General features: G+C 39.8%; 9 protein-coding genes and 2 long non-coding RNA genes across 20 annotated transcripts; 2 read left to right on the top strand and 9 right to left on the bottom strand.

Moving 5' to 3' along the window:
- Positions 1 to 29,279: 29,279 nt before the first annotated feature.
- PPEF2 (protein phosphatase with EF-hand domain 2) lies at positions 29,280 to 66,193 on the bottom strand. Its single transcript, XM_025921692.2, is given in 18 exon segments — positions 29,280 to 30,432; positions 30,434 to 30,651; positions 33,568 to 33,655; positions 34,378 to 34,541; positions 35,900 to 36,006; positions 39,304 to 39,446; positions 40,551 to 40,736; positions 42,489 to 42,872; positions 46,705 to 46,854; positions 46,947 to 46,983; positions 47,464 to 47,630; positions 48,874 to 48,920; positions 51,433 to 51,547; positions 52,848 to 53,023; positions 54,221 to 54,278; positions 54,429 to 54,556; positions 59,462 to 59,578; positions 64,295 to 66,193. Coding segments are annotated over 17 exon segments (2,262 nt in total). The 5' UTR covers positions 59,517 to 59,578; positions 64,295 to 66,193; the 3' UTR covers positions 29,280 to 30,393.
- Positions 66,194 to 77,770: 11,577 nt separating this feature from the next.
- NAAA (N-acylethanolamine acid amidase) lies at positions 77,771 to 101,327 on the bottom strand. The gene is made up of 11 exons (XM_025921519.2): positions 101,043 to 101,327; positions 100,235 to 100,399; positions 97,927 to 98,053; positions 93,409 to 93,499; positions 89,828 to 89,904; positions 85,030 to 85,202; positions 84,825 to 84,887; positions 83,552 to 83,618; positions 82,850 to 82,878; positions 79,050 to 79,127; positions 77,771 to 78,449 (listed from the first exon to the last, which is right to left on the bottom strand). Exons 1-10 carry the CDS (start codon positions 101,243 to 101,245, stop codon positions 79,052 to 79,054), a joined length of 1,071 nt encoding a protein of 356 aa, XP_025777304.2. The 5' UTR covers positions 101,246 to 101,327; the 3' UTR covers positions 77,771 to 78,449; positions 79,050 to 79,051.
- Positions 101,328 to 107,583: 6,256 nt separating this feature from the next.
- On the bottom strand, positions 107,584 to 133,771 carry SDAD1 (SDA1 domain containing 1). The gene is made up of 22 exons (XM_086704822.1): positions 133,538 to 133,771; positions 131,758 to 131,862; positions 131,157 to 131,255; positions 128,392 to 128,502; positions 126,716 to 126,787; positions 126,536 to 126,636; positions 124,819 to 124,876; positions 124,144 to 124,218; positions 122,676 to 122,777; positions 122,049 to 122,118; positions 121,324 to 121,427; positions 119,275 to 119,332; positions 118,129 to 118,187; positions 117,460 to 117,536; positions 117,192 to 117,289; positions 116,805 to 116,881; positions 116,210 to 116,336; positions 114,841 to 114,935; positions 114,515 to 114,705; positions 114,321 to 114,405; positions 113,332 to 113,493; positions 107,584 to 109,247 (listed from the first exon to the last, which is right to left on the bottom strand). The coding sequence occupies exons 1-22, from the start codon at positions 133,625 to 133,627 to the stop codon at positions 109,200 to 109,202; spliced, it is 2,064 nt and encodes a 687-aa protein (XP_086560948.1). The 5' UTR covers positions 133,628 to 133,771; the 3' UTR covers positions 107,584 to 109,199.
- Positions 133,772 to 133,918: 147 nt separating this feature from the next.
- On the top strand, positions 133,919 to 142,022 carry LOC147581919 (uncharacterized). Its single transcript, XR_015249787.1, has 3 exons — positions 133,919 to 134,209; positions 140,501 to 140,598; positions 141,561 to 142,022. It is a non-coding gene; the product is annotated as an uncharacterized LOC147581919 (long non-coding RNA).
- Positions 142,023 to 148,359: 6,337 nt separating this feature from the next.
- On the bottom strand, positions 148,360 to 149,839 carry LOC147581918 (uncharacterized). Its single transcript, XR_015250400.1, has 2 exons — positions 149,123 to 149,839; positions 148,360 to 148,885 (listed from the first exon to the last, which is right to left on the bottom strand). It is a non-coding gene; the product is annotated as an uncharacterized LOC147581918 (long non-coding RNA).
- A 944-nt stretch (positions 149,840 to 150,783) lies between these two features.
- Positions 150,784 to 155,988, bottom strand: CXCL9 (C-X-C motif chemokine ligand 9). The gene is made up of 4 exons (XM_025922155.2): positions 155,834 to 155,988; positions 153,539 to 153,665; positions 152,121 to 152,205; positions 150,784 to 151,065 (listed from the first exon to the last, which is right to left on the bottom strand). The coding sequence occupies exons 1-4, from the start codon at positions 155,982 to 155,984 to the stop codon at positions 150,961 to 150,963; spliced, it is 468 nt and encodes a 155-aa protein (XP_025777940.2). The 5' UTR covers positions 155,985 to 155,988; the 3' UTR covers positions 150,784 to 150,960.
- A 3,995-nt stretch (positions 155,989 to 159,983) lies between these two features.
- Positions 159,984 to 311,151, top strand: ART3 (ADP-ribosyltransferase 3 (inactive)). Of its 9 annotated transcripts, none has more exons than XM_086704826.1 (12): positions 159,984 to 160,135; positions 274,180 to 274,257; positions 282,495 to 283,206; positions 301,133 to 301,165; positions 302,104 to 302,136; positions 303,109 to 303,138; positions 305,067 to 305,099; positions 306,169 to 306,201; positions 306,817 to 306,849; positions 307,742 to 307,774; positions 309,088 to 309,120; positions 310,746 to 311,151. In XM_086704826.1, exons 2-12 carry the CDS (start codon positions 274,189 to 274,191, stop codon positions 310,883 to 310,885), a joined length of 1,182 nt encoding a protein of 393 aa, XP_086560952.1. In that variant the 5' UTR covers positions 159,984 to 160,135; positions 274,180 to 274,188; the 3' UTR covers positions 310,886 to 311,151. The 9 variants fall into 9 exon arrangements, with proteins under 9 accessions (XP_086560952.1, XP_086560957.1, XP_086560955.1 ...); XM_086704823.1 differs by lacking the exon at positions 303,109 to 303,138 and adding an exon at positions 248,966 to 249,124 and having other exon boundaries at positions 160,000 to 160,135; XM_086704824.1 differs by lacking the exon at positions 306,817 to 306,849 and adding an exon at positions 248,966 to 249,124 and having other exon boundaries at positions 160,000 to 160,135.
- Positions 180,516 to 182,791, bottom strand: CXCL10 (C-X-C motif chemokine ligand 10). The gene is made up of 4 exons (XM_025921850.2): positions 182,649 to 182,791; positions 182,020 to 182,146; positions 181,712 to 181,801; positions 180,516 to 181,256 (listed from the first exon to the last, which is right to left on the bottom strand). The coding sequence occupies exons 1-4, from the start codon at positions 182,707 to 182,709 to the stop codon at positions 181,238 to 181,240; spliced, it is 297 nt and encodes a 98-aa protein (XP_025777635.1). The 5' UTR covers positions 182,710 to 182,791; the 3' UTR covers positions 180,516 to 181,237.
- Positions 213,105 to 215,089, bottom strand: CXCL11 (C-X-C motif chemokine ligand 11). Its single transcript, XM_025921976.2, has 4 exons — positions 214,957 to 215,089; positions 214,257 to 214,383; positions 214,069 to 214,141; positions 213,105 to 213,837 (listed from the first exon to the last, which is right to left on the bottom strand). The coding sequence occupies exons 1-4, from the start codon at positions 215,015 to 215,017 to the stop codon at positions 213,796 to 213,798; spliced, it is 303 nt and encodes a 100-aa protein (XP_025777761.1). The 5' UTR covers positions 215,018 to 215,089; the 3' UTR covers positions 213,105 to 213,795.
- An 18,332-nt stretch (positions 311,152 to 329,483) lies between the features above and the next one.
- On the bottom strand, positions 329,484 to 359,682 carry NUP54 (nucleoporin 54). Of its 2 annotated transcripts, XM_025921733.2 has the most exons (13): positions 359,508 to 359,682; positions 358,689 to 358,850; positions 355,806 to 355,889; positions 355,567 to 355,713; positions 346,866 to 347,092; positions 344,919 to 345,106; positions 343,984 to 344,180; positions 342,306 to 342,360; positions 341,771 to 341,864; positions 336,492 to 336,599; positions 332,428 to 332,547; positions 332,041 to 332,151; positions 329,484 to 330,013 (listed from the first exon to the last, which is right to left on the bottom strand). In XM_025921733.2, the coding sequence occupies exons 1-13, from the start codon at positions 359,572 to 359,574 to the stop codon at positions 329,885 to 329,887; spliced, it is 1,689 nt and encodes a 562-aa protein (XP_025777518.1). In that variant the 5' UTR covers positions 359,575 to 359,682; the 3' UTR covers positions 329,484 to 329,884. The 2 variants fall into 2 exon arrangements, with proteins under 2 accessions (XP_025777518.1, XP_025777519.1); XM_025921734.2 differs by lacking the exon at positions 358,689 to 358,850 and having other exon boundaries at positions 359,508 to 359,675.
- A 6,633-nt stretch (positions 359,683 to 366,315) lies between these two features.
- SCARB2 (scavenger receptor class B member 2) lies at positions 366,316 to 442,601 on the bottom strand. The gene is made up of 12 exons (XM_086704815.1): positions 442,037 to 442,601; positions 419,543 to 419,700; positions 404,585 to 404,732; positions 403,316 to 403,504; positions 394,580 to 394,671; positions 384,892 to 385,011; positions 382,043 to 382,212; positions 376,798 to 376,916; positions 375,446 to 375,519; positions 374,348 to 374,399; positions 370,555 to 370,713; positions 366,316 to 369,060 (listed from the first exon to the last, which is right to left on the bottom strand). Exons 1-12 carry the CDS (start codon positions 442,151 to 442,153, stop codon positions 369,022 to 369,024), a joined length of 1,437 nt encoding a protein of 478 aa, XP_086560941.1. The 5' UTR covers positions 442,154 to 442,601; the 3' UTR covers positions 366,316 to 369,021.
- Positions 442,602 to 456,610: the final 14,009 nt, after the last annotated feature.

Here is a 456,610-nt window from a genome sequence, read left to right as displayed (position 1 = left end):
CAACCAGAACCAATCCTGTAGACGAGACAACATTTGAAACGCTGTGTGTGTCGGCTTTAGTTTTTTCAGTCGACTGATTGAAAACTTGTGATTGTTGTCACAGAAAAATATAAGGCAGACGTCTAGTTCTAATTAAGAACCTAAGTGATGCCACATCTTCTGTGCTGGCCTTTGTCTCAGACACTATTTTGTTATTCCGAGGTTTAAAATCTGGATGGTGTTAATTGTAACAATTCTCCCATTTCAGGAAGTAAACAACACTTGCTCCTCACTTCCTATGTTGCTGCCAACAAATGCCAGAAAACACAAAATGTTATGCTTGGTGGGCACCCAGAAATGCACCAGAAAGTGTACACATATCCCTCCTGCAAAGGAAGCTCATACGCCAGAGGCCAGAGCTTTCTAGAGAGCAAATTTGGATCCTGCACGACTATGCAGAAGTACTCTGATTGCTAGCAGAGGAAGCTGGGGAAACTTCTAGCCAGTCTTGCTTTAGCAGATTTTCCAGCACACTCTCACACACCGTCAAGCCACAACAGACTGTGCCAGTCAGGGGGTCCTGCAGTCACTGTCCCCACCTCCCCCTCCCACAGCTGGAGACCCCCTCCACCCAGCGGGAGACCCCCTCCACCCAGCTGTGCTCTGCAGGGTCTGCCGGCTAAGCCAGCCTCTGCAGGAGCAGTGAGAAGAGGCACACAGCTATGCTCCTGAGAACCCACACAGAGCAGTGGTTCTCAAACCTTGCTGCACGTTAGAGCCATCCCAGGCATTTTTAAAATACTGATATCATGGTTCCTCCCACAACCAAAATGTCCAACTCAGTTGGTCTAGGACAAGATTTTCATATATGTTTCTAAAGGTCCCCCGATAGTTTCGTGTATTTTTTTTAAAGGTCCCCAGATAATTCTAAGGTGGAGGTGGGGCTGGAAAGTTCTGGGTAGACATTTCCCTCCAGGAACCAGCTGTCGAGATAAATGTAACTGCATCCTTTTTTTATTTTCTTATCAGAGCACTTTTTATTCCAGCATATACTATTACTTTGCCCTTCTATTTTTCTATACTTCACATGAGGAATATTTTCAATTCCTTTAATCCGTGTTGCTTCATTATAAGTCAGTATACGAGTCTAATAGTTTCTTTTTTTTTTTTAATTTAAATCCAAGTTAGTTAACATACAGTGTAATGATTTCAGGAATAGAATTTAGTGACTCATCCCCTACATATAACACCCAGTGCTCATCCCAACAAGTGTCCTCCTTAATGCCCCTTGTCCATTTAGCCCATCCCCCCACCCCAAACCCCTCCAGCATCCCTCAGTTTGTTCTCTATATTTAAGAGTCTCCTATGGTTTATCTTCCTCTCTGTTTTTATGTTGTTTTTGCTTCCCTTCCCCTATGTTAATCTCTTTTGTATCGTAAATTCCACATATGAGTGAAATCATATGATACTTGTCTTTCTCTGAATGACTTATCTCGCTTAGCATAATACACTCTAGCTCCATCCATGTCGTTGCATATGACAAGATTTCATTCTTTTTGATTGCTGAGTAATAGTCCATTGTATATATTTTTATATACCACATCATCTTTCTCCATTCATCAAATGTAACTGTATCTTTAATTAGCCATGTTTGTTTTATTAAGTACTTTATTTGTTCTCAGTACTTTGGTCATGAAACTGTAATTCATAGCCTTTAAGGTACCTGCTATACATCCAAATGTATTTTGTTGTTTCTAATAGCACCCTCCTAGGTATAGCAAATACCGCTTCGTCAAAGCAGTGAGATCCCATGAGGACAGAGGCCCAAGCTTCTTCTGTTTCCCCAGGGCCTAGAACCCCAGGAGAAACTCAAAAATTATTTGTTGGAGGGGTAGATGAATGAACAGACAAAGCTGAGACCATATATTGGACTACTAACGTCAAATATATTGAATGATAGAATCTGGTTGAAACCTATCTTTACGTATGAGATGAGATTCGATGTGAGTCTAATCAGATAAGTGATAACAAAGGTACATGTCAGGTCCCTTTCTTCAGCCCAAGGGCACAGGTATGGAAGACACCAAACATGTTTTCAGAAATGCATGAAAGAAACTTAGTGGTTACTCCAAAAGGTAGTTCCAGTCCCAGATCATATTAATAGATGCGGGGTCTAGAATGTTGGAGGCCATCATTCCATTTTTGTCATTTTCCAGATCACATCTGCGGTGTTATGTGCATTTCTGAAATCCAACATCGAGAGTGGGAACAATGTGAAAACTAGAGTATATTTGGAAAAGACTCCTGGGATATGGGGAGAAACTGAACCACGTCATAAGGAGAATGGTTGGAGAACTGGCGAATTTGTGCTTGGAGAAACTTGGGACTATGAGACTTACCTGTTTATTTTTTTTTTTTAATTTTTTTTTTCAACATTTATTTATTTTTGGGACAGAGAGAGACAGAGCATGAACGGGGGAGGGGCAGAGAGAGAGGGAGACACAGAATCGGAAACAGGCTCCAGGCTCCGAGCCATCAGCCCAGAGCCCGACGCGGGGCTCGAACTCACGGACCGCGAGATCGTGACCTGGCTGAAGTCGGACGCTCAACCGACTGAGCCACCCAGGCGCCCCGATAACTCTTCATTTAAACCGACTGCGCCACCCAGGCGCCCCGATAACTCTTCATTTAAACCGACTGCGCCACCCAGGCGCCCCGATAACTCTTCATTTAAACCGACTGCGCCACCCAGGCGCCCCGATAACTCTTCATTTAAACCGACTGCGCCACCCAGGCGCCCCGATAACTCTTCATTTAAACCGACTGCGCCACCCAGGCGCCCCGATAACTCTTCATTTAAACAGGTAAGTCTCGGGGCGCCTGGGTGGCGCAGTCGGTTGAGCGTCCGACTTCAGTCAGGTCACGATCTCGCGGTCCGTGAGTTCGAGCCCCGCGTCGGGCTCTGGGCTGATGGCTCGGAGCCTGGAGCCTGCTTCCGATTCTGTGTCTCCCTCTCTCTCTGCCCCTCCCCCGTTCATGCTCTGTCTCAAAAATAAATAAATGTTAAAAAAGAAAAATACGATTTAAATGAAGAGTTATCATTGGGAAGACAGGCTAGATTTATTGAATGTGACCCCCAAAGAATTGGGCTAGGACCAAATTTTAGCTCCAAAGAATAACTTTTCCCAGATCAAAGCTACCCCAAAAAGGATTATGGGGTGGGCTCTCTTTCTCTGTTGCTGGAAGTATTCTGGCACATGTCTCTATGTCAGTGGTGTTGTGGAGGGCTGCTGAGGGTCTTGTTTACATGTCGATACTGGTTCAGTTCACCTGGAGTGGAGACTGCTCTCTTCTGCATTTCTAGCAAGCTCCCAGGTAGTGTTGACTCAATGGCTTTCAAGGTCATTTCTAAGCCTGAGACTCTTGTTTTTGTAAAATAGATACATGTTCTCTCCTACACGAACTCCATTTCCTTTGACTTCTAGGTGTGGTCCTGTTGCAACCACTTGTGAAGAGAGACCTTTGGGAAACCTCCCTAATGAAGCCAAAGTCCCCTGGGAATGCCATATAATGATTTTTTTCCACATGGAGGAACAGAAGGGAATAAAAGTCATTGTTCTTAATTAAGAGCTACAAAGGTTACTGTTCTCTTTCCTGAAAAACGAACTACATGTTTGCACAGATGGAGAATATGAGTAACATCTGTAAAATCTTTCGTGTTCCTTTTTGCTCTGTATATCTTTATAGACAGATCAGGGAGAAACTTGTAACTTTGCCTCCCAAATAAGGCAAAAGGAAATTTTATTTTTTTAACATTTATTTATTTTTGAGACAGAGAGAGAGCATGAACAGGGGAGGGTCAGAGAAAGAGGGAGACACAGAATCCGAAACAGGCTCCAGGCTCTGAGCTGTCAGCACAGAGCCCGACGCAGGGCTCGAACCCATAGACTGTGAGATCATGACCTGAGCCGAAGTCGGACGCTTAACCGACTGAGCCACCCAGGCGCCCCAAGGCAAAAGGAAATTTTAAATGCATTTCGCCCTGGCTTCATCGATTTCTGTCCTAATTAAAAGGGTCAGAACACACTCTCTTTTTGCTGGAAACATACCAGTAGCCTCTTCAAGGGCTTGGGTAAAAGCTGAGGACAGAATCCTTCTGTCACCCACCACCTCCCCACGTCTGGCAGACACAGCAGCCGGCATGCCCCTCCCCAATATTGTTTTTCCTTTTCCCCCTTGTTATAGAGCCTCTGATTCTTAGGTAGGCACGTGACTTCCCAGAGGAAAAAAGATCCTAGTGCCTAAATTCCTTTACTTTTTTTCCTGACCCCTTTTTCAAATGCCAATAATGATAGAAGATAATGTTCCACTTGAGAACTACAGAGTGATATAAACATCTTTAATGAAGTATTGTCATTTTATCCAGGATATTAAAAAGAGTACACTGTGGTACAAGGAACAGCGAGATAGTGCTCTCTGCTCTTCAGCTGTGGTATCAAAGGACTGGGGGAAGAAGAAGCTGTGTTTGCCCCTGGAGTTCCTGCGGAAGTTCGTGATCATGAATCTCCCCGTCTATCAGGGGTATAAGGGTTGGGATTCAAAGGAGTGATTGGTGGAAACGGTATCATGGGGACTGGAGTAGTTTGTCTGCTCATTGGTGGCTTCCTCTGATAAAGCAAAAATCAAGACAAAAATGTATTTGTAAGAACTCAGTATATTAACATAACATAGCTATTACCTGTGTAACAAAAAATATCTTAAAATTTATATAGGTAAGGAGGGAAGAATTTTCAACCAACACCAACGGGTTTTTTCAGTTCCATTAACTTATTACCAACTTTCTTTACTTCTCCGTGTGTGCGGAATTTAAAATGTTTTTCAATCAGTGGAATTTAAAATGTTTTTATTTAACCTTTTTAAAAAAAATATTTATTTTTGAGAGAATGCAAGCAGGAAAGGGGCAGAGAGAGGGGACAGAGGATCCGCAGTGGGCTTTGCACTGACAGCAGAGAGCCTGATGCGGGGCTCGAACTCACAAACTGTGAGATCATGACCTGAGTTGAAGTTGGACGCTCAAATGACTGAGCCACCCAGGCGCCCCTTTATTTGATCTTTAAAAAGAAAATCAAGTATTCTCTTTCCAAGTGGGTTGTTCCAGCTAATCCCCCCAAGGAGAACAACTAGAAATTGTACTAAGCATTTCTGAAGCTTGCCGATTTCTAAGGAAGGGAGGTTTCATGGACTCAAGATTGGCAAGAATCTCAAGAAGGCATTTACTCTTCTCAAGGCAATCGACAATGCCAAAAGTAGTGATAAAAGGCTGAGAAGCTGAGAACTTTTGACAGGGATGGGTGATAAAGTTCAGGAGCTGCCAGAGAAAAGGCAACTTAGTAAGCAGCCAAGTTTGTGGTTGGAACCCCAGGGACCTCACCCTGGGGGTAAAAGTGAACCAGGGGGACTTGATCTAGTTATCTTAGTCTCCCATTGGAATGAGCTGGTCTGTGAGGGTCATGCCCATAGCTACATGCCCGAGAGAAACAAAAGTAAATCCTCTCTGGAGAAAGACAACTTCATCCAGAACCTCAAGTTGTCTCTACAACTTTTACAAACAATGTTTACTGCTGAATCAAAAATAACCAGGCTTAAAAAAAAAAAAAAAAAAAAAAAAAAAGGATCCAAAGTCAGTGTAGTGGGGGAACAAGACTCAACTGGCAAGGAAAACAAAAAAGTAGATAATAGAAACACCCCCTCAGGAGATCCAAAAAAAGTGAAGTTACTGGACACTGAGCCTGGGTGGCTCAGTGCATTAAGCATCCAACCCTTGATTTTGGCTCAGGTCATGATCTCATGGTTCATGGGTTTGAGTCCCAGGTCGGGCTCTGTGCTGGTAGCACAGAGCTTGCTTAGGATTCTCTCCCTCCCTCTGTCTCTGCCCCTCCCCCATTTGCAATCTCTTTCTGTCAAAATAAATAAATATTAAAAAAAATAACTATGACTAAAGTACTCAAGGAATTAAAAGTTAAGATGGTGACTTTAGCATCAAATGGATGCTATCAATCCATTTAGCATCAAATATTTTAGAACTGAAAACTATATAATAGCTGAAATTAAGAATTAAATTGAGGGGCTCCTGGATGGCTCGGTTGATTGAGCATTCCACTCTTGATTTCAGCTCAGGCCATGATGCCAGAGTTGTGGTGTCGAGCCCTGCATCGGGCTTCATGCTGAATATGGAGCCTGCTTAAGATTGTCTCTTTCTCTCCCTCTGCTCCTCTCCCTCACTTGCACTCTCTCTAAAAAATAATAATAAAGGGGCGCCTGGGTGGCGCAGTCGGTTAAGCGTCCGACTTCAGCCAGGTCACGATCTCGCGGTCCGTGAGTTCGAGCCCCGCGTCAGGCTCTGGGCTGATGGCTCGGAGCCTGGAGCCTGTTTCCGATTCTGTGTCTCCCTCTCTCTCTGCCCCTCCCCCGTTCATGCTCTGTCTCTCTCTGTCCCAAAAATAAATAAAAAATGTTGAAAAAAAAATTTTTTTTAATAAAAAAAAATAAAAAATAATAATAAAAATAAAAATAAAATTTTAAAAAAGAATTCAATTAACATTTTAATATCCAATTAAATACAATTGAAGAACAGAATTAGCGAACAGAAGATAGATTAGAAGAAAATATTCACACTGAGCAAAAGAAAGGGATGGAAAATATAGAAAATAGCATAAGAGACATATGAGAGCCAAGGAAGGGTTGGATGTGTATCTGGAGTTTGAGTACAAAGAGAATAGTACAGATGGAAACTTTGATCAGATAATGGCTAATAATTTTGAAAAAACGTTGAAAGATTCAATAAGCACCAAGGAAGATAAATACAACTACACATTACAGTAAGACTTCTGAAAACCAGAAATGAAAAACAGAGTTTTAGAGATATTTTAAAAATCAAAGCTATGTGGATTTTAAATGAATGTTTTCTTTCTTAAAACAATTTCTTTCTCAAATATTTTTAGGAGGAAACATGCAATGGCAGGTTGAGAGAACTGTTAGCTTATTATCTTCAACATTTTCGAGAAATTATAACACATTTCAAACAGATTCACAAGTTTTAGTTCTTTCATTAATTAGCAATTCTGTTAGTATTTCTGTAACATTCTTAGTTCCCAAATGATTTAAAGTTTTATTAAAAATAAGATATAAGTGGGAAGTTAGCCAGTAGTGTGATGACAAAACTCTCAAATACATTCACATTTCCTAGTTTTTCCCCTTATTTTCCTGAACCTTCACCTTCAGTCTCTTTTCAAGTCTCGATAATGACACAAAAGTCACGAATGAAAACTTACACAGATATTCAAGAGTTCGTATAAGCTCTGAAGGTACTGCAAGAGAAAACAAAGTTACATGGCATTTCACTGTTAGGCAATTTTGTTTTAGTTCAAGTATATTTTTGAAAGTTCTGGGAAAAAATGAGACACTTCTAAGAAGAAATCACAAAATTGCTTGATGGTCTGTGAATAATAAAGGTCTGTGAATAATAAAGAAGCTTGTTGTAATGTAAACTGGACAATCACACAGAAGAGAAGTCAATTAGGAGTTAGCTGAGATGAATAACGGTACAGAAATGTTCCAGATTTTAACTCTGCTGAAAATACGACCAGAGGCCCTAGAGACACCGTGATTTATCTCTGCCTTTCTAGTCAGACTACAAAGGAAAGGGAGGTTGAAAGCCAAAGTGGGGAGCAGAGAGCTGTGTGCTTTGGCAGTTCTCCCTGAGCAAACACCTGAGCTTTCAAAGATACTCCATGCATCTTTAGGAAGCAAGCAATATACCAAGAGGCCACAATCTATAGACCCAAACCTATGCTAACGACAATTACTGAAAATAAGTATAAATTTATCTCTGAACTTGCTTGGCCAAAGAAGTAGAAATTTGTCAGTTGAGATAAAGTCCTCTAAAGGGAATTAATACATGTAACTTTTTATGAGGAATTTTGAATATTATAATGATGTATGTAAATTAGTTGACAGAAGGAAGCAGTAATAGTCTATATAGGATAATTCTCGACGGATCCTCTGAGAAGTAAAGTCATGATGTTAAGTTGCAAAACAAGATATTCTGGCAATTTCTGGGTTCTAATTAATCCTATTTTAACCGGATTGTGCTAAACTTGAAAACGTTTATCGATTTATGTTATCCCCTAATTTGCAAAAGAATTTAAACAAGTCGTATATTGAGAAGGGTGTCGTTCACCTGGACAAGAGATGGCTCTTGGCTCATGCTGCTAACTTCCACAGACCTGGAGAAGGTCTATTTCTCCAGAGATGACTCTCCCAGCTGGTAGGGACTGCCTACAGACTGCCTACTCTCACCTATGACAGTCAGGCTCTTTCCTATGCTTTCCCTTAGGTTTTTAGTTTTTACCTTGGAGAAAAATCTTACAATCATACTTTAAGTTCCTGAAAACGTTACTTCTTGAAAATATCAAATATTTTCTCCCTATTCATATCTTTGTGGGGACATCAAACATTCCTAATTCATGTGGTTTTGTTTTGTTCTGTTTTGTTTTTTAAAGAGCAATTACCTTCCAGTTTAAGACATGATGATAGGGAATTCCAGAATGAAATTCTCGTACCTGTGAAAATGGAGAGGCAGAGTGTGGAGACTGAAGAAATAGTTACGAGAGCAACAGTAACAAATCAGGACGGTTAGACTCTGAGTTCCCTAAAGGCAGGGACTATGTTCTGTCATTTATGGCATAGTTGCCCTGTCTTGTGGATATGCAGGAAAATTTTGTTTATAGACTGAGTGAATGAATCTTGCATATGTTAACATCAGTCACTGATCCTTTTCAATACCCAGAATATTATCTTAGATCATCCTCTCAGCCGGTTGACGTCTTTGTTTACAATAACAGCATGAGCTGTAGTCTTCCTTAACTGATTAACTGGCTCCAGGTGGTCTTAGTTTATCAAGGGCTTCTCCAGAGCAACCACAGCTGGATACTGCCCCCAGTGCACTCCGTTGAACCTTGCTTCCCAAACTTGGCAGCCCCGTGAAATAATCACCTGGGGAGTTTATAATAATCCTGATACCTGGGTCATGCCCCAGGCCAATTAAGTCAGGTTTTGGGGGGTGGGACCCAGATATCAAGACTTTTTAAAGTTTCCCAAGCCATTCCAAAGTGCAGCCACCATTGAGAATGACTGCTCTCCTTTGGGGCCAGGAGAGCTTGCCCATTATGCTTGACTGAAGTCTCTTGCTTTTCTAACAGGGTCTCTTAATAGGTTGGGGGCGCCAGGGTGGCTCAGTCAGTTAAGCCTCCGACTTCGGCTCAGGTCATGATCTCAAGGTTCGTGAGTTTGAGTCCCATATCGGGCTCCGTGCTGACAGCTCAGAGCCTGCAGACTGGTTCGGATTCTGTGTCCCCCTCTCTCTGCTCCTCCCCTGTTTGCGCTCTCTCTCTCAAAAATAAATAAACATTGAAAAAAAATTTTTTTTAATAGGTTAAAAGACCTGCTTTCAGCCCGAAAAAAACTTGAAATGGTGATCGTAGCTTTGACTCCACTGATAGGTTTTTGTTTCGTTGTTTGTTTTTGTTTTAGGATTGAATATAACCAAAAGTTCAGGATGCCTAAACCAAGGCTGATTTGCAGAATAGACATTAAAAAGTTACTTACTGGTCTACAGTGAGCTGTGGCCAAAAAGAAAGCGATCAGAAACACCACCTTCATCTTTCAGTTCTATCTACAAGTAAAACAAGAGAATTATTTATTTTCTTTTTTTTAAAGTTTATTTATTTATATTGAGAGAGAACATGCACAGAAGTGCAGGGGAAGGGCAGAGAGAGAGAGAGAGAGAGAGAGAGGACAGAATCCCAAGCAGGCTCCACACTGTCAGCATGGAGCCCGATGTGGGGCTCGAACTCACAGACTGTGAAATTATGACCTGAGCCGAAGTTGGATGCTAAACCAACTGAGCTACCCAGTGCCCTGAGAATTATTTCTTACCTAGAAAATAGGAAGCCCTTTCCTGCTCAGCTAGCATGACACTGGGTCAGGAAAGGATACATAGATTAGAGACTCTGGAGAATATTAAACAATTGGAATACAGATTATGATTTAAGCATCTTAAGAATGGTGTGTGCCCCCATTCAGGATCTATATCAGACACAAACACATATCCACAGACACTCACGCATGCATGCAAGTACAGTATATAACATTTAATGCTTAGTAGGAATATTTTCCCATTAAGTTTAAAATAACATTGGTTTATTCTAATAACTGCTTATAAAAACAGGGTTTTTTTTTTAAATTTTAGTGGTTATTCTAGGTTTTTTTTTTAAGTTTATTTATTTATTTTGAGAGAGAGAGAGAGAGAGAGAGAGCACAGGGGAGGGGCAGAGAGAGAGGAAGAGAGAGATCCCAAGCAGGCTTCTCACTGTCAGCACAGAGCCCCATGGGGGCTTGAACTCTAACAGTGAGATCATGACCTGAGTGGATTGCGTAACCAATTCAGCCACGCAGGCTCATTCTTACAATGACATTTCCTTCTTACAATGACTTTGATAAGTAGATATCATTAGTGTGATACCCATTTTGAAGTGGGTATTTGTCCTGTTTACACCCATATATCACGATGTAGATTGTTCACTTGATACGTTAGTAAATTCCCATAGTAAGTTCTGTTTTCTCCTGTATCATGGCAACTTTTATTTCAATCATTTTCATTTTTTATGAAAACAAGAAAAATTCCAAAGTGTTAATAATACACCTTTTGGGGCACCTGGATGGCTCAGTCAGTGGAGCATCCAGCTCTTGATTTCGGCTCAGGTCATGATTCCAGGGTTGTGGGATCAAGCTTCGTGTCAGACTCTATGCTGAGCTTGGAGCCTGCTTAAGATTCTCTCCCTCTGCTCCTCTCCCTTCCCCTCCCCCCCGCCACTCATGCTCTCTCTCTCTCTCTCTAAAATGAAAAAAACAAAAAACAAAAAACCAATAATAGGACTTTCAAAAGCAATACAAAATACCTTCTTTTTATTGTTCTGAGGGAAGAGAAGAGAGATCAGGGATTCAGAAGAGAAATATAATCGCTATATCTCTCCATAAAGCAGAACACTATAATTTTCATCAAGAATATATTAAGCGACGGGGTGCCTGGGTGGCTCAGTCGGTTGAGCGTCCAACTTTGGCTCAGGTCATGATCTCACAGTTTATGAGTTCGAGCCCTGCGTTGGGCTCTGTGCTGACAGCTCAGAGCCTGGAGTCTGCTTCAGATTCTGTGTCTCCCTCTCTCTCTGCCCCTCCCCCGCTCATGCTCTGTCACTCTCTCTCAAAAATAAATAAACATTAAAAAAAGTTAAAAAAAAAAAGAAATGTCATTCTTGGTAAATGCTTATTATAAAAATTTTGTCATTTAAAATTCTTTTTACAAAGAAGGCTATAAATGTAATTTGAAAACAAATCAAGACAGAAAATAACCACACCTACCAATAATCTTAGATCAGCAAAATATCATAAGAGAATATACCTTGAACAAAACTGCCAACAGTTGACTAAAAATTCCATCTTCAAGCATTAAACAGTATTTGAAATGGGAACAGAGCCTTCAAGAGGATGATATGAGGACTAAGTTTATGTAAATATTACTGCCTACTAGGAAGACTTGCATCCTTCATGCTCCCCTCTTTTTTTTTTACTTTTTTTTTTAACGTTTATTTATTTTTGAGACAGAGAGAGACAGAGCATGAACGGGGGAGGGGCAGAGAGAGAGGGAGACACAGAATCGGAAACAGGCTCCAGGCTCTGAGCCATCAGCCCAACGCCAGATGCGGTGCTCCAACTCGCGGACCGCGAGATCGTGACCTGAGCTGAAGTCGGACGCTTAACCGACTGAGCCACCCAGGCGCCCCCATGCTCCCCTCTTAAAACTGTTCCCATTTTTCCTTATATACATTGCGAAAAATATTGCAAATGCACATTTGCAAAATGACTTTAAAAAGTTCACTTATGCAGAATTTGTGTCACTGTTCTTTTTCTGCAATGTGTTTTCAGTCACTATTTTAAAATCCTAATATAACCCAGAACAAACATCAGAGTAACATATTTCAAGTAAATATACCACGTGATTATATAAGACAATATTTACAGAATCAAATAAAAACATACACCATGACTATAAAAGGGAATTAAAATGTTACTGTCAATACATTAAACTGAATTATTAATTCTCAAATTTTCCAGTCATCCGTAGCTTTTAGAATATAATATAGTTTATAATTAAAAGGGTATTATAGTTTATAATTAAAAGGGTATTACCTTGTACACCGGAAAAAACTGAAATGTCCGATATCACTAAGATGACCTTGAAGCCTCGCTTTCACATGATCTGGGTGGGTAATCAGAAGATATTTATATATGTAGATATTAATGACGTGTAATTAATGACGTGAGCATATTAAGAAAGTGAGTTCTGATGATCCTCATTTACATAGGGATAGGACAGGTATTTCCCTTGGAAACCAATACCTCATTCTTTATGGGGCTAAGACCCTTGTTTCCAATCATAATATATCCTTGTGGTTATTCATGACACATGAAGAATTCTTTCAGGAGAATCTAGGGTTTTGTTAATGAGCAATGAGGATGAATAATCGCAACGACTAGTAAAGTACCATCATGTATTAGTAGTTTGGTTAGGAGATACACCTTGACGATACCTCCTTAAAAGATTTAAAATAAATCCACTGAAATCCGTATGCATCATGCGTTTGCAGAGGAAGTCTTGTTCCACCATCTCATTCACTGGGGAGACAGAGGCTTTTGACCTGGGTAACCCCTGGGTCGTTGATATGTTTTCTGTCTGTGTTTTCTGAGTGGATCTAGACCGGTATTATAAACCACTGGATGCTTACTGGCTAAGGCTGGCACACAGGTAAGTTTTCCTGAGCTTAGGAGACATGACTAAGTCAAGAAGCTGTTTTGTAAAAAATGTTATTAAAAAAAAAAAGAAGCTGTTCTGCATTGCTAATCTATGTTTCTTCAAAATAAAAAGATAAAGGTGTACTTAGTTTCTGAACAAAATTCATTTCATCTCATAAAACCAATGTAAGCCCCTCCGAAAATTTGGACTACATAGAAAAGAGCTCAAATTCAGCAATTTCACTCCTATGTATATTCAAGAGAATTAAAAATTACACATCTATATAAAAACTGGTAAGCAAAGGTTCACAGCAGCATTATTCATAATAACCAAAAAAGCGGAAACAACCCAAATGCCCATCAACTGATGAATAGGTAACAATTTGTGGTATAGCCCCAAAATGGAATATTATTTGGCAAGAAGAAGGAATGGCACAATATAGTCAAAAGGCTGAAAGAAAAACGCTTCCAACCAAGAATACTCTACCTGGCAAAGTGATTCAGAACTGAAGGAGAGATAAAGAGGTTTTCAGAGAAGCAAAAGCTAAAAGAGTTTATCACCACAAAATGAGCCTTATGAGAAATGTTTATCCCAAGGTGAAGAGAATTTGCTGAGTAATATTCAGGAGACCACTTTAGAGTAAAGATCATTCTGATGCTCATATTCCAAGGATGACTTTGGACCATGAAATATCCTCCTTCTCTCCACTTCCAAGGTGAATGACGCCAAATTACTACATTTTCTGCTCTTCAATTCCAGATCTCTCATTGCTTTATTATTTATTTATTATTATTATTTATATTATATTATCATTATTTTAATATAAATAATATATTAATATATAATGTAACATATAATATAACGTATAATATAGAAATATTATTACATTTATATTTATATTATATTATTATTATATATTATATATTTATTATTTATCTTTATAAGAAATCCCTACTCCCAACAGCTTACTTGAGTTAATGAGATAGTCCCTTTCAACCAAAAGACCCCAGGCAAAAAGGCTATTTTAAAAATTTGGTAATTCAATTTATTTAAGTTCTTTTTTAAAAAATGTTTATTTATTTGTTTATTTACTTATTTTGTTAGTTAGTTACAGGTTTAGAGCGTGAGCAGGGGAGGGGCAGAGAGAGAGAGGGAGAGAGAGAATCCCAAGCAGTTTCTGCACTGTCAGTGGCCCAACACAGGGCTCGAACCCACAAACCATGAGATCATGACCTGAGCCAAAATCAAGAGTTGGATGCTTCACCGAGTCACCCAGGCGCCCAGCTTATTTAAATTCTTAAACATCCAGACTACTGATATGTTTTCCAACAGAGACTATAGGGAATAAATATACTATTGTATTAACTAATCCCCAGATGGATTATATCTAAAGAGACATTTATTGATTAGGAAGGGCTCATAACTAAATTATTCTCCAGGTAAAATTGGGAAAGTGAAACAGAGAGACATGCACATTTCTGAGAGAATAAACTCAAATCACCTGGAGGTCTTGGTCTCCACTGAGGTGGAGAGTGGAGGTAGGGATGACAATGCACACAGGGGAAAACCATGAGGATTTCAGTAGGACATTGAGGCTGAGACCGAGATGTGGGATATGGAGAGAGTCTTTGACATCCAACAGTTGTTCCCAAGTGATAGTCCAAGGACAAGCTGCCTCAGATTTATCTGGGAAGCTTTCACTAGCTGTCGAGGGGGGCAGAATTATGGTTCTCCCCAAAGATCTCCAGACCCTAATCCTTTGAACATGGGAATATGTTTCCTTATGTGGCAAAAGGGAGTTTGCAGCTGTGATTTAGTTGAGGACTTGAGATGTTGAGGTTATCCTGCAGTATCCAGATGGGCTAAATGTCATCATAAAGTGGAGGAGGGAGGCAGAAGAGGAGGTCAGAGTGAAGTGGTGTCAGGAGGGCTCCTCCTGCCATTGCTGCCTCTGCAGCTGAGGAAGGGGCTGTGAGCCAAGGAATGTGAACAGCAAAAGGCATGGAAACCAATTCTCCCCTAGAGCCTCTAGAAAGGAAGGCAGCCCAGCGGAGACCTTGATTTTAGCCCCAGCGATACTTAGGTTGGATTTCTGACTTACAGAACGGGAAGGTAATAAATTCGTGTTGTGTTAAGCCACTACTGAGTGTGGTAGTTTGTTACGGCCGCAATAGGAAATGAACACACCATCTACATCCCATCCTCGGTGATTCTGATTCAGCATTTCTTACAAGACTGATACTTGTCCAGGTTTGGAGGATCTTGCCTCTAAGCTTTAAATATGTCTTTAAATCCACTTAGGAGAATGGATTTAGGGAATGCAACTGGTGTGCTTTGACCTCTTATCTTTTGAGATCTCATTTTTCTAAAGCATGTCCAAACAGTCTTCCTGATGGAGGAGAGTTTGAGTGTGGCAAAGGGACCCGGAAATCCAGAAATCAAGTTCTGTGTATTCTCATTTTAAGTGAATTTGGCAAATGCGTTATTGCTTCACGGAGTTCTGTCATGTTTGCTTTCTACTTCATGCTATGGTTAATTACAAACTTACCTCTCATCTAGGGTGAAGAGATTAAGTTTTGAAGTTGTCTTTTCTAGTTAAGACCCTTTTTATTTCACCAGTGTCTGGGTGGCCCAGTCGGTTAAGCGTCCAACTTCAGCTCAGGCCATGATCTCGTGGTTCATGGGTTCAAGTCCCGCATCGGGCTGTCTGCTGTCAGTGGAGAGCCCGCTTCCAAACTTCTCTCTCTCTGCTCTTCCCCTGTTCGTTCACATGTGTGCTCTCTCTCTCAAAAATAAAAATAAACATTAAAAGAACAAAAAACCCTTTTTATTTCAAAATTCGATGTGTGCTGCCAGTATTTGGTAAGCATTTCCTGTGAGCGAGGCCTACCAAACCCTCCTTCCCTCCAGGTCCTTCCCCTCAGGGACAGGTCAGCAATCCAGGGGTTCCCAAGGTGGCAGTTGGCCCTTGATTCTGTGCTCTTACCTCAGAGCAAATCATCCTCACTATGGGGGTAAACACACTTACAACGTAATTAGTGGTTAAACCTGCTGCTTAGCTCAGACACAAGTGCTCATGTTTTATCGTTACAAAATCTTGGAGTCTTATGTTTTGATGATTATAGTTCCAGCCTCTTTGTCTTCAACTACAATCTTTGCTCTGATTAAAGTAAAAATAAAACAGAAACCCTCTAAGGTAGAGGTTGTCAACGTGACCACACATTAGACTTACTTTCTTTTTTAATATTAAAAAAAATGTTTATTTATTTATGAGAGAGAAAGACAGAGTGCGAACAGAGGAGGTGCAGAGAGAGAGGGAGACTCAGAATCCAAAGAAGGCTCCAGGCTCTGAGCTGTCAGCACAAAGTCTGACATGGGGCTCGAACCAACGAACCGTGAGATCATGACCTGAGCCAAAGTCAGATGCTCAACCGACTGAGCCACCCAGGCACCCCTAGACTTACTTTTTAAAATAATTATTGATGCCCAGGTTCCACCCCCACACATTCTGATTCAGTTGATCTGGGATGGGGCCCAGGCATCAATATGTTGATTTTTCTTTTGCACTTTTCCCTTCACAGATGATTTTAATGTGGAGAACCTCTGTTTTCTAAGGGACTTGAACCCTGGGGTGCTTGTCCTGCCTCCTTTCTTTTGAGACTTGAACACCCCTGAGAATTCCTGCTGCTGGTGGTTGTAAAGGCATCTTATTATTGGAGGAGCCAGCAGCAGGCCCCTTGGGCTCAGCAACATGGTTCCTTCTAAGATTGAGAAAGCTGACGGGCAGCTTCCTCTTTTAAATGGAGTTGAGGATTGCTCAGTGATCATGTACTTGTTCCCAGCGGCTCAGGAAATGGTTACATTACTGCAGGTTCCTCCAAGGAAAGATGTACAATAATGGCAGCCCAAAGTTTCAATTTGCATGAACTTATGGCACAGGAAACAGCTGTTAGCTCATGCACTCATTAGGGCCGTATTTGTAGCTCTCCCGAGAAGAAGAATCTCCAGCTAGCTTACATCGGACACACTTGGAGACCTGATGTTTTGGGGGTGACACTGATGGTTCAGCTCGCACAGCGTAGCCGGGAGATCCCAGCTCTGGCTTCACTTGCAGATAGGCAGCAGCGACAACTAAACAGAGACAAGAATTCCAGCAAATGCTGTCATGTTCCACACCAACAGATACGACGAAGCTGTTTCCCATGTGTCCTATTGGTAAAATGGTAAATACAGAGAAAATGTTTGAAATGCTTCCCACCAGACTGGGAGAAAGGCACCCAGTGGGTGAAGCCGATGTTCCCTATTTGGGCTTCAGGGCCCATCGTTAGTCTGAAGCACAAACAGAAATGGGGAAGACAAGGCCTAAGTTGATGTGGGAAGCGTTTGCTTGGGAGACTTGGCCTAAAAAAGGCGGCAAAGCAGGAAAAAGTGAAGAGGCCCTCCAGTCAGATCCTATCTGCCTGTATAGAGAGAAGCCCTGATATGCTATAGAACTACTACCAAGATCAAGGTGCTGTCTGCAGATGAGGAAGAATTGCATTTGTTCTGCCTATGGTACCATGTGCTGTTACTGTGGGAATCACAGAGGCAAGTGATATAGAAATGCCTTATGTAAACTGTAAAGTGCAGTATGAATCTGATGGCAGTGGTTTATTACCTAGAGGATGTTTGCTACTCAAAGTGTGGACTTCAAACCAGATCAGCAGCCTAGGAGCTCTCTAGAAATGCCACTGATTGCGTGTGTGTGTGTGTGTGTGTGTGTGTGTTTCTTTTTTTAAGTTCTTAAATACTGTCAATGCCAGTAACAAAATTTGCCATGCTATCCCATGTTTAAACGCACAGTTCAGTGGCATTAGAGACATTCACATGGTTGTGCAACCTTACCACTCCATTCCAGAACTTTTCCAGCTTCCCAGACTGAAACTTTATACCCTGAATGTGCTTTTAAACAAGGTCTCCAGGCGATTCATATGCACATAGAAATATAAGAAGCAGTGGTCTAGGGGACTTCTGGCAGTAGATCCTGTGATAAGCTTAATTATAGTTTACTATTCAGTGGACACTATGCTAAGCCTCCTTTATCTCATTTACGTTGCATCTCTAATCTTCCAGCAACCTTATGAAGTAGGTAGTATCATAAACCCCACTTTACAGATAGGAAAACATTTAAGCATCTTACTCAAGTTTGTACAGCAGGTAAGGGTTGGAGTTGGGATATCACTTAGCATCTGTGATTCCAGAGTGTATATTTTTTTCCCTCTGGGCTTCCTCTGTGCACAGAAAGATCCCTTCTGGGTGCTTGCATTCGAGAATGTGTGTTGAGGAAGAAAGGTGCCTGGACAAGTAGAGAAAAGAAATAAAATAAGATGCCACGCAAGTAAATCTTTATTTCCACGGTTTCACACAATTCCTACATCTACTACAGAGATTTGGAGGATCTGGGACTCTGCTTTTGCAACATTATTTTATCTTGTCTCTCCAGAAAGTTTACTTTCTTAACCAAGATTTTCTTCCCTTTCTGAGGCATTTCAACTGATTCTGTTTGTCTCTTCTCAGAACCTTCTGGACGAAACAGGAAGTTGCTGCCGCGATATTCTGTACTGGGTAGAATGGCGTGGCCAGACTCACTGCTCTCCTACCTTAAGCCCCACAGTTTCAGGGCTCAGCATGACTCAGGGGCGTAAACTCTGGAAGGTCTGACCTGGCATGTGACTCAGGAATTCTGATCGGTCTCCCTTGCTCATATCTGAAACTGAGAAGCTTACAAAACCCAAAAGCTTTTATAATCAGAAAAGATAAATTCCCTATAAGGAAGAAAAAGACCATGGAAAATTCCACGGGAAATATCTGAAATTGTCTTACTCTTTGTCAGTAGTAAGGAGGTCAGATGTGGCCAGATAGACCCCATGGCTGTATAGCTGGACAAAGCCTGTCCCTCCAGGAAGTGAACACTCAGAGGATGCCTCTGGTCATTAAAAGTTGTTCGAGAACCACATAAACTAAGACCCAGCCTTCTTCTTCTTCTTTTTTTTTTTTTTTTTTTTTAGTGTTTATTTATTTCTGAGACAGAGAGAGACAGAGCATGAGTGGGGGAGGGGCAGAGAGAGAGGGAGACACAAAATCCGAAGCAGGCTCCAGGTTCTGAGCTGTCAGCACAGAGCCTGATGTGGGGCTTGAACTCACAACCGTGAGATCATGACCTGAGCCAAAGTTGGTCACTCAACTGACTGAGCCACCCAGGTGCCCCAAGACCCAGTCTTCTTAATGATTGTTCATCACTATTCTAATCACAGATCAATTAGACAAGTGGTTCTCAACCCTGGATGCACAGTAGAATCAATCACTTGTGAAGTTCAAAAAAATTAAAAATCCCTACACCAGGACCCACACCTAGAGATTCTGACTCAATTGGCCTGGGATAATGTGTATCTAGGCTTAAGAAACATTGAATTAGACAAAGCAGAGCTAATGTTCTATCATCTTTTTTTTAAGTTTGTTTATTTATTTTGAGAGAGAGTGAGTGGGGGAGAGGCAGAAAGAGAGAGAAGGAGAGAGAGAATCCCAAGAAGGCTTTGTGCTGTCAGTGCAGAGCCCAACTCTGGGCTCGATCCCACGACCCTGGGATCATGACCGAGCCAAAACCAAGAGTCAGATTCTTAACCAACTGAGGCACTCAGGTGTCCCTGTGCTACCATCTTTGTATCTGTAGTGCCTAACACAGCATCTGGTACCCCATAAATGTTTACAGAACATGTGCATGAATAAAGGAACTAGTGTTATCACATAAATGACTATTAGTACTTGGTTTAGTATTTTATGGGTTTTAAAACACTCTTTTATATGTGTCTCTTATTTAAGTCTCATGACTCCCTGGGAAATATTGTAGAATGCCCCTTTTACAGATGAGGAAAGTGAGGCTTAATGAGATGAGGTGACTCCCCCTCCCCCAATTCCACAAAACTAATAAATTATGTTTATTTAACTCTTGTCCACTCAGAAGTTTAATGACTATGATGGTTCTTCTCTAGCTCCAATTGTGCCCTAGAAATTCTGCCTGATTGTTTGCTTTGGCAAGTATGTAATCTGTTCCTTCTACCTTAACACTGATGTCTAATTTTAAACAATGCTTCTTAGAGAAAAATTCGAACAAAGTTAAGTAAAGAGAACAGTATAATTAACTCTCATGTAATCATCAACCAGCCTCAATAATGATCAACTCAGGACCGGTGTGATTTCATCCATACTCTCACCCACTGCTTCCTATTTTGAGACATATCCCCGTAAATATTTCAGAATGTTTCCCTAAGGATTTGAAAACAAAATAATCTCAAAATCATCATCAATCCTAAAAAATTAATAGTAATCCCTTAATATCATCACATATCTGGTCAGTATTCACACATCTCAGAGTGTCTCTTTTTATTTATTTTTTTTACAGTTTCTTTGATTAGAGATCCAAATAAATTCTATTCATTGCAATTGTTTGATATGGCTCTTAATCCTCTTTTAATCTGAGGGTTTCCCTTTCATCTCTTTTTGTTTTGTCTCCTTGTGATTTATTTGTTGAAGAAACCATGTCATTTGTCCTACAGGGTCCCCATCCTGGATTTTGCTTGAATACAAACTCCTGCTGTCATTTAACACATTCCTCTGGGCCATATAGTTCCTGTAATTAAAAAAAAAATTTTTAATGTTTATTTTTATTTTTGAGAGAGAGAGAGAGACAGACAGACAGACAGATTGTGAGTGGGGGAGGGGCAGAGTGAGAGGGAGACACAGAATCTGAAGCAGGTTCCAGACTCTGAGCTGTCAGCACAGAGCCCAATGTGGGGCTTCATCCTATGACCCATGGATCATAATCTGAGCTGAAATCAAGAGTCCAGGGCTCCACCAACTGAGCCACCCAAGTGCCCCTAGGGCTTGGAGCTCCTGTAATTTAGTAGGTACCAGAAGTTTGATCAAATTCAGGTTGGATTTTTTGTTTTCTCAAAACTCCTTTCTAGGTTCTGGGAGGGTTTTGCCTGAAAGTAAAACCAACTGTCAAGCCTGGGCAGCCAACACACATAAATTCATGGCTCCGAATTATCTGCAGGATGGCGGCCATGGTGGTGTGGGTCCAGGTTTAGCCCAGTCTCCCCCCACCCCATGTCCTGACTTCACCTATCTGCATTCCTGTCTTTCCCTTCCACTTGGCGCCAGGGGTTCTATGGGAGGCTTCCCTTCCTGGAAGTCAGCGTCTTCCTGAGACCAGATTACAGCGCTATTTCTAGCTGGTTGGTGATGAGGGATCAACATTTTCTAGCAGCGACTCAGAACACTTGCTCAGAGTGACATCTAGTGGCTTTAAAAGTATAATTTATTGAGGTGTAGAGGCTCTTTTTTGAAGGGACATTAAACTGTAGGTTAGTTTTTAAATACGTATTTTTATTGTAGTTTTTCCCGTTCCAAAAGTATCTTATGAGGATAAGAAAACCTCAAAGGATACTGTAATAATAGCCTTGGGATAAGATTTGTTTCCAAAATTTTACTCACAACTTTCCTGATGCACTATGTGAACAGAAAGTGAAAGTCCCACATGAACACACACCCCAGAAGTGCCACAGCTAATGGTAAATGGTATTCTCTTTAATGGTTGCATTGTATTTAGTAGAACTGGGTGAGGAGGTGCATAATTTATTTTTTTTTTTCAACGTTTATTTATTTTTGGGACAGAAAGAGACAGAGCATGAACGGGGGAGGGGCAGAGAGAGAGGGAGACACAGAATCGGAAACAGGCTCCAGGCTCGGAGCCATCAGCCCAGAGCCTGACGCGGGGCTCGAACTCACGGACCGCGAGATCGTGACCTGGCTGAAGTCGGACGCTTAACCGACTGCGCCACCCAGGCGCCCCGGTGCATAATTTATTTATCCCATCCGTCATTAATAGACTTTGGGGTAGATTTAAGGTTTGGGGTTTTTTTTTATTCTTTTTTTTTTTATGTTCATTTATTTATTTTTGAGAGAGAGAGTGTGAATGGTGAGAGAGGGCAGAGAGAGGGAGAGAATCCTAAGCAGGCTCCGCACTGTCAGTGCAGAGCCTGATGTGGGTTTGATCCCACATCTCATGAGATCGTGACCTAAGCCAAAATCAAGAGTCTGACGGAAGTGACTGAGCCACCCAGGCGCCCCTTTTTTTTCTATTATAAGCAATGTTGCCACCAACATTTCTTCTACTCTTAAGGGTGTTTCTGAAGATAGTCATCTAGAAGTGGAATTATTATGTCAAAGAGAATGAGCGTTTTTTCACCAACTTATACCTTTACCAACAGTGTCTGAAGGTGCCTGTTTTCCTACATGCTCACAACACCACCATGGTATCATTTAAGTAAAATTCTACGTGTAGCTTGTTTCTTAACTCTTTTCGCTTAAAAAAAAAAAAAAAAAGACTTTTTGTTGCCATGACTAGGTTGGGTTCAGTGTGACCCAGGTTTCTCTGATCTTCCTAGGGACATTTCATGCTGAATTTGTAACCTGATGTGGATTCCAACTTCAAAACAAGGATAGTTTTGGCCCTTATTAATATTCACTAACTCAAATGGTATTTATGGAGTGCCTAGTGTGTGCCTGGCTGTTTGGCAGAGACACAATGGGGACTAGGACATGAAATCTGTTTTGTATTATTGAGGAGCCAATGAAGGCTGGCATGTAAGCCAATCACTGCTGTGAGTGCGTGATTCAGACTCTTCTGTAAGGAACCCAGATTTGAGACTTCAGAGGTGGACACAGGCTGGATCATAAAGTTTGGACTGATGTTTCTCAAGGCTGATGTTTCTCAAACTCTGGACACTTTAATTTTTTTAAAAGAAATCATTATCAGGGCACCTGGGTGGCTCAGTCAGTTAAGCATCCGACTTCGACTCAGGTCGTGATCTCACGGTTTGTGAGTTTGAGCCCCACGTCGGGTTCTGTGCTGACAGCTCGGAGCCTGGAGCCTGCTTCAGACCCTGTGTCTCCCTCTCTCTCTGCCCCTCCCCTGCTCATGCTCTGTCTCTCTCTCAAAAGTAAGTAAACATTAAAAAATAAATAAATAAATAAATAAAATCATTACCTCAGTACTCTACTATAATTGAAAAAACAATATCATTTGCCATGAATATAAGATACCAGAGAAACAAATTTAGTAAAAAGGAAAAAAATCCAAATGAGTAAATTTGAACTGTTTAAATTTTTTTAAAAAAATAAAATACAATAATCTAATCTGTTTGCAAAAAAAAATGCATGCCTAAGATTATCTGCTTTGGGGAAAAAAATAAAATGGTTTATAATCAGTAGGTAATAAAAAGATTCAGCTCTGTATCCTTTATTTTAAGACTAAGATGATAGTTATGTGAAGATAATTCTGCTCCTGTTTTTGTGCTAATTCACCACCAAAATCTCAGCACACTCTGTAGGTATTTAGGGCTACTCCCTGTCTCCTAAAGAGCAGGATCATGAGGAGTTCAGATGACCTCCCAGGCCCACAGCCAAGAGCTGAAATCCAAATCTTCTTACTCCAGATTCTCAGACTAGGCTGATGTTTGACGCAAGGGAAAACTTCCTAGCACATACATCTCTCCAAAAACGGAAGCAGACAGCCTCTAGGAGTGAGGACTACCTCCCCGGAACATTCCAGCGGACACCGGCCATGAAGTGTTTTTGAGGTTGTACTCAGCATCTGAAGTCCCTTATAATTCACAAGAGTCTCTGAGTCTATAACTGGGAAACAGTTCAAAACAATAACCCAGAGATTGAGGACTTTAGCCTTTATTTTAATCATTAAAATACAGATAAAAGAAGGTTTTGAATCCTGTGGAAATAAACACTCAAATTTAAAGCAATGATTGTTAAAGATTTATGGAACGTTAGGGGCGCCTGGGTGGCGCAGTCGGTTAAGCGTCCGACTTCAGCCAGGTCGCGATCTCCCGATCTGAGTTCGAGCCCCGCGTCGGGCTCTGGGCTGATGGCTCAGAGCCTGGAGCCTGTTTCCGATTCTGTGTCTCCCTCTCTCTCTGCTCCTCCCCCGTTCATGCTCTGTCTCTCTCTGTCCCAAAAATAAATAAAACGTTGAAAAAAAAAATTAAAAAAAAAAAAGATTTATGGAACGTTAATTATACCTGCATGTGTGTTCTATGTCCAGCAGCAGTAGTATTTAAAAAACAACTTATTGTTTTTTAAACAAAAAGACTTAATTTTTGGTTTTTTAAACCAAAAGACTTATTTATGAACTGAAGACACATCGAAAATCTCAAAATAGAAAAAGACTTTCCTGACTATTAGTATATTCTTAGAAAACAATGTTTGAGGGAAGTGTGAGCATTTTCTAAACTTATCCTTCCATATTTTGATTAACATGATGAAATTTTAATTCTTTGGATAGTCAATGTGTTGGGTCATTTGTTGGGTTATTTATTGCAATTATCCCAAAAGTTAGTGGTTTTAAAATACAATAACTATTTATTGTATTTCACAATTCTGGGGATTAACAGTGCTCAGCAGGGTGATTCTTCTGCTCCATCTGTTATCAGCTGGGGCTGCCATTGGCTGGGCTGGAATATCCAGCAAACCTAACTTTGTTGAGTTATGGGTTTGTCCCTAGTGGTCTTTGGCTATGGTATTGACAGCACAAAACGTTTTTGGATTTGGGTTAAATTACTCATTTCTGCTAACGTTTAAGAACTACTATTTGTCAAGGTGTCTGAGTGGCTCAGTCAGTTAAGAGTCTGGCTTCAGTTCAGCTCGTGATCTCGCGGTTTGTGAGTTCAAGCCTCGTATTGGACTCTGTGCTGACAGCTCAGAGCCTGGAGCCTCTTTTGGATTCTGTGTCTCCCTCTCTTTCTGCTCCTCTCCTCCTCATGTTCTCACTCTCAAAAATAAATAAACATTAAAAAAAATTCTTTTTAAAGAACTATCATTTGTTGAATTTTGGTGCAGTATCAAAGAAGATTGTTTGATTACACACAATTATCTGAAAGGGCTATTAAAATACTCCATCCTTTTTCAGTTACATATCTATAGGAGGCTAGATTTTTCTTGTATACTTCAACCAACAAAACACATCATAGCAGATTGCAGAAGCAGGTATGATAATCCAACTGTCTTCTATTAAGCATACATTGAAAAGATTCTCAAATATGTAAAACAATGCCACTCTCCTCACTATTTTTTTGTTTTGTGATAGTTAATCTTCTTTAAAATGTTATTTCTGATCAATTTATTGGTTTTGATAATTCAGTATAGTTAAGTAAGATTAGAAAGCTGGATGATAGGAACATAGGATCTCTCTGCATTATTTAACTTCTTATAGTTTATAATTAGTTCAAAATAAAAAGTTTAAAAATATGTTACTTAACATTTAATAGATATATTGTTATTTTTAATAAGTATCTTATTTTTCAGTTTCAGTTTTTAATACAGTAAATGTCAACAGATATAACCCACATAAGGAAAATCTCTTTGGGATCTTCAATAATTTTTAACAGTGTAAAAGGACCCTGTGATCAAAAACTTTGATAATCACTGCAATATAGGTAACGGAGAAGGTGAGGAGACTGGCAAGAAATAATATCGCTTAGACTAGGGAGATAGCCATGGAGGAGTAATAGACGGTTCAATTCTGGATGTGTTTTGAAGGTGGAGTCAACAAGATTTGCTGATGGACTGGATGTGGGAAATAAGAAAAAGAAATCAAGTTTTTGTTTTTGTTGCTTTTTGCGTAAGGAAATTGGTAGGATGAAACTGACACGTAATCAGATCGCAAAGATCATATAAGAGGAACAGATTTTGGGGGTAATACAAAGAGCTTGTTTTGTAAATGTTAAGTGTTGAATGCCCATTAAGCCTCCAAGTGAATTATCTGTTTGGTCTGTCTCCATCTGTCTGTGAATACTACGTGGGGATATTTGCAATTTCCTCATCTTAGATCTAAATTGTTAGGTTTCTGAATTGGCCTCTCATACTTACAGTTAATGTAAAAAGCAGGTAAAGTCTTACCAAGTAATCACCCGTCACTATTGCAGGATAAACCAGTTAGTTCAGCAGGACTCAAGCCTGGCTGCAGGTAGAATCACCTGGGGGAACATTTATAACATACCCATAGCATGGCCTCTTAACCCAGAGATTTTGATTTAACCCATCTGGAGCAGGGCCACAGGAATCCTATGTTTTAAAAGCTCCCTAAATGATTTTAATTAGCAGTTAAGGCCACATCACTGGATAAGAGGCATGATTTTGCTATTTCTTCCTAGCACAATTTAAAAATTCCTTTTAAATTGAAACTCCCTTGAAACCAACTCCCTATCAATCCACTATGCTAATCAAGAAAGGAAATTTTTAGCAGCACTATCAACAATAGCCAAAGTATGGAAAGAGCCCAAATGTCCATTGATGGATGAATGGGTAAAGAAGATGTGGTATATATATATATATATATATATATATATATATATATACACAATGGAGTATTACTCAGCAATCAAAAAGAATGAAATCTTGCCATCTGCAACTAGGTGGATGGAACTGGAGGGTATTATGCTAAGTGAAATTAGAGAAAGACAAAAATCATATGACTTCACTCATATGAGGACTTTAAGAGACAAAACAGATGAACATAAGGGAAGGGAAACAAAAATAATATAAAAACAGGGAGGGGGACAAAACATAAGAGACTCTTAAATATGGAGAACAAACAGAGGGTTGCTGGAGGGGTTGGGGGAGGATGGGCTAAATGGGTAAGGGGCATTAAGGAATCTACTCCTAAGATCGTTGTTGCACTGTATGCTAACTTGGATGTAAATTTAAAAAAAAACAAAAAACAGTCGCATCTTAAACTCACCAAGTTGTGCACATTAAATATGTACAGCTTTTTGTATGTCAATCATTCGTCAATAAAGTGGTTTAAAAAAAAAAAGGAAATTTTTTTCTGAGCCTTGAGTGTGCGCATAAGACTTGCCCACTAAGCGCACCAGAAGGGTGTAAGGCAGCAAATAGTTAGCACCCCTGAAGAAGGAGCCAGGGCAACTGCTTCCCAGAAAACTGGTTAGAATGAGAATAGCCTGATAGGACTCTGTGACTGCTATCTATACTCAAGAAAGGACTTTCGGGTTTAGCAATCAACCCATTTTGGATCAACAAGCCAAGGACTTGTCTAAACTGACCCATCACTTGTGAAACTTTTTGGCTTTTGCCTTCATAAGCCCCTTTGTTTGGAGAGTGATCATCTCCACGGGCCATTCTCTGGCATATATCCCTATATATGAGCAAATCCCCAAAGCTCTATTTCGTTGTCGCTGAGTTAGTCTTTGCTTCTTTTCTGAGTTATTCTCTTGAAGCCTCAGAATATTTGAAGTGGGGGATGTCATGAAATGACACGAAGATAGCAAACCCTTGATTTGTTGATTCGAACTGTTTGCACAAACGTGTCAGACAGATATAAACATGAATTCACTAGTATGCTGGATCTCTTAGTTACTAATTCACACAAGATAAATGAATGGGTCATATGTATTCACTAAACTATGTTAACTTTTCTCTGGACTGGACTCACTAATGGAAATGCAGACTTTTCTAGAGTAGTGGAATAAGAAAATACAAAGTTTTCCAAGAAGCAAGTTATGTTAATTTTCTATGGTGTGCAGCAAATGACCATAAACTTCATGGCTTAAAACAACACACACGTATTATATAATGGTTTTCGTGGGCCAGGAGTCTGGGCGTGGCCTCACTGCATCCTTAGCTCAAGGTCTCACATGCGTGCCACCAAGGTGTTGGCCAGCTGCATTTCCATCTGGAGGGTCAATTACATTTGGAAGAATCTCCTCTCAAGCTAAAATTTGTTTCCTTAGAGCTCCGTGTTTGAATACCCTGGCTTTTTGTAGTCACTGGTTGGAAGCCACCTGTAGGTCCTATAAGCCACGCGTAGTTCCTCACCATGCGGGTTCCTTCAGTATAGCCAGTTACTTCATCAGGCCAGCAAGGAGAATCTTTTGTTCCAGTCTACTGACAAAAAATTTTATAGAATGTACTGTAATCACAGGATTAACTCTCATCATATTTGCCATATTCTCTTGGTTAGAAGCAAGTCACAGGTCCTGCCTGCATTCACTGGGAAGCATTACACAAAGGCATGAACACTAGGAGGCAGGAAATAATTGAGGGCATGGATCACTGTAGACAGTTTGCTACACACAAAAAAGGACAGGAGAACCAGGACTTGCTTACAGTCAAACCAAACAGACGATATGGTCCTGGGAAAACTGGAAAGAACGCTGGATGGAGCAGGGATCATGGGTTCTAGTCCTGGCTGTGTCATTAACTAGATCATTTATCCAGCTAATCTTTTGGACTCAGTTTCCTTACTTTAAAAATAAAATGAGGTGGGGGAGATACTATATAAGAAATGTAGATTAAAATAGCATTGAAATACCATCATTCGCCTTTAGCAAAAATTACAAATGATCACACTCAAAGCTCGTGAGTTTATGGGTATGCTCAGTCCTAAAAAGCAAGATGCCATTAAAATGTTCACATCTGGGGACACCTGGGTGGCTCAACCAGTTAAGCATCTGACTCTTGATTTTGGCTCAGGTCAAGGATCTCACAGTTCGTGATCCAAGCTGAGCCTGCTCAGGATTCTCGCTCTCCCTCTCTCTCTGCCCCTTCCCTGCTCTCACTTGCTCTCAAAATAAATAAATAAAACTTAAAAAAAAAATGTTCAAACCTGTGTCAGCATGGGGCAACCAGCTATTTGTTTAAACGTTATTTCTCAGTATACCTGATAAGGTTAACATCTGAATTGGTAGACTGAGTAAAGCAGATTGCCCCCCCTAATGTGGGTGGACCTCATCTTACTCATTGTAGGCCTGGATAGAATAAAAGGCTGAATAAAAGAGAATTCTCTCTCTCTGCTTGAATTTTTTTTAAGCTGAGACATCTTTCCTCTCCTGCCTTTGGATTCAGACTGAGACTGTTACTTAAATCATTGGCCCTCCTGGTACTGAGGCTGTTGGACTTGGGCTGGAACCACACCATCAGCTCTCCCGCATCTCCAGCTTGCCGACTGCAGGTCTTGGGATTTGTCAGCCTCCATAATCATGTGAGCCAACTCCTTAGGGTAAATCTAAGACTAATACAATGCCCTTTGACAAAGTAATCCATTCCTGGGATTTTATCTTAAGAAAATGTAGAATTCAAAAGACTTTTGTAAAACAAGCTATACGCGGAAAGTTATTAACCATGGTGTTATTTATAATAATGGAAAACTAAAAACAATGCACATGATTAACAATTGGAAAATGGCTATAGTTCACCCATCTGGAAGAAAATTATGCAGCCATTAAACTAATAATCATGAGTACTATGTAGCAACACAGGTAAGTATTTACAATTAGGTATGAATTTATTTTTTAAAAAAGCAAAACATTAAATTATATAAAAACTATAGTTACAACAAGAAAAAGTCATAATGAAAACAGTCCATATGTTTCAGTCATGGGATTGCATAAACAATTTTTCATAATTTTCCTTTATCAATGAGACATTTTTCGGTGGCCTGAGTGGCTCAATCAGTTAAGCGTCCAACTCTTGGCTCAGGTAGTGATCATGGTCCCCAGGTTCAGGCCCCACATAGGGTTTCGTGCTGACAGTGCAGAGCCTGCTTAGGATTCTCTCTCCCTTTCTCTCTGCCCCTCTCCCATTTATACTCACTCTCTTTCTCAAAATAAATAAATAAGCATTTAATTAAAAAAAATAAGGGGTACCTGGGTGGCTCAGTCAGTTAAGCATCTGACTTCAGCTCAGGTCATGATTTCCTGGTTCATGAGTTTAGCCCTGCATCAGGCTCTCTGCTGTCAGCATGGAGCCTGCTTGGGGTCCTCTGTCCCCATCACTCCCTGCCCCTCCCCCACTCTCCCTCTCTCAAAAATAAATAAACATTAAAAAAAAAAGACTTCTTCTTCTTCTTCTTCTTCTTCTTCTTCTTCTTCTTCTTCTCCTCCTCCTCCTCCTCCTCCTCCTCCTCCTCCTCCTCCTCCTCCTCCTCTTCCTCCTCCTTCTTCTTTAAAGTAGGCTTCATGCCCAGCGCATTGCCCAATATGGGACTTGAACTCATGACCCTGAGTTGCTTAACTAACTGAGCCACCTGGGTGTCCCTCAATACAACATTTTAAAAACAATAAGTTAAAGGTATAAAATGAAAACAATGAGGGAGTTGAATTATCGGTGGTTCTTAACTGGGGTAGACTTCAGAATTTAAAAATATTTATACATGGGTCTTACCTTGTGAAACTTCTGAGATGAGGATGGGTTACCTATATATTTAAACACACACACACACACACCCCACACACACCCAAATAGGTGACTCTGATGCACACTGGTAGGCAAATTCTCAGCATAAAATTCCACATATCTATGGAGAATAAAGGAGCTATTCCAGCGACAAGTGCAGTATTGGTTATGAGGCACCGTGGGCGATGAACACCAGGCTGCTCTTAGTGTGTGCCTGGTTTGCTGCAGCCATTGTCATTAATTAGTGTTTGTGGTTTGTGGGCAATCTGAGGCATTGCCTTCTGAGCAGGATTGCTCCACAAGGCGGAAGGCCTCCAGGAATTCATTGATGTCGATGTGGCCATCCTTGTTGAAGTCAATGCTCCGTGCAAGGTCACAGATGCAGTCATCTGTGATGCTGATGTTCATATGAGAGCTGAACAGCTTCCAAGTATGCCTGAATTCGTCCAGTGAGATGAACCCTTACCAAAGAGAAGAAGTCACTTCAGTGAGTCAGTCTAGTTTTCTTCTTTTTTGCCTATTTTTTTTAAAGTTTACTTATTTTGGGGAGACAGAGACAGAGCGTGGGTGGGGGAGTGGCAGAGAGAGAGGGAGACACAGAATCCAAAGCAGGCTCCAGGCTCTGAGCTGTTAGTGCAGAGCGCGATGCGGGGCTCGAACTCACAAATCATGAGATCATGACCTGAGCTGAAGTCAGAAGTTTAATTGACTGAGCCACTCAGGTGCCTTGCATGAGTCAATTTAGTTTTCAATGTTCATTGCCTCTGACATTCTTACAAGGAAACCTGCTCCTTACTGTTAAACAGGCAAAGATACCCAAGGCCTTGTATCTAGTTTAAATGCCCAAGGGAGTGGCATAAAATCAGTTGATCACCCCTGGGAGCAATTTTGTTTCCCTTCCTCTGGAAACATTTTTGATTGTCATGACTGGGGTGGGGGTGAGTGTTACTGGTATCTAGTAGGTAAATGCCAGGGATGCTGGTAAATATCCTACAGTAGTCAGGATGGACCCCAAAACAAAGAATTACTCAGGTTAACATGTCAGTAGTGCCATTGCTGAGAAACCATGCATTAAATCATCCCAAACATAATTTATTTTGTTTATAAAAAGCTTTTGGACCCATACACCTATGGTCAATTGACTTTTTTTTACAAGGGTTCCAAGATCATTCAGTGGAGAAAGAATTGTTTTTTCAATATCCTCATGTAAAGGAATGAAGCTAGACCCCCTATCTCGCACTACCAGCGAGAATTAACTCAAAAAAGGGGCGGCTGGGTGGCTCAGTTGGTTAAACGTCCTACTTTGGCTCAGGTCATGATCTCATGGTTCGTGAGTTCGAGCCCCATGTTGGGCTCTGGGCTGACAGCTCAGAGCCTGGAGCCTGCTTCGGATTCTGTGTCTCCCTCTCTCTGCCCCCGCCCCCCCACTCACACTCTGTCTCTCTCTTAAAAATAAATGAACAGGGGCGCCTGGGTGGCGCAGTCGGTTAAGCATCCGACTTCAGCCAGGTCACGATCTCGCGGTCCGGGAGTTCGAGCCCCGCGTCGGGCTCTGGGCTGATGGCTCAGAGCCTGGAGCCTGTTTCCGATTCTGTGTCTCCCTCTCTCTCTGCCCCTCGCCCGTTCATGCTCTGTCTCTCTCTGTCCCAAAAATAAATAAACGTTGAAAAAAAAAATTAAAAAAAAAAAAAAATAAATAAAAAATAAATGAACAATAAAAAAAATTTTCTTTAAATTAACTCAAAATGGACTTAACTGGAAGAGCTAAAACTTTAAAACTCTTAGAAAAAACCATAGGTGTAAATCTTTGTGACCTTGGATTACATAATGGTTTCTTAGATATGACACCGAAAGCACAAACAACAACAACAAATAAATTTGACTTTTTTTAAATTAAAAAAATTTTTGCATCAAAGGGAACTACCAAAAAAGTGAAAGGACAACCTATAAAGTTGGAGAAAATATTTGCAAACCATAGATCTGATAATGGTGTGTGTGTGTGTGTGTGTGTGTATATATATATATCAACAACAAAAAGATGAATAATTAAAAAAAAATAGGCAAAGGATTTGAGCAGACATTTCTCCAGAGAATATATACAATTTTCCAATAAGCACATGAAAAGATGCTCAATGTCATGGGTAATTGAGGAAATGCAGATCAAAACCATGAGATACTGCACACTCAGTAGTATGGCTATAAAAAAGGGTGGGAAGTAACAAGTCCTGGTGAGGATGTGGGGAAATTGGAACCCTCAAACATTAGCAGGAATGTAAAATGCTTTAGTCACTGTAGAAAACAGTTTGGCAGTTCCCCAAAAAGTAAAACATAGTTTTATGATATGATTCAGCAATTGTACTCTTAGGAACATATTCAAGGGAGTATAAAACCGTATGTTCACATAAAAACTTGTACATAAATGTTCACAGTACCATCATGCATAACAGCCCAAAAGTGGAAACAATCTAAATGTCTATCAACTGTTAAATGGATAAACAAAATGTGGCATATCCATACAATGGAATATGGTCCAGCTATAAAGAAGAACAAAGATCTTATATATGCTACAACATGGATGAACCTTGAAAACATTATGCAAAGTGAAAGAAGCCAGACACCAAAGGCCACATATACTGTGTCATTCCATTTATACAAAATGTCCAGACGAGGCAAATCCTTAGAGACAAAAAGTGGATTAATGGTTGCCAGGGGCTGGTGTAGAAGGGACAGGGATGGAGAGTGACTGCTAATGGGTATGGGTTTCTTTTTAGGGTGATGAAAGGCTTTATAGTTAGATAGTGATGATGGTTACACAACCTTATAAACATACCAAGAATCAGTGAACTGAATATTTTAAATGGGCACATTATATGGTTTGTGAATTACATCAAAAAACAGGTGGAGAAAGAGTAATGACAATGAAAAAAGCCTTTGGACCACTGGGGGGGAAAGGTGAGGGTATATAAGACCTTCCTATACATTTTTTCATAATTTCTTGTGAATCTGTAATTACCAAAATCAGAAATTTAAAAAGAATACGTTGGGAGTGAGATTGTAAAAAGCCTTTCTGCTCTAGACACTTTTCATTACTTCATGACTATCTTTGGTGTGACTATAGGGATATTACATCTTCTAACCACTCTTTTTCCTGAGAAGTTCTCAGTTTGTCTTCATTCTTTTCTGCCCTACCCCTCTTCTATATGGATTGCTCGTATTGTTCAAACACTTTACTAGTTTCTGCCATTTATAAGCATAATAATTATTTACTTTGTTCCCAAAGTGCTTGAGGAGAGAGGTAAATAGCCAGAAAGGAGACTGAGGCTGGGAGGTAAAGATTTGCTATGGGTCAGAAGTGATAGGATAATACATGCCTTTACCTGAATGATCACGGTCTATGATCCTAAAAATGGTCTCCAGGTTGGATCGGTTTCGATACAGTGTTTCCAGCAAACTTGACTGTATGTTCTACAAAAGAAAAGACATTTTTCTTTCTATATCTTATTTTAGGCTTGTCCTAATATATAAGGAACACAGAATCAACCCTGACAATAAGATATGGTTGAAAAAACTGAAGATATTTTATCCCCAACCCTTTCAGACTACCAAATAGCCCAAGGGTTTAAGAAGTACCTAGACCATGATGAAACTGTTCTAATATTGACCATGGGGATGGTTGCACATACCAGTGAATATACAAAAAACAAACAAACAATGAATTATATACTTTGAATGGATGAATTATATGGTATGTGACTTATACTGAAATAAAGCCATTTAAAAAAGTACTTAGCTCAAGGCCTCACGTACATTAAACATTCAATATGTATTTATTGAATAAATCCTTCTCTTTATTTTAGTGGGAGAAGCAGCATAATGCCAAGGAAGTCAGCAGACCTGGGTCTGAGTCCCAGTTCTACAATTTAGAAGCTTCGTGAGAGGTGTTCTCATAGGTATAATGGTACTGATAATACTAGCCTCACCGGGTAGGTATTTTGAGGATAAACTGAGGCAGCATATGTAAGTTGCTTAACACAAAACCTGACATATAGAAACCCAACAAATAGTTCCTTTTTCTCATCCATCTTCTTTTTTGGGCTCTCAATATTTGACTATTTCTGATTCAAAGCTCTCCATAAGGAGATTCATGGCCCGCAGTGTGCCTTCATCCACCATTTTCACACCATTACCTCACGGTTCAGTTGTTCTTTGGCCAAATCCTCCAGCCAGGACTTGTACTCCAATGTGTTATCCGTTGAGCTGTTCACCAGCTGTGGCCTCAGCATCCGCCATGGCAGTCCTAGATGCAACACAGACTCCACGGCTTCTGCCCAGTCACTAAGGGTGATTAAACCTACAGGAAAGAGCTAATTTGTTGACTTGTCACTTATAAGTCTAGTGTCCTGCCCAGAGTGCACGCCTTTCTATCCTGACATACTTCTTGCTGTCTGTAGGTAATAGATATAATGGGCACTCTCACTATTTTTGTTGGTCAAGGTCGAGTACACTGGAAACTAGGGTTGCAAGATAAAATACAGAATGCTCAATTAAATATGAATTTCAGACAGACCACAAAGTATACGGCCCAAATATTGCACGGGACATTATTAGACCTTAAAATTGTTTGTTGCCTATCTATAATTTAAATTTAATTAGTTACCCTGTTTTTATTTGCTAACCCTGGGAAAACAATTGAAAAGTCACACAACACTCCCATAAATAATATCCTAAACTTTACACACAGGCACACACAGCATTGGTTTTTGTTATGTATATGAATAGATATTATACATATATATGTATATATGTATATACACATACAGATATTATACATGATTATATATATGAACAGATATATACATTATATATACACATATATATGTGTGTGTGTGTGTGTGTGTATATATATATATATATATATATATATATATATATACACACAGCATTGGTTGTTGATATGTATATGAACACATATTGCTATGTATTTATGACTGTTACTAATTTTCTAATAAGGCTATGTGTGGTCAATGTATATTAGACATTCCATTAAGTTGAGCAAAGACAAAATTTCTAGCTTTAATAACAGAGCACAGAACAGATACGTACACACTAAATAACAAGAAGCCAAATCACTAACCTTTTGCAAATCTTGGATATGTTCTTCTAACCTTCCAAACCTGTTGCTTTTTGCTTAGTTCTGGCCTTGTCACCCTCCCCTTGACTCCATTTACTTTTACCATCTCCATCTATATTTAGCTACATTCACATTCTGTTAAAAGCTTGGAATTATAAAATTTAGAAAAGATAACTGGAACATTAAGTTGAATAAAATGAAGAAAGTAGTCAAAGAATGTCCTTTGGTTATCTTAGTTCATTATTATTTAATTTTTTTAATGTTTATTTGTTTCTTAGAGAGAGAAGGACAGAGTATGAGTGGAGGAAGGGCAGAGACAGAGAGGGAAACACAGAATCCAAAGCAGCCTCCGGCTGTGAGCTCTCAGCACAGAGCCTGATGAGGGGCTCGAACTCACAAATCAAGAGATCATGACCTAAGCCAAAATCAGGGCTTAACCAACTAAGCCACCCAGGTGCCCCAATTAGTTACCACTAATTCAACAAATATTGATTTGATAACTTCTGCAAGACAGATTTGTTGTTGTTGTTGTTGTTGAGCTTCCTTCTTCTATGAATATTTTATTTTCTGAGTCTTACCAGTTTTATCTGCATCATGCTTCTTAAATTCACCAAGAAGATCTGAGGAATGAGCAAATAACTTTTCCCGCAGAGCTCTCAGAGCTGACTCCTCTACTCTGCTAATCCTGGGACAGGAGAACAAAAGAAACATTTTAAAAAGTTAACATAGAGGAAATAGTGAGGGGTTTTGTTTTGTTTTTACCACATTCCTCCTCTCTCTTTCTTAATGTCTCAACCTCCCTAGAACTCAGTTTTGGGGAGAAGAGCTCAGTTTTTGAACAAAGAGTTTCATCTCTTATTTCTCCCCACTCCCCTCCCACTCCTCCCTGCCATGGACAAATAGGACCTACTGTGTCCTACCCAGTGCAGAAGAGTGGTTACAGCAAAAGTTCTGGAAAAAGACCACCTTTGTGGTAAAGTTAGCTACCTGCACTGCACCTCAGTTTCCTCAAGGGAAAAATAGGGATAAAAATGGTACCTACCTCGGGCCACCTGGGTGGCTCAGTTGGTTAAGCGTCCAACTCTTGATTTCTGCTCAGGTCGTGATCTCACTGTTTGTGAGTTTGAGCCCCGCATCAGGCTCTGTGCTGACAGCATGGAGCCTGCTTGGGATTCTCTCTCTCCTTCTCTCTCTGCCCCTCCCCTGCTCTCTCTTTCTCTCTCTCAAAATAAATAAATAAATAAACATTTCTTAAAAATGTACCTACCTCACAGGATTATTGTGAAGATTAAAAAAGTAAATTCATATAAAGCACTTAGAAGAAAGCCCAGCACATTGAAAGCACTCAGTAAATGGTATCTTCTAATATAATCATATGCTTTCCTTATAATTTATTATTATGTTAAATAGGCACAAGGCCAGGTTTTGAATAACAAAATAACATTAATTTAGTTTTCTCATTCTTATTGGATCAAAAGGGTAATTCTGGGCATAGCACTTTGCCCAAGTAAGTGTTCAATAAATATCTGTAGTTGAATCAATAAAAAGATACAAAGAGATAAAGGTAAATATATACTTTGTCATGCCTCATTTATAGCCATTCTATAAATTATGACCGGATATCCTGTCTTTTCAACGGCTAAAAGTTACACACACACACGTGAGCACATACACGTGCACACACACACAGAGTTTTAATCATGCTTGATGAAAATTTTCCTTGCAGTTTAAGGTGGTTAGTATAATAGACCTCAAGTGGACTCCACCAGACCCCTAGTAGAGCGTGAAGTGCCCAAAACTCATCCCAAATCGTATGGGTACGTGAATTTATTTGTTTTTTTCTGGAGGGAGTTCACTGTTTCATCAAAGGTTAAAAGAAGTATGGGACTCCCTTCTCTCCAAAAGTTAACAAACCACTGGTCTGGCAAAGCATTTGCACTATCTTCTACTAACTTGCAGTCATCAATCATTATCATGCAGGGATGTAGTATAGTGATGCTCTCAGGAGCTGTCTAGATGTATAAGGCTCTCGGTTTCTACATCAAGCCACAAACATTGAACACTAACTAAGTGCAGAGCTCTGCATGGTTATCTCAATCCTCCAACACCCACTGAGGTAGGTCTGATTATTATGCCCATTACAAAGTCAGTAATCCAAGGTCACATAGCTGATACAGGGTAGGACCAGGAATCAATCTTGACCTATTATTGTGAGACATGGGTGTAAACCCAAAGTAAATGGATTCTGAATGAGGGCTCTTCTAAGAAAAAGACATGATCTTGAGTTTATGGACATTGAGACATCAATCATAGATGGTCAGAGACATCTAACGTGTCCACTGCACTCCAGGGAGTTGAAGTTGTCGGACAAGTGACTTCTGGGTAAATTGGATGATGTTTACTTGCTTTAATATAATCAATGAATATTTATTTCAAAGAGCTCTTTTTTTTAATATTTTTAATTAAAATGTTTATTTTAAACATTTTAAAACATTTAAACATTTTAATGTTTAAACATTTTAAACATTTAAACATCTGTCTCTGAGAGAGACAGAGAGAGCACAAGCAGGTGAGAGGCAGAGAGACAGGGAGACACAGAATCCGAAGCAGGCTCCAGGCTCTGAGCTGTCAGCACAGAGCCCAACACGGCTTGAACCCACAACCATGAGATCATGACTTGAGTTGAAGCTGGATGCTTAAATGACAGACACTCAGGTGCCCCTCAAAGAGCTCTTTGATTATATTACTAAAACATACTCTCTATAGGATTCCCTACAGTGACTTCATTTGTAGTGATTCCATACGTACCTAAACCATATGGAATTGTGGTATTCCAGTTGCCTGGGGCCCACCCCTGGAGATTCCAATTTGGTGGGGCTGCGGAGGCTAGGGCGGCTGATTTTTTTGTAAAGCTCCACAGATGATTCTGCTGCACAGGGGGTTTGACTATCACTTAATGAGTTTAAATTTTCATATAAAACTTCTTGAGTGAGGCTGGCCTTGATTTTTTTTAATAACTTAAGTGTTTAATAACTCTTCATATTCAGTAACTCAAGAGTGATTTAAAATAATGCACTTTTATAGCACTCACACAAGGCAGATGGTAAATATTAGTATGTTCTCTTTCCAGGGTTTATGTCAAATTTGTTCTGATTTCGAATTAGTTCCTCTGATAATTACAGAAGCTTGCTCAGTAGCACTAAAACTGTATCTGTTGGCAGCTTATATACTCTGGGGCCATCTTCCTGGTAGGAGGCAATCCTGCGTGTCTGTTAAGTATGTGATTTCTGAAATAAGACTGCCTGTATCAAGGCTTGCCTTCACTGTGTTATTAGCTGTGTGACCATGGGCTAGCTGATTTCATCTGTGTTCTTTAACGATCTCTTCTATAAAACTGAAATTAGTATGAATTTCTTAAGTCCATTGTTAGATACTACATATAACTTCTTTATAATAGCACTTAGTGTGTGGTAAGCTCACAACTAAGGTTAGAATTCAGAAGCATCTCAACAGAAGCCATTTAAGTAATATTATATGCTTCCTTCCCAGGGAGAAAAGGGCATTGCTAACAAATGTGTGAACTGAAACCCATCTGTCAAACCCCTTGAAAGCAAAGAACCTTCGGCTCTGGCTTAGGGAGTAACACAAACACTTTAAAGATGAGAGAAAACAGAAGAGTGGCCCTAGAAAGACTTAGTGGCCTGGTACATGGACTTTACCCAAGATGTGCCCATTGAGAATAACTCCTGCAGGAAACAAATTTGTTACTCCCATTCATGACGGGTCGGTACAGATCTTCAAGTGTATGGAGGAGAAGGAAGAGGCCCCTGCTAGAATGTCTATTGTAGACCTTACTGCTAACAGGGCTACACTTTGAATTTTCACTTAGAATGTGGATATATGTAATGATGTTTGACATTTCAAAGGCTCCACAAACACCGTCATTCTGGTTTTCGGAAAATCATTCATTAAAAAGTCTTGCCTTTGCCTCATGGTCAGCATGTGGGTCACCTTGTTAGCTTGATACTGCACGATGTACGGGGTCAGGGCTGGCCCCAGTTTGACATAGGCCCCTCTGTTGCTGCCAACTTCATAGTAGTTGGAGGCAGAAAAGATTGTTAACACCTAAATCAAAACAGAGAGAGAAAGGCGTTCAGGTTCGCTGAAGAACTCTTGACTCTCAATCTGATAGGGCCCAACCCAATTTCAGGAGCTGCTCTTCTTTCTTGACCTCACCTACAGATCTTTTAAATTTTTTTTAAAGTCATCAATGCTGGTAGGGCAGGAGTGGTGGCTCCAGTAATAACAACTTGGATTCTGATAGGACATCCACAACATGTTTTCTTCACATTTTTATCCCAAGTACAATAGCAGGGGTAACAGAAAACACTTCATTTGGTTCAACTTAGAGGCAAGCTGGAACCGATAAATTAGGAAGGGTCGTTACAATTGGCAAGCCAGTTATCAAAGCTGGTGTGAGGCCTCAAAGTAGAGTTTCCTACAGAGTACTGTGCCTCCTGAGATGCTCTGTGGAAAAAGTTTCCATTGTCAATACATTGGGAAATAGTAGACAGTGTATCTCTTCTTGGAGATTTACAAAGAATATAGGAAACTAATGGTTCTCAGAAGTCCTACAGTAGAGAAACTTGTATAACTGTTTAACCAAACATTTCTCAGATTAGTTGATCTTTTATTTCCCCCACATGGAAACCTGTTATTCTCCTGGAGAGTTAGTTTTTGTGGGAATACTCTCATCCTAGTGGCATTGGGCTAGGCTAACATTGTAGGATTAAGATGTCCAAAGATCAGACAGGACATTAAGTACACTCCTGAGAAGACAAACAATCCTGAATCCCTGCCTGGGGCACAGTGCAGAAATCCTGTTACCCTGTACTGTTGTTTGAAATATGTGCCAGTGAGCAACGTGACTTACAGAATAGAGATGTGCCTGGGAAAGCACCAGGCCATATTTCTAGCCACTAGATGGGACAATACCTGCCCCTTTTTCTCCTCTCAGGGTATTGGTGAGTGGTGGTAGCAATCGAATTTTGAGGTTTAAAGAGGCGATGAGAGCCAAGGATAAATAACAGTAAAGGACCTAGTCGCTTTGAGCAAGTGGCTAACAAATACAAGACACAGTGGATTGTGGGAAAGCAGGAGCCTGAGCTCATCCAGGCCTGGGAGGAGCAATATGGACCACTCGTGGGCTTCTGCAGATGGCCCACCCACCTTGCGGCTGTGGCAGAACTCATAGCCTTCAGGTTTGCACTCGTGTGAGCGGATCAGGAATTGCAGGTTGTATTTCTGTAGCAACCGTTCTGTCACATTGGGTCCAAAATAACAGCCTCCTCCTCGAACAGTGTTGGCCTTACAGCCCTCCTGAGCCATGGGATCACTCCACAGTATATCTACCACCTGGAGAGACCAAGAGATGGTTTCTTTCCTAAAATCTAGACAGAGATTCAGAGTCATTCCTATGAGAAGAGGAGGAGGAAGAGGAAGAGAAGGAAAAGGAGTAACAGGAGGAGGAGGAAAGGAAGAGGATACAGATATTTGAATAAAAATAAGGGAATAATTTTTTGCATAATCAATGTTTGACATATGCTTATATTTTGAATCCCTGAGGTTTCAGAATCTTTTTATTATTCATGGAATGAGCGTGGGTATGTGCATATTGTTTGACAAGCTTGTACCCACTTTCTTGGAAGTAAGTCTCACATGAAAGCTCAACACGTAAAACAGATTAAAAGGGAACTGCTCTGGTAGATGCTTTGATCAGAGTCAGCTGTCTTCAGTGAGCCCCAGTGCTCCAGGCTCCTGGACATTTGCCCCAAAAAGAAGGCAGACATCTGGGCCTGGCAATACAATCTCTCCTCCAGCATCAGGTGTGGTCCTGAGAATGTGCAATCAAATGCTTCATTTCTTAAAGTAATGTCAGCATTAAAAAAAAATTTTGTTTGATGTTTATTTTTGAGAGAAAGAGAGCACAAGTGGGGGAGAGGCAGAGAGAGAGGGAGACACAGAATCCGAAGCAGGCTCCAGCCTCTGAGCTGTCAGCACAGGGCCCGACGCGGGGCTCGAACTCACGGACCAGGAGATCATGGCCTGAGCGGAATTCGCATGCTCAACCAACTGAACCACCCAGGCGCCCCTCAGCATTTGCAAATAAAAAATTTAAAAAAAAAAAAAAATATATATATATATATATATTTAAATTTCCATTCTAAGTTGATGTTGAAGCCCAGATCGATAGTGCAGGGAGAACGTAGCCTAAACTCACCATCTCTCTCTCTGAGGTTTCCAGCCTCAGAGTCAGCTGTGACTCCTCTTTCTCGCCACCCTCCATCTGGTCAATCAGCCCGTTCTGCTAATTTTAGCTCTAAAATAATTCTGAATTCCTTTTCTTTACTGGATGAACCATTAAAAAAAAAAAAAACTGCCATTTTTATAGGTCAAAAATGGTCGAACACCAGCAAGTTCACATCATTCTACTAACACTACTACACAAACTCACCACATGGATTACAAGCTTCCCTGCCACAGTCTTGCCCCAGTGAAATGTGCCCTGCATTTGGCTGCCAGAGTTATAGTTAGGAAAACACCATGAGTGCCTACTCTGTTTTCCTTCTTCTTCCTTGCTAACAGAACTCTGATGAGGTGTTTGAGGTGGCACTGTGCCTAGCAAAATATGTGCTTTCCCAGCGTCCCTTGCAGCGAGGGGTGGCCATAGGACACATCTCTGGAGATCTTGGAAAAGCCTTTATTTGCCTGATAACAGAGAAAGACAGAAGTTGCTGACCTAACCCTTTTGGCCTTGAGCTGCAATGGCCATCTTTCTGACACACGCAACACAAAACATCATATAATAGCACCCAGTAAATCATGGCTTACCTTCCTACCCCAACGATGCTAGGTCACTAAACCAAATTTGCTCAGGCAATAGAGCCCATCGGCCACATCACCCTGTGCTCTCTCAAACTCTAAAACATATGAGCCATTAAGCAAATACTAATGTTCTTCTGGGGGTGTTCTAACCCCAGGGGGAGAGTGAAGGGGATGGGAAAAAATACCCCGAATTTACATGGAGGGAAGAGGCTTGTTCTGTTTTTTAAAAGCCCCTCCGGAAGACGGCCACATTCCAGGGGGCAGCACCCGGTCACAACCCACCTGCCTCCACTCCTCCTGCGTGGGCTCCAGCGGCTCCTCTGCTCCTGAATCCGCTTCTGGCGTGCACAGCGAGGCCTCCTCCTTCCCCCGGCTCACCGGGAAGCCTGCTTGCTGCCGGCACCTGTCCAGCTCCAGGTCCACGGAGCGCCGCACCTGCCGGGCTAGCTCCTTCGCGTCCCGGGGGGCGCCGCAGGGAATGCTGGACGAGCGGCCGGCTCTGTGAGCCTGGAGGGAGCCCAGGCGAAGGGGCGAAGCGGGGAGAGAGCGGCTCTGGGGGAGAAACCACGGGGTGGGTCTCCCTGCGGAGCTCTTCTGGTTGGCTTCCTCCTTCTTCACCTGTTTCCCGTTCTCCTTTCTCGTTTTGTGCCTCATAGTGGAAACAATCTAAAAATGTCCAGAGAAGACAAAGATGTTGAGTTGTTCTTGGGGCAAGAACAGGGAAGGACACTCAGAGAGGGTCAGCAGGACCTGAATGATATTTCGAGAGGCATCCAGATTGAGTAGAACGGAACAGAGGTGTTCTCTAACTTTGGACAAGCACTGGATGACTTCCCAGGCAGCCCCAGCCCCTGGCCATAGAGAGTGAAAGGCCACCAAATGTAAACAGAGTCATAATCCCCTCTCCTTCTCATCGTGTTGCAACTCATAGTGAGGGCCAGACCGTCAGTCCCCTTTTGACCCCCAGATAACTTTATTTCAAGGAAGTTATTAATCTATCCCCCAGAGGCATCCCTAACTTTGATTATTAAGGAGAATAATCGTGTTACTATGTATCGGGCCCTTGGTAAATAGGTGCTATCCTGGGTACTTATCATGAATTCACTGATTAGCTCTCAGGTCGCCACCATGAGATTGCATCTTCATTTTTAGTTTTACGTGAATTAACCGATTAGCCCTCACACTCCTGTGAGATAGCATCCTCATTTATAGTACAGATAAGAAAACTGAGGTGCAGAGATACTAAAACATTACCAGGACTGAACCCAGAAATCTGACTCCAGAGCTCCTACTTTGTGTTTTCCTCCCAAGTGGTTCCCGGACTTGGTACAAATGGCTACGTCACCCCTCCCCAGAGCTTTGCAAACTACTGGGAAGTCAGCTTTTGGCTAAGCTCCAGAAGGCAAACTGTTCTTTAGCATTCTTTCCCCAAAGTTCCTACTTCTCCTGTTTACATCATTAAATGTGATTCTTCCCATGAGATCATCTGCTTTATTGTGACTTGCTGTCTCTACCTCCATACATAGACATAGATGCAGCAGAACAGAATATTTGTTTTTTGTTTTGTTTTGTTTTTTTTTTCTTCTATTTTTTTTTATTTATATATGAAATTTATTGTCAAATTGGTTTCCATACAACACCCAGTGCTCATCCCAAAAGGTGCCCTCCTCAATACCCATCACCCACCCTCTCCTCCCTCCCACCCCCCTCAACCCTCAGTTTGCTCTCAGTTCTCAACAGTCTCTTATGCTTTGGCTCTCTCCCACTCTAACCTCTTTTTTTTTCCTTCCCCTCCCCCATGGGTTCCTGTCAAGTTTCTCAGGATCCACATAAGAACAGAATATTTGAATTAAAAAAAAAAAAATAAGGTGCCAAACATCACGCAGACTAAGAGCTGGTTTTAGGTCCCTTGGGCACCTTCTCTTCCACAAAGAACACGAAAGGGTTGAGATTACGGAGAAGCAGAAAGGGGATTTATAATGAAGGTTTTGGAGGAAGCTGTTGAAAACGTTGCAGGCGTCCCCTCCCCCACCTCTTCCAAGGAGTTATCCTTTCCCCCTTCCAACACTGAGTTTTTGGGAGCAGGGACACAGAAATCATCTTTTAGTCACCAGACCCCAAAGGGCCATAGGCAGACCTTGACAAATAGGACTTGAATCCAGAAACCTTGGGCTTTGAACTGGATGCAATCATTGGATGAGACCTGAGTGTAGACTCCATTGGGGAGGGGATGAGCGGGGTGTGCATGAAAATGTGGGGAGCAACAGGGGCAGACTAAGGTAGAGTGTGGCTACCCTACCATCTGTCTACTCTTCTTCCTTAGCAATAGAAACCCAGATTCTTACAGATACCACCTAGAATGAGGACTACACTTGCCAACCTGCCTTTCACTAGATGTTAACATATGACAAAATTCTGAACAGAAATATGAACAAAAATTCTGTATACAACTGAATGTCCTTAGAGGGAAGAAACATGCCTTTCTTCTACTTTCTAAGTTATGCTGCTAGAATATGGTTGTGATGGCTGGAGCTCAAGTAGCCACGTTGGGCCATGATGTAGCATGGTAGAGCAACAAGAGAGCAGAACACTGGGCCTCTAGTGACTTTGTGGTATTACTACCAGCCCTGGACTGCTTGCTTCCAGTGTTTATTTACAGAAGGAAGAAATAATCACAAGGCATTGTTGTCTGAAGTTTTCTGTCACTTCAGCCAAATGTAGTTAATACTATTTCCACTTATTGAGTACAAATTTTGTAAGGCACATGCACATATATTTTCATTTAATCCTCACAACATCTATGATACAATCATTCACTCTCCTATTGTATAGATTCAGAAACTGAGGTTACAGTAAGTTAAATAACTTTTTCAAGGTATTATAACTATAAGTAGCAGGAAAAGAATTTTTATCCATTTCTAGCCTATCCAACCACTCACCATACCTACTCAAGGGAAAAAGAACACAGTTCCATACTTCAGTATCTGTGTGTCAGAGACTACCATTCTCCCCCATCTCTTTTCCCCTTCTTTGTCATAGGAATGGAAACCCTAACTTTTGTGCTGGGCATGTGGCCAGCCAGACAGAAGACTGCATTTCCAGCCTCCCTTCCAGCAAGGAGTAGTCAAGTAACTACTTTCTGAACAATGGGATGAGAGCAGAAGAGATGTATACAACTTCTTTCCTGTGTCTTTAAAGGGCAGGGATATTCTTCCCCTCTTCCTCCCCCTATCCTATTGCTTGGAATACAGATGTGGTGGCAGGCTATCCTGGCCTATAAGATGAGGGCTCAGGAAAGACACGCTAAGGACAGCAGAATAACAAGACATAAGAAGGCTTGGTTCTTGGATAACCTGGTAAAACACAGCTGCCATATCAGCCAAGTGCTGCATGTTCCCAGATTCAAATCCAGTCTGTCTGATTCCAAAGCCATGCTCTTTCATTTATGTTCTCATTTCACAAAGACTTGTATATTAATTAGAGTTGCCCAGAGCACACTAGCTTGTGTAGTAATTGCTTAGGCAAATGTTGTCAAAGATGTCGTAGTAGGGATTCCTGTGTTTTGGAAAGGGCAGCTGGGAGTTCAGAAGCCATAAGACACCATTCAAGTGTTAAAAGTCTATGATTAAAAGAAAATAGAATTCTTGTTTTCTAAATTTTTACTTCCAAAGTGAAACAGAAAATAGAGACGTATTAATATGGGAGTATAATGCATTCTGTCTCTCACTCCCTCCTCCTGCTGATTATTGTAAATTTCTTTAGGGCAGGCACCATCTCTGGTTATCTTTGTATCCCCCCCACCACTTCCTTTGCACATAGTAAGCACTTTAACCATAGTTGTTGAGTTTAATTCGAAATTGATCATCATTTTTCTGTCTGCCAATAGCATCCTCCCTGAATGAAGTACTCACTTAAAACATTTGTTGAGTTTAACTGAGTTATTTGAGAGGTAGAGGCTCTTCAGGTACATTGAATGGGGGTGTTTATTAGAATTGTCTAGGTCAGGGATAGCAAACAGATGGCTCTAGCTGCCACTCCCCACTATCATGTCCATAGAAACATCACTAATGGATCATAGCACACTTGCTCCTTGAGCCCAGATGTATATTCCTTGTTTGTTTGTTTAATCTTTTAATGTTTATTGATTTTTTAGAGAGAAAGAGAGAGAGACAGAGTGCAAGTGGGAGAGGGGCAGAGAGAGAGGGAGAACAGAATTTGAAGCTGGCTTCAGGCTCTGAGCTGTCAGCACAGAGCTCGAACCCAAGAACCTTGAGATCATGACCAGAGCTGAAGTCAGACACTTAACCAACTGAGCCACTGAGGCGCCCCTCATGGCTTCCTTAACAGCCCTTATTAAGTCACCTGGAGTCAGCATGCAAAATGACATTGACTTTATGTAGGCAGTGACTGGGTTAAATTATTATGAACTGGGTTGTTATTATTATGAACTGGGTTAAATTATGGTGAAATATGCACTATTTCATTACTTGGCCAATACCTTGTGCCTGTCTAGTTTAGCCAAGAGTTCCAGGTCGGTCATGTCTGACACTCCGCCATGAAGAATCAGGACCTTCTCATCAACCAGAGTGGCCAGAGGAAGCCAACAGAAAACATCTTTCAGTATTTTTAGTATTTTCTTGCCATGTGTCTGAAAAATGATATTAAGAAGATAATAATTTTCAAGTGATACACTTAACTTATCTGAACTAAGAAAAACTTTTGCTTTTAAAGGCAGCATACCTTATATTTATGCATCACTTCCTTGGTAAAGCCGTATCTAGATTTAGAAGCAAAACTAGATATTAAATTTAATGACAACACTTATGGTATAATTGAATTTTTATAAGAATTCATATACTATATACATATACTCAAATATATAGAAAAGAGACTCAAATATATAGAAAAGAGGAATAATTGCTAAATGTTTACAATTATAGCATTAACTCTGGGTCAAGAAATTAGGGGATATTTTAACGTTCTTCCTTCTGTTTATCTGTATTTCTTAGTTTTTCTACAGTGAGTTTTATCGTTCATATGATAAAGAGTATGGATATGTGGAAAAACGTTTAATGGTTTTATTAAAAGTAGGATAATATGTAGGTTTGTAAGAAATATTTTAATGTTACATATTGTGTATTCCTTTAAAAAATTGGAAAACTACTTGAAAAGGTATCTAACAAGTAAGAAGTTCTGACAAAGTAACTTTTCAATCACAAGTAAACATCAAATACCCAAGTGTGTTTGAGTTTGTTACCGTAAGTTCACCAAATGGTCCTCATGGTTTCCTCGATTAAGATGGAACTCTTTTGGGTAAACCAACATGAAGGCAAAAAGAACCATCAGGATCTCTACTGAATCCTTGCCTCGATCAACGAAGTCACCATTGAAGACGTAGGCCCTCTCTGGTGACGGGAGGCCATTCTTCCCAAAAAGAAGACAAGTCCAAGAAGTGGCAACAAAGGAAGGGAATAGGAAATCAGGTCAAGCCAATGGGCGTTTGACAGTTATGTCAGATCGAACACCAATTCTGTGCTTTCTGGCTCTTCTCCAAATGTGAATTGTCAATAAAAGATGGAAGTATTTTTTTATTGGTCTTATATTTTCTTTCTAGCGTGCTCATCAAAATAAGTGCTTTATACAAAGCCAGAGTGTTGCCATATGGTATTGTGCAAAGGACACCAAGCTTGTGATCCAAAAGCCAGTTTTAAATTCTGGCCACAATATCTTCAGTAATAATAACAATAGCTGTCAGTTTCCTCAGGATTAAAGGATACAATAAGTGGGAAAATGCTTTGGGAAGCACAGTATATATGTAAAGTAATATTACATTAATAGGACATTCATGTATGCTGTTACATGTTCTACATTTTATAACTAAAAATGGATAGGAAAATAGCTTTCAGTTGCTTTGATAATCAACAATTTTCTTTATTTGGAAAAAAAATCAATCACTAAGTAAGGATTCTTTCTCTTTGTTAACCTCAGACTTTTAAAACAGTTTACAGAAATATACTAAAATATAATATAGTACTGACTTTTATATTATATATTTGCTCCTATGTATTATTATTTTTTTTTTAATTTTTTTTTCAACGTTTATTTATTTTTTTTGGGACAGAGAGAGACAGAGCATGAACGGGGGAGGGGCAGAGAGAGAGGGAGACACAGAATTGGAAACAGGCTCCAGGCTCTGAGCCATCAGCCCAGAGCCTGACGCGGGGCTCGAACTCACGGACCGCGAGATCGTGACCTGGCTGAAGTCGGTCGCTTAACCGACTGCGCCACCCAGGCGCCCCCCTATGTATTATTTTTTAATGACTTAAAGTAATATTTTTGAGCGCCTGGGTGGCTCAGTCAGTTAAGCATCCGACTTCGGCTCAGGTCATGATCTCATGGTTCGTGGGTTTGAGCCCCACATCCGGCTCTGTGCTAACAGCTCAGAGCCTGGAGCCTACTTCAGATTCTGCATCTCCCTCTCTCTCTGCCTCTCCTCTACTCACACTCTGTCTCTCTCTCTCTCAAAAATAAATAAAAATAAAAGAAAATTTTTTAAAAATAAAAAGATAAAGTAATATTTAAAAAATCCAAGCAATACTTAAGCATTTTGTTAATAGATACTTCCAAAATAAGCCTCAGAGCAAGACAGGATCTTAAACATTCATACCTTATGAAATATAAATATTAAGTCATCCAACTGGCCATGTAAATCTCCTAACAAAGACAGAAAAAGAATATCAGTTTTTACTGGTCCTTACCACTGTGTCTCATTTTTACTATAAAAAGGAAAATACCCAGAAAAATCTGACAAAGTTATGGTTACTTTTTTCCATATGTAAGACAGGAATAAATATTAACTTCCCTTGTTGTAGGGATAGCTAATATTGAAAGAAGAAAACACAGTATATTTTCTCTACATGATTATCATAAATAAACAGTAAATGAAGCAAAAATAGGACAGAACAGTGCAGGGATGCAAACTCAAGTGAGAACTGAAGAGATTTTGTCCCATCTGAAGTAGGAAGCCGCTATTTATGGGCCAGTGTTAGGAGATTTTTCAAGAGGTGTTGGAAATCTCAATTTTAATATGAATTCTCCAATTTTCAAATGTTGGAAATTTATTAAAAAAATATTTTTCTGGGGCACCTGGGTGGCTCAGTCGTTTAAGCATCCAACTTCAGCTCAGGTCATGATCTCATGGTTCATGGGTTCGAGCCCCACATCAGGCTCTGTGCTAACAGCTCAGAGCCTAGAGCCTGCTTCAGATTCAGATTCAGATTCTCTGTCTCTATCCCTCCCCTGCTTGCGCACACATGTGCTCTCTCTCTCTCTCTCTCTCTCTCTCTCTCAAAAATAAAATAAAAACATTAAAAAATTTTTTTTTAATTTTTTTCTGTCAGAATGGCTAGAATTAACAACTCAAGAAAACAACAGATGTTGGTGAGGATGCGGAAAAAGAGGAACCCTCTTTGCACTGCTGGTGGGAATGCAAACTGGTGCAACCACTCTGGAAAACAGTATGTAAGTTCCTCAAAAAATTAAAAATAGAACTACCCTATGAGCCAGCAATTGCACTACTAGGCATCTATCCAAAGAATACAAAAATACTGTTTTGAAGGGGCACATGCACCCCAATGTTTATAGCAGCACTATCAACAATAGCCAAATTATGGAAAGAGCCCAAATGTCTACTGACTGATGAACGGATAAAGAAGAGGTGGTATACACACACACACACACACACACATGCACACACACGCATACAATGAAATACTACCTGGTGATGAAAAAGAATGAAATCTTGCCATTTGCAACAATGTGGATAGAACTAGAGTGTATAATGCTAAGCAAAATAAGTCAGTCAGAGTAAGACAGATAGCATATGATTTAAATCGTATGTGTAATTTGAGAAACACAACAGATGAACATAGGAGAACGGAAGCAAAAATAAGATAAAAACAGGGAGGGAGGCAAATCATAAGAGACTCTTAAATACAAAGAACAAACTGAGGGTTGCTGGAGGGGGGTGGGGCGATGGGCTGAATGGGTGATGGGCATTAAGGAGGGCACTTTTTGGGATGACCACTGGGTGTCATAGGTAAGAGATAAATCACTGGGTTCTACTCCTGAAGCCAAGACTACACTGTATGTTAACTGACTTGAATTTTTAAAAAAAGATTTTAATAAAAAAATAATAATAATTTAAAAAATTTAAGGGGCACCTTGGTGGCTCAGTTGGTTAAGCATCTGACTCTTAATTTTGGCTCAGGTCGTGATCTCATGGTTTGTGAGATTGAGCCCCATGTCGGGGTCTGTGCTGATGGCTTGGAGCCTGCTTGGAATTCTCTCTCTCTCTCTCTCTCTCTCTCTCTCTCTCAAAATAAGTAAATAAACTTTCAAAAATAATTAAAAAATAAAATAAATAAAAATTTAAGAATATTTCAGGGCAAACAAGACCTAGCTGCAGGTTGCACGTGGCCCTCGAGGTGCCAGTTTACAATCCCGGCTGTGCGACAGTCTGCACCCCCTAAGTGAAGATGTGGGACCTCAGTCTGTAACAGATGTCTATTTTTTTTTATTAAATTTAATTAATTTATTTTGAAAGAGAGAGAGCAGGGGAGGGGCAGAGAGAGAGAGAGAGAGACAGAGAGAGAAAGAGAGAGACAATCCCAAGCAGGCTCCACGCTGTCAGCACAGAGCCTGATGCAAGGCTCGAATTCACAAACCATGAGATCATGACGTGAGCTGAACTCAGGAGTCAGACGCTTAACTGACTGAGCCACCCAGGTACCCCTGTAACAGGTGTTTAAACTTTACCGAAAACATAAGGATATAGAAAGAATCATCATGGACAGTATTTCTCTCTGGAAGAAGAACACATGTGGATGGAAGGAATAATTTGCTAGGCATTAGGGCCTGCTGCTCAAGGCACAAGAAATAAACTGTCTTTTGACAAGGGAGGATCTGGCTATTTGCAGGGATTGTGTTCTGAGTGAAAGCAGGAGTTTGGAGTCAAATCTGAATTGTTTGGGGAAATAAAGCAGAGTCTGGGCCCTCTTGCCCCATAATCCTTCACTGCACTGCCTCTACTCCAGTAAGCATGGAGCGAATAAGCAAGCTCTCAGCGAGAATCACATCTCCCGCCAGCCCCGCCCTTCCTCTTCCCCATCACAAGCGTTTTCTTGTTTGTGTCTAGCGTGGGAAGCCATTTCTGACTGACTCTCACCGCACACTGTGATCTCCTCGCTGTAACAGGTGGAGACCCGGTTGATGTTTGGCAGTTGTATCAGGTGTTTCCTGGTTTCATGCAAAAGATTCAAGACATAGCGAGCATGGAGCTGCTACTAGGAGGAAGAGGGGAGAGGGAACAAAACAACACTGATATTCATGCAGCAAAATGGGCCTCACCTTTACTGCCTAATGATCCCAATCACCCAAGACCCCAAGACCCTGGTAAAGTGCCCCTGCGACCCTATGCATGGATCCTTTCTTTTTCACCCATCTTCTGCCCTTGTTTCTACTTTTCAACATCCCCCAATATTGAACTAATTTCCTCTTTCCTTCCTTGCCTTCCGCTTGGGAGAAATGCTTGCTTGTCTCAGAGAGGTGTGAAGAAGTGCACACATGTCAATGGTACTAAGTGATCCTGACATCCTGGGGGAAACCATCCCAACGCCTCCTGCGGTGAATTATCTTCTTATGAAAGAGACGAAGAGCTGGAGTCTGGCAGAGAACCAGAATGTGACCACTTCTTACCACCTCTGCCTCTACCACCAGGGTTTCGAGCCACTCTCATGTTTTGCCTGGACTGTTGCAGGACCTTAACTGATCATCCTGCTTCAGCTCTTGCTCCCTATGTTCCATTCAGAAAACGGAAGGATTATTTTAAAAAGCAAGCCTATGCCCAATGTCTCCCCATCTCTTTGAGAAGATTAAAAGTCCACCCACCCTCCCCTCTGCCTCCATCCCCTAACACTCTTCCCTGACCTCCTCCTCACCAGCCACAATGGCCTTCCTGAGGTCCCTGAGCCATCCAGGCAAGGTCCTGCCTCCTGGCCTTTCCATTTGTTCCCTCTGCCTGGAACATTTTTCTGGAGGCATCCACATGGTGCGTTTCTTCACCATCTTCAACCTTTGCTCAGAAATCACCTTACCCATTGTGCTTTCCAAGACTACTCCATAAATTGCCATCTCTCCTACCCAGAACTTAGTTTATTCTCTTACATAGCTCTTATCTCCTTCTAATATACTGCAGAATCTGCTTATTTGTTGTTATTTATTATCTACTGTCTGTCTCTCCTTTAGAATGTTAGCCCTGTGAGAGCAGGAATGGTGTCTGTCTTGCTCATTGCTATATCCCCAGTGCCCAGAACAGTGTCTGTACATAGCAGTGCTCAGTAATTGTCAGTGAGATGAATGAACAAAGAAATATTACATGATGAGGAGGAGAAGTTTTCAGTGCATAAAAACTGGCTTATTGACTACAAGGTCCTGGCTAAGCAAAGGGGGCATGGAATGTCTCTGGTGAATCCATGACACTAACACCCTAAATCCAGGGCTATTCCTTCTGTGTTGGGTCTGGTCTCCCTCTCCATATTCCACAAAGTTGGTCGTGACCCAGGTTTCCCAGGGTGAGCTTACCTGTTTCAGTCTGAAAGCTTCCACCAGGGCAGTTGCGTGGTCAGGAAGGAGTGGGAAGGAGAGGCGTGGTCCCGTGTAATTGTCAGGGACTTCTATAGATTCATAGTCACCGAATTTCTCCATCTCAGAGTCCTGGGGGAATCTGTCCTCGGTGAACATGCGGTCCAGGAAGTCCCCTGGTTAGGACAGAAAGGGTAGGACAGCTTATGTTCAGATGTGCAGTCCATGGGCAATACAAAACAGCCTTTCTCTGGACCATACTTTTTTGAGAGAGAGAGAGAGAGAGAGAGAAAGAGAGAATTCTAAGCAGGCTCCACCCTGTCAGCACAGAGCCTGATTCAGGGCTTGAACTCATGAATTGTGAGATCAAGACCTGAGCTGAGATCAAGAGTCAGATGCTTAACTGACTGAGCCACCCAGGTGCCCCAATTTTACTTTTATTTTAAAAGACCGAGATTTGGGGTGCCTGGGTGGCTCAGTCTGTTAAGCGACTGACTTCGGCTCAGGTCATGATCTCACAGTCCGTGAGTTCGAGCCCCGCGTCGGGCTCTGTGCTGACAGCTCAGAGCCTGGAGCCTGCTTCGGATTCTGCGTCTCCCTCTCTCTCTGCCCCTCCCCTGCTCGTGCTCTCTCCCTCTGTCTCTCAAAAAATAAATAAATGTTAAAAAAATTTTAAAAGGCTGAGATTTGTCAGACTTAGAACAGAAATTTAGCAGCTGAGGCTTGTAAGCAGAAGGAAAGGGGAAAACCTTGGTGAAACAAAAAAGCTCACAGGCATTTCTGGTGCTGTCAGTCAGTGTGCCAGAAGCCATCAGACCTTTCAAGGTCCTTCAGGCAAGGGCCAACCATCAGCCTCTGCATCTCTGGCCTGGGAGCTTTCTTCCTGGGTCCACAGAGGGCCCTGCTTGGCAGGCCAGAAATGCTGTGGAATTAACGACGCTTCCTATCATCCCTCCCAGCAGCCTTCAACTAATGAGTCTCAGGAGTTGACACAGGAAGACTCTAGTTCTCTCTGCCTTCAGGTGGGATCATTCCAAGGCAAGTGTTCTGCACTATTTCCCAGGCACCTTTTGTTGCTGGCTTAGTAGCCCCCACCCCTGCCTCTGCCTCTTTATAAGCTGCCTTCCCTTCCCTGAATTCCTTCCCCAGTCCCTCCCCACCGCCCGACTGTTTTCCCGTATTTAACAAACAAACTCCTTGCACTCAAATTCTTGTCTCCAGGTGTGATTCCGGGTGAACCCAGAAGCTGCCATTTATCTGTCAGCCTCCTCACTCATTCCCTGGCCATCACGGGATCTATGCCCCCTGTGTCTCCCCCGCTCAGTCTGATATCTACAACCCTGAGGCCCTCCTGTATGGCAGCTCATACTCACTCTCATGGTTGCTGCTGGGGGTGAAGTGATCCACAAGGTAGCTGAAGAAATCATGGAGCTGCAGAAGAGTCGAAGACTTGGCTTTAGAGATGGGCGCAAAGAGAACCAGGAGGGGTCCGGGTCAGCTGCACCCTCTGGGCACCTGGCCCTTGCTGCCCATGTGCTGGAAGGCAGAGCACGAGTGACTGGGGCCCACATCCCACCGCACCTTGACCTGATCTTGCTGTCCCGCGTACTCTATAGACTGGAAGATGCGCCAGGTGCAGTGCCGCCTCATCTCCAGGCGCGCCATGTAGCGTCGGTACCATCTCTGGATTAGGGCTGCCGCCTTGAAGGCTGTGACACAGATGGAGAAGACAGCCTGTGAGCTGGGACTCCCTGGGCCAGGGCGGAGGTGAAGGGCACCGCTCCTGTTGTAATCTGGGGACAGGATGGTGGGGAAAGCACTACCCATTGCCCCTGGGAGGAAGGATTTGCCTCACCGCTGGCTGGGGTGCTCTCTTCCCCACTCCCTCCCCCACCCCACCTTCATTCTCACCTAGTGGTTATACTAATATCACTGTAGGTTTACTGGAACTCCTACTGTCTGCTGAAAACTCTTATGTGTGAGAGGTGGAAAGGTTGGATTGCCAGGATCATCGAGAGATCTAAACTGGACAGGTTGCAAGCATGAGGCATACTTGAAGGCTGGGATAACACAGGGGTAGAGGGTGGGAGGACATTTTGACATTCTAACAACAGACTGGATATCAAAAGATGTGGGTTCTAGGCCTGGAAATGCCCTGACCAGCTATGTGGCCTCAGGAGAATTACCTTCCTGGGACTCAATGTCCTCATCTGAAAAGGGAATGGGCTCTCTATGACTGGGGAAAACAAACAGTGGGCAAACACACAAATTACTACATACAATGTCAAGTGGCAGTAAGTGCTTGCTGGGTTCTATGCTTGTGATCTCACCCCCCTCACCCACTCTCAAATCTGCAGGCCGCCTTTGGGCTTCTCTTTTTGCCAGGGCCCGTGCTAGGTGACCGTGTTCCACAGGGTGGCATGAGTAGGTTTACTTCCTCCTAAGAGCTTTAGGACCCACGGTCAAGTCCTACTGCCAGAGAACAGCTGTTCACATAAATAACTAGATTCTCCTTAAGCTCCTGGGCCTGAATGTGCCACTGGTGATGAATGGAGTATTCATGGATAAAGCAGGATTAAAAAGGAAACCCTGCAGGTTAATTCAGGTCAACCTCGTGAACAGTAGACAGGTTGATTTAATATATTTAGCTTGCATTAGAGAGCTAGTAGAATTCTGGCTGATTTCCTTACAAGGAAGGTTGATGGTAGAGTGAGAAAAGAGAACCAGGGGGAAACTTAAGCAAAGCTGAATTTGATTTCCTCTGATAAAAAATGTCAAACTGTAGCTACTTCTCAAAGGCCCTTACCAAATGCTAAGGCTGAAGCTCTACCTATTGAATTCTGTAAATCCATGCTCAGAACCGTGAATGAAATGTCTGGAGTAAGAGCTACAGACCCTCCAGGAACTAATGGGAAGCACAGACACATGGGCCTCGCTCACCCTAAACCTACAGCATTAGAATTTCTACAGGGATCTTCAGGTTTAACCAGCCCCACATGTGGTTCTTACATGCAGTGAAATGTAAGCAATACTGAGGGGTATCGTGGCCACCAAGGTTCTGTGAAAATGTTGTTTGCTAACACGTTGCTTCAACATTTAAAGGCAAAGGCTGCCAACTAGATTTTTCTCCCTCTCAGTCCTGGCAGGGATCTGGGTTAACTGAGATAGGGGCTGAGAGGTGCAGGATAGTCTAAGTCCCTCTGCCCTCTCCTTTCCAACAGCACAATACAACATGCTTGGGCTCCTCTTACTCCAGCTTTGTGTAGACTAGATCTGAGGGTACAAGACACCTACCTGTTAAAACCCCCTATTAACAACAAGGCAACTACATGAAGAGAGACAGAGGTCAAAGGTCACCAAGGCACCAGTGAGTGAATCAAAAGCTGACTTAGAAGTAGAACCTCCTTGGGGCACCTGGGTGGCTTAGTCAGTTAAGCATCTGGATCTTGATCTCAGCTCAGGTCACCATCTCGTGGTTTGTGAGCTAGAGCCCTGCATCAGTCCCTGTGCTGAACGTGTGGAGCCTGCTTGGGATCCTCTCTCTCCCTCTTTCTCTGCCCCTCCACTGCTCTCTCTCTCTCTCTCTCTTCCCAAATAAATACGTTGATGAAGGAAGAAAGAAAGAAAGAAAGAAAGAAAGAAAGAAAGAAAGAAAGAAAGAAAGAAAGGAAGGAAGGAAGGAAGGAAGGAAGGAAGGAAGGAAGGAAGGAAAGAAAGAAAGAAAGGAAAGGAAAGATAGAACCATCGGGTGTCTGGCTGGCTCAGTCAGTACAGCATGCACAGTACAGCATGCAACTTTTGATCTTGGGGTTGTGAGTTCAAGCCCTACATTGGGTGTAGTGACTACTTTAAAAATAAAATTTTGAAAAAAATTCAAAAAGAAGTAGAGCCTCCAGCTCCAGCTGCCCACAGAATCATGGGCAAACCACCCAACTGGGCCCTCTGCAAATTCCTGACCCACAAAATTATGAGCAGATAAAATGATTGTCTCCAGCCACCAAGTTCTCCGATAGTTTGTTATGCTGCAAGAGATAACTGGGACAGGAATTGTATAAATGCTTTACAAAGTTATAAAACAAATTTAAAACAAAATGAAAACAAAATGAAAAAAAATGAAAAAAAATGAAAAAAAAAGAAAAAAATGAAAAAAATAAATACATAAAATAAAACAAAATGAAAAACAAATCAATCTCCAAAGATTAAAAGCAAAAGTTAAACAAGTGAATCTAACCTTATATAAGTTAGAAACACAGAAAGGAGTTACTTCAAATGACTTAAGAATTCAGTAATTTGTATGTCCCTAGTGGATATATATCCAAAGGACAAAATGAACTACAAAGAAATCTTAAGAAATTTTCAGGGGCACCTGGGTGGAAGAGTCATTTGAGCATCTGACTTCGGCTCAGCTCATGACCTCACGGTTCACGAGTTCCAGCCCCACACTGGGCCTGCTGCTGTCAGCACAGAGTGAAAGATCCTCTGTCTCCCTCCTCTCTGACCCACCCCTGCTCACACTCTCTCTCAAAAATAGATAAATATTAGGGGCGCCTGGGTGGCGCAGTCGGTTAAGCGTCCGACTTCAGCCAGGTCACGATCTCGCGGTCCGTGGGTTCGAGCCCCGCGTCGGGCTCTGGGCTGATGGCTCAGAGCCTGGAGCCTGTTTCCGATTCTGTGTCTCCCTCTCTCTCTGCCCCTCCCCCGTTCATGCTCTGTCTCTCTCTGTCCCAAAAAAATAAATAAACGTTAAAAAAATTAAAAAAAAAAAAAAATAGATAAATATTAAAAAAAAGAATTTTTAGTAATCACGTTGTTTATACTAGTATTGTTATTATTCGGAAACTATTATTTATACATGGTAGGATAAAGTAAATAATACTATTTTAATGCTGTTAGGGAAAAAAGATTTAAAAAAAATTTTTTTAATGTTTATTTTGAGAGAGAGAGGCGGGGGGTGGGGTGAGGAGGGGCAGAGAAAGAGGGAGACACAGAACCTGAAGCAGGCTCCAGGCTCTGGACTCTCAGCACAGAGCCCAATGCAGGGATCAAACTCAGAAACCATGAGATCATGACCTGAGCCGAAGTTGGACTTAGTCAGTCTTAACTGACTGAGCTACCCGGACACCCCATGGACAAAAGATTTTTAATAAAGAGCTATATATAAATATAACATCAAGGTTGTTAAGTAAAAATACTGTGTTCCTAAATATAAATTAGTCATGCTGGGGTTTTTTCTAAATAATACATATTTCTGTATCTGTTCATTGAAAAATTATAGAAAGATATAGGCCAACTGGAAGCAAGGGGACACCCCACACCCTAAAGAAGAAGTTACTCCAGGGCCAAAAATGTGCAAGATGAGCCTGGGACATATTGCCAACCTAGAAAGTAAGGAAGCCACGAGCTTACAGACATGCGTCATCCCATATAAACAAAGTGTTGTCATGATTTCCTTTGCTTTCCTCCTACGTCTTTGGCTGCCTGTCTTCAGTCTCCTTTCTGACTTATCCTCTTCCACCTGGTGGTTAGGCCCTGGAGTCCTTCATGGCTCTGTCCTAGGCCCAGGTCTCTGATCCATCTTTACTCTCCCTCTAGGCTACTTCAGAGACCCCCACGGCCTCAACCACCATGTAACACTCTGAATGTTTTCCAACGTTTATCTCTCCAGCCCAACCTCACCTCCAAAATCCAGATGTGAATACGCAACTGCCTACTCAGTCCTTCCACCTGCATATCTCACGGCCACCTCAACCCCAGCATAAACTCACCATCTTCTCTCTAGTCAAAGTTGCTTCTCCTCCACTATCTTTATGCCAGTAATTGGCATTATTGACTGCCCGGTTTTGCTGGCCGGAAAACTGGAAGTCATTGTTGATCCACCCTTCTCCCTCACTCCATACATCTACTCAGTTGGGTCCTGTCAGTTCCACCTCCTAACTATTGTTAGAATTCACCTTCTCTCCATCTCTGCTGCCAATAACTCGGGACTAAGGCAGCAGCATCTCTTGCTTAGATGACTTTAGTAGCTTTCAGACTGTTCCTTCTTCTACTTTTACTCTCTCCCTTCTTTCTTCACAGAAGCCAGAGGTCTTTTGATACATAAATCTTAATATGAACTCCCTATTTTGAATTCATCAATGGTTCTTCATGCCCTTAAGATAAGATTTAAAATCCTATAGACCCTGGGTGATCTGGGCTTTGCCTACCTCGGCAGCCTCATGTTATGCTGTTCTCCATCTTGTTCACTTCAGACAATTCAGTTCCTCAAACATGCCTCACTTCTTTCTAGCTCATGATCTTTGTACATACTGAACCCTCTACCTGAAATGCTCTTTCATCTACTTTTTGCCCAACTTTATTTCAATCACTTGTACATGTATAATTTGGGATAAACCCTTGTGGACAACACTGATTCCTTCAGGTCAAATATAGTTCACCAACTCCTAAGATATTCAGCTGACATTCTGGTGATCTTGTCACAAGGAGGAGAAGCTGATTTTCAAGGGTTGCCTGAGGAGAAATAAAATGGTTTCCTTATTCTATTCTGAGAAACCCCTCCCCATGCAATGTAGATTTGGGGATACTCACAGCTAGTTTGGAAGATGGGAAACACATACCTTTCTCTGCATTCTGGAAAGCAAAATGATGTTGGGTTGAGGTACCACTTCCCATAGTGTATGTACAAGGTTTCTGCAGGACACAGACAGCAGGTCTGAGGGAGAGTCAATTGTTTGCTGACAAAAGGAAGAGGGAATCTGAAATAAGGAAATTCAGGCAGAGTATTAGTTCAGATAGACCAAGTCATCTATGGACCTCATCTCCCACATCATAAAAAATGTGGGACTATCATATGACAGCACCCTCCCCACCTCTGTGATGTCAGTGCATGAGACGTTCCCCCCTGCAAATTCCCTCCATGTGTCATCTCACGTCTGTCCCATGTTCCCAGGCTTTCTACTAGCTTTTTCCTTTTCAATTTAGAAGCGTACTGAAGTCTCTTTTCTTATAATCTCAAAGCACTTTACCACCACAACCACCACCACCGTCATTATCATCGTCATCATTATCCTTTGACTCCTATATCCTCTAGCTATAAGCCAGCCTCCCTTTTCTTCTCATTCAGATTTCTGTTAAGTAGACTACATATTTTCTGCCTAATCCCTCTTGAAACCACTTTTTACATCTTCTCTATTGATCAAAACCTTTCATGCTGGTGCCTCTAATTCCTTTGTCTTTTTAGTCCTTACCTTGCCCAAATAGCAAAGCCATGTGTCTCCACAAGTCCCACCTTGATCAAAATTCTACTCCTTGAGTTGCCACGATGCCAGATTCCCTCGAGTTTGCTCCTTCCTCTCTGACTACTCTTCCTCCTTCTTGAGCTGACTTTCCACTGTCAATCCTTTAAATGTCAATTTTTATTTGTATTCTAGTCTCAAACGTCAGGTCTCCTCACTTGGAACATACTTCCTGGATGATTGAATGAATATTCACACATTCAACTATTACTTCCTACTGCTCAAATCTATATCTCCATCATGGATCATCCATATACATCAGCCCCATATACTCAGCTTCCTGCTAACCTTTCACTGGGGTGCCTCAGACTCCATGTACCACAAACAGAACACATCTTCCCAAAAGCCTACTCCTCAAGCCTCATCTCTCTTCTCTACTTTCCTCAAACTGCTCTTTGACCACCATGACCTATGTGTTTTTGTTCTGACCTGGAATGTTCTTCCTCTCCCATCCCTCTTGGCTAACTTGGCTAACTTTACTCATTCCTTAAGGCTCACTTTGGGCATCACTTTAGGGAAGCCAGTTTGACAGGCCCCTCCTGTGAGTTCTTGAATAACCTATTCACATCTCCATTACTGTGGTTAAGATATTATACTTCCCTATTTTGTGTCTCTCTACCATTAAACTACCAGTTGCTTGAGAGCAAAGGCTGTGTGTGAGCAAATTCATCATTATATATCTACAAATTAGCATGGGCTTGGCATGTGGCAGAGATTCAATAAATATTAATTGAATAAATTTATTTATTTATTTTTACCATTTATTTATTTATTGACACATTCATTTTTACACAATAAAGATCAATCTTTTCCTAGCTCTTCTTCAGGAAACAATCTGAGATATTCTGACTTAATGTTGAGAATGGATTCCACTTTTTTTTTTTTACTGTTTATTTATTTTTGAGAGAGATAGAATGAGTGGGGGAGAGGCAGAGAGAGAGGGACATAGAGAATCCCACACAGGCTCTACACTACCAGCTCAGAGCCCGACACAGGGCTCAAACTCACAAACCATGAGATGATGACCTGAGCCAAAGTCAGACGCTTAACTGACTGAGCCACCCAGATGCCTATGGATTCCATTTCTATATTTTTCCCCCTAACCTCACATCTACCCTACTCTACTTCCTCTATTTTTAAAGGTTATTGTCTTGGGGATTGTCAAAAAGTTGTTATCTTTTCCCTTGCAAATCAAAGAAAAGTCTCACCTTGCTTGTGTTGGTTAGCTTACTTTGACTAAATGATCAAAGACAAAAAGCCTATGATCTCTTTTGTGTGTGTGTGTGCAAAATGATTCCCAGATGTAAAAGATACCATAAAACCAGAACCTGAGTATGGGTCAAAGCGAATAGCCATCATGACCAAATCAACCCAACTTTCTCCAGATAACTTGCACAGTTTTAGAGCTAAAAGGGGTATCAATAATGACTGAGTCCAACAGTGACTCACTTACAACTTGTTTTGATCATTGGTAACTTGCCTGTAGAGCCATGTTGTGTCCTAAAGTGTTTTGGTTTTGGAAGCATACAGGTGCAGGTGAGAATTTCAGATCAGCTTCTCACTAGACCTTGGTCACTTAACCTCTCATAGACTCAGTTTTCTCCTCTGTATATATGAGAGTAATAAATAATGTATTTAAAGTGTTCTCAGTATATGGTAGAATCTCAATACATGTTGATAGATTGGATCTGATATATTTATTTTACAATATCAATAACCAAAAACATGTCCCTGGCTCAGATTTAGGAAGCAGAAAAAGACATACTATCTCAATACAGCATTGTTATAAACTGTATGTGTCCCCCATAAATTCACAAATTGACTTTCTAACTCCCAGTGTGATGTTATTTGGAGGTGGAGCTTTGGGGAGGTTATTAGGTTTAGGTGAGGTCATGAGGGTGGTAACCACATGATGGGATTAGTGTCCTTATAAAAAAAAAAAGAGGAAGAAAGATTAGATTTCTCTCTCTCTCTCTTTCTCTGTGTGTGTGTGTGTGTGTGTGTGTGTGTGTGTGTGTGTGTGTGTATGTGTGTGTCATGTGAACAAGGTGGTGGCCATCTGCAAGCCAAGAAGAGAGCACACAACACAAATCAAATCTGCTGGCATCGTGATCCTGGACTACTCAGCCTCCAGAACTGTGACAAATAAATGTATGTTGTTTAAGCCACTCACCTGTGGTATTTTGTTCCAGCACCCCTAGCTGACCAAGACAAGCAGAAACCGATAGGATGGATACTGATTATTTCTAGGTCAAAGATGGTTATTATTAAATTATTCCTCTTTTGCCCTTCAGGCACCTTGTTTCTTATGAGTTTATAAATCCAAAAATGGTGGCAGAATGAGACAACTTTGTCTATCACCTACCCTATAAAAAAACGCCATTGAGATAGAAGTATGATGTTGCCATGGTGTGAGAGAGGAATAACTATCAGGGACCAATAAACTATTTGAAATAACCTGCAGGGGTGAAAGAAATGAAGGCTCTCCTCAGGCAGCACATCCAGTTATAATTAATTCTGGTCATCAAGGACAAAAAGGATGTGCCTTCATATATCGTGGAAAGGGACAGGGAGCACCCAGATATCAGGACGGGACTCCGTGATCTCATCTGTTTCTTGTCTGTGAATTGGTGGTAGTGACTCCATTACACGGTTATGACAAGGGGAAGATGAGGTTATATGTGAAGAGAACTTTGCAAATGTTTGTCATTGCCATTAAAAACCATAGATGAGGTTTTTAAAAATGACACTCTCAGAATCTCTTAAAATATCTCTCTCCCCAAAATAATAAGCACCTTAAATATTTTATCAGCACAGAATTAACAAAATACATCATGGGGCATTAAAAGGGGAATGGAATAGCATTCAGCCATGACAAAGAACACAGCAAATCAGTATGTAATGGCATGAAAACATCCCCAAGATACATCAATGCATGAAGAAAAGCAAATTGCAGAATAGTATACCTAATATGATCTCATCTATATAAAAAAAGTATCAGTAAGTATACAAATTGTTAATAGTGATTGCATACACCAAATTGCATACACCAATTGCATACACCAAATTGTTAATAGTGATTATCTCTGCAGAATGGGCTTGTGTGACAAACTTTCATTTTTAACTTACTCTATTATAACTTTGATAATTAAAAATCAAGAAATCATTTTTCAAAAAAATGTCCATATAAGAAAGAAATTAAAAAGTGGTTCTGACTAAATAGGTATTACCTATGGCTGTCTTAAGAGAAGAAACTGATATCATTTACAGACCTGTAAAGAGGATTCTAAAAGTGAGGAGTAGAAAGAAGAACTAAAATAATTCTCAAGGGAAAAAAGGAAAGTTTCGTAAAACCAAACATGAAAAATGAGCTTGATGTAGACTCAGACTGTTGAACTGACACCTTTTGGTAATGACTAATTACTTTTCCTGCTGGTGATCCCCCCCCCCTCCAGTGAGCCATTTTTTCAGGTAAATAGCACATGTACATCATATGGGTGAGACCCCTGTCCTTCTAGGATTTGCCTTAGTCCCATCCATATTTGACATTATCATTTAAAAAAAAATGTTGGTAATTGTTTATCTTCCCCCAAATGAACCTCAAAATACACGTAGCAAAGACACTCCCTGGGTGAGTTGATAATAGGGGCTTTCTCTTACCTCTATCCTCAAACCAAACCTGTATTATTTCCCGTGTAAAAACATACATTTGTTGCCCTCCTTTCTGTGCTTTAGGTGAGAAAGAAAGCTGTTACCTTCTTTGGTATTCTTTACTACAACACACAAGGAGGCAGAAACCTCTTTAACACACAGGTGTGTGGGGCGCCTGGGTGGCGCAGTCGGTTAAGCGTCCGACTTCAGCCAGGTCACGATCTCGCGGTCTGTGAGTTCGAGCCCCACGTCAGGCTCTGAGCCTGGAGCCTGTTTCCGATTCTGAGTCTCCCTCTCTCTCTGCCCCTCCCCCGTTCATGCTCTGTCTCTCTCTGTCCCAAAAATAAATAAATGTTGAAAAAAAAAAAAAAAACACACACAGGTGTGACCCCCCCCCCCCCCCGGCAAGCCTGTCTTCTGAGTTGGCTGAGGGATCCCTGGCTGATGTAGTTTCTTCCAGGCCTGTAAGTGTGATAAGTAAGGCCCACGCCCAGCCTGGCATACCTTCTCCCAGAAAGGCAGCGGTGACATGCACAGCCGTGTCCAAGCCTTCAGGGCTCCCCACCTCACAGCAGTTGGCACCTCTTGACCTCCATCAGATCAGGCCTGTGAGGAGGATGTGAAGGGAGAGATGGCATAGTCAGGGTGACTCCCTCACACGTAGGCCCCACTCCTGAAGACAGTCTCTCCTCTGCTCTCTCCCGCCCTGGCCCCACGTCTAAGCCTTCTTACTCCCCTGGATTAGGAGGCTGTGTTTCTCAAGCCGCATCTGCGTAGCCTGAGCTCCTTAACCCAGAAACAGAGGAGTTCTGACAGCACGGGGCCTGGGGCTCAGAGCAGGTCTGGCACACGGTGGGGGGGGGGGGGGGGTCTCTGCTGTCCCACGGGAGTCCCACAGGAGATGGCACTCTTTCTCATGGCTGGCTTTCCTCTGTTCACAAAACATGATGGAAACACTTTGCCTTTTCCTGTTTACTTCTCCTACTCTTGCTGACTTTCCTTAGGATATAACATAAACTATTAATATACTGAAATATTAATCACTATTCCCAGGCAACTTACGTTTTCAATTAATCTAAGATGCTTATGTGTATGCTGGTAGGTACTAACTATGCCATTGGAATCTGCAAAGAAATTTACATTTTGTTTATCTGCATCCATTTTGTAGGTCAAGCTTGTTGTTATGCTATTCAAATCCTCTTTATCCTTATGGATTCTTCCCGATCTGCTCATCTTTGAAAAAAATGTTTCGAAGATTTCTGTGATAAGTACAGAGTTAGCAATTTATCCTTGTATTTCTGAATCTTTGCATTATAGTTTTTGTAGCTCTGTAGTAAAATATATATTGAATCATATAAAATTGCCATTATATATTTATATAATTATAATACACGAAGGCGTATGGATGTTTTATTTTCTTGCTAGAGGGTGGTTTATCAAAATAAAACATCACTCTGCCAAAATCCATTTTGGCTTGAATTCTCTTTTGTCTGATACTGGTATTTTCACATTGACTCACTTTTGTTAGGGATTGACTGCTAACATTTTTTCCCCCAAATTCGCTAAAAGTCAAAAGACTGATAAAATCCTGGGGGTGCCTGAGTGGCTTATTCAGTTAAGTGTCTGTCTCTTGATTTTGGCTCCGATCACGATCCCACAGTTCATAGGATGGAGCCCTGCACTGGGCTCTGTGCTGACAGCACGGAGCCTGCTTGGGATTCTCTCTCTCCCTCTCTGCCCCTCCCCCACTATCTCTCTCTCTCTCAAAATAAATAATTTAAAAAATTAAAAAATAAAGGTAAAATTAAAAAAACTTAAAAAAAGATTGATAAAATCCTGTATTATTGACAGTATGAGAAAAGGAGCCTCTCCATAGACTACTGATGGGAATGTAAATTCACTTTGTTGTAGTTAAGCTAGATTAAATTTTGTGATTTATTAAAGTATGCATTTAAATAATTTATTTTTAGCTGAAAATAGTACATTCTTTTAAAAACATTTTTTATCTGAATACCGTTGACGAACAATGTTAAATTAGTTTTAGGTGTACAACATAGTGATTCAACTTCTCTATACATTATGTTGTGCTCACCACAAGTGCTGCTACCATCTGTCCCCATAGAACACTATTACAATACCATTGACTATATTCCCTATATTGTGCCTCCTCCTTTCATGACTCATTCATTCCATAACTAGAAACCTGCATCTCTTACTCCCTTTTACCCATTTTGCCCATCTTCCACACCTTTCCTCTCTGGCAACCATCAGTTTGTTCTTAATATTTATAGTCTGATTCTGCTTTTTGTTTATTTGTCTTGTTTTTTATATATGATGGAAATCATATGGTATTTGTCTTTCTCAATATGACTTATTCCACTTAGTCCAATACCTTTGGTTCATCTATGTTGTTTCAAATGGCACAATCTCATTCTTTTTTTATGGCTCTGTAATATTCTGTCATATATATATATATATGTATATATATACATATATATATATATATACACACACACACACTTATCTTCCTTGCCCATTCATCTATCCATAGACACTTAGGTTGCTCCCACATCTTGGTTATTGTCAATAATATTGCAATAAATACAGGGGTAAATATATCTTTACAAATTAGTGTTTTCATTTTCTTTTGAGTAAATAGCCAACAGTGGAATTATTGGATTATATGGTATTTCTATTTTTTATTTTTTTAGGGACCTCCACAATGTTTTCCACCATGGCTGTACCAATTTACATTCCCAACAACAGGGTGCAGGGGCTCCTTTTTCTCTACATTCTCACCAATGCTTGTTATTTCTTCTTTTTGATTTTAGACATTCTGATAGATGTGAGGTCGTATCTCATTATGGTTTTGATTTGCAGTTCTCTGATTTAGTGATGCTGAGCATCATTTCATGTGTCTGTTGCCCATCTGGATGTCCTTTTTGGAAAACTGTCTATTCAGGTCTTCTGCCCATTTTTTTTAATGGGGGGGTGGGGAGGAGAGTAAATGCAAGTGGGGGATGGGGCAGAGGTAGAGAGAGAATCTCAAGTAGGGTCCACACCCATCATGGAGCTGGCCACAGGGCTCAATCCCACAATGGTGAGATCATGACCTGAGCCGAAATCAAGAGTAAGACGCTTAACTGAGCTACCTAGGTCCCCCAGGTCTTCTGCCCATTTTTTAATTGGATTGTTTTTTTTGGTGTTGAGTTGTATAAGTTATTTTTATATTTTGGATGTTAACCCCTTATCAGATATATCATTTGAAAATATCTTCTCCTATTCAGTGAGTTGTTTTTTGTTTTGTTGATCGTTTCCTTTGCTGTGCAGATTTTTATTTTGATGTGGTCCCGATAATTTATTTTTGTTTTTGTTCCCTTGCTTTGAGAGATAGATCTAGAGAAAAAAAGTTGCTATGGCCAATGTCAAAGCAGTTACTGCCAACGTTGTCTTCCAGGATCTTTATAGTTTCAGGTCTCACATTAAGGTCTTTAAATCCATTTCGAATTTATTTTTGTGTATTTTTGTGTGTTAAAAAAAGTGGGCCAGTGTCATTCTTTTGCATGTAGCTGTCCAGTTTTCCCAGCACCATTTATGGAAGAGAATGCCTTTTCCCTGTAAGTATATTCTTTTTTTTTTTTTTTAAGTTTTACTTATTTATTTTGAGAGAGAAAGAGACAGTGCGAGCGAGGGAGGGGTAGAGAGAGAGGGAGAGAGAGAGAATTCCAAGCAGACTCTGCACTGTCAGCACAAAGCTTGACACGGGGCTTAAACCCGTGAAACCGTGAGATCATGACCTGAGCCGAAACTGAGTCGGACACTTCTGAGTCACCCAGGCGCCCCACCCGTTAGTATATTAGTATATTCTTACCTCCTTTGTCATAGATTAATTGACCAAATAAGTGTGTATTTATTTCTGGGCTCTCTATTCTGTGCCATTGATCTATGTGTCTATTTTTGTGCCAGCACCATACTGTTTTGTTAACTGCAGGTTTGTGGTACATCTTGAAATCTGCAATTGTGATACCTCCAGCTTTGTTCTTCTTTCTCAAGATCACTGTGGCTGTTTGGGGTCTTCTGTGATTCTATAAAAATTCTAGTATTATTTGTTCTAGTTCTGTGAAAGATGCTGTTTTCAATTCATTGACAAATGAATATGTAATGAAATGCTGTTTTCAACTCATTACAAATGTAATATGTAAACCCTTTGATCCAGAAATTCCACTTTTAAGCATTCTATAGAAATATACACCCACACACCTGTTGGGATGAGCACTGGGTGTTGTATGGAAACCAATTTGACAATAAATTTCATATTAAAACAAATACACCCACATAAAAAAGTATATAAGGACTTTCATTACCATATTGTTTATGATCATGAAAAACTGGAAACTTAAAAATCCATAAATTGAAGAATGGGTAAACAAGTTTTTGTATATTCTTACAGGGGAATCCTATGTAGTCATTTAAAAAAATATAGCTCAGTATCCTCTGTCATGAAAAGATGTTCATATGTTTTATTATGTGAACATGGCAAGTTGCTGAAATATATCATCTAACCTCATTTTGAAAAAAAAATTTGTTTTGTGAATCATGTTTTCTAGTTTCTGGATTGACTTTGACATCTTGGGACCTTGCTGTCCCAAGCAAGGCAATGCCCTTCCCAGGGTCAGCTGATTCCGGCTTATGGCAAAGGACTGTGAACTAGCTTTTCATATGCAGTCCACCCATAGCAGAGTCCACATCCCCCAACCATGGCCTTTAAGAGCTTTTACACCCAGGAACACTATTCCCCTGCTCTCAATACCCAGAGCCACTACCCAGACAACTTAGGGTAGTTCCTATACCCTAGAGCTGATGAAATTATTCAAAATGGCCAATCCTAGACCTGTCTAACCTGCTCACCCTGTGTCAACATGCATTCCTTCCCTCAAAACCCACAAAAAGGCTCAACAGTTTCTCCATTCTCTCTGCCTGTGACCAATCTTGGTATTCTTTCCTGTGGCCCTGTAGGCACCTGCTGTGTCCTCTTCTTCTTGGGAACTGTAAGTAACATACTATCTAGTAGCAAATCATCCCCTGATCTGTTAGCCTCAACAGACATGAATAAAATCTACATTTAAAAATATATATGCATTGGGGTGCCTGGGTGGCTCGATCAGTTAAGCGACCGAGTCTTGATTTCAGCCCAGGTCATGATCTCACAGTTCATGAGTTCGAGCCCTGCATCAGGCTCTGCACTCACAGTGCAGAGCCTGATTGGGGTTCTTTCTGTCCCTCTCTCTCTGCCTCTCCCCCGCTCATGCTCTCTCAAAAACAAATAAACATTAAAAAAATTAAAATTAAAACTATATATACATTGAGATTGCGATCAAGATGGCGGAGCAACATGGAAATCTTCAGCTTGTCTCGTCCCTAAAACGCAGCTAGATTAGCACCAAACCATTTTGCACACCTCAGAAATTGATCTGAGGATTAACACAGCAATCTGCATAACTTGAGCCACAGAACTCAGAAGGTACATGGTGTGGAGAGGTGGACAGGGAAAGAGAAAAACCGTGGAGGGTAGGGGGCTATTTCTGCAGAGAAAGGACAGAGAAAGGGGGAGAGTGCGCTCATCAAGAGAGTGCAGGGAAACACCCCCCCAAAAGTTGCTGGAGAGAAAGAGAGTGAAAACACTTTCAGGGAACTGAACAAGAAATCAGTTCCCCCAAAACATTGATGGGAAGAAAGGAGAGGGTTTCAATACCACCAGGATTCCATAAACAGTGGAGCACAGAGTCTGAAGTTCCAGAGCCCAGTGCCTGCCAGTGCTTTGATGAGAAAGGAGGGTGAATCCCCGGGAGCAGGCAGCAGGTTCTGATGGGTCCATGTGCCACACAGGGAGATACGGTTCCCCTGCTTGGAGTGCATTTGGTGCAGGTCATACAGCCTCCCCACGGGCAAAAGTCCAAGTGGACCCCAGAGCGCAGCCACATTTGCTGGTATTAGGACAAAGACACCAGAGGGTGGTGAAACTTAGTGCTGGCTGTGTGTTGTGATTTGCCATAATCTCTGAATCTCTGCTGCTGTGCTATCACACGAACATTTTCTGGGGCAAGCCAGCACCAGGCCATTGCTCAGTGAGATCCTCCCCCAGAGTTGGTGTGGGTCCAAGCCACATTGGTCTCTGAAGTATGGGGATTTGAAACACAACCCCATCTGAGATGCAACTCTGGAGGGAGGTGTTGCCTGGCAGATGACAGCTTGTACCTGGACAAGGCAGAGGCGGGGAGTGGACGGAGGCCTGAGACAAATGAGGAGTGCTTGACTGCAGGTTGGTGACAGCACAAAGTTCCTGTGCCAGAGACTAGGGAGCTGGGTGAGGCCATTTCCACCTCTCATGTTCATGTGCGCTACACTGATCCACCCCAGTAAGCTAAGCAGAGCCCCCTAGTGGAGAATGGAGCCATTACACCAAGCCCCGCCCAACTGCACCCTCCAAGCACATCCCCTATAAGACCAGCACAAGTCCCTCCACCTGCTTAGTGTACAGACTCTCGAGTGCTTCATAGTTTCAATTATGGGGGAAACTGGATATAACTTCATTTGGGTTTTATTGTTTGCTGGTTCATTTATTAGTTCATTTTTTTTTTGCTTCTCTTTTTGTTTCAATTGAAAAGATAAAGTTATTAATAGTAGAAAAAAATAAGGTCATATTTGTTCTATCTAAACTAACACTGAAATAATTCTGTTGCACTTTCACCATGTAACAGGATGCTAAATGAGATTTTCCCATCTCACTTTTGGCTAGGTTCCTTAGACAACAGGTACCAACTACTCCTAAGGTCCAAGGTGGTGGTATGGTGAAAATATACATATTTGATTTTGTCCCAGGTTCCTGACACAGAGCTTCAAAAACCCTTGGATTTCCTAAGTCTCTGTTTGTCATGCAAGTCCCTTTGGACCATAGCAGAGTTTATACTAGCAAATTTTCTCATGGGGGTGGGAGGGGGGCTGGGCAGTGCAGCTAGATAGCTTCACGACAGAAAGTCTGGCTGCCAGAGAAACCAACCCCATGACTGGAAGTTAGAATTTTCAGTCCCACTCTCCACAACCTGTAGGGAGGAGAAGGGGACTAGAGATTAAGTTCAATGATGTGGCCAATGAGCTACTCCAGCATGCCTATGGAAAAAAACAAAAAAAACAAAAACCTTAGATAATAATTCTCAACAGTGAGGCTTGGAGATCTTACCAGTTAATGAACATACTGATATGCTGGGTAAGTGGCATGCCTGGAGAGGGCATGGAAGCTCTGGGCTAAGTATCAGTCTATTTGACTAAGTATCAGTCTATTTGACTGTTCATTTGTATCCTAATAAAACTGTCACTGTAAATAAAATAAAATAAAGTAAAAAGTAAATTAAAATAAAAAAGTAATAAAAAATAAATTACAAAAATAAATAAAATAAATTTAAAAATTACACATATCTATGTATATATGTATACATATATATGTATGTAATTATACATCTATGTATAATTTTTAATTTATTTTATTTATATTTTATTATATTTTATTATATTTTATATAATATATTCATATATTAATGTTTATATTTATTATTTATAAATTTTATATTTATATATATGTATAAACAGTATAGATTTATATTTATATTATAATATTTATATATTATATATTTTATATATTATAGAGAGAGAGAGTGAGGGAGAGAGACAGAGAACAGAGAGGGAGATAGGGAGAGTTATCTCTAGGGAATGCTACTGAGAAGAGCGCAATCTATAACTGGGGAAGACAGGTACAGGATTATACTATGTACTGTTTGATTAATTTTTATAGGAGGTATATGTTACTCGTATACTTAAAATATTTTCAAAATCAACTCTCTCCACCTCCTATGCAACCACTGCAGGCCAAGCCATGTCAATTTTCTAAAAACACTTTTTATTAAAATGTTTTTCAGCATTTAAAAAAATTTATTGTGACAAGGACACTTAATATGAGCTCAACCCTCTTAACAAATTTTTAAGTGTAAAATACAGTATCATTAAGTTACCATAATATAGTATATAGGCACAATGGTGTACATTGGGTCTCTAGAACTTACTCAAATTGCAGAACTTCCCCCTAGCCTTGGCTTGAGTCTATTTTTTAAATCTATCTATCTATCTATCTATCTATCTATCTATCTATCTATCATCTAACATCTTTATTTTTTTAATTTAAATCTAAGCTAGTTAACATATAGTATAATAATGATTTCAGAAATAGAACTTAGTGATTTGTCACTTACACATAACACCAAGTGCTCATCCCAACAAGTGTCTTCCTTAATGCCCATCACCCATTTAGCACATCACCCATCCAACACCCTGCCAGCAACCCTGTTTGTTCTCTGTATTTAAGTGTCTCTTATGGTTTGTCTCTCTCTCTCTTTTTATATTATTTTTGCTTTCCTTCCCCTATGTTCATCTATTTTGTTTCTTAAATTCCACATGTGAGTGAAATCATGATATTTCTCTCTGAGTGACTTATTTAGCTTAGCATAATACTCTATTCCATCCATGTTGTTGCAAATGGCAAGATTTCATTCTTTTTGATTGCCAAGTAATATTCCATTGTATATATATATACCACATCTTCTTTATCCATTCGTCTGTCTATGGACATTTGGGCTCTTTCCATACCTTAGCTACTGTCAATAGTGCTGCTATAAACATTGGAGTTCATGTGCCCCTTTGAATCAGCATTTTTATATCCTTTGGATAAATACCCAGTAGTGCAATTGCTGGGTTATAGGGTAGTTCTATTTTTAATTGTTTGAGGAACCTCCATATTGTTTTCCAGATGGCTGCACCAGTTTGCATTCCCACCAGCAGTGCAAAAGTGTTCCTCTTTCTCTGCATCCACGCCAACATCTGTCATTGCCTGAGTTGTTAATGTTAGCCATTCTGATAGGTGTGAGGTGGTATCTCACTGTGGTTTTCATTTGTATTTCCCTGATGATGAGTGCTGTTGAGCATCTTTTTATGTGTCTGTTAGCCATCTGGATGTCTTCTTTGGAAAAGTGTCTATTCATGTCTTTTGCCCATTTCTTCACTGGATTATTTGGGGATTTTTGGTGTTGAGTTTGTTAAGTTCTTTATAGATTTTGGATACTATCCCTTTATCTGATATGTCATTTGTAAAATATCTTCTCCCATTCTGTCACTGCCTTTCAGTTTTGTTGTTTCCTTTGCGGTGCAGAAGCTTTTTATCTTGATGAGGTTCCAACAGTTCATCTTTGCTTTTGTTTCCCTTGCCTCTGGAGACATGTCAAGTAAGAAGTTGCTGTGACTGAGGTCAAAGAGGTTGTTGCCTGTTTTCTACTCTAGGAGATTGTTAATTCTTTCAAGGAACCAGCTCCTGGTTTCATTGATCTGTTCTGTTTTGTTTGTTTGTTGTTTTAAATATCATTGATTTCTGCTCTAATCTTTATTATTTCCCTTCTGCTGGTTTTGGGCTTTATTTGATGTTATTTTTCCAGCTCTTTTAGGTGTAAGGTTAGGTTGTGTATTTAAGGCCTCTCTTCCTTCTTTAGGAAAGCCTGGATTGCTATATACTTCCCTCTTATGACTGCCTTGCTGCATCCCAGAGGTTTTGGGATGTCGTGTTTTCATTTTCATTGCCTTCCATGTAGTTTTTAATTTCCTCATTAATTTCTTGGTTAACCCAATCATTCTTTAGTAAGGTGTTCTTATCTCCAAGTATTCATGGTCTTTCCAAACTTTTTCTTGTGGTTGATTTTGAGTTTCATAGCATTGTGGTCTGAAAATATGCAAGGTATGATCTCAATCTTTTTGCACTTGTTGAGGGCTGATTTGTGACCCAGTATGTGATCTATTCTGGAAAATGTTCCATGTGCACTCAAGAAGAATGTGTATTCTGCTGCTTTAGGATGAAATGTTCTGAATGTATCTGTTAAGTCCATCTGGTCCAGTGTGTCATTCAAAGCCACTGTTTCCTTGCTGATTTTATGCTTAGATATTCTGTCCATTGCTATTAGTGGGGTGTTGAAATCCCCCACTATTGTGGTATTATTATCAATGACTTTCTTTATGTTTGTGATTAGTTGATTTATATATTTGGGCATTTCCACGTTGGGGGCATAAATACTTACAATTGTTAGATCTTCTTGGAGGATAGAACCCCTTAATTATGATATAATGCCCTTCTTCATCATTTGTTACAGTCTTTATTTTAAAATCTAGTTTGTCTGATATAAATATGGCTGCTCCAGCTTTCTTTTGACAACCATTAACATGATAGATGGTTCTCTATTACCTTACTTTCAACCTGCAGGAGTGTTTAGGTCTAAAATGGGTCTCTTGTAAACAGTATATCCATTCTTATACACTATGTCTTTTGATTGGAGCATTTAGTCCATTGACATTTAGAGTGAGTAATGAAAGATATGAATTTATTGCCATTGTGTTGCCTATAGAGTTGGTGTTGTTCTCTGGCCCTTTCTAGTATTTGTTGCTTTTGGTCTTTTGTTTTGTTTCATTTTCTCTCCACTCAAAGAGTCCCCCTTAAAATTTATTGCAGGGCTGGTTTAATGGTCCCAAACTCCTTTAGTTTTTGTTTGTCTGGGAAACTCTTTATCTCTTCTTCTATTTTGCATGACAGCCTTGCCGGATAAAGAATTCTTGGCTGCATATTTTTCTCATTCAGCACATTGAATATATCCTGCCACTCCTTTCTGGCCTGCCAAGTTTCTGTGGATAGGCCTGCTGTGAACCTGATCTATCTTCCCTTACAGGTTAAGGACTTTTTTTTTTTCCCTTGATGCTTTCATAATTCTTACCTTGTCTGTGTATTTTGTGAATTTGACTATGATATGCCTTGTTGATGGTCGGTTTTTGTTGAATCTAATGGGAGTTCTCTGTGCTTCTTGGAGTTTGATGTCTGTGTCCTTTCCCAGATTAGGGAAGTTTTCTAGTATAATTTGCTCACATAAACCTTCTGCCTCTTTTTCTCTATAAGTATATTTTAGATCTCTTATAGAGGGGCGCATGGGTGGTTCAGTCAGTTGAGCATCCAACTCTTGGTTTTGGCTCAGGTCATGATCTCATGGTTCAAGAGTTCGAGCCCTGCATCGGGCTCTGTGCAGACAGTGTGGAGCCTGCTTGGGACTCTCTCTCTTTCCCTCTCTCTCTCAAAATAAATAAATAAACTTAAGAAAGAAGGGTACCTTTGGGCACCTGAGTGGCTCAGTTGGTTAAGTGTCCAACTCCTGATTTCAGCTCAGGTCATGATCTCCCAGTTCATGAGTTTGAGCCCTGCTCCAGGCTCTGCACTGACAGGGGAAAGCCTGCTTGGGATTCTCTGTCTCCCTCTCTCTGCCCCTCCCCTGCTTATGTTGTCTCCTTTTCTGAAAAATAAATAAACTTAAATATATATATATCTTATAGAGGAGGAAAAACGTTCTTTTCCTACCCTCTTAGGATCCCTGGGTCTGACAATTAAACTGAGAAAGACAAATTAACAGGAGATAACGATATAAATTTGTTCAATATAATTTCACATGACACGGGAGCTTTCATAAGGAAATGAAGACCCAAAGAGATGGATCTGTGCATTTTTATGGGAGGTTTGATGAAGAGTAGGCAGACGTGGAAGAATACGATAATTCCTTCAAATTAAAATATCCACTATGCCAACATGCCATATTTTGGGGTAGTGTGTCCTGAAACCGTTCGACCTCAGATAAGTGGGATATACAATATTTGTCCTTCTGTGACTAGCTTATTTCACTTAGTGTAATGTCCTTAAGGTTGATCCATCTGTCACAGACGTCAGGATTTCCCTCTTTTTTGAAGGCTGAATAATATTCCATTGTATGTACATATCACATTTTCTTTATCCATTCATCTGTCCATGAACATTAAGGTTGTTTCCACATCTTGCAATCCATCTTAATTTCTTAACTGTTCTAATAAAATGTCAAGCTGATTTTCACCTTTCCATTATCAGCCTCCATCAATGCACTTTCCATAACTACACAGAATGAACTTAAAAAAAAAACTGCTCATCAACTCTTTGATTTCTAGATTCTTTGGAGGGATAAATATCCTGAAAAAACATTCCCACTACAAAACTAAAAATGATAAACAAGCATCTTTCTTAAATGCTGAATACTTAGGTGAGCTAGCAAGTAAGGAGGTAAAATCAGAGGGGATAAAGGGCATATCTAGAGAATGGGAAACAATGAGGAAAATTGCAGGGGGAAAGCAGGCACATTAGTCATGGTGGCCCTAAGGACAGTTTCTGGTCCCAGGAACTTAGAACCTCAGGTTCTTTGACAATTGCCTTGGAAGGTGGGGGATAAAGAACACGGACTTGGATACACACAAGGTACAGTAGAGTATCAACCTGCACAGGGGCCAGGCTCTCCTGTGTGAATGTGTAACCACAGGTCTGTCTTCATACAATATAAATTGAGCCTTCAATTTATACTGAGTGTTCTAAGAAACCACATGTTGAGAAATTAGCACATCCTCTGTGGGTGGTGCACCGTCAACCCCGGCCTTCAGTATTTCCAGAGGAACACAATCCAAAACTAGAGAACACCACAGAAACTTCCATGAGAGAGAGTCAGTGAAAACAAACAGTGAAGCTGGACATCCGAGGACTTGATGATGGAATTGAGAAGCAGAATATAAAATAAGTATGGATTAAGAAGTTTAAAAAAAAAAAGACCAAAGCAAAGAGCAGATACTACTATCCAATAAAGATCCTAGCAGGTTTAAAAAAGTAGCAAATAGCCCATCCAAAATACAAGTATTATCCTTAAGGGGCACCTGGCTAGCTCAGTCAGTAAAGCATGAGACTCTTGATCTCGGGGTTGTGAGTTTGAGCCCCACTCTGGGCCTAGAGATTACTAAAAAATAAAATATTTTTAAAGTAAATATATTATCCTTGATATTAAAAGCAACAGATCCACTAAAAAATATTTCTGATTTTACAGAAAAAAATAAAGACATTACCTGGACTATGTCATCAAGAGAGAAATCTGCCACCTCACTCTTCTTCCTTCCCCCCCCCCCGCCCCACCCCAAATACCAGAGGGGTGAGACAGAGGGTAGAAGCCATGATAATACACACACTTGGGACTTAAGGAGAGGAGAGAAGATGCAAAACAATGTAGGAGAGCAACAGAGAGCTGGTAACTGAGCACTTTCCAAAACTGAATAAATTTGAAATTTGAAGAGCATAACAAATCCCAAGTAGGCAAAATAAGAAGAAATCTATATCTAGACACGTTGTAGTGAAACCACACAGCACAAGGAACACAGGTCTTAACACGAACCAGACATTTGGATTACTTAAAACACTTTCCTGCTGAAAAGTCCTCTCTGCCTCCATGTTGCCTGGTTAACATTAGGGTATTCGTCAAATTTCCATCCAAAGATCAGAGTCTACAGTTGAGAAAACAAGAACAGAAGTGACTGAGTAGAAACTTGCAGTCTCAATCACAACTTGACATGTCTGGCAAGAAAACTACCCTTGATGTTTGGTTTTAAAAAGGGCACTGGGTGATGGAAATTTAACAACGGTGATGCAACTCTGGCCAAGAAGATACATAAATATTGTGTGCTGCTAACGAGGTGGGCAGTATGGTGACGCAGCGGTGGCCCAAGCCTGGCTAACACTTCCCTGCAGCCATTCCATTTTCCTTCGTTCCTGCTGGAACACTAAACAGGAACATCCAATTGATTCATTGTTCATGCATTTTAACCTTTTCTGACTTCATCCTCAGAGAAGTTTCTTTCTTATACATATGAAAAAAAAAAAAAAAGTCAAATTCTACAATACAGCTACGCACCCCTCTCAGTCCTCGCGCTTAAATAACATCTCCCAGAGCTGCCTCCTCAGGACAGCTGTCCAGAACCACACAACGTCAGGGGTAAGAATGTAGAGAGAACACAATATTCAGTATCTTGGAAGACAATTTTATTCTTCTTGCTGACATCCCTTGCAACATTTTATTAACTAGTGAAAAGTGACAATCAGACATAATTTTGTTTTCAAACTGCTTTCAAAAAGCAGTAAGAAAGTAGCTATTTAGAAAAAGGAGGCCCATCAGTCTGCTTAAAGAAACATTAGACAAATTATGAAAAGTGAGAATCCCATCACATTGGAAATACATGATCAAAGCTCAGGCTAACGAACATTCAAACAGGCTCTCTTCAAACCACATTTCTCCATTTCTTTTCGAATAATCTTTTTTTCTCAGACTCTTCCAGAAGCACTTCATAATAAGCAAAGATGTCTTGCCAGCTCATTTCTTCATAAGCTGAGGTATGACAACATTGCCACATGTTGTGCTAAGAAGCTGGAACTAAAGCCCAAGGATAGGGCTTGACCTCTGAGACCAACTATCTTTGAGACAAAGCTTAGAGAGGGTCAAGGCAAATGATGAAGGGAAGTGAATGCAAGCCTATTACCCACTTTACCAAAACCAGCTCCAGAGGGGCCTTCCTGCCCCCCACTTCACAAGATTGAAAACTTTAATGAGGAAAGAACCTCTATTGTTCCTAAAATAATACAATCCTTTTACTTTGTTTTTTAACGTACAGCTCTTCGAGAGTTTCGTTTTTAAAAAATCATCTGTAAGGGAAGAAGAATACATGTACTTAATTCAAACACTGGTTTTTAACACCCCCATGATAAGCAAATGACTAAAACATCAGGCCAGGTTTACAAGCTCCAGACAACCCTTGCATTAGGGAAAACTGGGTTTGGTTTCAGGGACAGCAGAAAGGACTCCTGCTTTCTCATGTCCGTCCCCTCACCTATGGGCTCACCATTGCCTGAAATAAACTCTGCAGGTGTCCTTTGCCTTCATTATCTGTCTTCTCAGGTTGAAAATGCACTGGGCCTGCCTCACTATCACTCTTCCCAGATACTGTGTAAGTGAAGAGATAACACTTTGCCCTGAGAATAGGTTTTAATAAGGGACAAAGGACACCGGGCAAGAGTAGATTAGCTCTCATACAAACAATTCAAAATAAATACCTAAGAGTGACGCGAGTCTGACACAAATGACAATCATTTGCCGGATGTCTGTCAGAACATATTCCGTACGCACAAATGTTAAAGATGTCACCATGTTCTGTGAGAAATACCAGCACACACCCACAGACGTCGCCAACAATAAACTAGCAAAACTTTCACAGCATGGTGGAATCCACTCTTCTGCTTACTTACTTTTAACCCAGGTTTCTGATCCTCGTCGTGTACTTCTCTGGGTTAGCAGCACTCATTACTGTAGTATAAATTGTATAGCTGAAAATGATGAGAGGAATTTTTATATACATATCATTTCCTCTAATATTCCAAAGAGGAAAAAAAAACACCAAGCCCTTCCCTAATTGTCCCCATTGTCCTCAGGCCCCAAGACAATAATACAAATAGAAGCCCATATATGTCAGAATATTTAAAATTTATAACACAAGTGATCACACAGTGTCCTTCCTATTTTGACAATACTATGGAAGGCCAAGTTCAAATTTAAAATGCTCAGACTCCTCAGAGTTCCACACTGTGGCAGTGAGGGATGCCAGCTCTTGTGGCCCTCACCCCTTGCTCTGCCCGATCTCACAAGGCACGTATGTGGACACCTCAGCCTTTGCATTCAGGCTTCAAGCATGACCCCAGGGAAAAGCCATCCCTTGGCCACCCACCAAGCACAGATATCCACAGTGGCTGCACACTGCCATCAGGAGAATACCACCCAGGACAGTGGACCACACAGGCCTGGAGCTCTTTGGGCTGAGAATTCCAGGGTACTGGGTAGTTGGGCCAGACTAGCTGGGCAAATGCTCCTGGCCCAGTGGACTCCTTATATCAAGCGACAGTCAGAGGAAGGCCAGAGTGGAGCCTCTAAATCTCAGGGATCACATCTTACCCAGATCTAAGGATGCAAAGTGCAATGTCATTTACTCAACATACTGCACAGCAAGAGACCTGAACAACATGAGCACACACGCATGCATGCACACACACAATAGGACCACTTTCCCTGACTCCCTTCATCATCTACCTCTTGTCCCAATCACCAGCTGAGATGCATGCTCAAAGCATTTGGAGCTGGGTTGTTGCAGAACTAGTGGCCCTGGGGCCCACAGATAAATTGTACACCTGGCTGAAGACAGTACTATGAGTGCATGCAGAGCTAGTCCAAGGGAATTCAGCAGCTTATTTGCTTTGGCCATAATTCTATTCTCCATCGCTACTTTATTTATTTATTTATTTATTTATTTATTTATTTATTTATTTATTTATAAGTTTATTTATTTGTTTTGAGAGAGACAGAGACAACACAAGTGGGAGAGGGGCAGAGAGGGAGACAGAGAATCCCAAGCAGGCTCTGCACTGTCAGCACAGAGCCCGACGTGGGGCTCGAACTCATGGAACCGTGAGATCATGACAGGAGCTGAAACCAAGAGTCAGATGCTTAACCGGCTGAGCCACCCAGGAGCCCCTCCTTCACTACTTTAATATTTTCTCTGCTTACAGCCACCTCAGAGGATGGAGATCCATTGCAAGTGAGTGTGATTTTGTAGCACAGCACAAGGTGGCAGCATAGAGTTAACGGCTTCTGTTCAGACTTCTTTCTGTTAACTTTACACAGGGAAGAGCTTCCATTGCCAGGAATCATTCTAAGTAAAGGGCCTGAGAGTCAGTGATCTGTGTTAATTCTGGCTCAATGGTGGTTATTCTTTAAATGCAGGTCCTCTCAGGTTTTCAGTTATACAACAAAGAAAAATGTTCCTTGGTTAACTGTTTACAATTTCTAATTCTATTTCGACAAAATATTTCCTAAGCCATTTAAACATTGATAGCCTTTAACTCAGTAACTCTACTCTGAATTCTGGGAATTCAGCCAGGGAAAAGAACCCAAAGGTGGGGCGGTGGGGAAGGGGGATGTACAAATACATGTATTTCAGAATTTTAATAGGGGAAAAACTAACAACTAGAGAATGCTTAACTCAACTACACTATATTCAGTTGGCTATGGGGCACATGTTTAAAATGACCAGGGCTGTTCATGGCATGAGCAATGTTTTTTTAAAAATAAATATAATTTTATTTTTATTTTATTTTATTATAATAGTAATTTTTATTATATTTTATTATCATAATAGTATTTTATTATAATAGTAATTTTTTAAAGATATAGTTATCATTTATATAATTATTTTTAAAACCATAAGAACACCCAAAAAAGAATACCCTATTTTACAAACAAATATTAGAAGGGCAAAATTGTGCCCTACTGGAAGGGATACAGTCAGCTGTATGTTGGAGCTGGCTCCTACAGGCTGGTGAGAGCCAATTGTTAAACATGTAGGAAGTTCAGGAGCCCATCATAAGCTTGAAATACGCTATGTGGGAGTATTGACACCAGGAAGTCAATTAATGCTACAATTCATGGGGGTCTTTGGTTTGTTTTTTGGCCCCCCAAACCCGCTCCCACCCAAAAGCTAGTTTACTAGCATAACTCTGGGTATCACCTATTACCCAAATGGTTCATTTACTGGAGTGGTAAATTACTGGCTAATTTGTTTTTCTGTATTGGCTGTTAGAATATTGCTCACAGAATAAATTTTTTAGTGTTAATCTTTTTATCAGGCCCTACTTACAGAAAAAACTTCCAAGGGACAATTTGAAGATATATTCTTATTATGATACAAAATGAACCACCAGTTTTAAAAATATCATCACAGCTAAGGAATCTTAAAAGTACCTGTATACAAAAGTTATTCTAGAGGCCATCAGGAAAACTATTTTGTATTCGTGTAAAGGAGGATCATTTCAAAGAAAAAAAAAATCAATTGGGTATTTGAAACTAAAAATCACTTTATAGGTTTTGCCTGTATTAGGCTATTTCCTGAAGAGGACCATTTTGATATTCTTGCCTTGGAGAAAGCAAATAAAATAACGATGGGAGGGTAGGAAATGCTGGGTTTGGGAATTTATTGAAGTAAAAGGAGATAAAACTGTTTTGACTTGCAGATGCTTCCTCTTTCATTTCATTAAATTAAGCCCCACCTCACTAAGCAAAAAAAAAGTGTCTGCACCCCCATGAGCTAGTCCTGGGTGAGGGTAAGACAATAAAGCATCACCTTGAATGGTGATAAAAAGTAGGCTGTTGGTCTAGCCAGCTTTGCTATGATGGAGACAGTGGACCTTCAGAGTTTCCTGTATAAGCCTTGTGGCTGCCTCTTAGATTTAATGAAGAGCTTCCTGTGACAGTGGCAGCTACGGCCCAGGGTTTCACTTCAGAAGACTATGTGGGTAAAACATTGGGTTGTTAGACCCAAGAAGCCAGTGCTCACAGGATGCTACTATCAAGGGCACAGGCTAACAAAGGAACAGTAGCATAGATGCAGATTTATCTGTGGACTGAGCATGGTGGTAGCAGAAAGTTTTAGGAAGTTAAAGGGAGGCCAACAGCGTCTACAGTTTAGTTTAGTTTTTTTTTTTTTTAACTTTTAGTTTGTTTATTTTGAGAGAGAGAGAATCCCAAGCAAGCTCCGTGCTGTCAGCACAGAGCCCAAAGCAGGGTTCAATCCCATGAACCATGAGATCATGATCTGAGCAGAGATCAAGAGTCAGATGCTTAACTGACTGACACACCTGGGTGCCCCTAAAGTTTAGTTTTAACAGAGTGAAATTACGGCGCTCATAACCAGTGAAGGCAGTCCCAACTACCAGACTGACTTAGGATGAACACATCTCTGCCCTCTTCCTTCCGGATCCCTCTATCCTCTTTACCTTTGTTTTTCTTTATGGACTTCTCACCTGACTTACGATATATTTGTTTATCTTCCCCTCCCCACCTCCTCCCTACTTCCCCCCAGTAAAATGCTAGTTCCATGAGAGCAGACAACTTGTTTGATTCACTGCTGTGTCCACAGCACCTAGAAAGCCTGACTTGTAGAGGCCCCCAGAAACCCCATTCTGGGGTGACGTATGAACAGATGTGTTTAAGTGTCACTTACTTGTTACAAACCGGAAACACTGACAAAACCTGCATAGGAAACAATCATATTACAAAGACTATTAAAAAGGTAGAAGAAATACATGTAGAATATCCCTAGGAAGAATAAAAGCACTTAGCACTCTAGCATGTCTTGGGGTCTACAGAGTTAGACTTTTGAATCCTTTCTCCCTTTAAACAGTGAACATATATACAACTGTGTATTTTTTTAATTTTTATTATTATTTTTTATTAATTAAAAAAATTTTTTTTAACGTTTATTTATTATTGAGAGACAGAGAGAGACAGAGCGTGAGCAGGGGAAGGGCAGAGGGAGAGGGAGACACAGAATCTGAAGCAGGTTCCAGGCTCTGAGCTGTCAGCACAGAGCCCAGCGTGGGGCTTGAACTCACAAGCTGTGAGATCACGACCTGAGCTGAAGTCGGAGGCACCCCCAACTGTGTCTTTTTTTAAAACATGCAGAAACACTTGGGTGAAGATGAATACTTTTTAGTCTATACTGACGCAAGTTCACAAAATGTCATCTTTTTTTTTTTTTTTTAATTCATCTGGCTTTTAAAAAATGTTTTCAACCAGGTGAAACTGACTCCAACTGTCACTGAAAGTGACACTGAAAGAGTCACTGAAAGTGACTCCAATCACTATTAACAAAGACAACAAACATCCAGGGTAAAAGCTGGACATCATGCCCCATGGAAGTTACCTGGAAGAGCGTCTCCAGGCTGAGGTTTTCCTGGCCTGTGGCATTAAGTGCTTTCATGGCAGGCGTCCTGTAAGGAGAATGGTCAGAGGTTACTGGGCACCTCAGGTAACCCTGAATCCCATCAGCTCTCATACCAGGAGGCTCAAGATAAGGCCTGACTGCATGATCTCCTTTCACCAAAAAAAGGTTCCAGCCCTCAAACATGCTTCCTGCCTAATCTCAGACCACCATGGCAAAATTAATTCGACAGCCAGGCCTACTGGCACCATCTGCTCAAGGAAGCTGGGATGGTGGAAATGTGTTGCATAAATAGTTGTCCCAAACACGTGGGGCAGTAAAGCCAGGGGGAAATACATAACTACCTGCTCTTTGGGGATGCAATGACTTACAAAACTTTCGAAATGAGAAGGGCCAAAGAAAGCCCTTAACTGGTTTATTTATTTCATTAAGGGACATGTTTTCCTTCCAAAAAAAGGCTTACATAGAAAACCACAAACCTTGTTCTGTCCTTTCCTTTTACACATGAGTAGAGAGAGTCTCAAGAGGCAACCCAGTGAGTCATTAACAGAGCTGGTGATGGAACACAGGCCTCCTGACCCTGAGGCCAGAGCAAGTCTTACCCTCCAACACCCAACCAACCGCTAAGACCCTTCATGACACATTACACTCTCCCATCCTGGCCAAGACACTGGTGAGGGGGCCCAGGTACATGTTCTGGGAGGGGACAGCACCTGCAGTCCTCTCCAGTTCTTGTCATAAAAATGGCATATCTGGGGTGCATGGGTGGCTCAGTCGGTTAAACATCCCACTTCGGCTCAGGTCATGATCTCATGGTTCGTGAGTTCAAACCCCACATTGGGATCTCTGCTGTCAGCAGGGAGCCTGCTGTCCTCCCCACCCCCCACCTCTACCCCTTTCCTGCTCTCTCTCTCAAAAATAATAAACTTTTTTTTTTTAAAGGACACATTCCGTTAAAAAAAATTAAAAAAAAAAGAGGCGGGCGCCTGGGTGGCTCAGTCGGTTAAGTGTCCAACTTCCTCTCAGGTCATGATCACGCAGTCTGTGTGTTCGAGCCCCACGTCGGGCTCTGTGCTGACAGCTCAGAGCCTGGAGCCTGTTTCAGATTCTGTGTCTCCCTTTCTCTCTGACCCTCCCCTATTCACGCTCTGTCTCTCTCTGTCTCAAAAATAAATAAACGTTAAAAAAAAAAAAAAGGACACATTCTCCTGACCCCAAGAAAGCACTGTAAAGCAGAAAGTGTATAGATGCCTACCTTCGGTCATCTTTCTCAGGTGCTGGCTTCCAGTGGTCATAATTTGTCTCAACTCGGAACCACCTACAACAAAGCACATCATCTTGTCTTACCCAAGGTCATCTGGCACATAGCTGAAGAAGAAATATATGAAAACAAAAAGAATACCTCTAGTTTCATCAATTAAAAAAATTCTTGATACAAAATGAGTTCTCATTCTACTCACGCTCCATTTAAAAGATCTAGAGGCCAAATGTCTGCGGGGCCATTTCTGTTCCTCGTGATGACCACTCCTTCCCGAGGGGACACACCACCAACAATATAATAAACACCAGCAATCAGGGGTGTCTTGGCCAATTTATAAACAGCTGCGTCAAAGTTTTCCGACTCACTCAGGGTCTGAACAAAGAGACAAACCCACATTAGCATCACCACACACGGCAGTTATCTGCCACACCAACTGATGGACAAATGGGCCAAAGCACATTCTCCTGATATATTAAGCCATGGCTACCATCTTAACCCGCTCTGATCTCCTCCTCCTCCTGTCATCAGGGCTCCTGCGATGTCATCAGTGGGCAGCCAACAGCAGCAGGATTTTTTCTCACAACTGGAAAGACCTGCTGACAAGTTCTAGGCCTGGCTCACCAAACATGGGCTGTGTGCTTTCTAGGCAGGTCACCTTCACAAAGGACTCCCCATGTTTCCTCATCCACTTGTTCTTTCAACAGGTACTTCTGAATACCTACTATGTGCTAGGCACAGTGCTGGTGTGGGGAACAGAGCAGTGACTATGACTGACCAAACCTTGTTCACTCCAAACTTCCAAGGATGACAGGAGAGTCAATGGGCAGTGCTGACACAAGGTAAGGAGTGTCAACATAGGAGAAGGAGTTGCTACAAAAGCCATAGCAGGGGACCCAGCCTCACCCAGGGCATCAAGGAAGTATTCCAGGGAGGTATTGCACAATCTGAGGCCAAAGGGACAAATGGAAGTCAGGCTGGCGGAAAGTCATAGTTGTGGGGTTGGGCAGCTCTAGCTTGATGGAAGAGTTGGCAAAGTCTTGGAGATGAAAGACAGCATGCTGCATCAGAGCAGGGTGTGCTGATACTCCTACCCCCGGGGGTTCGTGAAGACTTCCAAAGGTCTGTGGCATGGACCATTAAGGGGATCACTTTCCATATCTTCAGCTTCCATAGGTGCTCCTTGCTTAAGCCGATCTGCTCAAGAACGGTCCTGTGGTATGGGGCCTGCCCTTCCCACCTGCATCTTCAAAATCACTCTGTACCATTTTTGGAAAGTACGTTTTCTGCTCACCCATCCCGAATATGGCCAAGGCACTGTGTCAGGGGTGGGGGTGGGGGTAAAGTCAAACAAAAGAACTATTCAAAATATTAGTGTCTGCAAAGGTGCCATCATTCAGCACCATAAACCATCAAGTCACGGCAGGGCTTTGTGGACTTTCCCCTGCCGTACACGCATTCCTGCTAGGGTGAGGTATTTAGGCTTGAACTGGTTTGTTCTGAACTCAGCAAAATTCTAGCGAGGCAGTGATGGAACATTGTTTTATGTTGCCTATACCATCCCACGATTACTATCAAGTTATTCGTTGCCTCTAACAGAGTCCTACGAGAAAAAAAGCAAAGAACGTCAGTAAGAAACGCCGGTGGCAGTGGTGACTTACTTCATTCAGGTGGCAAAAGTCAGGATGAAACATGTACCTCATCTGTTTGGTTCAGGAAATGAAGGAAATGGTCACTGACTGCTAAAGGGTAATGAAAATGTTCTAAAATTGATTGTAGAGATGGTTGCACAACTCTGAATGTACTAAAAACCAGGAAGTTGTATACTTTAAATACTTGAATCATACAGCAGGTGAATCGTATGGCATTGCACCTCAATTAAATACATCTACCTTACGACCCAGCAATTCTACTCTTAAGTACTTACTCAACTGAAACGGACATACGTGTTTACAAAAAGACTTGTACAAGATTTTCTACAGCAGGCTTACTCATAATAGCCCAATACTGGAAACAGCCCAATGCCCATCAACTGGAAAATGAATAAATTGTGTCATATTCACACAACTGAATAATCTTCAGCAATAGAAAGAAATGAGCTAGTGATACAAACAACATGGATGAATTTGAAAAACATTATGCTGAGTGTAAGAAAGAGTCCCTACTCCAGGATTTCATTTCTATGCGTTCTAGAACAGGCAAACTTGTCTGTGGTGATAGAGGTCAGTGTGGTGTCATTGAGGGAGGGTGTCAGCAGAGGTTAGGAATTGGCTAGAATGGAGCAGGAGGGAAGTTTCCAGGGACTGGGGGATGTTCTGTACCTTGTTTTGTTGGTACTTACATGGATGGATAAACGAGTATGTACAGCTGTCAAAACACATTGAACCAAACCCTTAAGATCTGTGCATTTCACTGTATGTAAATTACATCTAAAACATTTAAAAATAATTTTGGTGTTTGGATTTCACCAGGTGGATGTAAATTCCAGTTTTATTTTTAAATGCTGTTTTATTTATTTTTTTTTTCAACATTTATTTATTTTTGGGACAGAGAGAGACAGAGCATGAACGGGGGAGGGGCAGAGAGAGAGGGAGACACAGAATCGGAAACAGGCTCCAGGCTCTGAGCCATCAGCCCAGAGCCTGACGCGGGGCTCGAACTCCCGGACCGCGAGATCGTGACCTGGCTGAAGTCGGACGCTTAACCAACTGCGCCACCCAGGCGCCCCGCCAGTTTTATTTTTAAATGGCAACATTTACAATACACTGGATTTTTTGCAGCTTTTTAATCTTATGATGAAAAGTTTTAGAGGCCATCTTAAAAATGTGTGAAGGATGCATAGTTCGTCACCATTTTCAGGAAGTATCCAGGTAAGAAGTTGAGGAGCACTGCAAGTCCAGAGGGGCTAAGGTTATTTAAAGCAAGGGGAAGAAGGGCCAAAAAAGCTAAAGCTGGGCAGGACCAGATCTGTGCACCAGAGATGAGCTCCTGAAAATGTGTTTACTGTAGTGAAATCACAATTTATATGTGACCTGGAACTTTGGGGCTTAATAGGTCTTGTCAAGCAGACTTTCTTTCTGTTGTATGCAGAACTACTTTCTTAATGCCTTTCTTTGCTTTCCTAATTCTGATATTTGCCCTCTAAAAGGAGGGCACATTGTTATCAGCAGAAAAGCATAATGTCATCTTTTATCTCAATCAGCTATTTAGATAAAACTACAGGCTAAAACTGTGGCCTACAACAAAGATTCTCTCCTTGACCAAACTAGCTAGGATCCTCTGAGCCCCCTTCTTGATAAGGCCTTAACCTTGGCCTATAAGGACTGAACAAACACTAACATAGTTTCTTTTATTTTTTTTTCATGGTATTATTCTTGGCTTTATTTTATATTTTTATTATTATGTTTTAAAAATATAATTTATTCTCATATATATATATATAATTTATTGTCAAGTCAGCTAACATACAGTGTATACAGGGTGCTCTTGGTTTTGGGGGTAGATTCCTGTGATTCATCACTTACATACAACACCCAGTGCTCATCCCAACAAGTGCCCTCCTCAATGCCCATCACCCATTTTCCCCTCTCCCCTGCCCCCCCATCAACCCTCAGTTTGTTCTCTGTATTTAAGAGTCTCCTATAGCTTGCATCTCTGTGTGTTTATAACTGTTTTTTTCTTCCCCTTCCCTTCCCCCATAGTCTTCTGTTCAGTTTCTCAAATTCTACATATGAGTGAAGACATGTGATAACTGTCTTTCTCTGACTGACTTATTTCACTTAGCATAATACCCTCCAGTTCCATCCACATTGTTGCAAATGGCAAGATTTCATTACTTTTCATTGCTGAGTTGTATATATCCCGTTGTATATATACACTACATCTTATTTATCCACTCATCAGAAAATTAACATTTTCTACAGTTTTAACAGTTTTAACATTTTTAACAGTTTCTAACAGCTCAAGGCTACATCCCTAAGGTGACCCTAGCCCCTCCTATAGCGCTGCCTGAGAAAATAAGGCTGCCCAAAGAATTTACTATTTGTTCCAGACAACACTTAAAACTAGGGCCCCTGTTTTCCAGTCTCTGCAGGAGGGTAGGAAGCTAACTTTGAAAAGCACCAGTTAGGAATCTCAGACAGGCTTCTCATGGACAACCCCTCTCTTCCACTTTTTGTGTAAAGTTTCACTTCTCTGACTCTACTGAGCCCCTGTTGACACCCCTTTCAATTCCCTTATTTTCCCTTTAAAACACCCAGTCACCTCTGTATAAGTCAAAGTTGAGTTCAGTTCACATTGGACACTTTTCCCTACTGCAACGGTATAGTATACTACTGATTAAAATCTATCTTGATCACTTATTTATGTCTTTAACTGACATATAACATTAAATTTTTTTAATGTTTATTCATTTTTTGAGAGAGAGAGAGAGAGAGAGAGAGAGAGACAGAGCTCAAGTGGGAGATGTGCAGAGGGAGAGGGAGACACAGAACCCAAAGAAGGCTCCAGGCTCGGAGCTGTCAACACAGACATATAACATTGTATTTGGTTTCAGGCATACAATGTAATGATTCAATATTTGCATATATTGCAAAATGATCACCACAATAACTAATATCTGTCACTATACATAGTTACCAATTTTTTTTTCCCTTGTATGAGGACTTTTAAGATCTACCCTTAACAACTTTCAACTATTCAATACAGTATTATTAACTATAGTGGCCATGCTGCAGGTTGCATGCCCATGACTTATTTTATTATTGGAAATTTATAATTCATAACTACTCCTTTAATTAGTGTCCAGCCCTGTTTATCTTTGATACTTATTATCACAAAGTTTGATATGATTTTGTAATCCTATTTATTTGCAAACCTTGATTATTCTTTTTAGGAGCTTTCTACATGAAAAATAATATTGTGAAATGACACAGAGCATTACAACACGCACACAGAGGATGAAGTTAGGGTGTGGTGGGCTCAACAGGGGAAGTACTCACAGTGCGGATAAGCCAGCTGATCAGGGAGTGTCTCCGAAAAAGGGCAGCGATCACATTCTCCCACCACCAGCCTTCATCTGCCGAGTTGAAGAAGGAACAATAAGTATATATATGAATTGTTGCCCACGTGCCACATTTTAAAATTCCTTAAGTCTTATTTCTTCCCCATAGTACAAGCTGATGAGAGAGAAAAGTTAGTGGATGAGAGTAATTTTATTGGTATGCAGCTTTCAAAGATAAAGCCCAAATTTCATGACACACATAAAAATATGTAATATATATATTACATATTACACATATTACAAATTTCCAGGGATTTGGAAATGTTCTGTGTGTATGTACATGCATACATGAACATTCTGTATATATATATACTTTATATATATATATATAATCTTTCATGCCTAGAAACAATGATAATTGTGTTAAAGGAAATAATTCTACTAATTATCCCAAGCAAAACAGAATTACGTAGCTATCAAGAGAAGTGGCTCAATAAGGGATTAGAATATATATCTTTCAGGGGTGCCTGGGTGGCGCAGTCGGTTAAGCATCCGACTTCAGCCAGGTCACGATCTCGCGGTCCGTGAGTTCGAGCCCCGCATCAGGCTCTGGGCTGATGGTTCGGAGCCTGGAGCCTGTTTCCGATTCTGTGTCTCCCTCTCTCTCTGCCCCTCCCCCGTTCATGCTCTGTCTCTCTCTGTCCCAAAAATAAATAAAAACGTTGAAAAAAAAATTAAAAAAAAAAAAAAAGAATATATATCTTTCAGAACCTTAAGTTTGGTTTGGGCTCACATTTTAAAAAGTATACAAATTTACAATCATTCTCCAAAATTATTTTTTTAACATCTTAAAAAATCATTGAGGATTTATTTCCTAAGAGAGCTCTTCATTCAAGACATAAGCACTGATCATTTGCTATGTGCCATATTGTGATCTAGTCCAGACCCCTGGAATTTAACAGCGAAATTAGTGTGCTGTTAAGCAAACAAGATTTTGATAACTATTTTAAAAGAAATAAAACAGAATAATATAATCATGAGTGATGAGGGAGGATTCTTTGAGGAATGTTAAAGATAGCCTCTCTGTGTTGTCGACATTTGCTCCAAGATGGACAGAACATTCTAGATAGAAGGCTTGGTTGGCTGTCAGGGCCCTAAGGCGAGGACAAGCTTGGGAGATATCAGAAAAAGAAAACTGCTGGTGCCGTGAGGGAGAAGGAGACAGGCACAAAATAAGGTGTAGCAGGTGGCCACATAGAGTTTTGAGGGTAAGAGTCGGGACTCTGGATTTGTTATAAGTGAAATGGAAATTCATTACGGGTTTTGAACAGGGGAACAACCTGATCATGCCCTCTGTTGGGAAGAGAAAGAATTATAGGACAGTGAGAAGCAGTGAGACCACACGAACCTCGACTACAGCAGTTCAGGTGTGAACTCGAATGGCTAGCCGAGCAGTGGAGGTGGAGAAAATGGCCAGGGACAATCTAGTTTTGTTGGTAGAGCTGACAAGACCCAGAGAGTGAGGGATCAAAAAATCCTCCCGGTACAATCAGTGCAGTACAATTGCCATATCCTGAAGCATGGAAAACCAGGGGAGGAAAAGATTTGGGTGGAGCCAGAGTGAGAGCAAGAAAAGGGGAAAAGAAAAAACAAGAGATTGGCTTAGCAAGTCAAGTGTGAGACACCTCGCACCTCGCCGAGAAGGCATCTCCAGTCTGGGGCTCAGAGGTCAGACCCAGAGATGTGACAATGACAACAAATGCATCCATGGCCCTTACTTTGTGCCAAGCATCGCTCTGGGTGCTTCACGTACATGAATCATTTCATCCTCACAGCAGCCACCATCATCCCTGGCTTTCCAGGGGAGGAAACTAAAGCACAGACAGGTTAAGCACCTTGGTAGTGGTCACCAAGCTAGCAAGGGACCGCACCAAGACAAACTGGGCAGGCTGGCTCTGGAATCAGATCTTAACTGCCAGGTGGTTTGTTAAACCTCCCCAAACTCTATGCCATTTGTTAGCCCCCCTCCTATCCATACCTTTTCCCATTATGGCACTCTCCATAATGTCCAGAAACCTGAGTATCTCACTTCTATTAACCAAGAGATGTTATCTTATTGTTCAGGAATTTTAACTCAATCTTAGCAGATTAAAATATAACTACTTTTCATTAAAATGATAAAATAAGTTTTGAAAAAGCAGTTTGACAGTATTTAGTTAAACGTACATGTCACAAGAATAACTCAGTTATTTTTAAACTACTTGTACATTAGGTTCTACCAATCAGTTTGTTAAACAATTTGAGTCACAAGATGATGGAAACAAAGCCCAGCTTTTAAATAAATATACACTTGTTTACAGCCATTTTTACTAAGGTTTTTACTAAGGTAGAACCTTAGTAAGTGTCATGCTGTGGTTTGAGTACCACTGATTGAGAACCTGTCTCACTGATAAAAGACTTTTGGGAAAATGCTGAAGAAACCCATTAGGATAAAGAACTAACTACTGAGCATTGATAGACTCAACCAGCATCTTCCTGTTAGAGACTTATGTAAAAAGGTAAGAACAGACCTAACTAAAGGAAACAACAACGTGAAGTCAATCAGAGTTTCATCAGATGACCAACATTAACTTTCTTTCTTCTTAGCTCAGCTGCAAGTTCCTGAGGACGGAGACATGAGTTTGTTGAACTGTGGGTTTCCCAGAGAACTGAATGAGATCCCCCGAGCCTTGGGGAACAGCAGTACGGTCATATAACAAACAGCAACTGGGCAGGACCCAGGCGATCAGTTTGAGAAGCACCTCTCCTGCATACCAGCTGTCACTTCACGTCACAGCCTGTTTCTTCCTCCGCATAATGAATGGGGCTAATAATATCAGCCCTGCCTATCTAACAGGATGGTTGTGAGGTCTACTGAGAAAACGTACAAGAAAATGCACTGTGAACTACAGAGTGCTTTATAGATGTTGCCTGTACAACACCAACACATACCCTAACAGTATGCTTCCCAACAGTCTTCTGCTTCCACGTTAACCCAACACAATCCAGCTTCTAGATATCTAGCAGCCAAAGTGATAGTTAGAAATATAAATCAGATCTGTTCATGTCCTGGCCTAAAATTCTCCTCGGGCCTCCATTACACTTAAAATCCAAGCTCTTCGTCGTGACCCTCACCGCGGCCTCAGCCTTCATCTCCACCTCCAATGTCAGTCCGCCATGCTGTAACTACACTACCCTCTCTTGTTTCTAGAATCCGCCAGGGATGTTTTGTTTCTAGAATTTCCCCAGCTTCTGCAGACCTGGCTCCTGGATCCCATTACCCGTAATAACGGCCCAACCCCCTCCTTTGTTATCTATTACATCTTCTAGTTTTCCTTGCTTTGTAGCACTTAACACTACCTGAAATCATCTTCATTGCTTTTATGCACACTGTCTCTTTCCCCAACTAGAACGGAAGTACTGGTTAGGTAGTGTAGTAGGTGTTTGTCCATACTTTCAGGTGGGGGAGCAAATGAAGCATACTTGGATAGAATTGACCAGGACTATGGCTGAAAACGCTCAGGAATTTGTTTTGATTACCTCGTTCATTGCCAGAAATTGTAAACTTGTGTGGACTCTGACCGGTCCATAATCCTACATAGCCAATAAACGTGGTTCCCGTGAATGCAACCTGAAATCAAGAGGTAAGGTATCACTTTGCCAATCCAGCCAAATACACACTGAAATCATCTGTTTTGTCTCACGCATGGATTTTTTTTCTTATAAGTTCCAACATAATAAAATCTCTCAAAGAGCCTTTCGGAAGGTATAACCTTGGGATTCCATGAATACAAGTCAATGGATCTGTGATCTTGAATATGGGAAAAAAAGGTGCAGCTTTATTTTCACCCATTCCTGAGATTTCCCTCCCTCAGTAAGGGATGCATGCCAACAAATCATGAGGTCATAGCAGTGCCTAGGATTCTGCCACCTGTAGACACTGCAGATATTTTCACATATATGATGGTGTCATACCTATCTTGATATAATTACATATCCTGAAATACCACTCATACCTCTCACTACCCTGAAATTATGGTAGTTATTAGATACACTGCTAACATTTACTAATTAATGTGTTGAGAAAAATTTTTAAATGGCTTAAAAAATTTGTTTTAATGTTAAAATGGCTACATTTTAATGTAACTGGTTTTCTTTGTAATCCATGCATTTTATTTTATGTACTATAAGACATTCTGAGAAGGGATCACAGGCTTCACCAAAGGGGATCATACCCCAAAAAGAATGAGAAACTCCAACCCTGAAATGGCAAATGGGCTCTGATTAAAAACTTGTGTTGATTTGATTATAAGAGATAAATATCATGCATCTTGTAAGCTCTGTGAGGTAAGGGGAAGTGAAACTGTTTGTAATAATCATATTTACATTTTAAATATTAAAAAATTTATTTTATATGTATCTCTCATTTAATCCTCATGATTATCCCATGAATTACAGGGATCACTCCCACTTTAAATTTAGGTAATGAGTTCCAATGATTGCAAGATACCACTCTATTACTATAAGGAGAAAAATCAAACTCTAGCAGTTACTACACATACCAGATTTCATTTTTTTAAGTTTGTTTATTTATTTTCAGACAGAGAGAGAGAGAGAGACAGAAAGCATGCAGGAGAGTGGAGGAGGGGCAGAGAGAGAGGGAGAGAGAGAGAATCCCAAGCAGGCTCCATGTTGTCACCATGGAGCCTGATGTGGGGCTGGCCTCCATGAACTGTGAGATCATAAGCTAAGACAAAATCAAGAGTCAGACATCCAACCAACTGAGCCCCCCATCTGTCCTTAACTTCATTTTTAAAAGAGACAGAATAGTACCCGTTCAATAAAGGTTAACTAATATTTTTATATTTTGAGAAACAAACAGGCCTAGGTTAATATTTTTCCTTAGAAAGCTAAATCTTAAGGGGTGCCCAGTGGATCATTTGACTCTTGATCTCAGGATTGTGAGGTCAATCCCCACATTGGGCATGGAGCCTACTTAAAAAAAGAAAGAAAGAAAAGAAAGAAAGCTGAATCTTAAGTCTGTAATTTTTAAAATTTCTTATTTCTATCTCATCTGGTTGGGGTTTTTTGGTTTTGTTTTTATTTTTTAATTATTTTTTAATATTTTATTTTATTTTTGAAACAGAGAGAGACAGAGCATGAACGGGGGAGGGTCAGAGAGAGAGGGAGACACAGAATCTGAAGCAGGCTCCAGGTTTTGAGCTGTCAGCACAGAGCCCGAGGTGGGGCTCGAACTCAAGGACTGTGAGATCATGACCTGAGCCGAAGTAGGAAGTTCAACCGACTGAGTCACCCAGGCACCCCTATTTTTAAATTTTTTTTTAACATTTATTCATTTTTGAAAGACAGAGCGTGAGCGGGGGAGGGGCAGAGAGAGCAAGGGAGAGACAGAATCCAAGGCAGCTCTAGGCTCTGAGCTGTCAGCACGGGGCCCCGGGGGGAGGGGTTGGGGGGGAGGGGGCTCGAACTCACTGACTGACCTGACCTGAGCCGAAGTCTGACGGTTAACCAACTGAGCCATCCAGGTGCCCCATCTACCGTCATCTGGTTGTAAAATTAATTTATGATAGCTAAATTGCAAGGGAGAAATGCACTGGCCTTATAAATGACCTTTTCCAGACTCATTGAGGGTTTTCCATGAATTCTCCCCATTTCCATTCATGGCAGTAAAAGGGGAATAATCCTACCTCGCCACTAAAAGCCTTTACAAAACATAATTATATGAAGAAAAAAAGTAATTATATTGTCACTTCATTCACATGATACACTGACTCTCACATTAGTGTCATTCTTGAAGGGCTAAGCAAATTAAAGTTTGAAAATTAAAATCACATTGTAGTTTCCAAGGTATTTTATAATACATGATACACTCATGTAATTAAATGTATACATTTTCCACTCATCTGGAAAATGAGGATGAAAATGTTGACTGTGGCTGCTCACAGGGCTGTGGTGAGGATCTAATGAGAAACGGTATGTGAAAATGATTTAAAAATTATGGCTTGGTTGATTAAGTGTCCCATTTCCACTCAGGTCACGATCTCACAGTTCATGAGTTCGAGCCCTGTATCAGGCTCTCCACTCTCAGCACAGAGCCTGCTTCAGATCCTCTGTCCTCCCACCTCTCTCTCTGCCCTTCTCCCACTCTCTCTCTCTCAAAAATAAACATTTTTTTAAATTATGAACAGACAAGAATAAGAGATTAATTATTTTGTGGGTAACCTGTTCTTAATTTAGCAAAACAATTTCTTGGCCATGAGCCCCTAGCAGAAAGACAATGCTCAAGGGTAAACTGTTTGACTTGGTAATCACAACTTGAGCACTAAGAGTCGAGCCACGCCTGCAGGCTAGTTCTCATGGGAGCTCCAGGATACATAGGAACAAACAAAGCAGTAACAGGGTGAATTCTAGAGGGAACAGTTGGAATAATCTATTTTTGCTGCACTTATTCCTTTGTCTAACTAGAATTTTTGCTCACTGTAAATAATGGAGAGAAGCAGAAAGTAGTCAATGAAAAGAATTATGGTCCAATCATCCAGTAATAACTGCTAACATTTTAGGGGCACTTGTTGGATCAATCGGTTAAGCATCCAACTCTTGATTTTGGCTTAGGTCATGATCTCAAGGTTCATGAATTCAAGCCCCACATCAGGCTCTGCACTGACAGCGCTGAGCCTGCTTGGGATCCTCTCTCTCCCTCTCTCTCTCTGCCCCTCTCCTGCTCTCTCTCTCTCTCTCTCTCAAAATAAATAAATAAACCTTAGAAAACATCTTAGTAGATTTGGAATTCAGTATGCATGTATATTGTCATTGTTACAACTTAAAAACATTTTTGAAGTAATTCTTCAGCTATAAATCAAATTGTTAACAGTGGTGAAGGGATGAAATGAAAAAATGAGAAACTTTTGCTTGAAGTATTTCTGCATTTTTTTTTGCCTTTTTTTCAGTTTATTCATTTATTTTGAGAGAGAGCACGTGTGCGTGCGTGTGCATGCGTGTGCATGCAAGCAGGGAAGGGGCAGAGAGAGAGGGAGACACAGAATCCGAAGCAGGCTCCAGGCTCTGAGCTGTCAGCACAGAGCCTGATGTGGGGCTTGAACTCACAGACAGTGAGATCATGACCTGAGCCGAAGTCAGTCGGTTAACAGACTGAGTCACCCAGGCGCCCTGATCCAAGTATAACTTTTAAAGATCATACTTAACAGAGTGCTGTGGAAGTACTTGTAGAGTGAAGGGCCATTTATTATTTGGCCACTATTTATCAATCATTTTCACATGCTTTGCAGACATTACTTCATGTAACCTTTATAACTACCTCCACAAAGTAATCATTAACCTCTCTGAGCTGTGTCTGCAAAATGGGTCTAAATAATTTCCTATGTTCTCAAAGGAAGAAGCAGAATTCAAACCAGATTCAAATTCAGACTTCAAAGTTGGCTGTTTCTAGCCATTACATCACAGAGCCCCTCCCTATTCCAGAAGCAGTCTGAACAAAGAAAGAGCTGACTCAGCAGGGTAAGTGGACGAGGGATCATACCCCAAGAGAGATTTCCCTAAGGAAAACTGGTTGACCTCTTTAAGTAGATGCTCAATAATCATAAATGACCCTTCTTCCTAGGAGCATAATTGACACAAACCTCTTGCAGTTTTGTTTTTCCAGGAGTTTGATGTCTTTTGTATCTTTGTCTTTTCTTCTTCTTTTTTTTAACATTTATTCATGTTTTTGAGAGCGAGAGAGAGACAGGGTGCAAGTGGGGGGGTGCAGAGAGAGAGACACACAGAATCTGAAGCAGGCTCCAGGCTCTGAGCTGTCAGCACAGAGTCTGATGCGGAGGCTCTCATGAGGCTCTCATGAACTCATGAGCAGCGAGATCATGACCCAAGGTGAAGTCGGACAGTTAACAGCCAGCCACCCAGATGCCCCTGACGTCTTTTGTGTCTTACACGTTAACCAGCAGGCCATCCTAATGATTGCTGCCTTTGGTTAGCAAGTCTCTCTGACTTCTGAATCTGAATCTTATACTGTACGAACTATACCTGCCCATTCTTTAAGAACTGCACATCCACGGTCAACTTGCGTAAGAAATCTCCAAAAGGATAATCTAGATTCCGGCCATGGTAAATGTGGCCTTTGGAGTCTTGAGCCACAATACTGGTGCAGAATCTGAAAAAATAGAAAAGTACAGTATCAATGAATGAGAAAAATAAGACAAAGGAAAATGAATTTTTCATTAAAAAGATAGATCCTTAAAGTAAAACAACTTTTCTCCTTGTAATAGATACACATGATATATGATCCTTATATAAGAATATGGATCCAGAATTCAAGATGAAAAGCACAACTGGCACAATTCATCAGTGTTCATTTGGTGTTACTAGACCTTTGCCTTCAACACAAATGGCATTGAAAACATACTGAAGGAGAATTTCATCCTAAATCTAAATTTGAAACTGACCCATTCTGGGCTCAGCTGGACCCCTGAACTTCGCTTATTCCTCTGCTTGGCAGTGTGTGGTCTATTTAACATACCATTCAAAGCTAGTTCAAACTTACTTCTCTTCTATGAATTTCTCAGAGCAAGTACAATGGTCCTTAAACCATTCTGTGCTTGGTCTTTTTCCTGTCCCCTCGGGGCTCCCAGCACAGAGCTAATAAGAGAAAAGGATCCTTTAAGAACCCCCAGCCAGAGAGAAGTATTCTGAGGAAAAGAGGAAGAGCTTTGTTAAGATATCTAAATGTCCAATTCCTCTGACAATATGTAATGTACCTTAAATTACATACAGTGGAAAATACTTACACACAGCATGCCCAATTCTGGGAAAAGATACGTATATCCACACAAACAAAACTGAGAGGAAGTACTCTGAAGGGCTTTTGGTCATTTCTAAGTAACAGGATTGTAGTTAATTTTCTTTATACTTTTCTGTATGTACTAATTTTCTATATTGATTACATATTACTTTTATAATAGGAGAAAATAAATGTTACTTAATTTTTTTGTTTGTTTAAAAAAGGAAGTGTGGGGGGGCACCTAGATGGCTCAGTCAGTTAAGTGTCCAATTTTGGCTCAGGTCGTGATCCCGCGGTTCATGGGTTCAAGACCCATGTCCGGCTCTGTGCTGACAGCTCAGAGCCTGGAGCCTGCTTTGGATTCTGTGTCTCCCTCTCTCTGCTTCTCCCCGCTCAGCCTCCGTCTCTCTCTCTCTCTCTCAAAAATAAACATTAAAAAAAATTATGTGGTGCCTGAGGGCTCAGTTGGTTGAGCGTCAGACTCGGGTCCAGGTCAAGATCTTGTAGTTCACAAGTTCAAGCCCCAAATTGCACTCTGTACTGACGGTTCAGAGCCTGGAACCTGCTTCAGATTCTGTGTCTCCCTCTCTCTCTCTGTCCCTCCTCAGCTCACACTCTGTCTCTCACTCTCTCTCAAATATTAAAAAAAAAAAAAAAAAAGCAAAAAAGTGTGTGTCTCATCTGTGTGTTTCCTTAAAGAGGGAGGCACTCAGTGCTTCTTAACCTAACCTGCCTAGGTGTTCAGGGAAGATGCCAGAGGGCGGTAAAGCTTGGTTATCCCAAGAATACACTCCTCCCCACCCCCGCCCCATCATCTTTTGGCAGTCAGAAGCCATTAAGTATGTTGCTAGATACGGCTGGTCTGGTGGCAAAACAGTAAATCCTGAAGACAGAAACCAGGTCAATTCCAGGACCTCCTACTAATCCAGGAAAGACTTAAGACTCTCCCTGAACTTGGTCTGGGATCAACCACACACTCTTAAGTGCTTTCACTTCTGTGTGCCATTTTATCATGCCCACCCTGTGAACCAAATACTGGATCTCACTATTAGCCAGAACAGTGTTCCCTATGACCCTGACCCTGGAGGGTCCAGCCTCTGACAGAGGAGTCAGGATCTCTAACCATGACCAACACGGAGGGATAAATGCAGAGGGACAAATAAGGACTGGGATGACCCCCTGCATTATAAGGCTGCAGGGTCGCTTGGTTAGACAGTCTGGATGAGAGTGGGGTTAGTTTTAAAAACTTCCTGTTATAGTACCTGTTGAGCAGAGTTTGTAAAGTGGAATAATACCGGTTTGGTGGGGGTAGGAAACAGGGGCTTCAGTTCGAGGAAAAGTTCAATGCTGATTCAGAGAAGCGGCCTTCCTTCTCGAAGCCCATGATCTGCTGCTCAGATTTATCCAGAGAGGCAAAGAGGAAGCACTGGAGGTTTCAGGACAGCCCAGTCACCACCCTGTTTTTATCGCACTGGAAGTATGTCTCCTCCCACCCAGATGTGACAGGAGTCCCCGGTGAATCCCAGTTAACCCACGCTAGCGCGGGACACTCACGCGGTGGTCTCGTAAACCAGGTTGAGAAGCAGGCAGTCGGCCAGGTCGCAGTTCAGGACTTCGCACATGCCCCGGATCTCATCTGTGAAGGGCTGGGGCAGGAAGGCAGCCAGCTCCCCGACCACCTTTCCAATCAACGCGTGGACCCACTTGGGGACCCTATTCCTAAAAACGAAGAGCCGCGAGGGTGTTTGACCTGCTCAGAGGCCGAAGGGGTGTCAGTGTGTGTATATCGGTAGTGGGGTGCTTCCTAAAGCTCTTATCGTTAGGGGTGAATGCTAGGTTCCTCCCTTTCCCAGAGGGGCCGACGGCCCAGGGTGCACATCACCCAACCCGCAGCATCCCGGAGGGAAAAAGAAAACTCGGAAGGGGAGGTAGGGCGAGAGAGCGTGGTCCCCAAAGGGGCGGACTTGGGGGGCGAGCGAGGCTTGCAAGGAGGGTGTGGGCTGAGCTCTCTACTCTGAGTTGAGCAAACGGGTGACAACCTAGCACCACCCTGATCCAGAATGGCTGGAGGAAGGGCGTACCACTGGTGACACCAAACTTGAAAGTCAAACCAGCCGCCCCGATCGTCCTCAAGCCTCCTCAAGCCCGACGCCTCCCAGAACAGCAGCAAATGCCAGTTCTCGTCGCCGCTGCCCTTGCACCCTGCTGAGGCCAGTGAAGAGGTTGGGGTAGAGGGCAAGACCGTCACGGAGGGGAGGGGTAAAGCGGCTCGGTTTACAGCCTGGTGGGCAGAGCGCGTGTGGGCTTGCGCACGCGGACCGGTGTCCCGAGGGTCCCCCCGCGCCCGCGCGCCCGCGCTCACCCGAGAATGTGTGCTATCGCGGCGCGCACGAAGTCCAGGTCAAAGTGCCGCAGCACCGGCAGCCAGCGCAGCTCGGGCGCCGCGTCCAGGCTCACGTTGAAGAGCGGCGGGGCTGGGGGCGAAGTAGCCGTCAACACCCCGACCCCGGCCAAAAGTAGAGGCAGCGCCAGCCCCGGGAGCGCACCCAGGCCGGCGACTCGCATGGCTCAGGCTCCGGTGGCCGCCACTAGGACAGCTGCGGCCGGCGTGCCAGGCGCGCCCGGGGAAGAGCTGACGGAGGAGGGGCCGGGGCGGTGCCGAGAGCGCTGGAGGCGGAGTCCGCGCGCGGCCGGGCGGGCCCGGTCCCTCCCGACCGCGAACCGCAAAAGAGCTGTGGGCGCCCCCTAGCATCCGCGCTTCTGGCCCCCCATTCCTCCAGCCGCGGCCCCGAGTCCCGCCGGGCCGGGCGCCAAACGCTGCAGGCTGCCGGCTTCTCACCCCTCTCCCCGCCGCATCCCACCCACTTGGGCCCAGGGAGTGTAAACTCCGGCCTGGAGGGGCTGTAACATGATTTTCAGTAGTGAAGAAGTAGCGGGAAATCCTACGGTTGTAAAAAGGGATCTATCCCTCCCTCTCCGCCTTGCTTGCTTATATTTACATTCTTCAAAAGTTTATCTGGATTTCATAAGGGCTAGGAGAATTATTTTATGTTCAACACTCCCACGTCTTTTCAGTTAAAAAATTTTTTTAAAAAGCTTAAAGTCAGTTAACATTTATATGCCAAATGTTTTTGCTGACTCTGTCTGATTTAACCATAACAACAAGCCAGTGATAGGTTCTACTAACTCATCCCCATTTTCCTGATGAGGAATATGAGGCTTGGAGAGGTTAAGTAATTTTTCTGGATGTCACAGCATCCGTGGGCCTCCACTCCAAGCCAAGGTGTCAGAGTCCAAACTCCTTACCTTCATAATCATTAATCTCACCTCTCCATTCCCAATATCTGCGAGACAGAAACCTTGTCTTAGGAAAATCACCTGACTCAGCAAGGCTGGGACATCATTATTATTAAAATTTTTTTTATTTTAATGTTTTTATTTTTTTTTGAGGAGAGACAGAGTGCCAGCAGGGGAGGGGCAGAGAGAGAGGGAGACACAGAATCTGAAGCAGGCTCCAGGCTCTGAGCTGTCAGCACAGAGCCCCCGAGGGGCTCAAACTCATGAACCGTGAGATCGTGACCTGAGCTGAAGTCAGATGTTTAACCCACTGAGCCACCCAGGGACCCCTCAACTTCATGTCACTTTAAGGTTGATATTAAAAAGATAAAAATTAAAAAATACAAGACTTGTAGGTATGCCTGGGTGGCTCAGTCGGTTAAGCATGACTTGATTTCTGCCCAGGGTCATGGGATCCAGTCCCGAGTCTGGCCCTGCTCTGAGTGTGGGACCTGCTTGAGATTCTCTCCCTCTCTCTCTCTCTCTCTCTCTCTCCCCCCTCTCTCTACCTCTTTCTCTCTCAAAATAAGCATATTAACCCTCTTTCTGCTGCTTCTGTACTGTGCAGATTCCAGAGATGGTACACACTGATTTCATGGTTTATCTATGGATCAGAACCTACAGTTTAAAAAATACTTCTGTAGAGAATGGATGAAGGTAAATGATTATATCAGAAACATGAAGTATGATGTCTTTTATAGCTGGCATCTCGTTTTGTTCAGTTTAAAAGCAGTGTGGTAGTTTTCAAAAATAGCCACTTATTCTTCAGTACTCCTCCCTTCTAATGGTGAAGCCTGTTTTCCCTCCTGGACTATGGGCTATACTTAATGACCTGCTTCTAATGAATACGGTACAGCTTTAGTGATGGTGTCGGACTCCAAAACTAGATCACAAAACACACTGCTGCTCCTCCTTGCACTGTTAGATTGCTCATTTTGCAGGAAGCCAGCTATCACGCCCTGAGAACACTAAAGCAACTCTGTAAGAGGTTCCTATCTTGAGGAACTGAGACCTTTACCAAGAGCCAGAGAGGAACTGAGTCTTCTTACTAATAACTATGAAAGTGCTATCTTAGAAGTGGATCCTCTAGCCCCCAGCTAAGCCACCCCCACACTCCTAATCCACAGAAACTATGGAACAATGTGCCTTGCTTTAGCTATTAAGTTTTGTGACAACTCGTTATGCAGCAGTATAACTAATACAGAGTTGGGTAACACAAGCAGAATGCCACCACCCTAACAACACCTTAAGATGCAGGCATGGCTTTGGAAGTGAGCAGTAGGTGGAAGCTGGAAGGACTGTGAGCAGTGTTAGCGGAAGCCTAAAGTTCCTGCAGTAGGCTATTAGAAGTCTGCTGGCCTTGAAGGAGACTGCCAGTAGTAGCTTCAGGTCAAGTGAGGAACATGTTACTGGCAACTAGAGAAAAGTGTTTGTTATACAGTGGCAGAACATTTAACACTGTCACCTACAGTGATGTGCAAGGTAGAACATGTAACTAAAGAACTGAGTAACCTAGCTAGATTTCTGGTCGGAATGTTGAAGTTGCCACCTACCTTCTTCTTGCTGGTTATAGTAAAATGCGAGAGGAAAGATGCTAGAAGGACTGTTACAGAGGATCCGGCAAAATGGTGCAGCCACTTTGGCAGTTTCTTACAAAACTAAACATACTCCTACCATATGACCCAGCGATTGTTCTCCTTGGTATTTATCCAAAGGAACTGAAAACATATCCATACAAAAACATGCACATAGATGTTTATAGCAGATTTATAATTGCCTAAACCTAGAAACAATAAAGATGTCCTTCAGTAGGTAAATGGATAAACTGTGGTATACCCAGAAAATGGAATATTATTTAGCACTAAAAAGAAATGAACTATTGAAACCATGAAAAAACATGGAGGAAACATAAATACATATTACTAAATGAAAGAGGCCAATCTGAAAAATGTATATACTGTTATGACTCCAGCTCTGTGATGTTCTGGAAAAGGCAAACTCTAGTAAAAAAATCAGTGGTTGCCAGGGTTAGGAGGAAGAAAGGGATGAATAGGCAGAGATGATTTGGGAGGCAGTGAAACTACCCTCTATAGTACTGTAATGGTGGATAAATGTCATTATACATTTGTCCAAACCCACAGAATATATAAAACTAAGAGCAAATCCTAATGTAAGCTATGACTTGTGGGGATAATGATGCAGATTCATTAACTGTAACAAATGTATAACTCTGGTGTACTCAGTTTTGTTGTGAACCTAAAACTGCTCTTAAAAATAGCCTATTTTAAAAAAAGGATCCAGGGGGTACCTGGGTGGTTCAGTGAGTTAAGCATCGGAATTTAGCTCAGGTCATGATCTCACTGTTTGTGAGTTCAAGCCCCACATCAGGTGAGCTTAAGGACTCACCGCTTCTCTCCCTCTCTGCCCCCTCGCTCACTTGTGCCCTCTCTCAAAGAAAAAAAAAATGGTGCTGGAACAACTAGATAATCACATGCAAAAAGAAAAAAAAAGAAAAAAGAAAAGAGGATCCACGACTGGTTTTGAAAATTCCCAGACCCAAGGTATATATGGGAACTTAGTTTATCACAAAGATGGCACTGCCTATCTGTGGAGATATGTGTAGCATAAGTAACTGACAAAGAATTGATATCCAGAATATATAAAGATCTTCTGCAAATCAATAATAAAAAACCCAAAAAGTGGGACACCTGGGTGGCTCAGTTGGTTAAGTGTCTGACTTTGGTTCAGGTCATGATCTCATGGTTCATGGGTTCGAGCCCCGTGTAGGGCTCTATGCTGACAGCTCGGAGCCTGGAGCCTGGAGCCTGCTTCGGATTCTGTGTCTCCCTCTCTCTGCTCCTCCCCTGCTTGCTCTCTCTCTCTCCCTCAAAAACAAATAAACATTAATAATAATAATAATAATAACCAAAGCGCTATAAAAAGAAAGAGCCAAATAGCAAAAATCTACATGAAGCAATCTCAACCTGTCTGGTAATCACTGAAATCTAAATTAAAACAATACCGTTTTACAAACAAGAGTATTTCCTCTTGGGCTTTTATTATTAATTTTCTTACATGTGTAGTTTGATTATGCTATAAATACTTTTGTATTTTGTTCTTTGCATTTATAATAAGCATTTCCTATTATAAACATTTTTATAGCTTCAAAATATTTCATCATGTGGATAAATCAGTTTAACCATTTCCACACTGAGATGGGATAACAAAACAATGAAAGCCAAATTTGCAGGGTAAGATTACCATATAAGTAGTGCCTTATACAAATGTTTGGTATTTAAATAGTACAGAATTAGATGTGCCCTGTTCTTATCTACATTTTTTATTTTTAAACTTTATTTCTTTCGAGAGAGACAGAGCACAAGCAGGAGAGGGGCAGAGAGAGAGGAGACAGAGGATCCAAAGCAGGCTCTGTGCTGACAACAGAGAGACTGATGTGGGGCTTGAACTCATGAATGGTGAGATAATGACCTGAGCTGAAGTCTGACACTCAATTGACTGATCCCCCCAGGCACCCCATCTACATTTTTAAATAAGTACTGACCAAAGACTGTACTAGGAGAGAAAACTTTATTTCCTTATAAAAGAGAAAAGGCTCCATGTCAGTGCCTTACTTTTCTATTCATTTTCAAGATCTTTAAAAAAAATCTCATAAAATACATTCTAAAAAAAAAAAAAAAGAATTATTTTTGTTTTTATTTTTATACAATGAAAGAATTCACTTGGTAGAACTTTATTATCCTTGGCAACACAGTTTAAATATGCTTAGCTAAAATAGTTTGAAGAACAGAATATTCTAATTAAACATTCTGATTAATTCTGAGTCACCATGTGACAATTTAAGTAGATTATAAATTCTCAAAGAATTAGAAAATGAGGTAATGAAGACAAAGTTTATGTTAACTATAACCTTCAAGAAATTATATACCACTTTTTTTTAATCTTTATTTTTGAGAGAGAGAGAGATACAGAGTGCAAGTGGGGGAGGGGCAGAGAGAGAAGGAGACACAGAATTCAAAGCAAGCTCCAGGCTCTGAGCTGTCAGCACAGAGCCTGACACGGGGCTCAAACCCACGAATCACAAGATCATGACCTGAGCCGAAGTCGGACGCTTAACCAACTGAGCCCAGGCACCCCTATACCACCTTTTAAACTGTAACTTTTCCTTTATGATTCAGTAATTTATTTCCTACTGCTTTCCTGTGTTCATCATAAGCATCAGTTTGTTAGTAAATAGCCTTTCACCCTCCTGCCACCTGAACTTCCCCCTTTTTAGGATGCCCTCAAGCCCTATGCTGTGCCTTTTTTGATAGTTCCATAAGCAGCTTGCATTAGATAGTCATTTTGTAAGCCTATTTCCTTAATCGGATCAAAGGTTTCTATATGGCACAAACGTTGTGTTTGCCACCCATACCTCATGCATTTTACATTTTTTATATTTCAAACAAACTCTCCCCAAAATGGATGAATGGTAAAATAAATATTTATAGCAACTGTAATTGTTGTTTCAAGATTAAGCCAAAAATAAAAATAAAAACTTAATATCTATCTTTGATGAGAAATTTACCGAATGCTTATTTTGTGGCAAATATGCTAAGTGCTTGTAACATTCTCAAAATTGTCAAAACAATGAGGTGGGTGGTATTATACTTAGAGAAAATTGACAGGGAATAAATCACGTATTCAAATATTTGCTTGAGCACCTAACATACTGTGCACTGAACCAGCACTGGGATATGGCAGAGAACAGATTCTGCCTTTCGTGGAACTTGCTGAGATCACATGCAAAATACATCAGTATTCTAGATTTATACATCACTTTATATATATAGTATGAGCTTGGAAATGGGAGTTCATCCCCGAAATGGATCCATTCTTAGTACTGACAAAAAACTGACATTGAAAAGTTGAGGCTCAGACTCTGATGACCTCTTCAAGGTCAAAATGACTCTGGAAGGTCACTCTGCCTTCATGGACAGCATCGAACCTTGTAAGAATCTGATCTTCAGGTTCACAGAAAATATTCTCATTATAAAATAAAAGGAATCAGATAGAATTAAGATACTTTGGGATTAGAGAAATAAGACTTTCACCTTTTTTTTTTAATGTTTATTTATTTTTGAGAGACACAGAGCATCAGCGGGGGAGGGGCAGAGTGAGGGAGACACAGAATCCAAAGCAGGCTCCAGGCTCTGAGCTGTCAGCACAGAGCCCAACGCGGGGCTCAAACCCACAAACCATGAGATCATGACCTGAGCCGAAGTTGGACGCTTAACCGACTGAGCCACCCAGGCGCCCCAAGACTTGCACCTTTTTAAACCAGGTATTTTTGTGTCTTGCATATAAACCTCAGTTAAGAGCAGGGTGAAGACACAATAGATAAGAAGTCAGAGCACAGAATGGATGTTTTGGCCTCCCGGCCTCTACGTTGGGTAGGAAAATCCAGAAGGATGAAACTTCCAGGCACAATCACAAGTCATGCAGCAAAGCTGTGAACCCTGACTGCTATGACAGTTTGAATTTTTTTTTAAGTTTATTTATTTGAGAGAGACAGAGAGAAAGAGAGAATCTCTGCTGACAGCGCAGAGCCTGGGAGGGGCTCAAACTCACAAACCACGAGGCCACGACCTGAGCTGACATCTAGAGTCAGACACTTAACCGACTAAGCCACCCAGGTGACCCAGACATTTTGAATTTTATTTACCTCTCTCTGGAACTAGACACATGAGAAGACACCCAGTTCTAAAGTTCAAAGAAAAAGAAGGAAGGAAGGAAGGAAGGAAGGAAGGAAGGAAGGAAGGAAGGAAGGAAGGAAGGAAGGAAAGAAGGAAGGAAGAAGAGTTAGAAAAAAAGAGAAAGAAAAAGAAAGAGAAAAAGAAAGTGAGAGAGAGAGCAGTTTCAGGTCTGATATATTCAAATTTGACTGGACACTTCCTGTCAAACACTGAAGCTGCCAAAGTTGACTCCGAGAGCCCCTCTCACCAGGCCAGTACAATTTGATCATTAAACTTCAAGATTTTCACAACTATCTCCAGTTATCTGGGGCATCTTTGGGGAAGGTCAGGGAATCTCTTCCAAGAAACCAAAAGTGAACTCGGAAAGTGAACAAGAGAAGTGGTTTTAGAAGCTACTTTCTAATTCTGGGTGGGCAGAAAATTGTCTTTTATTCTAAAGTAACATGGAACAATTTTCTCATCTACCACATCTTCCTATCTAAGAAATCTGAGGCAAAGGCACCAAACTATTTCCAAATGCAACAACTTGCAGAGAGAGACTGACCAGGGCTCTGTGTCCCCTGAAATCTACTCAAACATGCCCAGGGAAGGGAGACCAACACAGCACTCAACACACACAACGGAACCTATCTGACATTAGGAACTTTTGTTGAGACAAAGCCCAGTAGGCTGAAAATATTACAGCATGATGGCAGGCTGAAGAAACCAATCCGATTTCTTTTTCCTCTGTGGCGGCTCAAATGACAAACTAAAAAAACACTCCAAGATTACTATTTAGACTTAAGGCAATTTAAAAAGCGAGGTCTTAACCAAAAAGCCTATACCTGGCATTCAAAAAAATACAGTTTTTTGGATGGACTAAAAGAGCTAAATTGTCTACATAAAATCTGTACAGCAAGGACCTGTTTTCAGCAGGTAAGCCTATATACAAGTAAGAATCTCTTACTCTTGTAACATTGTCCTGTTTTAAGAGAAAATGTAACTCCCATGCCCTGCAGAGTCCTCTATGACCCCAGAGAAGCAGGGACCTATCTCTACTAGAGAACTATTTACACTGTGCTATAAATACACATACAACACACATCGGCCCCCTCCTATGTCCCAAATAGGCTGTGAATGCCTTCTGTGAGGGGTTATGGCTCATTCATTTTTATATCTACAATGACAATTAGTAGGCACAAAACTTTTTTTTTTTTTGCATGAATGCCAAATGGAAATGAGTTTACAACACCACCACTACTGCTTACATTTCAAACATTCCCATCATTCCCTATCTCCAAAACAATAATGCCAAGTTGCTACCAAGTTTACTGTGTTTTTCACAATACAGTACTTTGGGACTTTTTAATGTAAACAATCATTCTTGATTAATCTTCAAAATAACGATACAAATGTAGCATTTTTCTTGGAATGGAAAACTTGCTTGGAGGTTACTTCATTCTTTTTCTCTTTTTCAAAAGTGCATCTCGTAGTGCCAGCTGGAACATAAGAAAAAATATCTAAACATGGGAACTCTTGGGTACCCCATTATACTAATTTGATTATATGGAGACGTACAACAATGGACTCCGGTCAACAAATCCTCCTGAGATGATTAAGTGTGTGTGTGTCTTGGGTGTGTGACAGATACTATTTCACGAACTCTCAAGCACTATTCTTTGGTTCCTAGAAATTTTTAAGATGTCTTTTGAATTTCAACAAGGTATGTGTTTTTGTTTGTTTGCTTTGTTAAAGCATGTTTGGGGCGTGGAAGTTACTCTACGTCTTAAATGTTCAAGCTTTTTGGATTTTATGATTTTAAGGTATTGACTCCTTGCCTTTATTTATATCTGGGTCTTGGAATGTCTTTGTAGATAGAAGAGATCGAGGATAGATACTGAAGGTAGAAAAATTAGCAAGCTCATTTTAGCCTAACTTTCATGGCTGAGGAGGTATTTCTCAGATTCATCTGTCTTACAGTCTCATCTGTAAAATATAAAATATAAGATCACAGTACCTGCTCATATTGTTGCACACTGACTAACAGAGTTAAAAAATGGAAAGCTCTCCAGTAAGAACTGTACATTAGTTAATGATGTTGTTGTAACCCAAGGTTACACGGACTTAATTCTGCTCATTAAACTTTGTAATAAAGCACAGGCTACTCGCTATTCTCACACGTATCTCAGTTTCCTTCTCCCTTCAAATGCCATCATTTGAAAAGTATATTCTCCCTCCTCTTCCTTTACCTTTCCTAAGGCTTCACTGGAAGATCCATCCTCCCCTCTTTCTCTGCCATGTGCTTCACCTGCCTTTTCTAGTCTCACCTCTTTTTTACATATTCTATGAGAATATTCTAAAAATTTACAGGAAGACCTCATGTACACTTTCAAGCCATGTAAGACCCTTTTATTTAGAATAAAATGTCACCAAGGGACAGAATGGGTATGAAATGTGATGCTCCGTTCCCAGAGGAAGCTTGGGTGTGTAAGACAATAGAATATACATATTGGTCTCTGCCCCTGGTTCCTGGCATAGAGCTCCTCAAACTTTGGTAATTTCCTAAGTGATAAGAGCATCTCGTTTTAATATTTGTTTTTGACCCTCTCCCTGACACACAGCTCCCCAAACCCCTGTAAATTCCTAAGTGATAAGAGCCCTAAGAGCATCTTTTGTTCTAATGAGGCAACTAGGTGGACTCCTGGATGGGGGCTGGTCCAAGAAAGACCAAGCCATGATTAGAAACTTGGAATTTTCAGGGCTCCTGGGTGGCTCAGTCAGGTAAGCAGCCAACTGCAGCCTGGGTCATGGTCTTGTAGTTTCGTGAGTTTGGGTCCCGCATCAGGCTCTGTGCTGACAGCTCAGAGCCTGGAGCCTGCTTGGATTCTGTGTCTCCCTGTCTCTCTGCCCCTTTCCCACTAATGCTCTGTCTTCTTTCAAAAATAAATAAACATTAAAAAAAAGATACCTTGGCATTTTCAGCAATCCCTGCCCCCCAACATACAAACTTCTCCAGAGAAGAGAAAGAGGCTAGGTACAGAATGAATAATCGATCATACCTATGTGGTGAAGTCTAAAAAAAAAAACCCTGTAGTGTGAGGTTCTGACAGCTTCCAGGCTGGCGAACACATTCACACCAGGAGGGAGATGTACCCCAACTCCACAGGGACAGAAACTTCTGCATTTGGGGCCCTCCCAGACCCTGCCCTATGTATCTCTTCATCTGGCTATTCATCTGTATCCTTTATCATATACTTTAATAAACTGGTAAACTTCAGTAATGGTTTTCCTGAGTCCTGAAAGCAGCTGTAGCAAATTAATCAAACCAAGGAGGAGGTGACTCGTCAGAAACACTGGGCTTGAGACTGGTTTCTGAAGTGTGTGCATGTATGTATGTATGCATGCACGAGGTGGGGGAGGAACACTTGGGGAGGTGGCAAGTATAGTCTCATGGGGCTGAGCCCTTAACCTGTGGGATCTGACACTATTTCTAGGAAAACAATGCCAGAATTGAGTTAAATTGTAGGACACTAGCCAGTACTGCAGAGAACTGCTTGTGTGGGGGAAAAAAATCACCACATATTTGGTGACCATAAATGTTAGAAGTGTTCTGTGTGAGTAGAAAAAAAACACACACAAAAGGTAAACTGAACTGAGCTTTTCTATTTTAGGGTCACAGGTCAGTTTTGGGGATGCTCTAAAGTTGCACTGCCCAATACAGTAACCCCTAACTGCATGTGGCTTTTGGACATTTGAAAAATAGCCAGTCCAAACTGAGATGTGCCACAAGTGTAAAACACACACTGGACATCAATTAGTTCAAAAACAAGAAGGTATAGTATCTCACTCATAATTTTCATATTGATTACATACTGAAATGATACTATTTCAGATATATTAGGTTAAATAAGATCTATTACGAAAATTAATTTCACCTTTTTCTTTTTACTTTTTTATTTTAAAATTATACATGTGGTCTGTATTGAATTTCTATTGGGCAGTGCTGGTCTAGAGTGAAGGAGAGAATAAGAAAATTAGGAACCTAGAGTTAAGTTTTGTAACAGAGATACCTTGAAGAAAATATAGAGCAAGGACACATAAACAGAAATTCAGATTAATTTTTGGTTCCAAATGGCAAGAAAACGGGAGAACAAGGAAAAAACATTCTTGAACCAACAAGTGCATATGTCCAATGAACTCTTAAATAAAAAATTCTTTAGTCTTTGAGAGAGGAGCTTCATGACTCAAGAGGTGCTGGCAAGGAACAAAACGAGGCTTCCAAATCATGCCAAAAAAGGCTCAGTAAAACAACAGAGGAAGTAAGAAGCAGGGGAACACTGTCACAAAATGTAGCAAGGTCACAAACACTGCATAATGAAAGAAGGAACAAACCATGGTGCAACTCAGTGATTCTATTTCCTCCACCCTCAAATCTTACAAAGGTCTGCTGAAGGATAAGCTAATGGACTGAATCAATTCAACCATGAATGTATTTATTTATTTATTTATTTATTTAAAAAAAATTTTTTTTTAACGTTTATTTATTTTTGAGACAGAGAGAGACAGAGCATGAACAGGGGAGGATCAGAGAGAGAGGGAGACACAGAATCTGAAACAGGCTCCAGGCTCTGAGCGGTCAGCACAGAGCCCAACGCGGGGCTCGAACTCACGGACCGTGAGATCATGACCTGAGCCGAAGTCGGACACTTAACCGACTGAGCCACCCAGGCGCCCCGGTTCAACCATGAATTTAAATTGAATTGGCAAAATTCAGGTATTTATAATCTGAAACTGCACCTTTCTTTTCACCTTGATTTCAACAACCTCTATTCAAAATGCTGGCACTTTGTTATTTACATGATGTTGTTGGACATAGTTTAGAACTAGAAAGATTAAATAAGCAGATAGGTAGATTTTAAATGGCACCTTAATTCAGTTACTACTGCCTGGGTGGCTGCACAAATGAAACACTGCCCTGGAAAGCTGGCCATTAACATGTCTGTCCGGCACACTCATCTTTGGCTAGCAACTTAGGAACACTTGTTTCATCCTAACTTGATTTCCTGGTGATCCTTCAGAATATATTTAAAATATACTCTGGTACACCCTCCGTAGAGAAAGTGACGAAAACATGAATTTGTTTTATTATAGCAAATAAAATAAGCAAGGCAACTGAGTCACACAGGACTACATATAAAAGACCACAAATGGATAAAATGAAATCCCCAAAACCTGTAAACATAAAAGTTTTGCAAAAGGGCACATTAGGAAGGATCTTGATATTATGTTTCACAGATGCAATGTCAAGAATTTTAGCATAGGGATGATCTTACAGGCCATCTAGCTTCCACTCCTGCAGTTATAGAGGAGGAAAATAGACTCTCCTTTGGTCACACAGCTGAATCTCAGCCAAGTCAGGTGTAGGATTTACATGCCCTGACCACTTGTCACCTCTCCACGTTCTCTAATAATGCTCCCCATTAATCCTAACACAAGGTCCTAAAAGGCACAGCTCTGTTTTGAGTAAAGAAGTGTTAAAATGACAACAGTATTCTAACCAATCAAGCTTCAAGTTGAACTCACCTGCTTTTCTCGGAAGGAACGCTTGTTCTTTGACCGGACATTATGGCTATACCGCATCATCATGAAGTTCTTCTGTTTTTTCTTCTCTTTATTTGTGGAACTAGAAAATGGGTTCATTTTGGTTTTCTTCCTCACAAATTCTTTTCGGTCTGTCTTCCCAGCCTATTAGCATACACAAAAAAACACTTCAAGAGTTATCTAATCCACATATGTGTCTCCTCCGTGCCAGGCACTCTCCTGGGTGCCAAGGACAAAAAAGATTGATGTAACTCAGTCCTTGCTCTCTGGTGACTCAGTCCAGGGGAGAAATGACCATTATATATTGTAATGGGGCAAGGGAAGCTCAGTAGAAGAAAAGGTCATAATTCAGCTGGTCAGGTCAGAGAAGCTTCCTAGAAAGGGAGACGGGTAAACTGTTTATTATAGGATCAAGGCATTCATGGTGGGAGAAAGGAGGGGAAGGGTAGAGCATTTCAGGAAGGAGGGATAGAATACGAAAAGGTGGGGAAGAAAGAACATGGATTTTTAAACTTATCTAATCAGGTTTCAGTACAAATGGGATGAATGCACAGGGTGACGTGGAACCAGTATGGGATGGTGCCTAAAACAAATGTATAGAAAAGAAAGCGGAAATAGTAGGCAGTAGGAAATGTTGGAAATGTGCAATCATAGCCACAGCACTTGCCGGAGGCTTTTCATTAGTGACTATTAAACATTCCCCTGCTTTCCTAATAGCTTGGATGCCTCCCAGATACCAGAACACGTACTATTGCCTGTGTTCTACATCTTGTTTTTGATGGTGGCTGCATGGTTATCTAGTTGTTAAAACTCATCTAACAGAACACCAAATATCTGTGCATTTTACTCTACGTTAATTATACCTTTATTTAAAACATCAAAATAAAATACTGCCATTCTGTGGCTATTCACTTTATTTTTCAGCTTATTTGCTTTTTGTTTGAAGGGAACGATATGTATGCCTCACTTACCATTGCCGTTGCTAGTCTTGTCTCCTTGTCAGACTTTGGTTTTTTATGAAGGCGTTCAATGTCCCGAAGAGAAAGTAACTCACCCCTGAGGTGAAGAACAAATACAGTATGAAACAAGGGTGGAACTCCTTTCCGTAACCCTTTCATCGTCACATGAGCTGACTGAAGAAGACTTGGTGTATGTGTCGTTTTACCTGGGCTCCTCATCACTATCTATTTCAATGTGTTTCCTCTTTTGGGCCTTCCCTGGTGCAGCGTCAAGTTCTTTCCTCATTTGGGCCATGCGGATTTTCTGGAAGTCTTCCTGAGTTAAAACTCGGCTAGTGCTAACGGCCGCAGCTTTGGCTCTCCGCTCATCCATGGGCATGCTGTTGAGCTTCTTGGACTTGAAAACACACAACAAAGGTTTAAAGAGCTACTAGCTCAAGCGAGAGCCTAGAACCCCAACAAGGCCCACCATGAATTAGGTGTTAATAAACATCCAAGTGACGTACTTGCACAAGGTAATTTTAGGACTTACGATTTCTTGCTGTTCTTCATCAGAAGAGTGGTGCACATCAACCCACTCACCATCGGCATCTGCCTCCTCACTGAGACTGGTGGTCTCCCACCCATCTGTGTGAGAAGCAGCACACTGTTAGTACTCAGGGGGAGTTGAAATAAATCAAGCAAAAGTAAGGTAATCAAAGTCAGTGGAGCTCTATTGACCAAGAATCAAGCAATATTTATTGTTAAATAAGCCACATCAATTTAATTACTTTATGGAATGCATAATAAACATTGACCATGATCTACCATGAGCTAAAATCTTATAATCATTTACCTCTCACAACTCAACAGAAGAGGAACAGACCATACAAGTTACCTGCCCCGAGCCACACTGCTAGAAAATGCAGTCTACGATGAAATGAAAATCATGTCTAAGTGTAGAGTCCATGATCTTTCCACCAAACCATGTCCATCAAAATTGCACCTGTACATTTATCTTGGCCACACAGCAAGTATCTGACAACTCATCTAAGCATATTTATACATGTTTTTAGAAACTAGTGAGCAACAATCATTCAGACAACTGAAGTCATAGATTCTGGATGTGAAGGAACCTGGTAGATACCTCAGTGAAGAGATATTAGTTCTTAATGGAGTCACAGTAAGCTTTCAAAATCACAGACACTTGCAATTTTTCAGTTGTTCCCCATTAGAGTGTCTCAGCTCTTTGGTATAGCATATATACAACCACACCCGATAAGACCCCAATTCTATGTCTAGTCTGGTATCTTGCTATATCCCACCCTGTATCCTACATTAATAATAGTTTCCTAAATACTTCAGGGCTTTGCTCATGCAGAGCTATTTATGAAAAGCCTTCAAGAGCAGGGACCATATCATTCTTCTTCATATTGACAGTGGCTAGCTCACAAGTAACGCTTTAAAAAGTTTTGTTAATATAACAAATGAACTAACAGGAAGAAGATAGGACTCTAGCAACCAAGGTAATAAACACTAACTCTGGAAATTAAGTATTCTTCAAAAAGTTCACCAAGTGTTCTCCTTCACCAAGGAGTCTTGGAGGACTGTTTATGACTAACCTTCATTATTTTTTTCTAGGCAAAAACCCGAAAGCCATTATCGTTCCCAAGTGCCCTGTATGATCTTGATAAGGAGCAGCTTCCCTGGAGGATATGAACAGACATCTACACTACAATGTAAGTTTCCTAAGTGTAGGAACGATGGATGCCCTTTGATCCCCAATGCTTGTAACAGTGCTTAGCACACAGTCCTTGCTCAATAAATATCTGCTGAATGAGTGTTCAATCAACATAAAGATTTCAAGGTCAATAAAGTACAGGAGTGATTTTATCCTGGAAAATGGTAAAATGAAAATGAACCTTCATCATTTTCAGCATTCTCTTCTTTTTCAACTTCTAGAACTTCTGCTCCTGGAATGTAATCTTTAGCATCTAATTCTCCATATTCTTGCACTCTTGCTTCTATGGAGGCCTCTGTAGGCTTACCCTAAAGGAAAGGAAATTGTTTTTAATAAGGTTCTTAGAAGGGCACTCAGGTGGCTTAATCATTTAAGTGTCTGACTCTTAATGTCCGCTCAGGTCATGATCTCACGGTTGTCAGATTGAGTTCCATGTTGGGTTCTGCACTGACTGCACAAGGCCTGCTTGGGCTTCTCTCTCTCTCTCTCTCTCTCTCTCTCTCTCTGCCCTTCTACGCATACATGCTCTCTCTCAAAATAAATAAATAAACTTAAAAATATATATATTTAAAAAAAGAGTCAGCATCAAAGAGCACATGCCAACTACAAAATATTTGAGACAATGGTATTCAATCAATTGTATTCTGAGCTTAAAGAATACAATTAACCAATACTCATAGCCGAAGCATCACAAACACTAAAACTCATCCTGTAGGAAATTATTCTCCCCTTCTAAGACCCTGACCGTTAGATCAACATATGCATATTTCACCTACCCGGAATTTCTTTTGCAACATCTGAGGATTCAGTGTTCGGAAGAGCTGAATCAAAGTTCTAGCAGACATCATCACATCTGTAAAATAACACCTTTAATTAGAAACTCCAGAGCGGGGTGGCTCAGTCGGTTAAGCATCCGACTCTTAATTTAGGCTTAGGTCACGATCTCATGACTCACAGATTGAGTCCTATGTCAGTGCAGAGCCTGCTTGAGATTCTCTCTCCCTCTCTCTCTGCCCTCCCCCACTCACGTGTGAGCGCATGTGCTCTCTCTCAAAAATAATCATTTTTTAAAAAAGAAAAGAAAAGAAACTCCAGAGCAAAGAGGCTACTGAGAAAAAAGAGTCACTCAATATTTGATCTACAGAGAATAACATGCAACTTACTCTTATCTTTGTGTGTTTTATACTGAGCCAGGTCTTGGAGAAGTTCTTCAGTCATGGCTAGAGGACATCGAGCTGTTATCTCTTTTATAGCATTGATTCTAGAAAAGGAAAATGAATTTAAAAAACCCAAACAGCAATCACAGATGGGTCAGTCTAAGGTTTCCTAAAAAAGACCAAATCAAAGGTACATAAGTTGGGTTTTATAGGGCTTCTAGGGCCAACCGTACATTGAAAACATACCCACTTCCTGCAGGCACGTTCTACATACCCTACTGTCATGACCTCTCCAGAGTTCTTGTCGGTGACAAAATTGTTGGCCACAGTCATGAGCAATGACTGAATGATCTGAATCGGGAAAGAAAGGAGAGAGCTGATAAAATGTCTCCACCAACTCAAACACTTGAGGATTAAGGGACAACAGATGATTCACAGTGAAAAACCAGCCTTCCATCTTCGTTTTGGGAGTAGGAAGGAATCAAGACTGAGGAAGACAGATAAAAGTACGTTGGGTTGCAGGCTTCTTGGTTATCCTCAGATTAAATTTTGCTCCCCTTCAATATTATTTTCCAATATGGATTTAAAAAATTGTTTTGACCCAGGACAATTCAATGCTATTTTAATCAAAGAAAGGAATGATCAGCTTTGAAAAATATTCACTATAAATTTACCGATAACTCTTGATCTCCCAAGCTTTGGCAATTAAAGTGAGAATTCTCAACAACTTCTCTAAAACAAACTTTGCTTTTCTATAGTAAAAATTTTTTTTCAGTTTCTATAACTAAACCTCTGTATCTATCTCCTTAAGAGTTAGTGTCTCTTCTTCTCACTTTGAAGAAAAGTGACACAGGGGAGCAGTAATCTCTGTGGGAATAGCCACCATGATATACTTAATAGTGGCACTGCTATGCAGACAGAAATAAGGTTTAAGAGTTCTCACCTCTGGGGGTACTAAGTGATGAGATGCTTGGGCAGCAAACAGAAGAATCTTTGTTACCTCTAAAAATGTAAGAGATCAGAAAGATCATAGTCAGTTTATTGCTCTGCCTCTCAGGACTAAGAGCAAACATGGGAAGCATATTCTGGCCCTTAATCCTATTGCTAAGTCTAGCTGGAATGCCCAACCCTCAGGTGTCTGCATGGCTCACTCTTTCACTTCCGTCAGGTCCCTGCTCAACTGCTGCCTTATCAAAATGTCTTTCCTGACATAATCTAACTAGAATCTACCCCAGTTCTCCCTATCATCTTAACTCTGCTTTCTTTTTACTCAAAAGACTTATCTTCACTTGGACACTGGACACATAGTACTCTCTGGATCTCCCTCTAGAATGCAAGCTCTACAAAGGTGCTCACTGTGCTCACTTTCATGCTCACTGTGAAATTCTGAGTGTCTAACTCAGTGCCCAGATTAGAAATCACTAAATGAATGAATGACTACAAACATAAATACATACACACACTCTCTTTGAAAGGGGCAGGCAGTATACATTAGGCAAAAGAAAGAAGTGAGGTGAATCCTAATTTGCCATTTATTTGCCTGGTCTTTTTTATTTCTATACCTTGCAGGACTGAAGTGAGGATCTGATGAGATGCTGTATGTAAAGCACTTTGCACAGTGCGTGACACGGCACTGAGCTTGGCTCAGGTTAGATGTTTAACAAATGCTGGCTTCCTTCTTATCTTGGTTTAAGTTTAAAGGCAAAACAACCATCTCTTCTTTCCTGCTCTTATGTTGTTTTTATGTGCAAATACACGAGGGCAATGATAACAATAAGATAAAATCCTGATATCTATTACAAAGTTACAGTAGAAGGTCAGATTTCTTTTTTCACAATTTTCTACCTGAGTATTCATGGTATTACAAAAAGACTTGCTTTAAGAATCCAGTTTTTTGTTTTCCAAAAATAACCTTGTTAACTTGATGAGAACAATTAACCCACAGCAGATTGTGGGAAAGAACACATAAGGGTTTCTCTCTCCTTCTCTGAAACACACTCCTAATTCTTTAATAATTACGGAACAAAAGACTGGGATGGCTACTCTAAACCCAAGGCCACCAAAGGAAAATGGCAAGTGGGAGGCTTACCTCTTTGGTGGGGCTGCAGAAATCTTTGCACAAAGGGATAGAAGTTGAAGAGAAAAAGCTGCAGAAAGAATGCACTGACTTTAATATTTACATAACTGCAGCTGTAGAGTTTCATTTCTCCCTAACACAATTTTATCATCACGTTCAACTAACTGGGGATCATTTTTTACTTTTGATTTTTCTCAACAAGCATTCATGCCCCAAGACGATTTGATGTGCTGTATTACCCAAGGAAAGGGAGCCTATGCTGCTATCCTCATTATATCAAGAAAGAAGAAAGTATATGCAGAATAAACCAGAGGAGGGGAAAAGTCAACCCAATGTAACATTCTTCTACTTTTAAAACTGGTGTGGCTGCAGAATGAATTTTTTTTAAGTCTTCAAAGATAAAAAGGATTACCAGAAGGAAAAGCAATGATATTAAGGCTTCAAAGTAAGGGATCAAAGAGTAATTCAAATCTGAATAGCGCCCCTGGTATAATTTCATCACCCAAACCCTACAGTTCTCATTTTATTACTGGACACCAGTCCAATCACACTGGAGGAATTACTCTGAGATCTATATTTTAGGGAGAAAGCACTAGCACTCTGGAGTCTACCTAAATAAAAGTGACAGGATCTAGTTATTAAAGCAACTGTATTCTTTTTTTAAAAACAGCAGTACAGCTCACGAGCAATATTATATTAGTTTCAGGTGTACAACATAGTGATTTGACATTTAAATATATGACAACATGTTCACCAAACCAGCTGTAATCTTGAACTTCAGGAAGAGAAACTATGGAGATGGACTGCTCTTTCTCAAAGTTCATCATATCAGAACAAATTAATTAATTTTTTCTATTTAGCCACAGAGCAAAACCAAGACCGGACAAGTAACAAGGAAGACTTACGTTCAATATAAAAATGGACGCTCAATTACAGTCAGTTGTGAAACTCTAGTTATCATTTCTAACAAACCATGCTTAAGTTACACATCACTTCTGCTTTCCGATCAAGCTCAAATTCAGGTCTGACAGGAAATTTCTGCACAAACATAACATAAATTGACCTGGTAATCCTGCTGTTGGACTACAGCTCATGGAAAAAAAGCATTCTATTCACTAAAATGTTAAGTCTTAGGAAAAGGGAACAAGTGCTTTCATTCATGGGTACTTTCATCTTTAACAATGTATGTCGACACTGTTAGATTTTCAGTAAACCTGTTTTACTTTTTTTTGCTTAAAAAAAAAAAAACTTTTTGAAGAAAGTAACACATCCCATGATGTAGAGAGCAGTACATCTCAAGAGCAAAATGATAGGCAACAACCTCAATGGCCATTTCTTCAGTGGTCTAACTTTTTGGAAACCTCTCCTTTTCTACAACAGCAGTCTATGAGTATGTGTGAAGTTTCCATGTGTATACCATATGTATGTATGTATGTGTGTGTGTATATATATATATAATGTGTGTGTACACATATATGTGTGCACATGTATATATGTGTGTATGTATGTGTGTGTGTATAGATCTACACACACAATATATGTGTGTGTGTGTGTGTGTGTGTGTGTGTGTGTGTATAGATACACACACACAATACCACCAAGGAGCTCCTGTAATTTAATTCAGTATGAAATAAATGACAAGAGAATTCAACTCTGCAAACATGACAACCTCCTTACCAGAGTGGTCTGAAAGTCAGGAAAGCTATAAAGAGGTAAACAAACTGCAAAATGTAGTAATAATCAATAAAAATATCCAGTTTACGTTGGCTCAGAAAAATGTATATGCAAAACAAATAAATAGTAGAAACACAGAACACAAAACAGTCTGTCCATAAACTGAATATATGTACAATTTAACATCCGTACTTACTGATAAGAAAACAAAATTATAAAAACAGCTATTTTCAGAGTGAAAGATTTTATTCTTCTGTAAAATATATGGGTTTAAGTGGTTTTAAGAGATAAAAGTAAGCCACAGTTCTACCTTAATGGCTTTCCTTTTACCATGAATGATTCTACTTCTAATATTCACCAAAATGAGAAACATAATGGAATGCAAACCTCATGAATTCCCACCAATCTGGAGATGAGGTTCATGAGCATCATTTTCACCTCAAACCTCTCCTTAGAGCTCTCTAGCTGCTTTAGTAGTTTTTCTGCAAAATCTGGAAAGGAGAGTATCAGAGAAGTCCACTGTAAGTCCACAGTCTATACAACATTGTCTAACAGGTGTAGAGAAAGGTAGCGGTTAGATCAGTGACTGGTACAGTTGAACCTGAGAACACTCTGCTAAACCAGGATGGTAAGAACAGCAGCATGACGGAAGGTGAAGAGATTCACACACAGGTGAATATACTGTCAATGGTGCTCAAAGTCAAGTCTTAAGTCCCCCAAATTTTAGCATCAACATCTTGAATGACTGTTTGGAGCTCCACTTAACAGTTCGCTAGAGTGTGCCTCCCAAAGCGTGGTCTGCAGACCAGCAGTAGTGGGTCCACCTGGTAGCTTGCTAGAAACACAGAATCTCAGGCCCCACCCTAGACCTACTAAATCAGAATCTGCACCAACAAAAGACTATCAATTTTTCATTTAGTCAAGTACAATGTCCTAGCGCTATGTTGTTGTTAAAGACATGAAGCAAAGAGCTATTCTTCCACATTGGTTATACCCAACCAGTAACAACTAAACAATTACTGATTGTCTAGTAAGTGCCAGAGATCTTATATTCCCTGGCAACAGGCAGAGATAAGGCCAAAAAGGAACTTGGGAAGTCATAATTATAATACCTTGGGGATCATGAATCAAATGAATAGCTGAAAAGTTAAACACCTCTGGTTTTTTCTTCTTTTTTTGTTTCTGCAATAAAGTGAGAGGAAAAACATTTACATTACATCAGACTATTGGGGGCGGGGAACCCACAACAAATCTGTTCCAAAAACCTTTCTTTCAACTAGAACAAAAGGTGGTTTTTATCTTTTAACATTAAATCTCAGGAATGTTCCAGCAAATAGCACCTGTTAAGACTTAAAGGAATTTAGAAATATAAACAAAAAAAACACAGAAGGGCCAAATTAATGAGTTTTCAGAATAACCAAATATAACAAAATTTAAAATGTATTTTATTTGTGTACTCTCCTGAGAAGGTAAGTTTAGCAAAAATACCCTAATATAGGTCATCTTGCTTAGGACAAGTGAAAAGTGAATTTAAGCAAATTAATTTATTCAAGGTATAGATTTTGCTAGAGTTGAAAACATTTAGTCACCTAAAAAACTAGTACTTAAAAATTCATCACACATTTCTAAGTCTTTCAGAAATGCTATTTCTTCATTTCAAATTCTTAACAGCTTCCACTAAAAACCCCATATTCTATAGTCTAATCACTCCTACCACATTTTCCAGGTATGAGTCTCACCTTGAGCACTTTCATAGCCTTTTCCAACCTTTTCTTGTTTTTGGAACTTTTTTTCCCTGTGGCATATTGCACTAGCAGGTCTCTTGCTGTTGGTCCTTCATCCTGAAGAAGAGACTACTTTGTAAACAAGGAAAATCTGCACAGAAGCAAATGGTAAACCTTTCAAAGACTTCTGTGTACTTATGCTCTGCAACCACTATAAAAAATGAGCATGACTTAAAATTCAATAAAAAGTATCTGCTCATGTGTACAAACAGGTACATACAAAGATTTTCACTGCAACACGTATTTTTGCTTTTATATTTTGCTTTCAATTTTATCAAAGTATAGAATACAACTTTGTTTTTAATTGAAAGAAATTGGAAATAATATCATGAGGAAAATGCTTAAGCTATAATACATTCATATTCTGAAATATGTGAAGGTTAAAACAATGAGGTAGATCTGTATGTACTTAGAAGATCTAAATGCATCAGTATATCTATATATATGACACAAAGAAAGCAGTTGCAGAGTAATATATATGTTATTTATGTATATTTCAAAGACCTAATATATACATAAGACAATACACACACATCCGTATATAAATACACACGAAACAGGATGGTTATCTGTGAAGATGGAACTAGGAAGTGGAAATAAGACAAGGTTAAGAAAACTTTTATTGTATCTAGAATATCTGAAATCTTTTACAATAAGAATATATTGTTCATACATTACTTAATAAAATAATAAAATGAATTAAAAGATCTTATTATAAATTCCAGTATTCTTATTACCAAAATGCTAAAATGGGAAAGGGTATTTTTTCTTAGAATTTTTCCATTTTGATTTTAATAAAAAAATATTAAGTTTATTTATTCATTTTGAGAGAGCGAGTGAGTGCGCAACCAAGTGAGGGAGGGACAGAGAGGGAGAGAGAGAATCTTAAGCAGCCTCCACTCTGTTAATGCAGAGCCCAGTGTGGGGCTGGAACTCACGAACCGTGAGATCATGATCTGAGCAAAAATCAAGAGTTGGACACTTAACCGACTGCACCACTCAGGCACCCCTTTTTAATAAAAAAATTTCATGACATCATAAATCTTGATTTTGCCTTTTAAAGATGCCATGATATTATTCCTCTCCTTCTCTGAATTCTCTATAATGTTGACATAATCTCAAAAAATATGCTGGCAGCAATTTCCATTCTAAGTTTATATAGTGAGATAAAGGTTAGCTTTGGAACTAAGAACAAGGCTGAATGAGTCTAACTTTTATTAGTTCTTTAGCCAATCTTAGTGAATGTAAGTGACAAATTCTAAACGATAAAATCTCAGCATGGCAGAACACAATAAAAGATAAAGGCGACATGTAAGTTTCTTTCTAACTTGAGCAGTCATGGATTTTACAATCTGTACTGAGAGCAAAAATGAAATCTGATAGACTGTAAACCTAAGAAAGCATCTACTGTTGAACGTATAACCTCAGACTCTGAGTCGCTGTCCTGTTTCTCCTCTTCATCTTTCCCAAGGAAAAATGTCAAAGCAGCAACTAATATCTAAAGACCAATCAGAACAAAAGTCAGTGACTCACCCCAGCTTACAACAAAGAATAAATACTTTTGTTTACACATTATTCATGCACAGAACTAGGATCTGAAGGAACAAAATCAGACTGGTGGGATATGGGCTCATTTTTCTCAATTAAAACAATGTTTTAATAATGCTATTTGTCCTAAAAATATAAATAATTTTAAAAAATCCAGGCTCTACATAGTTGTTATCTTTCAAGTAGATTGCCAAGAATTTATTTCTATATCCAGCCACCAACCCACCCCCCACCACCAAAAAAGTGACATTGTAGCCCTTCTAACAGAAAGTCTAACATATTCTTAAATTTCTTTCAGCTGTGCTTTCGCCCAACAAAAGAACAGTCAAGAATTATAGGATGAAACAAAATAAACACTAAGGCATCATTTAGTACAAAGCATTTAAAGAACTCCTAACTTTATTTGCCGCCTCTAAAGCATAGATGAACCAGGGAAGCAGCCCAAGCACAAAGAGAGCATTACTAAACACGAACTGCATGCCCTACGCTACCTCTTCCCCACACAGCCATCTCCTCTACTTTCCATCTGGAAATGACTACAGACACATACCTTAGTGACCTTAGAGAAACACGCGGTTGTTATCACATTGACAGTTTTGGCATCATTCCTGGGGTAAGACAAATGAAGGTTTTCAAAGTGAATTTTCATTCTACTGCATTTCATAGCATTGACAATGGCACAAAATAAACAATATGTATTTCTTTCTTTTGTTTTTGAGAGAGAGATAGATCATGTGTGCAAACGCACGTTAAGTGGGACGGGGACAGAGGGAAAGAGAGGGAGAATCTTAAGCCAGGGTCCACGCTCAACCCAGAGAATGATGGGTTCAATCCCGTGACCCTGGGATCATGACCTGAGACAAAATCAAGAGCTGGATGCATAACTGAGCCACTCAGGTGCCCCTAAACAATAAAATATATTTCTGACAGGTTAGAATACACAGTTTAAATAGTCATGGGTTACAAAGGAAGAAAAAAAAAGTCATAGATTGCTAAATGCTAAATAGTCAACCACAGGTGAACATTTAAACTTTAGCCCAGTCTTCTGTCAGAAAATTATGCAGCCATTTTTAAGATAGATTTTTTTTTGAAGAAGTTTTAATGACATAGGAAGCTATTTAAGATAAGTGAAATAAAAAAATGAATACAGGGGCGCTTTGGTGGCTCAGTTGGTTAAGTGTCCAACTTCGGCTCAGGTCATGATCTCATGGTTCATAAGTTCGAGCCCTGCGTCAGGCTCTGTGCTGACAGCTCAGAGCCTGGAGCCTGCTTCAGATTCTGTGTCTTTCCCGCTCTCTGCCTCTACCCTGCTTGCACTCTAAGAAATAAAATGAAAACATTTAAAAAAATAAAAAAAAAAAGAATAAAAACTTATTAGTGTGGCAAAATTCCAACCATATTTAAAAATTCACATTAAAGAAAAGACAGGAGACAGTATCATAAACTGTTAACAGTGATCATCTCTGGGTGGTGAAACTATCAAAAAATTTAAAAAAAAACCTTTCTAGCTTCTCCAATTTTTTTTGTTGCAATGAATATTACTTTTATAGTAAAATAAAAATTAGCAAATAAGAAAAGCAAAAAACATGAATCAGGAGCAATGTATCAATAAACCAAAGTTTACAGAACATGGTATTTCATACAGAGGATAAAGTGACTTAAAAATTTTCAGAGTGGCAGAGTAGAAATAGCACAGATTTGAGAGTCTGACATCCAAGGTTTTTTTTTTAATGTTTATTTATTTTGTGTGAGAGAGAGCAAGTGAGTGAGTATGGGGAAGGGGCAGAGAGAGGGAGAGCGAGAATCCCAAGCAGGCTCTGTGCTATCAGTGCAGGGCCCAACATGGGGTTTGATCTCACAAACCATGAGATCATGACCTGAGCAGAAATCAAAAGTCAGACACTTAACTGACTGAGCCACCCAGGCACCCCCGATATCCAGGTTTTAATTTCAGCTCTGTCCTTGGCTAGCTACTAAGCTTAAACTCTATGAACTTTAGTTTTGTTACCTATAAAATGGGGATAATTCCAGATAAGCTGAATTATGTTATTCTAAAGGTTGAACAAGGTAACATGAGATATAGGTGCTCAAGAAATGGCAGCCAATGTTCCTAGTTATTTGGATTGCTCTATATTTTTATTTCCAACTTAATTTATGACAGATATATTAAAGAGCTCAAGATCGAGAAAAATATTTGTGTATGTGCTCTGTAGTAATTCTAAATGAATATGAGTCTATTTCTCAAGAGACAATTACGTATATATTACCAGATGTTTCTTCTGTAGAGTTCAATCATCACATCCAAAGATATCTTGGCTGCAGTTGCATTGCTATCTCTTAACATGGTATACATGAAATTCTGCAACACCTAAAGAAAATGAGGAGAAGGAAGACTCAATACACTGCTGGTACAATGCTGCAAACATGGGAAACAAAAGGGTACTTACTATGTTCACTTTATTGTTCTTGTGTTTTGCATTTATATTCTTGATATCCGTGACAATATGTGTGTATAAAGTCTGAGGAAAACAAAAACACATACACGTTAACCAACGTTTCTAGTCTTGCTCATGAGTAATTTGGAAAAAAGTACAAATGTAGGGGAAAGTTTAATTTTATTCACTTTTCATTCTATAACAAGACACCATAAACAAAACAAAAAGCAACAGCTAAAATGTAAAAGAAAGTTGCCCTGAAAAGTAAACATGGAGTTACCATATAACCCAACAATTACACTCCTAGTTATATATCCAAGAAAAAATGAAAATATATTTCCACACCTATGTCCACACAAATATTCACAGCAGCAGCATCCACAATAACCAAAAAGTGGAAACAACCCAATAGTCCATTAACTGATGAATGGACAAACAGAATGTGGTATACTCACATAATGGAATAAATTTGGTAACAAAAAGGAATGAAGTACCGATAAATGCAACAGCATAGATGAACCTTGAAAGCATTATGCTGAGTGAAAGAAGCCATACACATATACTACATATTGTGTGATTCCATTCATATGAAATACCCGGAGTAGGTAAATCTGTAGAGACCGAAAGTAGACTGGTGGCTGCCTAGGCCTGACAGAGATGAGGAAATGGGAAGCTACTGCTAATGGGAGGAGTGTTTCTTTTTGAGGGGGGATAAAAATATTCTAAAATTGATTGTGTGATGGTTGCAAACTCTGCCAATATACTAAAAATCATTGAACTGTACACTTTCAATAGATGAATTGTACGTGAATTATATCACCATAAAATTGTTATTTAAAAAAAGGAAAGTTGCTCTACTTACTTAGCCCCTAATGCATGCAAGATGATACTGGCAATACAAATATCACCGACACTTGGAAAAACTTTATTTATTTGAGAGAGCAAACAGCACAACCAGGAGAGAGGGGCAGAGGTAGAGACAGAAGCTTAAGCAGGCTCCAAGCCCAGTGCAGAGTGCGCCACGGGGCTCAGGGTGCGCCTGGGACCGTGACCTGAGCCGAAATCAAGAGTCATTTGCTCGACCTACTGAGTCACCTAAGGGGCCCTCCAGTTAATAAAATGTAAACTTAAATTCTTCTTTCGTAAATTTCTTTCACAAACCTTCAGCTTCTAGGCTGGCTTATACAAGCAAATACTAGTCATAGGGAAATATTTATAACAAAAAAAAGTAGTGTTTTGGGAGATCCGTTGGGGGTTGTTACAGCTATGAGTGTCCAGTCCATGCTCTGATTTAGCTAGTCAGTATAGTACAGTGGGAAAAGGCTTGGGTTCTGGAGCCATATTGCCTGGGTTTATACTCCTGCTTCCCCACTAATATGTCCCATGATTCTAGGATATTACTCTCTCTTTGTGCGTTAGCCTTTCCATCTGTAAAATAACAGTAATAATGAACCTTCTCTCATTTTGTAAGTAAACAAGTATATAAGAAGCTCTGAATGGTAGCTGGCAAAAAGCAAGCACTCATTAAATGTTAGCTATTACCACCATATTGTATGCACACAAGCATCAATTTTTTTCCTATTAAAATTATTAACTATACCAAGAATTCACTCTACAAGTTTAATGTTACTGCAAGGAAAAATGTGGAGATATAAGGGGGGGGGGGGGGAAGCAATTTTGCCCTTTACCTTTCGCAGAAGCTTATCATGGCAACGCAGAAGTTCAAAGAAGAGTTCTAGCAAACTTGATGGATTGATGAGATTCTTGTTTCTCAGCAAGATCAAAGCTTTGCAAAATGTCTAAGGAAGGAAAAGAAAACATACCATAAAATAATGATGATGAAATTAAAATGAGAAAATGGAGTACATATATCCCAAGAAAGTGTGATATCTTCTAACTAGGCACCATTTTGGGCATCAGAATAGTACAGTCAATAGTACAGTCTTTGCCCTCGCGCACCTTACACTGGGAGTGGGACAGACAAGCAAGGAAGCACCTAAACAGTTGTATCTCAGATAATGATACGTGTCATAAAGTAAAACAGGGTAATATAACTGATACAGTGACTGACAGAGGGCTACTTAAGGAAGTGTCAAGATATGACAAACCCTTACGTGATCAATGAATGCACAGAAGTAAGAAAGGTGTGGTAACAAGAACAGAATAATCTGGAATCATCAACCTGATTTGTGACCTTACAAGGCATTCCTTGGAAGTATCATTAGTACCAAGAATTGCCCAACAGCACTTGCAGCACGGCTGCTTACCACCGACTTTCACGAGTACCCTTATCGCCCAAGGTTTGGTTTCTACCAACTGTTCTCCATTAATGGAACAAGTAATCCTTGGAGAATTATTGATTCCAAGTCTTGGGGCAGGAAAAGCAGTAAAAAGGGGTTTGGAACTATTTCTGCCAGAATGTAAGGATGCTTTCAAAAATATCAGGGGCTTTGGTAAAAGGACTGAGAAGCTCCCACTGGCCAGGTGATAACAATTTGGACTAAAAATAATTAAGGCTTAAAAAAAAGAAATGAACAAAAGGCATAAAAAGGTTACAGTGTCAAAGAAAGATAAAAAAAATCATTTTACTGATTTTATTAAGTGAAAGTTAATATACATAGATATTTTGTTTCTTCCATTAAGAAACACAGTCAGTTCTAGCTGTGTAAGCAGGAAAGAGTGAACACAAACTTGGGAATGACTCAAAAAGTCCTGGGGAAGAAACAAACACACTAGGTAGTAAGTCCAGTAATTGATAAGGACTGGTGGTTATCACCATCACCAATTAAAATGAGGATCCACCAGTTTGTTCCAAATGATTCTTTTAAAGAGGAATGCTAATTACACAGACTCAATCCTTTGTGTCCTAGCAAAGGAAATCTCTATTATTTTTTAAGCCTATTAATCATCATAAGAAATGACAAAGAAACATACACACATTACTTATTTAACAACGCCTGCAGACCAGTTTAGTTGGTACTGTTAGACACACAAAACTTAAAGAAAATCTAATTATAGTACTTGGAAAGACACTAGGTCTCTATACTCAAAATCTCAAATCTGTATCATCTATAAGGACTCGAAAAGTTTCATGACATAAGTAAAAGTCTTTTGACTAATAGTTTGAGTTTGAAGTCTCTTGGGCTGTGCTGCCAGGTCCCACATCCCAAGTGAGGGTCATTCAGTTGGCAACCCAGAGCCTGAAACCTTGGCTTGTCTGAATGGTATTCTTTTTCTGTTGGGCCTAATCAAATTAATAAAATCCTAAAGAATTATAAAAATGGTAGAATTAGAAAAATCCTGGGAAAATGTAAGAGTAAGAAACAAAGCTGAATCTCTAGACTTAGCATTGTACAAGTTTTGGCAAAGGATATCAATATGTTTTGTGATCATAATATTTGTGTTAAGTTCTACCTGCTGTAGAGGTATCTGAAAAGCAGATGTATGAAATCTGAAAATGTCTTAGGCTGAGTTCCCTAGCAGCAGAGCCAGATTCATTGCAGTGATTTGTCCAGGGTATGCTCTCTTCTAGAAGGGAAGTAAAGGAAGCAGGACAGAGCAGAGAAAAGAAAAGCTGAGGAAGGATATGTCCTTGGCTGGAGACCAGCTTTAGTCCAATCACAGAGAAGCCCTGGAGCACAAACTGCAACATGAAGTTGGACCCACGTTGAGGGAAGAGCCAGGCTTTTGTATCTCTGGGTTAGTCAGGTACAACCTGTAGGCTGGGAGGGCAACCTCCCAGGTGCTAGGGCTCTCATTTAGCTGAAGACAAGACACCAGAGAGAGGGCAGCTGGGGGCCATCGGCGGCCAACATTCACCACCAGGGACGGCAATGGGAGCACTAGGCTGGTAAGGGGGAATCTCAGCCAGGACCCAATAACAACCACTACAGTGACAATGGCTTGAATGCTCCAACTGGCCAGTTAATGAATAAATTTATTAAATTCAGCATTACGGGATTGCTCCTAATCAATTCCAGCTTGGCATTGCCCAGGTGGAACTGAATTTTACTCAAACTCTTCAAATTAAAAAATAAGTAAATCAATAAAGCATTGTAAAAACTGTAAGTTATAATTAGGGCTCTTAATGCATTTGAGATTTGAATGACTAGAAGGAATGAACCACGTATTCAGAAGAGGGAAAAGAGCTTCCTGGCAGGGTTAGCATGCTGGAAGAACAGAAAGATCACAGAGAGGAGAGCAGCATTCTGCTACAGGAGACGAGGTCAAAAACACTGGCAAGAAGCAGATCATGTAGGGACTTATAGGCCATGTTAATAAGTTTGAGTTTTACTCTAAGTATAAATGAGAAGCCACAGAAAGATTTTAAGGAATTCGTGACGCATTCTGATTTATGTTTTAAGATGTTTAGCTGAGGCTGTTCTCATTTAAACACATAATACATGCACATATAAACACAACACAATTTATCAAATCCAAATACTAGACCCACCATTCGAAGATCTGGATCCAAGACAGTGTGATTGTAGGAAAGAAGATCTTTCAGCTCTTGAGGAAAGTTACTTAAATGTTCTGGATAGCAGTGACCAATCTGTAACAAAGCAAAGGCTCTTCTGAAGTTTCTTTTTCTCTCCTACCATTCATATGCACATATTTATGATGTTCTGAAAAAGGAGAGTAAAAGGCTATGTTTCATAGAAGTAGCTAGTTCCAAATCATTTCTTTTTTATTCTACATGCTAATCTCTCTGACCTCTTTCATTGTTCTTGCAGTATTAGTAAAATATGTGTGATGTTGTTTAAAATCTGCTCTTATGATGAATTTGAAAAAAAAAAACAGTCTGAAAGTTTTGCTTTGGTTGGTTCTGCAAAAAGCTCTAGTGAAATCTTCTAATTCAACTCAGGAAGAAAATAACATTTGTAAGAAACGGAAACAAAAAAATATTTTTTTACATTAAGTTTCCATTCCTGAATGGAATAAGGTTGGGTACTACTGGAAAGATATTCTGCGAACTGTGAAACAACTGGTCTTTGTTTTAGAAATTGTTTGTTTTCAGAATTATTATTATTTGTTTTCAGAAATTATTATCTTACCTGTGCCATAAACATCACCAGCTCTGCCAGTTCTTTGCTGGGTTTATTTGGTTGTAATTTGAAAATCTCCACATTGGATTTGTAGTGATTATACTGCTGTAGAAACTGTAGGAAAATAAGATATGTTAGTCACCTCCTATTATATGACTTTTTCAGTAAAAAATGAGAAATTACTTAGTACTAAAACATCTCTGATAGTGGCACAGAGAAAAAGACATGGCAAAGGTGTCCAGAAACATCTTTTCCTTATCTGCATTCTTCAAAATAAGATTCCAAAAAAACTGATACATCAAATTTTTCTAAAGACCCTTTCCCTTATCATTAGAAATTTAGGTGGTATGGTGTAAAGAACATTAAAGCCAGAGTCAAAAACTCAGATTCTGGATCTATTCTGCCATTTATTATCCAAATGACCCTTACTACATTTTCTGTGTATATGAGCACTCGCAGCAGCAGAAAAATATTGGGTCAGAAAGTGTAAATTAGAGCACAACTATACAACTCTGCCGTCAAAATTACCATCTTCTTTTAAGGCACAAAAATAATGATAATAGCTTCCACTTACTCAGCAATTGCAATATGCCAAAGTCATTATGTGCATTTTCTCATTTAATTATGTTTAATTCTAACAACAACACAATCTAATGTTGGAACTTACCAGGCCTCAGTTCCATGCCCTACATCTACTCATCATTCCTAGACCATAGCTTTAAATTGTGAGTGTATGAGAGCGACACTATGAATATTTCTTTATATTAGCAGTCCTTACTGGTCCAGTGAACTCCAAATCCGTAACTCCAACTGCCTGACATCTGTTGTCTCGATCTCTAATAGACATCTTAAACCTAGCATGGTCAAAAAACATAACTTTTGATTTCCCCAAACAAAACTCTTAGGTCCCCAGCTTTCTCCAAGAGCAGGAATCAAGAAAAGGAACTACCGCCCCTCCATGCTTCAGACAAGACCCTACTCTCTTGACTCCATACCGCCGTTGTGACAGGAGTATGGAAAGAGCCCCAGAACTCGGTGTGCTGCTGCTAAGATCTTTATCTCACTTCTCCCCCCTTCCTACCCGTGGCTCAGCCACTAATATATGCCTTAAGATGATGAGAACTAATATCATTACACCCTTTATGTTCATCAGTCACCACAAATATACAAGGCTCCCAGGACATCCCTTATTCCCCTCTAGTCCCCAGACCAAGAACTCTTCGGTGGGGTTAGGGCATTATATTTTTTAAAGTAGCCCAGTCATTCTGATGCTCTATTGAAACCTGTTTCTCTCCTAACACACTGCTACCTCGTTTTCTTCCGCCCAGCATTGCTGAGCCAGTAGGTGTCCTCTCTGCTCCTCGGTGCTACTTCCAGAGCACTGGCATCCCTCCAGACCAGTACTCTTTTCTGCACTTAACTGTCCCCACTGCCAGCTTTGAATCCTATGTCTGGAGGTCCATTTCCGGCTCTCAGAAACAGATGTTCGACCCAAGGCGTTCTAACATACAATTCATCAAGTGTTACAGACTTCCTCAACTTAGGGGTTTCTGAAAGGAAAAGGCTGATAAATCTGCATGGAAGTTGGAGGTTGGGGGGCGGGGCTGTCTGTCTCTCCACCTCTGTGAGGTTGGGAGATAAACCCCTTTTCTTTCCTCCCGAGGGACTCCTGTACCTAGCAGGAGAACTTTGGGCGAACCAGGATCCCAGCTTCACTCCACTCCTTCCCCCTGCTACTGTCTAAACCAGTCACACCCCGGTCTGTAGCGGCGCCGCGTCGCACTCCCACCTCCTCGATGTAGGCCGGCGGATCCCTCTTGATCAGATTCTGTAACTGCGGCAAGTTGCTGGGCAGCTTGTTATTGTTTCTGTTAGACATGCTGGCTACTGACTGGATCCGCCAGGAGCAGTGTTAAGAAACCTCACACCGCCTGCCACCACCAACCGAATCAGCTACAGGTGGGAATCCTGCTTCCGAGTACGACCGGAAATAGCACATGGGACACTCGGTAGGCAACGCCATCTTGGTTCTTAAAAAAAAAAAAAAAAAAAGCCAGACTACGGGAGCCTCCGAGTGTCAAACGTACTCCCAGTCCCGAAATGCGCTGCAGTGGTTTACGCGAGGATTTTGGGGGGCGTGGAAGGGGCTGGGGGGGACGTTTTCCACCCTTGGCCAAACACTCCTACTTAACGTTTTGAAATATTATGAAATGCAAAGATTTTTTTTTTTTTACCACACATATTAGTTTATCTCGTCATTCTGACACTCCTATGAGACTGACACATGAGGATTAATCGTTTTTTAAATCCCACAGCCTAAAAAGCTTTTTCCTTTGGGAGTAGATAGCACTATCCTATTTTAGAGTTGCGGGGGTGGTGGGAAGGAGGGATGAGGAGAGACACCTGGGTGGCTCAGTCGGTTGAGCCTCAGACTTTGGCTCAAGTCAGGATCCAAAGGCCGGTGAGTTACAGCCCCGCGTGGGGCTTTGTGCTGACAGCTCAGAGCCTGAAGCCTGCTACGGATTTTGTCTCCCTCTCTTTGCCCCTCCCCTGCGCGCGCTCTCCCTCCCTCTCTCTCTCTCTCTCCAAATAAACATAAAAGAAAATTAAAAAAAAAAAAAGAGCAATGAGGAGCGTAAGTTATTTTTTTGGTATAACTTTAAATATTGTTTTTGTTTTGCTTTTGGTTGTTTCAACTCCCCCCTGACCTACACAAGGTAAAAGGGCAAGACCTGGATTAATTGTAACATGTTGATTGATTTTAAAATGCAAATTAATTTGTGAGGCGCCTGGGTGGCTCAGTCGGTTAAGCATCCGACTTCAACTCAGGTCACGATCTCGCGGTCCGTGAGTTCGAGCCCCGCGACGGGCTCTGGGCTGATGGCTCAGAGCCTGGAGCCTGCTTCCGATTCTGTGTCTCCCTCTCTCTCTGCCCCTCCCCCGTTCATGCTCTGTCTCTCTCTGTCTCAAAAATAAATAAACGTTAAAAAAAAATTTTTTTTAAAGCAAATTAATTTGTATTTAAAGGACCACCTTTATAATCTTTATAAGTACTCTTCAGTCAGAGTTTTAAATTCAAATGCTGGTAATTCGAAGAGAATACATTTCTACAATTTCACTGTGTGCAGAGACAAAAAATGTGGTGAATGAATGAACAAGCTAGGCTGTTAATACAAATATACATGTGATCACTCACTCTGTACCAGGCACTGTTCCAAGCACTTCACTTGCATTACTCATTTAATCCTCAGAAAATCCCTCTAAATTAGATAATATAATTATCTGCACTTTACAGAGGAGGCAATTGGCTCAGACAAATTGACTGCCCAAATACATAGCTGGTGTGGGAGCTGGGGATTTCAGTCCAGGCAGTTTTGACTGTAACTAGTTGAGAAAGGAAAAAGGAGTTTCACAGTTGTCACCTAGTAAATGGTATGGCATTAATTGAAGGGCAGCGGTATTCTGCTTAATATAAACAATTTCACAGAACATCAACTTTCAGTCCAAGTCATCACAGAACTCTGTGGAATGAGCCAAAAACCAGATAATTGTGTGATCACACCTGAGCACAAGCAAAATCAAGACTGCTGTGCAAATTACCATTAATTTTTCAGCTATGTTTGGAAAATGACTATTCTATTTATTAATCATTGTGTCGGGTACTTGTGAAGTTATTAAGAAGAAAATGTAAGCAATAAATATTTTTTAAAAATCCATTCATAGGGTCATCAGCTGGCTTAGCCCATGGAGCATGAGATTCTTGATCTCAGAGTTGTGAGTTTGAGCCCCATATTGGGTGTAGAGATTACTTAAATGCGTAAATAAACTTAAAAAATTCATAGATTTAAATTTTTAAAAAATCGGTTAGGTTGTATTAGGAAAAAAATATTCCCAAAATGAAATATATTGAATTTTTTGAAATTATTTAATATAATTCAAACTCATAAGCTTATATACTATGAATATTTATCTTTAAAAACAAAACAAGGGGCGCCTGGGTGGCGCAGTCGGTTAAGCGTCCGACTTCAGCCAGGTCACGATCTCACGGTCCGTGAGTTCGAGCCCCGCGTCGGGCTCTGGGCTGATGGCTCAGAGCCTGGAGCCTGTTTCCGATTCTGTGTCTCCCTCTCTCTCTGCCCCTCCCCCGTTCATGCCCTGTCTCTCTCTGTCCCAAAAATAAATAAACGTTGAAAAAAAAAAATTTAAAAAAAAAAAAAAAATAAAATAAAAAAAAAAAAATAAAAAAAAAAAAAAAAAAAAAAAAAAAAAAAAAAAAAAAAAAAAAAAAACAAAACAAAAAAAATATGACACAAATGAAACACTTAGGCCATGTCACAAACTTTTCTTTGCAATCTACATGTCAGGAACTAGGGTAGGTGCTAGGAATACAAAAATAAATGAGGCATAGACATTTGCCCTTAGGAATCTCATAGACTAAAAAGGGAGACAAAGAGACAAACACATTTAAAATGAATAAAAATGGGGGCAACTGGGTGGCTTAGTCAGTTAAGCATCCAACTTTGGCTCAGGTCATGATCTCACGGTTCATAGCTTCAAGGCCCGTGTCCGGCTCTGTGCTGACAGCTTAGAGCCTCGAGCCTACTTCAGATTCTGTGTCTCCCTCTCTCTCTGCCCTTCCCCACCCTCAAAAATAAACATTAAAAAATAATAAAATGAATAAAAATGTCCCTTTAGTAGAGCAGTGGAAGCAATGGGAAGGACAACCCAGCCTAGAGGAACCAGAATGTTTCGGTTATGGTACTACTTGATTGAAATCCTGAAAGATGAGTTTCAATGGAGGAGGGAAAGAAAGGCTTTCTATATAAAGAAAATAACCTGTATAAAGGAATAAAGGCTTGAAAGAGTCTGGTGGATTTAAGGATGGCCAGAATTTTGGTGTAACTCAATGTTGGGAGGGGAGTGTGCAGCAGGGAAGCAGCTGAGAAAAATGAGTTGGCTGAGATTATGCAGTCCTAATGATGCTAGACTTTCTGTGCTCTTCTAAGGAGGACATATAGCTTTGTTCATTTTACCCCCAAACATGCTAAAAGCAGGATTTTTTTTTTTATCCATGAGAAAACTAAGGCTGAGAGTGGCTGAGTATGTACTTTTAAATATATTAAACAATATATTATGTGTAACATAATCTACATATATTTAATGTATATTAGCCAGATCAATGACAAGAAAACTCCATATTCATTTCTATATTTAGTCTTGAATTGGCAAAAGAACTTTCCATCTTTTTCTGATCCCCAAATAATTTTTAACTGGAAGAGAATTATTCTAAAAATCTCCTTTATACCATTGCAAAAGAGATGCTATAATAATTATAAAATGGACCATATCATCTAGATTCAAATGGAGTAAAAATTTCTTTAAAAACATTTTTTTACATGCACCCCCATGTTTATAGCAGCACTATCAACAATAGTCAAAGTATGGAAAGAACCCAAATGTCCATCGATGAATGAATGGATAAAGAAAATGTGGTACACACACACACACACACACACACACACACACACACACACACACAATGGAGTATTACTCAGCAATCAAAAAGAATGAAATCTTGCCATTTGGATGGAACTGGAGGGTATTATGCTAAGTGAAATTAGTCAGAGAAAGACAAAAATCATATGGCTTCACTCATATGAGGACTTTAAGAGACAAAACAGATGAACATAAGGGAAGGGAAACAAAAATAATATAAAAACAGGGAGGGGGACAAAACGAAAGAGACTCATAAATATGGAGAACAAACTGAGGGTTGCTGGAGGGGTTGTGGGAGGGGGGATTGGCTAAATGGGTAAGGGGCATTAAGGAATCTACTCCTGAAATCATTGCTTCACTATATACTAATTTGGATGCAAATTTTAAAAAATAAAAAATAAAGTTAAATTACAAAAAAAACCCATATTTTTAAATGTTTATTTATTTTTGAGAGACAGAGAGACAAACAGACAGAGCACGAGTGGGGGAGGGGCAGAAAGAGGAGACAATTCAAAGCAGGCTCCAAGCTCTGAGCTGTCAGCACAGAGCCCAATGAGGGGCTTGAACACACAAACCATGAGATCATGACCTGAGCCAAAGTCAGACGTTTAACTGAATGAACCACCCAGGTGCCCCTAAAACTCTCTTTATTAAAGGGGCCTAGACTAGAGGCTATTTTAAATCTTGATTGCATAAGATGCACACTCTTATATCTTTATTTGGGGTGCCTTTTGTGTGGAGGAGGGTATGATAGTCCAGACAGCAGCTGAAGCACCAGTCTTGAGCTATTAAGTATTAGAAGCAGTAGGAAGAAGGGAAGTGAGGAAGGGCAAAGGGTGCACCTTCTGCCTGAATTAGCCTTACAAAAAAGTTCCAAACAGTGTAATACTAATGCATTTATCTCCTTGGTTAGAACTTGGTGAGATGGATAGTTTTGGCTGGGTACAATGAAGCTTTGGATAAAGGGAGGAGAAATTATGTTTGTTTTGAAGAATAAGGAAATGTTTCATGAAGATGGATGTACCTGAGAAAGGTCTTGAAAGCTGTGTAAAGTTTTGATATGCGGGTTGGGGGGGGATACATAGAGGACAAAGAAACAATAACTCCGTTGAGACAGGTAGTAACCTCCATGAGGGTTTATTAGTATCATTTATGTAACAGAACTTTGTGGCATTCCTTAGGGAATATTTCCTTCTTTGTAAAATGAGAGTGTTGAACAAAGCCAATTCTCATGCCAACCTCACGACTATTACACTGCCATATCGTATGATCCACATGATGATCAACTGAAATTTTCCGTTAAATTGATGCTAAATATAGCAATAATAGCTGGGAATGATGGGTTTGATGTGCTCATGATATTTTTTAAGCCTATCTAACGCCAACACCCCTGCTTCCACGTGAGATCCCATCCTTGATTTTCTAATAATCATGTATTTATTTTACAAATTTATTAAGATGTAATTAATGTACGAGAAATTGGCCATAAAGTGTACAATTTGATGAGTTTTGATATGTGCATGCACTCATGAAAGCATCATCACCATGAAGATAATGAATATATCCATTATTCCCAACTTCCCTTGTGCTCCACTGTCCCCAGACAAACGTACAGTTTCTTTCTGTCAACATAAGATTTCATTTGCAGAAATGTTATGTAAGAGGAATGGTACATTAGTCTTTTGTGTCAGACTTCTTTCATTTAGCATAATTTTGAGATGCATCCATGTTGTGTATATCAATAGTTTATTCCTTTTATTCTTGAGTAGTATTCCATTGTATGGATATAATGTATTTTGTTTATCCATTTACCTATTGTTAACTATTTGAATTGTTCCCATTTTTGACTATCGATATTTGTGTTCAAGTCTTTATGTAGACATATGTTTTCATTTCTCTTGGTGAATGCCTAGATCAAATGATAAGTTTTATTTACATTTTAAGAAACTTGCCAACCAGTCCTTTGCTTCCACCATTCCACTAAAACTGTTTTTATCAACGTCACCCACTGCTGTGATGTTGCTAAGTCCAATGTTCAGTTTTCATTCTTCATCTTATCTGCAGCATTGGATACAGTTGGTCTCTCCCTCCTTCTGGAAACATATTCAGTCACTGGCCTTTAACTGGTCTCTCTGCTTCTTCCCTTGCCATCCCTCCCCCCGCTTATGTTTGTTATTTTTTTTTTAAGTTTATTTATTTATTTTGAAGGGGGCGGAGGGGCAGGGAGAGAGAGAATGAGAATTCCAAGCAGGTTCTGCCCCGTCAGCGAGGAGCCCCATGTGGGGCTCAAACTCAGGAACCATGAGATCATGACCTGAGCTGAAATGAAGAGTCAGACGTTTAACCAACTGAACCACCCAGGTGCCCCATGTATGTTCTTACAGTGGTAATCAGAGGGACCCTTAAATGACTCAGGTTATTCCTCCAACCTCCCTTCTCACTCAGATTTAAAGCTAATATCCTTCAGTGGCATAGAAGGCCATACATAATAATCTGACGCCACACTACCTCTCTCCTCTCCCATCACATTCCCTTTCCCCACTCTGCCCCAGGCAAAATAGCCTTCAATGCATCAAGCCTCAGGGTCTTCATACTTGCTGTTTTCCTCTGATGCTCAAGTGACATCTTATTGGGGAGGCCTTCTGTGACTTCCTGCCTCTCCTCCACACTCCCTTCTGCTTTATTTTTCTCCACAGTTCTTATAAGCCTCTGGCCTACTATGTATATACTAGCTTAATTGTTTATTGTCTGTCTTTCTTCCAATAAAATATGAATTTCATGAGGACTTTGTTTTGTTCATTGCTCAAACCTCCACACATGGCACATACTAGGTAATCAGTTAGTATTTGTCGAATGAATAAACGCACAATCTCTAGTGTCTTCTGCTTCTTCAATTGTGTGATTTGATTTATTGAAGTAACAACTTAAAATATCTTAGACATCGACAGGCAAAATTTACCTCGAGATCAGTAAGTGACTAACATGTGAATTCTAGTTATTGTCTCTCTTGTTAGAAACCCAGTAATATTGACTATGTTCAGAAAAGCCAGGTATATTTTAGTCCTTTTCTAGTTAAAACAGCTTGTTTTTAAAAACTGTTAGATTAGCCACTGGAGGGAGCTCGTGCTTTTTTTTAAACAAGAAAATTCTATCATTTGACAAAATGACCACATACAAACTCAACAGCAAAGTTCTTTTTAAGGCTAATTTAATTTTTTGTTGTTCTTTATCCCCCTCCCTCCCCCCCCCACCCCAGCTTTATTGTTAGTTTTGCCCAGAATTCCATTCATCCTTTCCTCCTTGTGGACAATGAGAACTGTTGGGTCTGCCCTTGGACAAATCAGTCAAACCTAGGTTCAACAGGGACTATTTCCACCATCATTCTCTGCTATTTTTTTTTTTTTCTCTGAAACCACCACAGCCAAGTTCTTATGTCAAAATGTTTCTCAAGAACCATCTGATGGTTTTTACTTTTTATGTCTTTATACTTAACATTTCAAAGGGTTTGTACTTTTTATGTCTTTATACTTTAAACTTCAAAGGGTGATAACATTTTAGTTGGCTTTGAAAGATCTTCAGTGATTTTATGATAGTGGGAAAGTAGCTCCTTTGAAGATAGGCCACTGCACATTTTATCAATATTTAATCTCATAAGGGGTAAAGAAATAAAGGCTTGCTCTTATCCTTTTCCCAGATTTCTTGGGTATGCCAGATGAACCCAATGCAGTTCATTGCCTTATTCTGTAAGATCTGCTTTACTTGCTGGATTAATTTAGACAATGTAAAGACGATTAATGTGGTTTAGTTTGGGTATTCCTGATTTTCATTGTCATGGGAACCCATTAGGAAAATTTCCATTTGGGGGCCCAAGATGTTCTCATACCACTATATAATTTTTCCACCTCATGAGAAATATGATAAACTGGGGCTAGTTTTTTGTTTTTGTTTTGTTTTAGCAAGGCATATAGGGATTTTGGGGTCCCTTTTAAGAAGACAAGTTACAGGGCACCTGGGTGGCTCAGTCGGTTGAGCATTCGGATCTTGATTTTCAGCTCAGATCGTGATGTCGCGGTTTGTGAGTTTGAGTCCTGTATCGGGCTCTGTGCTGACAGCTCAGAGCCTGCTTGGGATTCTCTCTCCCTCTCTCTCTGTCCCTCTGCTCATGTGCGTGCTCTCTCAAAATAAATAAATAAACATAAGAAAAAAGAATACAAGTTACAATAGGGGGAGAGAACATGTAATGTGTATAAATTACCCATTTCTTTGCTGATAAATCATCCTTGTTTTTTTTTTTTCTTTCTATAAATATTAGGAAGAAACATGTTTCTCTGTGGCCCAAATGATATGAGGGTTATGGTGAGATATCCTCAAGCATCCACAACCTCAAGGATCTTATTTATTTCAGGAAATAAATAATATTGAGGAGAAGATTTTTCTCGTTTCCTATTGAGGAGGGTCATTGAAAGATGAAACTGCCAGTGGACCTGTGAGCTGGACCTGGGAGATGGGATGCTCCTCCCCCCTCCCCTGTTCTTGAAATATGGGTTCCACTTGCCTTTCTGGATCCCAGAGGCTGCTGCAAGGACATAGTCTTGAGATAATGATGTGATGTTGGGAACACCTGCACGGTGTATGTGACTGAACTCTGTTAATGCCTCTTGATAAACTTTTAGGATTTGGCAGGTGGGTGCGGGATCCATTCATTTTGTGCCACACAGCACAAGCCTGGGTGTAAGTTCCATTTGCTATTATTAAAACTACCACCTTACCAATCTGGAGTGGCCTGCCTCTTTCTTTGGTCTCTCCCTGACCTCTGCATGAAGTGGCCAGTTTCAGATTATACCAGGGATGCTCCAGGGAGAGTTGTGAACCAACACCTCCCCCAGAATGTTCTTCTCAGTTATGAAAGGAATAGCATCCCCTCTGTTGTCTACCCCCAAGTTGAGGGACCCACATAGGGTAATGGACAATTGGAGAATCTCATCTTCAGGCAGAGGAATGGAGCAATGGAGGAACTACCTGGATATTACTCGGCATTACATTCGATAGGAAATAAAGAAATAATGAAACTCTTTCAGAGTCTTCTAATTCCCATCTCATTGTTATCAGAATAACCTAAGACCAGAGAAGTTGTTTCCTCACATTTTGGCTGCCCTAGATTAGTTCCCTACAGTGCTTTATTTTCAAACATAAACATACTCAAAGGAGTACAGGGAGCGTCATTGTAACATGTGGCCAGGTTTAGTCATCAGGTCTCCATTACACAAAAACTGTGGTGTACTGGACAGAATACTGAACACTGAATGCTTTGCAAGAAACTTAGAGATCGTAGTCCCTTACGCTTCAGTTTACAGATGAGGAAACTGCTACTCAGAGAGGCCATAACACTTGTCAACACTACTCGGCCAATGTGTGACAGACCAGTAATGTCTTTATTTCCAGACTCTTGGATGTACTTCCATCTGTAAGTTTTCTCCCATTGGTAAAAGTCAGTATTTGGGGCTATGGGAGAGAATAATAAAGATAATAGCAGCTAACACTTAGTGATCAAAATAAAAAGTATAGGGGAGCCTGGGTGGCTTAGTCGGTTAAGTCTGACTCTTGACTTTGGCTCAGGTCACGATCTCATGGTTTGTGAGTCCAAGTCCCACATTGGGCTCTGCACTGACAGCACGAAGCCTGCTTGGGATTTTCTCTCTCCCTCTCTCTCTGCCTCTCCCTTGCTCATCCTCTTTCTCAAAAATAAATAATAAACATTAAAAAAATAAAAAGTATATGTAACCTGTGTCATTTGGGTTCTCTGGGAAGCAGGCACTGAGATAGAATCAGATGTGCAAGTTTATTGGAGTTAACCCTTCAAAAATAAAATAGGAAGGGAGCAGAATTGGGCAGAGACTGCCTCAGACTGTGATACAGACTGTGATACAGATTGATAAAGTCTTAGTCAATCCAGTGGGGAGCTCCCAATTAAAGACTGTCCGTAAGGGGAGTCCTGCACTTGGCAGACATGACCAGGTCCTAGTATTCTTTGGAAGCTGCCCAGTAAGACCATGGCCTGAAACCTGAGGGGAGCCAAGCTGCGCCAGCTAGAGGCGGTGGCCAACTGCCCTCTTTGTGGCTGACCAGCAAGATCTTTGTTGCAGGGTGATTCGAGCAGCACACCTCCATGGCTGCTACATAACCCAAGTGGCTCCAAAGTTCTCTAGCCTTCTGGAGTTACCTTCAATATCCAAGTAGAGTGACTTAAGCCCCTATTCCATCAATGAGAAATCCAAAACCTTTCCCAATATTTCCAGAGTCTCAAGAAGGCTCACAATTAAAACCAAATGTTACACAGCAATGTTTTAAAGCTGGTCTCCCCACCACAGGAAATTTCCCACTGGCCTTCTTTATCATTTTACTTTGGCATGCTGTCCCCCTTCCCATTTCCCTCTCTTGCCTCTCTTTTTTGCTGTTCCAGGATCCCCAATACTCTCCCTAGCTGCCAGAGATAATTCCTGTTTTCTCATTATTCAGAGAAATTTAGCTCCCTTTTGCCTTTTTTTAAAAAAAATATTTATTTGAGAGAGAGAGAGCAAGAGAGAGTGAGCACAAGCCTGGAAGGGGCAGAGAGAGAGAGAGGGAGACACAGAATCCAAAACAGGGTCCAGGCTCCAATTTGTCAGCACAGAGCTGGACATGGGGCTTGAACCTATGAATTGTGAGATCTTGACCGAGCTAAAGTGGGATGCTTAACCCACTGAGCCACCCAGGCACCCCTCACTTTTGCTTCAATTTCGATTCCATAAAAACTCCTATGTTAGTCTGGCCCTAATCAAAGGCTCCAAACAAGAGACATCTATCTTCCTTGATAGATGTTTATTTTATCAGATAGATGTAAATTCTGCTGTTTATAACATAAATAAAAATTTGTTGAAGTTAATATAAAAATTGATGACACACACGTAACAACACTGTTTTCCTATTATATAGTTTATTTTGACATTTCTCATCTCATACTTACAGGTTTTGATTTTCAGTTCCTCCTTGTGGAGGAAATGCAGGCTGTCTACTCTGATGCTTAAGAAAGGCTGATGATAGGTGGCTGGGCCTAATGGGGCCTATGCTCTACACAAGAGGCAGAGGCCAAGGCCCTGTTCCCTGGAAATGGAGGTACCAGCAACTCTTCCCTTTTTCTTTTTTTTTTAAAGTAAGACAAATTCTTTATGAAAACAGTCAACTTGAAACAGTATAATAAAATACTGTATTTAAAAGATGAAATTTCTTTATTCGTATAGCAAGCTTTTAAAGAAAGCAAATAGTTATGGATACTTTGCTACCTTTCCCTCTAATCTTTTATCAGTTTGGTCCAGTCCATAATGTTATTAACACACTTAGATTTGACAGCTCCTTTGTGATTTACTAACTTCCTTAAAATGTAGGGTCAAACACCCCCATCCCCTCGGAATTTTAAAATACTGTAATTTGGTATCAAAATGCCTCAACGGATGTCTCGGCCAGGTGGCTACCTAGGAGCTAGCTAACTCCTTATCAGCAAGGAAGGTTGCTTTTTTCTCCTATCACTTAATTTCATCTTCTCTCTACACAGGCCAAAAAAGAAAGTGATAGTATCCTAAAGCTTCTGTAATTGCAATCTCTCCCTGTATCTTCCTTTCTGTTAAGAAAGCAACTTTCTTTTTTCCCTGAAGGGATGAAGAACCCTCAAATAGTTTTCCCGATTAACTCACCTAGAAATCACTGGCATTTAAATTCAAAAGTACAGCTTACAGACTAAATATTTTACTGATCTCCTTAACAGTTGCTCTAATATAAAAAGCTTGTTCAGCTACAGACTGCTTTCTGGTATAGCAAAATAATTTAAATTTTAAATTAGAGAACAATTCTTATGGTTAAAGTTTCTGACAGAGTACTCACAGTGGGAGGATTTCAGTGTGCCCAGGAGCATTCTGGGATGGAGTACTGGGTGGGATGGAAAAGCAAGATTTGAATCATGAGTAGGTGGGATTCAGACGGGGTTGAAGAGGGTGGGTGAAGGGAGCAGATGAACAAAAGACCATCAGTGAAATTGAAGGCAGAAGTGAGCATGGTAAGTTTAAATGATTGTGGTAAGAGTGGTTGAGATTGATTTGGGAAAGGCCTGGAAGAAGATTTAGGGTGAAGCATATGTCATTTAACTAAAAAAAAAAAAAATACATATTAAGTGCTTCCAAAGTGACAGGCACTGCTCTAAGCACTATGGATGCCAAGGTGAAGAGTACTTTCTGCAGTCAAGAAGCTTAATGTTTGTGGTGGAGTGGGGGATAGGAAATAACTACATAAATATTTTCAAAAGACAATTTCAGATTGTGATGAAGTTTGATTGATTTATCAGATTGTGATAAAAGAGAAACAGACTATAGATTTTGTGAATTGTGGGCCTTTCTAGATAAAATTATAATGGGCATCCTCTGTATGTGTGTTTTATTTTGTTAGTTTATGTTTGCATTATTATTATCTTCCATATGAATTTTTTTTAATGTTTATTTATTTTTGAGAGAGCGAGCGAGCAGGGGAGGGGCAGAGAGAGAGGGAGACAGAGGGTCTGAAGCAGGCTCTGCAGAGCCCAATGTGGGGCTCAAACTTAAAACTGTGAGGTCATGATGCAAGCTGAAGTTGGATGCTTAACCAAGTCACCCAGGTACCCCTCCCCATATGAATTTCTTAATAGGAATCTTTTAAAGTCATTTGCCCATTTTGTGAAGGCTGGCTTGGTTAGCACTCTTTCTTACAATCTTCATAATTTTGGTTGTAGCTTAGAGTTAGCCAGAGAAGACTGTGCCCATATAAGGGGCAACCCATTGTTGCAATGCACTGAAAGCCACTGACTGAATGAGGACACGTGTCAATGCCTCCCAGTTGTGTATGTCTCACTTTTTCTGCAGGAAATCTCCATGTGACCCACGACCACCTGACAAATGCATTAAGTGAAGCTGTCAGTATCAACTACTAGGTTCAGATTTATAGTAAATCTTCAGCCCTTTCTTATTTTTTTAGACAAAAATATTCATGAATATTCTCATTTCATCCACTCCAGAGGGTGTACACAACTCGACTTTGGAAAGCACTATACTAGAGAGGGTCTGGGGGCAAGATGACAATTTCATTACGGAGTCTCTGTGAAGTGACATTTAAGCTGAAACTCAAATAATGAGGTAGGAACAGCCATGCGAAGAAGGTGGCACAGGTGTATCAGTTAGGAAAACAGAGGCTCTCTGAGTATTGTGGGAATAAAGAATTTACTATAGGAATAACATCTTATACAGATGAGGAAGGATCTTTGGAAGCAAAAGTCTGGCAGAATATTTAAGGGGTTGGAGAAATATTCACCAATCAATCCTTCAGAAGTACTTCCAAGTATCTGGTGGAGGGTTTGGGACCATTGTTAGTCACAAGGCCAGCAGTCATGAAGATGAGGTAAACATGGAGGACTGCAAGGGCAAGCTGGAATCCCCTGGATACCACTGTGTCTGTCATTATATCTATTCAAGAGTAATGGTCATTCCCTCACTTCTGCCTTCCAAATCTCACGCCTCTTTGGTAAACTCTAACCTAGAACTACACAGGGAAGAGGATTCTGGAAAACAGAGTTCCCAGATTAACCAAGTTGATATAGCACAGCCCAGCACAACAGAGAATAGCATACACAAAGGCCTGGAGAAGGAAATGAACTCAGTGTACTTGAGAGACAAAAAGGTGAGGCTGAAGCTAGTATTCGAAGGGGAAGGATGGAGGGAGCATGGTCAGAAAGGCACACGAAGCCTAAACTCATATGGGGTTTTGTAGGCCCTGGTATGTTTGACTTAATTCTAAATTACAGGATTTTGAGCAAAGTGGTGGTATTCTATGAGTTATGCTTTGCAAGGATCATTCTAGCTGTCAGAACGGTAAGGAAGCAAGAGAAAAGTTGACCAAGAGAGACAGGAGGTAAAATAGGGAGGCTATTGTCATCTAGGAAATGGACAATGATGGTCTGGAATATGAGTATAAAAAACGTAGATACACAAAACTTGTCAAATGAGCTTTTGGTCTCATTTTTCCAACACATTTTTTTAGTCCTGGGAACATCTTTCCATGTATGAGATGTGGAACCCTCTGTTGCAAGGAAAGTGCAGCAGAGCTAAGAGGTCAGGGAAGGCTGGGACTGACATTGAGTACTTTCTATGCATCAGGTATATGCTGGGCCAGTTCCTCACAACAATCCTGAATAAGGAAACTGGTGTATAGGGAGATTAAACAGTATATTTGAACTGAGGTCACATAGCTAATAAGTGGTAGGCTTCTGATCTTAACCAAGATATCTCAGAATCCAGAATCTTAGCTCTTTTCACAGCATCCTGTAGTTTCTTAGGTTAAGGCCCTTGTGAGTAGTCATGTCCACCATCAGCAGCTGCTACCTGCCCAAACATCATACCTTTCTGGCCTCTCAAGTGTACTTCAAATGTACAAGGCTGATATCCGTTGTCCATTCTCAACCTTCTTAGTCCACACTGCATAATACCTCCAGCCTAAGTTTCCTGGGCCCTTTAAAGAAGTTATGTTTAGAGCTCCATCATAACTACTTGAGGCTTTATAATATTTCAATATATATACTTTCAGGATATGAAAAAGGGTTAGGACAGTTTTGGTTTCCTGGTTTATATCTCATTAGAATAGCATTAACTTTCAGGACTAGGAAATAAATTGCATTCTACATAACTCTTCAAAGTCAATGTTGTTATAAGGCATTGTTGCCATATTTTCCATAGAAGTTTTTCTTCTGTCTCCAAAGAGCTCTATAAAGGGTTTCCATGTCTTTATCTCAACTATAGCCTGACATGGAAACAAATGAAAAAGGACATCTAATAATTACTGTTAAACATGCAATGATTGAGGTGCATGTCCAAGATATTAAAAAAATCAGTATTTTGAGAGAGAGCGAGCATGCGCAAAAGCAGGGGAGGGGCAGAGAGAGAGGAAGAGAGAGAATCTGAAGCAGGTTCTGTGCTGTCATGCTGTCCTATGAACTGTGAGATCATAACCTGAGCCAAAACCAAGAGTCAAACGCTTAACTGAGACACCCAGGTGCCCCAATCAGTATTTGTTTTCTGATCAATGGTCTATTTATTGATGCCCTTGCCTTTAAAGAAAGAAAATATTTCAAAGTACAAGGTATATATGCCAGAACTGCTTTGAACTTAATAATTATTTGCTTAGAGAGTATACATATATATATAAATGATGAATGCTTATCACGTACATATATGTCATAGGTACTTAGTCAAAACATGTTGTCTCTGGTTGTTACACACTGTCCACTTTACCTGTGGGAACTGGGTCACAGACTCTCAAACTATGAAATGTTTAGAGTTTTCAGGGGTTTCATGGAAGGAGCTAAAGAGTTTCACAATTAGATATGATGCTGTTTGGGTGGGATCATCGCTGGGCAACACTAAAAATCACCTGCAGTGTAAGAAGTGACAAAATCTGGCAAAGTAGGTGTAAGTTTAAATTCTGGCCAAAGATGTCCTTTCCTACATAATTCACTGAACCTCCTCTTCAAGAGGGTTTCCAAGCCCTTTTGAGGCTAACTGGGCACCAGCCATGCCACCACTAACAGGATTTGCTACTCTCTCCAGCTCTTGGTTTTTTTATAAATTTTTTTTCAACGTTTTTTATTTATTTGTGGGACAGAGAGAAACAGAGCATGAACGGGGGAGGGGCAGAGAGAGAGAGGGAGACACAGCATCGGAAACAGGCTCCAGGCTCCGAGCCATCAGCCCAGAGCCTGACGCGGGGCTTGAACTCACGGACCGCGAGATCGTGACCTGGCTGAAGTCGGAGGCTTAACCGACTGTGCCACCCAGGTGCCCCAACTCTTGGTTTTTTAATACCCTTCCCCCTTTTTCATGAGAGCTGGCATGGCAATTGATAATCACAATACTTTACAAACTCTGAAATAGGTTAAACTGAGAATCAAATTTATATTTATCTAAAATGAGTTTTCAAAAGGAACTTGGTGGTTTTCTTGTCAGACATAGAGAACTGAGGCTTGTCCCGGGAATAGTATTAAAGGAATTTTTGTATGAGGTGGGTAAAAGTTGGACAGGAAAGCTCCTTCCTATTGTAAGATTCTGTGATACTCAGCATCCTGTATTATTTTATGAAAATAGTTCAGAATATCCGGTGTTTTAAGCATTTTTGTTTGTTCGAGAGGTGAAGTTAACATCCTGTCATAAAACAAGAATGTTGCATCAGTTCCTATTCCTGCAGTGACAATGGCATAAAGATAATGAGTAGAAGAGGTTACCAGGGGTTAGACATTATGGAGTAGCCAATATAGCCAGATCCTGCCCTGAGGAGGCAGTCTGGTTGCCCTCCTACTTGTAAAATTTGTAATTAAAAAATTATTCAAAACCTAGTTCATAGTATACTAGGCATGGTGACAGAATCAAGGAAATGAACTGTGGTCCCTGCCCTCAAGGGACTGACAATCTGGTTTGAGAAATAAACATGCAAAAAATAATCAGAAAACAATTGAGTGTTCACCTATGTGGTATTGAACACAAGTGAACTTGGAGTTTTATTTTTTTTTTTTAATTTTTTTTTTTTCAACGTTTATTTATTTTGGGACAGAGAGAGACAGAGCATGAACGGGCGAGGGGCAGAGAGAGAGGGAGACACAGAATCGGAAACAGGCTCCAGGCTCTGAGCCATAAGCCCAGAGCCTGACGCGGGGCTCGAACTCACGGACCGCGAGATCGTGACCTGGCTGAAGTCGGACGCTTAACCGACTGCGCCACCCAGGCGCCCCAACAAGTGAACTTGGAGTTTTAAAATAATCCAAGTGTCCAGAAGATTTTAGTTAAGAGGCAGGATTAAACTGAACCAAAGACTGGGTCAAATGAAGATGAGTGGGGAGAAGAAGACATTCCTAAGGAGTGCTAGCATAAGAGTGAAAAGGAGTAGACCCAGGTGAATGAGAGCATGACGTTATAGCAGAGATAGGCACTAAATTGTGGTAGAATGGTGAGGACCAGGCTTGACTGAGCAAAGGTGAACAATAAGGTCAGCGTGGGCAGGCATGATGGAGACTAATGTCCTCAAAAGCTGGACAGAAGATTCTGAAAGCCAAGTGCTAGTGTTCTTCAGCAGTGGCCCCCAGAAACAACCAGCATGGGTCTGTCAGATACACTGTGAGGCCTGTGGGCAGATTCAAATACAGACGCAGATGGCCACGGCAGCTTGGTGAGGTCCGGCTCGATTCCAAACTGCTAGGCTTATTAGCATGCTGACGGGCTGGGGCTTGCCGACATGTGCCTCAGAATATTCTCTAGAGGCTGGAATTTGTGGCCTGGGAAGTGCAGGGCTGATCTTCTAAGCAGCTGTTGTGTGTGGGATGCGACTGTGTACAGGATGTGATTGTGTGCACATTTGTCCAGATGTGGGTGTTAAGACCGTGGTCTTAAGCATGACGAAATTCAGTTGGCTGGAGGTGGAAGAACAAAGTCAAACTATAGCCTGTAACAATTCTTAATGTTTAGATTTCAAAAGCAACTTTCTAGCTTTAATTACAATTTCATAATAATGCTTGAAAATTTCCAAATAAAAAGCTTATGGATTAAGATGTCATCTCCTTTTGGAATTATTTCATCATAATTAAGAAGAACCTTTTGGGTATAAGGTTGGTAAAGTGGTTGCTCATCTGGTCTTCTTTTGATGAGGATGCTGAGATTTTTTAACTTTAAAAATTTTCCTGCTTTTTTGATTTTTTTTCCCTTTTTTTTGCTTTTTCTTTTGGCTCACCTGTAAGGAGAAGGAAAACAAGGGTAATGTTTCTTTATCTTACCATTTTTCCTTCTTTATATTATGTTTGGACTTTCCAGACTGTAGTTTTGTTTTGTTTTTAAGTCTTCAAACCTGGTTTAAAGTTGCTTCACTCTCAGAGGGGCTCCTTTTGCTTCTCTTTACATCACTGACTTTGAGCAGGAGGCCACAGCCTTGTAACTGATCTTCTTTTGTCTATTCTCTTGGCCTATTACTGCCTTTACTCTAATTCTGCTTACAACCCACCTGTCCAAACTACAACCTTCCGAGGCTGGTACTATTATCATCCACTTTTTACAGAGGAGGAGAGGGAGGCCTGGAGAGGGTGGCTTGCCCAAAGTTGCATAGCTAGTATGTGGCAGAACCACCAGACTGTCAGACTCCTGAAGCCAAGTTCCCAGCTACATATTCTGTGGCCCTCTTCAAATTTAACTCCTGAGCACATTACACAGGATTCTTCCCACTTTGTCCTGGTCTACTTTTCTACTTTTCACTCCCTTCATACAACTCCAGCCACATTACTTGAGGCTCCCCGAATACAGCAAGCTCTCTCATGGTCTATGCTTCTTTTTCATGCTGTCCTTACTCTCTTGGTGAACTACTTATTCTTCAAGACCCCAGTCATATGAAAAGTCTTCCTTAACACTTTCTCCCTGCCCCTCCTTCTGGCAAAATTAATTACCCCTTCTATAATCTTCAAGACTCTTGTACATATCTTTATTTCATATTTCTCACATTGTGCTATAACTGTTAGTGCATTTGCTACATCAGGGAGGGCTTATACTTTATTACCTTTCCATCCTCAGTGTCTACCTTTCAATTCAATACACATGTACTTCTAGTGGAGGAGACAGACAAGTGATACTACATGCAAAAATACAATTATACCTCACAGTGATGACATTATTCTAGGAACAAGATAGAAGCGCAATAACATAAATGAAAAACATACCCTTAAAGGAACCACATAAATTCTTTGTCTTCAAAAGTTAATTTCTAAAAGAAAGAAAACTTTGTTCCTCCTAGTCACTAACCTGTTTCTCCCACTCTTTAATCAATTCTTTCACATCTGCTGAATCTGGGTTTAGACACGTTTGATCCCCATTCTTCATTGTCACACTGCCAAGGAAATAGCAACAAGATTTATTTTACCTTCAATAATTTAAATTCCTCATCTTACTCTCAGAATGAAGTCCCCCAATTAGAATGTATTTGTGTTATCACAATAAACATCTGAGACTTCCAGTCTTCCTTCCTGCCTTTTCGTTTTCTTAGTGAGTGAGGGGACTTGGGCAAATTTCTAGGATAGCACACAGCCCTAAATTAAAAAAATCCAACTGATATATGCAATAAGAGAAACTTAAACTTATATGCAATGACAATATTAGTGCTGCTCTGTTGGAAATAGTTATTTATGTTTAAGTGAAGAAGCAAAATAGAAAAGCTGTCAATATAGCTACTTTTTTTTTTTTGTAGAAACTGTGAAAATCAACATGAGTTATGCTAAATTTTCTAATGAAACTCCCTAAAACGTAAAATATTTTTCTGAAACACGATTAACAGACTGGTTGAATTTTTTAAATGACAGCAGACTCTCCAGGAACAATTAAAAATTTTTTTCTTTAATTTCTCTGTATAATCTGAGGGTACGAATACCTGTTCTATAGATCAGCCTTGATTTAGGTTTCAAAAGACTGAAACTAGTGATTCTAATCTATAGAAATGTTATTGAGTTTTTATTTAAATTCTAATTAACAGTGTACTATTAGTTTCAGGTGTGCAATATAGTGATTCAACACTTCCATATAACACCCCATGGAAAGTTATTATTAATAGGAAAGAACTAAAGACACAATACTGCCACAGTAACAGTTTGATTTCAATAGCAAAATATTGGAAATAATCTACATTTAAGCATTGCTCATATAAATTATGGTACATCCATAGGATGGAATATAATTTGGCCATTAACAATGACATTATCAGAAAAAATGGTATTATAGAAGATTTACCAACATGAGGAAATGTTCATGATATAGTGTTAATAAAAAGGCAGTCCATAAGAGTACGTACTGTATGATTTTATCTTTGTGTATGTATATGTATATATATGTGGCATCTATATATGCACACAAATGCAAAAAAGGGAAATTTGGAAGACAAGGGCAAGGAGTGACTAGCATTTATCACCGGTGGTAGAATTATAAATGATTTTTATTTTCTTCTTTTGGGTTATCTGCATTAAATATTTTCTACATGCTTGATAATATATTATCCTTGGTTCTAATCTCTACCAGAAGTTCCTTATTATTTAGAACTAAAAAAAGAAGTAGCTCAGATTTATGGAGGGGAAACCATCTGAATTTGAACAAGTGTTCTGAGGCTAATATTCACACTAAATTTAACGTTCCTGCCAATATGGTACATGTGTTTTGGATGAGTTGTTACTTACATGATTTCAGTTTTCTCACAAGAAGGGCTTGGGGCAAATTGTTTAAGGTCCTTTAAGGATTTTAGGTGGATTGTCCCTTGGCTGGTGTTGATGCAGAAACAGCGTCTATTCCTCATTATTAGGGTTCCTAAGGGAAAGAAGGTAGAGCACATTGATTTAAGGCAATGTCTCTATTTATTTATTTGTTTATTTAGAGCATGTGCTAGAGTGAGGGACAGAGGGAGAGAATCTTAAGCAGGTTGTACGCTCAAGTGGAGCCTGATGCAGGGCTCCATCCCATGACCTTAGGATCATGACCTGAGCTGAAACCAGGAGTCAGATGCTCAACAGACTGAGATACCCAGGCACCCCAAGGCAAAGTCTCAATTTAGGTGATCCATCAAAATGATACATTTGACTTAGTCATGATTATTACTGTCACATTAGTGTCTGTCTGTTGGGGAAAGTGATTAAAAAAAAAAAAAAGGTTACTGCTAATTGACCTATGAGCTGGACCTGGGCCCCAGGAGACTCCTCTTCCCCTCCCCTGTCCTTGGAATGTGGGTTCCTCTTGCTTTTCTGGCTCCCAGAGGCTTCTCCAAGCCAAGGACACAGCCTTGAGATAGTGATGTGATGTTGAAAATACCTGCATTGCATACATGACTAAGCCAAGTTAGGGCCTCTTTATAAGTTTTTAGGGGTTGGTGGGCACCCAAGACAAGCCTCCTATGTAAGTTCCCTTTGATATTATTACAACTGTAACCTACCAACTTGGAGTGGCCTGCCTCTTTTTTGATCTCTCCCTGCCCTCTGATTAAGGAGGCCCGTTTTAGATCACACCAGAAAGGCTCCCAAGCTGTGAACCCACACTGTTAATCATTTCCACAAACTCTGAAGGAGGTATTATCCTCATTTTATAGATAAAGAAGCTAAGGTTCAAAAAAGTTATGTAAAGAACACAGTAATTTAGCTTTTGGGGGCAGGAGCAGGAGCAGGATTTCAGTTTAGGTTTTTTTGAGTCCAAATGCATTGCTTTTAACTACCATATCTTACAACCTTAAGAAAGGAAATTAAAAAAATTTTTTTAATGTTTGTATTTGAGAGAGACAGAGAGACAGAACATAAGCGGGGCATGGGCAGAGAGAGAAAGGGAGACACAGAATCTGAAGCAGGCTCCAGGCTTTGAGCTATCAGTACAGAGCCTGATGTGGGGCTTGGACTCATGAACTGTGAGATCATGACCTGAACTGAAGTTGGACACTTAACCAACTGAGCCACCCAGGCGCCCCTGGAGATTTTTGCAATATTTAACAAATGCCTATCACAGGTCAGACACACACATGATTCATGTGTGCTATATGGACCACAATTTCTTAAGCAACTCCCAAAGCCATTTATTACTGACATTAGGGGAATGGAGCTGGTTTTAGACAGAAAGCTATACTTATAATAACCAATTACAACCATCATCCTCATCCTCCCCACTGCCTTGCTTTTGATAGTGCTTTAAACCTTTAAAAACCCTTTTATATACACTATCTTCATTCCTTAATTCTTTCATTCATTCAACATATATTTACTCAGTGCTTACTATATGCCACACATCGAGTGGTAAGTAGTAAAAGCATGACTATAAATCTCCATTTTACAACTGAGGAAATTCAAGCCTAGAAAAGTTCATTAATTTGCCCAATGGTAGTTAGTAAACAGATTAGAGACCTGATTCTTGGACCCTTAATTGCTTAACCACAGACATACTTATCAAGAAACAGTATCAAGGGCTATAAAAAATGATTTAGGGGACAAACCTTTTGACCTCATTATCACCCCGTTCAACAGGCATGTATTGAACAGTTACTACATGTCAGGAATTCACACATCCAGACTGAGAAGATCAATGTTTGACTTAGCAGGTCTTAGAAATCAACTTTGTAGGGATGCCTGGGTGGCTCAGTAGGTTAAGCATCTGTCTCTGACTCAGGTCATGATCTCACGGTTTATGAGTTCGAGCCCCGCTCTGGGTGAGCCCAACTTCGTGTGAGCCCTGCTTCTCTCCTTCTCCCTCTCTCTGCCCTTCATGGGATTCTTGCGCTCTCTCTCTGCCTCTTGCTCACCTGCACCCCCTCCTCTCTCCCTCTCTCTCTCAGGAAAAAAAAAATCAACTTTGGACAATCAACTACATCACTGAGAACCTTTCATGAATGACTTATATCACTATCTGATGCATGTAATCAACTTTATTGGGCAAATCAAGAGACTTCAATAGCAATTTATATCTCTAACTTTACTAACCTAATATAACTCAGAACCCCTTACCTTGACCGCCAAGCAGAGTCAGGAAGATGATACTCAACAAAAGAGGAATACCACTTTTCTTCATAGTGATAGAATGGAGTTCTATTGAATCACTTCTGTATTGGATTTCAAGCCTGAGAATTTCTATAGAGAACACGCTCCTGGGAATCATATTTATTTGGGAAATCCAATTCTCTCCTAAACTCTGATTGGCTGGTATTTTTAGCTGATGTAGCTAAACTGACCACAAACTTAATTGTGCTGGGGGAAACCCTACTCTCATATCCAAGGGAATTTCTGCATGTTTTACTTCCATTTCACATAAATGGGTAGTTTATTATAAAGATATGAAACCAGCATCACCAGCAGCCTTTAGCAAAATCACAGCTACTCACCTGGGTGAAGAATAGGTTACATAATGAATATTACACAACAAGGGTTGGAGATGTGCTTTCCAGACAGAAAATACTAAAGTCCAGATAAATAATACACTTTCCAAATTTTCTTACTATTTATAATATCCTTCTGTATGGCTACATTTATTTTTTCTGTATTGTCTACCCACAGTCAGCATCTTAATATCCTTAGGGACCAGGTCATTTTCTACTGTGGCAAACTCATTTTTTTTTTTTTTTGTATCACTCCTGCTACAGTTTATTATTTTTTAAAATGGTTAGACTAGTTAGTATAGGGACCAGTTGAAAAAAGATAAATGGGACTACATCAAACTTAGAAACTTTTACAATCAAAGGAAACAATAGAGTAAAAAAGGAACCAATGGAATGAATTCAAATCACATTATCTGATAAGGAGTTAAGATCCAAATATATAAGGAACTTCTGTAACACAACAACAACAACAAAACTCCAATAACTGGTTTAAAAAGTGGGCAAAGACTTGAATAGACATTGCTGTAAAGAAAATATACAAAAGGCCCAAGCACATAAAAAGATGCTCAACATCACTAATTGTTAGGGAAATGCAAATCAAAACCACAGTGAAATATCACCTCAAACTCATCAGGATGCCACTATCAAAAACCAGAAAATAACAAGTGTTGGAAAGGATGTAGAGAAGTTGGAACTCCTGTACACGGTTGGTAGGAATATAAAATGGTGTAGCCATTACGGAAAAAAATATGGAGGTTTCTTAAAAAATGGAAAATGGAATTACCATTTGATCCAGCAATCCCACTTCTGGGAATATGTCCAAAAGAATCCATAGCAGGCTCTCAAAGAGATATTTGCACACCCATGTTCATCTTAGCATTATTTACAATACCCAAGAGGCAAAGCAACCCAAATGTCCGTTTACAGTTGAATGGATCAAGAAAATGTAGTATATATACATAATTATGTTGTCTTAAAAAAGGAAATCTTGTCACATGCTACAACATGGATGATCCTTGATATTATGCTAAGTGAAATAAGCCAGTCACAAAAGGACAATATTCATATGAAATATCTAAAGTCAAATCTTAGAAACAGAGAGTGGGAAGGTGGCTGCAAAGGGCTGGGGGAAAGGGTGAGGTGAAATTAGTCTTTAGTGGGTGAAGAGTTTCGGGGTTATAAGATTAAAAACTTCTAGAGATCAGTTGTACAACAATGTGAATACAGCTAAAGACTACTGAACTGTACACTTAGAAATGATTAAAATGGTAGATTTGATGTTATGTTTTTTTAACCATAATACTAAATTAAAAAAGGAACAAGGGATTAATTGCATATAATGGAGACCCAAATTAATAGTGACTAATACAGAAGTGTATTTCTCCCTGACAGAGGCAGGTGGACTAGGGCTTGTATGGTGGTTCTGCTGCATTAAGTCTCTCTGAGAGAGACTTATTTCTGAGAGTGAGAGAGAGAGAGAGAGAGAGAGAGAGAGAGAGAATGAGTAAGCATGAGCAGGGGAGGAGCAGAGAGAGGGAGACACAGAATCCAAAGCAGGCTTCAGGTTCTGAGCTGTCAGCACAGAGCCCCATGCGGGGCTTGAACTCACAAACTGCGAGCTCATGACCTGAGCCAAAGTTGGACGCTTAACCGACTGAGCCACCCAGGTGCCCCAACTCAGGCTCCTTCTATCATTTGCTTTATTATCATCTCTAGGTTCATGTCCCCAGTATATGTCTAGGTATGTGTTCATGTCTAGGTATATGGCTCAAAGGGGCTTGCCATGATGTCTACTTTCCAGGGACAGGATGGTGGTATGGCAGAAAAAGGGCATGTTTCTCATTTTCAGACCTATCTGGAAGTTTTACTCATCACTTTCCACGGGCCAGAACTTATTCATGTGGTCACACCTAGCTGCACAGGAAGTTAGGAAATGTGATCTGTATTTTGGTTGATCCACTAAAATTTGGAGGTTCCATTACTGCAAAAAAAACAGTTCTTTTTTTTTTTTAAGTTTTATTTTTTTAATGTTTATTTATTTTTGAGAGAGAACACAAGCAGGAGAGGGGCAGAGAGAGAGCTAGACAGAGAAACCAAAGCAAGCTCCAGGCTCTGAGCTGTTTGCACAGAGCCCGATGTGGGGCTTGAACTCACCAACTGTGAAATAATGACCTGAGCTGAAGTCGGACACTTAACCGACTGAGCCACCCAGGTGCCCCTAAAGTTTTAATTTAAAGCCCAGTAACATATAGTGTAATATTAGTTTCAGGTGTACAACATAGTGTCAACAATTCCATACAACACCTGGTGCTCATCACAAGTGCACTCCTTAATCCCCATCACCTATTCAACCCATCCCTCACTCACCTTCCTTCTGGTAACCATCAGTTTGGTCTCCATAGTTAAGAGTCTATTTCTTGATTTGCCTCTCTGTTTTTTTCCCCTTTGCTCATTTGTTTTGTTGTTTAAATTCCACATGAGTGAAATCATATGGTATTTTCTCTGACTTATTTCACTTAGCATAATACTCTCTGGCTCCATCCGTGTTGTTGCAAATGGCAAGATTTCATTTTTTTTAATGGCCAAATAATATTGCGTTGTCTATCTATACCTCATTGTCTTCATCCATTCATCAATCGATGGATATTTGGGCTCACAACATTTAACTTTTTTTTTTGTTATTGCCTCACCTGAGATTAAATTAAAACGAACCCTTAAAAAATAAGATTTTGTTGGGTAGGATTAAACTTGGCTGGGCCACTAAATATGTGTAACATCTAAAATTTTTTCAGTTCCCCCAAGGACCAATTTTTGTTCCCTTGAGGGTAATCTCCTTCCCCATCCCATCCCCAATGCGAATGCATGCTGTAGAATAATGGGGAACATATATTAGGATTTTCTGTAACATGGTGTGCATTTTTTGACCGATTTTTTGATGACTTTTAATGCAGAACTCTTTTCAAAGAAAACTTGTGGTGACCTTTGATACAGCTTATTCACTCGGTAATGCTTAATTCTGGTAATGACTGACCGTGCATAACGTAGAGCTGGGTTTAAGTCCCAGCTTTGCTACTTAATGACTGCAAAATACTTAACTTCTGCAAGCCTCTGTTCCCTCTGCTGATAAAACTATTACTGACCTCACAGGTTGTTAAAGTTAATGGCAACAATTCATTGTTAACCGCAAAGTACCACAAAGCTATAGATCATTCTTTCTAGCAAAGAAAAAGGAGACAAAAATTTCTTAGGATAAACAATAAGATCCAGCATGGTCGGCCCTTGCCCACCTTTCCAGACTCTGCCTGCAGGACTCTGCTCCCACACCCTTTCTTCCCTCCGTTCTTCAAAGGGACCATGCCTCTTACCCATCGCGCTGTTTTTGCTCTTGGCCTCTCTGCCTGGAATGCTGCGCCTGCGCTGCCTCGCTAGCCTAGTAGTAGTAACCTTACTCACCTTGGATATCCAGGATGGCATGAACTCTGGGAAGATTTCACTGACCCCCAGATTTGCTCAGGGTTCTTACAGATAATCTCACACCACCGAGTGCTGACATCGAAGGCAATGTCACCTTCACCAGAAATCCTATAGTCCAATCTCCTTCCGCCACAGGAACGAGGAAGGCTTTCGAGCATTCCCGTCCCACCACCGTGCCTGGCGCGCAGGACCTAGGGAATACAAGAGTGAACGAAGGCTCCCGGCCTGTCTCGACGCTGCGCGTGCGTGCGTGCGTGCGTGGCACTGTCTTGTTTCGCGGGAGTTGAGAGGGGGGAGGCGGGAGGCCAGACCAGGTGACCTCCCTAGAGGCTGAGGTGCGAGCACTGCGCATGCCCAGCCAGCCCGCTTCCAGAACTTTCAGTGGAGAGGCTACAGGCGCAGCTCGCTCCCGCCTGTGGTGCCCGTGCTGAGGCGGCTGGAGGAACGCATCGAGAGAAAGGTAGTGGCTGAGCTCCTTGGGAGTTCTCCTCTCTGCCCCGTATCCGGCCCACAGCCCCCCGACCCCGGAGGCCACGTTTCCTTGGGGGACGCCAGGAGCGGGGCCTGTTTTGCAGTTTGCACACGAGGCTTGGATTGACGCTGGAGGGATCAATGGCCTCCAAAGGGCTTGGTTATCGGGGCTGAGGCGGCCAGGTGAGGCTTGGGAGGGTCCTCCGACCATGGTTTGTAGCGACAGGGACAAGGCGTTTTGGACAAGAGAAAGGAGGTCCTAGGGTCAGGAGCCGCGGAAGGCCAGCCTTGTTTATATTACACAGAAGGGGCTAATTTACGCCGCTAACAAGCCGGATGGGAGGGCTCGTGTGGAGGCCCCGCTGAGGGGTGGGACTGTACCCCACCAAGCACCTAGGGGTAGGGGTGGCACGTGGAAATGAAGGCTGACGCTGTCGCCCTCAGCCCAGGCCTGTGCTGTCGCCTTTCCGAAATTGCCTTGAAAGCTCTGAGAAAAAAAACCCCACTTTCCTGCCTGAGCAGAAGGACAGGGAAAATCCCAGCGAAGCGCTGTTTATGGCTAGAGAGGGCTTTTAGGAGAAACAGAAACTCAACAAGAGGATATTGCAGGCAGTTCTCACAGTCCTGGGAAAAGAGCCAAGGATTATCAGCGCAGTTGAAATCAACAGATAATTCCACTTTCCCTTTGGACGTGGTTTTAACCTGTTTTGCCCCCGAAAAATCCCCGACCCCCAAGGAACCAAATGCTCGGGTAACCTTCAAGAGCAGGATTGCAGGATTTTGTTTTCGTGTGTGTGTGTGGCAGGATTCTGCAGAGGCAGGGTTTTGTTTTCGTGTGTGTGTCCGGACTTCCGCCTTTCTCTTTTTGATTATGGAATCCGTGTGGTCTGTTTAATTATGGACATAGTTTTAGAGTCTGTCACAGTGACAATAAATCTTCCTTTTTGCTTGTGAAAGGGGAAGTTTCTTTTCATAATGAAATCCCCAGGCCTGTTTGAATTTTTGCAGGGTGGACTTCCCCTTCTCTCAGCAGGTATTGCTAGTTTTAAAGGACGCTGACTTGAAAAGGGTTTATTTCTTGAAAGTCTCAGAAGCCCCTACTTAGCATTCTGATTTTTTCGTTTTTCCTCTCCCCCCATGCAGGGAGTCATTTCTTCCTTCCACAATATTCTTGTATGGTAAGGTGACTGCAGGCAAATAATAGTTGTGGGGGGGTTTCAAGTCCTGTCCACTTCTCAGATAACAGAAGGGAACAAGTTTAACCTTTACTGATCTTGATACCTGGCCTCCTGGTTTATATTTTTTAGGTAAAGCTGGAGGATTGGATTAAATCTATTAACTATTCTGAGAGGGAATGTTAGGACATCATTTTAAAGGACAGCTGTGGCTAAATTCTGGCACTAATACATTTTTGCTCTGTGGTAGTCTGACGACCTGTTACCATAAGTATTAAGCTGCCGCCTGATTGAAGAAAAATTATCCTGAAGAGTGAGAAAATATTTTTGTTTAAAAATCAATATTTATTTAAAGTGATTTACATTCACATTGTTTCGGTAAAATTACAAGAAAAATTCGTATTCTTCATTTACTCTTTATCATTCATTAATTTCATTTATCAAGCTGTTATTCTGTACTTTTAGGACACAAATAGGAAAGAAAATCTGCCCTCAAAGAGCTCGCAGTTTTGTGGGGAGAAAGTGTAGCGAGTCCTGTAGAGCAAGTGGTATGTATGATAAAGGACTGTGCTCAATTATTGGAAGCACAGAGAAGGTCACACCTCTGGTTGAATTAGGTGTGGAAGGGAGAGTTGGTTGGAATTTGTTACTAGAAGATGAGTGGGGGAGGCATTTTGAGCAAGAGGCATGAGAAAAAGGATGTCAAAATTTGGAAACTGCAAGAACTTTGGTAGGATGAAGGGTACAGTGATAATAAAATTGGAGTGGTGAGAAAGGAGGCTAGAAATACAGTAGCCACCGGACGATGAAGGGCCTTGTACATCTCTATGTGCTGAGCAAACCTTGAAGAGTTTTAAACAAGGAGTGAGGTGAGGAGATTCACAAAGACCCCTGTTTACACTTATATCCACATCTGACCCTTGTCATTAAGCAGTATCTTTAAATAATCTTATTTTACATAAACATTTCCTTATATCTACGTAGTTTATATTTTAAAAATGTTTTTTCTATTTGTAGCCTGTTTATTCTGTCATCCCTGGAGTTGTTTCTATTTCAGAATTCAAAAAATACCTCTTAATAGTTTTTGAAAGATTTTACTTTCTTGGGATATTTTCCTTTTTGGGAAGTATAGAGACAAGGGTTAAAACACCTTTATATCTTCTATAACATTTTAACAGATTACATGCCAGAAAGGGTAGATTAATTTTGTAATGCCCCCATCGATATGTACATGTACCAGTTTCCCAATTCTTTTGTCATTTGTATTTATTTTGTTTATTTAATATGTGAGACTTGGCACCTGAGATCAGTGCTTATTTCAGTTTCTTGTTGACCTTTTAGTTTGTGTTGGCTTAATACCTGAATCTGCTACCTTTTCAAGATCCCTTGTCAAGTGGAGTCAGAATATTGACTTTCTAAATGTATGTCAATTCTTTGCATATTTTATAGGAAACTTTAATCCATTTTTAGTTAAAATATCTGCTTTTTTGTTGCCTTCATTTCTTGCATAATTTTTATTGAAGTGTATCACATGTTCTAAGCAATTCTCTGTCCAGTCAAAATATGATATGTTGAAGTTCTAACCACCAGTACTTCAGAATGTGACTGTGTTTGGGGACAGAGACTTTAAAGAGGTATGAGGTCATTAGGTGGGCCCTAATCCATTATGACTGATGTCCTTATGAGAACATAAGGATGTAGCGATGTACAGAGAAGACCATGTGAGGACACAGGGAAAGGAGGCCTGTCAACAAGCCAAGGAGAGAGGTCTCACAAAGAAACCAACTGAGTTCACTCCTTGATCTTGGAATTCTAGTCTCCAGAATTGTGAAAAAATAAATTTGTTGCTTAAGCCACTCAGTCTGTGGTATTTTGTGTGACAGCCTCAGCTAATTAATATAACCAATAGACAGGGGGAAATAGGTATATGTATAGAAAAGTGTATCAGCATTGTGGCTCAGTGGATTTTCACCAAATTTCAGTGGCGTGACAGTACTTTTCTTCTTCCCTAAAGCTATACCGTCAATGAATTTGCCTATTTTTGAACTATATAAATGGTACTGTGTATGTCCTATTTAGAGTCTCATCCCTATCACTAAACGTTTGTGAGATTCATCCGTGTCATGTATGGAAGAGTGTTCATTCACTTTAATTGCCCTGTTATATTCTATTGTATGACTTACCACAAGGTATATATTCAGTTAATGGACATTTTGATTTTTTCCCAATTTTGGGCTAAACTGAATGTTGCAGTTATGAATGTTCTTGTGCATATTTTTTGGCGCATATATATATGTGTTTGTTGAGTGTATTATTAGGAGTGGAATTGCTGGTTCTTAGAGTGTGTGTATATACAACTTAATTGGTACTGCTTATGCTTCCACCAGCAGTGAAAGAGGGTTTCATTGACCCTATATCCCCATCTATATTTTTTTTTTTTAATTTTTTTTTTTTCAACGTTTATTTATTTTTGGGACAGAGAGAGACAGAGCATGAACGGGGGAGGGGCAGAGAGAGAGGGAGACACAGAATCGGAAACAGGCTCCAGGCTCCGAGCCATCAGCCCAGAGCCCGACGCGGGGCTCGAACTCACGGACCGCGAGATCGTGACCTGGCTGAAGTCGGACACTTAACCGACTGCGCCACCCAGGCGCCCCTCCCCATCTATATTTAATATTATCAGGCTCATTGCCTTCTTTTTATCTTAAGTTTTTGCTATTAACTGTTGAGAAGTTTTTCATTTTTACATAATACTGACCTGTGTTCACTTCAGATATATTTTTTCCCCTTTCTTTTTTAAGTAGGCTTCACACCCAGCATGGAGCTTGAATTCACAACTCTGAGATCCAGAGTCACATGCTCTACTCACTGGGCTAGCCAGGTACCCCTGTAGTGTATAGATATTCAATAGTTGATGGTTTCAAGCTATAAATTATTGTCTGATGTTGTATAAAGAGTAGATGTAAGTTTCTTTTTTTTTTTAATGGTCACGTTTTTATTTAAATTCCAGTAAGTAGGGGTGCCTGGGTGTCTTGTTAAATGTCTGACTCTTGATTTCAGCTCAGGTCATGGTTTGTGGGATTGAGCTCCACATTGGGCTCTGCACTGACAGTGTGGAGCCTCCTTGAGATTCTCTCTCCCCCTCTCTCTCTGCCCCTCCCCCACTCATGCTTGTGTGTTCTCTCTCTCAAAATACATAAATACACTTAAAAAAAATTCCAGTTAGCAAATAGTATATTAGTTTCAGTAGTAGAACCCAGTGATTGATCATTTACATGTAATACCCAGTGCTCATTACAACCAGTGCCCTCCTTAATACCTATCATCCATTTAGCCCATCTCTCTGCCCACTTCCCCTCCAGCAACCCTCACTTCTCTATAGTTAAGAGTCTGTTTTATGGTTTGCCTCTCTTCCCCCTGCCACCATGTTTATCTGTTTTGTTTCTTAAATTCCACATATGAGTGAAATAATATGGTTTTTGTCTTTCTCTGACTAATTTCACTTAGCATAATACACTCAGGCTTCATCCATGTTGTTACAAATGGCAATATTTCATTCTTTTTTATTGTTGAATAATCTTTCATCACGTGTGTGTATGTGTGTATGCCACAAGTTCTTTGTCCATTCAGTAATTGATGGACATTTGGGCTGTTTCCATAATTTGGCTATTGTCAATAAAACTAAAAGGCAGCCTTTGGAATGGGAGAAGATATTTGTAAATAACGTATCTGATAAAGGATTAGTATCCAAAATCTATAAAGAACTTACCAAACTCAACACCCAAAAAACAAATAATCCAGTTAAGACATGGGAATAAGATATGAATAGACATTTTTGAAAAGGAGACATATAGGTGGCTAGCATAACATGAAAAGATACTCAACATCACTTATCAGGGAAATACAAACCAGAACTACAGTGAGATATCACCTCACACCTATCAGAATGGCTAAAATTAACAACACAGGAAACTGATGTTGGCAAGGATGTGGAGAAAGGAGAACCCTCTTACGTTGTTGGTGAAAATGTAAATTGCTGCAGCCACTGTGGAAAACAGTATGGAGGTTCCTCAAAAAGTTAAAAATAGAATTATCCCATAATCCAGCAATTGCACTACTAGATATTTACCCAAAGGATACAAAAATACTGATTAGAAGGGGTACATGCACCCCAATGTTTATAGCAGCATTATCAACAGTAGCCAAATTATGGATTTAAGTTTCTTGATCTCCAAAATAATACCTAATTTTCCCACCAAAGTTTGTTAAATAGTGATTTTTCTCCAGTTGCAATCAAGTAGTAGTGCCTGGGTCTGAAGACATCTGGAGGGTTGGCCAAAATAGCATCATGGACTGCCTCCATGTGGCCTCCTTCCCTAGCAGTATAGCCCAGGGGTTAAATGGCCCCTGAACACTTCACCTTGTGGGCTCTCTCTCCAGCAATATAGCCTAGGTAGCTGTAGTTCCTCCTATTCCTCCTCCTCCACTTTTTTCTGCCTTCATCCTTCCTTCTCCTTTTTCTCTTCCTCCTCCTTCACTACGTAGTTACCCACATTGGGCTCTGCGCTGACAGTGTGGAGCCTGCTTGAGATTCTCTCTCCCCCTCTCTGCCCCTCCCCCACTCATGCTTGCATGTTCTTTCTCTCACAATACATTTTTCTCTTCCTTCATACTGCTTCAGTTTACTGACTAGTGTTCTTTCATTTTAGCCTGAAGGACTCCTTTTAACATTTTTTTGTAGGGCAAGTCCAATGGTAATGAACTCTCTTAGCTTCTGTTTATCTTGAATTGTCTTCATTTCTCCTTCATTCTTAAAGGGTAGCTTTGCCAGATCTAGAATTCTTGGTTGACAGATTTTTTTCCAGCAACTTAAATATGTAATCCTATTCCTTCTGGTCTCTAACATTTGTGAGAAATTGGCTGTTAGTCTTATTGAGGATCCCTTGTATGTGAGGAGTCCCTTCTCTCTTGATGCTTTCAGGAGTCTCTGTGTTTTGACCATTTGACTACCATGTGGATCTCTTTGGGTTTATCCTTCTTGGAGTTCATTTAGATTCTTGGGTGTGTGGATTCATGTAGTCCATCAGATTTGGGAAGTTTTCTGTCATTTATGCATATATTCTCTCTGTTCCTTTTTATTCTCTTTCTGGGCCTTGCATTATGAGTATACTGGTTCATTTGATGCTATTCTAGATCCCTTAGGCTCCACTTTTTTTTTTCCTTTCTGCTTTTCAGACTCAGTATTTTTAGTTGTCCTGTTTTCAAATTGCTGATTCTTTCTTCAGCTGGCTTACAGCTGCTGGTGAATCCCTCTAGTGAATTTTTCATTTCAGTTTTTTACTTACCTGCTCCAGAATTTCTATTTGGTTCCTTTTTATAATTTGTGTCTCTTTATCGATATTCTCATTTTATTCACACATTTTCCCAGTTTCCTCTTATTCTTTGTACATGGGTTCCTTTAGCTCTTTGAGGATACTTAATGCAGTTGACTTAATATATTTATCTAGTAAGTCCACTGAATGTTTGGGCTTCCTCAGGAATGATTTTTTGTCAATTCTTTCTTTTGATTGGGCCATACTTTCTTGTTTACTGTATGCTTTGTGATTTTTTGTTAAAAACTAGACATTGAGTATTGTGCTAACTCTGGAAATCTGATCCTCTCACTCATCAGGGGTTGTTGATTTTGCTTGTTGACTGCTGGAACTATCCATTGGTAACTTTCCAAAATATTTGTGCAAAGTAGATATTTCTTGTGTGTGGTTACTGAAGTTTCCGTTTAATTGTGGTCAGCCAGTGACTTGACATACCTGTATAAATATAGGTCAAGAGAAGTAGAATGACACACAAAGCTTGCTCTTGTGTGATAGGATAAAACTTATTTGAAGTAAATTTCAGGAAGTTATCTGTGAAACCTGAATCAAAGTTGAATTCCGAAAATTACCTTTGTGTATCTTCTCTCAAACTGAGGAAATTACATCTGTCTTTGCAATATATACTTAATTCATACCTTAAGTAAAAATTTTTCCTTTATCTACACATGTATGTTCACAACCTAATAACCATCCCCTTCAAATCTTACCACTAACTGGTACTCAACTCAGAATTAAATGGTGTTGTTTTGAAAATGTGCTCATATTCTACCATTCAGAGGACCTGCAAGTCGTGAAATACAGGAAATAGCAACAAAAGCTAGCTTTTGGGAACTAAAAGCCCCTTTTGCATTGTACTCTGGTACCAGAAAAATCAAACTTGAATTTAAAATAAAACATATACTTCTTTTGAAACCAAAAGTGCCTATTAGTGTTTATAGCAAACAAATGTTAATATATCGCATTAACAACAAAGTTTATTCCAAATCTTTTTCTTTTTCTTTTCTTAGAATCTCTGTCAGCCATGAAGATTGTATACGCTTTTTTTAAATAATTTTTAATTACAAAAATAATAGTTGCTACTGTTTTTCAGATTATAGAATTGAATGTGTATTTTCAAACCAAACTTGCCACTTACTGCAAGATGCAATGTGCTTCTGGTAGGAATGGTGGTAGTGCTCCCAGCTGAAGTTGTGCTCTAACATTCTTAACTCATGTTATTATGTCCATCATTGTGTATATGTTCTATTTTACTTTTTTCTTTGGTTTTGTGGTATTTGTTACTAGGTTTTGTGGTTTCTTGTATGTCATTGTTGAAAATCCTTTGTTCTTAGTTTGATAGTAAGTTTTTTTTTTGAAGTTTATTTTGAAAGAGAGACAGAGCGCACACATGGACAGGTGAGGGAGGGGCAGAGAGAGAGAGGGAGAAAAAGAGAATCCCATGAAGGCTCCACACTGTCATTGCAGAGCCCGATGTGAGGCTTGAACTCATGAACCTTAAGATTAGGACCTGAGCTGAAGTCGGACACTTAACTGACTGAGCCACCCAGGTGCGCTGATTGTAAGTTTTTATTTTGAGTTATTTAGCCAGGTGTAGACATATTATTAGTTACATTTGTTCCCTAAAAATGTATAATTCCAATTTAGTTTTTGCTTATTCCAAAAAAATACAGAATATGCTTTTTAAAATATAGTCTCAAATCTGTGACTTGAGATTTTAATGTTTCTAGTATTTGTTTTTCCTCAATCCGGTCTTTCTCTAAATAGCTAAATAATACTATACAAACTAAATAATACGTTTGTGCCATAGGTATGTTTATTTATAGAAGTCTGTATGTGTACATAGACAGTGTATGTCTACAATGCTGATTCTATGATTCTTGCCCCCTGGCTAAGCTGAACTTCTCTGAATGCTCCTTAGTAAGTTTCACTTAGATTACTTTGAGCAGACAACTACAAATTCTGCTTACTTTGTCAAATCTTCCTTGACTATACCACGGCTGTAGGTCATCTATTCCTTTCCTGAATCCTTTACACTTATTTCCAGCATTTATAATGTTGAATCATTTGCCCTATTCCCATTAGCATTCCTTGTGAGTAATCATGGAGCAATGACAAGAATAGATGAGACAACATGTGTCCACACACATTTCATTTATTTGTATTGATAACCCATCATCAGGAGATACAACTGCTCTACAAGATCTAAATTCATGAGCAGTATGCTTAGTATAATTCTTTATAACTGTAATTGAAGATTTCTTTATGAACTGTTGAAATAAATAAGTAAGGAGGCTGTTAGATTGAGGTTGCTTGGAAGCCTACGCAAGCAAACCAAAATCTAAGCCATAGTCAATACACTTGAATCTGAGAAAATAAAACTTAGGAACAACCAATCACAGATAGACAAGTAGGCTTTCCCAAATAAGGCACCTATTAAAGTCATAGCCAATCGGATAATTTCCTTGATTCATTTCAATGTCTTTTCTATAAAAACCTCTCCCCTAGCTCCTGTCAGTGGAGTGTTCCTAACCACCTTTCGTTTGGTGCTGCCCATTTTGAATTGATGTATGCTCAAATAAAGTCTTGACAATTTCAGTGTGCCTCAACTCTTCCTTGCACAGAAGCTTTCCAAGCTCCTCCCTAGAACTGCTTTTAAGGTGGAGCTGGCTAGATCATATATTATTCTGTTCCTACTACGGTTGACTTTATTGCTCTGTGAAATTTTTTCTTTTCTTTTTTTTTAAATTTAATTAATTTAGAGAGAGTGCATGCATGCAGGGGAGGGGCAGAGGGAGAGAGAGAGTCCCAGGCAGGCTCTGTGCTATCAGTGCAGAGCCCATGTGGGGTTCAGTCTCACAAATTGTGAGATCATGATCTGAGCCAAGACCAAGAGTTGGAGGCTTAACTGACTGAGCCACCCACACACCCCTATGTGTATAATTTGTTTACTATCATTGACAAGATGAGAAGTTCTATTACCTACATGGTGAGTGGCACATTCATGGTTTAGTCCTGATTTTACTCTTTATTCATTCCATTTTGTCAAGTTATAACTTTGACCTTTGTTCATTTCATTCTCATGATTGCAAGAATATAAGCATTCTTTAATGTTATCTTTAAAACTTTACCTCGTTTTATATCCCTACAGAGCTTTCATTATATTTACATGTTTCTCTGATTTAACACCTATTTCTACTAACTGTATCCAACGCATTTGTCACTTCCAACATGCTAGATTTCTTTTTTGATCAGTTTTATTTACAAATACCACTTATCTGAGTACTGGTATGCTTATCTTTTGTTGTTGGCGACATTTGAATTACATATGTTTTTTGTTTCCTCAGCTAGATTATTATAATTTTATGGCCAGGCATCATGTGTTCATTGTCCTTGTTTGCGCCATTGGATCTTGAAGTTAGGAGGGGCATAGCAATTATTTATTAAGTTGAACTTGATTGCATTGAGAATATTCTAGGCTTAGTTCCCTTTCACCTCATATAATTAAAGGTCTCTAATTTCTAACAACAGAGCCAAGTTTGTGCCTTAGTGGTTCTAGAGGTAAAAAAAAAAAAAAAAAAAAAAAAAAAGTGTGTGTGTGTTATTACTATGATTAATGCAGTAGGTCAGATGGTCTTGCAAATTTTAGGAATACTTGGGAAATAACCATTAATGTCTCCTTTAGGACCCAGATCTCTGAGATGAGCTTAGGTTTGTTAAATCCCCACACTGGCCTAGTATTTCCAGTATTTGAATGTAAGATTACATAGATATGAAGTACATATATTAGTATCCATATGGTCTAAAGTGACTGCTCTACAAAGTGATGTGGTGTGTTGAAGGTCTGTGATGAATTAGGACAGACTTATGAATTTTAACCATTTGAAGGTTGTAGAACTGAGAGTCTGGCAAAAAACTATGGATACATGTATGTTTATATATTTTGCTTATAATTTTAGGGAAGTTGCTGAGCCCTAAAAATGACACATCCCAAGATCATCTGCTCTGGGAATAATAGCATTGCAGGTTCAGACTGATGTTGAACTTTTTTCAGCTGTCCTTTTTCTTTTCTCCCCGTTTCCCATTCTACAGTTAACTAAGGGGATTTCTTGGATCTGAGTCTAGAGAATGAGATAGCCATGCTATTCTGGCTTTAATTAGATTTGAGTGTCCTGGGAAAATGTTGCATAATATGTAAACAACATGCTCTTCTCTATCTCAAGTGAAAATAACACAAGTTATTTTTTATTTTGAAAGAATCATCTTTCAGGATGAAACTTGGGGTGGAGGGGACTTTCCCCTCCTCTGAACAGCTGTTGCTACTATTAAAACATTAAACTTAGTTTTGAAACATTTTTATTTTTGAAAGTCCTGTAAGCCCCTGCTTAAAACCTTAATTCTCTTCCCACGGGGCTCTCATAGTCTAGTAAACAGTTTGCCAGTGCACATGCTGGATATTGTAATGGGAGAAGGTCATAATTTCTTCTGTGGGTATATGGTGATTCAACAAAACTAGTAAGCTCTTTATTTCTAAGTTTACTTTCTTCTAAGGTTTAAGAACTATCTAATGTCTTTGGAAAGTGGTCCTGTCCTTGGAGTGAATACCAATTTCCAACGGATTCTAGCTATGGCAAATGTCAGTAACTTATTCATTCATTCAGTGAGTATTGAGCATTACTGTGTGTCAGGTACACCGGTAGATACCAATGACACAGTGGTAAATAAGACAGGTGTAGTTTCTGCTCTCGTAGACCTTTTTGGGGATATGGAATAAACATGAAAAAATATGTAATATATTTACAGATAGTGATAATGGCTATAAAAAGGAGGGTAAAGAGATTGAAAGTGATAGAAGTGATATTATTTTCAATAGATTGGTGAAGAAAGCCGCTTGTGAGAAGGTGATATTTGAGCAGGGACCTGAATAAAGTGAAGGAATAAACTATGGAAATGACGGGAATGTGTTTGTTGTGCTTGAGAAGCAATAAGAGGCTGTGTAGCTGGAATGGAAACATTGAGGGGAGAATGGTAGGAATGAGGTGGAAGAGTTATGTAGAGCTTTACAGACTATAAGGAAACATTTTGGGTATCATTTAAAGTGTGATGGGATGCTTTTGGAAAGATGAAACCAGGGGTATCGATAATCTCATTTATGTTTTAAAACTACATTGGCTGTTGTGTAGAGAGTAAATGGTAGCAGGCAAGAGGGTGAGCAGGGAAACTAATAATGACGTATTATTGTCTGGTGACCTGAAATATATATCTAGTAGTTGTTTAATGATTTTTTAATATAAGCAATTAAATTTTATTACAGCATTGGACAAAAAAGAAGTTCTGAGGTATATGTGTGTATGTATATGTACATATGCATGTGTGTATACATACATGCATACAGTGGCAAATTAGGTGTAGTTTCTGCTCTCATAGACCTCATTTTGGGAGACTGTTTTTATTTCAGATCTTTCCCAGAGATGCATCATTTCATGAAGGTCACTAAGAACGTAAATCCTAGTCCTTTAAGATAAGCATGCATATATATAGTGTCTTTGAAAATTGGTTTTCACTTAATTTTTTTTCTCTCTGATTAGAAATGATAGAAATATTCCTTGTAGAAAACTCGTGAAATAAAAGTAAAAAATAAAAATCATCTATAATTCTATCACCTGTAAATAGTATTTGAACTATTAATAATTTATTTTAGTGACATTTAGTAATATTTCTGGAGGATTCCTTTTTTTTTAATTTAAAAAAATTTTAATGTTTATTTTTCAACGTTTATTTATTTTTGGGACAGAGAGAGACAGAGCATGAACGGGCGAGGGGCAGAGAGAGAGGGAGACACAGAATCGGAAACAGGCTCCAGGCTCTGAGCCATCAGCCCAGAGCCCGACACGGGGCTCGAACTCACGGACCGTGAGATCGTGACCTGGTTGAAGTCGGACGCTTAACCGACTGCGCCACCAAGGCGCCCCTAATGTTTATTTTTGAGAGAGAGAGAGAGAAAAGGGGAGGGGCAGAGAGAGAGGGAGACACTGAATCTGAAGCAGGCTCCAGGCTCTGAGCTGTCAGCACAGAGCCTGCTGTGGGGGTCGAACTCACAAGCCATGAGATCATGACCTGAGCCAAAGCTGGATGCTTCACCAACTGAGTCACCCAGGTGCCCCTGGAGGATTTCTGTTTCTACTTATATAAATGAGAAAACAGGCGCAGGAAGGCTTTAATGACTTGTGCGAATCACCAGAGTAATCATTGTCATATTCTTACTGCTTTAGTGAGGTTCTTGACCTGCCCCTGAATGAAGCAAGAATGGTGTTATCAAATTCTAAATATGAACAGTGAATTAACTAAGTACACTATGACAAAGAAAATTAAGAGACACAATTACAATCACTTTCCCCTTTTCCTTAAGGCCAGTATTCTTAGATCATGTTGCAATATATAGATCATTGTGGGCCATGTATTTTCCTAGAAAAAGGAGATTTCTCTCCCTCGGATTTATAACATGACCATACTACAGTAGACGGGTTCATTTGTTCCCTGTGTATCTCAAATTTTATTTACTTCGGACATTGGTGAACTTTCTACCCAGAAAAGGAATTCTTCTTCACCTCTGATCTAATTTATTTAAGAAAATAGACTTAAAATCTGTTTAGACTTCTTTTTCTGAGCTGGATTTCTGCATGAGCCTTGGTTTTTGTCTTACAATTAAAAAAAAAAAACTTATTTAAGAAATTACCTACTTATGCAGAGACAAGTGCACTTCCCCTTCCAGTTGCTATCCCTCATTTAGATTAGGGAAGGCAAGGGGGCGCCTGGGTGGCGCAGTCGGTTAAGCGTCCGACTTCAGCCAGGTCACAATCTCGCGGTCCGTGAGTTCGAGCCCTGTGTCAGGCTCTGCGCTGATGGCTCAGAGCCTGGAGCCTGTTTCCGATTCTGTGTCTCCCTCTCTCTCTGCCCCTCCCCCATTCATGCTCTGTCTCTCTCTGTCCCCAAAATAAATAAACATTAAAAAAAAAATTTAAAAAAAGATTAGGGAAGGCAAGACCTTGTTCAGGACAAGGTAATGTGGGCTGTAGCATTTAAGAGCCAGTATGCCACTTCTGCCTTTGTCTTTTCTGTCATGACAATGTTCAGTTGAGACAGGGGGACTGTATTATTGAGTCAACATAGAGGCATTGCCAAGCTACATGGAACTTTGAGCAAAAAATAAACTTTCATTGTGTTAGATCTTTAGTATTTTGGGAGTTTGGTCTAACAATCTATGTTATTTTTTGTGTATATTTTATAACATGCATACAGCTTATAAATATACATTGATGGTGATGGCATACCTAGCAAAGAAAGGCTCTCATAATGTAATTCTTATCTGTCTCTCCATCATTTTCTACAATATTCATATCTCTAGTTTTATATTTACATTATTCCAGGTTGAAAACACTGTACTATCTCACCCCTATGTCTTTGATCACATTCTTTGCACTAGAATTCACTTTTTTCCTTTTACCTATTCTCTCTCTCTTTTTGGTATTACATTAGGTTTTTTTTCTAAGTTTCTCCCATTGACGTATAGTTGACAAATAACATTATGTTGGTTTCAAGTGTATAACATGATTTGATGTTTGTTATGTTGTGAAATGATTTCCCACAATAAGTCACTGTAGTAAGAATATTTTTCTTTTGATGAGAATTAATTTTTATTTGATTTGACTTTATTTTTTATTTTTTAAAATTTACATCCAAATTAGTATATAGTGAAGCAATGATTTCAGTAGATTACTTAATGCCCCTTACCCGTTTAGCCCACTCCCCCTTCCCACAACTCCTCCAGCAACCCTCAGTTTGTTCTCCATATTTATGAGTCTTTTTGTTTTGTCCTCCTCCCTGTTTTTATATTATTTTTGTTTCCCTTCCCTTATGTTCATCTGTTTTATCTCTTAAAGTCCTCATATGAGTGAAGTCCTATGATTTTTGTCTTTCTCTGACTAATTTCACTTAGCATAATACCCTCCAGTTCCATCCACCTAGTTGCAAATGGCAAGATTTCATTCTTTTTGATTGCTGAGTAATACTACATTGTGTGTGTGTGTGTGTGTGTGTGTGTGTGTATAAACCACATTTTCTTTATCCATTCATCCATCGATGGACATTTGGGTTCTTTCCATATTTTGGCTATTGTTGATAGTGCTGCTCTAAACACGGGGGTCTTGTGATGAGAAATTTTAAGATGTATTCTCTTAGTAGCTTTCGGATACTCAGTACAGTATTATAAACTGTAGTCACCATGCTATACTTTACATCCCCAGTGATAGCTCTCTTTATTCTTCTATTTTGCTGTGTAAAGTTGTTTGATACTCATGAAGATATCTCACAATTGGTTATATCCTGGAATTTTTCATTTCTTTGCTAGTTTGTTATGCTCTTTTAATGTAAAACATAGCATTTTTAAAAAGATATATTTATAAAGTTATTTTGAGAGAGAGCAAGCGTGCATGCAAGAGTGAGGGAGGGGCAGAGAGATAGTCCCAAGCAGGTTCCTTGCTGTCAGCACAGAGGCCTAAGTGGGCCTTGATCCCCTAAACGGAGCCCATATCAAGAGTCAGATGCTTAACTGACTGGGCAACTCAGGCACCCCTATATAAGTTTTTGTTTAAATTCCAGTTAGCTAACAGAGTGTAATATTAGTTTCAGGTGTACAGTATAGTAATTCAGCACTTCCATACAACGCCTGGTGCTCATCACAAGTGCACTCCTTACTCCCATCACCTATTTAACCCATCCCTCTACCCACCTCCCCTCTGGTAACCATCAGTTTGTTCTTTATAGTTAAGCGTCTGTTTCTTGGTTTGCCTTTTTCCCCGTGCTCCTTTGTTTCTTCAATTCCATATATGAGTGAAATCATGTGGTGTTTGTCTTTCTCTGACTTCACTTAGAATAATATTCTCTAGCTTCGTCCATGTCGTTGCAAATAGCTATATTTCAGTATTTTTTGTGGCTGAATAATAGTCATGTGTGTATATACTTACATCACATTTTCTTTATCCATTCATCTGTTATTGGATCCTTGGGCTTTCCATAATTTGGCTATTGTTGATAATGCAGTTATAAACGTCGGGGTGCATATATCCCTTTTAATTTTTTTGTATTCTTTGGGTAAATACCTAGTAGTGCAATTCCTGGATCCTAGGGTATCTGTTTTTAACTTTTTGAGGAATCTCCATACTGCTTTCCAGAGTGGATGCACCAGTTTGCATTCCCACCAGCCGTGCAAGAGGGTTCCCTTTTTCCACATCCTCACCGACATCCTGATTTGTATTTCCCTGATGATCAGTGATGTTGAGCATCTTTTCATGTCTGTTTGTCATCTGTATGTCTTATTTGGAAAAATGTCTATTCATGTCTTCTGCGTATTTTTCAATTGGATTGTTTGCTTTTTTGTGTATTAAGTTGCATAAGTTTTTTTTTTTTACATATTTTAGATGTTAATTAACCCTTTATCAGATATATCATTTGCAAATATCTTCTCCCATTCTGTAGGTTGCTTTTTAGTTTTGTTGATTGTTTTCTTTGCTGTGCAAAAGCTTTTTAGTTTCATGAGGTCCCAATAGTTTATTTTTGCTTTTGTTCCCCTTGCCTCAGGAGACATATCTAGAAAAAAGTTGCTTTGGCTGATGTCAAAGAGGTTACTGTCTGTGTTCTTCTTTAAGATTTTGATGGTTTCATGTCTTACATTTAGGTTTTTAATTAATTTTGAATTTATTTTTTGTGTGGTGTGAGGAAGTGGTTTCATTCTTTAGCTTGTTGCTATCCAGTTTTCCCAGCACCATTTGGTTGAAGACACTTTTTTCCATTCGATATTCTTTCTTGCTTTGTCAAAGATTAATTGACCATATAATTGTAGGTTCATTTCTGGGTTTTCCATTCTGTTGTATTGATTTATGTGTCTGTTTTTGTGCTAGTACTATACTGGTTTGATTACTACAGCTTTGTAATAGAACTTGGAAGTCTGGAATTGTGATGCCTCCAGTTTTGTTCTGCTTTTTCAAGACTGGTTTGGCTATTTGGGGTCTTTTGTGGTTTCATGTAAATTTTAGGATTGTTTGTTCTAACTCTGTGAAAAACGCTGGTGGTATATTGAAGGGGGATTGCATTAAATGTGTAGATTGCTTTGGGTAGTATAGACGTTTTAACAATATTTTTTCTTCCCATGCATGAGTATGGAATGTCTTTCCATTTCTTTGTATCATCTTGGATTTTTTTCATCAGTGTTTTATAGTTTTCAGAGTATAGGTCTTTCACCTCTTTGGTTTGGTTTGTTCCTAGGTATCTTATTGTTTTGGTATAGTTGTAAATGGGATGGATTCCTTCATTTCTCTTTCTGCTGCTTCATTATTGGCACACAGAAATGAAACCGATTTCTGTATGTTGATTGTTTTTCTGCGACTTTACTGAATTTGTGTATCAGTTTTAGCAGTTTTTTGGTAGTCTTTCTGGTTTTCTGTGTAGAGTATGATGTCATCTGCAAATAGTGGAAGTTTGACATCTTCCTTGCTAATTTGGATGCTTTTTGTTTCTTTTTGTTGTCTGATTGCTGTGGCTAAGACTTACATTACGATGTTGAATAAAAGTGGTGAGAGTGGACATCCCTGTCTTGTTCCTGATTGTAAGGAACCTACTGAAAAACTGAGACCTCTCGGTTTTTCCCCATTGAGGATGATATTAGCTGTGGGTTTTTCATATAAGGCCTTTATTATGTTGAGGTATGTTCCCTCTAACCCTACTTTGTTGGGAGTTTTTATCATGAATGGATGTTGTACTTTGTCAAATGCTTTTTCTGCATCGATCCAAATGATCATATAGTTTTTATCTGTTCTTAATGAGGTGTGTCATGTTGAGTGGTTGATTTGCAAATGTTCAACCATCTTTGCAACCCAGGAATAAATCCCACTTGATTGTGTTGAGTGATTTTTTTTTTTTTTTTTTTTTTTACTGTACTTGATTTGGTTTGTTAGTATTTTATTTAGAATTTTTGCATCTGTGTTCATCAGGCATATGGGTCTGTAGTTCTCTTTTTTGGTGAGGTCTTTATCTGGTTTTGGCATCAGGGCAATGCTGGCTTCATAGAATGAATTTGGAAGTTTTCCTTTTTTTCTCACTATTTTTTGGAATAGTTTGAGAAGAATAGGTATTAATTCATCTTGAAATGTTTGGTACAATTTGCTTGTGAAGCCATCTGGTCCTTTACTTTTGTTTGTTGGGAGTTTTAAAATTACTGATTTAATTTCTTTGTTGATAATTGGTATGTTCAAGTTTTCTATTTTTTTCTGTTTCAGTGTTGGTAGTTTATGTATTTTTAGGAATTATCCATTTCTTATAGGTTGTTCAGTATGTTGGCATACAGTTTTTCATAATCTCTTATCATTGTATTTCTATAGAGTTGGTCGTTATTTTTTCTGTCTCATTTGTGATGCATTTGGGTCCTTTCTCTTTTTTTTTTTAATTTTTTTTTCTTTTTTTCAACGTTTATTTATTTTTGGGACAGAGAGAGACAGAGCATGAACGGGGGAGGGGCAGAGAGAGAGGGAGACACAGAATCGGAAGCAGGCTCCAGGCTCTGAGCCATCAGCCCAGAGCCCGACGCGGGGCTCGAACTCACGGACCGCAAGATCGTGACCTGGCTGAAGTCGGACGCTTAACCGACTGCGCCACCCAGGCTCCCCGGGTCCTTTCTCTTTTTAATAAGTCTGGTTAGAGGTTAATTTTTTCAAAGAACCAGCTTCTGGTTTCATTGATCTGTTCTGTTTTTTAAGTTTCTATATCATTTATTTCTGCTCTAATCTTTTTTACTTTATTCCTTCTACTGGCTTTAGGCTTCACTTTTTAAAAAATTTATTTAAATTCAAGTTAGTTAACATATAGCAAGTATTGGTTTCAGGAGTAGAACCCAGTGATTCATCACTTACATATAATGTACAGTGCTCATCTCCCTTTCCTCCCCTCCAGCAACCCTCAGGTCTCTGTATTTTTTATTTTTTTCCCCTCGTTTCTTCAGGTGTAAGGTTAGGCTGTCGGATACTTTTCTTCTTGATGTAGTAGGTGTGTATTGCTATACACTTCCCTCTTTGGACCACTTTTGCTGCATCCCAAAGATTTTGTACGTTTGTATTTTCATTTGTTTTTGTGTATTTTTTTATTTCTTCTTTGATTTCTTGGTTGACTCATTCATTATTGAGTAGCATGTTGTTTAATCTCCATGTGTTTGTGGTCTTTATGAATTAAAAAAAAATGTGTAGGTACAGATTAAAGAACAAATTTTCACGTACTCACTACCTAGGTAAAAAATAGAACTTTACTGTAATTCAGAAGCCTCTTATGTGCCCCTCCCTGATTGCATTCTTTTCTCACTTTCTGAAGTAGTTACCATCCCGAATTTTATGGAAACCATTCCTTTTTTGTGTGTGTGTGTTCATCATATATGTCTTCATTCCTAAATCCAGTGTTAAGTTTGCCTGTTTTAGAATTTCATAGTAAATAGAACTATGCTGTATGTACTATTCTGTGACATGCTTCTTTTGTGCAAGACTGTTTTTGAGATCACCCATGTTGATGTATATAGTTCCATTTTGTGTATTTCTACTGTTGTGTAATACTTCATTGAATTAGTATACCCTTATTTACTTATCCATTCTATTTATGGACATTTGGATTGTGTCCAGAGTTTGCTATTATAAACAATGCTGCTGTAACATTCTTTAATATATGTAATATACAAGAATTTATCCATGGTGTATGCATAGTAGCAGAATTGCTAGGACATAGAGTGCACACATGTTAAATTTTACAAGATAATACCAACCTGGTTTTCAAACCAGTTACGGTAGCTCTTTCCTCTTTCACCAGCAGTAGAGGGGCATTCCTCATTGCTCTACTCTTCCTGTCTCTTGGTATTTATCCAACTTAAAGAATTTTGCCAGTCTTGTGGTGTCAAATGGTATCCCAAAATGATTTGAATGTAGATGTCCCTGATTACTAATGATGCAGAACAATTTTATATGTTGAGGACTTGTGCATTTTTTTCCTGTGACATTCCTATTCATTTCTATTTCCCATTTTTCGCTTAGTTATCTATCTTTTCCTATTTTTCTTTTTATATATTCTAGATACAATTAATTTGCTGACTAAATGCATTGTAAATACTTCCTTAGTGATTAATTGGATGTGGGAGGTGAGAGAGGAATGTAGAATTACTTCCAGGTTTCTGGTTCGGGGAACTGAGTGGATGATATTGCTGTTAAACTAGGACATTTAAAAGAGGCAGAGAACTAGATCTGGGGAAGAAGAAAATTTGAGATATTTTAGAGTTTGATATTTCTGTAGGATATTCAGGTGGAGATATCACATAGATCTCTCCCTATAAGGGTCTGAAGCTCAGGCAAAGTCTGTTATGCCACATCAGTCCTGAAGGAATCTTGTATGATGGGTCTTTCAGCAGACCGCAGTTGGAAGGAATATGGTAATTCTCAAAGTCATTTGTCTTCTACTGTGGGATTCTTTTATGAAATATATATTAGTTATTATTTTAATACCTTTTTGATTTGTTAACAATTGTATAATCTTTCTTAATGTTGCCGAGGGAGGGTGTCTGGGTGGCTCAGTCGTTAAGCATCTGACTTTGGTTCAGGTCATGATCTCATGGTTCATGAGCTTGTGCTCCTCTTCCTCACCTCCCTCCCTCCCCCGCACCCCCTCCCTCTGCCCCTCTTGGGATTCTCTCACTTTCTCTGCCCCTCACTCACTTGCACACATACTCTCTCAAAAAAATTACTGCTAAAGGAGTACAGCATTTTTATTTTGAAAAACATCCAGTGTATGCCTTACATAACATGCATAGTATATATCTAGACTTAAAAATTTTTATTCATTCATGTTTAGTACTTCATTACACAAGTTATTCCATACACACCGAAAACAATATAAGACATATGTACATCTGAGAACTCAACTTTGTGCAGTTTTCATTAAATAATAGTATTTTCACATACATTTTCAGACATTTTTAGGTTCTTTTATGTATTTGGAATTGTGTATATATAACCACTGGAAGAATATGGGCCCCTTGGGAGGATAGCAGTAGGATCCCATGGAGTAAAGATCTTTCTTAAAAAAGCAGATTGTATTATGGCTATTTGTTTTTTTTAAGTTCTGAGAACTTTGATAAACCCAGAGGTGGGAATATCTTTAATAACCTTTAGAAGATATGAAAGGTGAGGAAAGTGTTAGTAGCAGGGCTAGGACCTGGTACATTCACTAAAAATGTAGCACCTTTAGCTTACAGTGCCAGAGCAGAGTTCGTACTAAATAGCTCAGGGTAATGAACCATCCACCTCCCTCAAGGAGTAGTAGCAGCTTATTTGGTGACAGTGGTTGGTCACCTTTTAGGAGAACTGCAATCCAGGGACAATTAGGGCTTGACAAGTATGTAGGGAAATGATGGCAGAGGTAGTCTCTTTCTGGTCCATCTTTGTCAGTACAGTGATTATGCTTCTGTGTTCAAGGAGATCGTTTAGACCTGTAGGAAGAGAAAGGGGGTGTAAAAGTGTGATATGCTCAACTCTGGCTTCAGCCTGGGTTCTGCTTAGAACATTCTGAGTTCATAGGTAACTCGCAAGTCCCCAGGCAAAGTGTTTGGTGAGCTTTCCTGATGCTACATAGTCATTGTGGATTGCAAGAGCTGCTTTTTTAGGGACAGGAGAGGCTTGGGGAAAATTTGGTAGCTTTGCTTGGATAGTTCTAGCTCTGCCTCAAGGTTAAAATGACCTATTGACACTTCTAGGTAGGTAGCTAACTTTTGATACCACAGACGATGGCAATCTCAGTATAAAAATAAATACAGGTAGTGGCAGGCATGGTGGTAAACACACTTTTAAGCCAAGGGATCCCACAGGAAAGCTCACTGCAAATATTTCTGACTTCCCCAAATTGACATTTCTTAAAGAGAAATTCTGCAAATAACAGCAAACCTACCTTTCCTTGCTAATTGCTTTCACTAAATTCTTGATGGTCTTAGACTCTGGATTCAGGCATGTTTTCTCCCCATTCTTTTTCATTGTAGCACTGTAGAAGTAAGAGGGAAAATATTTAGAATGATGTTGGGCCAATAAAACAGGTGTAATATACAGTTTTTAAGCCAGATGTTTACATTTCACTGTAGATGTTTCCCTTTGCTATGTAGAAGTCTTAGAATCATACAAAGCATTTATTGATTTTGTGATCATACATATTTAATATATGATTACAACTAGAGAGGTGACTTTCAGAAGGCATTTACTCACATGATTTCAACACGTGGACAAAAGTGACTTGCAGGAATCACTTCAAGTTTTTCTAAGGACCTTAGATTTACAGATAGTTCACTAATCTTGATACAGGTACAGCGTGGTGTTCTAGAGAGAGGTATTCCTGTGGGGAAAAAAGACAAGTACAGTAGGGGAGGTTAGTGCAGTTTTCGTTTTAGTCGTTTAGTGTGGCTACTACTTAGCAGAACCTATATCCCCATGTTATTTGAGGTAATCTGAGAGGGAATGATTCCATTATAATATAGCTCTGAATGATTGATTAGTTGATTATCTGAAAGAATGGAATTGCAACTTGTGAATTGTAAACTTACCCCTGAGCCCAGTTCTTATGGTTAATTAAGTGAGTTACTTAAGAAGTATATGTCTCATCCTCTCTGTCCTCATTCCCTTACATTTTCTCTGTCTATCCTCTTACTCTTCTGTTCCCCCATCCTTTTATTCCATTTGCCTTTCTGACCTGTGACCAGAGAGAATCTCTGCTCATTTGGCCTTCATTTATAGGCAGGCTGTAAAACTTTTGCAAATATGCTATTCCTGTAATTATAGAACTTCTACGCAGTCCTATTTCTGACCTTAGAAATTAAATATCCTTTCATGTTCCTTACCTTGAGTTCCACTCAGAGTCAGAAAGATAAGACAGAAAATAAGAACAGCTCGTTGGTTCATGGTGCTGTGACTGGAGCTTCCTCTGTGGTAGGCTCAGAATGTCTAAGCAGTTGAGTGTCTCAGAAAACGTGGGGTTGGGATGCAGTATTTATTTGTAAAGGCACTTTCCCTCTCTAACTCTGATTGGATAACATTCTAGTTGACTAAGCAAAACCTGATGCCTGTTTCTTGGGGAAGTCCCATGTTGCAGAATCAAAGGTATTATTAGTATTTATTGTGGTTCAGAGTTATGGAATTTCCCTCCACCCCCATTTTTCACTAAGAGTGAGTTAGGTTTCACTTTCTAAAACATGAACTATTTCTTGAAAAACAGAACTTCATTGCATATGTGGTTATTTTTAATGAAAAAAAATTTAATGAAACTTTTTATTTTTTTTTATTTATTTTTTTTTAACGTTTATTTATTTTTGAGACAGAGAGAGACAGAGCATGAATGGGGGAGGGTCAGAGAGAGGGAGACACAGAATCGGAAACAGGCTCCAGGCTCTGAGCTGTCAGCACAGAGCCTGACGCGGGGCTCGAACTCACAGACCGCAAGATCATGACCTGAGCCGAAGTCGGCCGCTTAACCAACTGAGCCACCCAGGCGCCCCTAATGAAACTTTTTAAATGAAACTTTGATTCTCATGTTTTGCCTCCTGCAAAATAAAGATGTCAACTTAATCTTCAAGTCAGAATCCTGCCTACGGGTTTTTTTCAAGTTTTTATTTAAATTCCAGTTAACATACAGTGTAATATTAGTTTCAGATGTAGAATTTAGTGATTTATCACTTGCATATAATACCTGGTGCTCACCACGAGTGTCCTTTTTAATAACCATCACCTATTTTTCACCACCCCCCCCTTGCCCTCCAATAACCATCAGTTCTCTGTAGTTAAGAGTCTGTTTCTTGGTTTGCCTTTTTTCCCCCCTCCTGTGTTCATTTTTTTAAATGTTGGTTGTTTTCAGCGGGGGGTGGGTACAGAGGAGCTGAAGTGGGCTCTATGCTGACAGTAGACAGCCCTATGTGGGGCTCAAACTCAAGAACCACGAGATCGTGACCTGAGCCACCCAGGCACCCCTCATTTGTTTCTTAAATTCCACATGAGTGAAATCTTACTGTATTTGTCTTTTTTTATTTATTTTGTTTAGTATAATACTACCTTCCTCTATTCCACGCCATTGCAGATGGTAAGATTTTATTCTTTTCTATGGCTGAGGAATACAGTTTTAAAATGAGTATGTCTTAATACTGTGTTTTGAATCTATCTTAATTTGCAGCAGTAAGGCGTGAATCTGGATATATTCACTTCATGAGTTTCAGAGATGTCATTTTTTTTAATTTTTACAATAGCTTGTTTCTAAAAATTTTTTATGTTCATTTATCTTTGAGAGACAGAGAGACAGAGTGAGAGTGGGGGAGGAGCAGAGAGAGAGAGAGTGACACAGAATCTGAGGCAGGCTCCAGGCTCTGGGCAGTCAGCACATTGCCCAACATGGGGCTTGAACCCACAAACTGCGAGATCATGACCTGAGCCGAAGTCAGACACTTAACCGACTGAGCTACCCAGGCGCCCCTATTTTTACAATAACTTGTAAGAAAATAGGAAAGTTATTTTCATTTTGTATATGGAAAAAGAACCTTAGGGATGAGATAATTGTGTTAGGTCACACAAAGGTTGTCATCTATTTAGTATACCTATAATGCTTTTTCTCAGCATTTATCTTACATTTCTGTAATTACTTTCAGAGGGTAAGAAAAATTTTTTTTTTAATTTTTAAAACGTTTTAAATATTTTTTATTTTTTAAATTTTTTATTTCTTAAAATGTACATCCAAATTAGTTAGCATATAGTGCAATAATGATTTCAGGAGTAGATTCCTTAGTGCCTCTTACCCATTTAGCTCATCCCCCCTCCCACAACCCCTCCAGTAACCCTCAGTTTGTTCTCCATATTTATGAGTCTCTTCTGTTTTGTCTCCCTCCCTGTTTTTATATTATTTTTGTTTCCCTTCCCTTATGTTCATCTGTTTTGTCTCTTAAAGTCCTCATATGAGTGAAGTCATGTGATTTTTTCTTTCTCTGACTAATTTCACTTAGCATAATACCTTCCAGTTCCATCCACCTAGTTGCAAATGGCAAGATTTTATTCTTTTTTATTGCTGAGTAATACTCCATTGTATATATGTACCACATCTTTATCCATTCATCCATCGATGGACATTTGGGTTCTTTCCATACTTTGGCTATTGTTGATAGTGCTGCTATAAACATGGGGGTGCATGTGTCCCTTCAAACCAGCACACCTGTATCCCATTGATAAATGACTAGTAGTGCAATTGCTGAGTCATAGTGTAGTTCTATTTTTAGTTTTTTGAGGAACCTCCATACTGTTTTCTAGAGCGGCTGCACCAGCTTGCATTCCCACTAACAGTGCAAAAGAGATCATCTTTCTCCAAATCCTCGCCAACATCTGTTGTTGCCTGAGTTGTTAATGTTAGCCATTCTGACAGGTGTAAGGTGGTATCTCATTGTGGTTCTGATTTGTATTTCCCTGATGATGAGTGATTTGAGCATTTTTTCATGTGTCAGCTGGTCATCTGGATGTCTTCTTTGGAGAAGTGTCTATTCATGTCTTTTGTCCATTTCTTCACTGGATTGTTTGTTTTTTGGGTGTTGAGTTTGATAAGTTCTTTATAGATTTTGGATACTAACCCTTTATCTGATGTGTCGTTTGCAGCTATCTTCTCCCATTCTGTCGGTTACCTTTTAGTTTTGCTGATTGTTTCCTTCACTGTGCAGAAGCTTTTTATTTTGATGAGGTCCCAGTAGTTCATTTTTGCTTTTGTTTCCCTTGCCTCCGGAAACGTGTTGAGTAGGAAGTTGATGCAGCCAAGATCAAGGAGGTTTTTGTCTGCTTTCTCCTTGAGGATTTTGATGGCTTCCTGTCTTACATTTAGGACTTTCATCCATTTTGAGTTGGTGTAAGAAAGTGGTCCAGGTTCATTCTTCTGCATGTTGCTGTCCAGTTTTCCCAGCACACTTGCTGAAGAGACTGTCTTTATTCCATTGGATCTTCTTTCCTGCTTTGTCAAAGATTAGTTGGCCATAGGTTTGTGGGTCCATTTCTGGACTCACTATGCTGTTCCATTGATCTGAGTATCTGTTCTTGTGCCAGCACCATACTGTGTTGATGATTGCAGCATTGTAGTATAGCTTGAAGTCCAGGATTGTGATGCCTCCTGCTTTGGTTTTCTTTTTCAAGATTGCTTTGGCTAATCAGGGTCTTTTCTGGTTCCATACAAATTTTAGGATTGTTTGTTCTAGCTCTGTGAAGAATGCTGGTGTTATTTTGGTAGGAATTGCATTGAATATGTAGATCGCTTTGGGTAGTATTGACATTTTAACAATATTTGTTCTTCCTATCCAGGAGCATGGAATCTTTTTCCATTTTTTTGTGTCTTCTTCAGTTTCTTTCATGAGGTTTCTATAGTTTTCAGTGTATAGATTTTTCACCTCTTTGGTTAGATTTATTCCTAGGTATTTTATGGTTTTTTGTGCAACTGTAAATGGAATCGATTCCTTGATTTCCCTTTCTGTTGCTTCATTGTTGGTGTATAGGAATGCAACCAATTGCTGTGTGTTGATTTTATATCCTGAAACTTTGCTGAATTCATGAATCAATTCTAACAGTTTTTTGGTGGAATCTTTTGGGTTTTCCATATAGAGTATCATGTCATTTGCGAAGAGTGAAAGTTTGACCTCCTCCTGGCCAATTTGGATGCCTTTTATTTCTTTGTGTTGTCTGATTGCAGAGGCTAAGACTTCCAATACTATGTTGAATAACAGTGGTGAGAGTGGACATCCTGTCTTGTTCCTGACCTTAGGGGGAAAGCTCTCAGTTTTTCTCCATTGAGGCTGATATTAGCATTGGGTTGTTCATATATGGCTTTTATGATCTTGAGGTATGCTCCTTCTATCCCTGCTTTCTTGAGGGTTTTTATCAAGAAAGGATGCTGTATTTTGTCAAATGCTTTCTCTGCATCTATTGAGAGGATCATATGGTTCTTGTCCTTTCTTTCAGTGATGTGATGAATCACATTAATTGTTTTGTGGATATTGAACCAGCCCTGCATCCCAGGTATAAATCCCACTTGGTCGTGGTGAATAATTTTTTTAATGTATTGTTGGAGCTGGTTGGCTAATATCTTACTGAGGATTTTTACATCCATGTTAATCAGGGAAATTGGTCTGTAGTTCTCCTTTTTAGTGGGGTCTCTGGTTTTGGAATCAAGGTAATGCTGGCTTCATAGAAAGAGTTTGGAAGTTTTCCTTCCATTTCTATATTTTGGAACAGCTTCAAGAGAATAGGTGTTAACTCTTCCTTAAATGTTTGGTAGAATTCCCCGGAAAGCCATGTGTCCCTGGACTCTTGTTTTTTTGGCAGATTTTTGATTACTAATTCAATTTCCTTACTGGTTATGGGTGTGTTCAAATTTTCTGTTTCTTCCTGTTTCAGTTTTGGTAGTGTATATGTTTCTAGGAATTTGTCCATTTCTTGCAGATTGCCCATTTTATTGGCATATAATTGCTCATAATATTCTCTTATTGTTTTCATTTCTCCTGTGTTGCTTGTGCTCTTTCATTCATGATTTTATTTATTTGGGTCCTTTCCTTTTTATTTTTGATCAAACTGGCTAGCGGTTTATCAATTTTGTTAATTCTTTCAAAGAACCAGCTTCTGGTTTCATTGATCTGTTCTACTGTTTTTTGTTTTTTTTGTTTTTTTTTTTTTTGTTGTTGTTTCAATAGCATTAATTTCTGCACTAATTTTTATTATTTCCTGTCTTCTGCTGGTTTTGGGTTTTATTTGCTGGTCTTTTTCCAGCTCCATAAGGTGTAAGGTTAGGTTGTGTATCTGAGATCTTTCTTCCTTCTTTAGGAAGGCCTGGATTGCTGTATACTTTCCTCTTATGACCGCCTTTGCTGTGTCCCAGAGGTTTTGGGTTGTGGTGTTATCATTTTCTTTGACTTCCATATACTTTTTAATTTCCTCTTTAACTTCTTGGTTAGCCCATTCTTTCTTTAGTAAGATGTTCTTCAGTCTTCAAGTATTTGTTACCTTTCCAAATTTTTTCTTGTGGTTGATTTTGAGTTTCATAGCGTTGTGGTCTGAAAATATGCACAGTATGAGCTCGATCTTTTTGTATTTACTTAGGGCTGATTTGTGTCCCAGTATATGGTGTGTTCTGGAGAACGTTCCATGTTCACTGGAGAAGAATGTATATTCTGCTTTAGGATGAAATGTTGTGAATATATCTGTTAAGTCCATCTGGTCCAGTGTGTCATTCAAAGCCATTGTTTCCTTGTTGATTTTTTGATTAGATGATCTGTCCATTGCTGTGAGTGGGGTGTTGAAGTCTTCTACTATTAATGGTATTACTATCGATGAGTTTCTTTATGTTTGTGATTAATTGATTTATGTATTTGGGCGCTTTCACATTTGGCACATAAATATTTACAATTGTTAGGTCTTACTTGGTGGATAGACCCCTTGATTATGATATAATGCCCTTCTGCATCTCTTGATACAGTCTTTATTTTAAAGTCTAGATTGTCTGATATAAGTATGGCTACTCTGGTTTTCTTTTGTTGACCATTAGCATGATAGATGGTTGGTTCTCCTTTCCCTTAATTTCAATCTGAAGGTGTCTTTAGGTCTAAAGTGGGTCTCTTGTAAACAGCATATAGATGGATCTTGTTTTCTTACCCATTCTGTTACCTTATATCTTTTGATTGGAGCATTGAGCCCATTGACATTTAGAGTGAGTACTGAAAGATACGAATTTATTGCCATAATGATGCTTGTAAAGTTGGAGTTTCTGGCGGTGTTCTCTGGTCCTTTCTAATCTTTGTTGCTTTTGAGATATATATATATATTCCCCCCCCCCCCATATTTTCTCCTCTCAGTCCCCCTTAAAATTTATTGCAGGGCTGGTTTAGTGGTCACAAACTCCTTTAATTTTTGTCTGGGAAACTTTTTCTCTCTCCTTCTATTTTGAATGACAGCATTGCTGGATAAAGAATTCTTGGCTGCATATTTTTCTGATTCAGCACACTGAATATATTCTGCCACTCCTTTCTGGCCTGCCAAGTTTCTGTGGATAGGTCTGCTGCAAACCTGATCTGTCTTCCCTTTAGGTTAGGGACTTTTTGTCCCTTGCTGCTTTCATGATTCTCTCCTTGCCTGAGTATTTTGTGAATTTGACTATGATATGCCTTGCTGATGGTTGGTTTTGTTGAATCTCATGGGGGTCCTCTGTGCTTCCTGGATTTTGATGTCTGCGTCTTTCCCCAGGTTAGTAAAGTTTTCCTCTTCTGGGACCCCTATGATTCTGATGTTCCTTTTTAATGAGTCACTGATTTCTCTAATTCTTACATCGTGCTCTTTTGGCCTTAATCTCCCTCTTTTTTTCTGCTTCATTATTCTCTATAAGTTTGTCCTCTGTGTTGCTGATTCTCTGTTCTGCCTCATCCATCCTTGCCGCCGTGGCATCCATCCGTGATTGAAGCTCAGTTACAACATTTTTAATTTCGTTCTGGCCATTTTTTACTTCTTTTATCTCTGCAGAAAGGGATTCTAATCTATTTTTGACTCCAGCTGGTGTTCTTATTATCATGATTCTAAATTCTGGTTCAGACATCTTGTGTGTATCTGTGTTGGTTAAATCCCTGGCTGTTGTTTCTTTGTGCTCTTTCTTTTGGGGTGAATTCCTTTGTTTTGTCATTTTGAAGGGAGAAAAGGAATTAATGAGGTAGAAAAATAGAAATAAAAAAATTTAAAAAATTAAAAACACACAAATCGAATAAATGATGCTATATCTTAGGTGTGTTTTGGTCTGGGTGTTTGAAAGTGGTTTGACAGATTAGAGAAGAAAGGGGGGGCAATAAAAGAAAAAGGAAATCGTTTGAAAATTTGAAAAAGTGAATACACTGTAGTAGACTAAAATAAAATGATGGAAGTAAAATAGAATTTGAAAAAATTTACATAAAAGCAAAAAATATAGTGAAAAAATTAAAGAAAAATATTTTTAATAGAAATTGAAAGTAAAAATGAAGCTTTTCTCTTTCTGCATTCGAGAAAAAGAAAAGAAACGAAAAGCAGAAAAAGGAAATTGTTTGAAAATTTGAAAAGGTGAATACACTGAAGTAGACTAAAGTGAAATGATGGAAGTAAAATAGAATTTGAAAAAATTTACAGAAAAAAATATAGTGATAAAAAGAAAAATACTTTTAATAATAATTGAAAATAAAAATGAATTTTTTCTCTTTCTGTATTCAAGGAAAAGTGTAGAAGAGAAAAAAAAAGAAAAAATTGAATAGATAGACCTGCTAACAGATTGAAGTAGGACTGAAATTACTTCATTTTCCTCTAGAAGTCAGTCGATGTAGTGCTTCATAGTCCATAAACTAAGCCGGCGGTGAGACTTGTGTTCCTGAAGAGCCAAGTTGGCCCAGTTGGGCGGGGCTTGGTGTAATGGCTCTGCTTTCCACTAGATGGCGCTGCTAGCCTCCTGGGGTGGATTGTTGCTGCGCTTGTAGGTGCATATGCGCGGGAGTGGTGAAAATGGTGCCACCCAGCTACCCAGTCTGTTCTCCCAGATCAGCAATCGTGCACCCGTCTTCTGTCTTCAGCTTTCGTCCACTCCCCACGTTTTCACTCTCCGTGACCAGGCCCCAGGCAGTACCTCTCTCCTGAGTTTTGTCTCAAATGTGGCTGTTTTCCCTGGCCCCTTGTGAAGGACTGCAGCTTTGACCTGTTCCGCCCCTCTGCAGGAGGGTCTCATCAACCAATGGCCAAATGAGCAATGGCTGACTGTCAGCTGCTCCCAGGAACGCTTGCTGGACCCTGCTGCTGCTGGTGCCCCAGACTGCGGCCAGATGTCAGCCGCGCCAGAAAAAGTTCACGAGATAGTGAAGCAGCAGCATTTCAGGGATTATGGAAAATTACAACACACATCTGGCACCAGGCTTCACTCTTAACGACCTTGTTCCAGCACCAGTGAATGTGGCCGTTTTCTGGGGTCTGCTGGGACCAGGTGGCTTCAACAGTTTCCACCAAATGTCCTTCCAGCAGTGGAGCTGCTTTTCCCCGTGTGGCCGGAGAACCTCCTGGCCCGCACTCTGTTCCTGGGGATTCGCCCTTCCCACCAGAGCACCGCCAGGTATGGAGCTGCAGGGTTGCAGACTTTGCGCTCCCCTTGTTTACAGTCTTACTGGCATTTAGACCCTCTCCTTTCTCCCTTTTTAGTTTAGTCCCTGCAGCTGTTTCCAATTTTCCACTTTCTCTCCAGCTGCTTTTGGGGAGGGGTGCTTTTCCCGTATTCTCATCCCCTCCCCAGTCTCCATCCTCTCTCTGCCCACAAAAGCAGCTCCCTACCCTCTGCAGCTTTTCACTCCCCAAATTCACCTCTTTGTGCCGTGTACCTGCTGAATTCTGTGGTTCAGGTTGTGTTAATCCTCCAATCAGTTTTCTAGGTGTGTTGGTCCGGCTGTATATCATGGACGCAAGACACACAAAAAACTTCCATGCTGTTCCACTATCTTGCCTGCTCCCCTGAGAGTAAGGAAATTTTAAAAATTCTTCAGTAATAGCAATTTTTCATCCTTTGTAGGTAAATCCAATTTTTGGAAATAGTTCAGCCAAGCATTGTCTTTTTATCAAATACTGTAAGTAATAGGTTTTCTCTTCTTGGACAAGGTCAAAGTTATGGAACTGGCAAGTTTTAAAGAATTCCAGATACAGGGTAAGCATCTGACTTTGGCTCGGTTATGGTCTCGTGGTCGGTGGGTTTGAGCCCCGTCTCTGTGCTGAGAACTCAGAGCCGGGAGCCTGCTTCAGATTCTGTGTCTCCCTCTCTTTCTCTGCCCCTCCCCCACTTATGCTCTGTCTCTCTCTCTGTCTTCTCAAAAATAATGTTAAAAAAAAAAAATTAACTCCAGACATGTTTTGAACACTTGTAACATCATTAGAATAAGTGAATAGTCTCCAACATGTAACTATTTTGACAGAAAACATTACTCATTTGGATATCTGATTACTATTAGTAAACAGAGTCTGATTTTTGTTAGTGTTAGTAAACAGTTTTTGTGTATTACAGGAAAGTCCCTGAATGAAACATTATAAGACAACATCTAGACTGGCATAGGAAAATGATTAATAGCTGTAATAAGGTTATTGCAAAAAAACCAAAGGATTTCCTTTTTGAAGAAAACTTGTAAAAGGGTTCATGAATAGAGAGACCTTGGTGGGAGAACAGGATGGAAACAGGTTGACTTGACATTGATACAGCTCTAATACATTGTCAAATGCAAAGCAAAGGGGAAAAAAGGTATTCAATTAGTAGCAGTAATAACAACTTAGCATAATTTTAACTGGGCAAATAGGGGCAAAAACTGGTTTCTTAGTATTCGGTAGCACTTGGCAGATTATTCATAGCAGACAACATCAGTAGGAGGCAGATGATACCCATATAATGTAACATGTTGGGCCTAACAGTGGAAGTTCAGTACCCAACTGATAGAACAGTCTGATTAAGTTCTTTGCAAGTGATTGGCAACAGGGGATCCAAGATGAAATGCTGTTCAAAATACAGGCATTACACTGCAGTGGGAAATCTGTTTAGGTGAATACTTGGAATCTAGGGAAATATCTGGGGAGGTCTTTTCATAGTCAGCTAAGCTACAACAATCTTTAGATAAGCCAGGGAAAGGCAAAACTTCCATCCTAGGATTAAACTAGTTTAGCTGGTACATACAGGTTTAAAACTTGGCATAGACACCAAGATAAAGCCTATATCTACAAACTGGGCACACGTAAAACTTGGAACCTCAAATGTAGGAATTTCGTCATCAGAACTGTGTCTGAGTTGCTTGAGGCAGGCCAAGATTGCTGGAGTGCTGAATCCCAGGTCAGTCAGTCTGTTCCAGGGATAAGCTTTCCAGTCAGTAAGTCAGGGGATTTGTGGGAAACTGGAAAGACAAAAGGGAGAGAAATGAGGCAGGAACTGATAGAACCCAGAAGACTTTCACCCAGCAAAGAGACTTTCGTCTGATGAGGAGGGAGAGGCTTATGAGAGACAGGGACAGAAGGGGACCTCCCATAGCTGTTTGTGCAGAATTAAAAATTAGACTGTGAGTAAAAATGCCAAAATTTTCAGAGAAATGTCTGACATGAATGGAAGAGGCTTTGAACAGTTCCAACATCAAACAAACAAAAAAGTATGTGGTGATAATTTCACTTTTGTTAGGATCTAAGTTCTCAGATAAGATGCTCTCTGTTTAGCAAAAGTAAAGAGAGTTTGAGGCACATTACATATGAAGTGGACCAAGTATCTCTTATTAATGAGAAAATATTTTTTATTTAATATTTTTTATTTAGTTAAATAAACATTACATAGCAAAAACTGTGGGTCAGGCTATGTTTGAAGTGCTTTATGATTATTGACTCAGTTATTCTTTAAATAATGACTCATTTAACCCAGTAATTCTAACTCTAAAGTCCATGTTCTTAACAGCTCTGTTATGCTACCTCTTTACAGAGAGTATTGTTCTCGATTTTGATTTCTGATTTCCGTTTTCTCTAAATGGCTAAAGCCATCTTTGTAGTTACTTTGGGTGCCTCAGTAATTGAACACTCAGAGAAAAAGTTTAAGATGGATCTTAGACTGGATTTAATATTAAACTGAAAGATGGTATTGTACATATAGGTTATTCATGTAAACATACAGATACACATGAATGTTAGCTAGTAAACAATTAGATAGTGTGTATATACTTCAAAGTACTTTTATTCACTTAATTTTTTAAAGTTTTTAATTTTAATTCCTGTATAGTTAGCATAGTGTTATATTTCAGTACAATATGGTAATTCAACAGTTCTATATATTACTCAGTGCTCATCGTGATTAATATACTCTGTAATCCCTATCACCTATTTCACCCATCTCCCTACCCACCTCTCCTCTGGTAACCATGAGTTTGTTCTCTATAGCTGAGTCTGTTTCTTAATTTGTCTTTTTTCCTATGCTAGTTTGTTTTATTTCTTAAATTCCACATACAAGTGAAATTGTACACTATTTGTCTTTCTCTGACTTATTTTGCTTAGCATTATACTCTCTAGTTCCATCCATATTATTGGAAATAGTGGAAATGGGTGTACACACACACACACACACACACACACACACACACACACACATATGCACACACATACACACCCCCAACATTTTCTTTATCCATTCATTTATTGGTTGATACTTGGCCTGCTTTCATAATTTGACTATTGTAAATAATGCTGTGGTAAACACAGGAGTGCCATGTATCCCTTTGAATTAGTGTTTTTGTATTTTTTGGGTAAATACCCAGTAGCATGATCGCTGAATCCTAGGATAATTCTTTTTTTTTTTAATTCATTTTAATTTTTAAATTTTTTTTGAGAGAGAGCACACAGGCAGGGGAGAGGGGCAGAGGGAGAGAGAGAATCCCAAGCAGACTCCATGCTCAGCACCAAGCCCAATGTCGGGCCTGATGCCATGACCCAGGCGTAAGTCGGGAGTCAGACACTCAGCTGACTGAGCTACCCACGCACCCCCTAAATCTTAGGGGGCCTGAATCTTAGGGTAGTTCTCTTCTTAATTTCTTGAGGAATCTCCATATTGTTTTCCACAGTGGCTGTACCACTTTGCATTCCTACCAGTAGTGCATGAGGGTTCCTTTTTCTCCATATCCTCACCAACACTTGTGTTTTTGTTTTTAGCCATTCTGACAGTTATGAGGTGATATCTCATTGTAGTTTTTTTTTTTTTTTAAATTTTTTTTTCAATGTTTATTTATTTTTGGGACAGAAAGAGACAGAGCATGAACGGGGGAGGGGCAGAGAGAGAGGGAGACACAGAATCGGAAACAGGCTCCAGGCTCCGAGCCATCAGCCCAGAGCCTGACGCGGGGCTCGAACTCACGGACTGCGAGATCGTGACCTGGCTGAAGTCGGACGCTCAACCGACTGCGCCACCCAGGCGCCCCATCATTGTAGTTTTGATTCGCATTTCCCTGATGAATGATGTTGAGTGTCTTTTCATGTGTCTGTTGGCCATTTGTATGTCTTCTTTGGAGAAATGTCTATTCATGTCTTCTGCCCATTTTAATCAGAGTATTTGTGTTTTGTTTGTTGAGTTGTATCAGTTCATTAGGTGTTTTGGATATTAACCTTTATCACATGTGACGTTTTCAAATACATACTCTCATTTAGTAGGTTGTTTTTTAGCTTTGTTGATTATTTCCTTCATTATGCAGAAGCTTTTTATTTTGATGTCCCAATGGTTTATTTTTCTTTTATTTCCCTTGCCTCAGGAGATGCATCTAGAAAAATGCTGCTATAGCCAATGCCAGAAATTACTGCCTGTGTTCTCTTAAGGATTTTTATGGTTTTACATCTCATATTTAGGTCCTTAATCTGTTTTGAGGATTTTTTTAATGTGGTATAAGAAAGTGGTCTAGTTTCATTCTTTGCATTTGGCTGTCCGGTTTTCCCAGCACCATTTGTTGAAGAAACAGTCTTTTTTCCATTGCATAGTCTTTCCTCCTTTGTTGAAGATGAATTGACCATATATTTGTGTGTTTATTTTTTGGGTTTTCTATTCTGTTCTTTTGATCCATCCGTCTGTTTTTGTGCTAGTACTATACTGTTTTGATTACTGCAGCTTTGTAATACCACTTTGGAAATCTGGGATTGTGATGCCTCCTGTTTTGTTCTGCTTTTCCTTTTTAAAAAACTTTTTTAAATGTTAATTTATTTTTGAGGGTGGGGAGAGGGGGGAGGGACAGAGAGAAATGGAGACCCAGAATCCAAAGCAGACTCCAGGCTCTGAGCTGTCAGCACAGAGCCCAATGCAGAGCTTGGACCCATGAGCTGTGAGATCATGACCTGAGCCAAAGTCGGATGCTTAATAAACTGAGCCACCCAGGCACCCCTGATTGTTTTTGTTTTTGTTTTTTTTTTACCAGAAATCTAGATCCCTTACAAAAGTTCTTGATATTATTCTTAACCATTGCAGCTTGTTAAATCGTTACAAAATGTCATTCTTTATCTCTAACACTTTTTGTCTCGTCTATTAGTGTAGCTACTCAGCTCTCTTTTGGTTACTATTAGCATGATGTTTTTCTGTTCTTTAAACTATTTTGTCTTTGAATCTAAATTATGTCTTGTCTAAAAAGTGTACAGTTGGATCAGGTTTCTTTAAAAATCCATTCTGCCAATGTCTGACTTCTGATTGGAGTGTTTAGTCCATTTACATTTAATGTAATTAATAATAAGGTAGGCTTTACATCTGACATTTTGCTATTTTCTTCCTCTATGTCTTGTCTTTTTTACTTCTCTTTTCTCCTATTACTGCTACCTTTTGTGTTACACAGATATTTTTAGTTCATTATTTGATTTCAATAAAGAAAATGTGTGATTAACTCATTTAAAGTATATAGTTCAAAGGTTTTTAAGTATATTCACAGAGTTGTACAATAGTCATCTCTTTCATTTTGAAATATTGTTTTGCAGGATAATTCTTGGTGATAGTATTTTTCTTTCAATACTTTAAAAGCCAGAGGGCAGGAATGTGACATTTTCATAGTTTCTGATGAGACCTTAGTTATTAATCTTTTTTTAAAATTAATTAATTAATTTATTTTGAGAGAGAGTGTGTGTGCAAGCAGGGGACGGGCAGAGAGGGAGGGGGAGAGAGAGAATCCCAATTAGGCTCCACACTGTCAGTGCAGAGCCCAGTGTGGGCCTCAAAGTCACAAACTGTGAGATCATGACCTGAGCTGAAATCAAGAGTTGGACACTCAACCAGCTGAGCCACCCAGAAACCCCTATTTGTTAGTCTTACTGAGGCTCCCTTGTGCATGATAAAGCACTTTTCTCTTGCTGCTTTAAAGATTCAGTCTTTGAATTTTGACAGTTTGACTATAATATTTTAGTTGTAGATCTCTGGAGTTTGTTGAGTTTCTCAGATACTCAGGTTAATGTTTTCATCAAATTTTGGAATATCTTGGCTATTATTTCTTCAGATATTCCTTCTGCCCCTTCTTTCTCTTTCCTCCTATTATGTATATGGTGGTACGCTTTATGGTGTTATGTTCATTTCTGAGTCTCTGTCCATTTTTCTTTATTTTTTTTTTCTGAAAATTTCAGTTACCTTGTCTTCAGGTTTGCTAATTTTTTTCTTTTGCAAGTTTAAATTATCTGTTGCACCTTTCTAGTGAATTTCTTACATCGGTTATTATACTTTTTAAAGCTGGAGATTCTTTTTTATAATTTTTTACTGATACTCTTTATTCAGTAAGGTGGTGTTCTCATTCTTTCTTTTAATTCTTCAGACATGGGCTTCCTTTAGTTCTTTGAACATGTTTATAATAGCTGGCTTAAAGTCTTTGTCTAGTAGGTTCAGTGAAGAAGTCCCTGGGCTTTTTCTGGAATGGTTTCTATTGAATGCTCTCTAAGTGTGTATGAGTCATACTTTCCTCTTTCTTTGCATGTTTCTTTGTATTTGTTGTTGTTGTTGTTGTTAAAACTGGATATTTTAAATAATGTAGTAACTTGGGAAATCTGGTTTCTCCCCTCCTGGGGATTTGCTGTTGTTGTTGCTGTTTCTTTAGTGATTTTCCTGAACTAATTCTGTAATGTCTTTATCATTTATTGTGTATAGCCACTGACATCTTTGTTTAGTTAGCTTAGTTGTGAGCTAATGATTGGGCTAAGATTTCTTTTTTTTTTTTTTAATGTTTACTTATTTATTTTGAGAGAGAGAGAGCACATGCAAGTAGGTGAGGGGCAGAGAGCAGGGAGAGAAAATCCCAAGCAGGCTCAATGCTGTCAGTGTGGAGCCCATCGTGGGGCTCGATCCCACGAACTGTGAGATCATGACCTGAGCTGAAATCAAGTGTCGGACACTTAACGAACTGAACCAACCAGGCACTCTTGGACTAAGATTTCTTTAAATGCCTTGAACCAATAAATCTCCCAGCCTTTAACAAGGGCTCTGTGTATGTGTTGGGTTATGCCTTCAGGGCTCTGAGAGGCTGTCTACAGTTGCTTTAGCCTTCATTTCCAGTTTGTGCAGAGCCTCAGGGTCAGCTTGAGGTGAAAGATAGGGCCATTTCAGGTTTCTTCTGAGTGTGCACACAGCCCTGCACTAGTGTGTGAACTTCTAGATTCTTAGGACTATATTGGAGCTTTTCAAAGCCCTCCATAGACCTCTCATTCCCTAGTCTTTCCTTTAAAATAAGTTTCAGTCTTTTATTAGACCCACCTACTTCAGGCATTTAATAATTGTTAAACAATTACTTTTTCACAGTAAGTGAGTCCAGGGTCAAGTTAAATAAAGACAAGCCATGTGAGGTTTTAAGAAAGCTTTTAACCAAGTCACTAGTGATAATCATCTAGGATGGGCTTTTTGAGAGCTCCAAACTGATTCCCCCTCTCCATTGGCTTTGAGGCAGCTTTTCAGAGATACATAGTTGTGAGGCTGTTATTTTTCAAAGCTACTGGGAGAGGGGAATGAGAATAGGACAGTGAAAAGTGCCAGAAAATTTTCTGTTCTTACTGAGATCAAGCTGTTTCTTAGATATTTTCCCTACTGCTGCAGACTGTTGGTTAATTTCAAGAGTTTTGAAAAATAGGGTTTTGACAATTTTTTCCATTGCTGTTTTTGCTTTTACAGAGGTCATTACTTCATCCTCCCAGAAGTGCTTTCAATAGTTAGGTTTTATAGTTCTTTTTTTAAAATGTTTATTTTTTTTGAGAGAAAGAGAATACAAGCAGGGGAGGGGCAGAGAGAGAGACGGGGACACAGAATCCAAAGCAGGCTCCAGGCTCGGAGCTGTCAGCACAAAGCCTGATGTGGGGCTTGAACTCATGAACTGAGAGATCATGACCTGAGCTGAAGCCAGGCACATAAGTGACTGAGCCACCTAGGTGCCCCTTATGGTTCCTTTTTGAGGTAAAATTCATGTATGTTGAAAAGTTCTGATCTTAAGTGTACCATTAAATCAATCTTAGAATTACACACACTTGTATATCCACGTTATCCAAACCCCTATCAAGTTATAGAACATCACCACCACTCCAGAAAGTTCCTTCACACTACCTGCCAGTCAGTCCTCACCCCATCTCCTCTACTCTTGACACCACTACTCTTTTGAATTTTTTAATATATGTGCTGCCGAAGCGAGCACACTTTTGAATTTCTTAAATATAGATTTGTTTGTCTCTTCTAGAACTTCATATAAACAGAACAATTTTAGTATGTATTCTTTGGTTCAAGGCTTTTTCTCAGCATATTTTTAATATTTACTTATATGTTTATGTATTTTATTTTTTCACATTTTAACTGAATTCTAGTTTTAATTAAATTCTAATTTTAAATTCTAGTTAGTTACCCTCTAGTTAACATAGAGGGTACAATTGGTTCCATGGATAGAATTTAGTAATTCATCACTTACATATAAACTCAGCTCATTACAAGTGCCCACCTTAATACCCATCACCCATGTAGCCCATCGCCCACCCACATCCCTTCATCAGCCCTCAGTTCTCTATAGGTAAGAGTCTCTTACAGTTTGCTTTTCTTTCTCTCTCTTTTTTCCCTTACCCTGTGTTTATCTGTATTGTTTCTTAAATTACACATATGAGTGAAATTATGGTATTTGTTTTTCTCTGCCTGACTTATTTCACTCAGCATAATACACTCCAGCTCTGTGTTGTTGCAAAAAGCAAGATTTCTTTCTTTTTTTTTTTTTTAATTTTCGAGCGACAGAGAGCAGGCAGGGGAGAAGGGCAGAAGGAGAGAGGGAGAATCTTAAGCAGGCTCTGCATTCAGTGTAAAGCCTGACACAGGGCTCAGTCTCATAACTGTGGGACCATGAACTGAGCCAAAATCAAGAGTTGGTGGCTCAACTGACTGAGCCACCCAGGTGCCCCAAGATTTCATTTTTTTGATGGCTGAGTAATACTCCATTGTATATATATACTGCTTGTTCTTTATCCACTTAGCAGTTGGTGGACATTTGGCTCTTTCCATAATTCATCTATTGTTGATAATGCTGCTGTACACATCAGGGTGCATGTGCCCCTCAGAGTCAGTATTTTTGTATCCTTTGGGTAAATACCTAGTAGTGTAGTGCAATTGCTGGGTCATAGGGTAGTTGTATTTTTAATTTTTTTTTCTTTAGAGAGAGGATGTGAGCAAGGGAGAGGAGCAGGGGGGAGGGGGAGCCTCAAACAGGCTCCATGCTGAACATGGCATGATGCAAGGCTTGATCCCACAACCCTGGGATCATGACCTGAGCCAAAATCAAGAGTTGGATGCTCAACCAACTGAGTCATCGAGGCACCTCTATTTTTAACCTTTTGAGGAACCTCCATACTGTTTTCCAGAGTAGCTGCACCAGTTTGCATTTCCACAAACAGTGTTAAGAGTGTTCCCTTTCACCATGTCCTTTCCAAAACCTGTTGTTTTATTTGTTAATTTTAGCTATTCTGACAGGTGTGAGGTGGTATGTCATTGTGGTTTTGATGTGTATTTTCCTAATGATGAGTGATGTTGAGCATCTTTTCATGTGTCTGTTAGCCAGCTGGATGTCTTCTTTGGAAAAATGTTCCTGTATTATGCCCATTACTTAACCAGATTTTTTATTTTTGGGGTGTTGAGTTTGATAAGTTCTTCATTTAAGTATTCATAAGATACTTCATTAAGTAAGATACTTCATTAAGTATCCATTAATTTTGGATACTAACCTTTTATCTGATATGTCATTTGCAAATATCTTCTTCCATTTTGTAGATATTCTTTTAGTTTTTTTGATTGTTTCTTTCACTGTACAGAAGCCTTTTATCTTGATGAAATCACAATAGTTCATTTTTGCTTTTGTTTTCTGTGCCTCCAGAGACATGTCTAGTAAGGAGTTGCTGCAGCCGAGGTCATACGAGTTACTTCCTGTGTTATCTAAGATTTTGATGGTTTATTGGGTCACATTTAGGCCTTTCATGTAGTTTGAGTTTATTTTTGTGTACAGTGTAGGAAAAGTGTCCATCTTCATTCTGCATGTTCAGTTTTCCCAACACCGTTTGTTGAAGAGACATTTTTTTTTTCCCCATTGGGTATTCTTTCTTGGTTTGTCAAAGATTAGTTGGCCTATAGTTGTGGATCCATTTCTGGTTTTTTTATTCTCCTCCACTGATCCAGTTTCATTGGCAATACTATGGTATCTTAATGATCATAGCCTTTATAATCTAGCTTGAAGTCCAGAATTGTGATGCCTCCAGCTTTGCTTTGCTTTTTCAAGATTTCTTTGGCTATTTGGGATCTTCTGTGATTCTGAAGATCCCAAATTATAGAATTGTTCTAGCTCTGTGAAACATGATAGTGGTATTTTGGTAGGAATTACATTAAATACATAGTTTGCTTTGGGTATTATAGACATTTTAACAATATTTTTTCTTCCAGTTCATGAGCATGGAATGTTTTTCCATTTATTTGGGTCGTCTTCAGTTTCTTTCATAAGTGTTCTATAGTTTTCAGAATGCATATCTTTTGCCTCTTTTGTTAGGTTTATTCCTAGATACCTTATGGATTTTTGGGCACTTGATTTCTCTTCTTGCTGCTTTATTGTTGGTGTATAGAAATGTAACAGATTTCTGTATTTTCATTTTATATCATGAGACTTTGCTGAACTTGCATTGCATATCAGTTCTAGCAATTTTTTGGTGGAGTCTTTTGGATTTTCTATGTAGAGTTATCACATAGTCTGTGAATAGTGAAAGTTTGATTTCTTACTTGCCATTTTGGGTGTCTTTTATTTCTTTATGTTGTCTCATTGCTGAGGCTAGGACTCCCAGCCTAGCCCTCTCAGTGGATATTCCTGTCTTGTTTCTGACTAGAGGAAAAGCTCTCATTTTTTCCCCATTGAGGATATTATTTGTGGGTCTTTCCTATGTGGCTTTTATGATCTTGAGGTATGTTCCCTCTATTTCTATTTTGTTGAGGGCTTTTATCAAATGGATGCTGTCTTTTGTCAAATTCTTTTTTGCATCTAGTGAGAGGATCAAATAGTTCTTACTGTTTCTTTTATTAATGTGGTGTATCACGTTGATTGATTTGTAAATATTAGATCACCCTTGCAGCCCAGGAATAAATCTCACTTGATATTGGTGAATGATTCTTTTAATGTACTATTGGACTTGATTTGCTGATATCTTGCTGAGAATATTTGCATCCATGTTCATCAGGGATATTGGCCTGCAATTCTCCTTTTTAGTGGGGTCTTTGGTTTTGGAATCAAGGTAATGCTGGCCTTGTAGAATGAGTTTGGAAGTTTTCCTTCCATTTGCATTTTTTGGAACAGTTTGATAAGAATAGGTATTCACTCTTCTCTAAATGTCTGGTAGAATTCACCTGGGAAGCCATCTGGTCCTGGACTTTTGTTTGTTGGGAGATTTTTGATTACTGATTCAATTTCTTTGTTGGTAATGGGTCTGTTCAAATTGTCTATTCCTGTTTCAGTTTTGGTAGTTTGTATGTTCCTTAGAATTTATCCATTTCTTCCAGATTGCCCAATTTGTTAGCATATAGTTTTTCATAATGGTTTATATGATCTCACAATGGTTTGTGTTTCTCTGGTATTGGTTGTGATCTTTAGTCTTTCATTTGTACTTTTATTTGGGTCCTTTCTCTTTTCTTTTTGGTAAGTCTGGCTAAAGGTTTATTAATTTTACTTATTCTTTTAAAGAAGTAGCTCTTATTTTCGTTTAGCTGTTCTACTGGTTTTGTTTTTGTTTTGTTTCTGTATCATTTATTTTTTCTCTGATCTTTATTATTTCTCTTCTCTTGGGCTTAGGCTGTATTTTCTGTTCTTTTTTTAGGTCCTTTAGGTATAAGGTTAGATTGTATATTTGAGAGTTTTCTTCATTTTTGAGGTAGACCCATATTGCTATATACTTCCCTTTTAGTACCACCTTTGCTGTATCCCAAATGTTTTGGACTGTCCTGTTTTCATTTTCATTTGCTTCCATGTAAATTTTAATTTCTTTTTTAATTCCTTGGTTAACCCATTCATTCTTTAGTAGGATGTTCTTTAACCTCCATGTATTGGTGGCCTTTCCATATTTTTTCTTGTGCTTGACTTTAAGTTTCATAGCATTGTGGTCTGAAAGTATGCATGATATGATCTCAGTCTTTTTATACTTGTTGAGGGTTGATTTGTGTCCCAGTATGTGATCTATTCTGTTCCATGTGCACTTGAGAAGAATATGTATTCTGCTGCTTTAGGATGAAATATTCTGAATGTGTGTGTTAAGTCCATCTGGTCTGGTGTGTCACTCAAAGCCATTGTTTCTTTGTTGATTGTCTGCTTAGATTATTTGTCCATTTCTTAAGTGGGGTGTTAAAGCCCCCTATTATTATTATAATTATCAATGAGTTTTTTTATATTTGTTATTTATTGATTTATATATTTGGGTGTTTTCAAGTTGGGGGCATAAATGTTTACAATTGTTAGATCTTGTTGGATATACCCTTAATTATGATATATTACCCTTCATCTCTTGTTACAGTCTTTGGCTTAAAATCTAGTTTTTTTGATAGAAGTATGACTACTCCAGCTTTCCTTTGATGTCCATTGGCATGATAGATGATTCTCCATTCCCTCATTTTAGATCTGCAGGTTCTGTAGGGCTAAATTGAGGCTTCTGGGGAGCCTTGTGGCTCAGTCAATTAAGTGTCCAACTTTGGCTCAGGTCATGATATTGGGGTTCATGGGTTCAAGACCCGTGTTGGGCTTTGTGCTGACAGCTCAGAGCCTGGAGCCTGCTTTGGGTTCTGTGTCTTCCTCTCTCTCTCTGCCCCTCCCCTGCTTGCACTTGGTCTCTCTCTCAAAAATAAAAATTAAAAAAAAAATTTTAAATGAGTCTTCTGTAAGCAGCTTATAGTTAGGTCTTGTTTCCTTATCCATTCTGATACCCTTTTTCTTTGGTTTGGAGCAGTTAGTCCATTTACATTCAGAGTAATTATGGCTAGATAAGAATTTAGTGCCATTGTGTTATTTCTAAAGTTGCTGTTTCCAGAGATTTTTTTCTGTTTCCCCCCACCCCCTAGTCTTTGTTGCTTTTGGTCTTTCCCACTCAACATGTCCCCTTTAATATTTCTTGCAGGGCTGGGTTAGTGGTCTCCTTTTTGTTTGGCTGCCAGTGAAACTCTTTATCTCTCCTTTTATTCTGAATGACACCTTTGCTGGATAAAGCATTCATGGCTGCATATTTTTCCCCTTCAACAGGTTGAATATATCATACCACTCTGTTATGGCCTGCCAGGTTTCTGTGGAGAGAGATGCTGTGAACCTTATTTTTCTTCCCTTGTAGTTTAGGGATTTCTTTTCCCTTGTTGTTTAAGGATTCTTATCTCTATATTTAAAAATTTTTACTATGGTGTGTCTTGGCATTGGCTGGGTTTTGTTGAATTTAATGGGAGTTCTCTGTGCCTCCTGGAATTTGATATCTGTTTCCTTCTCCAGATAGGGAGTTTTTTAGCTAGTTTGCTCAAATAAACCTTCTGCTCTTCTTCTCCTCTTGCTCCTTTTAAGACTTTTATGATACAAATATTATTATACTTTATGGAGTCGCTGAGTTCCTTAAGTTTGCATTTGTGATCCAATAATTGCCCTTTCCTCTTCTTTTCAGGTTCATATTTTATATAATTTTATCTGTTCTGTTACTAATTTATTCTTCTACTTTCTCTATCTTCATTGTCATTATATCTAGTCATTTTTGCATCTTTGTTATAGCATTTTTTATTTGGCCTGACTAGTTTTTAGTTCTTTTATGTCTGAAGTAAGGGATTCTCTAGTGTCTTTTATGCCTTTCTCAAGTCTATCTAGTATCCTTGATTGTTGTTTTAAATTCTGGTTCAGGAATATTACTTACCTATTTTGGTTAGATCCCTGACTTAGAGCTCTTCCTCGTCTTTCTTTTGGGGTGAATTCATCCATTTTGGCATTTTGTCTGTATCACTGTTTTTTTGTGTATTAGGAAAGCCTAGTATATTTCATTCTCCTGAGAGTAACGGCCATATTAAGAAAAAGATCTATACTGTCTAGGGCCTTGTGTTTCGGAATTATTTCAAAGTGTGCACTCTTTTGTTGTGTTTTGGCTGTTCTTTCCCTCAGGTCAGTTCACTGCAGAGTTTCTCCTTGCCTGCACAGGGAGTGTTTGGACCTTGTCCACTGTGTGGCAAGTTTTAATTAGGTGTGTTTTGGTTTGCTTGTTAAAAGAGGCTAGATCCTATTTCCCCTAGAGCTGAAGCTTTGCGGCACTCTATGATCAGTAGCCTTTGTGTGTGCAAGGGGTTTATGCTGGTCTTCTGGTGGAGGGGTTTACTGAGCTGGTTCTCAGGCCAACTTGCCCTAATAAAGATGCATGCACAGGGTGCAGGGAGATGGGGCTTGGTGTAAGTGCCTCCAGCCTCCACTTGGGGATGCTGTGTTGCTCACTGAGGTATGTCAGTGCTAGTGGGTGGGAGTGGGGAGGGTGGGGAGTTGGGAAGGGAACGGCATTAGCCCACTCTCCTCCCCAGAGATGGGAGTTTGTACCCACCGCTGTTCAGGAAGCCCTTCATAGAAGAGTGAACAATTTCCCCTTTTGTGTCCCCAGCTTCCATCAGATCCCTGCCTTCACCCAGTGTCCAAGCTATCTGCATGTTAGGAGGCACACTAGTCCCATGTTTTTTTCTTAGGCATGCACCTGGGTTTCAGAACTCCAAATTTTGGGGACCTGGCCAGGTTGGAACAGGCACTGATCCTCGGGGGGGAGTGTCTTACCACTCTGCAGCTGGTGCTGGTTAGTCCAGAAAAGCTGTAGCAGCTTTTGCACAGGTGTTGGGGTTGATGGTAAAGCACAGCAAAGAGCTGGCACCAAGTTTTCAGCAGGTATCTCTGTTCCTATGCTAATTCGCACATTGGTGCCCATCAGCTCTTTTGTCTCCTGAAAGGCCATGCCACTTCTCCCAGGTGCACTCCAGGAAGAGAAACTGTCTCTCACAGTGTGACTTAGGGGATCCTCAGATCACGTTGTCTGCTCTGGGCCTTTGCCCTCCTTCCCCACAGGAGCACTGCTGTGCCTGCCAGGCTCTACCTAGTGGTGGTGCAGACTTTTAAAACTTCAGACTTTGAGCTTCACTGCTTGTTAAAACTTGGGATAATCAGGCTCTCTAGTTTTCCCAGTCAACAGTTTTTGGGAAATGTTTCTCTTATGCAATCCCTTGTGCTGCTTTCTGTTTCTCTTTCTCTCTCCTCTCTCAGAGAGATCAAGGTTCCTTCCCCTCCATGGTAGCTGCAATTCTTTTATCCCCAGAATCACATCTCCATACCTCCTACCTTCCACGATGTGACTTCTTTTCTCCCTCTAGTTCTTCAGTTTATTCTCACAACATTCTTATCAATTTCTTGGGTGTTGGGAATTATTGGATATTTATCTAGCTGTGTTCAAAAGTTGAGGCAAGCATAGGGTCCCCCTACTGCTCTGCCATCTTAACTCCTCCTCAAACCCTCTCAGCATATTTTTTAGATTCATCTACATAGTTGCATGAGTCAGTATTTTGTATGTCTTTACTGCGGCATAGTATTCCATTGAACAAATACACCAGTTGGTTTATCAATTCTCTTGTCAGTGGACACCTCATCTCTTTCCAGATTTTAGTTCTTATATATAAAGCTACCACAAACATTTTTGTAGAAATATTTTTCTAGATGTATGCTTTCATTCTTCTTCATTCCTGTAACAGAGCAGAGTGATTTTTTTTCTCATACCCTGAGATCAAGACCTGAGCTGAAATCAAGAGTCAGATGCCTAAGCCACCCAGGCACCCCAAGAGGGATATTTTTAAAACATAAGTCACATGGCACTCCTCTTCTTATGACCCTCCGGCAACTTCTAGTTATGTTTAGAATTAAACCGAATTTTGTAACTGACTTTTTTAACGGAGTTCTCTGTGATCTGTCCCTTACCTATTCATCCGTCTTCATCTCATATTGTTTTCTCTCAGCTGCTATACTCCAGTCACAGTGATTAGCTGTTTTCTTTATCTGGAATGCTTTTTCCTGTTTATGCATGGGTGATTTCCTTCTTGACATCTGGAGTTTAGTGCCTTTTCTTTTTTAAATTTTTAAAAAATATTTATTTATTTTTGAGAGGCAGACACGCAGAGCATGAACAGGGGAGGGGGCAGAGAGAGAGGGAGACACAGAATCCAAAGCAGGCTCCAGGCTCTGAGCCGTCAGTACAGAGCCTGATGGGGGCTTGAATCCACTAACCATGAGATCATGATCTGAGCTGAAGTTGGAAGCTTAACTGACTGAGCCACCCAGATACCCCTTTAGTGCCTTTTCTTAGTATACGATCTAAAGCAGCCATGATCTTACTTTAATTCTCTGCCTGGTATTTCTCTTTATCTGATATTTGGTTAGTTTGTTTTTTATTAGTTTAGTGTCTATTTCTCCACAATAAAATGTAAGGCCCAAAAGAGCAGGTACCTTATCAGTCTTATTCACAACTGCATCCCTAGCCATTTAGAATATCACCTGGCATATGGAAGGTATTCAGTAAACACTGGATAAGAAGATGGATAGATGGATGAATATATACAGACTTTAAGAAACAACATAAATAAGAATTGTATGTCTTGAAAAAGAATTTCCATTGACTCACATTTCTACATTAGGACATGGGTATTATTGATTTTTCTAGATTGAAGAACGAAGTTTAATTTAAGACTGTAATTTCCCCAGAAGTTAGTATGGATTCAAGTAGGTAGAATCAATACAAATATTCTCAGCTAGCTATAGTCCAGAGTCTTCATTCCAAGGACTATGGGGTAAATATACAAAGGGTGATACTCCTAAAAAGCTTCTTAAGTAAATGAAGGAATGCAAACTCTTCCGCGTACATTACATATACGGCCATGGATGGTGTTGGAGGAATAATGAGGAGAGTTGTGCTTGTTCTCATTGTTTGTGTACTTTATGTTAGTAATCAAGCTAATCCCAGGGGATATATCGATCCAGTGTCTATTGTTAATGGTTGAATTCTAATTGCAAAGAGCAAAAATTATGAAACAGTATCAATAAAAGAAACTATGATCAGTACCAATTGAGTGATTCAGACAATAAATAATATGGAGGTTCATTGAAGAATGTACTCCTTATGATCAGGAGTGTTCACATGAATATTATATTTATTTAGAAAGATGGCCAGGAAGGGAAAGCAGCATATGCAATTAGAGAAATGTCACAACAAATGGCAGGAAGCCAGCCAACCAGTCAGGCTGGTTGGTAGAATCTCATGGGACTGGTAACACCTTTTCAGGATTCTGTAGGACCTAGTTCTCAGTTTTACAGTCCAGAAACTCCCATTTTTTTTTCTAATCATCCAGAGTAAAGAATTAATTTTGTCAAATAATTAGTTCAGTTGACCAAATCTACAGGAGACTAAGACTGTTTGTTTGTTTGTTTGTTTGTTTGTTTATTTATTTATTTATTTATTTATTTATTTATTATTAGGATCTCCCAGTGACTGGGAATATTCAGTCTGGTATCCATGTCACTCTTTTCCAGTATCACGGTATCTAGAAAGTTGAATTAGCAATCAGAGTGTTGTCTGGTGAGCATAGAATCAAAACAAAGGATCCTTCTATTCTTGTTTTGAATGGGGATTTGCCTCAGGGGAGAGACACTTTGTGTTATCAATATGAAGAAAAATTAGGGGAAAAAAAAAATCAACCTTTTAGGGACAATAGCAAGCCAACTCTTCTTGTTACATCCACAGCCAAGACTACATGAATCATTTGAATAAAAATCTAAATTACAATTTTCCTTAAATTCATATTCCAGTTTTTTCAAAGCTTTGGATATGTTCTCTTTCTTTGTATTCATTGATCTGAGTCCGGTTTTTAAAGAAAACAAGAGTTAAGGAAATATTCTGTCTTTAGTTTCAGTTTCAGATGCTGCTGATTGATCTTTAATCCTCTAATTATGGCATCAGGCCAAAAGAAACAGAGCACTCTGACCTATTTGTTGTAGACCAAGAAAAAAATGCTTTCCGAGAAACCAGTGTGCTTAGAAGAAATTTCCTAAAAAGTGAGCAGGAGTTCAGTGATTTCTGTAGACTTGGGAATTCCCTCACTTGATGTATAATATTCCTTGGACAGTGTGGGAGAGGAGGGCATAGCTTTCCCTTTCATAGTTTTGATTGAACTCCCATAAGATTCTCTTAGCTGATGTATGGTAATACTGGTTACACACTTTTAAATTATTTATATGTTTCATCATTCATAGCCAGCATGAGCAAAGTGCAAAGTGGGTGGGTAGATCCTTAAAATCACCATGATTGGGAAGGCTGAGAATAACTTCTGTTTAGATGCATTTTAGACCATATGGTGTTTTGCTTTCTTCACACTTGATGGGATGATGAGATGGGCTAGACATTTAGATATATAATATATAAATCTGCCTCTCACTTGCTCTGTTATCTTAGACAAATGTTACATCTGTATGCATTACAATTTTCTTATTCTCAGGTACTCCTTGTAACACCTAACCCATCCACTTTTCAGGCTGTTCTAAAGATGACAGCAGATTAGAAGGGTATTTTAACAAATCTAAATGAGTTTTTCACCAGCCAGCGTTTCACAAATGTAGCCGCTCTCTGACCAGATTTCAGCTTTTCTCCCATGTGCAACAAATAGTATTTCCTTTCTGGATGATGAAGTTATTTATGTTGTCAGATGTTTCTGTTAGTCTGCAGCTAAAGGTGGGACTCTCCTGTTAGAACTGGGGGTTGGAATCATGCAGCAGATACACTTAGGAAAGGGCTTATTTAGCTAACTTGTCTTACTTATTATAAAGAACACTGGGAATTTACAAAACAAGACAGAGATGCCCATTTTTCACTTCTTTTTTATTGTGCTGTAGGTCCTAGCCTGAAAAATGAAACAAAAAAGAGGAATTCATAAGAATTGGGGGGGGGGGGAGGAAGAAATAAAATTTTGCAGAGAAGATTGTCTGCATAGAATACTCAAAAAAAAATTTATTAAGTGTTGGAAGTAATACCAAAGTGGATAGGTAGAAGGTCAATGCATTATGCTTCCTTTTTCTTTCTTTAAGTTTATTCGTTTTGAGAAAGAGAACCAGTTGGGAGGCGCAGAGATAGAGGGGGACAGAAGATCTAAAGTGGGCTCAGAACCCGATGTGGGGCTTGAACTCACAAACTGTGAGATCATGACCCGAGAGATCATGACCCGAGCTGAAGTTGGACACTTAACCGACTAAGCCACCCAGGCACCCCTAGATCCAAGTCTTAAAACTATCCAGGGAATTGATACAGAGGTCTCATTTCAGTATGGAAATTTATATAAGTTTATGATCTATGTTTAAATCTATATGCTGTATATCTATATTATACATTATGTCTTTATACTGTGTATATATTATATATAATAGTGTAAATATGTGATATAGATTATAGAGACTTATATACAAATATCTTGGATAACAGCTGACTTCTCATTATTGCTTGTGGGCACCAGTAAAAAAGCCAGTCATTTAGAGGGCTTGTTTGGTGTCAGGCACCCTGCTCTGCTATTTACTTTTCTGTCCATTCTCTGATCTTCTTTATGGTTGGCTCTTCGATATCAATGGGAAAGATACACAAATGATACATTAAAATCTTTGTTTTTAAATTAACAAATACCTGATTATGATAATTCTGTAACAAATATTTTCATTTTTCAAATGTATAGGTGTCTATATAAAGTGCTGTATCAGCTGAGATTTTTAGTTACATGCAGAGAAACCAACACTGTTTAGCTTCAGGAGAAAACAAATTTAATTGTTAGTTGAAGAATCTACAGAAAGACTGAAGAATCAGGCTTGGAAAATAGACAAAAATCTAAAGGGAACTAGGTTGCAGGAGGGACTATCCATAGTCATGCTACAGAAATATGTCTTAGGAAGCCATTATTCTGATTTACACTACTACTACTGTCACTTTAAATACTTTTCTATTGATAGTATCTTTGTGGTGGTAGCTGGAGTTCAGAGTCTGGGATCAGAGTGGTCTGGCTAAGACCTTGCTTTGGTTACTGGAAGGATCTTCGTTTGGTTTTCTCTTGGGCCTCCAACCCAGACCCCAGGGGTTTGAACCTAGGAAGACCCCTTTAAAAAAAGGAGACAGTTGTTTTTCACAACTACCCATTATAATATAGTTCTTAACAATTCTGTGTGATGCCAGGTGACTGTATATTTCTTGAAATACAAGTTAAAAATTTTAAAGGCATTTTAATTTTTGGAAAACATAATATTGTTTCTGTTTTAAGAAGGGTTGTGGGATTTTGGTAGAAAAAAACTGATTTGGATTCTTTTCAAAGTAAAACTGTGTAGGTATCCCAAAATTTTATGGTGTAAGCATGACTAAAAAAGTAGGTTAGGTGTTTTTCTAAGAAAAAGAATCCCAGATTACAGATCTTTTATCTCTTTTGTTAGGTTTATTCCTAGATATCTTATGTATTTTGGCACAATTGTAAATGGGATTGATTCCTTGTTTTCTTTTTCTGCTGCTTCATTATTGGTGTATAGAAATGCAACGACAGTATGGAGGTTCCTCAAAAAACTAAAAATAGAACTACCCTACAACCCAGCAATTGCACTACTAGGTATTTATCCAAGGGATACAGGTGTGCTGTTTCGAAGGGACACATGCACCCTCATGTTTATAGCAGCACTATCAACAATAGCCAAAGTATGGAAAGAGCCCAAATGTCCATCGATGGATGATGAATGGATAAAGAAGATGTGGTGTATATACATATATATACAATGGGAGTATTACTTGGCAGTCAAAAAGAATGAAATCTTGCCATTTGCAACTAGGTGGATGGAACTGGAGGGTATTATGCTAAGTGAAATTAGAGAAGGACAAAAATCATATGACTTCACTCATATGTGGACTTTAAAAGACAAAACAGATGAACATAAGAGAAGGGAAACAAAAATAATATAAAAACAGGGAGGGGGACAAAACATAAAAGACTCATAAATATGGAAAACAAACAGAGGGTTACTGGAGGGGTTGTGGGAGGGGGGGATGGGCTAAATGGGTAAGGGGCACTAAGGAATCTACTCCTGAAATCATTGTTGCACTATATGCTAACTAATTTGGATGTAAATTTTAAAAAATAAAAAATGGGGCGCCTGGGTGGCGCAGTCGGTTAAGCGTCCGACTTCAGCCAGGTCACGATCTCGCGGTCCGTGAGTTCGAGCCCCGCGTCAGGCTCTGGGCTGATGGCTCAGAGCCTGGAGCCTGTTTCCGATTCTGTGTCTCCCTCTCTCTCTGCCCCTCCCCCGTTCATGCTCTGTCTCTCTCTGTCCCAAAAATAAATAAACGTTGAAAAAAAAAATTTTTTTTAAAAAAATAAAAAGAATGCAACAGATTTCTGTACATTGATTTTGTATCCTGTGACTTTACTGAATTTGTGTATCAGTTCTAGCAGTTTTTTGGTAGAGTCTTTCATTTTCTATGTAGGGTATCGTGTCATCTGCAGATAGTGAAAGTTTGACTGCCCTCCTTGCTGATTTGGATGCCTTTTCTTGTTGTTGTCTGATTGCTGTGGCTAGAATTTCTAGTACTGTGTTAAATAACAGTGGTGAGAGAGGACATCCCTGCCTTGTTCCTGGCCATAGAGAAAAAGCTCTCATTCTTTCCCCATTGAGGATGATACTATCTGTGAGTCTTTTGTATATGGCCTTTAGTATGTTGAGTTATGTTCCCCCTAACCCTACTTTGTTGAGGATTTTTATCATGAATGAATATTGTACTTTGTGAAATGCCACATTATGGAAAGAGCCCAAATCCATCGACTGATGAATAAAGAAGAAATGGAATTATTTCTCCAGAGGAATGAAATCTTGCCATTTGCAATGGATGGAGCTAGAGAGTATTATGCTAAGCGACATAAGAGAAAGACCAATACCATATGATTTCACTCTTATGTGGAACTTAAGAAAACAAATGAACCTGGGAGGAAAAAAAAAGGCAAAATGAGAAACAGACTCTTAACTCTAGAAAACAAACTGATGGTTACCAGAGGGGAGGTGGTGGGGGGAGGCTAAATAGGTGATGGGGAGTAAGGAGGGCACTTGTGATGAGCACCGGGTGTTGTATGAATCACAGAATTCTACACCTGAAACTAATACTACACTGTATGTTAATTAATTGGAATTTAAATTAAAAAAGAAAAGAATCCCAAAAAGTAAAGGTGATTGCCAGACATTTGCATATATTTATTTTTCAACATTTTTTTGGTAGACAAAAGTGTTGTATATTTAAAATGTGTCCAAAATATTGCTACAGTTTACAAGAATAGATAAAATACACAATAGACACACACAGCTTTATTGCATTAAAACATCTCAATGAAAAGTTGCTGAAAAAAATCAAATTAAGACCAAAGCTACTAATTCAGTTATGAAATATTTGCACTCATACCAGTTTTCCTTAGCTTATGTTTTTCATAGTACATTTCATAAATTATAGCCTTTTATAAAATGGAAATATATATAAGAACTTTTTCCCTAGATATATATGTGCTGTATTATTTTAGGGTAAAAAATGGATTTGTATTAAAACTATTTGGGGAATGTTTATTACACACATGTATGCTTTTGACTTATAAGGTCTTCTTGAGTCCAGTAATGTTATGTCTCCATTGTAACTAAAGGTTGTAATATGGCAGATAGATCAAGTACAGAGACATAACTTCTAGAGACAGAAATGTTTTCATTGTCCCAGAATAATTATAACCATCAGAACTCTGAGGTTCATTGACACAGAAATGCATGAATGTACATTGCAACAGGCAGGAGAAAATCACTTTCCTCTTGTGGAATTCTTATCACTTCAGTTGTCACAGTTAAACTTGTTCTAGGTTTTCAAATTTTCTTTCCCAGGACTTCATACATCTTGATATTTTAAAAAATTCATTCTTTTAATTTTCTGAAATGAGAAAATGAGAGTTTTAAAAACATTGTGCTATTCTTGTTTCCAAGTGATTGAGGTGACATGTAAAATATATGGCAGGAGAGGAAAACTAGTTATAACCAAAGACCTCTTATCAAAATGCTTCACATAAAATCATAGCAGAATCCTATTTGCAGCTGTCTGTTTTTTCAAAAGATCTGTCGTGGATAAAACCAGTTATAAAATGGAAGTAATCTGGTACCCTACCTTGATTATAATGTTTGCTTGCTTCGATTTGGGATTTAGGCATCTTTGTCCTTTATGTGCTTTCAAGGTGATACTGTTAAGGAAGATCCAAAACAGTCTTAAATTTTGGATGGAAAAACATAAGTAAAACAAAAACACAAAACAAAAAAGCTTCTACCACTGTCATCTTTAGCGAGTTCATTACTTACATCACTTCTATTTTGTTACAGTTGTTACTTGGGTAAATTATGGTGGCTTTCTCAATATCTGCCACTTTCACTGCTTTTACTCCAGGGCCTATGCAAAGACAGCGCCCCCCTTTGAACATGGGGAAACCTAGAACAGATCATAGCATTGGTTACTAATACATCTGATTGCAGCAGATCGCTGTAGTTTATAATCCTGGTGAAAAACATAAGCAGGGTTTTCATTAAGGATAAAGATAGCAATTTGTCAAATAGCACTTGACACTCCTGTCACTGGGAAAGGAGCTAAAGTCAGGTGTTGATTTTTCTCTTTAAATTTGTGAACAAACCATTCAAGAATAAAGGGAAACATGAAGGTTTATTGCAGGTTAAGCTTATTTGCCTCTTGCTTTTAGGCTCAAGAATTTTTCCAGTAAGCTAATAACATTACCTCATATAAATCTTAACAGACATTTAAGATTATTGCTTAAGGCTCTTGGCAGATATTGTAGCCAAATCAAAAATTCCATGAAGTATATCATTTCTAGTTTCAATAATCATCTCTAGTGCCTTACATACTTCAAACATTTTCTGTCAAAGCAGTAGTAACTTCTAATGTATGAGGTTAAATAAAAATTGAATCTTTTAGGAAAAGATGGAAGAAAAGACATTTGAATAACTAGAAAAGAAATTTATAGGTTAAGAAATAAAAAGTACCATATACCTTGAACAATTGTAGCACAGAATATCACAGCCAAGACTATAACCATGCCCTTCACACTCATGTTTGTCTTTCACTGCTGTTGCTGCTGCTTCAGCATTAATACTCTTCTTGGAGGGAATAGAAATGCTGAACATGAAAGGCAGTTCTTTATCACCATATGTAGGGCATTTTTATACACGTGCATTCCTCTTAGGGCAACAGGAATTCCCCTCCTTGAGTCATGGTGCTTTTTCCTTCCATGAGTTTCTGTTTTGTTATTTTCTAAATATCACTGTCCTTTCCTATATGTTACAGTGCTGCAAGTAATAGGAATGTGAAAGCACTTTTTAAAGAGTAAAGAGCTATATAAATATAGAATAGGGGCACCCAGATGGGAACTAGCCTTCTCAAAGTAGCATTTCCTAGAAATGTATTTCATTATGGAACTAACAACGAACAATGAATTCTGATTGCCATTCAGGAAGATTGTCTTCCTATTTTCAGTCTATTCATCCTCCTTTCTTCACGTAACTGTATAAAAGAACATTTTTTTTTTATCACTTCACTTTTGCTTTTAGGTCCAGATTCTCACCTGTAAGGGGTACCTTATTTGACATCAAATGACATTTATTTAACCTTATTTATATTTATCCTGACTGTAATTGCACATTTAAACAAGTGTCCCTGTACTTCTGAATTTATATCCATTTCTTTTTGCACATTTAACAGTTTTTACTTTATATATATTTTAGCACTGTTATTTACTGTATAAAGTTGTGGGACTTGTGGATTAAAAAAAAAATGACCATCTTTTCCTATGTATCTTTACCTTTTCCACTTAAGCTTTCTAGAGCTTTTTGTTTTAAATGGGTCATATATGCTGGGGTGCCTGGGTGGCTCAGTCAGTTAAGCGTCCAGCTTTGGCTCAGGTCATGATCTCACGGCTTGTGAGTTCGAGCCCTGTGTTGCGCTCTGTGCTGACAGCTCAGAGCCTGGAGCCTGCTTCCTATTCTGTGTCTTCCCTCTCTACCCCTCCCCTGCTCACTCTGTGTGTCTCTCTCTATCTCTCAAAAATAAATACTAAAAAAAGAATAAATGGATCATATGCAGATACTTTAAAATGTCATACCTAAAGGACTTTTAATGGGTGAATTTAATTATTTAGTGGATAACTAGTTGTCTGTAAACTTTTAAAAATGCTTTCCTGCTATTTTTTGTTTTCCTTTTTCTAAATTACAGTAGTTAATAGTGTTCTATTAGTTTCTGGTGTACAATATAGTGATTAAAAAGTTACTTACTTTTACTCAGTGTTCCTCATGATAGATGAATTCTTAAGCTTCTTCTCCTGTTTCACTCATTCCCCCCACTCACCTCCTCTCTGGTAACTGTCAGCTTGTTCTCTATAGTTAAGGGTCGGTTTTTTGGTTTGTGTCTTTTTTTTCATTGTTTTTCATAAATTCCATATAAAAGTGAGATCATATGGTATTTGTCTTCTCTGAGTGACTTATTTCACTTAGTATTACACTTTTTAGATCTATCCATGTTGTTGCAAATGGCAAGATTAAGATTTCATTCTTTTTTATGGCTGAGTAATATTTCGTGTGTGTGTGTGTGTGTGTGTGTGTGTGTGTGTGTGTGTGTGTGTGTGTATCACCTTTCTCCATTCATCTCTGGATGGACACTAGGGCTGTTTCTGTGACTATTATAAATAAGGTTGCATATATCCTTTTGAATTAGTGTTTTTGTATTCTTCGGTTAAATACCCAGTAGTGTGATTATTGGATCGTATGGTAGTTCTATTTAAAAATTTTGAGGAATCTCTTATTTTTTCCATAGGCACGGCAGCGGTTTGCATTCACAGATTGCTTTCTCATTTAAATTTCTTTTCTTTAAAATTTTTCTTACGTGACTTGAAAAGAATACATTGTTTTACATTTTGCTAGTAATCTTTAAAATTTTTGTTACCTTTTATATTTACATCAACTGTAAATAGTAGCTTGTAGTTCCTCCTTTTGTAAGATGAGAATATAGCCTAATTTTGTTACATAATCTGGGATATGTAGATAGTTTAGTGTTTTCAGGTGATTATTTTTTATTATTGAGCTTCTTTTTGAGAATTATCATTTACATTTTATCCTGAAATCACATACTTATTTACATATATTCCACATACAAAATTCTTTTAAAAACGAAAAGTTTTTAAATTTAATCTTTATTATTTTCACAGTCTAATTTTTATTGAGGTATAATTTAGATCTCCCAAAATTTACGGTTTTTTTTTAATTTTTTATTTATTTTTTTTTATATATGAAATTTATTGTCAAATTGGTTTCCATACAACACCCAGTGCTCATCCCAAAAGGTGCCCTCCTCAATACCCATCACCCACCCTCTCCTCCCTCCCAGCCCCCATCAACCCTTAGTTTGTTCTCAATTCTCAACAGTCTCTTATGCTTTGGCTCTCTCCCACTCTAACCTCTTTTTTTTTTTGGGGGGTTCCTGTTAAGTTTCTCAGGATCCACATAAGAGTGAAACCATATGGTATCTGTCTTTCTCTGTATGGCTTATTTCACTTAGCATCACACTCTCCAGTTCCATCCACGTTGCTACAAAAGGCCATATTTCATTTTTTCTCATTGCCACGTAGTATTCCATAGTGTATATAAACCACAATTTCTTTATCCATTCATCAGTTGATGGACATTTAGGCTCTTTCCATAATTTGGCTATTGTTGAGAGTGCTGCTATGAACATTGGGGTACAAGTGCCCCTATGCATCAGTACTTCTGTGTCCCTTGGATAAATTCCTAGCAGTGCTATTGCTGGGTCATAGGGTAGGTCTATTTTTAATTTTCTGAGGAACCTCCACACTGCTTTCCAGAGCGGCTGTACCAATTTGCATTCCCACCAACAGTGCAAGAGGGTTCCCGTTTCTCCACATCCTCTCCAGCATCTATAGTCTCCTGATTTGTTCGTTTTGGCCAAACTGACTGGCGTGAGGTGATATCTGAGTGTGGTTTTGATTTGTATTTCCCTGATAAGGAGCGACGCTGAACATCTTTTCATGTGCCTGTTGGCCATCCGGATGTCTTCTTTAGAGAAGTGTCTATTCATGTTTTCTGCCCATTTCTTCACTGGGTTATTTGCTTTTCGGGTGTGGAGTTTGGTGAGCTCTTTATAGATTTTGGATACTAGCCCTTTGTCCGATATGTCATTTGCAAATATCTTTTCCCATTCCGTTGGTTGCCTTTTAGTTTTGTTGGTTGTTTCCTTTGCTGTGCAGAAGCTTTTTATCTTCATGAGGTCCCAGTAATTCACTTTTGCTTTTAATTCCCTTGCCTTTGGGGATGTGTCGAGTAAGAGATTGCTACGGCTGAGGTCAGAGAGGTCTTTTCCTGCTTTCTCCTCTAAGGTTTTGATGGTTTCCTGTCTCACATTCAGGTCCTTTATCCATTTGGAGTTTATTTTTGTGAATGGTGTGAGAAAGTGGTCTAGTTTCAACCTTCTGCATGTTGCTGTCCGGTTCTCCCAGCACCATTTGTTAAAGAGACTGTCTTTTTTCCATTGGATGTTCTTTCCTGCTTTGTCAAAGATGAGTTGGCCATACGTTTGTGGGTCTAGTTCTGGGGTTTCTATTCTATTCCATTGGTCTATGTGTCTGTTTTTCTGCCAATACCATGCTGTCTTGATGATGACAGCTTTGTAGTAGAGGCTAAAGTCTGGGATTGTGATGCCTCCTGCTTTGGTCTTCTTCTTCAAAATTACTTTGGCTATTCGGGGCCTTTTGTGGTTCCATACGAATTTTAGGATTGCTTGTTCTAGTTTCGAGAAGAATGCTGGTGCAATTTTGATTGGGATTGCATTGAATGTGTAGATAGCTTTGGGTAGTATTGACATTTTGACAATATTTATTCTTCCAATCCATGAGCAGGGAATGTCTTTCCATTTCTTTAAATCTTCTTCAATTACCTTCATAAGCTTTCTATAGTTTTCAGCATACAGATCCTTTACATCTTTGGTTAGATTGATTCCTAGGTATTTTATGCTTCTTGGTGCAATTGTGAATGGGATCAGTTTCTTTATTTGTCTTTCTGTTGCTTCATTGTTAGTGTATAAGAATGCAACTGATTTCTGTACATTGATTTTGTATCCTGCAACTTTGCTGAATTCATGTATCAGTTCCAGCAGACTTTTGGTGGAGTCTATCGGATTTTCCATGTATAATATCATGTCATCTGCAAAGAGCGAAAGCTTGACTTCATCTTTGCCAATTTTGACGCCTTTGGTTTCCTTTTGTTGTCTGATTGCTGATGCTAGAACTTCCAGCACTATGTTAAACAACAGCGGTGAGAGTGGGCATCCCTGTCGTGTTCCTGATCTCAGGGAAAAAGCTCTCAGTTTTTCCCCGTTGAGGATGATGTTAGCTGTGGGCTTTTCATAAATGGCTTTATGATGTTTAAGTATGTTCCTTCTATCCCGACTTTCTCAAGGGTTTTTATTAAGAAAGGGTGCTGGATTTTGTCAAAGGCCTTTTCTGCATCGATTGACAGGATCATATGGTTTTTCTCTTTTTTTTTGTTAATGTGATGTATCACGTTGATTGATTTGCGAATGTTGAACCAGCCCTGCATCCCAGGAATGAATCCCACTTGATCATGGTGAATAATTCTTTTTATATGCCGTTGAATTCGATTTGCTAGTATCTTATTGAGAATTTTTGCATCCATATTCATCAGGGATATTGGCCTGTAGTTCTCTTTTTTTACTGGGTCTCTGTCTGGTTTAGGGGTCAAAGTAATACTGGCTTCATAGAATGAGTCTGGAAGTTTTCCTTCCCTTTCTATTTCTTGGAATAGCTTGAGAAGGATAGGTATTATCTCTGCTTTAAACGTGTGGTAGAACTCCCCTGGGAAGCCATCTGGTCCTGGACTCTTATTTGTTGGGAGATTTTTGATAACCGATTCAATTTCTTCGCTGGTGATGGGTCTGTTCAAGCTTTCTATTTCCTCCTGATTGAGTTTTGGAAGAGTGTGGGTGTTCAGGAATTTGTCCATTTCTTCCAGGTTGTCCAATTTGTTGGCATATAATTTTTCATAGTATTCCCTGATAATTGTATCTCTGAGGGATTGGTTGTAATAATTCCATTTTCATTCATGATTTTATCTATTTGGGTCATCTCCCTTTTCTTTTTGAGAAGCCTGGCTAGAGGTTTGTCAATTTTGTTTATTTTTTCAAAAAACCAACTCTTGGTTTCGTTGATCTGCTCTACAGTTTTTTTAGATTCTATATTGTTTATTTCTGCTCTGATCTTTATTATTTCTCTTCTTCTGCTGGGTTTAGGCTGCCTTTGCTGTTCTGCTTCTATTTCCTTTAGGCGTGCTGTTAGATTTTGTATTTGGGATTTTTCTTGTTTCTTGAGATAGGCCTGGATTGCAATGTATTTTCCTCTCAGGACTGCCTTTGCTGCGTCCCAAAGCGTTTGGATTGTTGTATTTTCATTTTCGTTTGTTTCCATATATTTTTTAATTTCTTCTCTAATTGCCTGGTTGACCCACTCATTCGTTAGTAGGGTGTTCTTTAACCTCCATGCTTTTGGAGGTTTTCCAGACTTTTTTCTGTGGTTGATTTCAAGCTTCATAGCATTGTGGTCTGAAAGTATGCATGGTATGATTTCAATTCTTGTAAACTTATGAAGGGCTGTTTTGTGACCCAGTATATGATCTATCTTGGAGAATGTTCCATGTGCACTCGAGAAGAAAGTATATTCTGTTGCTTTGGGATGCAGTGTTCTAAATATATCTGTCAAGTCCATCTGATCCAATGTCTCATTCAGGGCCCTTGTTTCTTTATTGACTGTGTGTCTAGATGATCTATCCATTTCTGTAAGTGGGGTGTTAAAGTCCCCTGCAATTACCACATTCTTCTCAATAAGGTTGCTTATGTTTATGAGTAATTGTTTTATATATTTGGGCGCTCCGGTATTCGGCGCATAGACATTTATAATTGTTAGCTCTTCCTGATGGATAGACCCTGTCACTATTATATAATGTCCTTCTTCATCTCTTGTTACAGCCTTTAATTTAAAGTCTAGTTTGTCTGATATAAGTATGGCTACTCCAGCTTTCTTTTGGCTTCCAGTCGCATGATAAATAGTTCTCCATCCCCTCACTCTCAATCTAAAGGTGTCCTCAGGTCTAAAATGAGTCTCTTGTAGACAGCAAATAGATGGGTCTTGTTTTTTTTATCTATTCTGATACCCTATGTCTTTTGTTTGGCGCATTTAATCCATTTACATTCAGTGTTATTATAGAAAGATATGGGTTTAGAGTCATTGTGATGTCTGTATGTTTTATGCTTGTAGTGATGTCTCTGGTACTTTGTCTCACAGGGTCCCCCTTAGGATCTCTTGTAGGGCTGGTTTAGTGGTGACAAATTCCTTCAGTTTTTGTTTGTTTGAGAAGACCTTTATCTCTCCTTCGATTCTAAATGACAGACTTGCTGGATAAAGGATTCTCGGCTGCATATTTTTTCTGTCTAGCACACTGAAAATCTCGTGCCAATTCTTTCTGGCCTGCCAAGTTTCAAAAGAGAGATCAGTCACGAGTCTTATAGGTCTCCCTTTATATGTGAGGGCACGTTTACCCCTTGCTGCTTTCAGAATTTTCTCTTTATCCTTGTATTTTGCCAGTTTCACTATGATATGTCGTGCAGAAGATCGATTCAAGTTACGTCTGAAGGGAGTTCTCTGTGCCTCTTGGATTTCAATGCCTTTTTCCTTCCCCAGTTCAGGGAAGTTCTCAGCTATTATTTCTTCAAGTACCCCTTCAGCACCTTTCCCTCTCTCTTCCTCCTCTGGGATACCAATGATGCGTATATTATTTCTTTTTAGTGTATCACTTAGTTCTCTAATTTTCCCCTCATACTCCTGGATTTTTTTATCTCTCTTTTTCTCAGCTTCCTCTTTTTCCATAACTTTATCTTCTAGTTCACCTATTCTCTCCTCTGCCTCTTCAATCCGAGCCGTGGTGGTTTCCATTTTGTTATGCATTTCGTTTAAAGCGTTTTTCAGCTCCTCGTGACTGTTCCTTAGTCCCTTGATCTCTGTAGCAAGAGAGTCTCTGCTGTCAGCTATACTGTTTTCCAGCCCAGCGATTAATTTTATGACTATTATTCTAAATTCACTTTCTGTTGTATTATTTAAATCCTTTTTGATCAGCTCATTAGCTGTTGTTATTTCCTGGAGATTCTTCTGAGGGAAATTCTTCCGCTTGGTCATTTTGGATAGTTCCTGGCGTGGTGAGGACCTGCAGGGCACTTCCCCTGCGCTGTGGTGTATAACTGGAGTTGGTGGGCGGAGCTGCAGTCAGACCTGATGTCTGCCCCCAGCCCACCGCTGTGTCCACAGTCAGACTGGTGTGTGCCTTCTCTTCCCCTCTCCTAGGGGCGGGATTCACTGTGGGGTGGGGTGGCCTGTCTGGGCTACTTGCACACTGCCAGGCTTGTGATGCTGGGGATCTGGCGTCTTAGCTGGGGTGGGTAGGCAAGGTGCACAGGGGCAGGAGGGGCAGGCTTAGCTTGCTTCTCCTTAGGTGATCCACTTCAGGAGGGGCCCTGTGGCAGCAGGAGGGAGTCAGATCCGCTGCCGGAGGTTTGGCTCCGCAGAAGCACAGAGTTGGGTGTTTGCGCGGAGCGAGCAAGTTCCCTGGCAGGAACTGGTTCTCTTTGGGATTTTGGCTGGGGGATGGGCGGGGGAGATGGCGCTGGCTAGCGCCTTTGTTCCCCACCAAACTGAGCTCTGTAGTCAGGGGGCTCAGCAGCTCTCCTTCCCTTTGTCCTCCAGCCTTCCCGCTTTCTGAGCAGAGCTGTTAACTTATGACCTCCCAGATGCTAAGTCGCGCTTGCTGTCGGAACACAGTCCGTCAGGCCCCTCCGCTTTTTGCAAGCCAGACTCGGGGGCTGTGCTTGGCCGGCGAGCCACCCCTCCGCCCGGGCTCCCTCCCGCCAGTCCGTGGAGCGCGCACCGCCTCGCCGCCCTTCCTACCCTCTTTCGTGGGCCTCTCGCCTGCGCTTGGCTCCGGTGACTCCGTTCTGCTAATCCTCTGGCAGTTTTCTGGGTTATTTAGGCAGATGTAGGTGGAATCTAAGTGAACAGCAGGACGCGTGGTGAGCCCAGTGTCCTCCTACGCCGCCATCTTCTCCATAATCTCCAGTTTACGTTTTTAAAGTATACAGTTTAGTGGTTTTTAGTAAGGTGGTATATAATATCTGATAATAAAAACTATTTTGTTTTCATTCCATTAGTCTTGGCTTCAGGAGTAGATTTACTGGATTCATCACTTACATACAACACCCAGTGCTCATCCCAACAAGTGCCCTCCTCAATGCCCATCACCTATTTTCCCCACCCCAACCCTCCACCCTCATAAACCTTCAGTTCTCTGTATTTAAGAGTCTCTTATGGTTTTCCCTCCCTCTCTGTTTGTATCTTATTTTTCCTTCCCTTCCCCTATGGTTTTCTGTTAAGTTTCTCAAATACCACACATGAGTGAAATCATATGGTATCTTTTTCTGACTTATTTCACTTAGCATTTATACCCTCCATTTCCATCCACATTGTTGCAAATGGCAAGGTTGATACTATACGTGGAAAACCAGAAAGACTCCACCAAAAAACTGCTAGAACTGATACATGAATTTGGCAGAGTCGGAGGACATAAAATCAGTGTACAGAAATTGGTTGCATTTCTATACACCAATAATGAAGCAACAGAAAGATATCAAGGAATTGATTCCATTTACAATTGCACCAAGAACCATAATATACCTAGGAATAAACCTAACCAAAGAGGTAAAAGAAAACTGAACACTGGGGCGCCTGGGTGGCGCAGTCGGTTAAGCGTCCGACTTCAGCCAGGTCACGATCTCGCGGTCCGTGAGTTCGAGCCCCGCGTCAGGCTCTGGGCTGATGGCTCGGAGCCTGGAGCCTGTTTCCGATTCTGTGTCTCCCTCTCTCTCTGCCCCTCCCCCGTTCATGCTCTGTCTCTCTCTGTCCCAAAAATAAATAAAAACGTTGAAAAAAAAATTAAAAAAAAAAAAAAAAGAAAACTGAACACTGAAAACTATAGAAAGGTTATAAAAGAAATTGAAGAAGACACAAAGAAATGGAAAAGCATTCCTTGCTTATGGACTGGAAAAACAAATACTGTTAAAATGTCGATACTACCCAAAGCAATCTACACATTCAGTGCAATCCCAATCAAAATAGCACCAGTGTTCTTCTCAGAGTTAGAACAAAGAATCCTAAAATTTGTATGGAACCACAAAAGACCCCAAAAACCAAAGTAATGTTGAAAAAGACAGCCAATGCTAGAGGCATCACAATCCCAGAATTTAGCCTGTATTACAAATCTGTAATCATCAATACAGTATGGTATTGGCACAAAAACAGACACATAGACCAATGGAATAGAATAAGAGAACCCAGAAATTCCTTGAGGCTTCTAATGTGTCACCTGTTATTTACTGCCTTTGCTTCCAGCTCATGTCTAACTGACTGCCTACTCTGCCAGTCCTTTCTTCTCTTTCTGTCATGGTTTGCTGACTTTCTTCAGTGTTACATTTGCATTTCTTTTTATTTATTCTTTGCATGTCTATTACTGGATTTTGATTTATTGTTACCATTATGGTTGTATGTAATCTTTTGTGCATATAGCTATCTATATTATGTTGATGATCTTTTAAGTTTGAAACCAGTTTTTAGTCCCTTTATCCCCATGTTTTAGGTATATGGTGTCATATTTTACATCTTTTAATTTTGTGAGTTCCTTGACTGATTTTTTTAATAGAAAAACTCATTTTTGCTGCTTTTGTGTTTCTTATTTTCATACTGTCATTTTGGTCTTTCCACTCAGAGTCCTCTTTAATATTTCTTTCAGGTCTAGTTTAGTAGTCCATGAACTCCTTTCATTTTTGTTTTTCTGGAAAACTCTTTCTCTCTCCTTCTATTGTGAATGATAGCCTGGCTAGATAGTGTATTTTTGGCTGTAGATTTTTTCCCATTCAGCACTCCTGTTAGGCTTGCCAGCTTTATGCTGAAAAATCACTGATAGAGTTAGGAGATTTCCCTTGTATGTAATTGTTTTCTTTGGTCTTGATGCTTAATTTTTCAACATTCTGCCATTTTAATTACAATATGTCTTGGTATGGATCTGCTTTTGTTGATTTTGTTGTGGGTTCTTGGTGCCTCCTGGCTCTGGATATTAGTTTCCTTCTCCCAGATTAGTGAAGCTAATAATTTCTTAAAATAAATTTTTCTGCCCCTTTTACTCTTCTTTTGGAAGAATGTTATTTTATTTACATGTTATACATTTGATGGAATCACTGAGTTGCCTAAGTCTGTTCCACTTTGTAGATGTCTTTCTCCTCTTTTGTTCAGCTTGATTACTTTCCATTACTCTGTTTTCTAGGTCACTAATTCATTCCTGCGCTTCTTCAAGCCTGCTGTTCATTCCATCAAATGTGTTTCTCATTTCATTTAGTAAACCCTTTGTCTCTGTGTTATTCTCAGTAGCCATCATCACCATACTGACCTTCCCATGCTTGAGAGAGCCACTGCTAGCCATTTATCTTTCTTTTCCTTCTCAGAATGCCAGAAATAATGGAATCAGAATCTTGGCACACCTTGTATGAAAGATTACTGAACTCAACCAAAGTTCTGGTTTTAAAGGAAAGACATCTGAAAGATAAACACAAAGAGAAAAAATAAGCTTTAAGTTTCCAGTGATTGAAGATTTGAAAAATAGTTACAGTTCAGTTTACTTTGCTTCTTAACTATGCTTGTTCATCATCAGATACAGGCTATCTATTATATCTTGTTCTTGGAGTTGAATGGTGGTTTTCCATTGTCTTAATTAAATTTATTGCAAAGGAGAGGGTTTCCAGGAATAGCTAAGCTACAGGTGATTTATTGAACTACAGCTTTTTCATTTTCTTGGAAATTAGTCAATTAAGATTTTGATCTACCGTTCCTTGTCGGAAAGGAAGGCTAATGTTTACCTTCTTGGAATGAGAGTTATCAAATAACAATCATTATTTGCCTTTTAAAATCTGGCAAAGCATAGCATATAAATATTGTTTGTGTTTTTTAGGGCCAAATTTACTTGCCTTGGCATGTTACTTTTTGCCAGGTTTACTGCAAGTTATTTTAGTAGGTTATAATTAACAAGTGTCAAAGAAACTACTTGATTTGTTTTTTCAATAATTCAGAAGGAAAAAAAGAATAGGGGTTTACAATGAATTACTTCCCTTTAAAATTAAGGTAAAATTTAAAACCTCAAATGTTAAAATTTAGAACCCAGAAGAAGAGACAATCAAGTTCTATTATATCATTAAATAGATTAACCCTCTTTCCCATGTCTTCTATACTCCTCACAGAATGCTGCCAGTAGCATGTATTGGGCCAGGAGCAGTAGGTTGTACAGAGCAACTTCAATATCACCATAAACTTCAGAGAAATTATTTTTCTCACAACAAAGGCAGCTTTGTGCGTGGCCTTCAACTGGCCGCCTGGAAAATGACTGCAGTCTACAACTGCCAGGTCAATGTGGATGTTCATGTTAATTTTCCAAGTTGGGAAACAACATGCCCTATTGTTAAGGGATAGAAACATGTGAGAGATTAGCAATGAACAACTACAAACAACTAACTGAAAAGTTTCATTCAGTAAGGGAAAATTGTGCAGTAGCTTTACTTATCATTAGTTTATTTCCATTGCTCTTTAGAAAAGTTGGAAAAGAGAAGAAAATAGATCTGGCTGGTATTATTTCAGGGCTGGTTGGAAAAAGAGTATTGCGCAAAAGGATTGTTCCTGGAGAGATGAGTCCCGCATGTGCATGTTAGAGGAGCTATGTGTGTAAGGTATGAAGCTGCATTGGATTTATTTGTACTGCATATATTTTTTAGTAAGATAAGTAAAATAGCCATTTATAAGGAGCATTTTGGTACATGTGGCTTGCCAGTTGCAGCTAAAGGTTAGTCAGTGTAATGTTTTAAATAGATATAGACAAGACTATAAGAGCAGAAGGACTGGAAGGATATTTTTGTTACAAATATTTCTTAGATTATCTTGATACTTAGAATAAATGACTTTCTTTTGGAAAGGAAACAATTGTTTAAGAAAACAATTCTTAAATATTTAGATGGGCTGTGTATTATTTTTATTTTGTATATTATGCTGAATGCCATTTTCCTTTTTTATAAAAAGCCAACAAAACTTTATTCTCATTTCTAAGATTTTCCTAACTTCTTGAAAGGTTCCATCTTAGAAACATATCTATCCTACCTTACTTTCTATGTTTCCTAACTGCCCTATTCTTATTTTTAATGTGGGGGTAGGTGAGCACTCAGAGGTGTGGTTAGGGAAGCATGGCTCACTCATCAGCTCTAGTTCTGCCTTTCACCTTGCATCTGTAGCAGTTATGGGCTGAATAATGGTAACAGGATTGGCGATAGAGACCAAAACTGCCGTCATTTGTTGGATGCCTGCCATATGCTATGTATTGTACATAGTGTCTCACTAGTGCTCACAATAATCCTGCAGAAAGGGTACTACCACCTGCTTTTTAAAGAAGAAAATGAGGCTTCAAGAGATTATGTAACCCTCCTTCAAAAAATTTAACACATTTAGTAACACTTTAGTACTAAAGTTGCAGAGTTGAGACAACAGCAGTGATAAAGCACACTTGCCTTCCCTTCTTCTGTGATGGAAGAGGGGAGTGAAAGGCAGTCTCAAAGGTCTGACTTTGTAACTCCTAGATACAGGCCACCTTCGAAAATAGAAAACTCCAAAGAAGATTGAAGTAGAAAACTAAGTATGGAACAGTTTTGAATAAATGGAATCTGAGAGTCCTGGTGAGAAAGCAGCTAAGAAAGCTTGAGAATGTCTAGAGCTCCATTTAATTTACACTGTGAGACTTCTTAAAATTTCCCCTTTGTTAGTAATGTTTATCCTCTATTTCTCCATCATGGGTAGCAGTAGTGACCCTTAGAAAACTTCAGTACAACTGATACTCCAAGTATGGAGAAAAAGGAAAGAAGCCTATGTTCTTTTAACAATTAGCTGAGATGTACAGAAACTCTGGTCTTAGGTAGTAAGTAGCTAATGTCAGTGCAGTAGGCCATTCTTCGCCATTTGAACCCTATTTCCGAACCCTCAATTTTGGCAATATGATCAAGGCTCTGAACATATTGCCAAAATTGAGGGTTCGGAAATAGGGTTCAAATGGTGAGGAATCCAAGAGTTATGGAAAAGAGGCAGTTTTAGAGTAAGTGCAGAGCAGTCCTGGGAATTGCTAACAACAAGTATTATTACTTAATAGCAGCTGAATAATGAAATGTTGAATGTATTTAGATAGACCAGGAAAGAGACAGAGTTCCTGTTGCCCATCAGGTTGGGGACAGAGTGAATAAGAAAGAAATGTATTCCTGACATTTTAAGTTGAGACCTGTAGTATATTTCTCCCTAGAAAAATAATACATATTAGATTAGTTGGATTTCTAGGCTAGTCTGCTAAAGTAGAGTTACTTCATAAGCCTGCTAAAATAGAATTACCTCTTGACTTGAAATATAGACCCTGTTGTGGGGGAAAAAAAATCATCTCGATCGAAAATAATGAGTCTTCAGGGTGCTTGGATGGCTTAGTTGGTTGAGCACCTGACTCTTGATTTTAGTCAGGTCATGCTCTCATGGTCGTGGGATTGAGCTCCTCACCGGGCTCTGTGCTGACAGCCTGGAGCTTGCTTGCGATTCTCTCTTTCCCTGTCTCTGTCCCTCCCCTGCTCATGTGCACACGCTCTCTGAATAAACATAAAAAAGAATAATGGGTCTTCAAATGAATTTTTGAATTAAGTTCCACTGATAAGTGGAGAACTACTTGTAAATTAGAATTAAAGAAAATGTAGTCAAACTTTGGGAAGTTTTCATGGCTTACAGATATTCATTAACATGATAATTTACTCTTAATTTTTATCAAATCAAAAATAATAGTGACATTTTTGAGTAATACTGATCAGTTATTTTATAGAATGTTTCACAATTTTGGCTTATTTTTATGTCAATGAGGTTATGCATTTTTTTGGCAAGAAAACTGGAAAATGTGGTTATGTGTTTCTCAGTGTATCATATAAAGGAATTCATAATGTTAATATGTGTTATTACTATTAATACTCATTTTAATCATTTTGTTAAGTTTGTGTTTGCCAGGAAGAACTGCCACAGACTGGGGCAGATTAAGAAGAAATAATGAAATACTTGGATTTTGGGTCTTGGATAGGATCCTAGCAGAAAGGACATGGGTGGAAAAATCGGTGAAATTGTTTCTTCAGTAACGTGTGTAGTTTAGTCACCAATGTTCATTTTCTTTTCCTGATAATTGTACTGAGGTGACATAAGATGTTAACAGTGGGAGAAGAAGAGTGAGGGAGATAAGGATACACTGTACTATTTTTGCAACTTTGTAAAAGTCTAAAATTAACTCAGAAGTTAAAAATAGTACCTAATACTTACATAGTGCCTACTATGTGCCAGACTATGCATCTGTTTACTCTTTGATTCCTCTCAACAACCTTGGGAGGGGAACTATTATTATGCCCAGTTGGCAGATAAGCAAACTGGATACAGAGAGGGGCACCTGAGTGGCTCACTTAGCTGTCTGACTTCTGCTCAGGTCATGATTTCACAGTTTGTGGGAACAAGTCCTGCATCGGGCTCTGTGCTGACAGCTCAGAGCCTGGAACCTGCTTCAGTTTCTGTGTCTCTGTCTCTCTCTGCCCATCTCCTGCTCGCACTGTGTGTCTCTATCAAAAATAAACATAAAAAAAAAAAAAAAACAACTCGACACAGAGAAGTAAAAAACAAGCCCAGTGTTATGTGGTTATTAAGATGTCACATAGTGATTCAAGAGGAAGGGAAGATGGCAGCGTAGGAGGACGCTGGGCTCACCGCACATCCTGCTGATCACTTAGATTCCACCCACACCTGCCTAAATAACCCAGAAAACCGCCAGAAGACTAGCAGAATGGAGTCTCCGGAGCCAAGCGCAGACGAGAGGCCCACGGAAGAGGGTAGGAAGGGCGGAGAGGCGGTGCATGCTGCACGGACTGGCGGGAGGGAGCCGGGGTGGAGGGGCAGCCGGCCGGCAAAGCAGAGCCCCCGAGTCTGACTTGCAAAGGCAGAGGGGCTGGACAGAGTGTGTTCTGACAGCAAGTGGGACTTAACATCTGGAAGGTTATAAGTTAACAGTGCTGCTTGGAGAGTGGGAGGGCTGGAGGACAACGGGAGGGAGAGTTGTTGAGCCCCGGACGGATGACAGAACTCAGCTTGGTGGGGAACAAAGGCGCTTGCCAGCGCCATCTTCCTTGCCCATCCCTCAGCGAAAATCCCAAAGGGAACCAGTTCCTGCCAGGGAACTTGCTTGCACCGAGCAAACACCCAACGTTGTGCTCCTGCAGATCCATCCCTCCAGCGACAGGTCTGACTCCCTCCTGGTGCCACAGGGCCCCTCCCAAAGTAGATCTAAAAGGAAAAGCAAGCTGAGCCTGCCCCTCCCACCCCTGTGCACCTTGCCAATCCACCCCAGCTAAGACGCCAGATCCCCAGCACCACAAGCCTGGCAGTGTGCAAGTAGCCCAGATGGGCCATGCCACCCCACAGTGAATCCCACCCCTAGGAGAGGGGAAGAGAAGGTACACACCAGTCTGAGTGTGGTCCCAGCGGTGGGCTGGGGGCAGCCATCAGGTCTGACTGCGGCCCTGCCCACCAGCACAGGTTACTCCAGACAGCACAGAGGAAGAGCCCTGCAGTTCCGCACCCCTCCAGGGACTATCCAAAATGATGAAACAGAAGAATTCCCCTCAAAAGAATCTCCAGGAAATAGCGACAGCTAACAAACTGATCAAAAACGATTTAAACAATATAACAGAAAGTGAATTTAGGATAATAGTCATAAAATTAATCTCTGGGCTTGAAGACAGTATAAATGACAGCAGAGAATCTATTGCTACAGATATCGAGGGACTAAGCAACAGCCAGGAGGAGCTAAAAAATGCTATTAATGAGCTGCAAAATAAAATGGAGATGACCACAGCTTGGATTGAAGAGGCAGAGGAGAGAATAGGTGAACTAGAAGATAAAATTATGGAAAAAGAAGAAACTGAGAAAAAGATAAAAAAAATCCAGGAGTGTGAGGGGAAAATTAGAGAACTAAGTGATGCACTAAAGAGAAATAATCTATGCATAATTGGTATTCCAGAGGAGGAAGAGAGAGGGAAAGGTGCTGAAGGTGTACTTGAAGAAATAATAGCTGAGAACTTCCCTGATCTGGGGAAGGAAAAAGGCATTGAAATCCAAGAGGCACAGAGAATTCCCTTCAGACATAACTTGAATCGATCTTCTGCATGACATTTCATAGTGACACTGGCAAAATACAAGGATAAAGAGAAAATTCTGAAAGCAGCTAGGGATAAACGTGCTCTAACATATAAAGGGAGACCAATAAGACTCGTGACTGATCTCTCTACTGAAACTTGGCAGGCCAGAAAGGAATGGCAGAAAATCATCAATGTGATGAACAGAAAAAATATGCAGCCGAGAATCCTCTATCCAACAAATCTGTCATTTAGAATAGAAGGAGAGATAAAGGTCTTCCCAAACAAATAAAAACTGAAGGAATTCATCATCACTAAACCAGCCCTACAAGAGATCCTAAGGGGGGTCCTATGAGACAAAGTACCAGAGACATCACTACAAGCACGAAACCTACAGACATCACAATGACTCTAAACCCATATCTTTCTATAATAACACTGAACATAAATGGACTAAATGCGCCAACCAAAAGACATAGGGTATCAGAATGGATAAAAAAACAAGACCCATCTATTTGCTGTCTACAAGACACTCATTTTAGACCTGAGGACACCTTCAGATTGAAAGTTGAGGGGATGGAGAACTATTTGTCATGCTACTGGAAGTCAAAAGAAAGCTGGAGTAGCCATACTTACATCAGATAAACTAGACTTTAAATTGAAGGCTGTAACAAGAGATGAAGAAGGGTATTATATAATAATTACAGGGTTTATCCATCAGGAAGAGCTAACAATTATAAATGTTTATGCACCAAATATGGGAGCCCCCAAATATATAAAACAATTACAAACATAAGTAACCTTATGTTGAGATTGATAAGAATGTGGTATTGATAAGAATTGGTAATTGCAGGGGACTTTAATACTTCACTTACAACAATGGATAGATCATCTAGACACATGATCAATAAAGAAACAAGGGCCCTGAATGATACATTGGATCAGATAGACTTGACAGATATATTTAGAACTCTGCATCCCAAAGCAACAGAATATACTTTCTTCTCGAGTGCACATGGAACATTCTCCAAGATAGATCACATACTGGGTCATAAAACAGCCCTTCATAAGTATACAAGAATTGAGATCATACCATGCATACTTTCAGACCACAATGCTATGAAGCTTGAAATCAACCACAGGAAAAAGTCTGGAAAACCTCCAAAAGCATGGAGGTTAAAGAGCACCCTACTAAAGAATGAATGGGTCAACCAGGCAATTAGAGAAGAAATTAAAAAATATATGGAAACAAACGAAAATGAAAATACAACAATCCAAACGCTTTGGGACGCAGCGAAGGCAGTCCTGAGAGGAAAATACATTGCAATCCAGGCCTATCTCAAGAAACAAGAAAAATCCCAAACACAAAATCTAACAGCACGCCTAAAGGAAATAGAAGCAGAAGAGCAAAGACAGCCTAAACCCAGAGGAAGAAGAGAAATAATAAAGATCAGAGCAGAAATAAACAATATAGAATCTAAAAGAACTGTAGAGCAGATCAACGAAACCAACAGTTGGTTTCTTGAAAAAATAAATAAAATTGACAAACCTCTAGCCAGGCTTCTCAAAAAGAAAAGGGAGATGACCCAAATAGATAAAATCATGAATGAAAATGGAATTATTACAACCAATCCCTCAGAAATACAAGCAATTATCAGGGAATACTATGAAAAATTATATGCCAACAAACTGGAAAACCTGGAAGAAATGGGCAAATTCCGAAACACCCACACACTTCCAAAACTCAATCAGGTGGAAATAGAAAACTTGAACAGACCCATAACCAGTGAAGAAATTGAATCAGTTATCAAAAATCTCCCATCAGATAAGAGTCCAGGACCAGATGGCTTCCCAGGGGAGTTCTACCAGACGTTTAAAGCAGAGATAATACCTATCCTTCTCAAGCTATTCCAAAAAATAGAAAGGGAAGGAAAACTTTCAGACTCATTCTATGAAGCCAGTATTACTTTGACCCCTAAACCAGACAGAGACCCAGTAAAAAAAGAGAACTACAGGCCAATATCCCTGATGAATATAGATGCAAAAATTCTCAATAAGATACTAGCAAATCGAATTCAACAGCATACAAAAAGAATTATTCACCATGACCAAGTGGGATTCATTCCTGGGATGCAGGGCTGGTTCAACATTCGCAAATCAATCAACGTGATGACATCACATTAATAAAAGAAACAATAAGAACCATATGATCCTGTCAATCGATGCAGAAAAAGCATTTGACAAAATTCAGCATCCTTTCTTAATAAAAACTCTTGAGTAAGTCGGGATAGAAGGAACATACTTAAACATCATAAAGCCATTTATGAAAAGCCCACAGCTAACTTCATCCTCAATGGGGAAAAACTGAGAGCTTTTTCCCTGAGATCAGGAACACGATAGGGATGTCCACTCTCACCGCTGTTGTTTAACATAGTGTTGGAAGTTCTAGCATCAGCAATCAGACAACACAAGGAAATCAAAGGCATCAAAATTGGCAAAGATGAAGTAAAGATTTCACTTTTTGCAGATGACATGATATTATACATGGAAAATCCGATAGACTCCACCAAAAGTCTGCTGGAACTGATACATGAATTCAGCAAAGTTGCAGCATACAAAATCAATGTACAGAAATCAGTTGCATTATCATACACTAATAATGAAGCAACAGAAAGACAAAGAAACTGATCCCATTCACAATTGCACCAAAAGTCATAAAATACCTAGGAATAAATCTAACCAAAGATGTAAAAGATCTGTATGCTGAAAACTATAGAAAGCTTATGAAGGAAATTGAAGAAGATATAAAGAAATGGAAAAACATTCCGTGCTCATGGATTGGAAGAATAAATATTGTCAAAATGTCAATACTACCCAAAGCTATCTACACATTCAATGCAATCCCAATCAAAATTGCGCCAGCATTCTTCTCGAAGCTAGAACAAGCAATCCTAAAATTCATACGGAACCACAAAAGGCCCTGAATAACCAAAGTAATTTTGAAGAAGAAGACCAAAGCAGGAGGCATCACAATCCCAGACTTTAGCCTCTACTACAAAGCTGTAATCATCAAGACAGCATGGTATTGGCACAAAAACAGACACATAGACCAATGGAATAGAATAGAAACCCCAGAACTAGACCCACGAAAGTATGGCCAACTAATCTTAGACAAAGCAGGAAAGAATATCCAATGGAAAAAAGACAGTTTCTTTAACAAATGGTGCTGGATAGCAACATGCAGAAGGTTGAAACTAGACCACTTTCTCACACCATTCACAAAAATAAACTCAAAATGGATAAAGGACCTGAATGTGAGACAGGAAACCATCAAAACCCTAGAGGAGAAAGCAGGAAAAGACCTCTCTGACTTCAGCCGTAGCAATTTCTTACTTGACACATCCCCAAAGGCAAGGGAATTAAAAGCAAAAATGAACTATTGGGACCTCATGAAGATAAAAAGCTTCTGAACAGCAAAGGAAACAATCAACAAAACTAAAAGGCAACCAACGGAATGGGAAAAGATATTTGCAAATGACACATCGGACAAAGGGCTAGTATCCAAAATCCATAAAGAGCTCACCAAACTCCACACCTGAAAAACAATCCAGTGAAGAAATGGGCAGAAAACACGAATAGACACTTCTCTAAAGAAGACATCCGGATGGCCAACAGGCACATGAAAAGATGCTCAACGTCGCTCCTCATCAGGGAAATACAAATCAAAACCACACTCAGATATCACCTCACACCAGTCAGAGTGGCCAAAATGAACAAATCAGGAGACTAAAGATGCTGGAGAGGATGTGGATAAACGGGAACCCTCTTGTACTGTTGTTGGGAATGCAAACTGGTGCCGCCGCTCTGGAAAACTGTGTGGAGGTTCCTCAGAAAATTAAAAATAGACCTACCCTATGACCCGGCAGTAGCACTGCTAGGAATTTACCCAAGGGATACAGGAGTGCTGATGCATAGGGCACTTGTACCCCTATGTTTATAGCAGCACTCTCAACAATAGCCAAATTATGGAAAGAGCCTAAATGTCCATCAGCTGATGAATGGATAAATAAATTGTGGTTTATATGCACAATGGAGTACTACGTGGCAATGAGAAAGAATGAAATATGGCCCTGTGTAGCAATGTGGATGGAACTAGAGAGTGTGATGCTAAGTGAAATAAGCCATACAGAGAAAGACAGATACCATATGTTTTCACTCTTATGTGTGTGGATCCTGAGAAACTTAACAGAAACCCATGGGGGAGGGGAAGGGAAAAAAAAAGAGGTTAGAGTGGGAGACAGCCAAAGCATAAGAGAGTCTTAAAAACTGAGAATGAACTGAAGGTTCATGGGGGGTGGGAGGGGGGGAGGGTGGGTGATGGGTATTGAAGAGGGCATCTTTTGGGATTAGCACTGAGTGTTGTATGGAAACCAATTTGACAATAAATCTCATATATTAAAAAAGGTCACATAGCTATAAAATGTCTATGTTGGGGTTTAAACTGAGGTGTTTTGGATCTGGAAATTCATTGCATCATACTGGCTTTCACTGTGCGCCTATGCATGTGCACAGATTTCCCCCTACCCTGTTTCTCTTCCCACTCCCCGTATGTATGGTTTAAGACTAATTTATAAAGAGATGGGTTCAAGATGGCCATATAGGAGGATCCTGAACTCACTTCCTCTCATAGACACAACAGATTTACAACTACATATGGAATAATTTCCTCTAAAATAAGACCTAAAAACCAGAGGAACAGAATCTCTACAACAAAGGATAACAGGTCAGCATTGAAAACAGGTATGAGAGGCAGAGACACAACCTCTCAAAAAAAAAAAAAAAAAGAAAGAAAAGAAAAGAGAAAACAGACCACAGGCAATCCACAGCCAGGAAGGATCTGAAAAATATGGAACTTTTCCTTGAGAATCAAGGATCTGTGCTGCATATCAGGCACTGTAGCTTTCATAAGAGAGATGAACCCTCAATATGCCTGGCTTTGAAAATCAACACGGATTATGTTCAGGAAAACCACAGAACTTTAGAGAATAGAGAATTTACTCTTAAATAGCTTGTACATAGATTCACTCATCCTTTGACCCAGTGCTAAAACACCAGTTTGGAAAGCACCTAGATTATAGGTGAAGAACATCTACTTAATTAATCTTAAGGTGTCTGCCTGAGATGCAGGAACTTGTTGGGATTCTGCTCACATGGAGACACTTGTAGGTGCCATTTTTGCAATCTTATTCTAATATGCTGGTGCTAGCCCTAGTGGTTGCCATTTTTGAACTCTTTCTCTAGCCTGTGGGTCCAGGAGGGTACAACCTGCTGAGGGTACAACCCGCACTGCAGCCTTGCATCACAGCCAGGCCAGGAGAGCTCCAGCCACCTTCATGTTGTCGCCCCACCAAGGTAGGTGGGTGTGCACAGTTCCCACAGGGGGTGTCCCTACAGTGCTTGGCACAGGTGGCCAGAGGATATACCACTTCTGAGTTTCATGGGATATCTCCTACACAAAACTACTTCAGGGCTGGGAGAGTTAGCTGATTTGCCTAATACAAAACACAAAGACAGGCAAAATGAGGAAATGGAGGAATATCCAAATGTGAAAGAATGAGACAGAACTTCAGAAAAAGACCTTAATGAAACAGGTAATAAATCTGCCTAATAAACAGTTCAAAGTAACAGTCATTAATATACTCACTAAACTTGGATAAGAATGGGTGAACACAGTGAGAGCTTCAACAAAGAGAAAATATAAGAAATTAACAAACAGAACTTACAGGGCTGAAGAATACAATAACTGAAAAATTTACTAGAGGGGTTCAACAGCAGATTGTAGTGAAGCAGAACATATCAGTGAGCTAGAAGACAGAGCAGTGGCACTCATCCACACAGAGCAACAAAGAGAAAAAAAGAGTTTTAAAAATAGTGAAGATACCTTAGGGGCTTTTGGGACAATATCTGGAGGAATAACATTTACATTACAGGGATCCCAGAAGGAAAAGAGAGAGAGATAGTAGCCACAAAACTTACTTTAAGAAATAATGGCTGAAAACTTCTCTAATCTGGGGAAGGAGACAGACATTCAAGTTCTGGAAGCCCAGAAAGTTCCAAATAGGATGAATCCAAAAAGATCTACACCAAAATACATTAATAATAAGAATTGAAAAGTTAAATAGAGTCTTAAAAGCAGCAAGAGAGAAACAACTTGTTGTGTACAAGGGAAATTCCTTAAGGCTATCAGCAGATTTTTTTCAGCAGAAACTTTGCAGACCAGAAAGGAGTGGGATGACATATGAAAAGTGCTACAAGGAAAAAACTTCCAATCAAGAATTCTTTACCTGGCAAAGTTATCACTTAGAATTAAAGAGGACATCTGATGCGTTTTCCAGATAAGCAAAACTAAAGGTGTACATCACCGTTAACTGGACTTACAAGAAATGTTAGAGACTTCTTTAAACTGAAAAGAGATGACACTAATTAGTAACAAGAAAACATACAAAAGGGTTGGAATGGAAAAGGTAAATATATAGTGAAGATAGTGGAATAACTTATAAAGGAATTATGAAGGTTAAAAGACAATAGTAGTAAAAGTAAAACTGCAATAGTTAAGGGATACATAAAATAAAACGATGTAAAATGTGACATTAAGAATATAAAACGGGGGGGGGGTGAATAAAAATGTAAAATTCTGGAGCATGTTCAAATTTAAGCTCCTATGAAAACCAACTGTTATATACATAGTATGTTATACATGAACCTCATGGTAATCATAAGCAAAAACTTATTGTAAATACACTAAAGAAAATGAGAAAGAAATCTAAATATAACCCTGAAGAGTACCATCAAATCGCAGTGGAACAGGGGTGTCTGGGTGGCTTAGTTGGTTAAGCATTCGACTCTTGATTTTGGCTCAGGTCATGATCTCACAATTGGTGAGATCGAGCCCCATGCTGGGCTCTGCACTGACAGCATGATGCACATGTGTGCATGCTCTCTCTCTAAATAAATAAATATACTTAAAAAAAATCACAAAGTAAGAGAGAGAAGAAGGAAGGAACAGAGAGGAACTACAAAAACAACCAGAAAACAGTTAACAAAATGGCATAATTACATACCTCTCAATAGTTAAGTGTAAATTCTCTAATCAAAAGATAAATAGTGGATGAATGAATTAAAAAAAGAGACCCATTTGTATATGATGCCTATAAGAAACTCTCTTCTGAAGTAAAGACACACAGATTGAAGTGAAGGGATAGAGAAAGATGTTCTATGTAAATGGAAATTTAAAGAAATCTGGCATAGCTATACTTACATCAGACAAAATAGATTTTCTTTAAAAATTCATTTTAGATAAAATAGACTTGAAAACTGTAATAAAAGACAAGGGCATTACAAAACAATAAAGGGGTCAGTCCAGTAAGAAGAGATAATGTAAACATACATGCACCCAGCATAGAAGCACCAAAATATATAAAGCAAATATTTACAGACCTAAAGGGAGATATTGACAATATTGACAGCAATACAAGAATAGTAGGGGATTTTAACACTCCACTTATATCATTGGATAGATCAGCCAGACGGAAAATCAATAAGGAAACATCAGCCTTATGTGGCAAATTAGATCAGATGAGCTTACAAGATACATACAGAATACTACATCCAAAAGTAGCAGAATACACATTGTTCTCAAGTGCATATTCTTCAGGATAGATTGTATGTTAGGCCACAAAACAAGTCTTAATAAATTTAGAAGACTGAAATCATGTCAAGCATCTTTTCTCACCACAATGGTATGAAACTAGAAATTGATTAAAAGAAGAAAACTGGAAAAAAAAATCCCACAAAAATCTGTATTTTAAACAACATGCTATTCAACAACCAGTGGATCATGAAGAAGTCAAAGGAGAAATCAAAGAATACCCAGAGACAAATGAAAACAGAAATATGGTATACCAAAATCTGTTAGATGAAACAGAAGCATTTCAAAGGCGGTGGGGTGGGGGTAGGGGGGTGAAGTTCATAGTATTACAGGCCTTCCTCAAGAAACAAGAAAAATATCAAATAAATGGGGGCACCTGGGTGGCTCAGTCAGTTAAGCATCCGACTTTGGCTCAGGTCATGATCTCACGGCTCGTGAGTTCAAGCCCTGCGTTGTGCTCTGTGCTGACAGCTCAGAGCCTGGAGCCTGCTTTGGATTCTGTGTCTCCCGCTCTCTCTCTGCCCGTCCCCTGCTCACTCTCTGTCTCTCTCTCTCTCTCTCAAAAATAAATAAACATTTAAAAAATTAAAAAAAATCAAATAAAGATCACACTTTACACCTAAAGGAGCTAGAAAAGGAACAAATGAAGCCAAAGATTTAGTAGAAGGAAGTAAATAATAAAGAGCAGAGCAGAAATAAATAATATAGAGACGAAAAAGACAAGATTGAAAAATCAGTAAAATGAAGAGCTGGTTCTTTGCAAAGATTTAAAAAAAAAAAAAAAAAAGACATTCCTTTAGCTGGATGCACCAAGAGAGAAAGAGAAGGTTCAAATAAATAAAATCAGAGATGAAATTAATTAAACTAATGTAACTCTGTATTCTAACTATACTAGAATTAAAACTTTAAAAGTCAGAAAAAAAGGAGAAATTAACACAGAAATACACAAGATCATAACAAAGTACAGTAGACTCTTGAAGAACACCAGAGTTAGGGACACTGACCCCTTGCTTAGTCAGAAATCCACATACAACTTTTGACTCCCCCATCATTAACTACTAATAGCCTACTGTCAACTGGAAGCCTTATTGATAACATAAGCAGTCAATAAACATACTTCATATGTCGTATCTGTTATATACTGGATTCTTACAATAAAGTAACCTAGAGAAAATAAAACATTAGGAAAATTATAAGGAAGAGAAAGTACATTTATAGTACTGTATTTATTGAAAACAAAATTCATGTATAAGTGGACCTGCACAATTCAAACCCATTTTTGTTCAAGGATCAACTGTATTATGAATATTTATGTGCCAACAAATGGAATACCTTGAAGAAATGGATAAATTCCTAGAAACATAATCTTCCAAGACTGAATCATGGAAAAATAGAAAATCTGAATAGACAGAATTCTAGTAGAAGTTTGGGTCATAATAAAAAACCTCCCAGCAAAACCCCAGACTAGACAGTTTCACTGGTGAATTCTACTAAACTTTCAAAAAAGATTAATACCTATTCTCAAACACTTCCAAAATTTGAGGAGGGAATGCTTCTAAGGTCATTTTATGAGGCTGGCATTACCTGGACACCAAAACCAGACAAGGAAACCACAAAAAAAGAAAACAAAAGGCCAGTATCCTTAATGAACACAGATGCACAAATTCTCAATAAAATTGTAGCAAACTGAATTCAACAAGACATTAAAAGGATCATATGCCACAATGAAGTATTTATTCCAGGTATGTAATAATGGCTCAACATCCACAGATCAAACTGCAGTACACCACATTAGCTAACCAAATGAAGGATAAAAGTCATATAGGCATCTGAATAGATGTTTAAAAAAACAGTTAACAAAATTCAACATCCATTTATGATAAAAACTCTCAACAATGTGAGTATAGAGGGAACATACCTCAACATCATAAAGGCTATATATGACAACCCCATAGTTCATATCATGCTCAGTGATCAAAAGATGAAAGCTTTTCCTTTAATATCAGGAATAAGACAAGGATATATACTCTTACCACTTTTATTCAGCATAGTATTAGAAGTCCTGGTGACATCAGTACAGCAAGCAAAAAGAAAAAAGCATACAAAGTGGAAAGGAAGAAATAAAGCTGTCACTATTTGCAGATGACATAATACTATATACAGAAAACTTTAAGGTCTCCACTAAAAAACTATTAGAATAAACTAATTCACTAAAGTTGGAGGATACAAAATCAATATACAGAAATCAGTGGCATTTCTTTACACTAATAAACTATTAGGGAAATTAAGAAAGTCCTATTTACAATTGCGTCAAAAAGAGTGAAATACTTTGGACTGAATTTAACCAAGGAGGCAAAAGATCTATAGAGTGGAAGTGTAAGACATTGATGAAGAACACAAATAACTGGAAAGATACTCTGTGCTCATAGATTAGAATTGATGCTGTTAAAATGTCCATATTATCCAAAGCAATGTGCAGTTTCAGTGTAATCCCTATCAAAATTTCAGTGAATAGTATTTTTCATAGAACTAGAACAAGTAATTAAAATTTTATACAGAACCACATAAAATACCAAATAACTAAAACAATGTTGAGAAAGAACAAAGGTGGGAGTATCATGCTCTGTGGCCTCAAAATATACTATAAAGCTATATTAATCAGAACAGTATGGTGTTAGTATAAAAACAGACACAGAGATCAATGAAACAGAATTGAGAACCCAGAAATAAATCTGCATGTATATGGGTAATTAATTTATGACCAAGAAGCCAAGAACATACAACGGAGAAAGGATGTTTCTTCAATATGTGATGCTGGGGAAATTGGACAGCCACATGCAAAAGAATGAAAGTATAGTACTATCTTCATACACAAAAATTAAAATGGATTAAAGAAATGATTTGAAAATATAAAATTCCTAGAAGAAAGCATAGGTGGTAAGCTTTTTGACACTGATTTTAGGGATGTGTTTGTTGGGTCTGACTCCAAAGGCAAGAGAAACAAAAATAAACTAAAAACCTTCTGCACAATGAAGGAAACCATCATCAAAACAAAAAGGCAACCTACCAAATGGAAAAGTTCTTTGCAGATCATATATACAGTAAGGGGCTAATATCTGAAATCTATAAAGAACTCCTACAACTCAACAAAAAAATTAGCAGATAACAAAATTGACAGAAGATCTGAATAGATGTTGTTCCAAGGAAGATATACAGGTGGCCAACAGTCACATGAAAAGATGTTCAGCGTCACTAGTTATTAGGGAAATGAAAATCAAAACCACAATGAGATAGTACTTCCCACCTGTTAGAATGATGGTTATCAAAAAGATAAGAAATAACAAGTTTGGAAGGGATGTGGTGGGACTGTAAATTGGTACAGCTTCTACTTGGAAACAGGATGGAGATTCCTCAAAAAATTAAGAATAGATGTAACTAAATGATCCAGTTATTCCACTTTTTGGGTGTTTATCCAAAGAATGTGAAAAGACTAATTTAAAAGGATATATGTACCCCTGTTTTCATTGCAGCATTATTTCCAATAGCCAAGATATGGAAACAACCCAAATATCCATTGATAGATGAATGGATGAAGAAGCTGTGGTATATGTATAATGGAATATTACTGAGCCATAAATAAGAATGAAATCTTGTCATTTGCAGACATGAATGAACATTGAGGGTAGTATGCCAAGTGATAAGTCACATGCAGAAGGACAACAAATACCATATGATTTCATTTGTATAGAATGTAAAGAAAAAAAAAACTCCCAACAAAACAACAAACAGTACAAAAGCAAACTCATAGATACAGAGAACAGATTGTTGTTTATCAGAGGGGAAGGGGAGTGGAGAGTTGATGAAATGGGTGAAGGGGGTCGATTGTATGGTGATAGATGATAACTAGACTTTGTAGTGCATAAAGATATCGAATGTTGTACACCTGAAACTGAAAAATGTTATATATACCTATTTTATCTAATTAAAAAAATGAAGGGGCACCTGGGTTGCTCAGTCGGTTAAGGATCCGACTTCGGCTCAGGTCATGATCTCACGGTCCGTGAGTTCGAGCCCTGCGTCGGGCTCTGTGCTGACAGCTCAGAGCCTGGAGTCTGCTTCGGATTCTGTGTCTCCCTCTCTCTCTGCCCCTCCCCTGTTCATGCTCTGTCTCTAAAATAAATAAACGTTAAAAAAAATGAAAATAATTCATACTTAGTAAAACAGGTCTTTGCTCTCCTGAGGCAATCTCTGTTAACTAGGTTTTTTTAATCCTTCAGAGGATTGAACATTGATAACAACCCACTTTGGTTTTTGTCCATGATATTCAGAGCTATGCTTTGGCATGGTTTTGTTCTCTTTTCAGAAACTTCTTACAGCATGTTGACTAGTATAGATAGCAATTGTGTTGGAAACTAGGGAATCCCATCAGAGATGGTCCAACAAGAAGCCTATCTCAGTACAACTGACCCTTGAATAATAAGGGTTTGAACTGTATGGGTCCACTGATATGTGGATATGTTTTGATAAATATAGTACTGTAAATATATTTTCTCTTCCATATGATTTTCTTAACATTTTCTTTTCTCTAGCTTAAGAATACAATATATAATACATATAACATACAAAATCTGTTAATCAACTGTTTATGTTGCTAATAAGGCTTCTGGCCGATAGCAGGCTATTAACTTTTTGGGAATCAAAAGTTATACATGAATTTTCAACTATCTGGGGATTCAGTGCCCCTAATCCCTGCTTTGTTCAAGGGTCAGTTGTAAAGTGTTCATTGCTCACAAGCTATGGGTGCAGTCTGCACAATAAAATTAAGTAGGATCAAACTTTTTTTAGAATTTAGCCAAGAAGTTCTGGCTATTCTCATAAATGTTTCAGTTAATATGAATGCCCATTTCATCTTAATATTGAGGTTATCTATTTCTTTAAAAAACCCAACTTGGTAGCCATGTAACAATGGCTTTGTTTGTATTCTTTAAAATGAAGGGAGGTTATGATGCGTGGAGTACTGTAGATAGGAACTTTGGGAGTTTGAATGAATTACTTGAGTCTGGTTACCAGTTAATGTAGAGACTGAACCTGAGCTGCTTATAAATGCTAGAGCTAGATGTTTCTACAAGGTGTGTATTGCTCTGAAGAAAAGATTCTTCCAGTGAAAGTGAAAGTTGATAAAATGCATGTATTAACAGTTATCTGAGTCAGTAAGCTTTATAATTCGAGGAATTAATCACTACTGATGCATTTGTTTAGAGAAATTCATTTCTTTCTGTCATCTGGGACAAAAAAGAAAAAAGAAACTAGTTATTTAAAAGGTGAGAAAAAGAGCAGAAATTTCCTACTTATGTACATATAGACAAACGTAGCAACTATGTAGTCTTTGTTGCAGAAGCAACTTATATTTTTCCTTTCCATAGTTAGGGTATTTTTTCTTGAGTTTCGAATTAAAATTTGTAAACAGCAGCAATAGTGATCTCTCCTGACTTTGGATTCACGGTGCAGGGGAAAAAGCTAATTGCAGACATTTGCTTTAGAAAGTACAAAGGCCAGAGTTCTTTTAGCTTTCTGCTTCTTTCTCTTTTGCTCCTTTACAAATTTTTAGGGGTGCCTAGGTGGCTTAGTTGATTAAGCGTCTGACTTCAGCTCAGGTCATGATCTTGTGGTTTGTGAATTCAAGCCCCGTGTTGGGCTCTGTGCCTGCTCAGAGCCTGGAGCCTGCTTCAGATTCTGTGTCTCCCTCTCCCTCTCTGCTCCTCCCCCGCCCATGCTTCTGTTTACCCCTCTTTTTCTCTCTCTGTCTCAAAAGTAAATAAACATTAAAAAAAATTTCAAATTTTTATTCACATCCCCAATTTTTTTCTATTTCTTCATTCTTTCTTTTTAATTGATTATAATATGGAATTGGATTTTTAAAAAATGTCTATAAAATTTATTTTTAAAAGGTTATTTTGTGGTTTTAAGTTTAAAAGATTGTTAGTTGAACCTTTGAACTTTTGTTTCTCTAACTAAAAACTTGAATTAAGTGGCTTTTAGCTTACATTTTCAATTTTTCTCATTTGATGTTTCTCCTTGTAGGTACGTCAGAAGAAAATAAATGTTTTTTACTTGCCATTTACTCCCATTACACATTCAGACAGTCCCTAATTGTGTGGACAACCCAGTTAAACTACCAAATGACTTTGACATTAACAAAAAATGAATTAGTGAAATTCAGTAGCATTAAGGGTAGGAGAATTTACTTGAAGAAAACAAACAAGCAAGGGGTGCTTGGATGTCTCACTCAGTTAAGTATCTGACTCTTGAATTCGGCTCAGGTCATTATGTCGTAGTTCATGGGATTGAGCCCTGCATTGGGCTCTGTGCTGACAGTGTGGAGCCTGCTTGGGATTCTCTCTCTGTCCCCCCACATCTCTGATCATTCTTTCTCTCTTGATATCTAAATAAATAAACATTAAAAAAAAACAAGCAAACCACATAAATATGAATTGGAGAACTACCACATTTTTATACATGTCTGACAAAGAGAGTTGAGGGATACCGAATAAACCATTAGCTAAATATGAGTTGGATATGTAGCACTAACACTAATAAAATAAGCAGAAAGGTTGTTGATGGGGATATAGTCAAGAAATCTGTGAGTTATGGGTTATAGATGTTAAAATGATAGTGTAATTGTTAAACTTGAGAGGTCCCTCCAGGACAGGAACTTTGATTTATGTAATTCCTCCTAATTGTCTTATATAACATTTTTTTTTCTTTCCATATACACACAGATACATATACATATATATGTATCTGTGTGTATATATGTATTTATATATATGAATATTTCAGTTGAGGTATAATTAACATACAATATTAGTTTTAGGTATACAGCATGAGTTGGTATTTGTAAGTATTGCAAAGTGATCACCACAAGTCTAGTGAATGTCACAATACATATAGCATTTTTTTCTTGTGATAAGAGCTTTTAAGATCTACTCTCAGAAACTTTCATATATGCAATAGAGTATTAACTATAGTTGCCATGGTATGTTTTACATCCCATGACTCATTTTATACTGGAAGCTTGTACTTTTTGACTCCCTTCCTCCATTTCACCAACCTCCCAACCCTCCATCTCTGGCCATCTGATTTCTCTTTGAGCTTGGTTGTTTTTTTTTTTTTTTAGGATTCCACATGTAAGTGAGGTCAAGCGAAGTCATTTTTTTTTAAGTTTAGTTAATGAGGGAGAGAGAGCACGCAAGATAGGGAGGGGCAGAGAAAGAGGGAGAAGAAAGAGAATCCCAATTAAGCTCCAAGCTCAGTGCAGAGTCCGACTCAGAGCTCGATCTTACAGCTGTGAGATCATGACCTGAGCAAAATCAAGATTTGGATGCTTAACCGACTGAGCCACCCAGGTGCCACACAAGTAAAGTTTTAATAAATATATTACGTGATTCTTGGCTTACAAAATCTAGTTAATTTCTAAGGTACCTGAAATTCAAGCTCAAGAGTACTTTAGAACGTAGCCATTAAGTAATAACATCTTACAGAGTTGTTGTAAGGTGTTGCTGAAACTTCCTCTCTCCTTTCTTTCTCTTTCTGGCCACTAGCCACTGTAGACCTGTACCTGAATCTGTCCTAGGGCAAGGAAGAGTAGCTTGAGGATGGCTGTGATCTCAGGAAAACCTGGTATTTGCAATGGACAAATGGGGAGGCATGAAGGAACAGGAAACCTCAGAATCTCGTGCAGTGCTTCTGGATTGGGAAAGGGTGTCTTTCTGGTTAGTGAACCAGTCTGCTGATGCTGAGCTATAAAGGATATGTAATAATCAGTTATGCTAAATGGTACATTAGGTAAATCATTGGGGACCTGTGAGTTAGAGTCAAATATCTATGTCCAAATTTTATTAGTGTTGTCATATATTCTATTTAAGTCTTTGATACAGGTGTACTTCATTTTATTGAGTTTCACTGTATTGCACTTTGAAGATAATGTGTTGGGTGGTTTTTTTTGCAGATTGAAGATTTGTGGTAACCCTGTATTGAGCACAATTTTTTCCAACATTTGCTAATTTTGTGTTGTGTAACATTTTGGTAATTCTTGTAATATTTCAAACTTTTTTCATTATTATTTTTTTTTTAATTTTTTTTTTCAACGTTTATTTATTTTTGGGACAGAGAGAGACAGAGCATGAACAGGGGAGGGGCAGAGAGAGAGGGAGACACAGAATCGGAAACAGGCTCCAGGCTCTGAGCCATCAGCCCAGAGCCCAATGCGGGGCTCGAACTCACGGACCGCGAGATCATGACCTGGCTGAAGTCAGATGCTTAACCGACTGCGCCACCCAGGCGCCCCTTTTCATTATTATTATATTTGTTATTGTGATCTGTGATCAGTGATTGATGTTACTGTTGTAATTATTTAGGGGGGTCATGAGTTGTGCCTATATAAGATGGTGAACTTAATACATGTTGTATGTGTTCTGACTGCTCCACTGTTCTATTTTTCTCCCTCTCCCTCCCTATTCCCTGAGGAATATTGAAATCAGGCCAGTTGCTAATCCTACAATGGCCTCTAAGTGTTCAAGAGAAAAGAAGAGTCACACATCTCTCATTTTAAATCAAAAGCTAGAAATGATTAAGGTTAGTGAGGAAAACATGTTGAAAGCCAAGATACGCTACATCTATACCTCTTTCATCAAATAGTCAAGTTTTAAATGCAGAGAAGAAGTTCTTGAAGGAAATTAAATGTGTTACTATAGTGAACATATGAATGGTAAGAAAGTGAAATAGCCTTATTGCTGATATGGAGAAAATTTTAGTGGTCTGGATAGAAGATCAAACCAGCTACAACATTTTCTTAAGCCAAAGCTTAATTCAGAGCAAGGCTTTAATTCTCTTCAATTCTGTGAAGGTTGAAAGAGGTGAGGGAGTTGCAAGGACGTGTTTGAAGCTAGCATGTTGGTTTATGAGATTTAACCAGCAAGTGCTGATGTAGAAGCTGCGGCAAGTTTATTTGGAAGGTCTAGCTGTGACAATTAATGAAAATGGCTACACTAAACAGTTTCAGTATAGACAAAATAGCCTTCTATTGGAATAAGATGCCATCTGTGACTTTCATAGCTAGAGAGAAGTCAATACCTGGCTTCAAACTTCAGTGGACAGGCTGACTCTTGTTAGGGGCTGATGCAGTTGGTGATTTTAAGTTGAAGCCAGTGCTCATTTTTACCATTCCAAAAACCTAGGGCTTTTACGAACTATGCTAAATGTACTTAGTTTGTGCCCTGTACAATAAATAAAACAACAAAGCCTCGGTGACAGCACATCTGTTTACAAAATGGTTTACTGAAGGGGCGCCTGGGTGGCTCAGTCGGTTGAGTGTCTGACTCTTGATTCTGGCTCAGGTCATGATCCCAGGGTTGTGGGATTGAGTCCAACGTCAGGCTCTGCACTGAGCCTGGAACATGCATAAGATTCTCTCCGTCTTTCTCTCTCCCTCTCCCCCACTTGCATGCACTCTCTCTAAAATAAAAAATATTACAAATTAAAAAAAATTCAAAGTGGTTTACTGAATATTTTTTAAGTTTTTATTTAAATTCCAGTTAACATACAGTGTAATATTAGTTTCAAGTGTACCATGTAGTGATTCAGGACTTCCATAGAATATTAAAATATTAGAATATTACATAAACTGAGTTAATATAGCAGCCACAGGGTTTGATAGCATTGACCCCAATTTTGGAAGGCAGCTATGCTAACCACTATACCACCAATGCAGTTGACCCCAATTTTGAAAGAAGTTCTGCTGTGGGTAAAATGTTCTCAGACAACATCAGATGTTACAGAGAAATTGTTGATGAAAGGAAGAGTTGATTGATGCAGCAAACTTTATTGTTGTCTTATTTTAAGAAATTGCTACAGCTACCCCAACCTTCAGCAACTACCACCCTGATCAGCAGCCATCGACATAGAGGCAAGATCCTCTGCCAGCAAAAAGGTTATGACTTTCTTTTAAAAGCTCAGATGATACTTGGCATTCTTTTAGCCACAAAGTATCTTTTAATTAAGGTATGTACATTGAGTTTTAAGACATGATGCTATTTTACACTTAATAGACTACAGTGACTATAGTAGAGTGTAACCATATTTTTCATATGCACTGGGAAACTGAAAAATTTATTTGACTCACTTCTTTGCAACAATTTGTTTTATTGCGGTTGTCTGGAGCTGAACCTGTCATATCTCTGAGGTATGCCTGTACAAGAAGAGTCTTAATTCAAATCCTACAGAAATTAAGAAGGGAAGTGTCTTAAATAAAAAAATCTCAACTATCCACCCCAGAGTGGTGTAGACAGTGTGAAACAACAAGGATGTCTACAGGTATAAAACAAAAACAGAAAACCCAGCAACTGTGTTGAGACCGTGCATTAGTTTGAAATGTGATGGTATTCATACAGAGAATGGAGTTAGAAGCAGGATTTGGGACAGAGACTATGGAGATCTTGTCTTGACAGGATAGTTCCTTATTTTAAAGTATTATGGGTTCCTAGATTATTAAGTCATAAGCCAAACTCAGATGTAAAGATTATTTTCTAGATACCACTACTTCCCCCAGCTGAAATAATATTCCAAAAACAAATTAATTTTGAATTACCCACCATTGGATTGCTTATATATGGAATATGTTTACCTCTGTATAAAAGATAATTTAGAATTGACTATAGGGTGCTCATAATAATTACCTTAATTGCCTCTGCCATGTAAAATTACATAGGAAAAGGAAAGAGACTGTGCCCCATGTTCCTACCTTTCTACCACCTGTCCCTTCCTTCCCACTCACCCCCCTTTTTAAATTTTTTGTTTGTCATCTCTCTCTGGTGCCGAACTTTTAATACTACCCCAGCGAGAGAGGATAACTGAATATGCCAACTTGACAGTCAAAGAGTTATGTTCCATACCTCTCTTCCAGTTGTTTCTCAGTTAAATAGTCCTTTGAATGAATACAAAGAATGTAGGATGCTATTCTGAAACCGTGATGTGTAATAACTTTGGTTAGGGGTGGTGGGGATGGGTGGGGGTAGGGAGTGGGTGGCAACTTATTTTCTTGCTGCAGTTTAATTTAGAGTTGGTGAAGACTTCTCTAGAATGGATTATGATTTAGGACTTGGAGAAGCTTTAGAAATATGACTTTAAAACATTTTTTTTAATGTTTATTTTTGAGAGAGAGAGAGGAGACAGTGCAAGCTGGGGAGTGGCAGAGAGAGAGGGAGATACAGAATCTGAAGCAGGCTCCAGGCTCTGAGCTGTCAGCACAGAGCCTGATGCAGGGCTCAGACTCACAGGCCATAAGATTACTTAACCAACTGAACGACCTAGACACCCCAGCCTTTTGACAGTTTTATGCAAAAGCTAACAAAAGAGCATTTGTATTTGGTATTTGGGTTAGGAATAAATAGGAACTCACTTCTTTCAGAAGAGAAAGCAATTATGGATGAAGAGACACATGTAAGAAAGCTACCAGACTCATTTATGTAATCAACTCCTTTCATCTACAAAAGGAACTACCCCTTTTAGTTTTGCTTCCCCTTTTTTTTTTTAAAGGAAAGATTTCTTGTTCTAGAAAGGAGTAAGTTTAAATTAGCAAGCATTAAATATCTTCAGTTTTCTTTTGAGTTTGAATGGTGTTCTAACTAATTACTTCATGGGGGTTTCCAGCTTTGGGAAAAGAGTTAATAACTAAACTCTTGAATACAACATTAGCCAGGCCCAGGAACAGAATGTTGCTCTGTCCTTCATGTTATATAAAATGTTCACCTTTTTAATAGTGTTCTTTATGCATTTAAAAATGAAATGTACAGGGCAAAAATAAAAATTCTTTTTTTCCGCTCTCTTACTTAGAAGGCATAACATCCACAGGGCCTTTCTGGTTAGTAAATCAGATCCTGTTTACTCTTTGTATTCCTTTTTAAAAAAATGTTTACTTACTAATTTTGAGAGAGTTTGCATGCACAAGCATGTGCACGAGCAGGGTAGGGGCAGAGAGAGAGAGAGGGAGAGAGAGAATTCCAAGCAGGTTTCAAGCTGTCAGCCCTGTGCCTGACCAGTGCTTGATGTCACAAACCATGAGCTCATGATCTGAGCCAAAACCAAGGGTTGGGTTCTTAACTGACTGAGCCACCCAGGTGCCCCATCCTTGTTTTCTTAATCCACAAGGTCGCATGCAATTTTGGACATTTTACAGTTGATGAATGAATGAAAATAGCATATTTTTAATCCCACTTAGAAGCCTTTTTTTTCATCCCCACATCTATGTTAATTAATAAATTTTGTATCATATGGAGAAAAATGAACAAGAAAATATAGCTATTGTTTCCAACTGCTTTAGAAAAATAAAATATTAACAAAAATACATACAGCTATTGCATAGATGATGGTGATTAATACGGTATAAGAAAGGAAATACAAAGAGCTGTTTCCTAGTTGAGGAGAAGCAGCCTTGGATGAAAGGAGATAATGATGTGGAGAATGAAGGAACGGTGGACTAGGTCTGACCTGACACTACTAGAGTCTCTCTGTCTCTATGGGTCTGGGACCATGGGAACTGGGTTAACCTACTTGTTGAAAGCTGTCCAGTCCTGCTCACAGCCAAGATTTTAATAAGGCTTGACTGTTACCCCTTTCTTCTCACCATTGTCCTTTATGTCATGTTACAGTGCATCGGCATGATAGGGACACAAAATGGTTTTATAGAAATTTCTGACACCTGGTTTCAAGTGTCAACTCTGCCTCCAACCTTGCATTTTCAGTCATTGTCATTGTTATCAGAGAAAGGTTTGAAAAGTTTAAGAAGACCTGCACCTCTCTGACCTCATCTTATACTATATTATTCACTCACTCAGTTCAGCAACGTTTACTTTTGAGCTGTCTTGGTTTTCTTCACACCTAGCAGGAAGGCTTCTTGTTCTAGCTCAGTGTTGTTCAAAAGAAATGTGAAGCAATTCACATGTGTAATTTAAAATTTTCCAGTAGCAATACTAAAAAAGATAAAAATAAACAAATGAAATTAATTTTATTAGTATATCTTATTTAACCCAATATATCTAAATAAGGTGTTTTATATTTTTCTTACTATGTGTTTGAAATCTGAATATCTTACACTGTTCTAGCACATCTCATTTGGGTGCTGAATTTTTATCAGATATTTGATCTTTATTTAGATTTTATAAAATTTATAGTTGAAACAGACTCACATACTTGAGTTGTTGCACACATACTTAAGATTTTTTTGAATAAATCAAGTATCATTTAAAAAACTTAAATAAAATGAAATACAATAAAAATTTAGTTCCTTAGTCGCTAAGTCACATTTTAAATTCTCAGTAGCCATAGATGTTATTGGACAATGCAGTTCTAGCTATTTTCTCTGTAAAGATTGCTTTGGTACAGATAACCACTTGGCTGACTCCTTCATCTCCTTCAAGTATATGCTTATATCTTACCCTCTCTCAGTGAGGCCTTCCTTGGCCACTATTTAATACTACAACCTGCCCCTTCCCACATTTCACACTTCCAATCTGACTTACTCTGGTATGCTTCATCTCTCTTCACTATATAACGGCTAATTTATTTTCGTTTTCACTTGCCTCCCTCCCTTTCTTCCACTGCTTGCTAGACATAGGTTTCCTGAAGGCAGAGATCTTTGTTTTCTTCATTGATACACCCCAACACCTAGAATAGTATTTAACCTATAGCAGGTCCTCAGTAAACATTTAGGATAAATTGGTTAAATGAATGAATCATGATAAAAGCTTTCTGAAATCATTAATATATATTAGATTCTGGATATAATTCATACAGGATTAAAAGTATCATTTATTAAATCCTTCATAAATGTATCTCAAACTCATTCTGTGTACCTTATACTGTTTTAAACTGAGAGTAGTGGGGAGAGGAATGAGTACAAATGAAATATATAATCTAGTTAGGCAATATTCACAAAAAGAGAAGAGAAAATATGAAAAATGCTGCATTCTGTTGCAAACACTAGAGAAATGACTTAAAATACAGTGCCTTGGAATTGCTGCATGTATTCCTTAGAAAATTTCCCAGTAAATATCTAAGTAGTTACATGTTTATCATTAACTATTTGGAGACTTGGGGAACACAAAAAATAGGAAAACTAAGTGTATTATGAAACTACACTTGAAAACTAGTTTAAAACCATGCCAATGTTTATAGTGGTGTTATCAACAGTAGCCAAACTATGGAGAGAGCCCAAATGCTCCCCCACAAAGTAGAATATTACTTAGCCATCAAAAAGAATGAAATCTTGTAATTTGCAATAACATGGATGGAGCTAGTGTGTACTATACTAAGCAAAATAAGTCAGAGAAAGACAAATACCATGTGATTTCATTCATGTGGAATTTCAGAAACAAAAACAGATGAACACATGGGAAGGAGGGTCAAAGAAGAGAGGGAAACAAACCACAGGAGACTCTTTTTTTTTTTTTTTTTTTTAAATAATTGCCCCCTTTTTTTTTTTTTTCAACGTTTATTTATTTTTGGGACAGAGAGAAACAGATCATGAACGGGGGAGGGGCAGAGAGAGAGGGAGACACAGAATCGGAAACAGGCTCCGAGCCATCAGCCCAGAGCCTGACGCGGGGCTCGAACTCACGGACCGCGAGATCGTGACCTGGCTGAAGTCGGACGCTTAACCGACTGTGCCACCCAGGCGCCCCAGGAGACTCTTAACAATAGAGAACAGAAGGTTGATGGAGGTGGTTGGAAGATGAGTTATATGGGTGATGGTTATTAAAAAGGGCACTTGTTTTGATGAGCACTGGGTGTTGTATGTAAGTCATGAATTGCTGCATTCTATTCCTTAAATAGTGCATTGTATGTTAAGTAACTAAGTTTAAATTAAGAAAAATGACAATGAGAAGGAGAATAATTTCAGTTCTAATTGAATTTAGGTAAAATAATCTTTTTTTAAAATTTTTTTTTTAGCGTTTATTTATTTTTGAGACAGAGAAAGACAGAGCATGAACGGGGGAGGGTCAGAGAGAGGGAGACACAGAATCGGAAACAGGCTCCAGGCTCTGAGCTGTCAGCACAGAGCCCGACGTGGGGCTTGAACTCACGGACCACGAGATCATGACCTGAGCCGAAGTCGGCTGCTTAACCGACTGAGCCACCCAGGCACCCCTAAAATAATCTTTTTAAGATATGGTGCTGGAACAACTGGACATCCACATGCAAAAGAATGAATCTAGTCACAGACCTTACACCCTTCACAAAAATTAACTCGATGGATCATAAACCTAAATGTAAAATGCAAAATTCTAAAAGATAAGCCATGTAACTGTGTATAGTTTTAGTTATATAAATTAGATAACTATAAAAGACATTCTAGAAGATAACATATGAGAAAGTCCAGATGACTTTGAGTATGGTGATGACTTTTTAGATACAACACTGAAGTACAACCCTTGAAAGAAATAAGTAATAAGCTGGACTTCATTAAAATTAACAACAATTTCTCTGTGGGACACCTGGGTGGCTCAGTTGGCTGGGTGTCCAACTCTTGATTTTACCTCAGGTTACAATCTCATGGTTCATGAGATTGATCCCTGTGTTGGATTCCACACTGAACGTGGAGCCTGCTTGGGATTCATTCTCTTTCTCTCTCTCTCTCTCTCTCTCTCTCTCTCTCTCTCTCTCTCTCCCTCCCTCCCTCCCTCCCTCCCTCCCTCCCTCCCTCCCTCCCCCCACCCACCCCTTTCCGGCTTGCACATGCTTGCTTGCTCTCTCTCAAAATAAATAAATGTAAAAAAAAAAAAAACCCACATGGCAAACTAATCTTTGACAAAGCAGGAAAGAATATCCAGTGGAATAAAGACAGTTTCTTCAGCAAGTGGTGCTAAGAAAACTGGACAGCAACGTGCAGAATGAACCTGGACCACTTTCTTACACAATACACAAAAATAACTCAAAATGGATGAAAGACCTAAATGTAAGACAGGAAGCCATCAAAATCCTCAAGGAGAAAGCAGGCAAAAACCTCTCTGATCTTGGCTGCATCAGCTTCCTACTCAACACATTTCCGGAGGCAAGGGAAACAAAAGCAAAAATGAACTACTGGGACCTCATCAAAATAAAAAGCTTATGTACAGTGAAGGAAACAATCAGCAAAACTAAAAGGCAACCAACAGAATGGGAGAAGATACTTGCAAATGACACATCAGATAAAGGGTTAGTATCCAAAATCTATAAAGAACTTATCAACCTCAACACCCAAAAACCAAATAATCCAGTGAAGAAATGGACAAAAGACATGAATAGACACTTCTCCAAAGAAGACATCCAGATGGCCAACCGATGCATGATAAAATGCTCAACATCACCCATCTTCAGGGAAATACAAATCAAAACCACAAATGAGATACCACCTTACACCTGTCAGAATGGCTGACATTAACATCTCAGGCAACAACAGATGCTGGCGAGGATGCAGAGAAAGAAGATCTTTTTTGCATTGTTGGTGGGAATGCAAGCTGGTACAGCCACTCTGGAAAGGAGTATGGAGGTTCCTCAAAAAAACTAAAAATAGAACTAACCTACAACCCAGCAATTGCACTACTAGGCATTTATCCATGGGATACAAGTGTGCTGGTTTGAAGGGACACATGCACCCCCATGTTTATAGCAGCACTGTCAACAATAGCCAAAGTATGGAAAGAGCCCAAATGTCCATCAATGGATGAATGGATAAAGAAGATGTGGTATATATATACAATGGAGTATTACTCAGCAATCAAAAAGAATGAAATCTTGACATTTGCAACTAGGTGGATGGAACTGGAGGGTATTATGCTAAGTGAAATTAGAGAAAGACAAAAATCATATGATTTCACTCATATGAGGACTTTAAGAGACAAAACAGATGAACATAAGGGAAGGGAAACAAATAATATAAAAACAGGGAGGGGGACAAAACACAAGAGACTCATAAATAAGGAGAACAAACTGAGGGTTACTGGAGGGGTTTTTGGAGGGGGGATGGGCTAAATGGGTAAGGGGCACTAAGGAATCTACTCCTGAAATCATTGTTGCACTATATGCTAACTAATTTGGATGTAAATTTTAAAAAATTAAAAAATTTAAAACCCTACAACTTCTCTGTGAGATACAGTGTTAGAGAATGAGAAGACAAGCCATAGACTGAGAAAATATTTACAAAGACACATCTAATAAAGGATTGTTGTTCAAAATATATAAAGAACTCTTAGAAGTCAACAATAAGAAAACAAAAAACCTGATTAAAAAATGGGCCAAAGATCTTAAGATACTTCACCAAAGAAGATATATAGATGGCAAATAAGGTATATGAAGAGGTGCTCCACATCAGATGTCATCATGGAATGCCAATTAAAACAACAATGGGGATGCCTGGGTGGCTCGGTTAAGCTTCCGACTTCAGCTCAGGTCATGATCTCGCAGTTCATGGGTTCAAGCCTCACATTGGGCTCTGTGCTAACAGCACAGAGTCTGGAGTATAAGCCCTCTGAAATAATTAATGTTTAAGCTGTATGTATTACTTACATAAAAAATTTTAAGATAATACATACTTTTAAATAGATATATTTAGAAGAACGGTAATTATAAGCCAATATTCTTTAGAGGAAAACCAAATTATATATTTGTAAGAAAGAGACTATGCTTCTTATCAGGACTGTTCCTTTCTAGCAATATAATGATACCCAAACTTCCTCATGTTAAATCTATTACCATCACCAGACAACATCATGAGGCCAGAAATTCTGTCTTAAAAATGTTAAGATTCCTCACCCGACTTAACCATAGCTCTCAATAAATATTTGTGAATTGTTTGTGTAAACCTTCTGTGCACTTAAGTTTCAGGTCACCCTACTGAAGCAGAGTGAGATATAAAGGTGTCATATTCACATGGCATTAGTTTCCATCCAGCACCTAGGAAAATGCCAGATAACTCAGTGCTTCCTACTTGCAAGTATTCCTATCACAGTAGTGAAGAAAATAAAGTTAATTTACAAGTATTAGAACATTGACATTGAGCTCTGGTCTGGCCCATAGTAGACAACTCAAGATTTAGTGGTTTTTTTTTTTTTTTATAGTAAATGAATAAATGAATGAATGACTGCCTTTGCAGAATTATATGGACACAGACAATTCCACTAAAGTCTGTCTTTAGAGTTGCCCATATAACCAGTCAGTCACTTAAGATTGGGCTCTTGTCTAGAGAAGAATTCTGATGTTGTTGACTCCTATGTGCTGTGTATTTGCATCTCCTTTTTAAGTCTCTGTTCCTAGATTTTTTATACTTCTCTTTTTAAGTACTTTGTGAGTGCAAGGGATCCCCTAATTTTACTAATGTCTTATTTCAGTTTTTGGTTTTCTTTCTGACTTAGTGTTAACATTGTTCTCAGTAAGAAGTTTCAGTTACACTCCATTGTCCCAGAATTTGATTTGCAAGTTTGGAGTATTCTGTATATTTGTATATTTGTATATTTGTATATTCTGTATATTCTGTATATTTGCAAGTTCTGTATATTCTGTATATTTGTATATTTGTATATTTGTATATTCTGTATATTCTGTATATTTGCAAGTTTGGAGTATACTTGGAGTATTCTGCAAGTGAGAATGATCATATGCCCTATTTCTTTTCCTCAGAGGTGGTCTGTTATCCAAGTCACTGATGGGTGTATGAGAAACCAAATCCTCAACAATTACCATTGGTCATTCATATTTGTTGAGTGGTGTCTGCCTAGAACATTTGGGGGTTATTTAATAAAATGATTCTCTAGTTTGCTTTTAAAATTTTTGCCACATTAGACTTAGTTCTTCTGTTTCTGTGGTGAATATTTATAGATTGGACTCTGCAGCTTTACTCCACAGAAAAGAGAATTGCTGACTTCGTGGTTCTTGTCTAGATTGCTTGACAAACCAGCCAAATTACCCAATTTAAATAATAACATAATAGATGACTAGATTTCAGTGTAGTAAAAAATTTGTAGGGTGAAATACAGGGCTGAAAAAGAGATTTGTAAGACCATACAGGTTAGCTAAGAGCGGTCACAATTCACTAGGCTTTAGCCTCCATTCAGCATCAGCACATAGGAAAATACTCATGTGATGACTTAGCGCTTCCCACTTGCAAACACTTCTATTACAGTGGTGAAGAAAATAAAGTTAGTTTACAAATATTAGAGCACTGACGTTGAACTCCATGGTTTGGCATATAGTGTTGTTTATGAATTTGTGACTGAGTTTGTGTAACATGTTCCAATAGTACAAGATTGCTGAGTCATAGAGGGATATGGTTTCCAGTGGTAGTTCTAATTGTTCAGTGAAGCCAAGATTATAAATCCAGGTGAGCAGAAATAGGACACCTTACCACTTTCGCTGAAAGTTCTTACTAATTTCTTCCCAAGGTAGTAGACACATTAGATCTAGTTGGAAAGACTAAATTGTTGCCTCTGGTAACTGAGGATTCTGATACTGTTCTGCTAATGTTTGTCCTGGAAATTTAAGCCTAGTGAGGCTACTGTCCTTCTTTACTCCCTCTTTCCATCCTTCTCTTTGTTCATTTCATAAATATTTATGAAGTGCTCACAGTGTGAAAGACGTAAGTATTATAGGAGATGCAAAGATATGCTGATGACATATATAATGAGGGACATATGAGAAGTTTCTGAAGTTACACTTCTTGCACTCTTACTTACTTACTTGCACTCTTACTTACTTACTTACTTACTCCACACATATACATACACACTTTGAAATCATTGCCATAGAAACCCATTGTCCTTGATAAGAATGTGTTTCTCACTGTGGGAGAAAAAAAGTTGAGAATTAAAGCCTAGAGGCTTAAAATCTACCAAGAGAGTAGTGTCTCTAAATATTACACTGTAATCATTATATGTTGTATGTTATAGGGGTAATATTCTGAATTATTTTTAAAATACTAGTAGATTCTATAAAGTTTGTTATCTCTGTATTCTGCTCAACTCATCTTTAAGATTAAGTCATTAATAGTAGTCCAAGAGAAGGAGTAAGTAGATAATGCCAGAAAAAGAAGGTTCATAGGATAGAGGAGGAAATAGCCTATTAAGAAGTACCCCTAACTAATATTGGGATTAGAAGAGTTGGTTCCCAAACAAAAAGAAAAGGAGTCAAGATTAGACTCCTGTGTCTTGGCTTCTCTGGACTGAAACCCTGGAAAAGGTTGATGTAGTTTAAGAAATAACGTGATAAGTTTCAAGGAATGCTTGAACAGCAGGGATTGCCTCTCTTTGAACAAGAGGCAGATGGTCTCTTTGGACCATTTTCAAGGTCTCTTAGAAAAGCACCAAGTCTAACATGGAACCACCTAAGCAGTAATTTGGAAACACCAAAGTAGCAGAATATGTTGAGAACAAAGATTCCTCTCCAGTTTTCTACAAAATCAAGGTTATTGTGATGGAATTCCTAATTCCTAGGTTTGCCTTTGGGCCTAGTTAAGGTAACAGCAGAAACCAGTTATAATTTTCTGTAGAAAGATGCCCAACAAAGCCAAGGAAACTCATCTGTGGTAATAGATGAGTAATAATTTAAAGAATAATTTAAAGAAATAAATAATAATAAAAGAAATAATAATTTAAAGAAATTAAAGAAAATGTTCTTTAGAATACTCAATGACAACTGGGCCCCCAAAGCAATAGAAAATACTTAGTACTGAACCAGAAATTAAATGTCACCAGTGCTAGAGACCAGCCTAACCACTAGAGCTAGCAGAGAACAGACAACAGTTTCCCCTAACAGAAGAGTGCCAACAATGTAGAGGGGAAACCATATGCAACAAGGAAACCAAACCGTATTTCTCTGTATTGGAACTCAACTTAATTCACAAACCCTTGTGTCCACTAATGGTAGAAACGTTAATCTTACCAATTAAAATTTAGTCATTTATAAGTCGAAATAGTCTTCTTTGAGTAAATATTTAGTTCAATTTAGAATTTTTTCCTCCCCTTCTGTCCTTCCTAAGAGCAATTTAAAATCCTGCCATTGGAGGAAAGGTACTTGTTCTGGTGCTGACCTCTAGTGGTCACTGGCCTGCACTGAGGCATCTGATCCTGCTTGGTTTTCTTTGGATGATGGTAATTTGCTTTTACTGCTGTAATGCCCCAGCTTGGCCTCCACTCTCTAATACACATACATATACTTTGCATTATCTGATCACAACCCTGAGCTCCTTTCAGCCTCATCTATGGGCCATTACAATATTACAGATGCTTTCCAGTAGTAGTTTTCAAATTGAGATACAAATAACTCATGGGGTACCAAAGACATTCCAAGGAATATGAAAGAATTTATTTTTATTTTTAAAAAATGTTTATTAATTTTGAGAGAGAGAGAATCCCAAGCAGGCTCCATCCATGCTGTCAGTGCAGACCCAGTGCGGGGCTTGATCTTACGTATGGTCAGATCATAACCTGAGCTGAAATCAAGAGTCAGATGCTTAACCGACTGAGCCACCCAGGTGCCCCTATTGTTGTCTGTTTTTAAAAATCAGTTGCATTTAGGTATGATTTATACAAATTTATATATTGTAAGTGTACAACTCTCTGACTTTTGATAAATGTATATCATCAAGTAACCACTAAAACAATCATGATATAAAACATTTCTTTACCCCCCCCAAAAGTTCTCTCATGCCCCTTGTAGTCTTCTCCCTCCATCCAGGTCCCTGGCAATCACAGATCTTTTTTTTTTTAATACAACTTATTGTCAAATTGGCTAACATACAGTGTGTAAAGTGTGCTCTTGGCTTTTGTGGTAGATTCCCATGGTTCAGCGCTTACATACAACACCCAGTGCTCATCCCAACAAGTGCCCTCCTCAATGCCCATCACCGATTTTCCCCTCTCCCCAGCCCTCATCCATGCTCAGTTTATTCTCTGTATTTAAGAGTCTCTTAAGGTTTGCCTCCCTCCCTCTCTATTTGTAACGATTTTTTCCCTTCCCTTCCCCCATGATCTTCTGTTAAGTTTCTCAAGATCCACATGTGGGTGAAAACATATGATATCTGTCTTTTTCTGACTTATTTCGCTTAGCATAATACCTTCCAGTTCCATCCATGTTGCTGCAAGTGACATTATTTCATTCTTTCTCATTGCCAAGTAGTATTTCATTGTATATCTAAACCGTATTTTCTTTATCCGTTCATCAGTTGAAGGACATTTAGGCTCTTTTCATAATTTGGCTATTGTTGAAAGCACTGCTAGAAACATTGCGGTACATGTGCCCCTATGAATCAGCCCTTCTGTATCCTTTGGATAAATTCCTAGTAGTGCTATTGCTGGGTCATAGGGTAATTCTGTTTTTATTTTTTTGAGGAACCTCCACACTGTTTTCCAGAGTGGCTGCACCAGTTTGCATTCCCACTGACAGTGCAAGAGGATTCCCATTTCTCCACATCCTCATCAGCATCTGTTGTTTCTCGACTTAATTTTAGCCACTCTGACCAGTATGAGGTGGTATCTGAATGTGGTTTTGATTTGTGTTTCCCTGATGATGAGTGACATTGATCATCTTTTCATGTGTCTGTTGGCCATCTGGATGTCTTCTTTGGAGAAGTGTCTATTCATGTCTTTCCATTTCTTCACTGGATTATTTGTTTTTCAGGTGTTGAGTTTGGTGATTTCTTTATAGATTTTGGATACTAACTCTTTATCCTATATGTCATTTGCAAACATCTTTTCCCATTCCATCGGTTGCCTTTTAGTTTTGTTGATTGTTTCCTTTGCAGTGCAGAAGCTTTTTTTTTTTTTTTTTTTTTTTGATGAGATCCCAGTAGTTCATTTTTGCTTTTAATTCCCTTGTTTTGGAGATGTGTCAAGCAAGAAATTGCTGCAGCTGAGGTCAAGAGGTTGTTGCGTGTTTTCTTCTCTAGGGTTTTGATGGTTTCCTATCTCATATTAAGGTCTTTCATCCATTTTGAGTTTATTTTTGTATATGGTGTAAGAAAGTGGTACAGTTTCATTCTTCTGCTTGTTGCCGTCCAGTTCTTTCAGCACCATTTGCTAAGGAGACTTTTTTTCCATTGGATACTGTTTCCTGCTTTGTCAAAGATTAGTTGGCCATACATTTGTGGGTCCAATTCTTGGTTCTCTATTCTATCCCACTGGTCTATGTGTCTGTTTTTGTGCCAATACCATGCTGTCTTGATGATTACAGCTTTGTAGTAGAGGCTAAAGTCTGGGATTCTGATGCCTCCCTCATTGGTTTTCTTTTCTTTTTTTTTTTTAATGTTTATTCATATTAGAGACAGAGGGTGAGTGGGGGAGGGGCAGAGAGTGAAGGAGACACAGAATCTGAAGCAGGCTCCAGGTTCTGAGCTGTCAGCACAGAGCCTGATGCGGGGCTCAAACTCACAAACCATGAGATCATGACATGAGCTAAAGTCGGATGCTTAACCAGCTGAGCCACACAGGGGCCCCTGGTTTTCTTTTTCAATATTGCTTTGGCTATTTGGGGTCTTTTGTGGTTCCATACAAATTTTAGGATTGTTTGTTCTAGCTTTGAGAAGAATGCCAGTGCAATTTTGATTGGGATTGCATTAATGTGTAGATTGCTTTGGGTAGTATTGACATTTGAATATTTATTCTTCCAATCCATGAGCATGGAATGTTTTCCCATTTCTTTGTGTCTTCTTCAATTTCCTTCATAAGTTTTCTATAGTTTTCAGTATATGGATCTTTTACATCTTTGGTTAGGTTTATTCCTAGGTATTTTATGGTTCTTGATGCAGTTGTAAATGGGATCCATTTCTTGATTTGTCTTGCTTTTGCTTCATTATTGGTGTATAGAAATGTAACCAGTTTCTGTACATTGATTTTATACAACTTTGCTGTACAACTTTGCTGAATTAGTGTATCAGTTCTAGCAGCCTTTTGGTGGAGTCTTTCGGTTTTTTGATGTAGAATATCATGTCGTCCGCAAAAAGTGAAAGTTTGGTTTCTTTGCCAATTTTGATGCCTTTTATTTCATTTTGTTGTGTGATTGCTGATGCTAGGACTTCCAACACTATGTTAAACAATGGTGGTGAGAGTGGACATCCCTATCGTGTTCCTGGTCTCGGGCAGAAAGCTCTCAGTTTTTTCCTATTGAGGATATTAGCTGTGGCTCATTATATATAAATGGCTTTTGTGATGTTTAGGTATGTTTCTTCTATCCCGACTTTCTTGAGGGTTTTTGTTATTAAGAAAGGATGCTGTATTTTGTCAAATGCTTTTTCTGCATCTATTGATAGGATCGTATGGTTCCCATCCTTTCTTTTATTAATGTGATAGGTCACATAGATTTGTGAATATTGAACCAGCCCTACAGCCCAGGAATGAATCCCACTTGATCATGGTGAATAATACTTTTTATATGCTGTTGAATTCGATTTGCTAGTATCTTGTTGAGAATTTTTGCATCCATGTTCATCAGGAATATTGGCCTGTAATTCTCCTTTTTTGGTGGGGTCTCTGTCTGGTTTGGGAATCAAGGTAATGCTGGCTTCATAGAATGAGTCTGGGACTTTTCCTTCCATTTCTGTTTTTTTGGAACAGCTTGAGAAGGATAGGTATTAACTCTGCTTTAAATGTCTGGTAGAATTCCCCTGGGAAGCCATCTGGCCCAGGACTCTAATTTGTTGAGAGATTTTTGGTAACTAATTCAATTTCTTCACTAGTTATGAGTCTCTTCAAATTTTCTATTTCTTCCCATTTGAGTTTTGGTAGCATGTGGGTGTCTAGGAATTTGTCCATTTCTTCCAGGTTGTCCAGTTTGTTGGCATATAATTTTTCATAGTATTTGCTGGTAATTGCTTGCATTTCTGAGGGATTAGTTGTGATAAATCCATTTTCATTCGTGATTTTATCTATTTGGGTCCTCTCTCTTTTTGAGAAGTCTGGCTAGGGGTTTATCAGTTTTGTTTATTTTTTCAAAACACCAGCTCTTAGTTTCATTGATCTGTGTTTTTGGATTCTATATTGTTTATTTCTGCTCTGATCTTTATTTCTCTTCTTCTGCTGGCCTTGAGGTTTCTTTGTTGTTCTGCTTCTAGTTCCTTTAGGTGTGCTGTTAGATTTTATATTTGGGATTTTTCTTGTTTCTTGAGATAGGCCTGGATTGCAAGGTATTTTTGTCTTAGGACTGCCTTTGCTGCATCCCATTGGGTTTTGGGCTGTTGTGTTTTCATTTTAATTTGTTTCCTATATTCTTTAATTTCTTCTTTAATTGCCTGGTTGACCCATTCATTCTTTAGTAGGGTGTTCTTTCCAAACTTTTTCCTGTGGTTGATTTCAAGTTTCATAGCGTTGTGATCTGAAAATGTGCATGGTATGATCTCAGTTCTTTTATATTTATTGAGGGATGTTTTGTGACCTAGTATGTGATCTGTCTTGGAGAATGTTCCATGTGCACTTGAGAAGAATGTATATTCTGCTTTAGGATGAAAATATATCTGAATATATCTGTCAAGTCCATCTGGTCCAGTGTATCATTCAGGGCCATTGTTTCTTTATTTACTATATAGATGATCTGTTTATTGCTGTAAGTAGAGTATTAAAGTCCCCTGCAATTACCACATTTTTCCCAATAAGATTGCTTATGTTATTGTTTTATATATTTGGGTGCTCTTGAACTCGGTTCATAGACATTTATAATTGTTAGCTCTTCTTGATGGATAGATCCTGTAATTATGATATAATGCCCTTTTTCATCTCTTGTTACAGCCTTTAGTTTGTCTGATATAAGTATGGCTACTCTAGGTTACTTGTGACTTCCAGTAGCATCATAGATCTCCATCCCCTCACTTTGCAATCTGAAGGTGTCCTCAGGTCTAAAATGGGTCTTTTGTGGACAGCAAATAGATGGGTCTTGTTTTTTAATCCATTCTGATACCCTGTGTCTTTTGATTGGAGCATTTTGTCCATTTACATTCAGTGTTATTATTGAAAGATATGGATTTAGAGTCATTGTGTTATCTGTAGGTTTCATGCTTGCAGTGGTGTCTTTGGTCCTTTGTGGTCTTTGCAACATTACACTCACAGAGTCCCCCTTAGGATCTCTTGTAGGACTGGTTTAGTGGTGATGAACTCCTTCAGGTTTTTTGTTTGTTTGTTTGTTTGTTTGTTTGTTTGTTTGTTTGTTTTGTCTAGGAAAACCTTTATCTCTCCTCCTTTCTGAATGACAGGCTTGCTGGATAAAGGGTTCTTGGCTGCGTATTTTTCCTATTCAGCACATTGAAAATTTCTTGCCACTCCTTTCTGGCCTGCCAAGTTTCAGTAGATAGGTCTGCTACTACCCTTATGTGTCTACCCTTGTAGGTTAAGGCCCATTTGTCGCTAGCTGCTTTTAGAATTCTCTCTTTATCTTTGTATTTTGCCAGTTTCACTATGATATGTCATGTAGAAGGTCAATTCCTGTTACATCTGAAGGGAGTTTTCTGTGCCTCCTGGATTTCAATGTCTGTTTCCTTCCCCAGATTGGGGAAGTTCTCAGCTATGATTTGTTCAAGTACACCTTCCACCCCTTTCTTTCTCTCTTCTTCTTCTTACTGGAACTCCTATGATACAGATATTATTACATTTCATTGAATCACTTAGTTCTCTAATTATTCCCTTGTGGTCCAGAATTTTTTTTCTCTCTCTTTTTCTCAGCTTCATCTTTTTCCATAATTTTATCTTCTGTTTCACTTATTCTCCCTGCTTCCTCTTCAGTCCTCACTGTTACTGCCTCTAGTTTATTTTGCATCTCATTTACAACATTTTTTAATTTCATCATGACTATTTTTTTAGTTCCTTGATCTCTGAAGCAGTAGATTCTCTGCTGTCTTATATGCTTTTTTCCAAGCCCAATGATTAATCTTATGACTATTATTCTAAATTCTTGTTCAGTTATATTGTGTATATCTGTTTTGATCAATTTTTTAGCTGTCATTTCTTCCTGGAATTTCTTTTGAGGAGAATTCTTCTGTTTCATTGTTTGGGCTAGTTTTCTGTCCTTTATGTGATTTAAAAGCTTGTTATGTGTCCTGCACCTGCAAGCACTACTGTATTAAAGAGGGATTATACACTGTCCAGGGCCTGGCCCTTCAAGAGGTGTTTTTTGGCATGCGTTACTTGCTCTCTGTTGTTTTTTGGAGTTGTTACTTGCTCTCTGTTGGTTTATTTCCCTACTCCTAGTGATGTTTTGGACCCTCAACCAGGTGTGCTTTGATTTGTTCATAGAAGTAGCCCTGGAAAAGAAAACAAACACACAAACAAACAAAAACACCAGCTACAGCAAAACAATGGTGTAGGGGCGTGGTTGATGGAAGAGGCCATACAAAGAGAGAAATGACAGGGGTGGGGAAAAAGAAATGAAAATTCACCAGGCAGAGAAACCAAATGGCTTAATCCAGAGTGAGAGAGAGGAAAATAAAGAAGGAGATATAGAACAGGTGTAAATAAAGAGAATAGATTAAATATGTCTGCTTAAACAAACCAACAACCAGAATAACCAGAGTAGAGGAGGGAAGAAATAAGGAGAATAGGAAGAAGGGGTGGGGAACTAAATATATATAATGTATATATATAATATATATGTGTATATATAATATATATTATATATATATATATATATATATATATAGAACATGAATTGTCCAACACTTAAATCAGGAAATGGAAAACCTCTGGGTGCCTTGGAACTGGCGGCCACACTGGTCTGGAGGAGGGGCTGTCTGGTTCATCAGCATCAATCCCATTCCTGTAGATATGCAGGTACCAGGCACGGAGGGGTGTGGTTTGTTGTAGGTGGGTCCCACCTTCACTGTGGGCCCACCTTCTGTTCCCTGAAGCCCCGCCTTGTTGGTGAGGGGGAGAAAAATGGCCATACCCAGTCTCTCTTCTATGGACCAGGTGTCCCAAGCCACTGTGTTCAGGCCATCCTTGCAATGCTTCAGGCATGAACCAGGTGGTCTGTCCCGCTCTGACGACTTCCTTGCTTCCCTGGCACTCAGCTGGGATTTAAACCCTGATGTCTTACAGATTCCTGCTCCATGAGTCCTGGTTTTGGGGAAATGCACTCGGTGCCACTGATATATGGCCTCTGGCTGGTGGGAGCAGGCAGTGTTTGTCCTCCAAATGGTTGTATACCTTCTTCCCACAGCACTCCAGGTTGGGGATTGCTTTCTCCCACTATGGACTGCACCTCTGAACTAGTTAGTCCTGGGCTCCTCTCCTCCCCAGGTGCTTGAACAGGGCAGTTGGCCCCAGTCCAGAGAAAGCCCCACAGTTAGAGATTGATCTGTGGTCCTGGTCCATGGTTTTTCTCTCATCCAGATACAGTCCTGTGCTTCCCCAGCCTCTCTTTCTCTTCCTTTTGTCTCTCCCCAGAAGGGGTCCCTTCCATCTGTGCCTATCTGGCGTGTTTTATCTCTTCCATTCTGCAGTCACACAGCTATGGCCTGCCAAGTTGTCCCCATGGGCCCCTGGAGACATCTTTGTCAGTCTGCAGCCTGGACTCTTGGAATTCAAAGTCCTTTGGCCTCCATACTGCTGTGTTTGAGGGACAAGGGAACCTACTTCTCTGCCTTGTTGGATCTCCCCCACAGATCTGCTTTTTGTCACAACAGTTTTGCGTTTTCTAGAATGTCATTTAAATATTTTCATACCATATATAGTCTGGTCATACCATATAGTCATACCATATAGTCAGTTTGGTAACTGACTTCTTAGCATAATGCTTTTGAGATTCATCTTTGTTGTTGCATATATCAACAAGTCATGCCTTTTTAAAAAACAGCTTTATCGAGATGTAATTCAGATACCATACAACTCATCTGTTTAGAATATACAATTTAATGGTTTTGAGTATATTCACAGAATTGTGCAGCCATCACTGCAGTTTTAGAACTATAGATTAATGCAACAATGTGAATGGATTTCAAAGTATTGTGCTAATCCTTTGGACTCATGGAGCAGGAATCTTTAAGACATCAGGGTTTAAATCCCAGCTGAGTGCCAGGGAAGCGTGGGAGTGGTTGGAGTGGGACAGACCACCTGGTTCACGCCTGAAGCATTGCAAGAATGGCCTGAACACAGTGGCTTGGGACACATGGTCCATAGAAGAGAGACTGGGTATGGCCATTTTTCTCCCCCTCACCAACAAGGTGGGGCTTCAGGGAACAGTAGGCAGGCCCACAGTGGAGGTGGGACCCACCTACAACAAACCACGCCCCTCAGCACTTGGTACCTGCGTATCTACAGAAGCAGGATTGATGCTGATTGAACCAGACAGCCCCTCCTCCAGACCAGTGTGGCCACCAGTTCCAAGGCACCCAGTCAGTCACACCCTGACTACCATTACTGTCACTATCCTGGTTCAAACCATCGTAATCTCTGCTTTCATTATTATAATAACCTGCAAGCTGCTCTTCCTACTTCATCCCTACAGACTCTTCTCCCCATAACAGCCAGAGTGAGCCTCTTGAAAAATAAGTGAGATCATGTCGTACCTCTGCCCAAACTTTTTCTCCCTTCCATTTAGCATAAAAGCCAGCATTTTTACAATGGCCTGCAAAGGTTTATATGATCTTTCCACAACCACCCCCCCTTACCTCTGTGACCTTATTATCTCCTACCACTCTGTGGTTACCTATTCTGATGTTCCATATTGACCTTTTGTATTTCCTCTGCCTGACTGCTCTTCCACCATAGTCTTCGTAGCTGACTGCCATACCTTCTTCAAATCTTTGCCCACATATTACCTTTTCAGTGAGTCCTCCCTAATCATTGAATTTAAATTGTAAATTCTTCATGTACTCCCAGTGTCCCTTGTAATACTTTTAAAAAACAGTAGTACTTAATATATTCTAACATACTCATATAATTTGCTTGTTTTGTTATTTGACTCCCTTCTGCCACAAGAATATAAACTTGACAAGAGCAAGGTGTTTATTTATTTTGTTCATTGATCTACCCCCTGTATCTCAGTGCCTGGAACATTGTGAGGACTTCTGGGGAGGTGCAGAGATAGCAGACTGAAACACACACCTAGTGTTTCTGAGAAAGACCTGTTTGTCCAGGAGCTTTGGACTGAGGGGCAGGCTTTCGGTTTGGCACACATGGGCAGGGTGTGCTCCATAACCGCTCTTAGAGAACAGTGGCCAATAGATGCATTCTTTGTTCTCTCCCTTGTTCCAGCTTTCCAGTATCTTCTATAAAGGAGCTTACATTACTCTCTGGTGCCCTGATTTTTGCTACCAGGGGATGCCTCTACATCACCTAGGTTTGGTGGTGGCATTCCCTAGGTCCCATGAGACTATACCTTACAGAGATAGAGTTCTTTTTTTAAAAAAAATTTTTTTTTAACGTTTTTATTTATCTTTGAGACAGAGAGAGATAGAGCATGAACGGGGGAGGGGCAGAGAGAGAGGGAGACACAGAATAGGAAGCAGGCTCCAGGCTCTGAGCCATCAGCCCAGAGCCTGACGCGGGGCTTGAACTCACGGACCGTGAGATCGTGACCTGAGCTGAAGTCGGACGCTAAACCGACGGAGCCACCCAGGCGCCCCCAGAGATAGAGTTCTTAAATAGCTACTGCCCCACGGGCTACCACAGCAAGAGGCAAGTCTTTGTGTGAGAGAGGCTTATTAGCTTACATATATGGTAAATTAAATTATGATAAAGGCACCAAGAATATACAATGGGGAAAGGACAGTATCTTTAATAGATGGTGTTGGGAAAACTGGATAGCCACATGCAAAAGAATGAAACTGGACCACTTTCTTAGACCATACACAAAAATGCACTGAAAATGGTTTAAAGACTTAAATGTAAGAAAATAAACCATAAAAACTCTGGAAGAAAACCTAGGGAATAAGCTCCTTGATATCGATCTTGGCAGTAAATTTTGGATTTGAGACCAAAAGCAAAGGCAACGAAAGCAAAAGTCCACAATTGGGACTACCTCAAACTAAAAAGTTTCTGCACAGCAAAAGAAACTATTAACAAAAATGAAAAGGCAATGTACTAAGTGGGAGAGAATATTTGCAAATCATGTATGTGATAAGGGGTTAATATCCAAAATATATTTAAAAAACTCCTACAACTCAACAGTAAAAAATAAACAGTTTTAAAAATGAGCAGAGGTTCTGAACAGACATTTTTCCAAAGGAGACATACAGAAGGCCAACAGGTAAATGAAAAGACCATCAAAGTCACTAATCATCAGGGAAATTCAAGTAAAAACCACAGTGAGCTATTGCCTCACATTTGTTAGAATGGCTACAGTCAGAAGAAAGGGGTCAGGCTATAGGGGGAAAAAAAAGAAACATGAAATGTTGGAAAGGATGTGAAAAAAAGAGATCTCTGTGTACTGTTGGTGGTAAGTATATATTGGAGCAGCCACTACGAAAAACAATATGGAGTTCTTCAAAAAACTGAAAATAGAACTACCATATGATCTAGCAATTTCACTTCTGGATATTTATATGAAGAAAACAAAACACTAACTTGGAAAGATACATAGGCACCCCCATGTCATTATAGCATTATTTACAGTAGCCAGGATATGGAAACAAACTATGTGTCCAACAACAGATGAATGGATAGAGAAATTGTGTGTGTGTATACATACACATACATATATACACCTATGTAAATAAAATGGGATATCATCAACCATTGAAAAGAATGAAACCTGGCCATTTGTGAGAACATGGATAGACCTTGAGGACACTATGCTAGGTGAAATAAGTCAAAGACAAATATCTTATGATCTCACTTATATGTGGAATCTAAAAAAAACAAAAACAAAAAAAACCCACCACAAAACAAAACTAAAAAAACCAAGCTCCCTGATACAGAGAACAGATAGGTAGTTTCCAGAGTTGAGGATTGGGAGTGGTGGGCGAAATGGGTGAAGGGAGTCAAAGGTGCAAGTTTCCAGTTATAAAATAAATGTCCTAGGGATGTAATTTACAGCATGGTGATTGTAGGTAATACTGTATTGCATATTTGAAAGTTGTTGAGAGAGTAAGGCTTAAAAGTTACCACATACACAAAAATTTATAACTGTATGGTAACATATTAACTAGACTTATCATTTTGTAATATATACAAATATCAAAACATTATGTTGTTATACCTAAATCTAATATATCGTATGTTAATTATACCTTAATTTTAAAAAGGTAATAACTGGAATAAAACAGGAGTGGAGCAAAACCGTATTGGGCATAAACAAGGCCAGTCCTGCCTTGAACTTCCTGTGGTGTTTGTTATGTTCTTTTTGGTGAACTTTGTCTTTTGTGTGATATGTAGATGAATCTGGAAGGTTTCAGCTTCAAAGACAGGAAAACTCCACTACTGCATTTCCCATAGGCTCACATGCCTGAGACTTAAAACAGTGTCAGTGTGAACATAATGCTTGAAACGTGTACAAACCCTCTTTTTTCCTTTTGACCAAACTTTTTTCTTTAATGATGTTATTGCTGGGAGTCCATTCAGTGTATTAAATTGTATCTTAAATTGCTTAGCCAGTGGGGTGGGAAGAGGTTAGAGGTTTTGAAGGCTGAAGATTAGAAATGGGTTTTGTAAAAATGGGTACACTTTATTTAAAATGTTTACTTGAGTAATAATATATGTATACATGTATACGTACAGAGGAAAATACACATAAATGTATAGCTTAGTAATTTTCACAAACTGAATATATCAGCATAGTCAACACCCAGAACTAAAACCAGCATCCTAAATGCTCTCCTTGTTCTTCTTCAAGTTAATACCTCCTACTCAGAATAACCGAATTCTGACTCTAATGCTATAGATGTGTTTTGCTTGATTTTGTTACTCTGTATGAATTAAGTCATACAGTCACTTAAATGCATAAATGTTAAGATTTATCCACATTTCTTACATATGGTTAGAGTTTATTCATTTTCAGTGCTATACAAAATACCATTGTATGAAATATAACAATGTATCCATTCTACTGTTGTTAGCCATTTGGATGGTTTCCAGGTTGGGGCCATTATACATAGTGTACTATCCCAATACATTCTTTTAATGTATTTTGATTTATATATATATATATATATATAAATTTCCTAGGACATTTCACAGTTTTTTATCTATAGTCCATAAACTCTAAGTGTTCTTTGGCGTTACAGTCAATATATTTACTATGTGTACCATACTCAAATGAGAGCTACAGTTCCAAGTATTACCAAATCCTTCCCTTCTTGGTGTTCTCACTAGACTTTTTCTAAAATTCACTTAGGTTTTTAACATGTATTTTGGTTAAGTATGCATATTAATGTGTTTTATCGCATCGTGAGTACTTTTTAGTACTTTGTTTTACGTGCTTGTGTATCCCAGCAGCTGGCACAGTATCTGAAAAATAGTAAGCTGGGTGAGTGAATGGTGATAGTCATCATTATTGCCAGAGATTAACACAGCAAGTTCCCCTAGTTATGTGAACCATCTTGCTAGGGTAAAATCCTTGCTTTAGTTCGACATCTCAGAGTCAAAGGGTTAGGAATGGGAGGTGATCACACTCTCAGAAGCCTACAGTAGGGTTCAGAACTGAACATGGTGTGTGGTTAGAGGGAATTGCTGTGGCTTTACAAGCCTCTTGGAGATTTCATGTGTTAACAGCAGTGATTCCAAAGGATAGTGTGGGGGCCAGATATAAATAGCAGGACACAAATGGGGTAATGTGCCACTGCCAGGCTACTGCTGGGGGTGTTTATAAAAAGAAAAGTATTCCCTTCTCAGCTCTCACTGTCAACAACCTCCTATCCTGAAGACACGCTTACCACAACTGAAAGAGTGGGGAAACAGTTTGAGACCTAGCATCATTTAAACTTCCTCCACAGGCAGAAAAGCCAGGTAAACATTTTGACTTATTTACACTCAAACTACGGAAGTAAAGAATTTTCAAGAAAACCCTAATTCAGAGCTTGCTTGGCACGTACTGCCTCATGACAATTATCTATCAAGTATTATATTTTGAATCATTTTTAGAAAGTGAAGTTTAACACAAAAGTGACATTTTGGTAGTATATGTTAGGATCTCTAGTGAAAGAAGCTGCTCCTGAATAAAAATAGGAATGTGGGGCCAAGGGAAGACTTTCCTTTCCCCCGTGCTTTTCATTCCCATTTGCAGATGCCAGAATATGGTGAATGGTAGGATAAAATAGAGGTCTCGGTTCAGTTCCAGTAATGTCAACTTTGTTGTAGGTATGTGGAAGGAACTGTAGACCGACCTTTAATTGACTCATTTAATGGCTGTGAGAGAGCTTCAGCTCTTGAGGGCCTCTTACCGTCCTGTTTACCCCCTTTCAGTCTCATAAACATCGGGGACAAGGATTGGGCATATGGCCAATAGAGTTGTATAATCTTATTAGAATTGTTGCTTACCAAGTTTTTTCTTATTTTCATTCCCACCATCAGAAATGTATGCAAGACACTTGTTTTATCCTTGAGCTTCTTTTGAATGTAAATATTTGGGGGAAGGAGGACCCCTTGGTAACTCTCTGGTTTGTACCACTACTGGGCTCATCATTCCTTCCATCCTACCCAAATATGTGTGACTTGGCTTGCAAAGACGTTAAGAGAATGCATGATGTGCATGGACAGTAACTACTGGAGACCTTTTGGAAACTGGGAACTTGGAGATCACCAATCTAAAATGGTGATTTTTAGTTTATATTATTTCTTGTGTATGCTGAGGAGAAACTTAGAGACAGGAAGAAATTATGACTACCAGTGACTGACTATGGTAGAAGAGACAACATGACTGGAAATGGATAGATTTAATTTTGAGCAAATTGCTAAAGTTCTTGGAGCTTTTGCTTCCTCATCTGTAGAATGAGAGTGTTAGACCACCAGACAAATTATAATGGCCCTTACATCCATTGGAAACTTACTGATGATCACTTCCTGACCATCATGATACTCTCACCGCGAATGAAAATATATATAGTGTGTCATCCTGCTGTACATACCTAAACCTCTTTTTTAAGACAACTAAATTGGAATTTCTCCCTTTTAATTTAGAAGAGAAAAATGAAGACAGGACATTTTGATATGGTCACCATGCTGCTGGCAGCAGTGATTCTAATGGACATTTTCCAGGTAATGTTTGGAATGGGAAGTATGTGGTCATTGGAATGGGAACTCTTGATATAATGTTGCCTGAGGCATCCATGTGGGTTGATGATGGAAATGAGAGCGGATAGAATAGGTAAACTTGTTTTTTACAAGTAGCTTTTTTTTTTCATTTTACACTTTGATACAGGCTGACTGTAGGAAGTTGAAAAAATTAAAATTAAGCAAACAGAGGAAACTGAAAATCATCCACAGTCCCTCTACTCAGAGGGAAAGAGTCTTAATCTGTTGGTGTATAGTCTTCTTGGTTTTTTTCTGTGTGTGTGTGTGTGTGTGTGTGTGTGTGTGTGTGTAATTTAGAAAAATGGGTTCACAGTGTGCATACTGTTTTTTTGCTTTTTAAGTTACTACTGTGCTACAAATGTCTTTGTCATTAAATATTCTTAAAATATGTATTTGGTTCAAATAAGACGACAGTGCAGTGTTTGGTTATGTGTATTTTATTGAACTACGTAATGACCATTTTCTCACATCTAGTGTTCTTTTTTTCGGATAGTACTTTCATGATTTTATTTTTTGCAGTTGAATCTTCGAGCATTCTGTAACATATTTTTATGTATATATGAGACTGATATCTCATTTGATTTCTTTCCCCACCATGCTTGCTTCACATCGCTACTGAATACCTAATGATTTGAAGTCTCTTCTTTAAAATATGTTAAATTATTAAAATGTTATTTTTGAATTTAATATTCTGATCCCTTGTCTGTGGAATCATTGTATATTCTGTTGCCTGTGCTTCAGTATGATTTTTTAAATTGAGGAATAATTCACATGTCATTAAAAAAGCACACTTTTATTTTTTTTTATTTTTTTTTTTTTTATTTATTTATATATGAAATTTATTGTCAAATTGGTTTCCATACAACACCCAGTGCTCATCCCAAAAGGTGCCCTCTTCAGTACCCATCACCCACCCTCTCCTCCCTCCCACCCCCCATCAACCCTTAGTTTGTTCTCAGTTCTCAACAGTCTCTTATGCTTTGGCTCTCTCCCACTCTAACCTCTTTTTTTTTTTTTTTTTTTGTTCCCCTCCCCCATGGGTTTCTCTTAAGTTTCTCAGGATCCACATAAGAGTGAAACCATATGGTATCTGTCTTTCTCTGTATGGCTTATTTCACTTAGCATCACACTCTCCAGTTCCATCCACGTTGCTACAAAAGGCCATATTTCATTTTTTCTCATTGCCACGTAGTACTCCATTGTGTATATAAACCACAATTTCTTTATCCATTCATCAGTTGATGGACATTTAGGCTCTTTCCATAATTTGGCTATTGTTGAGAGTGCTGCTATGAACATTGGGGTACAAGTGCCCCTATGCATCAGTACTCCTGTGTCCCTTGGATAAATTCCTAGCAGTGCTATTGCTGGGTCATAGGGTAGGTCTATTTTTAATTTTCTGAGGAACCTCCACACTGCTTTCCAGAGCGGCTGCACCAATTTGCATTCCCACCAACAGTGCAAGAGGGTTCCCGTTTCTCCACATCCTCTCCAGCATCTATAGTCTCCTGATTTGTTCATTTTGGCCACTCTGACTGGCGTGAGGTGATATCTGAGTGTGGTTTTGATTTGTATTTCTCTGATAAGGAGCGACGTTGAACATCTTTTCATGTGCCTGTTGGCCATCCGGATGTCTTCTTTAGAGAAGTGTCTATTCATGTTTTCTGCCCATTTCTTCACTGGGTTATTTGCTTTTCGGGTGTGGAGTTTGGTGAGCTCTTTATAGATTTTGGATACTAGCCCTTTGTCCGATATGTCATTTGCAAATATCTTTTCCCATTCCGTTGGTTGCCTTTTAGTTTTGTTGGTTGTTTCCTTTGCTGTGCAGAAGCTTTTTATCTTCATAAGGTCCCAGTAATTCACTTTTGCTTTTAATTCCCTTGCCTTTGGGGATGTGTCGAGTAAGAGATTGCTACGGCTGAGGTCAGAGAGGTCTTTTCCTGCTTTCTCCTCTAAGGTTTTGATGGTTTCCTGTCTCACATTCAGGTCCTTTATCCATTTTGAGTTTATTTTTGTGAATGGTGTGAGAAAGTGGTCTAGTTTCAACCTTCTGCATGTTGCTGTCCAGTTCTCCCAGCACCATTTGTTGAAGAGACTGTCTTTTTTCCATTGGATGTTCTTTCCTGCTTTGTCAAAGATGAGTTGGCCGTACGTTTGTGGGTCTAGTTCCGGGGTTTCTATTCTATTCCATTGGTCTATGTGTCTGTTTTGGTGCCAATACCATGCTGTCTTGATGATGACAGCTTTGTAGTAGAGGCTAAAGTCTGGGATTGTGATGCCTCCTGCTTTGGTCTTCTTCTTCAAAATTACTTTGGCTATTCGGGGCCTTTTGTGGTTCCATATGAATTTTAGGATTGCTTGTTCTAGCTTCGAGAAGAATGCTGGTGCAATTTTGATTGGGATTGCATTGAATGTGTAGATAGCTTTGGGTAGTATTGACATTTTGACAATATTTATTCTTCCAATCCATGAGCAGGGAATGTCTTTCCATTTCTTTAAATCTTCTTCAATTACCTTCATAAGCTTTCTATAGTTTTCAGCATACAGATCCTTTACATCTTTGGTTAGATTGATTCCTAGGTATTTTATGCTTCTTGGTGCAATTGTGAATGGGATCAGTTTCTTTATTTGTCTTTCTGTTGCTTCATTGTTAGTGTATAAGAATGCAACTGATTTCTGTACATTGATTTTGTATCCTGCAACTTTGCTGAATTCATGTATCAGTTCTAGCAGACTTTTGGTGGAGTCTATCGGATTTTCCATGTATAATATCATGTCATCTGCAAAGAGCGAAAGCTTGACTTCATCTTTGCCAATTTTGACGCCTTTGATTTCCTTTTGTTGTCTGATTGCTGATGCTAGAACTTCCAGCACTATGTTAAACAACAGCGGTGAGAGTGGGCATCCCTGTCGTGTTCCTGATCTCAGGGAAAAAGCTCTCAGTTTTTCCCCGTTGAGGATGATGTTAGCTGTGGGCTTTTCATAAATGGCTTTTATGATCTTTAAGTATGTTCCTTCTATCCCGACTTTCTCAAGAGTTTTTATTAAGAAAGGGTGCTGGATTTTGTCAAAGGCCTTTTCTGCATCGATTGACAGGATCATATGGTTTTTCTCTTTTTTTTTGTTAATGTGATGTATCACGTTGATTGATTTGCGAATGTTGAACCAGCCCTGCATCCCAGGAATGAATCCCACTTGATCATGGTGAATAATTCTTTTTATATGCCGTTGAATTCGATTTGCTAGTATCTTATTGAGAATTTTTGCATCCATATTCATCAGGGATATTGGCCGGTAGTTCTCTTTTTTTACTGGGTCTCTGTCTGGTTTAGGAATCAAAGTAATACTGGCTTCATAGAATGAGTCTGGAAGTTTTCCTTCCCTTTCTATTTCTTGGAATAGCTTGAGAAGGATAGGTATTATCTCTGCTTTAAACGTGTGGTAGAACTCCCCTGGGAAGCCATCTGGTCCTGGACTCTTATTTGTTGGGAGATTTTTGATAACCGATTCAATTTCTTCGCTGGTGATGGGTCTGTTCAAGCTTTCTATTTCCTCCTGATTGAGTTTTGGAAGAGTGTGGGTGTTCAGGAATTTGTCCATTTCTTCTAGGTTGTCCAATTTGTTGGCATATAATTTTTCATAGTATTCCCTGATAATTGTTTGTATCTCTGAGGGATTGGTTGTAATAATTCCATTTTCATTCATGATTTTATCTATTTGGGTCATCTCCCTTTTCTTTTTGAAAAGCACACTTTTAAAGTGCATAATATATGGTGGTTTTCGTAAATTCACTATGTTGTACAATGATCACCATTATCTCATTACAGAACATTCCCATCACCCCAAAAAGAAGCCCTGTAGCTATTAGCAGTCAGTCCCAATTCCCTCTTCCCAGCATCCACTGGCAGCCATTAATCTACTTTCTGTTTCTTTGGATTTGCCTATTCTGAAAATTTAACCTGAATGGAATCATGCAGTATCTGGCCCTTTGTGGGGCTTCTTTCACCTAGTATATTGTTTTCAAGGTTCATTCATGTTGTAGCATATACTAGACTTCATTACTTTTTAGAGCTGAATAATTCCATTGTGTGATTATGCCACATTTTGTTTCTCCATTTATATATTGATGGACATTTGGGTTCTCACTTTTTGGCTTTTATGAATGAATAATTCTGCTCTGAATTTTCATGAACTTTCATGTGAACATGTTTTCAGTTCTCTTGGATATATACCTGTGAGTAAAATTTCTGGGTCATATGGTAACTTTATGGGGTTTTTTTTTTGTGTTTGTTTTAATTTTTTTTTAACGTTTATTTATTTTTGAGACAGAGAGCATGAATGGGGGAGGGTCAGAGAGAGGGAGACACAGAATCTGAAACAGGCTCCAGGCTCTGAGCTGTGAGCACAGAGCCCGACGCAGGGCTCAAACTCACGGACCGTGAGATTATGACCTGAGCCGAAGTCGGCCGCTTAACCGACTGAGCCACCCAGGTGCCCCGGTAACTTTATGTTTTAATATTTGAGAACTGCCAAACTGTTTTCCACTGTGGCTGCACTATTTTATATTCCTACCAGCAATGTATGAGGGTTCAGTTTCTCTACATCTTTGCCAACATTAATTTCCCTCCCCCCCCCCCATTATTATGGCCATTCTAATGGATGTGAAGTGGTATCTCCCTGGGGTTTTGCTATGCATTTTTAACATTGTTTTGTAACATAATTTTCATGTGTGTTCTGTGAATGTTCTGTAATTTGTTTAACCAATTTCTTTTTGTGAACATTCAGGTCATTTCCACATTTTTAATAATATTTTTGTAGGAAATTTGAGGTAATTAAATTTCCTTAGTTTGGGATTTTGTTTCAGTGGATGAATCAGAGGAAGAAAATATAATCAGTGTGTTCATGTAGCCTTTTGGACATGTCCCTTAATGTCCATTCAGTTGTCCCTGAATGGTGGTGGCACTTGTGAACTTTTTCACTGCTCAAGGCACTCACTGTACAGAACACACAATCAACTGTGGCCTTGGGCCAGAAAGACTGGATGTCTAAAATTAAACCTGTGGAGACTGGTTAGAGGCATGCAGAAAAGACTGGAACATACTGGATATGATATGATGTGCCTCTGATATGATGTGAGGAATGTGGGAAGTCATTTCATGGTGTGCTGTCTTATAATATGTTAAGTCTTGAAGATAAATCAGGCATCGGTGCCCAAGATACCTTGTGGTACGTTCTGTGCTGCAGAGAAAAGTACCTTTCTTGGGTAGGAGATGGCAGTGATTTGATCTCCTGTAGCTCAAATTCCCACATCAGGAAACTGACCTACAGACCCAGGAGTTCAGGGGTCTCAAGGACTTCCCCAGAAGAATATTTTGTAGCTGGTAATAAAGACAGTTTCTGATGCTAGCACAGTCTCTTCATTTGTAAAGTGGTGTTATGAATTGTCTGTCTATCCTTTCATAAGAGTTGTTACAAGGAGAAAATTAAAGTCTTCTGAAAGAGCTGCGTCAATGTCAGTGGTTTTTATCACTGGAAACAGGACATTTTGTTTAAAAAGACAGATTCTGGGGCCAGATTTCCTGGCTTCAAATCTCAATTTCAGACAGGTTAATCTGTCTTACTTTCCTCATCCTTAAGAAGGGACTATAACAGTACCTACCTCACAGGGTTGCCATGAAGATTAAATGAGTTCATTAATATACATGAACACTTCGTGATTGGCATACAGAAAACACTCTGGAGAAGTTTGTTAGGTCTTAGTGATGGAGTGATTCCAGAGGGTGACTGGGAGGAGGATACCTGGGAAAACTAAAAAATGAATAGATGGTTCTGTGTACGGACCAGGTTGTTGTTGGTGGTTGTAGTCAGTAAGATTATAAGTTTGGTCTTAGACTATTAACATTTGAAGGGTCTTTGAGCAATTCAAGTGGAATTACTAAGTAGGCAGTTGATAATACAGGTTTGGCATTTACAAGGACAGGTCAGAGGTATTTAGATGATAATTGAAACTATGGACATGTATACAATTGCCTAAGAGTAGAGTTGAGAGTTAAAAAATAAGTATCCCAGGAGCGCCTGGGTGGCTCAGTCGGTTAAGCATCCGACTTCGGCTTAGGTCATGATCTCACGGTTCATGAGTTCGAGCCCCACATCAGGCTCTGTGCTGACAGCTCGAAGCTTGGAGCCTGCTTCCGATTCTGTGTTTCCCTCTCTCTCTCTCTCTCTGTGCCCCTCCCCTGCTCATGCTCTCTCTCTCTCAAAAATAAATAAACATTAAAAAAAAAGTATCCCTAAGAAACTCCAGCATTTAATGGCTAGTAGGATATGTTGGGTCTTCAAAAGAATATAAGGGGTGTTCCTTTTTTTTTTCTTTTTTTAATATTTATTTATTTATTTATTTATTTATTTATTTATTTCCAATATATGAAATTTAATGAGAGCTGTTTGGGTGGAGGAATGGGAATGATAAGCCAGATTAGGAAGGATTGAGATATGAGTGGAAATGAAATGGAGATGACAAGGGTAGACATTTCTTTCAAGAAGTTTGTGAGGGAGAGAAGAGTGATGTTAGGAAGCAAATAGCCAACCTGGGTTATCTATTTTGCTTTCTTAAATCGATTATTTCTCTCTCTCTCTCTTCCCCCCCCCCTCCCTGCCCTTAACTCTTTCCCCTCACCCCACCACAAACTTTCATGCACACACACTACTCACACACTTTGTAAGACTCATTCACGTGGAGGATGCAGCTTTAACAGCCCCTGGCCTAAGGATCTTTTTAACGTTTCAACTGAGGTCTCCAGCTTAGGTTGCAGCTTATGTAGCCAATGTACTATTACAAGTATAGGATAGTGGAAAGAGAAAATGGTAAGGGCATTATCCTTTTGTTTGTAGATATCCTTAAATGGTGTCCGTGGGCATATTTGTTCATTCTGTGTTTTGATCTATAGGCCAGAGTACAGGGTTTTCATTTAGTTCACTTGAATATTTTGCTAGTTGCTATGCTAGAAGCTTGGAATTGAAAAGGTAAATGTGATACAAATCCTTGAGGAACATATAGTAGTTCATGTATTCCTATCATAAAATAATGAAGATAACCACAGTTTGTTGAAGGCTTAGTATGTGGTAGGCATTGTGGGTAGGGGCTTTGCATATATTCATTTTGTCATTAATTCTTTACACGACAGTCTTGCAGTTAAGATATTATTTCCTTTAGATGAAATAATTGAAGCTCAGAAATATCGAGTAACTTTCTCATATCCAACTAGACCTATTTATGGAATTTGAACTCAGATCTGTCTGGCTCTAGGCCAGTGCTAATTACATTTCACCACCCTGCTTATTATGTTATATGTATCATTTAAAGATATATTAGGCCCTTTTCAATTGTATATGACAGAAACACTATTCAAACTAGCTAAAGCAAATAGGGAATTTATTGATACTTATAACTGAGGTAGAATAAAGTCTTCAGGTACAGCTAGACCCAGGTCCTTAATTAATGTTATCAGGGCCTTGTCTCTCTACCTTTTAGCTCTGCAAACCTTCCTTTGTTGGCTTTATTTATAAACAGGATTCTCCATGGAACTAAAAGGATAACTATTGACTGCCCGAAGCCAATATTATCCTTAGAGCTTATGAATACAGAGGAAGAAAGCTTTTTTCCTCCCCGCTGCGAGTGCCCTGGTTTTTAAATCTGCATCATTGCTTATCATTGGAGCCAAAGGTGCAGAATCAGTCCTACTCAAACCACATAGACAAGGGAGAAGGAATATTTACAATTATGTGTTTATCATGTATAGTATTTCACACGTGATATTTGATTCATTTAGCAGTCTTAAGGGGTTGAGGCAATCTAGCTAAGAATATTGTTCAAAACCAGGACTGCCACTCACTTCTTCGCTTTCACACTCATTCTTTCCTCTGCATCATAAGGTTCAAATGAATGAGTTACAGGCATAATTGTTGCCATACTTCTCACTGCTCACATTTACTATTTAATACAAATAGGTCACAGCTGAGAAGAGTTATCAGTAGCAATGGAATATACTTCCTACATAAAAGTCATGTCCAAAGTTGTTTTCTAAGCAAGGGAGAAATTCTAGGCAGGGCATGAGAGGGTGGGGACAGTAAATGAGCGAAAATGATATGCAGCAAATATCTTCTTTCAAGGGTGTTAATTTCCTTTTCCTTTTCCTTTGAAGGTGAAGGCTGAAATGTTAGACATGGCAGAAAATGCATTTGATGATGAATACCTGAAATGCACTGACAGAATGGAAGTCAAATATGTTCCCCAGCTGCTCAAGGAGGAAAAAGCAAGCCATGCACTCTTGAAGGCTGTGTGGGAAAATGCAGAAGTGAAGTGGGAAGCCAGGAAGACGCAGATCTTTCTCCCTATGAGTTTTAAAGATAACCATGGAATAGCACTGATGGCATATGTTTCGGAAGCTCAAGAGCAGACTGCTTTTTACCGTATGTTCAATGAAGCTGTGAGGATGGCTGGTCTCTCTCGAAAAGAATATGTCTATGACTTCCAGTTCAAAGCTTTTCATTTTTACCTGACAAAAGCCCTGCAGTTGCTGAGAAGACCTTGTGAGGAAAGTTACAAAAATGTGGTGTATAGTGTAAGCCGGGACACCTCATTTAAATTTGGAGGGCTCAACCAAGCCAGATTGGGCCATTTCACTCTGGCATATTCAGCCAAGCCTCAAGCTCCTGATGACCAACACATTCTGTTAACCATCCACGCGTGCTTTGGAGTTGCCATTGAAAATTTTTTTGATAAAGAAAGTGAAAGAATTATTTTAATACCTCTGAATGAGATTTTTAACGTGTCACAGGATGGGACCAGCAATAACCTTATCCTTCAAAGCACAAACAAGACCTGCAGCCATTATGAGTGTGCATTTCTAGGTGGTAAGTATCTCTGTTCTCTCTGTGCTTGTCTGGAAGGGAAGGAGTGGGATTCTTAGCCCCAGGGAAAGGTCAGAAAAGAAACTTTAAGGTATTTTAAAAGAGAAATGATGCTGATGGTCTTCAGTCTACCTCCTTTCGTATAATTAGGTTTTTTTTTCCTGAAATGTAATTTTATCAAAAGAATACATTTCTAGCATTCTAGAAGGTTAAAGAAATAAAATACTGTTGGGCTCCGGTTCTTAACCAGGGGCAGTTTTGCCCTGCTGGGTCATTTGGCAATAACTAGAACTTTTGATTGTCACGGTTATCCCTAGTTGCTACCAGTAGTATCTGATGGGTAGATGCCAAGGACACTGCTAAACAAAATGCACAGAACAGTCCTGCTGACAAAGAAGTACCTGGTCCATACTCCTGCTTGTAAGGCTTACAATGAAAAATAGCAGCTCCCTGCCCCACCACTCCCTGTCCCCAATTTTCACTCCTCAGTGGTATCGATTTTTAATTTTTCCGCCAAAGTTTTTAATAACGGGCTTCAGAATGTTATCTCTTGATTGTTAGATTTTTTAGACCTCATCAGTTACATCATCAATAATTCAGACTCTATTCTGTTCCACCAATCTTAGCATGTTGGGTTTATGGATTCATATTTGCAGTATGACTGTTGCAGCTATAGGCCTCAATCCATGTTCAAGACAAAAAGAAAGGGAAGGGATCTGGATGGCAGCTAAATCTGCCTGTTTAATAAGGAAAGTAAAAGCTTTCCCAGAAACTGCTAGTAGATTTCTGATTCTGTATCATTAACCAGAATAGCTACTTGGTAATTTATAACTTGAAGAAAAATGTGGAAAGAAGGTAATTAGCTTTTCCTCTCAAGGGTAGGGAGGCAAGAGAGAAGGGAGTTTGAAATAGCTGTTATAGCAGTAAACCAAACATATGTGATAACCACCATCCTCCTCCTCAGTGTTTGTGTATGTCCCCTTTCCAGTCTTCCACTGTAGTAAAGACTGGTACCTTTTGAAATACCTCTTTTACCCAGAGTTATTAGTTTTTTTGTATCCTTAGTTTTTAATATCCCATCAATAATTCATCCCCAAATCCTTAGAAATATAAATCTCTTCTTTTTTTTGTTATAAAAATTTTTTTTTTAATGTTTATTTTTGAGAGAGAGAGAGCGAGAGAGTGCAAGCAGGGGAGGGGCAGAGAGAGGAAGATACAGAATCCAAAGCAGGCTCTAGGCTCCGAGCTGCCCCAGAGCCAGATGTGGGACTCAAATTCATGAACCATGAGATCATGACTTGAGCTGAAGTCAGACACTTAACTGACTGAGCCACCCAGGTGCCCTGAAATATAAATCTCTTCTTAATACATCAGACATATCAGACACTCTTATGGGTTTTTTTTTTTTTTTTTTGAATATACTCCTTCTGGATTCTCCCATCAAACTGCTCTGTGATATACTCTTTAGGCCTGCTATTGAATAGTCTAAAATCTCTCCTCACAATTATTGAGACTTTCTTTTGCTTCTTCCCTGTGAGGAATCCTCTATATCTTAGATTTTTCTCCTCTTTCTTGAATTACTCCTTTGTTTGGCAGGGGTATGGGTTCTCTAAAAGTTTTCTGAGAAAAGGGACATTGAGGGAAATTTTTAAGACTTTACATATTTGTAAAGTCTACTTATAGGCTTGAATAATAGTTTGTGTAGGTTTCTATTTCTGTTTGGGAAATATCTTCCTTGGAATTTTGGAGTCATTCTTCCATTGTCTTCTGGTTTCTGGTGCTGCTGTTAAAAAGTATGAAGCCATTCTACGGGGCGCCTGGGTGGCGCAGTCGGTTAAGCGTCCGACTTCAGCCAGGTCACGATCTCGCGGTCTGTGAGTTCGAGCCCCGCGTCGGGCTCTGGGCTGATGGCTCAGAGCCTGGAGCCTGTTTCCGATTCTGTGTCTCCCTCTCTCTCTGCCCCTCCCCCGTTCATGCTCTGTCTCTCTCTGTCCCAAAAATAAATAAACGTTGGAAAAAAAAAAAAAAAAAAAAAAACTTTAAAAAAAAAAAAAAAAAAAAAGTATGAAGCCATTCTAATTACTAAAGCTTTGAATGAGACCTTATTTCTTTTCTCTGGATGGTTTTACAATGTTTTCTTTATCCCCAGCATTCTGAAATTTAATGATGTTGTGGCTTGGTGTATGTGAGTGAAAGGTTAACAAAACCCTTTCTCCATTATCCTGTGGGAATGACCTCCTGTTGCTCTTCTCCTCACACTGTTTCTCTGTAATCTGTTGAAGGTCGAATGGCAGCTGTGTAAACATGGAACACTGCGTAAGGGTAAACATAGCCCTTGATTGGTAAAATGCATCTGAGCTGGGAGGGTTGTGAATAAACTATAAATACTTGGGGGAAGCCATAGTTTTGGGCATTCCTGAATGTGGTATGACATACCCAGGTGTTTTTCTTGCTGAGTCCTGAAACTGCACTCATGGACTGGTCTCAGAGATATCATCGTCTTTATGTGGCATGAGGCTACTAAACTAGAATGGTTCCTCTAACCACTTGTATAAATGTGTTTCCTTGTACCTGAGCTATAATTCTGGGATTAAAGAATAGCCTTGGGCAGCTGTGAGGACTTGCGCCAAAGGTATGTATCTGCTGCTGCCCTGCTGCTAAATAGTGTGCAGTGTTCCTTCCCTTCTATTCTTCTGCCAAACTAAGTAAACAGGTGGGAGGAGAGCCTTTTTGGGTCTTAGCAGTGTGACGGTCTAGCTGAACCCAAAACCAGAACCACTGATGAAGCAGAATGAGTATTACAGTAGGGCTTCAGAAGTGGGATAGACTTTTAGACTTTGATTCAGTATGTCCAAGGCACTATGAGATAAAAAAGAACAGGTAGGGAAGCGCTGATAAGACATCATGCCAGGGTGGGAGGCTGATCTGCTTTTGATTTAATGGCAGAAACTGTGTGGTCATTGAGGTGCCTGGGGCACAAAATTTAAGGAAGGTCCTTATTCTTAGGATCATACACTTGTGCCATCTGCAAACTTGCATGATCCTGAGTAAGTGCCTTTTAAATTTTGCACTCATAGGCACCTCATTTGCCTCACCCTAATCCTGGACCTGAGTTGCAAGTCAGTGAAACTAACTATTCACCTTAAGAGGACAGATGAAGACTAGAGCGAGTAAATTTGCATTGCGGGGAAAAGTACCCATTCCCCTCATCAACCATACAATGGACCTGTCCAAAAACCAAGCCAGTTAGAGCTGGTTCATACCAGCTCTTGGGAGCTGATTGTGGGCATACATCTCTTCCCAGTTCCTCATATATCACAGGAGTTTGAAGTTAACCATGGTTGAGAGTTTTACCATGGAAATCAGTGAATGCTACAAATTAGGACCCCACCACCCACCCCAAAACCTGTTCACCTAAACCACATTATAGCCAAGAAACCCATTTGAAGCTAGGCTGACAAAATGATACCACTTTTGGTGCTCCTGATGCATTCAGCCAAATGCCATTTGTGGAGGCATTGGTTACACAGAAGCCCTGGCTGCATTAGCTATATGCCAAATTAATCACTGATACCTGGTTGATAGACAAAAGATGGGCAGTGGAACCCACAGAGTTGGTTGTGAATTGGATTCTAAAGAACAAAATGGGTGGAGCCGTTGGGTTGACTAAGAATGAGCCAGGGCTCAGATCTGCATGTGGAAGTGCAATATGAGCTCCTGTGAGGAGGGAAGAGAGGAATATGCCTGCCACTGTGGGCATCCCCACAAGGTCAGGCAGAGGCTGCACAGCAAGTTAATGTTCAAACCAGCCACAAGGAGAGACATTTGTGGAGGCTCACAGGCACGATTTCTTTGGAGAGCTCTGACAAAGGCCACTGCAAATGATTGTATAGATTTAATGCTAAACTGGAATCTAACCAGCATCCCCTGCTGCTATCTAGAAACAGCTAATGGGATCTCAGGGACAAAACCTCTCAAAGTAATAATTACAGGTAGGCTGTTTTAGAAAAGGTGAAGGCAGGTATCTGATGGAAGCCTGAGACACCAGAAGGGAGATTGTTCGCTCTTCTGTGAGGGCTTCCTGAGCAGCAGCAGGTGCACACTCCCCTCTCTGGTCATGAGAATAGGCTGACACCATTTTTAACCCCTCCTGTCAGCACCAGTGGGCTTCAGAGAGAGGCACAGAAACTAGTGGAGGCTTGAGGTGCTTATACCAAGCCCTTGCCTCCCTGTACTCTGAATGTCTTTTTTTTTTTTTTTTAAACTGTGGACTTGAGAGCCAGAGCAGCAGTGGGCCCCTACCCCAGAAGACCAGCACGAGTACCAAGTCTGCTAACCATAGAATGCTGCAAAGCTTCAGCTCTAGGGGAAATAGGATCTAGCCTTTTTTTTTTCGAGTATTTTTTTTAATGTTTATTTACTTTCTGAGAGACAGAGTGTGAGCAGGGCAGGAGCAGAGAGAGAGGGGAACACAGAATCCGAAGCAGGCTCCAGGCTCTGAGCTGTCAGCACAGAGCCCCATGTGGGACTCGAGCTCACGAACCGTGAGATCATGACTTGAGCCAAAGTCAGACACTCAACCGACTGAGCCACCCAGGTGCCCAAGGATCTAGCCTTTTTAAACAAGCAGATCAAAACACACAGGGTTAAAATTTTCTACACACTAGACAAGGCCAAACACTCCCACTGTAGGCAAGGAGAAGCACTGCAGAGAACTGACCTAAGGAAAAGAACAGCCAAAACACAACAGTGCACACAACATATACCAAAAACACTTCCTGAGGTGTATCCTGAAGCCCTGAACAGCCTATGACTTCTTAATACAGCTATTGCTCTCAGGAGCAGGAAACATAACAGACTTTCCTAACACACAGAAGACTGAGATCTAAACAAAATGACAAGCTGCAGGAATTCTTCCCAATAGAAAGAACAAGAAGAGGTCATGAGCAGGGATCTAATCAAAATAAGTATAAGTAATATGCCTGAACCACAATTTAAAACAGCAGTCATAAGGGTACTACCTGGACTTGAGAAAAGTATAGAAGACACCAGGGAGTCCTTTATCATGGAGATCAAAAGACCTAAAAACTAGCCTAAATAAAAAATGCAGTAACCGAGATGCTAAACAGACTGTAATGACCAGGATGGAGAAGCAGAGGAATGAATAACTGATATAGAAGATAAAATAATTTGGGTGCCTGGGTGGGTCAGTCAGTTAAGTGTTGGACTTTGACTCAGGTCATGAACTCAAAGTTCGTGAGTTCAAGCCCTGCATTGGGCTGTCTGCTGTCAGCACAGAGCCCACTTGAGATCTTCTGTCTCTCTGTCTCTTTGCTCCTCCCCTACTCATTCCTTCTTTCTCTCTCTCTCTCTCTCTCTCTCTCTCACATATAAACATTTAAGAAAAGATAAAATTATGAAAAATGATGAAGCTGAAAAGAAAATGAAAAGAAAATTACTGGATCACGAATGTATACATATGGAACTCATTGTCTCCATAAAGCATTATAACGTTTGTATCATAGGAGTCCCAGAAGAAGAGAGGGGGAAAGGGGAAGAAGGTTTATTTGAGCATATTATAGTTGAAAACTTCCCACATCTGAGGAGGGAAACAGACATCAAATCCAGAAGGCACAGAGAACTCCCATCAAAATCAACAAAGGCAGGCCAACACCAGGACATATAGTAAAATTTGCAAAATACGGAGATGAGCAAAGAATCCTGAAAGCAGCAAAGGAAAAGAAATCCCTAACCTACAAGAGAAGACAAAAAAGGTTAGCAACAGATCTCGCCACAGAAACTTGGCAAGCCAGAAGGGAGTGGCATGATATATTCAGTATGCTGACTGGGAAAAATATGAAGCCAAGAATCCTTTATCCAGCAAGGCTGTCATTCAGAATAGAAGGAGAGATAAAGAGTTTCTCAGACAAACAAAAACTAAAGGAGTTCATGACCACTAAACCAGCCCTGCAATAAATAGTAAAGAGGACTCATTGAATAGGATAGAATGGCCAAAAGCAACAAAGACTAGAAAGGAACAGAGAAAATCTCCAGAAACCCTGATTTTAGAGGTAGTACAGTGGCACTAAATTCTTACCTAATAATCACTGAATGTAAATGCACTAAATGCTCCAATCAAAAGACATAGGGTATCAGATTGCATAAAAATATTAAGACCCTCAATATGCTGCCTATGAGAGACTCATTTTAGAACTAAAGACACAGCCAGATTAAAAGTGAGGAGATGAGAACCATTTCTAATGCTAATAGATGTCAAAAAGAGCCAGAGGAGCCATAGTTACATCAGACCAATTAGATTTTAAACCAAAGACTCTAAAAAGAGAAGAAAAAGGGCACCATATCATAATAAAGGGGTCTATCCAACAAAAAGAGCTAACAATTATAAATACATATGCCCCAAACTTTAAACACCCAAATATAGAAATCAAAACATAAACTCATTGCTAATAATACCATAATAGTAGGGGACTTCAACACCCAACTTACAGTAGTGGACAGATCATCTAAGCAGAAAATCAACAAGGAAACGATGGCTTTGACTGACACATTGGACCAGATGGACTTAATATATATTCAGAACATTTTATCCTAAAGCAGCAGGATACACATTCTTCTTGAGTGCACATGGAACATTCTCCAGAGTAGATCACATAGTGAGACACAAATCAACCCTCAACAAGTACAAAAAGATCAAGATCATGACATGCGTATGTTCACACCACAATGCTATGAAACTCAAAATCAACCACAAGAAAAAATTTGGAAGAACCACAAATAGCTTGGAGATTAAAGAACATTAAAGAATGTTAAAGAAACATTAAACAAACATTAAAGAAACATTAAAAGAAATATTAAAGAAACATTAAAGAATGAATGGGTTAACCAAGAAATTAAAGAAGAAATTAAAAAGTACATGGAAGCTAATGAAAATGATAACACAACAGCCCAAAACCTCTGGGATGCAGCAAAGGCAGTCATAAGAGGGAAGTATATAGCAATCCAGGCCTTCCTAAAGAAGAAAGAAAGGTCTCAGATACACAACCTAATCCTACAACTTAAAGAGCTGGAAAAAGAAAGCAGGTAAAACCCAAATCCAGAAGAAGATAGGAAATAATAAAGATTAGAGCAGAAATCAATGCTATCGAAATCAAAAGAACAGATCAATGAAACTGGGAGCTGGTTTAAGAATTAACAAAATTGATAAACCCTTAGCCAGTTTGATCAAAAAGAAAAAGGAAAGGACCCAGGGGGTGCCTGGGTGGCTCACTCAGTTAAGTGTCCAACTTCAGCTCAGGGCATGATCTCGCAGTTCTTGAGCTCAAGCCCCGCGTTGGGCTCTGTGCTGACAACTCAGAGCCTGGAGCCTGCTTCCAATTCTGTGTCTCCCTCCCTCTCTGCCCCTCCCCCCCTCAAATAAACATTAAAAAATATATATATTTTTCAAGAAAAAGGAAAGGACCCAAATAAATCAAGAATGAAAGAGGACAGATCACAACTAACACTGAAGAAATAAAAACATTAATAAGAGATTATTATGAGCAATTATATGTCAATAAATTGGGCAATCTGGAAGAAATGGACAAATTCCTAGAAACATATAAACTACCAAAACACTTGTTGAGATGAGCACAGAATGTTATATGTAGGGGATGAATCACTGGATTCTATTCCTGAAATCATTTTTGCACTATATACTAACTTGGATGTACATACATATATATATATATGTATGTGTATATGTATATATATGTGTGTATGTATGTGTATGTATATATGTGTGTGTGTATGTATATATGTATATATTTAAATCAGTAACAAATACAAAGAAACTCATTGACAATAATACAATAATAGTAAGGGACTTTAATACCCCCTACTATGGGTGTTATAGACAGATCATCTAAGCAGAAAATCAGCAAGGAAACAATGGCTTTGAATGACACAGTGGACCAGATGGGCTTAACAGAGATTCAGAACATTTCATTCTAAAGCAGCAGAATACACATTCTTTTTGAGTGTATATGGAACATTCTCCAGAGTAGATCACATCCTGGGTCACAAATCAGGCCTCAACTAGTACAAAAAGATTGAGATCATACCATACATATTTTCAGACCACAGTGCTATGAAACTTGAAGTCAACCACAAGGAAAAATTCTGGAAAGACCACAAATACATGGAGGTTAAAGAACATCTAACTGGAGAATGAATGGGTTAACCAGGAAATTAAATAAGGAATTTAAAAAGTACATGGAAGCAAATGAAAATGAAAACATGACAGTCCAAAACCTTTGGGATGCAACAAAGGTGATCCTAAGAGGGAAGTATATAGTAATACAGGCCTACATCAAGAAACAAGAAAAGTCCAAAAAAACAACCTAATCCTACACTTAAAGGAGATAGAAAAGGAACAGCAAATTAAAGCCTAGAAAAGCCATCAGATGGGAAATAATAAAGATAAAAAAATGATATAGAAAAAAATCCCAGTAGAACAGATGAATGAAACTAAGAGCTGGGTCTTTGAAAGAATTAATAAAATTGGTAAATTCCTAGCCAGACTTATCAAAAAGGAGACAGAAAGGACCCAAATAGATAAAATCACAAATAAAAAAGGAGAGATCACAACTAACACCATAGAAATATAAACAATCATAAGAGAATGTTATGAAAAATTACATGCCAACAAATTGGGCATTCTGGAGGAAATGGAGAAGTTCCTAAATATACAAACTACCAAAACTGAAACAGGAAGAATAGGAAATTTGAACAGACCCATAACCAGCAAAGAAGGTAAATCAGTAATCAAAAGGCTCCCAACAAACAAGAATCCAGGACCAGATGACTTCCCAGGGGAATTACACCAGACACTTGAAGAAGAGTTAATACCTCTTCTCAAACTATTCCAAAAAAATATAAATGGAAGTAAAACTTCAAAACTCATTCTATGAGGCCACATTTACCTTGATTTCAAAATGACACCAGAACCCCACTAAAGCAGAATTACAGGGAATTCATCCCTGATAAACCTGTATGAAAAAATTCTCAACAAGATACTAGCAAATTGAGTCCAACAACACATTAAAAGAACCATTTACCACAGTCAATTGGGATTTATTCCTGGGCTGCAGGGGTGGTTCAGTATCCACAAATCAAACAATGTGATACACCACATTAATAAAAGGTAAGAAACACATTATCTTCTCAATAGATGCAGAAAAAGCATTTGACAAAATACAGTGTCCATATTTGATAAAAACTCTGAAGAAAGTAGGGATAGATGGAATGTACCTCAACATCATAAAAGCCATATTGAAAAGACCCACAGCTAATATTATCCTCAATGAGGAAAACCTGAGAGCTTTTTCTCTAAGCCCCATAGTAATACAGGGATGTCCACTCTCACTCCTGTTATTTAATATCATACTGGAAGTCCCAGCCTTAGCAATCAGACAACAGGAAGAAAGAAAAGGCATCCAAATTAGCAAGTAAGAAGTCAAACTTTGATTTTTCACAATGACATGATATTCTTATGTAGAAAACCCGAAAGACCCTACCAAAAAACTGCTAGAACTGATACACGAATTCAGCAAAGTTGCAGAATATGATATCAACGTACATAAATCTGTTGCATTTCTATCCACCAATAATGAAGCAGCACAAAGGGAAATCAAGTAATCAGTCCCATTCACAGTGTACAGAAAACCATATGATACCTAGGAATAAACCTAACCAAAGAGGTAAAAAGATCTGTACTCTGAAAACTAGAGAGCTTATGAAAGAAATTGAAGATGACAAAATAGAAATGGAAAACATTTCATGATCATGAATTAGAAGAACAGATATTGTTAAAATATCTATACTACCCAAAGCAATCTACACATTTAATGCAATCCCTATCACAATACCACCAGCATGTTTCACAGGGCTAGAACAAATCATAAAATTTGTAGGAGCCAGAAAATACCCTTAGAGTCCAAAGCATTCTTGAAAAAGCAAAGCAAAGCTGGAGGCATAACAATTTCAGACTTCAAGCTGTATTACAAAGCTATAGGTCATCAAGACAGTATGGGATAGGCACAAAAATATACACATGGATCAATGGAATAAAATAGAAAACCTGGAAATGGAGCCATAACTATATAGTCAACTAATCTTTGACAAAGCTGGAAGGAATATCCACTGGAAATAAGACTGACTCTTCAACAAATGGTGTTGGGAAAATTGGACAGCAACATGCAGAAGAATGAAACTGGACAACTTTCTTACACCATACACAAAAATAAAAATGGATAAAAGACCTAAGTATGAGACAAATCAAAATCCTAGAGGAGAACACAGGCATCAACCTCTTTGACCTTGGCCACAGCAACTTCTTACTAGACACATCTCTGGAGGCAAGGGAAACAAAAACAAAAATGAACTATTGGGATTTCATCAAGTAAAAAACCTTCTGCACAATGAAGGAAAGAACAAAACTGAAATACTACTTACAGAATGGAAGAGGATATTTGCAAATGACATATCTGATAAAGGATTAGTATCCAAAATCTGTAAAGAACTTACCAAACTCAACACCCCAAGGTAATCCAGTTAAGAAATGGGCAGAAGACATGAACAGGCATTTTCCCAAAGAAGACATTCAGGTAGCTAACAGACACATGAAAAGATGCTCAACTTCACTCATCATCAGAGAAATACAAGTCAAAACCACAATGAGATACCACCTCACACCTGCCATAATGGCTAAAATTAACACAGGAAACAACAGATGTTGGTGAGAATGTGGAGAAAGGGGAACCCTCTTAACACTGTTTGTGGGAATGCAAACTAGTGCAGCCACTCTGGAAAGCAGTATGGAGGTTCCTCAAGAAGTTAAAAATAGAACTACCCTATGACCCAGCAGTTGTGTTACTATGCATTACCTAAAAGATATAAAAATACTGATTTGAAGGGGCACATGCACCCTGATGTTTATAACAGCATTATCAACAATAGCTAAATTATGGAAAGAGCCCAAATGTCCATCACCTGATGAATGGAGAAAGAAGATGTGGTGTGTGTGCGTGTGTGTGTGTGTATACACACACATATAATAGAACATTACCTATCAAAAAGAATGAAATCTTCCCATTTGCAATTATATGGATTGAGCTAGAGAGTCTTCTGCTAAGTGAAATAAGTCAATCAGGGAAAGAAAGAAATACCATATGATTTCACTTGTATGTGGCATTTAAGAAACAAAACAGATGAACATAGGGGAAGGGGGAAAAAAAGGGAGGCAAACCATAAGAGACTCTCAACTATAAAGAACAAACTGAGGGTGGGCTGGTGACGGAGGGTACTTTTTGTGAAGAGCACTGGGTGTTATATGTAAGTGATGAATCGCTAGACTCTACTCCTGAAACCAGTATTACACTACATATTAACTTACCAGAATTTAAATGAAAACTTGAAACAAGAAAATAAATAAAAAATAAAAACAGAAATGTGTATAAACTAGTTTGAGCTAAGGAAAAAGAATAATAAAGGTAGGCTCTTTTTTAAGTTTTTTTGTTTTGTTTTTTAATTTTAATGTTTATTCACTTTTTGAGAGAGAGTGCGCGCACACGTGCGTGGGTGGGGGAGGGGCAGAGAGAGAGGGAGACACAGAATCCAAAGCAGGCCCCAGGCTCTGAGCCATTGGCACAGAGCCCAACGCGGGGCTCAAACTCGGAATAGCGAGATCATGACCTGAGCCAAAGCCGGACACCCAACTGACTGAGCCACCCAGGTGCCCTTTAAGGTTTTTTTAATGTTTATTTATTTTTGAGGGGGGGGCAGAGTCAGAGTGTGGGCAGGGGAGGAGCAGAGAGAGAAGGAGACAGGCAATCTGAAGCAGGCTCCAGGCTTTGAGCTGTCAGTACAGAGCCTGACATGGAGCTCAAACTCATGTATCGTGAGATCATGATCTGAGCTGAAGTCAGATACTTAGGTGACTGAGCCACCTAGGCACCCCAAAGCTAGGCTTTTTAGATAATAAGCAGGGATTTTAAAAACTCAAGCCAGACGGACATAATCAGAACCTTGTTCCAATGTCACTGAATATAACTCTGGATGAAAAAATGTATTTCTAGAAGGGATAAAAAATTATACTAAATTTAGCTCTAATATAGTTCTGTGTTAATGGTTTTAAACTTGTGTATGATTTCCAAGGTAAAAATTTATTGTGGGCCTTACAAAAACTAGTTATCCCCCCCCACCCAAAAAAGAGGTCAGTTGGTTATGAATTGGAGAAAACATTGGTGTAGTACAATTTTCTGGTGGTCAAAAGTACTAATTTTGGTTTTAATCCAAGATTGTATGAGTGAACTGTGGGGTAAATGGGAACAAAATCCTTACTCCTTTCTCATGGGGAAATTACTGCAGGCTAACCTTCTTCTGTACCGTTTTCCTAGAAAACTTGATAAAGGTAGAATGTGAATGTGAATGGTACAATCATGCTACATTCCTTATTTTTAAAAATGACCCATTGGAAAATTGTACCTGGATTGAGAAAACTATAGATGAATTATGATACCTGGTAGAAAACCATAGCTTTGGGATTCCCTGTGCCTTATAGTGCAAATATAAGATTTACTGGAAGGAAATTTTCTCGAAGTTTCCTTCCAGTAAATATACATCATACTCTGATCTCTCATACAATATACATCATACTCTGATCTCTCATTATTTTACTGAACAGGCTAGGCATAGATCATCTGGCATTTTGGCCAGTGTTTCTATAGAGAGGGTCAAGATTGTATATATGTAAATATGTTCTACATATTAGTAGAGTCATGGGGGCAGGGAATATATCAAGGTTCTTTAGCTGGAAAAGTAACCCTGTTACTTTTACTCCAGAGGAGCCCCTGGATTCCAGTGGCTGGTTTTAGTCTATTTTATTAATCTTACTGAGACCTGTTGAGCCAGTTCTCTGCTAAGCCATCAAAAGAGGGAAGGAAGATAAACCTGTAGGACTGTCCAAATTTAGTTTTCATAAATCCACCCCTAGCCCTTGAGGGCTCATTAAACATAAGTATATTCACTGGTTCTGATTAACACTCCTTTTTAGCCTCCCCTGAGAGGAGTAAAGTTCCAGTAAGTCATAGTCTTTCACAGCCTAATCATGGAAGTAACGTCTCATCACCTTTGCTGTATTCTGTTTGCTAAAAGCAAGTCATTAGGCTCAGTCCACATGCAAGAGGAGAGGATTATATAAGGACGTGAGTACCAGGAGGCAGGATCACTGGGAACCATGTCAGAAGCTGCCTACCATAATCCCACCCCGTTACAGTTGGTCACTTCCTCTTGAGGATGATCCAGATTGGCTGTCCTTTTTCCACAATAATCAGTTCCATGGTGACCTCTGTGGCAAAGGAGTCTAGTTACAGAACCACTGGAAGCAAAGTCAACCTCCAGTTTCATGTACTCATGGTTTTGACCTAATCAATATGATCTATTTGTTTGCTGAGGTCATATGAAATATGTATTGATTTACTGAAGTAGAAGCAGGTATTGTGTGAATGTCTATCCATCCACTGAGGTCAGAACAAGCACACCCACACAGAAAGGAGGAGAGTATGCTATTCCTCCAGTTCACCTCATTCTTTAACACCTAATTCCTTGATACTTGGAAAATTAGCTAACAGAGGTTAGCATGGTTTAATGCAACTTATAAATATCTCAAGACAGCCAACCAGTCAGTCTTGTAGAGATCTTCATTGGAAGGCTAATAGAATTTTTCGTTTGAGGTCCTAATCCTTTATAAATGACTTCCTTACTGTGGTAGATTTGCTTAGAGAGCCAGAAGCTATAGTAGATGATGGCCTCACATGCCTGATTTGCTTTGCCAGTCCCCAGGTGCTTTTCTCTAGGTGCATTCACTTCATATAAGCATGTACACATGTAGCATAAATCTTGAGTTCTTGAGTTGTATTTGATGCATTTGTTTATGTAGAGAGGGACTACATATGGCTTTATCTTTAGTAATCCAGTTCTCAGTGTCTCAGGGGCCTGATCATACAGTCTAGAGTATTAGGATTGGCACATGAATGTATATAAAGGTAGATTTTAGTCAGTCCCAGGGCAGTGTACTTCCTGCCAGGATCACCATTTGAAGTTCAGCTACTCGCAAGAGCATCCAAGAAAATGAATAAGTTATTATAATGGATGGATGCAGCACTCCATTGGATGTGCCCAACCTGGGGGAAGGCTGTTTTCTTAGAGAACTGTGCTGTCTTTTCAGGTGTGAAGTCTTGTAGCTAAGGTCTCTGTTGAGCCAGTAGTTCAGGGTAAAGGAGTACATAAGGCTTTTGTGATGTCTGATGTGGAGGTTCTCAGATTTTCTTGGTTCATGGTGTTCCTAGTGTTGTCATAATTGTTTTGACAGTGTCCATATGCTAAAAGAAATACCTAAAAGGTTCCATTTATAGAGTCAAACAACTCGGTGTTTATGTTCTAACACCTTAGTAACTGTTTGAAAAAGTAATATACATAAACAGTTTTCTAAAGATTATTTCATTCTTAGCTACAGTAACTTGCTAATGGGATATATATGCCTGTTTAACACTGCACAGTTTGTCAGACTTTGCAATCCGATTAGACACCACTTATTTCCTGATCCACATTGATTTTTCACATATATTTGGTTTTTGTCATAATTGCCGAAAACCCAGCCTTGCAAATATGTCCATCAAACAGAATATTGACATGGGATGACTTTGCAACTGAGTTCCACTTCAAGTTCTAGTTCTTGCTGTGCCTGACAGATACCAAGTACATCTGCATTTGTCCTGAAATTTTAAAATATCCTTTGGTAGCCCTGTGAATTTGCTATAGCATTCACGGACACCTCCACCACTGTTTGGAGACTGCAGGTCCCATAGACAGCCACTTGTTTGTGAAAGTGGTCAAGGCCTTAGGAGTCAGGTTTGGCTCTTAATTGGAAGTAAATCTCCATGGACCATGGAACTTCTGGGGTTTTATCTTACTGGTGGAACTTAAATTCAGGGAGAGCCCATCGCATGATAAGATAGCGGGTTGGAGAGACATGACTTTTCTTGCAGTGAGACAGTCTCAGTCCCAGTAACAGGCAAGCAGTAGCAGCTCCCAAAGGGAAGAAATGCTTATGTGCAGAAACCCAGTGATTAACAAATACTGCCTTAGTCTTGTTGCTGGAAATTCCAATCAGCTCTGAGTTTGGTTACAGACATCTGTAATTTCTGGGGATCTGAAGGAGAAAGGGAACTCCGGAGAGGGCTTTATTTACTGTTGTCTGGACTGTTTCTAAGTCTTCTTACTGTAGAGTTCTCTGCTAAAATGGCAGTTTACAAGGTTTTCTAGTGTGACTGGTAGAAATAGGCACCATTTGTGTTCTCATGGATTCTTTCCCTGGCATCAGGTAGTTTCCCCATACCCGATCACATAAGTTGATCCGTATTTTGCTCAGTATTCAAAGGAAACCCTTTGAAGATCTCTGGGGTTCTCTCTGTACAGCACCCTCCTCTTTAGTACTCTGTAAAAACCAAATTATCTTTGTATTTTTTTTATGGAAAAAATTTAAACTACTTAATGGTTATAGTACCATTCAAGTTTCTATTTATTCTTGAGTTTTAATAAGTTCTGTTTTTCTAGGCATTTGTTCTATATTTCAAATTTATTGGTGTAAATCTAGTCACAGTAATCTTGTGGGTTTTTTCACACCTATCAAATCTGTGGTTATAGTCCCTTCTTTAATTCTCTATATATTTGTGCTTTCTCCTGTTTATTTCTGCACCAGTCTCCTCTCTTTTAACCCAAAATAGTTTACTTTTTTGCTGTTGAAAAACTAATGGAAAATTAAGTTCAGTCAAATAGGGAAGAGAAATGCAGTCTTGAATAAATGGATCTGTGTTAAACATTAAAGAAGATCCATTCTCTATTACTGGAGGCTCTCAAAAATTTTGTGCTTAAAAATCACTTGGGATTTCTTGTTTAAAATGCAGAATACAAGGCATCACCCCCAGAAATTCTGTATCAGTCCGTAGTCCTAGCTAGGGCCCTGGTGTACTTTTTAATAAGCACCCAGATGATTCTTAAGTATGTGATTAGAAGACTACACTTTGAGAAATATACTCTAATGTGTGGTACAGACGAAAGATAAAAGTTTTAAAATCCCCCAGTGTCTAGTCCCCTGGCTGAATCTTTCTATTATACCAATAGCTTTCTTATACACATCTTCCCTCACCTTTACCTCACCCTCTGAGGTGAGTAAGGCCTCTGAGTAAGGCTTGCACTTACTCATTTCCTGCTAAAGCAGTATTTTGTATTAGTCTCTAGACTGTTCTTAAAAAATGTCTAGTCTAGGGGCGCCTGGGTGGCTCAGTCGGTTGAGTGTCCGACTTCGGCTCAGGTCATGATCTCGCGGTGTGTGAGTTTGAGCCCCGCGTCCGGCTCTGTGCTGACAGCTCGGAGCCTGGAGCCTGTTTCAGATTCCGTGTCTCCCTCTCTCTCTGACCTTCCCCTGCTCATGCTCTGTCTCTGTCTCAAAAATAAATAAAAACATTAAAAAAAAAATTAAAAAAAAGTGTCTAAGGGCGCCTGGATGGCTCAGTCTGTTAAGTGTCTGACTCTTGGTTTTGGCTCAGGTCATTATCTCACGGTTTGTGGGTGCGAGTCCCGTGTTGGGCTCTACACTGGCAGTGCAGAGCCTGCTTGGGATTCTCTCTCTCCCTCTCTCAGCTCCTCCCCTGGATGTGTGCACGTGCACGCTCTCTCTCTCTCTCCGCCTCTCTCTCAAAATAAATAAACAAAAATTTCAGTCTAGTCAGACACCTGAGGGCACCATCAGACACCTCAGGGCACCATCCAGATTTGAACAGATCCCTACCATTTCCTTGACCAGTGGAAACTGGACCAAGACACCTAGATTCTTGGTTCAAATCCTACACAAGATGGTACAGGATTTGAGAGCAGATTATGGAAAAGTGCATCTCTCATAGTGAAGCCAGACATCTTGGGGATCCCCCCCCCCCCATTTTAGATGGAGAGATTCATCCGCAGGTAGCTGAATATCCAGATTAGATCAGTGAGTTAGCCAAACATGGAGAAGAGGCCATGGGACTCTAGATCCTCATGTGACTTTCTAGGAAGCCCTCTGTATTTCATGGTGGCTCTAAATCTAAACATCCTCTCACTGAAGTTCTTGCCATAACCATAGTTGGGCATATCAGAGTGGTTGCTGCAGCACTGGTGACTTTTTCTAGGGCATCACCAAGGAGATGGACTAGGACCTTATAAAGATACACTAGTAGGTGCCATATTCCTGCTCTCCAAAAACTGTAGAATTTTCTTATATATATAGGTCAGTGTTCTGGAACAGACCATAGATTAATGTTTGGGGTAGACCAACTTGTTGCCTTATATGAATGTGAAGGATCTTTATTTATATATTCAAGGATCTAGAAGACCTGATTGAGATTCTCTTTCTCCAGTGAATAGGAATTGTCATAGTAAAAGGATAGGTTTGCTGTTGAGGACATTAGTATCTGAAGAGAAGATTAACTGAACAGATGGGTAAATTTTTTCCTAACTTTTGCAGACTAATCATAAAATAGAATCATAAAATGTTAGCCTTGGATGGGTATTTAGAGGTCATTTGAAGCAAATTCCCAGTAAAAGGTACAGCTAAGGAAACTTAATTCCAGAAGCATTAGATGTTTTATCAAAGATCATACTGTTTGGTGGCTGTAGTATAAATACAAAAATGTAATTGTTCTGCGTTTTGAATCCCACCAAATTATGGATCTGATAGACTAAAGCTGACAAATTAGGTTATCAGTAGCCATAAAACCAATTTGAAATCTTTACTAAGGCAGATTGTGTCTAACAAAGCTGTATCTTCATATTTCAGGACTAAAAGCTGAAAATTGTATTGAGAACATGGGTAAGATATGCTTTTAAAGTATTATCTTTCTAAGGGGAATTTTATCAGTGTTCCTCTCCCAGGCATGCGGCAGAGCCACCCCACCATATTGTCATATCATCAGCCATCATTTTCTTGAGGCTAAGATGTGCTGCTGCTGCTATGCTGCTACCACTGCCACCGCCGCCACCACCACCGTGTCAGGTGGAGGGCCCAGGAGCCTTGCTGCTTACTCTCCACCCCTAGCCACGCCTGGGGCTGTGCTCTCAAACACAGCATTTGCCTTGGGCATGCAGGGACCATGCTACTCTCACCGTAGCCTGTCCATGTAGGAGCTTAAGGACTTCTAAATGCCCCTACATGATTCCTATGCACAGAGCTAGATTCATAGTCTTCTATTTTGATATCTTAGGAAATAACATCTGGGAGACTGACAAAGGGAAGAAGTAGAGTGCATTTGGCTTAAGGAGGGAATCGGGGGGGACAGAATGGTAATATGGTTTGTTTGTCTCTGCTTCTCAGTGAAAAATAAGAGGAGGTAACAAAAATAATCTTTCTCAGAGGACCATAGGAAAGATTGGGAAGAGAAACAGGATTTCTACGAGGAATAGCATTATCAGATAAGCCCAATAGATTTGAACCAAGGTTTCCAGAAAATGCTTTAGGCTAATGCATGCTTTGGGTGGATCCTTTTGAAGATTTCCTTGCTAAAAAGTTTGAGAATAACGGTCTGCTTCTAGCTGTCTTCCTGGCTAGTTTTTCTATGAATTCTTCATGTAATTAAAATAAATCCATATCCATTTGCTTTGAGATTAAAATCTTAAATTTCTCATATTACTGTATTTTTGTAAGCCAACCTAAATCTTTATTATTAACAAGCATTTAAAAATAGAGTGAACCTGACATTTATTTAAATCTGATGATAGTACTTAGGTAATGAAAACGTGTTTGTATTTCAGAATATTCTCAACCCATCTATATCTACAACCCTGGTAAGTGTGCTCTAATTTTTAAAAATAATCTTTAAATGGATGTTTAATATTTAGCAGCTCTTTCCTGTTAGCAAATTCACTTCTTAGCTGAAGAAAGAGTACTTTGCAGACAGGAAGGGAAGTAACTTGACAGATAAGTGGTGGGGGGGTATCTATTTTGGGGAAACTTACCTTCCTACAAATGAGAGGGGTTGGGTCTTTGGAGATCTGAAGAATATGGAAACGTTCAGGGGAGTAGACCTGAAGAGCTAGTTGCTTTTGACAGGTCTGAGGACCTCTTATGTATAGTTCTATATTTAGTCATTGAAATTAGCCTGTGTGGCACCACACATCCAGATGAAAGCAGAAAAGCTACTCATTTGCATCTGTCAGAGATGCTGATATTTGCTATCATTTGACTAAAGTATCTAGGTGATTAGATGCTTTTCCTCCCTAAGTTTCCACTTATGGTGATATGACTCAGATCACTTCTTTGCATTTAAGTTCCTTATTATGTGTTTGGCCCATGTAGCTACAGTATGTTTTTCTTTATTGATGAGAGAACAGCATCTGGCTTTTTCTTAAGTATGCAATTTACTTGATTTTTAGCAGATATTTCCTGTCCTGATGTGAAGCATTTTATGCCCTTGAGGACTTGCTTTGCAACACTTCTTATTGGCCCATTGCAGCCACAAGTTTTACTGGTCATTTCACAGAGATTTCAGCTAACTCTTCAAGATAGACATTTTTCTAGCTCATTGAGATCCCCCAGAGATTTGCTATATGTGATGATTTTTCTTTATAAAGGGGGCCAGAGGAAGGTTCCAATTAGGTACATTTAGACTCTGGCTTACATTTAGTAGCTTTAGTTGACTGGATGTACCAAGTGATTCTTTATGGCTATCATACCTGAAAATAGTTTGTTGTAACTATAGTAATTCTCAGTTATTTTGTTTTATCACTAAAACGGATAAGTTTCTTCTTATAACTTAGGTGAGAAAAACCAGAATCTTGAAGACTCTGGTAAGATATTTTCATAAACTCTGGGGGTTTTCATTTGCAATATGGCTCTCTTAGTGATGGAAACAGGTAAGCATGGCATGGTAAGGAAAAGTCGGAAGAAGGCAGAACCCACTTTAGCGTACTCGTTTGGTATATCAGAGCCCTCCTGAGTTACAGATGGACCTTCTTTGTAAAGATGACACAGCAGCTCTCTCTCTTACCTATCTGTCTTATCTCCAAGATGACCCACAGAGCAGTTAGAGACATGACATGAGGAATTAGTTTTAAAGAGCATATTTTCTGCTTTTATATAAGGTTAGCTGTTACATGGGTAGAGGAAGGTATGACTAATTACTCACAAACTCTTGTGACCTAGGGTTAGGGTGTTGGGCAGGAGCATTAAAAAATGGCATTATTCTTTTCTAAATTAAAATGATTTTGTGTATTTATTTCTGCTTCCAGCAATCTGAGTAATAAATGCTGTTAACTATATACATCTGATTGTTTAGTGTATTTCAAAGTACAACTCATTTCCAGGTTTTTGTTTTTGTCTTTTTTTTTTTATAATGATATTACTCAAATGTCCTCAAGGGTGCTGAGACAGGGACCCTCATAAATTAATGATAAGATTGTAAATTGGAACTTTTTTGAAGGGCAGTTTGATAGTATGTAGCCTTAAAAATGTCCATGCCTGGGGCGCCTGGGTGGCGCAGTCGGTTAAGCGTCCGACTTCAGCCAGGTCACGATCTCGCGGTCCGTGAGTTCGAGCCCGGCGTCAGGCTCTGGGCTGATGGCTCAGAGCCTGGAGCCTGTTTCCGATTCTGTGTCTCCCTCTCTCTCTGCCCCTCCCCCCGTTCATGCTCTGTCTCTCTCTGTCCCAAAAATAAATAAACATTGAAAAATGTCCATCCTTTTAACCTAGTTTTAACACTTTTAGATATTTGTCCTAAGGAAATATAAAGATTTGTGTGCAAAATGTTTACACTGTGATGGTAGCCAGAATTTATAAATAACCTTAGTGTCCAACAGTGGGGTATTGTTAACTAATATCCATATTATGAAACACTAAGCAACTTAAAAATCATGTTTTTGAAAAATATTTAAAGACATGAGAAAGTGCTTATAGTGGCAAGTAAAAATATGATGTAAAACGGTGTACAGACTGTAATGGCAACTTCATTTTAACTGTCAAAAGATACAAACATCCACTTATAAATAAGTACTGGGTATGTAATGTAAAGAATGATGACTAGACTACTACTGCTGTATGGCACATTTTAAAGTTGTTAAGAGAGTAGATCTTGTCACAAGGGAAAAATTCTTTCTTTTTTAAAATAACTACATGAGATGCTTTTTTAAATTCTCCATTCTTTCTTTTTTTAAATAACTATATGAGATGCTGGATGTTAATTGTAATCATTTCACAATATATATAATTCAAATCATCATGCTGTACACCTTAAACTTACAGTGCTATCAATTACATTACCAATAAAGTTGGGAAAAATGCTTAAAAATGTATATGGACATACATTATACATAGCAAAGGAATTGAAAGGAGATATACCAAAAATGTTGAGCATGAGTAGCTCTGAAATCTGGGATTTTGAGTAATTTTTAATAATTTCCTGTGTTTTTCCAAATTATCTGTAATTATAATGTATGTAATTGAGAAGTTTTATTTTTAAGAAATAAATCTAGGTCAGAGTCTTTGGACTGAATCTTAAAAAAATCAACAAGAGCTGAGAGGAAGTTTTGCTTACTTTCAGAGAGCTCCTGGGTCACTAGCCATAGTTGTTCTCACCATTAAGTCAGACTCCAGGCCCCTGTCCCCTGCCACCTCTCAGAGCTTTTAGTTTTCCACTGTAAAAAGCCATATAAATATAAGGTTACATTAATTTTCAAGTTGATTGTATTTTTCACTAAACAATTTCTGCTCTCATCTTTAGGAACGAAAAGCCAGGAGACCACTGTCTTACCTGGTAAGTGATCTTTTTCCGTACCCTCTGAGACTGGCTATAAGGTTAGGAGGTGACATGAGGACTGACTCCTAGGACTAAGGCCATTGTTGGACATGGAAGAGTTTGAGGAATGAGTTAAGCCAGAACAGAGGGACTCCGTTAATTGAATGTTTAATATGTTCCACGCAGTGTACTAAGCACTTTTATGATGTATCTCCTTTAATTATCATTTACTACAAACCTACAGTGTAAGTATTTTTTGGCATAAATAAGGAATTGAAACTCAGAGGGATTAGAAGCCTGCCCAATCACAGAACTAATAATTATAATAACAATAGTACTAGACCAAGCAGACTCTTAGACCCAGCACTATTTTGTTTAAAAGCCAATGTGCTAGGACTGCCTTATAAAGATTGATTGAAGATATATGGGCCATATCATGAAAGTTCTTGAAGACCAGGCTAAAGAGTGGGCTTGCTTTGTCAGAGGATGAAGAGCCATTGAAAGGTGTTTGGGGTGGGGGGGGGAGTACCTGGGTGGCTCAGTTGGTTAAACGTCCAACTCTTCATTTCCACTCAGGTCATGATCTCGCGGCTCGTGGGATTGAGCCCCGTGTCAGGCTATGCATTGGCCGCACAGAGCCTGTTGGGATTTTCTCCCTCTCTCTCTCTCTGACCCTCCCCCACTTGTGCATGTGCTCGCTCTCAAATAAATTAAAAAATTAAGAAATAAATAATTAATTAAAAAAAAAGATGGGGTGCCTGGGTGGCTCAGTCAGTTAAGCGTCCAACTCTTGATTTTGGCTCAGGTCATAATCTCATAGTTTGTGGGTTCCAGCCCCATGTGGGGCTGTGCACTGATAGCATGGATGCTGCTTGGGGTTCTCTGTCTCCCTCTCTCTGCCCCTCCCTTGCTCTCTTTTTCTCAAAAATAAATAAAACTTAAAAAAACAAAAAGGTGTTTTTGTTGATAGTTTTCTTTTCCCTTTTTTTTTTTTTTTAAAGGATTGGAGATGGGGGAGGTGTAGACAGAGGGGACCATTCACAATGCAAGGCAATTGATTAACACTAATATTTATTTTTGTCTTGAGGTATGATGAGCCATGAACCCACGCAAATACCTGGTAAGACAGCTTTCTCTTTACTCTTTGGGTCCAAGTATGAGGTGAGAAGAATTCCCCCAGGCATTAAGAAATATATCTTCATGAGACTATTATTCATTAACATTTCCCTTACAGCCTACTGCTAGCCATTCTACTAAGATTTAGCTGGGGAGGAGAGTAGAGAGGAAAAAAAGTGTCTTTCTTCCCTAGCATTCATATGTTCCTAGAGCAGGAAACTTAGCTTGTTAGGGGCATGGCTGAAGGCAAGGCTGCTGGGACCTGGAGGCATGCAGGCCAGCACCTTCTAGGTTCTATAGCTTAAGTTACTCAGAAAATTCAGCGTCATGAAGACGCTGACTATTCGCTTTGGCTAACATTTCAGCATCTAGAATTTCGAGGTAACAAAATACAGTCTTCTAGCATACAGACAAGCCATGGCAGAAAGCTTCTCTAAGCTTGAAGTGGATTTGCACAGTGAGGGCTCTCATAGCCATAACTTTTAAATAAAAAGCCAGGAATCACAGTGCAGTGGGAGCTTTGGCATTTGTATCACTTAAGCTCATCAGACAAGAAGAGATGGGAGAACGTACTCATTGGAGCAAACTGTAAGTCACTAAAAACTTCTTTCTCGTTTAGGAATGAAAATTCCAGAAACTTTTTCACTACCTGGTAAGCAGTGGTTGGCATATGAGAGAATAAGTTGCCCATTTGGGGGGTTTAGTTAACAGTTGTCACCATTAGATATGCAGGGGAGCCTCAGTACTTTGCACAAGATCACGTAAGTGAGTGAAGGACCCAGGTCTCTTAACTTACGGCCAAGTACCCATTATTCCTGAAGACTTTGGTTCCTTAAGTGTTTTTCCAGTTTTATTTACCATGGCACATTTAGCCTACCAATAAAATATAATCATGAAAAAAGATATTTAAACAGTGTGAGGCTGTGGTGAGGACAAGGCTATTGAGGAGCCTTGAGCTTTTGTGACCAGAGAAACTGTATAGTGTTTCCTGTCAAGTTCCTCAGAAGGGGCTCAGAAAATATGCTTTACAGAGGAGGAAAAATGTTGAAAGGCCCCCAAACTTCATTTTTTTTTCCTGGATTTGCCGTGTTGTGTCACACATTTATTTGGTTACAACTTTGAAGTGAACCTCTAACAACACTGATGACACACCTTGTGTGTCTACAACTCTTCAGCTCAGTGGCCCGAGTTTGCATAGTATTTTCATTGGCTCCTTTGAGATACAGTGGTTATCTGATAGGCAGCTGCTGAGCCAGGTGTCGGGAATGAACACAGGCTGTATAGACAGACAGACCCAGCTTAATGAAGTCTTTCCTCTGCCATTTTCACAGGGTAACTTTTTATGTAAGCTATTTCACTTTCCTGTGCTGGTGCTTCTGCTTCCGCTTCCACATCTGTAAAATGAAGAAAATTTATGTCTTGCAGGACTGATTAAAGTCATAATGAGATAAAGTTTGGCAAAATGAGAATGGTAGTTTAAAATAGTTAAAATAGTGGTAAGTTGTAGCTGTCTTTATTATTATCTGAAATTCTTTCTCATTTAGGAATAAAAGTGGTGCAACTGGATGAAAAACCTGGTAATAAATTCTTTTTTGGGGGTGGAGGTACCATGGGGTTCTGGGTCCTTTAATATGATCATTCAGTTAGCTCAGTCTTAAGGGGGCTAAGGAAGACACCTGGGCTGCACAGCTTCTCTGATACCCCAGTATGCAAGCCAGAGGGAGAAAATATTGAGAACCCCTTTCAGTGTGAGCAGCAGGCTGCTATTATGGCTCTCTGGGCTAAGCAAAGAAAAAGATAGTTGACCGGCAACTGGAAGAGTTGGCTTCCAGCTGCAAATGTCTATTGCAGAATGGAACAGGAGGCTTCCCAGGGTCAGGTGGCTACTGTGAGGGGATCTGTAGTAACAGGAACAGCATCATCAGAGAAGTGTGTATGAGAAGCCTACAGCATGAGACCAGTCATTCTGTGTTCCTCACTGCACTTGCCATGTCCTCCAGAGAGGCTACTAGGTTTTGCTGGGAATGTTTTGTATTGTGCTCTCTCCTAGAAAGCTGTGTGTAGTGCAAGCTTTTTAAAAGTGTCAAAACATTTACACAGGATCTCGTTTAATCGTTAAGATAAATATTGTTATTGCCATTTCAGAGATGAAAGTATGGAATATAGGAAATTTAAGGAACCTGTAAAGGACTAGAAAGAGAAAACCAGGACTCACACTTTTCAAATTTTGTTCACTTTCTGTCATGTGACACTTGTCTTCCAGCCAGATTTAGTTATAAAAAAAAATACGCCTCTATCCTGGGCTCCTGTAATGGGTATTTGGCTTCAAAACTATCAAAATATGGCAATATTGTAATATTTCAATGCTAGCACAGCATTGTAATTGAGGTGGTATATCATAGTAATGGAGAACAGAGGCTTTGAAATCAGACATTGCTACCACTGATTGCCTCTGATTTTGTGCAAGTTTTGAGGAACATCTGTATAATACTGATAACTATATCTACTGGGGCTGTAAGAAATCTGACAATTACATAAATCGTTTACACAATGCATGACACATAGAAAGCACTCAGTAAATAGTTGGTATTAATGTTGTACTTGGGAATCTTAGTTCAATGTGCAGAAAAAGTACTTTTTTGTAAATAAAATTTTAATTTTTCTTTTAATGGAAACACATGTACATACAAGGTAAACAAAATTTCAAAGAGCACAAGTGAGTAAAAATTAAACCCTTCCCCAACCCCACACATACATATAAGCCCAATACCCTGCCCTGCAGGCCCATTCTCAGAGATAACCATGTTTGCTTAATCATTTAGTCAGATTTTTCTCTTTCTGGATATATAGATGTACAATGCAACTAACTCAAAATCTGTTTCTATTTTAGAAGACCAAAGTCAGGAAGATATCGGCAATCCTAGTAAGAAATACTTCATTTCCTTAGTTGATAAGTGTCTGATCTGCAATATAAAAGAAGTGACAAATTTATTTTTCTTCAATAACAGAAACAAAGTTTCAAAAGTTTCAGGAATCATAACAACGGAATATAATGTCATATCCAAATGCTTATTGTGTGTATATGGTGGGAGCAACTGGGCTTTATTTCTTAAGCAGTCATTTTCAACTGTGTTCTGTTTAGAGTGGTGGTTCTCAACCCTATCAACCCACTTCTCCCTTTTTATAACAAGTATTTATAAAGCCTTTATACTATCCTGAAGTACCATTCATAGATAAGAAGACCCACCTGCCCCCATAAAAATATCAGTATAATTTTTTAATTATAATTTATAACAAAATTATGTACATTTCAATATGTAAGTGCCTACGTTATACTAAAAGACATAATGGACAGATGATTGTATTTACTTAACACAAATTGGATTTAAGAGAAGACTGGAAGCTATTCTATGCAAGTGTAAGAAAATGAAAGAGAAGAAGTAGAAACTAGATGGAAACTAATGTTTATTAAAACTATCCAAAAATACTTTGTTTCTACATAAAATTGATTTTGGTTCTGGGTTTAAGCATTATAAATAGATTATTAACTTACATGTGTGTCTGGCAGTGCATTTGAAGTTTGTGTGGAAGTGGGTTAATTTTTCATTGTGCAAACACTGTCCAGAGCATTGGACAGCATCCATCTTGCCTTCTGTACTTCTACCTCACTATTGTGACTATCAAAAAATACTCTGACAAGTTCCCAAACTGCCTCCTAGGGGACAGTACTGCTCCCTTGAGAACCACGGCTCCGTAGTAACAAACTAATGTATGAGTACACCTGCCTCTCCATTTCCCCATCTGTATACATACAAATGCATGGCAAGTAAATTGATAATATGAGTTAAAGACTTACAAAATTTATTGCCTGTTTCTCTGTGTTTCATGTATGAAATCTGAGTGGTGATCCCATTTGGATACTTCCTAGTTCTCCCTTGTATGGTCTAAACCAAAATATGGCCATAATTTAGTTAAGGGATAACTGAATTATCATGTGAAACATCATCCTCACATGGATGGACTGCACTGTTCCTCTTCACTAGTTCCTATGTAAGGGAAGCCATTTTCTACAGTGTTTCATGTACGGAGGGAAAAAGTTAATTTATTTTATCAGCTGGCAGGACTCAGCATTTAAAAGTGCAGCTATATTTAATCATTAGTCGCTGGTGGCATATATATATATTAGATATAGCCTTACTTGAAATAAACACAGAATTAAACTTTACCTTGCATGTATATACAGAAAATGAAAACAGAAAATTGCTATGAAATTCTAGAGAACTTGAACAACAACAACAAAGTATGTTGTCTGCATAGATATTAAAAAGGCTGTGGAATCCTCGATGAAACCTAGAGCAGCATACCCTGATGCTATATATGAAAATGTAGCCTGAAATCTGTAATGAACTATATTTATTTCAACATTGTTTCTGGTTAGAAGTATTTTAGTTAAGTTTGTGACTCAGGCTAAATGTCTGCATGGTTTAGGTGGATAAAACTCAGTATCAGAAATGACATGTGTCAGTCACTGTGTCTTCTCATTAACAGCTCCAGGTCCGGTTCCAGTTCCAGTTCCAGGTCCCAAAACCCATCCCTCTGCATCCTCTGGCAAAATGCTCCTTCCACCATTGGCGACGTTCATCATTTTAATCATTGCTTCTGCTGTAAATCTCTTTGTTGCTCTGTAGTCTGTTACATTCTTTATTACTTAAAATATCCTGAGGGATCCCACAGGAAACCATCAAAAGGAATGATGTATTTTTCACTTTTGGTCAAAGTCACTTGATAACATGAGGACTGCACATTTGTTATTTACTTTGCAAATTCAGAGTTGGTCCAGATATGTCATAGAATTCATTTTTCATTTATTTCTATATTAATTTATGATTGCAAAAAACTCACCTGTATAGTTCTGATTGAATTCAATAAAATAATTTAAAATTGTTGGATATAATTTCAGAATTGCCAGATTATTAAAATATCAATACTGTTAGTGATTAACATGAATTTAATTCCTGAATTAGAATTTTAAAGATTCTTTTACTCATCTTTCACTGATCAAACTTTAACTTCAAATAGCATCATCCCTCAATCTCTTCATCTTCCCTCAATATATGAACACTTACATAAACACAGTCGTTAACGAAGTGTTTCATTTATAGTCCCTGAGTTAAATCTCATATTAACCCAGGAAAGTAGACAGTAGTGAATGAATATATGTGCTAAATAAGCAAGGAAAAATGCGGTTATACAGTGTAGTATCCTTTTCCCCAAGATATTGTGGTGGTTGAATAGTGACTTATTTAGGCCTGGGCTTTGATAACTGGCACTTGTTTACATTTTGCAATGTTTCAAAGAGGATTTAAGTCCACTGTGAAAGATCAGAGAAAAACTAAAAATGTAAACTAGGTGTTGGCGGTTCAATGTGCTTTTTTTAAAAAGTCTGTACACTTTTTTTCCCCCTTGTTTGGCTTACTTTATATCTAATTTTTAATTTTTTTTATTTATTTTTTTATTTTATTATTTTTTTTTAATGTTTTTTTTTTTATTTATTTTTGAGACAGAGAGAGACAGAGCATGAGCAGGGGAGAGGCAGAGAGAGAGGGAGACACAGAATCCGAAGCAGGATCCAGGCCCTGAGCTGCCAGCACAGAGCCCGACATGGGGCTCGAACCCACAGACTGTGAGATCATGACCTGAGCCGAAGTCAGACGCTTAACCGACTGAGCCACCCAGGCGCCCCTAATTTTTTTTAAATGTTTATTTTTGAGAGCGAGAGAGACAGAGCACAAGCGGGGGAGGGGCAGAGAGAGAGAAGGAGACAGAATCCGAAGCAGGCTCCAGGCTCTGAACTATCCAAGAGACCCACACAGGGCTTGAACCCATGGACTGAGGGATCATGACCTGAACTGAAGTCGGATGTTTAACCGAGTGAGCCACCCAGACACCCCTATTTTTAAAATGTTTAATTACAATTGACATAGAATATTAGTTTCAGGTGTACAACAGTGATTTAAGAATTACATACATTATGAAATGCTTACCACAGTAAGTGTAGTTACCAGCTATCACTGCACAAAAGTTAATTACAGTATTATGGACTACATTGCCTATGCTTTGTTTTTCATCCCTGTGACTTATTTTATTTTATTTAAAAAAAATTTTTTTTTTCAACGTTTATTTATTTTGGGGACAGAGAGAGACAGAGCATGAACGGGGGAGGGGCAGAGAGAGAGGGAGACACAGAATCGGAAACAGGCTCCAGGCTCTGAGCCATCAGCCCAGAGCCTGACGCGGGGCTCGAATTCACGGACCGCGAGATTGTGACCTGGCTGAAGTTGGACGCTTAACCGACTGCGCCACCCAGGCGCCCCCCTGTGACTTATTTTATAACTGGAAGTTTGTACCTCTTAATCCCTTTCATCCATTTTGCACACCTCCCTGCCCCCACCTCTCTGGCAACCACCAGGTCTCTGTATTTATGAGTTTGTTTCTGTGTTTTGTTTGTTCATTTGTTTTGTTTCTTAGCACATATAAATGAAAGCATATGGTATTTGTCTTTCCTTGTCTGACATAATTAGTCTAAATACCCTTTGGTTCATCCATGTCATCACAGACAGCAAGGTTTCATTATTTTTATGGCTGAGTCATATTCCATTGTATATATAAATACTGCAACTTCTTTATGCATTCATCTATCAGTGGACACTTGAGTTGCTTCCATACCTTGGCTATTATAAACAATGCCACAATGAACTTGGGGTGCATATTACTTTGCGAGTTAGAGTTTTGGCTTGCTTTGGCTAAATACCTAGTAGTGGAACTACCGGATTATATAGTATTTCTGTTTTTAATTTTTTGAGGAACCCCATACTGTTTTCCATCCTGGTTGTACCAATTTACATTCCCACCATCAATGCACAAGTGTTCCCTTTTCTCTACATCCTCGCCAACACTTGTTATCTCTTGTCTCCTTGGTACTAGGCTTTCTGACTGTTATGAGGTGATACTTCATTGTGGTTTTGGTTTGCATTTTCCTGATATAGTGATGTTGAGCATCTCTCTTCATGTGTATGTTGGCCATCTGTATGTCTTCTTTGAAAAATGCCTATTTAGATGATCTGCCCATTTTTAATCTGATTGTTGGTTTTCTTGGCATTTAGTTGTATGAACTCGTTCTTTTTTGGTGGGGGGGGGGGAGGAAATTATCCCTTTATTGGATATATCATTTGCAGATACATTGTCCCATTCCATAGGTTGCCTCTTTGTTTTGTTGATGGTCCTTTGCTGTGCAAAAGCCTTTTTATCTTATGTAGTCTCAGTTGTTTAGTTTTGCTTTTGTTTCCCATGCCTGAGGGGACAGATCTAGGAAAATATTTCTGGGGCCAGAAATATATTTCTGATGTCCAGAATTACCTCTATGTTTTCTTTTAAGAGTTTTATGGTTTTAGGTCTCACATTTAAGTCTTCAATTTATTTTTAGTTTATTTTTGTGTGTGGTATAAAAAAGTGGTCCAATTTCATTCTTTTGCATGTAGTTTTCTAGTTTTCCCGGTACCATTTATTAAAGAGACTGTCTTTTCCTTGTGGTGCATTCTTGCCTTCTTTATCACAGATTAATTCACCATATATATGTGGGTTTATTTCTGGGCTTTCTGTTCTATTTAGTTGATCCATGTGTCTTTTTATGTGCCAGTACCATACTGTTTTGATTACAATAGATTTGTGCTATATTTGTAGTATATTTGTAGCGTGATACCTCCAGTTTTGTTCTTCTTTCTCAAGATTGCTTTGGCTATTTCGTATCCTTTGTGGTTCCATACAAATTTTAGAATTATTTGTTCTGTGAAAAATACTATTGGCATTTTGATTGGGATTGTACTCAATCTGCAGATTGCTTTGGTTGGTATGGAAATTTAACATTATCCTCCCAGTTCATTAGCACAGAAAATCTTTCCATTTATCTCTGTCATCTTCAGTTTCTTCATGTCATCAATATCTTAATAATTTTCAGAGTGCAGGTCTTTGACCTCCTTGGTTAAATTTATTCCCTAGGTATTTTATTCTTTTTGATGTAATTGTACATGGGATTTTTTTCTTAATTTCTTTTTCTGATAGTTTGTTATTAGTGTATAGAAACAATAGATTGTGTTTATTAATTGTGTATTCTGAAACTTTACTGAATCATTTATTAGTCCTGGTAGTTTTTTGGTGGAGTATTAAGGTGTTCTTTATATAGTGTCATGCAGGTAGTGACAGTTTCATTTTTCTTTACCAGTTTGGATGCCTTTTATTTCCTTGTCTGATTGCTGCAGCTTGGACTTCCAATACTATGTTGAATAAGTGTGGTGAGAGTTTTATTAGTTTATTAGACCACTTAATTAGTTCTCAACTAGTAACTAACCAGTTGATTAGTTGATTAGAACAACAAAATAAGTAGTCTTGTTCCTTAGAAGAAAAGCTTTCATCTTTTCACCATTGAGTATGTTCGCTATAGGCTTGTCACATGTGGCCTGTTGAGGTACATTCCCTCTCTACCCGCTCTGTTGAGAATTTGTATCATAAATGTTGAATTCTGTCACATGCTTTTTCTGCATCTATTGAAATGATCATACGATTTTAATCCTTCATTTTCTTAATATGTATCATGTTGATTTATTTGTAGATATTGTACTGTCCTTGCATCCCTGAAATAAATTCAGAATAAATTGATCATGGTGAATGATCCTTTTTTTTTTTTTTAACATACTGTTGAATTCAATTTATGAATATTTTGTTGAGGATTTTTGCATCTATGTTCTGGGGTGTTTGCAATTTTTAATGTTTTTCATACTATCTCTGGGTTTGGTATCAGGGTGATGCTGGTCTCCGAGAATGAATTTGGAATCATCCTCTAATATTTTTTTGGAATAGCTTGAGAAGGATAGGTATTAACTCTTCTTTAAATGTTTTGTACAAGTCACCTATGAAGCCTTCTGGTCCTAGACTTTTTATGTTAGAGGTTTTTTGATTACTGATTCAATTTCATTACCTGTAATTGGTCTGTTCACATTTTCTGCTTATTCCTGATTTAATCTTAGAAGATTGTATGTTTCTGGAAATTTAGGTCTTTCTTCTAGGTTGTCAAATTTGTTGACATAACACTTTTTCATAGTAGTCTTGATCCTTTGTATTTCTGTGGGGTCATTTGTAACTTCTCTTTCATTTCTGATTATTTGGTTCCTCTTTCTTTCTTGAGGAGTTTGGTTAAAGGTTTATCAGTATTATTTATCTTTTCAAAAAACCATTTCAGGGGCGCCTGGGTGGTTCAGTTGTTTAGCATTCTACTCTCAATTTTGGCTCAAGTCATGATCTCACAGTTCGTGGGTTCAAGCCCCACATCAGGCTCTGTGCTGACAGCATGGAGCCTGCTTGAGACTGACTCTGTCTCTCTCTCTCTCTTTCTTTTTCTCTTTCTCCCTCTGCCCCTCCCCCCACTTGCTGTCTGTCTGTCTCTCTCAAAATACATAAATTAACTTAAAAAAAAAACCTGCTTAGTTAGATTAATCATTTGTATTTTTTTAGTCTGTATGTCATTTATTTCTACTCCAATCTATTATTTTCTTCCTTCTATAAACTTTGGGCTTTGTTCTTTTCTAGTTCCTTCAGGTGGAAGGTTAGATTGTGTGACATTTTTCTTATTTCTTGATAGGTTTAGTGCTATAGACATCCCTCTTAGAACTGCTTTTGCTGCATCCCAAAGATTTTGAACCATTGTATTGCCATTTTCATTTGTCTCAAAGTAATTTTTCATTTCCTCTTTGATTTCTTTCTTGACCCATTCATTGTTTATCGAGTAGTATGTTGTTCAGTCTTCATGTGGTTATGTTTGATCAAGTTTTCCTTGTAACAGAGTTCTGGTTTCATGCTGTTATGGTTGGAAAAGACACTTGATATGATTTCAGTCGCCTTAAATTCATTGAGATTTGTTTTGCGGCCTAACATGTGATGTGTTCTGGAAAATGTTGCCTGTGCACTTGAAAAAAATGTATATTCTGTTGTTGGATGGAATGATCTGTATACATCTGTTAAGTCCATCTGGCCTAATATATTGTTCAAAGTCACTCTTTTCTTATTGATTTTCTGTCTGGATGATCTGTTGATGTAAGTGTGGTGTTAAAATCTCCTATTATTGGGGCGCCTGGGTGGCTCAGTCAGTTGAGCGGCTGGCTTTGGCTCAGGTCATGATCTCGCGGTCCGTGAGTTCGAGCCCCGCGTCAGGCTCTGTGCTGACAGCTCAGAGCCTGGAGCCTGTTTCAGATTCTGTGTCTCCCTCTCTCTGCCCTTCCCCCATTCATGCTTGTCTCTCTCTGTCTCAAAAATAAATAAACGTTAAAAAAAATTAAAAATCTCCTATTATTGTATTATTATTGTATTAGAGATAGTTTCTCCCTTTAAGGTTTATTAATATTTGTTTAGGTGCTCCCACATTGGATGCACATTTACAATTGTTAAACCCTCTTGTTGGAAAGATCCCCTTTTCATTATTTAATGCCTTAGTTCCTTCTAACAGTCTTCATTTTATTTATTTATTTACCTACTTATTTATTTATTTTTAATTATTTTAATTTTTTTCATTAGGGTAAGTGTAGTTTTTTATCCCTACCCACTACTTTCCTCAACTCCTACCCACCTACCCTCTGGTAACCATCAGTTTGTTCTCTGTAGTTAAGAGTCTGTTCCTTGGGGCACCTGGGTGGCTCAGTTGGTTAAGTGGCGTCCAGCTTCAGCTCAGGTCATGATCTCACAGTTCGTGGGTTCGAGCCCTGCATTGGGCTCTGTGCTGACAGCTCAGAGCCTGGAGCCTGCTTCAGATTCTGTGTCTCCCTCCCTCTCTGCCCCTCCCCTGCTTGTGCTCTCACTCTCTCTCGCTCGTGCTCTCAAAAATAAACATTAAAAATTTTTTTTAAAAATGGGTCCATTCCTTGGTTTCTCTCTCTCTTTATTTTCCTTTGCTCATTTGACTTCTTAAATTCCACATGAGTGAAATCATATGGTATTTGTCTTTCTCTGAATGACTTATTTTGCTTAGCATTACATCTAGCTCCATCCATGTTGTTGCAAATAACAAGATGTCATTCTTTGTTATGGCTGAATAATATTCCTATATATATATATATATATATATATATATATATATATATATGTATATGTATATATGTAGTGTGTGTGTATGTATATACATACATATGTATGTGTGTGTGTGTGTGTATATATATGTGTGTGTGTGTGTGTGTATATATATATATACACACCGCATCATCTTTATCTAGTCATCTGTCAGTGGACAGTCTGCTTCCCTGTTTGGCTATTGTAAATAATGCTGCAATAAATATAGGGGTGCATGTATCCCTTTGAATTAGTGGTTTTGTATTCTTCAGATAAATACCCAGTAGTGCAATTCCTCGATCTTAGGATAGTTCTATTTTTTAATTTTTTGAGGAACATCCATACTGTTTTCAACAACAGTTGCATCAATTTGTGTTCCCACCAACACAAGAGAGTTCCTTTTTCTCCACCTCCTCACTGACACGGTTTCATGTGTTTTTGATTTTAGCCATTCTGAGAGGTGTGAGGTGATCTCTCATTGTGGTTTTGATTTGCATTTCCCTGATGATGAGTGATGTTGAGCGTCTTTTCAGGTGTCTGTTGGCCATCTGTATGTCTTCTTTGAAGAAATGTCTGATCATGTCTTCTGCCCATTTTTTTTCTTTTTTTCTTTTTTTTTAACATTTATTTACTGTTCAGAGACAGAGCCAGAGCATGAGCAGGGGAGGGGCAGAGAGAGAGGGAGACAGAATCTGAAGCAGGCTCCAGGCTCTGAGCTGTCAGCACAGAGTCTGACGCCGGGCTTGAACTCACGAACTGTGAGATCATGACCTGAGCTGAAGTCAGACGCTTAACTGACTGAGACACCCAGGTGCCCCCTTCTGCCCATTTTTTAATTAGATTATTTGTTTTGGGGGTATTGAGTTGGATCCATTGTTTATATATTTTAGACACTGTTTATTGGATGTAATATTTTGCAAATATCTTCTCCCATTCAGTAGTTTGCCTTTTAGTTTTATTGTTTCCTTCACTGTTGAAGAAGGTTTTCATTTTGATGAAGTCCCAACAGTTCATGTTTCCTTTTACTTCCCTTGCTTAAGAAGATATATCTAGAAAAATACTGCTACGGCTGATATCAGAAATTACTGCCTATGCTCTCTTCAAGGACTTTTGTTTCAGGTCTCACATTTAGGTCTTTAATCCATTTTGAGTTTATTTTTTGTGTCTGGTGAAAGAAAGTGGTTCATTGTCATTCTTTTGCATATTTCCAGTTTTCCCAGCACCATTTGTTGAAAGACTCTTTCCCATATTCATTCCTCCTTTTTGAAGATAAATTGACTGTATACTTGTGGGTTTATTTCTGGATTTTCTGTTCTTTTCCATTCTTATGTATGTCCGTTTTTACGCCATACTGTTTTAATTACTGCCACTTTGTAATAAAACTTGAAATCTGGAAGTGTGATACCTCTGGTTTTGTTTTTCTTTTTCAAGACTGCTTTTGCTATTCAGGGTTTTTTGTGTTCCATACAGATTTTAGGATTGTTTGTTCTAGCTCTGTGAAAAATGCTGGTGGTATTTTGGTAGGGATTGTATTAAATCTGTAGATTGCTTTGGGTAGTATAGACGTTTTAACAGTATTTATTCATCCAATCCAGAGCATGGAATTTCTTTCCATTTCTTTGCATCATCTTTAATTTCTTTCAGCAGTTTTTCATGGTTTTCAGAGCACAGATCTCTCACCTCTTAAGTTTATTCCTAGATATCATTTTTTGGTGCAGTTGTAAATGGGATTGTTTTCTTAATTTCACTTTCTGATGTCTCATTTTTAGTATATAGGACAGCAACAAATTTCTGTACCTTGATTTTGTATCCTGTGACTACTGAATTAATTTATCAGTTCTAGTAGTTTTCTGGTGGAGTCTAGGGTTTTCTACATATACTGTCATGTCATCTGCAAATAGTGAAAGCTTTACTTCTTCCTTACCATGGATACCTTTTATTTCGTTGTCTGATTGTGGTGGGTAGGACTTCCACTATTGTACTGAATAAAAATGGTGAAAGTGGACATTCTTTTTTTTTTTTTTTTAATTTTTTTTTTTTAACGTTTATTTTTGAGACAGAGACAGAGCATGAACGGGGGAGGGGCAGAGAGAGAGGGAGGCACAGAATCGGAAGCAGGCTCCAGGCTCTGAACCATCAGCCCAGAGCCCGACGCGGGGCTCGGACTCACGGACTGTGAGATCGTGACCTGAGCTGAAGTCGGACGCTTAACCGACTGAGCCACCCAGGCGCCCCGAAAGTGGACATTCTTGTCTGTTCCCTGACCTTGGGGGAGAAAAGCTCTCCATTTTTCACCATTGAATATGATGTTGGGTGTGGCTTTTTCATAGAAGGTCTTTATTATGTTGAGGTATGTACCTTTTAGGCCGATTTTGTTGAGGGTTTTTATCATGAATGGATGTTGTACTTTTGTCAAATACTTTTTTCTGCATGTGTTGAAATGATCATACAGTTTTCATCCTTTTTCTTCTTGATGTGACATATCATGTTGATTGTCCTGCAAATATTGAACCACCCTTGAATTTCTGGGATAAATCCAGCTTGATCCTGGTATATCTTTTAATGTATTGTTGGATTCAGTTTCCCAGGATTTTGTTGATGATTTTTTGCATCTATGAGAGTTATTGTCCTCTAGTTTTCTTTTTTGTAGTGTCTTTATCTGGTTTTGGTATCAGGGTGATACTAGCCTCATAGACTGAATATGGAAGTTTTCCTTCCTCTTGTATTTTTTGGAATAGGTCAAGAAAAATGGATATTAACTCTTCTTTAAGTGTTTGGTAGAATTTTCCTGTGAAGCCATCTGGTCCTGGACTTTTGTTTTTTGGGAGTTTTTTGATTACTGATTCAATTTCATTGCCGATAATTGGTTGCTCACATTTTCTATTTTTTCTTGATTCAGTTTTGGTAGGTTATATGTTTCTAGGAATGTATTCATTTCTTCTAAGTTGTCTAGTCTGTTGGCATGTAGGTTTTTAAAAAACATTCTGTTACAATTGTTTTTATTTCTGCTGTGTTGGTTGTTATTTCTCCTTTTTCATTAGAGGTTTTGTTGATTTGAATCTTCTCTTTTTTATGAGTCTTGGTAAGAGGTTTATCAATTTTGTTGATCTTTTCGGAGAATGAACTTTCTGTGTTCGTTGATCTGTTGTTTTGTTTTTTAGTTTCTATATCATGTATTTCTGCTCTAATGTTTCTTCTTCTTCTTCTTTTTTTTTTAATTTTTAGAAAGAGTGGGGGAAAGAGGCAGAGGGAAAGAGAATCTTAAGCAGGCTCCACCACGACCCTGGCATGATGATGTGGGCCAAATCAAGAGGATGCTCAACCAACTGAGCCACCCAGGTGTTCCTGCTTTAATCTTTATTATTTCCTTTCTTATGCTGGATTGGGGTTTTGTTTGTTCTTTTTCTAACTCCTTTAGGTGTAAGGTTAAGTTGTTTACTTGAGATTTTTCTTCTTAAGTAGGCCTGTATTGCTTTAAACTTCCCTCTTAGAACCAGTTTTGCTGCATCCCAAAGATTTTGGGCTGTTGTATTTTCATATTCATTTGTTTTCATGTAATTTTTAATTTCTTCTTTGAATTCTTAGTTGACCCATTCATTGTTCAATAGCATGTTATTTAACCTCAATGTATTTGTCTTTCCATGTCTTTTCTTGTGATTGATTTCTAGCTTCACGGTGTTGTGGTCAGAAAAGATGCATGGTATGGCTTTGATTCCTTTGAAATTGTTGAAACTTGTTTTGTGTCCTAATACGTGATCTTTTCTGGAGAATGTTCTGTGTGCACTTGCAGAGAATGTATTGTGTTCTTTTAGGATGGAAGGTTCTGAATAGGTATGTTAAGTCCATCTGGTCCAGTGTGTCTTTCAAAGCCACTGCTTTCTTGTTGATTTTGTTCAAATGATCTGTCCATTGATGTAAGTGGACATACTGTTATTGTATTGCTATGATTTCTTTTATGATCATTATTATTAACTGTTATTAACATTGTTATTAACTGTTTTATATATTGGGGTGCTCCCAGATTGGGTGCATAAATATTTACAGTTGTTACATCCTCTTATTGGATTGTCCCCTTTATTATTATTATTATATAGTGTCCTTTGTTTCTTGTTGTAGTCTTTGTTTTAAAGTCTAATTTGTCTGATAAAAGTATTGCTACCCCAGCTTTCTTTTGGCATCCATTTGCATGATAAATGTTTCTCTGTCCCCTCACTTTCATTTTTTTTTTAACATTTATTCATTTTTTGAGAGACAGTGTGTGAGTAGGGGAAGGGCAGAAAGAGAGTGAGACACAGAATTCGAAGCAGGCTCCAGGCTCTGAGCTGCAGCACAGAGTCTGATGCAGGGCCCGAACATAATAGGCTGGGAAATCATGACCTGAGCCAAAGTCAGACACCCAAATGACTGAACCACCCAGGCACCCCCTCCATCCCCTCACTTTCAATCTGCAGGAGTCTTTCAGCCTGAAATGAGTCTCTTGTAGGCAGCATAGAGATGTCTTATTTTTTTTATCCACTCTGTCACCCAGTGTCTTTTGATTGGAATGGTTAGTGCATTTACGTTCAAAGTTAATTATTGATAGACATGTATTATTGCCATTTTGTTACTTGTGTGATTTTACTGTAGATTTTCTCTAATTCTTGTCTTGCTCTCTTTCATGGTTTTGGCTTTCTTAAGTGATATACTTGGATCCCTTTATTACTTGCATATCTATTATTGGTTTTTGATTTGTGGTTACCAGTAGGCTTGTGTATAACATCTTTTGCATATAGCAGTCTATATTAAGTTGATGGTACTGAAGTTTTAACCTGTTCTTTATTCCTGTCCTCCCCACATTTTAGTTATATGGTGTCATATTTTATTTCCTTGTTTTTTTTTTTTAATACCTTGACAGATTTTTACAGAAATATTTATTTTCACTGCTTTTGTGTTTATTTTTCATACTCTCACTTACGGTCTTTCTTTACATTCTGAGTCCCCTTTATTTCTTGTAGGACCAGTTTAGTGGGCATGAACTCCTTAGTTTTGTTTGAGAAACTCCATATCTCTCCTACTCTGAATGATAGCTTTGCTGGATAGAGTATTATTGGCTGCAGATTTTTCTCTCTCAGCACTTTGAATATATCTTGCCACTCCTTTCTGGCCTGCAAAGTTTCTGCTGAAAAATCCTCTGATAGCTTTAGGGGAGTTCCCCCTTGTATAGAACTATCTTCTTTCGCTGCTTTTAACATTTTTTCTTCATTGCTATTTTTTGCCAGCTTAATTACTGTGTGTCTTGGTGTAGACCTCCTTGGGTTGGAGAGAGTGGGAATCTATGCCTTCTGGATCTGGGTATCTGTTTCCTTCCCCAAATTAGGGAAGTTTTCAGCTGTTATTTCTTCAGATAAATGTTCTGCCCCCTTATCTCTCTTCTTCTCAGATCCCTCTAATGTGGATGTTATTACACTTGATAGAGTCAGTGAGTTCCCTAAGACTATTCTCAGCTCACATAATTTTCTTTCTGTCCTTTTCTCAGCTTGGTCACTTTGCATTACTTGTCTTTCAGGTTGTTAATTCGTTCCTTTGCTTCATCTAGCCTGCTATTTACTCCATAAAGTGTATTAAAAAAAAATTTTTTTTAACATTTATTTATTTTTTAGAGAGAGACAGCATGTGAGCAGGGAGGAGCAGGGAGAGGAGGAGCAGAGAGAGAGGGAGACAGAATCCGAAGCAGGCTCCAGGCTCTGAGCTGTCAGCACAGAGCCTGATTCCAGGCTCGAACTCCCGAGCTGCAAGATCATGACCTGAGCTGAAGTCGGACGCTTAACTGACTGAGCCACCCAGGTGCCCCTCCATAAAGTGTATTTTTAATTTCATTAATTGTATTTATCTCTGATGGGTTCTTTTTTTTTTAATCTGTTTTAAAGGTTTCACTGATGTCTTCTGCTCTTTTCTCCAGTCCAGTGGGTATCTTTATGATAATTACTTTAAATTCTCTATCAGGCATATTACTTACATCCATTTCATTTTGGTCTGTTGTGGTTTGGTCCTCTTCTTTCATTCGGGAGATGTTTCTTGTCTCCTTATTTTGTCTGATTTTCTGTGTATGTGTTAGGAAAGTCAGCTACTTTCTTGTTCTTAACAATAATAGCCTTATGAAGATGTCCTGTGGTGCCTTGAAGTGCAGTGTCTCCTGTTCCCCAATGCTTGGTGCTTTAGGGAGTGTCTCCCATGTGTGTTATGTGTGCTCTGCTGTTGAGTCTTGGCCTCTTTTTCCTTCAGTCCAGTTGTCTTCAGAGGTTCTTTGCTTCTTGTGGGTGGCAAGGTGTGCAGTGATCTGCTTGCAAAATGAGACCTACCCCCTTGCATGGGGAACTGAGGTCCTGGAAAACGGGTGGATCAGGACAGGTGGTGTTGGCAGGGTTTGCACAGGTCTTCTCGGGGAGGGGCCCATGGCACCAGGACTCAGGCAGATGTGACTGGGGAGGGCGGATCCACCCAAGCAACGGAGGATGGGGCTTGGTGCTAGTAAGTTAGGTAAGGAGTGTCAGCACCTTGCTGGTTTTCCCAGGTGGCCATTGTTTGGGGTGGGGGTGGAAGAGGGAAATGGTGCCTGCCAGCTCCTTTGTTCTTGGAGGGCTCTCCCTGTGATCCTTGTCTTTCCTGGCTATGATGAGATGATCAAATCATTCTCCCTCCCATCGGCTCCCCATTGTTTTTCAACTTGATAGTTCTAAGCTGTATCTGTGTAGGCTGTTGTGCTGTTTCTAATGTCCTAATGCCATCCAGGCTTTCTGAGCTGAACCCACTGATTTTTCAAATTTTAGGCTTTAAGTCCTGCTGGTTTTAAGAACTCAAAATATTCAGCACCTTTGACTGTTAGAGGCAAATATTATGGAGATTTGTCCTCCTCATTCATGGGCTCCCTGGTGTGAAAGTCTGTTTTCCGGCTTTCTCTGCACCACCAGCTGTGTGGATGGGCATGGTCCGTTTTGCTCCTAGACCACATCTTCACTCTTCTTTGATGTGGCCTGTTCCCTGCCTTAGTTGTGGAGTTTGTCCTGCCAAGTCTTCAGGTCATTTTCTGGGTTATTTATTCTGATATGGGTGTTATCTAATTGTATCTGGGGGACTAAGGAAGCTCAAGGTCCTCTTACTCCCCCATCTTCCCAGCCTATAGTCTTTATTTTAAAGTCTACTTCATCTGACATATGTATTGGTACCCTGGTGTGTTTTTTGGGTGAGGAGGGCTCCTTTTGCATGGAATATCCTTTTCTTGCCCTTCAGTTTCAGTCTGTATGTCTTTAGGTCTGAAGTGAATATCTTGTAGGCAACATGTAGGTGGGTCTTGTCTTTTTATCCATTCCATCACCTTTTGTCTTTTGATTAGAACATTTAGTCTCTCTACATTTAATTATTGGTAGGCATGAACTTAATTGCCATTTTATTGTTTTCTGGTTGTTTCATGTAGTTTTGTTCCTTTTTTCTTATCTTGCTTTCTTTTATGATTTGATGACATTCTTTAGTGTTATGCTTGAATTCCTCTTTATTTTTTGTATATGTATTACAGGTTTTTGGTTTGTGGCTACCTTGATGTTCATGTATAACATTGTGTATATATACAATATCTAGATTCTATGTAATCTAGATCTATAAGTTAATGGTCACTTAAATCCAAACATTCTCTAAAAGCACTACATTTTTACTTGCCTCCTTCATGTTTTAGGATGGCCTATTTTACATCTTTTTGTGTATCCTTTAATTATTGTAGATATAACTGATGTTACTACTTTTGTCTTTTAACCTACAATACTAGCTTTCTAAGTGATCTAGTACCTTTGCTATATGTTTGCTTTCATCAGTGAAATATTTTTCATTCAGAATTTTCTATTTATGGCCTTAAAGAAGTCCCTTTAACATTTCTTGTAAGGTTGGTTTAGCTTCAAATCTAAGTGATAACTTTGCTGGGTAGAATATTCTTGATTGTACCTTTTTTTCCCCCTTGTAGCACTTTTAATATATTCTGCCACTCCCTTCTAGCCTGCAACGTTTCTGGTGAACAGACAGCTCATAGCCTTATGGGGGCTTCATTGTGTGTAACTAGTTGCTTTCCCTTGTTGCTTCTAAGATGTTATCTTTAATTTTTTTTTTTTTTTAATTTTTTTTTTCAACGTTTATTTATTTTTGGGACACAGAGAGACAGAGCATGAACGGGGGAGGGGCAGAGAGAGAGAGGGAGACACAGAATCGGAAACAGGCTCCAGGCTCCGAGCCATCAGCCCAGAGCCCGACGCGGGGCTCGAACTCACGGACCGCGAGATCGTGACCTGGCTGAAGTCGGACGCTTAACCGACTGCGCCACCCAGGCGCCCCAGATGTTATCTTTAATTTTTGATATTTTAATTATTATGTGTCTTAGTGTGGACTTCTTTGGGTTTATTTTGTTAGGGGTTTCTTTGTGCTTCCTGGACTTGGATGCCTGTTTTCCTTCCCCAGATTAGGGAAGCTTTCTACTTTTATTTCTTCAAATAAGTTTTCTGGCTCTTTCTCTCCTCTTTTGGGATCCCTGTAACACAAATGTTAGTACACTTGTTACAGAGCTCACTTAATCTTAACTTCATTTAAATTTTTTTTCTTTTTGCTGTTCAGCTTCAGTGGTTTCTGCTACCCTGTCTTCTAGATTAGTGATCTGTACTGCATCCTATAATGTGCTCTTGATTCCCTCTAATGTATTTTTTATTTCAGTACTGAATTCTTCACCTCTTATTGGTTGTTATATTTTCTATTTCTTTGTTGAAGTTCTGAGTTCATCCACTCTTGTCTAAAGTCCAGTGAACATCTTTATCACCATGACTTTGAACTCAAGTAGATTGCTGTTTCATGTAGTTTTTTTCTGAGGTTTGTTTTCTTTCATTGTCTCATTTGGTCTGACTCTGTTTCTGAGTGTTAGGTAGGTCAACTGCATCTCCTGGTCTTGAAAGTAGTGACCTTATATAGAAGTCATCCTTTGGGGTCCAGTAGCATAGTCCCGTTGGTCACCAGAACCAGGCATTCTGAGGGTGTCCCGTGTGGGCTGCATGCACCCTCCTGTTGTGACTGGGCCAGGACAGCTGAGGGTGTACTGGTGGGTGGTGCTGGCCCCCAGCACAGGTGGATGTGAGGCCTGGCTGCCGCTGCTGCAGGTACACTGGTGGGCAGGGCTGCTGCAATGACTGGTCATGACTGCTGTGGGCAGACTGGTGTGCAGGGCTCGTCCCCTGCTTGGCTGGCTAACAGGTGTGGCTGTAGCTGTAATGGGTGTGTTGATGGAGTGGGGTTAGTTCCTGGTACGGCTGGCTGCAACTGCTGCATGTGTGGTGGAAGACAGGGCTTGGTCCTTCCCCCCACTTTCCTGGGGCAGGATAGGTTTTGGAAGGGCACAGGGCTACAAGGAGGCTGCCTGCTGAGTTTTGCTTGGTGGGAGCTACTGTCAAAGAGAGCCTGCTGGGGCAGGTCCACAGGAGAACACCAGGGCTAGGTAAGCAGTAATAGCCAAGTAGATGGAGTGTAAATACTAGCTCCTGCCAGCGGCTGGCCAGCTAGGCTTAAAGAGGAGGGCAAGAAAAATTGTGTGCACCAGCATGTCCATTCATGGAGAAAGTGTCTACGGAACCCTTCCCCTCCAGCACATAGCCTAAAATTAGTCAATAAAGACTTCAGAGGGGGCGCCTGGGTGGCGCAGTCGGTTAAGCGTCCGACTTCAGCCAGGTCACGATCTCGCGGTCTGGGAGTTCGAGCCCCGCGTCGGGCTCTGGGCTGATGGCTCAGAGCCTGGAGCCTGTTTCCGATTCTGTGTCTCCCTCTCTCTCTGCCCCTCCCCCGTTCATGCTCTGTCTCTCTCTGTCCCAAAAATAAATAAAAAAAAAAAAAAAAAACGTTTAAAAAAAAAAAAAAAAAAAAAAAAAAGACTTCAGATACAAGCCAGACACTTTAAACTGCTGCCTCTGTTTTGGTCTTGAACCTAATGATATAGGGTTCTGGCTCTTTAAGAGTGGAATGGGTTTCCTGTTGCCCTCCCAAGTCTCCCAGAGAGAAGTCCTGCTGATTTTCAAAGCCAGATGTTATGGGGGCTCATGTTCCCAGTGCACGTCTCCAGGGTTGGAAGCACTCCATGTGTCCCATGTGGGGTCTGATCCCCTCACTCCTCAGGGAAGACCTCCATTCCTTGTGGGTCACCACACTAGCTGTTTGGTTCTCAGGTTCATCTTCGCCTCCCGAACCCTTCTCAGTGTGGTTTTTTTATATCCCTAGCTGCAGGAGAGCCGTTTTGCTGGTCTTCAGGTCATTTTCAGAGTTAGTTGCATCCTCAGTGTGTCTGTGGGAGGAGGTGGGCCTGGGATCCTCCTGTGTGGTCATCTTCCCTGCAGTCTCAGTGTGCTTTCTTCTGTTTGCCTCTGTTCGTGTTCAGAATTTTGAGTCGACTGTTTGCAAGAACTGTTAGCCAGTTGAAGATTAAACACAGAACTTGTATAAATAGCGCTGGAGAATACAGCTTAGTCCCAAGGCCAAACTGGGTCCTTCCTCCTCCTACCCACCCAAACTGGAACTTGACTTACTTGCTTGGACCACACCTGTAGTTTGACCAAGTCCAGTTATCTAACAGCCTATATGAATAAGGGTAATAAGCCTGCCTTAACACATGAAGTTAGTGGGATTGAAACTTGGGAGGCTGACTGGCCCTGTCTAGGAGTATTTACCTTGTGAAATTAGCCTAAGAGTATCAGAGCACAAAAAACGAAAGGCAAGAGAAGTGAACGTAGCATGCGTGACTCGCAGTCTGTCCACTAGAGTATGTGGCTCAGTGAGTAACAATTCTTATCAGTTACATCAACAACTCTCCCTACTGTAGGAGGGTATACAGAGGGCCAGAAACTTCTTCCATACTCTGCTACATGGATGAGGATGGGACTGACTGCCTGTTTTCTGGCTGAGGAAGAAAACACAGGAAAATAGACAAATTCCTCTTTTGGGACTGTTGGAATTGCCACAATGAGTAGGAAAGTATGATGGAAGAGAATATAGCAAGTTTGCATGGCATTAACTTGGCAAAAGTGGCTGGAAATTTTCAGCACCTAACTTGAAAGAATCATTTTTGAAGTTCCCAGTCTTCTACACAACTTTAATCTAGTTTACAGCTGGACAGAACTTCCTTCAGTGAGATCTGAGAGGATGGCCTCTTGATAAGTATCACATCCCTCACCATCCCCATAAACACAGTGTGGCAAGATTCACGGGCCTCTCAAAACACTTCTCATTACAAGCCAAAGCACGACAGAAATGAAAAGTTGAAGCACTACAAGAGGGGTCAACATACATCCCAGGGGTGAAGTTTGTAGTCAGAAATTGTTCAAAATAATCTGTTAAAAAAAAAAAATCATATCATGATGTCTAATTCAGATTTTTCTAGTGTTTTCAGTTCCGAATGATACATTAAGGAATTTTTTTAATGTTTATTTTTGAGAGAGCAGAAAGGGGGACAGAGGATCTAAAGCTGGCTCAGCACTGACAGGCTGACAGCAATGAGCTGGATGTGGGGCTTGAACTCACAAACCGCATGATCATGACCTGAGCCAAAGTCAGATGCTCAACTGCACTGAGCCACCCAGGTGCCCCAGGGGATTCTTTACCATAGATGATACTTGAAATAAGTTTTACTTGCCATAACCTAGTCAAACTAGGTCAGCATTGATACATTTTCCTTAGGAGGGAAAAATCAAACTCAAGACTAGAATTCTTAAATTGCGGTTATGATTTAATACTTGTGAGGACATGGTTATTTTCCCAGAGCCAAATAAAGCATCAGACAGAATTATATAAAAGTAATTACAATCAAGAATTTATTTGTTTTCATCATTTTTTTAAGAAAAAGATCTAAAAAGCAAAAAAAGTTGCAAAAATGATAAAATGTAATTCTGTTATATCCTAATTGCTTAAGTGTGTTCTGTAAATTCCAAATAAGTAAAATAATATAAAAATATATTTTCAAATCTTTATAGGATGAAAAGATAACCACAATCATTAAATACTCTTGGATTTCCTTTACTCCTCCCACAGATGAATTCACAAATATATAAAAACTGATGTACATTTACATTCTGAAGTACAAAGCTCCAACAGCCAAATAGTTACACAGTTTATTTTGTTATGTGCAAAGTAGGTATTTCATATTTACTTGCTATGGAAAGCAGAGTACAGGCTCAATGGAGAATAATCATTAAACACTGATTAGTTTTAAGAATAATGCTGTTGTCCAAATGTACAGCGGCACATACTTTTCTTAATTATGTACTTCTCTTTTACAGTAACAGCTTTCAGGTATGAATCTTTCCAAGGCTATCTTTGAACAGCTGTGAAGTGGATGTTATTTCAGATCTGATGAAAATAATTTGACAGTAACCTCCTCAAAAGCCAGGAGAGGATTTTCTTTTTCTCCCCTCCATGTGGTCAGTTTCATTCTTAAGGAAGGCCTGATGTTGCAAGAAGATACATTTCACAAACCCTTAACATAAGTTCGTGAATTGTCAACTAAAGACACCACCTCTGATGTGGATGGTTTCATTCAATCCATGTTCTACCAACTTTATATCTTCTAGGTCATCTTTTATGATGCTAATCAAATGGCTAAGGCCTTCCTGTTGTTGTTTCAAATGCTAGAAGGAATTAAAATATATGTTAATGTATTAATCCATTAAACTGCAAACTATGCACAGGAAAAAGGACTTTTTCACTATTTTACTAGCAATACAGCACTTGGTAGCTGCTCTAAATAGAGTGGACATGCATATTAAAACATTTCATACTACAGCTTGTGCTAACACATTTCTATGACCTATAGTAAACAACAAAAAAATAAACAGTATTTTCCATAGAAATTGTACAGAAGATACAGATTTTTAAAATACAATGCAAGAAGGTATTCAGATATGGAGGACTAGCAAAATAATTCTGAAAACTAAAAGTTTTCATGTTTTGAAGTACCAAGTATATAATGATGGTAACAGAACTACAATTGCTAACATTTTAAAGCATCCAAGTGTTAAGGCAGTTTTCAGAGCTTCATGGGTATTAACAAAATTTTTTTAAGCACTCTTTGGGGATGCATTACGGCATCTCTACAGATAGAAAAATTGAGATGCAGGTAAGAAACCCGCTCAAGGTCCTAAACTAGGTGATGAGCTGTGATCCAGTCCCAAAACAAGTGTTCATGTTATTCTAAACTTTATTGCATAATCACTCTATCAATATACTGGAATCTTTCTCAGCTAGTTTTTTGTAGTTATTTACAATGGAATACAATCAAGTGGATGTATATGTCCCAAGAACCTAGGAGCCAAACTGGATTTTAGTTGTATAATATAGCAATATCCCTTCTAAAGCACATAATAAAACTGGATTTATAGGTGACAATTATAACCATCTAAAAATGCCCCAGGCCATGACAACAGCCCTAAGATGTTCCTCAAAATTTACCATTTTAATACCTTCAGATACAGTCACTGGTTAGACAGCTTTCATTAAATCAATCTGTATTTATACTGAGGAAAAAAACTAGAGCAGTACTTTCCAAACTTTTCACACCAGATGAGCTAAAAGTGGTTGGAGGGGTTCTGGCCACCCCAACCTCCACCTGGGTCCCCTGAGGGCTGAGGAGATCAATGATTGGTACATATTTACAATTTATATGTGACATACAGGTTGGGCATAGAGGACAGAGCAGTTACTTCTCAAATTGTACACACAAATCACTCTGATCTTAATAAAATATACATTAAGTAGGTTTGGAGTAAGGACTGAGATTATGCATTTGTAATGACCTCTCGTGTGTTGCTGTTGCCACCTACAAATTGAGTAGCAGGGTGTAGGGAACTGTGGTGCCTCCACTAACTGAATTCATCTTTTATTATAAAATATACAAAACACAAAAATACCCATCTTAACCCTTTTTAAAAACAGTTCAGTAACATTAGTATATTCACATTATGCAAAATCACTACAATCTGTATTTTTAGAACTTTTTTATCTTCCCCAAATCTGTACCCATTAAATATTAATTCCCCATTCTCCCTCCCCTCAGGCTCCTGGCAACGACCATTCTATGAGCTGAATTACACTGTATAAGTGTACTATATAATTATACTATATCCTTTTAAACTGGCTTATTTCACTTGGCGAAACATTTTCAAGACTCATCTGTGTTGTAGTGTTAGTTTCCTTCATTTTTAAGGCTGAATAATACTCTACGATGTGTGTGTGTGTATACATATATATATATGTGTGTACATATGTATACACACACATATATATACATACATACATACATACACACTGTATTTAGTTTATCCATTCATCTGTCTTTGAACACTTGAGTTGCTTCGACATCTTGGCTACTGTGAATGCTGCTGCTAAGAACATATGTGCGTCCCTGCTTTCAATTCTTTTAGGTATATATTCAGAAGTAGAACTGCTAGATCATGTATCAGCTAGATGTTTAATTTTTTGAGGAACTGTTTCCACAGCACTTGCACCATTTACATCACCACCAGAAATACACGAAAGTTGTTTTCTTCACAGTCTTGTCAATACTTGTTATTTACTGTTTTTTTGGGTAATAGCAAGCCTAACAGATGTGAAGTGAATTCTCCTTTTAAAATGTGCACCCTAGCCCTAGTGCACCTACCTGCTTGATTTCTCGTAACAGATCTGCATCTATGTAATATCTTTCCTCAGATTTGACTGCTCCAAAATGATTCTGCATCCTGATTTGGGACATCAGTTCATTTAGTCGGCCCTAAAAATAAGACCGAGTCAAATTACAACTGCTAATGACAGCAACCACTTCTAAAAGAGAATTTTTTCTTTTAAAAGGATGGGTACTACTCTTATAAAGTTGTGTAATTCTCCCTCTGTACATTATGTGAAACATTAACGTAAGCCAAAACCACATCATTAAGAATCTACTTTAAAAAAGTTTTGATTAAAGAGAACAAAAAATAAAAGCAAGTATACATAATTCCTCTTTTTGAAGACTGACAAATTCTAGCTCTATGGTCCTATAAATGCCTACCTTAAACTGGGTAGGTGCATTCAGTTCACACTGAATTGTATCTAGCTGAACTCGCAACTGCTCTTCATCAGCTTGAATGGCATACCCACTCTTCCTCTGAATTTCCTGTTTGATTAGGACCTATATAAAGAAAATCCACCGACAATACCAACAGAATCATGAGTTTCTTTTTAGTTATGCAAGTAATTTTCTTACAGTTATTTGTTGAAAGAAACCAGCTGAATACACTTACAGTAGGAATCTTAACAGTTTGAGAGTTGGATTAGGTTTGTCCATTTTTATTAGGCAATCTACATTAGAATATTGACATGCCTCTAATTTGTTTTTAATGACTGCTTAATTTGTCATGCATTAATAACCAATAATTTATTCAGTTATTCCTCCTATTGAGGGGTATATATTCTGTTTCTAGTAATAAACTTTTATAGAGAGAGATACTGATCTAGACCCCCAAGAATGAGACCGCTGGGTTTAAAAGCACGTGTTTTCAGTCTTAACAAAAGCTGCTAGATTGTTTTACAATTTAAATTCATAAACCACATGAGAGTACCCTTTTCCCCACACTGCTATCAGCAAGAAGTTATTTAAGTTTTCCCCAAACTGACGAGTGTGAATGGAGCTCACATTTCTTCTCTAATCTGTACTTCCCTGAAAAGTTAAAGGAGCATCCTTTAATAGTCAAAAACTACTTTGCATTCGCTCTTCTATGAACTGCCTTTGCACATTTTTTGCCCATACTGTGAGTTTTTTGGTAAAAAACAATCTCTTTGTATAGTACGAATAATCACCATTTGCAAATTCAATTTTCTTTTTCTGGTATCTGTCACATGACTATTGACAAATAGCTTCTGATATCTTTTGCTGTGCAAAATTCTAATTAGCCAATTTTATTTTATAGTTTCTGGCTTTCTGGCCAAAAATCTCTCCAATGTCTACAGTCATGCATGTAGCTTCATAAATGTTTTAGTTAAATTTTTAATCCACCTATTTTTGTCTATGGTATGATACAGAGGTCCAGTTTCTTTTTTTCCCAGACAGCCAGTTACTCTAGCATTATTTGTTAAATAAACCAACTGAATTGATACCACCTTCATCATATGAAACATGAAGATGTAGTCGGCATCTATTTCTGGATTCTCTATTCTGTTTATCTTTACTGTCCAATCTTATGCCAGTCCCACACTGATTTGTCACAGAACCTTTAAGATAGGTTCTAAAGTCTTGCAAGTCCCCTTCACTATTTCCTTTTTGTTCCCCCAAAAGCTGTTCTGAAAACACTTATCCTTCTTGAGGAACTGAAAGATTTCTTGATCAAGTCTTTAAAAGTTGGAAATTATTTTCAAACTTTATAAAGTGGATAGTAAATCTTCTCATCTAAATATGGTTTATATGTCATTTTGTAAAGACGAATTCAGATTTTGTACTTCTCTCATAAATTTATTCCTAAGTATCTTACAATTTTTACATCACAATAATATTTTCCTGTTTTCACTAATGGTATGCTGGCTTGGGTACATTTATCTTGTATCTAGCCATTTTAACCACATTCTCTGGTTTTCTCATAAGAGTTTTCTAGATATTACAATCATGCCATCAGCAAAAAGACAATTTAATTTTGTCCAATGTTTATATTAGTTACCTAATTACCTTGTTATATTTATGAAAACCTCCAAGATAATGGATATTACTTTTTCGGGGGGGGGGGGGGATTACTTTCTGAATGGGATTTTAATGGTTTGCTTCTTTGAATATTTGCTGTTCATTTTGGTAACAGTCTCTATAGTTTTCCTTTATGATAGATTTCCTGTTATAAAACCAACCCTGCATTCCTGAAATAAACCTTACTTCATCACAGTATATTCCTTTAGGATTTGATAAATAGTTGGATCCTTTTTGCATTTATGTTGCTTTTGATCACATTTATTGAGGTGTAGTCCACATGTAAGAAAATCACCCATTTTAGGTGCTCGGTTACTATGAATTTTGACAAAGTCTTGTTACCATCACCACAATCAAGGTACAGAACGTTTCCATCTACTCCTTGTTGTCACTGCTCTCCCTTTATTACCTGCCCACCCCTGGCAACTACTGACTTGTTACCTGTCTCTCGTTTTGCTTTTTGCATAACATCATATAAATGGAATCATGCCTTTTGTAGCCTTGAAATCTGGCTTCTTTCGCTTAGCATAACCTGCATCTCTATTTATTAGAAATGTACATGAATAGATTTTATTTGGGGGTACCAGAAGCAGAGATGTAAAGTAGCACAGCTGCTCTGGAAAAGTTTTCAGCAATTCTTCCAAAAGTTAAACAGTTACCATACGACCAAGCAATTCCAATCCTAGATTTAGGTACCCAAGAAAAATGAAAACACACGTCCACGCAAATATTTGTACACAAATGTTAATAGCAACATATGTTAATAACCAAACGGGGGAGACAACCAAAATGTTAATGAATTGATGAATATTGGTATTTTCATGTAATGGAATATTATTCAGCAATAAAAAGGAAGTAATACTACATGCTACAACACAGATGAACCTTAAAAATACTACGCTACATGAAAGAAGCCAGTCACAAAAGACCACATCTGTTGATGCCATTTATCTGAAGTGTCCAGGATAGGCACATCCACAGAGACAGAAAGTGGTTGCTTGGACAGGGTTTTGGGATGAAATGGGGAGTGACTGCTAATAGGAATGAAGTTTCTTTTTAGGGTGAGGAAAATGTCATAAAATTGACTGTGGCAATGTTGCACAGACTAAATATACTAAAAACCACTAACTTAACACTTTAAATAAATGAACTATATACACTGAAATGTATGGTGGGTGAATTATATCTCAAAGTGATTTTAAATGGGGAAATGGTCTATAGATTTTTCCTTTTGTCTAAAGGAATTAGCTCTTTAGTGGTTAGACAAAGTTAAGCAGTTAAACATCTGGCCTTGGTATTTTTCCATGGTTGATCTTTAAGAAGTTTCTCATTTATATATTTGTCCATTTAAGATTTTTGCACCTATGTAGATGATTTTTTAGCAAAATTGAAATCACCAAAATTAATCTGTTTTGTCTAGCTCCCAAATTTGTTGCCCTGAATTGCATGCAGTATTTTCTCATTCTGTTCTGTTGTCTGTAGTAATGTTTCCTTTCTCCTTTTCCTTATGAGATGTTTAGCCATTTCAAAGATCTTTTCAAAGAAACAGCTTTCGATTTATTCTCTGTACTATGATTAATTTTATTTCACTTATTTCATATCTGTATTTCTCTCTCACTGGCTTCTCTTGAGAGTCTTTCTAACTTCTTAAGATAAGTACCAGATCCTTATTCTTTGCGTTTGTATTTTAAGGATGATAACTAAGTGTCCGACTTCAGCTCAGGCTCAGGTCATAATCTCGCAGTTCATGGGTTCAAGCCCCACATCAGGCCGTGTGCCGACAGCTCAGAGCCTGGAACCTATTTCTGATTCTGTGTCTCCCTCTCTCTCTGCCCTTCCCCCACTTATGCTCGGTCTCCACCTCTCTCAAAAAGTGGATAAACATTTAAAAACAATTTTTTTAAGTGAAAGCTCAAATGCTACAAATTTTATTCTGCATACAGCTCTTGATATATTCAATTGATTCTGGTACCTAACGTTTCTGTTTTCATGATAGTTTAAAATTTCAGTTTTTGTTGCTATTCATGCTTTTACTCCCTCTTGTTAATTTTGAAGTTCCACTGTTGTTTTTTCATCTGGCCGTTTCATTGTTATACTCCCTTTTCTAGCACTGAAAATCAAGTATTTTTCTTTTACTTTTATGAGAACTAGATACATGCTTTCTGTGCTCCAAGATGATTTACTTCTTCACTGCTTCTACCCTCTCAATAAGATGTGAATTTTAGAATACATTTACTTTCTTCACCCACTCCTATGAGACCTCTCATCTGACTTCTAGATTTCACTGAGAAAGTTTGGTACTTACAGTTTCAAATTACTATTCCTTCCTTTCAGTGTGTTTTTCTCTATCCGGCACTATCACACATATAATCTTACAGATGTTCAAAAAAATTCCAAATTACTACCTGTAAAGTTCTATGGGAAAGGTCCATGAGTTTCCTCTTGTATTGTGCAATTTTGGCCATAGTTGTGGTTTGATTCTTCTGTAATTCGCTAATATCTTCAGATATGATCTGTTTTTCAAAAGAAAGTTTTGAAGGTGAGTATAAACATCACAAATATTTATCAGGTTTATATGCAAAATTTGATTCTAAGATGAGACGGAGATTCATCTTTCAAAATATAAACACCTCTACATCTGTCTTTATAGTTCTTCCCATCTATGCACCCATAAAATTAAAAAGTACCATTCAAAGGCTTCTTAAGAGCTCTAGGAAATTTAGTGATGAGGCAAAGTGTATAGAAAAATAAAACCTATACTTTAAAAATATTAAGGTATAGGACCAACAACCAGGCCCTGAATGGAAAAAGTATCTATGAAGTCACATCCAGGAGTGGCCTTAACAGACAATCTGAAAAGTACAGTATAGTCCAGTATTAAGTGCTGAATATTTTAGAGAGAGTGATCAAAGTGGAGGGGAAAGGAAGGATATTTATTATACAACCTAATACATTTTTATGCCTTGGCATCATGGATTTGCTCTTTGGCCTGATATCGTTACTGTTCTGCCTTAACAGAAGTCTTAACCTTACAGACAGAGTTAAAAACTCATTTCATTAAAGCTACCCAACCTGAATCCCAAAACCGTTCCTATCATAATCATTCTGTGGCACTGCCTTGAGATGTTATAAGAAAAGAGGGTAAGAAGATTGTGCAAGACATTTACTCCACTGCCTTTTAAGGGAACTTTCCAGTGACAGGTCATGCTGAAGGAACAAAATTAGGTGGCCATGTTTTATATTACATAACCTAGGCACTTTCTCCACTCCAGTTTTAAAAAGTTGACAGGCTTCCAGATGCAAGAATAATATAGTGGTCTTCTCAACCAACAATAACTAAGAAAAGTAGAAATGGTTGCCATTTAGTATTTATTCACAAACACTAAAACAATCTAAGGAGTTAACCCAAGAAAGAAGGCATAGGGTTTTTAAAATTATTAGTTCTTTATTTAAAGTTTATTTATTTTGAGAGAGACAGAATTCCAAGCAGGTTCCATGCTGTCAGTGCAGAACCTGGTGTGGGGCTCGAAAGCATGAACTGTGAGATCATGGCCTGAGCCAAGATTAAGAGTTGAAGCTTAACTGAGTAAGCCACCCAGGTGCCCCAGAAGGCACAAGGTTTTTAAAGAAAATATTTAAGGGGCACCTGGGTGGCTCAGCCACTTAAGCATCTGACTCTGTTTTGGCTCAGGTCATTATCTCAGAGTTGTGAGACTGAGCCCTGCATCTGTGCTGGGCATGGCGCCAGCTTAAGATGCTCTCTCTACCTCTCTGTTCCTTCCCCCCACCTCAAGAAAAAAGTTTTTTAAACTGTTTCAAAAGACTACCTCAATGAGTAAAGACCTCAGTGAGTAAAAGAACATAGTGTGTTCATAATGGAATAATTTATTAAGATTCAATTCTCTACAAATATGTTTAATGCAGTTCCAACTAAAATTCTAGCATTTTGACAAATAGATTCTGAGACTGTTATAGAACAGTAAAGATCCATAAAGATGAAACAACTCTGAAAAGAACAAAGATCAGAGATTCACTCTACCACACATTGAGATACACTACAAAGCCACAACGTAAAAAAAAGAAAAAAAGGTAAAACTGACTTAAGAACAGAATAGATAACATATACATATATGGGAATTTGGTTGGATAAATTTGCTTTGATAAATCACTGGGTAAAATAACACTGGATATTATTTATGGATGACATTGGCAAACTTGACCCACTAGAGAAAAATAAAGTTGGGTTCATACCACTTATTGTACAAAGTCAAACTCCATGAAGACAGAAGACCCCAATGTGGAAGGTTAAATTCTAAATAAAATGTCAGAAAAATAATGTAGGAGACTCTCAGACCTTGGATTGAAGAATGACTTCTTGAGCAAAATCCCAAGAAGAAAAACACAAGGCAAGAAACTAGTGGGTATTGTTATGTTAAAATTAAGGATTTCTGTTCAACTGAGGACACCAAAAAGCAGAGTTGGCAGAAAGGTGAGAAGTAGGAGACATCTGTACCATTTAAATCAGACTAGGGATTAAAATCTAGAGTAAACAGTGAACTCCTGAAATTCAGTAAAGAAAAGATAAATCCAACATAAAAACTAGGAAAAGATAGGAATAACTTTTTCTTAATGTTTATTTTTATGAGAGGGAGAGTGCACAAGCCAGGGAGGGGCAGAGGGAGACAGAGAATGTGAAGCAGGCTCCAGGCTGTCAGCACAGAGCCCGATGTAGGGCTCGAACTCCTGAAGTATGAGATCATAACCTGATCTCATAACCTACTGAACCACCCAGGCGTCCCCCAACAATGTTTTTTAAAGTAGGTTCCACACCTGGTGTGGAGCCCAACGTGGGGCTTGAATTCATGACCCTCATAATCAAGATCTGAGCTGAGATCAGGAGTCGGAAGCCTAACTGACTGAGCCCCCTAGGTACCCCAAGATAGGAAAAATTTTGATTCTGGACAAGATGGACTTTAGTATATGCCACTCTTATCTCACCTACTGAATATAGCTATAAAACTTAGACTGCACGGGCAACTATTTGAAAAATAAATAGTGGCAGGAGGATTGGGGAAGGAGACATGAACTGAAGTACCACTGAACTGGTGGTGAGTTTACCATTTCCCCCAATTCTGGCACACCCCACAGGTTTCAACAAAGCCCAAAACTGAGAAGTGAGCATAATGCTGACAACTCCAAGAAAAGCCTTTTAGTTCTGATGGAGGAGACACACTGTAATATCTAGAGGTTTGCTCAGCTCCAGTACTATAGCAGTACTCCTCATCCACACAACCCCCATGCCTAACACCATGGATGGTACCAGATCCTATATATAGGATGTTTCTTCCTATACATACACATATTTGATAAAGCTTAATTTATAAATTAGGCACAGTAAGAGATTAACAATAAAATGGAACAATTATAACAATCTACTGGAATAAGTTACATGAATGTGGTCTCTCAAAATATTGTTCTGCACTACTGTTCTTATGATGTGAGATGATAAAATGCCTACTTGATGAGATGAAGTGAAGTGAATGACACAGGCATTGTGACACAGCATTAGGCTACTACTGACCCGATGATTCATCCAGGACGATCATCTGCTTCCAGATGGCGGTTAAGCGGGGAACCACTGTATTGATTTGGGCCAGATATCTGTCGCAGAGGCACTGTTCTGTACACAGTAGGATGTTTATCAGCACCCTCGCCTCATCTCAGTAGATGCCTATAGCACTCACCCAGTTCTAACAACCAAAGAAGTCTCCAGACATTGCCAAATGTGCCCCAGGGGATAAAGCACCAACACCAGTACCCCACCTTCCATCCACTGAGAAAGGCCCAAGAGCAATCACTTAAAGAATTGAAAGGAGCAAAGGACAAAACTCACAATTCTAGCTCGAGACTTCAACCCTCACAATAGAACTACTAAACAGAAAAATCAATATAGTAGAACTGAAGAATTAACCAACTGGATCTCACTGACACTAACAGAAAACTTCACCCAGAACAGCAGAATGCACATTCTATTCAAAGGCATGTGGGTTAAACACCTTAAAAAAATTGAAATCATACAAAGTTCTCTGACAATAATAGAACTAACTAGACTAGAAATCAATGAGAGTAAAAGGAAAATTTCCAAAGATGTGGAAATGAAACATACTTCTAAAATAATCTATTAGTCAAAAAGATCCAACAGTCAAACAGAACTCCCACAAGTGTGGAGTTCTGTTCCACAATTCTAAGTTCTAATTCCACAAATTAGAAAATATCTTTAATGCATCGGAGATTAAACTATAACATTATCAAAATTTGCGCGATTGAGGTAAAGCAGTGCTTAGAAGGAAATTAACAGCATTAAAGTGCTATATTAGAAAGGAAAGGTCTTGTTAGAAAAAGAGAAAAACCCAAAGCAAGCAGAATGAAGGAAATGGTTAAAAGCAGAGATTAATGAAATTACTAACAATACTACAGAAAAAAAAATCAATGAAACCAAAAACTTGGTTCTTTACTAAGATCAATAAAATTGACAAACCTCTACCAAGACTGACAAAACTAAAGGCAAGTAATAGCTTCTGTGGTCTTACTTTGAAGAACTTTGGCCAAACCCTATTGGTAGTACTACTGTAACTCATTTTAAAAGTGATGGGAATAAATTCAGTGTGTCCAGCCTAAGATGATGAAGGCGCTGGAAATCATGTCACATGAAAAACGACTTGGGGGCACCTAGGTGGGTCAGTCAGTTAAGCGTCCAACTCTTGGTTTCAATTCAAGTCATGATCTCACGGTTCGGGAGTTCAAGCCCCACACTGGGACTGTCAATGCACAGCCTGCTTTGGATTCTCTCTCTCTTCCTCTCCCTGCCCCTCCCACTCACTTTGTCTCTCTCTCTCCTTCTCTCTCAGAATAAACTTAAAAAACAAAACAAACAAAAAACATGCTTGAATTTACATGCCAGAGAAGGGAATACTAAAAAAGAAGAATTGTTCAAAAGAACAATGTTCAAATATCTACAGTGCTATCACAGGAAGCACAGCTATCGCTTACAAAGCAATGCCAGGGAAAAAGGGTATAAATTATACCAAGGCAGATACTAGATCAATGTAAGAAAGAGAATTTTTATCAGAGCTAGCTGACAGTGAAATGGGTTGCTTCATAAAGCAGGAAGCTTTTCACTATTCAGTCTGAGTGAATATGTTATCAGGATTTCCACATACGAGAATGTGGAGGTAACCCTCAAGAACTTTTGAGTATTTGATTACTAGGTCTCCTTAATAAAACATTAAGTAGATTTAAGCATTCAGTAATTTAAATTTGCTTCATCAATCTACAATTATACTACACCAACATAAAGAATCATAACTGTAGCCTTCACTTTGGTAAGGCCTCATAAATATAATTGTTTAATTAAGAAAGTATGCATTCTCAGGCTCAAAATGGAAATTACAAACTAATAGCAATGCTAACAATTCTAAATTCATTGTTAAAATGTATCAAATAAGATTTACATATTTTGGAGGCTCTATATTAAGTACTTGCACAAAACTATAATTGTTAACTTACAGTGTACACTAACTATATTGTTTCCCTGTAAAACAAAATGGTAATTTGCATGGTAAAAAGAAGTGTCTATAATCTCTTTTACTACTCCTAGAAGCAGAGAATGAAGCTAAATGCTTACATCTAATCTGGTCTGATGTTGCTTAGTCATCTGATCTTGAACCTTCAGTCTTCGAAGAAGTTCTTTGAAACCCACCATGGGTACCGGAATTAACCTGAAGAAATCCAACTGGTTAATTTTCATACCTTAAGCCTTTTACTGTTATTACAAAGTATAAGAAATTAGGGTTTTCATAATAACATCCACATAATTTAACAGTACATTTCTAGGGTTCAAAGGCAGATCAAGGACTATGAAATCAATCATGTTAAATCACAATGATTTTATTCAACCTCCTCCTTATTTTATTTTACAAATGAGGAAATAAAGTTCGGTCAGAAGTTGTATTTTTAAAAGCAAGTATAATTAGGGGACTGGTACTCAGATTTCAATGTTTACACTACACTACACTGCCTTACCAGTGAACATTCTTTAAAAAGCAATGAAACTGAAATTCAACTCAAAGGTAAGAATTGTAATTAATAGTTGGTATCTGTTGGCTTCCCTAGTAGCAAATATTAGTTTTTATATGAAAACAAGATGAAGATATACTTACTTTTCAGAATCAGGGTTATCCACCTTGGCTTGTTCCCAAATAATAGGATCAACACCTACCAAAAAGACAAATATTTTTTTCTGGAAAAACAAAACAAAACAAACAAAAAAACCAAAAACACAAAACCAAAATCAAAAAAATAAAAACTATTCTCCATTTTCATATTTGTATGGGAAAGGCCTTCCTAAAAGTAAGACAAAAAACTCAAAAGCTGTGATAAAAAATGACTCTCAAATATAACCATTACAAAAATGAAAATATTTGTAGGATAAAGCTTAAAAAAATATTATAGATTGAAAGAAAATACCTACAACCTATAGGAAAATAGATTACCCTCCAGAATATAGAAAGAGTTCCTATAAATCAGAAAGGAAGACAAAAACATCTAACAGAAAATGGGCAGGGTTGTCCAGGTGGCTCAGTCAGTTGAGCGTACAACTCTTGATTTTAGCTCAGGTCATGATCTTATGGTTGGTGGGATTGAGCCCCACAGTGGGCTCCAGGCTATGAGTGGGAGCCTGTTTGGGATTCTCTTTCTCCCCCTCTCTCTGCCCATTCCCCACTTGCACACATGCTCACTCTCTCAAAATAAACATAAAAAAAAATGGGTAAAGGACATGAATAGGTAATTCATAAAAGATACAAACATGTGGCTAATAAACATACAAAAAGATGTTTTACTTAGTAAAACATACTTTGTTACTTAGTAATCAATTTTATTTAGCTTTAATTTTACTGTATCAGGGAAATACAAATCAAAGTAAGTATTAAGTTTTTCCAATCAGAGTGGCAAAATTAAAAAGACTGACAACCTCCACTGTAGGCAAAAATAAATAAAAATGAGAAAATATTAGAAAAATGAAAAATGAGAAGAAACACCTTTGTGTTATAATGTGTACAACTTTGTTTGAAGAGCAATTTGTATCTAACAATACATAAAATATACACAATCTTGACTCAAAAATTTCATTACCAGGGATCTATTCTAAAAAAAATACAGATCCACATGTTCTAAGACATATTTACAAGGATGTTAATATCATAAAAAAAGGTGGAAATGACTTAGAAGTGAAGTACGGTACATCCGTGGTATTCCATGTGGATTTTAAAAAGAATATTTTCATGTACTAACATGGAAAGTGCTAAGAAATACTGTAACTGAAAAGGCAAGTTGCAGTAAATGTACAGTGCAGAATCCCTTTTTTTTTTTTAGCACTTCCATGTACATACACATGTACAACAAATTATTAATAGTAGCTGTTTCTGTGGAAAGGAGATAAAGAGGATCTGTCATATAGGCCATATACTCAATTTAGTTATGCTATCTACTATCTTTTATGGTGAGAACACATATTTTACTTGAATACTCAGAACAACAAATAAGCTAGAAAAAAATAAAAATATTAAAAGTGAATTACCTTTGGGTAGCTTATGGACTATTTTTCTTTAGTTCAACATTTCCCAAAATTTCTAACAAACACATTAACCATGATAAAAAAAAAAAAAAAGCTAACCGACAATGAATTAGTACAATGAAAACATTCAAAACTATGTCCCAAAATAGCAGACATGATACACACTGATTTTATTAATAATCAACTACTATCGCCCAAAATAGAGGAAGCATATATATTTCTAAATCTATCATTTCCTCAACTCTTGTGATTCTAAAACATACCAGCAGGAGGATTCTGTAAAAGTTGTTTGATCTGTGCTGGAGAAAGTTCTGTTCTAGTCATAGAAAGGGTTACACCAAGTTGCTGCAACTGTGTTTTTATATTAGTTTGTTCAAAATGGGCATATAGTGTTGTAGCTGGAACTCTTCTTGAAGTACCATTTGGAGAACGCTCAACAACATAAATGACAACTTCCGTCCTGGAGGAAAAATAATTAAGTTATAAAACAGCACACAACTCATAGCTCCAAATATCACTACAGCATGTGATTTTAGAAAGGTGCTACATGAATTCAAAGATCGTTGTTTTACAAGAGAATTAAAATAGCATTTTCTTAAATCTTGGAAAATAAAGAACCCTTACTTCACAAGTTCACCTCTAAATCAACCTAAATGATAAAGTTAAAATGAGACAGACATATATTTGTAAAAGGTTTGCTTAGCTGCAAAGTCCTATATCTTCCAGAATTGAGAAGTACTTAGGAGATTCTGTTGAAGCTTATCTGATCTCAGTTATTATATCTCACTGATAATAATTCTTCTAACCCAAAATATCCTCAAGTAAATGTTTTCGCCACTAAGTATGAAAATTATATAGAAGAAAAGGGAAGGGAAGTCAGTCATATTTAGCCATGAATGGACATGAATAGTAATCACACTTTCCAGTAACATCTTTGTTGGCATACAGCCATGATTAATGTTTCTTCCTGTTTCTGAATGGAAAATCTAAGGAATTATTAGCATCCTGTGGGTTAAGAACTCCAAGATTAAGAAAAAAGTTTTTAAACAAATGTTGCTGTCAATACTGAATGGTCACTAGCTGAGAAATAACATTCTGCTCTAAGATTTAATTTGCGTTTTATCAACAAAAACACTGTTGATCACTCTTTCTGGACCCAGGCACACAGAAATAAACAGTACATTTAATGTATACTTACTGATCATCTGGCAGTGTTTTAATACCCTCTACATTTACAGTAAGGGTCTGGTTTCCTCCCAAAACTTTATGCAATGATTCTACCAACTGCTGTTGCTGGCTTCGAATATCTGTTTCTTTTTTGTTGAAAACTAAAACCACTAGCCCATCTTCGTCTTTATTATTGGGCATACAACTATAACCTACTGCCTGTAGAATGACAAAATAAACAATATCAAAAATATGTAGATTTTAAATCAGAAGTTTAGTATCTTAAATATCTGCCTAAACAAGGAAAACAGCTCAATGTCTGCTAAAGAAGGAAATAATGATTCTTCCCACCACTCTGTGCCCTATAGCATCACACAATTATGAAAAGAAACTATTTTAACCAAAAATATAAACTTAAAGTGAAATTTAAATTTCCTCTCCCAACAGAGTAACCAAATAGCTTTCTCCTCTGAAAAACTTTGGTATTTGTTATCGTTGGGTGTTTCTGAACTCTGATGAAACAATTCTGCATGTAACTGTAAAAGTAACTGCAAAAGTCATGGACCAAGATCTAATTTATTTTACTATATACTTACAGGATCTTAAACTAAGTTTTAGATATATAAAAAAATGACTTACTGAATATAAATACTTCTAAAGTAGAATAACACTGTCAAATTTAAAAATATTATAAGGACTATCTACCTCATTTTATAGTTTCATGTAACACAAAACTTTATGAGGCATGTTAGTTTTTAATATAATATTAAATATGACAAACCATGGCTTTCTAAGCACTCTTTTAGATAGAAGTCTTCTCTTTGGTCACCACTTATGCAACTCTAAAAAAATAATTTAAAAATGGGGCTCAGTTGGTTAAGCATCTGACTTCGGCTCAGGTCATGTTCTCGAGGTTCACGGGTTCGTGCCCCACGTTAGGGTCTGTGCTGGCAGCTTGGAGCCTGGAGCCTGCTTCGGATTCTGTTTCTCCCTCTCTATCTGCCCCTCCCTTGCTCATGCTCTCTCTCTCAAAAATAAAAATAAACACTAAAAAAAATTTTTTTTAATTTAAATTCATTCTACACTAGTTTGCATTTTACTGTATGTATGTTATACATCAGATTTAAAAAAATGTCCACTGTATAGCTCTCACTAAAGTATTAAAATTTCAACTATAAACACTCAAAAACTTTTTGTTAAAGTGATAAGATAAAGAGATGTTCTTTAATAAGGTATGCTAGTCACTTTTTGTTGTTTAACCATGTTCAAAGGGTCTGATCCTCAGCCTTGCAGCTCCAAACAAGGGCTTATGTACATATTGATTAGTGATTGACATAAGCAGCAAAAAGTGGGTTTGTTTGGTTTTTTGTCAAAGTGGCTGAAGTATAAACTGGATTGCAATACATTAATTTGTTATGAAAAATACACCATCAAGTTGACCTAAATACTCTCACTAGCTGATGAAACAGAATCTCTGAGAAGTTAAATTCAAATGAAAAGGTTGTTTGGTAGGCAAGGAATCAGAAAGAAAATAGACTACACTGTTTCAATGGCTTTAGCATCCAGCTGTAATAGTGCCAAGAGAATTATACATGCCAAACAGAACATCTACTTCTGTCTGCTGGTTAGGGTGTACTTTCCTGGACAGTGTTGGATGAATACCACTAAATTCTAATTTTGGGTCTCCCCTTTATAGATGCCAAGCAGACCACTCCCCTTCTGTTAACACTTTTTCCTCAGTTTTAAGTTATATTCTAATCACATCTTCCTTCAGTCATATTCTGGTCACCTTCAATCACATATATGTAAGAAATCACTTCATTTTAATAACTTCTATATTTTTAAAGCAAAAGCATAACTGTACCGTGTTCAAGGAGTGCTAAAAACCAAGCAATTGTTTTCTTGGTATTATTTTAATCCAAACACTACATTCTCTTACACACACTCTTCAAGTAAGGATCAAAAGAAGTACTAATACCTTAAATCGGCAAAAGGGATTTTCTTGTGTGAATTCCACTGGTGGAATGTTGTTGTTGAAATATCCTTTTCCTGTTCCCCAAAAGGCCTGCAGCTGATTCCATTTTGCCAAAATAGCATCCCTCTCATCTCCCAACAGTGTTGGAGCAGAAAGAGCACTTGCAGTATTTATCAGTTGGTTGGACTGGGTAGGAGCTTGTGTAGGCTGACTGAAGAGACCACCTAATGCTAAAAGTGTACCCCATAATTAGTATTTCAAGAGAAAAAATCAATTCAGAACCTAGATATGGTAGGCAGAATAATACCCCCCACAACCTCCCCCACTCCCACAATGTCCACATCCTAATCCCCAGAACCTATGTTACCTTACACAGCAAAAGAAACTTTGCAGATGTGATTAAATTTAGAGACTGAGTTGAGATTATCCCAGATTATCAGAGTGGGCTCAACACAATCATGAAGGTTCTAAAGAGGGAAGTGTGAGGTCAGAGTCAAAGTGAGGTCTGAAGATGGAGGAAGGGACTATAAGCCAAGAAATGGAGAGAAAGACTAGAAGCTGGACAAGGCAAGGGGATGGATACTCCCCTGGAGCCTGAAGAAGTAACACAGGGTTTATGTACATAAATTGCCTTACCACCACCTTGATTTTAGGCCAATGAAACCCATTTCTCAATCTCTGATCTCTAGAACTGTGAACTGTGTTGTTTTAAGCCACTAAGTCTGTGATACTTTGTTATGGCAACATCAGGAAACTAATATACTAGGACAATCCTTACAATGTTAACTTACTTTTCTAATGATTATCTTCTTCATACAAGTAATTCCATTACCAGTATACAAGGTGGATCCATATAAGACCCACACCAAAAAAAAAAAAAAAAAAAAAAAAAAAAGAAAAAAGAAAGAATGCATACGGATATGAAATGGAAAAGTAAAAGTTTGTGAAGTTGTGGAATTGTTTTTTAAACCTTTATTGCTATTAAATGTGTATAATAAACACAAATTGGAGGAAACAAGCAGCAAGAATCATTATATCAGTGTTTTATCAGTATCAACTTAATAATCACTTTTCCTTCTCTCATAACAAAGAAATATATAACAAAAAGAACAAATGAACTAATCATCAAGATTCTAAACTAAAAGCTTTAACAGGTCATGGGGCGCCTGGGTGGCTCAGTTGGTTGGTTAACTGTCCGAGTCTTGATCTCGGCTCAGGTCAAGATCTCACGGGTTTGTGAGTTTGAGCTCCATATCAGGCTATGCACTGTCAGTGCGGGGCCTGCTTGGGATTCTCTCTCTCCCGTCTCCTCTGTCACTCCCCTGCTCATGTGCTCTCTCTCAGAATAAATTAAAAAACTTAAAAAAAAAAAATTTTTTTTTTTAAAGCTTTAGCAGGTTGTATAGCTTTGGGTAAGTCACTTAACCTCTCTGGGCTACAATTTCTCCAACAAAATGGGTGAAGTTGTTAGATCAGATCAATATTTCCAAAGTGGGAGACAAATATCCCCAGAACATGAAATTATAGCTATCAGGCAACAGCTGAGTCACTAAATGGACTAATTCACCTAACAAAAAAATATCTTTTAATTATCTCATAATACATTTTATTTATTTTTTTTAATCAATCAAGAAGAATTTATTGAGTGTCCGTAATATGCTCACCACTAGGCACTAGATGTGGCAAAGATTGTTGCTTGCCCTATATTTACTTTTCCTTGTTTTTATTTATTAATTTTTCAATATATGAAATTTATTGTCAAATTGGTTTCCATACAACACCCAGTGCTCATCCCAAAAGGTGCCCTCCTCAAAACCCATCACCCACCCTCCCCTCCCTCCCACCTCCCTTCAACCCTCAGTTTGTTCTCAGTTTTTAAGAGTCTCTTATGCTTTGGCTCTCTCCCTCTCTAACCTTTTTTTTTTTTTTTCCTTTCCCTCCCTCATGGGTTTCTGTTAAGTTTCTCAGGATCCACGTAAGAGTGAAAACGTATGGTATCTGTCTTTCTCTGTTCTCATAATACATTTTAAAAAGTCTAGGTTGGGTGCCAGTATGCCTTTAATGCCTCACATCTGCTTATCTCACTTTCTATCAAAGAACAAGTCTAGGAGCACCTAGTCTGGGTGGCTCAGTTGGGTGAGCATCCAACTCTTGGTTTAGGCTCAGGTCATAATCTCACAATTTGTGAGTTTGAGCCCTACATCAGGCTCTGTGCTGACAGCAGCGAGCCCAACACGGGACTCGAACTCACGAACCATGAGATCATGACCTGAGTCGAAGTCGGGCACTTAATCAACTTATCCACCCAGATGCCCCTAAAGAAAATTCTTAATAACACAAATGGTAAGTAGGTAAGAGAAAAATCATGAAAATATTACCAAAATGATCTGAGTTTTAGGGCCACTATATTAGATGATAGTTAAGTTTCTTTCAGGTCTAAAGATTTTAAGTACCATATGGTCACTGGGGCTTCTACAGGGCTAGAGAGGGGCTACTATTACCCCCCTAGATGAATAGTATAAATTCCCAAATGGGCACATATAAACACTGTAAAGAACTGGACTAGAAGCCACAAGACTTGAATCCTGGTATTATAAGCTCAATATTTATTGTATTTATTGTAGCCTTGGCTAAGAAATTCCTAGGTTTTATCTCAACTTTTTTTTTTTTTTAATGTTTATTTATTATTTTTGAGACAGAGAGAGACAGAGCATGAACGGGGGAGGGTCAGAGAGAGGGAGACACAGAATCTGAAACAGGATCCAGGCTCTGAGCTGTCAGCACAGAGCCCGACGTGGGGCTCGAACTCACGGACCATGAGATCATGACCTGAGCCAAAGTCGGCTGCTTAACCGACTGAGCCACCCAGGCGCCCCAATCTCCTCAACTTTTAAATGAGATAAACTATGATCTGTACTGATTCATTTAGCTGCCTTTTTACATTTCACACTAGATTACAACCACACTAGTCTACTCAGAGTTCACTTGCTGGAAGGCACTTAGGAACTCAAATTATAAAGTTCAATACATTCTTTTCAACCCCTTAGCATTATTAGACCTCTCATACCTCTCTACCTTCTCAGGGTCCTCATGCTGTAGATTGTTCCTTTAGCTCCCAAAGAAAATCTTCAACTTTCACTGAACACACATCCTCCTAGGAAATGCTCTTCTCCCTTAGATTTCCTCACAATACATAGTCTCTTCTGGTTTTATCTTTGATAACATACGTTCATTCACTCATTCAACAAGTATTTACTGAGTATCCCCTAAATGTTAGACACAGAGCTAAATACTAAGGACAGAATGGTAAACAAACTCAGCACATCAAACAAATATTTACAATTGTGGTAAGTTCCTTAGAGAAATACAGAGGCTATGAGAGTACTGAATGAGGGAGCTAATCAAGTCGGGTCGGGTGGGGGAGGAGGGAGACAAGAGAAGACTGCTCCATTAGAATTTCACTAAGGCCTAAAGGAAGCAGTCAGCCAAGCCATGAGGTAGGGGCAAAGATGAACAGCATGTGCAAACCTCTGGCAAAAAGGAGGGGGAAGATGAACCAGTGGAAGCAATAAGGAGTACTAAACAATAAGGTAAGAAATAACAGACCAGGGTATCGTTCAAGGGCTCATATTGACCAAAACTGTGATAATCTGAGCATCAAAAAGAATAATGAATGCAACCAACTCAAGCACAGTCAATTTATGAAAACTCATGCATTCAAAATTACAGTTTTTAAAAGTAAAGATCAAAAACTTAAAATTCAATTCCTTGGACACCACTGGAAATAATCAGGCCAACAACAACTTCTTATAAAAACTGTCAATTGAAAAGAATTTTTAGGGGCGCCTAGGTGGCTCAGTCAGCTGGACATCTGACTCTTGATTTCAGTTCAGGTCATGGGATACAGCCCTGTGTTGGACTCTGCACTGAGCGTGTAGCCTGCTTAAGATTCTCCCCCACTCTCCCTCTGCCCTTCCCCTCCGCTCACACTCTCTCTCTAAAATAAAAAAAATTAAAGAAAAAATTTTTAGCCTACTCTTCCTATACAAATTCTATTTCAGGGTGACCCAACAGTCAGTCACCTGGGGGGAGAAAACCTTTGTTTCACAGAAGAATTTTAGTGTGGAAGGGAGGGCAGAAATGGGAGATCACCATTTTGCAACTCCTAATAAAATAACTGACTGAGGCAATGATCATCAATGAATGAAATCATTAGGTTAAAGACTGATGAGGAACTTTACAAGACAGATTGGCTGTCACAACCTGAACCCAAAGATCAATCTTAGCATCACCAAAAGAGGGAAAAAACTTTCAATGTGATATAGTATGAAGCACGTAGCACAACTGGCAAAGTATCTGTGCCAAAAAGTCAAACTTGAATATAAAGTACCTAAAGCTAACTTCATTAACCAGAAAAGTGGGGGATAAAGTTAAATGATACTACAAGGATACGAATCTAGAATGGGGCACATTTCATAGGACAAGTGGCCCAGTTTCTCCAACAATTCATGAAGGGGGTAAAAAGGAGCAAGGGAACACTCTATACTAAAAAGAAACTTGAGACACAACAAGAAAATAAATGTGGAGACCTTGTTTGGATCACTATTTGAGTAAACCAGCTGAAGAAAACTTCAATGAAACATAAATGGAAATGTGATTAAGAACTAGGTATTAGAGGATACCAAGGAATTATTAATAGCAAGTTGGAGTGATGCCCATATTTTTAAAGAGAGAAGCATAGTAAAGTGACAGTGAGGGGACGTATTGGGATTTGCTTTAAAACACTTCAGCAATCTGGGGCGCGTCAGTGGCTCAGTTGGTTAATGTTGGACTCTGGATTTCGGTTCAGGTCATGATCTCATAGTTGATGAGATGAGCTCCATGTTGGGCTCTGTGCTGTCAATGCAGAGCCTGCCTCAGACTCTCTTAGTCTTTCCCCCGCTTGCGTGTGTGCTCTCTCTGTCTCAAAATAAATAAACATAAAAACAAAATAGAAACTTCGTAGAATTACCAGGCAGTGCTGAGGCCCCAACTTAGGTCAGCGATTAGGAATTTAGTGGTACTGGGGCGCCTGGGTGGCTCAGTTGGTTAAGTGTCCAACTTCAGCAGAGATCATGATCTCATGGTTCCTGAGTTCTAGTCCCACATTGGGCTCTATGCTGACAGCTCAGAGCCTGGAGCCTGCTTTGGGATTCTGTATCTCCTCTCTCTGCCCCTCTCCTGCTTGCGCTTTCTCTCAAAAATAAACAAACATTAAAAAAAAATTAACAGGGAGCCTGGGCGGCTCAGTCCATTGAGCGTCCGACTTCAGCTCAGGTCACAAACTTGCGTTCATGGGTTCAAGCCCCGCATCGGGCTCTGTGCTGACAGCTTATAGCCTAGAGCCTGCTTTGGATTCTGTGTCTCCCTCTTTCTGTCCCTTCCTTGCTCATGGTCTCTCTGTTTCTCAAAAAATAAAATAACATGTTAAAAAAAAAAAAAAAGAATTTAGAGATACTATTTAATCCTTTATATTATGTGATTTTCTCAAGCAGTATCTAGACAGACAGTTGGGCTTACACCAGCTTGGATTTTTTTCCCCCTCAGGCACATAATACAATGACGAAGAAGTTTAGCATACTGACAATCAGTGACTGAAATGGCAGGCTATGGAATCTAAGCTAATTAGAGAGTATAGACAAGAAGCTGATGGAAGAATAAAAAATGGTCTAAACGAAAATGTCACTGTCTAAAGGTCCTAATGAGGTCTAGGAATAGCTACACTGGAAGTAGTTAAAAAGGCAGGCTAAAAGAATAGGTTGTGGGATGTTCACATTAGTGATTTTGAACATTTTCAGATGTTGCCAAGGTCCAGGGTAAAAATTATGGTTTAAGTGAAATGGAAGAAGTCTCTGGAATAAAAGTTAGATGGCATGGCTATATCAGTATATAGCCATGTGATGTTTAAATAACCCAGACAGAAGTTGAAAAGAAAAGCAAAACTGAGAGCCAGTTGCCAAAGTTTTCATTGAATAAGAGGTACTGTCCAGGAAGTCAGCAGGTAACTGAAATTAAACACATCTCAGATGGAACAGCCAGACAGCAAGCACCTCATACAAGCGGGGGTTTGAAAAGTAAGGCAACAGCTCCATAATCTTTGCAGATTAAGCTCAAAACTCCTTACAGCAGGTCCCAAATTCATCATGCTATGCCATACACTGATGCTTCTGTCAGTTACCCCTCTACATGGAATACCCTTTCCTGACTTTATCCAACTAATTCTTTCAAGACTCAGCTCTTCCTCTGTATTCCATAGTACCTTGTAGGGGTCTGTTTTAGTGCTTTCAAACATACGTGTATTTTTTATAACTTGGAGTTTATTATTCTAATTAAATGTTCGTTATTCTACCTCCCTGTAGACTATAAGCAGGGACTGTGGCTTTCAACCTTATATACCCGACGCCTGACATACAAACATACAGTCAGTAAGTGGCTGCTACATAACTGAATAAGCCCCTTTCATTATACAAATGAATAGCACCAAATTCAACTTCCCATTTTTCCTAACCAAAGCAAGTTTAACTACAGTAACAGATAGTTGGAGAGATATTATTTTAAAGAAAATTTCAAAAGAAAAAACTTCACTTTCCCTTTCTTCTCCCAAAGTACTTGGATTTCCAACAAACTTTCTATTTTTGCAGGAAGATAACAGAAAAGAGGAATGATTCGAATACTAGAAAGAATTCTGAGACTATTATTATCTTCGTCCTTTTGGCTACACAATTCCTTAAATTTATGTTTAATAACTACTAATCTTGAATAAGTTTAGTAGGATGAATTTTAGCCAATCAATCAAGTTACCTAAGAAAAGTGAAGCAAAAGTGATTTAAGAGGTAGAAGACTGGAAAAGTGAAAAGAGCATTACGTAGGAAGTCAAAAAACTCACATTCGTGTTTCTATACTACTTCCTGGGAGGTATATGGAAAAGTCACAATCCCTCTTCACCTATAAAATGGAAATACCACGAGTACCATTTCATAGGATTCTCGTGAGAATTAAATAAATTAGCCCATACAAGAGAACCCTGGAACACACTGCCATACCAGATAGCAAGGAAGCTATCAAAAACCAATTCTAGGGACGCGTGGGTGGCTCAGTCGGTTAAGCATCCGACTCTTGATCTTGGGTCGGGTCATGATCTCATGGTTCATGGGTTCAAGCCCCGCATTGGGCTCTGTGCTGACAGTGGAGAGCCTGCTTGGGATTCTCACTCTCTCTCCCTCTCTCTGCCCCTCCTCACCATTCTCTCTCAAAATAAATAAATAAACTTTAAAAAACAAATAAATAAAAGACTAATTCTACGTTGTGTCAAAGGACTTGAGAGCCAGTCTGAAGAGGCTTGCATCTTTGGCCAAAGATGCAACATTTAAGCATCAATAAGGATAATAACTGCAACAGATTAAAAAATACAAATATAGGTAGCTGAAATATTTAAGTTCCTAACATTATAAGAAAAATTAATTGGTTTCCTTTAGAGAATGATAGGGAACCAACTCTTTATTTTGAAAACTAATAATAAATATGGGAAAGGATGAACCAGATAGTGGAAAAAGTTTCTTGTTATTAAAGTATTCCAACAAATACACGGAAAAGGAATCATAGGGTTGGAATAAATACCATTTTGCAATACCTAATGAATTAACAGATGGCTGCTGCTTATACAATGAAAAAGAGAGACATTATATACCTCTTGATAAAGTATACAACACTACTGGAGTGCCTGGGTGGCTCAGTCGGTTTAAGCATCCAACTGTTGGTTTTTCTCAGGTCATGATCTCATGGTTGTGGGATCGAGCCCTACACACTGACAGTGTGGAGCCTGCTTGGGATTCTCTATCTCTCTCTGGCCATCACCTGCTCACTCTCTCTCTTGAAACAAACAAACATTAAAAAAAAGGAATACAACACTATCCATAAAGTAGTCTTGAAACCAAACAAAAAACAACTATCAACATACCTAAGTGCCTATATCCAACCCAATTTACAAAAAACACAGAAAACAACGAAATATGTTAAACTATACCACAGGAATGCAATCCAGTAGAATCCTGACTTGAAAAACTCTACAGGAAAAATGGTCTGATTTAACAAATAGGAAAAAGAAAAAAAGGGGGGAGGGCTAACAGGGGAACTTACACAGATTTAAGACACATAAAACTAAACGATACTGTTTGCACACTTACGTGACAAAACTGTAAAGAAAAGTAAAGAACAGATCACCATGAAAGACAGGACTATAGCTCCTCTGATTGGGAAATGACTGGGAGGGCAATGTAGAGGGCTTCTCAAGTGGTTGGCCAGGGGCCACCTCCTGACTTAGGTACTGGTTCCAAGGGTGTTCACCTTATTATATATACAATTCATTAAGCTGTACTTTTATGCAGATTTACTTTTGTGTTACTTTTAGCAACAAAAATTTACACAGACTGTTACTAAACACAGAAGTTTTATAATCCTCATCCTGCTAATCAGTCTTCTCCCCAGTTGCTATTATATATTGACATGAGAAGTAGCTTTTGGAATCTTGTGGAACATACTGATAAATTTTCAAAAAAAAAAAAAAAAGGTATCATTAAAGTGCTTTGAACAGTGCACTCGATGTCAGCTATATCTTAGTTTTAGATATAAAGTCATATAAAGTAAGATAAAGGCCCCTTATACTTACTAGTTTGCTGTTGCTGCTGCTGTGTATTAAATCCTCCAAATCCCAGTCCAGTTCCCAAACCAGTACCTAAACCAGTACTACTTCCAGTTGTTGTGCCAAAACCAGTACCAAATCCAAACCCTTTGTTCTGAGTACCACCGAAGAGTCCTTTGAAGGAAAAATTAAAATTGCATAAGTTAACCAAAAAACCAAGCTCTTAGCTCATTCATTTCTACAAATGGCGTACGATGTCCTCTTACCAGTAGTGCCTGTGTTAGCTGGAGCAGAAAAGCTGAATGCAGAACCAGCTGTTGTAGATGTTGTCCCAAATCCTCCAAACCCAACTAATTAAAAAGGATAAATAAAACAGACAGAATCTTTTATATACATACATTTCTTTTTCAAATTATTTTATGTTGTTGCCACATATAGAGACAAAATCTATTGATCTAATTTTTCCTTCCTCTACTTTCAACTTCAATTTTTAAAAAACTATACTACTAATCAAGAAGTCAAATGTTGCAAAAAGTGACTAAGTATTTAAAACAGAAATAGCACAATGCAATACATACTCTTCAACATACCCTTAAGTCACAGCTGAGAAAACATGTTAAGCCTACTAGCATGCTTAACAAACTCTAAAATGACTACGTATATACTTTTAGAGCAGGAGTTGCAAATTCAAATGCCTGTAAGATTTAGGCTGATAACATTAATAAGTGAAATAGACCAGGTGTTTACTGACTGGTAGAACTGTTCAACGTGAACAGTTTTTAAAAATGGAAGCAGTTTCTAAATTCAAGCAGATTATTCCCACAGGAGAAAGGTAGTAATGTTGTGTATTCCCATTCCCACCCCCCCAAAACCCGAAGATCTAGATTTTCTCTGTGAAATTTACAGAATTTTAGACCCTAATTAACTAATTAATTTTTTGGAATGAATTCAAATATTTTTAACGTAGCGTGCTAAACAAATCGTATTAGCAGACTGTGGTGCCAGTTTGAAACTTTGGCTTTGGTGAATTAACTTAGGTTCTATTTTAGCTTCCTTTCTACTTAGTCTTCATGAAAATTTACCAACTTTCCCAAGGAAACATACTGACCTCCCTACAACAAGAATGTGTTTCTTGAAGGAAGAGTGAAGGGGGAAAAACTAGGGAAAGAGAGAACTAGCACAGCCCTCTGGACCAAGTTGGCAACTAACAGATCTACAAATTTCATTTTTAGATTTAAGTTTAGAGATGAAACTAATCTTAACCATATGTAACTTGACATATGGATGGAATGGAATACAGACGAGCTAAAATTGTTTTATGTTTTTTCCCTTATTGTCAGTCTTTCCCTGATTACCAAGGTGATACCAAAAAGACTTTTAAGAAAAATATTTGAACCATCAGTGATCTCGGAGTTATGCCACAGGTTTTCTGGAATTCTAATTTTTAATCTCATATATTTCTAGTATAAGAGACAGGGATTCATGTTATATAAAAGATAAAAGGAAAAAACCCAACCCTTTTGATATCATATAATTTTAATTTGGAAAATTACTCACAAATAAGACTGCATGTTGCAGCCATAACCAGGTAGGTTCTACTGTAGTATTGCAAACTATAAACATTTTGATAAAAATCACCTAAAGTACAGAACACTGTTCTTAATCTTTTTCATTATTCTTCACTTCCATAGAAAAACTATGATATATTCTGGATTGGCTACACAATAAAAATATTAGTATCTTATCATGTTTCATAATACCAAAAATGTTTATTCATAATAGTGGATCTGCAAAGATACAAAATAAACAAGGGTTTCTATCCCTTTGCTGAAGATTCAGTTAATGAACATATATATAAAGTAGTTAAAATACACTTATATTATCACAACTCAACACTTAACAGTGGTAACTCCAAATGAACATGAAATCAAGCAAATACCAACAAGTTTATTTACTGTTGTTGAATTACAAGCTGGGTAGCTTTGTTCAGAAACACAAATTTCAAAATAATACTGCTGTTTTACCCAGTGCCAATTTTAAGCAAACAGGGAAAAGTAAACATACCAAATGGCAGTGATACATGATTACTTAATAATGGATTATTTTATCTTTGGAATTCAAGGTTTCAAGTATTCTTCAAAAGGTTTCAAACCAGATGCCAAGATGATTTTCACACTGTGCTAACAAATACTGCACAAACACCAGACTTCCCAAGTAAATTTTAGAGAATAAATAATAATGTTTACCAAATGCATATAATTGGCACGGGCATAAGTGGCATAATGTAAGAGAATATGGACAAGAAATTCATATACGAGCAGCAGAGGAACAAGACTATTCTATAGGGTGACTGTATGTAAAGGACACATAGACCTATTTTAAATTTATATACACATATACACACATTATAGTTTGTGTTTTGCAAATTTCCAAGGAGCTTCAATCCACATAGACACTAAAATCTTCCTAATTATCTCTTTGAATGCAAATATGTCTAGCCTACCTACTTGAACTCAATGCTACTTGACAATAAATTGCTCTGATCATTTCTCAAAAAATCCAGTAAAAAATTGGGGGCTCTTTCCATAACTACAAATCTTATAGAAATGTGTCCTAATCTGGGGTTGACCAAAGAAATACATTATTGTTGTTACACAACATAAAAAACAAGGCAAGTTACTGCTGTTCGTATAAGACTTGTTTCTCTTGGGAAACACAAGGACAATCAAATGAAATTCCAATGAAAGATGCAGGAAAAATGAAAAAAAAAAAAAATGACTGCAGGAGTCCAAGAATCCCAGAAAAACGAGCCTGACTGCTGAGCTTTTATTTTGGAAGAGATACGTAATAATTTGGAAAACATAATCTACTCAAAATAATAATCCATTCGAAATTTTCATCACTTGGAAGGTATATTCTGTTTAATTAAATGCAAGCTTAAAAAAGGAACATTATAACTTGCAAGACTTCCTAAAACCGAATGTTTTAAGGCAGTCAAAACTGGATACAAATGTTTTTGATTCCACACTAGAAAGTGAATTTCCTTTCCTCATTAGGCAAGCCAGTGTTCTTTCCCAAACTAGGAACCACAAAATATTCTTGGACTCCGGCTCCCAACATTCGTTACACATACGACCCGCAGTATCTACCTGCACTTGCCAGACTGTTACCAAAATTGAACGGAGTCGCCGAGGTAGTAGAAACACCGAAATTGCCAATATTAAAGTTCACTGCAGGATTAGCAGTTAATCCGAAACCCCCAAAATTAAACCCACTGGCGGTGGAGTTGGCAGTCTCAAGCCCACCAAATCCTGATAAGCGTGTAGGCAAAGAAACAAAATTTTAAAATGGGAAAGAAGAAAAAGAAAAGAAAGCAAGAGGATTAGAAGAGTCAGCAGGTTTCACAGAAGTGAGCAAAGACAAACCTTGACTTAGCTCCAAACGAGTTAAGAAAGCGGAGGAGGTGGGGACAGGAGGAAGGAGCAGGAGCGTGAAGTCCCGCAGCAAGGACCAAAGGGGCCAGGACCAAAGAAGCCGCAGGGCACCGCCCCGGGGTCCCTAGCCCTAACCTCACCAAGCCCAGCAGCGGGAGCTAAGCAGGGATTCTCGCGGGTCCGGGAGGCTGAGGTGGGGAGGGCAGGGCGGGTCTCCGGCAATGGGAAAAGAGGAGCTGCCCTCCAGTCTCTCCGAGTCCGACTCGCCGGCGGCGGGAAGCGAACCCTAGGAGGACAGGGCACTGCAGGGATCCACGCACGGCGTGGAAGCCACAGGCTGGGCCTCAAGTTCCGTAGCGGCCTCCTCAGGAGCCGCCTGGGCCCGCTCTGCCGCAGCCCGCCCTTTTCCCAGGCACCTAAAGTCTCCAAGTGGCCAAGAGACCCCAGGTTCGCCGGACTGGAGAGTCTCGGACCGAGGGGGCTGACCAGAGGCCTCCCTTTCTCCCCGGGAGAAGGTCTGGGAGGATCACTTACCCGCGGGGGCCGCGGTGGCTGCAGCGGTGCCAGAGGTGCCCGAGGGAGCCCCAAAGTTGAAGGCCATGTCGCGGGAGCAGGGGACCAAAGCACTGCTCCCGCGACACTAGGTGCTCTCGGCTTTTCGGTCCGGCGGGAAACTGCCCTCGGATAACAGAGTCCCGCCTCTTTTCTGGCCTAGCCAAAGAGACCGGAGCGCAGGCAAGGCGCAGGAGGCGGGGATTGGAGGGGGAACGCCCCCCGGCCCGCCAGCTTCCGGGGGCTTAGCGACCTCACGTGGCGTGGAGCGTCACAACTGAGAGGAAATGCTGGCAAATTAGCGGCTCCTTGGCGCCTGAAAGCCCTTAAAGGCTTGGAAAAGGTGTGCGTTAACAAGCAGTTGGGTTCGTGAGTTCGGGCTCCGCATTGGGCTCTTTGCTGGGTGTGCAGAGACCGCTTCGGAGCCTCTGTACGCCACTCTCTGCCCCTCCCCTTTTCACAGGCGCGCCGGGCACTGTCGCTCAAAAAAAAAAAAAAAAAAAAAAAAAGATGTGCGTGGGGATGAATGCGAGTGTGTAATAAGGACTGGATAGGTAGGCCAAATCCTCATCTCCGTAGTGTAGGGTCAATGGATAATGCTAAAACTCATGAGAATTACTGAAGCAGCTTGTTACCTAGTCATGGGGGTAAATTAAAAACAAAACAAAAAACCTAACAGAGGTGCCTTTGAAAATGATGTCTATTTAGTTTTTTTTTTTTAATAACAAACCTGAGAGAATTATTTGATTCTGAAATCCATGTGCTTGTATACCTGTTAAAAGAAAAACAACAAGCCGTTGTGTCTATCAAAATTAGAAATCCTTGGACATAGCAATGCTACTTCTAAGAATTTATCTTATAAATGATTATAAATGATTAGGCAAAGTTATGAAATACAAGGTATAACAAGTGATTGGAAACAAATGGGTTTGCTTAAATAGTTGCATTTATGAAAAGGAATGCTATTCAGACCTGAAATGGGAACAGTAAAGCTCTTTATGTACTGAAAAGATAGATCTGAAAGATAAATTACATGAAAAACAATTAGAACACTGTCTATGCTGTGCTACAATTTAGATGACAAAAAAGGGTTGGAATGTAGAAATACACATTTTTGTATAAAATATTCCTGGAAAGATATATATAAAAAAGTGAATAACATTAGTTGCCTCTGGGAAGATGAACTGGGTGTCTGGGAGATGGGTGGAGGACTTTTCCCATAAAGCCCTTTTTCGCTTGAGAATATAAATGTGTTACCTATTCAAAAAATTAAATCTTGGTATTAGTGGTAATTGCATGTGTTCCAGTGAGACTGCTGCTGATACAGGGAGGAGGACAGCCGGAAGGGAGATGGCAGCAGATGGACTTGACTGATGGGATGTGGAGGGAAGGGATAGGAGGAGTCTAGCAAGAGTCCCTGGTTTCTGACTTGTACAACTGGGTAGATTGTGATGGGAATTTGGAACGAAGACAAGAAAAATGTATTCCTTTCTTAACTTTCCAGACTTGAGGACAGTGGCTGAGGACATCCAGCACGTGTTTGGTGTGTGCGACTGAGGTTGAACAGAGACCTGTGTTTGGGTTGTGCCTGAAGTCAGGGAGTCGCTGGAATTGTCAGGAAGAGTATCAAGTGAGAAGAGGTTGCAGCTGAGCACAGTATCAAGCACGGAGCAGGGGTGCCTGGGTGACTCAGTCATTTCAGCGTATGACTCTTGATTGCGGCTCAGGTCATGATCTCATGGTCGTGAGATCTAGCCCCATGTAGAGCTCTGTGATGACAGCGCAGAGCCTGCTTGGGATTCTCTCTCTCCCTCTCTCTCTGTCCCTCCCTTGCTTGTACTCTCTCTTCTTTCAAATAAATAAACACAAAAGAAAGAAAGAAAGAAAAAGAAAGAAAGAAAGAAAGAGAAAAAGGAAAGAAAAGAAGAAAGCAAACAGCCCTCAAGGGAGCCTGAGAGAGCTTGGCCAGAGAGCTAGGAGAACCAGCAGAGTGAAATCACAGAAATAATGGATGGAAGGGGAGAAGGATCAGGGATGGAAAACAATGGGTGAGTATTTCTTCCATAAGAAGCCTTCCCTGACCACCCTTTCTAAACTAGCACATTCAACTCCTGTCACTATGGCTACTTAAATATTCTTAGTAATTACCACCACCTATTTATTGATTCCCCTATTTAATATAAGCTAAATAAGGGCAGGGAACTTTTTTTTTTTTTTTTACTGGTTGTATCCCTACTGCTAGCAGAATGCCTCCCCCCATCCCCACAGACCTTAGTCAATACTGTAGAATGGATGAATGAGTTCCTTGACATGTCCCTGTTCCTTGCCTTTCCCATATTCTCCAAGTCCTACATATTTTATCTTTAAACATTTCTGAAATACTTTGTCTCCGCTGCCATCTCCCTGCTTCAAATTACCATGATCTTTTGCCTAGGCCAGGGATTAGCAAATGATGGCCAAATTGTGCACTGTCAACTTTTTGTGTAAATACAGTTTTGGAGGGGGGTGTTGTTTTTTAGAGAGAGAGCACACAAAGCGGGGAGATTGACCGGGGGGAGAGAAAGAGAGAGGGGGATAATCCCAAGCAGGCTTCATGCTCAGCATGGACTCTGACACAGGACTCGATCTCATGACCCTGGAATCATGACCTGAGCCAAAATCAAGAGTTGGACACTAAACCAACTGAGCCACCCAAGTCGCCCCATGAATAGAGTTTTACTGGAACACAGACACGTCCATTTGTTTACATGTTGTCTATGACTGCTTTTATGATACAAGAGCAGAATTGAGTGGTTGGGACAAGAGAGGCTTGCAAAGCCAAAACTATTTTTCATCTGGCCCTTTACAGAAAAGGTTTGCCAACCCCTACCTAGACACTGCAGTGGCCCCTGCAGTACAGCGAGCAGGGCTATTATACTATGACCTTATTCTGGATTGCCTGGTGAACAGGCTGGCGTGGCTACGACTTCCCCCTTCTCCTGGGGAAAGGGACTGCTCCCAAACTCGAGTCCCATGGAAACAGTGTCTTCTTTACCCTAGCAGTGGAGATGGTGACATTACATGGGCAGCTGACATTCCCAGACAATTTCTACAAAGCATTCACCCCAAATCCAAACTGTCTGTTGCTCAGTGGCTTGTACATTCCTCCATTGACAAGACTGCTTCTTCACGCTTGCCCCATAAAAAGAGGGACTAGAAGGCAGATATGTGCTCCGTACTGAGACCAAACAGTACTCTGGCCCTTGGCTTGCCTCTCCGTGGGATGACAGGAGGATTGAGGGGCTTTGCCTTTTTTCTTGCTGTCCTGGCCCTATACATTTTTATTTTCCCCAATAAAGCCCATTATTTAGCCCCTGCTATGCAGCTTTGTGGAATTCACCCTGGAGGCTGGTGCACAACACCCAGACAATATCCATCCTGCATACCAATGGAGACCCCAAAGGGACCCACCTGATACAGCAACTGCCTAACTGACCTCCCTGCATCCACATAGACTCTTCCAGTTTATTCACCCTGCAGCTAGAATAGGTCTTTCTAAACAAAACTGCCATGTCTCCCATGTCTCCCCCACCCCCTCAATCCAATTTACAATACTTCAGTGGCTTCCTGTGGGTCTTAAAGTAAACCAAAATTTTTTACATGGCTTAATAAGATCCAAGTTGATCTGGCCCCTGCCTTTCTCTCCAACCTTATCTCCTACTGTTCTTCCTTCTCTGAGCTCCAAGCAAACATCTTCTTAGTCATTTGTAAACATGTTCCTTCCTGCTGCTGGGCATGACCTTCTTCTATCTGAAACGCTGAAGTGCTTCCTTTGCCTAATTAACACCTATTCGTCAGTCTCAGTCAGATGTTACTTTCTTAGGGAAACCTTCCTGCGACTCTAAGCCGTGTTCCCAGAGCATCATGAAACTTAGTTGAAATTTTACATTTATAATTATTTGGTTGCTTCCCCCCCCCCCCCCCCCCCCCCCCCCCCGCCAACTAGACCCTAAGATCCAGATGTCTCTTTGTGATTACCAATAGCCTAGTTTATGGTGCCCGGCATAAAGTGGCTGCCCAATAAAGTTGGTTGAATACATTTATTTTATTTTTTTATTTTATTTTATTTTATTTTATTTTATTTTTTTTTTCATTTTATTTTCTATTCTATTCTAGTTTAGAGAGAGAGCATGAATGGCAGAGAGGGGCAGAGAGAGAGAAAGAGAGAGAGAGAGAGAGAGAGAGAGAGAGAGAGAGAGAATTTCAAGCAGGCTTTCTGCTGAGCAAAGCAGGACCAATCCCACAATCCTGGGATCATGACCTGAGCCGAAATCAAGAGTTGGATACAACCAACTGAGCCACCTAGGTGCCCTGAATGCATTATTTTAAAGTATAATGTATAAAGAAGCCAGGCCCTAAAGACCACACACTGAATGATTTTTTTTTTTCCAAATAGTTATTTATTTTGAGAGAGAGTGCACACGTGCGTGAGTGGGGGAGGGGTAGAGAGAGAGGGAGAGAGAAAATCCCAAGCAGGCTCCACAAAATCCCAGCACAGAGCTCAAGTTGGGGCTCAGTCATCATGACTCGAGCTGACTCTTGATTAGAGTCAGAAATTTAACTGATTGAGCCACCCAGGCACCCCACTTTAACTTCTATGAGAAGCCCAGAAAAGGCAGATCTATAGAGACAGAATGTAGGTTAGCAGTTGCTTAGGGCTGCAGGTGGGAACAGAGGGATTTTAGTGAGGTAGTCATGTTCTAAAACTACATGACTCAGTAAATTTACTAAAAATCATTGTGTTTTACATTTAAAATTTTATGGCATGAAAATTATACCTCCATAAAGGTTAAAAAATAAATATATTAGTTGAATAAATGAAAGACTATAGTTATTATTGGAAATGGGGCCTTCATCTTGTGATAAATGTGTATCCATGTTTCTTGTGTTCTCTATCACACGTTATTATTGTTCATGGGTGTGTATATGTTTTAATACCTGGTAACACATGTCACCCTTATTAGTATTCTTTTAAATATATTTTCTGAATCTCTCTCACTCCTTGATTTGAAATAATTAGGCTTGGTATGTTGCAGAGTTCCAGATGTCTCTATATACCTTTGAGCAAGCAGAAATAGATACACAGAACTCCCCTTATGACATAAGCCAGCAAAAATCAGATTTGGGATTCCTTTTTTTTTTTAAAACTTAAATCCAAGTTAATTAACATGTAGTGTAATAATGTTTTCAGGAATAGAATTTAGTGATTCATCACTTACATATAACACCCAGTGCTCATCCGAACAAGTGTCCTCCTTAATGCCCATCACCCATTTAGCCCATCCCTCCACCCATCTCCCCTCGAGCAACCCTCAGTTTGTTCTCTGTATTTGAGAGACATGGTTTGTCTCCATCTCTGTTTTTATCTTATTTTTGCTTCCCTTTCCTTATGTTCATTGTTTCTTAAATTCCACATATGAGTGAAATCATATATTTATCTTTCTCTGACTTATTTTGCTTAACATAACACACTCTAATCCCATCCATGTTGTTGCAAATGGCAAGATTTCATTCTTTTTGATTGCCAAGTAACACTCCATTGCATATATATACCACATCTTCTTTATCCATTCATCAGTTGACGGACATTTGGGATCTTTCCATAATTTGGCTATTGTTGATAGCGCTGCTATAAACATTGGGGTGCATTTGCCCCTTAAAATCAGCACTCCTGTATCCTTTTGATAAATACCTAGTAGTGCAATTGCTGGGTGGTAGGGTAGTTCTATTTTTAATTTTTTGAGGAAACTCCATACTGTTTTAGATTTGGGATTCCTTGAAAGCATATATGCTAGTGATCAAGTGTCCTCAATACATAATGACATTTGTAACACTGAGCTAGATATGTGATGGCTGAAATGGATTTGCTCTATTTCAGAAATAAGACGCAATATTACTGGGATGGGAAAGGTTTTAAAGGTAGTCTAAATTTGGGGGCTAATCATTTTAGGACAAATGTCTATAGAAACAAAGGTCCAGGACCCCTCCCATAGCTCTCTGACCCTTCTGGGCCCTTCTGGGTGGACTTGTATGCCTTTAGTTTGTGTTTACCTGGAAGCGGGCCTGAATAAGAAGAATGTTAGCACAGGTGGGTTACTTGGGAAAAAGCAGCAGTGAGGGAATGGGAGGAGTGACACAGGGAAGGAAGAAACAATAATGAGAAGGAGTTCCTACTGTGGGCAATCCTAGTTGAGGAACTACCTAGAATGAGTCTGAGAACTGTCCCTCTGAGGACTGGAGCATTTATCAGCTGACTCCTACCTTTAGTTGAGTATCAATACCTGGGCCTATTAACCCCCCAGTGCTCCTGAGGGGCTTCCAGGACTGTGGAGAAAGCCCTGGGGCAGAGGAGCACATTGTGGGACTCCCTTCAAGTGGGACTTGTCAGGCTGCCTAGAACTGTCCACCACAACGGAATGGACATCATAAGTGGCCCAAGAGGTAAGACTCAGGCCTGCATTTGTCAAGAGGGAAAAAAGCATCTTTCAAATGAAACTCCAGGGGCACATGAGCGGCTCAGTCAACTGAGTGTCTGACTCTTGATTCTGACTCAGGTCACAATCCCAAGGTCATGGGATGGAGCCCTGAATCAGGCTCCACGCTAGGGGTGGAGCCTGCTTGGGATTCTCTCTCTCCCTCTGACCCTCTCCCTGCCGCGATCTCTAAAATTAAAAACAACAACAACAACAAAAAAAAACAACAAATGAAACTCCAGAGACAACTGGTCATCTGATGACATAACAATTTCCAGTGCAATTTCATATAAACAGTTTTATTAGTGAAATACTTCATTGCATTAAGGGTAGAAATAAACATGTCAAGAATCACATGAAATGAACCACCTATTTAAGCTACATGAAGAGCATTCTGGTCAGTATTCTGTTTAATAGCCACAAGCAATTAATTCTAGTAATAATGCCCAGAGGGCCAAGTGTGAAGGTCACCTTTTGTAGAACTCCTATCTCAAGCAATTTAAATTAAAAAACAAAACAAAAAAAAAAAAAAAAAACAAAAAACAACTAGCCTCCCTTAGGTAAAAACCCCAATAGGGGTTAGTCATATAGTACTTGCTCCACTTGACCAGTGATCGTTCTAGAACATGAGGAAATAAAGTCCAGTAGGAAAAGCCTTGAGCTAAAAGTGGCAAAGCCCATTTCTTGTCCTGTGTTCAATTCCCAATTTTCCCTAAGAGAAGTGAGGTAACCTCTCTCTGGTTTCTCCCTAGTGAGTATCATAGTACAGGACACACACATTCTGGGATTATGACAATCACAAAGACTTTGGAGGCCTTTCCAGGATAATGGCTCCAAGAGAATAAGCATGAGTAATAGTTTGTTATTTTCAACCTAAGACCAAATAGGCACATAAGTTCTTAATCAATCTAATCTTGACTGCAGTTTCTGGGTTTGTCACAGATTTTTCAGAAAGATAATATCAAATGTGATTTTAAGCCAAATAACTATTAGAATCGTATGGAAGTAATATGTGTTTGATCTCCCCACATGTGTGGGATTTAGTTTAAAGTGTATATCAACTGTTACCATTCCTAGTGTTGAAAAATTTCCTCCTCACAAGTGACTATATCCTGATAACAAGATGAACCATTAAATACACACTGGCTTATATGTGGATAAGTAGGTGCATAAAAGAATAAGGTGTGCCAATTACATAGTTAAATATTGATAAATTAAAAAAATCTAGGTATTTGGTATTACTGACAATATTTTCAATTTAGTTTTTTACATTTTGGTGATTTAGAATATTTACAAAATATTTCTTAATTTATAGAGAAGCTGAAGGTTTAATGAACTGCCCCTTCAAGAAGGGAATATGTCACATGTTACTTTAGTGTAGACAGAAGGAAATTGGGGCAAGTAATGGGATTTATTACCTCCACACAGGGATCAGAAGCTGTATTTGTGAAACCCATGGCTTTTTTCTTCATTTGCTTACATTGAAATCCAGTTTTATACAGAAAATCCTGTAAGATGATTCAGTTGTTAAGAAATTCTATGTGCATTTTGCTGGATAACTATGTAGGTTTCTTAATCAAAAATGAATACTGAACTTCACTACTCAAAGAAAATGCTCTTAAACGGGCTTGGATTTTGTGACATACGACGGTTCCTATCCTCTGACTGACTTAGGTTGCATTGAAAGTCAAAAGGTCTTCTGAGAAGACGCTGCTTCTGGATCCCAAGGGACCTTTCTTTAAAGCATTTTCTGTACAATATTTTAAAACACCATCATTCATTCTGTCAGCAAAATGATTGTCACAGGAAGTGTAGGGCACATTTTTCTCTATTCAGTGAGTGACAGTGACCCACAGAACACTGGAAGGGACCAAATGTGAGGAAAGAAAAACAACTTACAAAAACAATTTCAAAGTTCCCAAGAAAACTTCCCCAGAAGAAACGTTTTGTTAGTGCAGTCAGACTTCCCAAAATGTATGTGTAACTCAGGCTGTGGATGAATGGGTTTCCCATATTCATAAATAATTTTGCAAAGTTACTCAATAGTATTGTAATTAATACAGTATCATATTTGGCAAGGATGACTGGAGGAAAAAATCAGTTACTGATGATACCTCCCAGAAGCACCTTTCCACATCAAGATCATTCTGACTAAAAAAAACAACAAACTACCCACAAATGTCATAACTAGCATTTCCTTCTACTCCATATGAAATATCTGTACTTGTCCTCACCAACATTATTTGTGCATTCTCTCCATTCACAAAAGTACAAGTAAAAAATCCGCAGGTGCTTATCACTATCAATCAACTTGAGGGTTATTGCCCCACTGCCTACCTCACCCCACCCAACCCCTTCCCTGCTTGGTTCCCAGACAGTTTGAAAGTCAAAAGACTGAATTACTTTCTTGGAGGAATTATGAACTGAAGGTTAGCATATGAAATATAATTATGTAACATTTTAAAAAGAGGAAACTAGATGCATTTTAGTGATGTACTGAATGAGGCTATTTTACCCTGGGTTCCGAACTCGTATTTACTTCTGTTTTGGGGGTGAAATGAATGGAGGAATACAACGTAAAATAGTATTTATATATTTTGAGCACAAAGTTTGGTAAATGAAGCATACTTACTAAGGTTAGACCAAGGAACGTTAACAAGTGATGCAGACATATTTTAACCACAACGGTGGTCACAGAATTCTGGAGCTACCAGCACCCAACAACAACAAAAATTACTATACAAGAGTTTATTAAATACTTGCTAGACACATGAAAAACAAAACAATTTTATAAAGCCTAATGGCCAACCATGTCAGTCTGTTCTTTAACCTCCTGCCGGAATGCTCTCGTCGCTTGCCAGCACGGGGTCTCCTCCCTCCTCTCTGCAGCAGGCACCATGCCCATGAAGACGTGGATAGTTTCCTCACGTTGTGGTCCAGGTTAGGACAGCTCACACGGTTCCTTCCCCAAACTCGGGCCACAGTTAGGTTCGTATGAGGGGTGCTCTTTCATCTGCGGTTCCCTGAGATCCAGAAGAGAGGGGACAGCGAAGTCAGGTATTCACATCAGAAACTTCTCCCAGGAAGTGAAAAGTTGGGGGACAGGGTGGTGGAGGAAGATGGACGGAGGAGAGACTGACAGGAGGGCAGTCGTCACACTCTGCTTCCTTCTCTCTTGGCTTGCCTCTTCTTTCCCATTCAGCCCTGACCTTGAAGAAGCCTGCTCTGACCACCTGCACCCCCGATACCAGAGCAGTACCCTTCCCTGTATTGACCCGGACTATAACTCTCATCAGACTACATTGAATTTGCTCCTTCCTGATTTGAAACCTACCAGAGAACAACGTCTCAGAGTGACGGGTGCTCAGTCATTGCCCGCTTGCTGAATACACGAAAATGGTTCATTGTAGGAGCAGTAATAACATTTACACAGGCTTTCACCTGTGCTTATGAAAATCTCAGTGACTGTATAAAGTCAGACTGGAAGTGAGATCCATAGCTAGAAATGACAGAATAAATGCCTCACACCTAATTCCTGCTAACCTGATGGGCACAGGTTAAGAGAAATAATGGAAGAATGTAGAACCTAGGGAAATCTGAGGTAATATGACTCAGATGGTTTCAACCTATTTCATTTCCTACTTCACGTTTGCTTCAGACATGTATTTGAAGCAGCTAGGAGCGGGGGGAGAAAGCCTTTGTTGCAAAAACGGAAGCTGCTGAGAATTTAAGAAAGGCTCTCACAGAAAAGACTCACTGAAGGCTGAGCTGGGTTGGCCTGCTGGTCACTTAGGGAGGCCAGCGTAACTCTGCTATCCCATCCATTTGATGATGTTCCCTTCTCTCCAGGAAAGTTACTACTCCCCTGGGCCAATCGTTTCTTATGCAGTGATGACTCAGTGACAGGTATCTTCTGATATATTACGGATTCTTTCCAAGCAGGTCTCTGGTTGCCTTGCTCTACAATCTTGGGATTGTTGCATCACATAATTAATGTTTATTGAGTTCTTACTGTAAATGCTAACACTGGGCCAAATGCTTTCTGTCTACTGTCTCCTCTAATCCTCATGAAAAACCACTAAGGGAGGCTCTCTTATCTCACTTTACAGATGCAGAACTGAGGCGCAGTTTCTAGGGTCACACAGCTATGAAGTGGCAGAACTGGGATTTGAATATAGGCAGTCTGACACACCAAAGCCCAGATGTTTAGCTGCTAAATACTCCTCTCCTTTCAGGTTATTTTCAGAAACATTAAGCTTACTCACAGTGATTTCATGCCCGCCAAGAGAGCCCCAAATACTGGACAGTACCATTCCATTACTCCTCCTCCTCTGACACAGTGCCCTTGCCTCTCATTTGGTTTAGTAGTAATATAACCATGAAATCACTGTGCCCAGCATAAAACCTCAGAATCCACCCTAATGAGCCAGCCAGTTGACAGCCCCTCAGTGAAGCACCGTTAGCTTCCTCCGGTAAGGTTACCCAGTAATAGAGAAGTTCCTCCAACCACTGCTCACCTCATCCATGGATCCCTGTCCTCTGCATGCAAGCCAGGTGAAGATCAAACCAAACAAAACACCCAGCGCCATGATAATGTAGGGTATGTTGGTGATGATCAGAGTAGTGTTTATCACAGACTTCAGTCGACTCGCAGTCTCTTTATCAATGAGAACACTCTGGAAGGCAAGAAAATAGTATCCCTTTGATTACTAAATATCCAGGGTGTAAAGTTTTTGCTGTATCTTCCTTCTAAATCATTAAACACGATTTGGGGAAGTTTCTCTGTCGCTAACCAGAAATACTGAAAATCCGTTTATAAATTAGATAACCAGAGGGGGCATTTATTCATTACATCTTCCTTTTTTTTTTTTTTTTCCTGAAGACATGTCTTACTTTCAAACTAGGTTGGAAATAGTAGGGAAAAAAGTATTCAGAAATAATGAGATAATACCATCTTTTGTATCAGACAACTCTAACTCGTCCTTTAAAATCCAACTCAGCATCACTTCCATCCAGAAGTTTTCTCTGGCTACCTCAGGCCTAGTTAAAGGTCCTTTTACTGCACTTCCATATCACTTCCTAAAATCCCCCATCGCTGCGCACTCTGCCTTATAACCGTCTGTTTGGTCTCCTTGTGACTGTGAGGTTCCCAAAGGCAAGGTTTACATCTTGGTCACCTCAATATTAGGAAAGCACTCTGCACGTAGTGGGTACTGAATTAATGTCAGTTGATTGAAAGAATGAAACATTCCAACAATGGTATGTGGAAAGTACAATTAGTGTCTTGGTTAAATCTCTAGTAATCAAGACCAGAGGTCTCGATAGAAAGTGTTCAGGGATGTCTTGAGGCTCACCAGAGTTCCAGAGGGTGTTGATAACCAAGAAAATATTCTAGAATAACACTTGATGGATGCAGAACAAAGATATTATCTCCTTAAATTGTCATGGGTGGGGTGTCTGGAGAGCTTAATTTCATAAAAATTATGGCAACATATGGGACTTTGGGCGTAATTTAGGCTGAAACTGCACTGAACTGAGGCAGAGGATGGGCTTCTAGAGTTGGTACTTCCAATAACTGGCCAAGACCCATCAGAGTCAGATTCTCCTTCTCTGGAAAAAGAAGGTGGGAGAGTAGGCTCCAATGTCACTTCAAAGTATAATGTTTTCTTTTTCTGGGATAAAGTCAAGTTCTTTCTAGGAGGCATCAAAAGTACAAAGTTTTACTCCATAATTCCCTGGATTCAATATGGTCTTTAACAAAGGAGCTAAGCAAAGCAAAGGTTGAGTTGGGGGCGGGGCGGGGGGATTTCAAATATGCCACAACTATGAACATAAGCTGGCAGTACAGGGTCCTTCCTTATTTTCAAAAAGCCCATTGGAAGGGCGCCTGGGTGGCGCAGTCGGTTAAGCGTCCGACTTCAGCCAGGTCACGATCTCGCGGTCCGTGAGTTCGAGCCCCGCGTCAGGCTCTGGGCTGATGGCTCGGAGCCTGGAGCCTGTTTCCGATTCTGTGTCTCCCTCTCTCTCTGCCCCTCCCCCGTTCATGCTCTGTCTCTCTCTGTCCCAAAAATAAATAAATGTTAAAAAAAAAATTTAAAAAAAAAAAAAAAAAGCCCATTGGGGTGCCTGGGTAGTTCAGTCAGTTAAGCATCCGACTTCAGCTCAGTTCATGATCTTGGGGTTCGTGAGTTTGAGCCCTGCATCGGGCACCGTGCTGACAGCCTGGAGTCTGGAGATGCTTCAGATTCTGGGTCTCCCTCTCTGCCTCTCCCCTGCTCATGCTCTGTCTCTCTCTCTCAAAAATAAATAATAAAATATTGAAAATAAATTAAAAACAAAAAGCCCTGCTTTCATGTCGGTTGATTGAATGAATGAAACATTCCAACAATGGTATGTGGAAAGTATAATTAGTGTCTTGGTTAAATCTCTAGTAATCAAGACCAGAGGTCTCGATAGACCTCTTCACAAACAGTAAGAGTGATGACCCTGGAGCAATTTCAGATAGATTGTATAAGTTGGTAAATATTGCCTAAATTTTTCCTGTGAAACAATAAAAGCCTTGTCTTAGAATTGTAATCACAAACCCTTCAAAAATTTATAAATGTAGCTATCAAAGTAATGCCAAATAAAAAAAAATAGGTTATAAAACTGTATCTGCAGTATGGTCTCAAGTATTTAATATCAAAACTAGAAAAATACTAAGAGGCAATATAAGCAGATGTAAACTGTACTTGTCTCTGAGGGACAGTTTATCAGTGATTCAGTTGTAAATATTTAAAAAAATTTTAAACTGAAGTAAAATTGACATATAACAATATATTAGTTTTGGGTGTACAACAGAATGATTCAATATTTGTATGGTGATTCACTTTTAAAATATACATTTTTAGTTTTCCAAGAGCTCTGTAAAGAGCACATGTTAGTTTTACAAAGTAGAAAACATTAAATTATTTTTTACAAAGTTCTTATCAGAGACAATTTTGCAATACACTGTTGAGTACAATAAAGCAAAAACAGTGTCATTCTGACTCAGGTTTTGTGAAAGTTTCTTTAATTTTCCTTTTTCTTGCCAATCTCTGTTACCAAATTTCCTATACAGAACAAGATTTTTTAGGGAACAGAGAAAAATAATAAAAACTTAAAGATGCTGCTGTTCACAACAGACGTAAGCCAACCAAGAATTTACTGGAGAGAGAAAACCCCTGCATGTAACCTCTCAAACCTGGGTGGAAGAGAGAAGGAAACTGAGGAGATTTACTGCAATAAATGTATGTGATTCAGAAAAGAATTTATCACAGGTATCTTAAATAGGTGTTTTCTGAGTTTTCCGAATATGTTTTTATTTACAAAACTTCAATTTATACTTAATGTTTACTGATAAAAATTCTGTGGGTACAGTGTGAAAGAAATATTTCTTCAGGGAAACTCTCTTTGTTTGAACTAAGACGGGATCTGTGTTGGGGCACCTGGGTGGCTCAGTCGGTTAAGCAGCTGACTTCCACTCAGGTCATAATCTCGAGGTTCATGAGTTCAAGCCCCGCGTCAGGCTCTATGCTGACAGCTCAGAGCCTGGAGCCTGCTTCCGATTCTGTGTCTCCCTCTCTCTCTGCCCCTCCCCCACTTACGCTCTGTCTCTCTCTGTCTCAAAAATAGACACTAAAAAAAAATAATAATAAATTTAAGATAGGATCTGTGTCCTATAACTCATGATATGTTTGGTCACCAGAAAGTAAAACAAAAAAAACTTCTATGTTATAAAATATAAGGCAACCATATATCACTGAAATGAATGAGAATGTATCATGTTTTATTCAATCATTTCTTTAATCACCTTACACAAAACCTTCATGTAATGTTGCCAATCATTTTAATTTTACTCTCTTTTCCTCCTCCTTTATTAATGAATGGTAAACTGATCACGTTTTACAAACTGGCAGGGGTTCAAAGATGGAGAAGATGCAAAGAAAGGTTTAACTGGAAATCTGAGTGTTGGCTATTTTTTCTGCTTCAGCAGTGTCTGACATTGCTTCATTTACCTTTGCCTTTTGTTTCTTACATAACCAGCTTCCCAGAAGAGAGTTTTGCCCGATAATATTCTTGAGAAGGGAAATTTTCGTTCTGTCATTTTTAAATCTCAAACTTCATGTGAACATATAAAGAGAAATTTTCTGAGGACAAACAGGTTCTTAAAAATCACCTTTCCCCCTTTCTTACATCTCAAATTACATAGCTATAAGAGTCGACATCTGAATGGAAGTTTTCCAAGCTTCCACAAGTAAATCATACCCACGGCTCCCTCCCAGGACTTACCTCGTTGATATACATCACTGGGAAAACCATGGTTCTAATGCTTCCCGTTTCACTACAAAGACAAAAGGTGACAAATCAAAACCACAGTGAGATATCACCTCATACCTGTTCCAATGGCTATTATCAAAAGGCAAAGGGTAGTAATGTTGGTGGGGATGCAGATGAAAAGGAATCCATGTGCCCTGCTGATAGAATGTAAACTGGTGCAGCTGCTAGGGCAAACAGTAGAGAGATTCCTCAAAAAATTAAAAACAGAATTACAATACGATCCAGCAATTCCACTTCTGGGTATTTAGCCAAAGAAAATGAATCACTAACTCGAAAAGACATATGCACCCCTATATTCACTGTAGTATTTTTTTCCAGTAGCAAAGATAAGGAAGCAACCAAAGTGTCCATCGATGGATGATTAAATAAAGAAAACATGGTATATGTTCACACTGGAATACTATTCAGCCATAGAAAAGGATGCAATCTTGCCATTTGTGACAACATGAATGGACCCTCAGGGCACTACACTAAGTGAAACGAATCAGAGAAAGTCAAATACTATTTATTCTCCCTTTTGTGTGGAATCTAAAACAAATAAACAAAAAACCAAGCTTACACGCATAGAGAACAGACTGGTGGTTGCCAGAGTTGGGAGTTGGCGGGTTGGCAAAATGGATGGAGTCAAAAGGTACAAACTTCCAGTTACACAATAAGTAAGTCACAGGGATCTAATGTACAGCATGGCAACTATGGTTAATAATAACGTAATGCACATTATAGGGGCGCCTGGATGGCTCAGTCGGTTGAGCATCCGACTTCAGCTCAGGTCATGATTTCACGGGGTCTGTGAGTTCGAGCTCCACACTGAGCTCAAGCTCGCTGCTGTCAGCACAGAGCCTGCTTCAGACCCTCTGGCCCCCTCTCTCTGCCCCTCCCCCGCTGACACTCTCTCTCAACCCCCCTCCCCCCACAAATGCTGATTATGCCTCATCCCTGAAGGGCAGGAGTGAGCAGACTTAGAAAGTGGGCTGTCTCCTGGATCAACCCCATCTGAAAGTCAGTACAGCACAACTATCCTTTGCCTCTGCAGAAAGAAGTGAAACTTACACAAAGTCGTCAAACTTTCTCACATAAACATTGATTTGGATCCTCTTGGCAGCTCTTAGAATAATTCCAGTCAACTGCAAATCAGAGACATGGAAAGAAAACATTAGGACTTATTAAAAACACATAGTTTTTCTCAGTAGAGCACCATTTCTGTGTGGTGCTGATAACCAGGGGGACCGCTGCCATGTTTGAGACAAGGGAAAACAGACCCCGGAACAGAATGAGAGCTGCGGACAGGGTTAGGTGCCTGGTAGACCAATGTTTCTGAAAGTTCAATCTGCATGTGAGTTCTTGGGGACCTTGTGAACATGCAGATTCTGATTCAGTAGGTCTAGAGTGAGGCCTGAGATTGGTCTTTCTAGCAAGCACCCAGGATGCTGCCACTTTGGATAGCAAAACCCTAGGTGACCCTGGCAGGAGGAAGGTGTGAGCCAGAGAGTGGTCCCTGGTGTGGTCAGGACAGCCCCCATCAAAGCTGGGAAAGCGGCGCCAGCAGCTGTCCCCCCACAGCAGTTTTGCCTCTGCATTGAGGTTACGGGACTGCGTCCAGCCCTTGGGGACAAGCACAGTGCAGCTGGGGAGAAGGAACCGACTGAAGGTTAAGAGAGAAAAGGGGGGGGGGGGGGAAATACCTGATCTTAGTCACAAAAAGATAAGACCACTGATTTCTCACACAGAAGAGTGAAATGCCCACACACTGTCATGTCAACGACTATTCTTGCTTTTTCTTTACTGTTCCATGTGTTCAAAATCTCAAGGAAGGTATCTGGCCTTTCATTCAGTTCCTACCGTGAGAGGCTTTCTCATGGTTTTAGTTTTTCTCCTCTTTGAAAACAGGATTAAAGCATATGTATATCTAATGCCTTTTAAATTAATAATATCATGCAATAAACTCTCAAAAGTGCCTGTAGAAAGAGGCCTGCCGAAAGTCAGTGAAGCTAATACATATATTTAAATTTCAACCAAAACACTCCTTGGCAGTAAGCAGAAGAATGTCTTCAGCTTTGCTGATCTGTTCAGTAGTAGGAGAATGTATGTATATTCAGGCCCAAGGCTGTCAACAGAACATTGATGAGGCTACTTGGGTCCAATCTCAGTTGTTCCCGTGATGGGATTTTTACAGTTGCGTTTTTGTTAAAGCAGGTTTGCAAATATTTCTGCATATTAGAGCCACTGAGTTCAGCCTGTAAGGCCATGAGACTATGCATCTCAAGCACTGAGCTGAGTTTTCTCCATTTGAATATGTATATGAAAGGAAGACAGAATATTCACAGTGCTCCGGACTAAACTGGTAAATACTGTGTAGAGAGAACAAAATGCATGCTTTTTACCAGGAAGACGTGGGTACTCACAGGATTAATGTCCACAAATGTCTCATGATAGTCCTTATTGGGATGCATGCCGTCTATGGCAGAAACAAACCTCTCATCTGCTTGGTAGAAGTGTGGGAAAGATAAAATAATAGGTGCACCTGCATTTTAAGGAAAACAGAGACGAATGACATGGTTCTTAAAAGTCCAAGATGGGTATAAAGTTCCTGACTACAAACCTGGTTCCTAAGGAGGGTGAAATTCTATACATAAGTAAATGTGGGTGGGGGAGAGGGGCAGGCTAAAATTCCATTCAACGCCTCCTAGTTTGGGATTTATACTTCATTTCCTAACATCTCATTTACCCTAACATTATTTTATCCCACAGTATATATTGAAGTCATGGCTAAATTATTTATTCTTCAGTATTTACTGAACCTATTAAATACAAAGGCTTCATACACACTCTTTTAATTAACATTTGCAGTAGCCCTATTAAGTTAAAACTATTATCTTCATTTTGCATTTGAGGATGGTGAGGTTCAGAGAAGTTACAAAACTGACCCAGGGACATCCAGCTGTCAGGTGATGAAGGCAGAATTCTAAATGAATGAGGAAATCTCATCTGAAAGCACTTATTGCTTGCTTTTCTGTTTTTCTTGGTTAACCTAAGACAGGCTTTCTTCTCCTGCATATGTTGATACAGACTTTTAAGACTTTGCCTGGTCATGCTATCTGCCCAGCCTCTGACTAGATCAAGGTCTGACCACATGAAGACTCCATTTTTTTTCTTTTATTTATTTTTTCCTATTCATTTTAAGAATCAAATAGAGAATGTCCATAATGCCCAAAGCAATCTATAGAATCAATGCAACTCCTATCAAAATACCAATGGTATTTTTCACAGCACTAGAACAAATAATCCTAAAATGGGTATGAATCTACAAAAGACCCTGAGTAGCCCTAGCAATCTTGAGAAAGAAAAACAAAGCTGGAGGTATCACAGCCCCAGATTTCAAGATATACTACAAAGCTATATTAACCAAAACAGTATGGAACTGGCACAGAAACAGACACATAGATCAACAGAACAGAATAGGCCAGAAACAAACCCACATTTACATGGTCAATTAATCTATGACAAAGGAACTGGCACAGAAACAGACACATAGATCAACAGAACAGAATAGGCCAGAAACAAACCCACATTTACATGGTCAATTAATCTATGACAAAGGAGGCAAGAACAGACAATGGGGAAAAGGCAATCTCTTTAATAAATCGTGTTGAGGAAACTGGACAGCTACGTGTAAAAAAATGAAACCGGACCACTTTCTTACACCATACACCAAAATAAACTCAAAACAGATTAAAGAGCTAACTATGAGACCTGAAACCATAAAACTAGAAGAAAACATAGGCAGTAATGTCTTGGACATAGGCCTTAACAGCATATTTATAGATGTGTCTCCTCTGGCAAGGGAAACAAAAGCAAAAATAAACTATGGGGACTACACCAAAACAAAATCCTTTTGCACAGCAAAGAAAACCATCAACAAAACAAAAAGGAAACCTACTGACAAGGTATTTGCAAAGAATATATCCGGTTAGTATCCAAAATACATAAAGAACGCATACAAATCAACACCAAAAAACCAAATAACCTGTTGAAAATATGGGCAGAGGACCTGAATAGACATCTCTCCAAAGAAGACATCTAGATAGCCAACAGACACATGAAAAGATGCTCAACATCACTAATCATCCGAGAAATGCAAACCAAAACCCCAAGGAGATATCACTTCACACCTGTTTCATTTACCCAAAGAAAATGAAAGTACTAATGTTAAAAAATAAATGCAATCCTATGATCACTGAAGCATCACTTACAACAGCCAAAGTATGGAAGCAACCTAAGCATCCATCAGTAGAGCAATAGGTAAAGAAGACGTGTTATCTGTATATAATGGAATATTACTAAGGCATAAAAAGAATGACATCTTGCCATTTGTGACAACATGGATGGACCTAGAGCATATTATGCTAAGTGAAATAAGTCAGACAGAGAAAGACAAATACCATATACTTCAACTGATTTGCAGTATCTAAAAATCAAAACAAATGAACAAACAAAAAAAAAAACCACAAACAGACTCATAAATAGAGAACAATTTGGTGGTTGCCAGAGGGTAGGTGGCTGGGAGAGTTGGGTGAAATAGGTGAAGGGGATTAAGAAGGACAAACTTCCAGTTATAAAATAAATAAGTCACAGAGACCAATAGTACAGCATAGGGATTATAGTCAATAATATTGTAATAACCTTGTATAGTGACAGACGGTGACTATACTTGTTGTGGGGAACATTAATGTACAGAATTGTCAAATGACTATGTTGTGCACCTGAAACTAATGTAATGCAGTATGTCATATATATTTCAATAAGATTTTTTTTAAAAAAGGCACAAATAGGAAAACAAGTTATTAAAGGAAACCTACTGTAGATTATGCTATTGAAGAAGAGAGAGGGATCCAATAATTGCTGCCATGGAAACATATATTTGGAGAAGTTAACCTATTGCCAAATAATTTACATTTGCTTGCATATCTACTAGCTATGGCTCAAGATACATATCATCTGTCACATCCATGTGTTTTGTTTAGGAAGAAACTGTTCACTAAACAGTTTCACAAAGCCATAATTTCCTTCTTTGTGACCTACAATGATCTTTAAAATGTGTTTTCAAAGATTTATTAAGAATTCAGGAAGGACCAGACACCGTCTTGGGTGTTTTGTATACATTGTCTAACCTTCACTCAGCTTTCCAAGGAAGTTATCATCACCCCCATATTACAGATTAGAAGACTGAAGTCTAGAATCCTCCTTAATCACCTTGGCTAACATGCTAACAAACAGAATCTGAATCAAACCCAGATCTACTGACTCCAGAACACTCACTCATCCCACAATCCAAAACGTTGTCCGGGGGGATTCAAAACCCTTGAGGATAATTCTAGAGAGTTTAACTTTTCCGTCCACATCTGGGAATACATAAGACGCAAGAGAAATGGACTGTAGTTGTTGAGTGTTGCCAAGTAGAATCTTTGTTGACTCTAACATCAACTTCTTGAGGAAGCAGAATGTTAACGAAACAATGAGAAAAAATACGTCTGCATTTGTGCCTTGAGCCAGAGGCACATGGACTAAGTGGGCAGGGTGCTATTTCAGGGCCATTCCCCCAGGAAGAAAGCAGGAGAGGGCAGAAGCAGGCACTTGTTCCCATTTGCCTTTAGTCCTATCTCCACTGTCCCCGCACAGTGGTTCCCAAAACTGCCTAGGCACCATCTTTATGAGAATCACCTGGAGCTCATGTTAAAAATACAGGTTCTGGGGCCTAGTATGTGGGCCCTGGGACATAGATTTTTAAGAACCCTCCAGATAATCCTCATGCAAGGCCAGGTTTTGAAGCCACTGCTCTATCAGACAAAGACAGCGAGGTATACTGCTGACTGAAGACTTACCCCAAAAGGAGATTTTTCAAGAAAATTAGGTAAGAGGGGAAAAAATTAGCACATTACCTTATTTAGGAGATAAAGACAACTTTATTCAGGAGAGAGGGGTTACAAAATTTCTCCAAAGAAACTTTAAAGAGGAATTATAGCCTAAGAAGTATCACAGTAGCAACAGGAGAAGTCCCTAAGTTCTAGTAGGGATTTTCTCAGAAATAACAATTTTATAAAAATCATCTTCTCTGTCTGAGCTCTGGTTTCCACAATTATACAAAGAGGCCTCTGGATGCCAATCTAGTAAGAATATTGTAAATAATTTTGCAACATATGATTGTTAAAGTCAGTTCTTAAGATGAAGAAAAGGCTTTTGTTAATATACCACTGATAATTCTGCTTCATTCATGGAAGGAAGTAGAATAGCTCAGACATTCAGAAACACTGGGAAATTTGCAGTCAGGGTATACAACTAACTCTGCTTTGAAATCATCACTAAATTTTTAACAAGATATGTACTTTCTCATTACCAAGTTCTCCACTTTTCTTTTTTAGCTTTGTTATCACCATAAAATCAGTTCGTGCTTTACATGTATTAACTAAATGTAAATATGTAAACTACTTAGAACAATGACCAGTGAACAGTGATTAGTGTAAGTGCTCAGTGAACATGAGCCATTATAACTATTAAGACTTCTAGGGGTGACTGGCTGGCTCAGTCGGTTAAGCATCTGACTTCAGCTCAGGTCATGATTTCACGGTTCATGAGTTTGAGTCCTGTGTTAGGCTCTGTGCTGACAGTTTGGAGCCTGGAGCCTGCTTCGGATTCTGTGTCTTTCTCTCTGACTCTCCCCTGCTCATGCTCCCTCTTTCTCTCTCTCTCTCTTAAAAATAAACATTAGAAAAAAAAAGACTTCTAAACTACTGCGCAGAAAGAACACAACAGGGCATTCTAGAAATACGAAGCATTACACAAGAGAAAGAAGAAGGGAACAGAGGAACTACAAAACTGCCAGAAAATAATGAACAAAATGCCAGTAAGTCTATACTTAGCAAGAATTACTTTAAATGTAAATGGACTAAACTCTTCAATTAAAAGACAGAGTGGCTGAATGGATAAAAATGTAAGACCCATCCATATGCTGCTTAAAGAGACTCACTTCAGATGCAAGGACACACACAGACTGAAAGTAAAGGGAAGAAAAAAGGTGTTCCATGCAACTGGAAATCAAAAGAAAGCTGGGGTAGCTATAATTACATCAGACAAAATAGACTTAAAATTTTTTTTTAATGTTTATTGATTTTTGAGAGAGATAGACACAGAGCATAAGTGGGGGAGGGGCAGAGAGAGAGAGGGAGATACAGAATCCGAAGAAGGCTCCAGGCTCTGAGCTGTCAGTACAGAGACCAACGCAGGGCTCAAACTCACAAACCGTGAGATCATGACCTGAGCCGAAATCAAGAGTTGACACTTAACTGACTGAGCCACCCAGGCATCCCTGCAGTGATCATTTTATAATATGTACAAATATTGAATTGTTGCATTGTATACTGAAACTAATAAAATGTTATATGGCAATTAAACCTTAATTTAAAAAAAAAAAAAAAACAAGCATTACAGAAAAGCCAGTATTTTTTTTTTACCATTCTATAGCCATATTGTGAAATACTATTCTTGAAAAGCCAGAATCACTCTTTTGTTTGGGCTGACAACATTCTTTTATTGAAGAACACTAACCCTTCATTCTAGACACTCATTAAGTATGTCCCTTCTCTGAGCTCTTACCATTCTTGCAGATGCTGATATTCAAAACTCCTGAGCCCAGGCAGTTTCCTTTAGGTATACAGAAGCCGGCATTGTCTGAGGTATTGGCTAGTACTTCTCCAGGCACCTTATACCGAAAAGCAGGCAGTCCCTGCACACTCTCAAAGTCACTGAAGGTTATATACACTGATCTGTTAGGAAGTAAGAATGAAAATTCAGTGTGGGCTCTGGTCAGTGTAACTGGCCCCGAACCAGTAAGTTAACAACCGCTCTCAGGTACAACATGGTTAAAGCTTACAGGGTAAAGCCGTAAACGAAGCTACAAAAGAAAGTTTGAAAGGAACTCAACCCACTCAGTGCAGACGGTGAATCATAACGAAATTTGTTTAAGAGGTAGCAATTGTAGTAACAGCCAAACAAGGCCAAGAAAAAAAATGTGTGGTAGGATATTAAGATGACATTTAGGATGGAGCCTCACATCGAAAGAAATAAAAGAGTCGTCTAGACCAGCATGGACATGTGCCAGCGTGAATGAAGCAGAAGCAAGGGCAGAGGCCAAGCAAAAGCAGAAAAGGTCACAAAGGGCTCGGCTGGGTAGATTTTGTAAGCACTTGAAAAGTGCCCCATTAGACAGATCTTTGATTTGAATGTATACTGATACCCATTTACCTCAAATAAAAATAGTGTCCATATTCTGGAATTCATTTCAATGTTTATTATTTCAGCCATTTATTTCAACGGAGTTCAACTTAATTTTGTCTTGAGTCCTTACTGAGCGTCAGTGATCGCACATAATACTAACCACCCTTGTATTTGCATAGCGCCTGAGTGACAGACAGAGCACTCTCACAGACACTGTCTCAAGTGGTCCTTCATTTGAAGCCCAAAGGAATGGCTTTCTGGGTCTGGCTTTTTCATCTTTGAACCAGAGGTGGGATATGTCTCGCAGGGTTTGGGACAACATGGGAGCTGCCTCCCAGTCACATCCCACCCCTATAGCATTTCCTAAATAAAATATTTTAGGCAAACGGAAAAATAGTGAAAGTATTATAATAAATACCTTTTACAACAAATACTAGTCAGGTAAATAAAAAATATATTATGGCTATAACTGCAGCTGTCTGTATAACACTCCTGATTCCAGTCCTCCTGATTCCAGTCCCCTGCATCCCCAGAGGTAGCCACTGTCCTGAACTTGGGGTTCATCCCTCCCTTGCCGGTGTTCACCCTTTCACAAACGTGCACATTCATAAACAACATGTGGCATCGTCTGCTACTTTTATGTGTTCTATACACAGTACACCGTGTTCTTTTCCTGTAATTTGCTTTTTCATTCAACATCATTGAGATTTATAATATTGATATAATATCTCATTATTGAGATTTATAATATTACAGTCTGATTCTTACATTTTAAATCTTACATGATATTACATCATATGAATACGCAATTTGTTTATATTCTTTTTATAGAGACTTAGATTGCTTCCAATTTTTCACTACTAAGAGTGTGATGCAATGGACTTTTCTGTGTATGCCTCCTTACACGTCTATACAAGGGTTCTTCAGGCCAGCGAGCTTACGTAGGAGAACAGTGAAGCACCATTGAGTTTGCATGTCTTTGGCTTTACTAATAATTACCAAATGGCCCTTCACAAGTGGTTATGCCAGATAAGAATGTGTTTCCTCTGTGCCAAATCTTTTAACAAGCCTCCTACTACCTTTCTAGTTTGTCTTATTTCACTCACTGCATTCAAATGCATTTTCTGTTCCTTCAGTCCTCCCACAAATATGTATGGACAAGGGCAGCCAGCTAGAGGGGGGCTGTGGTATTTCTGTGGGAGAGCTGGAAGGGTGGGAACCATGGCACAGGCAGCAGGGACAGACAGGTGGGGGCCAATACAAGAGCTATTTCTGAGAAGGCATCCCAGCACCTGGTAGCAGATTCAATGCAGGAGAGGAGGGAGATTTATAGTATCAACAATATTTCTGGCAGGGCTGGCTGGGTAGGTGGTGCAATTATGTAAGCTATGAAACACCACCAGAACAGCAATTCTTGATAATATTGAATCAACAGCATCAAATGCAGCTAGGTCACTTGGGAATTTGAGAAGTTTCATAAAAAGCCTGGCTTGGGTGAGTGGGGAGGATATGGAGACTATATGAGTCAGCCATTCATTTGGGTAGTTTGAGGGTGAAGGGTGGAGAAAGGGCAATGGTGATGGGGGGGAATGGGAATCAGGGTGGAGAGCAGGATGCCTTCTTCCCAAATAGGAGCCATAATCATGAAGGAGCAGGCGGAGAGAGAGAGAGAGAGAGAGAGCTTACGGGGCAAGTGAGAGCAGGAATGATCTAAGGGAAGGTGATAGCTAATACCTATAAACTCTGAAATAGGGACAGCAGTTTGATTTATTTATCTTCTATACAGAGGTTATCTGTTGACTGGAAGAAGACCAGGTCAAGTTTCATGCTTGACAGAGCATATCATAATAACTCAGAGCCATCACTTAACATTGTTTACTCTCTGACATGCCCTGGGCTAAGTGCTCTACTAACTGTAACTCATTTGTCCTCATATCAACTCCTAAGGTAGACAACTATCCTTATTTTACCAATGAGGAAAGTGAGGCACAGAGTGGTTGAATAACTTTCCCAAGGTCACTGAGCTGTAAGTGTTGGAGCTGGTATTCAAACCAGCCAATGCAGTCAGCCTCTGGAGCCTGTGAACCACTACCACACTGTCTCTCAATATGCCATCAGCATTTATCACTGATTAAGCACAAATGGCCATGCCTGTTAAGGGTAGCTGAATATATTCCTCACATTTTGAGGGGTTTTGTAGTCAAATAACTTATTTATAAAGTCCTTACCTGCAAAACTCAGATGGGAAGACATAAAGAATTTCATCTTTGTTTATTAACGGGTGAAAAGAATCTCCGTCTGTTCCATTAATCATATTGCACTTGTCCGTTGTCCACCAGTCAAGTGACCTGGAATTGATACGCACAAGAAAGGGTCAAGATGATCAAATTTTTAAATTTTTTTAATGTTTATTTATTTTTGAGAGAGAGAGAGAGAGAGAGAGAGAGAGAGAGAGAGAGAGAGAGAGAGAATGAGCTGAGAAGGGGCAGAGAGAGAGGAAGACACAGAATCTGAAGTAGGCTCCAGGCTCAGAGCTGTCAGCATAGAGTTCGATGCGGGGCTTGACCCCATAAACTGTGAGATCATGACCTGAGCCAAAGTCCAGCACTTAACTGACTGAGCCATCCAGGTGCCCCAAGATGATCAAATTTGATTTGAGATTTTTTTCAGATGGTCAGGACTTTTCAAGCCTTAATTGGGAGCCAGCTACCCACAGAATCTTATTCATACACAGAAACAAGGGGGGTGCTGGTTAGGGACTGGATCAAGAGGGGGAATAGTAGGCACCTGATCCCCAAATCAGTTCTGATAGAGGCAACATCCAGAAACATCCTCTTCCCTTCCTTCAAAAAAGAGTATCTGATGCAGAGGCTTAAAATACCCATTTTCTTAAAACATTGATTCAATTTAGCATGAACAATAGCCTTGTTCAGAGCTAGCTCACTGACAGGCGACCTCAGGACAGGTCTGTTCAGCTCTTAAGGAAGGCATTAAGATGGCAGAGTAGTAGGAGCACCTTATAGTTGCCTCCTCCCTCAAACACAGCTAGATAAATACCAAATCATTGTGAACACCCAGGAAACCCATCTGAGACTGAGAGAACAAAGTGCACAACTATAGGGAGAAAAGAGGCCACATTGTGGAAGGTAGGAGGTGGGGAGATGTGATCTGGGGGAGAAAAGAATCACTGGTGCTGCGGAGGGGAGGGAGCCCTGAGTCGAGAGAGAGAGAGAGAGAGAGAGAGAGAGAGAGAGAGAGAGAACACAGCATGCAGGGCATTGCACAAGAAAAACACTTCCCCAAGACCATTGATGGGGAAAATGAGAGGGGCTGATAACTGCAAGATTTTATAAGCAGTGGAGCCCAAAGTCTGAAGTTTCAGAGGTCTGTGTCACCCCGGGGATGGAGACTGGTGGATGTAGAGGTGCTCCTGTGGGGAAGGAAGGCAGAGGCCCGGGAACAGACAGTGTGCTCTGAGGACCCCCTGGGTCACACTGGGAGAGACAGTTCCCCTTCCTGGAGTGCACTTGGGAGAGATGGCATTGCCTCTCCAGGGACAAAAGAGTCGGTGGGCTCCACTGACCTGCCCCATTCATTAGCAGAGGAGCAGAGGTGCCTGCTGAGGGCAGATAACTGAGACACTGACTTTTTGCTGCGCTTTACCATAAACTCCAACCCCCATGCCTTCAAGTGACTGCCCTTCTGGGACAAACCGGCACCAGCCACAGTACAGTGAGACCCTCTCCCAGAGGATTAGTGTGGGTCCATGCCACTCTGGGTCCCTAAAATTTGGAGTTTTGAAACCCAGCAGGCACACTGGAGCACTGTGCTGCCATGTGGGCAGATGGCTGGGACACAGACAGGGTGAAGCAGGGATCTGAGGGAAGCCTGGGACAAATGGGGGAGAGATTGTTTGCTCTTCTGTGAGGGCTTCCTGAAGAGCAGCAGGCATGAACTCCCCTATCCAGGGATGAGAGCTGGCTGACGCCATTTTTCACTGCACCCATCAGCACAGACAGACTTCAGAGAGAGGCGAAATGCCCACAGTAGAGGCTTGAGCCTCTTACGCTAAGCCCTGCTCCACTGCACTCTGCAGATGTTTTTTGTTTGTTTTGTTTTGTTTTGTGTTCTACTAGGACAAGTGTCACTGAGAGCCAGAGCAGCAGTAGGCTCCTCCCCCAGAAGACTAGCACAAACCCCTTGCACCCACCAGGTCTACTGACCACAGAGTGCTGCGAAGTTTCAGTCTAGGGGATATAGGATCTAGCCTCTTGACAAGCAGACCAAAATACACTAATTAAAACTTGCCACACAGTGGACAAGATCCAAACACTCCCCATTCTGCAAGGAGAAATTCTGCAGAAGACTGATCTGAGGGAAAGAGCTGCCAAAACACAACAGCAGATAACACACAACATACACCAGAAACATTTTCTGAAGCATCAGGCACTAGGCAGAATAGAATGTCTTTTTAATATAGACATTACTTGAGCCAAATCATAAGAGACTCTTAAAAACTGAGAATAAACTGAGGATTGATGGGGGTGGGAGAGAGGGGAAAGTGGGTGATGGGCATTGAGGAGGGCACCTATTGGGATGAGCACCGGGTGTTGTATGGAAACCAATCTGACCTTAAAATTCATTTAAAAAAATAATACAGACATTACTGTCAGGAGTGGGAAACATAACAGGTTTTCCTAATACACAGAAGACAGACACCTAGACAAATGCCAAGATGGAGGAATTCATCCCAAAAGAAAGAACAAGAAGTATAGAAAAGTATGAGAAAAGTATAGAAGATACCAGGGAGAGTTCCTTACCACAGAGATATAAGACCTAAAAACTAGTCAGGCTGAAATAAAAAATGCTATAACTGAGATGCAAAACCAACTGGATGTAATGACCACAAAGATGGAAGAAGCAGATTAAGTGATATAGAGGACAAAGTTATAGAAACTAATGAAGCTGAAAAATATAGGGAAAGAAAAATATTGGATCACAAATGTAGACTTAGGGAATTCAGTGACTCCATAAAGCATAATAACATTTGTATCATATTAGTCTCAGAAGAAGAGAAGGGAAAGAGGGCAGAAGGTTTATTCGAGTGAATTATAGCCAAAAACTTCCCTCATTTGGGGAAGGAAACAGACATCCAAATCCAAAAGGTACAGAGAACTCCCATCAAAATCAACAAAAGCAGGCCAACACCAGGACACATCACAGTAAAATTTGCAAAATACGGAGATGAGCAAAAAATCCTGAAAGCAGTAAGGGAAAATAAATCCCTAACCTATAAGGGAAGACAAATAAGGTTAGCAACAGATCTCTCCACAGAAACTTGGCAAACCAGAAGGGAGTGGCATGATATATTCAATGTGCTGACTGGGAAAAATATGCAGCCAAGAATCCTTTATCCAGCAAGGCTGTCATTCAGAATAGAAGGACAGATAAAGAGTTTCTCAGACAAACAAAAACTAAAGAAGTTCATGACCACTAAACCAGCCCTGCAATAAATAGTAAAGGGGACTCATTGAGTAGGAAAGAAAGGCCAAAAGCAACAAAGACTAGAAAGGAACAGAGAAAATCTCTAGCAACAACGACTTTAGAGGTAACACAATGGTACTAAATTCTTATTTATCAATAATTACTCTGAATGTAAATGGACTAAATGCTCCAATCAAAAGACATGGGCATCAGATGGATTAAAAAAACAGAAACAAAAAACAAAAAAAACCAAGACCCATCTAAATGCTTCCTACGAGAGACTAAGTTTAGACATAAAGACACCTCCAGATTGAAAGTGAGGGAATAAAAAACCAGTTATCATGCTAATGGATGTCCAAAGAAAGCCAGAGTAGCCATACTTGTATCAGACCAACTAGATTTTAAACCAAAGAGTGTAACAAGAAATGAAGAAGGACACTATATCATAATAAAGGGGCCTACCCAACAAGAAGATCTAACAATTGTAAATATTTATGCCCCAACTTGGAAATATGCAAATATATACATCAATTAAAAAAAACACAAAGAAACTCATTGATAACAGTACAATAATGGTAGGGAATTTTTAATACCCCACTTACAGCAGGGACAGATCATCTAAGCAGAAAATCAACAAGGAAACAATGGCTTTGAGTGACACAACAGATGGACTTAACAGATATATTTGGAACATTTCATCCTAAAGCAGTAGAATACACATTATTTTCGAGTGCACATGCAACATTCTCCAGAATAGATTGCATACTGGGTCACAAATCAGGCCTCAACTAGTACAAAAAGACTGAGATCATACCATGCATATTTTCAGACCACAAAGCTATGAAACTTGAAGTCAACCACAAGAAAAAATTTGAAGAGACCATAATACATGGAGGTTAAAGAACATTCTACTAAAGAATGACTGGGTGGCTCAGTCAGTTGAGTGTCCAGTGCTTGATTTTGGCTTGGATCATGATCTTGCAGTTTGTGGCTTCAAGCCCCTCATTGGGCTCTGCACTGACAATGTGGAGCCTGCTTGGGATTCTGTTTCCCTTTCTCTCTGCCTCTCCCTCTATTTCTTTCTAAAATGAGTAAATAAACATTAAAACAAAAAAAAGAATGAATGGGTTAACCAGGAAATTAAAGAAGAAACTTTAAAATACATGGAAGCAAATGAAAATGAAAACATGACAGTCCAAAATCTCTGGGGTGTAGTAAAAGCTGTCATAGGAGGGAAGTATATAGCAATACAGGCCTATCAAGAAACAAGAAAAGTCTCAAATATACAACCTAACTTTACACTAAAAGGAGCCAGAAAAGAAACAGCAAATAAAGCCTAAAGGCAGCAGAAGACGGGAAATAATAAAGATTCAAACAGAAATAAATGATAGAGAAACAAACAAACGAAAAACACATCAGAACAGATCAACAAAACTAAGAGCTGGCTCTTGCAAAGAATTAATAAAATCAATAAACCCCTAGCCACACTTATCAAAAAGAAAACAGAAAGGACCTAAATAAACAAAATCATGAATGAAGGAGGAGACCTCACAACCAACACCATAGAAACACAATTATAAGAGAATATTATGAAAAACTATATGCCAACAAACTGGGCAATATGGAAAAAAAATGGAGAAACTCCAATAAACACATAAATGACCAAAGATACAACAAGAAGAAATAGAAAATCTGAACAAATTGATCACCAGCAAAGAAACTGAATCAAATAAAAAAATCTCCCAACAAACAAAAGTCCAGGGCCATATGGCTTTCCAGGGGAATTCTACCAAACATTTAAAAAAGAGTGAAATCAAACTGTTTCAAAAAATATAAATGGAAGGAAAATTTCCAAACTCATTCTATGAGGCCAGCATTACCTTGATTCCAAAACCAGGATGAAGGGAGAATTCTCCACTAAAAGGGAGAATGAGCACAGATGTAAAAATTCTCAGTAAGATACTAGTAAACTGAATCCAACTGAACATTAAAAGAACTATTCATCATGATCAAGTGAGATTCATTCCTGGGCTGCAGGGTAGATTCAATATTCAAAAATCAATCAACATGATATACCACATTAATAAAAGAAGACAAGAACTATATGATCCTCTCAAAAGATGCAGCAAAAGCATTTGACAAAATATAGTATCTATTCTTGATAAAAAGCCTTTGGCAAAGTAGTGATAGAGGGAACAATACCTCAACATCATAAAGGCCATGTAGGAAAGACTCATAGCTAATACCATCCTCAATGAAGAAAAACTGAAAGCTTTTCCTCTAAGGTCAGGAACAAGACAGGGATGTCCACTCTCAGCAGTGTTATTTAACATAGTACTGGAAGTGCTAGCCTTAGAAATCACAGAGCAAAAAGAAACAAAAGGCATCCAAATTGGCAAGAAAAAGTCAAACTCTCACTATTTGCAGATGACATGATACCTTATGTAGAAAACCTGAAAGACTCCACCAAAAAACTGCTAGAACTGATACAGAAATTCAGCAGTCACATGATACAAAATCAATGTACAGAAATCTGTTGCATTTCTATACACCAATAATGAAGCAGCACAAAAAGAGAAATCAAGAAGTTGATCCCATTTACAATTATACTAAAAACCATAAGATACCTAGGAATAAACCTAACCAAAGAGGTAAAAGATCTGTGCATGGAAAACTATAGAAAGCTTATTAAAGAAATTGAAGAGGACACAAAGAAATGGAAAAACATTCCATGCTCATGAGTTGGAAGAACAAATGTCGTTAAAATGTCTATACTACCCAAAGCAAGCTACACATTTAATGCAATCCCTATGAAAATACCAGCAGCATTTTCCACAGAACTAGATCAAACAATTCTAAAATTTGTATGGAAACATAAAAGACCCCAAATAGCCAAAGCAATCTTGAAAAAGAAAAGCAAAGCTGGAGACATCACAACTCTGACTTCGAGCTTTATTACAAAGCTATAATCATCAAGAGAGTACGGTACTGGCACAAAAACAGACATGTAGATAAGTGGAACAGAACAGAAAAACCCAGAAATAGACCCACAACTATATGATCAACTAATCTTTGACAAAGCAGAAAAGAATATTCAGTGGAAAAAAGACATTCTCTTCAACAAATGGTGTTGGGAAAACTGGTTAGCAACATGCAGAAGAATGAACCTGGACAACTTTCTACATCATACACAAAAATAAATTCAAAACGGATGAAAGACCTAAGTGTGAGACAGGAAACAATCAAAATACTGGGGAAGAACATGGGTAGCAACCTATTTGACACTGGCCACAGCAACTTCTTGCTAGACATGTCTCTGGAGGCAAGGGAAACAAAAGCAAAAAATGAACTATTGGGACTTCATTATGCCAAAAAGCTTCTGCCCAGTGAAGGAAACAGTCAACAAAACTAAAAGGCAGCCCATGAAATGGGAGAAGATCTTTGCAAATGACCTGATAAAGGGTTAGTATCCAAAATCTATAAAGAACTTATCAAACTCAACATCCATAAAGCAAAAAATCCAGTTAAGAAATGGGCAGAAGATATGAACAGACATTTTTCCAAAGAAGAGATCCAGACAGCTGACAGACACATGAAAAGATGCTCACCATCACTCATCATCAGGGAAATAGAAATCAAAACCATGATGAGATACCACCTCACATCTGTCAGAATGACTAAAATGGACAACACAGGAAACAACACATGTTGGTGACAATGTGGGGAAAGGGGAACCGTCTTACACTGTTTGTGGGAATGCAAACTGGTGCAGCCACTCTGGAAAACAATATGGAAGTTCCTCAAAAAGTTAAAAATAGAACTACCCTATGACCCAGCAATTGCACTACTATATATTTACCTAAAGGATACAAAAATACTGATTTGAAAGGAGACATACATCCCAATGTTTATAACAGCATTACCAACAATGGCCAAGTAATGGAAAGAGCTCCAATGTCCATTGACTGATGAATGGATAAAGATGTGATGTGATGTGTGTGTGTGTGTATGTGTGTGTATGTGTATACACATATATATAATGGCATATTACTCAGCCATCAGAAACAATGAAATCTTGCCATGTGCAACAACATGGATGGAGGTAGAGTGTATTATGCTAAGCAAATAAGTCAGTCCCAGAAAGACAAATATCATGATTTCACTCATATGTGGAATTTAAGAGAACAAAACAGATGAACATAAGAGAAGGGAAAAAAATAAGAGAGAGGGAGGCAACCCATAGGAGACTCTTAACTATAGAGAACATGGGGCGCATGGGTGGCTCAGTTGGTTAAGCATCTGGCTTTGGCTCAGGTCATGATCTCGCAGTTTGTGAGTTCGAGCCCGGTGTTGGGCTCTGTGCTGACAGCTCAGAGCCTGGAGCCTGCTTCAGATTCTGTGTCTCCCTCTCTCTCTGTCCCTCCCCTGCTTGCTCTCTCTCTCTCTCTCTCTCTCTCTCTCTCACAAAAATAGTAAATAAATGTTTAAGAAAAAACTATAGAGAACTGAGGGTTGATGGAGGGGGGTGGGGGGGGATGGGCTAGATGGGCGATGGATATTAAAGAGGGCACTTGTCAAGATGAGCACTGGGCATTATATGGAAATGATGAATCACTAAACTCCACTCCTGGAACCAATATTATACTATATGTTAACTAACTAGAATTCAAATAAAAACTTAAAATAATAAAAAATAGATGATGGGGATTAAGAAGTGCACAACATAGGTTGTTATAGGGATGTGATGAATCACTACATTTTACACCTGAAACTAATCTCATGCTGTGTGTCAACTAAGTAGAATTTCAATAAAAATGCACAAGAAAGAAAAAAGAAAAAAATTAATAAAATACATTGGTACATTTAATTAATTAGTATAAAGTGATAAACATTCTGCTTATATTTGGCTTCCAGAGAACATGAAACAAGTTGGAAGGCAAGAACAGCATGGAAGATGGGTATAATGTATTACAAAATGGGTAACATTACCGTCCTATTTGGGAGAAGAGACAATAGACAACTTTCAATTTTGTCAGCAAAAACTGTTAAGTATGAACCCTAAAATCTGAAGGTAGAATAGGCATAACCCAGAAAAAAGTCCAATATATTAAATAACATATCATTATATTATAATTGTGTCAATTATTATATTAAGTATTTAAAAGGATTACACTCTGCTATTGAAAGATTGGGAAGAAAACAACAGATTGAGTTTAAAACAAAATCCAGCTATATCCTGTTTACACCTAAATTTCCCTGTGGCCAGAAGCCTGGTTATCCAGGGGCAACACTGTTCCCAGTTTCTCACATATTCTTTCAGGGATCTTATTTATTTTGGTGTATGTGTTTGTCTGTGTGTGTACACATGCACAAATATATGTTTATGTACATGGATTTGTGTACTTTTTAAAATTTAAACAAGCTTTTTATTTAAAAACAGTTTGAGAGGTGCCTGGGTATCTCAGTTGGTTGAGCATCTGACTTTGGCTCAGGTCATGACCTCAAGGTTCACGAGTTTGAGCCCCAGGTCAGGCTCTGTGCTGACAGCTCAGAGTCTGGAGCCTCGTTCAGATTCTTTGTCTCCCTCTCGCTCTGCCTCCACCCCCACCCTGCTCATGCTCGCTCTCTCTCCCTCTCTCTCTCAAAAATAAATAAACATTAAAAATATATAAAAATAAAAATAGTTTGAGATTTACAGAAAAATTGTGAAGATAGTACAGAGGGTTTCCCTACATTCCACACCATTTTTTTCTGGGAAGCTTGGATATAAATTTAATGTTCAAGAACAGAATTCCTCTTGCCTCAGTCCCTAAAGAATTACCCTCTTCTTCTCTCTGAGGTTTCTAATTCCTCTCATAGAAATCATCTTGTCTTATACGTGGCTTTACTACAAACTGCCTCAGCTCCTTTTTAGAAATAGCTTGTTTCTTAGTAATGTTAAAAAAAAAATATTTCTGAAATACCATAATGGTGAACTCGAATGTATTTTATCTTTAAAGAAAAACACATAAACAGTACACAATCATAAATTAAATTAAAAAGAGAAACTCTTCCCTGTGCCCCCAAACAAAGTGGTTTTAAAGTATCTGTGTTGCAGCTACACATCAATTCAATGACCACGAGGAAAGTGAAACTTGTTGCCGCTTGTAATTCATGCCCGGCTGAGGATCAATGTACAAAGCACTAATATTTCATCTGTAAAGTGTGTTGCCCCAATCCTGATTTATAAAATAGTAATTATAAAGATATTTTACATATTTATAAGCGTGACACCCAAAAAATGACAGTGTTAAAATTCTTTTGAAATAACGCATAAGCAGACGTGCAATTTAAGCAAAAATTTTTTTAATTTAAAATTTTCAAATTTTAAATATATTCAAAAAGTATATTCAAATTTTAAAAATAATTAAAAATAAAAATCATTACACTTACGTTTTTCCATTCCATTCCACAATCTTTGTAAAGTCAAGGTAATTATCTTCTCCCGTTAGAAAAACATAGTCTCCATCATTAGTCCCATTTTTCTGAAAATAAGTGAACACGATCATTTTAAGAAATTGTGGTGGTTAATTTTACGTGTCAACTTGTCTAGGCTACGGTACCCAGTTGTTTGGTCAAACACTAATTTAGATGGTGCTATATTTTGTACATGATGAAGATTTACAATCAATTGGCTAAGTAAAAGATTACCAACGATAATGTGGGTGGACTCATGCAATCTGTTGAAGGTTTTAAAAACAAAATCTGAGGTTTGCTGGACAGAAAGGAATTCTCAGTTCTGCAATGTAGAATTCCTGCCTGAGTTTCTAGCCTGCCAGCCTGTCCTAGGGATTTCAGACTGGCCACCTGCTGCGCCACAACTGCACAAACCAATTCCTTAATACATATAAATCTCTTGGATAGATAGATACTACAGATGTAGCTAGAGCTCTCCCATTCATTCTGTTTTTCTGGAGAACCCTAATTGATACAGTAACTGAGAAACTTAATCTTCACAAAACTAACCTAGTTGAGGCTAACTGCTACATAACACTGAAGCAGAACTAAGATATAGAATGACTGTTTGACTAAATGCCATATTAACCATACTACTACTTTATGGTTTCAAAAAGTTTGAGCCCAATTAAATAATGAACAAAGGATTTGAAGAGACATTTCTTCAAAGAAAATATTCAAATGGCCAACAAGTACATGAAAGGATGCTCAACATCATCCGCCACTAGAGAAATGCAAAGCAAAGCCATAGTACTATTTCACACCCACCAGGATGATGCTAAAAATTTTTTTAAACATAAAAAAATAAAGGAAAAGGACAAGCGTTGGTGAGGATGTGGAGAAATCGAGGCCCTTGGGCACTGGTGGTGGGAATGGAAAATGATGCAGCTGCTGTGGACAGTAGTTTGGTAGTTCTTCAAAAAGTTAAACACAAACCCAAAATTCTATGACCCCAAATTCCACTCCTCCCTATATATTCAAGAGAATTCCATTCCAAATATACATCTCAATGTCCATATAAAAACTTGTACACAAATGTTCAGAGCAGCATTATTCATAAGAGCCCACGGTAGAAACAACCCAAATATCCATCAACTGATGAATACAGTGTGGTATATCCATACAATAGAATATTACTCACCCATAAAAAGGAATAAAGTGCTGATACGTGCTACAATATAGATGAATCTTGTAAACATAATGCTAAATAGAAGAAGTCAGATACGAAGGTCATATATGGTATGATTCCATTTACAGAAATGTTCAATTGCCAGAGATGGCTCCAACCTCTTGGCCACCATTTGTATAATAGTGGGCATGTGTGTTCAGTTTTTTAATTTTATTTTTTGCCTAACCAAGCCAAACTCCATTCCCAAAGGCCCTTCCTCTCGGGCTCTGAGGAAGCTCTCACACAGAGAGTTCTGGCTCTTCTCCTTCAGCCTGGGCCAGCCTGGCCTCCTGCTCAGCACCAGCAGTCTCAGCACCCCACGGGGCAGGTGAGAGGTTGGGCAGGTGTGGGGGGTTACTTATGTTTTGTTTCAAACAAAACAATAATCTTACTTTTCTTTACAAAAGCAAAAACAAAAAAGACACAAACCTTTTAACTATTAAAAAAAGTTCTATAGACTCATAGGCAAATCCATAGAGACAGAAAGTATAGATTAGTGGTTGCCAAGGGCTGGTGGAAGGGGAGAAATGGAAGTGACTGCTAACAAATGTGTGGTTTTTTGGGGAGGATGATGAAAATGTTCTAAAATTTGACAGTGGTGGTGGTGGTTGTACAACCTTGTGAATATACTAAAAACCACAAAATTGTACACTTGAAACTGGTGAATTATATGTAAGTGAATTATATGTCAATAATGAAAAATAAGAAAGCATAAGTCCAGGGCCAGGACCCTACTGTAGGTTAGCTGCAACAAAAGAAAGTTGTATTAATATAGTCCCATTATTTCTTTCTTTAAAAAAAAAAGTTTTTTTAACGTTGATTTATTATTGAGAGACAGAGCATGAGAATGGGAGGGGCAGAGAGAGGAGGAGACACAAAATCCGAAGCAGGCTCCAGGCTCTGAGCTGTCAGCACAGAGCCCAATGCGGGGCTCGAACTCACAAACCGCGAGATCGTGACCTGAGCCGAAGTCGGATGCTCAACCAACCGAGCCACCCAGGCGCCCCTGTCTCTTTCTTTTTTTAAGTTTGTTTATTTATTTTGAGAGAGAAAGAGAGAGAGAGAGTGTGTGCACATGTGCACGCATGAGCAGGGGAGGGGCAGCGAGAGGGAGAGAGAGGATCCCACGCAGGCTCTGCACTCATAGCATGGCTTAATCCTACGAACCATGAGATTGTGACCTGAGCCGAAGCCAAGAGTCAGAAGATTAACCAACTGAGCCACCCAGGCGCCCCAATATATACTTGGGGCTTTCAAGAAAGCTTTCTTCACTTATGTATTCTCTCCAAGTTACACTTCTTAAGGGCACATACAGATAATCTATACAACTTTACAAATTCTCTATGTGAGGTTGGAGCTTTGATATCTGGGAAATAGCATGGGTGCTAGTTCCTCTATAATAATAAAGTAATAAGAGCTAACAATTATTGAATATTTATAATATTCCTGGCACTGGTCTAAAATTATAGTATGAATTATCTCATGAAATCCTCAGAACCACCACATAAAGCAGTGTGGTTGACAGAAATACGTCCACATTCTAATCCCCAGAACCTGTGAATATGTTGCCTAACATGGCAAAAGGGACTTTGCAGATGTGATTAAGTTAAGGATCTTGAGATGGGAAGAGTATCCTGGACTACGTGGGTGGACCCAGGTACTCCAAGTTTTCTTACAAAGAGGCAAGGGGCCAGGTCAGAGTAGTAGGTGTGATGACAAGCAGAGGTCAAAGAGACTGTGAAGATGTTTCCCTTTTGGTTTGGCAATGGTGAAAGGGGTGCCCGCCAAAAAAAGGCAGGCTGCCTCTAGAAGCTGTGAAATTCAAGGAAGTGGATTTTCCCCTAGAGCCTCCAGAAGGAACACAGCCCCGACAACACCCTGATTTTACGGCTATTGAGATCTAGAACTGGAAGATGATAATTATATTTGTGCTGTTTTAAGCCCCTAAATTTATGGCCATGTGTAAAAGCAGCAACGGGAAACTAATACAGACATGCACCATTTTACCCTCATTCTATAGATGAGAAATCTGAAGCAAGGAGAAGTTAAATAACTTGTCCGGATCACTCAGCCAGCAAATGGTGGAGCTAGGTAGGACTGAAGCCCAGCTATGTAACCCCACACTCCACAGGCCGATCTGCTTACCAGGCTGTGGGCCTCATTCATTTATTAGCAACCACTTAGTGAACGCCTACCATGTATCTAGCACTGTATATCAGTGAACAAAATGGACACAAATTGCTGCCTTTGTGGTGCATCCACTCTAATACCATTATTATAATTGTTTTCATTTTTTAATGTTTATTATTAAATGCATATGATGTGACAGGCACTTTGTAGACAAACTAAGAATAATAAAATAACCAAAGACTGTTTTACTTTCATTGCTCTAGGCTATCTTTGGAGGTTTTTCACAGATATATTTTTGGGTATTAACACAGATGCATTTTGGGATAACAAGTTGATGCAATGTACTTGTGTTCTGTTTTCTTTTTAAAATAGGTTTTTCAGGGTGCCAGGGTAGCTCAGTCGGTTAAGCATCTGACTTCGGCTCAGGTCACGATCTTGTGGTCCGTGAGTTTGAGCCCCACGTCTGGCTCTGTGCTAACAGCTCAGAGCCTGGAGCCTGCTTCAGGTTCTGTGTCTCCCTCTCTGCCCCTCCTCCACTTGTGCGCCGTCTATCTCTCAAAATAATAAACATTAAAAAAAAATAAAATAGATTTCTCTTCTGATTATAGAAATAATACATTCTTCTGAGTATAAAAGTAATAAATTCTCATTAGAAAATACAGAAAGATGTATAAAAAGGTGTCAATTATTCATCATTTTCCTAACCAATGGAAAATACTATTTGTATTTTGGTATGTTTCTTTTCAGTATCTTTTCCACACAAGATTTGTTTATAGAACTAAGATATATATGTGTAATATACATACACACAATTTTTATACATAAACACAATTATGTATGTATATATGTTTACATATATATATATATACATGGACACATATGTATACATATATGTGTGAATATATATATATCCTGTATACATATATATGTGTATGCGTATGTATACACACACACACACACACACACAAATTGTGTATTTTCCTTAGCATATTTTATATGTTACCAAAAGTTCTTCATAGGTATACTTTAATCACTCCTCAACGTTATGTAGAAATAATTAACTATTCTCTTATTGTTGGATATTTAATTTTGATTTTTTGCTACTGCAAATAATGTTGTGTGAATGTTTATGTATCTTTATGCCTAAAAACCTTGTCAATATTTTTGTTTTCTACACTGACTCATAAAAGTAAAATTACTAGAGAAAAGAACATGAACATGTTTAAGCCTTTTGATACATATTATCAAGTTGCTCAAGGTCATCCAGCTGGAGAGTGGTGGAAATAGTGTGGTAAATCAGTTTACATTCCCCAAGTTACTTTTGCTAAGCTTTGTTAATTAGATGAACGACCCCCCCCCCCCAAAAAAAAGTATAGGACTTGTCTTTTTTTGCACTGAGTTTGAACGCTTTTTTTCAAATAATTCAGCTCTCTGCCTTAAAAAACATTCATACCCTTTGTGAATTCTCTTCTCATGTTTTTTGCCTTCTTTGGTTCTGCTTTCTGTCACTTAACATTATTTTGCCAACTATATCAATATATCAATATGGACCACATCCATAAAGGTCATGTTGTGCTTCCCACATGAAGTTTTACATGACTTTAAGATATGATAAAGGGCTGCCTGGTTGGCTCAGTCGGTTAAGCGTCTGACCTCGGCTCAGGTCATTATCTCACAATTTGTGAGTTCACACGCTGCATCGGGCTCTGTGCTGACAGTTCAGAGCCTGGAGCCTGCTTCAGATTCTGTGTCTCCCTCTCTTTCTGCCTCTCCCCCACTCGCACTCTGTCTCTCCCTCTGTCTCAAAAATAAATAAACATTAAAAGAAAAATTTTTAAAAAGATATGACAAAGAACTTCTCTCTAGGAGCAGCAATGTGAACATTACAACAACTTAGAGAAAAATTCAAATACTCCACATAAAAAATGCTGAACCACCAAGGCCCTTGGGTAGCTCAGTTGGTTAAGCAACCAATTCTTGATTTCTGCTCAGGTCATGATCTCACGGTTCGTGAGTTCCAGCCCCATGTCACTGATAGTGCACTGAGACTGCAGAGCCTGCTTGGGATTCTCTCTCTCCCTCTCTCTCTGCCCCTCTCCTGCTTTCTCTTTCTCTCTCTCTCTCAAAATAAATAAATACTCTTAAAAAAAAAGCCGAACCACCAATTTAAAAAATGAAGGGATGTTATTTCCTGAAGTCCTCCCCTTAACTCAGATCTAGCCTAAGCAAAGCAGTTAAGCATTTAAATGTTTCACAGTAATTCAGAAAGGGTTCTCTCCAATTGTTTTCTGCCCAAGAGTCAGACACTGCATGTGAATGCTTCCCTGTCTCTTGCTGGAACCTTTGTTATTGAAGGACAGTCGGGAATAAATAGGTTTTGTGTTATCGGGGTAGGGATGTGGGCTGGATACAAGGAACATATTATGGCAGGAGATGGAGAGGTGCTCTGAGACAGACTACCACAGTCATACCACTAGTGTGATGTCAGCAAAACCCCACGCCCCCTCCACCGAAGGACCAACTGGACTGGCTGAGCTCTCAAAGACACTTTCTAACGGCTATATATTTTATACACGCAAGACCCACAATTAGTGGGAGGTGCTTGAACTCTCTTACGTGGAGGAGAACAGAAGTGCCCTAATATCAGTAGGTAAAAATATGCTGACTGGCCCCGCAATATGAAGTAAGAGCATGTGATATTTAACCAGATCCCTTTTTCTCAAAAGCTCTGTGCCAATGTTCTACATTCACTCATCCTGTTCATTCTCACACGCTGTCCCTCCCCATTAATTGTTTGGCTGTTTCCTACTAGAAGGAAGAGCGTTCAACGCGTTAACCAAGGTTTCTCTCTTCATTGCATGTAGCGGAGCAGATGGTGCAGGCACACAAGCCTGGGGCATCCGAGGGGGATGCTGGCACGACACCAGCAGAACTAAGGAAAGATTTTCGGAAGGAGGGTACTTCCTCAGCCTATCCTGGTCTTTGAATGAATGACAGCTCAAGTGTGAACTTTTGTGCCGTTGGCTAAAGAATCAGTATTTGACCAGAGCAGATGGGACAAACTGAACAGAAACACTGCCTTTTTACCAACCACACGCACACAGTCTGTTTGGCTCCCAAATGGAAAAGATACAGCAGTCATGTTAATTCAGGGTCATCTTGGGAGCCAGTCATGAAGGGAAAAAGGAGTAACAGTTCCTGACATGTGTACTGTGATTTAGAGTTTATGAAGCATTTTTATGGACTTCTCAGCCTTTCAAAACGATTTTTGAAGTGTGGATACTTTTAGCCTCAAGTTACACATGATGGAACTGAGGTTTAGAAATAGTCCCATAGTTATTAAGTGAAAAAAGTCAGAACATAAATCGAGGCACTCTGATTCCAAGTCTTATGCTCTATTCCTGGATGTGGGATATGCACTCAAGGTACGAATCTAACTGAGCGATGGTACAGAGCTTTGTGAAGATACAATGTCTACAAGGAGCGACAAAGGGCAAGGCAGCGAGATGAATAAATTAATAAATAAATAAACACATAAAAGAATACAACCTTGCTTTGGGAAAATAAAAATTCCAATTCGTTAACCAGTCCATAAATGTGGGTTACATTTTAAAAAGATACAAAAGGATCTTAGTTAGAAGTCAGTAATGTAAAAACAACAACAACAAAAAGCAAGCTATACAATGAAAAATTACCTGAAAAATACTGAGGTTTTAGGAACAGGATCTACCTTGCAGGTGGACAGAAACCACTTGGACCCGAAGGGCCTTAAAGTAACCTTTGTTGTATCTCTGTTGGAAATTCACCAGATATTTTTTTCCAGAAGGGATGTCTAGTCACAGCTTAAGAAATCAGTGCTTCCTCTGGTTTTATGGAAGCTGGGCTCCTTTTAGATGGGATCTTCTAAAATTTTTTAAAATGTTTATTTATTTTTGAGACTGGGGCAATAGAAGGGGCAGAGAGGGAGGGAGGGAGACAGAATCCGAATCGGGCTTCAGGCTCTGAGCTGTTGGCAGAGCCCGATGCAGGGGTCAAACTCACGAACTGAGAGATCATGACCTGAGCTGAAGTTGGCACTTAACCGACTGAGCCACGCAGGCACCCCAAGATGGGATCTGCTAGACAGCATCTATCAATTCTGCTCCCCTAGAGGGAAGGATTCAAGGTGAGTTGAACCCTATTTCTAGGACCCCTACCTCTTACATAATGTTAAGAACTTTTTCACTATTATGTTTGAATGGCTTCTAAGTTTTGTATACTCTTGAATGCACAGGGCAGCATTATCACCATCTGCCCTAGAGGAACACTCTAGGATATAACAGGATAAGAGTAAGATTCTTGAGTAGTGAGAACCAGAGAATAACAACAAATTTAAAGGTGAGGAAATTCATCACAGTCTCAGACCCCACCCTTAACCTGTCACTTTCTTCTTGAGTTAAGTTTGTCATTAGCAACCTCCCACTATCCATTTTACTCAAGTGCTTTCTGTTTTTTGTTTCTTGGTAGGGGGGACAGATAGAGGGGAATGTGGATTTTTAAAATTGCTTTTAATTTTAGTTCATTTGAAACTCATACAGCAATAACATATGCTTTGAATAATAAATACTTGAATGTTGATATATTTTTTATTTCAAGCCAAAGTGAATAAAATCTGCAAGGAACCACACAAAATTCCACTTATAAGCATAAGAAATCATAGATGAGGGACACAGAGTTTCAAATTATCCATTCTCTTTCACGAATGACATGTCTGAAAAATCTAACACGTAGCTCCCACCTCTAACGGACTATCATGTTCCTACTTAGTTTCTTGTCTCTGTCAGGCTAATGCATGGGTTCAGCCCCTAGGTCATCAATGAAGACTTGGCACCTATCACTGAAATTTATGATAGTTTGAAAGATTGCACCTGATTAATGGCACAGTCATACTCTGTATTTTTCATAGCTGCCCTCATTCAAAGTCACGGCTGGCGGCATGCTGAAATTGTGGGAGAAGGGTTTTTTTCCCCCACCTAAAAAACTAGAACACTTCCTTGTTTTTCACATACTCTACAAGACATCTAGAATTCCAAGCAATTTTGGTCTTTTTTTCTGGAAGACACTCAAAATGAAGATGAAATCTGGCTAGCAGCGCCCCTTCATCACCTGAATAAAGAGACTCTATGAGCGCCTGGGTGGCTTAGTTGGTTGAGCATCAGACTCTTGATTTTAGCTCAGGTTATAATCCGAAGGTCGTGGGCTTGAGCCCCATGTGGGACTCTGTGATGAGCATGGAACCTAATTAAGATTCTTTTTCTCCCCCTCTGCTCCTTCCCCGCTTGTGCATCCATGCTCCCTCAAAAAAAAAAAGGATCTAAAAAGAAAGATCAACTTACCCCATAGTACAGGCCAAAATAGGGTGAGATCTCCGGTTTGAAAACACTGATGAGGGACAGGATCTCATCTTTGTAGCCCCAGAGCAGTTCATCCACGGTGTGTGTCACAAAGAGCGTCTGCTGATAGGCCTTCAGCAGGGCCTCGATGAGCTCCCGGAGGAAGCGGAGCTGGGCCCATTCCATGGCAGTCTGAGAAACACAGGCAAGTTCAGATGGCAGAGTTCCCACCCCACTCTCCTATGGCCCCTTCAGCAAAAAGGGCTGGAAACTTAAAAGTAAATGTTAAGACTGAAGAGCTGCAAAGTCAGCCAGAGAGATCCTCCTTGGCTACACGTGCACAAATGAGACTCTGCAGTTATTGTTCCTTTCTCAGTATTATATTTTGTAAGTGTGAGTGTAGCGTTCCCACTTGCAAGCTCTCCAATTCTCCCTGCACTGCAGATGCAACGAGAAAAACGCTTGTGAATACACTGGCATCTTTGGCCACAAGGGGGCGCCACTTCCCCTCTGATGGGAGCCAGAGATTGCCTGCACCCACCCCCTCCCCCGCCAAGTAGGCAGCAGGGCAGGGCCAAACATGGGATCTAATACTTTCTCCCTCCTGAGTCCACCATGAGTGTCCAGCTTAGCTGCATATGTTGTTGTCACCCTGTAGTTAGAGTGGGAGCCTCAGAGGGGTTGCTGTGGGTGAATAGGAAAGTTTCCAGGGTCTCGTGTCTTTCTTGGATGGGATTGTCATAACACAGACAGTGAAATCCCCCTAGGCTGTGAGCAGCCCAGTCTCTGCTATTTGGGAAGGGTGGGGGGATATCAGTGTATATTTTGAGAATTTAAAAATCAAAGATGGAAATCTAAACTAAGAAGTGTATGCAAATTCTGTTGCTAGATTTTCTGAGCCAAAACAAGGGGCAAATAAATCTTTAAAAAATTATTGGCTATCCACTCCCTTCCCTCCCCCCCCCAACTCCTAGAGACATGTTTATTTGAACAAGAGCTGATCCCCAAGACACAGCAAGAAACCGTGGGAGGGAAAATCCTAAAATTCACATTTTGTCACCATCTGAAAAAATCTTGCTTGAGAAACCTCAGAATAAAATGTCTCAGATGAACTTTCAGGAAGGAAACTGTAAAAAGTATACTTATATTTTTACATCTGTATATTTTTAACATAACTTAGTAACTCCTAAATGTAAAACCCATAACAGCTTTAACTTGGCTTTTTCCTTTCTCTTACAAGCCACAATAATGATACTAAAAATGCCTACTTACCACTGCAGGAATATTTAACGTTCTAATTAAGTCAACTTTAGGATCTCCAACAGATTGATTTCGTTCAAAAACATAGGCCTTGTTGTTAACAGCAGATATTGTTGTTCCATTATCTCCAAATTGAATATCTGCTTTGTTTCGAAGTTCCCTAAAAGAAAGAAAAGCATTCTGTTTGAAAATAGGCACCACTTTAAAAAGCAAGAGGCCCCTGGGTGGCTCAGTTGGTTGAGCATCCAATCTTGATTTCGGCTCAGGTCATGATCTCACGGTTCATGGGATTGAGCTCCGCATTGGGCTCTGCCCTGACAGTGCCGATGGGATTCTCCCTCTCCCTCTCTCTTTGCCCCAGCCCTACTTGCTCTCTCAAAATAAATAAACATTAAAAAAAAAAAAAAAAAAGCGCAATACTTTACCTTTCTTTTAGCATGGACGTTATTTTCAATAAGACATTCCACTATAATCATTTTCTAGAGAGCTTACAGATACTGATCCCTTGACAACTAGGGATTAAAGCTGGCATGTAGGAAGGAAATAAGTCCTGGGATACAGTCCTCTCAACACACTGGCCTTTTCATTCTTTCCCCCTACCATTTGGGAAATGGGATGGTCAAGGGTCACCATGACCAGGGAATCAAGGCCATTGAACTCTCTCTGGAGTGATAGTTTGCTCCCAAAATATTTTCAAATTTTTCAACTCATAGATCAGTTTGAATTTCAACTTCTTTTCCAAAGCCTTTTTATTCCTAGCTTGAATTCAGTTCAAAATTCATTTGACAAAATAAGTGCCCAAGACTTAGGACATTAGAGGAGTTCACTCCTGTTTTTGGTATGCAGTTCAGTTTGGTTCAGGTTCATGCCCCCAGATGAGGTATTAGAAAGCTCACAGAAAGGGCCTGGAGCCAGGGCATCACTAGGGTAAGGAGGGTGTGAGGCACTTGCCTTGTGTACAAAATGAAAGAGGTGCCAGAACACTCAGTACTGAAGGTAAATCATATTGCAATACATTTTGAAAAATCAAAATTAATGCAAAAACATCCACGATGAACAAACCATCAAACTTCTAAATAATAACAGGACCTGATACTTTGTTCATCCAATGGTTTATGCTAGTCCTGGCCCTGCCTGGTTCATAGTAGATGGTCACAAAATTCCTGTGTCTATTGTTTCTCTCCCTCTGCTGCTTACCTTTTCTTCTTCCTGTTTTATTTAGGACTCGGCTGTCTGACCCAGTAGCCATGTGTCTGCTAAGCCGTAGAACTGTGGCTTATCGAAACTGAGATGTGTTGTAAGGGTAAAATACACATCAGATTTCAAAAACAGCACAAAAAAAGGAGTGTAAAATAATCTCCTTAATTTTTTGATATTGATTACCTGTTTTTAAATGATGCTATTTTATTTATTTTTATTTTTTATTTTTTTAAGTTTACTTCTTTAATTTTGAGAGAGAGAGAGAGACAGAGACAGAGCGTTGGGAGCGGCAAAGAGAGAGGGAGAGAGAGAGCTCCAAGCAGGCTCTATGCTGTCAGGGCAGAGCCTGATGTGGGGCTCAATCTCAGGAACCACGAGATCTTGACCTGAGCCAGGATGAAGAGCCAGATACTTAACTGACTGAGCCACCCAGGTGCCCCTAAATAATAGTACTTTAATACAATGGGTAAAATAAAAAATACTCAGATTAATTACTCCTGTTTCTTTTTCGCTTTTTTTTTTGGTGTGGCTACTGGAAAAAAATCTTAATTATATATGTGATTCACATTGTATTTCTATGGGACAGGGCTAATCTATAAGAGTTTATAATTCTGACAAAGGTACAAAGGCTACCCACCACCTCCTCCAAGGCCTTTCCTGACCACAACCGGCCTTTTCTGAACACTGGTGGAGCTGGCTGTCTGTACCAGGTCTTTGTAAACTGCTTAATGACATCGTTTAGATTACGAAGGAATTCTCTTGATGCTTCAGGTACTCCAAGCAAGCTAATGAAACTTGTATCCCTCACTTTCCAGAATTTAAAATAAAAAGAGACAAGTAAATAACAAGCAAACATATACACATATATGCATCAAAACAGATATCTTTGCTCTTCATCATGAAGCACGAAGCTATGTGCAATAGATAAATATCTGACCCCGCATAGCTCCTCAAAGGGTTTAACCACACGATTTCATCTGATTCCATTCAGTCCTTACAGCAAGCCCGTGGTACAGACAGAGAAAGTATTTTGGCTCCACTTTTAGAGATGTGGAAACAAAGGGCACAGATGGGCATCAGAAGAGTCAGAATTTGAAGCTAAGTTCTAAATCACACACAGTGCTCTTCCACTGTATCACATGGCCTCCCTCAACAGGTGCTTCATAAACGTCCACAGAATGAAACCTGCAGACTCTGGTTGTCTGACACTCATTCATTTCCTTTTCTTCTGCTCGGAGCTCCGTTTTCCTTCCTCTCCTGCACTGGGTGGTGGTGTGGGACCCAAGCTGGACCAGTTCCATTCCCTAGGCCTCTGATCCTGAGCACAAAGCCTTAAGATGTGAAACACATTTGGGGCGCCTAGATGGCTCAGTTGGTTAAGCATCCAACTCTTGGTTTCAGCTCAGGTCATGATCTCACAGTTTTGTGGGTTTGAGCCCCACATTGGACTCTGTGCTGGCAGTGGGGGGGGGGGGCAGTCCCTCAAAATAAATAAACTTAAAAAAAAAAGATGCAAAACACAGTAGAAAGATGGCTTCCTCTTGCTGTGGTGCACACATGATGAGCCATGCACTCCTGTGATGTGGACCTTTAAAGCTGTCCTCTCTTCCCAGCTGCTCCTTGGAATCTGTAACCCACTTTATAGCCTTCAAATAAATCCCCTTTCATTTAAATTAGCCAGAGATAGCTTGTCTTGCTTGTAACCAAAGACCTTTATATAGAAATCACAACCCAGTTCTTTGACAGAGATTCAGATAAACTAGCCCAGGACTCCCCAGCAAGTGTGGGAACCAGGTGTGGAATCCTGGTCACCTGAATCCACGTCCAAGGTTCTCTTTGACTCTACACGTAAGTTAACGCAAAGTGACTTGTTAGAGCTGGAGGAGGACATTTCAAGGCAAACCCCTGCCTGCACCAAGGTTTCTGCCTGAAGAGAGGGGCACCCCTCCCCACTGGTGAGTCCCAGAGCCTCCCTGTAGTGAGGGTGAAGGGAACAGCCTTTTCTAGGCATAGTTCTTGGTATTTGTGGCCCAGGACCCCGCAGTGGCCTCGCTGACCACTAAGGAACCAGAAATAGAAAAAGTGTCCCCAGGGTGAAAACCAACTTGCCCTCAGACTTGCCCTCAAAGAAAGCTAGGCCAAGGAGCCAAGAGCTGGGACCCAACCCAGGTGCAGAAGCCCAGGGATCAACTTTGCCAAGCTTTCTGACTAATGATGAAAACTGATAACCTTGCTAAGGCTTTTAACGTTTTTTTCACTGAACCCAGATGTCATGAGCTAGAGGCCTGAATAATTCCAAGTCTACTTCACTTACATTGGCTTGTGTTTACTGACTCTGGAGATGACTTTTTAAGTGTTTTCTTTATCGTTTAGCCCATAAGAACCTAGTGTTTTAAAAGGAAATCGATCGTGGAGGCTCCAATCACTTGAAGCACTATAACTTGACTTGTTTTCTCAATAAATTTCAGAAGTTCAAAGCACGGATTACCAAACTATAAAAATACTTCATTCCCTTGGCAGGCGCCAAGGGGCCACGTCAGGTCACTCACAGCTAGCCACATGACTTCCCACAGCCACCAGTCGCCCTGAGGCATGACTGACATATGGCCTGTGTTCTAACTGAAGGAACACGGTGCCACTGGCCATCAGAAGTGGTCTCCTGCTCTGCAGAGGCCAAGGAAAGGGATGGTGGGGGGCCTCCCTGTCAAAATAGCAACTGATGGAGGAAACCCAGAATGTTTCCCCTCCCAAGCCCCCTGTCTTCTGGCAACCACAAGGAGGCCACAGTGCGAGGAGAGGGGCTTTAATAATAATAATACAAACAAGTCTGGTTACCCAAGTCTCCCCCACAGCTCATCAACGATAGTCAACTAGAAGCAGGGTGGTCTCCAGCTGAACAGCAGACTGAGAGCAAGAAGTGCTCGATTACTGCTCTACAGTGTCCAAGAAGACTGAAGAAACTTCCAGAAATAGAAGCAAGGGTTAAAAAAAAAATGGCAAAGCAAATCTTAGACCTAGACAATTAATTAAGGAACTGTACTTGAGAGTGCCTGATACGATCCGTGGTATTTAGTGGATCTAATAAATCTTATCAATGTTCAAGGCCCCAGGACATCACAGGCTCATATGATGGCTTACTATTTTTTAATCACAGTGATGATGCTAGACATTAAGCAAAGGTTGAGTTATATGTCATGCACTATTTAATCAGGCAGGAAAATACAAGATTGAATTTAGAGGTAATTCATATAAAAACATTTTTTCATTAAAACAGAGTTCTTACTTTTTTCTTTCAGTTTGTTTATTTATTTGTTTTCGAGAGGAAGAGAGACAGAGAGAGAGAGGGAGCAAGGAAGGGGCAGAGAGAGGGAGAGACAGAATCCCAAGCAGGCTCCACACTGTCCATGCTGAGCCCGAATTCACAAACTGTGAGATCATGACCTGAGCTGAGATCAAGAGTCAGACACTTAAACAACTGAGCCACCCAGGCACCCCCAGAGTTCTTACTTTATAAAACAAAAAAGTTTTTAAACCCCTGAACGATTAAACATAATCTCACCAATCACAGAAGATAAACAATAGCCCAGGATAAAGAAACCAAAAGGAATACCTTTAATAAGCTGGAAAATTAACATCTATGCAGTATCTAATTTCTTGGAGATGTTGTATAAACTAGATACATACAATACTGTCATATAATCCTTATCTTTCACCCATTGGGTTCTTCACTCATACACCGCTCTTTGTTGAGATTTACTGTCAGCAGTGACTGAGCACATCAGGTGAAGTATGGGTAAACAGCTGACTGCCAGGCTGTGCATTCAACCTTGGCTTCCTCAGTTACTAGCTCTGTGACTTAGAACTTACTGCTTCTGTGCCTCAGTTTCCTCATCCGTAAAATGGAGGTAAAAACATGCCTTCCTTAAAAGGTTGTTGGGGGCATTAAATCCACATAAACTTGTAATCTGGTTAGAATACTGCCTGGTACATACTGAGTGCTTAGGAAGCATTAGTTACTAATACCATGTACAAGCGGGCTTACAAGAAGCTCTTGCGATGGAGAGATGTGAAGATCTGGTTTCTGTCTGCAAAGAAATCCACGGTACAGCATGGGAGGACAAGACTGCTGTTCCAACGTTACCTCCCATGTGGAAAGTGCTCTGAAGTGGACCCGAGGCTCTAGCCAGACACCCAAAGGAGGGAAGGAGGGCACCGGAAGGGGAGTCCTGAGGTTGTCATCATGCAGGAGCTGGTTCTGGAAGGGGGAGGAGGCTTCCCCTAGGTGGGAGAGTGGGGGGAATTCCAAATAGAGGCAGAGAGAGCGGGGGCAGGCAGCACAGCATGAATGCATTGGATGTGTTTCCTACATGGAGAAGTGAGCAAAACTGTGGTCATGCGGAAGAGGACACACTACAAGAGGAGATTTAGAAAGAGTGGCCTGCAGCTCTGGGCCAGCTGAGCTGAACAGCTGTGTCACGGGAGAAGTGAATCACAGAGTGGATGTGCCTCCCAAGGAAGAAAGGGCAGAGGAGGGGAAGCTGCCCAAAGAAGGGGTGCCACCGGGGTTCAGGACCACTTGCCTCCAGATGTGCCACTTTGGCATGCTGATTATTTTGCCCTGAAAACAATCAAGGCCCAAATGACTCAGGAAGAAGCTTTGACCTTTCCCTGACTGCCTAAAAGAATTTAGATAGAGAACCTGCTCCTGGAAGAGAGCTATCACCACAGATTCACACTGGAATATGAACTAGACCTGACAGGGAGAAATCTGGCAAGGCCTGTTAGATCAGAGTCCTCTATATCCCGTTGTTTCTGAGTGGCCCTGCAGACATTTGTTTACCAAAAATTTACTCTTTTTCATCTTCCTGCAAATTGTTTTCCTTCCTTTTGAAGTCCCAGACTCCCAACCGATTCTCCTTAGTTCTGAATGACATCTATACCTCATTTTGCCTGGCTGTCTTTGGAATCTCATGCTTACATGCACCCTCGTAGGTACATAGTTAAATTTGACTCTCCTGATAATCTTTATCTTGTGTCAATTTAATTCTTAGACCAGCTAGAAGAACCTCGAAGGGCAGAAGAATATTTTCCATCCCCAGCAGTACTGAGCAGCTCCTGTATTTAAGTTCCTGTTACCACTGCCCTGTCAACTAAGTGAAAGATTAAAAACCTAGAGCCAAAAGCAGAATCCTGAGAAAGAGCTGGGGGTGAGCGGGGAGAACATAATCTGCATTTGTTGGGGGCTGTGCAGAAAACAACTTCACTTCTAAAGATGGAAATGGTCCCCCATCCTTGAAGTGTTACCCCAACCCACCTGGTTCATGCAGGCCAGTCACCCAGGACTGCAATGTGCATTTAAAACTCACAAGGACCTGGACATCAAGGTAAGAAAGTGGGGAGCAGGAGGGATCATTTTCTATTTTTCTTACTTTCAAACAGTTCAAGGATTTTTTTTTTTAAACTAATTTATCTAAAGCCACTTCTGTTTCTATCTTGGAACAAACAAAAAGGTGATATCAGAGAAGAGCTTGAGTCAGGTTTAGAAAAAGAGATAAGTATTCTCTTATAATGAGACAATAACCCTGGCATTTCTGAGTTTTCTATCAGCTCTTTAATATTAAAAAAAAAATGTATATAGCTGGTCTTGAAGATGAGTAAAGAACCAAAGGGCTCATAAGACACAATTAGAAAGTTTAAACAAAGTTCCTACCTTTGCTAAATTGTAAGGAAGGAACTGATCAGATTCCTAAGAATTTAAATGTAAAACAAGAGAAGTACAAGAAAATAGACTTGAATATGAAACCTTTGAAGGGAACGGACTTTTTAAGCTCAGAAATGATAGCAAAGTTCAGAAAATAGATTTGACTACACATAAATTTAAAAATTAAAAAGGCACACAATAGAAAAACAGTTGCCACAAATGTGACGACGAGTTAATATCATTATTAAAAGTGGCACGAACACACCGGAACCCAGATAGGCAGCAGACAAAAGATAAGAGCTAAGAGTGTATAAATACAATTTGCTGGCAAACATGGGGAGAATAGTCAACCCATGTGGTAACCAAAAGATGAAATGAGAGCTCATCTACACATCCAAGACAAAGGAAATGGTTAAGTAAAGTGCTATAATATATTCCCTCTAGCTCCTGAAGATTACCATCATTAAAATGTTTTTGTGTAAAGACTGAACCCAACATGGTGAGTTAACAAATGCTTGACTGTTCTACTCTAAGGAAACCCTGTTAAATCAGATTGATTTAGGAGCTTGTTTTGCAGAAGTTGACTCATTACCAATAAGAGTAGCTGAGACTGGAGGAAATGGGGAAGAATTCTTGTGGTTGGGCCAAAGGGATCAGGAGTGAACGAAAGTAACCTCTGTGATGGCACACCCCAAGATCTCCCCTCCACACGCTTACCATGCTTCCTCTGCCATTTAGTGAACATGTATCCCAATGAGGAGACACGATGCCTGAATGTGCACACATGCTCCAAAAGGAAGAAAGACACCTCCCTTCACCCTATTTCCAACCAGCATATTCTATTCAAGTATATACCCCATGACGTTCTGACCCCGCATCCTTAAATACATGCAACCACAACCCTTTGGGGAGGGGGATTTGAGACCTGCCCTCCCCTTGACTCTTCATTTGGATGCCTCTCCGATAAACCCTTTCCTTGCTGCACATTCCAAGTATCAGTGACTGGCTTTCCTGCATGTTGGGCATATGGACTTGGGTTGAATTACAAGACAAAGACATAATATGGGGAAATACCTATAAGGTAATATTAAGTGAGTAGAATATACATATTATGTATATGTTGATGCATATCATACATAGGTATATAGAATTTGATAACCATGTAAAAGTAAAACTCACCCATGGAAAAATGGCTGAGAAGATACCCAGTAAAATAGAAGCATTGGTTATCTGTGAGATAGTGAAAACATGGATGGTAGCAGTTTGTTTTACTTTACTTCATTTTCAAGTTTACCTTTACTGCTTATATATGTTATTTTTATAATAATGTGAAACCAAATAAAAATAACCTAATTTAAAATAAAGTCGGGAGTCCAGAAGAGGGAGCTCACACACCCTACCAACTTGCCCTCGGTAGCAGATGGAAACCAAAAATATTTCTTGTCCAGCAATGAGCTCGGCCAGTAAGAAAATACAAGTCAGCAATAAGAAACCATCATCACCCTGAACTCTCATTTTCCCTCCAACGGACGTCCTTTCAAAACAGCCCCTCCCGGCGCCTGGGTGGCACAGTCGGTTAAGCGTCCGACTTCAGCCAGGTCACGATCTCGCGGTCCGTGAGTTCGAGCCCCGCGTCGGGCTCTGGGCTGATGGCTCGGAGCCTGGAGCCTGTTTCCGATTCTGTGTCTCCCTCTCTCTCTGCCCCTCCCCCGTTCATGCTCTGTCTCTCTCTGTCCCAAAAATAAAATAAAAAAAAAAAAAAAAAAAAAAAAAAAAACGTTGAAAACAGCCCCTCCCAATTCCTACTTTTCTCTATAAAGTAACTTTCCTCTGTTTTGAACTCAAGACTTGCCTATGGTTTGCTATAGCTGCATGTCCTGAACTGCAATTCCTCTGCTATTCCTGAATAAACCTATTTTATAACTGGTTGTTTTACTTTTAGGGTCAACAATATAAAATACAGATTATGCTTTTAAAGGTAATGCTGCATATGATATTGTATAGATTGATTATTTTATAATCCAGTACTACTTAATGGTCAAGGAATAACTAAAAACAAAACAACACTTATGAGATATTTATCCCTAATATTTATCTCTTCCTTTACTATTATATATAAGAGATAATATTTATCTCTTCCTTTACTATTAAAGCAATAATATGAGCCTAAAAAAGAAATTAATCCAAACCGCAAAACCAAGAAACTCAAATAGGAGATATTTAGCGGGATATTGTAAATTTAGCAAGTATGTCTCAGAAATATGAAAGTTCATTGAAAGAGCCTTTGGACAAGTTAATTTTTCTTTTTAATTTTCGATGTGTTCATTAGTAGGCAAAAAAGAAAAATAAACCTGACAAAATGAAAAGAATCTCAAAAAGGCTGCAGAAGCCAATGAATATCATACACTGGATACACATTTTAGGCAAATATGTCGGTAAGCAACAGAACCATGAGGCAGATTAGCTCCTTGCTGACAGGTCTGTTTCGGGGCTGCTCAACCCACGCTTTATACCCATGTAAATAACGCACTACATTCCTTAAACCAGACTGACTGGTTTTTATCTACTTCGCAGAACTGCCATCATCTTTTTCCAAAAACATGAATATTCTCGAGTCACCCATAAGTGAACCTCTGGGGAAACGTGCCACTGTGAACTGTATGTCAAATTACTCAGGGCCTCCACAGCTCAGTGTGGCCTTGCCCTCGTCCTCTTCTGGGACATTTCCCACCACCAAGACCATTCTGCACTCACCTGCAGGACTGGAGGCCAGTGCGCATTCCCCTTCCTGCCCCAGGCCCCTTCGCACACAATCAAGGCAGGTGACTCAGTTGGGAGGGAACCCATGGAACTATCAAGCACTGGGGCAGGAGTTACTGGAGTATTCTATCTTTCTTGTGTAAACAATAGCATAATTAAATCACAAGTGATAGAAATCAGATCCATTAGATGACTACAAAAGGCTCACTAGAAGAGCCATAAGTGCTACTAAAAAGCCATGTTTTTCTGCAAACTCCAGTTTACGACCCACTCAACCCTGAGAAGAACGCCCAGCAGTTTGCACGGCACATGCGAGCATCTGTTCCTAAACCAAGCCATTCATTTCCAAGACCCTGTTCCTCTTTCTTGAACCTATCCTTGCCTCCTGGGCTTCCATGATTAAGTCCTGTGGTCCCAGCTGAGCTACCTGCATTCTATGGATTTGAACAATTTCTCCTCTTGCGTCCTAAGGATTTAAGCCATGGCTGAGGATGTTCCATTCACTTGTTTCACAAATATTCACCAGGCACGGGATTTTCTGAGAGGAAAGACTTGGTTTCTGCCCCTCCTGGAGCTTTCAGTACATTGGGAAGAAAGACAAATATGTAACCAGTTGTTAAAATGCATTTAGTCACTTTGTAACCGACACATATACCAGGGAGAGCTCATCCATAGTCTCAGGAAGCAGCACCAAAGAGCTGAGAGAAGTGGTAAGGAATTCATTCTTGACTGAGGGAACTGCACATAATGGCACAGCAGTGTGTCTGGGCACTTACAAACAACCGGAATACAGTTAGAACTGTGCTGTCCAATATGGTAGCCTCCAGCCACATGTGGCTGTTACACACTCAAAACATGGCTAGTCCAAGATTAGATGTGCTACACATTACAAAGACTTAACATGGGGGGAAAGAAAAGAATATAAATGACCTCATTAATAATTCTGGATATTGATTACATGTTGAAATGACACCGTTTGGGATCGCATTGGGGTAAATGAAATATTAAAATTAATTTCACCCTTTTAAAATGTGACTGCTAGAAAATTTTCTATTACCTATGTGGCCTATAGTAAATTTCTGTTGGACAGCTCTGATTAGAGTATAAAATCCGAGGTTGAGAGTGCCAAAACATTAAGTTAAAATTAAAACACAACAAAGAAGCTAGACATACACAAGGAGCCAGATTGCTCAGGCCTGATACCTCATACAGGAAGAGTCACTAGGACCCTGACTGAGTAGGGAAGGGAAGGGAATGCCAGGCTTTCCTTTGGGAAATCACCTCGGCAGTGGAATCGAAGAGCGACCAGGGCAGGGAGAAAAACCAGAGGAAGGCAAACTCAGGAGCAAATATGAAACAATCAATGAGTGACCAACCTGCCTTCCAAACTACTGGATCTGCTCTCAGCGTTCTTGATCTTCCCTGTGGCGGTCTGGTAAAGTCTATCGACCCTTTCTCAGATGAATGTTTTTACATTCAGAGAACAAAATTCTCGGGATCACAAAGGAAACCAATTGCTGAAAATACAGGTATCATTTATTTTTTTTTTTTTTAATTTTTTTTTTTTTCAACATTTATTTATTTTTTGGGACAGAGAGAGACAGAGCATGAACGGGGGAGGGGCAGAGAGAGAGGGAGACACAGAATCGGAAGCAGGCTCCAGGCTCTGAGCCATCAGCCCAGAGCCCGACGCGGGGCTCGAACCCACGGACCGCGAGATCGTGACCTGGCTGAAGTCGGACGCTTAACCGACTGCGCCACCCAGGCGCCCCATGAAAATACAGGTATCATTTAAAAAATCTGTGATATGGTGGGGCGCCTGGGTGGCGCAGTCGGTTAAGCGGCCGACTTCAGCCAGGTCACGATCTCGCGGTCCGTGGGTTCGAGCCCCGCGTCGGGCTCTGGGCTGATGGCTCAGAGCCTGGAGCCTGTTTCTGATTCTGTGTCTCCCTCTCTCTCTGCCCCTCCCCCGTTCATGCTCTGTCCCTCTCTGTCCCAAAAAAATAAATAAACGTTAAAAAAAAAAAAAATTTAAATTAAAAAAAAAAAAATCTGTGATATGGTAACATACCATGCTTCTTTATTGATACTTTAAATAAGATGCAGCAGCAAGTCTAACAATTACTGTAATTTTGAAGTATTTATGAAAATGAACGGTATCTTGAGCAACAGCTATCATGAGACGCAACAATATCTGTGTTTCCGTTCCTGATGAAGCCATGGGTACTGCTTACGCCACTGTGGTTTGTTGCCTACATTTATACTCAAAGGAAATTCTAAATTTTAGTGAGGGGTTAGTGAAAATAAATTATAATTTTTTTCCTACCCAAGTCACAGACCACTTTGAATTCTATCCATGGACCCCTTAGGAATCTGTGCATCCTGGGCTACGAACCCCCCTATAAGATGTTCCTGAGCTTTTCTCACGAGTAATTCTTGGTCCCTCTAAAATGGGAACATGGGGGTGCCTGGGTGGTTCAGTGGGTTAAGCGTCCAACTCTTGGCTTCGGCTCAGGTCATGATCTCACAGTTCGTGAGTTCAAGCCCCTCACCAGGCTTTGCGCTGTGACAGCACAGAGTCTGCTTGGGATTCTCTTTCTCTCTTTCTCTCTCTCTCTGCCCCTCTTGCTCTCTCTCTCTCTCTCTCTCTCTCTCTCTCAAAATAAATAACCTTAAAAAAAAATAAAATGGGAACATGGAGGGAGTATGGTAACAATCAGAGACTGTTTTACTTCTAGGATTTATTTGTCCCATGACCACACTTACAACAGCATATTAAGCTAGCAGACACAAGGCCCAGAAGACATTTTAATGGAGTATTGGGTTTCTTTGGGTGCAGTGTGATGAGAATGCATGTCTTTTTCTCAGATGAGGATAATGAGCATAGGAACAGGTCCAGGAGACCCAGAGGGAAAATCGTTAGGATTTTCTTTAGTTCTCAGGTGAGTTCATTCTTACATGGAGGCAGTTTCTCCCCCGACCTGAAAAAAATTGGTGAAAAAATAAAAAAGCAAAAAGACAAATACTGAATGGTTCCATTCATATGAGGCATCTAAGGCAGTGAAATTCATAGAAACAAAGTTGAATGGTGGTTCCTAGGGATTGGGACACAGGGGGAGGGGAGTTAATTTAAAGGGTACAGAGTTCCAGTTTTGCAAGACGAAAAGTTTGAGAGATTTGTTGCACAACAGTGTAAAAATATAAGCAACTCTACTGAACTGCACACTTATGATGCATTTATATTATTTTCTTTTAATCACAATAAAAATTGGTGAAAACTGCAAAACAATAAAACAGATAAACAGAACACTCAGATCCTATCTCTAGCACAACTGCCAATTATCCCCAGGCAGGACAGCCTGAAACACGACCTGCTCTACCCAGTACACCGTTTCTTTAGGTATTAAACCCATACAAAAAAATTTTTAAAGTGAAGACCCAAGTATTCATTTAAGATTCCTCTTTAAAAATTTTATATATTTATTTAATTAATTAATTAATTAATTTATTTATTTATTTAAAAGAGAGACAGAGGGGCGCCTGGGTGGCGCAGTCGGTTGAGCGTCCGACTTCAGCCAGGTCACGATCTCGCGGTCCGTGAGTTCGGGCCCCGCGTCGGGCTCTGGGCTGATAGCTCAGAGCCTGGAGCCTGTTTCCGATTCTGTGTCTCCCTCTCTCTCTGCCCCTCCCCCGTTTGTGCTCTGTCTCTCTCTGTCCCAAAAATAAAAATAAAAACGTTGAAAAAAAAAATTAAAAAATAAAAAAATAAAAAAAAATAAAATAAAATAAAAGAGAGACAGAGAGCATGCACGTGTGAGGGGGAGAGGGGCAGAGGGAGAGGGAGACAGAGAAATTTAAGCACACTCCACACTCCGCGCAGAAACCAACTCAGGGCTTGATCTCATGACCATGAGATCATGACCGGAGCCCAAATCAAGAGTCAGATGCTTAACCTATGGAACCACCCAGGTGCCCACCCTCCCTTTTTTTCTTAACTTAAAATTCCTTTATATGACAACAGAGTTCATCGTTACAAATCAGGATATTGATTTATACAGACTAAGACAATCCGCAAAGACTAATAATCGTATTAAACACTTACTTATAGCACTAATTATGTGCTAGGCATTAATCTAAGCACTTTAACAATACTGACTCATTGGCTCATTTAACCCTGATAACAATCCTGTGGTGGATGTCCTATTTTTATCTCCAGATGAGGAAACTGAGGTGCAAAACACTAGTAAGTAAGTGGCTGCTGTGAGTCAAAACAGGCATTCGACTCCAGAGCTAGACCATGAGCACCTGAGGCAGGGACCAAGATTTTTATCTCTGAATTCTTGCACAGGGAGTAGCACTGATTCATAATATAAATTAGTCAGCAACCATTTATTGAGCAATAGATTACAACAGAATTTTGAGGCATTTTTTTTTACCATTTAGCAGTTCTACACACAAAAAAAGATCTTGCTATCTGCTGCCTCTGTTATTTTAAAAATCTATTATTATTATTTTTTTTTAGTAATTTCTACACCCAACACGCGGCTCTAACTCATAACCCTGAGATCAAGAGTCACATGCCCCGCTTACTGAGCCAGCCAGGCACCCCCCTCTACTATTTTTTCTTAAATGTGGTAAGGAGAAACTTTGTTGGAAATATTATTGAAGGGGGTGGGGATGTGGGGGAGAGGGGTATTGCAACAATAGGGAAAATGCTGTAACCCTAAGATCCCAGAGTACTTCCCCCTATTAACCTTCTAAAATATGATTAAGTAGTTCTCCTACTTCCCCAGTGTTTGGAGCTCGTGGTCACTGCCAAAGACTCTAACCCACCCTGACAGTTGGTTATCTCATACCCAGGACCAGTGGGGAAAGGAATGAATAAGACACAAGAAAGGCCTGTCTACAGACCAACCACGAGTTCTAGAACCTGGTCTAAAACTGTACGTGGGGGAGGGAGACAGACAAAGGCCTTAAAAGTCATCAAAGAGAATCAAGGGACAACCTTAAAAGGGTTGGGGATAGGGAATAGCTCTTCATGGCTCAATAACCACCTTCTGCCAGCTCAGGAGGAAGCATCTGCATTTCTAAACTAATAGGCTGAGAGTGGCCCTAATCCATAAAGTCACTCTCTACTGAGGTGTCATAGTCATGTGCCAAATATCAGCAGCATTCAGACAAATTTAACCAAAACCTGCACTCCCCACCCAGCACACAGAGGAGGCTCATGGGAAGAGATGTGGACTCAGGCCACAGTGGAGCCACTCCATATTTCTGGTTGGTATGGCAGGGATGTGGTCAGGACTCACCTGTAGGTATATGGCCCCACTTCTTCTAACCGGGGAGTCTCCCCTCTGAGGATCTCCTCTGGATTGGTGACATTGAAGAAATAGAACTGGGCATACACAGGCAGAGGGGGCTTCTTCCAGGAATCAAAGGTCTCGGAACCATTCCTTAATACAATATTCTGGGGAAGAAAACCAAAAGGAGATTGTGTGAGGCAGTTGGCTTTGAACATAGAGGCAGAGAGAGGGTCACTCCCTGCTCTGACCTCCTGGCTCACTTATTTTCATAGGCATTCAACTGTAGTCCCTTAGAAGGAGGGCCATGTCTTAGGTCAATATGAAGCCCACAGCCCTATGAAGCCATTAAAGGTCTTCAACAAATATTTGGGGCAAAGGAAAGGTGGTAGCCATAGCTCATAGGTAGAAATGGTGTTAGCAAAACCAAGGTCACAGGTTGAGTACCCAAAAGTCCTACTGACTTTATTATGAAGATTCCACTGACTATACGCTGCTGTGGAAGGTAGCTTGCCCATATGGCACAACAAGGCAATAGGACCAAGAAGGCTGGATTTGGTTCTTCCAGGTGATGTAGAACCGTACCCATCCTTACCAGCTCCACCAGTAGGGGCTTTATGTGAATTTTCTCATTCAATCCCTAGCAAACCCCTGTTTTAAAGATTAGGAAGCTGAGCTTTACTGATGTTAACTGCTTAGAGTTTCTTATCTACAATCCTTCCTGCGTTTCCCACCCTTACCATGTGTTATGGGCCCCCTCCCAAATTCATATATTGAAATCCTAACGCCTAGTATCTCAGAATGTGACTGCATTTGGAAATAGAGTCTTTACAGAGAAATTTCAGGTTAAATGGGGTCATGAGGGTGGGCTGTAATCAATATAACTGATGTCCTTATAAGAAGAAGAGATTAGGACTAAATACAAAGGAGAGACCATGTGGAGATACAGGAAGAAGACAACACCTACAAGTCCAGGAGAGAGGCCTCCAAAGAATCAACCTTACTGATGCCTTCATCTCAGACTTCTAGCACCCAGAACTGGGAGACAATGAACTTGTGCTGTTCAAGTCACCCAGTCTGTGGTATCTGTTACAGAAACCCTAGCAACCTAATAAACCTTGGCTCCCTATGGGAGGAGTAGTCTTCTCCACCCTATTGACTTCAGGCTTGGCCAAGTGACTTGATTTGACCAATGAAATGTGGGTGGGATGGGAATACCCAAATTTTGAGCTAAGGCCTTAAAAAGCATGGCAAGTTTCCACGAACCACCCTTTGTCAAGAGAAAAGCATGCTTCAGGTAGTTGTTGATCCTTCACCTAAAATGGTGATGTGTTGACCAGACATGAAACCTGGAGTCCAGCCCAGTTCAGCTGGGCCAGCCAACCTCAAACTACAGCCATGGGGCACACCAAGAGTGTGAAATAAACGTCACTGTTACAAGACACTGAGATTTGAAAACTGTCTGTTATGGAGCACTGCAACAGAAGCCTGATTAATACAGCGGCCAAGGTTAAGAGACAGAAACCTACTGTCAGTAGGTTGAGGTCCTAACAGTCCTCAATTTGTTAATGGAGGAAAATCAGCATTTTTTACAGTAAAAATTATTGAAGTACACAAGAAAGATAAAGGGACAGACTGAGAATAAACAACCTGAAATATGAACAGTCATTAACTTTCGAATGTTGGGAATCTGGATCACTGTTATTTTTCTCCTTGATGAATTTTGGTATTTTCCAAATTTTTTATAATCACTAAGAAATTGATATTGAAAACAATTTTTAAAGAAGATCAAAAGAGGAAAACGAGATCAAATGACACAGACAATGCAAGGCCAGCAGTGAAACAATAAGACTAGACTGCAAGAGAAGCATTCTCTGAGGTCACCTCTGGCAGTGAGGCTTTGAGTGACAACAGACAAAGGGACTGGCTTCAAAACATGTTAGATACCACATGCTAAAATGTACTGTGACACAGCACACAAAAGAATGTCAATTTTAGTTTTTTATTTTATTTTTAAAATTTTTATTATTTAAAAGAAAAAATTTAATGTTCATTTATTTTTGAGAGAGACAGAGACAGAGCATGAGCGGGGGAGGGGCAGAGAGAGAGGGAGACACAGAATCGGAAGCAGGCTCCAGGCTCCGAGCTGTCAGCACAGAGCCTGATGCGGAGCTGAACCCACAAACCGCGAGATCATGACCTGAGCCGAAGTCTAATGCTTAACCGACTGAGCCACCCAGGCACCCCCAGAATGACAAATTTTATTAGTCCAGGCCACAATTTAATAGAAGGAATGTTGCAAGGAAACTTACTTATATTGCTCTATTATAAATAGAAAATGTCTTGTGGCGCTTGGGTGGCTCAGTCGGTTCACTGTCCAATTCTTGGTATCGGCTCAGGTCATGATCTCATGGTGTGTGAGTTGGAGCCCTGCATTGGGCTCTACACGGACAGTGCAGCGCCTGCTTGGGATTCTCTCTCTTCTCTCTCTCTGTCCCTCCCCTGCTCCTGGTCTCTCCCTCTCAAAAAAAAAAAAAAAAAAAAAAAAAAAAAAAAAAATCTCAATAATCTCTGCAGGACAAAACAAAGTGGCTCTAGGATAAATGAATGCAGAAAACCTAAGTTCATCAAAGCAAAGCTGGTGATCTGGAGGGCTGAAAGTAAATGTACATCCATGAGTTGGCCATGCCATGGAACTGGAGATTATTTGTGGTTTGGCATCCATTGAAAATGTCTAATCATCAGATTTCTACTCAAACAACACATTATTGAAATATTTTTGGCCTTTACTACCAGTACTGATTTGCTGAGAAGAGATCAGCTTGATGAGACAGAAAAATTTAAAGACAAACCATGAAACTCCTATCCTCCAACTTCCCGGATTCAGCTCAGACTCTCCTTGGAGAAGCCCTCGCCACCTGCCCTGAATGCACTGATCTTCCTCTGCCCGGCACCTGAGCAGCTGAATCAGTCACTTCAGGCAATTTTTTAAAACGCTTGTGGTCTTTTATCTTATCTCCTAAACCGGAGTCCTAGTTATCTGAAGAATCAGGCTCAGAGAGCTAGAGAACACCAGAACTGAAAAGGGTGCTGAGGTCGAGAAGGGGTGACATGGGGGTTCTGGAAGGGTAAGGGGGTGTGCGGAAGCTCATTGAGCTCCTTAATGTCAGAGCTAGGTCTGGAATCCTGGGTGGCTCTTCTCTACCTTCCAACCCTACTTCTGCGTATAACATTAAAAAAAAAAACAAAAATAAAAAAACAACAGGTATAAATATACTACCCATTTTAGTTATACAAGATATACGGTAGAGTTTCTCCACCATAAAGTACACATATAGCTTCCAGAAACAGCTTAGTAACATGAATTTAACCTACCCAAAACTAATATGTTAACTACGAGAAATCTAACATGCAAACAATTTATTTCTCTTCTAGAGGATAGATATTTTTTAAGTTGTTTGGCTTCATTAAATAAGGACCTCTTTTTCTTGCCCATAAATTTCCAGAATAGGGCAAGGCAATAATGTCCTCTTCTCTGTGAATTCCTTGAGTAATACCCCTTTCACTGGATGGATCATCTCTTCCTTTGAATCCCAAAACACATTACATAGGAATTTCATAGGAAAAAAGGGGCCAGGTCAGAAAACATCTTGTAAAAATTGAAGTTAACAGGAATCAACATGAAGCAGGCCATTATCAGCAAGCAAAAATGGGAAGGGAAGTGTGTCTATTCAGTATGGTCATGTACGAAGTTAACTGTTAGCTTTTTAAAATAGAAGGTGCTAACCTACAAAAATGGGTCCTTTTTCCCCCTTTTAGTCTTCCCCACAGTGTCTAGAACAGTGCAGTTCTTGAAGAAACATTAGTTCAATCAACAAAATATAGTTCTAGAAAACTTAGACACCAGCTTCCATCATCTTTACTTATAAAAGGCTAGGTGAGAAGAACTTGCTAGGAGGCAATCAGAGGGGTGCAGAAGGGGTGGAGAGGGGTGCAGAGGGGTACCAGGAGGCAATTGCCCGTATTTGACAAGTGGTCAAATGCAAAGTCACAAGCGTTACAAGTGCCAAGCCTCGTAACAGCAGCTCTCTAGCTACAAATCCAAAGAGCCTTTAAAGTATACCAGAGGAAGTGGTTGTCACATTCAGATACCAGAAAGCAATAGTGTTGTTAGAATCACATATGGGGCGCCTGGGTGGCGCAGTCGGTTAAGCGTCCGACTTCAGCCAGGTCACGATCTTGCGGTCCGTGAGTTCGAGCCCCGCGTCAGGCTCTGGGCTGATGGGTCAGAGCCTGGAGCCTGTTTCCGATTCTGTGTCTCCCTCTCTCTCTGCCCCTCTCCCGTTCATGCTCTGTCTCTCTCTGTCCCAAAAAAAATAAATAAACGTTGAAAAAAAAATTTTTTAAAAAGAATCACATAATCATGAGAGATCTAATCCCTATCAGTTTGTGTATTTTCTCAGTAATCCAGTACCCTAAAGAGCTAAGTACAGCCAGTTCCTTTTGTGGGTGGAAAGAAAAAAAATCTGTGTCCTTCCATGACCCCCCTTTCCTAAAACCTATTTATTTATTTATTTTTCAACGTTTATTTATTTTTGGGACAGGGAGAGACAGAGCATGAATGGGGGAGGGTCAGAGAGAGAGGGAGACAGAGAATCGGAAACAGGCTCCAGGCTCTGAGCCATCAGCCCAGAGCCTGACGCGGGGCTCGAACTCACGGACCGCAAGATCGTGACCTGGCTGAAGTCGGACGCTTAACCGACTGCGCCACCCAGGCGCCCCTTTCCTAAAACCTATTTAAACCAGTGCTATACCCATGGTGGTTCTTGGAAAGGATTGAACTATGAATGCAAGTCCTCAAAACACTATGTATGTGCTAGGCATGGTCAGAGATATCCATCAACACAGATATGGTTTCTGCATGCCAGGAGCTTGGCCTCCACTTAGGGGAGTATTGACACACACATGCAACTTAACCGACAGCATGAAGTAGCACGTGATACATGGCCAGTGACTATACCAGACAACAGTCTCGCGAGTGTTCACATAGTGGATTCTATGACCTGAGATGGAGAAAGGCAGTCCTTAAAGTGAGCCGGGGAGAAAAAATAAAAATTTAGCAAGCAGAGGGAGGTCATAGACACCTTATGGACAGCCAGAGTTGATTCAACTATCCTTCCTCCCTGCCTGTTCCGTGTCCATCTCTCCTGGAATCCTCCACTTAATCAGAAAGATAGTGAATGTGGAGAATGAGAAAATAAAACATACAGAGAGGGGACAGTGTTAGGTGTGACTGCATATGGTTTTATAAGGAGTAGAGAGACTCATTTAGAGGTAGGTTGGGGTCATAGGAGCCTAGATTTCATCTGATATACAATGGGGAGCCATGGAAGATTTCTGAGCTGCAGAGCATTATCGAGAGCCAGGCACAATATTGCCCTTTATTTCATGTAATCTCCCTTAATAACCTACAAAGTGAAAATCATTTCCCCTGTTTTTACACTTCTGGAGACCAAAGCTCAAAGGTTAGGGGAATGCCTAAGGTTTGCTAGTAGGAGATGGAGTCAGCCTCCCACCCTAGGACTCACTCTAAACCTGAGCTCCCGGTAACATTGAATTTTACCAGAGCCTAGTGCTCCTGGAAAGCAGTAAATGGTTCAGGAACCTACCACTCTTTTGTGTTCCAAGAAATGGCTTCCTGCAAAGAAACACTCTTCCATAGGACTTAGCTAAGATTCCCCTCACTGTTTATCCCTAGAAAAGGCCAGACTCAGACCCTCCACATTCCCAGTTTTTGCCTCATTATTGATTAGTTGAATCACAGGTTCCCACTGATCAATAGGAACAAAATGCCTATTAATGTACAGCATGCTGACTATGGCTAATAATACTTTATTGTATGCTTGAAATTTGCTAAGAGAATAGATCTCAAGTGTTCTCACCACACACACACACACACACACACACTGAGGTGATAGGATATGTTAATTAGTATTATAATAATCATTTCACAATGCATACATTATTCAAAACATCATGTAGTACACCTTATATGTATACAGTTAAAATTTCTTGAGTATAGTTGACACACAATGTTACATTAGTTTCAGGTGTACAACATAGTGATTCAATAAGTTTATACATAATGCTATCTTCACAAGTGTAGCTACCATCTGTCACCATACAACACTATTACAATATCACTGACTATCTTCCCTCTGCTTTTTATTGCCATGATTTATTCCCATGGCTTATTCATTCCTAACTGGAAGTCAGTATTTCCCACTCCCCTTCACTCATTTTGCTTTCTAACACCAAATACAAAAATCAACTCAGAATGGATTAAAGACCTTAATTGTGAGACCTAAAACCATAAAAATCTTAGAAGAGAACACAGGCAACAATTTCTCTGACATCAGCCAAAGCAACATTTTTTTCTAGATATGTCTCCTCAGGCAAGGGGAACAAAAGCAAAAATAAACTACTGAGACTACACCAAGATTAAAAGCTTCTGCACAGCTAAGGAAACCGCAATAGAGCAAAAAAGGCAACCTACTGAATAGGAGAAGATATTTGCAAGATATCTGATAGGAGGTTAGTATCCAAAATATATAAACAATTTACACAACTTACACAACTCATACTTGTCATGGTTTACTTGTCAACCATACCTCAATAAAGGTGAGGAAAAAATGCTTGTGAACCAAATTTGGTTAAGTTTCTCTCCTTCCCAGCCTTGTTACTCTCCTTCTCAGATGGGAAAAGATCTCCCAAATGCACATCTCCTGCCTCCTACTGCACTAGTCCTTTCAAATAGTCTTTCTTTACCTAGGCTGCATTTGTTTTTTAATGTGGCAATAATTATTGGGCCATGCTGCCTATTTTGCGTTGACACAGGCAAGAGGTGTTTTAGAAGGTTACATGGGCACAAATGGGAATGAGGGCTTGGCTAGGATGATTGTAAGGATTAAATGAGATTTCAGCAGAGAGCTTATCTCAGGCCACCTCAAAATGCTCAAGGAATGGTAACTGTGATCCTGATTATTGCCATCTTGAGTGGGGATGGGAGGGTTCCACGTCTTGATTTAAAAAAAAAAAGGAGGGGCACCTGGGTGGCTCAGTCAGTGAAGAGTCTGACTTGGGCTCAGGTCATGATCTCGCAGTTCGCGGGTTCGAGCCCCACGTCAGGCTCTGTGCTGTCGGCATGGAACCAACTTGGGATCCTCTGTGCCCCCCTCTCTGCCCCTCCCCTGCTTGAGTGTGCACTCTCTCAGAAATAAACATTTAAAAAATGAAAAAAATAAAAAAAGTTTAACAAAAAAAGAATAAATTAATTAAAAAAGGAATCATGTCACTCCCATTAATCTGCTGAATGTTAAAAAATGAAAGAGAAAAGAAACCACGCAGGAAGTCTTTAGTCATGATCCTCTCTTCCAGCGCTATCTTTAATTCGGTTTAGGCTGAGACAACGAGGAATTAGCATAAAATCAGAAATAACCAAAATGTCAAACGGAAAAGAATGGTTTAGTAAATTATGATAATTCACAGGTTGGAGTAGAAAGCAACCATTAAAATTAGGAAGACTATACAGAAATAAGAAACATGCTCATGATCTATGCTAAACGGAAAAAGACAATGTGTGGACAAGACTAGCAGATAAAATTCAAACATGAAAATGTCAGTGCGGTAAAATACAGTTAATTTTAAAATTTCACTATTTTAATTACCGTCAAAATCTCAAAACATCCACACTAAACATCTAATCGCACACATCTCTATGGGACGGGATTACAAGGCGTCTTCCATTCTCTCTGTTACGTTTTTCTGCATTGGGATTTTTTACAACAGAAATAAAATACTTCTGGAAGCAGAAAAAATAATTATTCCCTTATTTTTTTTTTTAATGAAAATCTGAGAAACTCAGATTCTATAAAATGTCACTAATAGGCCCCAAGGGAAAGGAGGCGTGGATCCACAGAGAACCTACTTCATCTAGCCTCTCCCTCTGTCCTTGCAAAACAAAGGCGAAGCTGATGCCTCATCAGCTGTGGTCAGGGCTCCCACAAAAGCTCCAAGAGCCGCCATCCCCCACGCTCAGCCTCACAGTGTTTCTTTCCCTATTATTGCCAGGATGGCTGATTTAGCACACTGTATTCCTTGCTAACTTATCCTGACAAGCACCCAGTGTGTGAAGACTTTCAGAGTGAGAAAGGGCTCGTGATCTCACTTATTTATTAAAGTAAAGAAAATCACCTCAGAATTATGAACCTCAAAAGAGCCAGCATGAATTGACACATGGGTTAACTCCCTGAGTTTATCTTCTTTGGTTTGCATCCAGCTCTTAGGCAACCAAAAATCCAAAGACAAGAAGAAGAGTTTCCAGAAAGGAGGGCACAATCCTTTCCAGAAAAGAGGGTAAAACTGGCTGTTTTTATAACAGTCTGACTTGAACTTGTTCCTCCAAATCTCAAGTCGACTAAGGCAGTTTTGAGATAGAAATAAACATTTAGTACACGGGAGTCCTTAACTAAACAAAGCAAATACAAAGCCTAACAATGAAAGCGATCCTTGACAGCCTGCCAGACTCACGCTGATGGCAGATTCTGTTTCGACCTGGGGTTCTCCTCACCATCTGTGTCTTGCCTCCACCCCTATCGCCATCACCCCCCCTCGCCCTGGCCACTCTCAGCTGAGTCCACACTCAAGCCAGGTCTCACGCCACCTTTAATTCCTTTCAAATCGTGCCCTCAAGAGTGTTGGCTTCTCCTGTACCTTTAACGTGTCTCTTTTTGTCCACTCCATTGCTAGGTGTGTGTCAAGGAATCCCTGCAAGTCCCACAGTGGACTGCATGTTGTGTGTGTGTGTCTGTATACGCAGACCAAGTAGAGAAGGAGGAGGGAAATGCAAGAGCAGAGGGAAGTTCACACACACAGCTGCTCCAAAACAGTTGCGACTTTATCGTTACCTTCTTCATTTTTATCTTCTTCCCTGACGTTCAGCTCGGGTACCATTACCACCATGGCCAGCTACTATTTACTGGATCTCTAGGAGTCAGGGGGCTGTGCTAGAGCTTTATGTCATCATCTAAGCCTTACGCTAACCCTGCAAGACAAGAATTCCCATTTTTCAGGCAAGGAAATGGTGGCACTGGCTATCCCAAGTTCACGGAGCCAGTAAGTCAAGTCCAGGTCTGTGGGTCTGCAAAGCCCAGGGTTGTGTCACAAAGTACTCTAATTCATAGGTGATACATGCTGAAGGATTCAGGAACAAAGCATTGTGATGTCTGCAACTTACATTCAAATAATTTAAGAAAGAGTATATCAGAGAGAGATGAAGTAAATATGGCAAGATGTCAACAACCGATACACTGAAGTGAATCGAAATATGGCATGACACATACTCACTATTATTCATTGCTTATCTGAAATTGAAATTTGACTAGGCATCCTGTATTTTACCCAGCAGCCCTACCTCAGGGAGACAGTGAAACTATGGAGAGGCCCTCACGTAGATTCTGAGACGTTTCTGGGGAGTCAGGCCTTCCCTCTGGAGGAAAGGAAACTAGGGCAGCTGTGCGAAGTCATGTAAACTCCCGGGGCTGGAACAGACAGTGAGGGACTGAGGAAGGGGGAGCTGAGCTCCTTGTGTCCAGGCAGCTTCTCCACCGTTCATGCTAAGAGTCCCCCAAAAGCACCTCAACCTCCTGCTCTAGAATGGCCCAGACGGGGGCTTCATTTTGACCTTACGCTTCTAGTTTCTACACCAGATCCTCAGGGCATTCAACTGTATACTCCCGGGAGCTTGCTCTGCAAAGGAAGGACTCAGAAACCAACAAGTAATAACCTTAACCTCAAGCCTGGAGAATGTTTGGCACAAGAAGTCATTAATTCTGCCCAATGCAACAAACCGGTTCCCCTGAGGAGCCCTTTGCACAATTTAGACATAAAGCTGTGGCTTGGGAACAACTGCTCTTCCTCACTGACCATTTTGCTGGGGCTGTGACAGTTACCAGGCAAACCCTGTAATCAACTGAGTTTTCCAGTTACGCTAAACATCAACGTAAGGCCCTAAACCAGTTTTACAATGTGACTTTGGATATTGCTTACAAATTTTAGCCAAGTAGAACATGATGAATTTTTTTTTTTTTTACGCATAGTATTGTAGTACTACTACCTAAAGAAATATTGGAAGGATTATTGAGTCGTGTGGTGAATCTGTAGTCTCAACAACCAAATTAATCATTTAAACTGGAAAACTTATTTTCAGCTAATTAGCCAATATGTATATATGGAGAGATTTCTTTCTTTTTAAAATGTTTTTAAGTTTATTTATTTATTTTTGAGGGGTGGGGGGCAGAGAGAGAGAGAGAAGGAGAGAGAGAGAGAATCTAAAGCAGGCTGTATGCCATCAGCGTGGAGTGCAACACGGGGCTCAAACCTACGAACCATGAGATCATGACCTGAGCTGAAATCTAAGAGTTGGATGCATAACCGACTGACCACCCAGGTGCCCCCATATGGAGAGATTTCTACGTGACCAACAGACACAGGCCCTGTTCTCACAAAGAAATTTAGCTAAGGACACAAAATTGGCATGCATGAAGCAGTTAGTGGACAATTACGTGCAAGGCCCAGTAATTCAGCCCAAAGAAGGGCTTCTGCCTGAAATTATTTGGATCATCTCTGTTGTATGGACCCATCCTAAAATCCCCACCTGGACATCCCACAGGCTGCTGAAAGTCGATGTGACCAGAAGTGGATTTATGATTTTTCTCCCCTAACCAATCCTAAATCCTACCGATCTTACCTCCTCCTCTTTGCCATTTCTACTCTTGATCCCATAGGTGGTCTGGACTGCAGCAATACTGTGGATGGTCTCTTCTCCAGGTTCCTTTCAAGTCTGTTCTCCACCTCAGCCTCCAGAGAGTCCTATCAAAAGCGCCTATGGGAGCAGACACTCTCCCCACTGCTCACAGGATAAAGTCTGAGGTCCTTGACCTGCTGCACTAAGCCCTGCCATGATCTGATGCAGCTCATCACCTGTCATCATCTGTCATTCCCTGGTAGGCATTTTTCTGCATCAGCGACACTCAACCGCCCACCACTCCCCAGGTACAAGCTGCGTTAGCTGTGAGTGAGAGCTGACAAGACATGATAAGGCCAAAAGACACAATACTTCCAAGCCAGCCTGATAGAGATCTTTCAGGAAGGCAACACTGGGGGGCTTGTTGAACTGGCTGTCCTGGCATAAACTACTTCCAAATGATAATAAACACTGAGGGAACTGCATTAGGCTTGGATGGGAGTAAGTAATACTTTTAAGGAAACTTTCAGGACTCAAGAAGGCTCCTCGTTGTTCTTTTAGTTCAACAGAGTGCTACTTAATAATTAGACACAACTTCAGCATCCACATCACCATCTACACAGTCTAAACTCACCCAGAGAAAATGCAGGCCAACATGGGCAACCTGGGCTAACAACATGTGAATGATTCTCACTAGACTCCAGATTGATAAAACTCCCCAAATAGCAAAATACCAGTTTGCTGGTTTGCTTTGTTTTTTTAAAATTTCCTCCCTGAGGGGCGCCTAGGTGGCTCAGTTGGTTAAGCATCTGACTTCCTCAGTCGGTTAAACATCCGACTTCGGTTCAGGTCATGATCTCATGGTTTCGTGGGTTCGAGCCCCATGACAGGCTCTGTGCTGACAGCTCAGAGCATGGAGCCTACTTTAGATTCTGTGTTCCCCACATCTCTCTGCCACTCCCCCTCTCATGCTCTGTCTCTGTCTCTCAAAACTAAATACAAATGTTAAAAAAAATTTATAAAAATTCCTCTGTTAAATTAAACACACCCAATCCAGACTCTCCTAGTAATGTAAGTCATTCCCATTACTTACCTTTTCTTATTCTCTGTTGAGGTGAAAGGAATAAGCCTACCATTAGCATTCTACCCTAATTCTCTGACCTTATTTTAACTCAGGAACAAACGCATTGACTTTTTTTTATGTCACTGCTGATGAACTCATTTTGCTTTAATTGCAATCGTAATAATTCACCTAATGAGATCTGACAGTTGACATTCAAATGTTAGTTCATGTGGAAGCTGCTACTCTATAAATGACAGACAGGACAGCAGGATGGGGTAGCCTTCCTGAAAAGCTCCTGCTACCAAACACCCGCTGGAGAACTCTTTAAATGCTTCCACATAATAACAAATGTGAAACCAAGGTTGAGAACTGCCAGCCCAAAGAGAGAGAAAGCAGCCACCAGATGGAAACTTAATCAAAATGACCAGGTGAGGGGCACCTGGGTGGCTCAGTCAGTTAAGCATCTGACTCTTGGTTTTGGCTCAGGTCACGATCTCGCAGCTTTGTGAGTTTGAGCCCCGCATCAGGCTCCGTGCTGGCTCTGTGGAGACTGCTTGGGATTCTCTGTCTCTCTGTCTCTCTCTCTCTCTCTGCCGCTCCCCCAATTTGTGCTCTGTCTCTAAATAAATAAATAAATAAATAAATAAATAAATACTTAAAAAAAAAAAAAAAAAGGACCAGGCATTGGAGAAATAGATGTGTATGCAGAGGGTGTGGTTGAAGGAGTGACTGAGAAAGAGGATTTTAGACGTGAATACATAAGAAGTGTGGCCCATGAAAACAATGCCGGGTTCTGTGTGTAACTCGTGGAGCCCCTCTTATTATTTTACAGCCTGTTTGGTTGCAACTGTACCTCTCAAAGTCGATATAAGTGATGTGTTCATCACCTACTTCTATCTCTGCCTCCTCTCCCTTCCATTACTGTTGATTATCAGAAGTACAGTGTTAAAAGCAACTACTCTTGGGGCGCCTGGGTGGCGCAGTCGGTTAAGCGTCCGACTTTAGCCAGGTCACGATCTCGCGTTCCTTGAGTTCGAGCCCCGCGTCAGGCTCTGGGCTGATGGCTCAGAGCCTGGAGCCTGTTTCCGATTCTGTGTCTCCCTCTCTCTCTGCCCCTCCCCCGTTCATGCTCTGTCTCTCTCTGTCCCAAAAATAAAATAAACGTTGAAAAAAAAAATTTACAAAAAAAAAAATACAAGCAACTACTCTCAAAGTGGGGCTTGCAAGAGTGATCTCACCATTATAACAATGGTATTCTGCCTCTCTTTCTCTACAGAGTGTGAAACTCAGTGCTGAAGGGGCCAGGTGGGTGTGGCGAGTGAGGTGATGCGAGTTTGCACAATAGTGTGCATGGCTGACCCTAGCGATGATACTCATTTTTCCATAGAAATATGCCCGCTTTCATTTTTGCCAAACACATGACCCTCTGGGGCTCTTTCATTTTCCTTCTTTTACCTTCGTTTACCTTCCTTTCCTTCGTTTACCTTCGTTTACCTTCCTCTTTTGGTAACGAGGTTCAGATACAAACAGGTATTTTTCTCTACTCTAAGAGAGACAACAGGGCAGGCACGATGACAAAGGGCACCTTCCCTGCGCCTCGGAGTTAGGGAGCCAACAGGAATGAGAAGGGCCATGGGAATCAGGAGGGAGGTCCCCTCTGAAGGGCAGCCCCATTCTGCTCAGACTGTGGACACAGACTAGCACGCACAGCATCCACATGTTTCAAGAGAGGCTGGAAACTTGAGTTCTTGGGTGAAATTTCTAGATTTTAAAGGTATAGTGTGGCAATCAATGACCACTGGTCTACAGAGCGTAACGAAAGCGTGAAGCTGAAGAACAACACGAGCAATAATATGCAAAGGAAATCATCCCCGAAGATGTAAGTTTTCGTCTATTCGTCCTTCCACTCATCCGAGTAATATTTACTGAACGTGCATTTTGTGTGACGGTGCACTTGGTGGTAGGGACGATGGCACAAAGCTAAAACTGGCAGGGCCCCCATCTTTGAAAATCCCTGGCAGGGCTGAGGCTGGAGGGGAATTATGCAATAATTCAATTACAGAGACGCTGATGGTCTAGTCTAGTCTGATTAGCACACAGGGAAAGCAGGGCATTCACTGAACCCGCATCTCTGATGACCCAAACTACCATCTTTAACCATGGACTTGTGTGGAGACCAAAGGAACATGTGTAAAACACACTAGACAAAATCCTGGTGGTTTGAAGACATTAATAGCATAGTTTCCAAACTGTTCTTACAGAAACAACAGGGATATGAAGTGATTTTTTAAAGTTATTCTAAAAATTGTCATAATTAATTAAATGAAAACTAGATCAGCAGCTCTCAGAGTGTGGCCTGAGGGCCCCTGGGGGCCCCCAAGACCCTCTGAGGGGGTCCACAGGGTTAAAAACTATTTTCCTAATAATCTTAAGACATTAGTTGCCCTTTTCATGCTCATCCCCTCATGAGTGTAGAGTGCAGTTTTCTAGAGGTCACCAGACATGTAATGATGTCATTGCTCTCTGACAGCTAATACGTGTTTGTGTATTCTTGTGCTTTAAAAATTTACCCATTTTAATTTCTAATATTGTAAATATTGATAGATACAACTCACCCAAATGTAAGTTCTTTAGGGTCTTCGGTTTAAGAATGTAAAGGGGCCTGAGCCCAAAAAATTTGAATTAGATTATAAATTCTGTAAGTGTAGGGATTGTGTCTACTTTATTACTGTATCCACGGCTCCCAGCACATTGCCTCGCAAATGGTCCACACTTGGTAAATATTTGCTAAATAAATGAATGACTGCCAAAGTATATATGTAAATATTTTTAGATATAGACTGCAAAAACCAAAAGTAGCCTTATTTTCCTCAGTTGCTTTTGACTAGTTACCAGTTTTGATGAAAAATGGTCCCCTCATGTAGTATACCATGTATATATAGTATATATATATCTTGAAGATACAGGCCATAAATGCCTAGTCACTTGGCCAACATCCTATGTTTTCATTAATGCTCTTACAATCCCACCTGCTGATTCTTCCCCAGGAAACAAGCAAATGTCTGGCAGAACAGATGGCCCCTTTGCTGTGGCCTGACAGAATGAAATCTTGCACTTTATTAAGCAAGAAAGCAAAAACGGTTCTCACAAACAACAACCTTCCCCTCCCCCCATCTTTCCTCTAATGTAAACTTGAAGAATAATAGTAATCACTAGTAGTAATATCCTCAGCTAGAATTATCATCTCTCTTATATGTCAGCCTTACTAGATGAAATTAAAAATAAATAGAGTGGGAACAGAAGCATCTCATTTTTGTAAAGTATATCTGTTAGTAGGTGTGCACAAATAAAAACATGGAATAATTAACAATATGTTAACAGTAGTTATCTTTGATTTATTAATTTTTGTTGCATCTGACTTTTTATAATGGCATGTATTTCCTATCAGAAAAATAAACAAAAATAAAGAATAAAATACAAAGGTTAAAAAAAAAAAAAGGAAATGCCATCTGGAGGAGTGAAGATGTGGGCTGCCATAACCACCATCCAAACCAGTCACAGGCTTGATGGTTAGCTTTTTATTTTTCAGTTTTTTTAATGTTTATTTATTTTTGAGACAGAGGGTGAGTGAGAGAGAGACAGAGTATGAGCAGGGGAGGGATGAGAGAGAGGGAGACAGAGAATCTGAAGCAGGCTCCAGGCTCTGAGCTGTCAGCACAGAGCCTAACGTGGGGCTTGAACCCACGAACTGTGAGATCATGACCTGAGCTGAAGTCAGAGGCTTAACTGACTGAGCCACCCAGATGCACCTTCATAGTCTGCTTTTCAACTTGGGTGCCAGGCCTAAGGAGTCTGATTCAGCAGGGCTGGTAGCATCTGTATTTTTTATTTTGACTTTATTTATTTAAATGTTTATTTATCTATCTTGAGAGAGAAAGACAGCACGTGTGCAGGCAAATGAACAGTGGAGGGGCAGAGAGAGAGGGAGAGAGAGAATCCCAAGCAGGTTCCTCGCTGTCAGCACAGAGCCCACACAGGGTTCGATCTCAGTTACTTGTGAGATGATGACCTGAGCCAAAATCACGTCAGACGCTTAACTAACTGAGCCACCCACATGCCCTGCATCTGTATTTTTTAAACTCCATAAGTGATTTTGATGTCATTCCTAGAGTCTAGGGACCACAATGACAACTACTGGTTTACTCCATTGTCTTAGCCATTAATAATGAATGCATTCATGGTCACCATGAATTAGTAAGATGTTGAAAGAAACATAGTATGATTTTGATATCACAAGATCATGTTTCTAAAAGCCAAGGAGGGGTTGGATAATTTTGCTTAAGAGTTAAAGAATCTTGTGAGGATACTACTGCCTCTGTTTAAGGATCTATAATTTCTGCTCATGCTGAGCCAATCACATTACTCTGTCACAAATCTGGAAGGGAGAAACCAAGAGATAAACCATGTCCATGGGAGGCCAGCAGCTGGAGTGTCACATGGGGTTGGGGCTGAGGGAGCACTGGATGAGTAAACAGCCCAGGCCCAACAAGTAAACAGAGGAAACTATTCGGTAGGGCAACCAGAGGAACAGTGGGGGGACACAGAGTGTGCCTGGGTCCTGCTAACTTTCCAGTTTCTACTGTACTCTTAGGAGGCCTTACTGTCCTGTGGTTCTCACCCTTAGACTTCCAGGAGCTTCCTCTTCCAGCTTTACAAAAAAAAAAAAAAAAAAAAATTACCATTCTGCAGCCAGCTTGAGTTGGCCTTAGCTTCTTGCTCCTTTTATTGCTAAGAAGTGGAGGAGAATGTGGTATGTGAGGATAGAACTTATTATCCAAACCAAGGATCTTTTATTTTTTTTAATGTTTATTTATTTTTGAGAGAAAGAGACAGACAGAGAGAGACACAGAAAGAGAACATTAGTGGAGGAGGGGCATAAAGGGAGAGAGAGAATCCCAAGCTGACTCCACACTGCCAGTGCAGAGCCTGATGTGGGGCTCGAACTCACAAACCATGAGATCATAACCTGAGTCAAAATCAAAAGTTGGACACTTAACTGACTGAGCCACCCAGGTATCCCAGACCAAGGATCTTTTAAACTGTAATTTTTTAAAATGTTTACTTTTGAGAGACAGAATGTGAGCAGAGGAGGGGAAGAGAGAGAGGAAGACAGAGAATCTGAAGCAGGCTCCAGGCTCCACACTGTCAGCACAGAGCCAGATGCGGGGCTCGAACCCACGAACCCTGAGATTATGACCTGAGCCAAAGTCAGACGCTTAACTGACTGAGCCACCCAGGTGCTCCAAACCAAGGATCTTTTAAAAGAAAAGAGGGTGCCAGTAATTATGGCAGGACAACAGGTGTAGATAAATCAGGACTGTTGCAGGCAACAGAGTATATGCTCATCCTTGGGGTGGGAAAAGTGATTTAGGAGACCCAGCTTGCATGCCTAACCCTACCCCTTCCCCTCCATCCGACCTCTGATAAGTCAGTTATTTACATTTCTAGTGGCACATAAATATAAAGGCAGTTTGATACCCACCATCATATTTAAAAACTGACATAGGCTTGGGGCCGCCCAAGTGGCTCAGTCAGTTGAGCGTCTGACTCTTGATACTGGCTCAGGTCGTGATCTCCTGGTTCGTCAGTTCGAGCCATCATCGGGCTCTGCATTGGACGTGAGAAGCCTGCTTGGGGTTCTCTCTCTCCCCCTTTCTCTGCCCCTCCCCTGCTCACGCTCTCTCTCTCTCCCTCTCTTTTTCTCTGTCCTTCTCTCTCTGTCCCTTCCCTGCTTTCTCTCGCGCACTCGCTTGCTCTCCCCCTCTTGCTAAATAAATTTTTTAAAAAACTGGCACAGGCTCAGGTTCCTTGACTGTAAAATAACAGATTAAGTGGTGCTTAAGGTTTTTTCTTATTCTAAGGTCCTAAGTCGTCATAACCCTGAAAACAGGCAATTCAGGAGATGCAAGAAAGATCCTTTTAAGATTGGATACAGTTGATTGTCTTTACATACACATACGTGAAGATGTTTAACTAATTCAACTGTAAAAAAGAAGACCTCCACACATTCACCTTTAATGTTATTTGGTTAATTTAGCGGTGATCGTAACTCATTTTTTGAGGCATCAGCAGAACGGCTCCCAAGTTACATGGCTCCTAAAAGAGGCTAGCTGATGTCGCTTGCCCAGAGCCTCAGGTCCCAGCCAAGGATAAGTATATTTGTCCTGTTCATCTCATCCCTGACACCGAATGCTTTCACCCTTCCTTGGCCTGGGCACAGGAAGGAAAACCTGTGAGCCGTCTCTTTTCTTCTCACTGGTTCCCTTGCCAGCCCATTTCTTCTTCACCAGCCCTGACTCTGGCTGGCACTGCAGCCCCATTTCTGGGAGGCGTTCAAACTGTCCATGCGTCTAAGGGCAAGCTTAATATTCTGAGCTGCAATGTTGCTCTTAAACAAAGCTCACACGCCTGAGGCACAGAATCTCAGAAGTCTGGAGCTAGAAGGAACCTTCTCTCGACATAAGCTTCAGTTCACAGATGAGAAAACGAGAGTTGAAAACAGTCACAAATGTTACCATCTGGGCCCTCCGCAAGGTGCTTTTTTCCAGCAATCCTTTTACTTCACTCCTGGCGACAACTCTAAGGCAGGTGTTATTTCAAAATGAGAAACCCAAGGTTTTTTGAGGGGTTCAATATTCGCTACTGGGCTTGCTCAACTTCACCCAAGTATTTCATAATGACAGAAACAAAGAATGTTAACCAAGTTCTGCTGATTCCTAGAACACTGCTCTTTCAACTACAATGATCAAATGTGAGGCGACAGGCATTTGTTGTGTACCTACCGGTGTGTGCTGAGTGCCAGGACAATTAGGGGGGACATCAAAGGAGACAGAACGTAAAAATCTGCCCTCCCGGGTTCCAAGGAGGAAAAAGAGGTTAAATGGTTTCTGCAAAGCTCTGTCTTCAGGAAGTCAAAACGCTTGAGAGAGAAGGCCTGGTTAGTGCTCAGAATATCCTCTAAGAAGTGGGTGTGAGCAGACAACGAGGGAGACATTACTGTGCCTGTTTTGCAATTGAGAAAACTGAAGCAGAAAGAATTACAGGGCTTGCTCAATACAAGGCGGTAACCAGCGAGGCCAAGAATGGAGCCAGGGGCACCTGGGTGGTTCAGTCGGTTGAGCATCCAACTCTTGATTTTGGACCAGGTCATGAATTCAGGTGTCATGGGATTGAGTCCTGCATCAGGCTCCACGAGCATGGAGCCTGGTTAGGATTCTCTCTCTCTTTCCCTTTGCTCCTCTCCCCCGGATCATTCTCTCTCTCTCTCACTCTCTCTCAAAAAAAAAAACAAAAACAAAAACAAAAATTAAACAAAGGATGGAATCAAATTGTCTTGCTTCCTTCCACTCCATTCACCGGCCAAAATTTAAATCTCCCTTTAATCTTAAAATCTCCCTGCAAATTATTCTAATAGGGATTATGTTACTTTGCTTCTCACAATTAGCCAAACCTATTCATTTGAATTTCTCCCCTTTCCTCTCTTCTTTTTTGATATAGACCAGTCAGGGCATGGAAAATCTTCAGATGAAAAAAAAAACAAACAAAACAAAAAACGAAAAAAACCAAACTGGGAGTATCAGACTAGATTACATTATATTAAAGTCAAGTTAACTATATTAAGGTCAAGAATCGTTCCATAATGATACTAATGGAAAGAATAACAGCAGCCGTAACTGATCACCTATCCTCTGCCTGATACTGTCCAGGGTGCTTTACACAGATTACCTCCCTCAGTCTCACAACAGCACACACAGAGGCAGGGTTTGTGGGAAGCTTATACAGTGTGAGGAGACCCTTCCTAAGAAAAAAGAAAATTTTGGATACAGAATTAGGTGGAGGCTGTTGGAAGGGCCTGTGCACGTGAGGGCCTCAAGCATAAGCTTTGTGTGCTTCATGGTAAATGCACCACTGTGCCTAAGATAGCTAACATCCTTACTTTCCCAAGAAATGAAATTGAGGCTCATGGTACTTCAGTAACTTGCCCAGAATCAAAAAGCTTGCAAATGGTTAAGGTCAGGATTTGAATACAGGATGTCTGACTTCAAATCTCATATATTTTTCCTTTGCTCATGTGGGTTCTAACAAAAATAAAACTGACTTACAAAGCACTAAAGATATGCCATGAAAATTACCCATTTTCCCCAATAATTCCTACAACCTCTCTATTTTTGTGAGTTGTTTTTATCCTCATTTATAGATGGGGAAACCCAGAATCAGGAAACCCAGCCCAAGGTCATGCAGCTAGAGCATGGTGGACCAGGACTGATGTCTAGGGGTGTAGACCGCAGAGCCCTTACTCTGTCCCACTATCCCAGGCCACCACACTGCAGGTGACTGGGGAGAACAGAATGGTAATGATGGTCATGCATGCCCTCTGGCCGACTTGGCAACATTCCTGTCCACTGGAACTAGCCCTGTCATTTAATTGTATATGCCACCTTGCATGGTGTTCTTTAACGGGGTTGGGCAATTCTGAAAATCCACTTCCCCTGTACTATGATTTATTAGTCTGATCAGAGTCCATTCCTCACAGAGAAAACCAGATAAAAAAGCCAATCACCAAGTATCAGTGCAAACTCAAGGCCCAGGCAAGCTGCCGTACAGCCACCTCCCTACCTGTCCATGAAATGGAGACCCACAAAGCATCTGAGGGCTGGTAACATCTGAGGCACCAGGGAGACAGCTCCTCTCATAGGGCTCTTCTGAAACAGCCTTTTAAAGCCACACAAGAAGATTCACATAGGGACTGTAATTGCATTGCTTAACTCTGGTCATCCAGGGAAGGGTTTATATCCCTAAACAATCTTGCCATGGATTTACAGGTGGCCAAGAGCAGAAAAGATGCCGTTTAGTTTTCTTCCTTCATGGGTACTCAGGGAAAACAGTGGTCTTTGAGAAGCTCAGACAGTGGGTTTCATCTTTCCTTAATAATGTGAACTTAGGGGTGCCTGAGTGGCTCATTGGTTAAGTGTCTGACTCTTAATTTCGGCTCAGGTCATGATCTCATGGTTCATGGGATCAAGCCCCATGTGGTGCTCTGCACTGAGAGCATAGACCCTACTTGGGATTCTCTCTCTTCCTCTCTCTCTGCCCCTCCCTCTCTCTCTCTCTCTCATTCTGAAAATAAATAAGTAAACTTTAATAAAAAATGTGAACTTAATGTTTCCTTAACATAAACTTTAAAATTAAATAATGCTTTACCATGACTTTTTTTTTTTTTTTTAATTTACCTTTAACTGCCAGATTTCAAGTAACTGATGGCTTTTCATGACCTCTATTAAAGGAACATGTCTGGGGGCACCTGGGTGGCTCGGTCGGTTAAGCGGCCGACTTCGGCTCAGGTCCTGATCTCATGGTCCGTGAGTTCGAGGCCCGCATCGGGCTCTGTGCTGACAGCTCAGAGCCTGGAGCCTGTTTCAGATTGTGTGTCTCCCTCTCTCTCTCTGCCCCTCCCCTGTTCACGCTCTGTCTCTCTCTGTCTCAAAAATAAATAAATATTAAAAAAAAATTTTTTTTAAAAAATAAAGGAACATGTCTGTTGCCACCTGGATGACACAACTTGACTGGGAGTTCAGTGATCAAACTGTTTTTGTTTTTTCTTTTTTTTAATCCATCCAGCAGCAAGTGAAAACCAGTGGCAGAAATTAAACTTGTGGTTATCCGTGCTAACAAGAAAGGCTGCTCCAATTATTTTTTTTTTTTTTTTTAAGGAAAAAGTGATCCCAGTAACTCTCTCTTGTTCCTCTTTCCACACAGATTGGGGGATGTGTGTGAAAGGGCAGAGGGAATGAGCACTGGTGACGTCAAATGACCCACATGTCTTCTGAAATGATCGACTCTCCAGGCCACCCATCTAGGCTAAAAGACAGGTTCAGATTCTTTCGAGAACCTCAACGCATCCTTGCCTGAAGTTTATGGTAATTTAAGAAGAACAAGAATCCAAAGCAAGACAAAGCCACACCGAGGATGGGTACAAGATACCACATGCTTAGTTGGAAGGTACCCTGCGGAGACTGTGATGGACTGAAATGTTACCCAGTCCAGAGGCCTGCCCTCTCTGCTGACTGCCCTGCCCAGTCGAGGAAGGCAAGAACACAATAGACCGCACGCGGCTTCTCATTCACAGCCCTACACCACTTCAAAGGCCACAGCAAGCAGCCAAGAAACCTGCCTGGGCTGTGGTGTTTTTCATTTAGTTTTGTTTTTTCATGAAGTGGGTGGGAAATATGTTTGGGCCGAGCTGAGACTGGGGCGTAGAGAGGGCGTGGAGGGGTATGCAAATGATAGAATGTAAGTGAAAGCTTAAAAAAAAAAAGTCTAGACCCATAATTTTATCCTATTATTCCTCCCCATCCTTCTTGAACCCTTACCTACCAACCTCGAGAAGACAAATACGAAAGGAGGGCTCTCGTCGGGAGGGTCTGCCGGGGTGCAGATGTTCTTTGCAGGAGGTACAGCAGTCGGAGGGTGGGCTGGAAGTGTCCCCCGCCCAACACGGGAGCGCGCGCGCGCGAACGCGCGAACACACACACACACACACACACACACACACACACACACACCTCGCCAGCCTCACCTTCTCGATGGTCTGGTCCACGGCCTTCTGGAAAACCCGAGCCACCAGCAGTGTGACGCTGGTCACCAGCAGGAGCAGGGACAGCGTCCCGACCGTGTAGAAGCAGCACCTGCCCATTTTGCACGCCGCTCCCGGGCCGGGCCTCGCGGGCCGGCGACTCCACAGGAAGGAGGGAGGGGCCGCGGCTGCAGCGGCCTGAACACCCGCGACCCCGAGGTGCCCGCGGTCCCGGCTCTGCGCGCGGCTCCCGGCTCCGCGGCTGGGCTCCGGCTCCCGCGCGCCTGCCTGGCGGCCCGGGGAGGGGACGACCCGCTTCGGTTTCGGTTTCCCTCGCTCGGGCAGTCGGGCGCTGGCCCCGCTTAGTCAGGAGCGAGAGAGGGAGCGCGCAGGGCGGTGACGCTCGCCGGCCCGGTTCGCCGCAGCCCCGGGAGGCGACGGCCAGCAGCTGCGCGGGGAAACGGGCGGGGCGGAGGCTGAGCCCGCAGTCATGTGCCCCGCGGCGGCCGCCGCGATTCGGCCCGAGCGAGCCGCGCGCGTCCCGGGCGGCCCCCCGGCGCTGCGGCTCACGGACCGCGGCCGAGCCCAGATGCGCCCCCGCCTCCGCGACGCAGGCCCGCCCGGGTCACTCCGGAAATTCGCCTGGACTCCCACGGCCATTCACACAGCCGCTTCGCACGAGTCAACTGCGGACCTACCAAGTGCCAAGCACTGGGGATGCGGGGTGGATACCACATTGCCCCTGCTCTAGACAGGCTCACCAGTTAGCAGGACACTGTTACAGCAGTTCATGCACAATGTTACAAGTGTTCTTCCGAGGTGCGTGCTGAGATCTGTGCCCGCAAGCGTGTTCTGCCCCCCGGGGGGGGGGCACCTAGGACCCCACAATTGAAATGGATCTTGGGGAATGTGGAAGGGGTGTGTGCAAGGGTGTGAGAGGTATTTCAAGGAGAGGAAAAAAGTGTGCTAAGACATTGGGGGTGAAAGAGCAAGATTGAAGGAAGAAAGAAAAATTCCTTTTGAGTCTAGGTTCAGGTGTGCAGAGTGCAGGGTGGGAGGTGTTGAGGTCCCTTAGGGTCAGACTCTGAAAGGCTCTTTGTGTCCCCTAGAAGAGTTGGGACTTTATCCCTCAGCCGTGAGACGCTACAGTAAGAAGCCTCAAGCAAGTGGCCGTGACACTGTTCCTATTTGCTTTGCTCACCATTATGTCCCAGGCACACAGGCTAAAGCCTGCACACAGCAGGGACTCAATATTAGTTGAATGAATGTCAACTATATGCCAGCCTTTGGTTAGGTGCTTACAGACACCCATTATTTAAACTCAGAGCAACCTTGTGACCAGGTGGCTGTTTGTCTTATTCCCCGACACACCCCCGCGACCCCCCCCCCCGCCCCCCGCCGCCAAAGCAGGGCTACACATTGTCACTCTGCAAGAAACTGAGAAGGGAACATAGCCAGAGAGCTGGACCCAGGATACAGGTGTGACCTATGTAGAGAGGCAAGGAAGGAAGGTTGAGTGGAAGGAAGCTTCTTATACTACAGTGCAGCTCTAACAGAGTTCCGCAAGGCTGTAGGGGGTCCTCAAGCTAAACTGGCCTGTCCCAGGAGTCCAGCATCTCCCAGGAATAGACCTCTTGCATTCAGTCATGGGATAGGAGCAGCCCCAGGAAAATGGCCTCTGCACCATGCTGGGGATGAGTATCAGAGGACGGATGTCAATTCTCAGCCTCTGGGACAGATCTGTGGGTCAGTTATGTTCTGCACAAGAACTGACAAGTACGTTTTCTTGGTCCCTATTGTATTATTATTCCCATCTGATACACAAGGACACCATGGCTCTGAAAGGTAAGTAACCTAACAAGCTCAACCGGTTGCTGAATGGTGGAGCCTGTCTAGACAAGAATGCTCACCTGGTAGCCTCCAAAGCTCCTGCCTTTTCTACCCTGTGCATTGCTGCCTCCCAGCTGCCATCAATGAGAATCTGCAGACAGGGAGTTCACTGGGGAGACTTTGTTAAGGACTTGGTGAGATGATTAAAAATGATGGCAAATTCTTTGACATTCCAGCTATGAGGTGGGGTCTTCACCTTTTACCTTTGAATTTGGGCCGAATTTAGTGATTTGTTAAACCAATGGAATATGGTAGAAATCACATATCCTGGAACTTCTGAAACCAGATGAAAAAGGCCTGGTAATTTCTTTCTGCCTGGGCATCTGGAAATTTTGGAGCCCTGAGCCACCATCAGGTCTAGCTATCCTGAGAACTCCATGCTGGAGAGAACACAGGAGAGACCGCAGGGAGATGGCCTGAGCCTGCAGGAAGAGAGATGCCCAGCCAGCCCCCTGTGGTACCCAGCCATTTGAGTCATGGGTCCTAGACATATGGAGCACAGTGGCCCCTGCCTTACCCTGCCTGAAATGCAAAATAAAGGATTGTTGCTGTTTTAATCCACTAAGGCTTAGCCTCATGTGTTACTCAGGTTTAGATAACTGGAACAGACCTAAACCTGGGGCATTGACAGTGACAATGGTGCCCAATCCCAGCTCTACCCAGCCGCAGCTACCAAAGGTCTTTGAGCAGCAGCCCCCAAGAACCAGGCCTGGGGGTGGGGTGGGGTCTGGAATGAGAAACTCTTTCAAGCCTTGGTGCCTTGGTGGTCCCCAGTCTTCATGTGCCCACAATCAGCAGCATTTGCCTACCCCCAGACCTGCCGTGGGAATGCTCTGTCATGTCCCCCCTCTGCTCCAGATCCCAGATATCTACCTTAGCTCTCCCTGTGCCCTAGTTTGCTTCGGGGACCATGCTAGCCCACTCACCCTTGCTCGTCCCCTTCCTAGGCAATGGTTGGGGTCCTCGGCAGATGGTGGGTGTCCTCTCCCTCATTAACTAGAAAAAAGATCTGGTAAACTTCCTTCCTATTTGGCTCCCAGCACTTCACGCTCAAATTGAACCCTTCCTCCCCTGTATCCCACTAATACTGGATTTTCTGTTTGCTAGCTCTATTCTTGAGAGCAAACTCTAACACCCACCGCAGCCCTGGGCCACCAATCCCAGTGCACTCTTCCTTCTCATTGTTCATTGAGGTTCCTTTTTGCCTCTTGTCTGGGCCACTAGAGGAGTAACAGACTACGCGGATGGAGAGATGGGCCCAGATTTGATAAATACATCTTGGTGTGGCAAGAGTCTCTGAACAAGGGTTTTCAACTCTGATACCCTCAGTCTGAGGCTCTCTCGCTCAGGCAACATGACTCCATTGTTTCAACTATGTCAGGCGGTTCGTAAGCTGCTTCCCCTTTAAAACTCTGGTCCAAACTGGACAAAAACCTCTTTCTTGGTTCCTCTTAGTACAGCTGACCAGACTAGCATTTAAAAAATGTACTAAACACTAACAGAGAACAAAAAGGACCTAATTACAGAAAATATAAACAGCTTTTTAAAAAACCCAAAAAACGCATGTTCCCCAAATAGCAGTCTGTGATCCCACAGCAATTTCTGTCATATCATAAAGAGCTGACACAGCTTCGTAGCGCCTGGCCTGGCTGTCTTTCTGTTCAGGTCTGTCTTTTTCTCCACCCCATGGCAGCTACAGATAGAGACTATGCCCAAAGCCCCCAAATTCTCATACAAGCTTCCCAAAGCCCCTTGGAACATCCTCCTTATTTCTGATCTATAGGATGTGTCACCTCCACTGCTAATTGGCATTAATAAAAATTTCCTCGTGCTATAGAATCATTTCACTCCACAGGTGAGACTCACCTCTACATATAGGGAGTGGTGACTCCAAGGCAGATACACAGACTAATAGCCCCTAATAATCACTCTCTAGAGGGTCAGGTGGTGTGGGAAGAGATTCCTGCTGCCACTGGTTAGATGAGGAGGCTGGCACCCTGGAAGGGAGACAATCAGGAATGTTCCCAGTGACCTCTCTATTCCTAAAATCAGAAAAACAGGAACTTGAGAAGAACGAGTGCCCTTGTGAATGACTATTTCATAGTCATTCACGACTCGGGAAGAGAAAAAACTTCACAAACTCTTAAGAAAGTTTCCAGGACAACAGACTCTGAGACAGGAGAAGCAAGAAGGGCTCTTCGGGCCCCACATTAAATTTAGAATATGGATATATGCAAAAGAGGTTAATCGTATCATCATTGTGGACTTTTGCGTGAAAAGTGTTAACGTGTTCAATGTCAACATTTAAAGTGCACCACGGTTTTAACAGGTGTGGTAGACAATCTCCAAACCTGACAGTCAACAACTCTTCCTTTCTCTGTAGGCTCCTACTGCTCCTGGAATCAAAGGTGGCGTTTCTTCTTCACCCCTTAAGTCCAGGCTGGTCTTGTGACCTGCCTCACCCAGGAGAATGGAATGGAATGGACAGTGTGCCAATTCCCGGTCTAGGCCCTCAGGGGCCTGGCAGCTCCTTCCTTCACCTTGCAATCCAACTCCCATGGTGGAAGCTCAGACTAGACCACTGGGTGATGAGAGGCCACCCAGAGCGAGACTCTGGAGAGTGAGAGGCCATCAGGGATGTCCCAGCCCATCTAAGCCCCCAGATGAATACAGGCATATGCCACGTGGAACAGGGACGACGAGCCATCCCTGCAGACTCTACACAGCAAATGAATGGCTGTGTAGTTTGTGAGGCTGTGATAGATAACCGAAACACCCTTTTTGTTATTTATTAATTTTTTTAGTATTCCAGGAGCCTAAAAGAGAATGGAAGTGCCCTAGGTGTTCCTTACTTTGTGATAGGCTTGGCTCCAAGAGGTTTCTAAAGTTCCTGGCTTTCTTACTATTATTTGAAGGTGATCTATAAGATGTACCATCACACCCTCATAATTTGACATTTGTTCTTTCTTTTTTTTTTTAAGTTTATTTTTGAGAGAGAGAGAGAGAGAGAGAGAGAACAAATGGGAGAGGGGTAGAGAGAGACAGAGGGAGAGAGAGAATCCCAAGCAGGCTCTATGCTGTCAGTGCAGAGTCCAACGCGGGGCTTGAACCCATGAACCATGAGATCATGACCTGAGCCAAAATCAAGAGTGGGACACTTAACTGACTGAGCCACCCAGGTGCCCCGATATTTGTTATTTCTAAACATTTGTGGAGTGCCCTTAACCTGAGCAATGCAGGATTCATAGGAAAAAATTTCTCTTTCCATCCTTCTGATCTCACCAGTCACCCCAAACTTCTACCATTTACAGAATTTCCTTATGACACAAGTTACAGTCCCCTGGACTAGAGCTTTCTTATTATTTATATATCCCACTCCGAGAGTGCCAGAGCAGAAGGGGTCTGTGAAGCTGTGCATGGCCCTGTCTGCTGCCTCTTCAGCCAGGAAACCCTGTGGCTTCCCCGTCACCATCTTTGCACCCTAAGTTAAAGGAGTCTTTTCTAGTTTGTGTGGGTTTTATCCTGCTGAGGGTCATGCAGAAGGAAGAATCCTCCTCTTCAAATTATGTTTCTTTTCTTGTTCCTCTAAGGATGCAGAGTTTTTGAAATGTAACAACTGGGAAGGCACAGCCTATTTGCTTTGTTCTCTCCCCCGCCCCCCCCCCCCCAAGCCACAGGCCATAGTCTTCTTCTGACAGAATGTGTGTGTGGGTGTGTGTGTGGGGGGGGGGGGGAGCATGGGGTGGGGGCAGAGGAGCACGGAGGAGGAAAGAAATAGTGGGCAGAAAATGGTTATTATGTCCATGGTATTATGCACTGCTTGTATGTGTGCAGGCAATGTAGTAGATGCTGGGCCTGCCTTACTTCATTTAACAGGGCATTTAACAGAGCCCTGTAGATACTGGATCTCAATTTTAAAAATGAGGAAACTGGAGTGCCTGGGTGGCTCAGTCAGTTAAGCATCTGACTCTTTGGTTTCGGCTCAGTCACGATCTCGTGGCTTTGTGGGTTTGAGCCCCACATCAGGCCCTTTGCTGAAGGTGTAGAGCCTGCTTGGGATTCTCTCTCTCTCCCTCTCTCTCTGCCCCTCCTCTACTGGTGCTGTCTCTGCCTCTCAAAATAAATAAACTTTAAAAAAAATTTTAGATAAAATTAAAAAATAAAAATGAGGAAACTGAAGCACAGAGAGGTTGACAAATTAGTTCAAAGTCACATGGCCAGTAAGAAGAAAAGCTAGTACTGAAACCCAAGTCCCTCACACAGGTAAGCTGGGCTCTTGGCCACTTAACTCCTGATTGGGACTTCCAGCCTCAGGTTTTCTGGGAGCAAAAGGAAGGCAGTGAAAATTGGTTTTAAAAAAGGGGGTGGGGCACCTGAGTGGCTCAGTCAGTGAAGCGTCTGACTCTTGATTTCAGCTCAGGTCGTGACCTCACGGTACATGAGATTGAGCCCTGCCTCTTGGGATTCTCTCTCTCTCAAAATAAACAAATAAGCATTTAAAAAAGGAAGGAAGGAAGGAAGGAAGGAAGGAAGGAAGGAAGGAAGGAAGAGGTGCCTGGGTGGTTCAGTCAGTTAATCATCCAACTTCTGCTCAGGCCATGAACTTGTGTTTTGTGAGTTTGAGCTCTGCATCGGACTCTGTGCTGACAGCTCAGTCTGGAGCCTGTTTCAGATTCTGTGTCTCCCTCTCTCTCTGCCCCTCCCCTGCTTACACTCTGTCTCTCCCTCTCAAAAATAAATAAGCATTAAAAAAATTAAAAAAAAGAAAAGCTGTGACAATACCATCATTCTCAGTGACATGGGCAACCAGGAGGGGCAGTGAGGTTGGCATTGTCTGTTTGAGAGAGCATATTTCTGCCTGCCTGAACTTGATGTTGGACTAGGATGGCAAGCCAGGAATGAGCTGCAGGTTCCCCTCAGCCTCAAGGTAGCTAAAATATAATTTCCAGTGTATGCCCTGATGTGAAAAGTATTATCTCTTGTCATTTGAGGTAGTTTTATGGTACTTTCTAGAAGCAAATGAGGTTTGAGTTGTGTTTAGACAGTTGCTCAACTCAGTGTGGCATATTATAAAATATCAGGGCTATCTGTTGCTGCACATCATGAAATCAGGGCTAAATAAACAACCCAAGAGTTTACAGTTATTATTTTATGATTTACTGCATGGGTAGAAGTTGTTTTAAATGAAAAATTCAAGTTTATTCAGTATCTATCTGGGCCAGGGGTAAGGTGGGAGGATGGGAGGATGGGGGGATGCGGGGGGTGGGCAATGGGGCATGAAGAGGGTCCTCCCAAGGACTGCCCTGGGTGGTAGATAGGAAGAGTTTGGGACTGTGGAAAGGGCTGGGAGTGGGGGTTAATATACTAAATTCTGGAAAGGGCAAAAATAAGACCTGTCCCTCACCTCTAGCCTAGAGCCGCATTCCCTGGACCTCTTTGAAATTATTACCCAGAAGCCTCCTGTGTGAATCCCACATCAAAAAAGATTGCTACAGTTAACTTTACAACTATTGGTTTAGAAATATTTCCAGTTCCCTGATAAATAGCAAACACTGTCTTTGGAGCCTCAATGAAAAATGTTTTAGAATATTCATGACTAGTGATTGCTTCCTCTATACTGCAAGCTATCTTGAGTAGCACTGTTTTCCTGCATTTCTCATTAAGCCGGAGGAGAAAGGATACCAATCATGCTTTTTTAAAAAAAGTTAAAACATAGCCTTACCATATATTCCAGAAATTCCACTCAAATTTACATCCAGAAGGATTGGAAAATAGGTACTCAAATAAATATTTGTACATAAATGTTGATAGCAATACTATTCACAATAGCTAAAGGGGAAACAACCTAAATGCCTTGGCCAATGAACAGATAAACAAATGTGTTATACAGACACAGGGGAATATGATTCAGCCACAGGAAGGGACAAGGTACTGATATATGCGACAACATGGAAGAATCTTGAACACAGTACGCTAGGTGAAAGAAGAGAGACACAAAAGGTCACATAGCATATGATTCGATTTATGTGAGATATCCAGAATAAGTAAATTCACAGAGACAGAAAAAAGATTGGCAGTTGTCAGGGACAGGGGGAGGAGGAAATAAGGAGTGACTGCTTGGTGGGCACAGGGTTTTCTTTTGGGATGATGAAGTTTTGGAACTAGATATCACACTGTTGTACAACAATGAAATTTTGGAACTAGATACTGATGTCACTGAATTGTGCGCTTTAAAATAGTTAGCTTTATGTTACGTGAATTTCACTTCCGTGAAAAAACACATCTCACGTGGGACTTTCATGAGACAATGGGGGAGAATACGGAAGAGATGTATAGATATCATATACCCCCAAGGGTTGTTTTTTTCTTTCTCATATGCCATTTTATTTGAGTGATAATCACTCTTTGAATACGATCTTTTGCAAATTCAGTGATGGTAAAACAATTCTAGAAAGTGCTAGCTCCTTTCTTCCCCAGGGAGAAGATAAAAGGGATAACCAGTTATAAGTACATTCTCTGTTGTATAAGAAGCAGGACAATCCAAGAATGTGTGTTCACCTGGGGTCAGCAGGGACCCCAGAAGCTCCCTCATTGTCTCAGCAGAGACAGCACCCATGAGACGGCAACTTCCTCTCAGCTTTCCTTACCTCCTCATGGGAGACTATCCCACAGGTCCTCAGGATCGCCAGGTACAGGGCAGCTGGCATTCCTAATCAACTCCAATAAAGAGGCAAAACTCTGGGGAGCCTGGCTGGCTCAGTCAGTACAACATGCGACTCCTGATCCTGGGGGTGTGAGTTTGAACCCCACATCAGGTGCAAAGATTACTTAAAAATACAATCTTAAAAGAATGAGAGAGGGGCACATGGGTGGCTCAGTTGGTTAAGCATCTGACTTCAGCTCAGGTCATGATTTGCGGTGCATGGGTTTGAGCCCCACATCAGGCTCTGTGCTGATAGCTCAGAGCCTGGAGCCTGCTTCAGATTCTGTGTCTCCCTCTCTCTCTGCCCCTCCTCTACTCGCACTCTGTCTCTCTCTCTCAAAAATAAATAAACATTAAAAAAAAAATTTTTTTTAAAGAGAGAGAGAGAAGAGAGAGAGACAAAATCTTTTTTTTTATTTATATATTTTTTTATTTATATATGAAATTTATTGTCAAATTGGTTTCCATACAACACCCAGTGCTCATCCCAAAAGGTGCCCTCCTCAATACCCATCACCCACCCTCTCCTCCCTCCCACCCCCCATCAACCCTTAGTTTGTTCTCAGTTCTCAACAGTCTCTTATGCTTTGGCTCTCTCCCACTCTAGAGAGAGACAAAATCTTAAATCCAGAAGGCCTGGCACTGTGCCATATGTTTACTCCTTTACAAACTAGGCCACTTTCTCACACTTGTCCTACAAAAAGGGAGATTTATTCTGGTGGTGAGAGGAGTGGGGGTAGAGAAAGAAGGGGTGGTGGGGAGTAGCTTTCTCCTCTAGAACAGAAGCTTCACACTGTCCACCAGCCTTGACCCTGATGTTGTGAGTTCTCTTTTTCACTAATAAAACCTATTCTTTAACCTATGCTGGGTGACATTGTGGAATTAGTTCCAAACTCTTTAACAATAGGTGACAACCCTGAGGGAACTATCTGGCATACTAATATCTGTGTGTGAAACCTAAAAACGAAACTGCACATTTAAGAATGAAGGTCCTTGGCCATTATCAAAAAAACAAAAACAAAAACCAAAAAACAGAAAAATAACAAGTGTTGGTGAGGATGTGGAAAAAAGAGAACACTTGTGCACTATTGGTGGGAATGTAAATTGGTGCAACCACTGTGGAAAACAGTATGGAGGTTCCTCAAAACATAAAAAATAGGGCCGCCTGGATGGCTCCGTCGGTTAAGTGTCCAACTTCGGCTCAGGTCATGATCACGCGTTTCATGAGTTCGAGATCCACGTCGGGCTCTGTGCTGACACCCTGGAGCGCGGAGCCTGCTTCAGATTCTGTGTCTCCCTCTCCCTCTATCCCTCCCCTGCTCACGCTCTCTCTGTCTCAAAAATAAACAAACACTAAAAATTTTTTTAATAAAAAAATAAAAATTAGAACTTATTGCATGATTCCAGGATTCCCATTTCTAAGTATGTATTAAAAGGAATGGAAATTAGGGTCTCAAAGAGATACACGCACCCCTGTGTTCACTGCAGCACTATTCACAATAGCCAAGACATGGAAGCAATCTAAATATCCATCAATGTCTGGATGGATAAAGAAAATGTGGCATACTCACGCAATGAATATTATATTACTCAGCCTTAAAAAAGAAAAATAAAATCCTGACATTTGACACAACATGGATGGACATAGAGGGTATTATGCTAAGTGAAATGTGCTAGTCACAGAAGGACAAATAACTACATGATACCACTTATATGAGGAGTCTAAAACTGTCAGACTCACAAGCAAAGAGTAGAATAGTGGTTACCGGGAGCTGTGGGCAGGGGACAACAGGGAGGTATTAGTTAAAGGCTATAAAGGTGCACTTATGCAAGATGAATAAGTACCAGAGATCTACCTGTAGCATAGTCTTTATAGGTAACAATACTGTAATGTATATTTAAAATTTTGCTACAAGGGTAGATCTTATGTTAAGTATTCTTATTTCAGGCACACACACACACACACGTAAATAATAATAAAGAGGGTGGGAGGAAACTTCTGGAGAGTATGGATATGTTTATGGCACGTAATGCTGTAACATAGGTAATGGTGACTGTGGGTATATACTTATCTTCAAACTCATCAAGTGGTTTCCTCCTGTGGCCTTTCAGCTGGCTTCCCCATTCCCCAGTCCAGACCTGTGTCCTGCTTCATTTTCCTCCCTGCCATACCATTCACTCTCTTCCTCTAACCTCTTGCTACTCAAAGTAGGGTCCCAGAACAGGCAGCCCCAGAACCATCTGGAAGATGGTTAGACATAGAGAAGCTCAGGCCCTGCTCTGGACCAAATGAACCAGAATTTGCATTTGAACGAACCACCTATCATCCATGAGCATATTAAAGTATGAGAAGCACAGCAGGCTAGACCATAGTCCTTCAAGGTTGGGTCATGACTGTGCTTTTTTGTAGTCTCCCTTCAATGGATCTTCAAACTGGTATTTGCCCTCACCACCCCACCCCCAGCCCCACACGTTTGCACTTAAAGAACAGTGTTCCTGGCCTCCTCCACATGCCCAGGGTCTCTCTGGACCACTGATGATGGGCATGTCCTGAAACATTCAGGCTTGATCCTTGGATGACTGGCCCCACCCCCAGGGGTGTATAACTCAGTCATGCCCTGTCTTTCCAGGTTCTGATGATGTTGGGGGGATGTAATTAAAAGTGAAATCTTCTGCCAGCCAAGCTCTCTCCACAAAAGGGTAGAGAAAGAACAGTTTTATTACTGACTAATCATTAAGCCAGAATGCGACGTGCATCACAGACAGTCAACTAAACAGGGGAAAAAATCTCACCCTTTTGTATCCCCAGGCGGATATAATGTATTCCACACATGTCCTCGAGATGAACAACAACTAGTCCTCAAGTCAGAGGACTTGACAGCACCATTTGTCATACACAGTACACCCTAAATTCACTTGGTAATTGAGTGGCCATCTGTGTTAGCAGTTGCCCTCATCCAAAGGAAAAATAAGACTTCTTGTATCTTTAGGACAGGAAGTAGTTTTACAGCCTGGAGCCGGGCATCTGCTCCTACCATCCCACAGAAACTGGGAGAGAGGAATGCTATCTTTCTCGATGATTACTTATCAAAGAGATGGCTCCCAGGCCCTTAAGAAAGACATTCCTGGGTTGTAAAGATGGCAAAAGACTTATTAGCTTTGAAAGAGACATATACGTTTCATATATAATATAACATATTACAATATATTATAGAGCACTTTCTATTCAGCTGCCTTCATCCAATGTGCTTTTGGTAAGCTCCAGGATAAGGTACAACTAGATTTGAGCTCTAATTCTGTGTGGGCTCTATGAGATCAAGCCATGGGCTTTACTTACTTCTATACCTGAGGAAGTATGTGTGCTGTGGTACAAAGCAGAGGCTCATAAATGCTGATGGGGGATTTTGCGAAAGCTTTCTATTGAGAAGGTTCACATTTGATGACATTTTGAGAGGCGACAGAAGGAGTGGCGAGGGGGAGGGTGGGGAGAGACTGATCGATGGGGGGAAAGAAGTTCTATTTTCAAAACCTCAAATCTGTTCGAGCTCTCTATTTTAGCAACAACTATCACTTTAATAGTCTTAGTTTTCTGTGAACTGACCGCACCTCATATCTTGTCAGAGATCTACCTTCTCTCCCTGTGGTAAAAATTTCTGAAATGCTTATGAAAGGATGGATAAAATGTATGGGGGCCACTCCACCAAAACAGTCATTACCTGGGGCGCCTGGGTGGCTCAGTCAGTTAAGTCTGCTTGAGATTCTCTCCTCTCTCTGCCCCTTCCATGCCTCTCTCTCAAAAAATAAACGGAGAGAGAGAGAGAGAGAGAGAGAGAGAGAGAGAGAGAGAGAGAGAGAGATTGAGAGATTACCTGACAATAGTTTAGGAACCTCTGAAATGGATTTTATTTTCTCAGGTATTGGCAACCTTGACTATAGGTGGATAAGTTTGTGGTGTGAAAATGCACCAGACAATTAAGAAGATGAATTTATTCTGGCTATTGCAATGGGGAAAATGCTCACTCATGAAGGGAGAATGAGGAAAAAAAAAAAAAAAGGGATCTGGGGTTTTGTCAAGGCAGGTAAACAGGAGTCCTGAGGGAGGGTCTTATCTCTGCTGGACAGGGGGTCCTTTGAGGCTATGCAGGAAGGTCAGGAGATACCACAGATATTTTCTGGGAGCATAGGGCTTAGATAAAGTTCAATATTGTCAGTGGACTCTGAAGCCCATTGGTGTTTGAATCCTGCTTCCCTTATTTAGTTGCTGTGTGATCTTAGGCAAATTATTTAACCCCTGTGTGTCTTATTTCTTCATCTATAAAATGGGAAAAATAGATAGTACTTACCTCATAGAGATATTTCAAGGATTAAACGAGATGAAGCATATAAAGTGTCTGCCACTATATGCGTTCCATAAATATCATTACCGTTCTGAAGTATTCTGTAGAGAACAGAAACTAGGTTTACAAGGAGGGACAAAACTTGCCAGCGCTCTCCTATCAAACTTTACAAAAGGCAAGAAGCCTCCCTCAGATAAGACAAGTTGTTTTTATGCCTCCTTAAAAAGCTGACACACAGAAATGCTTACCATGTACAAAATGAAATAACTCAGAATCTTTCTTTTAAAATGCCCAATTATAAGTTCAATTAAACAGTAGTTAAAATATTTATGTGTGTGTATGTGTAAGTAGTTTCCATTTTATGTACAATGGATCATGGAATTTGTTTAAATGAATAGTTTTTAAATGATGCCCCAGCCTTATTTTATTTTAGGGAATGTTAGTCCTTAAAATTGTCTTGTGGCTGATTTAAATAGTAAAGCTAACTTAAGATAAGTTTCATTTTAAGGGAATAGTTTTTATTTTTACTTACTTTTTATTTATTTAACTTTTAGCAACTCATTTAATTAACAGTTCACTTGTCAATATAAACTTTTAACACTTTCATGGGTTTGGCAGAAAGCAAATTCATGACCTTGAGGTAGTAGTAGGTCTCAAAGCGGTAACTTGAGGCTTGTCGGCAGTCACTCATAACTTCACTGTCATTGAGGGGATAATGGGACAATATGAACATATTCGATTCCTATAGTTCCTGAAATGTCCTGCATATTCTTTAACATTCAGCTGTACTAAACAGGTTTTTTTTTTTTTTTTGAACGAGTATGTGAAGAAGTGATCACCGTGCCTCATTTTGGATGGCATTTTCTGCTTTATTTTCATTTCCAACACTGATAGGATGTGGTGCTCTTCCTGAAAGAAACTGTTCCATTTGGGAATATAGTCTTCTACTGATGCCCAGTAAAGAGTCTCAAGAGAAACTACCTCTGGTGGTGGAATTGGGTGAATCTGGATCTGTAGGGGCTTTTCTGCTGCTTCGACGTCCTTTAAGAGACTAAGGTTCCTTTTAAAAGCATTCTCAGGGGTGCCTGTGTGGCTCAGTCCGTTGAGTGACGGGCTCTTGATTTCAGCTCAGGTCATGATCTCACGGGTTTGTGAGTTTGAGCCCTGAGTAGGGCTTTGTGGTGACAGTGCTGAGCTTGCTTGGGATTCTCTCTCTCCCTCACTCTCTCTGCCCCTTCTCTGTGCGCTCTCTCTCTTAAAATAAATAAAAATAAATAAATAAATAAATAAATGCAGTCTCAGCTGCTTGCATCTGAGATGTCTTTTCCTTGTTTTCTTCTACAGATTTATTCTCCATATTTTGAAGTAACATTCACCTTTGTGATACTATTTCTTTATGGCGAATTTATTGACCAAACAAGGAAGTCACCTTTAGTCAAAGCTGCCTTATAAGCTTTCTGAATGAAGAGCCTGGACCAACACAGATAAAGATCAAGTGTAGAGCTTTGAAGGCTCTGAGCCTGAAGGCATATCATCTGGTTGGGTGTAAAAGCCAAAGGCTGACTGACTGACTGTCGCAGCTGCACTCAGACCTCTTCTGTAAAGGTGCCCACTCCTGTCAGGGAAATAGTTTTAAAAATACAGTTT

This window comes from Puma concolor, chromosome B1 (assembly GCF_028749965.1).
Source record: "Puma concolor isolate L17-30 chromosome B1, mPumCon1.1.hap2, whole genome shotgun sequence".
NCBI classification, from domain to species: Eukaryota; Metazoa; Chordata; class Mammalia; order Carnivora; family Felidae; genus Puma; species Puma concolor.
The sequence above is the reverse complement of the archived record's forward strand: the minus strand, read 5'-3'. Positions and strand labels throughout refer to the sequence as shown.

Bases quoted from the DNA above. Each gene is read 5' to 3' on its own strand.
- NUP54 (XM_025921733.2), bottom strand. From the start codon at position 359,574: ATGGCCTTCAACTTTGGGGCTCCCTCGGGCACCTCTGGCACCGCTGCA. The intron at 345,107-346,865 runs GTATTAGTACTT...GTCATTCTACAG, and splicing joins ATCCCTTTTGCCGATTTAAG to GCAGTAGGTTATAGTTGTAT. The intron at 332,548-336,491 runs GTAGTAATTTGG...TTCTTTATATAG, and splicing joins TTTCCCATAGAACTTTACAG to GTCCTAATCAAACAGGAAAT.
- CXCL10 (XM_025921850.2), bottom strand. From the start codon at position 182,709: ATGAACCAACGAGCTGTTCTTATTTTCTGTCTTATCTTTCTGACTCTG. The intron at 182,147-182,648 runs GTAAGGAACATG...TTTTCCCCACAG, and splicing joins GACTCTGAGTGGAACTCAAG to GAATACCTCTCTCTAGAACA. The intron at 181,802-182,019 runs GTGAGTAAATGC...TTACTTCTACAG, and splicing joins TGTCCACGTGTTGAAATCAT to TGCTACAATGAAAAAGAATG.
- SDAD1 (XM_086704822.1), bottom strand. From the start codon at position 133,627: ATGTCTAACAGAAACAATAACAAGCTGCCCAGCAACTTGCCGCAGTTA. The intron at 121,428-122,048 runs GTATTATAATTA...TCTCCTTTCCAG, and splicing joins TTTGATTCATGATCCCCAAG to ATTTTGCAGAAAAACTACTA. The intron at 114,936-116,209 runs GTTCATTTTCAT...CTTCTCACACAG, and splicing joins GAATGCTGAAAATGATGAAG to ATGGGTGGGAGACCACCAGT.
- SCARB2 (XM_086704815.1), bottom strand. From the start codon at position 442,153: ATGGGCAGGTGCTGCTTCTACACGGTCGGGACGCTGTCCCTGCTCCTG. The intron at 403,505-404,584 runs GTAAGTAGGCAT...TGTGTTTCTCAG, and splicing joins CGTTAAATATTCCTGCAGTG to ACTGCCATGGAATGGGCCCA. The intron at 382,213-384,891 runs GTAAGGACTTTA...ACTTCCTAACAG, and splicing joins TTCCCATCTGAGTTTTGCAG to ATCAGTGTATATAACCTTCA.
- CXCL9 (XM_025922155.2), bottom strand. From the start codon at position 155,984: ATGATTCCCAGGAGCGTGTTCTCTATAGAAATTCTCAGGCTTGAAATC. The intron at 153,666-155,833 runs GTAAGGGGTTCT...TCTTTCCCTTAG, and splicing joins GACTCTGCTTGGCGGTCAAG to GAACCCTAATAATGAGGAAT. The intron at 152,206-153,538 runs GTAAGTAACAAC...TTTCCTTGGCAG, and splicing joins TGTGAGAAAACTGAAATCAT to TGTGACAATGAAGAATGGGG.
- NAAA (XM_025921519.2), bottom strand. From the start codon at position 101,245: ATGCGAGTCGCCGGCCTGGGTGCGCTCCCGGGGCTGGCGCTGCCTCTA. The intron at 93,500-97,926 runs GTATAGTTCGTA...TCTTGATTTCAG, and splicing joins AGTTCTTAAAGAATGGGCAG to GTTGCATTCACGGGAACCAC. The intron at 89,905-93,408 runs GTAATCAAAACA...TCAACTCGGCAG, and splicing joins AATTTCTGGCAATGAACGAG to ATGAAGGCTGGTGGTGGGAG.
- CXCL11 (XM_025921976.2), bottom strand. From the start codon at position 215,017: ATGAGTGTGAAGGGCATGGTTATAGTCTTGGCTGTGATATTCTGTGCT. The intron at 214,142-214,256 runs GTAAGTAATGAA...CTTCCTTAACAG, and splicing joins TGTAACAAAATAGAAGTGAT to TATCACCTTGAAAGCACATA. The intron at 213,838-214,068 runs GTAGGGTACCAG...TTCTCATTTCAG, and splicing joins AAGCAAACATTATAATCAAG to AAAATTAAAAGAATGAATTT.
- ART3 (XM_086704823.1), top strand. From the start codon at position 249,080: ATGATACTTGGCATTCTTTTAGCCACAAAGTATCTTTTAATTAAG. The intron at 283,207-301,132 runs GTAAGTATCTCT...TTCATATTTCAG, and splicing joins TGAGTGTGCATTTCTAGGTG to GACTAAAAGCTGAAAATTGT. The intron at 301,166-302,103 runs GTAAGATATGCT...TTTGTATTTCAG, and splicing joins AAATTGTATTGAGAACATGG to AATATTCTCAACCCATCTAT.